The sequence below is a fragment of the Ranitomeya imitator genome, chromosome 1 (genome assembly GCF_032444005.1).
Source record: "Ranitomeya imitator isolate aRanImi1 chromosome 1, aRanImi1.pri, whole genome shotgun sequence".
In the NCBI taxonomy this organism is placed as follows: domain Eukaryota; kingdom Metazoa; phylum Chordata; class Amphibia; order Anura; family Dendrobatidae; genus Ranitomeya; species Ranitomeya imitator.
In genome coordinates, this window is record NC_091282.1 from 937074658 (window position 1) to 937624499 (window position 549842).

General features: G+C 43.9%; 2 protein-coding genes and 1 non-coding gene across 3 annotated transcripts; all 3 read right to left on the reverse strand.

Annotated features, from left to right (window-relative positions):
• Positions 1 to 27724: 27724 nt before the first annotated feature.
• TSPAN5 (tetraspanin 5) lies at positions 27725 to 255131 on the reverse strand. Its single transcript, XM_069743609.1, has 8 exons — positions 254606 to 255131; positions 143268 to 143318; positions 67275 to 67421; positions 59553 to 59723; positions 45177 to 45302; positions 44851 to 44898; positions 33326 to 33442; positions 27725 to 29912 (listed from the first exon to the last, which is right to left on the reverse strand). Exons 1-8 carry the CDS (start codon positions 254684 to 254686, stop codon positions 29847 to 29849), a joined length of 807 nt encoding a protein of 268 aa, XP_069599710.1. The 5' UTR covers positions 254687 to 255131; the 3' UTR covers positions 27725 to 29846.
• A 152752-nt stretch (positions 255132 to 407883) lies between these two features.
• EIF4E (eukaryotic translation initiation factor 4E) lies at positions 407884 to 456805 on the reverse strand. Its single transcript, XM_069743610.1, has 7 exons — positions 456673 to 456805; positions 432057 to 432148; positions 425130 to 425225; positions 423585 to 423648; positions 419840 to 419953; positions 410991 to 411130; positions 407884 to 409056 (listed from the first exon to the last, which is right to left on the reverse strand). Exons 1-7 carry the CDS (start codon positions 456688 to 456690, stop codon positions 408942 to 408944), a joined length of 639 nt encoding a protein of 212 aa, XP_069599711.1. The 5' UTR covers positions 456691 to 456805; the 3' UTR covers positions 407884 to 408941.
• On the reverse strand, positions 419043 to 419177 carry LOC138660511 (small Cajal body-specific RNA 15). The gene has a single exon (XR_011317901.1). It is a non-coding gene; the product is annotated as a small Cajal body-specific RNA 15 (non-coding RNA).
• Positions 456806 to 549842: the final 93037 nt, after the last annotated feature.

A 549842-nucleotide genomic window follows, 5' to 3' on the forward strand; every position in this document is an offset into this window, starting at 1 on the left:
TTCTTCTTTAAGAGTCTCCTCTTTCCTCCACTCATTACCTGTAGTAATGGCACCTGTTTAAACTTGTTATCAATATAAAAAGACACCTGTGCACACCCTCAAACAGTCTGACTCCAAACTCCACTATGTTGAAGACCAAAGAGCTGTCAAAGGACACCAGAAACAAAATTGTAGCCCTGCACCAGGCTGGGAAGACTGAATCTGCAATAGCCAACCAGCTTGGAGTGAAGAAATCAACAGTGGGAGCAATAATTAGAAAATGGACGACATACAAGACCACTGATAATCTCCCTCGATCTGGGGCTCCACACAAAATCCCACCCCGTGGGGTCAGAATGATCACAAGAACGGTGAGCAAAAATCCCAGAACCACGCGGGGGGACCTAGTGAATGAACTGCAGAGAGCTGGGACCAATGTAACAAGGCCTACCATAAGTAACACACTACGCCACCATGGACTCAGATCCTGCAGTGCCAGACGTGTCCCACTGCTTAAGCCAGTACATGTCCGGGCCCGTCTGAAGTTTGCTAGAGAGCATTTGGATGATCCAGAGGAGTTTTGGGAGAATGTCCTATGGTCTGATGAAACCAAACTGGAACTGTTTGGTAGAAACACAACTTGTCGTGTTTGGAGGAAAAAGAATACTGAGTTGCATCCATCAAACACCATACCTACTGTAAAGCATGGTGGTGGAAACATCATGCTTTGGGGCTGTTTCTCTGCAAAGGGGCCAGGACGACTGATCCGGGTACATGAAAGATTGAATGGGGCCATGTATCGTGAGATTTTGAGTGCAAACCTCCTTCCATCAGCAAGGGCATTGAAGATGAAACTGGGTCTTTCAACATGACAATGATCCAAAGCACACCGCCAGGGCAACGAAGGAGTGGCTTCGTAAGAAGCATTTCAAGGTCCTGGAGTGGCCTAGCCAGTCTCCAGATCTCAACCCTATAGAAAACCTTTGGAGGGAGTTGAAAGTCCGTGTTGCCAAGCGAAAAGCCCAAAACATCACTGCTCTAGAGGAGATCTGCATGGAGGAATGGGCCAACATACCAACAACAGTGTGTGGCAACCTTGTGAAGACTTACAGAAAACGTTTGACCTCTGTCATTGCCAACAAAGGATATATTACAAAGTATTGAGATGAAATTTTGTTTCTGACCAAATACTTATTTTCCACCATAATATGCAAATAAAATGTTAAAAAAAACAGACAATGTGATTTTCTGGATTTTTTTTCTCAGTTTGTCTCCCATAGTTGAGGTCTACCTATGATGTAAATTACAGACGCCTCTCATCTTTTTAAGTGGTGGAACTTGCACTATTGCTGACTGACTAAATACTTTTTTGCCCCACTGTATACACTGCACAGTACCGCTCCTCCTGTCCTGTATATATACACTGCACAGTACCACTCCTGTCCTGTATATATACACTGCACAGTACCACTCCTCCTGTCCTGTATATACACTGCACAGTACCACTCCTCCTGTCCTGTATATATACACTGCACAGTACCACTCCTCCTGTCCTGTATATATACACTGCACAGTACCACTCCTCCTATCCTGTATATATACACTGCACAGTACCACTCCTGTCCTGTATATATACACTGCACAGTACCACTCCTCCTGTCCTGTATATACACTGCACAGTACCGCTCCTCCTGTCCTGTATATATACACTGCACAGTACCACTCCTCCTGTCCTGTATATATACACTGCACAGTACCACTCCTCCTGTCCTGTATATATACACTGCACAGTACCACTCCTCCTGTCCTGTATATATACACTGCACAGTACCACTCCTCCTGTCCTGTATATATACACTGCACAGTACCACTCCTCCTGTCCTGTATATAGACACTGCACAGTACCACTCCACCTGTCCTGTATATATACACTGCACAGTACCACTCCTGTCCTGTATATATACACTGCACAGTACCACTTTTCCTGTCGTGTATATATTCACTGCACAGTACCACTTCTCCTGTCCTGTATATATACACTGCACAGTACCACTCCTCCTGTCCTGTATATATACACTGCACAGTACCACTCCTCCTGTCCTGTATATATGCACTGCACAGTACCGCTCCTCCTGTCCTGTATATATACACTGCACAGTACCACTCCTGTCCTGTATATATACACTGCACAGTACCACTCCTCCTGTATATATACACTGCACAGTACCACTCCTCCTGTCCTGTATATATACACACTGCACAGTACCACTCCTCCTGTCCTGTTTATATACACTGCACAGTACCACTCCTCCTGTTCTGTATATACACTGCACAGTACCACTCCTCCTGTCCTGTATATATGCACTGCACAGTACCGCTCCTCCTGTCCTGTATATATACACTGCACAGTACCACTCCTGTCCTGTATATATACACTGCACAGTACCACTCCTCCTGTATATATACACTGCACAGTACCACTCCTCCTGTCCTGTATATATACACTGCACAGTACCGCTCCTCCTGTCCTGTATATATACACTGCACAGTACCACTCCACCTGTCCTGTATATATACACTGCACAGTACCACTCCTGTCCTGTATATATACACTGCACAGTACCACTTTTCCTGTCGTGTATATATTCAGTCTAAAGAGTTCTGAAGCTACAATCAGTGCTCACTGGGGCTATTTGTCATTAAGTAACTGACTCAGTAGTACCCTTGATATTGCAGTACAGCTTCAGCAGCTACCCCCACCTTCCCCCTCCCCACCACATACTTATACCATCAATTGCTGGTTTTCTCCCCTCTTTATTGGAGGCTCTGTTGCTCTGTATTTTGTTTTTACACGTTGTTATTTTTATATTCACCTAGCTACAAACCACTTCTTATCTTTATGGTTATTAGATTATGCTGATTCACGTATTTTTAAGTGTCTAAAGTTCACTAATCAGAACTATGAGAATGATCCCATGCTTGATGGTTGGTGAGATGCACTTTTCCTGAAATTCTGTGCCCTCCTTTCTGCACACATATCTTTTGATCATTTTGGCCAAATAGTTCTATTTTAACCTCATCGGTCCACGGGACTTGTTTCCAAAATGTATCAGGCTGATTTAGATGTTTTGCATACTTAAGCTGAATTTTAAAGTGAGGACGCAGGAGAAGATTGATTCTGATGACTTACTTCAAAGCCATATTTGTGAAGATGTCGCTTAGTAGAACAATGTACCACAACTCCAGAGTCTGACAAATCTTTCTGAAGGTCTTTTGCAGTCAAGCAAGGGTTCTTATTTGCCTCTCTAAAAATCCTACAAGCAGCTCTCACTGAAATTTTGCTTGGTCTTCCATACCTTATCTTGACCTCCAGTTTTCCTGTTAACTGTCATTTCTTAATTATATTGTGAACTGAGGAAAGGGCAACTGGAAACCGCTTTTCTATCTTCTTATAGCCTTCTCCTGCTTTGTGTCTCTCCACCATTTTCTTTTTCAGAGCGCTAGGCAGTTGTTTAGAAGAACTCATGGCTGCTGTTTTTTGCAACAAGTTTAGAGGAAGCTGGGTTTTTATAATGCTGGAAAACTTGAATCACCTGACCTTTCCTAATGATAGTGAACAAGCCATAACTCTAACAGGCTAATTAAGGTCTGAAACTTTGGTCAAAGTTATCTGAGCACACATCTTATTTGCCCATTTTCCTTTTTGTAATTTTTAACCCCTAAATCCCATATGACGTACTATCCCGTCGAGGTGGGGTGGGCCTTAATTCCCACTGACGGGATAGTACGTCACAGGGATCGGCCGCGCTCACGGGGGGAGTGCGGCCGATCGCGGCCGGGTGTCAGCTGACTATCGCAGCTGACATCCGGCACTATGTGCCACGAGCGGTCACGGACCGCTCCCAGCACATTAACCCCCGGAACACCGCGATCAAACATGATCGCGGTGTGCCGGCGGTACAGGGAAGCATCGTGCAGGGAGGGGGCTCCCTGGGTGCTTCCCTGAGATGATCGGTACAAGGTGATGTACTCACCTTGTACCGAGTGTCTTCTCCCTGCAGTCCCCGGATCCAAAATGGCCGCGGGGCTGCATCCGGGTCCTGCAGGGAGTACTTCCGGGTCGACTGCAGGCGCTGGTAAGCCTGCAGCGATGTGAGTGAGATCGCTGCTCTTACAGAGTGCTATGCAAACTGTCAGATCGGCGATCTGTGATGTCCCCCCCCCCGGGACAAAGTAAAAAAGTAAAAAAAAAAAATTCCACATGTGTAAAAAAAAAAAAAAAATCCTTCTAAAAAAAAAAAACAAACAATAAAAGTAAACATATTTAGTATCGCCGCGTCCGTAACGACCCAACCTATAAAACTGTCCCACTAGTTAACCCCTTCAGTGAACACCGTAAGAAGAAGAAAAAACAAGCCAAAAAACAACGCTTTACTATCATACCGCCAAACAAAAAGTGGAATAACACACGATCAAAAAGACGGATATAAATAACCATGGTACCGCTGAAAACAGCATCTTGTCCCACAAAAAAACGAGCTGCCATACGGCATCATCAGCAAAAAAATAAAAAAGTTATAGTCCACAGAATAAAGCGATGCAAAAATAATTATTTTTTCTATAAAATAGCTTTTATCGTATAAAAGCGCCAAAACATTAAAAAAATGATATAAATGAGATATCACTGTAATCGTACTGACCCGAAGAATAAATCTGCTTTATCAATTTTACCAAACGCGGAACGGTATAAACGCCTCCCCCAAAAGAAATTCATGAATAGCTGGTTTTTGGTCATTCTGCCTCACAAAAATCGGAATAAAAAGTGATCAAAAACTGTCACATGTCCGAAAATGTTACCAATAAAAACGTCAACTCGTCTCGCAAAAAACAAGACCTCAGATGACTCTGTGGACCAAAGTATGGAAAAATTATAGGTCTCAAAATGTGGAGACGCAAAAACTTTTTTGCTATAAAAAAGCATCTTTTAGTGTGTGACAGCTGCCAATCATAAAAATCCGATATAAAAAAATGCTATAAAAGTAAATCAAACCCCCCTTCATCACCCCCTTAGTTAGGGAAAAATAATAAAATAAAAAAAAATGTATTTATTTCCATGTTCCCATTAGGGATAGGATTAGGGCTAGGGTTAGGCTTAGGGCTAGGGTTGGGGCTAGGGTTGGGGCTAGGGTTAGGGCTAGGGTTGGTGCTAGGGTTAGGGTTGGGGCTAGGGTTAGGGTTGGGGCTAGGGTTGGAGCTAAATTTAGGGTTAGGATTGGGGCTAAAGTTAGGGTTAGGGTTTGGATTACATTTACGGTTGGGATTAGGGTTGGGATTAGAATTAGGGGTGTGTCAGGGTTAGGGGTGTGGTTAGGGTTACCGTTGGGATTAGGGTTAGAGGTGTTGTTGGATTAGGGTTTCAGGTAGAATTGGGGAGTTTCCACTGTTCAGGCACATCAGGGGCTCTCCAAACGCAACATGGCGTCCGATCTCAATTCCAGCCAATTCTGCGTTGAAAAAGTAAAACAGTGCTCCTTCCCTTCCGAGCTCTCCGGTGCGCCTAAACAGGGGTTTACCCCAACATATGGGGTATCAGCGTACTCGGGACAAATTGGACAACAACTTTTGGGGTCCAAGTTCTCTCGTTATCCTTGGGAAATAAAAATTGGGGGGGCTAAAAATCATTTTTGTGGGAAAAACAAGATTTTTTTATTTTCACGGCTCTGCGTTGTAAACTGCAGTGAAACACTTGGGGGTTCAAAGTTCTCACAACACATCTAGATAAGTTCCTTGGGAGGTCTAGTTTCCAATATTGGGTCACTTGTGTGGGGTTTGTACTGTTTGGGTACATCAGGGGCTCTGCAAATGCAACGTGACGCCTGCAGACCAATCCATCTAAGTCTGTATTCCAAATGGCGCTCCTTCCCTTCCGAACTCTGCCATGTGCCAAAACAGTGGTTCCCCCCCCCACATATGGGGTATCAACGTACTCAGGACAAATTGGACAACAACTTTTGGGGTCCAATTTATCCTGTTACCATTGTGAAAATACAAAACTGGGGACTAAAAAATCATTTTTGTGAATTTCACAGCTCTGCGTTATAAACTGTAGTGAAACACTTGGGGGTTCAAAGCTCTCAAAACACATGTAGATAAGTTCCTTAGGGGGTTTACTTTCCAAAATGGTGTCACTTGTGGGTGGTTTCAATGTTTAGGCACATCAGGGGCTCTCCAAACGCAACATGGCGTCCCATCTCAATTCCAGTCAATTTTGCATTGAAAAGTCAAATGGCGCTCCTTCCCTCCCGAGCTCTGCCATGCGCCCAAACAATGGTTTACACCCACATATGGGGTATCAGCGTACTCAGGACAAATTGCACAACAACTTTTGTGGTCTAATTTCTTCTCTTACCCTTGGGAAAATAAAAAGTTGGGGGCAAAAAGATCATTTTTGTGAAAAAATATGATTTTTTATTTTTACGCCTCTGCATTATAAATTCCTTTGAAGCACTTGGTGGGTCAAAGTGCTCACCACACATCTAGATAAGTTCCTTAAGGGGTCTACAAACGCAACATGGCGTCCCATCTCAATTCCAGTCAATTTTGCATTGAAAAGTCAAATGGCGCTCCTTTCCTTCCGAGCTCTGCCATGCGCCCAAACAGTGGTTTACCCCCACATATGGGGTATCAGCGTACTCAGGACAAATTGTACAACAATTTTGGGGGTCCATTTTCTCCTGTTACCCTTGGTAAAATAAAACAAATTGGAGCTGAAATAAATTTTGTGTGAAAAAAAGTTAAATGTTCATTTTTATTTAAACATTCCAAAAATTCCTGTAAAACATCTGAAGGGTTAACAAACTTATTGAATGTGGTTTTGAGCACCTTGAGGGGTGCAGTTTTTAGAATGGTGTCACACTTGGGTATTTTCTATCATATAGACCCCTCAAAATGACTTCAAATGAGATGTGGTCCCTAAAAAAAATGGTGTTGTAAAAATGAGAAATTACTGGTCAAATTTTAACCCTTATAACTCCCTAACAGAAAAACATTTTGGTTCCAAAATTGTGCTGATGTAAAGTAGACATGTGGGAAATGTTACTTATTAAGTATTTTGCATGACATATCTCTGTGATTTAAGGGCATAAAAATTCAAAGTTGAAAAATTGCGAAATTTTCAAAATTTTCGCCAAATTTCCATTTTTTTCTCAAATAAACGCAAGTTATATCGAATAAATTTTACCACTAACATGAAGTACAATATCTCACGAGAAAACATTGTCAGAATCGCCAAGATCCGTTGAAGCGTTCCAGAGTTATAACCTCATAAAGGGACAGTGGTCAGAATTGTAAAAATTGGCCCGGTCATTAACGTGCAAACCACCCTCGGGGCTTAAGGGGTTAAAATGTAAAAAATGACTTTTTTTTGCCTAAAATACAAAGGAAATGTGCCATCTTTAACTTTAGGCTCTTTATAGATCATTTAATTTTCAACTTGCTTAACTGTTCACAATAACAGGAATTTTGACCAGAGGTGCCCAATCTTTTGCATACCACTGTACTATCTTTGTCCCTTGCATATTTTATTGTTGGCAGTATTGGTCTTCTAACTACTATTTATGAATGTATTATCTAGAAGTATTCCATAAAATGATATTATTGCTGGGATTTCAGAGACATTTGTCATATTTAATAATTAATATTTTTGTATAAGGTACAACATGCTGGTTGGAGGTGGAGAACAGGTCTATTTATGCTGCTATGTGAGAACCTCCACTAGGTTTCCCTGCTTCCTCACCGTCGGACTGCTTCTGTAGCTTCTCGCCTGTCCTCCCATGCTTATCATATTTCTGCTGTCTCTTAATGCTGAAATCCTGATTGATTTCAGTTCAGTTAATAAGTCACTGTTGGCGGTTGTTTTTTTTGAAGATCCAACATAAGAAAACCAAGAGCTCACCATACCTGTAATAGGTTCATCCAAGGGGCTTGGCAGCTTGAGCAGAGCCTGTCAATATATTCCAGTAATAGAAAGCCAAGCACTCTGTCCCACTTGGGAAAACTCCATGTTTATTGTACGTTTATTCCATATGTGCTAAAGCCACTGTACACGGGTCATCAAATATGTTGTTTGAAGTTGGAAGATGAGGATGGACTTGCACACTAGGACTTCGGTAGGGGGAATACCATTTTGAATGCTGAAATTTATCTTGGTTACAAATACTAGTGAGCAAGTTAAAACTGATGAGAAAAAATAAAGCTGTAACCAACCCTGCCCATAAAAGTTATATTGTTGACTGTGTTTAATTTGTTTGGATTAGAACTAAGACGGTGAACTTTAAATACGTGATTTGCAGTATCTTTTGGCCACAGTTTACAATTATTCCAAAGTCTCCTTTCAGAAAGAAAATATATCACATCACTAAGCAAGTCAACTTAAAGGGGTTGTCCGGGACTTTAATATTGGTTGCTGATCCTTAGGATATGCGACAACTGACACCCGCCGATCAGCTGTATGTGCTCAGCTGCAGAGATGCATGCCACAGTTTAGTCAAGTGGCTGTAGCCTGGTACTGCACATCCTCCCCCTGTTCAAGTAAATACGGGGCTGATGTGTAGTACCTGGCAATGGCCACTATCAGTTTACAGAGCTGTAGTGAGCAGTTTCACAACTGAGCACATACGGCCGCTGCCGGCACAGGGAACAACTGATCTGTGGGAGTGCTGGGTGTCAAATCACCACCGAATAGAAATTGATGACCAGATTGGTCATCAATATAAAAGTCCTGGACAACCCCTTTAAGCTAGATCCACCATCCACCCTAGCAATGAGTGTAATATGCTATAATAGCCAATATAGACCAGAATCTCTAAGAAATGCAAATTGCTGAATCCATGTCTAGAAAGGTGTACCTAATTGCATAGTTACATACTTCATAAGCTTGAAGAAAAGGCACAGGTCCATTAGATACCACCGATAATCCTGAGAGTTGATTTAGATTTGGGACCTTGCTTTATCTCATGAGTAGTGTTGAGCGATACCATCTGATACTCAAAGGTATCGGTATCGGATGAGATTGGCCGATATCCCAAAAATATCGGATATCGCCGATACCGATACCCGATACCAATGCAAGTTAATGGGACACAAGTATCGAAAGGTATCCTGGATGGTTCCCAGGGTCTGAAGGAGAGGAAACTCTCCTCCAGGCCCTGGGATCCATATTCATGTAAAAAATAAAGAATAAAAATAAAAAATATGGATATACTCACCCCTCCGACGAACCCTGGCTGTCACCGCTGCAAGAGTCTGCCTCCGTTCCTAAGAATGCAGTGAGTGAAGGACCTTCGATGACGTCGCGGTCAGGTGACCACTCACGTGACCGCGAAGTCATCGAAGGTCCTTCACTCACTGCATTCTTAGGAACGGAGGCTGCCGGTTGCACCGCTGAGAGCCAGGGTTCGTCGGAGGGGTGAGTATATCCATATTTTTTATTCTTCATTTTTTACATGAATATAGATCCCAGGGCCTGAAGGAGAGTTTCCTTTCCTTCAGACCCTGGGAACCATACGCACCGCACACGCCGAAGATGACCGGGAACACTTCCGATTCCGATTTCCGATATCGCAAAAATATCGGAACTCGGTGTCGGCCTTCCGATACAGCAAATATCGGCCGATACCCGATACTTGCAGTATCGGAATGCTCAACACTACTTATGAGGCATATTTCCTTCCTGATTCCAAACAATTTAATGAGAATAAATCCCTGGAACAACACAATTACAATTTTGTGCCCACAAAGCATTGTTCATATCACATTATAGTCTATTGCAGTCCACTTGATGTAAGTGACCGGAAAAGATCTGAACATTTACCTGTGATGGAGGGCTGTGATGTGTCCATGTGTCTAGACATGGAGTGGAATAAATTGACCTTTGGATCTAATAGTAAAAAAAAATGTATGCTGCACAGTGTGTTTTTTTACTTACACAGCTGGATGGAATAGCATAGTCTACTATGTGCTGCCCTTGTGGAAGTTGCCTGCGGTAGAGTGTTAGTTCTCCACGCAGTTTAATAGGTCACGTGTTCATCATTGTTTTGCAGACCTGGAAGAGCTCAGCTTTTTCCTGCTTTGACTTTTCTTTAGAATTTTACAAATAACCATTTTTATTAATTCTATTACCCGACTTCAATTAAAATATGAATCCCGTTTATGCAGAAAGCATTCGAATTGGTTTTGTCTTCTCTTTGTGTTGCAGTTCTGCTTGTGTCTAGAGGGCATGTACAAATTATATGGACGACAGGCAGAGCAAGTACATCTGACGGTAGAAATATACTAACACCTGATTGCGGAAAATCAGCAAAACAATGCAGAGGCTTGTACAAAGGAACTGCACTAGAAATCATGGAGACACACAGAGAAGACTTAAGAAACATATATTTTTGAGACTTGTAATTACACCCAAGGCACCATTACATAGTAACATAGTTAGTAAGGCCGAAAAAAGACATTTGTCCATCCAGTTCAGCCTATATTCCATCATAATAAATCCCCAGATCTACGTCCTTCTACAGAACCTAATAATTGTATGATACAATATTGTTCTGCTCCAGGAAGACATCCAGGCCTCTCTTGAACCCCTCGACTGAGTTCGCCATCACCACCTCCTCAGGCAAGCAATTCCAGATTCTCACTGCCCTAACAGTAAAGAATCCTCTTCTATGTTGGTGGAAAAACCTTCTCTCCTCCAGACGCAAAGAATGCCCCCTTGTGCCCGTCACCTTCCTTGGTATAAACAGATCCTCAGCGAGATATTTGTATTGTCCCCTTATATACTTATACATGGTTATTAGATCGCCCCTCAGTCGTCTTTTTTCTAGACTAAATAATCCTAATTTCGCTAATCTATCTGGGTATTGTAGTTCTCCCATCCCCTTTATTAATTTTGTTGCCCTCCTTTGTACTCTCTCTAGTTCCATTATATCCTTCCTGAGCACCGGTGCCCAAAACTGGACACAGTACTCCATGTGCGGTCTAACTAGGGATTTGTACAGAGGCAGTATAATGCTCTCATCATGTGTATCCAGACCTCTTTTAATGCACCCCGTGATCCTGTTTGCCTTGGCAGCTGCTGCCTGGCACTGGCTGCTCCAGGTAAGTTTATCATTAACTAGGATCCCCAAGTCCTTCTCCCTGTCAGATTTACCCAGTGGTTTCCCATTCAGCGTGTAATGGTGATATTGATTCCTTCTTCCCATGTGTATAACCTTACATTTATCATTGTTAAACCTCATCTGCCACCTTTCAGCCCAAGTCTCCAACTTATCCAGATCCATCTGTAGCAGAATACTATCTTCTCTTGTATTAACTGCTTTACATAGTTTTGTATCATCTGCAAATATCGATATTTTACTGTGTAAACCTTCTACCAGATCATTAATGAATATGTTGAAGAGAACAGGTCCCAATACCGACCCCTGCGGTCCCCACTGGTCACAGCGACCCAGTTAGAGACTATACCATTTATAACCACCCTCTGCTTTCTATCACAAAGACAGTTACTAACCCATTTACACACATTTTCCCCCAGACCAAGCATTCTCATTTTGTGTACCAACCTCTTGTGTGGCACGGTATCAAACGCTTTGGAAAAATCGAGATATACCACGTCCAATGACTCACCGTGGTCCAGCCTATAGCTTACCTCTTCATAAAAACTGATTAGATTGGTTTGACAGGAGCGATTTCTCATAAACCCATGCTGATATGGAGTTAAACAGTTATTCTCATTGAGATAATCCAGAATAACATCCCTCAGAAACCCTTCAAATATTTTACCAACAATTGAGGTTAGACTTACTGGCCTATAATTTCCAGGTTCACTTTTAGAGCCCTTTTTGAATATTGGCACCACATTTGCTATGCGCCAATCCTGCGGAACAGACCCTGTCGCTATAGAGTCCCTAAAAATAAGAAATAATGGTTTATCTATTACATTACTTAGTTCTCTTAGTACTCGTGGGTGTATGCCATCCGGACCCGGAGATTTATCTATTTTAATCTTATTTAGCCGGTTTCGCACCTCTTCTTGGGTTAGATTGGTGACCCTTAATATAGGGTTTTCATTGTTTCTTGGGATTTCACCTAGCATTTCATTTTCCACCGTGAATACCGTGGAGAAGAAGGTGTTTAATATGTTAGCTTTTTCCTCGTCATCTACAACCATTCTTTCCTCACTATTTTTTAAGGGGCCTACATTTTCAGTTTTTATTCTTTTACTATTGATATAGTTGAAGAACAGTTTGGGATTAGTTTTACTCTCCTTAGCAATGTGCTTCTCTGTTTCCTTTTTGGCAGCTTTAATTAGTTTTTTAGATAAAGCATTTTTCTCCCTATAGTTTTTTAGAGCTTCAATGGTGCCATCCTTCTTTAGTAGTGCAAATGCTTTCTTTTTACTGTTAATTGCCTGTCTTACTTCTTTGTTTAGCCACATTGGGTTTTTCCTATTTCTAGTCCTTTTATTCCCACAAGGTATAAACCGCTTACACTGCCTATTTAGGATGTTCTTAAACATTTCCCATTTATTATCTGTATTCTTATTTCTGAGGATATTGTCCCAGTCTACCAGATTAAGGGCATCTCTAAGCTGGTCAAACTTTGCCTTCCTAAAGTTCAGTGTTTTTGTGACTCCCTGACAAGTCCCCCTAGTGAAAGACAGGTGAAACTGTACAATATTGTGGTCGCTATTTCCTAGATGCCCGACCACCTGCAGATTTGTTATTCTGTCAGGTCTATTAGATAGTATTAGGTCTAAAAGTGCTGCTCCTCTGGTTGGATTCTGCACCAATTGTGAAAGATAATTTTTCTTGGTTATTAGCAGAAACCTGTTGCCTTTATGGGTTTCACAGGTTTCTGTTTCCCAGTTAATATCCGGGTAGTTAAAGTCCCCCATAACCAGGACCTCATTATGGGTTGCAGCTTCATCTATCTGCTTTAGAAGTAGACTTTCCATGGTTTCTGTTATATTTGGGGGTTTGTAACAGACCCCAATGAGAATTTTGTTACCATTTTTCCCTCCATGAATTTCGACCCATATGGACTCGACATCCTCATTTCCTTCGCTAATATCCTCCCTTAAAGTGAACTTTAGACAAGACTTTACATAGAGACAAACCCCTCCTCCTCTCCGATTTTTACGATCCTTTCTAAACAGACTGTAACCCTGTAAGTTAACTGCCCAGTCATAGCTTTCATCTAACCATGTCTCGGTTATTCCCACTATGTCAAAGTTACCTGTAGATATTTCTGCTTCTAGTTCTTCCATCTTGTTTGTCAGGCTTCTGGCGTTTGCGAGCATGCAGTTTAGAGGATTTTGTTTTGTTCCAATCTCCTCGCTGTGGATTGTTTTAGAAATGTTCTTACCTCCCTTCTGAGTATGTTTTCCTGGATCTTCTTTGTTCAAGTCTAATGTTTTTCTTCCCGTCCCCTCTTCTTCTAGTTTAACGCCCTCCTGATGAGTGTAGCGAGTCTTCTGGCAAATGTGTGTTTCCCAGGTTTGTTGAGGTGTAGTCCGTCTCTGGCGAGGAGTCCATCGTACAAGTAATTCACACCGTGGTCCAGGAATCCGAATCCTTGTTGTCTGCACCATCGTCTTAGCCAGTTGTTTGCATCAAGGATCCTGTTCCATCTCCTGGTGCCATGCCCGTCTACTGGAAGGATAGAAGAAAAAACTACCTGTGCATCCAGTTCCTTTACTTTCTTCCCCAACTCTTCAAAGTCTTTGCAGATTGTCGGTAGGTCCTTCCTTGCCGTGTCATTGGTGCCAACATGTATCAGAAGAAATGGGTGGACGTCCTTGGAGCTGAAGAGCTTTGGTATCCTATCGGTCACATCCTTGATCATCGCACCTGGAAGGCAGCATACTTCTCTTGCAGTTATGTCCGGTCTGCAGATGGCTGCTTCTGTGCCTCTCAGTAGTGAGTCTCCCACCACCACCACTCTTCGTTGCTTCTTGGCTGTACTTTTTGCTGTCACTTGTTGCTGTGTGCCCTTTTCTTTTTTGCTTGCTGGTATTGCTTCATCCTTAGGTGTGCCATCTTCATCCTCTACAAAGATTTGATATCAGTTCTTCAGTTGTGTGGTTGGTGATTTCTCCATGGTCTTCTTGCTTCTTTTGGTCACATGCTTCCACTCATCTGCTTTGGAGGTTCTCTGACACTTTTTTCACCTTCTGTGACCAGTAGAGATGCTTCTGTTCTGTCTAGAAAGTCTTCATTCTCTTTGATGAGTTTCAAAGTTGCTATTCTTTCTTCCAGACCCCGCACCTTTTCTTCTAAAAGGGCCACTAGTCTACACTTCTGACAGGTGAAATTTGATTCTTCTTCTGGTCGATCTGTGAACATGTAGCACATGCTGCAGCTCACCATGTAGGTTGTCACATCTGCCATGTTGTTCCTAGATCCTGCTGACTTGCTGTGTGTTTTCCTTCTTGTGTAATCTACTCAGCCAAGCTCTCTTGCAATAATGTCCTTACGGCGCGCGGTTTGGTGATGCTTTCCAAGCAGCTGGTCCCGGCTGTACCCAACGATCTTCTAGCTTAGGGAGACTCTTCGCTTTTCCCAGAAGGCACCTGGAATATGCAAATTAACCTCCTCAAGCTTGAATCCCTGGTTTGGTGATGCTTTCCAAGCAGCTGGTCCCGGCTGTACCCAACGATCTTCTAGCTTAGGGAGACTCTTCGCTTTTCCCAGAAGGCACCTGGAATATGCAAATTAGCCTCCTCAAGCTTGAATCCCTGGTTTGGTGATGCTTTCCAAGCAGCTGGTCCCGGCTGTACCCAACGATCTTCTAGCTTAGGGAGACTCTTCGCTTTTCCCAGAAGGCACCTGGAATATGCAAATTAGCCTCCTCAAGCTTGAATCCCTGGTTTGGTGATGCTTTCCAAGCAGCTGGTCCCGGCTGTACCCAACGATCTTCTAGCTTAGGGAGACTCTTCGCTTTTCCCAGAAGGCACCTGGAATATGCAAATTAGCCTCCTCAAGCTTGAATCCCTGGTTTGGTGATGCTTTCCAAGCAGCTGGTCCCGGCTGTACCCAACGATCTTCTAGCTTAGGGAGACTCTTCGCTTTTCCCAGAAGGCACCTGGAATATGCAAATTAGCCTCCTCAAGCTTGAATCCCTGGTTTGGTGATGCTTTCCAAGCAGCTGGTCCCGGCTGTACCCAACGATCTTCTAGCTTAAGGAGACTCTTCGCTTTTCCCAGAAGGCACCTGGAATATGCAAATTAGCCTCCTCAAGCTCAATTCTTTTTTGCCTTCTAAAACAGGCCTGTTATGATTGTGGTTTGCTCCAACACTGTCAGACGTTTTCCAGTTTTGTAAAAATAATACCTACATTTCTCAAATTCTTTGTTCAGGAGGGCACCATTCCTCTGCATCCTGCTTGCCCTTTCAATGACTGACAGTTCAGGATGCCAGGATGGACATGCCTGTGACCTGTATTGTGCACTCTCCCTTGCAGCAAGCAGAGGCAGCTCTGCCGCAGCAGCTTCTGAGGAGCACATGGTGACTCCGATGCTTGCAAGCAAGTGCGCTCTTCTGCCTAGGAAACCGGCCACCTCCGATAACCTACGCAATGATCAGTAAACTATACAATTAACATTCCTGAGAATGGAAATGATTTATACGAAGAGGTAATTTTTAAAGTTGCTTGTTTTTACAAGCACTTTGCAAATGTAATCATTTAACAATCATTATAAATGAGAACTTATGTCAATTTCTAATACAGTTTATTTCAATTCATTATCATTTTCAGCATATTCGTTGAGTGAATGAGAACACACTTTTTATATTCACAAGCAACAAACCCACCCATACAGTTGTGCTCAAAAGTTTACAGACCCAGGCAGTATTTTTGCTTTCTTGGCCTTTTTGCAGAGAATATGAATGATAACACCAAAAAATTTTCTCCACTCATGGGGTATCACTGTAATCGTAGTGACCTGAAGAATAAAGATGCCTTATCAATTTTACGATATGCGGAACAGCATAAAAAAAACAATTACTGGTACTTAAATTCATTTTTGTTTATTCTGCCTCTCAATCAGAATAGGGAGCTGTCAAAAAATCTCATGAGTCCGAAAATGGTACCAATAAAAACGTCAACTCGTCTCGCACAAAACAAGCCATCATATGACTCTGTTAGCAGATATATGGACAAACTATAGATCTCAAAATATGGCTATGCAAAAACTTATTTTAGTGTGTGTGATCGCATCCAAACATAAAAACCTAATATAAAGCTGGTGTCGCTGGAATCACACTAACTCGAAGAATAAAGTCATCTAATCAGTTATACCATATGAGGAATGGCATAAAAAACAATTCTTCACCTGCTGTTAATTTATTCTGCCTCCCAAAGATTACAGTAAGGCTCGGCTCACTTTTATCCTGCACTCTACGCTGAGCTCTCATACTGGGATTTCCATGTAAATCTCTAACATAAGTGATTCAGACAGGACCCCAGGCATAAGATTCCCTATAATGAGGCAATATAATGTCTGGCCTGTGATTCGGCGTTGTCCGTCTTTTTATTAGGAGTGCATAAAAGTACTGTAGGCCACAGTTTTGTGCACCTCAGAAAAAAGGACACTGCTGAACAGAGGTAATGAGGACACCGCTGCCTCAATATTGTGAATTGTTCCCTTGGGGGATTCATCTGAATTATGTCACTCGGATATTTAAAAGGAAGCCCCAATGTAAGTGCTAAGCGTAGCGTGCAGGATAAATTTGATCCAAAATGTTATGCAAAATGTTCCCAATAAAATCTTCAACTCAATCCACAAAAAAGCAAGTCCTCACTCAGGTCTGTTATCTGTTAATGGAAATATGGGGTCTTCCACATTACTGGTAACATAAAGGCATTGGAAAAGCAAAATGGCCCTTACCCCCAAAAGAAATTCAGCAAATTATGAGCCCCAGTTTTCTAAATCACAGTGTCCACGTTTAGCATTTCTGTAGCGATGATAGCTCGCCTAACTTATGGATGCATCAACTGGGCACAACGTACTGGTCACAACAACCGCAGTTTACAATTTTCACTCAACATCTACTGCTGCCTGTTTCAGGAAAACACCCATGGAGTCAAAATCTTCACGAAACCTGTAGATAAATTCCCAAAGGGTATGTGGAGTCGGGAAGGAATTTTTTTTTCCCCAAAGTGGAGCTTACTATTTGCCACATGGTTTTTTTTTTGCCTTCCTCTGGATCAACATGTTAGGGCAAGTTAGGTTAGGCTATGGGTTGAACTAGATGGACTTAACGTCTTCCTTCAACCTTAATAACTAGGTAATTTCCAAAATGGGGTCACTGGAGGGTTGGATTCTGCTCTTCTAACACTTGAGGGCTTTGTATATGGAATCCGCAAACTATTATAGAAAATTCTGCGCTACAAGGCCATATACAGCGAGACTCGGGAGAGAAGGAGCGCTTCCAAAATGGTGTCACTTGTGGGGTTTTTGCATTCAAAAAGTCATTATTGTGGGAAAAATGGGATTTTCTTTATTTTCACAGCTCAATGTTATAAACGTCTATGAAGGACCTGGGGTTCAAGGTTCTCACCACACATCTAGATAAGTTCCCTGAGGTGTCTAGTTTCCACAATGGTGTCACGTGTGGGGGTTTTCACTGTTGATGCACATCAGGGGCTCTCCAAACGCAACATGGCGTTCACTAATTATGAGGAAAAGAGAAATAAACCAGCTCACCCGTTGTTAGGAGTCGAGTTTCCTCTGCTGCACAGGGGGAATCTCGATCCGTCTCTGCTGCGGTCTCCCATTCTCCTCCAGCTGCAGTGGAGCCTGCTCAGCAGGGACGTCGATCCCAGCGTCTCGCTCAGTCTGACTCTGTGAGAAGAGTTACTGCTGCTTCTCCAGCTTCTGCCTGTAAAGCCTATACTGGTCAGCAGCGAGTGGACTTCTCTGGGACTAAGTCCTTGTCTGCGCAAACTGAGCATGCCCAGGGCAAGATCTCCCGTTGGAGATCGAGGGTCATGTGCTCAGACTCTGCAGCGCATTCTATTGGTCCTCTTGGCAGGTCTTGGAAGGGCAAAGTTTCTGTGGCCGCTTCCTGTCCTGCAACTATATAAACTGCGCATGACCGCACGGCCATGCGCTAGTGTACAATTTAATACGTGTGTTTGTTGTGAGTGCAAGTCGTTCTTTAAATACCCCTACCCTATTGTATGATTGTTCGCGTATGGAGTATGGCTGCTATCTAGCGCCCGACTTATCACTCAACGTGTCACACACGTGTCAGCGTCTACTGCTGTGACCGCCAGTGCGGTGCCACGCGCCAGTGTGCGCTTCCTGACCCACGTCTGGGTGCTTAGTGGTGCCTGCCAGCACGGCACAGTTCGCACTTCGGTGCCTTAATTATATCATTCCTTTCACACCCAGTAGCGGTGTAGTGCCAGCAAGGGTCTAATCGGACTACAATCCCTGTTGGGGTTTAGTTCGCTGACCACTTGCTCGCGCTCTATGTGCGGTACCGCGGTCCTGTGACGCAACAGGATCGCTTTCTTCACGCTGGGCGAGGTTTAACCCACGCGTGTATACTTTTGAATACCGCCATATTGTCTGTCATTTCCTAGCAGCAGGTTTCACCTGCACGGTGGACCCCGGACTGCGAACGCATCTATATAATCTCTCTTGGTGCGTTCCGCCAGTCCTAACACCCGTGATGCATTATTTGAACTTCGGGAGCACGGACCCTGTGTCCAAACGAGTAAAGTCCAAAAAAAGAAAAATGTCCAGCTCCACCGAATCCGTGAAGATAAAATTTCTTTATTCACAAACTTGTAGCATAGAGGATAGAAACTTCAGCACAAACCATATGGGTGTGAATCACAACGGGGTCCGGGAGACTAAGCTTCCTTAATCATGACATGATTAACCTTATGAAAATGCAAAATTTGGGGCTACAAAACATTTATGGGAAAAATGTGATTTTCTTTATTTTCACGGTTCAATATTATAAACTTCCATGAAGCACCTAGTGTTTCAAGGTGCTCACCACACATCTAGATAAGTTCCCTGAGAGGTCTAGTTTCCAAAATGATGCCACTTGTGTATTTTTTTTTTTATTACTATTTACTCACATCAGGGGCTCTCCAAATGCGACATGGCATTTTTAAATCATGGTTAGTGGTTGGGTGAAGCCATTTATTGTCAAACTACTGTGTTTTCGCTTTTTAAATCATAATGACAACCCAAAACATATATATATATACAGGTCCTTCTAAAAAAATTAGCATATAGTGTTAAATTTCATTATTTACCATAATGTAATGATTACAATTAAACTTTCATATATTATAGATTCATTATCCACCAACTGAAATTTGTCAGGTCTTTTATTGTTTTAATACTGATGATTTTGGCATACAACTCCTGATAACCCAAAAAACCTGTCTCAATAAATTAGCATATTTCACCCATCCAATCAAATAAAAGTGTTTTTTAATAACAAACAAAAAAACCAACAAATAATAATGTTCAGTTATGCACTCAATACTTGGTCGGGAATCCTTTGGCAGAAATGACTGCTTCAATGCGGCGTGGCATGGAGGCAATCAGCCTGTGACACTGCTGAGATGTTATGGAGGCCCAGGATGCTTCAATAGCGGCCTTAAGCTCATCCAGAGTGTTGGGTCTTGCGTCTCTCAACTTTCTCTTCACAATATCCCACAGATTCTCTATGGGGTTCAGGTCAGGAGAGTTGGCAGGCCAATTGAGCACAGTAATACCATGGTCAGTAAACCATTTACCAGTGGTTTTGGCACTGTGAGCAGGTGCCAGGTCGTGCTGAAAAATGAAATCTTCATCTCCATAAAGCATTTCAGCCGATGGAAGCATGAAGTGCTCCAAAATCTCCTGATAGCTAGCTGCATTGACCCTGCCCTTGATGAAACACAGTGGACCAACACCAGCAGCTGACATGGCACCCCACACCATCACTGACTGTGGGTACTTGACACTGGACTTCAGGCATTTTGGCATTTCCTTCTCCCCAGTCTTCCTCCAGACTCTGGCACCTTGATTTCCGAATGACATGCAAAATTTGCTTTCATCAGAAAAAAGTACTTGGGACCACTTAGCAACAGTCCAGTGCTGCTTCTCTGTAGCCCAGGTCAGGCGCCTCTGCCGCTGTTTATGGTTCAAAAGTGGCTTTACCTGGGGAATGCGGCACCTGTAGCCCATTTCCTGCACACGCCTGTGCACGGTGGCTCTGGATGTTTCCACACCAGACTCAGTCCACTGCTTCCTCAGGTTCCCCAAGGTCTGGAATCGGTCCTTCTCCACAATCTTCCTCAGGGTCCGGTCTCCTCTTCTCGTTGTACAGCGTTTTCTGCCACATTGTTTCCTTCCAACAGACTTACCATTGAGGTGCCTTGATACAGCACTCTGGGAACAGCCTATTTGTTGAGAAATTTCTTTCTGGGTCTTACCCTCTTGCTTGAGGGTGTCAATGATGGCCTTCTTGACATCTGTCAGGTCGCTAGTCTTACCCATGATGGGGGTTTTGAGTAATGAACCAGGCAGGGAGTTTATAAAAGCCTCAGGTATCTTTTGCATGTGTTTAGAGTTAATTAGTTGATTCAGAAGATTAGGGTAATAGGTCGTTTAGAGAACCTTTTCTTGATATGCTAATTTATTGAGACAGGTTTTTTGGGTTATCAGGAGTTGTATGCCAAAATCATCAGTATTAAAACAATAAAAGACCTGATAAATTTCAGTTGGTGGATAATGAATCTATAATATATGAAAGTTTAATTGTAATCATTACATTATGGTAAATAATGAAATTTAACACTATATGCTAATTTTTTGAGAAGGACCTGTATATATATATATATATATATATATATATATATATATATATATATAGGTATAATTATAGTAATTACACTATAGAATATACTAGTGTTACTACAATATGTCTCACCACAACTAATGCTGCGTGAGGCTCCGTTGCAAAATCTGTCAGATTTAACAAGAAGAATAGTGAAGAATGCAGCTACTTCCCATGAAAATGATAGAAAGTAAAAAATCTGATTACAAACAAATGGGTTGTCCAACACTGAAATATTATTTTTGAAGGCATGGATTGTTTTATAACAAAAAATGGAGAGATATTGACTTTCCTTTGCTATTTCTGCTGCTGTAGCGGTCAGGTGCCCCCGATGTTTTGCTAATGACACACATTTCTAGTCAACTAACCGCTGCAGCCAATCACAGGTTTCACCAGGACTTCTCAAATTCTTTACTTTTACATATTTTTTTAATGATAATACATCAGTCAGTGGAATACAGCACAGGAAAAGATTCAGAGGTCCGATTATTCAGATCATGGATTACTAGTAGTGATGAGCGAATATACTCGTTACTCAAGATTTCTCGAGCACGCTCAGGGGTTGTCCGAGTATTTTTTAGTGCTCGGAGATTTAGTTTTTCTTGCCGCAGCTGAATGATTTACATCTGTTAGCCAGCATAAGTACATGTTGGGGTTGCCTGGTTGCTAGGGGATCCCCACATGTACTTATGCTGGCTAACAGATGTAAATCATTCAGCTGCAGCAAGAAAAACTAAAACTCCGAGCACTAAAAAACACTCGTAGGACCCCCGAGCGTGCTCAAGAAATCTTGAGTAACGAGTATATTCGCTCATCGCTAATTACTACCTAAACCAGAACATGGCAGCTCAGAAAGTACATTAATGTGTGTGTGGGTCCATATTATAAATCTACTTTTCTGTCTTCGGGACATAAAATAGTTTTTTTACAGCACCTGTCATCAGCAGTGGAACAGATGCTGTGAAGTTAATGGTCCTTCAAGAACAACACATGGAAGAACTAAGACATTTATCTACATTGTAATGAAGCATGCAACAAACGAACAACAATACAACTCAGGACACACTACATCTTGTCTTTATTGTATATTTAATTACAACTATTAACAATCCCAGGCTGCACTGATTGCCTGGTGCTTTAAAAACTGTACAGTTGTACTTTCATTGTGTCAAAGTGGTAAAAAACATCCATGGCCCTCAAAGAAGTGAGAACATTCAGAATGACTCACAATAGGATCAAGAAGTGATAAATAACTGTATAAAACAGAACAAAAACACTGGCAGACCTGAAGCCGTGCACATCCTTCACTTAGCACTAGGTCAATGGTGCTTGAGTAACCATCATTCATTCGAGGGTATCCTTCACTTCTCATTTTATATGTCCTGGTCATGCATCTTAGTCAAGAGGACTCATGTTATAGTGTAGGATTTTGACACCAAGGTCGGGGAAGGGGAACCTTGTATTTAATTGCCCATGTATCGACTTTGCTACTTCACCTAGAACATGCTAACAGCAGGTATAGGACCAACAAGGGTTGAACCCCTCTTTCCAAAGGCCCCATGGCAGCTGCACACCCTTCTTCTATGACCGTGGTATAAAATAATAAATATTCTATGCCACCTCTGCTCAGCTTATGAAAATGATCATAAGCATAAGAGACACTTTCCACCATTACCTTCCACTGGCATTTCATGGTGCCATTAAGCTTTAAGAGAATTTGTCACCCCAAATTTAGACTTCAAACTAACCACCTAGCTTCGTATAAGATGGAGCAAAAATAAAATGTTTTTTTTTTTTTAATTTTACACCTGTTCCTCCACTGCCCCTAAAAACTACTTTATTGTGATATTTAAATGAAGACGCTCCATGCACTCTTGGCACGGCTAAATGCAACACTCCACCCACCTATTTAGATTACTGCCACTCCTATGTTGATTAACAGCTGTCTGAAGATAAATCTCCATTATGTGATATCAGGCCCTGTACAAGAGAAATCACAGAAATCACTCTCTCCACACAGCTGACATTGTTTTTCTCCTCTACTATCACTTCAGTTGAGGAGCGAGCACAGAAATCACTCTTTCCTCACAGCTGACATTGCTTTTCTCCTCTACTATCACTTCAGAGCAGGAGCAAGGGCAGAAACCACTCTCTCCTCACAACTGACATTGCTTTTCTCCTCTACTATCACTTCAGAGCAGGAGCAAGAGCAGAAATCACTCTCCTCGCTGTTGACATTGCTTTTCTCTTCTACTATCACTTCAGAGCAGGAGCAAGAGCAGAAATCACTCTCCTCGCTGTTGACATTGCTTTTCTCCTCTACTATCACTTCAGAGCAGGAGCAAGAGCAGAAATCACTCTCTCCTCACAACTGATGTTGCTTTTCTCCTATACTATCACTTCAGAGCAGGAGCGAGAGCAGAAATCACTCTCCTCGCTGTTGACATTGCTTTTCTCCTCTACTATCACTTCAGAGCAGGAGCAGGAGCAGAAATCACTCTCTCCTCACAACTGACATTGCTTTTCTCCTCTACTATCACTTCAGAGCAGGAGCGAGAGCAGAAATCACTCTCTCCTCACAACTGATGTTGCTTTTCTCCTCTACTATCACTTCAGAGCAGGAGCAAGGGCAGAAATCACTCTCTCCTCACAACTGACATTGCTTTTCTCCTCTACTATCACTTCAGAGCAGGAGCGAGAGCAGAAATCACTCTCCTCGCTGTTGACATTGCTTTTCTCTTCTACTATCACTTCAGAGCAGGAGCAAGAGCAGAAATCACTCTCCTCGCTGTTGACATTGCTTTTCTCCTCTACTATCACTTCAGAGCAGGAGCAAGAGCAGAAATCACTCTCTCCTCACAACTGATGTTGCTTTTCTCCTATACTATCACTTCAGAGCAGGAGCGAGAGCAGAAATCACTCTCCTCGCTGTTGACATTGCTTTTCTCCTCTACTATCACTTCAGAGCAGGAGCGAGAGCAGAAATCACTCTCTCCTCACAACTGATGTTGCTTTTCTCCTCTACTATCACTTCAGAGCAGGAGCGAGAGCAGAAATCACTCTCCTCGCTGTTGACATTGCTTTTCTCCTCTACTATCACTTCAGAGCAGAAGCCAGCACAGAAATCACTTTCTCCTTGCAGCTGACATTGATTTTCTTCTCTACTTCACTTCAGAGCAGGAACGAGTGAAGAAATCACTCTCTCCTCGCAGCTGACATTGCTCTCTCTCCTGCTCTGAAGTGATAGTAGAGGAGAAAAGCAGAAATCACTCTCTCCTCACAGCTGGCATTGCTTTCCTGTTCTACTATCACTTCAGAGCAGGCAGGAACGAGTGAAGAAATCACTCTCTCCTCACAGCTGACATTGCTTCATAAGCTATACCTGAGTGATGTCATCAATGAGGAGAGAGAGATTTATGTGCGCCTTCCAGTACTGAAGTGATATGAGAGGAGACAAGCGATTTAACAAGCGAGGGAGTGACTTTTGTGTTGTCTCTTGTACAGGGACAATGATCACATAACAGAGGTTTATCTTCAGGCAGCTGTGGCTCTGGGCAGGCCAGAGCTTGCAATATGGCTGTGTGTACACGTTGCGTTTTTTTCATGTTTTTTCGCTATAAAAATGCGATAAAAATGCATAAAAAATGCATACATATACATCCCATCAATTAGAATGCATTCTGCAATTTTTGTGGACATGATGCGTTTTTTTCCGTGAAAAAAACGCATCGCAGTAAAAAACGCAGCATGTTAATTAATTTTGCGGATTTTTTGCGTTTTTCCCGCTATTTAATTCATTGGGAAAAAAAGTGAAAAAAACGCACAAAAAACGCGTCAAAAACGTTTTTCTGCAAGAAATCCTGACGTGTGCACATACCCTAAACATAGAAGGAGTGACAGTAAAATAAATAAGTGGGTAGAGCAGTGCAATGGGGATTTTTTCGCCATGCCAAGGGTGTAATGAGATCTTTCATTTAATTTCAAACAGTCTTCCTCCTGGTTGTTAGTCCGACATAAAACTTGTATGACTCGTGTCAGCCCCAAATTAAGCAAACACATATAAGGGGGTATTTATGGAATTTCTCTAAAAGAGAATACAACAATAAATGACAAACAGCTTTCATTTTACACTCTGCTCTTAAAATGAATGCTGTGCTGTGATTGGCTCCCATGGGCCATAAGGATATTTTTTCTTTTAGAAAGTTTCATAACTTTACACCAAAGTGTGCATTATTTTAGGCCTAAATAAAACATTCTCTGTTTGGGTTGAGCTACTTGTTAAAAACCAGGTGAAATTAAATGCCTTGTCTATAATTAGAAAAACATTGCACCTTTCTTTCAAAAATACTGTCACACTGTGCAACAACGCATGGACAAGTGTTTTTGAAAAAAATTAAAACTACATTTTTCTAATCTTGCACAACATCTGTAACTATTGTAGGATGGAGCTAATAGGTCTATTTATCCATCCCTTGAGGAAACATAAAAAAAAATGTATTTCACACTTAAACAGGAATGCGAAAGAATAACAGGTTATAATAATGTAAAATAAAATATGTTAACTAAAATATGTTAATGTGTCATGCAGATTCTACCCATTCAAGTGAAAGGGTTAGTCCCATTTCAGCATTTCATGGGCAGAAACGGGAATAACTTCTTTTAGGTCCTGGCCACAAGAGGTGGGGTCAAGCAAACAGCTGTACACACTATTTGTGTAACCCCCATAGAAAATAAAGGGGGTTTTGGAATCAGCATAGCAAAATGAGCTACACTGTAGGTGTAACCCTTATACCTGTGCTTCTCACAAAATTAGAATATCATCAAAAAGTTAATTTATTTCAGTTCTTCAATACAAAAAGTGAAACTCATGTATAGAGTCGTTACAAACAGAGTGATCTATTTCAAGTGTTTATTTCTGTTGTTGTTGATGATAATGGTTTTCAGCAACACCTGAAAATGCTTCCTAAGCATTTAAAAATGTTCCTTAGTCAGTTTCAATAGGCTCCACAATCATGGGAAAGACTGCTGACTTGACAGATGTCCAGAAGGCAGTCATTGACACACTCAACAAGGACGGTAAGCCCCAAAAGGTCATTATTGCAGATGCTGGTTGTCCACAGAGTACTGCATCCAAGCATATTAATAGAAAGATGAGTGGAAGTAAAAAGTGTGGTAGAAAAAGGTGCACAAGAAACCGGGATAACTGCAGCCTTGAAAGGATTGTTAAGAAAAAGCCATTCAAACATTTGGGGGAGATCCACAAGGAGTGGACTGCTGCTGGAGTGATTGCTTCAAGAGCCACCACACACAGACGTATCCAGGACATGGGCTACAAGTGTCACATTGCTTGTGTCAAGCCACTCATGACCAATAGACAATGCCAGAAGCGTCTTACCTGGGCCAAGGAGAAAAAGAACTGTGCTTTTGCTCAGTGGTCCAAAGTGTTGTTTTCAGCTTAAAGTAAATTTTGCATTTAATTGGAAATCAAGGTCCCAGAGTCTGGAGTAAGAGTGGAGAGGCCACAATCCAAGCTGCTTGAGGTCTAGTGTGAAGTTTCCACAATCAGTGATGGTTTGGGGAGCCATGTCATCTGCTGGTGTAGGTCCACTGTGTTTTATCAAGTCCAAAGTCAGTGCAACCATCTACTAGGAAATTTTAGAGCACGTCATGCTTCTCTCTGCCAGAAATTTCATTCTCCAGCAGGACTTGGCACCTGTCCACACTGCCAAAAGTAACAATACCTGATTTAAAAATAACAGTATCACTCTGCTGGATTGCCCAGCAAACTTGCCTGACCTTAACCCCATAGAGAATCTATGAGGTATTGTCAAGAAGAACATGAGAGACACCAGATCAAACATTGCTGATGAGCTGAAGGCTGCTATCGAAGCAACCTGGGCTTCCATAACACCTCAGCAGTGCCACAGGCTGATCGCCTCCATGCTACGCTGCAATATTGCAATAATTGATGCAAAAGGAGCCCTGACAAAGTATTGAGAGCATTTACTGAACATACATTTCAGTAGGCAAACATTTCGGATTTTAAAATCATTTTTCAAGTCGGTGTTATAAAGTATTCTAATTTACTGAGATAATGACTTTTGGGTCTACATTGGCTATAAGCCATAATCATCAATATTAACAGAAATAAACACTTGAGATAGATCACTCTGTTTTTAAGGACTCTATATAACATAGGAGTGTCACTTTTCACATTGAAGAACTGAAATAAATTAACTTTTTAATGATATTCTAATTTTGCGAGAAGTAGCTTTCTATGGGAGTTACATAAGCAGCGTAACACAGGCTCGTTCCACTGTTTTCAGTCCGTCATCCTCTGGTGGCCGTTACGAAGAAGCAATAGTTTCTGTCTCCTAAATGAAAGGCACAGATAAGAATAAGGCCGGGATCACACATACGCGAGATACGGCCGAGTCTCACAGGTGAATACCCTCCTCTGGCGCCGGCACTCCGGAGCTGAGCGTGCGGCCGCATAGCAACACATGGAGCTGCACGCTCCGCTCCGGAGTGCCGGCGCCAGAGGAGTGTTTTCACCTGCGAGACTCAGCCGTATCTCGCGTATGTGTGATCCCGGCCTAACCCTTTAATATGGTGCAATCTGCAGCCTTTCTATTCAAAATCTGCCATAGACAGTGTACTGGATTTATGGACTTAAAAATCTTCCACATGCCGAAAATACATGCAATCATTTGCCACATCATGTGAACAAGTATTGTGAAAATCCTATTCACTTACGGTACATGCTCAAATTTATTTGAAGGATATAATTAATGTATAATGTAATGTATAATTAACACATTGGACCTGGACATTTTTTTGGTCTTAGTCACTTTTCTTTTTTGTCTTCTGGCAAATGTTGACATTTTAAGCACCAAATTCTTCAAAAAAATACTCACACTGGTGAACAGAAAAATAATAAAAAGACAAATGAGTAGAAAATAGGCATCAAAATAGGCGCAACTTAAAAGAATAATTTGACGCAAGACAAAAATAAGCTTTAAAACAGGAAGAATGAAAAACAAAATAGGAGCAAATGTGATAACGATTTACTGAATAAAAGGTACTAATGGTACGGCTGTATAGTACGATGTGCCAGTGCTGAGAACTCTGTGCTTCTACATCCATTTCTCTTCCTGGCTGATGTGTTTTCAGAGTTTGATTTCTCAGCGTTGGCATATCGGATTACTACAAAATATTCAGTATACCACTAGTTTCAGTAATAAAACCATCTTGACACGTTCGCTTTAAAACTCGATGGGTAAAACTGAAAAGGTTTGCAGAGAATCCACTACATTTTGCTGAGGTTGCCTAGTTGTGATTAGCAGTGTAATTCATGTTGACCTGGTTGCAGTCGGAGATGGCAGCTGGTCCTTACTTCTGTGTCCGGCAGCCTGATGCTTCCTAAAGACTAAACCTTGCGCGATGTTATGACATTGTGAGGCCTACTAAGTGGCCAGCGGTTCCCAGAATGTTGCTCAAAGGCTGACGGGTGCAAATGTGCAAACTTGCCGCCACAGGGAGCAGGACTGGACGTCAGACCAGGGTCACACAAGTCAAATTGATCATCCAGTTTTCATGATATCTGCTGCTCTACGGTGACCACTAGGCTGGTCTCAGGAAGCCCTCAACTGCAAAACTGCATCCCAATAGATGTTTTGTGACATTATCATCTATGGCCTTGGAGTAATAAAAGTGAACTTGTCAATTCCAGAAATGCTAATTACCTGCAGATATAGGGTTCAATTCTGTAGAAGACAAAGCTGCTCATTTCCAGTCATCAGGGCAGTACAGGGGGCTGTTAGGGTCACCACTTACTCCACAGCGAGCGTGACTGTAATCACTCCATGTAACATTGATTGACAACCTGCCCCCCACACTTGCACTGCACACATGCTGCTATTTACCTGCAGGTTTACACTATTTCTGCAGATAATTAGTGATTCTAGTGACCAGCAGAACTGCAGAAGGTTTTAGTGATGCTAAGCAACCTAAAATTAAAAAGCCTTTGTTTCCTATAAAAATGTAGTTGATCTTTTTCGCTTTCGCAGTAGGGTACCGATTCACATGGCAATACATTTGATATGTCAGATATTAGCATCAAAGGTCTTTGAAGACTGCAGATTGCTGCCCATATAATGAGTTCAATGCTTTCCGCTTTATTTTCTCTGTCAAACTTTATACCAATGACCTCAAATACCCCCAGAATTCATAACTGATCAAACAGTGATGTGCGGTTTGCCCAAAATTACTTTCATCCTACATTTCCCATTTAGTCATTTGTGTGAGTGTGAAAGTCGCAGGACTGGCACAATGATCACAGACGCACATCGCCGCGACTCACCATTGGTGAATTGTTACACTGCATAAAACACCATCGAAAGCACAAACAAGTGGTGTGACGGAATCTCTGACCTAATGGGGCGCATGTTGGCCGCTAGCCGTGATATCACGTGCCTGCATTCTCACTCAGTGAGACTGGAATATGAGAAATAACATCTGATGTACTGTAGTATATACAAGACAGTGTTATCATGTAAAGCATACCGGCCGATCACACGTCTGACTGTTGTGCTATCAATAAAGAAATGATACATCTGCCATTAGTGTGCGTTCATTGTGTGCTGCGCTATGGTGAGGTAATGTTCTTTTCAGAAGTATTCTGTAGACCTTATCACATGCAATCAAAAAACACGATAAAAGCACCAGGATTGTCCGTGTCCACAATCACTTCTCTGTAAAGGATCTAATGCCTTTCTGCATGGAAAAGATCCGAGCTATTAACTTGTGCCGTTAGTTATGAAGAAAGCCGTCAAAGAACCCTCCTACACCGCTCAAAAATGGGATGTGAACATTCTTGGCCCTGAACCGCAGTATCGAGCTGCCAGGCCGAGTGTCTGCTTCCAGTGTCTTCTACGCAGCTTGGTCTCTAGAGGAATGGCTTTACCAACTGGCTCTGACAGCTTCAATGTCGCTTACCAAATTCTGAGCAAGGCATATGCCAAATATCTATGGGGGAAAACAGAAGTACTTGTATTAAATGAACATGCGCTATTTTATGACATTTATTTATTCCCTTATGTATGTAGCGCCAACTAACTATAATAGCTACAGTGGTTGCAGTCGCTCCTGGGCCCTGGAGCCTAGAGGGGCCTATAAGGTCCATCTAGCCAATACGAGAAGACCAATACTATTAGAGTTCCATGATAGTTGAGGGGCTCTTTGGGACATTTTGCATTGGGGCCCACAAGTTTTAAGTTACACCACTAAGTGCCAACATATCAATACCAGGAACAATCCCTTTAAAAACACCATTTTTTTTAAAAACTGGAGAAATCTACAAAAGCACTGGGCCCCATCATTGGATGTGTTAATGGCATTGCTGTAGCCATTATTTGGTTATTAGTTATGAGTGTGTCTGCCAACACTTAAAGGGGAAGGTTCATCATGAACATTCAGACCTACTGCAAAGCACATTTTGAACCTGCATCATAGATTGTGTGATATTATGCGCTTTACAGTTCCTTGTTATTCCCTCTGAATTTAACACCATTTATCCCTCTGTAAATAAACCTGTTAATTATTCCAATCTCATCTCTTGTAAAGGTACCTTCACACATAACGATATTGTTAACGATATCGTTGCTTTTTGTGACGTAGCAATGATATCGTTAATAAAATCGTTATGTGTGACAGCGACCAACGATCAGGCCCCTGCTGGGAGATCGTTGGTCGCTGAAGAAAGTCCAGAACTTTATTTCGTCGCTGGATCTCCCGTGGACATCGCTGGATCGGCGTGTGTGACACCGATCCAGTGATGTCTTCACTGGTAACCAGGGTAAACATCGGGTAACTAAGCGCAGGGCCGCGCTTAGTAACCCGATGTTTACCCTGGTTACCAGCGTAAAAGTAAAAAAAAAAAACAGTACATACTTACCTACCGCTGTCTGTCCTCTAGCGCTGTGCTCTGCACTCCTCCTGTACTGGCTGTGAGCGTCGGTCAGCCGGAAAGCAGAGCGGTGACGTCACCGCTCTGCTTTCCGGCCGCTGTGCTCACAGCCAGTGCAGGAGGAGTGCAGAGAAGCTGAGCGCCGGGGACAGACAGCGGTAGGTAAGTATGTACTGTTTGTTTTTTTTACTTTTAGGATGGTAACCAGGGTAAACATTGGGTTACTAAGCGCGGCCCTGCGCTTAGTTACCCGATGTTTACCCTGGTTACCGGCATAGTTGGTCGCTGGAGAGCGGTCTGTGTGACAGCTCTCCAGCGACCAAACAGCGACGCTGCAGCGATCCGGATCGTTGTCGGTATCGCTGCAGCGTCGCTTAATGTGAAGGGGCCTTAAGTCTGTACAGAGCTTGGACAAGGGCTTCCCTGAGTAGACCCCTGGCAGAAGAGGAAGACTCTCCTGCATCCCACTACAGCTCCCAGCAAGATTCGGGTGAATTGAGGTCTGAACTACAGGACATCCTGCCTACAGAGTCGGCTTAAAGGGGTGTTACACAATCATGAATTTTCAAAGTGAATACACTAGCCTCCTCAACATTGAGAGCTATTTCACAATGTATATAGCTTATATTGTAAATTCTGGGGACAGATTTGCTTTTTTATTGATGGCCTATAGTGTCTGCAGCTGGATACTGAGTAGGGGGTGGACCTGCAGTACCGGCTGCGGCCACTATAATTTTGAAGGAGCTGCTGTTTCAGCAGTAATTGAGAACTTCCGTTCGGCACCAATCACAGCTGGCCTGTCCTAAGGGGATGCCATCAATAAAAAAGTAGTAGACAACCACTTTAAAGTCCATTTACATTAAATGACCGCAGATCAACTTCTTGTTTGCTGACCAGCAGTCGTTTATTAGCCTATTTACATCGTGCGATCATTATTCAGATACGCACTTAACGATCTGCAATAGGTTGTTCAGTGAACACAGGCTGCCATTTTTTTCAGAGGCGCAGGTCCTGTTTACTCAGGACGACGTGCTGCTGAGAATGATGGTCTTTTGTGCAGCACAAAAGATTCTTCAACATGACGAAAGAGCTTTTTTTCTCATCGGTCAGGACTCCAGGATTATCATGTTTAAGAGCTTTCCTTGGAAGGCTCATTCATGATCATCTTGCAGTGTAAATGCACCTATAGCCTTTTCCCCCTATGGCATTAAACAATGCCAGGGAGTTGTATCTTCCTCTTTCTACATGCATTGATGGCTTTCCCAAATGTACTTGTTTATGGTGGAGAAATGGACAAGCCAATGTATCTCTTAATGTAGGATAGCCTTTCAGGTCAGCCCCAGTTCAGAAGGCCAATAAAGATATTTACCTAAAATACTGCCTGCTGATCTGCAGGAACTGATATCTAATATTATGTACCCGTCATCAACAGATATTGGCATTTTACCTATCTTAGTACATGTCTTATCAATGTGGATTGTGCTCTCATGTGGCATTCCACTGGTAATAAATGATGGATGAGGTCTGTCACTGTGTAACTTATTCCAAGCAGAGTCACTTTGAAGATAAGCAGGGCACTGATGACTAATGCATTTCTTTGCAGCAGTGATTTTGAAATTCGCATACTGCAGTGAACAAAGAGAATTTGATGTATAGTATGTGTTATAACACTGGCATTCATCCATGGCCAGCTGCGGCAGACCTGGATCATCACACCGCAAAATTATGCTCCATGTTAGAAGAACATTGGAAAGGCAGTAAACCAAGATTACATTACAAGTAGTGCATAATATCCAGAAGATACAGAAATTCTGATAAATGGTGAGAAGGGCTGAATATGCATACAATGAAGAATACTAAAAAGAAGAGTAGCTTATGTATCTAAAAAGGAATGGATAAAATCTGGAAGCACTAGGCGCTAGTGATGAGCGAACGTGCCCAGATAAGGTGTTATCCATGCTTCTGTGCTAACATAGTGTCTTCGGCGTGCTTGAAAAATATATTCGAGACCCTATGGCTGCACGTCTCATGGCTGTTCGACAGCCTCAGCACATGGGGATTGCCTGTTTGTTAGGAAACCCCTGATTGTGTTGTGGCTGTCGAACAGTGGCGAGACATGCAGATATAGGGACTCGAATATATTATCCGAGAACGTCAAAGACACTCATTTGGCACAAGAGCATGCTCAAATTACAGCTTATCGGAGCACGTCTGCTCATCACTAGTGGATGCTAATTCACTCTAACTACTATTTACGACATATACTAACACAGAGATTTAGTTCTTTTCTGCAGAAAAATGAAAAACTGAACTTTTAATTTTACAGCATACAGATAAAGGCAATATGCACAATTTTGTTGAGAATTTTGGATTTTCTCTTGTGCCATAGGAATAGAAAAACAGCAAATAAGGGACCAAATTGACTCCCTACCTGGGTTCATTTCAGTACACCACAATAACTAATTCCATTTACCTGCAATAATGCAATGCCTATGAACACCCCGGCCACAATGGTTAGATTATCTTGCAACCACTTCTCAAACTGGGGAACACAACCTTTGGTATGTATAGTTGCTTGCTGGTCAAGTTCCTGCAAGAGGCGAAAACTCAATTATAAACCTTTAAGATGCCATTCACATTTTTATTTTATGAAGTTCCCAGTATGGATAGCTCCTAGGATGTATGCTCGGTTAATCCAGAGGGTTAACCTAACAGAGGATCCAGTATACGTTAATTTACAGCAAAAAAATTATTATGGAATAACGTAAACTATTCTATTTAATCACATGATGCTGTAGAAAGCATACAGTTGTGTTCAAAAGTGTACATAGCCAGCCATAATTATTGCTTTCTTGGCTTTTTTTCAGAGAATATGAATGACTAGCTGAAGAGCCCGGCGTTGCCTGGGCATAGGAAATATCTGTGGTTAGTTATAGCACCTCACTTCTCTCATTTTCCCATCACGCCTCTCATTTTCCCCCTGACATCTTTCATTTTCCCCCTCACATCTCTCATTTTCTCCCTCACACCTCTAATTTTCCCCATCACTCCTCTTATTTTCCCCCTCCTGTCATTCCCCCCGAACACTTGTCATTTCGACCTCACATCTATCATTTTCCGATCACTCCACTATTTTCCCTCATTCCTCTCATTTTGCACTCACACCTTTTCATTTTCACCTCACACCTCTCATTTTCACCTCACACCTCTCATTTTCACCTCACACCTCTCATTTTCCCCTCGGTATATACATGTTTGTCATCTCCCTTATATATAATATACACCTGTATGTCATCTCCTGTATATAGTATATACCTGTATGTCATCTCCCCTGTATATAGTATATACCTGTATGTCATCTCCCCTGTAAATAGTATATACCTGCTGTATGTCATCTCCTCCTGTATATTGTATATACCTATGTGTCAACTCCTCCTGTATATAGTATATACCTGTATGTCATCTCCTGTATATAGTATATACCTGTATGTCATCTCCTATATATAGTATATACCTGTGTGTCATCTACTCTTATATATAGTATATACCTGTATGTCATCTCCTTCTGTATATAGTATATACCTGTGTGTCATCTCCTCTTATATATAGTATATACAGTAATGGCCAAAAGTATTGACACCCCTGCAATTCTGTCAGATAATACTCATTTTCTTCCTGAAAATGATTGCAAACACAAATTCTTTGGTATTATTATCTTCATTTATTTTGTCTTAAATGAAAAAACACAAAAGAGAATGAAGCAAAAAGCAAAACATTGATCATTTCACACAAAACTCCAAAAATGGGCCAGACAAAAGTATTGGCACCCTCAGCCTAATACTTGGTTGCCCAACCTTTAGCCAAAATAACTGCGACCAACCGCTCACGGTAACCATCAATGAATTTCTTACAATGCTATGCTGGAATTTTAGACCATTCTTCTTTGGCGAACTGCTCCAGGTCCCTGATATTTGAAGGGTGCCTTCTCCAAACTGCCATTTTTAGATCTCTCCACAGGTGTTCTATGGGATTCAGGTCTGGACTCATTGCTGGCCACCTTAGAAGTCTCCAGTGCTTTCTCTCAAACCATTTTCTAGTGCTTTTTGAAGTGTGTTTTGGGTCATTGTCCTGCTGGAAGACCCATGACCTCTGAGGGAGGCCCAGCTTTCTCACACTGGGCCCTACATTATGCTGCAAAATTTGTTGGTAGTCTTCAGACTTCATAATGCCATGCATTCGATCAAGCAGTCCAGTGCCAGAGGCAGGAAAGTAACCCCAAAACATCAGGGAACCTCTGCCATGTTTGACTGTAGGGACCCTGTTCTTTTCTTTGAATGCCTCTTTTTTTTCCTGTAAACTCTATGTTGATGCCTTTGCCCAAAAAGCTCTACTTTTGTCTCATCTGACCAGAGAACATTCTTCCAAAATGTTTTAGGCTTTTTCAGGTAAGTTTTGGCAAACTCCAGCCTGGCTTTTTATGTCACGGGGTAAGAAGTGGGGTCTTCCTGGGTCTCCTACCATACAGTCCCTTTTCATTCAGATGCCGACGGATAGTACGGGTTGACACTGTTGTACCCTTGGACTGCAGGGAGGCTTGAACTTGTTTGGATGTTAGTCGAGGTTCTTTATCCAACATCCACACAATCTTGCGTTGAAATCTCTTGTAAATTTTTCTTTTCCGTCCACATCTAGGGAGATTAGCCACAGTGCCATGGGCTTTAAACTTCTTGATGACACTGCGCATGGTAGACACAGTAACATTCAGGTCTTTGGAGATGGACTTGTAGCCTTGAGATTGCTCATGCTTCCTCACAATTTGGTTTCTCAAGTCCTCAGACAGTTCTTTGGTCTTCTTTCTTTTCTCCATGCTCAATGTGGTACACACAAGGACACAGGACAGAGGTTGAGTCAACTTTAATCCATGTCAACTGGCTGCAAGTGTGATTTAGTTATTGCCAACACCTGTTAGGTGCCACAGGTAAGTTACAGGTGCTGTTAATTACACAAATTAGAGAAGCATCACATGATTTTTCGAACAGTGCCAATACTTTTGTCCACCCCCTTTTTTATGTTTGGTGTGGAATTATATCCAATTTGGCTTTAGGACAATTATTTTTGTGTTTTTTCATTTAAAACAAATTAAATGAAGATAATAATACCAAAGAATTTGTGTTTGCAATCATTTTCAGGAAGAAACTGAGTGTTATCTGACAGAATTGCACGGGTGTCAATACTTTTGGCCATGACTGTACCTGTATGTCATCTCCTTCTGTATATAGTATATACCTGTAAGTCATCTCCTCCTGTATATAGTATATTCCTGTATGTCATCTCCTCTTATATATAGTATATACCTGTATGTCATCTACTCCTGTATATAATATATACCTATAAGTCATCTCCTCCTGTATATAGTATATACCTGTGTGTCATCTCCCCTGTATATAGTATGTACCTGTGTGTCATCTCCCCTGTATATAGTATGTACCTGTATGTCATCTCCTCCTGTATATAGTATACTGTATATGTGTGTGTCATCTCCTCCTGTAATAGACTTCGTTCATGCGTTATTTGGTCAGTATTTTTACCTTAGTATTTGTAGGCTAAATAGGCAGCCTGACAAATCCCCAGCCAACAGGTAGCCCTCCCCCCTGGCAGTATATATTAGCTCACACATACACATAATTGACAGGTCATGTGACTGACAGCTGCCGTATTTCCTATATGGTACATTTGTTGCTCTTGTAGTTTGTCTGCTTATTAATCAGAGTTTTATTTTTGAAGGATAATCCCAGACTTGTGTGTGTTTTAGAGCTTGTTTCATGTGTCAAGTTGTGTGTGTTGAGTTGCGTGTGGCGACATGCATGTAGCGACTTTTGTGAGATGAGTTTTGTGTGGCGACATGCGTGTAGCAATTTTTTGTGTGTCGAGTTGCATGTGACAGCTTAGTGTAGCAAGTTGTGTGCCGCAAGTTTTGCGCATGGCTAGTTTTGCGCGTTGCGAGTTTTATATGTGGTGCGTTTTGAGTATGTGCAAGTTTTGTGTGAGGCAACTTTTGCATGTGTTGCAACTTTTGTGCATGTGGCAATATTTCCACGTGTGCAAGTTTTGCTTGTGGTGAATTTTCCATGAGGTGAGTTTTGCACGTGTGGTGAGTTTTGCGTGAGCCTAGTTTTGCATGTGGCAAATTTTGCGCGTGGCGAGTTTTGAGTGTTTCGACTTTTAACCCCTTTACCCCCAAGGGTGGTTTGCACGTTAATGACCGGGCCAATTTTTACAATTCTGACCACTGTCCCTTTATGAGGTTATAACTCTGGAACGCTTCAACGGATCCCAGTGATTCTGACATTGTTTTCTCGTGACATATTGTACTTCATGACAATGGTAAAAATTCTTTGATAGTACCTGCGTTTATTTGTGAAAAAAACGGAAATTTGGCGAAAATTATGAAAATTTCGCAATTTTCCAACTTTGAATTTTTATGCAATTAAATCACAGAGATATGTCACACAAAATACTTAATAAGTAACATTTCCCACATGTCTACTTTACATCAGCACAATTTTGGAACCAAAAATTTTTTTTGTTAGGGAGTTATAAGGGTTAAAAGTTGACCAGCAATTTCTCATTTCTACAACACCATTTTTTTTAGGGACCACATCTCATTTGAAGTCATTTTGAGGGGTCTATATGATAGAAAATACCCAAGTGTGACACCATTCTAAAAACTACACCCCTCAAGGTGCTGAAAACCATATTCAAGAAGTTTATTAACCCTTCTGGTGCTTCACAGGAATTTTTTGAATGTTTAAATAAAAATGAACATTTAACTTTAATTCAGCTCCAATTTGTTTTATTTTACCAAGGGTAACAGGAGAAAATGGACCCCAAACATTCTTGTACAATTTGTCCTGAGTATGCCAATACCCCATATGTGGGGGTAAACCACTGTTTGGGCGCATGGCAGAGCTCGGAAGCGAAGGAGCGCCATTTGACTTTTCAATGCAAAATTGACAGGAATTGAAATGGGACGCCATGTTTCGTTTGGAGAGCCCCTGATGCGTCTAAACATTGAAACCCCCCACAAGTGACACCATTTTGGAAAGTAGACCCCCTAAGGAACTTATCTAGAGGTGTGGTGAGCACTTTGACCCACCAAGTGCTTCACAGAAGTTTATAATGTAGAACCGTAAAAATAAAAAATCATATTTTTTCACAAAAATTATCTTTTTGCCCCAATTTTTTATTTTCCCAAGGGTAAGAGAAGAAATTGGACCCCAAAAGTTGTTGTACAATTTGTCCTGAGTACGCTGATAGCCCATATGTGGGGGTAAACCACTGTTTGGGCGGATGGGAGGGCTCGGAAGGGAAGGAGCGCTGTTTGACTTTTCAATGCAAAATTGACAGGAATTGAGATGGGACGCCATGTTGCGTTTGAAGAGCCACTGATGTGCCAAAACATTGAAACCCCCCACAAGTGACACCATTTTGGAAAGTAGACCCCCTAAGGAACTTATCTAGAGGTGTGGTGAGCACTTTGACCCACCAAGTGCTTCACAGAAGTTTATAATGCAGAGCCGTAAAAATAAAACAAAATTTTTTTCCCACAAAAATTATTTTTTTAGCCCCAAGTTTTGTATTTTCCCGAGGGTAACAGAAGAAATTGGACCCCAAAATTTGTTGCCCAATTTGTCCTGAGTGCGATGATACACCATATGTGGGGGGAACCACTGTTTGGGCACATGGGAGGGCTCGGAAGGGAAGGAGTGCCATTTGAATGCAGACTTAGATGGAATGGTCTGCAGGTGTCACATTGCGTTTGCAGAGCCCCTAATGTACCTAAACAGTAGAAACCCCCCACAAGTGACACCATTTTGGAAAGTAGACCCCCTTAGGAACTTATCTAGATGTGTGCTGAGCGCTTTGACCCACCAAGGGCTTCACAGAAGTTTATAATGGAGAGCCGTAAAAATAAAACAAAAATTTTTTCCCACAAAAATTATTTTTTAGCCCCCAGTTTTGTATTTTCCCGAGGGTAACAGGAGAAATTCGACCCCACAATTTGTTGTCCAATTTGTCCTGAGTGCGCTGATACCCCATATGTGGGGGGGGAACCACTGTTTGGGCGCATGGGAGGGCTCGGAAGGGAAGGAGCTCCATTTGGAATGAGGACTTAGATGGAATGGTCTGCAGGTGTCACATTGCATTTGCAGAGCCCCTAATGTACCTAAACAGTAGAAACCTCCCACAAGTGACACCATTTTGGAAACTAGACCCCCTAAGGAACTCATCTAGATGTGTTGTGATAGCTTTGAACCCCCAAGTGTTTCACTACAGTTTGTAACGCAGAGCCGTGAAAATTAAAAAAAAAATCTTTCCCCCCAAAATTATTTTTTATCCCCCAGTTTTGTATTTTCCCGAGGGTAAGAGGAGAAATTCGACCCCAAAAGTTGTTGTCCAATTTGTCCTGAGTACGCTGATACCCCGTATGTTGGGAGGAACCACCGTTTGAGCGCATGGCAGAGCTCGGAAGGGAAGGAGCGCCATTTGGAATGCAGACTTAGATGGAATGGTCTGCAGGCGTCACATTGCGTTTGCAGAACCCCTAATGTACCAAAACAGTAGAAACCCCCCACAAGTGACCCCATATTGGAAACTAGACCCCCAGGTAACTAATCTAGATGTGTTGTGAGAACTTTGAACCCCCAAGTGTTTCACTACAGTTTATAACGCAGAGCCGTGAAAATAAAAAATCATTTTTTTCCCCACAAAAAATATTTTTTAGCCCCCAGTTTTTCCCAAGGGTAACAGGAGAAATTGGACCCCAAAAGTTGTTGTCCTATTTGTCCTGAGTACGCTGATACCCCATATGTTGGGGTAAACCCCTGTTTGGGCACACGGGAGAGCTCGGAAGGGAAGAAGCACTGTTTTACTTTTTCAACGCAGAATTGGCTGGAATTGAGATCGGACGCCATGTCGCATTTGGAGAGCCCCTGATGTGCCTAAACAGTGGAAACTCCACAATTATAACTGAAACCCTAATCCAAACACATCCCTAACCCTAATCCCAACAGTAACCCTAACCACACCTCTAACCCAGACACACCCCTAACCCTAATCCCAAACCTATTCCCAACTGTAAATGTAATCTAAACCCTAACTGTAACTTTAGCCCCAACCCGAACCCTAACTTTAGCCCCAACCCAAACTGTAGCCCTAACCCTAGCCCTAACCCTAGCCCTAACCCTAGCCCTAACCCTAGCCCTAGCCCTAACCCTAGCCCTAACCCTAGCCCTAACCCTAGCCCTAACCCTAACCCTAACCCTAGCCCTAATGGGAAAATGGAAATAAATACATTTTTTTAATTTTTCCCTAACTAAGGGGGTGATGAAGGGGGGTTTGATTTACTTTTATAGTGGGGTTTTTAGCGGATTTTTATGATTGGCAGCCGTCACACACTGAAAGACGCTTTTTATTGCAAAAAATATTTTTTGCGTTACCACATTTTGAGAGCTATAATTTTTCCATATTTTGGTCCACAGAGTCATGTGAGGTCTTGTCTTTTGCGGGACGAGTTGACGTTTTTATTGGTAACATTTTCGGGCACGTGACATTTTTTGATCGCTTTTTATTCCGATTTTTGTGAGGCAGAATGACCAAAAACCAGCTATTCATGAATTTCTTTTGGGGGAGGCGTTTATACCGTTCCGCGTTTGGTAAAATTGATAAAGCAGTTTTATTCTTCGGGTCAGTACGATTACAGCGACACCTCATTTATATCACTTTTTTTATGTTTTGGGGCTTTTATACGATAAAAACTATTTTATAGAAAAAATAATTATTTTTGCATCGCTTTATTCTCAGGACTATAACTTTTTTATTTTTTTGCTGATGATGCTGTATGGCGGCTCGTTTTTTGCGGGACAAGATGACGTTTTCAGCAGTACCATGGTTATTTATATCTGTCTTTTTGATTGCGTGTTATTCCACTTTTTGTTCGGCGGTATGATAATAAAGCGTTGTTTTTTGCCTCGTTTGTTTTTTTTTTTTTCTTACGGTGTTTACTGAAGGGGTTAACTAGTGGGCCAGTTTTATAGGTCGGGCCTTTACGGACGCGGCGATACTAAATATGTGTACTTTTATTGTTTGGTTTTTTTTATTTAGATAAAGAAATGTATTTATGGGAATAATATTTTTTTTTTTCATTATTTTGGAATATTTTTTTTTATTTTTTTTTACACATTTGAAAAAATTTTTTTTTACTTTTTTACTTTGTCCCAGGGGGGGACATCACAGATCGGTGATAGTTTGCACAGCACTCTATCAGATCACCGATCTGATAGGAGTGCAGGCTGCTTCACAGTGCCTGCTCTGAGCAGGCTCTGTGAAGCCACCTCCCTCCCTGCAGGACCCGGATCCGCGGCCATCTTGGATCCGGGCCTGGAGCAGGGAGGGAGGGAGGTAAGACCCTCGCAGCAACGCGATCACATCAGGTTGCTGCGGGGGGCTCAGGGAAGCCCGCAGGCAGCCCCCTCCCTCCGCGATGCTTCCCTGCACCGCCGGCACATCGCGATCATCTTTGATCACGGTGTGCCAGGGGTTAATGTGCCGGGGGCGGTCCGTGACCACTCCTGGCACATAGTGCCGGATGTCAACTGCGATAGGCAGCTGACACCCGGCCGCGATCGGCGGCGCTCCCCCCGTGAGCGCCGCCGATCACGCTGGACGTACTATCTCGTCCATGGTCATAGGGGCCCACCCCACATGGACGGGATAGTACGTCCGATGTCAGAAAGGGGTTAAGTAGCGAGGTTGGTGTATGTGTGGTGAAATGTGTGCTGACTGAGGGTGGTATACAGTATGTGTTCAAGCACGTGGTAGTGTGTGGCGCATTTTGTGTTTGTGTTCATATCCCCTTGTGTGGTGAGTATCCCATGTCAGGGCCTCACCTTAGCAACTGTACGGTATATACTCTTTGGCGCCATCGCTCTCATTCATTAAGTCCCCCTTGTTCACATCTGGCAGCTGTCAATTTGTCTCCAACACTTTTCCTTTCACTTTTTCCCCATTATGTAGATAGGGGCAAAATTTTATGGTGAATTGGAACATGCAGAGTTAAAAGTTCGCCTCACAACATAGCCTATAATGCTCTCTGGATCCAGACGTGTGACTGTACAAAATTTTGTGGCTGTAGCTGCGACGGTGCAGATGACAATCCCGGACATACACACATACACATACACATACACACACACACACACACACACACACACACATTCAGCTTTATATATTATTTAACACCAAAACTTTTTCTCCACTCATGGTTAGTGGTTGGGTGAAGCCATTTATTGTCAAACTACTCTGTTTTCTCTTTTTAAATCATAATGGCAACTCAAAACATCCAAATAACCTTGATCAAAAGTTCACATATCCCATTTCCTAATACTGTGTATTGCACCCTCTAACATCAATGACAGCTTTAAGTCTTTTGTGGTAGTTGTGGATAAGGTTCTTTATGTTCTCAGATGGTAAAGCTGCCTACTGTTCTTGGCAAAAGCCTCCAGTTCCTGTAAATTCCTGGGCTGTCTTACATGAACTGCACACTTGAGATCTCCCCATAATGGCTCAATGATACTGAGGTCAGGAGACTGAGATGACCACTCCAGAAACTTCACTTTGCTCTGCTGTAGCCAGTGACAAGTCAACTTGGCCTTGTGTTTTGGATCCTTGTCACTTTATTGGTATTGTTTATGGTTGTGGCCAAAACATTCAATTTTGGCCTCATCACTCCAAATTACCTTGTTCCAAAAGTTTTAAGGCTTGTATCTGTGCTGTTTTGCATATTGCAGGTGAGATACTTTGTGGCATTTGCGCAGTAATGGCTTTCTTCTGGCGACTCAACCATGCAGCCCATTTTTCTTCAAGTGCCTCCTTATTGTGCATCTTGAAACAGACACACCACTAGTTTTCAGAGAGTCCTGTATTTCAGCTGATGTTATTTGTGGCTTTTTTTTTGCATCCCGAACAATTGGCAGTTGTGGACAAAATTTTTGTTCGTCTACCTGATCATTGTTTTGTTTTTAAAGAGCCCCTGATTTTCTATTTGTTAATCACAGTTTGAACGCTGCTGACTGGCATTATCAATTCCTTGGATATCTTTTTGTATCCCTTTCCTGTTTTATACAGTTCAACTACCTTTTCCCATAGATCCGTTGACAATTCTTTTGCTTTGCCCATGACTCACAATCCAGAAATGTCAGTGGCTGGATGAAATATACAAGAGTCTGTCTGGATTCTAGAAACTCACTCAAACAGGTCACAGGTGAGGATGTTACCTTTAGCAGCCATTCAAACCCATTTGTGTCAACTTCTGTGCATGTTATCAGGCCAAAATCACTGGGCATGTGAACTTTTGATCAGGGTCATTGGATGTTTTGGGTTGTCATTATGATTTAAAAAGAGAAAACACAGTAGTTTGACAATAAATGACTTCACCCAACCACTAACGATAAGTGGAGAAAACGTTTTGGTGTTATCATTCATATTCTCTGAAAAAAGGCAAAGAAAACGAAAATTCTGCTGAGGTATGTAAACTTTTGAGCACAGCTGTGTATTCTTTGAGAACATAAACATTGGGTAACTTGATGTCTGGAAAAGAGAACCAGGAGGTCCATTAGATGTTTGGTCAGTGTCGCCAGAATCATCTAATATAAATCTGGGCAAAACGCAACCCGTGGGCCACATCTGGTCCTCTCACTATTCCTTTCCGGCTTGTTGTTCAAGATAGCTGAAGGGCTAAATACACTGAACCAGGTGTCAGCTTGTTGTCTCAATTTCAACATTACCTGCATCCTCAAGATTCAGATAGCAGTAAATATAATGGTGGAGGAGAAATCCACCGGCTCCTTGTTCCACCATTCAGCATGTGCGACTGAGACAGCAGACCCATTGATGTCATTACATTGCGTCTGCTGTGTGAAGCGTTAGTGAACACGGCAAAGACTGGATCAGAACACTGGAGGAATGGGAGTGAGGTGAGTATGTGCTTTTTTTTGTTTTTTTTATGTTTCAATACATAGGAGCATCATACCATATTGACAGCTGTGTGTGGGCTCATACTATATATAGGAGGGCTGCTGGTGGGCTTATACTGTGTGCAGTGTGTGTTTGTTCATACTGTATATAGGGGGACATGTGAAGACCATCAAACTATGTGTGAAGACCATTATACCGTGTGTGGGGGCTATGAGGACTGTCATACCGTGTGTGGGGGGCTGTGAGGACCATCATACTGTGACTGGGGGGCTCAGAGGATCATTATACCGTGTGTGGTGGACTGTGAGGACCGTCATACCATGTGTGGGGGACTGTGAGGACCGTGATACCGTGTGTGGGGCGCTGTGAGGACAGTCATACCATATGTGAGGGACTGTGAGAACATCATACTATATATGGGGGCTGTGGGGACATTATACTGTGTGGTGGGAGCTGCTGATCAATCTACAAGGGCTGAATAAAAGGAGCTTATGATTTATAAACGTACTAAAAAGTAATAAATTGTATCGTGTTGCTTAGCTGCTCAAAGATAAGAATATGTTACAATAAGCCCAATCATTAAATGTATTAGAAGTAGCGGCTAGTCAACATATATAATTCTGCTCAAAAAGTGATGCAAATAATTTTAATATAAAACAATATTAATTAGTATTAATATTTACATTGAGCAGAAGTAATTTCAGACAGTTGCTTTGACCCACACAACAGTCACCTTTCATGTGGCCTCTCGGGAAAATTAATTGCCAACCTAATCTAATATGTGATCTAATATGTTTGGCTAGCTTGACTTCTTTATATTTTGGAGGAAATTTTCTTTGGACATTTATCTTATGTTTTAATTTGCTTCTTTGGTGAAATATCTCACTGCAATATCAAATCTTTCTAGATTCTCCAGAGTAAAACATGAAGGCAATTTCCAGAAAAGTAATGACCCATACTTACTGGCTTTTGCCTGACATCATATCCACATTGAGTGTTAATGACGTCTTCCTACAAGTGATAAAATGGAACATATTAATATCAGAAATGTAGAAACGCACAAAGTACATTTTCTTTCTACTGTCCTGCTATTGTCAACATTTCTACAATCTGGAAGACCTAGGCATACCCCGATACAATGCTCCGTGTCACGTGTCTCAATGCCACACTTTAATTCATGGACATTAAATATTGCTAAGAATAATACCAGTATAATTTATCCCATGGTGCCAGAGGTGTGAAAGTATTGTGGATGCCCTAAAAATAGGGGATAAAACGAAGTAGCGTACAGCAGGGTCTTTCGTACAGCAGGAGAATGGCACCCCACAGCGCTCCCGACTGGCATTGGCATCAGTGCAGTTGAAGTAAATATTCAGATTCCAATCATCAGCTCCGAATGCCCCACAGCACTGCCACTACGGAGGGAAACAAAGACGACATCATAGGTTACTACGTTTTTTCAAAATGTTATATTCCCCTAGAACAATGCCATACCCAACAATTGTTTTCTTTCCATAGCAAAGTATCTCCAAGGGTTATTCGGCTGCAGAAATTGGCACTAAGCAGGGGTTACATTAGCGTATGGCATCTGATGTGAGAGCATCGTCTGCGATATGCTAATGACCCTGGGCTCCTGCTCTGCTGCCAGCGGTAGCAGAGTGTCGCACAGAGAGAATCGCAGCACAGCTGCGGAGGAGGCGGAGAAATTAATTTCTCTATCTCCCCCACTGCCGGCATCAGTGTATATCTCACCGCACTTGGATGATATCCGAGTGATGTGCATTGTGTCACTCGCACCCATAGACTTATATGGGTGCGAGTGCGCCGAGACTCGGCCAATTCAGCGTGAGAAAATAATCGCAGATGTGAGCTGCACTATAAATTAACACTGGTCTGAGACCTATGTGATGCTTTCTCGCATAGCACTCGTCCGTATTCTACGCTAGTGTGACCTCGGTCTTACAGAAAGTGACATCTGAGCTTACATTGAGTATGGTGCAGATTTTCTGTGAAAATTACTTACAGATTTGGAACAGATTTCTCAGTGTGAACAAATTCCTATTATTAGATCTGCCCTCACCACAATAGTGTTCTGTCCCTGCTTCAAGTAAACAACAAATTAAATTTCATTTAAGACCAGTGCCTACATAAAATTAAAGAGGTGCCTAGAGATATATTTGTCTCTAGTTTGTCCTCTTGCATAAGTAATTTAGTATTCCATTCAAAGCATTTGGTTACAGCTGGCAACTGTTAATGGGACGCAATTACTCACAAGGAGTGCCCAAAGCTTTACATATACTCTAGACGCACATACAGTGCCTTGCAAAAGTATTCGGCTCCCTGGAACTTTTCAACCTTTTCCCACATAACATGCTTCAAACATAAAGATACCAAATGTAAATTTTTGGTGAAGAATCAACAACAAGTGGAACACAATTGTGAAGTTGAATGAAATGTATTGGTTATTTTACATTTTTGTGGAAATTCAAAAATTGAAAAGTGGGGTGCACAATATTATTCGGCCCCTTTAACTAAATACTTTGTTGCGCCACCTTTTCCTGCGATCACAGCTGCAAGTCGCTTGGGGTATGTCTCTATCAGTTTTGTACATCAAGAGACTGAAATTCTTGCCCATTCTTCCTTGGCAAACAGCTCGAGCTCAGTGAGGTTTGATGGAGATCGTTTGTAAACAGCAGTTTTCAGCTCTTTCCACAGAATCTCGATTGGATTGAGTTCTGCACTTTGACTTGGCCATTCTAACACCTGGATATGTTTATTTGTGAACCATTCCATTGTAGATTTTGCTTTATGTTTGGAATCATTGTCTTGTTGGAAGACAAATCTCTGTCCCATTCTCAGGTCTTTTGCAGACTCCAACAGGTTTTCTTCAAGAATGGTCCTGTATTTGGCTCCATCCATCTTCCCAACAATTTTAACCATCTTCCCTGTCCCTGCTGAAGAAAAGCAGGCCCAAACCATGATGCTGTCACCACCATGTTTGACAGTGGGGATGGTGTGTTCGGGGTGATGAGCTGTGTACCCTTTACGCCAAACATATCATTTAGTAGTGTTGCCAAAAAGTTTGATTTTGGTTTCATCTGACCAGAGCACCTTCTTCCACATGTTTGGTGTGTCTCCTAGGTGGCTTGTTGCAAACTTTAAACAACACTTTTTATGGATATCTTTAAGAAATGGCTTTCTTCTTGCCACTCTTCCATAAAGGTCAGATTTGTGCAGTGTACAACTCATTGTTGTCCTATGGACAGACTATCCCACCTCAGCTGTAGATCTCTGCAGTTCATCCAGAGTGATCATGGGCCTCTTGGCTGCATCTCTGATCAGTCTTCTCTTTGTTTGAGATGAAAGTTTAGAGGGACTGCCGGGTCTTGGTAGATTTGCAGTGGTATGATACTTCTTCCATTTCAATATGATCGCTTGCACAGTGCTCCTTGGGATGTTTAAAGTTTTGGAAATCATTTTGTATCCAAATCCGGCTTTAAACTTCTCCACAACAGTATCACGGACCTGCCTGTTGTGTTCCTTGGTCTTCATGATACTCTCTGTGCTTCAAACAGAACCCTGAGAATATCATAGAGCAGGTGCATTTATACGGAGACTTGATTACACACAGGTAAATAATATTTATCATCATTAGGCATTTAGGACAACATTGGAACATTCAGAGATCCACAATGAACTTCTGGAGTGAGTTTGCTGCACTGAAAGTAAAGGGGCCAAATGATATTGCACGCCCCACTTTTCAGTTTTTGAATTTCCACAAAAATGTAAAATAACCAATACATTTCGTTCAACTTCACAATTGTGTTCCACTTGTTGTTGATTCTTCACCAAAAATTTATATTTGGTATCTTTATGTTTGAAGCATGATAAGTGGGAAAGGTTGAAAAGTTCCAGCTGAATACTTTCGCAAGGCACTGTAATTCCCGCATTTTGTAACAATGTGGATTTCTTCATTCTTGGGAAACTGAGCGGGTGACCAGCCATACGGGCAATGCAATGGCTACCAACTGTACTCATCACCTAACAACTATTGCACATGTACAAAAGCAGAGAATAGCTAATAAGGAAGCAGAAGGGCTCATCAGCGACCTACAAGTCCATGTATTTTTTATGGGGAAGTCTTTATATACTAATCTGAGCAATTTAGTATCAACTTTGACTTTATAGTAAAATTTTTACTGCTGATATCACTAAGACTAAAGTCAAACCACCTTTTACATACAGTAGGAAGAATACGCCTGTAACACAAAAATCCTACATTGTACAATATCTGTAAACGTCTATGGGATAGGATATTAACAGTTGTAAGTAAAGGCTCTACTATCTGGCAGGCTATAGAGTGCACCCAACCAATACGGTATAGTGAACACTGACTGATGGGGTCATTATCTCCCCTCTTTTAATGTTGTCCCTTCATTGATGGTTATCTTTATAAGATCTCAGAAAAAGTACGGTATACAGTTTCATCAACTTTTGGAAAGTGTTCATCTTTTTTTAGAATGTAAGTCTGAAAACAGGATGTGATGCCAATCTTAGGCTAGACTATCAATGTCTTATTGGTGAGGGTCCAAACCCAAGGTACGGCATTTCAGCCCTCATGACGTTATATGGGGCTGAGATGTAGTACCAGACACGCCTATACAGACAAGAGAGAAGATTGGGTATTATGGTGAAGGGGCTATGCTGTTTCTATGTTTTGCTCCTAGGGTTGGACCAATAGCAATCACATGTTCATGGCCTATACTAAAAATAGTGGAACAATATTAATTTACTTGGAAAATAGATCTCTATTAAGTGTAAAAAAAATCTTGCATAAATATACAATATTAAATACTTTAGGCAACGTTCACATTAGCGTTTCCCGACGCTGCGTCGGGAAACGCTGCGGCAACGCATGCGTCATGCGCCCCTATATTTAACATGGGGGGCGCATGGACATGCGTTGTGCTGCATTGTGCGACGCATGCGGTTTTTTGGCCGCAAGCGTCGGGCGCGGAAAATGCAACAAGTTGCATTTTTCTTGCGTCCAAATTTCGGCAAAAAAGGACGCATGCGTCGCAAAACGCAGCGTTTTTGCGTGCATTTTGGTGCGTTTTTATTTGCGTTGTGCGTTGCATTGCCGACGCAGCGGCGCACAACGCAAATCTGAGCGTAGCCTTACAAAGATTTTAAGGCTGCGTTCCCACGCTGAGTAGTTGGTGAGTTTTTGATGTTGCAGATTTTCAACTTTATTGACATACTTAGGTACAGATTACATGTGTTGTTTCAGATGCGGAAATGCATTTAAAATGCATGTGCGTGTTATACCTGTGGATTTTCTGCATCTAATGCAAGTCTAAGGGGGAAATCTGAATAATATTCAGTACATCTGCAAGAGAAAGTGACATGTTGTGGATTTCAAATACACATCACAGGCCAGATTACACTGAGTAAAAAAAATAAACCCCATCCACTTGGCTAGAACTGTAAGACGCAGCGCAGAAAAAATCACCAAAAATTCACTGTAATAACCTAAAAGGGTTATCTTGGACTAGTTTTCCTTGGTTTTTCATGAGGCTAAAAAGTTCCAAGCAGGTAGTTGCTAACTTCCTGCTAGTTCTGCCCAGCGGTGGCTGAGAACGACCACAGACCAATTCTGCCGCTTTACATTAACAGAGCTGCTCTTCATCTTCCGGGCTGCTCTATCGACATGGTGTGACTGGTGACATCATGCTGATTGACAGTTATGAAGCAGGGAGCCACCTGTCAGTCAGCTTGGCATCGCCAGTCACTCCCATCAACAGAACAGAGTGGAAGAGAAGCAGCTTCTCTGTCACCAGAAACTGCAGAATCGCTGGCAGGAGCAACCATGACTGAGCCAGCAGAGATTGGTGCCTGGCAAAACAGGTAGGGTAGCAATTACCTTCCAGTACGTACTATGCTAAAAAATATATAAAATAGCACCTTTAACCTCAAGGAATTTCATGTTAATAGTGGATATTTCCATACCAGTGAAGATATCAGAAAAATATGGTATTTAGATACAAAGCAAAGTGCACAACCAGACGTAGGATGTAGAAGTCAGCTGATGAGATCAGGAGACGTAATTATGTCCTCAGAAGTAAATCAGGAAGGATGTGCAGCGCACTAATTCACTTGGACCTTTCCTGACAGAACTTTAGCTCAGAGATGTCATGTGCAGTAATAATAGTCAGTGATTTACCAGGACAATGCGTGAATTAAATAATGTGGATTTCAGCTAAATATTCTGTAACTTAGACCCATCGCCAGGATGCACTTAAGCAATATATCTATATGACATTGAAATAAAGTTTATGCCTGGAAAGTTTGAGGAACAGATGGAAATCCAGTTTCCTGACAGATAATGCTCACTGCTTAAGACAATTATGTTACAAGATGATTGATGATTGGAAGTAGCTATCTGCAGCCCCAAATGACTCCTGGCTCTAATTCTCATTCTTAGATAAAACTCTTCTCTTCATCTGTTTCCCTTCTCTGTAGATAGCTGTTGTTACCACAAGATAGGCTCCGCAATTTGGAGGCACCAGTCTTCTCTGGAAGAAATCCAGCAATCAAGAGGAACTCTCCTCTTAACTTTAATCAAAACCAGTGGAGATGCTACACCATTCAGGACACCTCAGGAATAGAAAAAACTGTAGACTAAACCTACACTTTTTCTTAAATAGGCCTCCTTATGAGATAACCCATCCAGGACATGCCCAATTTGGGTCTTCAGAATTGGAAGATTTTTTCAATTTTAATATATATTTTTCATTCAACTCTGACACAGTTATATAAATGTAAGTGTTAATCACAGTTAACTGTATTGTTGGAGATTTGAGATATAATATATGATCTGGCCAGTAGAGGGCAGCGGTGAGAGGCTGGAGTTGGAGCGCAGGGGTTTTGGGCAGTTGGTGGGCAGTCGAAGGAGAGTCCAGGTGGAAGTGAAGCTGCAGATCCATGGAGAAAGTCTGGATATGGTAATGCGATTCTGGGACGCATTGTTTAGGTACCTTCACACTAAACGATATCGCTAGCGATCCGTGACGTTGCAGCGTCCTGGCTAGCGATATCGTTCAGTTTGACACGCAGCAGCGATCAGAATCCTGCTGTGATGTCATTGGTCGGGGCTAGAAGGCCAGAACTTTATTTGGTCGCTGGCTCTCCCGCTGACATCGCTGAATCGGCGTGTGTGACGCCGATTCAGCGATGTCTTCGCTGGTAACCAGGGTAAACATCGGGTTACTAAGCGCAGGGCCGCGCTCAGTAACCCGATGCTTACCCTGGTTACCATCCTAAAAGTAAAAAAAAAAATGCTTCATACTTACCTTCCGCTGTCTGTCCCCGGCGCTGTGCTTTCCTGCACTCACTGTGAGCACAGCGGCCGGAAAGCAGAGCGGTGACGTCACCGCTCTGCTTTCTGGCTGCTATGCTCACAGCCAGTACAGAGAATCACAGCGCCGGGGACAGACAGCGGAAGGTAAGTATGAAGCGTTTGTTTTTTTTACTTTTAGGATGGTAACTGTTATGATCTGGTGGTTTAGGAACAACATGAGACAAGCTCTGAAGGAGGTGGTATCTGTACTGACCGCAGACCCTGAACCTAGCAGCGCAACTAAAAATAGCCGTGGGGGGTACCTGACGCTCCCTAGACCCCTCGGCACAGCCTAAGATCTAACTTCCCCTAAAGATGGAAACAGGAAACCTATCTTGCCTCAGAGAAAATCCCTAAAGGAAAGATAGCCCCCCACAAATATTGACGGTGAGAGGAGGGGAAAATAACATACGCAGAGATGAAATCAGATTTTAGCATAGGAGGCCAGTCTAGCTTGATAGATAGGACAGGAAAGGATACTGTGCGGTCAGTATAAAAACTACAAAACAATCCACACAGAGTTTACAAAATCTCCACACCTGACTAAAGGTGTGGAGGGTAAATCTGCTTCCCAGAGCTTCCAGCTAACAGAAAAAATCCATAATGACAAGCTGGACAAAAATAGAATGCACAGAACAATAAGTCCACAACATGTGGACTGAAATGAGCAAAGCCAGAACTTATCTTTGCAGAACTGGTCAGGAAACCAGGAGAATCCAAGCAGAGATGTGAATCCAGCCAGAGAACATTGACAAGTGGCATAGGCTGAAGACTAGAGCCAGGTTAAATAGCAGAGCCAGGAGAGACAATTAGTGAAAGCAGCTGCTAAAGCTAAACCCAAGGAGCGGCAGTTCCACTCAAAACCACCAGAGGGAACCCAAGGGCAGAATTCACAAAAGTGCCATTTACAACCACCGGAGGGAGCCCAAGAACGGAATTCACAACAGGTAACCAGGGTAAACATCGGGTTACGAAGCGCGGCCCTGCGCTTAGTAACCCGATGTTTACCCTGGTTACCGGCATCGTTGGTCGCTGGAGAGCGGTCTGTGTGACAGCTCTCCAGCGACCAAACAGCGACTCTGCAGCGATCCGGATCGTTGTCTGGATCGCTGCAGCGTCGTTTATTGTGAAGGTACCTTTTGGCTTAACATGAGCCGACACTGTGAGGACAACCAAGTAAACAGCATCTTGGGCTAGGCCACTTGAGGTCTTTTCTGAAAAGACTTAGACTACGTTGGAGACATAAGCATTCCCTAAGAGCTTCAAGACAGCGTTTCTGATTATTCGTGACTAGCACAGCAAGGACCCTACTACTTCGGTTTCAGGATGTACCAGTAATATCTTACATCTGAATATATTTGCGCGTGTATAAATAACCTATTAAAGTTCCAGTTAGTTAAACCTGTCACCAGAGTTGACCGATATGGGAGACCTTTGAGGCCTAAGTCGAGTTGAGGGCAGATGTACAGCATTATATACAGCTGCATATCAGACCTGAAAGGTGGTGTGCCTATCTCATATCGGTCAAAACTGGTGACAGCTTCCATTTAAGTGTATCTGCGTACACTGTTAGTTGGTGTTATTGAGAGTAACTGCTATCACTGTGTTTGTTACTTATACACTGTTTACCTACCACTCTTTCTTTGTTTTATATATGGCTTAGTAAATATTCATATTATATTATCTTATCTTTGTGCGTGTATGCTGATTGTTGCTTTACCCCTTATCCTGTGGCCGTCCCTCATCCATGTTTGATTTGGTGCTGCAAGTAGGATACAGCATCAAAGTGCAGAACGCGACCAGGGATGGCAGTGTGGTACAGGCCACAGCTTCCGCGAGAGCACTTGTCCAAGTCGCTCTCTCGCCGACTCTAAACGATAAGAGCCTGAGCTTGTCAGTAGGTTCCATACTGAGACCACTTGCAAAATTTGACGGTAATAATGTGCCAATTGAAGATTGGGCCGATCGTATATGAAATACAAACAGACTGTACAACCTATCTGTGGAGTTTCACTCTAACATCACGCTAGAAGAAGAAGCAAGAGACATGGTGATGCGGTGTCCCGCATCAACACGAAAAACTGTAGAGGACATTGTGGCCCGATTAGATTTTTATGGTGAGAGAGGCTCAGCCGCTATTTTCAAGACGAGCTTTTTTAATCAGTGTCTGCAAATAGACAAAAGCATCTTCCAGTATATAAATGCTTTACAGAGAATCTTACAGACTTGCCAAAAAAATGCAAGGCTGGGGCCTCTATTTTCACCAATACTGACACCATCCTGAAAGAACAGAACCTAACCTGAAACTGACCCGGCAAGTGGATCAGCTAAGAAGGTCTCACGTCCCGTTAAGAGGGGTCGGGGAAGCCGGTCCATCGCCCAGACACATGGGGTGGTAAGAACTAAGACATCCAACAAATGTCCCTTTGTTTAGGTGACCAGAAGAGACCCTGACACACCCCAAGGACAATTTCATCCAAACCAGGACCAAACGCGAGAACACACGAACACTCTCTACCCAGGGCCCGATATGGTCTAGGTGCCAAGAAAAAGGGCATGTCTCATGGAACTGCCCCATCTCAGACAATTGATGGTAGAGTGCAAACCAGAACATTAAAATGAGGATCACATCTACTCCTCTCCCCTGAGACAACCTTGGCCTGAGTCCAACAGCAGGAACAACAGACCCCTAGTGGAAGATTACGATGATGATGAATGGTGGACTGTACCAGTCACACGAACCTTAACAGACATTACATCTCAGGCAACCAAACAAGAGCTGCAGCTACTGAGGGAAAGAAAAGCTTAGGGCCCCATTGAGTCCTTAATGGCTTGCGTAGGTCAGAGCATCCCACAGTGGACAGTGGGCATCGCTCCACAATGGTATCTCCAAAACAGTGTTGAGTGGGGCCAGATCTCGGCTGGTGCTGTTTTTGCCGAGACGTCAAAAGTGGGGTGGATTGTAATGGTTAATCACAGTTTACTGTATTGTTGGAGTTTTGTGATGTAATATATGATCTGGCCAATAAAGGGCAGAGGAGAGAGGCTGGATTTGGAGCGCGGGGGCGGGTTGGAACTTGATGAAAGGTTGGGAGGAGTTAAAGCAAGGTTGGGAGGAGTTGAAGGAAAGTCCATGTGGAAATGAAGCTGCGGATCCTTGGGGAAAGTCTGGGTAAGGTGGTGCAACTCTGGATCTGTTGTTGGTGACTTTGGTATGCATTGTTCAGCTTGACATGAGCCGACTCGGTGAGGACAACAAAGTACAAAGCAGCTTAGGCTAGGCCAAATGAGACCTTATTTCTAAGGACTTAGGGAAGCCCCATTGCGTTAGAGAGATTGGCATTCCGTGTTTCCGATATTCGGGACTTAGCCCAGCAAGGACCCTTCTACTTCAGTTTCAGGATGTACTGGTACCAACTTACACCTGAATATATATGCATATATAAATAGCCTACTAGAGGTCCAGTTAGTTAGGAGAAAAGGCCTCTTCTATAAGAGACACTTCCAAAACTGCTCCGAATAGGCGATTACTAAAGTACTGGCACAATGCTGTCGTTTTATTGATTTATGCATAGAAAGGGTTAACCGCATTGTATTTTGCTTGAATATAACTGTTAATTCTGTTTAAAGCGAATCTGTCACCAGGTTTGACCGATATGAGATACGGCCACCACCTTTCAAGCCTGATTTACAGCTTTCTTTAAGGCCGGTTTCACACATCCTGATATTTCCAGTACCGGAAAAACGGTACTAGAGATGTCAGTGTCTATGTGTTCTTGTCAGTAATACTTGCGGCACACGTGTGACATGCATGTGCCACATCAATACCATACAGACGGGTGCCAGGGAAGAAGCGTTACAGTAAGCGCTGTTACCTGTCGCCGGGTGTTGAACACAGCTCTCATCATTCTCCCCTGCTCTGCCAGCGATCAGCGCAAGCAGGGAAGAATGATGAGATTTATATGCAACTGATAACAGAGACAGTCGGCGGCGGCTGATGGGACTATTACTCCCATCAGCCTACACCTGCTGCCGCTAAAAACAGTGACAGCAGTAGAGGCTGATGGGAGTATTCATCACCCGCCGCCTGCGCTATAAATAAATAAATAAATGAAAAAATACCCTCTATTTTATATAACCAGCTAGGCAAAACTCTCAGCTAAGGGCTGCAACCCTCAGCTGTCAGCTTCAGCAAGGCTGGTTATCAAGAATAGAGAGGTCCCCACACTGATTTTTAATTATTTAAATAAATAATAAAAAAAACTGCATGGGATCCCCCCATTTTTGACAGCCAGCCTTGCTAAAGCTCACAGCTGGGGGATGGTATTCTTAGGCTTGAAATGGGCCATTGATATAGCCCCCCCCCAGGCTAAAAATAACAGCCCGCAGTTGCCCAGAAAAGGCACATCTATTAGATGCACCAATTCTGGCGCATTTCCCGGCTCTTCCCACTTGCCCTGTAATGGTGGCAAGTGATGTTTACATTTGTGGGGTTGATGTCACCTTTGTATTGTCAGGTGACATCAAGTCCACGGCTTAGTAATGGAGAGGTAATGGAGAGGAATCTATAAGACACCTTTCCATTACTAATCCTATAATTGTATTGTAAATAAACACACAGCCAGAAAATAGTATTTTATAAAGGGGAACTCACACTGGGTTTTTCATTCATTCATTTATTTATTTACAGAACAGGCAGCGGCTGATGAATAACTCCATCAGATGCTCCTGCTGTCACTGTTATTAGCAGCAGAAGGTGCAGGCTGATGGTAGTAATAGTCCCAGTAGCCGCCGCCAGCTGTCATGGTTCTCACTTGAATATAACTCTCATCATTCTCCCCTGCTCACGCTGATCACCCGCAGAACAGTGGAGAATGATGAGAGCTGTCTTCAGCACCTGGCGCCGGGGAACAGCGTTTACTGTAACGCTTCTTCACAGGCGCCGATGCATGTCACACAGATGATATCCATGTGTGTCCTCCGTGTGCACATGTGTAGGAGGTTTTGTGGTCCGTGCTGAAGGTAAAAAATGGAGATGTGTACGTGTGGGTCACATGGACACAAGGTCCGTGGAAACACAGACATGTGCACAGACCCATTGACTTGACTGGGTCTACGTGTGTCAGTGTCTCCGGTATGTATGAACACTGTCACCACACGTACCGGAGACATTGACGTGTGAACGAGGCCTAATGCTGTATATATGCCCCCAACTTGACCTGCAATTCTGTTAATTATTTAAGTGTACCTGTGTATTCTCCTAGTCGATGTTATTGAGGACACCTGCGGTCATTGTATTTGTTACTTATACACAGTTTACCTATAATCCTTTCCTTTGTTTTATAAACTGGTTAGTAAATATTCATATTATATTATTTAATCTTTGTGCGTGTCTGCTTATTGTTGCTGTACGCCTTGTCCTACGGCCGTCCCTTGTCCCTGTTTCATAATCTCACCATTTTACAAGATAAAAGTTGTAATTTAGGGAAGATACCTAATTTTGTATAGATAAATATTGGAATAAAATTGTTGCTATGGGAATGCCAAATACGTCTATATATTTGATGTATTCAAATATTTAATAAAGTGTATGAATTGAAAAAATGGCCCGTGTTTATACTTTACTTTTTTGAATGCATATTTTATGTTGTTCCTCTTTTGAAGGGATTGTTTTTAATTGCATATTACCCCTGGTATTTGTTATGGCATCCAAGAGTAAGATAATCCTAGGTTCTTTGTTCTTTCAATGGGAGTTCCTGTGACCAGGGGAAATGGCAGAGATGACCCAGTCAGGAAGCTGATATGTGCTGGAGACACTTCTTGGAGTTCCCAGTCCTGACTTACACAGGGCACCGCTGCGTTCTCTCGATCCTTCTTTTGACACGACATTGGGTGGAGGAGCCCTCTAAGGCAGCCCTTTTTGTAGTATGAAACTTATAGATTAAAATTTGGGATCTGATGTGTGGAGGACGGAGACCCTAAGGGCTCGCTCACACTACAGTAAATGCTCTCTTGAGAGAATCAGGCCAATTATGTTAATGACATTCGGCTCAAACTCCGTCGGAGTGTCATCTGAGTGTGATCTGATTCTCTCGCATGAGAAAATCGTCTCACAGGTGCGGAGAAGATGGGAAACTTAATTTCTCCATCTTCTCCATTGTCTTTGTGCCGCAGTCTGATGTTTTACTCGCACCCATAGACTTGGTATGGGTGCACATGGTCCGAATATCGGAGTCACACTCATCATGCTGTGATTGTTTGCTTATGACGAATCGGCAAGAAAAAACAATCACTGATCTACACTGTCCCATAGTATAACATCCAAGTGCTATCCTATAAAACCTCAGACAGCACTCAGCCGTGTTATACACTCGCATGAGCTCTACTAGTGAGCCACAGGCTGCACTGTTGTGAATGGAAATTCTCTTTGCCTAAAATCTTCAATAACTTTTTTCTTTACAAGCATAATGTACTTCATTGAAAAAAGTGAAGTCTAAACCGTGCTGCACCAACATTTGAATCAGCGCCACCCCGTGACTGTAACCCGAATGTTGCCAAGAGGAATAAAGTTCATTTCCTCACATTAGCGGGGCTGTAAGTGCCGGCCCCTTGCAGGTTCAGAACCCTATTAACATGCAGATTAACCCCATATCTGCAGGGTAATAGCATTTTTTCACATGACGGACTCCCTTTAACTTTAAGTTGACTCGCTGCCTAAAATGCTGGGCCTACTGGACAGATCAATGCCCTAGTATTGGTTACTGGTATGCTGTATAAATATCTATACAATGCTGCGATGTTAACCATTTAGAGTTTGTGCAAACGTCTTTTTTCAGAGGGATACCGCTTGAAATGTGCAGGAAAAAGTGCTGAACAAAAATGCTAAAAAGATGAACAGCACTGTCAAAACGACTTGTGGTGCATATGTTCAGTCTATCTGAGCTTCTTTTAACCACTTCAGGCTTTGAAAGTCGTGAAGCAACTAAAAGAAATGGCCCAGCCATTCTTCAGACGCTTCCACACCGAAGACGCTCACTAGTTTACGTATGTGCACAGTCTTTTTGCTATGTTTTTTAGAGGAAACTAAGCAAAAGCTCCAAGTTTTTGAGGAGTTTTGCAATTTATTTAGAAGTTGGATAGTTTCCTTTCAGTTTCTAGTTACTTTCTGCTACAAAAACTCTGTGAAATACTCTATATGACAATAGCCACAGAGCGGAGTCACCCACTTTTGAAGAGTTTCCGCTCAGATTTTCCTTAGTTTCTGGTACAAAAGCTCCTTTAAAAATCTGTTCATTTTTAGAGCGGGTTTTGGGGCAAAATCTGTGAGTTTTTAGATCAGATTGTGGAGCAGAAACTGAGAAAAAACTCTTCAAATCCGTCTAAAAAAAAAAAATTGAAGTTTGTGCTCAGTTTCCAATACAACCCCCCCCCCCCCACAAAGGACTCTGTGGGCACATAGCCATACATTAAAAAAGCCAACAGCAAAGTCTCCGAAAAACGACAAAAGAGGCAAAAAGTGAAAGTTTCAGGAATAACACTGCCGCTCATTCCTGAAGCGTCTTCTGCTTCAAAAACTCAGCTGCTACATTGGCGTCTAAAATACGAGGTGTGCACATACCCTTAGGATGCTGGCTAGACCCTGCCACATGCAAACTAGTAAATCAGTTTTGTTGTGTATGAAGTGTTTCAAGTTTCAAGCTGTTTTTCTTTTGTTCATTCTTTTGCACAGTAGCCTTGTCCAGTGTTCTGTATGTGCTCCTTTCACAAATCTGTCACTTAGGATTTACTTAGGAGTTACCGGAATGCAACTTTCTTTCCTTGTTCTCTTTTCTGGCTCCAAAAAGCTTGTATTGCTGTAAAGTGCACTTTTGTGTGCACCCCGCTGTGCGATACAACACTTCCCAGCTGCACATTGGACAAGCTCAGAGCTCTGCTTTTATGTAATTCCCATGTGCACAGTGTAGAAAGAGAAAAGTCATGTTCAATCTTTCGAAGTTTTTTTTACTGTCTTCCCACTTATCCATTTTTCTCTATCTCATAATAATTCATTGGAAAATATATAATAAAAACTTCATAATAGAAATTAATTACGGTAAATAGGAAAATGAGAGGTGAAAGAAACCTTTTTTAGAAAATATCTGGCCTTCTGCATTTTATATGGACACAATAAGTCACACTTTTTAGAACAATTTGTCTACAGTATTATCCTGGGCACCATATACATTTCTTATAACCTATCATTACCACACGTCGGAATATTACATACGTATTCTTGGGTGAAGTCAATGAGGTTTTGCAGGTCAATGTCGTCTCTGTAGGCTTTGATATTGCTGTTGATAAATATATATAGCTGGTCCTTAATCCAGTCTTTAAAGACAAATGCCAGGACTCCAGCTGTGAGCTCCAAGAAAAAAATAATTCCCAAGAAAACAGAGAACTGTAAAGAAAGTAGAAATGGCTTTGGTTATCTTTATGGAATACATGTATACATATATATATATATTGCACTGCACGCAGAATCACACTGGCTTGATGCTGTCATTGCAAGTCACAAAAACTATGAGGTTTTTAAGCAAAAAAATTGTTTGGGGAAAAGCTCTTTTTTTGGAGGAATTTTTGGAACAGTTTTTCTTTTCCCAAATTGATTTCTGAGGCAGTTCTGAAAAGTTTTTAAGGTATGTTCCTAAATTGTTTTTTTTTTCTTCAGGCGATTTTGGAGCAGGCCCACTCTGATAGCCGCTGGAAATAGCGCTAACAAAAATGTTCAAAAGAATAGAAATATTTAATTCTATGTGGAATAAAAAAGACTTGTGCATGTATTCAGGCTTTTAAGTGTCATAAGTGCTTCAGGTTTCCACAGACGCAGTTAAAAGCCGTAGGAAATCAATAGACGCAATGTTGCAATGCAATCCTGCCATTTTAGTGCCACTGGACACTCATCGCTGTGTAGCCCCAGTCAAACTCTGATATTATTGTTGCAAAATATCATAAAGAGTTCTAAACCTTAGTGTCAAATTCTACTTTATACCATTTAAATAATATACTGTATGTATCGGGAATTTTTTTTTTTTTAAAGTACATTTTGTTGATAAGTAATTGTAGCCCAATCCTCCTTAGGACTTGATCACTCCCTGCATTTTTGCCATGTTTTTTTCTGCACATTTTTTGCTGTAGAAAAAACTCAGCATTTTACAATACCAGGAGAGTGAACAAGATGTCTGAAATCTCATGCACATGTTGCTTATTTTTTGTCAGCACAGATTTGAACCTTTAAAAGCATTTTTTTTCGTCAAATGTGCAGCATTAAAATTCTCTGAACTTTTTTCACTAATTCAAAGGAATGAGGGGAAAAACACAAGTAAAAAAGCATCAAAAAGCCTGCAAAATTGGAGCATATTTCCTGCCAACCCTCTGGTTTTTGCAGCAGAAAAATCTGCTGCAATTACACATTAGACATAAAAAGTACATCAAAATATTACATATAAAATATAGATACACATATATTAGACCTCAATCCATAAGCTGTTTGTCACCATTGTTTCATGTGGTTTTGTGAACAGAAGGTCCTTGTATCTCAGCATGTTTTTACAGTCCTTCCCATGCCAAAGTAGTGCTTAAAGAAGTTTTCCGAAACTAATATTCATTTTATTCCTAAATGTTAATTTATTTATTGTAATAATCTCTTTTATAATATACAGTAGAGACCAAAAGTTTGGACACACCTCATTTAAAGATTTTTCTGCATTTTCATGACTATGAAAATTGTACATTCCCACTAAAGGCATCAAAACTATGAATTAACACATGTGGAATTATATACTTAACAAAAAAGTGTGGAACAACTGAAATTATGTCTTATATTCCATGTTCTTCAAAGTAGCCACCTTTTACAAAGATGACTGCTTTGCACACTCTTGGCATTCTCTTGATGAGCTTCAAGAGGTAGTCACCGGGAATGGTTTTCCAACAATCTTTAGGAGTTCCCAGAGATTCTTAGCACTTCTTGGCCCTTTTGCCTTCACTCTGCGGCCCAGCTCACTCCAAACCATCTCGATTAGCTTCAGGTCTGGTGACTGTGGAGGCCAGGTCATCTGGCGTAGCACCCCATCACTCTCCTTCTTGGTCAAATAGCTCTTACACAGCCTAGAGGTGTGTTTGGGGTCATTATAATGTTGAAAAATAAATGATGGTCCAACTAAACGAAAACTGGATGGAATAGCATGCCGCTGCAAGATGCTATGGTAGCCATGCTGGTTCAGTATGCCTTCAATTTTGAATAAATCCCCAACAGTGTCACCAGCAAAGTACCCTGACACCATCGCACCTCTTCCTCCATGCTTCACAGTGGGAACTAGGCATGTAGAGTCCATCCGTTCACCTTTTCTGCGTCGCACAAAGACACGGTGGTTGGCACTAAAGATCTCAAATTTGGACTCATCAGACCAAAGCACAGATTTCCACTACTCTAATGTCCATTCCTTGTGTTCTTTAGCCCAAACAAGTCTCTTCTGCTTGTTGCCTGTCCTTAGCAGTGGTTTCCTTGCAGCTATTTTACCATGAAGGTCTGCTGCACAAAGTCTCCTCTTAACAGTTGTAGAGATGTGTCTGCTGCTAGAACTCTGTGTGGCACTGACCTGGTCTCTAATCTGAGCTGCTATTAACCTGCGATTTCTGAGGCTGATGTCTCAGATAAACTTATCCTCAGAAGCAGAGGTGACTCTTGGTCTTCCTTTCCTGGGGCGGTCCTCATGTGAGCCAGTTTCTTTGTAGCACTTGATGGTTTTTGGCACTGTACTTGGGGACACTTTCAAAGTTTTCCCAATTTTTCCAACTGACTGACCTTCATTTCCTAAAGTAATGATGGCCACGTGTTTTTCTTTATGTAGCTGCTTTTTTTCTTACCATATCACAAATTGTAACAGTCTATTCAGTAGGACTATCAGCTGGGTATCCACCAGACTTCTGCACAACGCAACTGATGGTCCCAACACCATTTATAAGGCAAGAAATCCCACTTATTAAACCTGACAGGGCACACATGTGAATTGAAAACCATTCCCGGAGACTACCTCTTGAAGCTCATCAAGAGAATGCCAAGAGTGTGCAAATCAGTCATCAAAGCAAAAGGTGGCTACTTTGAAGAACCTAGAATATAAGACATAATTTCAGTTGTTCCACACTTTTTTGTTAAGTATATAATTCCACATGTGTTAGTTCATAGTTTTGATGCCTTCAGTGTGAATGTACAATTTTCATGGTCATGCAAATACAGAAAAATCTTTAAATGAGAAGGTGTGTCCAAACTTTTGGTCTGTACTGTACTTAAACAAAAAAAATTCCCTATCATTCTATCACAATGCTATCTAACTGCTTTATTTCCCCCCCTAATTCCGTTTCAATTATGCTTTGTTTTGCTACAGCCTCTGTCCCCATTCTGAAACAAGGCGTCATAGGTTACATTCATTTTAGGGGATGGACTAGTGCCTTCTCTACTTAGCATATGTTGGTTGTCAATTCCAATATATGCTCAGTAGGAGTGGCCTGATCACTGTCACACAGTACTAAAGTGACAGAACTTTCAGTGCGCAGTGACAGTGCGCTGCCTTGTCCGCTCTGAAGTGACGAGCAAACAAGAGTGCACTGTCAGTGCGCATTGTAAATAGAAAACTCTGTCAGCAGAGACCAGCCATATCCGCAATGCGCACTGAAAGTGAAATCAAATAGTACACATAAAAATAAGAAACTTTGTTATATACCTTATCAGAGAAATCTACTTCTTTCTGTCCTAGGACTGATCATTCACTCTCAAAATTCTCAATTCACAGGTAAACACTGTGTGCAGTCAAAACAGATTTTAACATGGATGAGATAGTTTAACCCCTTTACCCCCAAGGGTGCACGTTAATGACCGTGCCAATTTTTACAAATTCTGACCACTGTCCCTTTATGAGGTTATAACTCTGGAAAGCTTCAACGGATCCTGATGATTCTGACATTGTTTTCTCATGACATATTGTACTTCATGATAGTGGTAAAAATTCTTTGATATTACCTGCGTTTATTTGTGAAAAAAAACTGAAATTTGGCCAAAATTTTGCAATTTTCCAACTTTGAATTTGTATGCCCTTAAATCACAGAGGTATGTCACACAAAATACTTAATAAGTAACATTTCCCACATGTCTACTTTACATCAGCACAATTTTGGAAACAATTTTTTTTTGTTAGGGAGTTATAAGGGTTAAAATTTGACCAGCAATTTCTCATTTTTACAACACCATTTTTTTTTAGGGACCACATCACATTTGAAGTCACTTTGAGGGGTCTATATGACAGAAAATACCCAACTGTGACACCATTCTAAAAACTGCACATCTCAAGGTACTCAAAACCACATTCAAGAAGTTTATTAACCCTTCAGGTGTTTCACAGGAATTTTTGGAATGTTTAAAAAAAAATGAACATTTAACTTTTTGTCACAAAAAATTTACTTCAGCTCCAATTTGTTTTATTTTACCAAGGGTAACAGGGAAAATTGGACCCCAAAAGTTGTTGTGCAATTTGTCCTGAGTACGCTGATACCCCATATGTGGGGGTAAACCACTGTTTGGGTGCATGGCAGAGCTCGGAAGGGAAGGAGCGCCATTTGACTTTTCAATGCAAAATTGACTGGAATTGAGATGGGATGCCATGTCGCGTTTGGAGAGCCCCTGATGTGCCTAAACAATGAAACCCCCCACAAGTGGCACCATTTTGGAAAGTAGACCCCCTAAGGAACTTATCTAGATGTGTGGTGAGCACTTTGACCCACCAAGTGCTTCACAGAAGTTTATAATGTAGAGCTGTAAAAATAAAAAATCATATTTTTTCACAAAAATGATCTTTTCACCCCCAATTTTTTATTTTCCCAAGGGTAACAGAAGAAACTGGACCCCAAAAGTTGTGCAATTTGTCCTGAGTACGCCGATACCCCAAATGTGGAAGTAAACCACTGTTTGGGCGCATTGCAGAGCTCGGAAGGAAAGGAGCGCCATTTGACTTTTCAATGCAAAATTGACTGGAATTGAGATGGGACACCATGTCGCGTTTGGAGAGCCCCTGATGTGCCTAAACACTGAAACCCCCCACAAGTGACACCATTTTGGAAAGTAGACCCCTTAAGGAACTTATCTAGATGTGTTGTGAAAACTTTGAACCTCCAAGTGTTTCACTACAGTTTATAACACAGAGCCATGAAAATAAAAAATCTTTTTTTTTTTCCACAAAAATTATTTTTTAGCCCCCGGTTTTGTATTTTCCCAAGGGTAACAGGAGAAATTGGATGACAAAAGTTGTTGTCCAATTTGTTGTGAGTACGCTGATACCCCATATGTGGGAGGAACCACCGTTTGGGGGCATGGCAGAGCTTGAAAGGGAAGGCATGTCGTTTGGATTGCAGACTTAGATGGATTGGTCTGCAGGCGTCACATTGCATTTGCAGAACCCCTGATGTACCTAAACAGTAGAAACCCCCCACAAGTGACCCCATATTGGAAACTAGACCCCCCAAGGAACATATCTAGATGTGTTTTGACAGCTTTGAACCCTCAAGTGTTTCACTACAGTTTATAACGCATGTATTACTAGAGTTTATAACACAGAGCCGTGAAAATAAAAAATATTTTTTTTCCACAAAAATTATTTTTTAGCTCCCAGTTTTGTATTTTCTCAAGGGTAACAGGAGAAATTGGACCCCAAAAGTTGTTGTCCAATTTGTCCTGAGTACGCCGATACCCCATATGTTAGTAAACCCCTGTTTGGGCGCACGGGAGAGCTCAGAAGGGAAGGAGCACTGTTTTACTTTTTCAACGCAGAATTGGCTGGAATTGAGATCGGATGCCACGTCGCGTTTAGAGAGCCCCTGATGTGCCTAAACAGTGGAAACCCCCCAATTCTAACTGAAACCCTAACCCAAACACACTCCTAACCCTAATCCCAACCATAACCCTAATCCCAACCCTAATCCCAACCGTAAATGTAATCCAAACCTTAACTTTAGCCCCAACCCTAACTTTAGCCCCAACCCTAACTCTAACTTTAGCCCCAACCCCAACCCTAACTCCAACCCTAACTTTAGCCCCAACCCTAACCCTAACTTTAGCCCCGACCCTAACCCTAACTTTAGCCCCAACCCTAACCCTAACTTTAGCCCAACCCTAACCCTAAGCCTAACTTTAGCCCCAACCCTAACGGGAAAATAGAAATAAATACATTTTTTTTAAATGTATTATTTTTCCCTAACTAAGGGGGTGATGAAGGGGGTTTGATTTACTTTTATAGCATTTTTTTGGCAGATTTTTATGATTGGCAGCCGTCACACACTAAAAGACGCTTTTTATTACAAAAAAATAGTTTTTGCGTCTCCACATTTTGAGAGCTATAATTTTTCCATATTTTGGTTCACAGAGTCATGTGAGGTCTTGTTTTTTGCGGGACAAGTTGACGTTTTTATTTTCGCGCAATTTTTTGTTTCCTTTTTATTCCGATTTTTGTGAGGTAGAATGAACAAAAACCAGCTATTCATGAATTTCTTTGGGGGGGGGGCGCTTGTACCGTTCCACGTTTGGTAAAATTGATAAAGCAGTTTTATTCTTAGGGTCAGTACGATTACAGCGATACCTATTACATCTTTTTTCATGTTTTGGCGCTTTTATACGCTAAAAATTATTTTATATAAAAAAATAATTATTTTTGCATTGCTTTATTCTGAGGACTATAACTTTTTTATTTCGCGTGTTATTCCACTTTTTGTTTGGTGGTATGATAATAAAGCGTTGTTTTTTGCCTTGTTTTTTTCTTTTTTTACGGTGTTCACTGAAGGGGTTAACTAGTGGGACAGTTTTATAGGTCGGGTTGTTACGGACGCGGTGATACTAAATATATGTACTTTTATTGTTTTTTTTATTTAGATAGAGAAATATATTTATTGGAACAATATTTTTTTTTCTTTATTTAGGAATTTTTTTTTTCTTTTACACATGTAAATATTTTTTTTTTAACCTTTTTACTTTGCCCCAGGGGACATCACAGTAGGGTGACAGATCACTGATCTGATACTTTGCTGTGCACTGTGTCAGATCAGCGATCACACAGGCACAGCAGGGAGGCTTGAAAGCCACCTCCCTGCAGGACCCGGAAGGCCCATGCGGCCATTTTGCATCCGGGCCTGCAGGGAGGAGGAGGTAGGAGACAGTCGGAGCAATGCGATCACATCGCGTTGCTCCAAGGGTTTCAGGGAAGCACGCAGAGAGCCCCTCCCTGCACGATGCCTCCCTGTGCCGCCGGAACGCTGCGATCAACTTTGATCGCAGTGTGTCGGGGTTAGTGTGCCAGGAGTGGTCCGTGAGCGCTCCTAGCACTGTGCTGGATGTCGCTGCGATAGTCAGCTGACACCCGGCCCCGATCGGCCACGCTCCCACCGTGTGCGCGGCTGATCGGTAATGATGTACTATCCCATCGGTGGTCATACGGGCCCATACCACCTCGACGGGATAGTATGTCATACGTCAGAAAGGGGTTAAGGAGAACTTGAATGTCTATGTCTGTCTCTAGCTCCACACTCCATAGAATTTTAGAAGCACCAATAGTCATTTCCTATCTCAGTAATGGTAAAATCCATATTTACTGAACACAGATTTTATCCATGAATTCAGATTGAAAGATCTATCCAGAATGAGGAACAAGTGGATTTCGCTAATAAGATATACAGTATTACAAATGTTTTTCTTTATGAATTGTGGAGATATCAAGTTTCAGCATTGCATTAATTTTATATGCAAACTCTAAAACACTACTGAAAAGTAAGGAACTGACAGGTAAATAACTTTCACTAGACTTTTGTGCAACTGAAGAAAAGTTATGTTCCTCTGAGATTATTTTTAGCTGAAATCACACCCTATGAACCCAAAAATGTACCCACTACTAATATAGTTCTTGAAAAATATACTTACAAATTTTAGAAGGAAAGTGTTTTCCCGGAGCGCTCCAATGCAACCAGCAAAACCCAGGATGAACATCACTCCTCCTACTACCAAGAAGAGCCAAACAGGATCAAACCCACCAAGGTCAGTGATGGAGGAGATGTTGGAGAGCACACCCTGCAGAGCAAAAGACAAAGAGAAGACTATTTAATGATATACCAGAATCTTCTAAAAAAAAAAAAAATCATAGGGCACATAAAGAGTCAAGCATACGTTTTCAAAACGTAAATTTCTCTGGTAGCATAAGTAAAATTTGAAGGTATTTGAAGGTATTACCATCCTATATTGTTATGCCATATTGGTGGGACCCCACCAATCTGGAGAATGAAGGGACTGATGCCCCAGTGCCCCTCTCCTCCAGCCGTGCAGAGAACTGCAACACTCACAGCTGTGTATAGATAAACTGCCATCATTTCTAATCTCTCAAATAAAAACAGATTATGGATGCCTGTTGGGACTTTTTCTTTAGGTATGTTAATCTCCTCAGATCAAAGTAAAACAGCCTGTTCTGATTTCTGTTTTCGGTGATCTCCGAGTATTTGTAAGTGCTCGGAGATTTAGTTTTCATCACCTCAGCTGTATGATTTACAGCTGCTAGACAGCTTGAATACATGTGGGGATTCCATAGCAACCAGGCAACCCCCACATGTACTCAGGCTGGCTAGCAGCCGTAAATCATGCAGCTGCTCCAACAAAGACTAAATCTCCGAGAACTTACAAATACTTGGAGACCACCCGAGTGTGCTCAGGAATACCTGAGCAACGAGTACACTCGCTCATCACTACTAAGCATGTTTTTTTTATTGAACGATTCTGCCTTCTTTTCATTGGGATCTAAGGCGGAACGTTTCTCCTTATATAGAGTGACATACCATCTCAGAAGAGGCAATTTGCATATTCTTTTGATTGGGCATTGTCATACAGGAGAAAAAGTACATGCCCCAAGGGAAGAATCTTTGTTAACGTCCCTTTGGTTGAAGGGCAAATAAGCATATTAGGCACCCTAAATTTTAGGAACTAATATCTCTGCAACAGAGACAAGAAATAAAAAAGGAAAACTAGGGTTTATTCAGTTTTGATAGAGAAGAAATGAGTTTGGTAAAGTAGGCATGTGTCACTCACCGTGTAGGACAAAGTGCAACACAAAGGGATAAGGGGAACCCAACACTAGGGAAGCGGGTAGTGGAGACCCCTAGACAGATCTAACGTCACTCTGTCTGCACTAAGACCCTAAATAGGTTCCACACCTATCGCTGAGCTGGATACCTAGTCCCTGTCAGACCCTAGCAGTAAGCTCTGCTTAGGGAAGGAAGGGGTACTTGCTGGATGAGCCCCACTACCACTAATGACAGCTAGGATACACAAAACAAGAAGAAACTTAGCTTGAGTAGACACAGAGAGAAACACCATGATCCTTCAAACTCCAAAAAGGACCCTAGCTGACTGCTAAGCTCAAAGGCTCAACAGGGAAGTGCAAATAGAAAATAACACCCGCAACTCCCAACAGGAAGTTGGGAGTTATAAACACCCAGATCAGGTGACACCATTAAGGCCAGGGGAGGTGGCCACTAGTTTGCAATGCCAACTGCTGAGACCTTCTGCAGCCAGATGCAGTGCAACTGTCTGCAACGTCTGACATACCCGTGACAATACCCCCAATACAAGTGGCCTCTGGACACTCAGGATCAGGCTTCTCGGGATAAGAGTGAAATCAACAAACCAGCCTGGCAGCATTCACCTCTGATGCCGAGATCAACATCCTTTCCTCTGGACCAGTTACGAGACAATTGAACTGTCACGCACAGTGTAGGACAGACTAAGTGCAACACAAAGAGATAAGGGGAAGGGGGGCCCAACACTAGGCCCCTGACGAAGCCACAATGTGTGGTGGCACACGTTGGGCTTTGCAGCCCCATGGGCCCCATTTGAATCTCTGGCAATAGCTCTGGTTTGGTTCTTTTTACCGTACTTGCACTTTCATTACAGTACTTTCTTTGCTGCTATGGAAATCCTTTTTTCATCCATTGTCATCATGGCTGGTCGTGCTCAATAGGTAGTATCTATTATATTTTTTGCAAGGACAAGTTAAATCTATATTACCACTTGTCATGTGGGTACATATTTACACTATAGTTTTATGGCATGTATGACTGGTATTAGGATGATCATAATATTGGAGGCTATCTAAATATATTTTATCCATCTTTTGCACCTGAGTATTTTCTGTGCATATATATTATAGTGCAGCAGCTTGGATATTGAATACAGATATTTGGTTACTAACAATTCTATAATAGGTTTATTTTTAAACCCTATCCATATTTTAAGTGGTGAACAACTCTCCTTACCAGGTGCCAAACCAATTAATTACATCATCAGACCATTTGCTTGTATATTCTTTAGTTACTATGATGTTGTGATATTTAAATATTTTGTGGTTCCATGGGGTTACTTCCATCTATTGGGGACCTTTTTGGTTTTTAATTGTTTTTAATTTTTTTTGGTCTTTTTGCACAGTTGAATAAAGTATTTAATTGTTCACACTATTTGGTGATCTCCATGGTAGCATGTTCTTTTCTTCTTTTTGTTCAACACTAGGGAAGCGGGGAGTGGATACCCCTAGGTAGATCTAATGTCACCCCGTCTGCACTAAGAGAACCTAAATAGGTTCCAAACCTATCGCCAATCGGGATACCTAGTCCCTATCAGACCCTAGCGATAAGCCCGGTTTAGGGAAGGAAGGGGTTCACGCTGGTCGAACCCCACTAACACTAATCACAGCTAGGATACACAAAACAAGGGGAAACTTAGCTTGACTAGACTCAGAGAGAAACACCGTAATCCTTAAAACTCCAAAGAGGACATTAGACGACTGCTGCAGCTCCAAGCCTCAACATGGAAGTGCAAATAGAAAATAATACCTGAAACTCCCAACAGGAACTTGGGATTTATAAACACCCAGATCCAGGTGACACCATCAAGGCCGGGGGAGGTGGCCACTAATCTGCAAGGCCAACCGCAGAGACCTTCTGCAGCCAGATGTGCAGCCTCTGACATACCCGTGACAGCATGATTAGAAAAGTGATGGACACAGCCATAGGTTTTAAGCATAAGTGTGTAGTAAGTGAAGTCTACTGATGGATGCCATGTTCCCCACACACGTTAGGAACACCTAGAGCATCACCAAAAGAAAATGTGTTTGCGGCATGTGCCATACTTTGTCGTCTGTGTCAGAAAGTTTTGGGTGTAGTGGATGCTGTTCATCCAGAGTGCCTCTGAAATTCTTACTTAACTTTAAAGCCCTGTTCTAAAAAAAACAATTTAAAGGAATGAAAACACTACTTATAATCCTGTTTCTGCACAGACAATTGTTCTAACAGTCATTTTGCATATCAATGAATGGTGTATAGTAAATGCTGAGTGTGTCAGCTGTTAAGATCCATGTCTTTCACGAACACCTCATTACTTCCCTGCAGTCTAAATTCAGAAAAGTGCAGTCAGCCAAAACTATATTCACTATTTAATGTTTAAAAAAAGAGAAGTCTGCAGTTCTGACAGTTCCATAAATACTTAAACACATGAAGGAGAAAGTGAGGAGAAAAATATTTTTAGCAAAGAGAAGCAAAGCTCAAAGCCTACGCAGAATGAAAAGCGAAAAACAAGAGAAAAAAACGAATGTCGAAAAATCAAAAAATGTAAGATGTGGTCAGTCTAATATAAATGCAAAGCATATCTGAACTTAAACTTTCCAGAGTATAAGACTACTGTACTAACCAAGTTTTATGTACAAGTATTAAATCATTGCTCGGCACAGTTTGTCTTTTTTAATTACATTTATTTTTAATCAACATTAAAGAGATTCTGTCACTTTAATATTTAAATACTTTGTAAAAATCTCTGAGCTCTGCTGATTCTGCAGTTGTTTTTTGATTCACACTGCATCGCTTCTTGGCTGAGATATTCACATTTGTTGCTTTTGGAGTGCAGCATGTGAAATTTCTGCTTTTGATGCAACTCGGCATTTCCTCACAGTTTCTCTGGAGGCAAGTGCTTTCACCGCACTCTGCCAGATGCTGACAATCACTTATTAAGCATCTGGGACACTATACTGTTAGATCAACTGCAGAGCTGTGATTAGTAGGATCTGGCAGGGAGGAGTGAAAACACATGCCCCAGGGGAAGATTGAGAAGAATTGTCCAGTTGGAAAGCAAAGCAGAGATTTCACATACTGTGCTCCAGAAGAAACAAATGTGAATTTCTCTTCAATGGAGTGATGATGCACAAAACAGAAAAGAGTGGCAGAATAGAAAACATAGGAACAGGGAAATAGGCAGAGGTAGAAAAGGAAAGAAGGGAGACAATAATGATCTGCAGATTTGACTAAATTGTGAAAAATTCAACAGATGCTGGATTGGATTGGAAGATGTGTAATATGCTGTTGGGGATAGTAGTTCCTGTCACGTCATGTATCAAATGAAAGACAGTTTTAACTTTGACCTCTGGACGATTTTCCTTTTTGTGCTTCTCAGAGCCATAACTTTTTTTATTTTTTCATCCAGATGGCCATGTGAGGGCTTGTTTTTCATGGGACAAGTTGTACTTTTAAATGACAACATTGATTTTACCATATAGTGTACAGGAAAACAGGGAAAAAAAAGTCCAGTGAAATTGCAAAAAAAAGTGCAATTCCTGAATTGTTTTTGTTTTTTTTTATTTACCATGTTCACTAAATGCTAAAACTTACCTGCCATTATGATTCTCCAAGTCAGTATGAGTACGCAGATACCAAACATGCATAGGTTTTTTTTTAACTTAAGTGACAAAAATAAATCCAAAGTTTGTAAGGGAAAAAAATCACGTTCACGTGACAGGGGCGCTGATGGGGGTGTCTTGTGGAAGATTGACAGCGGCATGTAACATGTTAATAATCGCGAGTGGATCGTAATTCTACCGGCTGCTATTAGATGCACATGACAGCTGTCATATGCCAGGATAGGAGCGGGCTCAGCATCAGAGCCCGCATCAAAGGCAGGGGCACAACTGATGACGCATTGATACGTCACCGGTCGCGAAGGAGTTAAACGGATTGACAACTCCATAATATAACTGATACTAATCCACCAGTTCCAGCTTAAGGCATAACGTTAAGCTCTTTGGCCCCCAAGAGCTTTAGATAAAATCTGTAACCTATCATGTTTCATTTATAAATTGTTTACTATGTAGCAGTAGGCCTTAGGTTCCCCTTTGGCATCGGGACACAGATACAACTGTAACCCTTGAATTTCCAGTATCTAGCTCTTGGTGGCTTCCTGCTCCCAATTCAAAACATATTAAAAAGTGTAATGACATCCTACTATTTTGACCTAACATGTTTTCTTGTGATATGGAAATGAGTCGACATCTGTACAGGAATGCTCAACATGTTTCACAGTTTTAAGGTTGAAAGCAGACACAACACAATTGAGTTCAACCTACAACCTACCATGTTGATCAGAGAAAGGCACAAACTCTATGAGACAGTTGCTAAATACCCTACACTAGGATAAAAATGTCTTCCCGACTCTACATACGGCAGTCACACTAGTTCTACATATATGTAGCTTTGTATATTTAAGCATTTCCTTGTGCTTATGTATAAGTTTTAATAATAAAAAGGAAACATATTTGATATTTCCACATTCGAAACAACTCTTACTATAAGACTATGTTATTACGGTATTTGTCCTGCACAATGAAGGCTGTAAAAAATATATATGTATATATATTTGACGTAATGGTCACAAATAGCTCTGTTGGAGTAGGCTTAATATGCTTTCTTGCCCTTAGCTGCAACACAGCCTGCAACTCACTACTCTATTTGCAAAAAATAAAAAATTGGAATTAAAAATGGCTTGCAGATCTCTTAATGGGGCATTTAGAGCCTGTTCTATACAGCTGAAAATAAAGATTTGGGGTTAAAAATGCAGGTTTGAAGTGTTATTACAAGATTTTTATATCCCATTTAATTTTCACTATTATCAAAAACTGATTATTGGTCTTAAATAGTAAAGTGACTAATACTTACCCTACCAATCCCTTGCTCCTCCAATGCCACAGTTTTTGGGTTTCAACCATTCCCTGTTCTCAGCCATAGTTTCGTCATGTATCCGCTGCCATCCTCTCTCTGCCATAATAGATATACTAGTTGGCATCGGCAAGTCCTGCTTCTGCTGACAGTTTCCGCCATGATATTGCACTTTCCATGAAGATCAGAGGCCACCTACCTTGCCACCCAACAGGTTGAAGACAGTGGGGGGATTGTATATTATCTATGCCACACTTTTCTTGAGTGTGTGGGGCTGGTGTTCAGCACTCTCATAAGAAAAATACAACTTAGTGGAATATGATTGCTTTATGTCCAAAATCTGACAGTTGTGCATTTTTCCTTTATGGTCACTTCTGGTCGAGTGGTAGGAGCTCAAGGTTGGATACAGCAAGGACATGGCTCCCCACCTCTATTATGAGTTACACTATTACTGTATTCAACTATTAATCTACAGTATGAGTTGTTGTATTCGTAAAGGACATCTGTTAATATTTTACTTGCCCAAATCAAAAATTCCGGTTTCCAGTTTAAAGCTTGGTTGAATGAAATAGGACCCATTATTTTCTTTTTTCCCCCTATCAATTTAATATTACAGTAACGGATTCATCCAAGCTCTTTTTCTCCACTAAATGACTTCTTCTCTCCGCACCACTGGACTGGAAAATTTGTATTGCCAGCAGGGATAACTGTTTTGCACATTAGAAGAGAAAGAGTCCTTTACAACAATTGAAAATCTGACACTTAAAGAGCATCATCTACACAGGGTGCGCGTAGGAATAAAGCTGTGCAAATAGGTTGTATATTGTATTAAACATGCAGACAGCTATATGTTACAGCAGACCGGCATCCATGAGTTACTGCCTATAGGGGTTGATAACCACAATGCATTAGTATACATACAAATTGCAAATGCTTTGCGGTGCAGCTGTGCCTATGAACCATTACATACTCAGATACTCTTCATCTATGAGAGTAGCTGAAACATCCGCTGTTAGGACTGGCAGAACACACCAAGATTAAGATGTAATGGCATTAGGTGCGTTCGCAGTCCGAGGTCCACCGTGCAGGTGAAAACCCTGCTGCTAGTAGAGACGGACGATATGGCGGTACTATGTGAATACACACATGGGTTAACTTCACCCTGTGTGAAGGAAGCAAACCCTGTTGCATCACAGGGCTGCGGTACCGCACCAAGAGCACAAGCAAGGAGTCTCAGAACTCAATCCCAAAACTCAGGATTTGAGTTCATAAAGACCTCATGTACTCGACACCGCTACTGGGGTGTCAGAGAGACAGAAATAATATTATTTAAGAAGCACGAGAGTGCGTGCGGTGCCGCACTGGTGGACGCCACTAACCACCCAGGCTTGGGTCAGGAAAGCGCAGAGAAAGCGCACTGTGCCCCACTGGCGGTCACAGCAATTAGACGCTGTAATGTGTGTAACGTGCTGATGGCTAAGTTGGGCGCTAGACAGCAATCATCCACCTTCCGCGAGCAGTCATACAATAAGGAGGGGATTTTAAAGAACGACTTTCACTCACAACGCACACACGTTAACAAAAGTCAATACTAGCGCATGGCCGTGCGGCCATGCGAGCCTTAAATAGTTGCAGCACGTTTAGGACCTTCAGAGAAGGACCAATGGAGTTGCCGCAGTACCTGAGCATGTGACCCCAGATCTCCACTGAGAGATGTTGCCCTGGGCATGCTCAGAGTGCAAAGCAGGACTTAGTCCTAGCACCTACAAGGACCTTCCAAGAAGGACCAATGACCTAGCTGCAGTATCTGATCATGTGACCCTCGATCTCCACTGAGAGGTCTTACTCTGGGCATGCTCAGAACATGAAAAGCAGGAGTTAGTCCCAGAAGCGTCTGCTCGCCGCTGCCCAGCACTGACTTTAATGGCAGAAGCAGGAAATGCAGCAGTAACTCTTAGCACAGAGTCAGACTGAGCGAGACGCTGGGATCGATGTCTCCGCTGAGCAGGTTCCACTGCGGCCGGAGAAGAATGGGAGACCGCAGCGGAGATGGCCCGAGATTCCCCCTGTGCAGAGGCAGGAACTCGACCCCTAACATCCGCTCCAATAGAACTTATTAGGGTCCTCACCAGTCAGACTATGACGCTACAGGTGGAATCAAAATTATTCAATCTCATTGCAAATTAGGTTCTTTAGCAAAAGTTACAAACTTTCTGCTATTTACAGTAGTTTTGCCTTATTAGTTGATTGCAGTCTCAGAATAATTTAACCCCTTCATTACAAGATTCTTTAGTACTTAGAATCTTCATGAACTTCTTCTGAAACCAAACCGTGGTAGACTTTGAGGTATACTTGGAACCATTGTCCTATTGGAAGGTCCCATGAAACCCAATCTTCAGCTTCCTCGCAGAGGGCATGATGTTTTCTAATAGAATTTCCTGATACTTGATTCAATTCATCTTGCCCTCCCCATGCTGCAGGTTTCCAGTGCCTGAGGAACCAAAGCAGCTCCAAAGTATCACCGAGACCTGTCACGCTTCAAAGTAGGCATGGTGCTCTTTTCAGCATATATTTACCTAGCTATTGAACCCGTTCTACGCCCGGGTGGCGAGCATTTATATTGGTATATGGTCTCCATCCTGGTATGTGCTGCTTCCATCCTGCGCCCTAATCTTGTCATGTGTTGTTACCATCTTGCGCCCCCATCCTGTCATATGCTGCTCCCATCCTGCGCCCCCTTCCTGTCATGTGCAGCCCCTATCCTGCGCCCTCATCCTGTTTTGTGCGCCTCCATCTTGTCATGTGATAGTCTCTTCCTGTGCCCTCATCCTGTCATGTGCCCCCATCCTGTGCCCCAATCCTGTCATGTGCTCCCATCCTGCGCCCCAATCCTTTCATGTGGTGCTTTTCAAAAACCTGACCGGCACATCCAAACATAGACTCAGTGTGAACAGGTGCTGAACCTAGAGTCGCCAACTCGTATATAGTTAAGTAAATAAGGCAGCACACTGCAGCGCTAGAACATACAAACTTGAAAAACGAAATTTGATGTGCTACCATCCTGCACCCTCATCCTGTCATGTGGTGCTCCCATTCTGCACCCCCATGCTGTCATGTGCTGCTCCTATCCTGCTCCCCCATTCTGGTATGTGCTGCCCCATCCTGTGCCCCCATTCTGTAATGTCCTTCACCCATCCTGCGCCCCCATCTTGTCATGTGCTGCTCCCATCCTGCGCCCCAATTGTCATGTGCTGCTCCCATCCTGAGCATCCATTCTGTCATGTGGTGCTCCCATCCTGCGCCCCCATTCTGTCATGTGCTGCTCCCATCCTGCGCCCCCATCCTGTTATGTGCTGCTCCCATCCTGCGCCTCCATTCTGTAATGTGGTGCTTCCATCTTGGGCCCCCATTCTGTCATGTGCTGCTCCCATCCTGCACCTCCATTCTGTCATGTGGTGCTTCCATCCTGGTCCCCCATTCTGTCATGTGCTGCTCCCATCCATATGCCCCCATTCTGTCATGTGCTGCTCCCATGCATATGCCCCCATTCTATAATGTGCTGCTCCCATCCTGTGCCCCCATTCTATAATGTGCTGCTCCCATCCTGTGCCCCCATTCTGTCATGTGCTGCTCCCATCCTGCACCCCCATTCTGTCTTGTGCTGCTCCCATCCATATGCCCGTATGCTGCTCCATAAAAGTTGATGGCCCCCATAAGATGCTCCATAGCATAATATGCCCCGTATGCTGCTGCTGCAATTAAAAATGACATACTCACCTCTCGTTGTTGGGTGCCAAGTGCCTGAGCAGGAGGGGACATCGGCAGGCTATGGGGTTCAGGTGCCGGAGTTGCCGCACTCAGGCCCCTTGCACTAACAATATTCACCTATCCCCGTTCCACCGCCACCGCCTCAGTCTCTGTCCATCCTGTGCCACCATCCTGTCATGTGCTGCTCCCATCCTGCGCCCCCATCCTGTCATGTGCTGCTCCCATCCTGTGCCCCCATTCTGTCATGTGGTGCTCCCATCCTGCTCCCCCATTCTGTCATGTACTGCTCCCATCCTGCTCCCCCATTCTGTCATGTGCTGCTCTCATCCATATGCCCCCATTTTGTCATGTGCTGCTCCCATGCATATGCCCCCATTCTGTAATGTGCTGCTCCCATTCTGTGCCCCCATTCTGTCTTGTGTTGCTCCCATCCATATGCTCATATGCTGCTCCATAAAAGGTGATGGCCCCCATAAGATGCTCCATAGCATAATATGCCCCGTTTGCTGCTGCTGCTGTGATTAAAAATGTGTATGCAAAGGAAAAAAGGGGAGGGGAAAAAATTTAGCTCACCAGTTTGAATCAGAAGTCCTTGTGTGCAAGTTTGCTCAGGAACAAAAGTCTTGATTGACTCAGAATGTAATTCACGCAAGGAGGTGCCTAGATCAGAGGCGTTGTCCACAACAGAGAAAAAAAAATAATCATGATTACCATGATTAAGACCTGAACAGGTCGAAACGCGTTGGTCGTATCATGCACCCCATCATTTGATGTACCACTATGAAATGGGATTTTAATGGATTTGTCAAAATAAATTGAACTTTTATCCAAGTTTAATGCTGGAGATTTACTTCTTTTTTTTTCTTTCTCTGTTGTGATTAAAAATGACATACTCACCTCTTGTCGTTGGGCGCCAAGTGCTGGGGGCCTGAGCAGGAGGGCACATCAGCGTGCTATGGGGTTCAGGTGCCGGAGTCGCCGCTGGCTCAGGCCCCTGGCACTTACGATATTCACCTGTCCCCGTTCCACCGCCGCGCGCCGCTCTGACTTCCAGGTCCTCTGGCTGTGACTGTTCAGTCAGAGGGTGCGCACTAAACATGTCATCGTGCCCTCTGACCTGAACGTCACAACCAGATGACGTGGAAGACAGAGCCCGGCGGTGGAACGGGGACAGGTGAATATCGCATACTCACCCTCCTGGCACGTCCCTGCTTCTCCGTCGGAGATCGCGGTATGCTTTCAGTGCTTACGCATACCGCAATCTCCTGGGCCACAATTCTCATCCCCCGATGCATCACTCTGTGGGGTCCAGACTGCGCAGGTGATGGTTTGAACTTTGTCCAGTTACCGTGGTTTACCGCACAGTTCATTAACATCCACGGAACATCACAAGCACCAACAGTCTGTTCCAATGGTAGATACTTGTCTGCCCTTACTATAACCCCCCCTCGTCTGGAGTTACTTTACAGGAGCTCCTGCTCCACACGCTGACTCCTTGTCAGTCCTCTCTCCCAGGGAAGCTGCCTTACTGGGATCACCGTCCTTGCAACCAGGGCACTCCCGACAGTACCAGACCCTCAGAAAGTTGGTAGCCTCCCCAGCCGTCACAGACTCTGCACACACATGGTCTCACCCTGTGCTCTTCAGGAATCCAATCCCCTCTTGGGACCTTCCAACACTGAGACCATCTGGATACACAGCCTCTCCATATGCTATTCAGGAAGTCCGTTCACTCATTGGACCTTGCAACACAGAGGCCTTCCAGGTACATAGCCTCTCCATGTGCTATTCAGGAAGTCCGTCCATTCATAGGACCTTCCAACACACATGCCTGTCCCCCAGCAGGACTTAACAACCTAGAATATGTGACCCAAGCCAAGGTCACATTATGTAGCTGAAACCACCCCCATATGTGGGAGGTGTGTGTGGTAAGCAAGTCCCGTCCAGCTCTCCGACTAACCCTGTAAGCTCCACTTTAAACAAAAACAAAAGCTTGTAGAACTACAGGCCCCAGAGCAATATTTCTAGCTTACAGCGCAGAGGACCTCCCCTCTGCAACACATACTGGCCATTTACAACAATGCTGGTCACTGTCTCACATACCCCCCTCTGTTCAAACAATTGTCACAAACCAGGGGCCCTGAGACCGTGCACCCACATCACTTTGCCCTACCAGTCGAGAGGGCCTTCTCAGTCCTCTTTGAGCATTAGCTCCTAAAACCTAGTCTATCACTGTCACTACATCCCTCTCTGTGACCAATCGGATTTTGTTGATTCACATTTCAGAGTCAATCTGTTAGGTCTTCCCCACACCCAGCGGTCTGTATGTACAGTACAGACCAAAAGTTTGGACACACCTTCTCATTTAAAGATAGTTCTATATTTTCATGACTATGAAAATTGTACATTTACACTGAAGGCATCAAAACTATGAATTAACACATGTGGAATTATATATGTAACAAAAAAGTGTGAAACAACTGAAATTATGTCTTATATTCTTGGTTCTTTAAAGTAGCCACCTTTTGCTTTGATGACTGCTTTGCACACTCTTGGCATTCTCTTGAAGAGTTTCAAGAAGTAGTCACTGGGAATGGTTTTCACTTCACAGGTGTGCCCTGTCAGGTTTAATAAGTGGGATTTCTTGACTTATAAATGGGGTTGGGACCATCAGTTGTGTTGTGCAGAAGTCTGATGGATACCCAGCTGATAGTCCTACTGAATAGACTGTTAGAATTTGTATTATGGCAAGAAAAAAGCAGCTAAGTAAAGAAAAATGAGTGGCCATCATTACGTTAAGAAATGAAGGTCAGTCAGTCCGAAAAATTGGGAAAATTTTTAAAGTGTCCCCAAGTGCAGTGGCAAAAACCATGAAGCGCTACAAAGAAACTGGCTAAGATGAGGACCACCCCAGGAAAGGAAGACCAAGAGTCACCTCTGCTTCTGAGGATAAGTTTATCCGAGTCACCAGCCTCAGAAGTCGCAGGTTAACAGCAGCTCAGATTAGAGACCAGGTCAATGCCACACAGAGTTCTAGCAGCAGACACATCTCTACAACAACTGTGAAGAGGAGACTTTGTGCAGCAGGCCTTCATGGTAAAATAGCTGCTAGGAAACCACTGCTAAGGACAGGCAACAAGCAGAAGAGACTTGTTTGGGCTAAAGAACACAAGGAATGGACATTAGACCAGTGGAAATCTGTGCTTTGGTCTGATGAGTCCAAATTTGAGATCTTTGGTTCCAACCACCGTGTATTTGTGCGACGCAGAAAAGGTGAATGGATGGATTCTACATGCCTGGTTCCCACTGTGAAGCATGGAGGAGGAGGTGTGATGGTGTGGGGGTGCTTTGCTGGTGACACTGTTGGGGATTTATTCAAAATTGAAGGCATACTGAACCAGCATGGCTACCACAGCATCTTGCAGCAGCATGCTATTCCATCCGGTTTGCGTTTAGTTGGACCATTATTTAATTTTCAACAGAACAATGACCTCAAACACCCCTCCAGGCTGTGTAAGGGCTATTTGACCAAGAAGGAGAGTGATGGGGTGCCACGCCAGATGACCTGGCCTCCACAGACGCCAGACCTGAACCCAATCGAGATGGTTTGGGGTGAGCTGGACCGCAGAGTGAAGGCAAAAGGGCCAACAATTGCTAAGCATCTCTGGGAACTCCTTCAAGATTGTTGGAAGACCATTCCTGGTGACTACCTCTTGAAGCTCATCAAGAGAATGCCAAGAGTGTGCAAAGTAGTCATCAAAGGAAAAGGTAGCTACTTTGAAGAATCTAGAATATAAGACATAATTTCAGTTGTTTCACACTTTTTTGTTAAGTATATAATTCCACATGTGTTAATTCATAGTTTCGATGCCTTCAGTGTGAATATACAATTTTCATAGTCATGAAAATACAGAAAAATCTTTAAATGAGGTGTGTCCAAACTTTTGGCCTGTACTGTAGATCTTGAGCTACAGTCCTTGAGTCACAGTCTGGCTGTGTCACCACACCCTTTTTAGTCTCCATGTTTCTCAGGTGCGCACCTCCACCTGACCTTTCTCTCCATGGCCGCCACTAACGATTGGTGCTGTCATGAGACCCACTTACAGTCGAGCCTACTGTCGGGTCTGAGTCTGACCCATCTAAGACGTTACAAGGGCTACTGTACATGTCCCTTAGCTTTGTACTGAAGGTAGGACTGCCCCTTTCAGATTCTCTGCATCCTTGTCTCGCTGAATTACCCAGGCATCTTCTTGCTGGCTGTCTTTGGCTAACAGCAATTCCATTATTTGGAGGGTTCCTTTTGTTCCATTTACCTTAGGTTGAAGGCGGCCAACATCTTATGTCCTGCAGCTGTTTATTAGTCTACAGTCGGTCCAATCTTAGCTGCTCTATCTCCCTCAGGTATGTCACCTGATATTCAAGGAGCATTCGGATATACGTAAGGCTTTCCATTGAGCCCCTCAATGACAAATGGTACCATCCCATCTTCACCAACTACCGGGCCTTCGTCCTCAGCTGGAATCCTCACTTTCACCACACCAGATTTATTCACACTTTCCTGCATCACTTTTCCACGTCTCCCAATGACTCTCCTTACCAAATTTCTGGGCACTTGAACGATGTCTTCCATAATGACAGCACGGTGGCGCAGTGGTTAGCACTGCAGCCTTACAGCGCTGCAGTCCTGGGTTCAAACCCCACCAAGGATAACATCTGCAAAGAGTTTGTATGTTCTCTCCGTGTTTGCGTGGGTTTACTCTGGTTACTCCGGTTTCCTCCCACATTCCAAAGACATACTGATAGGGAATTTAGATTGTGAGGCTCAAAGGGGACAGAAATGATAATGTGTGCAACCTGTAAAGCACTGCGGAATATGTTAGCGCTATATAAAGAATATTATTATTATAATGCCCAGCCGACTTTGAGATTTCCTCGCATGCTCCAAACGTCGAGCGGCTTCCTTATTCCTCACCAGGATCATCTGTTTCATGTGGGGGAATTGTAGGTGCATGTCCCTCAGGATAGCCACATACTTCACTGTGACTTCCCTAGTTGACAGTATGACCAACTGCCGAGTCTCTGATGTCCAGTACACACTACACGCTTCTACTGCTTTTATAAAGGCCTCGTGCACATCCTCACTGGTACATGCTTCTCGTACGTCTTCAGGTACCTCTATTATGCACTTGAAAAGCAAAGTCTCACTCTCTTCATGGACGGACAGCTCCCGCTTTGCCATAGACCTTTCCATTAAGACATCTTCCACGATCGGGTGATTGTCTTGTTCCATTTTTAGCGCAAACTCTTCCTCAGCTTTACACCCTTCCAGACCCCTCGCCAAGATGGGCATTGGCAGCTCCACCTTGTTACCGCTCTGGAGGTAAGTCTGCAACATCACCTTTTTCTCTTGTAGAGGACCTCTTAATGCTTCTCTGAACACTTCCACATCTTCCCTTAAGGCCTTTGTCACAGTTTGCCATGTTGACAGATGACATCTGAGCTTAGAGACTTCCTTCTTCAGCTCATCCACTTTGTGCTCAGCCGCTTGTCTCAGGCCCCTTTCTCATTTGACATGCTCTTTTACTGTCTCTTTTAGCATCTCTATTTCATGATCCTTTCCTTTCAGACACTTTACTTTGGCCTGTAACTCCGTCACTTTCTCCTTCTCACTAGACAACTCTTTGGCGAGGTCCTGGAACTCCTGCCTTTTGTTGCAGCAGGTCATTTCCAGCTAAGACACATGTTCTGCGTCTTCCTGCTGAGCCAAGCACAGCTGCTCCTCCTGCGCTTCCTTCTCTCCGAGTTGAGCCTTGACTGTCAAGAGCTCGGACTCCAGGTGACACACCTTAACTAGCTGTGTGGAGTTGGCAGCTTCCATACTTGACACCTTCAACCTCTCTTGAGGCTCTGCACGGTCACCCTTAGGTACCTCGCTACTCTCTATAGCTTCAGAGAACTCCACCCTCTTCATCTTTACAGCTTCAGGCTCTCCGGAGCTTTCACCTTGTGGCGCACTATCGTTCCACTGTGTCAGTGCTTCTGACAGCTCAACATCATACTCCACCCTAGAGGTTGCTATGGACAAAGACGCATCACCTTCATTCGCGACCTCTTCAGGGTTGGGAAGAGTACTCACATCTTGAATAAAAGCACAAGACACTGCTTTTTCTTTATTTATATCCTCAAAGGGAGCAACTTGTTCAGCCTCTTTGTGCCCTTTACGTCTCCGGCGAAGGGAGGAAGTATTGCCATTTATACCTGGGTCAACCTTACTGCACTTTTTTCCCCTTGCGTTAGAGTCACAGTCTGAAATTGGAATCACCACTACTCACCCTGTCACAACAAGTTCCCACTTAAACAGGTGTCGGACCCCTTTCCTGGAACTACCCTGTTTTCAATGGTCACAGTGTTGGTCACCTCTGCAAAGTCCCAGAGTTGGTCAGACCCACACTTCCGTCCGGTCATACTTTCTGGTATTGCGGCCACCGTCATGTCGCTAAGTTGGGCCCATCCACCATTTTCATTGGTCATGCCTAAGTTGGGCCCATCCACCATTTACCTTGGTCATGCCCAACTCTAGGGGGTACATTCTCCACATTATTACCTCCCATACCTATTAACCCCTTCCCGACCCACGTAGGCGTCATGAAAGTCGGTGCCAATCCGACCCATGATGCCTATGTGGCGTCATGGAATGATCGCGTCCCTGCAGATCGGGTGAAAGGGTTAACTCCAATTTCACCCGATCTGCAGGGACAGGGGGAGTGGTAGTTTAGCCCAGGGGGGGTGGCTTCACCCCCCCCCCCCCCCGTGGCTACGATCGCTCTGATTGGCTGTTGAAAGTGAAACTGCCAATCAGAGTGATTTGTAATATTTCACCTATTAAAACTGGTGAAATATTACAATCCAGCCATGGCCGATGCTGCAATATCATCGGCCATGGCTGGAAACACTAATGTGCCCCCACCCCACACCACCGATCGCCCCCCCAAGCCACCGATCTGTCCAGTACACTGCTCCGGCTCCCCTCCATCCTGTGCTCCGCTCCCCCCGTGCTCTTGTCCGCTCCCCCCGTGCTCTAATCACCCCCCCGTGCTCCGATCCAACACCCCTGCACTCCGATCCACCCCCCCCCCCGTGCATCATCCACCCCCCCCGTGCTCCGATCCACCCCCCCGCGCTCCGTTCCACCCCCCCGTGCTCCGTTCCACCCCCCCGCGCTCCGATCCCCCACTCCATGCTCCGATCCCCCCCCCCCGTGCTCCCCCCCACCCCATCATACTTACTAATCCTGCAGGGGTCCGTCCGTCTTCTCCCTGGGCGCCGCCATCTTCCAAAATGGCGGGCGCATGCGCAGTGCGCCCGCCGAATCTGCTGGCCGGCAGATTCGTTCCAAAGTGCATTTTGATCACTGAGATATAATCTATCACAGTGATCAAAATAAAAAAAATAATAAATGACCCCCCTCCTTTGTCACCCCCATAGGTAGGGACAATAAAAAAATAAAGATTTTTTTTTTTCCACTAAGGTTAGAATAGGGTTAGGGTTAGGGTTAGGGTTTCGGTATGTGCACACGTACTCTGTTCCGCTGCGGATTTGATAAATCTGCAGATTTGATAAATCCGCAGTGCTAAACCGCTGCGGATTTATGGCGGATTTACCGCGGTTTTTATGAGCATTTCACTACGGTTTTACAACTGCGATTTTCTATTGGAGCAATTGTAAAACCGCTGCGGAATCTGCAGAAACAAGTGACATGCTGCAGAATGTAAACCGCTGCGTTTCCGTGCAGTTTTTCTGCAGCATGTGTACAGCGATTTTTGTTTCCCATAGGTTTACATTGAACTGTAAACTCATGGGAAACTGCTGCGGATCCGCAGCGTTTTCCGCAGTGTGTGCACATACCTTTAGAATTAGGCTATGTGCACACGGTGCGGATTTGGCTGCGGATCCGCAGCGGATTGGCCGCTGCGGATTCGCAGCAGTTTTCCATCAGGTTTACAGTACCATGTAAACCTATGGAAAACTAAATCCGCTGTGCCCCTGGTGCGGAAAATACCGCGCAGAAACGCTGCGTTGTATTTTCCGCAGCTTGTCAATTCTTAGTGCGGATTCCGCAACGTTTTACACCTGTTCCTCAATAGGAATCCACAGGTGAAATCCGCACAAAAAACGCTGGAAATCCGCGGTAAATCCGCAGGTAAAACGCAGTGCCATTTACCCGCGGATTTTTAAAAAATGATGCTGAAAAATCTCACACGAATCCGCAACGTGGGCACATAGCCTTAGGGTTAGGGTTGGAATTAGGGTTGTGGTTAGGGTTGTGATTAGGGTTATGGCTACAGTTGGGATTAGGGTTAGGGGTGTGTTGGGGTTAGTGTTGGAGGTAGAATTGAGGGGTTTCCACTGTTTAGGCACATCAGGGGTCTCCAAACGCAACATGGCGCCACCATTGATTCCAGCCAATCTTGTCAAATGGTGCTCCCTCACTTCCGAGCCCCGACGTGCGCCCAAACAGTGGTTTACCCCCACATATGGGGTACCAGCATACTCAGGACAAACTGCACAACAATTATTGGGGTCCAATTTCTCCTGTTACCCTTGTGAAAATAAAAAAATGTTTGCTAAAACATCATTTTTGAGGAAAGAAAAATGATTTTTTATTTTCACGGCTCTGCGTTGTAAACGTCTGTGAAGCACTTGGGGGTTCAAAGTGCTCACCACATATCTAGATAAGTTCCTTGGGGGGTCTAGTTTCTAAAATGGGGTCACTTGTGGGAGGTTTCTACTGTTTAGGCACACCAGGGGCTTTGCAAACGCAACGTGACGCCCGCAGACCATTCCATCAAAGTCTGCATTTCAAAAGTCACTACTTCCCTTCTGAGCCCCGACGTGTCCCCAAACAGTGGTTTACCCCCACACATGGGGTATCAGCGTACTCAGGAGAAACTGGACAACAACTTTTGAGGTCCAATTTCTCCTGTAACCCTTGGGAAAATAAAAAATTCTGGGCTAAATAATTATTTTTGAGGAAAGAAAACGTATTTATTATTTTCACGGCTCTGCATTATAAACTTCTGTGAAGCACTTGGGGGTTCAAAGTCCTCACCACACATCTAGATTAGTTCCTTTGGGGGTCTAGTTTCCAAAATGGGGTCACTTGTGGGGGGTTTCTACTGTTTAGCCACATCAGGGGCTCTGCAAACGCAACGTGACGCCCGCAGAGCATTCCATCAAAGTCTGCATTTCAAAACGTCACTACTTCACTTCCGAGCCCCGGCATGTGCCCAAACAGTGGTTTACCCCCACATATGGGGCATCAGCATACTCAGGAGAAACTGGACAACAACTTTTGGGGGCTAAATTTCTCCTGTTACCCTTGGGAATATAAAAAATTGCAGGCTAAAACATCATTTTTGAGAAAATAAATTTTTATTTTTATTTTCATGGCTCTGCGTTATAAACTTCTGTGAAGCACTTGGGGGTTCAAAGTCCTCACCAAACATCTAGATTAGTTCCTTTGGGGGTCTAGTTTCCAAAATTGGGTCATTTGTGGGGGATCGCCAATGTTTAGGCACACAGGGGCTCTCCAAACGTGAAATGGTGTCCGCTAATGATTGGAACTAATTTTCCATTTAAAAAGCCAAATGGCATGCCTTCCCTTCCGAGCCCTGCCGTGCGCCCAAACAGTGGTTTACCCCCACATATGGGTTATCAGCGTACTCAGGACAAACTGGACTACAACTTTTGGGGTCCAATTTCTCCTGTAACCCTTGGGAAAATAAAAAATTCTGGGCTAAATAATTATTTTTGAGGAAAGAAAACGTATTTATTATTTTCACGGCTCTGCATTATAAACTTCTGTGTAGCATTTGGGGGTTCAAAGTCCTCACCACACATCTAGATTAGTTCCTTTGGGGGTCTAGTTTCCAAAATGGGGTCACTTGTGGGGGGTTTCTACTGTTTAGCCACATCAGGGGTCTCCAAACGCAACATGGCGCCACCATTGATTCCAGCCAATCTTGTCAAATGGTGCTCCCTCACTTCCGAGCCCCGACGTGCGCCCAAACAGTGGTTTACCCCCACATATGGGGTACCAGCATACTCAGGACAAACTGCACAACAATTATTGGGGTCCAATTTCTCCTGTTACCCTTGTGAAAATAAAAAAATGTTTGCTAAAACATCATTTTTGAGGAAAGAAAAATGATTTTTTATTTTCACGGCTCTGCGTTGTAAACGTCTGTGAAGCACTTGGGGGTTCAAAGTGCTCACCACATATCTAGATAAGTTCCTTTGGGGGTCTAGTTTCTAAAATGGGGTCACTTGTGGGAGGTTTCTACTGTTTAGGCACACCAGGGGCTCTGCAAACGCAACGTGACGCCCGCAGACCATTCCATCAAAGTCTGCATTTCAAAAGTCACTACTTCCCTTCTGAGCCCCGACGTGTCCCCAAACAGTGGTTTACCCCCACACATGGGGTATCAGCGTACTCAGGAGAAACTGGACAACAACTTTTGAGGTCCAATTTCTCCTGTAACCCTTGGGAAAATAAAAAATTCTGGGCTAAATAATTATTTTTGAGGAAAGAAAACGTATTTATTATTTTCACGGCTCTGCATTATAAACTTCTGTGAAGCACTTGGGGGTTCAAAGTCCTCACCACACATCTAGATTAGTTCCTTTGGGGGTCTAGTTTCCAAAATGGGGTCACTTGTGGGGGGTTTCTACTGTTTAGCCACATCAGGGGCTCTGCAAACGCAACGTGACGCCCGCAGAGCATTCCATCAAAGTCTGCATTTCAAAACGTCACTACTTCACTTCCGAGCCCCGGCATGTGCCCAAACAGTGGTTTACCCCCACATATGGGGTATCAGCATACTCAGGAGAAACTGGACAACAACTTTTGGGGTCAAATTTCTCCTGTTACCCTTGGGAATATAAAAAATTGCAGGCTAAAACATCATTTTTGAGAAAATAAATTTTTATTTTTATTTTCATGGCTCTGCGTTATAAACTTCTGTGAAGCACTTGGGGGTTCAAAGTCCTCACCACACATCTAGATTAGTTCCTTTGGGGGTCTAGTTTCCAAAATTGGGTCATTTGTGGGGGATCTCCAATGTTAGGCACACAGGGGCTCTCCAAACGTGACATGGTGTCTGCTAATGATTGGAACTAATTTTCCATTTAAAAAGCCAAATGGCATGCCTTCCCTTCCGAGCCCTGCCGTGTGCCCAAACAGTGGTTTACCCCCACATATGGGTTATCAGCGTACTCAGGACAAACTGGACAACAACTTTTGGGGTCCAATTTCTCCTGTAACCCTTGGGAAAATAAAAAATTCTGGGCTAAATAATTATTTTTGAGGAAAGAAAACGTATTTATTATTTTCACGGCTCTGCATTATAAACTTCTGTGTAGCATTTGGGGGTTCAAAGTCCTCACCACACATCTAGATTAGTTCCTTTGGGGGTCTAGTTTCCAAAATGGCGTCACTTGTGGGGGGTTTCTACTGTTTAGCCACATCAGGGGCTCTGCAAACGCAACGTGACGCCCGCAGAGCATTCCAATAAAGTCTGCATTTCAAAACGTCACTACTTCACTTCCGAGCCCCGGCATGTGCCAAAACAGTGTTTTACCCCCACATATGGGGTATCAGCGTACTCAGGAGAAACTGGACAACAACTTTTGGGGTCAAATTTCTCCTGTTACCCTTGGGAATATAAAAAATTGCAGGCTAAAACATCATTTTTGAGAAAATAAATTTTTATTTTTATTTTCATGGCTCTGCGTTGTAAACTTCTGTGAAGCACTTGGGGGTTCAAAGTCCTCACCACACATCTAGATTAGTTCCTTTCGGGGTCTAGTTTCCAAAATTGGGTCATTTGTGGGGGATCTCTAATGTTTAGGCACACAGGGGCTCTCCAAACATGACATGGTGTCCGCTAATGATTGGAGCTAATTTTCCATTTAAAAAGCCAAATGGCGTGCCTTCCCTTCCAAGCCCTGCCGTGCGCCCAAACAGTGGTTTACCCCCACATATGGGTTATCAGCGTACTCAGGACAAACTGGACAACATTTGGGGTCCAATTTCTCCTATTACCCTTGGCAAAATAGGAAATTCCAGGCTAAAAATCTTTTTTGAGGAAAGAAAAATTATTTTTTATTTTCATGGCTCTGCGTTATAGACTTCTGTGAAGCACCTGGGGGTTTAAAGTGCTCAATATGCATCTAGATAAGTTCCTTGGGGGGTCTAGTTTCCAAAATGGGGTCACTTGTGGGGGAGCTCCAGTGTTTAGGCACACAGGGGCTCTCCAAACGCGACATGGTGTCCGCTAACAATTGGAGCTAATTTTCCATTCAAAAAGTCAAATGGCGTGCTTTCCCTTCCGAGCCCTGCCGTGTGCCCAAACATTGGTTTACCCCCACATATGAGGTATCGGCGTACTCGGGAGAAATTGCCCAACAAATTTTAGGATCCATTTTATCCTATTGCCCATGAGAAAATGAAAAAATTGAGGCGAAAATAATTTTTTTGTGAAAAAAAAGTACTTTTTCATTTTTACAGATCAATTTGTGAAGCACCTGAGGGTTTAAAGTGCTCACTAGGCATCTAGATAAGTTCCTTGGGGGGTCTAGTTTCCAAAATGGGGTCACTTGTAGGGGAGCTCCAATGTTTAGGCACACAGGGGCTCTCCAAACGCGACATGGTGTCCGCTAACGATGGAGATAATTTTTCATTCAAAGAGTCAAATGGCGCTCCTTCCCTTCCGAGCCTTACCATGTGCCCAAACAGTGGTTTACCCCCACATGTGAGGTATCGGTGTACTCAGGAGAAATTGCCCAACAAATTTTAGGATCCATTTTATCCTGTTGCCCATGTGAAAATGAAAAAATTGAGGCTAAAAGAATTTTTTTGCTAAAAAAAAGTACTTTTTCATTTTTATGGATCAATTTGTGAAGCACCTGGGGGTTCAAAGTGCTCACTATGCATCTAGATAAGTTCCTTGGGGCGTCTAGTTTCCAAAATGGGGTCACTTGTGGGGGAGCTCCAATTTTTAGGCACACGGGGGCTCTCCAAACGTGGCATGGTGTCCGCTAAAGAGTGGAACCAATTTTTCATTCAAAAAGTCAAATGGCGCTCCTTCCCTTCCAAGCCCTGCCGTGCGCCCAAACAGTGGTTTAACCCCACATATCAGGTATCAGCGTACTCAGGACAAATTGGACAACAACTTTCGTGGTTCAGTTTTTCCTTTTACCATTGGGAAAATAAAAAAATTGTTGCTAAAAGATAATTTTTGTGACTAAAAAGTTAAATGTTCATTTTTTCCTTCCATGTTGCTTCTGCTGCTGTGAAGTACCTGAAGGGTTAATAAACTTCTTGAATGTGGTTTTGAGTACCTTGAGGGGTGAATTTTTTAGAATGGTGTCACTTTTGGGTATTTTCAGCCATATAGACCCCTCAAACTGACTTCAAATGTGAGGTGGTCCCTAAAAAAATGGTTTTGTAAATTTCGTTGTAAAAATGAGAAATCGCTGGTCAAATTTTAACCCTTATAACTTCCTAGCAAAAAAAAAATTTTTTTCCAAAATTGTGCTGATGTAAAGTATACATGTGGGAAATGTTATTTATTAACTATTTTGTGTCACATAACTCTCTGGTTTAACAGAATAAAAATTCAAAATGTGAAAATTGCGAAATTTTCAAAATTTTCGCCAAATTTCCGTTTTTATCACAAATAAACGCATAATTTATTGACCTAAATTTACCACTATCATGAAGCCCAATATGTCACGAAAAAACAGTCTCAGAACCACTAGGATCCGTTGAAGCGTTCCTGAGTTATTACCTCATAAAGGGACACTGGTCAGAATTGCAAAAAACGGCAAGGTCTTTAAGGTCAAAATAGGCTGGGTCATGAAGGGGTTAATTCTACAGACAGTTTTCCCTTTATCCACCAGTCCAACAGTGCTTCCAAGTCCTGACCTATTACCATAGGATACAGCAAGTCTGGGACTACATCCACTTCGTGGTACGTGGAAACCTCAGCCACGTTAATGTAGAGGAGGGCTGTCAAAAGTCTTTTAACGCCCTCACATCTACATAGTAACATAGTAACATAGTTAGTAAGGCCGAAAAAAGACATTTGTCCATCCAGTTCAGCCTATATTCCATCATAATAAATACCCAGATCTACGTCCTTCTACAGAACCTAATAATTGTATGATACCCACTGCCACTTACTTTTGACTTTGTCTCAGGCGACATAGAACGTTCAGGAAGGGTCCTCAGTAAAGACACTCCACTCTTCGGGTCTATCAGTCCCATCACACATTCTCTCTCCAGCCAGAAGGGACACTGTCATGATGCCTCATTGGCCGAGCAATCCACAGCATACCATGGACCTGCATAGCATGAACTTCGTTGTTCCCGGCTACAGTCCAATGGCGCATTCGCCGCCGCCCCTTTAACTTTGGGAAGCTCTGCCTTCTTTAGGGTAACTACAATTTCCCAGGACTCCACCCCCTTTTGGGCCATTATCCCCTTTAGGGCCACTATCCCTTTTTGGGACTCCGCCCCTTTTGGGCAACTACTCCCTTTTGGGATACTGCCCCCTTTTGGGCAACTACCCCCTTTTGGGATACCGTCCCCATTTGGGATTCCACCCTTTTTTGGGCAACTACTCCTTTTTGGGACACCGCACCCTTTTGGGACTCAACATCCTTTTGGGCAACCATCCATGTTTGGGTCACCACCCCTTTTGCGACTCCACCCCTTTTAGGCACATCACCCCACCTTGGGGTACACCCTATGGACTCCCCATGGTACTCTCAGGCCCCCATTCACACAGTACTCTGTTAGCTCTCTCAGGGCTTGCACTGGCCCTTTAAGAGTTTGTACAACTTGGACCACCAATGGCCTTTTACAGCACCTCATCAGCTCCTGCTGGCACTGCCACAGCTCCTGCTGCAGCCACTGGCTCTCCTGGCGCCTCCAGATGCCGATCACACACCGCTGCTGCAGCTCATGCAGCCGCTCCACAAGGCTCCACATCGCTTTGCCAGGCCCTGTCTGGCTCAGCAAGGCTCTGCCAAGCTCAGCACGGCTCTGTACAGCAAAGCTCCGCACTGCTCTGCCAAGCTCTGCACGGCTCCAAACGGCTCTGTGGACCTTTGGACAGCACAGGAAACTTTGTAACCCCGCCGAGTTACAGCCTGATGCTGGTAATCTTCGTGGCACTGCTGAACCACAGCAAGCTGTCTTGAAAAAAATTTTCGTGGACCCGCCGATCCACAGCTATAACCTCCACACGTTCTTCCTGGACCGTTGCTCCCAGTCTAGCACCATATGTAGTGCGGTCCTTACTGCAGGTGTTGGGGGACACTCGCTTCGCCACGGGATGAAGGCACACAGGCACTTTTTTCTCACAAAACAGTCCATGCGGTTTATTATGCACTCATAAACCACTTAAGGCCATGTTATATATCACAGGCTTAACACATAGCCCACAGCACTTCATAGTATACGGCTTTAACTCAGTCACTAAGCACACCGGACTTCTCTTTGTCCAGTTACCGTGGGCGACCGCATGCCGTGCCAATGTCTCTCACAACTTTACTCGACAACACACTACAGTAGGTTGCAGTCTCTAAACACGCTGGACCTCACTTCGTCCAGTTTCCGTGGGTTACCGCACAGTTAACATCCAAGGAACATCACAAGCACTAACAGTCTGCTCCAATGGCAGATACTTGTCTGCCTTTACTATAACCCCCCCTCGTCTGGAGTTACCTTACAGGGGCTCCAGCTCCACATGCTGACTCCTTGTCAATCCTCTGTCCCTGGGAAGCTGCCTTACTGGGATCACCGTCCTTGTGACCAGGGCTCTTCCAACAGTTCCAGACCCTCAGAAGTTCACTGAGTCCAATGTCAGACGCATCGCTAGTGCACGCCCACAATGGGCATGCGCTAGCGATGTGCCGTAGTTGAGTGACGGACCCTGGAACGCGGGCTGCAGCGTTTCTGGGTCCGTCACTGCTAGCGCAGATAGAGCATCTGCTAGCTCTATCTGCGTTAGCGCGATGTCATGTTGGCACTTGCGTTAACAGCAGCCCATTAACGCATGTGTTGAACTGGCTGCTGTAAAGGCAATGTGAACCTAGCCTTACCCTGTGAGCTCCCCTTTAAACAAGAACAAAATCTCGTTGAACCACAGGTCCCAGAGCAACATTCCTGGCTTAGAGCACAAAGGTCCTCCCCCTCTGGGACACATACTGGCCATTTACAACAATGCCTGTCCCTGTCCCACACTGCTCAGAGCAGGAGCTGACACGCCTGCTTCTCCCATGCCTGTCAGACGCTACTCCGATGCCCTGCAGTGCAGAAGCATTGCAGAGTATCAGATCAGCTTCCTGTCACAATACGATGATGCCCCATCCTGGGACAATATAAAACAGTAAAAAAAAAGTCTTAAAATGTAAAAAAAAACAAAGAACAAAAAAAAGAAAAAATATTAATCCAATGAATACAATTATTTATGTTAAAAAAAAAAACAGTACACATTTGGTATCGCCGAGTCTGGAACGACCCGCTCTATAAAACTGTCCCACTAGTTAACCCCTTTAGTGAACAATGTAAAAAAACAAAATGAGGCAAAAAACAATGCTTTATCATACCGCCGAACAAAAAGTGCAATAGAACACAATCAAAAAGACGAATGTACATAAAAATGATATAGCTGAAAACATAATCCTGTCTTGTAAAAAACAAGCCGTCATACTGCTCTATCAGCAGAAAAGGAAAAAAGTTATAACCCTCAAAATAAAGTGATTCAAAAATAATTATTTTTTATATAGTTTTTATTGTGTAAAAGTGCCAAAACATAAAAAAAACAACTATATACCGTAAATGGGGTATCGCTGTAATTGTACTGATTCGAAGAATAAAGCTGCCTTATCAATTTTACTATGTGCAGAACAATATAAAAAAACAATTCCTGAATTCCTTTTTTTGGTTCATTCTATCTCCCAAAAATCTGAATAGAAAGTGATCAAAAAATGTCATGTGCCCAAAAATGGTACCAATAAAAACATCATCTCGTCCTGCAAAAGACAAGCCCTCACATGACTCTGTTGGCCGAAATATGAAAAAATTATAGCTGTCTAAATATGGGGATGCGCAATAAAGCGAATTTTAGTGTATGACAGCTGCCAAGCATAAAAACCCGATATAAATTTGGTATCACTGTAATCGTACCAACCCGAAGAATAAAGTTGACTAATCACCTATATCGCATAACGAACGGCATAAAAAATAAATAAAACCAATTCTTCACCTGCTGTTGATATTTGCATTCTGCCTTCAAAAGATCACAGTAAAGGTACCTTCACACTAAACGATATCGCTAGCGATCCGTGACGTTGCAGCGTCCTGGCTAGCGATATCGTTCAGTTTGACACGCAGCAGCGATCAGAATCCTGCTGTGATGTCGTTGGTCGGGGCTAGAAGGCCAGAACTTTATTTGGTCGCTGGCTCTCCCGCTGACATCGCTGAATCGGCGTGTGTGACACCGATTCAGCGATGTCTTCGCTGGTAACCAGGGTAAACATCGGGTTACTAAGCGCAGGGCCGCGCTTAGTAACCCGATGTTTACCCTGGTTACCATCCTAAAAGTAAAAAAACCAAACGCTTCATACTTACCTTCCGCTGTCTGTCCCTGGCGCTGTGCTTTCCTGCACTCACTGTGAGCACAGCGGCCGGAAAGCAGAGCGGTGACGTCACCGCTCTGCTTTCCGGCCGCTGTGCTCACAGCCAGTACAGAGAAGCAGAGCGCCGAGGACAGACAGCGGAAGGTAAGTATGAAGCGTTTGTTTTTTTTACTTTTAGGATGGTAACCAGGGTAAACATCGGGTTACTAAGCGCGGCCCTGCGCTTAGTAACCCGATGTTTACCCTGGTTACCGGCATCGTTGGTCGCTGGAGAGCTGTCTGTGTGACAGCTCTCCAGCGACCAAACAGCGACTCTGCAGCGATCCGGATCGTTGTCTGGATCGCTGCAGCGTCGTTTAGTGTGAAGGTACCTTAAGGCTCAGCTCACATTTATCCCGCACTCTATGCTGAGCGCAATTTTCACTCAGCAACATCCACTACTACTTGCTCCTGAAAAACCATGGATTCCAAATCGTCACTACACCTGTAGATAAATTCCCAAAGGGGTATAATTCCCAAAATAGGGTCACTTGAAGGGGGATTCTGCTTTTCTAGCACTTAGGGGTTCTTTATATGAAGTCCACAAACTATTCTAAGAAAATCTGCACTCCGTCCCTCCCGAGTCTCACCGTGTGGCTAAGCAGTACTGTACAGCCATATTTTGGGACACATTTTGGAGCCATTGTTACCAATTTCCCAGTATGAAAATGTAAAACTTGTGGGAAACACACAATCTTGGGGTCACTTACGGGGGGTTCTGCTGTTCTGGCGCCTCAGGGACTCTGCCAATGTGACATAGCACCCTCCAACCAATGACGCAAAATCTGCACTGTAATATCGCTCTCCTTACTTTCTGAGCTTTGCACTGTGCCTCAAAGTAGTTTTTCCCCACATATGTGGTATTGGCATGCTAAGGAGAAATTGCTGAACAAATTGTATGGTGCAATTTCTCCTGCTACCCTTATGAAAATGCAAAGTTTGGAGCTAAAAAAACATTTTTTGGGGAAAAATGTGATTTTTTTTTTTTTTTTACATTTTCACAGCTCAACGTTATAATCTTCTGTGAAGCACCTGGGGGATCAAGGTGCTCAATACATAACTAGTAAGTTCACTCAGGGGGTCTAGTTTTCAAAATGGTGTCACTTGTGGGGGGTTTCCAGTTTAGGCACACCAGGGGCTCTCCAAACGTGACACAGTGTCCACTAATTATTCCAGCAAATTTTACATTCAAAAAGTCAAATGGCGCTCGTTCGATTCCAAGCCCTTCTATGCATCCGAACAGTGGTTTTCTCCCACATATGGGGTACTAGCATGCTCAGGAAAAATTGCACAACAAATTGTATAGTCCATTTTCTCCTGTTACCCTTGTGAAAGTAAAAACAATTAGGCCGGCCTCACACTAGCGAGTTTTACGGACGTAAGAGAGGTGCAGAAAATACGGATTGCACACGGTACAATGCATCTCTATGGCCAAGCTTCTACCTGCCATATTTTACGGATCCGTATTATACGGGCTTCTACGGCCGTAGAAAATCGCAGCATGCTGCGTTTGTCACTGTAGTGCGCATAAAAATCGCCAATGAAAGTCTATGGGGGCGAGAAATATACGGATTACACACGGACCAACAGTGTGACTTGCGTGAAATACGCCAGACATCTCCAGACATCGCCAGGTGCAAGGAATTGAGCCAAGCCCACAATCATGAATCTCAGACATGCTAATTAGCTCAAAAAGCCACACAGACATCCCGGAAGTCTGGTGCTCGCCTCCACAGAGTTCCAAGCAGCATGGCATCCATCATTAACGTGGATATGCTCCTCATCCTGGTCCAAGAAAGGCCAGAAATATGGGACCAGCGGGATCCCAACTACTCAAACCGGGCCAGGATAGAGGCAGCTTGGAGGGCCATCTGTGGGCTCCTATTCCCCAATTATGCCCAACAGCCACGTGCGGAGCAGAAAAGTCTATGTAAGTACACTCATGTATTCTCAAGATTTAACTTTAAAAGATGCTTTCCCTACATGATTACTTGAGCAATCATTTTTATCTTTATATGTCATTTATGGCCTTTTTTGGCATTTTTTAAAGCTGAGTAACATGCCAAAGTGTTTCTGGACATAGTTCATCTTGATCTTGCCCTGCTAAATATTTTCTTGGCCTCATACCCCGTCCAGAGGGTTGTTGTCCCTTGTCTTATTTTGACATAATTTCGCACATTAGTCTCATTATTGCACAAGGCATTTTCCTTTCCTATCCTATCATATCTTACCTAATGTATGTTTGCAAGAACCGGGTTCTCTCCCCTCTCTACCAGTCTGATACTGTCAAGTTAGTAACTGTGGGCGATATATAGACCTCTGCATGTAACCCCTTTATCATCTGCCTCACCATGGAAATTATGGTGCTATACCAACTTTTTACACAAAAATAAAAAATATGACTGACAACTGGAATAAGCTATGTTCAGAATGATATTGAACATTATTTCTGCCCATGTAATTGCAGTGGATGATGTTATGACACGATGGCGCAGCATCCGGGACCAATACCGGTGGGAAAGACAGCAGCGGGCTAGAAGTGGGTCAGCAGCCCCACTGAAGAAGCGGAAATATATTTACTATGACCGTCTTTCCTTTTTGGATGTCAGTATGGATCTTAGGCAGTAAGTAAAAACCACTAAACACATTTGGAATGAAACTAAATCTTAGTCTGTTTTGTGGATTAGGGATATTACATTGCGAATTACATATAAGGATGTGTCAATATAGTGCAAACAATAATGTAAACAAGCATAAATTCAAAAAGTGTCCTGGAGGAGAGAGGACCCTGGCCGCCAAGCATCCCAAGCTTCAACAAGGGATGGGTGAGAATGTAGTATGCAAGTTTAGAGATGTTCATGCAGTGTTTTGTGGGATGGGTTGTTACTGCATGTTATCTGATTGTTTGAAGAGGTGGGTCTTCATGGTTTTAGTCTAGCTTGAAATGGTATGCCACATTATGATGTGTTGTGATAGTGTTTGGTACATTTGTGGGGATCCACAAGACAAATCTTGTATATTCTTGTGTCAATATGAGATAATAGGGGAGTAGAGAAGGAGATGTGCTGATCTGAGGTTGTGTTTTGTTTTGGTAATATTGCACACAGATGTGTAATTAGACAATGTCCACAAAATAATTACCTTTTATTGTATTATTAACAGAACACAGTCTAACCTCACAGAGAGGGAAACCGGATCAGAATCTGACCGTATCATAGATCCTGTAAGTGTGGAGGAAGAGGTTGCAGGACCATCTTTGGCTTCATCAGCATCCATCCTTGAGGACCCATCAGCATCATCATCACTGCAGGCAGCAGCAACTGAGGAAGATGCTGCACCACCACCCTCAGCAGCACATGATGCGGAAAGGCTGGAGGAACATGGCCACAGCAGCAGCCATACAGGCCCACTGGTGTCATCCCCACAGGCAGCTGGGCCTTTACGGAGATCCCGGCGAAGGAGAGAGCTGGAAGCCAGAAGAAGTGATGTTGATGCTGGGGTCCTCAATTATTTGGCCAGGGCAGCCACGGATGATGGCGAGGAGGCCTTTGCCCGCAGCCTTGCCCGTTACCTTAGACCCCTTCCCCGTGAGGTGAGGCTACGTGTGAGAGGGTGTATGCAAATCCTGATTGATTTAAGCACCCCTCCAAATAACCCCTATGAGGTTTTTGAATATCTTGAGCGAAGGCAGCTTGGCCAAACCAACCTCTTGCGCCTTCAATTCCCTCAACAGGAGCACAATCAATCAGGATTTGCAGCACCTACTCCACGTATGCCTCTACTTTAACCCCTCCCACCCCAAAATCTACAAAGGCCATCAGACTACCAAATGGCAGGCTACAACCCCCAATCCCAATATGGCCACTTCTCCAGACCCAGTGATGTTGGCTGGTCCCAACCTGGGTTTGGACAACATGGCCATTTTGGGTTGGGGTATGATGCAAGGCAATCTGTACCTCAGCATGATGCACATAGCCAATTGGCTTATGGTCACCACACATCTGGCCAATATGGACAAGGCCAGTATTCTGGGCCACAAGCCACTGCATCCTCACAGGATGAACTGCCATCGGCCCAACAAAGGCCCCCTGACCAGGACCCAGAGCTGGCAACATCTCCCCCACCAACTTACAGGGATCTGTAATTTTTTTTTTTGCTGGTTTATTTTATTTTTATTTTGGTAGCTGGCTCCCATGTTAATTTTGTGTTTGCCCACCATTTCCACTTTGTCGTGGATCCTTGTTAGAAAGCAACCCATAAAAAAGGTTATACAAACCATATGCCTAAAATATGGTGTAAAGAACAAAACAAAAGGGTTGCTATGTTAGTAAAAAGTTATCAACAAAGCCAATTGATGTTTGTGGATTAATCATTTTTGCATCACACACATATTCTGAAAACATAAACATATGGTCAGTAAGGAAACAAAACACACACAGTACGGTTTCAGTGGCTGAAAATAGTATATTTCCCAAACATATCTTTAAAAAAATGAAATCACAACTGAGAAACAGCATAATCTTGCCAGGGAGTAGAACCCTGAGGAGAAACAAAATAATTGGTCAATACATCCCTAACTTTTATGCCAGAAAGGGGACGGCGCGGAGGAGGGCCATGTGGTGTTGGCCTAATTACACTACGCAACATGTGTTCATCATTAACATCTGAGAAGCAATCATGTATGCAGGTATAGTTGTGCAAAATTACTGATGCTTTGATTACTTCATTTACTGTAGCCTCACTGAGCTGTATGGCAGTCTGTAGGACACGCCATTTGGCCACCAGAATACCAAAGGCGCACTCCACCAGTCTGCACGCCCTAGAAAGGTGCAAATTAAATATCCTCCAACGGTGGTCCAGGTTGCGCCGGGGATAAGGCCTCATGACGTGTCTGGTGAGTTGGAAGGCCTCATCTCCAACCCAAAAAAAAGGCAGTGCTTCTGCAGTGGAGCCTGGGAGTTGTTGTGGTGGTGGGAGGTCTAACTGGTTATCACGTAGCCGCCGACCCATTATAGATGAATTGAAGACCCTAGAGTCTCCAGTTCGGCCATAGGCCCCAATGTCTACAATTATAAACCTGTAGTTACTGTCAACTACAGCTAACAGAACTACAGAGAAAAACTGCTTATAGTTGTAGAATTGGGAGCCAGAGTTCGGCGGCTTACGTACCCTAATATGTTTCCCATCCACCACTCCAATGCAGTTTGGGAAGTCACAATTGACCTGGAAACCACGGGCTATTTTGAGCCAATCAGCCTGTTTTGGCTCAGGCATCACAAGGTCCTTAAGTCTATCCCATATTTGGCGACAGGTTAACCGCACAATGCCAGAAATGGTGGAGCGGCCAATCAAAAATTCAAGGTGGAGACCCGCAAAGGACAATCCAGTGGACAGAAATCTGTAAGTGAAAAAAAAAAAAAAAAATCAGGTCTGTTTCAAGAGTGAACACAAAACATGAATAAGCACAATCATATTTGCATTTGTCTGATACTAGATTAACGCTGGAAAGGGAAAAATGTCCTTAAGGGGCTTAACTATAACAGTTACGTCACTTTGTCACATCTGTTTGGGACATAATGTACACATATTCCGGGCAAAAAAAGATTAAAAACAAAAAAAGGTAAAAAAAAAAGATCATCAACATACAGTATGTGAGGATGTAGAATACATACCGTAACGTGAGGAGAAGACGCTCCTCAGCGGAGATAGCTTTGCGCAGCCTTGTGTCCTGAAATGTTATTCCTGAGCGTAATATCTCCAACAATCTGTCAAATGTTTGGATTGTCATGCGACAGTAGAGATAAAATTTTTCAGGATGTTCCCGCAGAGCTGTATATAGCCGATGAAAATGGCCTTTAGTGAGGCGTTTAGTCAGAAGAGGATGCACCCACATTCTTCTGCTCCTCCTTCGCGGATCCACAATCACAGGGTATGGGTGCCCAAACCGACGAGACAATAGCCAGTTGAACAAAACCCGCTGCGTTGGGGTGAACTGCAGGTGGTCAGACATGGTACAAATGTTACCACAACACTCCAACAGTTGACAAACCACAAAATGACCATATGGGAGTGAGCCACCTGTTGTACAGGCCTTAAATAGGGTTGATGAGGGTAATTTAAGTCAATTTCAGCCGCCAAAACCGTTAAATGTCCATTTTGTCAGGTTGCGTGAAAAATACGCATTACGGTGGGCATACGGATTACATACGCAACATTACATGCGCAAAATACGCGACCACACCTTGCCTACGGAGTTCTTACGGATCACCATATTTCTAATTTTGAGGCGTATTACGGCCGTAAAATACGGACCGTATTTTTCAACGCTGAGTGTGAGGCCGGCCTTAGGCCTAAAGGAACATTTTTGTGACAGAAAGGTTGACCAGCAATTTCTAATTTTTACAACAAAATCTGCAAAACCATTTTTCTCAGAATCACTGAAATCCGTTGAAGAGTTCGGAAGATATAACCTCAAAAAGTGACAGTGGTCAGAGTTGAAAAAATTGGCCTGGTCAGAAAGGTGAAAATAGGCTTTGGGGTGAAGGGGTTAAATTGGTTTTCTCACCTAGCCTGTAGTGTACTCATTTTTTGTTGTTGTTTTCACTTGCTTTGTCTTGCCTAAATGAAGTTGAATTTTCCTGAAGAAATTGTTAAGCATATCAATTTCTACTGTATACTGAATGAATTCATCTGAAAAAAGCATTAAAAAATCCAAAATAACCAGCTGCTTCTTCAGTGGTTTCTACCATAGCTGTAAATTCGGTAATCTGCGGGCTGTGACTAGCTCGTTGTTGGTTGAAGCAATCTTTGAGCACTGGTAAGTCTTGTGTGCTTTCATAGGTGGTACAAAGTAACATTTCCAACTATCATTACTAAGTACAGTATAATTAATAGAAAAGTACATTTCCCTGATTTCTTTTTTGTTTTTATAGCTCAAAAAACGACTTATTGTTAAAGGCTCACTTGGTTAGGTTGATTATCCAAGTCATAGGTCAGACTGAACAGCATGGACAGGCAGTTGAGATTAACTTTCCCTACAGCATGTAGATCAGTGAGGACCAGGTGTATAACTAAACTGGTGTCTAGCTTGCAGAAGTACAGTTACACTTAGGAATATCGGAGATTTATAGGTAACTGGTAACTTGCTTGCAGAGATGCAGTTACTCACTGGCATAGCAGATTAGCAAATGTGGACAGCATCAGGAGAGCAGAGTAAAACTTGTTAATATAACTGAAGACAGCAAAGCTGAGAGTGCAATATCACAGGAATTGTTGGACTGAATTTGTGTGTTTCCACGTTCAGGAAACGCTGCGTTTTTGATGCTGCGTTGAGCCGCAGCGTAAAAAATGCAGCATCTAGATGTTACAGCATAGTGGAGGGGATTTCATGAAATCCTGTCTCCACTATGCATTAAAAGACGCATGTGGCATACCCGCGAAAACGCACATGCGGTGCGTCTTTTAAGAACGCAGCATGTCCTTACATTGCAGAAAAACGCAAGGACAGCGCAGGTGACCTGCCAGTGACCTCAGGTGCATATTTGATCAGAATTTTACCTGCATAAAATCCTGACCAAATCCTGATGCAATCCTGAACGTGGACACATACCCTCAGATGGCTGATACACTGCTGACATGAGTAGCAGGGATGATTAGACACCTTGACTCTGAAGCAGAGTCAAGAGGAAGATAAAGATAACTCAAGTGAATGGAAGAAGGGTACTACACTGCTCAAAAAAACAAAGGGAACACTTAAAGGGAATCTGTCACCCCAAAAATCGTATATGAGCTAAGGCCACTGGCATCTGGGGCTTATCTACAGCATTCTGTAATGCTGTAGATAAGCCCCAATGTCACGTGAAAGGTAAGAAAAGCAGGCTATATTATACTCACCCAGGGGCGGTCCGGGTCCGGCGCCTCCCAACTTCATACGATGATGTCCTCTTCTTGTCTTCTTGAAGCGGCTCCGGCGCAGGCGTACTTTGTCTGCCCTGTTGAGGGCAGAGCAAAATACTGCAGTGCGCAGGCGCCGGGAAAGGTCAGAGAGGCCCAGCACCTGTACGCCTGCTGTAGCTGAGCCCGATGCCGGTGGCTTTAGCTCATATGCACTCCCTGAGAGAAGTTATGTCGTTTATCCATGTTATGTAAATAAAAGCTTATAAACTGACGTTAAATTCATCCATTGGTTGTGTAAATTATTCTTTTGAAAGTGGAAACCCTCCTTAATGTTGTTTAGGTTAAGAAAATAAATTGGCATCAATGCAGAAATATTGTTCAGTTAATGGACACAGAATGGTCAGATTTTAGCAAGACAAAAGTTTTGTCACCCACAGAAAGTAATGTGATATTCAAACAAATAATTAACTTGTCTCCCCTTTTCCTCATAGTTTGTAAGCTTGAGAGCAGGGCCCTCATTCCTCTTGGTATCTATTTTGAACTGTGATTTCTGTTATGCTGTAATGTCTATTGTCTGTACAAGTCCCCTCTATAATTTGTAAAGCGCTGCGGAATACGTTGGCGCTATATAAATAAAATTATTATTATTATTATTATTAAAATACAAATATATGTTGCATAACATTGGTGTATGAAGTTGTGGTGCTATTAGAGTCATATTTAATATTTTGCGTGCCTTCCATGAGCTTGAAGGACTGCATCCATGCGGTTCAACAATGATTCATACAATTTATTAATGAAGTCATCAGGAATAGCAAAGAATGCAGTCTTACATGCCTCCCAGAGTTCATCTAGATTCTTTGGTTTTGTCTTCCAAGCTTCCTCTTTCATCCTACCCCAAACATGCTCAATAATGTTCATGTCTGGTGACTGGGTTGGCCAGTCCTTGAGCACCTTGATCTTTTTTGCCTGGAGGAACTTTGTTGTAGAGATGGATGTATGAGATGGAGCACCATCCTGCTGCAGAATTTGACCCCTTTTATGGTTTGGAATATAAGAGGTACCTAATACTTCTTGATATTTTAGGCTATTGATATTGCCTTCCACCTTGCAAATGTTTCACACACCCCTATACTGAATGCAACCCCAGACCATGATCTTTCCACCACCAAATTTAACTGTTTTCTGGGTGTATTTTGGATCCATACAGGCTCCAGTAGGTCTCCTGCAGTATTTGCGGCAGCTGGGTGTAATTCTACTGAAGATTCATCAGAGAAATCCACCTTCTGCCACTTTTCCAGCGTCCATCTGTTTAGCAGGCTGTGGGACTTCGCAAATGCCACACGGTTTTTTATTTGCCTTTTGTTTAGTGCTGACTTCTGGGCACTTATTCGACCATGGAGGCCATTTCGAGACAGAATGCTACAAAATGTTCTACTTGACACAGGGATTTGAGGTGACCAGGCCTGTTGGAGCTCTGCTGCAGTGGAAGAGGAGCTTGCTTTCGATTTTCTAACAATCAAACGTTCCTCCTGAGCAGTTGTCTTGCGGGGTCTGTCGGACCTGGGCTTGTCAAACATATCTCCAGTCTCTTCAAATCTTCTTTTAATTCTTTTTACTTGATGCTGAGACACATTAAAGGTGACAGCCACCTCTGCAGTGGATCTGGTCTTCAGCCTCTTGATAATCCAGGCTTTGGTCGCAGTGGATTTTTGGCATGTTGTCAGAGCTCAAGTTGCAGTTCAAGTGAAGGTCTGGGGTCCTGGGTTTCTTTTTATACACACACACTAATTAACCGATCATTTACTGAGCACAAGTGAGGATGTAAACTAGGATTGGGTGCATTATATGACCAGGCGACAAAACTTTTGTCTTGCCAAAATCTGACCATTCTGTGTCCATTAACTGATCAATATTTCTGCATTGATGTCAATTTATTTTCTTAACCTAAACCACATTTTGGAGGGTTTCAGAATAAAAGAGATAATTTATACAACCAATGGATGAATTTAACGTCAGGTTATAAGCTTTTATTTACATAACATGGATAAGCGACATAACTTCTGTCAGGGAGTGTACGATTTTTGGGGTGACAGATTCCCTTTAAACAACAGAATATAACTCCAAGTAAATCAAACTTCTGTGAAATCAAACTGTCCACTTGAGAAGCAATACTGTTTGACAATCAATTTTACATGCTGTTGTGCAAATGGAATAGACAACAGATGGAAATTATTGGCAATTATCAAGACACACTCAATAAAGGAGTGGTTCTGCAGGTGGGGACCACAGACCATATCTCAGTACCAATGCTTTCTGGCTGATGTTTTAGTCACTTTTGAATGTAGGTTGTGCTTTCACACTCGTGGTTGCATGAGATGGACTCTACAACCCGCACAAGTGGCTCAGGTAGGGCAGCTCATCCAGGATGGCACATCAATGCGAGCTGTGGCAAGAAGGTTCACTGTGTCTGTCAGCGTAGTGGCCAGAGGCGCTACCAGGAGACAGGCCAGTTCACCAGGAGACATGGAGGGGGCCATAGGAGGGCAACAACCCAGCAGCAGGACTGCTATCTCAGCCTTTATGCAAGGAGGAACAGGAGAAGCACTGCCAGAGCCCTGCAAAATGACCTCCAGCAGGCCACAAATGTGCATGTGTCTGCACAAACGGTTAGAAACCGAGTCCATGAGGATGGTCTGAGTGCCCAACATTCAGATGGGGGTTGTGCTCAGCCCAACACCATGCAGGACGCTTGGCATTTGCCACAGAACACCAAGATTGGCAAATTTGCCACTGGCACCCTGTGCTCTTCACAGATGAAAGCAGCTTCACACTGAGCACATGTGACAGACGCGACAGACTCTGGAGATTGGAGATGCCGTGGAGAGCGATCTGCTGCCTGCAACATCCTTCAGCATGACCACTTTTGCAGTGGGTCAGTAATGGTGTGGGGTGTCATTTCTTTGGAGGGCCACACAGCCCTCCATGTGCTCGCCAGAGGTAGCCTGACTGCCATTAGGTACCGAGATGAGATCCTCAGACCCACTGTGAGACCATATGCTGGTGCGATTGGCCCTGGGTTCCTCATGATGCAGGACAATGCCAGACCTCTTGTAGCTGTAGTGTGTCAGCCTTTCCTGCAAGATGAAAGCATTGAAGCTATGGACTGGCCCGCCCATTCCCCAGACCTGCATTCGATTGAACACATCTGGGACATAATGTCTCGCACCATCCACCAACGTCACGTCGCAGCACAGACTGTCCAGGAGTTGGTGGATGCTTTAGTCCAGATCTGGGAGGGGATCCCTCAGGAGACGATCTGCCACCTCATCAGGAGCATGCCCAGGCATTATAGGGAGATCATACAGGCACATGGAGGCCACACACACTACTGAGCATCATTTCCTTGTCTTGATATATTTCCACTGAATTTGGATCAGCCTGTAACTTAATTTTCCACTTTGATTTTGAGCATCATTCCAACTTCAGACCTACGTGGGATATTAGTTGTGATTTACGTTGATCATTTTTAGGTTTTATTGTTCTCAACACATTCCACTATGTAATGAATACAGATTTACAACTGGAATATTTCATTCAGTGATATCTAGGATGTGGGATATTAGTGTTCCCTTTATTTTTTTGAGCAGTGTTTACTTCCTAAAAACTTAGGAAGTGAGTGGTCTATTCCTGCTCCCTTAAAAGAACTAGGATGATGACCTCTCACATTTGTGCTTATTGAGATACCGAGCTGGCACAGAGTGAACAGACCATAGGGGAAAGAAGCAAGACTCTGCACTGGAGCATGACAAGTGAGTAACTAAGTTTAGTTTACTAACTAAACCAAGCTTAAAATCTTTTTCAGAGACTTCCAGGATTAGAGAAAGTTTTTGTTTTCTTTTTGAGTTCCACATTTGTCTATGGACTGGGACTGGTATTGCAGCTCAGGCTACTTTCACACTTGTGTCGTTTGGTGTACATCGCAATGCGTCGGTTTGGTGAAAAAACGCATCCTGCAAATGTGCCCGCAGGATGCTTTTTTTCTCCATAGACTTGTATTACCGATGCATTGCGATGTATGGCCACACGTCGCATCCGTCGTGCGACAAATGCATCGTGTTTTGGAGGCCGCGACGCACAAAAAAATGTTCAATGTAATGGGTTTTTTTGCATCGAGTCCGCCACTTTCGACCGCGCATGCGCTGCCAAAACTCCGCCCCCCTCCTCCCCGGAACTCACAATGGGCAGCGGATGCATTGTAAAACTACATCCGCTGCCCACGTTGTGCTACTTTTAACACACTGTCCGTCAGTACATCGGGCCGACGGTTTGCGACGGCCCCGTAGCGACGCAACTGTGAAAGTAGCCTCAGCCCCACTAACTTGAATGCAAAACCAGACACACTATGGGCAAAAATAACTCTGTTTTGAAATCAACTTTTTCGACCTATATTACCTCTTGTATTACTTGTATAACCACACCAGTATAACATCTGTACCTGTTGTAAATAGATTTGCTTCTTTACAGTAAATGTTGTTATTCGGCCCCACAAGATGTCCTTGTTGCCTAAGCATTGCTGAAAGACTGTGAAATGCTTTTAAAATGTCAGTAGGTGGGACTACAATGTAACTGATGTGAGACACAGGAAGAGGAAGTGCGGCCATCTTACATGCAGTCTGCAGCTAATGCGAACAGGGAACAGATTTGCTGGAGAGGAATCTGACAACATCCTCTCACGGAAGCACTTCATTGAGACCAGGGCAGCAGCAGATTGGAGCTGAAGTTGTCCTTGACCAGAACCTGTCCAGATGTGAGATTTCTGCCAGCAATGCTGCGAAGAGACGGAAAAGGCCGAGACCTTGAGTGAGAGGAGTTGGATGCCACAGAGGAATTAAGCCACAAGCATCAACTGTTGGAGAGGCCCCGCATCCATCTGTATACACTGATTGTATACAGACCCGGGTTGGTAAGAACACTAAGGCCCACTGTGACGCCACAGTAACTAACTGCGCACACTACACTACATTCTGGCGCCAAAAGAGTTAAGGCTGGGATAAAGCCTATAGTTAGATTGCTAGGTATTTTGACTGTTCACGCCATGTTTTTTGCCAAAATCAGCATCCAGCGCTTTTGGATTTGTTGCCACGTTTCCTGTTTGTTCCATAAGTAAGAATCCTATACTACACCTAGGTGCCGGCATGGCACAAAACAGACCCCAGACCAAACTTGAAGTTCCTCTTGTTTTAGGAGAGAGAGTTTATGTGGAACATTATAATACAGGGCAGTTCATTAAGTTCGATACTTTGTTCACAGCTAATTCGCTGATACAGATGGTTAATTTTGGAGTATTTTCAATATAATTGAGGAAGGACTATTCCTCCTGAGTTCATTGAGATCACATCAGGACGGGAGAGGGATAGTTGTTTGGGGAATAGGAGTAATTGTAAGATTGTAAAGTGCTGTGCAGAACTGCAGGTGAGCCCATATGTTACACTCATATAACTGATCCAGTCTCCAGGGTGTAAACTGGTAATGGGCAGCCGGTTTAGACAGGCATTCAAGTAGGTAGATTTATAGAAAATACAGTAGGTATAGATTGTTTGGGTGCCGTGCTGTGCAGCACAGGGTTTTCAGTCTTCTGGCTAAATGTCTGTAGGTTTTTTTGATCTTTTCTATTGTCTGGTTAAATTACCTTCATAACTAAGTAAAGTAGTTGCAGAGAGTGGGTTGTGTAGGAGCTGTTTTTTTCTCGCCCCCTGACTCCGCTGTATCCTGAAGTACACCCCCCAGATACACGACTTACACCTGCAATAATGTCCCTCAGCCTGTAATAATGTCTCCTGTTCTATATTAATGTCCCCATCCTGGTCCCATCTTATAGTAATGTCCCCATCCTGGTCCCATCTTACGGTAATCTTTCCATCCCGTTCCCATCTTACAGTAATGTTCCCATCCTTGTCCCATTTTATAGAAATGTCCTTATCCTTGTCTCCTTGTAACAATGCTGCTCTTTACATACACCTAAAAAAAAAATACTTCTCACCTGTCCTCGCTCCCCCGGCGAACTTCGTCCTCCACCTCCTAAACAGCTGGGGAGCTTAGCAATGACATAGACAGACGTCAGCTGCTGGCCTCTGATTGGCCTGTGGCTGATATTGGCATTCTAATACAGCGAGCTGGTCTCTGCACCGCAATATATTTCAATTGAATGTGCGTCCAAGAATGTCTCGCTGGACGCGATTGTCTCAGGGGCCCGACAGCCGCACAGGGGAACAACCGGGGCCGCATTTGGCCTGTTGGCTGTGTGTTTGAGACCCCTGTTCTAAAGAATTGTCGTCAAACTGTGGTTCTCCATGCCACTTCTATATGAAGAATTCAGATCACAGATTTAGCAATTGAAACAAGGTCTTAACATTCTGGAGAACATGCAACACATACTGTAGCTAAATGTTAAGATGACGTATTATTTAATTGAATTAGCATACTAGTCATGATATGTAAAAATAGGCAACATTTGTTTCTAATATACAGAGCTCAGAATAAATGAAAAGTAAGATTTTAATCAGTATCTCAATGAATTTCCAAAATTTTGAAAACATGAAAAGTGAGGTTAATGATATACAGTAACTTTCATTACAAAATCTTCAGGTTTACTCAAATTAGTTGATGCAAAAATGAATGCACCCCACATAAAAATTACTACATTTGCTTTTTTTATGACCAGCATGATTTTTAATAACAGCACTTCTAGGCATGGAATGAAAAAGTTGGTGACATATTGCAACATCTATTTGTTTCCATTCTTCAAGAACAATTTCTTTAAGGGGCTGGATTCTGGATACAGAGTGATGCTATACTTGTACCCCACCAATAGGTGTTCAATTGGGTTCAGATCAGGAGACATACTTGGCCATGAATCACTTTCACTCTGTTCTTCTTTAGAAATCCAAGAGTTGTGTGTTTTGGATAATTGTCATGTTGGAAACGTGCATGTCTACCAAGGGCACGTATTGATGGTCTCTTTTAATACAGAAGTGTACAACTGTGAATTCATAATACCAACAATTAGGCTAAGTTCACATTTGCGTTGTGCGGTGCAGCGTCGGCGACGCATGCACAACGCAGCGTCTTGTGACGCATGCGTTCACTTTTGCATGGTTTTTGGCGCAGAAAAAACTGCATCATGCAGCGTCCTCTGCGCCCTGATGCATGCTCCACAGTGACGCATGCGTCACAAAATACAAGAGCAACGCATGTCCCCCATGTTAAATATAGGGGCGCATGATGCATGCGTCGCCCCGGCTGCGCCCGACGCAACGCTAATGTTAACGTAGCCTTAAATGTAAATCCTCAGCACAAGCAGCAATTATGCAATCCCACATAAGGACACCACCACCATGTTTCACTGTAGGTAGCATGCATTTACATCAAATGCATGTCTACCAAGTGATGATAGCATCTCCTCTTTCAATATAGATTTTTCTAAATTAATTCTTCAAAATGTGCAAATGATTTATTAATGCACTTTGCACATGGTTAAAGTGACAAAAGTAATCTTAATATATACTTACCTTGTAATGTGTTCACATCTTGGTCTGTCCAGATGTGTCCGGATCCCAGAATTCCAAGCGGCGGAAGTTCGCCGACCTCCATATTTGGGACACCCAAGTGATGGGTGTCTCAATATGGAAACTGCTGGTGGTACCAGCCTCTTGCGTGGTACCACCAGCGGAACACCGTCGCACCACACACAGACACACACACTGTATATGCCGTGTACACCACACACACACACACACACTGTATACGCCGCACGCAGCCTCTTGCGTGGTACCACCAGTGGAACGCCGTCGCAAACATGCCGCTGCCAGGGTCAGCCGAATGATTCACTGACCGCTGCCATCTTTGTACAGGAGAAGAGACTGCGCAGTTTTAATGTGACCGCCTGCTGATCCCGGCAGCAGATGCGCAACGTGTCTACAGGCAGTGGAAGCCGGTCACATTAAAGGGGTTTTCCCACGAATGAAAGTTAATTTTAAAAATTGTCTGTCTCTTACCATGTACGGAGCATACCACATCTCCTGGGCAGGGGAGGAAGCAAAAGACAATACTGACATTACAGCGGGGGATCACAGAGGATATCTTTTGTCAGGTAAAATATTTCACTGACTGTTTTTAAACAATGTTTTACCTCACAAAATGTATCCTCTGCATTCTCCTGCTGTAATGTCAGTATTGTCTTTGAGGGGAGAACGCAGCACAAGAAGGAGAGAGACAGCAGACAAGGGGTATAGCACATGGGGGTAGACAGGTCAAAGAAGAGAGCACAGACAGGAGAGGTCAGCACATGGGGAAAGAGAGAGTGGATAGGTGGGTGAACACACGGGAGGAGAGATTCTCAACGCTGCAAAACCTGCCCCCATCGTGACATTACTGCACTCCCGATGCGATAGCATCAGGCCTCCATCTAGTATATACATAAACATACTGTACATATACTCAAATTCATAGCAAACCATCATTATATAAAGTTGTGACTCATTTGCTTATGGTATACCTCTAATGAAACTTTTTACACAAGAAGGCAGAGAAGTAATCACGTTTTCTGTTAAATAAATAGTATTTAGAAACCTCCTCAATCTCCAAAATTGCAATGTATTTAGTGTAAGGCTGGGTTCACATTGCGTTAAAGCAGCCCGTTCAACACATGCATTAAACGGCCTGCGTTAACTCAAGTGCCGACATGCCATCGTGCTAGCGCAGATAGAGCTAGCAGATGCTCTATCTGCGCTAGCGGTGACGGACCCGGAAACGCTGCAGCCCGCGTCCCATGGTCCGTCAATGATGGCACATCGCTAGCGCACACCCATTTTGGCATGCGTTGGCGATGCGCCCGAAATAGGGCTTAATGGCAGCATTAACGGACTGCGTTACACCGCTTTATGCCGTGGTGTAGCGCAGTCCGTCTAGCGGACTGCTTAAACGTATTGTAAACCCAAAATTAAACACTTAGCCCACCTATGCACAAAAACATGGAGAGTAAAAAAAATACACAGGCTTCAAAAATAGGCTCGGGCTGGCCCACAGGAGACCAGGTAAATCCCCTGGTGGGTCCCCCACCACATAATATGGTGGTGCCTGAGTGGGCCCACCCACCTTCTAATATGAACAGTAGTTGGCTTGGCACACTACACTTAATTCACTGTGTACAGACAAAGGCAATGTCTCGTTATCCATTTAACAAACTATCCAGTTTATTATTAACGTATATGGAAGTATAGGTACATTTGTCATGAGCATAACTTAATATATGAATTTAGCTGAACAGTGGCCCCCAGATTGCCTTTGGCAGTCCAGTCCATTACTGCATGAATACAAATATGCAGGTGATACACAACTGTCATGGTCAAACAACGTATAACAGGTACAGCTGCCTTAAATAGGATTATGACTTGTTTACCAATAGATTCAGCATGCTTTAATTTCAAAGAGACCCGAAAAAGCATATTACATACTGTAAAATATAAAAATATACCATAATTATACATATATTTATATTTACTGTGCAATATAGTTACAGTATAGAATGTATATATATATATACAGTGGGGCAAAAAAGTATTTAGTCAGTCAGCAATAGTGCAAGTTCCACCACTTAAAAAGATGAGAGGCGTCTGTAATTTACATCATAGGTAGACCTCAACTATGGGAGACAAACTGAGAAAAAAAAATCCAGAAAATCACATTGTCTGTTTTTTTAACATTTTATTTGCATATTATGGTGGAAAATAAGTATTTGGTCAGAAACAAAATTTCATCTCAATACTTTGTAATATATCCTTTGTTGGCAATGACAGAGGTCAAACGTTTTCTGTAAGTCTTCACAAGGTTACCACACACTGTTGTTGGTATGTTGGCCCATTCCTCCATGCAGATCTCCTCTAGAGCAGTGATGTTTTTGGCTTTTCGCTTGGCAACACGGACTTTCAACTCTCTCCAAAGGTTTTCTATAGGGTTGAGATCTGGAGACTGGCTAGGCCACTCCAGGACCTTGAAATGCTTCTTACGAAGCCACTCCTTCGTTGCCCTGGCGGTGTGCTTTGGATCATTGTCATGTTGAAAGACCCAGCCAAGTTTCATCTTCAATGCCCTTGCTGATGGAAGGAGGTTTGCACTCAAAATCTCACGATACATGGCCCCATTCACTCTTTCATGTACCCGGATCAGTCGTCCTGGCCCCTTTGCAGAGAAACAGCCCCAAAGCATGATGTTTCCACCACCATGCTTTACAGTAGGTATGGTGTTTGATGGATGCAACTCAGTATTCTTTTTCCTCCAAACACGACAAGTTGTGTTTCTACCAAACAGTTCCAGTTTGGTTTCCTCAGACCATAGGACATTCTCCCAAAACTCCTCTGGATCATCCAAATGCTCTCTAGCAAACTTCAGACGGGCCCGGACATGTACTGGCTTAAGCAGTGGGACACGTCTGGCACTGCAGGATCTGAGTCCATGGTGGCGTAGTGTGTTACTTATGGTAGGCCTTGTTACATTGGTCCCAGCTTTCTGCAGTTCATTCACTAGGTCCCGCCGCGTGGTTCTGGGATTTTTGCTCACCGTTCTTGTGATCATTCTGACCCCACGGGGTGGGATTTTGCGTGGAGCCCCAGATCGAGGGAGATTATCAGTGGTCTTGTATGTCGTCCATTTTCTAATTATTGCTCCCACTGTTGATTTCTTCACTCCAAGCTGGTTGGCTATTGCAGATTCAGTCTTCCCAGCCTGGTGCAGGGCTACAATTTTGTTTCTGGTGTCCTTTGACAGCTCTTTGGTCTTCACCATAGTGGAGTTTGGAGTCAGACTGTTTGAGGGTGTGCACAGGTGTCTTTTTATACTGATAACAAGTTTAAACAGGTGCCATTACTACAGGTAATGAGTGGAGGAAAGAGGAGACTCTTAAAGAAGAAGTTACAGGTCTGTGAGAGCCAGAAATCTTGATTGTTTGTTTCTGACCAAATACTTATTTTCCACCATAATATGCAAAAAAAATGATAAAAAAACAGACAATGTGATTTTCTGGATTTTTTTCTCTCAGTTTGTCTCCCATAGTTGAGGTCTACCTATGATGTAAATTACAGACGCCTCTCATCTTTTTAAGTGGTGGAACTTGCACTATTGCTGACTGACTAAATACTTTTTTGCCCCACTGTATATATATATAGTTATATATATATATATATACTAGCTGAAGAGCCCGGCGTTGCCTGGGCATAGTAAATATCTGTGGTTAGTTATAGCACGTCACTTCTCTTATTTTCCCATCACGCCTCTCATTTTCCCAATCACATCTTTAATTTTCCCCCTCACATCTCTCATTTTCTCCCTCACACCTCTTATTTTCTCCCTCACTCCTGTCATTCCCGCCTAACACTTGTCATTTCGACCTCACATCTGTCATTTTCCGATCACTACACTATTTTCCCTCACTCCTCTCATTTTGCACTCACACCTTTTCATTTTCACCTCACACCTCTCATTTTCACCTCAGTATATACATGTTTGTCATCTCCCTTATATATAGTATACAACTGTATGTCATCTCCTGTATATAGTATATACCTGTATATCATCTCCCCTGTATATAGTATATACCTGCTGTGTGTCATCTCCCCTGTACATAGTATATACCTGTATGTCATCTCCTCCTATATATAGTATATACCTTTATGTCATCTCCTCCTATATATAGTATATACCTGTATGTCATCTCCTCCTATATATAGTATATACCTGTATGTCATCTCCTTCTATATATAGTATATACCTGTATGTCATCTCCTCCTGTATATAGTATATACCTGTGTGTCATCTCCCCTGTATATAGTATATATCTGTGTGTCATCTCCTCCTGTATATAGTATATACCTGTATGTCATCTTCTATATATAGCATATACCTGTATGTCATCTCCTCCTGTATATAGTATATACCTGTAGGTAATCTGCTCCTGTATATAGTATATACCTGTGTGTCATCTCCTCCTGTATATAGTATATACCTGTATGTCATCTCCTCCTGTATATAGTATGTACCTGTATGTCATCTCCTCCTTTATATAGTATATACCTGTGTGTCATCTCTCCTGTATATAGTATATATCTGTGTGTCATCTCCCCTGTATATAGTATATACCTGTGTGATCTCCTGTATTAGACCTCGTTAACACATTATTTGCTCAGTATTTTTACCTCAGTATTTGTAAGATAAATTGGCAGCCTGATAAATCCCCAGCCAACAGGAAGCCCTCCCCCTGGCAGTATATATTAGCTCACATATACACATAATAGACAGGTCATGTGACTGACAGCTGCCGTATTTCCTATATGGTACATTTGTTGCTCTTGTAGTTTCTCTGCTTATTAATCAGATTTTTATTTTTGAAGGCTAATACCAGACTTGTGTGTGTTTTAGGGCGAGTTTCGTTTGTCAAGTTGTGTGTGTTGAGTTGTGTGTGGCGACATGCATGTAGCGACTTTTGTGAGATGAGTTTTGTGTGGCAACATGCGTGTAGCAACTTTTTGTGTGTCGAGTTGCATGTGGCAGGTTAGTGTAGCAAGTTGTGTGCAGCAAGTTTTGCGCATGGTGAGTTTTGCGCGTGGTGAGTTTTATGTCTGGTGCCTTTTGAGTATGTGCAAGTTTTGTGTGAGGCAACTTTAGCATGTGTTGCAAATTTTGTGCATGTGGCAATTTGTCCGCATGTGCAAGTTTTGCGTGTGGCGAGTTTTCCATGAGGTGAGTTTTGCACTTGTGGCGAGTTTTGCAAGAGCCTAGTTTTTGCATGTGGCGAGTTTTGCGCGTGGTGAGTTTTGAGCGGCGACTTTTGTGTTTCGACTTTTATGTGGCGAGGTTGGTGTATGTGTGGTGAAATGTGTGCTGAGGGTGGTATATGTGTTCAAGCACGTGGTAGTGTGTGGCGCATTTTGTGTGTGTGTTCATATCCCCGTGTGTGGTGAGTATCTCATGTCGGGGCCCCACCTTAGCAAGTGTACGGTATATACTCTTTGGCGCCATCGCTCTCATTCTTTAAGTCCCCCTTGTTCACATCTGGCAGCTGTCAATTTGCCTCCAACACTTTTCCTTTCACTTTTCCCCATTATGTAGATAGGGGAAAAATAGTTTGGTGAGTTGGAAAGCGCGGAGTTAAAATTTCACCTCACAACATAGCGTATGACGCTCTCAGGGTCCAGGAGTGTGACTGTGCAAAATTTTGTTTCTGTAGCTGCGACGCCTCCAACACTTTTCCTTTCACTTTTTTCCCCATTATGTAGATAGGGGCAAAATTGTTTGGTGAATTGGAAAGCGCGGGGTTAAAATTTCACCTCCAACGTAGCCTATGACGCTCTCAGGGTCCAAACGTGTGACTGTGCAAAATTTTGTTGCTGTAGCTGCGACGCTTCCAACACTTTTCCTTTCACTTTTTTCCCCATTATGTAGATAGGGGCAAAATTGTTTGGTGAATTGGAAAGCGTGGGGTTAAAATTTCACCTCACAACGTAGCATATGACGCTCTCAGGGTCCAGACGTGTGACTGTGCAAAATTTTGTTTCTGTAGCTGCGACGCCTCCAACACTTTTCCTTTCACTTTTTTCCCCATTATGTAGATAGGGGCAAAATTGTTTGGTGAATTGGAAAGCGCGGGGTTAAAATTTCACCTCACAACGTAGCCTATGACGCTCTCAGGGTCCAGACGTGTGACTGTGCAAAATTTTGTTGCTGTAGCTGCGACGCTTCCAACACTTTTCCTTTCACTTTTTTCCCCATTATGTAGATAGGGGCAAAATTGTTTGGTGAATTGGAACGCGCGGGGTTAAAATTTCGCCTCACAATATAGCGTATGACGCTCTCGGGGTCCAGACGTGTGACTGTGCAAAATTTTGTGGCTGTAGCTGCGACGGTGCAGATGCCAATCCCGGACATACACACACACATACACACATACACACACACACACACACACACACATTCAGCTTTATATAGTAGATATACTGTAAAATATAAAAGATATAATAGAGTACAACTGCATTGATTCAAAATAGCTCGGGGTTGATAGGAAAATTCTGGACATACTGCAAATGCATTTTATTCTTACCCATTGCTGCAGGCTGCTCCTGTGCTAAATGTGATTCATTGCTTAGACACAACCTTGTGCCAGGCAGACAGTATGCATTTCATGAAGGCCTTTAATTTTAACTTACTCCATCTTCTTAGGTTTCTGCTAAATACAAAACATAGATTTTTCTTCTCTTTACATTAGTGGTACCTGATCTGAGTAGACTGGAATGGAAATGTATTTTTGTTCTGGCCCACTTTGTAAGAGAACCAATGAATTAATTGAATGGAGAAATATTCCTGCAATTTGAGTACACAGGAAAGTAATGCTGAAATGGTTAAGAGGGTTTTCTTTTAAATGTGTCAAAAACGCAAATATATTTTGATGTTCTTTCAGTCAGGCACTGTAACCCCCTAAATAAAAAAGAAGGATATAAATAAACATGGTACAGCTGAAAGCGTCATGCAAAAAACAAGCTGCCATACAGCTCCATCAGCGGAAAAATAAAAAAAAGTTATAGATCTCAGAATAAAGTGATGCAAAACATAAAAAAAAACCATATCAATGAGGTATTACTGTAATCGTACTGGCCCAAAGAATAAAACTGCCTTATCAATTTTACCACCAGCGGAATGACATAAACCCCCACCCCTCCCAAAAAAATTCCTGAATTGCTGTTTTTTGTAAATTCTTTCTCCCATAAATCGGAATAGTAAGCGATCAAAAAATGTCATGTGTCTGAAAATGCTACAAATAAAAACGTCAACTCGTCCCGCAAAAAACAGGCTCTCACAAGACTCTGTGGGCCAAAATATGGAAAAATTATAGCTCTCAAAATATGGTGATGCAAAAAAACTAGTTTTTGCAATTTAAAGTGTCTTTTCTAGTGTGACAGCAGCCAAACATAAAAACCCGATATAAATCTGGTATCGCTGTAATTGCACAGACCCGAAGAATAAAGTCGCCTAATTACTTATACTGCACGAGGAACGGCGTAAAAAAGAAATAAAACCAATTCTTCACCTGCTGTTGATTTTTTTCATTCTGCCTCCCAAAGATCGCAGTAAAGCTCGACGCACATTTATCCTGCTGCCTCATTATAGTGAATGGATCCCTTGGGGGTTTCATCTGAATTACATCACTCAGAGATTTAGATAGAAACCCCAAAGTAAGTTCTCAGGGTAGCGTACTGGATAAATGTGATCCTAAACGTTATCTAAAATGTTCCTTCCCAATAAAAACTTCAACTTAGTCCACAAAAAAAGCAAGTCCCCACTCAGGTCTGTCATCTGTTACAGGAAATATAACAAGCTTTCACGTTACTCGTAGTACAAAGGCTCTGGAAAAGCGTAATGGCTCCCCATCCTCCAAAAAACATTTAGCAAATTCTCCACCACCAAATCCATATGTCCCCTCCCTTCTGAGCCCTACGGTGTACCTAAACCACATTTCTGAAGCACTGAGAGCACGCCTAACTTACGGGTGCATGTCTCCAGAAACACGGGCTGAGCATAATGTACTGGTGACTGCAACGTACTGGTCACTACAGCGTACTGGTCACTACAAAGGCATTTTGGAATATGCACTCGAGTCGGCAGCATTCATTGCTGCTTGTTTCCGGAAAATATCAATGGAGTCAAAAACGGCACTACACCTGTAGATAAATTCCCAAAGGGGTATAATTTCTAAAATGGGGTCACTTAAGGGGGGATTCTGCTCCTCTAGCAATTAGGGGCTCTGTATATGGAGTCTACAATTCTAGGAAAATCTGGGCTCCAGGAGGCAAATAGCGTTCCGTTCCTCCTGAGTCTCTCCGTATGGCTAAGTAGTACTGTATAGCCACATATGGGGTATGGCCACATGCAGTAGAAATTGAGGGACAAATTATGGTGCCATTTTTACCCTTTATTTCTTATGTGAAAATGTAAAATCTGGGGCTAAAACAAAATTTTGGTGGTACAAATGTAGTTATTTTTTCTCCACTGCTCAATTTTATAAAATTCTGTGACACACCCGTGGTGTCAATATAATTATTGCACCCCTAGATGAATTCATTGAGAAGTGTATTTTGTAAAATGGGGTCACTTATGGGGGATTATGATCTTCTGGCACCTCATGGGCTCTCCCAGTGGGACATGGCACTTGCAAACGATACAGTAAAATCTGGCGCTTCTTGCCTTCTGAGCTTTGCACTGTGCCTGAAAAATGTTTCCTGATTACATGTAGGGTATTGGCGGCCCTCAGGAAAAAATGTACGTTAGTTTGTTTTTGAAAAAAAATCCTATTAGCCCTTCGAAAAATTAAAAACTTGGGGCTAAAACAACATTTTAGTGGAAGAAATGTAATTATTCTTTCTTGACCGCTCAATGGTATAAATTCTGTGAGGCACATGTGGTGTCAAATATGATCACTGCACCCCTAGATGAAATCATTCGGGAGTGTAGTTTGGAAAATGAGTTCACATATAAGGGGATTCTGTTGTCCTGGCACGTCCGGGGCTCTGCCAATGTGACATGGCACCCTCAAAACATTCCAGCAAAATCTGAACTCCAATATGGCGCCTCTTCCCTTCTGAGCTCTGCACTGTGCCTGAAAAGTAGTATTCCCCACATATGAGTTATCGGTGTATTCCGGAGAAATTGCACTACAAATGCAAAATTTGGAGCTAAAATAACATTTTTGTGGGGAAAATGTGATTTTATTATTTTCACGACTCAAAGTTATAAACTTCTGTGAAGCTCCTGGAAGTTCGTGCTCACCACAGATCTAAATACACTCCTAGAGGGGTGTAGCTTCCAAAATGCGGTCACTTGTGGGGGGTTTCCACTGTTTAGGCACATCAGGGCACCTCCAAATGGGATATGACATCCGCTAATGATTCCAGGAAATTTTACATTCAAAAAGTCAAATGGCGCTCCTTTCATTCCTAGCTGTGCCGTGGTTTTCTCCCTCATATGGGGTAATGCCATGCTCAAGTGAAATTTCACGACAAATTTTGGGGTCCATTTTTTCCTGTTACCCTGGAAACGAAGTAAATTTTTTGTGAAAAAAGTTAAATATTAATTTTTTTCCCCACATTTCAAAAATTCTTGTGAAGCACCTGAAGGATTAATAAACATCTTGAATGTGGTTTTGAGCACCTTGAGGGGCACAGTTTTTAGAATGGTGTCACTTTGGGGTATTTTCTGTCATATTGACCCCTCAAAGTGACTTCAAATGTTATGTGGTCCCTAAAAAATGGGTTTTGCAAATTATATTGTAAAAATGAAAAATCGGTGGTCAATTTTTAACCCTTATAACTTCCTAACAAAACAAAATTTTGGTTCCAAAATTGCGCTGATATAAAGTAGACATGTGGAAAATGCTATTTATTAACTCTTTTGTGTGACATATCACTGTACTTTAAAAGCATGAAAATTCAAACTTTAAAAATTGCGAAATTTTCAAAATCTTCACCAAATTTCTGCTTTCTTCACAAATAAACGCAAGTTATATCAAAGAAATATTACCACTATCATAAAGTACAATGTAACACGAAAAGAAAGAAACAAAATGAAAAGTTTCCTATATGTACCTGTCTGTGAAAGAAAAAGAATCCATATTGGAAAGTTTATTATATTCTGTACAATATAAAAATATGTAAAACAGTGCAGTACAGCACAAATGTGTGCATTATCTGTCAGAGACCAGGAGTGACGGGAGAGGTGCATACATACACACATGGTCAAAATTGTTGGTACCCCTTGTTTAATGACAGAAAAACCCACAATGGTCACAGACATAACTTGAATCCGACAAAAGTAATTTGCTTCCACAGAATTTAAAAAAAAAATAAAACTCATGAAATAGGCCTGGACAGAAATGACGGTACCCTTAACTTAACCCCTTAGTGACAGAGCCAATTTGGTACTTAATGACCGAGCCAATTTTTGCAATTCTGACCACTGTCACTTTATGAGGTTATAACTCTGGAACGCTTCAATGGATCCTGCTGATTCTGAGATTGTTTTTTCGTGACATATTGTACTTCATGTTAGTGGTAACATTTCTTTGATATTACTTGCGATTATTTATGAAAAAAACGGAAATATGGCGAAAATTTTTAAAATTATGCAATTTTCAAACTTTGTATTTTTATGCCCTTAAATCAGAGAGATATGTCATGAAAAATAGTTAATAAATAACATTTCCCACATGTCTACTTTACATCAGCACAATTTTGGAAACAAAATTTTTTTTTGTTAGGGAGTTATAAGGGTTAAAAGTTGACCAGCAATTTCTCATTTTTACAACACCATTTTTTTTTAGGGACCACATCACATTTGAAGTCATTTTGAGGGGTCTATATGATAGAAAATAATGAAGTGTGACACCATTCTAAAAACTACACCCCTCAAGGTTCTCAAAACCACATTCAAGAAGTTTATTAACCCTTTACGTGCTTCACAGGAACTGAAACAATGTGGAAGGAAAAAATGAACATTTAACTTTTTTTTGCAAACATCTTAATTCAGAACCATTTTTTTTATTTTCACAAGTGTAAAAACAGAAATGTAACCATAAATTTTGTTATGCAATTTCTCCTGAATACGCCAATACCCCATATGTGGGGGTAAACCACTGTTAGGGCGCACCGCAGAACTTAGAAGTGAAGGAGCGCCGTTTGACTTTTTCAATGCAGAATTGGCTGGAATTGAGATCGGACACCATGTCACATTTAGAGAGCCCCTGATGTACCTAAACAGTGGAAACTCCCCACAAGTGACACCATTTTGGAAACTAGACCCCTTAAGGAACTTATCTAGATGTGTGGTGAGTACTTTGAACCCCCAAGTGCTTCACAGAAGTTTATAACGTAGAGCCGTGAAAATAAAAAATCGCTTTTGTTTACACAATAATGATCTTTTCGCCCACAAATTCTTATTTTCACAAGGGTAACAGGAGAAATTAGACCACAAAAGTTGTTGAGCAATTTCTCCTGAGTACGCTGATACCCAATATGTGGGGGTAAACAACTGTTAGGGCGCACCGCAGAGCTTGGAAGAGAAGGAGTGCCGTTTTACTTTTTCAATGTAGAATTGGCTGGAATTGAGATTGGACGCCATGTCGCGTTTGGAGAGCCCCTGATGTGCCTAAACAGTGGAAACCCCCCACAAGTGACACCATTATGGAAACTAGACCCCTTAAGGAACTTATCTAGATGTGTGGCGAGCACTTTGAACCCCCATGTGCTTCACAGAAGTTTATAACGTAGAGCCGTGAAAAAAAAATTGCATTTTTTCTACAAAAATGATCTTTTCGCCCACAAATTTTTATTTTCACAAGGGTAACAGGAGAAATTAGACCACTAAAGTTGTTGTGCAATTTCTCCTGAGTACGTCGATACCCAATATGTGGGGGTAAACCACTGTTTGGGCGCACCGCAGAGCTTGGAAGAGAAAGAGTGCCGTTTTACTTTTTCAATGTAGAATTGGCTGGAATTGAGATCGGACGCCATGTCGCGTTTGGAGAGCCCCTGATGTGCCTAAACAGTAGAAATCCCCCACAAGTGACCCCATTTTGGAAACTAGACCCCCCATGGAACTTATCTAGATGTGTGGTGAGAACCTTGAATGCCCAAGTGCTTCACAGAAGTTTATAATGCAGAGCCGTGAAAATAAAAAATATTTTTTTTTTCCACAAAAAAGATTTTTTAGCCACCAAATTTTTATTTTCACAAGGGTAGCAAGAGAAATTGGACCCCAAAAGTTGTTGTCCAATTTGTCCTGAGTATGCTGGTACCCCATATGTGGGGGTAAACCACTGTTTGGGCGCACGGCAGAGCTCGGAAGAAAGGAGCGCCGTTTTGGAATGCAGACTTTGATAGAATGGTCTGCGGGTATTATGTTGCGTTTGCAGAGCCCCTGATGTACCTAACCAGTAGAAACCCTCCACAAGTGACCCCATTTTGGAAACTAGACCCCCCAAGGAACTTATCTAGATGTGTGGTGAGAACTTTGAATGCCCAAGTGCTTCACAGAAGTTTAGAATGCAGAGTCGTGAAAATAAAAAATATTATTTTTTTCCACAAAAAAGATATTGTAGCCCCCAAGTTTTTATTTTCACAAGGGTAACAGGAGAAATTGGACTGCAATAGTTGTTGTCCAATTTATCCCGAGTACGCTGATGCGCCATATGTGGGGGTAAACCACTGTTTGGGCGCACGGCAGAGCTCGGAAGGGAAGGAGCGCCTTTTTGGAATGCAGACTTTGATAGAATGGTCTGTGGGCATTATGTTGTGATTGCAGAGCCCCTGATGTACCTAAACTGTAGTAACCCCCCACAAGTGACAAGTAACAAGAGAAATTGGACCCCAGAAGTTGTTGTCCAATTTATCCCGAGTACGCTGATGCCCCATATGTGGGGGTAACCCACCATTTGACTTTTTGAGCGCAAAATTGGCTGTCGTATTTGGAGACCCCCTGATGTACCTAAACAGTGGAAACCCCCCAATTCTAGCTCCAACCCTAACCCCAACACACCCCTAACCCTAATCCCAACCTCATCCATAATCCTAATCACTAACCCTAACCATAATCACAACCCTTACCCCAAAACAACCCTAATGTCAACCCTAACCATAACCCTAATCAAAACCCTAAATCCAACACACCCCTAATCCTAATCTCAACCCTAACCTCAAACCTAACCCTAATCCCAATACACCCCTAATCACAACCCTAACCTTAACCCTAATCCCAAACCTAACCCTAATCCCAAGCGTAACCCTAATGCCAACCCTAATCCAAACCCTAACCCTAATACGAACCCTAATCCAAACCCTAACCCTAATCCCAGCTCTAACTCTAACTTTAGCCCCAACCCTAGCCCTAACTTTAGCCCCAACCCTAACCCTAGCCCTAGGGCTACTTTCACACTTGCGTCGTTTGGCATTCCGTCGCAATCCGTCGTTTTGGACAAGAAACGGATCCTGCAAATGTGCCCGCAGGATGCGTTTTTTGCCCATAGACTTGTATTGCCGACGGATCGTGACGGATGGCCACACGTCGCGTCCGTCGTGCACTGGATCAGTTGTGTTTTGGCGGAGCGTCGGCACAAAAAAAGTTCAATGAAACGTTTTTTTGTACGTCGCATCCGCCATTTCTGACAGCGCATGCGTGGCCGTAACTCCGCCCCCTCCTCCCCAGGACATAGATTGGGCAGCGGATGTGTTGAAAAACTACAGCTGCTGCCCACGTTGTGCACAATTTTCACAACGTGCGTCGGTATGTCGGGCCGACGCATTGCGACGGCCCCGTACCGACGTAAGTGTGAAAGAAGCCTAACCCTAAGTTTAGCCCCAACCCTAACCCTAAATTTAGCCCAAACCCTAACCCTAAATTTAGCCCCAACCCTAGCCCTAACCCTAGCCCTACCCCTAACCTAACCCTACCCCTAACCTAACCCTACCCCTACCCCTAACCTAACCCTAACCTAACCCTAACCTACCCCTAACCCTACCCCTAACCTAACCCTACCCCTAACCCTACCCCTAACCCTACCCCTAACCCTACCTCTACCCCTAACCTAACCCTAACCTAACCCTACCCCTAACCTTACCCCTAACCCTACCCCTAACCCTACCCCTAACCCTACCCCTAACCCTACCCCTACCCCTAACCCTACCCCTAACCCTACCCCTAACCTAACCCTACCCCTAACCCTAACCCTACCCCTACCCCTAACCCTACCCCTAACCCTACCCCTAACCCTAACCCTACCCCTAACCCTAATTTTAGCCCCAACTGCTGTTCTCCTGCCGGCCGGCAGATGGAGACAGATGGCGGGCGCACTGGGCATGCGTCCGCCATGTTCTGCTGCCGGCGGCCAGGAGGAGCAGCAAGAGGATCCAGGGACCTAGGTGAGTATGCTAGGGTCCCCGAATCCCCCTATTTCTTTGTCCTCTGATGTGCGATCACATCAGAGGACAGAGAATCACACTTTACTTTTTTTTTTTTTTTTTTTTTGCGGTCGCCGGTAAACAGTTAATTACCGGCGATCGCAAAACAGGGGTCGGTAATACCGACCCCGATCATGCTCTTTGGGGTCTCGGCTACCACCGGCAGCCGAGACCCCAAAGATTCTCCCGGTGCCGGCCGGCGGGCGCACTGCGCATGCGCCCGCCATTTTGAAGATGGCGGCGCCCACCGGGAGACACGAGGAGCATCGGGGGAGCTAGGTGAGTATTGGGGGGCCACCTGGGACCCCTTTTCTCTGTCCTCCGATGTGCGATCACATCGGAGGACAGAGAAATTAAAAAGAGATCGCTTTTTTTTTTTTTTTTTGCGATCGCCGGTAAACGGTTAATTACCGGCGATCGCAAATGCGGGGTGGGTTAAAAACCCCCCGAATCATGTTCTCTGGGGTCTCGGCTACCCACGGCAGCCGAGACCCCGGAGAAAATCAGCCTCTGGGGGGGCGCTATGGACTTTTTCCACAGCGCCGTTAGTTAACGGCGCTGTGGTTTAAGTACCCTTAGCGGCCGCCGTTAAAAGGCGTATCGGCGGTCGCTAAGGGGTTAATATTTTGTTGCACAACCTTTTGAGGCAATCACTGCAATCAAACGATTCCTGTAACTGTCAATGAGACTTCTGCACCTCTCGACAGGTATTTTGGCGCACTCCTCAAGAGCAAACTGCTCCACTTGTCTCTTGTTTGAAGGTTGCTGTCACGATACACGGGTATTAATGCTGCAGGGGAAATTGCACTCAGTAGCAACGGAGATGGCCCAGAAACAGGGTAACTAACATGAACACCAACGGGACCTTTCACATGAGACAGAGTGATCAGGTAAAGCAAAAGGACCTAAGATCATGTGACAGAGTGGGAGGCGGACAGCGGGAAGAGCCAGACGCCGGGGAAACAGAGAAGGGACAAGCATAAAAGCAGAAACAAGCAGAGGTCCTAGCCAGGAAATTTACAAGATACTAACAGGGAGAGTCAGAGAATAGTTTGAAGCCAAGCCAGGGGTCAGTAATCCAGGAAAACGAGTAAAGCACATGACAGCAAGACACTAAGCAAGCCAGCACACACTTCAGAGGTCAAGCATACAGACTGCAGAAAGACCTATAGCTGACAAGGATACCAGGTTAGGAGTGAGTATAAATAGCCCTCCCATCTTGAAAGAGAGGCTACGAACATTAACCCTGAGGGCACAGGACATAAACCTTGCCCTAACCATGAAAGCTGTCCTTTCCAGACGGCATGTTTCAGCTCATTCCAAAGATGTTCAATAGGATTTAGGTCAGGATTCATAGAAGGCCACTTCAGAATAGTCCAATGTTTTCCTCATAGCCATTCTTGAATGTTTTTAGCTGTGTGTTTTGGGTCATTATCCCGTTGCATCGACTGAAACCAAGCTTTCTGACACTGGGCAGCATATTTCTCTCTAGAATCCCTTGATAGTCTTGAGATTTCATTGTACCCTGCACAGATTCTAGACACCTAGACACCCTGTGCCAGATGCAGCAAAGCAGCCCCAGAACATAACTGAGCCTCCTCCATGTTTCACAGTATGGATAGTGTTCTTTTCTTGATATGCTTAATTTTTCCGTCTGTGAACATAGACCTGACGTGCCTGGCCAAGAAGTTCAATTTTTGTCTCATCTATCCATTAAACATTCTCCCAGAAGCTTTGAGGCTTGTCGTCATGTAGTTTGGTAAATTCCAGTATGGCTTTTTTATTATTTTTTTTTCAACAATGGTGTCCTCCTTGGTCATCTCCAATAAAGTCCACTTTGGCTCATACAGCGACGGATGGTGCGATCTGACACTGATGTTCCTTGAGCATGAAGCTCGCCATTAATCTGTTAGAAGTTTTTCTGGGCTCTTTTGTTACCATAAGTATTATACGTCTCTTTGATTTGTCAATTTTCCTCCTGCGGCCACTTCCAGGGAGACTGGCTACAGTCCCATGGATCTTACATTTCTGAATAATATGTGCAACTGTAGTCACAGGAACATCAAGCTGCTTGGAGATGGTCTTATAACTTTTACCTTTAACGTGTTTATCTGTATTTTTCTTTCTAATCTCCTAAGACAACTCTTTCCTTCACTTTCTCTGGTCCATGTTGAGTGTGATACACACCATGTCACCAAACAGCACAGTGAGTGTCTGTCGCCCTATATAAAGGCCCACTCACAGATTCCAAGATGGTAGACACCTGTGATGCTAGTTAGTGGACACACCTTGACCGCGTATCGCCAAAACAGGGTCTTTCCCGTACTCAATCTTCCTGACCCCCACCCCATCCCCAGGGGGCCATTCTCCCCTTCTCCTGTAAATTTAAATTAAACACCAACACGTAAATTTCTTTGGATAATTTTGGCCACAGCGGCCATTTTATTAAACAAACAATAACATAAATAACAACATATATACCATATGTAAAAAACCTGGAGGGGAGGGTTCTTGGGGGTAAGAAATCTGGCTCAAAAATAGGCATAAAGCCACCACCAACTTTAAAACCAAACACTTCTTTACCCTCAGCCGTGACCACCAGCTCAAGGGCACCATGTAACCCATTTCGGGCAAACCAAAACCCCAAAGCTCCCGAGGTAAATTCCCCGTCCAGAGCCCGTAAACAAAAGCCAGATCAACCCCGTAAAAACGTCATCACCACCTCCAAGAACCCCACCCCCCGCCAAAACTGCCACTGTGACAATGATAACGAAAACTCCCCTCTGGCAATAACTGATTAAAAAACCGAGATGAGAAAAAACCCAACTCCCCGGCTACCCCTCCATCAAACGGTTCACTTAAACTAATCCACAATAAAGGGAGGGAGGGTGGGCTTCTCTCCTGATGATTCACCTCACAAGTGATCCTTCCCGCACTTCTCCAGCCCCTGCCTCCTTTCCCCACTAGGTCCACCCCTTATTCAAAAATTTCCACCAATCACCTATAAGATCCCTTTTTTTATTCAAAACTCTAAAACTCCCTTCTTGGCAACGCAGTCATGTGGGGGCTTTCATCCAGCTGCGCCCATTACAGCCCCCCTTCTTGACCGCGTATCGCCAAAACAGGGTCTTTCCCGTACTCAATCTTCCTGACCCCCACCCCATCCCCAGGGGGCCATTCTCCCCTTCTCCTGTAAATTTAAATTAAACACCAACACGTAAATTTCTTTGGATAATTTTGGCCACAGCGGCCATTTTATTAAACAAACAATAACATAAATAACAACATATATACCATATGTAAAAAACCTGGAGGGGAGGGTTCTTGGGGGTAAGAAATCTGGCTCAAAAATAGGCATAAAGCCACCACCAACTTTAAAACCAAACACTTCTTTACCCTCAGCCGTGACCACCAGCTCAAGGGCACCATGTAACCCATTTCGGGCAAACCAAAACCCCAAAGCTCCCGAGGTAAATTCCCCGTCCAGAGCCCGTAAACAAAAGCCAGATCAACCCCGTAAAAACGTCATCACCACCTCCAAGAACCCCACCCCCCGCCACACACGAACAGCCCTGACCACCTCAGGCTCGTGAGTGCCCCACCGCCACCAAAGCTCTCTCGACTCCTTCCTGTAGCCCGAGTGCCCATAAATCCATACCAACATCATTAAGATGCACTCCATCATCCCTCCAATAATTGCCAATCCCATCCTCCAGCTCCAAATGTCTAACGGCAATACCCCCGTTCCGAGACACAAATCCTGCCACCGCCCTATTCAGCTTCACCCGGGCTCTATTGATCCCTCTATGGGACCGTACATCACGCCACTTCCGCCTTGGTACAATGTCCGACCACACCGTCACAACACCCGGGAAAGATACCCACAACCGTAAAAAATCAAAACGAATGTCTCTGATCAACTCCCTCACTGGCCTAACTCCCAAATCATTTCCTCCAAGGTGAACCACCAAAATGTCCGGGGGTCGATCCAATCTAGCGGCGTTGGCAACTGCCGGCAACAAACTCCGCCATAACATACCCCGGAATCCCAACCATCTAATAACCACCGAATCCCTTACAAAGCCTAATTGCCTACCATTTCGCCTGACATCCGCACGAAGCGCACCCCAATGAACAAATGAATGTCCGATAATCCATGCCAGGAGGGAGGTTCGACCTGAAAAAACACAACAATGATTAACACCATAACAAGGCTCTCTCCCCCACAGACCTAATTCCTAATATAAGACAGATATCGATCCGAACTCCATCTGCCTATTCTTTTGATAACATCAACGCCTAGGCCCAGACCATCCGCCTCGGACGCAGCACCAATTCGAAATGAATGCGACCCGAAATTCTTCGGGTCAACACCCAACGATCCCAAACCCCTCTTCAACAGCGCCGTAAATTGGTAGCGCGACAAAAATTCCCCGTTCTGATGTCGTAACAAAGGGCCTGCCCTCAGTGCCGACAGACGCCAATAAGATTCCAAACAGTGCTGCGGGCACATCCCGCTACCGTCAACTCTCCCCAGCACCACTCGCCTACCCCTACCAAGCTGATCAGTCTTAGAACGCCTGATCCAAAATACAATACCTCCTGCCCAAAAGTCAACATCTTCCGCTAACAGACCACCCACCTTATTTTTATTTGGGGACACCAGCTCCCCCAGGCGCAAAGCGCCAAAGAACGCTAAAGAGAAGGCTAACCTAAACAATACAACCTCAAACTGCGAACTACAAATACCGCCCAAAGCCTCCCCAAGCCGTTCCAGCATACCAAAAGAAATCGGCCTACGCTTATCAAAAGACACATTGCCCTTCCGAAAACCCTTCAAAGCCTGCCTTATCAAAAAATCTTTTGTCAGATCAGCTGAACCTTGCAACCGAAAACCAAAGGCCAGACCCGCAACAACTTTGTTTAACCTCGAAACGGACCATCCCCATTCGGCCGCCTTACCCATCAAAGCCAGCAGAGCCATAATCTTATCGCCGTCGGATTCCACTGGGCCGCATTGGACCAACCAACCTTCCCACATCTCCCACGCCGCTGCATAATCCGACCATGTCCTGCTCGACAGTGAGGCCTGTATCAAGCGACCTCCCCTTCCGCAACAATCTGCCACAGATGCGAAGGACATCCCGCTCCTGTAGGTTCCGAATCTGGCGCCAGTTCCCGGAATCGGTCCCACTGAAAACGAGATAAAGCATCAGCTATATTGTTTTGGACACCTGGTACATGCACCGCCGAAATCCACGAATTCAATTCCAAACACCTCAACACCAATTCCCTAACCAACCTAATCACGGGGGGAGAAGAGGAAGATAAACTGTTGATAACTGACACGACACTCAAGTTATCACAATGGAATCGTACCCGACGATCCTTAAAATTCTCGCCCCAAATAAACGCTGCCACTACAATTGGGAACAACTCCAACAATGCCAAATTTTTGGTTATCCCGTTTTGCCGCCATTCTTCCGGCCACACTCCGACACTCCATTTGCCTGCACAGTAGGCGCCATAACCGGCTCCCCCTGCTGCGTCCGTATAAATTTCACAATCAAAGGCGTTCAAATCCTCCTGCTGAATCAATGATCTGCCATTATAATTTTCCAAGAAACGCTGCCAAACCAACAGATCGTCCTTGTGCTCCCGGCTCAAACGTATGAAATGATGAGCTGCACGGACTCCCGCCGTAGCTCTGGACAACCTTCGGCAAAAAATCCGGCCCATAGGCATGATCCGGCACGCAAAATTTAAGCGCCCTAGCAACGACTGTAACTCCTTCAACGTCACTTTCCTCAATTTTCCGATTCTGGACACCTCCTGCTTCAGCAACAACAATTTGTCGTCGGGCAACCTGCATTCCATCTTTCTAGAATCGATAAGAATCCCGAGAAAACTTAAGACCGTACAGGGACCCTCTGTTTTCTCCTGCGCCAAAGGGACCCCGAAATGCCCGGACACCCATTCCATGGTGGCCAATAAATTACCGCAAACCGCAGAGTCCGGGGGGCCCACAAACATGAAGTCATCCAAATAATGAATGACCGAAGCAACATCAGAAACGTCTCTAACAACCCATTCCAAAAAAGTACTGAAAGTTTCAAACAACGAGCAAGAAATGGAACAGCCCATCGGCAAACACCTGTCTAAATAAAATTCTCCATTCCAAAAACAACCTAGTAACGGAATGCTCTCCGGATGTACCGGCAGAAGCCGAAAGGCAGACTCGATGTCTGTCTTCGCCATCAAGGCCCCCGCTCCGTACATACGAACCCATTGCACTGCCGCATCGAACGACGTGTATACAACCGAGCATAATTCCTCCGCAATGCCATCGTTAACAGAACAACCTTTTGGGTACGATAGGTGCTGGATTAAACGAAACTTATTTGGCTCCTTCTTGGGCACCACCCCCAATGGAGAAACGATCACCCCTTCCATAGGCAGCGAACTAAACGGGCCCGCCATTCTTCCTAACTCCACCTCTTTTGCTAACTTACTCGAAACAACATCCGCATGTAAACTTGCTGACCTCAGATTTTTTGTAGAAAAGGGGACCGTATGATTCGGGTGAGGAATCCTAAAACCTTCAGCAAAACCGTCCCTAATCACCACCGCCTTCAACCGGTCCGGATATCTACTTAGATAAGGGGCCATCTTTTGAAGCCTCACCGGCGTCACCCCCATGACCGCTACCCCCTGCTGGCTTGCCCCTTGCTTTTCTGAAACATTTTGAAGCCCCGTGTGAAGCTCCGCTACAATGGGAACACACGTGCTTAAACCTGCAGGTATTGCCATACTTGCACTGGCCGTCATTGAACTGCCAGCACGTTCCCGTTTTTTCCTTCGCCCCTTGATACCCCTGTCCTCCTCCTCCCCCTTGTCCTGATTGCTGACTACTACTCCCCGCGCCCCCTTGAAAGGACTGCCCGTACCTCACAGGGGCCATCACCTTCAGCCACAATCCAATGTCCTTATGCTCCCATTTTATCTCAGGCCTAACCGCCTTCCGCTGCCTGAATTGTTCATCGTAACGCTGCCAAGCCTGGCCCCCATACGTACGATGTGCCTCACCAATAGAATCAAAGTAACAGAAAAGACCCGAGCAATTTTCCGGGAATTTTTCTCCTATCACACTGGCCAAGATAGCAAAAGCCTGTTGCCAATTAACAAACGTTTGCGGAATCAGGCGCCAACGCCTTTTTTCCTCCTCTTCCTTTTTGCTATCATCTTTTTTCCCTTTGTCCAGATTAAATTTTTCCAAAGGGAGGAGGGAGAAAATCTCGACAAATTCATCCTTCCAGATCTTCTCCTTCACCTCCTTCTTTAAATGGGCACCGAGGGGACCCTCAAAGCACACAAAGACCTCCCCTTTTGCCCGATCATCCAACTTTATCTCATCCTTCTTACCCGTCTCCGTTTGAACCGACACTGACACCCCAGCTGCCTGGGCCGACGCGGCCGCCCCAGACCTCACTAATTCACCGGAGCCCCCTCCCCCGGCTGTACTAACAGGATCCACCAACCAAGCCCCAGCAGGTGACCCTCCCATATTACTTGCTGGCCCCGCGTCCAATCGCCTCAAAATATGCGACATACCTGCCAAAAGCTCTCTAACGCCAGGAAGCCCAGAACCAGCGTCCCCTACCCCCTCCACTAACCCCACCGTACCCGGCACCGAAATAGGAATAGACATGTACTCACGAGGCTGCGCAGGTGCTGTGTCCCCACCAGCCGTGTCTCCGGAATCCCGCTGTTCGCCATCTTCTGGATGTTCGCTCTCAGATCCGGGGTCGTCGCTGCCGCTGAATTGCCCCAGGCCCGCGCCCCTGGCCTCCACGTCACCAGGGGGGACCGAGACTGGCGATACACTCCTGTCGCTGGACCTCCTGGCGGATCTTGACCTGACGGCTGTTTGCAATCCACCTCGGCCTCCTGGCCTACTTGCCCGACCGGCACCTGCCCCACGACCAACGCGTCCCGGGCCCAGCTGAACCACCGATGCCAGCCTGCCCGTCGCCCTACTCTGTCGTCTCGTGCCGCTGCCAGGCCCACCTAGGGGAGGTGAGCCCGCCGCTGTCACCGCTGCTCCATGGCTCCCCCTCACTGCTGCCGTCGCTGGACTCCTGGCTCCTCCTGTTGTCGCCGCCGCTGACTGTGCTGTAAGTCTGCTGTTCCTGGCGCCGCTGGGGGGCGCCGCACTTCCCCTCGATCCCGGACTAGGCCGCACTACCTGTGCGGCCCTCACCGCTGACGTCGCTGTGCTCCCTTCTCCTCCTGACTCTGCCGCCGCTGCCCGCGCTGTGCTCCGGCTGCTTCTGGCACCGCTAGAGGGCGCCGCACCGCCGCTCGCTCCCGGACTAGGCCGCACTTCCGTTGCGGCCCTGGCTTCCGCTGCGGCCCTGGCATCGGGCCGTGCCTGGCTGGTCGCCGCTCCACGTCGCCGCCTCGCGCCGGCAGAGCCGCCGGGTGGATTCCTGCCGGAGGGGGGGACGGGCAGGATGGTCGCGCCGCGTCCCGCAGCCCCCGCAGGGTCCCCGGAGGGGCTCCGCGGCCTGCGCCTGCCGCGCGGTGACATGTCGGGGGACAATCTTTCTGGGGGCCGGGTTCTCCTGGTCCTGCTGCCCCGGCTCCCGCAGTCGCCCAGCAGCCTGGTGAGCTGCTCTTCCAGCCATCCATCGCTCCTGGACCTGGATTCCCTGCGCAGCTGCTCCACGAGGCTGTCTATGGAGGCCATGGTGAGTAGCTGCACACTTCTTCTCTCCTGATGATTCACCTCACAAGTGATCCTTCCCGCACTTCTCCAGCCCCTGCCTCCTTTCCCCACTAGGTCCACCCCTTATTCAAAAATTTCCACCAATCACCTATAAGATCCCTTTTTTTATTCAAAACTCTAAAACTCCCTTCTTGGCAACGCAGTCATGTGGGGGCTTTCATCCAGCTGCGCCCATTACAGCCCCCCTTCTTGATTTAACATGTCCCTTTCGTCACATTATTTTCAGGGGTACCATCATTTCTGTTCAGGCCTATTTCATGAGTTTTATTTTCTTTTTATTTCTGTGGAAGCATGGTGGAAAAGCAATGTCTGACTTTCATTTGTTCATTTTCATACATCTTTTACTTATTATTACTTTTGTCACATTCAAGTTATTACTGTAACCATTGTGGGTTTTTCTGTCATTAAACGAGGAGTACCAACAATTTTTACCACGTGTGTAGGCTTACCTTTGTGTCCTGTATATCTATTCTGTCTTCTAAGTTTCCAACAGAACAATAGCAATAAATCTCCCCTCTGTTAATTCTGACCCAGTCTATACAGCAAAGTGTAATTCTCGACATAATGTTGTGCTCATCTGGTCAGGGTAAACTGTGATTTTCAGGAAAAAAAGTTTTTGTGATAAATTCATTTGAAGTGGTGGGTTTCTTGATTGATATTGTATATATTACTTTTTGGAACATTACCTCATTACCTTTTGCTAATCTATTTTGAGCTTTGCCTATTACTTTGCGGACATATGATTATTACATGTTTTTGCAAGACAGTAATACAAGGATATGTTAGGTAGACTTTACTGTTTTATAAGCTAGAAAAAGTTCCCATTCCTGATTAAAATAGAATAAAGATTGGGCCTCTCTTTTGTAAGTGTTATTTGCTGCTTAAAATGACTTAGATATCTTAAACAACATAATCTTTTAGAATTTCCTCCATTTTGTATTTTAAGGGGTCCTCTCAAAACTGCTATTTACATGCAGATATAGGGTTTTACATGTAGGTAAATAGTGTTTAAATCATGTTTGGTTGCATTACTGAATAAGCAGCTACAGAGCAAAAAAATGAAGTTATATTCCCCCTGCAGCCATTCTCTTTCAGTCATCTGGATGTTGCAGGTAGCTGTGACAGTCCCTGCTCACTTCACAGCGAGATTACTGTAATATCTCTCAGGTAGATTAAGGGTATGGTCACACAGTGGCATTTTGATCGCTACGACGGCACGATTTGTGATGTTCCAGCAATATATCCCTAACGTTCCAGCGATCTCGCTGTGTCTGACACGCTCCTGCGATCAGGGACCCAGCTGAGAATCGTACGTCGTAGCAGATCGTTTGAAACTTTCTTTCGTCGTCTAGTGTCCCGCTGTGGTGGCATGATCGCATGGTGTAACAAAGGTGTGCACGATATTGTATACGATGTGCGCATAGTAACCAACGGCTTCTACATCGCACATACGTCATGAAATTATCGCTCCAGCGTCGTACATTGCAAAGTGTGACAGCAGTCTACGACGCTGGAGCGATATTGTTACGATGCTGGAGCGTCACGGATCGTGCCGTCGTAGCGATCAAAATGCCACTGTGTGACGGTACCCTAACAGCCTGCAGCATTTGAATGCACAACAGACTGTCAATTAATGTATAGGGGAGTGATTACATAGTAAGCAGTAACTGTAGCAGTTCCCTGCAATGCCCCAATGACTGGAAGTAAGAGGCTGCAGGGCTAGTTGGACACACCTCTGCTGTTGCTATTATCTCATCAGACATCTGTGACATGTGGAGTAGTCCCTACGTCTCCACAAACTTATCGTTTGCAGTAAGCATCAAGAAGAGACATTTAGAAACTAATCACTATGCTGCATTCATCTTTGCAAACTCCTGTGAATTTTCACAAACTCTCAGACCTACTGGTCAACCATGTTCTAGCTCTCTGCGGGTTAACCCATTTTTGCTGTGAGAATCACAAACTATTATTAGAGACCGTTCATATTAAGTTATTCTGCCATCTACATCTGTATCTGCTTCCGACCTGCTATTTTCCTATTCAGCTGTTCTCCTCAATCTGTGGCTTCCATCATTTCTTGCCTCGCCTGTTTGCCTGCCACCCAACATGAGCAGATGTCTGGGTCCTACTGTTTCACGTGCCTTCCATCCTGCTGTGCCAAATCCCTAGGTGTCCACCCTGATCTGAATCCAGCTCAGCATCTGAGGCTAACACTGCTCCGGTAAGGCAGGCAGATCTACAGATTCGTCCTAAAACTGCAAGAAACTCGTTTCTGGAGATAACAGGTTCCCTTTAAATGTTTTATTTTCCATTAAAGTACAAACAGAGTTCAATGAAAAAAAGAGTAAACTTTATTATACTGTGGGCTGGGGAAGTAATATATAACCCAACTTTCATACGGTCACTGTTCATTGATTACATGGACTAAGCAATTCATCACCAATGCAGTGAATAGTGTAAATGGAAATGAGTCATTGCATTGGCAACTACCATGGGGCCATGTGCCATCTGCTCCTTTTGGCCAAATCCATTAGCTGCCTGTGACATATAGATAAAAGCTGTTCTTTGCTGTCATTTACAATGTCAGTGAGGCAGAAATGTAGTATAAGGAAAAGTTAGGCGAAAGAAAGCAAGCAACCTTACGGAGGTCAAAATTGAAGCGGTATTAGAGTAGCCCAGTGGTTGTTAAACCCTTACAAAAGGCATTTATTCTAAAATCAGTTAAAGCATACAATAAAACCCAGGTCGGAAAAAATCTAACCTTAAATCAAAAATATATTTAACCCCTTAGCGACCGCCGATACGCCTTATAACGGCGGCCGCTAAGGGTACTTAAACCACAGCGCCATTAATTAACGGCGCTGTGGAAAAAGTAAATAGCGCCCCCCAGAGTCGGATTTTCTCCGGGGTCTCGGCTGCCGGGGGTAGCCGAGACCCCAGAGAACATGATTCGAGGGGTTTTTTACCGACCCCGCATTTGCGATCGCCGGTAATTAACTGTTTACCGGCGATAGCAAAAAAAAAACAAAAACGTGATTTCTTTTTAATTTCTCTGTCCTCCGATGTGATCGCACATCAGAGGACAGAGAAAAGGGGTCCCCGATCGCCCCCCGATACTCACCTATCTCCCCCGGTGCTCCTCGTGGCTCCCGGTGGGCGCCGCCATCTTCAAAATGGCGGGCGCATGCGCAGTGCGCCCGCTGGCCGCCCCCTGGAGAATCTTTGGGGTCTCGGCTACCGGGGTAGCCGAGACCCCAAAGAGCATGATCGGGGTCGGTTTTACCGACTCCTGTTTTGCAATCGCCGGTAATTAACTGTTTACCGGCGACCGCAAAAAAAAAAAAAAAAAAGCAAAGTGTAATTCTCTGTCCTCTGATGTGATCGCACATCAGAGGACAGAGAAATAGGGGGATTCGGGGACCCTATCATACTCACCGGTGTCCCTGGGTCCTCCTGCTGCTCCTCCGGGCCGCCGGGGAAAAGAAAATGGCGGGCGCATGCGCAGTGCGCCCGCCATCTGTCTCCATCTGCCGGCCGGCAGGAAAAGAGCAGTTGGGGCTAAAATTAGGGCTAGGGCTAGGGTTAGGGCTAGGGTTAGGATTAGGGTTAGGGCTAGGGTTAGGGCTAGGGTTAGGGCTAAATTTAGGGTTAGGATTGGGGCTAAATTTAGGGTTAGGGTTGGGGCTAAATTTAGGGTTAGCGTTGGCACTAAATTTAGGGTTAGGCTTCTTTCACACGTCGGTACGGGGCCGTCGCAATGCATCGGCCCGACATACCGATGCACGTTGTGAAAATTGAACGTTTTTTTTGTGCTGACGGTCCGCCAAAACACTGATCCAGTGGACGACAGACGCAACGTGTGGCCATCCGTCACGATCCGTCGGCAATTCAAGTCTATGGGCAAAAAACGCATCCTGCGGGTACATTTGCAGGATCCGTTTCTTGTCCAAAACGACGGATTGCGACGGATGCCAAACGACGCAAGTGTGAAAGTAGCCTTAGGGCTAGGGTTAGGGTTGGGGCTAAAGTTAGGGCTAGGGTTGGGGCTAAAGTTAGGGTTAGAGTTGGGATTAGAGTTAGGGTTGGCATTAGGGTTACGCTTGGGATTAGGGTTAGGTTTGGGATTAGGGTTAAGGTTAGGGTTGTGATTAGGGGTGTATTGGGATTAGGGTTAGGTTTGAGGTTAGGGTTGAGATTAGGATTAGGGGTGTGTTGGATTTAGGGTTTTGATTAGGGTTATGGTTAGGGTTGACATTAGGGTTGTTTTGGGGTAAGGGTTGTGATTATCGTTAGGGTTAGTGATTAGGATTATGGATCGGGTTGGGATTAGGGTTAGGGGTGTGTTGGGGTTAGGGTTGGAGCTAGAATTGGGGGGTTTCCACTGTTTAGGTACATCAGGGGGTCTCCAAACACGACAGCCAATTTTGCGCTCAAAAAGTCAAATGGTGCTCCCTCCCTTCTGAGCTCTGCCGTGCGCCCAAACAGTGGGTTACCCCCACATATGGGGCATCAGCGTACTCGGGATAAATTGGACAACAACTTCTGGGGTCCAATTTCTCCTGTTACCCTTGCGAAAATAAAAACTTGGGGGCTACAAAATCTTTTTTTGTGGAAAAAAAAATATTTTTTATTTTTATGACTCTGCATTATAAACTTCTGTGAAGCACTTGGGCATTCAAAGTTCTCACCACACATCTATATAAGTTCCTTGGGGGGTCTAGTTTCCAAAACGGGGTCACTTGTGGGGGGTTACTACTGTTTAGGTACATCAGGGGCTCTGCAAACGCAACATAAAGCCCACAGGCCATTCTATCTAAGTCTGCATTCCAAAACGGCGCTCCTTCCCTTCCGAGCTCTGCCATGCGCCCAAGCAGTGGTTTACCCCCACATATGGGGCATCAGCGTACTCAGGATAAATTGATAAACAACTTTAGTGGTCCAATTTCTCCTGTTACCCTTGTGAAAATAAAAACTTGGGGGCTACAATATCTTTTTTGTGGAAAAAAAATATTTTTTATTTTCACGACTCTGCATTCTAAACTTCTGTGAAGCACTTGGGCATTCAAAGTTCTTACCACACATCTAGATAAGTTCCTTGGGGGGTCTAGTTTCCAAAAGGGGTCACTTGTGGGGGGTTACTACTGTTTAGGTACATCAGGGGCTCTGCAATCGCAACATAACGCCCACAGACCATTCTATCAAAGTCTGCATTCCAAAACGGCGCTCCTTCCCTTCCGAGCTCTGCCGTGCGCCCAAACAGTGGTTTACCCCCACATATGGCGCATCAGCGTACTCAGGATAAATTGGACAACTACTATTGCAGTCCAATTTCTCCTGTTATCCTTGTGAAAATAAAAACTTGGGGACTACAATATCTTTTTTGTGGAAAAAAAATATTTTTTATTTTCACGACTCTGCATTCTAAACTTCTGTGAAGCACTTGGGCATTCAAAGTTCTCACCACACATCTAGATAAGTTCGTTGGGGGGGTCTAGTTTCCAAAATGGGGTCACTTGTGGAGGGTTTCTACTGGTTAGGTACATCAGGGGCTCTGCAAACGCAACATAACGCCCGCAGACCATTCTATCAAAGTCTGCATTCCAAAACGGCGCTCCTTCCCTTCCGAGCTCTGCCGTGCGCCCAAACAGTGGTTTACCCACACATATGGGGCATCAGCGTACTCAGGATAAATTGATAAACAACTTTAGTGGTCCAATTTCTCCTGTTACCCTTGTGAAAATAAAAACTTGGGGGCTAAAAAATCTTTTTTGTGGAAAAAAATAATATTTTTTATTTTCACGACTCTGCGTTCTAAACTTCTGTGAAGCACTTGGGCATTCAAAGTTCTCACCATACATCTAGATAAGTTCCAAGGGGGGTCTAGTTTCCAAAATGGTGTCACTTGTGGGGGATTTCTACTGTTTAGGCACATCAGGGGCTCTCCAAACGCGACATGGTGTCCGATCTCAATTCCAAACAATTCTACATTGAAAAAGTAAAACGGCACTCCTTCTCTTTCAAGCTCTGCAGTGCGCCCAAACAGTGGTCTACCCCCACATATTGGGTATCAACGTACTCAGGAGAAATCGCACAAAACTTTAGTGGTCTAATTTCTCCTGTTACCCTTGTGAAAATAAAAATTTGGGGGGAAAAAAGATCATTTTTGTAGAAAAAATGCGATTTTTTTTTTTTTCACGGCTCTATGTTATAAACATCTGTGAAGCACATGGGGCTTCAAAGTGCTCACCACACATCTAGATAAGTTCCTTAAGGGGGTCTAGTTTCCAAAATTGGGTCACTTGTGGGGGGTTTCCACTGTTTAGGCACACCAGGGGCTCTGCAAACGCAACTTGGCATCCGATCTCAATTCCAGACAATTCTACATTGAAAAAGTAAAATGGCACTCCTTCCCTTCCAAGCTCTGCGGTGCGCCCAAACAGTGGTTTACCCTCACATATGGGGTATCGACGTATTCAGGAGAAATCGCACAACAACTTTTGTGGTCTAATTTCTCCTGTTACCCTTGTGAAAATAAGAATTTGTGGGCGAAAAGATCATTTTTGTGTAAACAAAAGCAATTTTTTATTTTCACGGTTCTACGTTATAAACTTCCGTGAAGCACTTGGGGGTTCAAAGTGCTCACCACACATCTAGATAAGTTCCTTAAGGGGTCTAGTTTCCAAAATGGTGTCACTTGTGGGGGGTTTCCACTGTTTAGGCACATTAGGGGCTCTCTAAACGTGACATGGCGTCCGATCTCAATTCCAGCCAATTCTGCATTGAAAAAGTCAAACGGTACTCCTTCACTTCCAAGCTCTGCGGTGCGCCCAAACAGTGGTTTAGCCCCACATATGGGGTATTGGCGTATTCAGGAGAAATTGCATAACAAAATTTATGGTTACATTTCTGTTTTTACACATGTGAAAATAAAAAAATGGTTCTGAATTAAGATGTTTGCAAAAAAAAATTAAATGTTCATTTTTTCCTTCCACATTGTTTCAGTTCCTGTGAAGCACGTAAAGGGTTAATAAACTTCTTGAATGTGGTTTTGAGAACCTTGAGGGGTGTAGTTCTTAGAATGGTGTCACACTTCGTTATTTTCTATCATATAGACCCCTCAAAATGACTTCAAATGTGATGTGGTCCCTAAAAAAAAATGGTGTTGTAAAAATGAGAAATTGCTGGTCAACTTTTAACCCTTATAACTCCCTAACCAAAAAAAATCTTTGTTTCCAAAATTGTGCTGATGTAAAGTAGACATGTGGGAAATGTTATTTATTAACTATTTTTCGTGACATATCTCTCTGATTTAAGGGCATAAAAATACAAAGTTTGAAAATTGCAAAATTTTAAAAATTTTCACCATATTTCCGTTTTTTTCATAAATAATCGCAAGTAATATCGAAGAAATGTTACCACTAACATGAAGTACAATATGTCACGAAAAAACAATCTCAGAATCAGCGGGATCCGTTGAAGTGTTCCAGAGTTATAACCTCATAAAGTGACAGTGGTCAGAATTGTAAAAATTGGCGCGGTCATTAAGTACCAAATTGGCTCTGTCACTAAGGGGTTAAAAATAAAGACATTACCTCATACAGGTTGTAGAAAAACTATGGTATAGTTAAAAAACCTTTGAACTGTGACTGGGATAACTGCTACTCTCCTCTACAGGAGTCAAATGTGGAGAACACATCCCACCGTACACGGTGCTCTTGTATTTGAGCATTGGAGGTGGAAATGCCATAAGTTCTATTGCGGCCAGGCAGGAAAATGTCAGATGCTGCTGTGGTTACATGGTGGTCATCAACTATTAATTTTTATAAATATATTATAGAACAACTTGTCCCCTAGAAAAATGAAATTCAAAAAGCTGTCCGGAAGTCACAAGAGCTCAATGCAGGTCTATGAGAGCCAGAACGAGGATGTCATAGAGCAGTATGGGAAAGTGACCTCCACACAGCTCCATGAAATACTCCAGCTGTCGGCAGGTCACTTTTCACCGGAGACCAACGGGAGCGACCTTGGAAACGGATGAAGGTGGCGGAAGGTGAGTATGAGACCGGGGGGATGGGGAGTTACATTGAAAGCACCACTCCAGCTGTGCAATAAAAAAACGCTGGAGTGGTACTAGAATTAGATGTTGATGAAACAATATAAGATGTTTAGATATAAAAAATAATCAATAAAAATAATTGATTTTATCAGGTATGTTATTATATGCCTCGATATGGAGATGTATAGTTTTATAATCAATGGTTTTATTTTCTTTAGGAGAATGGAGGTCTTGTGAAGAAGATTGAGGAGGGTGAAGACACTGAAGTATAGGCTAGCTGTCCAGATCCAAGGTTCAGAATGGAGCAATACTCTGGTCTTGGGTGGAAAATAGAATGTCATGAGGCACAGAATGAATAATATTAGTTTATAAAAAGCATTAGAATACATTGAAAACTATGGTCCTGGGGTAACCAAGGGCACATACCGATGGCAGTCATATGCAGTGGATTTTCTACCTGGATTGTCCAGGTGGCAGATCTACATGTTCACTAATAAAACCATAGGAAACATCTCCAGAGTAACTTTACAGGCATTAGTATACTGTGAATTTGACATTTGCAATTCAAAGGGGGAAATGAGCAGCAAATGCAGAGCATTTCCACACTTAAATTCACAGCTTTTTTTTTTGCAACTACAGATTTTGTTGGGAATTTGACTATGCAGAAATCCCACAGTGGATACGTCTCATAGAAACCATATTCTTCCATGACTTTGGCGATATGAAAACAGCATTTATTGCTGTACTACGCTGCTTCCATTCATTCCTTTCAGAGTTATGGAAACAGCGTAACTCAGCTGCTCTTGACTTAGTAAAATATCGGAAGACAAAAAAAAGGGTTAATCAGTCCATATCTAATATAAAGGTATTATAGGGCTTTACTCCACATACTCCCCTTGAGAAAGCGTAACGTCGGGGCACTGGTGGCTGTATGTGGGGTCCCTTCACCTCAATATGGGTAAGCGCTATACTACCTTTATATTAGATATGGACTGATTAAGCCTTTTTTTGTCCTCCAATATTATACTGCATGATATACATATAGACGGACTGATTAAGTCACCATACTGCCCTAATAGCCTGTACTATGTTTTACGGTATCATGCTTTACATGCAAATTCTTACATGAATCATGGAAGTTCATTAATATTACCTGCTTTGTCTGATATAGACTACCTTGCTACCCTTTACTTTTTGTGAAAACCCCCTCCCACCTTTATCTACTTGATTTTATCCTCTTTGAATCCTCTTACATGTCCCATTTACTCTCTGGTTCATGTAATTTTTTACATTTATTCCTTAATAAAAATTTTTTAGATTTTATACTCTGAGTAGTGTTTTTCTAGGTATATGTTCATAGAACCCACCAGTTATTGATCTTTATGTGATAGGAAATCCCTTATAACTATGTTTATATGTCTTTTATGGTTATAAATGACAAGTATCTATAAATACAGTATATAGTACTTATCTAAAATGATTTTTGTGAATTTAAATGAGTTTTGCTAGATAAAATCATCATATTAGTATTTCAAGGTCTCTTGTCATATGTAACAAGGTACAGGAAGCGCAATGCTAGTATTTTCAATTTACCTTTTCACTCCATGCCCATAGACCGACTCCAAGAAATGCTATCCCCAAAAACTGAAAAAGATTAAAAAAAACAGCGTAAGATACGACTTTTACACACTGTATATATAACTATATAGCAGTCAAATTCGCCAATCTTGAGCAAGGTCTAGATCCTACAGATTAACATTTCCATTATCTGTCATGTAGACAATGGAAGTGTTCAAGTTTTTTTTTTGCAAACGTTACACTAAAGCCGCTCATATATATTAGATGGCTGTTGATTGAACAATGCTTTGGTCGATCATTCGGCCAACAGCCATCTCAGTCGACTCGCCCACACACAGGAGCACTCGTTCAGCTCTTGTATTCTCTATGAGGAAGCTGCTGGCTAACAAGTCGAACAGGAGATTATTTCTGGGAGAACAATACAATCGGCAGTCCGAAATTGGACAAGAGCGATTAACTTCTCTCCAGACCATCATACACGCCCCAGATACACATTATATCATTGCCTGAAGCCATCCATATTGTCTAATGTGTATGGGAGCTTTAAAGGTGCCGGAAAAATCCTTTACAGATTCTGTTGTGGTTTTGATCATGGATCTGCAGGAAAACCGCATTTAGTCCATGCAGATTTTTTTTATGGATTCTGCAGATTTTGCTACTTTGATTCCACAGATATGCTGCAGATTTTTGACCTTCAAATCCAGATGGAAACTTTGCAGAATATCTGCAGTGTATAAACATGACCTTACTGTCACAGGAAGACATCACCAGTCCTCACTAATACTTATTGGATATCCAGATTTAAAATTTAAGACAAGAATCACATGTTGTTGGTGCTGCCGGACAGACTGAGACAAGATGTTCTGCATATAATGAAAATAACCACGTATTCAAGCAATCTAAACTTTTATAGTAAAAACAATTGAAGCAGTAATAGGTATCATGCTGCCATCAAACAGTAAAGCCAAGAACTAAATCACCAACGAAAAACTAATACTTGTCTACAATCTACTAAACAAGAACATACATAAATATTCAATAGATAAAGACATTGCAAAAGTTGAATCCTTGTAATATGATGTCAAACATACAGGACAGTAGACTTTAGTTCTTTAGGATACACTCACACAGAGCTGTAATGGTGCAAATTGTACCCATGCCATAACCATCCTAAGCAGGGCCATAAGTGGGTCAGATGGGCTGGTCCCACAGTGGATCACATCAGTCTGATCAAATTTCATTATCATTTTGATAGCCTTATTCTGTCACTATGTGGTGGTAAGTCATGGCGTAGAGGTATTTTTTAATCTTATGTGCAGTAATATTGGAAATATTGGTCTTGCAGTATATCTTTATTTCCTCCAGGCCAGATAATATTTGTGATAGAGACCCAAATCTATAGAAGGTGGTTGTGGGGCCTGGGTGCTTACAAAATACCGGGCTGGATTTCCGTCGACCCTGATCCCAACTATACGTCGCAGACATATTTGTTGTTCACAGAGGACTGTGGGCAGTATTATACTGTACAGCGTAAGAAAAAATCATCCATTCTGGGGAAATAAACCCACATCATCCACGCTGGGTAATATGATAGGAAAGAAGATTTTCCTCACTACACTGAAGAGAATTTTCTTTATATTGCAGTTACATTGTGTTATCCAGAGCAGAATGTTACACCCGCACATGGTTTATTATTAATGACTAGAATATGTCAGGCAATCACCTTTGTGAACATTTTCATAATTTACAAGGGCACACCCTTCAGCCCTGGGATTTATTACTCAAATCCATTTCTTTCTTTCTTTATGACCAATTTCTTGGCTTAATTTCGCTTCTAAAATGCTAACAGATCGGATTGTTACTCCAAATGTCATCATTGCATAATTTAAGAATTCACAGCATTGTAATTTCAACATTTTTTTTTTGCAAGTAACTTAAAACACCACATTTGTACGGAAACTTATTCCCAGATGTGCAGGCCAGCAATCTACGCAACAGCCCAATTACCGTATATAAAATGTTATGTTCCTAAGTCGGATGGGAGGAGAAGAAATTTCATTAGCAAAAGAAATGGTAAATGTGTTTCTTTTTAATCTGGTATATGGAATTCAATATCTACAGAGCAAGAGAAGCCTAAAGCTGCAAAAAAAAAAAACCAAAACGCAAAAAGCTACTAAAAAGCAAAAGCATCAAATGACTCAATTTATTAAAATAATGCATGAACTCCATGTTCATATTATGTGCAGCCCACTGGACACGCCAAACATATCCACAGAGCTAAAATAACCCAACGGAGACCAAAAGAGTTTCTATTTTGGCTTTCAACGAACTGGTGAATATATAATTTTTTTTCCAGTATAAAATATTATAGTACACCAGATTATTTCATACAAAAGTATATAGTAAAAATGTATACCACGTGACCTTGTGTTATACATTTTTTGTACAATAGGAGATATGGCTGACGTAGGATCTAGGACTATCTGAATTTAAGATAGAAAAATTCAAAGTTTGAAAATTGCTTTTTTTTTATTTTTTATCAAATTTCTGATTATGTTATAAATAATTACAATACATATCTACATAAATGTACCATTAACATAAAGTAAAATGTATCTCCAAAAAAAGGGATAAGATTACTGGGCTATATTAAAACTTTTCAGAGTTATTGCCACATAAAGTGACATGTCAGATGTGAAAAATTTGCCTTGGTCATTAAGGGGTCACAGTTCCTTAGCTTCTTTTCATTTTATCTCTTCACTTTCCACAGTCATTTGTATCTTATCAAACTGTGCCGTATTACTTAGAAGTTGACTACGAAGCTTTTTTTTTATCATATACATTTTTCAGCATGGAACAAACACAATGATGCAGACACCCATAAATTTTTATTAGCCAAACATATATCAAAGGAGTGTTCTATTTGGCACACATTTATGTGGTTTATATTTTCAACTATTCTTAGCGTTTCGAACACACTGAATCCCGTTCATTAATGCTGACAGCATTGGCAAGACAAAGGAGAAAATTGTCTGGAGACTCGAAAAAGATAAGGGTTCATGGAGATCGGTAATTCACTGTTATTTAGTTGGAATGAAGTAGCAAAAGTACTCCAGAAATTCAGTACCAGATGGTCTTGTGACATGCTGCCTGGAACGTTCAGGCTTTTCCATAAGCTTTCACCTTGCAAATTTTGCTGAGCAAAGTGTAGAATAATTGCCAACGTAAATCCTCAGTGCTGGCAACACCTATGGCATGCCAAGCTGGTTTGACTGTTTTTATTGGAATGTATGGTTGTCATCCACACATGGAGCTGTCCCCAAGGCCAAAGTCTCATATTGTTACCACTTTTGAGAATCTGTATTCTGGTTTGATTACAACATATTTTTTTTTTATATATGACTCGCAAACCAAAGATGAGAAGGGCATGATTCCACCAGTAACGCATGGTGGTGGTAAATTTCTTCTATGGGGATGTATTAGCTCTAAGTGTGTTAGGGAATATATAATTAATATCATCAATGCTAAGATCTACTGTAAAATATTGAAAAAAGATGGTTCTGTCTCTATACTGAATCAATGGCGCCCAATTATAGCTGCCATATTCCCTAACAGACCATAGACATAGATTTTTTTTTATGGGAAAAAAACCTTTCGTGTGTGAAGTGTAGCATGCTCTGCCTTCAAGTTTCCAATGAAACATTTCATATACCAAGGTCCAGATCTCAGGATATGTGATTTATAACTTTTGCTACAGAATTGAGAAAAGGTACACAGCACTTTGAATTTTAAGATCTTTTCCTAATCATACCGCATCCGCAGATACTAATGATTATAATGGTACCACTGTCTACTGATTAAAATGAACCAAAATATGGCATCCAGCACATTTAAACACACTAGCAGGCAGAACCAGCGATCGTTGGTACTGCCTGCTAGTGTGTTTAAAAGTGCCGGATGCCATATGTTGGTTCATATTATTGACCAGAAACAAAAGTTAATTTTTAGCTACCTTTGCCACTTGCTGGAATTCTTTTGCTGGATCTTGTTGTGGCCATCTTACCCTCATCCGTGCGAGGCGTCGGTGTGCAAACAGGAGGTCTGAGAACTGAGTCTGGTAAGCTGACTTTTCTATTTTTGCACTGTCTAGTGATAACTAGATGCCTCTGAGTTTGTAATCTATTTATCATTCCTGCAATGCTCCATATGATTCCTGGCTTTTATAAAATCTTTTCTGAACTTTACTATTTTAAGAATGGATGAGTACACACGTGGTCAAAATTGTTGTTGCCTCTCGTTTAACCCCTTCATGACCCAGCCTATTTTGACCTTAATGACCTGGCCGTTTTTTGCAATTCTGACCAGTGTCCCTTTATGAGGTAATAACTCAAAAACGCTTCAACGGATCCTAGCGGTTCTGAGATTGTTTTTTCGTGACATATTGGGCTTCATGTTAGTGGTAAATTTAGGTCAATAAATTCTGCGTTTATTTGTGATAAAAACGGAAATTTGGCGAAAATTTTGAAAATTTCGCAATTTTCACATTTTGAATTTTTATTCTGTTAAACCAGAGAGTTATGTGACACAAAATAGTTAATAAATAACATTTCCCACATGTCTACTTTACACCAGCACAATTTTGGAAACAAAATTTTTTTTTGCTAGGAAGTTATAAGAGTTAAAATTTGACCAGCGATTTCTCATTTTTACAACGAAATTTACAAAACCATTTTTTTTAGGGACCACCTCACATTTGAAGTCAGTTTGAGGGGTCTATATGGCTGAAAATACCCAAAAGTGACACCATTCTAAAAAATGCACCCCTCAAGGTACTCAAAACCACATTCAAGAAGTTTATTAACCCTTCAGGTGCTTCACAGCAGCAGAAGCAACATGGAAGGAAAAAATGAACATTTAACTTTTTAGTCACAAAAATTATCTTTTAGCAACATTTTTTTTATTTTCCCAATGGTACAAGGAGAAACTGAACCACGAAAGTTGTTGTCCAATTTGTCCTGAGTACGCTGATACCTCATATGTGGGGGTAAACCACTGTTTGGGCGCACGGCAGGGCTTGGAAGGGAAGGAGCGCCATTTGACTTTTTGAATGAAAAATTGGCTCCACTCTTTAGCGGACACCATGTCACGTTTGGAGAGCCCCCGTGTGCCTAAAAATTGGAGCTCCCCCACACGTGACCCCATTTTGGAAACTAGACGCCCCAAGGAACTTATCTAGATGCATAGTGAGAACTTTGAACCCCCGGGGGCTTCACAAATTGATCCGTAAAAATGAAAAAGTACTTTTTTTTCACAAAAAAATTCTTTTAGCCTCAATTTTTTTCATTTTCACATGGGTAACAGGATAAAATGGATCCTAAAATTTGTTGGGCAATTTCTCATGAGTACGCCGATACCTCACATGTGGGGGTAAACCACTGTTTGGGCACATGGTAAGGTTCGGAAGGGAAGGAGCGCCATTTGACTTTTTGAATGAAAAATTATCTCCATCGTTAGCGGACACCATGTCGTGTTTGGAGAGCCCCCGTGTGCCTAAACATTGGAGCTCCCCCACAAATGACCCCATTTTGGAAACTAGACCCCCCAAGGAACTTATCTAGATGCATATTGAGCACTTTAAACCCTCAGGTGCTTCACAAATTGATCTGTAAAAATGAAAAAGTACTTTTTTTTTCACAAAAAAATTCTTTTCGCCTCAGTTTTTCATTTTCACATGGGCAATAGGATAAAATGAATCCTAAAATTTGTTGGGCAATTTCTCCCGAGTACGCCGATACCTCATATGTGGGGGTAAACCACTGTTTGGGCACACGGCAGGGCTCGGAAGGGAAGGCGCGCCATTTGACTTTTTGAATGGAAAATTAGCTCCAATTGTTAGCGGACACCATGTCGCGTTTAGAGAGCCCCTGTGTGCCTATGCATTGGAGCTCCCCCACAAGTGACCCCATTTTGGAAACTAGACCCCCCAAGGAACTTATCTAGATGCATATTGAGCACTTTAAACCCCCAGGTGCTTCACAGAAGTTTATAATGCAGAGCCATGAAAATAAAAAATAATTTTTCTTTCCTCAAAAATGATTTTTAGCCTGGAATTTCCTATTTTGCCAAGGGTAATAGGAGAAATTGGACCGCAAATGTTGTTGTCCAGTTTGTCCTGAGTACGCTGATACCCCATATGTGGGGGTAAACCACTGTTTGGGCGCACGGCAGGGCTCGGAAGGGAAGGCACGCCAATTGGCTTTTTAAATGGAAAATTAGCTCCAATCATTAGCGGACACCATGTCACGTTTGGAGAGCCCCTGTGTGCCTAAACATTGGAGATCCCCCACATATGACCCCATTTTGGAAACTAGACCCCTAAAGGAACTAATCTAGATGTGTGGTGAGGACTTTGAACTTCCAAGTGCTTCACAGAAGTTTATAACGCAGAGCCATGAAAATAAAATAAAAATTTTATTTTCTCTAAAATGATTTTTTAGCCTGCAATTTATTATTTTCCCAAGGGTAAAAGGAGAAATTTGACCCCAAAAGTTGTTGTACAGTTTCTCCTGAGAACGCTGATACCCCATATGTGGGGGTAAACCACAGTTTGGGCACATGTCGGGGCTCGGAAGTCAAGTAGTGACATTTTGAAATGCAGACTTTGATGGAATGCTCTGCGGGCGTTACGTTGCGTTTGCAGAGCCCCTGATGTGGCTAAACAGTAGAAACCCCCCACAAGTGACCCCATTTTAGAAACTAGACCCCGAAAGGAACTTATCTAGATGTGAGGTGAGCACTTTGAACCCCCAAGTGCTTCACAGAAGTTTATAACACAGAGCAGTGAAAATAATAAATACGTTTTCTTTCCTCAAAAATAATTTTTTAGCCCAGAATTTTTTATTTTCCCAAGGGTTACAGGAGAAATTGGACCCCAAAAGTTGTTGTCCAGTTTCTCCTGAGTACGCTGATACCCCATATGTGGGGGTAAACCACTGTTTGGGCACACGTCGGGGCTCAGAAGGGAAGTAGTGACTTTTGAAATGCAGACTTTGATGGAATGGTCTGCGGGCGTCACGTTGCGTTTGCAGAGCCCCTGGTGTGCCTAAACAGTAGAAACCCCCCACAAGTGACCCCATTTTGGAAACTAGACCCCCCAAGGAACTTATCTAGATATGTGGTGAGCACTTTGAACCCCCAAGTGCTTCACAGACGTTTACAACGCAGAGCCGTGAAAATAAAAAATAATTTTTCTTTCCTCAAAAATGATGTTTTAGCAAGCAATTTTTTATTTTCTCAAGGGTAACAGGAGAAATTGGACCCCAGTAATTGTTGCCCAGTTTGTCCTGAGTACGCTGATACCCCATATGTGGGGGTAAACCACTGTTTGGGCACATGTCGGGGCTCGGAATTCAAGTAGTGACGTTTTGAAATGCAGACTTTGATGGAATGGTCTGCGGGCGTCACGTTGCGTTTGCAGAGCCCCTGGTGTGCCTAAACAGTAGAAACCCCCCACAAGTGACCCCATTTTGGAAACTAGACCCCCCAAGGAACTTATCTAGATATGTGGTGAGCACTTTGAACCCCCAAGTGCTTCACAGACGTTTACAACGCAGAGCCGTGAAAATAAAAAATCATTTTAATTTCCTCAAAAATGATGTTTTAGCAAGCAATTTTTTATTTTCTCAAGGGTAACAGGAGAAATTGGACCCCAGTAATTGTTGCCCAGTTTGTCCTGAGTACACTGATACCCCATATGTGGGGGTAAACCACTGTTTGGGCACACGTCGGGGCTCGGAAGGGAAGGAGCACCATTTGACTTTTTGAATGAAAGATTGGCTGGAATCAATGGTGGCGCCATGTTGCGTTTGGAGACCCCCTGATGTGCCTAAACAGTGGAAACCCCTCAATTCTAACGCCAACACACCCCTAACCCTTATCCCAACTGTAGCCGTAACCCTAACCACAACCCTAACCGCAACACACCCCTAACCACAACCCTAACCCCAACACACCCCTAACCCTAACCACAACCCTAATTCCAACCCAACCCTAACCCTAAGGCTATGTACCCACGTTGCGGATTCGTGTGAGATTTTTCCGCACCATTTTTGAAAAATCCGCGGGTAAAAGGCACTGCGTTTTACCTGCGGATTTACTGCGGATTTCACCTGCGGATTCCTATTGAGGAATAGGTGTAAAACGCTGCGGAATCCGCACAAAGAATTGACATGCTGCGGAAAATACAACGCAGCGTTTCCGTGCGGTATTTTCCGCACCATGGGCACAGCGGATTTGGTTTTCCATAGGTTTACATGGTACTGTAAACCTGATGGAACACTGCTGCGGATCCGCAGCGGCCAATCCGCTGCGGATCCGCAGCCAAATCCGCACCGTGTGCACATGGCCTAATTCTAAAGGTATGTGCACACGCTGCGGAAAACGCTGCGGATCCGGAGCAGTTTCCCATGAGTTTACAGTTCAATGTGAACCTATGGGAAACAAAAATCGCTGTACACATGCTGCGGAAAAACTGCACGGAAACGCAGCGGTTTACATTCCGCAGCATGTCACTTCTTTCTGCGGATTCCACAGCGGTTTTACAACTGCTCCAATAGAAAATCGCAGTTGTAAAACCGCAGTGAAATGCGCAGAAAAACCGCGGTAAATCCGCCATAAATCCGCAGCGGTTTAGCACTGCGGATTTATCAAATCCGCTGCGGAAAAATCCGCAGAGGACCAGAATACGTGTGCACATACCGAAACCCTAACCCTAACCCTAACCCTACCCCTAACCCTACCCCTAACCCTACCCCTAACCCTAGCCCTAACCCTAGCCCTACCCCTAGCCCTAACCCTACCCCTACCCCTAACCCTACCCCTAACCCTACCCCTAACCCTAACCCTAGTTCTAACTCCAACCTTAGTGAAAAAAAAAAAAAATTCTTTATTTTATTATTGTCCCTATCTATGGGGGACAAATGGGGGGGGTCATTTACTGTTTTTTTATTTTGACCACTGTGATAGATTATATCACAGTGATCAAAATTCACATTGGAACGAATCTGCCGGCCGGCAGATTCGGCGGGCGCACTGCGCATGCGCCCGCCATTTTGGAACATGGCGGCGCTCGGGGAAGAAGACGGACGGGACCCCGCCAGGATCGGTAAGTATAAGGGGGGGAGATCAGGGCACAGGGGGGGGAGATCAGGGCACGGGGGGGCGTCGGAGCACGGGGGGGGAGGGATCGGAGCATGGGGGAGAGTGATCGGTGTGCGGGCGGGTGGATCGGTGTGCAGGGGGGGTGGATCGGTGTGCAGGGGGGGTGGTTCGGAGCACGGGGGGGGATCGGAGTGCGGGGGGTTTGATTGGAGCACGGGGGGGTGTGATTGGAGCACGGGGGGAGCGGGCAGGAGGACGGGGGAGCGGAGCACAGGACGGAGGGGAGCGGGCCACAGATCGGGGGGCTGGGGGGGCGATCGGTGGGGTGGGGTGGGGGCACATTAGTATTTCCAGCCATGGCCGATGATATTGCAGCATCGGCCATGGCTGGATTGTAATATTTCACCATTTTTTTAGGTGAAATATTACAAATCGCTCTGATTGGCAGTTTCACTTTCAACAGCCAATCAGAGCGATCGTAGCCACGAGGGGGTGAAGCCACCCCCCCTGGGCTAAACTACCACTCCCCCTGTCCCTGCAGATCGGGTGAAATGGGAGTTAACCCTTTCACCGGATCTGCAGGGACGCGATCTTTCTGTGACACAGCATATGCGTCACAGGTCGGATTGGCACCGACTTTCATGACGCATACGCTGTGTCACAGGTCGGGAAGGGGTTAATGACAGAAAAACCCACAATGGTCACAGAAACAACTTGAATCTGACAAAAGTAATAACAAATAAAAAATCTATGAAAATGAACAAATGAAAGTCAGACATTGCTTTTAAACCATGCTTCCACAGAATTTAGAAAAAAATAAAACTGCTGAAATAGGTAAGGACAGAAATGATGGTACCCCTGAAAACAATGTGACAAAAGGAACATGTTAAGTTGCGGTGTGTCCACTAACTAGCATCACAGATGTCTACAATCTTGTAATCAGTGAGTGGGCCTGTATATAGGGCTACAGATACTCACTGTGCTGTTTGGTGACATGGTGTGTATTATCACACTCAACATGGAACAGAGGATGCGAAGGAAAGAGTTGTCTCAGGAGATTAGAAAGAAAATTATAGACAAACATGTTAAAGGTAAAAGTTATAAGACCATCTCCAAGCAGCTTGATGTTCCTGTGACTACAGTTGCACATATTATTCAGAAATTTAAGATCCATGGGACTGTAGCCAACCTCCCTGGATGTGGCCGCAGGAGGAAAATTCATGACAAATCAAAGAGACGGATTATAAGAATGGTAACAGAAGAGCCCAGAAAAACCTCTAAACAGATTCAAGGTGAACTTCAAGCTCAAGGAACACCAGTGTCAGATCGCACCATCCGTCAGTGAACGAGCCCAAGTGGACTTCATGGGAGACAACCAAGAAGGACACCATTGTTGAAAAAAAATCATAAAAAAGCCAGACTGGAATTTACCAAACTACATGTTGACAAGCCACAAAGCTTCTGGGAGAATGTCCTATGGACAGATGAGACAAAAATTGAACTTTTTGGCAAAGCACTTCAGCTCTATGTTCACAGACCTAAAAATGAAGCATATCCAGAAAAGAATACTGTCCCTACTGTTAAACATGGAGGAGGCTCTGTTATGTTCTGAGGCTGCTTTGCTGCATCTGGCACAGGGTGTCTAGAATCTGTGCATGGTACAATGAATTATCAAGACTATCAAGGGACTCTGCCCAATGTCAGAGAGCTTGGTCTCAGTCTCAGGTCATGGGTCTTGCAATAGGATAATGACAGAAAACACACAGCTAAAAACACCCAAGAATGGCAAAGAGGAAAACATTGGACTATTCTGAAGTGGCCTTCCATGAGCCCTGACCTAAATCCTATTGAGTATCTTTGGAAAGAGCTGAAACATGCGGTCTGAAAAAGGCAACCTTAAAACACGAGACAACTGGAGCAGTTTGCTCTTGAGGAGTGGGCCAAAATACCTGTCGAGAGGTGCAGAAGTCTCATTGACAGTTACAGGAATCGTTTGATTGCAGTGATTGCCTCAAAAGGGTGTGCAACAAAATATTAAGTTAAGGGTACCGTCATTTCTGTCCAGGCCCATTTCATGAGTTTTATTTTATTTTTTTAATTCTGTAGAAGCATGGTTGAAAAGCCATGTCTGGCTTTCATTTATTTTCATAGATTTTTTATTTATTATTACCTTTGTCAGATTCAAGATATTTCTGTGACCATTGTAAGTTTGTCTGTCATTAAACGAGGTGTACCAACAAGTTTGACCACGTGTGTATATACTCTGTCACTGGCAAAAGCCACCAAAAAGAATCATTTTAAGTACAATTTCTAGTGAAGAACATGTAGCAGTTACATCTGGAAACGTGAGTACAGCTTTATATACAAGAGCGCGTCCAAGCATATAAAGCTTATGTTCTCATCAATATTCAGAGACAATATACTGCCGTCCCTCACAACCTATATGAGCAGCGGTAAGGAGCATTTACATTATGTCATAGATTATTCAGTGCAGTACTCGAGCATTATTGTCCTTATTATTTTCTTCTGCTTGACGAGGAGTAAAGATACGATCTGGGACCATACATCCAGCTGATGTTCCTGTGGGAAGTTCTGTTCACACTACATCTGTATCAGCCTTAAGATCACTTGCAAGAGGTAATATCTATGGTTTGGAGGGGATTTGCATCTGGTTACACACTCTGCACAGCTTGATATATGCTTTTTCATATTTTATCAAGGTCATATGGAGCCAGTTTTAAGCTTGTAGGAAAAAATCCTTTAACAGTACTTTAAGCTAGCAGCGGGGGAAATAACATTGAGTACAGAAATGTAAAGGTTTTGTATATTTTTTCTGCTTCTGTACTTGAAATTGAATGTTTCTTACACAGATATATTTGTACTTTATAGTTGGGAATATAGCAATACAGAAACACAATGTGGCCTAATTATTGGGTTCAGATATTTCAGCCACACTTATTGCAAACGTACATGAAAACAAGTCCTCGGCCAATCTTTAAAGACAGCCTTGGTAGTATGGATCATAAAAGGAATTGGTCACCAGGTTCTTGCTATGTCATCTGAGAGAAGCCTAATGTAGAAACACAGACTCTGATTCCAGTGATGTATCACTTGCTGGGCTACTTGCTGTAGTTTTGAAAAAGATCACAGACTTATCTACTGCAGATCTCTAAATGCTGAGCTTGGTATAATCCCGCCCACACCACTGATTGGCAGCTTTCTTTGTGCGCTGGGCATAGGCAGAAAGCTGCCCATCAGTGTCAGGCTATACTGAGCTCATGAATATGTAGCAGCAGGTTTACTAGTCCTCTAATGATAATATACTGCTGATAAAACTATCATCAGGAAGTCAAAACAACAGCAATCAGCCCAGTAAGTGACACATTGCTAGAATCAGGGTCTCTGTCACTACATTATGCCCAGGTTAGGTAGCAAGAACATGGTGACAACACCCTTCAAAGGGAACCTGGAATTTAATTCATGTCACCCAAAATACAGAAGCATGCTCCGGCCAGTTTTTCTCCTCCCCGCCCCCCTAGACTGACAGGTCTCTCACCTTACATACATTAAGGAAGACATTGAGACTTTTTAATCTAGGGGCGCAGGGTGGGAAGAAGTCACAGGGACCTGCCTCTCAGACGAGTCTTCCTAGTTGCATGGTCCCTGGCTGGTTTTCTCTGAAATGCTGCAATGTTTCAGAGTAAAATATACAATGCTGCATTAATGGAGCCAGTCTGATTCATCTTACCTTGGTTCAGGCTGTATGATAAGCTGACAGGTTCCCTCTAATGAAAAGTTCAGAAACTGTAGGTATGAATGCCACCACTGCCACACCTCAGTGTGTTACATTACTGATCTGCAAGGTCTGAACCACAACTGCAAGGTCCGTTATCTAGAAGTGACAGCAGCTCAACCACAAAGTGATGATCACTTGGTGGATGCAAAGGGAACGCCACCTACTGGAAATCACATTCGGATAATATCATGGCGCCCTCTTTCAGGTCTCGGCTAGCCTTCAACTTTACAATCAGAGGAGACCAATTTGGAGTACTTTGTTTGCAAGGGACAAAATAAATAACACCTTTAGCTACATCTACTATATAATTTTCTAAGGGTCACTTCCGTCTGTCTGTCTGTCTGTCACGGATATTCATTGATCGCGGCCTCTGTCTGTCATGGAAATCCAAGTGGCTGATTGGTCGCGGCAAAACAGCCACGACCAATCAGCGACAGGCACAGTCCTGAAGAAAATGGCCGCTCCTTACTCCCTGCAGTCACTGCCCGGCGTCCGCATACTCCCCTCCGGTCACCGCTCACACAGGGTTAATGCCGGCAGTAACGGACCGCGTTATGCTGCGGGTAACGCACTCCGTTACCGCCGCTATTAACCCTGTGTGTCCCCAACTTTTTACTATTGATGCTGCCTATGCGGCATCAACAGTAAAAAAATGTAATGTTAAAAATAATTAAAAAAAAAACCTGCTATACTCACCCTCCGTAGTCCGCCGAGCCGCTCGCGCCTGCCGGCATCTTACGTTCCCATCCTGGGAACGGAAGATGGCAGCAGACGCGAGCGGCTCGGCGGAGCTTCGGTGGATCCCAGGGGTGAGTATATAACTATTTTATATTTTAATTATTTTTTTAACAGGGATATGGTGCTCACACTGCTAAATACTGCGTGGGCTGTGTTAGATACCGCGTGGCTCTGTGCTGTATACTACATAGGCAGTGTTATATACTATGTGGGCTGTGTGATATACTCCGTGGGCTGTGCTAGATATTACGTGGCCACTGTTATATACTGTGTGGGCAATGTTATATACTACATGACTGGACAATATACTACGTGACTGGGCAATATACTACATGGCTCTGTGCTGTATACTACGTGGCTCTGTGCTGTATACTACGTTGCTGGGCAATATACTACGTGAATGGGCAATAGACTACGTGAATGGGCAATAGACTACGTGGCTGGGCAATATACTACGTGGCTGGGCAATATACTACGTGGCTGGGCAATATACTACGTGGCTGGGCAATATACTACGTGTCTGTGCTGTATACTACGTGGCTCTGTGCTGTATACTATGTCGCTGTGCAATATACTACGTAGCTGGGCAATATACTACGTGACTGGGCAATATACTATGTAGCTGGGCAATATACTACATGACTGGGCAATATACTACGTGACTGAGCAATATACTACGTGACTGGGCAATATACTACGTGGCTGGGCAATATACTACGTGGCTGGGCAATATACTACGTAGCTGGGCAATATACTACGTGACTGGGCAATATACTACGTAGCTGGGCAATATACTATGTGGCTGGGCAATATGCTACGTAGCTGGGCAATATACTACGTGGCTGGGCAATATACTATGTGGCTGGGCAATATACTACGTGACTGGGCAAAATACTACGTGACTGGGCAATATACTACGTGACTGGGCAATATACTACATGACTGGGCAATATACTACGTGACTGGGCAATATACTACGTGGCTGGGCAATATACTACATGACTGGGCAATATACTACGTCACTGGGCAAAATACTACGTGACTGAGCAATATACTACGTCACTGGGCAATATACTATGTGACTGGGCAATATACTACGTAGCTGGGCAATATACTACGTGACTGGGCAATATACTACGTAGCTGGGCAATATACTACGTGACTGGGCAATATACTACGTCACTGGGCAATATACTACGTAGCTGGGCAATATACTACGTGACTTGGCAATATACTACGTGGCTGGCCAATATACTACGTGGACATGCAGATTCTAGAATACCCAATGCGTTAGAATCGGGCCTCCATCTAGTTCTATATAATGGTATTATTTATTAGATATTTAGAAGAAATAAAACTTTTATATCTGCGGAATAAATGTCATCCAAACTTCGCCGATGCAGATCCTAAAATGTCATGACCTAACTTCACTAAGGTAGGATTATTCATCCAGACTTGCATCTCTGACACTGGTAATCTGCATACTCATTTGTAAAGGGTGGCTTGGTTTGATGAGTTTAATTTACTGTTTATCTCATTACATTGGCAATTGGGATTCCAGAAATAGAAAATGCAATTTCAGGTGCCTTCAGGCATCAAGCGAGAATGTGTAATTATTTTATCATGATGCATACGGATAAATAAAAAGTGGAATTGAATAGTGTCTCGCTATTAATAGAGGGCACAAGAGACTTGTCTTACAAGCCCCCCAAGCGTTATTTGTGGTGTTGTAGGGAAATAAAGTGACATGGGAATGGAAGTCAAATCCTCTTTAACCCAATATCAGAAGCATAAATGAAACAGATTATTGTGTATCACACTTTATTTGCAGTCAATGTGGAGGGAGTTCAAAATGCTTGTCTTCATTGCTGAAAATTGTTTCACATTTCTAAGTATAAGTACAATTGAATTTAAAGGGAACCTATCACCCCTCCCCCCCCCCAGACGTTTGTAACTAAAAGAGCCACCTTGTGCCGCACTAATGCTGCATTCTGACAAGGTGGCTCTTTTAGTTCTTGTTCCTGGCACTGCTAAAAGAATCGTTTTTGAAATTTGTCCCTCCTACCTCAAAATCGTCCCGGGGCAGGTGTTTCCCCCCTAATCCAGACTCCTCACAGCCGTCACTCAGGGCCTCTGCGTGCCGGGCACCACCTCCTCTCCTTCACCAGCATTCCCAGCGCCTGCGCTGTAAGTTCGAAGGGCAGAGCAACTACGCATGCCCGAAAAAAAAATAACAGCGCAGGTGCCGGGAACACTAATGAAGGAAGAGGAGGCGGCGCCAGGAGCACAGAGACCATGAGTGACGGCTGTGTGGCATCTGGATTAGGGGGGAAAGACCTGCCCCATGGAGATTTCGAGGTATGAGGGCCAAATTTCAAAAACGATTATTTCAGCAGTGCCAGGAACCAAAACTAAAGCGCCTCGTTGTCAGAATGCAGCGGCACAAAGTGGGTCTTTTAGTTACAAATGCCTGAGGGGGGTGACAGGTTCTCTTTAAAGAAATGGAAATAGGTACAGTTGTGCTCAAAAGTTTACATACCCCAACATAATTTTTGCTTTCTTGGCCTTTTTTCACAGAATATAAATGATAACACAAAAACTTTCTCCACTCATGGCTAGTGGTTGGGTGAAGCCATTTATTGTCAAACTATTGTGTTTTCTCTTTTCAAATCATAATGACAACCCAAAACATCCAAATGACCATGATCAAAAAATCACATACCCTGGTGATTTTGGCCTGATAACATGCACAGAAGTTAACACAAATGGTCTTGAATGGCTGCTAAAGGTAACATCCTCACCTGTGACTTGTTTGTAATCAGTGTGTGTGCATAAGAGCTGAGTAAGTTTCTGGGATCCAGATAGACTCTTGCATCTTTCATGCAACCACTGACGATTCTGGATTGTGAGTTATGGAGAAAGCAAAAGAATTGTCAATTGAACTGTATAAAACAGGAAAGGGATACAAAAAGATATCCAAGGAATTGATAATGCCAGTCAGCAGCGTTCAAATTGCGATTAACAATTTGAAAATCAGGGGCACTGAAAAAACAAAACCACGGTCAGGTAGACAAACAAAAATGTCATCCACAACTGCCAACTGTTTGGGAAGCAAAGAAAAACCCACAAATAACATCAGCTGAAATACAGGACTCTGTGAAAACTAGTGGTGTGGCTGTTTCAAGATGCACAATAAGGAGGCAATTGAAGAAAAATGGGCTGCATGGTGGAGTCGCTAGAAGAAAGTCATTACTGCGCAAATGCCACAAAGTATCTCACCTACACTACCCAAAACAGCACAGAGAGAAGCCTCAAAACTTCTGGAACAAGGTAATTTGGAGTAATGAGACCAAAATTGAACTTTTTGGCCACAACCATAAATGTTACATTTAGAGAGAGGTCAACAAGGCCTATGATGAAAGGAACACCATTCCTACTGTAAAGCACGGAGGTAAATCGCTAATGTTTTGGGGATGTGTGAGCTATAAAGGCACAGGAAATTTAGTCAAAGTTGAAGGAAAGATGAATGCAGCACGCTATCAGCAAATACTGGAGGCAAATTTGCACTCATCAGCCCGGAAGCTGCGCATGGGACGTACTTGGACGTTACAAATTGACAATGATCCAAGTCAACCTGTCATTGGCTACAGCAGAACAAAGTGAAAGTTCTGGAGTGGCCATCTCAGTCTCCTGACCTCAATATCGTTGTGCCACTCTGGGGAGATCTCAAGAGTGCAGTTCATGCAAGACAGTCCAGGAATTTACAGGAACTGGAGGCGTTTTGCCAGAAAGAGTGGGCAGCTTCACCTCATCCATAACTACTCCAAAAGACTTCAAGCTGTCATTAATGTTAGAGGTGGCAATACACGGTATTAAGAAATGGGGTATGTGAACTTTCGATCAGGGTCATTTGGATGTTTTGGGTTGTCATTATGACAACAAAGAGAAAACAGTAGTTTGACAATAAATAGCTTCACCCAACCACTAAGCATGAATGGAGAAAAAGTTTTGGTGTTATCATTCATATTCTCTGAAAAAAGGCCAAGAAAGCAAAACTTCTGCTGGGGTATGTAAACTTTTGAGCACAACTGTATATACAGTGTAAAAGTTTGGGCTCCCCTAGTCAAAATTACTGTTATTGTGAACAGTTAAGAAAGTTTACGGTGAAATGATCTCTAAAAGGCCTAAAGTTAAAGAAGACACATTTCATTTGTATTTTAGGCAAAATAAATAAAACATATATACATAAAGTACAGACCAAAAGTTTGGACACACCTTCTCATTTAAAGATTTTTCTGTATTTTTATGACTATGAAAATTGTACATTCACACTGAAGGCATCAAAAATATGAATTAACACATGTGGAATTATATACTTAACAAAAAAGTGTGAAACAACTGAAAATATGTCTTATATTATAGGTTCTTCAAAGTAGCCACCTTTTGCTTTGATGACTGCTTTGCACCAATAAAGTTAATAGGTTGAAGAGATGGGTTAGGGATGGGATAAGTGTGGTGAGGCTGGGGAGGAGGTGGGATGGGATGGGGTCTAGTGCACAAGTGGTGAGGTGTGATTTGGAGAGAAGATGAGCAAGCTCTCCTTCAGTGATTTTGGAGAGGAAAGCTATGGGGTTAGGGCATTGGTCAGGTAAACAAAGGGGTTGTGGTGGTCAAACAACAAAGACTTGCCTTGGTTGGTCTATTTTATTTTTGAAGTGCGTGGCAAAGACCTCGGCAGAGATTAGGGAAGTCAAAGGTGGCAGTGGTAGGCAGAGGAGGGAGTTAAACTTGTTGAACAACTGTTTGGGGTGGTGGGATAAGGAAGATACGAGGGATGTAAAATAGGCATGTTCAGCAGAGGTGAGAGCTGATTTGAATGCAAGTGTTGCTTATTAGAATGTGATGAAATTATCTTGCAAATGTGTTTTCTTCCAACGCCGCTCTGCAATTCTGGATACTTGCCGAAGCATTTTAGTGATATTATTGTGCCAGGGTTGTCTATTGATTTGTCGCACTCTGCTATGCATGACAGGGACGACCAAGTCGATGGCTGATGCAAGAATGGCATTGTAGAAACTAGTGGCAGTGTCTGTGTCCTGGTGGAGTGAAGATATGGAGGACAGTAGTAAATACAGTCAGAGAGCGTGCGAGTGTCTAGATGTGCGAGGTTTCTGCGGGGGTGCACAGAAACCTTGGGCAGCAAGGAGGATACACCGAGTACCCATGCTTTTTGTATGAATGGGACAGCCAAGAAAGGACTCATCATTGGAGCCAAAAAAATTGGCCAATGAGAACATCTTTGCAACCTGGACTCAAGAACATAGTTGGGGAAAGTTTAGTTAATCCCACTAAAGTTCTCCTGTCACACTCCACATTAAGCTTGGACTGATGAAGCAGTTTGTGAAAGCTGTACTGTACCATGTTTCAGGTACTGTCCAAAGCAAAACTGAAAGAAGAGATTTTTGTGGGTCTGGAAATTCAAAAGCTCATGAAGGACGACGTGGTAAAAACAAATATGAAAGCTGTTGAGAAAAGGGCTTTGGGTTATTTTAAAGAAATTGTGAACAAATTTCTAGGTAACAACAGGAAAGATATATATCTTGGTACCGTGTTAGCCAGTAGATAGAAAAATACATAGAATTGAGAGTCCTCAGTGGTTGATACCTTTTAATGGCTAACTGAAAAGATGGTAACAAATTGCAAGCTATCGAGACTACACAGGTCTCTTCATCAGGCAAAGACTAAAACAAATTCCTAATCAGAGGACAATAAAACATTCCTCATCTAAGAGCTGGCCCAATATTTATGGACATAACTGTTTATCACTCATGGTAATTCTGCTTCATGTCACCTGTCTTATCCATGGTTTTCCCCCTTCTTTTTTTTTTTTTCTCTGTGCTATGTTGTGCATAAATATGTGATTCTTCAGAATTTGTTTTAGTCTTTGACTGATGAAGAGACCTGTGTAGTCTCGAAAGCTTGCAATTTGTTACCATCTTTTCAGTGATCCATTAAAAGGTATCAACCACTGAGGACTCTCAATTCTAAATATTTTTCTAGGTAACAGCAAAAATTAAAAATTTTAGTCCATTGTGGAGAATGTGCTGAAATGTTTCAAAGCCTTGGATTGTCTGATGAATTTAACCCCTATCTGACCTCGGACGGGATAGTACGTCCGAGGTCAGATCCCCTGCTTTGATGCAGGGCTCCGCGGTGAGCCCGCATCAAAGCCGGGACATGTCAGCTGTTTTGTACAGCTGACATGTGCCCGTAATAGGCGCGGGCAGAATCGCGATCTGCCCGCACCTATTAACTAGTTAAATGCCGCTGTCAAACGCAGACAGCGGCATTTAACTACCGCTTCCGGCCGGGCGGCCTGAAATGACGTAATCGCCGACCCCTGTCACATGAACGGGGGTCGGTGATGCGTCAGGATGGTAACCATAGAGGTCCTAGAGACCTCTATGGTTACTGATCATCGGTGGCTGTGAGCGCCACCCTGTGGTCGGCGCTCACAGCACACCTCCATTTCTGCTACATAGCAGCGATCAGCAGATCGCTGCTATGTAGCAGAGGCGATCGTGCTGTGCCTGCTTCTAGCCTCCCATGGAGGCTATTGAAGCATGGCAAAAGTTAAAAAAAAAAGTTAAAAAAAATGTGAAAAAAAAAATATATATAAAAGTTAAAAAGATAAAAATCACCCCCCTTTCGCCCCAATCAAAATAAATAAAAAAAAAAATCAAATCTACACATATTTGGTATAGCCGCGCTCAGAATCACCCGATCTATCAATTAAAAAAAAGCATTAACCTGATCGCTAAACGGCGTAGCGAGAAAAAAATTCGAAACGCCAGAATTACGTTTTTTAGGTCGCCGCGACATTGCATTAAAATGCAATAACGGGCGATCAAAAGAACGTATCTGCACCAAAATGCTATCATTAACCCCTTCCCGACCTTTGACGCCACGTAGGCGTCATGAAAGTCGGTGCCATTCCGACCCATGACGCCTATGCGGCGTCATGGAAAGATCGCGTCCCTGCAGATCGGGTGAAAGGGTTAACTCCCATTTCACCCGATCTGCAGGGACAGGGGGAGTGGTAGTTTAGCCCAGGGGGGGTGGCTTCACCCCCTCGTGGCTACGATCGCTCTGATTGGCTGTTGAAAGTGAAACTGCCAATCAGAGCGATTTGTAATATTTCACCCATTATAACGGGTGAAATATTACAATCCAGCCATGGCCGATGCTGAAATATCATCGGCCATGGCTGGAAATACTAGTTAGGGTTAGGGTTAGGGGTAGGGTTAGGGGTAGGGGTAGGGTTAGGGGTAGGGTTAGGGCTAGGGTTAGGGCTAGGGGTAGGGTTAGGGTTAGGGCTAGGGGTAGGGGTAGGGTTAGGGTTAGGGCTAGGGGTAGGGTTAGGGTTAGGGGTAGGGTTAGGGCTAGGGGTAGGGGTAGGGTTAGGGTTAGGGCTAGGGTTAGGGTTTCGGTATGTGCACACGTATTCTGGTCCTCTGCGGATTTTTCCGCTGCGGATTTGATAAATCCGCAGTGCTAAACCGCTGCGGATTTATGGCGGATTTACCGCGGTTTTTCTGCGCATTTCACTGCGGTTTTACAACTGCGATTTTCTATTTGAGCAGTTGTAAAACCGCTGCGGAATCCGCACAAAGAAGTGACATACTGCGGAATGTAACCCACTGCGTTTCCGTGCAGTTTTTCTGCAGCATGTGTACAGCGATTTTTGTTTCCCATAGGTTTACATTGAACTGTAAACTCATGGGAAACTGCTGTGGATCCGCAGTGTTTTCCGCAGCGTGTGCACATACCTTTAGAATTAGGCCATGTGCACACGGTGCGGATTGGCCGCTGTGGATCCGCAGAAGAGTTCCATCAGGTTTACAGTACCATGTAAACATATGGAAAACCAAATCCGCTGTGCCCATGGTGCGGAAAATACCGCACGGGAACGCTGCGTTGTATTTTCCGCAGCATGTAAATTCTTTGTGCGGATTCCGCAGCGTTTTAAACCTGTTCCTCAATAGGAATCCGCAGGTGAAATCCGCACAAAAAACACTGGCAATCCGCGGTAAATCCGCAGGTAAAACGCAGTGCCTTTTAACCGCGGATTTTTCAAAAATGGTGCGAAAATATCTCACACGAATCCGCAACGTGGGCACATAGCCTTAGGGTTAGGGTTGGAATTAGGGTTGTGGTTATGGTTAGGGGTGTGTTGGGGTTAGGGTTGTGGTTAGGGGTGTGTTGCGGTTAGGGTTGTGTTTAGGGTTATGGCTACAGTTGGGATTAGGGTTAGGGGTGTGTTGGGGTTAGTGTTGGAGGTAGAATTGAGGGGTTACCACTGTTTAGGCACATCAGGGGTCTCCAAACGCAACATGGCGCCACCATTGATTCCAGCCAATCTCGTATTCAAAAAGTCAAATGGTGCTCCCTCACTTCCGAGCCCTGACGTGTGCCCAAACAGTGGTTTACCCCCACATATGGGGTACCAGCATACTCAGGACAAACTGCGCAACAATTACTGGGGTCCAATTTCTCCTGTTACCCTTGTGAATCAAAAAAAATGCTTGCTAAAACATAATTTTTGAGGAAAGAAAAATGATTTTTTATTTTCACGGCTCTGCGTTGTAAACGTCTGTGAAGCACTTGGGGGTTCAAAGTGCTCACCACATATCTAGATAAGTTCCTTGGGCGGTCTAATTTCTAAAATGGGGTCACTTGTGGGGCTTTCTACTGTTTAGGCACACCAGGGGCTCTGCAAACGCAACGTGACACCCGCAGACCATTCCATCAAAGTCTGCATTTCAAAAGTCACTACTTCCCTTCTGAGCCCCGACGTGTGCCCAAACAGTGGTTTACCCCCACTCATGGGGTATCAGCGTACTCAGGAGAAACTGGACAACAACTTTTGGGGTCCAATTTCTCCTGTAACCCTTGGGAAAATAAAAAATTCTGGGCTAAATAATTATTTTTGAGGAAAGAAAACGTATTTATTATTTTCACGGCTCTGCATTATAAACTTCTATGAAGCACTTGGGGGTCAAAGTGCTCACCACACATCTAGATAAGTTCCTTTCGGGGTCTAGTTTCCAAAATGGGGTCACTTGTGGGGGGTTTCTACTGTTTAGGCACATCAGGGGCTCTGCAAACGCAACGTGACGCCCGCAGAGCATTCCATCAAAGTCTGCATTTCAAAACGTCACTACTTCAATTCCAAGCCCCGGCATGTGCCCAAACAGTAGTTTACCCCCACATATGGGGTATCACCATACTCAGGAGAAACTGGACAACAAATATTGGGGTCAAATTTCTCCTGTTACCCTTGGGAAAATTAAAAAATTCTGGGCTAAATAATTAATTTTGAGGAAAGAAAACGTATTTATTATTTTCACGGCTCTGCATTATAAACTTCTATGAAGCGCTTGGGGGTTCAAAGTGCTCACCACACATCTAGATAAGTTCCTTTCGGGGTCTAGTTTCCAAAATGCGGTCACTTGTGGGGGGTTTCTACTGGTAAGCCACATCAGGGGCTCTGCAAACGCAACGTGACGCCCACAGAGCATTCCATCAAAGTCTGCATTTCAAAACGTCACTACTTCACTTCCGAGCCTCGGCATGTGCCCAAACAGTGGTTTACCCCCACATATGGGGTATCAGCGTACTCAGGAGAAACTGGACAACAACTTTTGGGGTCCAGTTTCTTCTGTAACCCTTGGGAAAATAAAAAATTCTGGGCTAAATAATTATTTTTGAGGAAAGAAAACGTATTTATTATTTTCACGGCTCTGCATTATAAACTTCTATGAAGCACTTGGGGGTTCAAAGTGCTCACCACACATCTAGATAAGTTCCTTTGGGGGTCTAGTTTCCAAAATGGGGTCACTTGTGGGGGGTTTCTACTGTTAAGCCACATCAGGGGCTCTGCAAACGCAACGTGACGCCCACAGAGCATTCCATCAAAGTCTGCATTTCAAAACGTCACTACTTCACTTCCGAGCCCCGGCATGTGCCCAAACAGTGATTTACCCCCACATATGGGGTATCAGCGTACTCAGGAGAAACTGGACAACAACTTTTGGGGTCAAATTTCTCCTGTTACCCTTGGGAAAATAAAAAATTGCAGGCTAAAAGATCATTTTTGAGAAAATAATTTTTTTTTTTTTCATGGCTCTGCGTTATAAACTTCTGTGAAGCACTTGGGGGTTCAAAGTCCTCACCACACATCTAGATTAGTTCCTTTGGGGGTCTAGTTTCCAAAATGGTGTCATTTTTGGGGGATCTCCAATGTTTAGGCACACAGGGGCTCTCCAAACGTGACATGGTGTCCGCTAATGATTGGAGCTAATTTTCCATTTAAAAAGCCAAATGGCGTGCCATCCCTTCCGAGCCCTGCCGTGCGCCCAAACAGTGGTTTACCCCCACATATTGGGTATCTGCGTACTCAGGACAAACAGGACAACAATATTTGGGGTCCAATTTCTCCTATTATCCTTGGCAAAATAGGAAATTCCAGGCTAAAAAATCATTTTTGAGGAAAGAAAAATTATTTTTTATTTTCATGGCTCTGCGTTATAAACTTCTGTGAAGCACCTGGGGGTTTAAAGTGCTCAATATGCATCTAGATAAGTTCCTTGGGGGGTCTAGTTTCCAAAATGGGGTCACTTGTGGGGGAGCTCCAATGTTTAGGCACACAGGGGCTCTCCAAACGCGACATGGTGTCCGCTAACAATTGGAGCTAATTTTCCATTCAAAAAGTCAAATGGCGCGCCTTCCCTTCCGAGCCCTGCCGAGTGCCCAAACAGTGGTTTACCCCCACATATGAGGTATCGACGTACTCGGGAGAAATTGCCCAACAAATTTTATGATCCATTTTACCCTACTGCCCATGTGAAAATGAAAAAATTGAGGCGAAAAGAATTTTTTTGTGAAAAAAAAGTACTTTTTCATTTTTACAGATCAATTTGTGAAGCACCTGAGGGTTTAAAGTGCTCACTAGGCATCTAAATAAGTTCCTTGGGGGGTCTAGTTTCCAAAATGGGGTCACTTGTGGGGGAGCGCCAATGTTTAGGCACACAGGAGCTCTCCAAACGCGACATGGTGTCCGCTAACGATGGAAATAATTTTTCATTCAAAAAGTCAAATGGCGCTCCTTCCCTTCCGAGCCTTACCATGTGCCCAAACAGTGGTTTACCCCCACATGTGAGGTATTGGTGTACTCAGGAGAAATTGCCCAACACATTTTAGGATCCATTTTATCCTGTTGCCCATGTGAAAATGAAAAAATTGAGGCTAAAAGAATTTTTTTGTGAAAAAAAAGTACTTTTTCATTTTTACGGATTAATTTGTGAAGCACCTGGGGGTTCAAAGTGCTCACTATGCATCTAGATAAGTTCCTTGGGGCGTCTAGTTTCCAAAATGGGGTCACTTGTGGGGGAGCTCCAATTTTTAGGCACACGGGGGCTCTCCAAACGTGACATGGTGTCCGCTAAAGAGTGGAGCCAATTTTTGATTCAAAAAGTCAAATGGCGCTCCTTCCCTTCCAAGCCCTGCCGTGCGCCCAAACAGTGGTTTACCCCCACATATGAGGTATCAGCATACTCAGGACAAATTGGACAACAACTTTCGTGGTTCAGTTTCTCCTTTTACCATTGGGAAAATAAAAAAATTGTTGCTAAAAGATAATTTTTGTGACTAAAAAGTTAAATGTTCATTTTTTCCTTCCATGTTGCTTCTGCTGCTGTGAAGCACCTGAAGGGTTAATAAACTTCTTGAATGTGGTTTTGAGTACCTTGAGGGGTGCAGTTTTTAGAATGGTGTCACTTTTGGGTATTTTCAGCCATATAGACCCCTCAAACTGACTTAAAATGTGAGGTGGTCCCTAAAAAAAATGGTTTTGTAAATTTCGTTGTAAAAATGACAAATCGCTGGTCAAATTTTAACCCTTATAACTTCCTAACAAAAAAAAATTTTGTTTCCAAAATTGTGCTGATGTAAAGTAAACATGTGGGAAATGTTATTTATTAACTATTTTGTGTCACATATCTCTCTGGTTTAACAGAATAAAAATTCAAAATGTGAAAATTGCGAAATTTTCAAAATTTTCGCCAAATTTCCGTTTTTATCACAAATAAACGCAGAATTTATTGACCTAAATTTACCACTAACATGAAGCCCAATATGTCACGAAAAAACAATCTCAGAACCGCTAGGATCCGTTGAAGCGTTCCTGAGTTATTACCTCATAAAGGGACACTGGTCAGAATTGCAAAAAACGGCAAGGTCTTTAAGGTCAAAATAGGCTGGGTCATGAAGGGGTTAAAAACGCCAGCTCGGCACACAAAAAATAAGCCCTCAACCGACCCCAGATCACGAAAAATGGAGACGCTACGAGTATCGGAAAATGGCGCAATTTTTTTTTTTTTTTTTAGCAAAGTTTGGAATTTTTTTTCACCACTTAGATAAAAAAATAACCTAGTCATGTTAGGTGTCTATGAACTCGTACTGACCTGGAGAATCATAATGGCAGGTCAGTTTTAGTATTTAGTGAACCTAGCAAAAAAGCCAAACAAAAAACAAGTGTGGGATTGCACTTTTTCTGCAATTTCACCGCACTTGGATTTTTTTTCCCGTTTTCTAGTACACGACATGCTAAAACCAATGATGTCGTTCAAAAGTACAACTCGTCCCGCAAAAAATAAGCCCTCACATGGCCAAATTGATGGAAAAATAAAAAAGTTATGGCTCTGGGAAGGAGGGGAGTGAAAAACGAACACGGAAAAACGAAAAATCCCAAGGTCATGAAGGGGTTAAAGTAAAGTACATTACTATTTGGACTACTTTCCTGAAAACCTTGGTGCTGTTAGCGAACAGCAGAGAGAAAGATTTAATCAAGATATCAAGGAGATAGAACCATGATACCGATGTAGATGGAATGTGAACACGATTGGAGACTACTGCTGGATCCTCACAGAGAAGATCTGCAGGCCTTCTATAAGAGAAAAAGTATCAAGAGAAGCTTTGAAGAGAAAAGGAAAAGGCGCAAGAATCGGTTTCCAATAAAGGTGCAGAATGAATGTTCAATAAATCTTTATATACAATATTGTGCACATTTTTGACTGCAATAAAGATTTTTCTTGCTCTCTCACTTGTATGTAATTTCATGCACGCTTTTTGTAAAATCCATACGTGATGGTTATGTATAGAACTGTTTTTTTTTAAAATCAGGGCATAATAAAACATATCACCTACTGTATTCTCACCCATCCCTTGTAGATTGTGAGCCTTCGCGGGCAGGGTCCTCATTCCTGTACCAGTTATGACTTGTATTGTTTAAGATTATTGTACTTGTTTTTATTATGTATACCCCTCCTCACATGTAAAGAGCCATGGGATAAATGGTGCTATAACAATAAATAATAATAATATCAATCATTGGATTAGAAACAATTTTCCGATACCCAAATTTTGCATACCAGTGTAATCAGAGGCAAATTGTGCATGCTGCAATTTTTTCCTAGGACCACTTGGTCTTAAGGTACCGTCACACTAGACGATATCGCTAGCGATCCGTGATGTTGCAGCGTCCTCGCTAGCGATATCGTCCAGTGTGACAGGCAGCAGCGATCAGGCCCCTGCTGTGCTGTCGCTGGTCGGGGAAGAAAGTCCAGAACTTTATTTCGTCGCTGGACTCCCCGCAGACATCGCTGAATCGGCGTGTGTGACACCGATTCAGCGATGTCTTCACTGGTAACCAGGGTAAACATCGGGTAACTAAGCGCAGGGCCGCGCTTAGTAACCCGATGTTTACCCTGGTTACCATCCTAAAAGTTAAAAAAACAAACACTACATACTTACCTACAGCTGTCTGTCCTCCAGCGCTGTGCTCTGCACTCCTCCTGCTCTGGCTGTGAGCGTCGGTCAGCCGGAAAGCAGAGCGGTGACGTCACCGCTCTGCTTTCCGGCCGCTGTGCTCACACAGACAGTACAGGAGGAATGCAGAGCAGAGCGCCGGGGACAGACAGCGGTAGGTAAGTATGTAGTGTTTGTTTTTTTTACTTTTAGTATGGTAACCAGGGTAAACATCGGGTTACTAAGCGCGGCCCTGCGCTTAGTTACCCGATGTTTACCCTGGTTACCGGCATCGTTGGTCGCTGGAGAGCGGTCTGTGTGACAGCTCTCCAGCGACCAAACAGCGACGCTGCAGCGATCCGGATCGTTGTCGGTATCGCTGCAGCGTCGCTAAGTGTGACGGTACCTTTAGGAAAAACTCAGACATGTGCACGGCCTAATTGAATAACATGGGGGACAATGGTTATCCGTCAAAAAGACAGTTAGCACTCGCATGAGTTGTAAGGTCTGCACAAGCCCTGACGGTGTGGTTTGATCTAAGAAAAGTTTGCCGTCACTCAATTTGACTGCAGACTTCCAAATCACATATTGTCATGATTCGCTAATATCTTCCGTGCGAGTGAATAGTCATGTGACTGTATGTATGCGATTTGTCCGTTTGGTGACCGTAGTCTCACCCGGCTTCTCTCGATAAAAATGAAATGACAGAAGACGGGCGAGACTACTCAGCACAATTACATACATGAGGTTACTTCACTGCTGACTGGGACGGGGTATACAGGGTAATTTTTGGCAGTATGCCAATGGTCAGACTGCAGTCATCTTTCAGAACCACAGCCTTGTGTGCTAGTAATATATTTTATCATACAGAAATGGATTCTAATAGGTAGAGTTCATCAATCTACAAATGCAGAACTACATATCCCCTATGATGCTCAGCTCTCCAGATCACTAACCCAGCAGCACCCACTGTACGCCTAAGGTTCTTAACATCTAAGCTACTTTATTTTTAGCCCTGGAGCAATAATTCCCCCTGTCGTGTTATCAGTCGGGGTGAGAAGTATATATTATATATTCTGTAGATATCTTTAGTTACAAGGTGCTGATTCTTGCTGTGTTCTAGGTGTATGGTTAAGTGTTTTGAATGTTTAATGGATCCATTACAAAAAACTATTCACATGGATCAACTTAACACATTTGTTTCATGTTTATAAAATGAGGTAAAGGTTTTTGGCTTTTCTGTTTTGCAGATGGGCTGCTGTGCATATACTGTATATACAAACCTACTCCATATGTTTGGATCTGTCTCTCATTATGACGTAAACCTGACAAATGTATATGCCAAGAGGACACACTTCTGGCAAAGGAACCTTATGTTTTTTAGTAATGGATCCCTAATATTTTTAGAAAGCCTCATTTATTTTATGTCATTTACAGAATGCCTGCTGACATTTTTTTTTTACAGTCCAGGACGTAAAGAAGAGAGAAGCGTGCACATTTGTATTTTAATAACAGGGTTAACCCAATCCTGAAAATAAGGATGTGATACTTGTCAGAGGATATGTATTTGCATTTTTATTGACCTCCAAATAACTGAGTTATGATGAATCCTAACCACGGATTTCCAGTATTTCTAACATTTTAACTCTCTACTTGACATTTGTGTCAAACAGAAAATAGAAAAAACAATAACTTTTTGAAAAAGGAAAAGTTGCGGGTAAGTTCTTATTCCTTTCCATTCTTAACTCTAAAAAAAAAGAAGCAACTAAAATAAGACTGAAGTACGAGAACTTTATCTACCCCTTTCCTGTCTGCATAAAAGATTGGAATTAGCAACCAATTTTTCCTATCTTTAGAGCAGCACTTGCTCCTGCATGTTCAACCAAGGACATTAGCAGCTCACATCAACAAAGGATTGAGAGTTTATTTGCCGTGGCTAAATTATACTAGCCAAACCAAAGCCACCCACACCCATCTGTAGACCGTGTTGTTTCGGCGTTCTTGATCCTCATCGGTACCAAGCAAATACTAGTTGTTGAATGTGAAGTCTTAAGGTACCGTCACACTCAGCAACTTTGCAAAGAGAACGACAATGATCCGTGACGTTGCAGCATCCTGGATAGCGATCTCGTTGTGTTTGACATGCAGCAGCGATCTGGATCCCGCTGTGCCATCGCTGGTCGGAGCTGAAAGTCCAGAACTTTATTTCGTCGCCAGGTCAGCGTGTATCGTCATGTTTGACATCAAAAGCAACGATGCCAGCAATGTCTTACATGGAGCTAACAACCAGCGAGAACGAGAAGTGAGTCGCCGTTACGTCACTGGATCGCTCCTGCATCGTTCTGGAGTTGCTGTCTTTGACGTCTCTACAGCTACCTAAACAGCGACGCTCCAGCGATCTAGTTTAGGTCGGCTCGTTGTCTATATCGCTGCAGCGTCGCTGAGTGTGACGTACCTTTAGATGCAGTTCAGAGGGGGACTTGCTCTGTTTTGGGAGTCCACATGGGTGTAAAGGTTCTTATTTACAGACAATACTCCATAACCAAGGGATGCAAATTGGCTCCTCTCAGCCAAACTAGAGACATCTATTTGTATACAGCAATCTTTGTTGCTCCCAGTGGTGGGACTAGCACTTTGGCATCCAAGGCAAAGTCTTTGTAATGATCTACTTCCACCCAAGTATAGTGGAATTGGGGACATATTGATGACACCATGCGCATTGCAAGCATACCTCTTGCTGTGCTCTGGGTGCTCTTTATTCTTCTGCACTTGTTGACTGAGCAACTTCTCTTGCACTCATTCACACATGAATGTTTAGTCACGTCCGTGAAAAAATTGTAGCAGCCAGGTACGGACTGGGGCTGAAATTCAGTCCTAGCATTTGAAATCACACAGGTCCATGTTGTCCCCATCCCTATGAACTAGATGGGATATATTACTAATATTACCCTGGATGGAGGATAGGAAGATTTTCTACAAGACCAATATGTCTAATGATACCTGTTGCCGGCTGAGGTAAGAAACGGAGTCAGCAACTTTGTGCTCCATCACAACTCTGAACAGTATGGGTGTCTTGAGAACACGGATTCTGTTAACAACGTAGCAGACAAGGCAGCCCATGACCAGACAGGCCCTTCTGGCATTTGCCAGATGGCCAGTCCGGCCGAGGACTACCAGCATTATCAGTGTTGTGCATCAGTGTATCATCAGTGTTTTTCATGGATGGATTAGATAAAGAAATAAATTACAAAGCTTCTCCTATACTTTACAATGCTAACCCCCTTCAACCTCAGCCTGTTTTCACCTTCCTGACCAAGCCACATTTTACAATTCTGACCAGTGTCACTTTATGAGGTAATAACTATTGAACGCTTCAAGGGATCCCACTGTTTCTGAGAAAGTTTTTTATTGACGCATTATACTTTATACTGGTGGTAGATATTTTTTGCCTTTATTTGTGAAACTATCTGAATTTTGGAGATAATTTCTCATTTTTCCAACAAAATTTACAAAATCATTTATAGGGACCACATAACATTTAAAGTGACTTTGAGTGGTTTATGTAACAGTGCTCAAAACCACAATCAAAAATTTTTTATTAACCCTTCCAGTGCTACACATGAATTAAAGCAATGTGGGGGGAAAAAAATGAAAATTTTACTTTTCCCCACAAAAATGTTGATTTAGTCACAAATTTAGCATTATCTCAAGGGTAACAGGAGAAAATGGAACATACAATTTGTTGTGTAGTTTACCTAATTTCGGAGATACCCCATATATTACCCCAAAATTACTGTTTGGGCGCACAGCAGCATTTGGAATGGGAGAACCATTTGACTGGAATTTGATGCAAAATTGACTGTAATCCATATTGGACGCCATGTCATGTTTGCAGAGCCCCGATGTACCAAACAGTGGAAATTCCCCCACAAGTGACTCTATTTTGGAAACTACATCCCTCAGGGAATTTAGATAGAGGTGTGCTCAGCACCTTGAAGCCACATGTGCTTCACAGAATTTTATTAAGTTGAGCCCTGAAAATAAAAAATCACATTTCCCATAAAAATGTCGCTCTGCCCTCAAATTGCTCATTTTCATAAGGGAAACAGGAGAACATTAACCATATATTTTGTTGTGCTAAATAAAATGGTTTAGCTCCAAGTTTTAAATTTTCAAAAGTGCAATTAGGAAGAAATGGACCACACAATTTGATATACAATTTCTCACAAGTTCGCCAATATCCTATATGTGGTCGAAAACTACTTTTCAGGCACAGTGCAAAGCTCAGAAGTAAAGTAGCGCCATATTGAAATGCAGATTTTGCTGGAATGGTTTCCAGGCCTCATGTTTCATTGGCAAAGTCACGGAGGTGCCAAAATAGCAGAACCCTCTATGAGTGACCCCAATTTACAAACTGCACACCTCAGTGAATATATCTAGTAATGCAGTGAACATGTTCATACCACAAGTGTGTCACAGAATTGTATACAATTCTGTGATGAAGAACTAATAATTACATATTTATCAACAAAATACTGGTTTAGTTCAAGATTTTTTTTTAATTTTCACAAGGGTGAAATGGGTAAAAAAGGCAATTTGTTACAAAATATCTCCTGAACATGGTAATACCACAAATAAGGCTGTACAGTACTGTATGGTCACATGGTAGGGCTTGGGAGGGAAGGAGCGCTATTTGAAATTTGCTGCTCTGTTTTCTCGAATAGTATGCAGAATGCATTTGCAGAGCTCCTGATGTGCCTAAAAAGTAGAATCACCCTCAAGTGACCCTTCATTGGAATTTACACACCTCTGGGAATTCATCTATGGGTGTAATGACGATTTTTATGCTATGTTAAACATGTGGATGCTAACTGAGGTTTAGGCACGTTGTGGGGCTCAGAAGGGAAGGGGGGCATTTGGATTTAGGAACGCAGATATCACTTGATTTCTTTTGGTGCGAGCCATGTCGTTTTAGCAGAGCCTTTTTGCTACCAGTAACTTAAATAGCTCCTGTATTTCTGTTAAAAGATGATGGACCCAAGTGGGGACTTGTTGTTTGCGGGTTGAGTTGAAGCTTTTATTGGTGGCATTTTAGGGTAGAGAACATTTTGGATCAGTTCACATTTATCCTGTGCTCTACACTGAGCACTTACAACAGGGTTTCCATCTAAATATCAGGGATCCAAGAGGTAATGTTTCTCCTTCTGGAGAGTGACATGTCAAGCCTGGCCAAAGTGGGGAGATTTTTAAGGCTCGCAATACTCCTCTGGGAAACTAAATATGCAAATTGTCTCTTCATAGAGGAAGAGTACTAGAACTCTTAGGATTGCTACTTCCAATAGGTGGCACTAGAGCATTGCTACATGTTTTAGGATAAAAGCCAAACCAGAATCTCAATTTGCAGACATTGTGTTTCAGGGTACTGCCCCTCTTCAACGCCTCTTTATTCTAATTCATGAGGCAAGGGTTGGCATTGACTTTTAGGATTGCTACTTTCAATAGGTGGCAATAGAGTTCTAGTCCTTTTCCTCTCTGAAGAGACAATGTGCAGATCTAAATATCTGAAATGTGATCCATTCACTAATGAGGCAGACGAAATTACTCCAGCCTCTGTGCAGACTCTGTTTGGCCTCTGTTTAGTGGTGTCTGGCGTTTCATAAGTGCACAAAACTGTGGCCGACCGAGCTTTCGTGCACGCCTAAAAAGATGGACACTGCCGTATCATAGACCAGACGGCATCCAAAGTGTCTCTGTGAGCCTCATTATAGGGAATCTTCAGCCAGGGGTTCCATCTGAATGATGTATTTCAGAGATCACCCAGAAACCCTGGTGTAAGCGCTTAGCGTAGAGCATAGAATAAATGTGAGCCGAACCTTAATGCGATCTTTGGGAGACAGAATAACCATATAAATAACAGGTCGAGAGTTGCTTTTATTTATATTTTTCACTCCATATACAGTGCATTATAAGTGATTAGACAAATTTATTGTTCAGTTTTGTTCGATAACAAAGATTCCAGATTTATATCAGGTTTTTTTGGCTACTATCACATACTAAAAAATGTTTAAGAAAAAAAAAAGTTTTTGCTGTGCCATATTTTGAAAGCTACAATTTTTCTGTATTTCTGCCAACATATGAGGGCTTGTCTTTTGTTGGATGAGTTTGAGTTTTTATTGGTACAATTTTTGGAGCACATAACATTTTTGTGATCGCTTTATATTTCAATTTTCGGAGAATGAACAAAAACTACCAATCCAGAAAAAGTTTAGGGGTCATTTTTATGCCATTCCGCGTGTGGTAAAGTGATAAAGCAGCTTTATTCTTCAAGTATGATTACAGCATTACTACATTAATATCATTTTTTTAATCTTGTGCTGGTTTTGCACAATAAAACTAATTTATAGAAACAAAAATTGTTTTGCATTGCTATATTCTGAGAGCTATAGCTTTTTTTTCCTCTGATGGAGCTGTATGGTGACTTGATTTTTGTGGGATAACATGACGTTTTTAGTAATATCCTATTTATTTACATTCCTCTTTTTGATCATGTTTTATTCCACTTTTTGGTTGGCTGTTTGATGAAAAATCATATTTTTTTGCCACGTTTTCCTATTATTTTTTTTATTACGGTGTTCACTGAAAAGGTTAAATAATAAGACAGTTTTTAAAGGGATGAGGCCCACCTTGGATGTATATGACCTATTAATATGGGCATATAGGTGATTGAAATGGTAAACTAGTCCACCTTTATGCCTCATAATAGCAGTCTCTTGTTGAGAAATCTCATATTTTTTCATATTCAACTGCCATGCATGGTAGAGGGGTAGTATTATAATGAAGACAGGAGGCAGGGATTTCTTCCAGGTATAGCACGCCCCCGAGCCTGGAATAAATCATTAGCATAAGTAAAGACTATAAGATTTCTCAACAATCAGACCGCTAATATGAGGCATACAGGTAGGACTGGTGTAACATTTCTTTCACCTGTAAGCCCATATTAATAGGTCAAATACAACCCGGGGAGGTGAAACACCAATACCAGATATGTGTACTTTTTTCTTTTTATTTATTGGCATATTATTTTTAATTTTTTCTTTATTTTGTGATTTAAAAAAAAATTTGTACAATTTTTTTAAAACTTTTTTGTTATTTTCTTTTTTTACCTAGTCCCTCTATGGGACTTTAAATTTTATTACTCTGATTGCTGGTATAATGCATTGCAGTGCACCAGCATTATACCTGTCAGTGAGACACGGGCAGAACGCCTTTTAGTCTAAGTTCTCAGCATGGTGTAACAGGCACGCCATAACTGGCTGACCCGAACTTTATCATGTGACCTCCCATTGCAACGATCGGCAACCTGTGATGATGTCTCCGGGGTGCCGATCGTGGGCTCGCTCCTGAATGCTGTAATTGCTATTGATTGCGACATTAATAATCTTTATTTTTATATAATAATCTTTATTTTTATATAGCGCTAACATATTCCGCAGCGCTTTACAGTTTTGCACACATTATCATCACAATCTAAATTCCCTATCAGTATGTCTTTGGAATGTGGGAGGAAACCGGAGTACCCGGAGGAAACCCACGCAAACACGGAGAGAACATACAAACTCTTTGCAGATGTTGTCCTTAGTGGGGTTTGAACCCAGGACTCCAGCGCTGCAAGGCTGCTGTGCTATCCACTGAGCCACCGTGCTGCCCCTTTTGACATTTAAACAGCTTGGGTGGTGGGGGCACCACTCAGGGCCATGACCGCCAGGGCTTAGCTATCACTTAAGCTGAGATCCTGATGGTAATCGTTCAAGCACAGTTCCTGTTCCCAGCACAATCGCCATGTCGTACCCATATGTCACAGGTCGGGATCCTTTTCCTGACCATGCTGTATTGGTTAATCAAAGGTTGTGAAGGGGTTAATCATGGACAGCACACAGATGCCATCCTTGTGCTGTACGTGTTTTTCATGGACCCATAGACTTGTATTGGCCCTTTTCATCCATGTTGCTGGGAAAAAACAGACATTTCTCTGTGTGTTTTGCAAGTACACATGGTCCCTGAAAATGTGACACGTGAACAGCACCATAGATTATAATGGGTCCATGAAAGGATAGAAATTGTACGTGCAAAACGGACATCTGAATGAGGCCTTAAAGTGATTTTTTTCTGGAAAAAAGCTTGCCATTTACATTAGAAGCTAAATGACGCCCTAGACTACTGCCAACTTTTGCCTACCCCTGCTTGCTCCCTTTCAGCGCAGAGCAGGACACATGGCAATGTCAATGAAAAAAATTATAGTCTTTGAATTGCAGTTAAGCAAAACCACTGGTCCAAATGAGCCTCACCCTTAGGCCGGGATCACACATGCAAGAAACACAGCCGAGTCTCGCATGTTAATACCCGGCATTGCCGCCGTCACTCAGGAGCAAAGCGTGCTGCCGCATGAATTGCTATGCAGCCGCATGCTCCACTTCTGAGTGACGGCGGCAATGCCGGGTATTAACATGCGAGACTCAGCCGTATTTCTCGCATGTGTGATCCCGGCCTTAAAGGAATTGTCTAATGTAGATTTTTTTAAATAAATATGTGTAGACTGGAACGCTAAAACTACTTAGATGGAGGCTTTAGTGTCATATATAATTTTTTTATTGATCCTACATTGTAGTACTAATAATCCATGATCCAGATGAGCATTCTTCAGCCATTGGAGATCCAGTGGTGCAGTAAACCACTGGTAATTCCTGTTAACCAAATTTTAGGGCCTTGTTATTGCTTGTATGGTATACTTTGAAAGCTCATCATAGTGCTGGCAATAACTTTGACTTTACTCCAGATAAAGGAGCAGTCCCATTACAGTTTAAAGTATGTCATCATTTTTTGAACAGATGGGGGTCCACCTTCGGGATCTCCTTTGTGATCAAACTATTTATTCTCTTGATCGACAGTCAGAAAATGCCTGGAAAATATGGATTGTGCCAATATAATTGTTCATGAACTTACTTACCGTAATTATAAGTGACCTCCTGTTACGCACAGGAAATAGTTATTTAGCCATCATGAATTATCTGGCACTCATGGTCTGGATCAAAGGTCTTAGAGGCTGATGTGTGGAATATTTTTGTTTTATCTTGTGGAAACTTTCCATCCTTTCAGTTTACTGCACATTACTCACAAAAGGCATGATAGTGATTTCCTTTCCCAAAAAAAGTATTTCCATGTGTAAGCTTTTCTACTTTTCTCTTGCTAATTTCATTTTGGCAGCTAAAAACAAAATAATCCACATGAAATCCTAGAGAAACAGCTTTGCTGAAAGAAAGTATCCGCAGCCACACAATTCTATTCTCTGCTTTCAGGTAATCATGCATACATATATTAGGTCTTTAGATATTGGCCTGTTACAGTATTTTTTTTATAATATAATCAACTTAGCATTATTCATTTTAAAACCATCTAAGATGATCACTGACATAAAGGATGCTTCAGCAAACGATCACTTTGTACAACCCTCTCGCCTCTCATGTGGTAGGGTGGGGGACCATTTCTCTATGCAGAGAGTCAACTGGTATATACAATAGAATAAATTTGGACAGATTTGCCAATACTGGCATGATGAGCCTACAGTATAATGTGTATTAGGACCTCCAGATTTCTCCTCAAAAGATGATGTTGCTGAAGACAAAGGCTCACTAACTGTAATTTTAATGCCCGATTCTTTTGGTTGGTGGGGAGATAAACAACTTATCACAGAAGGCAAAGGAGCACTCGGCTGAGCAGGTCATTCCTGTGTACGATGGAGTCAGGAGAGGTAGCTTTCGGCCAACAGCTATTTAATGTAAGAGAGGCTTTATATTGGCTCTCCTACAGAGGTGGCACAAGTGAGACAATTTTGTTCCTTCTGTAAGAGCGCATTGTGAAATCAAATGTTACTACCTCATTATCAGTTTAAGGGCCCATTTACACTGGCTAATAAAAACACCTGTTTTTCAATTCACAGGTTTGCAAGGATAGCATTGTTTGAAAAGTAAGAGGTGATTTTTATACACTACTGATTGCTGAACTCTTTAAAAATATCGAAAAAAATCCATTACTTACAGTTTTTTTCACAAAAACTGACTCCATAGGCTTTTAACTTGCACCATACATTGACCCCTTTCCTTGATCTTTGGTGGATTATTTTGGTGTCATTAGTTTGGTTAGAAATGTTTTTCCTGGTAGGTACAGAAGCAGAGAAAATAAAGGAATTCTTTCCAAAATGTCCTCAAGACGGCACTCTAGGGTATTGCAGTGGTGTTCCTAGGCTAATAAAAATGTAACAGTGAGTAGAATGAGAGCGAGTGGAGACTCTTTATTAATTCATTAAAAAAAAGTCTCAAAGCTATGCTACTGCACAATGGCAGCAAGTATGCTTCAGTACCTGTAGGGCATTCTGTGCAATTGAAGGAAAGCTATGAAAATTTAGAATTTATTCTCAAGAAACTTAACTATGAGGATCAAGGATGGTCAATTTGTGCTCATCTGAAATTTCTCTCTTTGCTTTTTCGGCAGCAAAGAGGATACACAAAGTACCTATGCTTTTTTATGAGAATAGGACAGCCAGGATAGGACTCATCACTGGAGCCAAAACAGTTGGCCAATGAGAACGTTTTTTGCAACCAGAACTTAAGAACATAGTTGTGAAAAGTTTAGTTGTTCCCACTACAGTTCTCCTGCCACCATTCCACATTAAGCTTAGACTGATGAAGCAGTTTGTTAATGCTCTACCAAAAGAAAAACAGACTTTTAAGTACCTGTGCACCAAGTTTCAGGGACTGTTCGAAGTAAAACTGAAAGCTGTTGAGAAAAGGTCTTGGGATTCTTTTAAAGAAGTTGTGAAGACATTTCTAGGTAACAACAAAGATCCAAAATTTAAGTTGATCGTGGAGGACATGCTGAAAGGTTTCAAAGCCTTAGATTGCCTGATGAATTTAAAGTTACATTTTCTACACTCTCATTTGGACTACTTTCCTGAAAACCTTGTTGCTATTAGCAAAGAATAAGGAGAAAGATTTCATCAGTATATCAAGGAGATGGAACTATGATACCAATGTAGATGGAATGTCAACATAATTGGGGACTACTGCTGGATGCTTCACAGAGAAGATACGCAGGCCTTCTATAAGAGAAAAGGTATCAAGAGAAGCTTTGAAGAGAAAAGGTGCAAAGGTGCAAGAATGAATTTCCAATAAAGTTGCTAAATGAATGTTCGATAAATTTTTATACATAATATTGTGTACGTTTTTGGCTACAACAAAGATTGTTCTTGTTCATCTCCCTCATACATAATTTCACACGCTTTTACATAATTTCACGCACGTTTTCTGCAAAATCCATACGTGAAAAATAACAATAGAAGTTTTTGGTTTTTTTAAATCAGGGCATAAGAAAACATAGGAATCAGTTATTGGATTTGATACAATTTTCTTTCCTGTATACAATTTTCATGAACTCAAATTTTGCATACTTGAATTATAAGTCTAGCTACACCAGCTAGGCATCATCCAACAAATGTACAATGTGCTTTTATGTCGGGTGAGTTAATTTTTTAGTAAGCTTAAAAATCTTTGTTCAAGGCATCGTCCTGTGTATTAACTATCATTCTGTGCACCTGGAAGTGGTCATCCTATCTAAACAGGCTATATATATACGAGTATGCTTATTGGCCGTCGTAGCGCAGTGTAAACCCACAGAGGAGGCCGAAAAATAGCAACAGAAATACAGGTCTATGGCCTTAGATAAGACAGGAAATAATGAGTGTAGTAAACTCACATAGAGAAGACAGCACAGCTTTATTTGGAAAGGTTTGCTGATGTGTTTCAGACCTGCTAACTTACTGTAAAGCAGCCCTTTCCTGTTGTGAAATGAGGGTGGAGGAAGCCTTCAGAAAAAAAAAATCATAATACAAAATTAACATTACAAGAAACTGCATGTTTCCTTTATAAAAATGTATTCTTTACAATAAATTTATAAGGCATATTTTGTCATTGATAATTGTAATTAAATACTAAAGATAGGATAGTGAACTTAATTATTTATAGTGGGAGCTACTTTATGGGTTAATATACATAGCAATATTCTATAGTATTCAATTTGTACAGGTTTTTAGCCCCTGAATATACATACAATGGAACTTGCTCTTCCAGAGGAATACTGGGCTGTGACCTGTGGTGAAACACCGCCCACAGCGCGGTCAATCAGGAGTGGTCGCAGTCTGCACGAGACTCGGTCACACCTCGGTGATGCAACCTCAACTTGCAGAATCCGTGACTGTGGCTGGGGGTCACGTGATGGGCATTGAGCGAGCATAGATAGCGCCATTCACAGGAAAGTATGAAAAAAAGAATCTACCGGTATTTGAAAAAATACTTTTTCAAGTGGTTTAAATCGATGTGAATAATAAAGATTGTGGTGGACCACCTCTTTAAGTGTGCAGGCGCAAAATTCGCAGGGATCTATGGATGACGTAAGAAGCATCATTCACATAAATTAAGACAGGAGGATGCTGATTCTATCGATAAAGTGGACACATACCTTAGCCACTGACGCCCCTCTGGACCGGACTGTACTGATTAACATAAGGTGCGGAAGACTTATAGAATGAGACAATACACCGGTTACAGGTTGTGGCTTTAATTTGTATTGGCAAAATCTAGTCACAGGTTCTCTTTAGACATGTTCCCCTTAGTTGCAGAGAGTGAGTGCTGCCCCAGCCTCCTGCGACTCTTCTCAAATGAAAGGTCCCAGGCAGTGCAGTATAAAAAACACATTTAGGGACTAGCTAGGAAAAGTATAGGGCATTGTATAATAAAGGACATTTCAAAAGTGGTTAGGATCTAAATATAAGTATTTAGAAAATATATTTTTGGAGCTGGCGGTCCAATTTAATGATGCTCATATTAACCCTAATTGCAAAATGTAAGCTTTTAAAAGCTAGGTTTAATTGTCCCTGCCCTTCAAGTCTGCTGACAAGTCCGAGTCTCCTGTCACTCAATGCCACTGTGTAGGTGGGAAGCATGCCCCCTTTAGTATAACTGACATCCTGTGTATCCATGGAAAGCAGCATGGGGGAGAAGAAGCTGTCCCTCTTTTCCTCCTTTTTTATCTCCACACACACTGTTACACTGCTGTGAGTGTGCTTCCCACCCACACTGTACATTGATTGACAGCTGTTCCGGACTAGTGCACAAGCATAGAGGGCAGGGACAATTAAACGCTTATATTTAGCATTTAGGGATAATACACGCATCATTAAAATGTATTATGAGGCTGATGACAGGTTCTCTTTAAAAACACTTGTGTGTAATTCTGATTCTTAGAGCCTTGTTCATATTAAGGCCTCATTCAGATATCCATACCAGTTGGTCAAAGCATGGTCCACTAATGCACGGACTGGCTGGGTTTGTGGGGACTTCAATGAAGCCATCATGCTGGGGTAGGTAGACCCGCGTCCAGTCCACGCATTGCGGTTCAATTTCAGATCGATTTGCACAGACATTTGAATGAGCTTTTACTTTACTTAACTTAGCGGGAATCACATCTACATTCAAACAATAATATTGATAGCTCTGGCACCACCTATACCAGCTAATCGTCTTTTGTATCTACAGAGCTAAACAACTCATTTTTTTGTCTCTGTCTTCTCATGATCTCCAGAAACTCTCTTTTACCATTATTTAGGGTCCTAAGTCTGGAGTATTTTTTCCTTTTGTAGATTGTTTAGGATTTGTCTTACTTTCCTTAGAAATCGGTTGTATCCAGCTTAGGTAATTCTCTATTGGGCAACAGGGATAATAAAAGCTTTTTTAGACAGTATAACCCAAAGGGAATAAGTGGGATTTTCTAAAAGATTAGCTTATTCTATAAACATCCAGGATATGTTACTGCTTAATTTTCATATTAAGGCCTCTTTCACACTTCCGTCGGAATGTGAACGTCGCAATGCATCGTTCTGTGAAAAAAACGCATCCTGCAAAGTTGCCTGCAGGATGCGTTTTTTGCACATAGACTTGTATAACCGACGCATCGCGACGTATGGACACACGTTCCATATGTCGTGCACTGGATGTGTTGGTAATTGGCGGACCGTCGTCACAAAAAAAGTTCAATGTAAGGCTACATTCACATTAGCGTTGCGCGCCGGTGCATCGGCGACGCAACGCACGACGCACAAAAAACGCGCGCAAAACGCGCGCAAAAACGCTGCATTTTCTTGCATTGTTGCATTTTCTTGCGTCCGACGCTAGCGTCGGAAACGACGCACGTGTCGAAAAACGCCACCCAAAAAACGCACGCGTCCCCTATGTTAAACATAGGGGCGCGTCGCCGCTGCGTCGCCGCTGCGTCGCCGACGCAACAGCGACGCACATTAGCGGAACGCTAATGTGAACGTAGCCTAACAATTTTTTTTGTGTGCGACGCGTCCGCCATTTTTGACCGCGCATGAGCGGCCAAAACTCCACCCCCTCCTCCCTGGAACTCATAATGGGTAGCGGATACGTCTGAAAACTGCATCCACTGCCCACGTTGAGCACTATTTTGCACAACGTCCGTCGGTACGTCGGTCCAACAGTACGTCGGCCCCGTACTGACGGAAGTGTGAAAGAGGCCTAAACAAACTAAATAGATCACAACTGTCTAAACCTTCCAATCGTTCATTGTTTTACATGGTATTTGTAAGTAATTTTTCTTACACTTTATAGAGGTGTTATTTCAAGAATTGTTAAATTAGTCTATAAAAAAATGACAGAATAAATGTTATATCGAAAACATGCTTTTTGGGTACAAATTGGCAAAATAAAACACAATATGTTACACCACTATGTGTGGCGTTCACTTTGAATCTCATTTCCTAGCATACAAAAGAGGAATAATTTGGGGGTTTTTTAGATGTTTTTTCCTCTTTCTTTTGGTAGATTAATTTCTATTTATTTTTTTAATATTTATTTTTATCAAGTATCAAGAAACAAACAAAACATTATAAAATCTTTTACTTGGTTCACAGAATAAGCTAATTTAATTATTGTATAATAATTTGAATAAATCACTAAAAAAAATCATTTGTTTGCCTAGAATCCATAGGAACGCACAATAAAATGTAAGCATTTGAAATCATTGACCTTAGCCATGTTATTTTCTGCTAATCAAAATCTTTACAAACTGGAACCATTCAGAAACAGTAATTAAAATGACTTTAATCTTTCATATTACAAAAACGCTGATTGCCAAGTATTAAATTAAGAAAACATAACAGTAAATGCAGAAAATAGAATCTTGGCAAGCTTGTTTTCAAACGAATTCTGTATCTACAGTTTAACACTGCAGAGTTCATTTACACATTATGCGATGTTTGGGAAATTTAGATGATGATTTACAGAAACAATAAAAGTAAGAAATTATCTTCAAGTGACTAAACAGGCCTGAGTTATCAGTATGGTTTATTGTAATTCTATAATATCCAGAAAATCCTTTCAGCAGCATCATTACAGAGGATATGATAATGGTCACAGCTGATGTTGAGGCCTTACATTCCTCTATAAGACATGAGGACGGCCCCCGGGCGGTCTCCCTGTTCTTGCAAGAGAGTAATTTGGAAAAATCTATGGTTGAATTACTATTGATCTTGTTAAGATTTATATTGGAGCATAATGTATTTGTTTTTAAAAATAACATTTTTTTGCAATTACAGGAGTCTGCCATGGGGGCCACCTGTGCCCCAAGTTATGCGAATCTTTTTATGGAGGCTTGGGAACGTGATATCTTCCATAATGAACAGGGAAAAGGAGAACAATTGGTCCAAGAATGGATGAGATTCATAGATGATGTGTGGTTTTTGTGGGAGGGATCTATAGAAGAATTAAATTCCTTCATGGACTATCTGAACCAAAATGATCTGAATATTAATCTAACTTTTAAGTAAGGGCGGGAGGTGGAATTTTTGGACTTACATATTTCAACCGTTCCGGATGGGAAAATAGCAACTAATGTCTATCGAAAACCCACCGCCACAAATACTTTGTGGCATGCAACTTCATCTCATCATAAACCTATGATAGATGGGATTCCAGTTGGTCAATTTATGAGGATAAGGAAAATCTGTTGAGGTGAGGACACTTTTGTAGAACAAGCTCAAGATATGTCTAGACACTTTCTTGATTGGGGATATAGCAAGAGGCAGATTAAAAAAGGCTTTAGGAAGGCGATAAATACGCCTAGGAAACAATTGTTATATAATAAGAAAAAGCCAAAGGGAGATGGTGAAGAATGTATACAAGTGAGGTTTATAACAGATTATAATAAGCAATGGAATGATCTCACATATATTATTAAAAAGCATTGGAACATACTGCTGATGGACCCAATCCTAAAGAAAATTCTGCCATCGACACCCTCTATTGTAGCAAGACGAGCAACCAACTTAAAAGACTCCCTGGTACATAGCCACTATGATCCATTCCGTCTCCGCCCCCAACAAAAAAGTTTTGAATGTTTTTTTCCCATGTGGGATGTGCAAGGCTTGTCGGAATTTGGTGAAGAGTAAAACTTTTAGGAATCATGATGGGACAAGAATTTTTGATATTCGTAAAACCTTGAACTGTACCTCGGAAGGGGTTATTTATCACGCTTAATGCCCCTGTGGAAAGATCTACATAGGTCTTACAACAAGAGAGCTCAAAATCTGAACGCGTGAACATATAAGAGACATTGAAAAATCTCTTCCCATCACGAACGTGAGTAGTTTAAAAACCCTGCCTAAGCACTTTAAGATCTATCATGGGAGTAACCCATTGAGTTTGAAAATTAAAGCCATTGATCAGATTCATTTGGGGGTGCAGGGTGAGGACTTGGGAAGGGCCCTTGCAAAAATTGAAAGTAAATGGATTTATAGATTGGGCACCTTAGTACCCCAAGGGCTAAATGAAAATTTGGGTTTCAGTGCTTTTCTTTAATTTCCTCCCTAAATTAATTGGGTGATTTTATATATGTTTTTAATTAGTTTTTAATTTTTTCTTCTTTTGTAGTTTTCTTTTTAGTTATCTTTTCTTTGACTGCTACCGGTTTTTGACTTTGCTATTGGAGAGCTCTTTTCATGTCTGGTTGGATGACCGTGGGAGGACTGCCTTGTGTGAAAATTTGTGGAGAAGAAACAAGAAGCTATTATATAATATATTATATTTTATCATGGACTATAACCCTATAAAGATGTGTTTATGTTATTAAGCTTTTTCTTTGAACTCCCATATTGGACAGTCCTGTAGCCATGTCCTCCATATATTGCTACTATATATGTGCATATATACACTAATTACTATCAGAAAGTATGCAGTTCATTTATTTTTTTACTATTTTTTACTAATTATTAGATTTCATCTTGTTGTCCTGGTGGCATATGATTGCCACCACATATATATGTACAGTATATCTGCATACTTATACTTGGTATAAGCTAAAAGGTGTGTAGGTCACTTCACTTTGTATTGTCACAGTTTTTAGTACACATAATATTTTCTTATAATAATTATATTCTTAAGTGCATTTTTTTGCTCATTGGGTGTATATTTTTTCAATTGATGATTTTAGTTAATATGCTATGGACACTGTTTAGTGTATAATTTATTCTTATTATTTTTTTGTATACACTTGTTGGTAATTTTTGTAGATGATTTTACATTGCTGTTTTAGCATGTTTATATATATGTATATTTTTCGCATACATGTAAGTCATTGGTGATCTTATACTTGGTGTATTACGTTTGGGACCTGTTTTTACTAATGTTAACACTTCGGTCTTCTTTGTGCCATATACTTACTTGCGGCACATAATACACCATGCACTTTAATTGTTCTTTATACACTCCGGTATTTGCCCTATGTAATATGCATTATGGGTTTAGTTATATCAGTAACTTCTGGTTTTACGCAGTTTAGCTACGCCCATTTTGCACATCGCTACGGTATAGGTATGCATTGTGGCTTTAGGAGGTGCGCATATTTTGGTTCACTGCACCGGTGACTTCTTTGTGCCATGTACTTACCTGTGGCACATAATACGCAATGCACTTTAATTGTTTTTTATACACCCCGGTATTTGCCCTATGTAATATGAATTATGGGCTTAGTTATATCGGTAACTTCCAGTTTTACGCACTTTAGCTACGCCCTTTTTGCACATCGCTATGGTATAGGTATGCATTATGGCTTTGGGAAGTGCACATGTCTGTTTCATGGTACCTGTGGCTTCTGGTCCTGCGCACTTTGGTCCACTTGCGTTCCACGCTGCGGCCCAGCGCAGTTTGACTCGGAAGTCCTTCTTTACAAACAGATGCAGTATAAAGTGGACATGCGCCAAGTAAACACTGAGCACCAATGAGATCTATTGCCGGTATATAAAATGAAGGCAGCCCTGTCATTAGTATCGCCCCTTTTTGAAGAAGCAATCATCTAATCAAGCTTTTTCTGGCATTGTAAGCTTAGAGGCATTCTATGTAAGTACCGTACATTTCCAAATACTTTAGCCCGTTTTAGCTTTAGCAGCAAAGTCCTTTTTTCTCCAAAAGAGTTCATCTGGCATTATAAATCTTCTATTGCTTAGCGCATGCATTTTATAGGGATTATTTTTGGGACCCATATATATTGCAATAGTCCTGTCCTATTTTTAAAGACCTTTTTGGAGTAAAAGATGAAGCCAATCGTTATATAAATATTTGCTTGAATTTGTCACTGTTGGCAATACCTGCTTGTATTTTTTATATTTATGTACTTTTGAAAATAAAATATTTGTTATTATTACAAAAAAAAACTCTCTTTGAATGGACCCTCTTAATCCTGAAAATAATTTTTTTTTGAGGGGTTGTGTATTTATAGCATCATTACAGAAGAAATAAGCTTGTTCTAATGGAGAAATGTATCTTTCAAAATCAAGTTCTTAACCTAAATTTACAGTATATTAGAAAACCAAGTAGCTCTCATATATGTATCGAGGCATATTTATTGCGAATGCCTAATTCTTAGACACTGTTCATGCCGTTTGTTAAATCTGGTACAACTGCCTAGGATTAACCAGCAAGAAAAATACCATACTATGAATATCCCAAAAAGGGAAAGGTTCAAGACTTATAATAGATATTTGTATCAATTAATTTAAAAGAACATGAAATAACATGAAAAAAAATCATGTATAATATCACACACAATAGGCAAAATCAGAAAAAATCCCAAAAAGAAGAGGGAATACAGGATACCTGCATAGAGAGGTTCTAGTACAAAAGTATAGTATACAGGTACATGGCTTGAAAGCAGTAGGACAAATCACAGAACAGTAATGGATTGAAGAGAAATCACAAGTACATGTATTACTACAAAAAAATCCCTACTATGCAGACAGCCACCTTCTCACAATGTACGTTTCGCATTCACCGCTTCATCTGTGGGTCAGAGTTTGAATACTCTTCCTATCAGAGCTGTGGGGAAGCCAAACCTCCAACTCTGACCCCTCTATTTCCCTGACTCCTGACTCCACGACTCTGACAATATAGCACTGCCTCACTACTGAACATGCACATAAAGTGCAGCACAGATACATCTCCACTACGACACCACAGCACTGGTCACTACTGAGCATGTACATAAAGTGCAGCACAGATTCATCTCCACTACGACACCACAGCACTGGTCACTACTGAGCATGTACATAAAGTGAAGCACAGATTCATCAACTAAAAGCCGAGATCCTTAGATCAGGAACAGAACAGACATTTATAGGACATTTCATAACTTTCCTAAATTATTATGAAAACATTTACAGCACATACTGCATTGAACTATTGCACCCAATTTATTATATATTTTAGGAGTCTGTTCATTTTATACTGACTCCGCCAAAATGGTCACCGACTCTGACTCCACAGCCCTGGTTCCCATCAGGTTTCCAACTATGCTTTCTTCCCTGTTTGTGTGTGTTCAGTCTATTCTACCTTATTTCATTCAGTGTTTTTAATGAATGAACTAATAAAATCATATAACATGTCCTGTTCTTACACATTTCTTAAATCATGGTGAAACCGTTTAAAGGAAATAATATTATTCAAGAACCAGAACAAATTAGTATCTCACACAAGAAAACATATTAAAAAGTATGAATTAACTGGGAACAGCAATTCGGAATTAGTGCTGTCTTCATTTGGGTAGCTCTGACCCCATCCTGTTTCATGGTTTTTGAAAGGGAATTTTTCATCAGACATGGTCTTCTGTTGGATGAGCAAGGGCAAAGGTCATTGTAAAGGTAAAGTGACTTTGCTGTATCAGCTGTGTAACTAGGTGTGAATTGTCATTCTAATCCTGCCTAATCCTATGGATGATGAGTCTTCTAAAAAGAGCAGGAAGTATGAGTTTGAAATAGTGGTCATTGTGAAAATTGCAAGATTTCTATTTCATGTTAATACAGATTGTGAAATGAAAAAATATTGCCAATAAAAAATATGGCATTCCCTATAACGACATAGCATTTAAGATTAATTATTCAGACATCTATTTTCAGTAAACCAGAAGGCATAGACTATTATAAATATGTTGACTTTTGAATTTATGTGTTTTTCTTCGGTTGGTCAAGAAAACATAAACTATTGTTCATTGAGCCTGTAATATTGACTTTTAAGTTTATGTTTGTTGTAACATATTGTGTTGTTATCCTGGACAGGGCCATGGGGGCATTACTGCCCTTATTGCTGTACAGGGCCCGGTGAACAGAAGTAAAGAGCGAGGGGCCTGGACCTGATCTGGGCCCCCCTCTTGCGCTTCTGCTCACTGTGCCCCAGGGTATCGTTTGCCAGCGATGAATTGGGGGCTAGTTGGAGGGAAGCAAATCATGAATTAAGAGTGAATGATATGGAGAGCAAACTATGAATTGGGAGTGGGGGGAGGGCAAATGATGAATTAGGAGTGGGGGTGAGGAGAGCAAATGAATTGGGAGTGGGGGTGAGGAGAGCAAATAAAGGTTTGAGAGTGGGGGACGGTGGAGAGCAAATTATGAATTGGAGGTTGGGATGTGGGGAGAACAAATGATGAATTGAGAGTGGGGGATGGGGGACAACAATTATGAATTGAATGTATGGGGTGGGGAACAGCTAATTATGAATTGAAGGTGGGGAGAGCAAATGAAGACTTGAGGGTGGACGGTGCTAGCAAATGATAATAAATTGAGAGTGAGCTGAGCAAATGATGAATTAAGGGTGGGGGACAACAAATTTTATGTAGAGACAAGTCCTGGCTAGAAGAAGTGATGGCGGTCTGCGATGGATGAAGGAGAAAGAGAAGATGAAGGACTTCAACTAGAGATGACACTGGTGAGTCAGTGTGCTATACTGACACTATACACTGACACTATACACTACATACTGTGTACAGAGCTCATGTGTATAATGTCACTGGTGATTACTGTATTACCTGTACACTATACACAGAGCTTCTGTGTATAATGTAACCGGTGATCACTGTATTACCCATACACTATATACCGAGCTCCTGTGTTTAATGTCACCGGTGATCACTGTATTACCTGTATACTATATACAGAGCTCCTGCATATAAAATCACTGGTGATCACTGTATTATCTGTACACTATATACAGTCCTCCTGTGTATAATGTCACTGGTGATCACTGTATTAGCTGTACACTGACACTATATAAAGAGCTCCAGTGTATAATATCACTGGTGATCACTGTATTACCTGCACACTGACACTATATAAAGAGCCCCAATGTATAATATCACTGGTGATCACTGTATTACCTGTACTCTGACACTATATACAGAGCTCCTGTGCATGTTACCGGTGATCACTGTATTACCTGACCTCTGGTACTAGGCTGTACACTATATACATAGCTGTTGTGTATAATGTCACAGGTGATCACTGTATTAAATGTACACTGACACTATACACAGAGCTTCTGCGAATAATGTCCCCGGTGATCACTGTATTACCTGTACACTTACACTGTATACTATGCGCTGAGCTCATGTGTATAATGGCATTCATGGTAGTATTAGTATTGTTTTTTTTATTAATGATTAGCACTGTAGTTATTCGGTCACAATGTGGTGGGTAATATGTGGTCTGGTCATGGTGTTGTGTATTTGTTCCTTGCATGTGCTCTGGTCATAGTGTGATGGCACTTGTCCCTTGTATGTGGTATTATTGGTCATTTAAAAAAATGTATGTAACACATTCGCTTGAAGAAAAATAAATAAAAATATACCTAAAAAGAGTATTAGATATTTTAAGAAATGTTTAATAGGTTAGAGTAGAGTAGGGCCCAGCAAAAAGAGCCTACCTTATCATGGTGGCAGCTTAAAAAAATCTTTTGGCCAGAACAAAAGCTGATGGCTATGTATGTGATCTGGTGTTCGATGGGAATTGTTAATGTGTGATTGGTGAGGATGTGGTGCAGAAGAGTTTTTCCAAGAGAGGGCGGTGGGACTGTGGAAGGTTTGCTGGGTGGGGTCAGAGCTAAGGTGGAGCCTGGGTGGAGTCTCAAAGGGGCCAAAAAATTTTGCCAGTGTGGGGCCCTAAAATTCCTAGTGGCAGCCCTGGATGCCAGAGAGGCAGGGTAATCGAACAATAGATGTTTGTTAATATGTTGATAACACATTGTCCAGGCCAGCTAACTTGTTGACTTGTAAAAAAAGAGGAGTAAAAACTATGCAAATTTATTAAATACTCAAACAATGCTAGTAAATCTCATCACACCTTCCTCTTGACCTTCCTCTTGACCTCTGGATGATGGCTTGAAGGACAACAGTTGTGAACTATATAAGGGGGGATATTCCTCTGTAACAGGAGATCCAAAGAACCAGAGACTTTTTTACAAAACCACAGCCAGAAACACTCTACAAGACAACGGACAGTATAGCATGACTTTATCACAAGGGACACAGATTTGACATTCTACACGATACCAGCTTAGGGAATCACGGCCCCAGCTGAAAGAATACAGATCTGATCCATTGACCATCACTGAACCCATGAATACATTTGGGGAGGTCAGGATTTGCACCCACCTTCCACCTGACTCCCATGGATACGTTTGGGAAAGTCAGGATTGTGACCCACCAGTCACCTGGCTCCATGGAAATGTTCGGAGAAGTCAGGATTGGGACCGACCGTTCACCGGGCTCCATGGGGATGATTGGAGAAGTCAGGTTGGGAACCTCCAGCCAAATGGCCTAGTAGATCAATGGACTGTTAGCTTCCTAAGCTTGTCGTTTCCTCCTCTCTGTGCATTCCACAGGTAGGGGTAGTCGGCCCTGGAAGACGCAGTTGCTTTAATCCCAGCGAGTCAGTGGAAGGGGAAGACTCTGTAATTTTGCACTTGGGCAATTTGCTGGTACTGTTCTATGTGTTATTGTCTGTTTTGTGGTTCAATAAAATATTTCCAAGCTGTTTTGCCCTAATGCTGTGTTGTCTGAGTAGTATTATGTTCCTGTTAAAAGGAGAGCATGCATTCAGTGGGATGATCCGTGGTCCATGCGGTCTCGAACCAGCGGCCTGGAGCACCTGCTGAACCCCATGTCTCCACATTACCTTTAAAGGGTACTGTCACCAGATGTTTGCCACCTAATGTAGAAACAGAGACCTTGATTCCATTGACATATCACTTACTGGGGTGCTTGCTGCAGTTTTGATAATATCACAGTTTTATCATCTAAAGATCATTAAATTACAAGTAAACCTGCTGCCATGTAGTCTTCTATATTCATGAGCTCTATATAACCCTGCCCTCACCACTAATTGGCAGCGTTCTGCTTATGCACAGTGTATGCAGAAAACTACCAATCAGTGGTATGGGCGGGGTTATACAGACTCAGCATTTAGAGAACTGGTAGATCTGCAGCAGTAAATTTAGTGATTTTATAAAAAATGAAGCAAGCAGTCCAGTTAGTGAAGCATCCCTGGAATCAGAGCATCTGCCCTTACATCATGCTGCTTTAATATGGGGTAGGAAAAATCTTATGACAGAGAGTTGGGTTTTCAGTTCATGGCAACTCCCTATAGCTGTCATCAGAAAGCCAGCTTCCTTTTTCCAGTGGGAGATTTTTTTTATGGAGTGTGTATTTAGTCTTTTTAATAATAGATTTTACTTTGTAAAAAATATCTGTTAAGGTACTAAAGGAAAAAAAAAACGAAAGTGGAACCGCTGGGTCGCGGCTGCAGAGCCCCGAAGATGAGCGGACCAGATGGATCCACCACCTATACAGGGAGTGTTAGGAGCGGGCCCAAGGGGGATGTAACTACAACTGCATGACTTGCATGACAAAATTGTTACTACTGTAAGATAAAGGTACAGCAGAGACTCAGAATTAAATGCCTGGAGACCAGAAGTGACTTTATCAGTATGTATCTATTGTACTGCACATGACTGTCCATAGGAAAGTGGATGTATTCCTGGTAGTGAAGATGAGCAAATACACTCAAAAAATAAAGGGAACACTAAAATCCCACATCCTAGATATCACTGAATGAAATATTCCAGTTGTAAATCTTTATTCATTACATAGTGGAATGTGTTGAGAACAATAAAACCTAAAAATGATCAACGCAAATTACAACTAATATCCCACGGAGGACTGGAGTTGGAATGATGCTCAAAACCAAAGTTGAAAATGAAGTTACAGGCTGATCCAACTTCAGTGGAAATGCCAGAATGTGGGATATTATTATTGTTGGGGCCAATTAAAGAATGTAATTTTTTAGGATACTGTTTTCAGTGTGTTGGAGAGGTCCTGCTACTGTGCATGGTGAAATGGTTGCTTTTTTCTTTATCTGGCGTAGTGTAGAGGCTGGGGAAAAATTGGGGAATGTGCTCTAGATAACTGTTATTTTCTGCAGAGACGAGTCCTAGCTGGAAAAAGTGATGGTGGTCTGAACTGGATAAAGAAGAAAAGCGAAGATGAAGGACCTCAATTAGAGACGTCACCGGTGAGTCAGTGTGTTACCTGTACACTGACACTATATACTATATACAGAGCTCCTGTGTATAATGTCACTGCTGATCACTGTATTACCTGTACACTGACACTATACACTATATGCTGTTTACAGAGCTCCTGTGTATAATCTCACCAGTGATCACCTTATTACCTGTACATGGACACTGTATACTAAGTACAGATCTCCTTTGTATAATGGCATTAGTATTGTGCTTTTTTATTAATGATCAGTATTGTAGCATTTCTTCACTATGTGGTGGTAATATGTGATCTGGTCATGGTGTGGCATTAATTTTTCTTTCTATGTGGTATTATGCGGTCACTATGTGGTGGTAATATGTGATCTGGTCATGGTGTGGCAGTATGTCAGTGAGCAAGAGCAATAGCAATGATTTTCAGACTTCAGCAACCTACAAGTAAAAGATTTCATTTTTGAACCCGAACTCATCAGCAAAAAAACTTAGTTGAGACATTCTAATAAAAACTTTTGAAATATGAAAATGAACCAAGTATGTGAAGAGCGACTGACCTCCTCTTTTCGATCCTCCTGTTTGCTAAGGTCTCCATTTCCTAGTTGTTACATCATGTTATTACAGCTTTCTTTACTATTTCCTCCTATTATCAGTTCAGTTCAAGCTCTGCGTTAAAAAAAAAACCCCAAAACTAATATTTGTTTAGTGATACTATGGGGAAATAATTATGCACAATAAATGTGCCTAGATAAAAGGATTTTACTTCTACTGCCATTAATGTTGAGGCAATTTCACATTATGGCATGGTATTCTCTGCAGTGTTGTAAATGTGGATGTTTGACATGTGAATGTCTGGGCATTAGTGTATTTTCCACTGACCTAGATACAAATGTGAGCATATAAAATCAGGTTGGATTCACATGATGCTTCTATTTCTGGCTAATTTGTAGGTGATGTCATCGAAGTGATACATATGAACGTTTCTCCTAGTGGTACATGTATTCTTGTCACAGCAGATTCAAGCTATATGCTTTAAAATACACTGCAAAGGAGCGCTCTCCGCTCACAAAATGTAGACCAAGGGAGCTGTCATAGACAATATGAAGTAGATGTAAATATCAAAGATTATTGGTAAAGATTCCTGTGTGGACTGCTTGGTTTTTTTTTCTACATAGGGTCTGGGAATTGCTTTTTCTCTGATGTTACGCATCACAATCCAAAATTGTGAAGGACAGCACCAACAAGGAGAGAAGAGGGGCATAGAGAAGGAGATCCAGAAAATTACCCTAGGCACAAGCTGGCTTGTAACATCACAGGATGGAAGATTTTAGAAAATATGGTTTTAGAAATGTGTGTAAAAGCTCAGTTTTACACGTTTTATCGTTACATGTTATAGTCTATGGAGTTGTTCACATGTCCACGTTCTCTTAACTTAATTTCTTGAGGGTCAATCGAGTTGAAAATGTTGTCCTGGTTTCTCCCTCCTCCAAGTACTGGATCCTATATACAAGAAGTGAATGTTAGGTTTTTGGTTTACTTCCTTTTATTTTACGAGACTTGTTTGCACTTATTACTGTATGTCATTTGTCATTTATTTTTGGAACGGCATCACACACACTGAAATCGGACCCCATCTTTCTGTAGCTGGTCAGGACATGGAAAACGAGTACCTCGCCCGCGGCTACCACCCCAGGCCTCGTTACAAGGAAGTAACTGAGCGCTTCATGTTACGCCAAGTTCATGTGACTATTTTCCACCTGAGTGCTGTTGGTGTTGGACATCTCACAAACAGCACTCAGACCAATGTTATTCAATTGGGCCATGCAGATGATTTTGGGCCATGCCATTATTTTTTACAGACCTATAGGTTACACATGGTCACACCTACATGTCACAGAAGCTCTCACAAGAATTATGACAGAAGAGTTATTATGAGCCAGATAGGCCAGACTATGTAATATTCTTACTTTCCATATAGTACAGATTATCCAAAAACAAAAATAAGAAAAACTGAAATAGGTTTAAGATTCTATTAGGGGCAATGTATTTTAAAAGATTTTTTTAAATCAGTTTTGCTTGTGGCTACATTGTTGATATTTGCACCAAATTTATAAAAGTGTTGCACGATGTTTGATTTATTTGCCCCATTTTTAATTGTTAGACTTCTGTCTAGAACTGATTTTTTATGCTTCCTCAATACTCAAGTGATCTTGCAATTTTGTACAACATTTCAAAAAATTCACATTTCATAAATGAGACTCAAACTATAACGCCTTTTTTGGCGAGCTCAAAATGCTCTAAAAATGGTTCACAGCTTTTATAAATGTGTGTAATAATGAAAAATAAACTAAATTTTGGCGCAAAACATACATTTTCTGCCATTATCAATTCCAGAGATCTGAACATTTCTTCACAACTTTTTAAAACTTGAAGGGAATATATTACCTGTGTTATTTTTTTACTACGGTAATTAAAATCAGATAGTAATATATATTATCTTCTAATTTGTTCTTATTTTTTGATTACTTTTTTATAGTTTCTATACATGAATGGGAAAGCTATTTAGCCTGAGACACAGATATGCTTTACAGTCAGGGTCGGCTCCAGGTTTTTGTGGGCCTCTTTAACACATACCACAATTTATGATGCACTGCTACAGCAGATAAATCTAGCTTTAGTACAATGAGAAAGATTTCACTTACGGTACTTCTTACATTACATGAGTGATATCTATTCTGGCGAGTGGGCCCTCCCGTTTGTCCTGGACCCCAGCATTTGCACAGGTGGAGCGAGTGGTGACACTGGCCCTGTTTCAGCCATGTTGGAGATTTATTGAATTTTACGGCAGTATTACCTACTCATGCTCTGTGACCTTTGAAATCATCATTATTATATAGACGTTACCTTTCATTGTAATGTGTGATCTGTGATGACAATGAGAATTCAACTAAACAAATGGTCTCCATGGAGAAAGTAAAAAAGCAAGATTTCAGGATTTTTTATATCTTTAGACACGTAAATTAAAATAAAAATACATTAAATATTCCTAAAGAAAGGATTTAAATTTAATTTAAGCATTATTTCATTTTTTTATTACATGTTACATTTGAAGGTATTGTGCAGCCTGAAAAATCTTTAGAATTGTGTTTAAAATGAAAATTGATAAATCTTATAGAGTTTTATCACGTTTTCATCCCCATTGTTCACCAGCCACCTTTGTCGCTGCATTTTCAAGTTCAATCTTATACAGGTAGCCTTCAAGTTATGAGGCAGATAGTTTCTGCAGGTTTGATTGCAACCTGAATTAGCATGTATACTGACCTTATCGTTCACCTCTAGGCCCGCCCCATTGCTCATCGTCTAGTCCTCTTTTCAGTGTCGCACGCCACATCTTTGGCCTCCTCACTAGGACTTTCAGTAATGTCCAGGCCTCAGAGGTCAATGAATATTGTAAGGTTGCGATGTTGTGAAGCCTTATGACTTCTGAGGCCTGGATGTGGCCAGAAGTCATGACCTATAGTGAAGAGGCTGGAGATGTGAGAAAACACTGCGAAAAGAAGAGGACTGGATGACGGGCATTCATAGAGCATAGGTGCAATTATAGAATGAGGCAGGACTGGATGGCGGGCATTCATACAGCATAGGTGCAATTATAGAGTGAAGCAGGACTGGATGGCGGGCATTCATACAGCATAGGTGCAATTATAGAATGAGGCAGGACTGGATGGCGGGCATTCATACAGCATAGGTGCAATTATAGAATGAGGCAGGACTGGATGGCGGGCATTCATAGAGCATAGGTGCAATTATAGAATGAGGCAGGACTGGATGGCGGGCATTCATACAGCATAGGTGCAATTATAGAGTGAAGCAGGACTGGATGGCGGGCATTCATACAGCATAGGTGCAATTATAGAATGAGGCAGGACTGGATGGCGGGCATTCATACAGCATAGGTGCAATTATAGAATGAGGCAGGACTGGATGGCGGGCATTCATAGAGCATAGGTGCAATTATAGAGTGAAGCAGGACTGGATGGCGGGCATTCATACAGCATAGGTGCAATTATAGAGTGAGGCAGGACTGGATGGCGGGCATTCATAGAGCATAGGTGCAATTATAGAATGAGGCAGGACTGGATGGCGGACATTCATAGAGCATAGGTGCAATTATAGAATGAGGCAGGACTGGATGGCGGACATTCATAGAGCATGTGTGCAATTATAGAATGAGGCAGGACTGGATGGCGGGCATTCATACAGCATAGGTGCAATTATAGAATGAGGCAGGACTGGATGGCAGGCATTCATAGAGCATAGGTGCAATTATAGAATGAGGCAGGACTGGATGGCGGGCATTCATAGAGCATAGGTGCAATTATAGAATGAAGCAGGGCTGGATGGCGGGCATTCATAGAGCATAGGTGCAATTATAGAATGAAGCAGGACTGGATGGCGGGCATTCATAGAGCATAGGTGCAATTATAGAATGAAGCAGGACTGGATGGCGGGCATTCATAGAGCATAGGTGCAATTATAGAATGAGGCAGGACTGGATGGCGGGCATTCATAGAGCACAGGTGCAATTATAGAATGAGGCAAGACTGGATGGCGGGCATTCATAGAGCATGTGTGCAATTATAGAATGAGGCAGGAGTGGACGGTGGGCATTCATAGAGCATAGGTGCAATTATAGAATGAGGCAGGACTGGATGGCGGGCATTCATAGAGCATAGGTGCAATTATAGAATGAAGCAGGACTGGATGGCGGGCATTCATAGAGCATAGGTGCAATTATAGAATGAGGCAGGACTGGATGGCGGTCATTCATAGAGCATAGGTGCAATTATAGAATAAGGCAGGACTGGATGGCGGGCATTCATAGAGCATAGGTGCAATTATAGAATGAGGCAGGAGTGGACGGTGGGCATTCATAGAGCATAGGTGCAATTATAGAATGAGGCAGGACTGGATGGCGGGCATTCATAGAGCATAGGTGCAATTACAGAATGAGGCAGGACTGGATGGCGGGCATTCATAGAGCATGTGTGCAATTATAGAATGAGGCAGGACTGGATGGCGGGCATTCATACAGCATAGGTGCAATTATAGAATGAGGCAGGACTGGATGGCGGGCATTCATAGAGCATAGGTGCAATTATAGAATGAGGCAGGACTGGATGGCGGGCATTCATAGAGCAAAGGTGCAATTATAGAATGAGGAAGCACTGGATGGCGGGCATTCATAGAGCATAGGTGCAATTATAGAATGAAGCAGGGCTGGATGGCGGGCATTCATAGAGCATACGTGCAATTATAGAATGAGGCAGGACTGGATGGCGGGCATTCATAGAGCATAGGTGCAATTATAGAATGAGGCAGGACTGGATGGCGGGCATTCATACAGCATAGGTGCAATTATAGAATGAGGAAGCACTGGATGGCGGGCATTCATAGAGCATAGGTGCAATTATAGAATGAGGCAGGACTGGATGATGGGCATTCATAGAGCATGGGTGCAATAACAGAATGAGGCAGGACTGGATGGTGGGCATTCATAGAGCATAGGTGCAATTATAGAATGAGGCAGGACTGGATGGCGGGCATTCATAGAGCATAGGTGCAATTATAGAATGAAGCAGTGCTGGATGGCGGGCATTCATAGAGCATAGGTGCAATTATAGAATGAAGCAGGACTGCATGGCGGGCATTCATAGAGCATAGGTGCAATTATAGAATGAAGCAGGACTGGATGGCGGGCATTCATAGAGCATAGGTGCAATTATAGAATGAGGCAGGACTGGATGGCGGGCATTCATAGAGCATAGGTGCAATTATAGAATGAGGCAAGACTGGATGGCGAGCATTCATAGAGCATAGGTGCAATTATAGAATGAAGCAGGACTGGATGGCGGGCATTCATAGAGCATAGGTGCAATTATAGAATGAGGCAGGACTGGATGGCGGGCATTCATACAGCATAGGTGCAATTATAGAATAAGGCAGGACTGGATGGCGGGCATTCATAGAGCATAGGTGCAATTATAGAATGAGGCAGGAGTGGACGGCGGGCATTCATAGAGCATAGGTGCAATTATAGAATGAGGCAGGACTGGATGGCGGGCATTCATAGAGCATAGGTGCAATTATAGAATGAGGCAGGACTGGATGGCGGGCATTCATAGAGCATAGGTGCAATTATAGAATGAGGCAGGACTGGATGGCGGGCATTCATACAGCATAGGTGCAATTATAGAATGAGGCAGGACTGGATGGCGGGCATTCATAGAGCATAGGTGCAATTATAGAATGAGGCAGGACTGGATGGCGGGCATTCATAGAGCATAGGTGCAATTATAGAATGAGGAAGCACTGGATGGCGGGCATTCATACAGCATAGGTGCAATTATAGAATGAGGCAGGACTGGATGACGGGCATTCATAGAGCATGGGTGCAATAACAGAATGAGGCAGGACTGGATGGTGGGCATTCATAGAGCATAGGTGCAATTATAGAATGAGGCAGGACTGGATGGCGGGCATTCATAGAGCATAGGTGCAATTATAGAATGAGGCAGGAGTGGACGGCGGGCATTCATAGAGCATAGGTGCAATTATAGAATGAGGCAGGACTGGATGGCGGGCATTCATACAGCATAGGTGCAATTATAGAATGAGGCAGGACTGGATGGCGGGCATTCATAGAGCATAGGTGCAATTATAGAATGAGGCAGGACTGGATGGCGGGCATTCATAGAGCAAAGGTGCAATTATAGAATGAGGAAGCACTGGATGGCGGGCATTCATAGAGCATAGGTGCAATTATAGAATGAAGCAGGGCTGGATGGCGGGCATTCATAGAGCATACGTGCAATTATAGAATGAGGCAGGACTGGATGGCGGGCATTCATAGAGCATAGGTGCAATTATAGAATGAGGCAGGACTGGATGGCGGGCATTCATACAGCATAGGTGCAATTATAGAATGAGGCAGGACTGGATGATGGGCATTCATAGAGCATGGGTGCAATAACAGAATGAGGCAGGACTGGATGGTGGGCATTCATAGAGCATAGGTGCAATTATAGAATGAGGCAGGACTGGATGGCGGGCATTCATACAGCATAGATGCAATTATAGAATGAGGCAGGACTGGATGGCGGGCATTCATACAGCATAGGTGCACTTATAGAATGAGGCAGGACTGGATGGCGGGCATTCATAGAGCATAGGTGCAATTATAGAATGAGGCAGGACTGGATGGCGGGCATTCATAGAGCATAGGTGCAATTATAGAATGAAGCAGTGCTGGATGGCGGGCATTCATAGAGCATAGGTGCAATTATAGAATGAAGCAGGACTGGATGGCGGGCATTCATAGAGCATAGGTGCAATTATAGAATGAAGCAGGACTGGATGGCGGGCATTCATAGAGCATAGGTGCAATTATAGAATGAGGCAGGACTGGATGGCGGGCATTCATACAGCATAGGTGCAATTATAGAATGAGGCAGGACTGGATGATGGGCATTCATAGAGCATGGGTGCAATAACAGAATGAGGCAGGACTGGATGGTGGGCATTCATAGAGCATAGGTGCAATTATAGAATGAGGCAGGACTGGATGGCGGGCATTCATACAGCATAGGTGCAATTATAGAATGAGGCAGGACTGGATGGCGGGCATTCATACAGCATAGGTGCACTTATAGAATGAGGCAGGACTGGATGGCGGGCATTCATAGAGCATAGGTGCAATTATAGAATGAGGCAGGACTGGATGGCGGGCATTCATAGAGCATGTGTGCAATTATAGAATGAGGCAGGACTGGATGGCGGGCATTCATACAGCATAGGTGCAATTATAGAATGAGGCAGGACTGGATGGCGGGCATTCATAGAGCATAGGTGCAATTATAGAATGAGGCAGGACTGGATGGCGGGCATTCATAGAGCAAAGGTGCAATTATAGAATGAGGAAGCACTGGATGGCGGGCATTCATAGAGCATAGGTGCAATTATAGAATGAAGCAGGGCTGGATGGCGGGCATTCATAGAGCATAGGTGCAATTATAGAATGAGGCAGGACTGGATGGCGGGCATTCATAGAGCATAGGTGCAATTATAGAATGAGGCAGGACTGGATGGCGGGCATTCATACAGCATAGGTGCAATTATAGAATGAGGCAGGACTGGATGATGGGCATTCATAGAGCATGGGTGCAATAACAGAATGAGGAAGGACTGGATGGTGGGCATTCATAGAGCATAGGTGCAATTATAGAATGAGGCAGGACTGGATGGCGGGCATTCATACAGCATAGGTGCAATTATAGAATGAGGCAGGACTGGATGGCGGGCATTCATACAGCATAGGTGCACTTATAGAATGAGGCAGGACTGGATGGCGGGCATTCATAGAGCATAGGTGCAATTATAGAATGAGGCAGGACTGGATGGCGGGCATTCATAGAGCATAGGTGCAATTATAGAATGAAGCAGTGCTGGATGGCGGGCATTCATAGAGCATAGGTGCAATTATAGAATGAAGCAGGACTGGATGGCGGGCATTCATAGAGCATAGGTGCAATTATAGAATGAAGCAGGACTGGATGGCGGGCATTCATAGAGCATAGGTGCAATTATAGAATGAAGCAGGACTGGATGGCGGGCATTCATAGAGCATAGGTGCAATTATAGAATGAGGCAAGACTGGATGGCGAGCATTCATAGAGCATAGGTGCAATTATAGAATGAAGCAGGACTGGATGGCGGGCATTCATAGAGCATAGGTGCAATTATAGAATGAGGCAGGACTGGATGGCGGGCATTCATAGAGCATAGGTGCAATTATAGAATAAGGCAGGACTGGATGGCGGGCATTCATAGAGCATAGGTGCAATTATAGAATGAGGCAGGAGTGGACGGCGGGCATTCATAGAGCATAGGTGCAATTATAGAATGAGGCAGGACTGGATGGCGGGCATTCATAGAGCATAGGTGCAATTATAGAATGAGGCAGGACTGGATGGCGGGCATTCATAGAGCATAGGTGCAATTATAGAATGAGGCAGGACTGGATGGAGGGCATTCATACAGCATAGGTGCAATTATAGAATGAGGCAGGACTGGATGGCGGGCATTCATAGAGCATAGGTGCAATTATAGAATGAGGCAGGACTGGATGGCGGGCATTCATAGAGCATAGGTGCAATTATAGAATGAGGAAGCACTGGATGGCGGGCATTCATACAGCATAGGTGCAATTATAGAATGAGGCAGGACTGGATGACGGGCATTCATAGAGCATGGGTGCAATAACAGAATGAGGCAGGACTGGATGGTGGGCATTCATAGAGCATAGGTGCAATTATAGAATGAGGCAGGACTGGATGGCGGGCATTCATACAGCATAGGTGCAATTATAGAATGAGGCAGGACTGGATGGCGGGCATTCATACAGCATAGGTGCAATTATAGAATGAGGCAGGACTGGATGGCGGGCATTCATACAGCATAGGTGCACTTATAGAATGAGGCAGGACTGGATGGCAGGCATTCATACAGCATAGGTGCAATTATAGAATGAGGCAGGACTGGATGGCAGGCATTCATACAGCATAGGTGCAATTATAGAATGAGGCAGGACTGAATGACGGGCATTCATAGAGCATAGGTGCAATAATAGAATGAGGCAGGACTGGATGGCGGGCATTCATACAGCATAGGTGCAATTATAGAATGAGGCAGGACTGGATGGTGGGCATTAATAGTGCATAGGTGCAATTATAGAATGAGGCAGGACTGGATGGCGGGCATTCATACAGCATAGGTGCAATTATAGATTGAGGCAGGACTGGATGGCGGGCATTCATAGAGCATAGGTGCAATTATAGAATGAGGCAGGACTGGATGATGGGCATTCATAGAGCATGGGTGCAATAATAGAATGTGGCAGGACTGGATGGCGGGCATTCATACAGCATAGGTGCAATTATAGAATGAGGCAGGACTGGATGGCGGGCATTCATACAGCATAGGTGCAATTATAGAATGAAGCAGGACTGGATGGTGGGCATTCATAGTGCATAGTTGCAATTATAGAATGAGACAGGACTGGATGGCGGGCATTCATAGAGCATAGGTGCAATTATAAAATGAGGGAGGACAGATTGGCGGGCATTCATACAGCATAGGTGCAATTATAGAATGAGGCAGGACTGGATGGCGAGCATTCATAGTGCATAGGTGCAACTATAGAATGAGGCAGGACTGGATGGTGGGCATTCATAGAGCGTAGGTGCAATTATAGGATGAGGCAGGACTGGATGGCGGGCATTCATAGAGCATAGGTGCAGTTATAGAATGAGTCAGGACTGGATGGCGGGCATTCATAGAGCATGGGTGCAATAATAGAATGAGGCAGGACTGGATGGCATGCATTCATACAGCACAGGTGCAATTATAGAATGAGGCAGGACTGGATGGTGGGCTTTCATAGAGCATAGGTGCAATTATAGAATGAGGCAGGACTGATTGGCGGGCATTCATACAGCATGGGTGCGATTATAGAATGAGGCAGGACTGGATGGCGGGCATTCATACATCATAGGTGCAATTATAGAATGAGGCAGGACTGGATGGTGGGCATTCATAGAGCATAGTTGCAATTATAGAATGAAGCAGGAGTGGATGGCGGGCATTCATAGAGCATAGGTGCAATTATAGAATGAGGCAGGACTGGATGGCGGGCATTCATACAGCATAGGTGCAATTATAGAATGAGGCAGGACTGGATGGCGGGCATTCATAGAGCATAGGTGCAATTATAGAGTGAAGCAGGACTGGATGGCGGGCATTCATACAGCATAGGTGCAATTATAGAGTGAGGCAGGACTGGATGGTGGGCATTCATAGAGCATAGGTGCAATTATAGAATGATGCAGGACTGGATGGCGGGCATTCGTACAGCATAGGTGCAATTATAGAATGAGGAAGAACTGGATGGCGGGCATTCATAGAGCATAGGTGCAATTATAGAGTGAAGCAGGACTGGATGGCGGGCATTCATACAGCATAGGTGCAATTATAGAGTGAGGCAGGACTGGATGGCGGGCATTCATAGAGCATAGGTGCAATTATGGAATGAGGCAGGACTGGATGGCGGGCATTCATAGAGCATAGGTGCAATTATAGAATGAGGCAGGACTGGATGACGGGCATTCATAGAGCATAGGTGCAATAACAGAATGAGGCAGGACTGGATGGCGGGCATTCATAGTGCATTGGTGCAATTATAGAATGAGGCAGGACTGGATGGCGGGCATTCATACAGCATAGATGCACTTATGGAATGAGGCAGGACTGGATGGCAGGCATTCATAGAGCATAGGTGCAATTATAGAATGAGGCAGGACTGGATGGCAGGCATTCATACAGCATAGGTGCAATTATAGAATGAGGCAGGACTGGATGGTGGGCTTTCATAGAGCATAGGTGCAATTATAGAATGAGGCAGGACTGATTGGCGGGCATTCATACAGCATGGGTGCAATTATAGAATGAGGCAGGACTGGATGGCGGGCATTCATACATCATAGGTGCAATTATAGAATGAGGCAGGACTGGATGGCGGGCATTCATAGAGCATAGTTGCAATTATAGAATGACGCAGGACTGGATGGCGGGCATTCATACAGCATAGGTGCAATTATAGAATGAGGCAGGACTGGATGGCGGGCATTCATACAGCATAGGTGCAATTATAGAATGACGCAGGACTGGATGGCGGGCATTCATACAGCATAGGTGCAAATATAGAATGAGGCAGGACTGGATGGCGGGCATTCATACATCATAGGCGCAATTATAGAATGAGGCAGGACTGGATGGTGGGCATTCATACAGCATGGGTGCAATTATAGAATGAGGCAGGACTGGATGGCGGGCTTTCATACAGCATAGGTGCAATTATAGAATGAGGCCTTCCGGTCATCATCACTAGGATCCCAACGCCGAGCTTGTAAAGCGAGCAATTTTGGTAATACACGTTAGCACATTGCTAATAATATTAAATGTTTCGAGTGGTTACAAGTTGTAATCTGAATTCAATATGATGAAGTTTAAAGATTAACTAAACATGAATTGATTCCCAGCCATAAAAAATGAGGATGATTCTTTAGCTGTTTCAGATCATTTCAGAGGATCAGTTTTTACAGAAGTGGATACTATAAGAAAGCTGAAAAACAAATTATACATAAAATAGGATTATGATTATTTGCTTTCAGCTCTGTATCCTCAGGCAAAATGATGTGATATTCAGTTTTTAAATATTACTGGCTTTGTCTTCAAGTAGAAAATTAAAAATGTGTTTGCCATTTTCTAAAGAAATTTCTAAAATGACATAAAATGATGTGAACTGGAGTAGCAAAGCTCATCGCATCGGCCGCACCAAAGCCCTACGGCAGCCTGTGGACACAGGGCTAGTCACTGCACCCATAGCTCTCAACATGGTGGAGGTCACATGATTCACATATAAGACCATCTCCCAGCTGTATCCTCTTTGGTACAAGCTTTGAAAGCATTTAGCACATACACAGATACAGACAGCAGAATTCCGTATATGTGTTTGTAATGCTTTTAAATTTTGTGCTTCAAAATAAAAGTGTTGTCCTAAAGGTACCTTCACACTGAACGACGCTGCAGCGATCCAGACAACGATCCCGATCACTGCAGCGTCGCTGTTTGGGCGCTGGAGAGCTGTCACACAGACAGCTCTCCAGCGACCAACTATGCCGGTCCCCTGGTAACCAGGGTAAACATCGGGTTACTAAGCGCAGGGCCGCGCTTAGTAACCCGATGTTTACCCTGGTTACCAGCGTAAAAGTAAAAAAAAAACAAAAAACACTTCATACTTACCTTCCGCTGTCTGTCCCCCGGTGTTCTGCTTTCCTGCACTGGCTGTGAGCGCAGCGGCCAGAAAGCACAGCAGTGACGTCACCGCTGTGCTCTGCTTTCCGGCTGGCCGGCGCTGACAGTGCAGAGAAGCACAGCGGGGGACAGACACCGGAAGGTAAGTATGTAGTGTTTGTTTTTTTTTACTTTTACGCTGGTAACCAGGGTAAACATCGGGTTACTAAGCGCGGCCCTGCGCTTAGTAACCCGATGTTTACCCTGGTTACCAGTGAAGACATCGCTGAATCGGCCTCACACACGCCGATTCAGCGATGTCTGCAGGGAGTCCAGCGACAAAACAAAGTTCTGGACTTTCTGCAGTGACCAACGATGGCACAGCAGGATCCTGATCGCTGCTGCCTGTCAAACAGAACGATATCGCTAGCCAGGACGCTGCAACGTCACGGATCGCTAGCAATATCGTTCAGTGTGACGGTACCTTAAGACTAAAGTGCATTTTAATCAATAGATCTTGGAATAAAACTAATTTCCACAATGAGATATGTTATAAAATGTTCCTGTGCTGAGATAATATAAAAGTGCCCCTGCTGTGTAATGGCTGTGTCTGGCCGTGCAGGAAAATGGTCTTATCATACCATATCTCCTGGACAGGGAAGAAAGCAAAAGAGAGTACACAGACAGGACAGCTGATACTATCTGTGAGGTAAAACATTTTCACTTCCTGTTTCTAAAAATTATTTACCTCACAGAAAGCAGTATCTGCGATCCCATGCTGTAATGTCTGTATACTTTCTTCTGCTGCTCCTTTCGCTTGTCAGGAGCTGCGGTATGTGTAATGGCTGTGACTGACCATGCAGAAACAATGTCTAAACATACCACAGCTCCTGCGCAGAGGAGGAAGCAAAAGAGAGGATACAGACATTAGAGCATAAGATAGCAGATGTAGCTTTCTGTGAGGTAAATCATTTTTAAAAACAGTCAGTGAAATATTTTACCTCACAGAAAGAATCATATATCCACATATCTGTAACAACTCTGCTGGCATCACGGCATGGCCTCTCATCTCTCACACTATCTTACCCACTGCTCCAGGCCATGATGTGGTTTGTTTCTTGCCAGCTTCATATTCTGTTCCTCTGCTCTCTGCATGCTTCTTGGCTGTGTGTATAGGGGGCCGGAGCCTGAACTCTCTGGTTCTTACAGAATCAGGTGCACCTGTCTAATCTGTTCCTGACCAATTACCAAGAGACCTCCAGTATTTAGTGCAGCTCCACCCAGTGGACTGGGCCTGTGCAATGTGTTAGCTCAGTTTGTGTTTTGCTTCTGAGTTTGCCAGGCCTTGCTCTGTGTTACTCCCTCTCTAGAGGCTTTTCTCCTTGTCTTGCTTTGATCTTGTTGTCTGCCCTCCAGGAGGCAGAATATCCTGGTCCCTGTGTCTTTGTCCCTGCGTCTTTGTTCTTGTCCCTTGTCTGAACTTAGTCTTATCTCGGTCTCCTTGTCTGTGGCTTCCTTCCCTGCTGTGTCTTTCCTTGTATTCTTAAGGTACCTTCACACATAACGATATCGTTAACGATATCGTTGCAACGTCACGCTTTTTTGTGACGTAGCAACGATCTCGCTAATGATCTCCTTATGTGTGACAGCGACCAACGATCAGGCCCCTGCTGGGAGATCGTTGGTCGTGGCGAATGACCAGGACCTTTTTTTGGTCGCTGATCACCCGCTGTCATCGCTGGGTCGGCATGTGTGACGCCGATCCAGCGATGTGTTCACTTGTAACCAGGGTAAATATCGGGTTACTAAGCGCGGCCCTGCACTTAGTAACCCGATGTTTACCCTGGTTACCCGGGGACTTTGGCATCGTTGAAGACAGTTTCAACGATGCCGAAGTCTTTCCCCGGATCGTTGGTCGCTGGAGAGAGCTGTCTGTGTGACAGCTCCCCAGCGACCACACAACGACCACGGCCAGGTTGTATCGCTGGTCGTGATCGTTGGTAAGTCGTTTAGTGTAACGGTACCTTTAGTCTGCTTACGCTCCGCACTCTACTCTGCACTCCTGCGGTTCTGCTCTGTTCTACTCTGCTCCGCTCCCGTTGCTGCAGAACCCTCTTGACGCAGCTCCTCTCCACATTCCTTGTGGCTCCACTCTGCTTAGCTTCTGCTGCTGCAGAAATCTCTTGCTGCAGCTCCTCTCCGCATTGCTTGCAGTCCTGCTCTGCTTAGCTTTTCTTGCTATGCTATCTCTTGCTTTTCTTCCGCTCCTATCTGCAGCCTTGCACTTCTCTTCCTGTGTGAACAGGTCCCAACCTGTTCCTTCATTTTCCTTTCCTTCTGGCTTGTTTCTGTACCTGCATCTCCTGTGTGAACAGGTCCCAACCTGTTCCTTCATACTTCATTCCTTTCTGCTTGTTTTCTTACCTGCACCTCCAGTGTGAACAGGTCCCTAACTGTTTCTTCATACTACATATCCATACCTGCACCTCCTGTGTGAATCTGCCGTGCCTGCCAGCCCTGTGTTCTCTGCCGTGCCTGCCAGCCCTGTGTTCTCTGCCGTGCCTGCCAGCCCTGTGTTCTCTGCCGTGCCTGCCAGCCCTGTGTTCTCTGCCATGCCTGCCAGCCCTGTGTTCTCTGCCATGCCTGCCAGCCCTGTGTTCTCTGCCGTGTCTGCCAGCCCTGTGTTCTCTGCTGTGCCTGCCAGCCCTGTGTTCTCTGCCAGCCCTGTGTCTCAGCTGTGCCAGCCTACTTGTCTGAGTTTCAGCCGTGCTCTTCTGCCTGATGCCCGCACCTGTCCTAGTGTTCCTGTTCTCCAAGTGGGATCAGCAGCCACAGCCAGACACCACTCTGGAGTAGCACCTGGCAGCTGCCTGCTGCACAAGCCTGACCTCACCATCAGAGGCTCCAGTGAAAACCCAGGCAGCTGTCATAGTCACGCCCCTTCCAGGGTAGTCTGGTTTGTGGCACAGTGGGGCCATAAACCCCCTGAGCTCACGCCCACCAGTCAGGGCGTGAGCGTGACAATATCCAGTATTTGAACAAATATTAAAATACAATGAACAAATATTAGGTTCACAGTGTTAAAAAACCCACCAATATACAGGTCCTTCTCAAAAAATTAGCATATAGTGTTAAATTTCATTATTTACCATAATGTAATGATTACAATTAAACTTTCATATATTATAGATTCATTATCCACCAACTGAAATTTGTCAGGTCTTTTATTGTTTTAATACTGATGATTTTGGCATACAACTCCTGATAACCCAAAAAACCTGTCTCAATAAATTAGCATATTTCACCCATCCAATCAAATAAAAGTGTTTTTTAATAACAAACAAAAAAACCAACAAATAATAATGTTCAGTTATGCACTCAATACTTGGTCGGGAATCCTTTGGCAGAAATGACTGCTTCAATGCGGCGTGGCATGGAGGCAATCAGCCTGTGACACTGCTGAGATGTTATGGAGGCCCAGGATGCTTCAATAGCGGCCTTAAGCTCATCCAGAGTGTTGGGTCTTGCGTCTCTCAACTTTCTCTTCACAATATCCCACAGATTCTCTATGGGGTTCAGGTCAGGAGAGTTGGCAGGCCAATTGAGCACAGTAATACCATGGTCAGTAAACCATTTACCAGTGGTTTTGGCACTGTGAGCAGGTGCCAGGTCGTGCTGAAAAATGAAATCTTCATCTCCATAAAGCATTTCAGCCGATGGAAGCATGAAGTGCTCCAAAATCTCCTGATAGCTAGCTGCATTGACCCTGCCCTTGATGAAACACAGTGGACCAACACCAGCAGCTGACATGGCACCCCACACCATCACTGACTGTGGGTACTTGACACTGGACTTCAGGCATTTTGGCATTTCCTTCTCCCCAGTCTTCCTCCAGACTCTGGCACCTTGATTTCCGAATGACATGCAAAATTTGCTTTCATCAGAAAAAAAGTACTTGGGACCACTTAGCAACAGTAGAGTGCTGCTTCTCTGTAGCTCAAAAGTGGCTTTACCTGGGGAATGCGGCACCTGTAGCCCATTTCCTGCACACGCCTGTGCACGGTGGCTCTGGATGTTTCCACACCAGACTCAGTCCACTGCTTCCTCAGGTTCCCCAAGGTCTGGAATCGGTCCTTCTCCACAATCTTCCTCAGGGTCCGGTCTCCTCTTCTCGTTGTACAGCGTTTTCTGCCACATTGTTTCCTTCCAACAGACTTACCATTGAGGTGCCTTGATACAGCACTCTGGGAACAGCCTATTTGTTGAGAAATTTCTTTCTGGGTCTTACCCTCTTGCTTGAGGGTGTCAATGATGGCCTTCTTGACACCTGTCAGGTCGCTAGTCTTACCCATGATGGGGGTTTTGAGTAATGAACCAGGCAGGGAGTTTATAAAAGCCTCAGGTATCTTTTGCATGTGTTTAGAGTTAATTAGTTGATTCAGAAGATTAGGGTAATAGGTCGTTTAGAGAACCTTTTCTTGATATGCTAATTTATTGAGACAGGTTTTTTGGGTTATCAGGAGTTGTATGCCAAAATCATCAGTATTAAAACAATAAAAGACCTGACAAATTTCAGTTGGTGGATAATGAATCTATAATATATGAAAGTTTAATTGTAATCATTACATTATGGTAAATAATGAAATTTAACACTATATGCTAATTTTTTGAGAAGGACCTGTAGATGGGTTCAGCCGACAGCCTAATGTGTATGAGCGCCCCAGACAATTTTTCAGGGAAAACATCGATCCAGATCGGATTTCAGACTGCCGATCGTACTGTCTCCCGGAGATAAGCTACCACCAGACATTTCTGGCGATGGCACTGTCTGTCTGGCGATGGCACGCTCACAGAGGAGCCCTTGGCTGATGAGTATGGCAGGCATAGCTTTGTACTGTGAGCATTTACAAAGCACAAAGATAAAACTTCAGCTCAATGTGCAGATTCGGTGCTTTCAACAGCCACAGGCAAAGCTGGAACAATTCCTGACTCCGGGAAAGAAAATAAACAACAAAAATGAACAAATATTCATAGTGTGAACAAATGTCTTTATTTTCATTAATGGCAAACGCCCAATTAAATCTAATGCTCTTCAGATGTGTCTTTATATTCAAAGTGTATGAAAATAATTAGAATGACTTTTTAGCATATTTTGGCAAATCATTAGCTTACCATGCTGCTCTACAACAGTCTAAAAGCACTGAAAGTCATATATTTAGGATATCTTCTACATGTGATTTACTATTTACTCTTTATCCACAGGTCATATGTATTTGCACATGGAGAATGGATGGTAGAAACACAAATTACTAAGACGTGTCCTACAGCTGCACCCCACACAAGAATGTGAATAGTGGGTGGAATGTTGTGGTAAATCTCACAGGCCACTTCTCCATGGATCTGCTCCTCCGTGAGGCTTTTGTTCATTATTCACCACTACTGTGCATTTAGGGCCTCTTGTATTTGTGCTGTAGATTCAGCACTGATCTCATCTCTCCTGACTCCTACAACCATCCAGATGTTTCAATGGATAAACTGAAATTTCACTTGTAATATGGGAAGCTTGTAGGATCAAGTAACACAGCACCACCCACCATTATATGCATAGAATGCAAGGGGCTGGCCATAATTATATAATTACCAGATATTTTGTAATGCAAAGTTCAACTATGGGATAAGAAAACCCATATGAGAAAGCAATGGCATTTCATTTCTATGGAGGATACAACGGCGACATATTACTGCAGTACATGTTGCTCCTAGACTTCCACTGAGTTTTCCATAACATTTACATTGAAGGACTATCTTTAGAATAGTTGTATGAGGACTCGGGACTCAATTGTACGCTGTGGAAATGGTGAACATTTTAATTCTTGCAATCCATAAAACATAAAGTACATTAATGTTTTGGCCCTGATTCCGGACCTTCATCAGAATGGTGCAGATTGGCGTGGGAACAATGCAATTAGGGCTATGGTAAAGGTGACTGCCGTGGCTAGCTGAGTGGTGCTTAGGACAAGTCAGCTATATCTGATCAGTGAGGGGGGCATCACTCAGAGCCCCCACCAATGAACTGTTCCTGGCGGGGGCCACTATACCACTGTGCAGCTCTGCAACTGGTCACTTCTGGCTGTTGGGAGCAGCTGATGCCGGGGGTGCCTAGTGTCACACTCCCACCAATCAGATATTGAAGACCTATCCCACAGATAGGCCATCAATGTAATAGTCCTGGACAGCCCCTTAAAAACGTGAACTTATGCTGGAAGTGAAGTGCAGAAAATTAAAGAGCAAGGATGAACACGCAACCTCAGAGTTGTTTTACTGAAGGTTTTCTCAGTGAATTGTCATGATGCAAAATAAATCCTCTGCAACATGAAAATGCACCGAACAGCTTCAGAAGAACAACCCAGGTGAGTAGGTCTTGATTTGTAGACTCAATCACTTCATGCAGCTCCTCCCAAGGCTACAGACAAAAAGAGGGGATGTAGGTAACTAGATACAGGGCTCAGCAGGGTGTATCACACAGGATGGAACTGGATACGCAATGTCTAGAGTATGTAAAATGTGACACCCCCATGCCATTCACTTCTATGGGAGCAGCGGTCTAATATGTGACCCCTCTTTGTCCAATTCTAAGGCAGCACCAGTGTATTGTGTGACCCCACTGCATCCACTTCTATGAGTACAGTGGTGTAATTTCTGACACCGCTCCATCCACTTCTAAGGGAGCAGCAGTGGAAAGTGTGACCCCCGCTCCGTCCACTTCTATGGGAGCAGCAGTGGAAAGTGTGACCCCCACTCCATCCACTTCTAAGGGAGCAGCAGTGCAAAGTGTGACCCCTGTTCCGTCCACTTCTATGGGAGCAGCGGTGTAATATGTGACACCAATCAATACACTTCTAGGGGAACAGGGATGTAATGTGTGACACCGCTCCATCCACTTCTATGGGAGAAGGAGTATAATGTGTGACACTGCTAAGTCCACTTCTATGGGAACAGCGGAGTAATGTGTGACACCAATCTGTCCACTTCTATGGGTACAGCAGTGTAATTTGTGACACCGTTCCATCCACTTCTAAGGTAGCTGCGTTGCAAACTGTGACCCCCGCTCCGTCCACTTCTAGGGGAACAGGGGTGCAATGTGTGACACCGCTCCGTCCACTTCTATGGGAGCAGGGGTGTTATGTGTGACACTGCTAAGTCCACTTCTATGAGAACAGCGGTGTAATGTGTGACACCAATCTGTCCACTTCTATGGGTACAGTGGTGTAATTTGTGACACCGCTCTATCCACTTCTAAGGGAGCAGCGGTGCAAAGTGTGACCCCCGCTCTGTCCACTTCTATGGGAGCAGCAGTGTAATATGTGACACTGATCAATACAGTTCTAGGGGAACAGGGGTGTAATGTGTGACACCGCTCCGTCCACTTCTATGGGAACAGTGGTGTAATGTGTGGCACTGCTCTGTCTACTTCTAGGGGAGAAAGGATGTAATGTGTGTCACCGCTCCGTCCACTTTTATGGGAGCATGGGTGTAATGTGCGACACCATTCCACCCCGTCAATGGGAGCAGCTGTGTGATGTGTGACACCGCACCGTCCACTTCTGTGAGAGAAGCTGTGTAATCTGTTACTCCACTCTGTTCACTTCTAGGGGAGCCTTCATATGTCTGACATCGCTCCAAGCAGTGGTATAAAGTGTGACCCCACTCTGTCCATTTATAGGGCGCAGCGGTGTAATGTGTGACCCCTGCACCACTCCACCCACTTCTATGGGAGGAGCAGTGTAAAGTGTGACCCTGCTCTGTCCACTTCTATGAGAGCAGCGGTGTAATGTGTGACACCACACAATCCACTTCTAGGGAGCAGGGGTGTAATGTGTGACCCTGCTCGGCTCTGTCAACTTCTGGGGGAGCAGAGGTGTAATCTGTGACACAGCTCCATCCACTTTTATGGGAGCAGCGGTGTAATATGATGGGCATTAGATACACTGCTCTGGGTGGGTCACGTTTGATCGGCATTAAATACAGTCTATGGGGTGTACCATACATGATGGCATTAGATACACTTTCTGCGGTGTATCACACATTATGGACATTAGATGCCCTTCTCCACACAGCCCCTCATCATCATTACCCCTTATCTATACATCCCCTCGTCACCCCCTTCTCCGTACAGCCCCTCATCATCACCCCCTTCTCCGCACAGCACCTCATCATCACCCCCTTCTCCGCACAACCCCTCATCACACCCCCATACAAGTAGCATCACCCATTTCCCTGTGCAATCCTAAAACATGCAGCCCCATATAGTAGCATCATCCATGTTTATTTGCCCCCAAAATACATCCTCAGACCACTTACGTTTAGTATATATATATATACATATATATATATAAAGAAGCAAAAACTCATTCCCAACTCTACACAGCTCCATTGTGCAGCCCCTCAGTCCTCTCAGGGTCTCCTCCACACAATCACTACAGCATCCACAGCACAACGCTGCCTCCTGTTGTGGGGACTGCACTGGACTGGAGGCATCCATGATTCTAGATACTACTCTGGCAGCATAGCCGTGGGCTTCTCCCACAGCTGTGACCAGGACAGCCCAGGTGGCATGCCAAGGTCACAGATGTAGGGAGCCCCAGTGTAGGAGATGCAGTAGGAGAGTGACCGCAGCAGGGTGGATTTGATTTAAATCTAACTGATTTAAATCACGATTTAAATCACTAGTCAGTAAGGCTTGATTTAAATCAGTGATTTAAATCAAAGTTTCTACCTAACTGAATTTGACTCCGCAGAGGTCTCAGCCTCTTCTTCACGGCAAAAATGTTACAACATGAACAGAGTTGAGAAAAAGACCTTAATCCTATTGTTCTACAAACCTATGAATACAGAATCAACCCCTTCAGTGCCAAGTACAAGAAGTTAGACAATATGTTTCTGATTGTTTGGAGTGGAATAGATCTGCACAACACAAGAAGAATGTGAATCTAAGTGTGAGGAGGAGGAAGGGCAAGCAGACAAGAAAATGAAAGTGAAACTTTCAGCACAATACTGCAGCATAGCCACAGACAAGTCTGGATCTGTTTGTGTGTACGATCTGAGGTTTATTACATTCTTTCCTTATAATGGCAGCAGGCCGTAAAAGAGACCCAGTTTGGGAATATTTTAATGAAGCTCCTTCGCCTATCGGTAAGGCAGGCATGCGTGCAAAATGCAAACGATGCAACAAAGAGATGCAAGGCCTGGTGGCGCGAATGAGGCAACATCATGAGAAGTGCGGTGATGAAGATGTCTGTCTGTGGCTATGCTGCAGTATTGTGCTCAAAGTTTCACTTTCATTTTCTTGAAAATGGCCGACAAAAAGTCGGCTGCTGGGAGCTGCCCCATATGTTAACATTGGTCCGAGTGCAATGCGATTTTTTATCGCATTGCACTCGACCGTTTATAACGCCAGTGTGACACCGGCCTAATAGAATGTATTGGATGCGGTAAATCCACATGGTTCAGTGAAGGCAGCGAACATACACTTCATTCAAAATGCTGCTACTTCTGAATGCACCCATATAGGTAATAAGCTTTGCAATCATCAGAAGGAGTCATCAGTGGTCTGGGCTGGATGTTGGAGTTGGGAATTTTATCAACATTAATGGTGTCCTCAATGTTGAGATATACTGAGTAGATAGTTATTCATCACTCACTATATTGCTTGCTGGGCAGACCGTAAGTCACTTCTCAATATAACTGTATGAGTGTCACGACTCTCAGGTAATACTGCTGTGGGAAACGCTGCACACACCAGCAAGGGAGCTGAGCAAAGCACCGGGTTACTAACCAGGTAACAACCAGGACCTGAGCCATGTGACAGTGTAGGAGGAGACTCCGGGGTGCAGAAGGGTTAAACACAAGAGAGTGGTCAAACAAGCTAAGATCGGAGCCAGGAGATCACGAAGTACCAAAGGGCTGAGACATGGGATTGTCAGAAGTGAAGCCAGAGGTCAGACATCCAGAAGAACAAACAGAGTAACGCACGGAGAGCAAGGAAAACAATTGCAAACCGGGCACACACTCCAGGGGGTCAGGCACACAGGCTAGAACAGAAAGTATAGCTGACATCAAATAATAGTCTGGAGTGAGTATAAATACCCCTCCCAGATCGAAAGGGATGCCAGCAAAATTAACCCTGAGAGAACAGGACATTAACCATGTCCTAGCCATGACAATGAGATTCAGAATGAGGCTTGCATAGCCTACACTAAAGAGGTTGTCCACCACTTTAACATTGATGACCTGTCTGATCGGAAGGGGTGCACACCCAACACCTGCACCAATCAGCTGTTCTCGGTGCCAGCGGCTGACAGAAGTGGTCAGTTACATAGCTGGCATTTAAAGCCCGCACCAGTCGATCAGCGTGTACAGACTTGGCCGTAACTCATGACCGATCCTCAATGGAATATCCCTTCCAGTGGATTAGGTACTGAAGCCCCCAACGCACCTACCGTGAATCAATGATGTGCCCTACCTCGTACTCCAGCTGACCCTCTACCAACACTGACGGAACATTGATGAGGAACCTTCTCTAACCGTCCCCACAGGTTTTAATAGGGACCTGTGGAAGACATTAGATATTTTGAAAGAGGTGGGCAACTGTAATCTATAGGCCATCGGGTTGATCACCTCTATAATCTTGTATGGACCTATAAACCTGGGGCCCAACTTCATTGAGGGTATCTTAAGTTTGATGTTACGGGTAGACAACCACACCTTCTCCCCCACAGCCAACGCAGGAGCTGACCCCCTCCTGCTGTCTGCAAAATGTTTGTACCTCTTCTGGGCTTTGGAGATGTTCTCCTGAACCTCCCTCCAAAGGGTTCTTAACTGTTGCACCAAACCCTCGGCACCAGGGCAACCAGAATCCTTGCGGGAAAATTCTAAAAAATGTGGAACAAACCCATTGACCTGAAAGGGAGATTTGCCAGTAGACTGATTAATACGACAATTGAACACAAATTCTGCTATGGGCAATACCTCACACCAGTCCTCCTGCCCGGAAGAGGCCATACACCTCAAAATTTGTTCCAACGACTGGTTGGTGCGTTCAGTCTATCCGTTAGAATCTGGGTGATAAGCCGAAGAAAATGACAATGTAACCCCCAACTTCTTACAAAAAGCCCTCTAAAACCTGGCCACAAATTGCACACCCCTGTCAGACACCACATTCACAGGTACCCCATGCAACCGAACTATGTGGTGAATAAATAAGCGAGCCAAGGTTTCAGCAGAAGGTAACGCAGGTAACGGCACAAAGTGGGCTTGCTTCGAAAACCTATCAATCACTACCCATACTACTGAGTTGCCCTTGGAAAACGGAATATTAGTGATAAAGTTCATGGACTGGTGTGTCCATGATTTATCTGGAATTTGCAAAGGTACTAATTCCCCGACCGGCCGGACCAGAGAGCTCTTAGAGCAAGCACACACTCCACAAGTATTTACAAACCTTTTGATACCAGTACCCATAGAGGGCCACCAAAACCTCCTAACTACTGCCCTGTGGGTAGATGCAATCCCAGGATGTGCACTCAACACAGAATCATGAAATCATGAAAAGTGTGAGATGGAAATGTTCAGGTACAAACAATTTACCTGGGGGTTTATTCCTGGGAGCTTGTGCTTGTGCTTCCAAAATCTCTCTCTATAACTCAGATGAGACATCTGCCACAACCACTCCCGGTTGAAGAATGGAGGAAGAGGGTTCTGGAAGGGACACAGAATCAAAACTTCCGAATAAGGCATCCGCCTTTACATTTACAGAAACTGGTCGGAACATAATGGTAAAATGAAACTGAGAAAAAAAAGTGCCCACCGAGCCTGTCTGGGGGTCAATCTCTTAGCGGACTCGATAGAGGTCAGGTTTTTATGATCAGTGATTACTGTAATGGGATGAACAGCCCCCTCCAGAAAATGCCTCCATTCTTCAAAGGCCAATTTAACCGCCAACAATTCCCTGTTGCCGACATCATAATTTCTCTCGGCCGAAGAGAATGTTTTAGAGAAAAAGGCACAGGGTTTAAGGTTAGTAAGGGTGGAAGGACTCTGGGACAACACTGCTCCCACCCCCACCTCCGAAGCATCGACCTCCACAATAAAAGGTCTTGACGGATCGGGTTGTATCAACATGGGTGCTGAAGTAAAACATTTCTTCAGTGTCTGGAAGGAATTTTTTGCAGCCACGGACCAATTTTTTACATTCGCCCCTTTGAGAGTGAGGTCCGTCAAGGGTTTCACCACCTGCGAAAACCCTTTAATGAACTTCCTAATTCCTATTTATTATAAATTAGCGAAGCCCGGGAAATATTGCAACCCCTTCAACTCATGAGGTTGCACCCAATCAGAATCAGAAATGGCCTGATCCTTCCCCGGATCCATGCAGAATCCCTGATACAATTAAACCCAAAAAAGACAGTTCTTGCATAAAGAATGAACACTTCTCCAGCTTAGCGTATAAACAGTCACAAAGAAAAACCCTGCTGCCACGGGTGAGACAGAGGGCTGAATATACCCCTTGTGGAGGCTCTCTGTGATGTACTCTGTCATGGCTTGGCGTTCAGGCCCGGACAAATTGTACAGACAAGCCTTGGGTAATTTGGCTCCTGGGACTAAATCAATAGCACAATGGCCAGGTCGATGTGGTGGAAGTGCCTCAGCCTTGCTTTCGGAAAACACGTCTTCGAAGTCTTTCAGGTACTCCGGAATACCCTCCAGACCGACAGACGACACAAATACAGACTTTACCGGGTTAACAAAAGGTCCCAGGTTACAACACGGACCATTACCCTAACATCCTCATTGAGTGATATCCCCCACCACCCAATCAATGACAGGATTGTGGCGCTGCAGCCAGGGCATCCCCAGTACCAGTCCTGCAGGCAAATTATTCATAATAAAACAACTTAATTTTTCCACGTGAGTGGAGCCCACTTTCAGAGAAAAGACATCAGTCCTGAACAAATTCCATCCCGGGTAAGAGGGGATGAATCAACAGCCACAACCTTAACAGGGTCTTTCAGCCTGACTGTCCCGATCTTATTACGAGTCACAACTTGGGCATCAATCAAATTAATGGAAGAACCACAGTAAACAAAGGTGGTGGTCACCACAGGACAGCCAGCAAGTTCCAATTCCACTTGCAGCACAGTTTTTGAAAGAGAGAAAAAAATGTACCTGGAGTCTGGACAACCTCCTCGATTGTCGCCCAGACTCAGTCATTTCTCTGACGGTTTCACAGAAGAAGGGCAGGAGGGGCAGTTCTTTTCCAGTGTCCACAGGCTCCACAGTAAATGCATAGTTGGTTTTCTCTACGGTGCCTTCTCTCTTTGTCCATAACCAAGACTGACCCAATCTCCATGGGCTCAGAAACAGGTGCAGAGTCACACAATTTGGAGTACAAGGGAGTCTCTTGTTGCATTATTCCTCTAGCTTGGAGTCTCTGGTCCATCCGGACCGCCTGCATCATGGCGTCCTCCAGGGTATCAGCAGGAGGATGAAGTGCCAGAGGGTCCTTCAGACGGTCAGACAGACCCTTGCGAAACAACCTCTCAGGGCGGTTTCTTTCCAAGATATTTCGGCTACCCAACGTCTAAATTCTGAGCCGAACCATTCAGCGGAGTGCCTCCCCTGTGTAACACTCATCACCATATCTTCTTCCAGACACACTCTATCAGGCTCATCATAAATGTGCCCCAGAGCCTCAAAGTACAGGTTCACAGACATACGTTCAGGAGCAGAGGAAGAGAGAGAGAAAGCCCATGCTTGTGGAGCCCGCCCTACCCCCCCCCCCCCCCCGTAAAAAGGACATTACGACCCCCACCCTCTGCTTTTCATTTTCAGAGGCCCGGGGACACAATTCAAAGAACAACTTGCATCCCTCCATAAAGACCATAAACAATTTTTTTTATCTCCGGAAAAACTGTCGGTTAACTTTACCGGTGGCTCGAGGTCTGCTAAGGATATATCAGTGGGGCCCCCTCCTCGGAATCGCAATGGAGCAGACCTCTGTAAAGCACCTGTCATATCTCTCTGCACCTGTTGGTGTGAGTGAGCCAGGGCTTGCTGCTCCATGGACAGCTTCTGCATAAGCTGGGAGAGCTCATTAATCTGCCCCGTGAGAGCCTGTACTGGATCCATGGCATAGCAACATCCCCCACCAGGGAAAAGAGTGTACGGTCAGCTAAAATGTCACGACTCCCGGGTAATACTGCTGTGGGAAATGCTGCAGACAGCAGCAAGGGAGCTAAGCAAAGCACCGGGCTACTAACCAGGTAACAACCAGGACCTGAACCATGTGACAGAGTAGGAGGTGGTCGGGGCGGAGCCAGACACCAGGGAGCAGAATAGGGATAAACACAAGAGAGTGGTCAAACAAGCTAAGATCGGAGCCAGGAGATCACAAAGTACTAATGGGGTGAGACAGGAGATTGTCAGAAGTGAAGCCAGAGGTCAGATATCCAGAAGAACAAACAAACAGAGTAACGCACGGAGAGCAAGGAAAACAATTGCAAACTGGGCACAGACTCCAGGTGGTTAGGCACACAGACTAGAACAGAAAGTATAGCTGACAGCGAATCCTAGTCTGGAGTGAGTATAAATACCCCTCCCAGATCGAAAGGGAAGCCAGCAAAATTAACCCTTAGAGAATAGGACATTAACCATGTCCTAACCATAACAATGAGATTCCTACACTAAAGAGGTTGTCCACCACTTTAACATTGATGACCTGTCTGACACCTGCACCAATCAGCTGTTCTTGGTGCCAGCGGCTGACAGAAGTGGTCAGTTAAAGAGCTGCTCCGTATACTCATAGTGACCGCAGCTGGGGACTGCACATCCACACCCTATGAATTTGAAAGGGGTGAATGCGCAGTATCTGGCTGTGGCCACTATCAATAGACGGAGCAGCCGCCAGCACCAAGAAAGGCTAATCACCAGGTTATCAGGTGTCTCCTCCCACCGATCAGATACTGATGACCTACTAACACATACTGATACCTGTCCTATGGATAGGTCATCAATGTTAAAGTAGTGAACAAACATTTTAAGGGCAGAGACAGACTGTCATATTTCTCGTGTGAGAATCGCATCGCACTGCACAGACTGGCATGAAACCTCTCCTGACCTGAGCAAGACAGCGTGATGGATTACTGTGCAACTGTCAAGCTCAGGTCAGGAGCGCTGACAACCAGTAGGAAGTTTATGATGTGATTCTCGCACGAGAAATACGGCAGTCTGCCTCTGACCTAAGAGGGATAGTAACTGTTGGCAGTGACTTCCAGCCGATCAGGACTGTGGTCACAAGATAATGGAGAGGGACTGGAGGGGCCCCAGAAAAAGAAGAAGACAGCCGCTAGTACATATTTTATCACACTCAGGGAACATAAGTTACTGATACTTGGGGTGAAAAAAAGAGAAAAACCGTGGAGTGGTACTTTTATGCTCAGACTAGGAAAGCCACTTGTGCTATCAAATTATCAGATGAAATTCAATGAACCCACCTACTGCTCTTGTACAGAGCCCCCCAGTTGTTGGCTGTCCACAACTAAACTCAATTGTAAAACAGAACCTTTGCACACCACAGGGTTGGTTTTTCTGCAAAGTCCTACTTGTGAGACTGCCGTAGAAAAACTTGCATCAGTACAACAGTACCTTTCACCTGGTTCAGCAACAAATCTACAATTTGGGGACCAGTCTGTATTTGCGCCAGTCACTTTGGCATTGAGTGCCCATTTTAAGAATTATTTGGATGTTTTCAGTGTGACACATCTGTTAATAATAACAGTGGACACATCTTTACAATGTGTTTCCCATGAATCATTAGTCACTCGGCAGCCAAAATAATAAATACGGTACAAGCAAACAAAGTCAATAACTAGTTTTTATGGCCAAAGAATCAGTATTTTCCCCTGATGCAATAACTTAATTTTTAGCAAAACATTTTTTTCTTTTGATTATTAAGAGTTTTTTGCTTGTTTATTAATCTAAAGGTTTTGTTTTTTTACTCAAATGCTACCAAATGTCCCATTTTTTCTCTTTTCTATTGAATCTATTTATTTAATTTTAGAAGAACTCTTAATGAGTTACCATATTTCCAAACATAATATAAAGATTGCCTGGTGCAGGCATGTACTACGGAGGACAGAGAATGAACTTCAATCCAATATTGCAACCAGCATGCAGTCAGCGGGTAAGGAAAGGGTGAATCAAACACTGGAAAACTCCGCCCCTATGGCTGAAAATTGTTCCCTCCAAATTCAGGTGACAGAGTCCCTTTAAGTACAGCAATCTGGATTCACTGGTGAGAAAGCTGACCTCCAAAACAGGGCAAAAAAAATTAGGAGCTACCCTGTGAGATCATGGACAATTTCAGCCAACACCCTAATATCATGCCAGAATAGGCTGTAAAAAGAACTCAGACGTGAAGAGTTCACCCAAAAAAAAGCTTCATTTGAAATCTCACTAGAGAAATTTGCTTTCACATTCATGAAATTCCACTATCATTAGCTGTCGGCACAACACGCAACACTGGAAACCAGATTTACATCTAGTAAGATTCCAACAAGAATGTGCAATGGATTTGTTTATACAAAGTACTATTGTATGATGCTTTGGACTACACTTGAGAAAAGCGTCATCCTTTACTTTCATACAAGTGTTTGTTTTTTTCAAGGGGCAAGTGGATTTAACTACCAATGACCATTTACCTCCTGTAGGAACAAGGGACTGGGCATATAGAAACCTAACTTGACCAATCTTTTTTTGCCCAGACAGAAGGCTCATGACATCACATAAAAATGTAAGGTTTTGTCCAACTTTATACTACCAGTTTAAAGTAGTTTTGCCACCACAGCAAGTAATAGAACGGCATAAGGTTATGAAATGTAGTCACTATATGATCAATTGTGGTTTTAAGTACCCGGATCACCACTGCAGTGATAGGATAGGTATAAAGATGTTTAAACATACTCTTTTGTGCCATTTTAGTAGAAGCATTAAGAAGCACTTCCATCACCATTTTTATCCTCTTACTGCAGTCATCATTCAACATGGCGCTGTGTACTTACAATTGCTTATTTTGCCTTTCTACCCTGTTAATTCTTCTCTTTTCCATTGGGTCTATGACATCACATGATTAAAAACAGACTAGCTGCATCCCTCTATGCACTATGTAGAAACAAGGAGTGTATTTTCCCTGCATGAGCCATTACTGCAAAAGTCCTTGGAGGGGAGCAACTGGGTCAGGAGTTGAAGTGGGGGAAAGAGACTTCCTGTTTCTACATAGAGCAGAGAAAAGAGAATAATTCACTGGGTAGAAGGGCAAAATGAACAATTGTAAGTACACAGTGCTAAATAATAGGATGATTGCAATATATTAAGAGAATACTTTGATGGAAGTGCTTCTTTAATATGAAAATAAAATTTCTTTCCAAGCACTCCACTGTTGCAAATTTTCTGAAGACAACAACTGGATGGATGCTATAAATTTCACTCAAGAGCAGAGGAAAAGGTTGTGAAATTCTTAATATAGAGAAGCACGGGCACCACGGTGGCGCACTGGTTAGCACTGCAGCCTTGCAGCGCTGGAGTCCTGGGTTCAAGCCCCACTAAGGACAACATCTGCAAAGAGTTTGTATGTTCTCTCCGTGTTTGTGTGGGTTTCCTCCGGGTACTCCGGTTTCCTCCCACATTCCAAAGACATGTCTCCTTCCCCATAATCTTGTAGAATGTAAGCCCGCAAGGGCAGGGTCCTCGATCCTCTGTATCAGTCGGTCATTGTTAGTTTGTTTACTGTAAGTGATATCTGTAACTTGTATGTAACCCCTTCTCATGTACAGCATTATAAATAATAATAATAGGGAATTTAGATTGTGAGCCCCAATGGGGACAGCGACAATAATGTGTGCAACCTGTAAAGCGCTGCGGAATATGTTAGCACTATATAAAAATAAAGATTATTATTAGAAGCCTGTGTACTTCAATCACTAGTTAACAAGTTTAGGATGACTAAACTTGGCTGTCAGTGCCATGAGTGATAGGTCAGCCACCCTATGGATAGAGCGGGCATGTCTGGCTGTCAGTGCTGTGATAGCTCAGCCACCCTATGGATAGCAAGCAAGAGTGTGTCGAGCTGTCAGTGCTGTGAGTGATAGCTCTGCCACCCTATGGATAGCAGGGGCAAGTCGGGCAGTCAGTGCTGTGCGTGACAGCTCAGCCACCCTATGGATAGCAAGAGCGTGTCGAGCTGTCAGTGCTGTGAGTGATAGGTCAGCCACCCTCTGGATAGCAGGGGCATGTTAGGCTGTGAGCGCTGTGATAGGTCAGCCACCCTCTGGATAGTAGGGGCATGTCAGGCTGTCAGCGCTGTGATAGGTCAGCCACCCTCTGGATAGTAGGGGCATGTCGGGCTGTCTGCGCTGTGATAGGTCAGCCACCCTCTGGATAGCAGGGGCATGTCAGTGCTGTGAGTGATAGGTCAGCCACCCTCTGGATAGTAGGGGCATGTCAGGCTGTCAGTGCTGTGATAGGTCAGCCACCCTCTGGATAGCAGGAGCGAGTCGGGCTGTCAGCGCTGTGAGTGATAGGTCAGCCACCCTATGGATAGCAGGAGCGAGTCGGGCTGTCAGTGCTGTGAGTGACAGCCCAGCCACCCTATGGATAGCAGGAGCGAGTGGGGCTGTCAGTGCTGTGAGTGACAGCACAGCCACCCTATGGATAGCAATAGTGTGTCGAGCTGTCAGTGCTGTGAGTGATAGGTAAGCCACCCTATGGATAGCAGGGGTATGTTAGGCTGTCAGTGCTGTGATAGGTCAGCCACCCTCTGGATAGTAGGGGCATGTCAGGCTGTCAGTGCTGTGATAGGTCAGCCGCCCTATGGATAGCAGGAGTGAGTCGGGCTGTCAGTGCCATGAGTGATAGGTCAGCATCCTATGGATAGCAGGAGCGAGTTGGGCTGTCAGTGCTGTGAGTGATAGCTCAGCCACCCTATGGATAGCAGGGGCATGTCTGGCTGTCAGTGCTGTGATAGCTCAGCTACCCTATGGATAGCAAGAGTGTGTCGAGCTGTCAGTGTTGTGAGTGATAGGTCAGCCATCCTCTGGATAGCAGGGGCATGTCAGGCTGTCAGTGCTGTGATAGGTCAGCCACCCTCTGGATAGTAGGGGCATGTCGGGCTGTCTGTGCTGTGATAGGTCAGCCACCCTCTGGATAGCAGGGGCATGTCAGGCTGTCAGTGCTGTGAGTGACAGCATGGCCGGCTTCTGGATAGTAGGTGCATGTCGGGCTGTCAGTGCTGTGAGTGATAGGTCAGCCACCCTATGGATAGCAGGAGCGAGTGGGGCTGTCAGTGCTGTGAGTGACAGCACAGCCACCCTCTGGATAGTAGGGGCATGTCAGGCTGTCAGTGCTGTGATAGGTCAGCCGCCCTATGGATAGCAGGAGCGAGTCGGGCTGTCAGTGCTGTGATTGACAGCACAGCCGCCCTCTGGATAGTAGGGGCATGTCAGGCTGTCAATGATGTGAGTGACAGTACAGCCGCCCTCTGGATAGCAGGAGCGTGTCGAGCTGTCAGTGCTGTGAATGACAACATAGCCGGCCTCTGGACAGTAGAGGCATGTCGGGCTGTCAGCGCTGTGAGTGATAGGTCAGCCACCCTATGGATAGCAGTGGCATGTCGGGCTGTCAGCGCTGTGAGTGATAGGTCAGCCACCCTATGGATAGCAGGGGCATGTCGGGCTGTCAGTGCCATGAGTGATAGGTCAGCCACCCTATGGATAGCAGGGGCATGTCGGGCTGTCAGTGCCATGAGTGATAGGTCAGCCACCCTATGGACAGCAGGGGCTTGTCGGGCTGTCAGTGCCATGAGTGATAGGTCAGCCACCCTATGGATAGCAGGGGCTTGTCGGGCTGTCAGTGCCATGAGTGATAGGTCAGCCACCCTATGGATAGCAGGGGCTTGTCGGGCTGTCAGTGCTGTGAGTGACAGCACAGATGGCCTCTGGATAGTAGGGGTGTGTCGGACCGTCAGTGTTGAGAGTGATAGGTCAGCCACCCTATGGATAGCAGGGACTTGTCGGATTGTCAGTGCTGTGAGTGACAGCTCAGCCGCCCTCTGGATAGTAGGGGTGTGTCGGACCGTCAGTGTTGTGAGTGATAGGTCAGCCACCCTATGGATAGCAGGGGCATGTCGGGCTGTCAGCGCTGTGAGTGACAGCACACATGTCCTCTGGATATTAGGGGCATGTCAGGCTGTCAGTCCTGTGAGTGATAGGTCAGCCGCCCTCTGGATAGCAGGAGCGTGTCGGGCTGTCAGTGCCATGAGTGGCAGCACAGATGGCCTCTGGATAGTAGGGGCGTGTTGGATTGTCAGTGCTGTGAGTGACAGCTCAGCCACCCTCTGGATAGCAGGGGCGAGTCGGATTGTCAGTGCTTTGAGTGACAGCTCAGCCACCCTCTGGATAGTAGGGGCGTGTCGGATTGTCAGTGCTGTGAGTGACAGCTCAGCCACCCTCTGGATAGTAGGGGCGTGTCGGATTGTCAGTGCTGTGAGTGACAGCTCAGCCACCCTCTGGATAGTAGGGACGTGTCGGATTGTCAGTGCTGTGAGTGACAGCTCAGCCGCCCTCTGGATAGTAGGGGCGTCTCGGATTGTCAGTGCTGGGAGTGACAGCTCAGTCGCCCTCTAGATAGTAGGGGCGTGTCGGATTGTCAGTGCTGTGAGTGCCGCCCTCTGGATTGTAGGGGTGTGTTGGACCTTCAGTGTTGTGAGTGACAGCACAGATGGCCTCTGGATATTATGGGCATGTCAGTCTGTCAGTGCTTTGAGTGACAGCTTAGCTGGCCTCTGGATAGTAGGGGGTGTTGGGCTGTCAGTGCTGTGAGTGACAGCTCAGCCACCCTCTGGATAGTAGGGGCGTGTCAGATTGTCAGTGCTGTGAGTGACGGCATAGCTGGCTTCTGGATAATAGGGGCTTGTTGGGCCGTCAATGTTGTGTTTCCTCCAGGTGTTTTCTTTTCCAGATAATTGCAGGCTATTTAACTGTCTGGCAAAGTGAGATCTTTGCCTATTGTAGCTGTAGCTCTGTGGGATGTTTACTGTGTGCTCTGTATTTTGATATTCTGATCTTTTGTTTGCCAGACCTTGAATTTGCCTTTCGACTACCCGTTTGTATAATCCCTTTTGCCTTTGAGGTGTTCTGACTTTAGTTACCAGACCCCGGACTTTACTCCTGACTATCCATTTGTCTTATCCCTCTGTCTTTGACGTACCTTCCTGGCTTTTGTAAAACCAAAAACACATGGGCCACCTGCATAGCGAACAAGTCTGTAGGAACCTGTTCACACCACCAAAGAACTTGAAAACACAAAAGCACACAGAGAGGTCAAAAAATACTCTGTTGTAAAAAAGTCACAGTAAATAAGCAAGTGCTAGTCAAAAAATAAAAAAATACAGGGTATTTAGTTAATACGTTTTTTTGCAAAAAAAAGTATGTTAAGCTGCTCCACCAATCGCCAAGGTATACCCATAATAGAGCAGTCCTGTCTAATGTATAGAATCCCTATCTGATGTATTTAAAAACCTGGTCATCTGTATAGTACCTGTATGAACAGGGCTCATAGAGAAAATATCCACGTTGAACCTGCGAGATTGTTCTCTTGTTTCTACAAGACTGGGGAGTTCACCACTCCTCTGTGGGTCATTTGCATTGTAGCTGTTCCATCTTGCAGGTTCAACGTGGATATTTTCTCTCTGAGCCCTGTTCATACAGGTACTATACAGATGACCAGGTTTTTAAATACATCAGATAGGGATTATATACATTAGACAGGACTGCTCTATTATGGGTATGCCTTGGCGATTGGTGGAGCAGCTTAACATACTTTTTTTGCAAAAAAACGTATTAACTAAATACCCTGTATTTTTTCATTTTTTGACTAGCACTTGCTTATTTACTGTGACTTTTTTACAACAGAGTATTTTTTGACCTCTCTGTGCGCTTCTGTGTTTTCAACTTCCTGGCTTTTGACCTTGGACCTCTTGACCACTCTGCCTCACGGCTACTCCGTGAGTAGTGGCTAGCATCACGCAAGATACATAAAGAATGAAAAAACACTTGGAATCCCATACAGAAATGACTATGAGCGACCACATCATATTTTAGCAACATATTCGCCAGTTTGGATAAATTCTACAATAATTTGTGCTTGGGAAATTATATTATGGATAGGCGGAATTTGCAGGGTCCAATTTTAACTCTAAATGAAAATCAATTGCTGAGGTTGAGAACATATTTCTATATATGCCATCTGTATTAATGATACTCACAGGCAAATGCTTGCTGAAACGTTTACATCTCTTAAACAATCAGGTTTAGAATATTACTCATGCCAATATGACATTCAATATAGAATATTCAGAATTACGTCTAAACTTCTCACTATCGAAATTGTAACGCCAGGAAGGAAAAGTCGTAGACTTATTAAAATCACAGGACTGATAGACATGTTACTGATGTGTAAATAATGAAAAAAATGGAAACAAAATAGTAAAAAGATCTCCGTTTATTTAGTATGAGTACCAGAAATACAAGCACTTACACACCTTGGCATGCGATCAATGAGGTTATTAATGGTTGCCTGGGAAATATTCTGCTACGCTGAATGCACTTAGGCAGCTGTCAGCTCTCTTTACGAACCAGTGACATCCCAGATGTGTTCGACCAGTTCAGAGATGCTTTAAGCCAGGGGCATACTGTCCATAGTGGCAGACCATGGAGCCACTAGGGGCTCGTGAGTCGGGGGCTCGGTGCAGCGTGGCACAGCCACTCTCAACTCCCCCCACCCCTCATCGCAATTTCAACAGTCGTTAGCTCCCTGCAGCACCATTCGGCCTGTGAGGTCATTGGATTGCTCTGGTGCAGACGGAGTCACTACAAGTTTATCATGAATGAGCATTGTTAAAAAAGACACTAGTTTATCGGGTGGACTGAACTTATGTGCGGTGTTCTTGATGGTTCATACGTAGATCACGCAGTGAGTGCATCTTCCTGTGTAAACAGGCAGTCAAACAACCGCCGTTTGGTGGGATCGTGCTACCAGACAGTCTGTGTAAATGGACCTTGAGTCTGCACTGAATGGAGCAAACATCAGGGGACTGGCAGAACAGGAGTAGCTTGTATTATTCTTTTTTTGTATTGCAAGTACTTAGAGGACATGATGGCTTGTGGGGTCATCATACTTTACGGAAACAGCGTAGGGAGAGCGTAGTTTCAGCGTAGGGAGAGTGAAAGGAGCATAGGGAGAGTGATAGGAGGTTATAGTGAGCGTTATTTATTCCAATAAAGATTGTGAGTGGTGGGGGATGCAGAGTTATCAAAGTGTGTGTAGGGATCTATATACTGAGTGTGGGGGCCATCATACTGAGTGGGGGGATTATTGAAGGCATCATACTCATGAAAAGTGTATATTATTGGGTGAGAATACTTCCTCCCAAGGGGCTTCTGTATTGGCATAACTACTGTACACCAGCTGCAGTATGTGACCCTCTCCCTGGTTTTATAAGTTGGGAGGTATGAACCCACCTACTCTGCCTAATATTTATTTGAAGGGTCTGTTAGGACTTTAGCAATTGGGCTCATGATTTCTATATACGGACCAATGCTACAGACCATGGTAGCACGTTGAGGCCACTGAGGCCGCTTACAGTGGCACAAGCCATATGCCACTGATTGCCATTTCCTGCCATTGATATATTTCCATAATAAAGAAATAAACTGAATCACATCAAAAAGCCGTGTAAGGAGAAGCTTCACATTGGATCTACTATCATCCACACCTAGCATTGCTCGCACTGTGTAAAGTACCTGCTTGGAAACTACTGTATGAGCAGCCTCCTGTTGTTGGCGATGTTATTTTTTTTTATTATGGCTGTAGATTGTGAGTGGTGGGGGATGCAGAGTTTTCAAAGTGTGTGTAGGGGTCTATATACTGAGTGTGGGGGTCATACTACTGAATGAGCAGCCTTCTGTTGTTGGCGATGTTATTTTTTTTTTACTATGGCTGTATTTTATCTTTGTATGCTGTGTTGCCTTGCTATCATTTTCAGAGCTGAAAACAAAAGGAAATCATACACTAAAGCATCATTCAGACGGCCGTAATTAGCCATAAGAGGAGCCAAATCCCGGACGAGCGGAGGCCTAATGACCCGAGCTAACAACATCCTAGAATTTACCACGCTGTTATTTGGAGTCATTAGCGCCCCCTCCGGGAAGCCGCTACGTTATCGCCTGTCTGAATGAGGCCTCTACATGGAAGACGGAGCCAAACATTTACAACATTTATATTTACACCGATATAAAATAGGGAAGGTAACAAATATTGGGTGTAAACATGTTAGGAATACACTACAGTAAGGCTACGTTCACACTAGCGTTGTGCGCCGCTGCGTCGGCGACGCAACGCACAACGCACGCAAAAACGCGGCAAAACGCACGCAAAAACGCTTTGCGAGGCATGCGTCGTTTTTTGCCGAAAAGCGGACGCAAGAAAAATGCAACTTGTTGCATTTTCTTGGTCCGACGCTTGCGGCAAAAAAGACGCATGCGTCGCACAACGCAACAAACAAAAACGCATGCGTCCCCCATGTTAAATATAGGGGCGCATGACGCGTGCGTCGCCGCTGCGTCGCCCGACGCTAACCCGACGCACACTAGCATAACGCTAGTGTGAACGTAGCGTAAGCGCAGAGGATTTTACTACAAATCCATGTGAAAAAATAAAAAGCCATTCATTTGTATTGCCAGATTTTCAGTATGTTAAAAGCAGAAAAAGCTTACGACTCGGAGACCGAGGAACACAAGCTAACAATGCGCCATGTTCCATAAACAGCGTGACTCACAGCAATAAACGCTACGTAGGTCGTTCTATGAGTCAAAGGCATATTCCTGGCCTGGAAATGATTTGCTGCAATATGATGCTCAAGAGTAACATAATAATGAGAAATCCAGCTGTATACTGTGAGCGTACACTCCACGGAGGACAACGCACACGCTGCTCCTTATGAAGCCGATTTTGCCTATGCTAACATAACCGTCCTATTGGAATCAATGTGGAGGTTTCCGGACTATTCGCCTCTTCCTAAAACACATAAAAAGCTTGTTTTCCCATAAAACGCACATATGGAAAACGGTTATTGCTTTACAATGGAGCTGACGAGCAGCACAAAGAACAATAGAACTTATGGCCTGTACAATAGCGAAATATGCCATCTTTACTGTATGTGTTCTACAAAAAAAACAAAACCAGTAGTTTCTAATGTCAAATAAATATCTTCGTTTTCCAAAAGTAGCTGCATCTCATTGTGAGTTTTGCTGGATACCTTATATATCATGATAAAGAAATTCAAGATCACGCAAATTCCACAAACTTCCTAAAACTCGATCACTTTTCGTGATAGGTGTTGGGAGAGATAGACATAGGTGACAGAGGTCTAAAGTGTAAAACTACTGTGTTATGTTAAAGGGAATCTGTCGCCAAAATTTCCTGTGTAATCTGAGAGCACCATATGGTAGGTGAAGAGACCTTGATTCCTGTGATTTGTCACTTAGTGGGCTGTGTTTTGCTATTTCAATATGATCAGTGTTTTATCAGAAGAAGATTGTTATCACTACAGAACAACTGCCCACATGCCTGCTAGTCCACTTCCCCCCACTCATTAGCAACTTTCTGTCAATATGCTTTCTCCACAGAAAGCTGCCAATCAGCGGTGTAGGCAGGGTTACAACATTCTGAGCTCCACTTAATCTGCAACAAAGAAAGCTGTGATTAACATAACTGCTGCACCCAGTAAACAAAGAGATATATCACTAGAATCAGAGTCTCTGTCCCTACATCATGCTGCTGTCTATTTACATAGCAAAAACATGCAGATTCCCCTTAAAATGGGTTTCTAGAACTAAAACATTGATCATTTATTATTTAATATAGACATTCAATAATGGGTAGGTCTGAAGCTGACTCGCCGCCAACCAGTCAATTGAAGTATATGTGCCGCTCTATAGAGCACAGCTTGAGGCCGGGTACACGCGATCTGGAAGTGGCAGCACTTTGGACACAGAGCATGTTTGCTGGGTCCAGAGTTCTGCCGTCTATTGAATGCAGGTAAATCCGCATGTGTTCCCTGAGCTGTGCGGATTCACCGCTTTCAATACATTCTATGGGTGAAAAAGCGTCTCCGCAAGAGAAATCATCATGCTGCAGTCTGGAGCGACGCGCCGCATGTCCATCTCCACGGGTGATCGGCGGCCGTCCATGGACGCATAGTGGGCATGGGATTTCTTGAAATCCCATCTACTATGCTGTAACATCTGGACAATGTGGGTTTGACTTGTCAAACCCTCAGCGATTACTGATCGTCTGCACATACCCTTACACTCATTGTCAACCAGACAGAGCAATATACATTTTATCACTTTGGTTCTTGTTAATACAGCTTAGTGCTTTCCAGTCCAGTGAGCAGCATTGATGGTATGACATGGCCTCTTCTTTAAAGAGAATCTGTCAGTACGTTTTTGCTATGCAATCTGAGGGCAGCATGAGGTAGAGGCTAATTCACTGAATTCAGTGATATGTCTCTTATTAGGCTGTGTATTGTTGTCTCAATGCAATTAATGTTTTTTCACAGGAGATTATCACTGCCAGACTACAGGACACTTGAGCCCTGGTCTGAGCACAACCCCTCTTCTGATAAGCAGCTCCCTGTCAATAGATAAAGTACACAGAAAGGTGTGGGTGGGGCTAGCTTTCTGAGCTCTGCAACAGGCTACATCTAAACACTCTGCGGCACCCAGGAAACTAAGTGATACATCACTGGCATCCGGGTCCCTTTTTCTACATTCTACACTTTTTTTGTTTTCTATTGTCACATAGCCCATAAATGTGGTGTGGAAGAAGTTTAGGCAGAAATAGTATTTAATGAAAAAAAGGATAACAATCCATTTATCATTTGTTTCTTATCAGTTATTTCTTCATAAACAGGAAATAAAATCTTTGAACAGGAAGCTGAATCGTGGTTTATTTAAAAACTGGATAAGAAACTGACATAACGGAAATCATAAGGATTAGCAACAAAATTACCTATTGTGTCCTATCTACATCAATCAGTAAGTACATTAAAAAATCCTACCGAATACAGAAATCCTACCCAAAAACTGACCATCTCATTGCCGTTATTTTCTCTCCTACATCTATGCCACTTAAGGGTCCTGGAGGCTGAGATGTGAGGGATTGCAGGTGGGGGACTACAAACTGCAGCACTTCTTTAGGTATCCATTGCCCTACTTACTCACATTGAGGGAACACTGTCATTTTTCCTTCCCTGATTAGTTAAACGACAGGATCAAAACTAGATTTTTATTAACCTTTTTAGGAGGGAAGTGACAGAGGCAGACGAGGAAGCATAAAACTGCTCTACAGGTTGACAACATCTCCCATCTTGGCATCACGGCCTACTGAGAAAAGTCTATGTTGGGCCACAGATGAATCTAGACGTGGCATTATGCTACTGTATCTGTATTATTACTTATTATATTAAGGCAGTTATTAATAGGAATGTTTTTCTTCAGATTATTATAAACACTTAATATATTGCAATCATCATAGTATATAGCACTGTGCACTTACAATTGATCATTTTTGCCTTTCTACCCAGTAAATTGTTCTGTTTTCCATTAGGTCTATTACATCACATTATTAAAAACTGACTGATTCCTTCTAAGCTCTATGTAGAAACAGGAAGGAAATGTTATCAGCATGAGTCATGAGTCACAGCAAAAGTTTCTGGCAGGGGAAGGCGGAGCAGCTGGGTCAGGATTCATATTGCATGGAAAAGAGACTTCCTGTTTCTACATAGAGTAGAGAAAAGAGAAGAATTTATTGTGTAGAAAGGACAAATAAGCAATTGTAAGTACACAATGCTATATAACATGGTGATTGCAGTATATTAAGAGGATAATAACTCTGATGGGAGGAGTGCTTCTTTAAAGGGAACTTGTCATAAAGTTCTACACCAAGAAACCATTTAAACCGTATGTCTCTGTAGCCCTTTAAAAGATAAGCAAGGTGATCTCTCTATGACCACAAAGGAATGTGCTGGCAGCAAGTAATCATGTTTTGTAGTTCAGTATACATGTGTCTGGATTTGAATTGAGATGTTTTGATGCACTTACAGCTCCTCAGTGTTAATTAGCCTCCGCTGGGTGATTGGCAGGTTGTTGGCTCTGATACAATGCAGAGACTACAGCGTGAGGCTGAGGGGCTGTAAGTGCATTGGGATGTGATGATGCACTTACAGCTCCTCAGTGTTATGCTTTACTCCTTACCTAGTGTCACTCTCCTCTGGTTACATGACAGGTTGTTGGCTCTGATACACTGCAGGGAATACAGCATGTGCCTGAGGAGCTGTAAGTGCATATTCATGCCCCATTGCACTTCTTGACAAATATACAGAACTTCAAAACACAATTTCTCGCTGGTGAAAAGTAGGTTTGGGGTCGTACAGATATCAACTTGCTTAACAGTAGAGATAAGTGAATATGTTCGGAAAACGATCATCAAATCCGAATGCCATATTGTACCATGTTTGTGCCGATTTTATGCTTGATGATTGTATCCAAACATATTCGCTCATCTGTACTCCCACTGACTCCAATGGCGTTCGGCTATGTTCGGCGAATAATGCAAATACAGCGATCGTAATCCGAATCTATTATTGAAATATTTGCTCATCTCTATTTAACAGACTAATTAATGGCTTGGGTGTGTAGAAGTTTCCCTGTAAGGAATTAGTCTTGCTAATCAGATCATATCTATCATGTACAGTATATAACATGGGTGGATGTACAGATGGTGAAATTTCAAACTAAATGGCTTAGTCAGTGCTCCACGTTTCCAGAATGGCGACAAGGAGCAATAGCTCTGGTCGCTGTGTCATGGGGTCTATATTATAAGACTACACCATGTGGGGGCCCTGTGACCCACTGGAAAGCCTCAGAAGTGTGACAACACTGTGCTCTGACATTCTTGTGGGTAGAGAAAGGCACGTGATTGATGTCAAGAGAAGAGTTCCACTGCTACTGGGAATAAAGCTCAGTTGTGCTAGACAGAGATGACTGCAGTAATGGTCATAGGTAGAGATGAGAGAATCAACTCAATGCAAATTGAATTTATGTTGAAATTTTGGACTTTTTCTGGACCTGGCCACATTGAAAAATATGCAATTTGCCTCACACGAATAGCTAGAAATGGCCACCACAGAAAGCCCATATAACCTGTGTGGTCAGGCTAGCTTCCCATAACATGACATGGCATAGCACGGTCAGTCAGAGGAGACTATCCTATCCTACATAGTAAAAGAAGCAGGAAATGTGGCAGACATGATACATGAGAAGAAGAGAATTGGGTCATGCACATTTTTTCAGGGTAATTTGAGGCTTTGGACTTGCTCTCGATTTTGGTGAATCTGGTGAATTTGAATTTTAAGAAATTGACTCATTTCTAATCATAGAGGGCTCTCAAATTTACCAGGAATGTATTATCGCCTCCATTTTTACTGGAGTGGACCACCATAGCTGCGGCCGTGTCAGGTAATGAGTTGTGCCAGTTTTAGAGAGGTGATATAGAGCAGGGGTGTCAAACTGCATTCCTCGAGGGCTGCAAACAGGTCATGTTTTCAGGATTTCCTTGTACTGCACAGGTGATAATTTAATCACCAACTCATTATTTGTGTAGGTGATTAAATTATCACCTGTGCAGTACAAGGAAATCCTGAAAACATGACCTGTTTGCAGCCCTCGAGGAATGCAGTTTGACACCCCTGATATAGAGGGAAATAGAAAAGTGTCTGGCTACGTATATGAGAGCGCCTTCGATACATCCATTGGCCATTTGTGCTCAAGGCATTAAAAGTGTGAAGTAAAGTTATCTGGTCTGTCCAAACTATTTGGGCACGTTTTTGGGCATGTTTTTTTCTTAGTCGGGACAAGTACCCCTGAGAAGTCAGTGGCCGTATCGTACACACTAGGCATTACATCGGCACAATACAAGGAGCTGTTGGTACAAGTAAATCAGGTGAATAAGTATGGCCAAAACGACCACTCTGTCATCAATAGTCTTACTATTCCTGCCTCTAGGGTACGGCAGAATCAGTGGGGACTTCTTTATAGGAGTCGTCCCTATTACGACATTTGCGTGTCATAGGGAGGTGTCCACTGTTCGGAATCCCTTTATATGTGTCAGAATGAGTAGATATACCGTAGAATCGGCACCTTCTGTAGTAGATGCAGAAATCCCATGCAGTAAAGGAGGAAATGTATGGCTAGTGGCCATATGCAGATTTTCCAGGCAATAACAGCTGATCTGAGGGGTTAAACAAGCTCATCTAAAGCACAAGAGTTATATTAATGAGACAACGATCTGCGACTTTGAACTTTATGTCCCTATGTCTGTCTCAAGCTATAAGTCATTATATATATATAGTCATTATAGGTTCCACATATATTAAAAATAAAACTACCCCATGTGCTATGCTCTTAAGAGTTCAAGTATAGATGAAAAAGTGTACCGCTTTAATGTGCTTTCTCCAACGCGATATCAAGAAAATACATAGTATAGAAATAATAAAGTACAACATAACCACTAATTGTTCTAGACACGTTTTATGTGGTTGTACTGACATTCGGAGCCAGAGATTATGTTTTATAAAGCTGATGGAACTATGAAAAAAATACTATAACATGGTTTGGCTGGGTAGGAAGCCATAATTACAGAATCTTTGATCACGATGCCTTTTTGAGCACTTAAAACTATACAGTAAATAAACTTGAGCAAACCACAACTTCTTTGAAACCACTGCGGCCACATATGGATTTGGCCTTACATAACCTGATACCGCCCAAGGAGCCATAGAGTCTGTAGCCAAAATGAACATGCAATGTTCTTCTATAATATATACCCTTTATATTAAGGCCATACAATCCGGAAGTTCTGACCAGGGATAAAAAAGCACGCTCTAGAGAGGACCTGTCACTGCTTCCTTGAGTATTCAATTTTTTTTTTTAAAAATCAGCCATTCCACAAGGGCACCATGATAGACCATGACTATGGTGCAGGGCCAACCAATAGGTCAAACTTAATTCTGCTCATTATTATTATTACTATGATTATTATTGTATTAGTATTTGTATTTCTTCATATTGAGAATAATTAAGTATGGTATGTTGATTAGCTGCTACTGCTAAAACATGTTACACTAGGGCCGATAAAGGTGCTAGAAAACTGTATAATCAGGGCGGCCGTGCAGCAAAATATTCATGCTACCCCTCCTATAAATACACATCTGTTTTTTACTTAGGAACTCTGGAACTGTAAGACTCCAAAATGAATTGAAACTCTCGACAAGTTCTTAACACTAATTCAGATTTCAGATCAGACTCTAAACTTAATTCAGGTTCCAACTTGAAATCAGTCCCACGATCATCACAAAATTAATTCAGAACCCGGACCCCAAAATTAATTCAGACTATAACCCAGAAACCTAAAGTAATCTAGACCCCAGACCATACGGAAAAAATGATTACGATTCCTGACCTCAACGGTAATTCAGACTTTATTCCTGACCCCAGTTTACACCCTAAATTGAATCCAAACCATATGCCAAATTAAGTGAAACCCCTAATCCAGGCCATAGACCATATCATATTGTAAGTTTAATGGCTTCCTCTGTTCTATACTATGAATCCATAGGAGTTTCCATATAACTTCACATGGTAAACAAGGTGACAAGTCCAGGAGACGGGTTTCTATGGAAAGTGATGGCGGAACTAATAACATACACTAGGAGTAAGCCCCGGAATCCATTTTTTCCTTCAATTTTCATGGTGTAGTAAACTGACTTTCTAGCAAGCATATCTCTAATTCTAAATTTAATTTTTTTACAAAAGAATTTTTTCGACTTCTTGGGGCAATGTCCTACAGTGTTTCTATGGAAACGGCATATATGATGTGACAAACGGCATGAAATCGAGAGCAGAGAATTTATGCTGAATATCCCATTTCTGTCCATGTTATAACCTGGGAAAAGTAACGCGGGAAATTGAGGTAATCTCCATAATATCCTAAGGATTATTTTCTACTCACAAACTGCTTCCTTTGAACTAACCTTCCCAGAGGATTTATAGCTAGATACTCTATAAAGGAAAGAAATCATAAAATATATATATTTGTTTTCACTTCATTGTATCTTTTGTAGATCATTATGTGATCCCTGATTTGCCCAGACAACTGTATTAAAACCTGTTTAGCCAGAAATTCATAGCATCCTACTATCCTACTAAGGAAAGATTTGTAGCTTTTTGTATGATGAACTGCTGAGCCACGGCTCCGGCGCAGGCGTACTTTGCTCTGCCCTCTTGAGGGCAGAGGATAGTACTGCAGTGCGCAGGCGCCGGAAAGGTCAGAGGCCGTGGCTGAAGATCAGAAGAGGACGTCATGGAAAGAAGATAGGAGGCGCCGCAGCGGACCGGAGACGCCCATCCGACCTGACCAGCAGCGGGACCGCCCCTGGGTGAGTATAATCTAACGTCTTTTTCTCCTTTTTCAGGTAACATCGGGGGCTTATCTACAGCATTACAGAATGCTGCAGATAAGCCCCTGATGCCGGTGGGATTACCTCACCCGCGATTTTCGGGGTGACAGGTTCCCTTTAAGTATTCTAGTTTTTACATTGCCCATTAGAACAAATGCAGTAAATGGACAGATTGTTTCCTGCAGCTTTACCTCGTAGACTGGGAAAGAATGAACAGAGGCATCTCACTTTTTTGAAAATGCTACTTTAGGCTACATTAACATAGTCTGCATAAAGTAGTTAACAACCCCTTCTCAATCCCTCTGCTTCCCCACAGTAAATTAATAACACTTAGGCTATGTGCACACGTTCAGGATTTCTTGCAGAAAATTCCTGAGAATTCCGGACATATTCTGCAAGAAATCCGCAAGAAAACCACATGCGTTTTTGCCGCGGTTTTGACGCGTTTTTGCCGCGGTTTTGCCATGGTTTTTTCCGGACACTTCCCAATGCATTTTGGAGTGGGAAATCCGCAAAAAAAACGGAAAATTAATGAACATGCTGCGTTTTTTGCCGCGATGCGTTTTTTTCGCGGAAAAAAACGCATCATGTGCACAAAACATGCGGAATTCATTCTAAATGATGGGATGCTTATTGTATGCGGTTTTTTGCGGTTTTATAGCATTTTTATCGGGAAAAACCGCAAAAAAAACGCGAAAAAAACGCAACGTGTGAACACAGCCTTACACTCATCTCCGGTGCAGGCGCTGTTCCAGCAGTGTTGGCATTGGCTCACAGTGGCCACTAAAATTGCTGCATCACTTTCCCTTTCTTTGGACAAAACAGGCTCTGGAGGAAATGATAGAGCAGCCACAGCTATGACTTCCTTCGAATGTCAATTAAGTCCATAGAAAGGGACCGTGCAGCAGTCGCTGATTGGCTGCAGAGATTGCGTGACATTGTTATGTCACACGATCCCTGTAGCCAGTCATCCCCAAGAGAGTTGGTGTTGGCGCAGTTACAGAGTTGAGTATAGGTGTTATTATTATAGATGGGCGGACACCTGGATGTTCGGGTCCGGCAGGTTCAGCTGAACAGTTACAAAAAGTTCGGGATCAGGTACCGGAATAGTACCCCATTCCAGCTGGGCTGAACTGCTGTGACCTCGGTGAGATCCCCGCTAGCACCGTGAGATCACGACAGCATGACAAACACCCGGTGAAGTCTGTGCTTGGTGTCTGTGCCTGAACAGTGGACGCCGAACTTTACTGTTTGGGTTCGCCCATCTCTAGTTATTATTTTAGTTGCGGAAACATAGGAATTGAGAAGGGGTTATCCACATTGTGGACAACTCTTTTAATTGATCGGACCGGTCACGTCTACAATTTGCAGCCGCATGTGCACAACCACATAGCAGATGGATACAGGATCTGCCTGCTATTTACAAGCTCTAGTCTGGTCAGTACATGAAACAAATCCAGGAAAAAGATGTGCACACTGTCACTAGGTTGGTGCAGGCATGAACAAAATAGTCCAAGTATAAGAAAAATCAGCCGCACTCAAATGGTTGAAAGTTCAGCAAACTGTGTAGTTTCTTTATTAACACAAACAATAAACATCACCAGGTGCTTTTTTAGGAGGTAAATGGGTGGCGGACTATTCAATTCGGGTAACGTTTCGACCCCAGCGGGTCTTTATCAAAACCTCACTTATGCCAAAGAGGTAGAGGAGAGGAGAAAGAGCCGAGTTCCCATAGGGCAGCTCTGGTGGAGTTGTGTGAAAGCACAAACCTTTGTCACTTATCTTGTGCTTCTCACATCAGGTAACCATGGCAGCCAACCACGGTCGTTGACTTGGGATTTGCATCTACAGTCACCTGAAAGATACCATAACTCACTGAGGTATCATCTTTTGGATCGTCTTTTAATAATAGTTATATCTGTGTCGACAACCAATAATCAGTTTTAGGCTGGGGTCACACTAGAGTATAAAAAGTTAGTCGGATGTTGATCTAGAAAAGTAGAACGAGTGTTATGTGAGAACAACGCGATTTTTCTCACCTGGCGTTTTTAACATCATCTTTTACATTCTGTAATTCTCTTTGTAAGTTTTCAAACTAATAGAGCAATCTTATATACAGAGATAGACAGAATATATAGGTAATAATCTGATGACATATCATTTCACTAGCCCCCTACATTTAATACAATTTCGCCCTCTGGTGCCTTTCGTGTGGCACCAAATGGTGTTTAGCTTTATTTAACCTGGCATCTGTGATATACCAATTCTGAGGGCTTGTATTTTTAGGCTGGGAAGGGCCCAATAACCAGGGACATTCCCAGCCTGATGATATTACACCCCGACTCTCTGCTTTACCTTGGCTGGTTATGAAAAATAGGGGAACCCCGCATCATTTTTTTAATTATTTGATTGAATAGGCTAAATAAGGCTAAACACCCTTTAGTGCCACATGATTTATTCTATCTATCTGTTCTATGTATCTATTCTATTCTACAGGATATATCTGGCAATCCGGTTATGGCTGTGAATTTACTGTACTTAGCTGATGAAATGTTGGGTTTCCTTTGAGATATGTGAGTAAAAAGCATGGTCGGTGTGCCGTGCGATTTTGTTTTCTTGCACCCATTAGCAGCATGCTGCGATCTTTTTGCTCAGTCCGATAAGAGGAAAAACTCCCAGATGAGCACTGCCTCATGGAATAACATTGGTCAGAGTGCAATACGATGTTTTCTCGCCCGATTTATACGCTCTTGTGAGCGAGCCCATACAAGGTTATACAGTATATCTGCCCAGTAATGTGGTCTCACTCTTCCCCATGACAGTGAATAAATAAGAAGATATGCCATTTATGAGTTTTAAGAATCTGGATGACAACATGTGTGGCCCTAATTAAATGTCTTAATATGCATGATCATTAAAGGGATATTGCCATCTTGTAAATTTAGTGAGCAAGCAATATACCATCACTTTAGGGTCAGTGGGGGTCAGGCCTCTGGGGGGACCCTGACAAATCCTGATAGTGAAAGAACTTCAGCGCTGATCCCCTGCCTATACAATGTGAAAAAACAAGGTATACAACACTTTTAACCTGTCAACCAAACAGTCTTCAGATATTAAGATATATAAATAACACTTTTTCGGCATACGTTTGGCCATAGAAACCTATGGATAAATTTCCAAAAGTTTTGTAGTAACTAAGCACACCCATCTGATGTAGCAAATGCCGTGTGAAAAGGCAACATACTCTTTGTCACAAACAGACATAGCTTTATTAGCTAAACCTACAAGTCTATTGTTGTATTTATTTCCACAAATGTTAAAATACATTTTTGTACATTTTGCTTGTCCACAAAATTACCATTCCTCAGAATTTCATCATTATTTTTCAAACTGGAAATTCTCTGGAGATCAATGGCTGTAAGCAGACGGCAATAAATTATTAATGTGCACACTGGATTTGCTGGTTGTCCATTCTGATTTAAAATAAATACTCACCTTCCCTTCGCTGCCTGGCGCATGGCGTCATCTTGTGAAGTCAGCAGCTGAAGTTTCTGCTGGCGTCCACAAGCCCCTGACCCGCGGGTCCGGTGTAACCTGTGGCCGCTGATGTTCCGCCCCTGCTTCTCAACCTTTCCCTAGCAGTCAGTAAAAAACAGTTTCCAAGTTTTTCACAGACCCATGGACTAAAATGTGCAATTTTGCTCCGTGACTGAGGCACTCAGTTCACAGTAAATCATATTTGTGAGAAAACTATTCATCAAGACGATGAGGGGGCATGGTGGAGTTATACATTCCTGATACATATAGAGGTGTAGGCCCCTTCATGAATCTGAAGCATCTGATGAGCGACGTGCACCTCCATGATCTTCGCCAGAAATCTTACTCCAATCAGGGACTAGAGTGAGATTTCTGGTGTCAGGAACGTCACAGCCCCACTGCATGCCTTTTTTGCCCCAGCTCTGCCTAAGTTGGCGGAACTAGGAGAAACTGGCATGAAAACGCCAAAAGTCAAAAAATGTTGGCACCACTCTGAGTTGCATCAAATTTTTGTGATTTTTCAAAGCTTTTACGTCACTTTTTTTGGTGTAAAAGCCTCAATGCATCAGAGCCATTATGTGTAAAACACGAAGGTGAAACACAGGGGTCAGAATGAGGCCTACAATTGTATAGTACGGTTACAAAAAAGCAGTGCAAATAGCAGGAGGACAAATACAAGACGTCTACACATTTGACACAAAATGAGTGTAACAGCATACCATAGAATGAATGATAACATGACAGTATGGAAGCTTATATTACCTTGTGATAGAGAAACACAACCACATTTTCCATTTCTATACTCCCAGCTTGCTTAGCAGACTCCATGCATAACATTAGGTTATAATTATGCCTAATTTCCACAATACTCATAAATGCATTCAGCGCCTTATAAATAAATGATAACAAGTGTCTGTCACTAAGAATCGCCCCAGTTCCATGGCAGCTGCTACAAGTGGCTCCTGGACTGCAGAAACACTAAGACAAATCCCACCTCACACAGTATCCTGGTGCAGGTCTTGCTTTATAGGGCAGCAGGGTGCAGACGGATTTGGGCATACACCGTCAGCGGACATTTGAACCACCATGCCTTTCAAAAGAGATTTTTTTTTTGCTTATAAAATCCACATCATGGTAAGTAAATGCATGTTTGACTGAGACAAATGTTCATATTAATATGGGGAAGGATAAAACGGGAAAGCTGTTGGCACAAACTTCATTCATCTAATAGAACAGCTGACAATTGTATTAATATATCAGGGTAGCACAATTTCAGCCAAAAATATCCTCCGAGTTCAGATAAAATTTGTGTAGCATTTTTATGATGTCACCAACCATGCTTCAAAGTTTGGCAAAGGTATTGGCCTTATTATTACTCCTTTTTTGTTCTGGTCTCATTCTGTCCCTCGTAGACTTGCATTGACAGCTTGTGACGTAACTTCTGACTTATGGCCGGTCAGAAGTTACAGTCACATGTTGAAGTCGAGGGACTGGAGAAGCGCCAAAAAGGTTCAAACAGAAGCGGACAAATATCGGACTAGGGTCAGGGACCTTACATTGGCAACACCACTCCACAGCTGAAAAAATAACACTGAAGTGGTGCTTTAAAGGGATGTTCCAAGGAGTATTTTTTTTTATTTTCAATGCCTCAAAATATTCCCATTCTGGTACTCACCTGGTCCGGGAAGATCCCTGCTTCTTGGACTCACCCTCAACACTCAGCCAATCACTGGCCAAAGTGATGACCCACCTAAGTCAGAGACTGGCTAATGGCTGATGGGATGGGGGACCGGTTGTCAGACCCCACAGATCTGATATGCATGACATGCCCCCTAATGTTTGGCACGTTCTCTGTGATGTAGGTGGTGTAATCATTCTGCCTGTGCCATTCTGCAGGTGCCTGGCCAAAAGAAGCCAGGGGTCATAATGATGGTGTTGGAGCACCAGCATCAACAGGTGAGTTCTTTCTAGGTGTGGGTGCATTTATTTATGCAGGAGTGCTGCGTGGACCATTGTTCGATCATGGGCACCTATCAAGCACGCTCCGATTAGCTGGTATAGTGTCTGGCCCAGTTTGATCAGGAAGTGCAGTGTTAGACACAGTTTTATCAGGAGCATAGTGAGGAAAACAGATTGATCAGTAGCACAGTGTATGGCACCATTTGAGGAAGGGTCACAGTAAGGGGAACAGTTTGATCAGGGGGTATAGCTTGTGCTACAGTTTGATCAGGAGCATAGGGGTCACAGTGTGTAGGGCACAATGCAACCAGAAGCACATTGTGGGAATGTGCAGAAACAGAATATATATCTGCAGCAAACTGAAGGGAAGAGTCCTGTCCGGGAGAAGTTGTCATGGTTGTCTGAGCCAGATGGAAAAGAAAGGAGAAGAAAATGACTCCAATCAGAGAAGACAGCACCTGTGAGTCACTGAATGCCAATATGTAGTCTGCCACTGAATGATCTGCACTGTTGTCATTTATATGGTTTGTGATGGGTGGTAGCATTCTTGTTTGGGAAACAACAAAACTCACTATCTTTACTACTGTTATGGCCATACTTGGTGGTATAGTTTTACAGAGTGCAGACTTCTATGGCAGCAGAGTCATCTGACTTAGCAGGGGACTTTTGTACTGAATTTGGTTGTGGCACTGCATATGTTCTGCATTCTGGTGCATTAAGCTTCCCTCTTACAGTGGCATGTAAAAGTTTGGGCTCTCCTGGTCAAAACTATTGTTAGGCTACTTTCACACTAGCGTCGGGCTAGCGTTGTTTGCGCCACACAACGGGTGCAGCGGATGCAGATTTTCATCGCATCCGCTGCCCCATTGTGAGGTGCGGGGAGGTGGGGAAGGAGTTCCGGCCACGCATGCGCGGTCAGAAAAAGCGGTCCGTCGGCTGCAAAAAACGTTACATTTAACGTTTTTTGCTCCTGGCGGTCCGCCACAACATGGCACAACCGTCGCAAGACGGTTGCGACGTGTGTCAATACGTCGCAATGCGTCGGTAATGTAACTCTATGGGGCAAAAACGCATCCTGCAAACAACTTTGCAGGATGCGTTTTTCCCCTAAACGACGCATTGCGACGTATTAAAAAAAACGCCAGTGTGAAAGTAGCCTTATTGTGAACAGTTAAGCAAGTTGAAGATGAAATGATCTCTAAAAGGCCTAAAGTTAAAGATGTCACATTTCCTTTGCAATATATACATATATATATATATATAGAGAGAGAGAGAGAGAGAGAGAGAGAGAGAGAAAAAATTGGAACAGCATCCAGTACAAACTCACATGTTGTGCAAAGCTCTCCCAAAGCAGCACAAGAAAATAGAAAAAAGTGGACTTTGATGCCTGAACGGCGTGGAGACGTTTCGGATGTAACGCCGTTCGGGCATTAAAGTCCACTTTTTTTCTATATATATATATCTATAATATAACACTGGGAGCGTCACTCTGTCCGAAGCCTCTATAGACTGCGCAAGCGCAAGCGCCGGCGCAGTCTGGGCCTCACAGAGCGACGCTCCCGGGAGATCGCGGTGTGCGTTCACACTAAACACACACTGCGATCTCCACCGCAGAAGCAGGGACCGCCAGGAGGGTGAGTATCGGCCTATATTCACCTGTCCCCGTTCCATCGCTGAGCGGCGCCATCTTCCCGGTCTTCGGTCTGTGGCCTTCAGTTCAGAGGGCGCGATGACGCGCTTAATGCGCGCCGGCGCCGCCCTCTGACTGAACAGTCACAGCCAGGAGACCGGGAAGATGGCGGCGCTCAGCGATGGAACGCCGGACAGGTGAGTATAGTAAGTGCAGGGGGGGCCTGAGCTGGCGGCGATACCGGCACCTGACCCCCACAGCGCGCCGGTGTCCCCGCCTGCTCAGGCCCCCCAGCACTCGGCGCCGAGCGGGTCAGAGGCAGTATGGGGACGCAGGATGGAACAGCACATAAGGATGGGGACGCAGGATGGAGCAGCACATAAGGATGGGGACGCAGGATGGAGCAGCACATAACAGTATGGGGACGCAGGATGGAGCAGGACATAAGGATGGGGACGCAGGATGGAGCAGGACATAAGGATGGGGACGCAGGATGGAGCAGGACATAAGGATGGGGACGCAGGATGGAGCAGCACATAAGGATGGGGACGCAGGATGGAGCAGCACATAACAGTATGGGGACGCAGGATGGAGCAGGACATAAGGATGGGGACGCAGGATGGAGCAGGACATAGGATGGGGACGCAGGATGGAGCAGGACATAAGGATGGGGACGCAGGATGGAGCAGCACATAAGGATGGGGATGCAGGATGGAGCAGCACATAAGGATGGGGACGCAGGATGGAGCAGCACATAAGGATGGGGACGCAGGATGGAGCAGGACATAAGGATGGGGACGCAGGATGCAGCAGCACATAACAGTATGGGGACGCAGGATGGAGCAGGACATAAGGATGGGGACGCAGGATGGAGCAGCACATAAGGATGGGGACGCAGGATGGAGCAGCACATAAGGATGGGGACGCAGGATGGAGCAGCACAACAGTATGGGGACGCAGGATGGAGCAGGACATAAGGATGGGGACGCAGGATGGAGCAGCACATAAGGATGGGGACGCAGGATGGAGCAGCACATAAGGATGGGGACGCAGGATGGAGCAGCACATAAGGATGGGGACGCAGGATGGAGCAGCACATAAGGATGGGGACGCAGGATGGAGCAGCACATAAGGATGGGGATGCAGGATGGAGCAGCACATAACAGTATGGGGACGCAGGATGGAGCAGCACATAAGGATGGGGACGCAGGATGCAGCAGCACATAAGGATGGGGACGCAGGATGGAGCAGCACATAAGGATGGGGACGCAGGATGGAGCAGCACATAAGGATGGGGACGCAGGATGCAGCATGAACATAAGGATGGGGACGCAGGATGCAGCAGCAAAAAAGGATGGGGACGCAGGATGCAGCATGAACATAAGGATGGGGACGCAGGATGCAGCAGCACATAAGGATGGGGACGCAGGATGCAGCAGCACATAAGGATGGGGACGCAGGATGCAGCAGCACATAAGGATGGGGACGCAGGATGGAGCAGCACATAAGGATGGGGACGCAAGATGCAGCAGCACATAAGGATGGGGACGCAGGATGCAGCAGCACATAAGGATGGGGACGCAGGATGCAGCATGAACATAAGGATGGGGACGCAGGATGCAGCAGCACATAAGGATGGGGACGCAGGATGCAGCAGTACATAAGGATGGGGACGCAGATGGAGCAGCACATAAGGATGGGGACGCAGGATGCAGCAGCACATAAGGATGGGGACGCAGGATGGAGCAGCACATAAGGATGGGGACGCAGGATGGGAGCAGCACATAAGGATGGGGACGCAGGATGGAGCAGCACATAAGGATGGGGACGCAGGATGCAGCAGCACATAAGGATGGGGACGCAGGATGCAGCAGCACATAAGGATGGGGACGCAGGATGCAGCAGCACATAAGGATGGGGACGCAGGATGGAGCAGCGCATGACAGGATGGGGACGCATGATGGAGCAGCGCATGACAGGATGGGGACGCAGGATGGAGCAGCACATGACAGGATGGGGACGCAGGATGGGAGCAGCGCATCACAGGATGGGAGCAGCGCATCACAGGATGGGGACGCAGGATGGGAGCAGCGCATGACAGGATGGGGACGCAGGATGGGAGCAGCGCATGACAGGAAAGGGAACGCAGGATGGAGCAGCACATGACAGGATGGGGACGCAGGATGGAGCAGCGCATGACAGGATGGGGACGCAGGATGGAGCAGCACATGACAGGATGGGGACGCAGGATGGAGCAGCGCATGACAGGATGGGGACGCAGGATGGAGCAGCACATACCATGATGGAGACAATATACCAATATAAATGCTCGCCACCCGGGCGTAGAACGGGTTCAATAGCTAGTATATATATATACAGTTAGGTCCATATATATTTGGACAGAGACAACATTTTTCTAATTTTGGTTATAGACATTACCACAATGAATTTTAAACAAAACAATTCCGATGCAATTGAAGTTCAGACTTTCAGCTTTCATTTCAGGGTATCCACATTAATATTGGATAAAGGGTTTAGGAGTTTCATCTCCTTAACATGTGCCACCCTGTTTTTTAAGGGACCAAAAGTAATTGGACAGATTCAATAATTTTAAAGAAAATGTTCATTTTTAGTGCTTGGTTGAAAACCCTTTGTTGGCAATGACTGCCTGAAGTCTTGAACTCATGGACATCACCAGACGCTGTGTTTCCTCCTTTTTGATGCTCTGCCAGGTCTTCTCTGCGGTGGTTGTCAGTTGCTGTTTGTTTGTGGGCCTTTCTGTCTGAAGTTTAATCTTTAACAAGTGAAATGCATGCTTAATTGAGTTGAGATCAGGTGACTGACTTGGCCATTCAAAAATATTCCACTTCTTTGCTTTAATAAACTCCTGGGTTGCTTTGGCCTTATGTTTTGGGTCATTGTCCATCTGTAGTATGAAACGATGACCAATCAGTTTGGCTGCATTTGGCTGGATCTGAGCACAGTATGTCTCTGAATACCTCAGAATTCATTCGGCTGCTTCTGTCCTGTGTCACATCATCAATAAACACTAGTGACCCAGTGCCACTGGCAGCCATGCATGCCCAAGCCATCACACTGCCTCCGCCGTGTTTTACAGATGATGTGGTATGCTTTGGATCATGAGCTGTACCACGCCTTCGCCATACTTTTCTCTTTCCATCATTCTGGTAGAGGTTGATCTTGGTTTCATCTGTCCAAAGAATATTCTTCCAGAACTGTGCTGGCTTTTTTAGATGTTTTTTTAGCAAAGTCCAGTCTAGCCTTTTTATTCTTGATACTTATGAGTGGCTTGCACCGTGCAGTGAACCCTCTGTATTTCCTTTCATGCAGTCTTCTCTTTATGGTAGATTTGGATATTGATACGCCAACCTCCTGGAGAGTGTTGTTCACTTGGTTGGCTGTTGTGAAGGGGTTTCTCTTCACCATGGAGATTATTCTGCGATCATCCACCACTGTTGTCTTCCGTGGGCGCCCAGGTCTTTTTGCATTGATGAGTTCACCAGAGCTTTCTTTCTTTCTCAGGATGTACCAAACTGTAGATTTTGCCACTCCTAATATTGTAGCAATTTCTCGGATGGGTTTTTTTCTGTTTTCACAGCTTAAGAATGGCTTGTTTCACATGCATGGAGAGCTCCTTTGACCGCATGTTTACTTCACAGCAAAACCTTCCAAATGCAAGCACCACACCTCAAATCAACTCCAGGCCTTTTATCTGCTTAATTGAGAATGACATAACGAAGGGATTGCCCACACCTGTCCATGAAATAGCCTTGCAGTCAATTGTCCAATTACTTTTGGTCCCTTTAAAAACAGGGTGCCACATGTTAAGGAGCTGAAACTCCTAAACCCTTCATCCAATTTTAATGTGGATACCCTCAAATGAAAGCTGAAAGTCTGAACTTCAACTGCATCTGAATTGTTTTGTTTAAAATTCATTGTGGTAATGTCTATACCCAAAATTAGAAAAATGTTGTCTCTGTCCAAATATATATGGACCTAACTGTATATATATATATTCATTTTTTCATGTAAAAAATTAGAGAAAGCAAAATGGACCGATGCAAAAGTTTGGGCCCCTTTAGAGATTTGTGTGCTCAGATAACTTTGACCGAGATTTCATACCTTAATTAGCCTGTTAGGGTTATGGCTTATTCACTATCATCGCTACAAAATGCCAGGTGATGCAAATTTTCCAGCTTTCTAAAATCCTAGCCTCTTCTAATCTTGTGCCAAAAAACAATAGCCATGGGTTCTTCTAGGCAGCTGCCTATCACTCTGAAAATGAAAATGGTGGAGATCCACAAAGCAGGAGAACGCTACAAGAAGATAGCAACGCAGTTTCAAGATCCCCTTTCCTCAGTTCAAAATATACTGTATTTTGTTAATAAAGACACCCCAGATTATAGAATGCAGATGGAGATGCTGCAGACCCCAGGCTGGTAGGATGTTTGGCGGAGGTACGAGTGGGGCGATGTTGCAAGTCTCAGGCTGGTAGAAGGTGGGGTTTGGCTGTTCCGGGGAAAAGCCAACATCTTGTGAAAGCCCAAAGCACTTTTCATGCTTTTCAATGCAGTGGACTATGGGAAACATTTTGGAAACAAGTCCTCTGGACCGATGAGGTTAAAATAGAACTCTTTGGCCACAATGATCAAAGGAATGTGAGGAGAAACAAGAGCACAGAATTTCAGGAAAAGAACATCTCGCCAACCATTAAGCATAAGGGTGGATCAATCATGTTTTGGGGTTGTGTGCCAATGCCACGGGGAACATTTCATAGGTACAGGGAAGAATGGATTCAATGACATTTCAACAAATTCTTGATCCAAAAATAACACCATTTGTAAAAAAGCTGAAGTTGAAAAGAGGATGACTTCTACAACTGGATAATGATCCTAAACACAAGTTAAAATCCACAATAGACTACCGCAAAAGGCGGAAGCTGAAGGTTTTACAATCGCCCTCACAGTCCCCTGATCTGAACATCATTGAAAATCTGTGGCTAGACCTCAAAATAGCCGTGTATGCAAGACGACCCAGGAATCTCAGAACTGGAAGAATGGCTGAAAATCCCTCAAACAAGAATTGAAACACTCTTCTTTAGCTACAAAAAGCATTTTCAAGAGGGGGTGCTACTAGGTGCTAAGCCTGCAGTGTGCCCAAACTTGCATCAGTCCATTTTCCTTTTTGTAATTTTTAAAATGTAAAATATGAAAAAAAAAAAAAAAAAAAAATATATATATATATATATATATATATAGCTTAAAATACAAAATAAATGTGTAATCTTTAACTTTAACCCTTTTAGAGATCATTTCATCTTCAACTTGCTTAACTGTTCACAATGACAGTAATTTTTGGGGTGCCTAAACTTCTACATACCACTGTATATTATAGTTGTGCTTGAAACTTTTGATTTGAAGGGTTGTGGCATAAAGTTGGGGAACTTACCGCTTCCTGCCTTTACATGGAACACAATCCGACTAAATCATCTACACACATCAATAGTACAAACCGTGCACATATTGTATACTGTAGGTAGGTACCTGGAAGTGGAGGCGCACTTTATAGGTGGAGGTTCTTTCTAGGAAACTGCTGTTACATAGAATAATATTTACTAGCATTTGTCGTTAATATATTCTGTATATGGACTACTGTAATTCTTTAATCACAAGACATATATAGTGTAAATAGAATACTGTCATTTTTTCTTTTGGCTGTAGAATAAGTTTCCATGGTGCAATACCTGTAAGGTTCCATAAATACAGATTTTTTTCATCCAAGTAGGAAACCTGTTATTAAAAATGTGAATCCCACGGCCTATGTTAGTAGAGGGAACTGCACGACTGAGCGCCCCGTAACCCCAAATGACCAGAGCGGGCACAACGGCTATGTAGTCATTTTCATATCTCAACCATGACCCCCACAATGTATAAATCATAGTGATGTTATTATTTATAAGCAGGACAGACTGGGCACGGAGCCAAGTGTAGAGCCATTGTAGATTATTAACTACCCCAAGTGAAGAAGTGGAAATAGGCGAAGAATGCCACTTACCCAGAAGATGACATTGAAGGCAAATATGAAATACTTGATGCAGCAGCTGACCTCCGGCCCCTTGTAATGCTTCCCGGACATTGTGCGGGTGCATGAAGGCAGATCCCCGAGCTGACTGCGGGGGAGCTCAGGACTCAGAGCCCGGGAAGGAGCCAGGTGTAAGCCGGAGTGCCAGGCCTATAGCCCAGGGGCTTCCAGTCACTGTGGGCTCTGTGTCTGTGGGTGAGGCGTGCTTCAGCTGGAATATTGCAGAGTGCTGGCATCAGTGTGTGTACACTGGAGAGAAGGCATCATCCGTGTGTGTATATATATATATATATATATGTGTGTATATTCTGCAGTATGGGCAGCAGATCTACAACACTGTGTGTCACTTATCCATGCAGAGTGGACGTCAGTCCATGTTATGCCCTATGTGACAGCTTAATCCTCCGTCCGTCCCGCCCTCCCGGGTGATGTAGAGGATCCAGACTGATAGCAGCAGACAGAATAGCCGGCTTCCTCCAGCAGACACTCCTTCCATCCTGTCAGTGTGTGCCCTCCTCCCTTCCCTGTGCTCCAGCCCCCTCCCCTCATCACTAGACCTCAATGCACAGGGGTGGTAGTGTACTGAGAACAACATGACAGATACTGCTACACATCCCTACTACACATCCCTACTACACTGTGTCATTAGACCTAAGTTATTCTGATTGATGTGGTGTTTGGATCTGTGTATTATTATTATTTATTTATATAACACCATTAATTCCATGGTGCTGTACATGAGAAGGGGTTACATCAAACTACAAATATCACTTACAGTAAACAAGACTAACAATTACAGACTGATACAGAGGGGAGAGGACCCTGCCCGAGCGGGCTTACATTCTACAGGATGGCGGGGAAGGAGACAGTAGGTCGAGGGTTGCGGTAGCTCCGATGGTATTGAGATAGCCGTGTGGTCATTATAGGTTGTAAGCTTCTTTGAAGAGGTGAGTTTTCAGGTTCCGTCTGAAGGATCCAAATATGGAAGATAACCGGACGTGTTGGGGCACAGAATTCCAGATGATGGGGGATATTCAGGAGAAGTCTTGGAGGCGATTGGGTGAGGAGCGAATAAGCGTGGAGGAGAGAAGGAGGTCTTGGGAGGACAGGAGATTACGTGAGGGAAGATATTGAGAGATTAGTTTGGAAATATACGGAGGAGAAAGGTTATGGATGGCTTTGTAGGTTCGTGTTAGTAGCTTACAAATTTCAAAAACTGACCGTCACATCCAAACATAGATCAAGTGTGAACAGGTGCTGAACCTAGAGTCACCAACTCGTACACAGTCAAACAAACAAGGCAGCACACTGTAGCACCAAAACATGCAAACATAAAATATGAAAGTTAGACTGCTTGTTTGTTTGAGTGTTAGTAGCTTAAACTGGATACGCTGGGAAATTGGGAGCCAGTGAAGGGATTTGCAAAGAGGGGAAGCAGGAGTGTAGCGAGGAGAGAGATTAATTAGTCAGGCAGCAGAGTTAAGGACGGACTGGAGGGGTGCGAGAGTGTTAGAAGGTAGGTCACAGAGGAGGATGTTACAGTAGTCGAGGTGGGAAATGATTAGGGCATGCACAAGCATTTTGGTAGAGTGACTCACTCCTCTGAGTGAGGGTTGAGGAAAGGACGGATTCTGGAAATATTTTTGAGCTGGAGGCGACAGGAGGTGGCGAGAGCTTGGATGTGCAGTTTAAAAGGCAGGGCAGAGTCAAGGGTTACTCCGAGGCAGCGGATTACCGGGACAGGGGAAAGTATTAATTAATTTATTGTGATAGATAGATCAGGTAGGAAAGGTGTGCGAGATGGAGGAAAAATAATTTGTTCAGATTTGTCCACATTGAGTTTGAGGAAGAGAGAGGAGAAGAAGGAGGATATGGCTGATAGACACTCTGGGATTCTGGAGAGCAGAGAGGTGACTTCTGGGCCAGAGAGGTAGATCTGAGTGTCATCGGAACATAGATGGTACTGGAAGCCATAGGACTTCATGAGTTGTCCCAGGCCAAGGTTATAGATTGAGTAGAGAAGGGGTCCTAGCACAGAGCCTTGAGGACACCAACAGAAAGGGTACGAGATGGAGAGGTAGTATGGGAGTAGGAAACATTAAACATACAGCTGATAATGTATGCGGAGATCCCGGATAGGGCAAGGTCTTTGACACCAAAGGAATAGAGGATCTGTAGTAGGAGGCAGTGGTCAACTGTGTTGAAGACAGAGAACAGGTCTAGATGGAGGAGTATAGAGAATTGTCTGTTGGCTTTGACTGTAAGTCGTTCGTAAGTTTGGTCAGGGTAGTCTCAGTGGAATGGTGGGGACGGAAGCCAGATTGTAGGTTGTCGAAGAGAGAGTTTGATGCAAAGTGAGAAGAAAGTTCAGCGTGGATGTGCTGCTCAAGTAGTTTGGAAGCAAATGGGAGCAAATATAGGGGGCAGTAGCTGGACAATGCGCTCGGGTCAAGGGATGGCTTTTTGAGGATAGGTGTCATTGTGGCAGGTTTGAAAGCAGAGGGGAGGGTACCAAAATTTAGCGATAGATTGAAGAGATGGGTTAGGGATGGGATTAGTGTAGTGGTGAGGTTGGGGAGGAGGTGGGATGGGATGGGGTCAAGTGCACAAGTGGTGAGGTGTGATTTGGAGAGAAGATGAGCAAGCTGTCCTTCAGTGATTTTGGAGAGGGACATTATGGGGTTAGGATATTGGTCTGGCATACAAAGGGGTTGTGGTGGTTGGACAACAAAGACTTGCCATGTTTGGTCTATCTTATTTTTGAAGTACGTGGCAAAGTCCTCGGCAGAGATTAGGGAAGTCGGAGGGGGTAGTGGTGTGTGGAGGAGGGAGATAAAGGTGTTGAACCACTGTTTGGAGTTGTGGGATAAGAAAGATACAAGGTATGTAAAGTAGGCCTGTTTAGCAGAGGTAAGAGCTGATTTGAATGTGAGTGTTGCTTGTTTAAGTGCAGTGAAATCATCTTGCGAATGCGTTTTCTTCCAACACCATTCTGCAATTCTGGATACTTGCCAAAGCTTTTTAGTGATGTTATTGTGCTAGGGTTGTCTATTGATTCGTCGCACTCTGCTATGCATGACAGGGGCGACTGAGTCGATGGCTGATGCCAGAGTGGCATTGTAGAAACTAGTGGCAGTGTCTGTGTCGTGGAGTGAAGCTATGGAGGACAGTGGCTGAATAGAGTCAGAGAGTGTGCGAGGGTCTAGGTGTGCGAGGTTTCTGAGGGGGGGTGCATGTTGCTGGACATGGGTGACAGGTGTGGAGGACAGTGATGAGAAAGTGAGTAGATGGTGGTCAGATAGAGGGAGAGGGAAGGTTGAGAAGTTAGATAGGGTGCAGAAACGGGTGAAGACCAGGTCTAGTGTGTGTCCATCTGTGAGGGTGACTGAGGTGTATATTGTATATAGCAAGTAGTCATCTATACAGTATAGATATCGGTGTTTGGTGGGGGCAGAGGGGATGTGGGTTATATAGCAAGTAGTCATCTATATGGTATAGATATGTGTGTTTGGTGGGGGGCAGAGGGGATGTGGGTTATATAGTAAGTAGTCATCTATACGGTATTGATACGGGTGTTTGGTGAGGGGCACAGGAGATGTCGGTTATATAGCAAGTAGTAGTCTGTACAGTATAGATATGGATGTTTGGTGGGGGCAGGGGGATGTGGGTTATATAGCAAGTAGTCATCTATACAAAGCCATCCACAACCTGTCTCCTCCAAACATCTGTGACCTCATCTCCCGGTACTTTCCTGCACGCAACCTCCAATCCTCACAAGATCTCCTTCTCTACTCCCCTCTTATCTCCTCTTCTCACAATCGCATCAAGATTTCTCTTGCGCATCACCCCTACTCTGGAACTCTCTACCACAACATATCAGACTCGCCTACCATCAAAACCTTCAAAAAGAACCTGAAGACCCACCTCTTCCGACAAGCCTACAACCTGCAGTAACCACCGATCGACGAAACCGCTGCACGACCAGCTCTACCCTCGCCTACTGTATCCTCACCTATACCTTGTAGATTGTGAGCCCTCGCGGGCAGGGTCCTCTCTCCTCCTGTACCAGTTGTGACCTGTATAGTTTAAGATTATTGTACTTGTTTTTTATTATGTATACCCCTCCTCACATGTAAAGCGCCATGGAATAAATGGTGCTATGATAATAAATAATAACAATAATTATAATACGGTATAGATATGGGTGTTTGGTGAGGGGCGCAGGGGATGTTGGTTATATAGCAAGTAGTCTTCTATATGATATAGATATGGGTGTTTGATGGGGCAGGGGGGATTTGGGTTATATAGCAAGTAGTCATCTATACGGTAAAGATATGGGTGTTTGGTGGGGGGCAAAGGGGATGTGGGTTATATAGCAAGTAGACATCTATATGGTATAGATATAGGTGTTTGTTGGGGGGCTGGGGGATGTGGATTATATAGCAAGAAGCCATCTATATGGTATAGATATGTGTTTTTGGTGGGGGGCAGAGGGGATGTGGGTTATATAGTAAGTAGTCATCTATATAGTATAGATATGGGTGTTTGGTGGGGGCTGGGGGATGTGGGTTATATAGCAAGTAGTCATCTATATGGTATAGATATATGTGTTTAGTGGGGGCAGAGGGATGTGGGTTATATAGCAAGTAAATTAATCCCAAAGAATTGGCCAAATAAGGGAGCTCTATCACAAAAAGCCAAAGTATTACCCAAAAAAAAGAAGTGAGCCACAGAGCAGAGTACTAGTAAAATATACCAATTTTAATAAATACTACATAAAAATCAAAGCAGCAATATATAACATATAATAACCGGGCTAGTGACACCTAGAAACCACGCCAGGCAGAAAGCAAGTACAGTCTCAACAACAAATATATCTCCCCTTGTATCAATACCTTTTTAAAGACATAAGCAGACAAAAACAAATATAAAAAGGCCCATATATAGCTGCCAGTGCATAAATACAATGTAGTATGCTAAGCAGACAAAAACAAATATAAAAAGGCCCATATATAGCTGCCAGTGCATAAATACAATGTAGTATGCTAGAGGGACCATATAATGTTTTTTAATGCCTTGCATATATAATATTATACCACACTTTGATGGACTATCCCCCAGCCTGGAGGTGTAGGTATATGGAATACCAAAACAAAGGGGAAAAGAGATAGAAAAATGAATAAAGATACTAACTTACTGCCAAGACGTGGAGTAGAAGCCCCGATGCGCGTTTCGCTCTTAGTGCTTCCTCAGGGGGCCCGGTTATTATATGTTATATATTGCTGCTTTGATTTTTATGTAGTACTAGCTGGAAACCCCGGCGTTGCCTGGGCATAGTAAATATCTGTGGTTAGTTATAGCACCTCACTTCTCTTATTTTCCCATCACGCCTCTCATTTTCCCCCTCACATCTCTCATTTTCTCCCTCACACCTCTCATTTTCTCCCTCACTCCTCTCATTCCCCCCTAACACTTGTCATTTCAACCTCACATCTGTCATTTTCCAATCACTCCACTATTTTTCCTCACTCCTCTCATTTTGCACTCACACCTTTTCATTTTCACCTCACACCTCTCATTTTCACCTCATCACCTCAGTATATACATGTTTGTCATCTCCCTTATATATAGTATACATCTGTATGTCATCTCCTGTATATAGTATATACCTGCATGTCATCTCCCCTGTATATAGTATATACCTGCTGTGTGTCATCTCCCCTATATATAGTATATACCTGAATGTCATCTCCTTCTATATATAGTATATACCTGTATGTCATCTCCTTTTATATATAGTATATACCTGTATGTCATCTCCTCCTGTATATAGTATATACCTGTGTGTCATCTCCCCTGTATATAGTATATATCTGTGTGTCATCTCCTCCTGTATATAGTAAATACCTGCATGTCATCTTCTATATATAGCATATACCTGTATGTCATCTCCTCCTGTATATAGTATATGACCTTAGGTCATCTGCTCCTGTATATAGTATATACCTGTGTGTCATCTCCTCCTGTATATAGTATATACCTGTATGTCATCTCCTCCTGTATATATATATGTACCTATATGTCATCTCCTCCTCTATATAGTATATACCTGTGTGTCATCTCTCCTGTATATAGTATATATCTGTGTGTCATCTCCCCTGTATATAGTATATACATGTGTGTCATCTCCTCCTGTATTAGACCTCGTTCACACGTTATTTACTCAGTATTTTTACCTCAGTATTTCTAAGCTAAATTGGCAGCCTGATAAATCCCCAGCCAACAGGAAGCCCTCCCCCTGGCAGTATATATTAGCTCACACATACACATAATAGACAGGTCATGTGACTGACAGCTGCCGTATTTCCTTTATGGTACATTTGTTGTAGTTTGTCTGCTTATTAATCAGATTTTTATTTTTGAAGGATAAGACCAGACTTGTGTGTGTTTTAGGGCGAGTTTCGTTTGTCAAGTTGTGTGTGTTGAGTTGCGTGTGGCGACATGTATGTAGCGACTTTTGTGAGATGAGTTGTGTGTGGCAACATGCGTGTAGCAACTTTTTGTGTGTCGAGTTGCATGTGACAGGTTAGTGTAGCAACTTGTGTGCAGCAAGTTTTGCGCATGGCGAGTTTTGCACATGGCGAGTTTTGTGTGGTGCCTTTTGAGTATGTGCAAGTTTTGTGTGAAGAAATTTTGCATGTGTTGCAACTTTTGTGCATGTGGCAATTTTTCCGCATGTGCAAGTTTTGCGTGTGGCGAGTTTTCCATGAGGTGAGTTTTGCACTTGTGGCGAGTTTTGCAAGAGCCTAGTTTTTGCACGTGGCGAGTTCTGCGCGTGGCGAGTTTTGAGCGGCGACTTTTGTGTTTCGACTTTTATGTGGCGAGGTTGGAGAATGTGTGGTGAAATGTGTGCTGAGGGTGATATGTGTTCAAGCACGTGGAAGTGTGTGGCGCATTTTGTGTGTGTGTTCATATCCCCGTGTGTGGTGAGTATCCCATGTTGGGGCCCCACCTTAGCAACTGTACGGTATATACTCTTTGGCGCCATCGCTCTCACTCTTTAAGTCCCCCTTGTTCACATCTGGCAGCTGTCAATTTGCCTCCAACACTTTTCCTTTCACTTTTCCCCATTATGTAGATAGGGGAAAAATAGTTTGGTGAATTGGAAAGCGCGGAGTTAAAGTTTCACCTTACAACATAGCCTATGACGCTCTCGGGGTCCAGACGTGTGACTGTGCAAAATTTTGTGGCTGTAGCTGCGACGCCTCCAACACTTTTCATTTCACTTTTTCCCCATTATGTAGATAGGGGCAAAATTGTTTGGTGAATTGGAAAGCGCGGGGTTAAAATTTCACCTCACAACGTAGCCTATGACGCTCTCAGGGTCCAGACGTGTGACTGTGCAAAATTTTGTTGCTGTAGCTGCGACGCCTCCAACACTTTTCATTTCACTTTTTCCCCATTATGTAGATAGGGGCAAAATTGTTTGGTGAATTGGAATGCGCGGGGTTAAAATTTCACCTCACAACATAGCCTATGACGCTCTCGGGGTCCAGACGTGTGACTGTGCAAAATTTTGTGGCTGTAGCTTCAACGCCTCCAACACTTTTCCTTTCACTTTTTTCCCCATTATGTAGATAGGGGCAAAATTGTTTGGTGAATTGGAACGCGCGGGGTTAAAATTTCACCTCACAATATAGCCTATGACGCTCTCGGGGTCCAGACGTGTGACTGTGCAAAATTTTGTGGCTGTAGCTGCGACGGTGCAGATGCCAATCCCGGACATACATACACACATACACACATACACACATACACACATTCAGCATACACACATACACACATTCAGCTTTATATATTAGATTTATTAAAATTGGTATATTTTACTAGTACTCTGCTCTGTGACTCACTTCTTTTTTTTTGGGTAATATTATATAGCAAGTAGTAGTCTGTACAGTATAGATATGGATGTTTGGTGGGGGGCAGGGGGATGTGGGTTATATAGCAATTAGTAATCTATACGGTATAGATATGGGTGTTTGGTGAGGGGCGCAGGGGATGTGGGTTATATAGCAAGTAGTCATCTATACGATATAGATATGGGCGTTTGATGGGGGCAGAGGGAATGTTGGTTATATAGCAAGTAGTCGTCTACAGGTCCTTCTCAAAAAATTAGCATATAGTGTTAAATTTCATTATTTACCATAATGTAATGATTACAATTAAACTTTCATATATTATAGATTCATTATCCACCAACTGAAATTTGTCAGGTCTTTTATTGTTTTAATACTGATGATTTTGGCATACAACTCCTGATAACCCAAAAAACCTGTCTCAATAAATTAGCATATCAAGAAAAGGTTCTCTAAACGACCTATTACCCTAATCTTCTGAATCAACTAATTAACTCTAAACACAATCAAAAGATACCTGAGGCTTTTATAAACTCCCTGCCTGGTTCATTACTCAAAACCCCCATCATGGGTAAGACTAGCGACCTGACAGATGTCAAGAAGGCCATCATTGACACCCTCAAGCAAGAGGGTAAGACCCAGAAAGAAATTTCTCAACAAATAGGCTGTTCCCAGAGTGCTGTATCAAGGCACCTCAATGGTAAGTCTGTTGGAAGGAAACAATGTGGCAGAAAACGCTGTACAACGAGAAGAGGAGACCGGACCCTGAGGAAGATTGTGGAGAAGGACCAATTCCAGACCTTGGGGAACCTGAGGAAGCAGTGGACTGAGTCTGGTGTGGAAACATCCAGAGCCACCGTGCACAGGCGTGTGCAGGAAATGGGCTACAGGTGCCGCATTCCCCAGGTAAAGCCACTTTTGAACCATAAACAGCGGCAGAGGCGCCTGACCTGGGCTACAGAGAAGCAGCACTGGACTGTTGCTAAGTGGTCCCAAGTACTTTTTTCTGATGAAAGCAAATTTTGCATGTCATTCGGAAATCAAGGTGCCAGAGGCTGGAGGAAGACTGGGGAGAAGGAAATGCCAAAATGCCTGAAGTCCAGTGTCAAGTACCCACAGTCAGTGATGGTGTGGGGTGCCATGTCAGCTGCTGGTGTTGGTCCACTGTGTTTCATCAAGGGCAGGGTCAATGCAGCTAGCTATCAGGAGATTTTGGAGCACTTCATGCTTCCATCGGCTGAAATGCTTTATGGAGATGAAGATTTCATTTTTCAGCACGACCTGGCACCTGCTCACAGTGCCAAAACCACTGGTAAATGGTTTACTGACCATGGTATTACTGTGCTCAATTGGCCTGCCAACTCTCCTGACCTGAACCCCATAGAGAATCTGTGGGATATTGTGAAAAGAAAGTTGAGAGACGCAAGACCCAACACTCTGGATGAGCTTAAGGCCGCTATTGAAGCATCCTGGGCCTCCATAACATCTCAGCAGTGTCACAGGCTGATTGCCTCCATGCCACGCCGCATTGAAGCAGTCATTTCTGCCAAAGGATTCCCGACCAAGTATTGAGTGCATAACTGAACATTATTATTTGATGGTTTTTTTGTTTGTTATTAAAAAACACTTTTATTTGATTGGATGGGTGAAATATGCTAATTTATTGAGACAGGTTTTTTGGGTTATCAGGAGTTGTATGCCAAAATCATCAGTATTAAAACAATAAAAGACCTGACAAATTTCAGTTGGTGGATAATGAATCTATAATATATGAAAGTTTAATTGTAATCATTACATTATGGTAAATAATGAAATTTAACACTATATGCTAATTTTTTGAGAAGGACCTGTATACTATATACTGTAGATATGGATGTTTGATGGGGCAGGGGGGATTTGGGTTATATAGCAAGTAGTCATCTATAGGGTAAAGATATGGGTGTTTGGTGGGGGCAAAGGGGATGTCGGTTATATAGCAAGTAGTAGTCTATATGGTATAGATATGGATGTTTGGTGGAGGCAGAGGGGATGTGGGCTATATATCAAGTAGTCATATATGCGGTATAAATATGGGTGTTTGGTGGGGGGCAGGGGGATGTGAGCTATATAGAAAGTAGTCATCAATACCATATAGAAATGGATGTTTGGTGAGGGACACAGGGGATGTCAGTTATATAGCAAGTAGTCTATACGGTATAGATATGGGTGTTTGGTGGGGGGCAGGGGGATGTGAGCTATATAGAAAGTAGTCATCAATACCATATAGAAATGGATGTTTGGTGAGGGACACAGGGGATGTCAGTTATATAGCAAGTAGTCTATACGGTATAGATATGGGTGTTTGGTGGAGGGCAGAGGGGATGTGGGTTACATGGCAAGTAGTCATCTATATGGTATAGATATTGCTGTTTGGTGGGGGGCTGAGGGGATGTGGGTTATAAAGCAAGTAGTCATCTATATGGTATAGATATGGGTGTTTGGTGGGGGATAGGGGGAATGTGGGTTACATATCAACTAGTCGTCTATACGGTATAGATATTGGTGTTTGGTGGGGGGCAGAGGGGATGTGGGTTATATAGTGTGGTATGGCTACTGGCCATTGTGGTTAATGGGTGCTATGTATCACAGAGGTGGGTGGCACTGTGATGGAAGCCTGGGCTTGTTTTGCTCAGCAGATCTACTGCTGAGGGTTACTATACATTGGGAAGACTTCCAGATGACTTGGAGAGATGGGTGCGTCCAGTCACCTATATACCCCACCCAAGGGGGAGTGTCTGAACACCCAAGATGGTGCTTGTGTGTTTGTGCATGGGCAGCAGTGCTGGCTAGTCTGAGCCAGAATGAGGAGGTCTGTGATATACCTCCGGAGAGGACGCCTCTGAGGATCTAAGAGGTATCCGGGAACCTGTGCGGTCATCACGGACACTTAACAGACACTGAACCGTATTAGGCATACCAGGGCTCAGCAAGGACCGTGGGTACTGTAGAGCCGAACAATGCTGCATGTTACCAAGTACCTGAGAGGTTTATGCTGTGTAAATAAACTGGAATAAAATGGACTTTTTAACCCTGAGTGTCTCAGCGTATGCCTTAACGACCAGCCAAGTGAGTACTCCCCGTCCACAGATAGTGGAAACACGTTATAGTGCCCAGAACTCTGCTGAGAAAAGTTATTGCAAGACTTCAAAGAGTGATGCTGGAAATCATAGATAAGTCCGGTGTGGCGAGAGTGAGGATTCCGGCTGATGATGAAGCCCAGGTAGCTGGTGAAGATGGGATGGTTCCATTCTTCGTTGTCGGAACAATGGAGAGCCTTAAGAACATCTGAATGCTCCTGGAATATTGCATGGCGTAACTAAGAGAGGTAGAGCAGCTGAGACTTGAGAGACTGCAAATTAATAAACAGCTGCAGGAAAGGCGAAGAAGATGGCGGCCACTTTCAACCCGAGGTATGGAGAGACAAAGGGGTTCTTTAAAGGGTGGAAGTGCTCAACCGGAAGATAAATGGAACGACTGCTCTCTGTGTAATAAAGACAATAGGAGAAATTGTCAACAGAGAGACAACCGAAGGTGGCCTAGTGGAAGGGGAAGGGGAGGGGACAAGGAACAGTTAGAAGTAGTGACTCTTCTGTGGTCTCAGTGCTGAATGACCTAGGCAGGAGACTCATAGCGGGCGTGGAGACAAAGGGTCAGACCAGACAGAAGGTATGGGTGCCAGGGAGTCACCACATTGTACTGACCGCCGAGGATGGAGGTGGTCCGGCAAAAGGGGCAACTTTATCAGAGGAGGTGACGGAGTCGGATGATTCGAAAAGGGTTCAGTGACAGGGCCCGATTATGACAGACGGTGTGACTTTCAGAAGCGACCGAGAAGGGTCTCTGGTCGGTTAATAGAAAGTGCCAAGCCCCGTGGCTTTAGGCAGAGGAGGGAGGTATGTGGTATGGTGACTGGCTATGTGGTTAATGGGTGCTATGTATTACAAAAGTGGGTGGCCCTGTGATGGAAGCCTGGGCTTCCATCACAGGGCAATCCATCTCTGTGATACATAGCGCCCATTAACAGCATGGCCAGTCGCCATACCACAGCACTTACAGGGGTTCTATGGTGAAAACAAGTAATCACCTATCCTAAGGCCACGTTCACACGTTCAGTATTCGGTCAGTATTTTGCCTCAGTATTTGTAAGCCAAAACCAGGAATGGATGATATATGCGGAAGTGGTGCACGCGTTTCTATTATACTTTTCCTCTGATTGTTCCACTCCTGGTTTTGGCTTACAAATACTCATGTAAAATACTGAACTTGTGAACGTGGCCAAAAGATAAGTGATAAGTTATTGATTGCTGGAGGTCTGACTGCTGGGACCTGTACAGACCTGCAGAATGTGCAACTTTTATCTCCCTTATAATGATGCGGCATGTACGACTTGACCACCATGCCATCGGTTCTCGCACTCAGGTTGCTGTGGCTGGTCAGTCAATCTGACTGACCAATCACAGCATGATGGCGCAGGAGGTGTTGAAATATCAGCACCTCACACACGATCGCAGCAGTTCGGTTCTGCTAATAGCCGAGCTACTGCAGTAACAGCCAGAGACGGTGCCCGCACAGCTCATGGCTGTTTAAAGATTGAGAACGATCGCAACATTTAGGAGGCTGGAACGGGGCTCCCAACCCATTCAAATTGGTGCCCTTGTGACGTCATTGCTACAGGGGCCTAATAGTTGCTATGGTGACCTGAGGTTGCCATGATGGAGCGCGGCTCATAAAGCTACGGAAAACCTTCTAGATGAGGCTCAGAGCATGGTCAAAGAAGCTTCTGTACAGGTATAAAGCATTGCAATGCTTTATACCAATGATCAAAGTAAAATAGAAGGACAAAAGTAAAAAAATATATATAAAAAAGAAAATAATATTAATAATAAAAAACATACTAATAAATACATATTTTTATGTAAAAAAATAAATAGAAAAAAGTACACAGTTGATATCATTGCATCCAGAATGACCCAATCTATAAAACTATCACACCAGCTAACCATAAAAAAAAACAAACATGGCAAACTTAGCGGTCATCACACCGCTGGGAAAAAATGTGGAATAAAACAGGATAAAAAAGACAAATGTACATAAAAATGGGATTTCTTAAAACGTCATCTTGTCCTGCAAAAAGACAAGCCATGATACAGCTCCATTAGTGGAGAAATAAAAAAGTTATATCTCTCAGAATAAAGCGATGCAAAAAATATTTATTTTTTCTATAGAATAGTTATTGTGTGTAAGCGCCAAAACATAAAAAAATTAGATAAATGTGGTACCGCTGTAATCGCACTGAACCGAAGAATAAAGCTGCCTTATTATTATTATTATTATTTATTTATATAGCACCATTAATTCCATGGTGCTGTACATGAGAAAGGGGTTACGTACAGAGTTATAGATATCGTTTACAGTAAGCAAATTTACAATGACAGACTGGTACAGAGGGGAGAGGACCCTGCATTCTATAGGACTTACATTCTATGGGATAATGGGGAAGAGACAGAAGTTCAGGGGTGCGGCAGCTCTGGTGGTGATGAGGCGACAGCTCTGGTGGTGGTGAGGCGGCAGCTCTGGTGGTGGTGATGCGGCAGCTCTGGTGGTGGTGAGGCGGCAGCTCTGGTGGTGGTGACGCGGCAGCTCAGGTGGTGGTGAGGCGGCAGAATGGTTATTGCAGGCTGTAGGCTTTCCTGAAGAGATGGGTTTTCAGGTTCAGTCTGAAGGATCCGAGGGTGGTGGATAATCGGACGTGTTGAGGTGTGGAGTTCCAGAGAATGGGGGATATTCGGGAGACATTTTGGAGGCAAGTGTGTAAGGAACAAATAAGTGTGGAGGAGAGTAGGAGGTCTTGAAGATTACGTGAGGGAAGATATTGGGAGATTAGTTCAGAGATATAGGGAGGGGACAGGTTGTGTATGGCTTTGTAGATCAGTGTTAGTAGTTTGAACTGGATTCGTTGGGGAATGGGGAGCCAGTGGAGGGATTTGCAGATAGGAAAAACAGGGGAGTAGCGAGGAGAGGGGTGGATTAGCCGGGCAGCAGAGTTGAGGACAGACTGGAGTGGTGCAAGAGAGTTAGCGGGGAGGCCACAGAGGAGGGTGTTGCAGTAATCAAGGCGGGAGATGATCAATTTTATCAAAACAGCATTAAAAAAACAAAACAATTCCTTAATTACTGTTTTATTGTTCATTTTGCCTTCCAAAAGTCGGAATAGAAAGCGATTAATAAAAGTCATGTACCCGAAAATGGTACCAATAAAAACGTCAACTCAACCAGCAAAAAACAGGCCCTCACATGACTCTGTTAGCAGAAATATGGAAAAATTATAGCTCTCAAAATATGGCAAGGTAAAAACAAGTTTTTGCAAAAAAAAAAGGGTCTTTTAGTGTGTGTCAGCAGCCAAACATAAAATCGATATAAATCTGGTATCGCTGTAATTGCACCTGCCCAAAGAATAAAGTCATCTAATCAATTATACCACACAAGGAACGACATAAAAAATAAATAAAACTAATTCCTGACCTACTACTAAATTGTCCATTCTGCCTCCAAAAAATCGCAGCAAGACTCGGCTGACATTTATCTTGTGCTCTATGCTGAGCTCTTACACCGGGGTTTCCATATACATCTCAAAAATATGTTATTCAGACAGAACCCCCGGCGGAAGATTCCTTATATTGAGACAGATGGAAACAATGTGGACGCTGTCTGACCTGTGATCCAGCGGTGTCTGTCTTTTTAGGCATGCATAAAAGTGCAGTTGGCCATAGTTTTGTGCACTTCTGAAAAGAAGGACACCGCTCAACAGAGGCCAGACGGAGTATCTATGTTGCATCATTATAGTGAATGGATCCCTCGGAGGTTTCATCTGAATAGCATTATTCGGAGATTTAAATGGAAACCTTGATGTAAGTGCCCAGCTTAGAGCACAGGATAAATGTGATCCCAAATGTTATGTAAAATGTTCCCAATAAAAGCAAGTCCCTACTCAGGTCCGTCATCTGTCAACTGAAATAGAGGGTGCTTCCATGTTACTGGTAGTGCAAAGGCTCTAAAAAAGCGCTATGGCTCCTTAGCCCCCAATAGAAATCCAGAGCATTATGCTCTCCCAAATCCAAATCTCCCCTCCCTTCTGAGCACCACAGTTTGCCTAAACTACACGTTTGGCATTTCTGTAGCGATCAGAGCCTGCCTAATTCATGGGTGCATGTCTCCAGAAGCACGAGCTGGGCATAACGTACTGGCGACTACAATGCACTGGGCACTATTTCCATGTATTAGGCATTACAATGTATGGGCACTACAATAGCAGATTTGCAATTTTCATTCAAACATAATAGTAATAATAATTTATTTCTATAGCGCCAACATATTCCGCAGCACTTTACATTTTAGAGGGGACTTATACAGACAATAAAAGACGTTTACATCATAGCAATAATCACATAAATCAACAGATATCAAGATGAATGAGGGCCCTGCTCACAAGCTTACAATCTATGAGGAAATAGGGGAGACATGAAAGGAGGATGGTAACAATTGCTTTCATTTGTCTGTCCCCAGAGCTGTGCTTTCCTGCACTGGCTGTGAGCGCCGGCCAGCCGGAAAGCACAGCGGTGACGTCACCGCTGTGCTTTCCGGCCGCTGTGCTTACACAGCGCAGAGAAGCAGAACGCCAGGGGACAGACAGCGGAAGGTAAGTATGTAGTGTTTGTTTTTTTTAACTTTTACGCTGGTAACCAGGGTAAACATCGGGTTACTAAGCGCGGCCCTGCGCTTAGTAACCCGATGTTTACCCTGGTTACCGGCATCATTGGTCGCTGGAGAGCTGTCTGTGTGACAGCTCTCCAGCGACCAAACAGCGACGCTACAGCGATCGACATCGTTGTCGGTATCGCTGCAGTGTCGCTCAGTGTGAAGGTACCTTAAGGGTAAGTTCACACAGGGTGTTTTTGCTGCGTTTTTTTATGCTAATTTTCAGCTGCTTTGTACAGTACCAGCAAAGCCTATAAGATTTCAGAAATCTCATACACACACATTGGTTTTTTGTGACATGGCATGTCACTTTTTTCAGCGTTTTCCACCCATTGACTTGAATGGATGGTGAAAAAATGGTGCAAATGCGCAAGGTTGACTTTTCTTGCAGCGTATTTGCTGCAGAAAATTCAAGGAGAGCCGGATGTGATGTCACACTCGGCTCTGCTACATCTAGATTTCAGGCTGCATGATGCGTCCATGCAGCCTTTCATCCAGCAGAGCGGACCTGATCCCCATTCACTTGAGTGGGGGGTCCGACAATACAGTGTTTGACACGCTGACGGAAGACAGCGAGAGCACTCAGCTGTGATTGGAGGTGTAAACTCACCTCCGATCACTGGTGTAGGCTGATGGGACTACTGCTCCCATCATCTGACACAGCCGCTAATTACAGGGACAGCAGGAGCGGCGGATGGGAGTTTTCATCTGCCGCGCCTGCGCTATAAATAAATTATAAATAAATAATTTTGATAACCAGCCAGGCAAAACTCACAACTGGGGGCTGCAACCCCCAGCTGTCAGCTTCAGCAAGCCTAGTTATCGAGAATGGAGGGGTCCTCACGCTTTTTTAAAAATTATTTAAATAAATAATTTAATAAAACGGCGTGGGGTCGCCCCCATTTTTGACAACCAGCCTTGCTAAAGCTCACAGCTGGGGGCTAGTATTCTAAGGCTGGTAAGCGGCCATTAATATAGGCCCCCAGCCTAAAAATAGCAGCCCGCAGCTGCCCAGAAAAGGAGCATCTATTAGCTTTGCCCAGCTCTTCCCACTAGCCCTGTAGTGGTGGCAAGTGGGGTAATAAGGGGTTAATGTCACCTTGCTATTGTAAGGTGACATTAAAGGGAACCTGTCACCTGAATTTGTCGGGACTGGTTTTGGGTCATATGGGCGGAGTTTTCGGGTGTTTGATTCACCCTTTCCTTACCCGCTGGCTGCATGCTGGCTGCAATATTGGATTGAAGTTCACTCTCTGTCCTCCATAGTACACGCCTGCACAAGGCAAGATTGCTTTGCGCAGGCGTGTACTATGGAGGACAGAGAATGAACTTCAATCCAATATTGCAGCCAGCATGCAGCCAGCGGGTAAGGAAAGGCTGAATCAAACATCCGAAAACTCCGCCAATATGACCCAAAACCAGTCCCGCCAAATTCAGGTGACAGAGTCCCTTTAAGCTGGCTTAGTAATGGAGAGGCGTCAATAAGACACCTATTCATTACTAATCCTATAGTAATTAAAGGGTTAAATAAACACACACAGTAAGAAAAAAGTATTTTAATTAAATAAAACACCACACAGTGTTGACAATCTTTTTATTGTTCTGCCATTCCAAAGCGAAGCTATCGATCTTCTGTAATAAAAATAAAAAAGCAAAAGTATACTTCCTGATCCGCCCCAGTCCAATATTACGAGTGCCCCACAACGTATCTGGGGGAGATAAAGCTTACAACTGGGAGCGCTGCTAATGGACCGCTCCCAGCTGTAAGGTACTGGGGAATGAATGAGCAACTAGCGGTGACCTCACTGAGCCTGCGCTGCCTCACAGCCTGACCTGAGGTAACCTCTGCACTGTGGGAAAATGCCAGTGAAGAGGTTACCGCAGGTAATGTATCTATTCTATTCTATCTATTCTATCAATCTATCTATTCATTCTATCTATTCCATCAATCTATATATTCATTCTATCTATTCTATCAATCTATCTATTCATTCTATCTATTCTATCAATCTATTCATTCTATCAATCTATCTATTCATTCCATCTATTCTATCAGTCTATCTATTAATTCTATCTATTCTATCAATCTATCTATTCTATCAGTCTCTATTCATTCTATCTATTCTATCAATCTATTCATTCTATCAATCTATCTATTCATTCTATCTATTCTATCAGTCTATCTATTCATTCTATCTATTCCATCAATCTATCTATTCATTCTATCTATTCTATCAGTCTATCTATTCATTCTATCTATTCTATCAATCTATCTATTCATTCTATCTATTCTATCAGTCTCTATTCATTCTATCTATTCTATCAATCTATTCATTCTATCAATCTATCTATTCATTCTATCTATTCTATCAAGCTATTCATTCTATCAATCTATCTATTCATTCTATCTATTCTATCAGTCTATCTATTCATTCTATCTATTTCATCAATCTATCTATTCATTCTATCTATTCTATCAGTCTATCTATTCATTCTATCTATTCTATCAGTCTATCTATTCATTCTATCTATTCTATCAATCTATTCATTCTATCAATCTATCTATTCATTCTATCTATTCTATCAGTCTCTATTCATTCTATCTATTCTATCAATCTATTCATTCTATCAATCTATCTATTCATTCTATCTATTCTATCAGTCTATCTATTCATTCTATCTATTCTATCAGTCTATCTATTCATTCTATCTATTCCATCAATCTATCTATTCATTCTATCTATTTCATCAATCTATCTATTCATTCTATCAGTCTATCTATTCATTCTATCTATTCTATCAGTCTCTATTCATTCTATCTATTCTATCAATCTATTCATTCTATCAATCTATCTATTCATTCTATCTATTCTATCAGTCTATCTATTCATTCTATCTATTCTATCAATCTATTCATTCTATCAATCTATCTATTCATTCTATCTATTCTATCAGTCTCTATTCATTCTATCTATTCTATCAATCTATTCATTCTATCAATCTATCTATTCATTCTATCCTATCAGTCTATCTATTGATTCTATCTATTCTATCAGTCTATCTATTCATTCTATCTATTCTCAGTCTCTATTCATTCTTTCTATTCTATCAATCTATTCATTCTATCAATCTATCTATTCATTCTATCTATTCTCAGTCTATCTATTCATTCATTCTATCTATTCTATCAGTCTATCTATTCATTCTATCTATTCTATCAGTCTCTATCCATTTGTTGAGTCCTCTTCCGTCCCTGGCTTCCTGGATTGAGGAATCCAAGTAAATGACACGCAGCACAAAGGTTGTGTGTTCATAAACAGGGGTAGCCCCGGAGCACGCCTGCCTCACTGGGCGCTGCCCCTTCTTTATATAGTAAGAAGTTAGGCATTTACAGACATGCGCACAAGCGCTCATATTTCATAATCACTTACAAAGCAAATCTATACTAGTGAAAAGTTACAATATCTGGTATGTGGGTGAAAGGCTACAATATCAAGGAGAAATGCGCGCGTGATTACTTCTATAAAAGGAAATGTCAAGTTTGCTGTGCAGAAGCAGATTTCATCTGGGAGACAAAATGGATCCTTTGGTTCAGTCTGGTCTCCACAATTCCCCCCTTTGACATATTCTTTTATAATTTGTCATAAATTTTTGCATGAAGCTTGTGCATTTTCTTCTTTATGCGGCAGTATACTAAAATATAAAAGAAAATTAGTACGGCAATAGTAAACTTTATACTCTTACACAAGATTTATTTGTGCATACTGAGATACCCTTGAGTACAATCTTGAATAACACATATATGATTACAATAATCATAACTATATGTATTATGCTCTGCATAATCCCGGCAACCCACCCACCGATCCCTCTGAACCAGTTGGCTGGGTTAAGAAAAGAAAAGGTATCTGACCACCAGCTATCCTTATTCTGGTCATTGTCTTTGTCATACTGATCTCTGAGTCGTTGTACGTCCTTTAATTTGAATGTCATACTCATAGTACTATTCGGGTCTATATAATGACAGCAGGTGGGTCCAATGATTTGACACATACCCCCTTGTGAGGCAGTTAGGTAATCCAATACCAGGGTATGTTGGTTAGTGACTATTATAAGCTGATTCTGTACAGCTACACTAGTGTTTAGTATATCTAATATATCCCAGATCTGATCATCTAGATAATCCGTGGCTCTAACTAATTTATCCCACATTTGTGTTAACATAGGATAAATAAAAATGGTACTAGCAATTTTGTTGGGAATTCCCATTTGTACTATATGTGGCCTCCCCGAGGGACGTGGTGAGTTATCTGCAGCTCTTTTATACAGTGTGTGCTTGGGCACGGCTTGCATATTCACTTGTTTATTTGAAATTATGAAAGTAGCTGGGGTTAGGCGTCCTAATGTACAAGTACCCTTTATACCTACGGGAAGCCATTTATATGCTCCTTCTCCGCATATCCAAAATGTACCTTCAGGCAGATCCCATAGAGCTGAGTGCTGCAATACCAATCTGTGAGCCAAATCCACAAAACTAGATACATTCTGAAGCATACACCAAGAGGGTTTTTGTCCCAAGGGGCTACAGTACCCGGCTGCGGGATTCCCACATACATGCATTCCGTTGACATACTCATCAGATTCATTACAAACCAGGTTCCCCGGCTTACTTGTACAACTGTTATCATCACCTTGGGGGAACAACTCAGAATGTTCCCATTTTCTATTATGTATGTATCTTTCCAATACTACAGGTTTGAAAGCATCAGAGGGAGGGGCGGTTGTACTGAAACTGAGCTGTAGATTTTCTGTGGGGACCTGTCCTAAATTAGTTAATCCAGTCTTATTCCTAGGGACCCAGGCTCCACCCTTAAAGGCCAAATATTGTAGATGTGTACTACTCCCTGAGAGATTACCCTGCCACCAAGGAAATTCTACCCATCCCACAATTGGTATGGCGATTGTAGTATTCCATAGCCTAGTATTACCAGTTTGGTTGTTGGCCAGGTTGAACAATTAGGCCAAGCGAATATTTCTTCTGCTGATACGGGAACTGCTAGAAAAGGTATACTTGTGGCTGATACCGGCGAATGGGTACAGATCCAACAATCTGTCAGGGTTTGTGTATTGTTTAACAAGTCGTGCACTAATTTTCTATGATGTTGTACGAATCTATTGTTCAAAGGGGCTAAAGAATTTAGTCTTTCCCATGCCTTCGTTGTGGTTAACATTATTAACATCAATATCATGAGTTTTATACTGCTTTTTTGCAATGGCTTGCATGTATCCATGATGCCTTTCCTTCAAGCTTGACTGATGTAGATGTTGTCAACAGGACTTGGAAGGGTCCGTCAAATCTTGGTTCAAGAGCCTTTCTGGTGTGTCTTTTTATATAGACTTGATCACCTGGTTCCAACTTGTGACTTCCTTCAGTGTTGTCAGGATCTGGAAGGGAAGCAAAAACTTGTGCATGCACCTTAGTTAATTGTTTCTGAAGATTTTGCACATAAGAAGTCAATGACTCAATATTTAACACAAGTTGCTGTGGAAAATAACATCCTAAATTGGCAGTCCTGCCAAACAAAATTTCATATGGAGACAGTTTAGTCTTACCCCTTGGGGTATTGCGTATTGAGTAAAGGGCCAGTGGAAGGCATTCTGTCCAAGGCTTTCCTGTTTCAGCCATGGCTTTCTGTATTTTTAATTTTAAAGTTCCATTCATGCGTTCCACCTTACCAGAACTTTGAGGATGATACGGAGTGTGTAACTGACTTTCAACACCCAACATTTTTAGTACATTTTGAAATATTTCTCCAGTGAAATGAGTACCCCTATCTGACTCGATCACTTCAGGGAGACCATAACGGGGCACCAGTTCGGTAACTAGCTTTACAGCAGTGTTTTTAGCTGAAGCCTTCCGAACTGGATAGGCCTCTGGCCACCCCGAGAACATGTCCACACACACCAACACATACTCATACCCATTACTCTTTGGCAGCTGGATAAAGTCTATCTGCAACCGTTGAAACGGGTAGAGAGGTCGGACGTGGTGCTTCATAGGGGTCTTTGCTGTCTGTCCGGGATTATGTGTCAGGCATATAGCGCATGCAGCACAATAGTCTCTTGCGTAGTTGCCAAAACCTGGAGCCAACCAGACTTGCTTTGCCAGTAGTGTCATTGCATTTGCAGACACATGCGTTGGGTGATGTAATCCACCAACTACTATCGGGTACCAGGCTCTAGGTAGACATATTAGTCCATTTTTCTTCCAAATTCCCTCTTGTTCTTCTGCCCCTTCCTTTTTCCACCTGTCCCTCTCCTCTTCTCCTGCATCTTCCTGTGCTTGTCTCAGTCTATCTTCAGTATTTTCTGTGGGGTTTACAGTATGAACCTGTTGTAAGGGTTTGACTGCTGCTGCTTTGGCTGCTTTATCAGCCCTATCATTTCCCCTAGATTCCCTAGTGTCGAGTCTCACATGTGCAGCTACCTTGATTACTGCTACTTCTTTTGTTTCTTGTGCAGCCTCTAAGATCTGTTTGATCAGAGAAGCATGTTTTACAGGTTGTCCTGACGCTGTCATGTAACCTCTAGCTCTCCAGATTACTCCAAAATCAAACACAATACCATGTGCATACCTAGAATCAGTGTATATATTAGCTGTCTGATTCTCAGCTATTTTTAGAGCTTCAATCAATGCTGTTAGTTCTGCTTCTTGTGCAGATTGTTTCGGTGGAAGCGGTTCTGCTTTGAGAGTTTCAGATTCTGACACAACTGCATACCCTGTATGGAAGTTACCTGTGTCATCTGCAAACCTACTACCATCTATAAACAGCTCTAAATCTGGATTTTGAAGTGGTGTTTCGGATACATTGGGTAAGCCTACCGTTTCTTGTAAAATGAGCTCTGTACAATCATGTGTGTCTGTAGGGAAAAAATTTGCGTATGGATCAGTGTCCTTATTCCCCCCTTCAGACTCGAGAGGTAGCAGTGTAGCTAAATTGAGAGTCTGAAGCCTTGCAAATGTGATAGTAGACGGGAGCAGCAAAGAACACTGCAGCCGCAAATGTCTGGCCATGGAAATGTGTTTTGGTTGAACCTGGTTTAATATCCCATAAACATCATGTGTAGTTTGAACTGTGAGTGGATGCTCTAGGACAATTTCTGATGCTTTGTCCAACAATAGTGAGACAGCAACAACTACACGTACACAGGTTGGCGCTGCTCTAGCTACGGGATCTAACCTTGCTGAAAGATATGCAATTGGTCTTTGTTTCCCTGCATGCTTCTGGGTAAGAACTCCTGTAGCATGGGAATCAACTTCTGCAGCCATAAGCTGAAATGGTTTGGTGTAGTCTGGTAGCCCTAACGCTGGAGCTGAAACAAGGGCATCTTTTAATTGTTGGAACGAAATCTGACCTTCTTTTGTCAACAAATAAGGTTCACTTTTTACACAGTCATACAGTGGTTGCATTAGTTGACTGGCATGTATAATCCATTGTCTACAATGAGACACTATTCCTAAAAATGCTCATAGCTGTTTATGATTTCTAGGCTCATTCATCTGTCTTATTGCTTCAGTTCTTTGAGGTGTAAGATGCTTTTTACCTTGAGAAATGCAATGACCTAGAAAGACCACTTTGGTCTGACAAACTTGTAGCTTTTGTCTATTCACTTTACACCCTTCTTTTTCTAGGAAACATAGTAAACTCACAGTGGACCTTTCTGCAGTTTCTAGATCTGGGCAGCAAAGTAGTAGGTCATCCACATACTGCAAAATTACTACCTGTGGTTCGGGTTCAAACCTCTGAAGGACTGTTTGTAGGGCATTTGAATAAAGAGTAGGGGAGTGTATCATTCCCTGTGGAAGGCGTGTCCACGCCAACTGTTTGCCCTTAAATGTAAATGCAAACAAATGCCAACTGTCTTGGTGTAAAGGAACCGAGAAAAATGCATTTGAAAGATCTATTACAGTAAACACTTGAGAACTGGCTGGTATCTGTGATAGTAACGTATGAGGATTGGGTACAACTGGGGTGATTGGATCTAGAACTTTGTTTATTTCTCTTAGATCATGTACCATACGATATTTGGGCATAGAACCCTTATCAAGAGTTCTCTTCTTGACTGGATACAGAGGAGTGTTAGCAGGTGATTGTATCTCTACCAAATCCCCTTTCTCTCTATATCCCTCTATCTGTTTTGTAATCGCTAGTTCCTGCTGGGCACTCACAGGGTATTGTCTGAGCTGTGGGAGAACAGTTCCTGGTTGCACAGATAGTTTTACAGGAGAGATATGCAATAATCCCACATCAGTGTCACCCTGTGCCCACAGTGTTTCTGGGACCGTTGAGAGGTCTAGATCTGTGGTGTACTCTTTTTCTTCAGTATAATCCTCAAAAGCCTGAATTCTGACATATTGTTCTAATGTTTCTGCATCATCAGGGATAGTCAGCATGACTGTGCCATCTTCCCTAAAATTGATGTTAGCTTCTAATTTCTTCAAGACATCAGTTCCCAACAAACATGTTGGGGCACCTCTGGCATACAAAAATCTGGATGCAAAACATTTAGGTCCTAATGAGACCTCTAGGGGCACAGTATATGGTAGTGTTCGAATTACCCCATCATAACCCTCAGCAAAAGTTGTTTGTTGTGAAATATCTTCCGGGTTTGGAAGAAAATCTTGATTCAAAATTGAGGAAGTTGCACCTGTATCTATCAAGAATGGAATCTCTCTCCCCCCTACATTCACCTGTATTATAGGTCTTCTAGCTGGTAGGGAAGTTTGTAACACATTGAGTCAATCTGAGTCTGGTATGGGACCATCCACTATGGATGTCTGTTGGGTGTCTGAGGGCTTATTCTTTTGTACAAATTTTCCTGATTTTATGTCTGCCTGCTTCTTTCTACATTCTCTCTGGAAATGTCCTGGTTTCTTGCAGTAATGACAGGGAAAATTATGTCTTGCCCTTCCACCTGTTGTGTTTGCTTGCGCTATTCTGACAGGCTTATGATTTTCTCTTAAATCCAACTCTATCCCTACGGCTTTTTGCCTGGCCAAGTGTGGGTCTTCCAAGGTTCTCCAATCAGGAGTTGCAGCCTTAAGTTTTTCCTTTACTTTTGGAGACAATCCATCTATAAAGGTTTTTGTAATTAACCTCATCATTCCTGGAGCGGTTAGATCTATTCCTTCATCTCTAAAATTATTCTCTACCCCTAGATAATATTCATCTACCGATTGTCCAGGTCTCTGAGCCACCACTCCCGTTGTTCCTCTCTGCCTCTGTTTCTGCCTCATGAAAACTATTAAATGGTCTACAAATTGTGTTCCTGATTCTATCGTTTGTAAGGCACCTTGTCCCGCTTGTCCCTCTTGTAGCTCCTGTCCCACCTGTGGCCTGTGTCCCTGTAGATGTGTTAGCAGTTCCTGGAAGAGACCAGGAGTCATTTTCATTCTACATAATTCCTCTCCATCTGCCCAGACTCCTGCATGAGTCTGCATAATTTGCTGTATATACTGTGCGAATCTAACTGGGTACTGGGTAGGATCTGGTGCATTATGTAGAAGAGACATTCCTTCAGCGGGGGACCAAGGGAAGTATTGTCGGGTTTGGTGATATCTAGTTGCCATTGCTCCATCTACACCAGTTTCTCTGAAGGGTTTCGGTACTATCCTAACAGGAGCTAACAATTGATGACCTCTGGGGGCCCCACAGGCAGAACATTCAGTTCTCCAGTCTGGATTCTGCTGGCCACAAATTTTGCACACCCATCCTTCCACCCCATTTAACCCAGGATATAAATTTGGTTTGGTTTGTCCTCCTTCAGAAGGTACAAATGGTTGAACATTCGGATCTAGGTAAGGAGGAGGAACTGAATGAGTCGTGGCACAACATTTTCCCGTACCCATACTCCATTTGGAAGTGTCTGGATCATACTTCCAATTCTCCTCTTTAGCTGTTTTTGAGACCTTTATCATACAGTGTATGATTTCTTCCCACCCATTGTCTTTGATAATTCCACCTCGTTCTTTACTCAGTCTTTCCCATTCAGTGCTAAACATAAGTGCTTCTGAAATTCCCAATTTTTCTCTTACCCTTCTGATCTGCCTTCTGACTGTCTTTCCACATCTTTCCTGTATGATATCTTTTGCTTCTACTTGTCCTAAGACGGATTTTGTCTGTTTATTTCCCATTTTTCTTTTCAATAATAGCTGTATCTACCCTAGGTGACGTTTGGACAACCACCTCTCTGGAGTGATGTCTCGTTGCCTTCTTCCTAGGGAGCTAAGATATTGAAGGGCTGATCTGCTCCGTTCTTTCTAATGTGCAGAATAAACTTGATTCCTACAATGCACGCAAACAGGATCAGCAACACCAAACAGATCACCAAACTCTCCGTCTCTGTTATCATACTTGTCCCAGGCTCATGGACGCGTGTCCTGGGCTCATTCTATCAAACTCTTATCCAAAAATGAAGGAACAAGTTTCTCAAAGAGAGTCAAGCATGGGCGGAGGTCTCCCCGAAAGGACGCAACCACATGACCCAGTTAGGCTGACTTCACTAATAAGACTTGTTCTAACAATTTCGGCTTATTGTTCTACGTACTTTTATCCTTCTTTCATAACATGCCACAACCTTCACACTTGTTCACACACTGCCAGGGACAGGACTCATAAATCTATACAATATGGTAACCCGAGTTTTATAGGTATCTACTCACTACTAGACTAACCCAGCGTGACACGGCTCGTAGAGATCTTTCGGATAATACAGGGCAGATAAAAGAGAACTAATAATGTCTCTTACCTGGCCAGGTTTTTCAATTCATTTGCCGTCCATTATCCCAGATCTCTGTTGTCCGTATCCGTAGGTGAATCTCGAGTAGACACTCTCGCCTCGGGTCCCTGTTTCGGGCGCCAAGAAATGTTGAGTCCTCTTCCGTCCCTGGCTTCCTGGATTGAGGAATCCAAGTAAATGACACGCAGCACAAAGGTTGTGTGTTCATAAACAGGGGTAGCCCCGGAGCACGCCTGCCTCACTGGGCGCTGCCCCTTCTTTATATAGTAAGAAGTTAGGCATTTACAGACATGCGCACAAGCGCTCATATTTCATAATCACTTACAAAGCAAATCTATACTAGTGAAAAGTTACAATATCTGGTATGTGGGTGAAAGGCTACAATATCAAGGAGAAATGCGCGCGTGATTACTTCTATAAAAGGAAATGTCAAGTTTGCTGTGCAGAAGCAGATTTCATCTGGGAGACAAAATGGATCCTTTGGTTCAGTCTGGTCTCCACACATTCTATCAATTCTATCAATCTATTCATTCTATCAATCTATCTATTCATTCTATCTATTCTATCAGTCTATCTATTCATTCTATCTATTCTATCAATCTATTCATTCTATCAATCTATCTATTCATTCTATCTATTCTATCAGTCTCTATTCATTCTATCTATTCTATCAATCTATTCATTCTATCAGTCTATCTATTCATTCTATCTATTCTATCAGTCTATCTATTCATTCTATCTATTCTCAGTCTCTATTCATTCTATCTATTCTATCAATCTATTCATTCTATCAATCTATCTATTCATTATATCTATTCTCAGTCTATCTATTCATTCTATCTATTCTATCAATCTATCTATTCATTCTATCTATTCTATCAGTCTCCATTCATTCTATCTATTCTATCAATCTATCTATTCATTCTATCTATTCTATCAGTCTCTCTTTTCATTCTATCTATTCTATCAATCTATCTATTCATTCTATTCTATCAGTCTCTCTTTTCATTCTATCTATTCTATCAATCTATCTATTCATTCTATCTATTCTATCAGTCTCTATTCATTCTATCTATTCTATCAATCTATTCATTCTATCAATCTATCTATTCATTCTATCTATTCTATCAGTCTCTATTCATTCTATCTATTCTATCAATCTATTCATTCTATCAATCTATCTATTCATTCTATCTATTCTATCAATCTATCTATTTATTCTATCTCTTCTATCAATCTATCTATTCATTCTATCTATTCTCAGTCTATCTATTCATTCTATCTACAGGAAGTTGTTTTTTTTTCTATGTGTGCACTCAACTTTATTGGCATGCACAAACAGAAAAATAAGCATGAAAAAATGCACCAAAAACATGGCAGAAACGCAGCAAAAAAACACACCAAAAATGCACCTAAACCTGCGTTTTTGGCGCAGCTTCTTTCCTGCCAAGATGATCAGGTTTTGCTGCAGAAAAAAAGCAATACATACATATTTTTATGTAAAAAAATAAATAGAAAAAAGTACACAGTTGATATCATTGCATCCAGAATGACCCAATCTATAAAACTATCACACCAGCTAACCATAAAAAAAAACAAACATGGCAAACTTAGCGGTCATCACACCGCTGGGAAAAAATGTGGAATAAAACAGGATAAAAAAGACAAATGTACATAAAAATGGGATTTCTTAAAACGTCATCTTGTCCTGCAAAAAGACAAGCCATGATACAGCTCTATTAGTGGAGAAATAAAAAAGTTATATCTCTCAGAATAAAGCGATGCAAAAAATATTTATTTTTTCTATAGAATAGTTATTGTGTGTAAGCGCCAAAACATAAAAAAATTAGATAAATGTGGTACCGCTGTAATCGCACTGAACCGAAGAATAAAGCTGCCTTATTATTATTATTATTATTATTTATTTAGAAATAGGCTGTCCTCCTTCCGTTGACCTTCACACTGCAACTGTTCTCTGTGTAGGAGCTTCGGATGACATCATATGTTTTGCCTCCTATTCCGCTCCCCAGCAATTTTAGGAATAGTCCTGGGTGCCACACTGAGTCGAAGGCCTTCTTGAAGTCCACAAAACAAGCGTATATCTTCCCGTTCTTTGTATTGTGGACGTGGCTCTTGATGAGGCTGTGCAGAGTGTAGATGTGGTCAGTGGTGCGGTGGTTTGGCATGAACCCTGCTTGGCTCTTGCTGAGGACGTTGTGCTCGGTGAGGAAGGTGAGGATCCTCTTGTTCAGGATGCAGTTGAAGAGTTTACCCAGGTTGCTGCTGACACATATCCCTCGGTAGTTTGCTGGGTCGTACTTGTCCCCATTTTTGTGTATAGGGGTTATGAGGCCTTGGTTCCTGTTTTTGGGGAAGCAGCCGGCCTGCAGTACAATATTAAATAGTTTTGTTATCGCAGCCTGGATGTCTGGAGGGCTGTATTTCAGCATTTCTGGGAGGATCCCATCTGGACCACTGGCTTTTTTACCTTTTATCTGTGTGATCCTTTCTGTTATTTCTGTCAGTGTGATTGGTGTATCCAGAGGATTTTGGAAATCTTTGAACTTTTCCTCCATATCTTTCAGTTTTTTCACAAGCTCTTTTTGTGCCAGGTTCAGGTCTTCACTTGGGATGTCATTGTAGAGGTCCTTGAAGTACTGGAGCCAGATGTTGCCGCTCTGGATGTGGAGGCTGTTGCTTTTCTGGTTGGATCCAAGGTGATTCCACAGTTCCCAAAATTTGTTGTCTTCAAGGGCATCTTGGAGTTGGAGGAGTTTGGCAGAGATGTCGTTTTGCTTTTTCTTTCTGAGGATGGCTTTGTAATTTCGTTGTACGGTGTGGTAGGCTTCTCTCAGAGTGGGGTTATTGGGGTCTCTGTGTTTTTTATTTGAGGCCATTCTTAGGGCCTTCCGTATGGTCTTGCATTCTTTGTCAAACCAGTTGTTGGGATTTTGTTTACTCGGTCTCTTGTTGATGATTCTTTTCAGGTCAGACATTTCTGCCATGGCATATAGAATGTCGTTAAGGTCTCTTACCGCTAGGTGTACTCCTTCTGGGTTGAGTTCATACACGTTATTATGGAAACATTGGAGCTTCTCCTTGATCTCTGGTCTTCTATCAATCTATTCATTCTATCAATCTATCTATTCATTCTATCTATTCTATCAGTCTCTATTCATTCTATCTATTCTATCAATCTATTCATTCTATCAATCTATCTATTCATTCTATCTATTCTATCAATCTATCTATTTATTCTATCTCTTCTATCAATCTATCTATTCATTCTATCTATTCTCAGTCTATCTATTCATTCTATCTACAGGAAGTTGTTTTTTTTTCTATGTGTGCACTCAACTTTATTGGCATGCACAAACAGAAAAATAAGCATGAAAAAATGCACCAAAAACATGGCAGAAACGCAGCAAAAAAACACACCAAAAATGCACCTAAACCTGCGTTTTTGGCGCAGCTTCTTTCCTGCCAAGATGATCAGGTTTTGCTGCAGAAAAAAAGCAATACATACATATTTTTATGTAAAAAAATAAATAGAAAAAAGTACACAGTTGATATCATTGCATCCAGAATGACCCAATCTATAAAACTATCACACCAGCTAACCATAAAAAAAAAACAAACATGGCAAACTTAGCGGTCATCACACCGCTGGGAAAAAATGTGGAATAAAACAGGATAAAAAAGACAAATGTACATAAAAATGGGATTTCTTAAAACGTCATCTTGTCCTGCAAAAAGACAAGCCATGATACAGCTCTATTAGTGGAGAAATAGAAAAAGTTATATCTCTCAGAATAAAGCGATGCAAAAAATATTTATTTTTTCTATAGAATAGTTATTGTGTGTAAGCGCCAAAACATAAAAAAATTAGATAAATGTGGTACCGCTGTAATCGCACTGAACCGAAGAATAAAGCTGCCTTATTATTATTATTATTATTATTTATTTAGAAATAGGCTGTCCTCCTTCCGTTGACCTTCACACTGCAACTGTTCTCTGTGTAGGAGCTTCGGATGACATCATATGTTTTGCCTCCTATTCCGCTCCCCAGCAATTTTAGGAATAGTCCTGGGTGCCACACTGAGTCGAAGGCCTTCTTGAAGTCCACAAAACAAGCGTATATCTTCCCGTTCTTTGTATTGTGGACGTGGCTCTTGATGAGGCTGTGCAGAGTGTAGATGTGGTCAGTGGTGCGGTGGTTTGGCATGAACCCTGCTTGGCTCTTGCTGAGGACGTTGTGCTCGGTGAGGAAGGTGAGGATCCTCTTGTTCAGGATGCAGTTGAAGAGTTTACCCAGGTTGCTGCTGACACATATCCCTCGGTAGTTTGCTGGGTCGTACTTGTCCCCATTTTTGTGTATAGGGGTTATGAGGCCTTGGTTCCAGTTTTTGGGGAAGCAGCCGGCCTGCAGTACAATATTAAATAGTTTTGTTATCGCAGCCTGGATGTCTGGAGGGCTGTATTTCAGCATTTCTGGGAGGATCCCATCTGGACCACTGGCTTTTTTACCTTTTATCTGTGTGATCCTTTCTGTTATTTCTGTCAGTGTGATTGGTGTATCCAGAGGATTTTGGAAATCTTTGAACTTTTCCTCCATATCTTTCAGTTTTTTCACAAGCTCTTTTTGTGCCAGGTTCAGGTCTTCACTTGGGATGTCATTGTAGAGGTCCTTGAAGTACTGGAGCCAGATGTTGCCGCTCTGGATGTGGAGGCTGTTGCTTTTCTGGTTGGATCCAAGGTGATTCCACAGTTCCCAAAATTTGTTGTCTTCAAGGGCATCTTGGAGTTGGAGGAGTTTGGCAGAGATGTCGTTTTGCTTTTTCTTTCTGAGGATGGCTTTGTAATTTCGTTGTACGGTGTGGTAGGCTTCTCTCAGAGTGGGGTTATTGGGGTCTCTGTGTTTTTTATTTGAGGCCATTCTTAGGGCCTTCCGTATGGTCTTGCATTCTTTGTCAAACCAGTTGTTGGGATTTTGTTTACTCGGTCTCTTGTTGATGATTCTTTTCAGGTCAGACATTTCTGCCATGGCATATAGAATGTCGTTAAGGTCTCTTACCGCTAGGTGTACTCCTTCTGGGTTGAGTTCATACACGTTATTATGGAAACATTGGAGCTTCTCCTTGATCTCTGGTCTTCTATCAATCTATTCATTCTATCAATCTATCTATTCATTCTATCTATTCTATCAGTCTCTATTCATTCTATCTATTCTATCAATCTATTCATTCTATCAATCTATCTATTCATTCTATCTATTCTATCAATCTATCTATTTATTCTATCTCTTCTATCAATCTATCTATTCATTCTATCTATTCTCAGTCTATCTATTCATTCTATCTACAGGAAGTTGTTTTTTTTTCTATGTGTGCACTCAACTTTATTGGCATGCACAAACAGAAAAATAAGCATGAAAAAATGCACCAAAAACATGGCAGAAACGCAGCAAAAAAACACACCAAAAATGCACCTAAACCTGCGTTTTTGGCGCAGCTTCTTTCCTGCCAAGATGATCAGGTTTTGCTGCAGAAAAAAAGCAATACATACATATTTTTATGTAAAAAAATAAATAGAAAAAAGTACACAGTTGATATCATTGCATCCAGAATGACCCAATCTATAAAACTATCACACCAGCTAACCATAAAAAAAAAACAAACATGGCAAACTTAGCGGTCATCACACCGCTGGGAAAAAAATGTGGAATAAAACAGGATAAAAAAGACAAATGTACATAAAAATGGGATTTCTTAAAATGTCATCTTGTCCTGCAAAAAGACAAGCCATGATACAGCTCCATTAGTGGAGAAATAAAAAAGTTATATCTCTCAGAATAAAGCGATGCAAAAAATATTTATTTTTTCTATAGAATAGTTATTGTGTGTAAGCGCCAAAACATAAAAAAATTAGATAAATGTGGTACCGCTGTAATCGCACTGAACCGAAGAATAAAGCTGCCTTATTATTATTATTATTATTATTTATTTATATAGCACCATTAATTCCATGGTGCTGTACATGAGAAAGGGGTTACGTACAGAGTTATAGATATCGTTTACAGTAAGCAAATTTACAATGACAGACTGGTACAGAGGGGAGAGGACCCTGCATTCTATAGGACTTACATTCTATGGGATAATGGGGAAGAGACAGAAGTTCAGGGGTGCGGCAGCTCTGGTGGTGATGAGGCGACAGCTCTGGTGGTGGTGAGGCGGCAGCTCTGGTGGTGGTGATGCGGCAGCTCTGGTGGTGGTGAGGCGGCAGCTCTGGTGGTGGTGACGCGGCAGCTCAGGTGGTGGTGAGGCGGCAGAATGGTTATTGCAGGCTGTAGGCTTTCCTGAAGAGATGGGTTTTCAGGTTCAGTCTGAAGGATCCGAGGGTGGTGGATAATCGGACGTGTTGAGGTGTGGAGTTCCAGAGAATGGGGGATATTCGGGAGACATTTTGGAGGCAAGTGTGTAAGGAACAAATAAGTGTGGAGGAGAGTAGGAGGTCTTGGGAGGATCGAAGATTACGTGAGGGAAGATATTGGGAGATTAGTTCAGAGATATAGGGAGGGGACAGGTTGTGTATGGCTTTGTAGATCAGTGTTAGTAGTTTGAACTGGATTCGTTGGGGAATGGGGAGCCAGTGGATGGATTTGCAGATAGGAAAAACAGGGGAGTAGCGAGGAGAGGGGTGGATTAGCCGGGCAGCAGAGTTGAGGACAGACTGGAGTGGTGCAAGAGAGTTAGCGGGGAGGCCACAGAGGAGGGTGTTGCAGTAATCAAGGCGGGAGATGATCAATTTTATCAAAACAGCATTAAAAAAACAAAACAATTCCTTAATTACTGTTTTATTGTTCATTTTGCCTTCCAAAAGTCGGAATAGAAAGCGATTAATAAAAGTCATGTACCCGAAAATGGTACCAATAAAAACGTCAACTCAACCAGCAAAAAACAGGCCCTCACATGACTCTGTTAGCAGAAATATGGAAAAATTATAGCTCTCAAAATATGGCAAGGTAAAAACAAGTTTTTGCAAAAAAAAAAGGGTCTTTTAGTGTGTGTCAGCAGCCAAACATAAAATCGATATAAATCTGGTATCGCTGTAATTGCACCTGCCCAAAGAATAAAGTCATCTAATCAATTATACCACACAAGGAACGACATAAAAAATAAATAAAACTAATTCCTGACCTACTACTAAATTGTCCATTCTGCCTCCAAAAAATCGCAGCAAGACTCGGCTGACATTTATCTTGTGCTCTATGCTGAGCTCTTACACCGGGGTTTCCATATACATCTCAAAAATATGTTATTCAGACAGAACCCCCGGCGGAAGATTCCTTATATTGAGACAGATGGAAACAATGTGGACGCTGTCTGACCTGTGATCCAGCGGTGTCTGTCTTTTTAGGCATGCATAAAAGTGCAGTTGGCCATAGTTTTGTGCACTTCTGAAAAGAAGGACACCGCTCAACAGAGGCCAGACGGAGTATCTATGTTGCATCATTATAGTGAATGGATCCCTCGGAGGTTTCATCTGAATAGCATTATTCGGAGATTTAAATGGAAACCTTGATGTAAGTGCCCAGCTTAGAGCACAGGATAAATGTGATCCCAAATGTTATGTAAAATGTTCCCAATAAAAGCAAGTCCCTACTCAGGTCCGTCATCTGTCAACTGAAATAGAGGGTGCTTCCATGTTACTGGTAGTGCAAAGGCTCTAAAAAAGCGCTATGGCTCCTTAGCCCCCAATAGAAATCCAGAGCATTATGCTCTCCCAAATCCAAATCTCCCCTCCCTTCTGAGCACCACAGTTTGCCTAAACTACACGTTTGGCATTTCTGTAGCGATCAGAGCCTGCCTAATTCATGGGTGCATGTCTCCAGAAGCACGAGCTGGGCATAACGTACTGGCGACTACAATGCACTGGGCACTATTTCCATGTATTAGGCATTACAATGTATGGGCACTACAATAGCAGATTTGCAATTTTCATTCAAACATAATAGTAATAATAATTTATTTCTATAGCGCCAACATATTCCGCAGCACTTTACATTTTAGAGGGGACTTATACAGACAATAAAAGACGTTTACATCATAGCAATAATCACATAAATCAACAGATATCAAGATGAATGAGGGCCCTGCTCACAAGCTTACAATCTATGAGGAAATAGGGGAGACATGAAAGGAGGATGGTAACAATTGCTTTCATTTGTCTGTCCCCAGCGCTGTGCTTTCCTGCACTGGCTGTGAGCGCCGGCCAGCCGGAAAGCACAGCGGTGACGTCACCGCTGTGCTTTCCGGCCGCTGTGCTTACACAGCGCAGAGAAGCAGAACGCCAGGGGACAGACAGCGGAAGGTAAGTATGTAGTGTTTGTTTTTTTTAACTTTTACACTGGTAACCAGGGTAAACATCGGGTTACTAAGCGCGGCCCTGCGCTTAGTAACCCGATGTTTACCCTGGTTACCGGCATCATTGGTCACTGGAGAGCTGTCTGTGTGACAGCTCTCCAGCGACCAAACAGCGACGCTACAGCGATCGACATCGTTGTCGGTATCGCTGCAGTGTCGCTCAGTGTGAAGGTACCTTAAGGGTAAGTTCACACAGGGTGTTTTTGCTGCGTTTTTTTATGCTAATTTTCAGCTGCTTTGTACAGTACCAGCAAAGCCTATAAGATTTCAGAAATCTCATACACACACATTGGTTTTTTGTGACATGGCATGTCACTTTTTTCAGCGTTTTCCACCCATTGACTTGAATGGATGGTGAAAAAATGCTGCAAATGCGCAAGGTTGACTTTTCTTGCAGCGTATTTGCTGCAGAAAATTCAAGGAGAGCCGGATGTGATGTCACACTCGGCTCTGCTACATCTAGATTTCAGGCTGCATGATGCGTCCATGCAGCCTTTCATCCAGCAGAGCGGACCTGATCCCCATTCACTTGAGTGGGGGGTCCGACAATACAGTGTTTGACACGCTGACGGAAGACAGCGAGAGCACTCAGCTGTGATTGGAGGTGTAAACTCACCTCCGATCACTGGTGTAGGCTGATGGGACTACTGCTCCCATCATCTGACACAGCCGCTAATTACAGGGACAGCAGGAGCGGCGGATGGGAGTTTTCATCTGCCGCGCCTGCGCTATAAATAAATTATAAATAAATAATTTTGATAACCAGCCAGGCAAAACTCACAACTGGGGGCTGCAACCCCCAGCTGTCAGCTTCAGCAAGCCTAGTTATCGAGAATGGAGGGGTCCTCACGCTTTTTTAAAAATTATTTAAATAAATAATTTAATAAAACGGCGTGGGGTCGCCCCCATTTTTGACAACCAGCCTTGCTAAAGCTCACAGCTAAAAATAGCAGCCCGCAGCTGCCCAGAAAAGGAGCATCTATTAGCTTTGCCCAGCTCTTCCCACTAGCCCTGTAGTGGTGGCAAGTGGGGTAATAAGGGGTTAATGTCACCTTGCTATTGTAAGGTGACATTAAGCTGGCTTAGTAATGGAGAGGCGTCAATAAGACACCTATTCATTACTAATCCTATAGTAATTAAAGGGTTAAATAAACACACACAGTAAGAAAAAAGTCTTTTAATTAAATAAAACACCACACAGTGTTGACAATCTTTTTATTGTTCTGCCATTCCAAAGCGAAGCTATCGATCTTCTGTAATAAAAATAAAATAAAAAAGCAAAAGTATACTTCCTGATCCGCCCCAGTCCAATATTACGAGTGCCCCACAACGTATCTGGGGGAGATAAAGCTTAGAACTGGGAGCGCTGCTAATGGACCGCTCCCAGCTGTAAGGTACTGGGGAATGAATGAGCAACTAGCGGTGACCTCACTGAGCCTGCGCTGCCTCACAGCCTGACCTGAGGTAACCTCTGCACTGTGGGAAAATGCCAGTGAAGAGGTTACCGCAGGTAATGTATCTATTCTATTCTATCTATTCTATCAATCTATCTATTCATTCTATCTATTCCATCAATCTATATATTCATTCTATCTATTCTATCAATCTATCTATTCATTCTATCTATTCTATCAATCTATTCATTCTATCAATCTATCTATTCATTCTATCTATTCTATCAGTCTCTATTCATTCTATCAATCTATCTATTCATTCTATCTATTCTATCAGTCTATCTATTAATTCTATCTATTCTATCAATCTATCTATTCTATCAGTCTCTATTCATTCTATCTATTCTATCAATCTATTCATTCTATCAATCTATCTATTCATTCTATCTATTCTATCAGTCTATCTATTCATTCTATCTATTCCATCAATCTATCTATTCATTCTATCTATTCTATCAGTCTATCTATTCATTCTATCTATTCTATCAATCTATCTATTCATTCTATCTATTCTATCAGTCTCTATTCATTCTATCTATTCTATCAATCTATTCATTCTATCAATCTATCTATTCATTCTATCTATTCTATCAAGCTATTCATTCTATCAATCTATCTATTCATTCTATCTATTCTATCAGTCTATCTATTCATTCTATCTATTTCATCAATCTATCTATTCATTCTATCTATTCTATCAGTCTCTATTCATTCTATCTATTCTATCAATCTATTCATTCTATCAATCTATCTATTCATTCTATCTATTCTATCAGTCTCTATTCATTCTATCTATTCTATCAATCTATTCATTCTATCAATCTATCTATTCATTCTATCTATTCTATCAGTCTATCTATTCATTCTATCTATTCCATCAATCTATCTATTCATTCTATCTATTCTATCAGTCTCTATTCATTCTATCTATTCTATCAATCTATTCATTCTATCAATCTATCTATTCATTCTATCTATTCTATCAGTCTATCTATTCATTCTATCTATTCCATCAATCTATCTATTCATTCTATCTATTCTATCAGTCTATCTATTCATTCTATCTATTCTATCAGTCTCTATTCATTCTATCTATTCTATCAATCTATTCATTCTATCAATCTATCTATTCATTCTATCTATTCTATCAATCTATTCATTCTATCAATCTATCTATTCATTCTATCTATTCTATCAGTCTATTATTATTATTATTATCTATTCATTCTATCTATTCCATCAATCTATCTATTCATTCTATCTATTCTATCAGTCTATCTATTCATTCTATCTATTCTATCAGTCTATCTATTCATTCTATCTATTCCATCAATCTATCTATTCATTCTATCTATTTCATCAATCTATCTATTCATTCTATCTATTCTATCAGTCTATCTATTCATTCTATCTATTCTATCAGTCTCTATTCATTCTATCTATTCTATCAATCTATTCATTCTATCAATCTATCTATTCATTCTATCTATTCTATCAGTCTATCTATTCATTCTATCTATTCTATCAATCTATTCATTCTATCAATCTATCTATTCATTCTATCTATTCTATCAGTCTCTATTCATTCTATCTATTCTATCAATCTATTCATTCTATCAATCTATCTATTCATTCTATCCTATCAGTCTATCTATTGATTCTATCTATTCTATCAGTCTATCTATTCATTCTATCTATTCTCAGTCTCTATTCATTCTTTCTATTCTATCAATCTATTCATTCTATCAATCTATCTATTCATTCTATCTATTCTCAGTCTATCTATTCATTCATTCTATCTATTCTATCAGTCTATCTATTCATTCTATCTATTCTATCAGTCTCTATCCATTCTATCTATTCTATCAATCTATTCATTCTATCAATCTATCTATTCATTCTATCTATTCTATCAGTCTATCTATTCATTCTATCTATTCTATCAATCTATTCATTCTATCAATCTATCTATTCATTCTATCTATTCTATCAGTCTCTATTCATTCTATCTATTCTATCAATCTATTCATTCTATCAGTCTATCTATTCATTCTATCTATTCTATCAGTCTATCTATTCATTCTATCTATTCTCAGTCTCTATTCATTCTATCTATTCTATCAATCTATTCATTCTATCAATCTATCTATTCATTATATCTATTCTCAGTCTATCTATTCATTCTATCTATTCTATCAATCTATCTATTCATTCTATCTATTCTATCAGTCTCCATTCATTCTATCTATTCTATCAATCTATCTATTCATTCTATCTATTCTATCAGTCTCTCTTTTCATTCTATCTATTCTATCAATCTATCTATTCATTCTATTCTATCAGTCTCTCTTTTCATTCTATCTATTCTATCAATCTATCTATTCATTCTATCTATTCTATCAGTCTCTATTCATTCTATCTATTCAAATTCAAATTCAAATTCAAATTCAAATGAGCTTTATTGGCAGGACTAAGTACATGTTAGCATTGCCAAAGCATATGGTAAAAATACGGGGGTGGGGGAGGGGGGGCATATAGAGGTCCAGGGAATATCAAATTCCTTTTAGAGGATAGGGGATGTTTCCAGGGTGGGGTATAGGAGTCCATGACATATCGGGCTCTTTAGTCGGGGGATAGGGATATGTCCAGTGTTGGGGTACGGGAGTCCATGACATATCAGGCTCCTCTTAGTCTGTGGCAGGCACTGACATATTCCGCTGCTACGGCCACTGCACTTTCCTCTTCCCCCAGTATTATCGGCAGTTTCTCTTCCTCCTCCTTGGAGGTGAAATCTGGGAGGAGATCAGACAGCCTCTTGAAGTGAGTGTCCCTCACTGCGGAGTATTTGGGGCACCTCAGTAGGAAGTGGGCCTCATCCTCCACGGCCTCCTGGGGGCACTGCTGGCAGAGTCTGTTCTCTCGAGGCTTGTAGTTCTGTCGGTGCCGCCCGGATTCGATGAGTAGGCTGTGGGCGCTCAGTCTGTACCGGCTCAGGATCTGTCGATCTTTGGGGTTTTCTAGTTTCTCTAGATATGGGGCCAGTTTGTACTCCCTCTGTAGATTCCGGTATATTGTCAGTTTCTGGGATTTGTTTATGTCGTTCCTCCAGATGCTGAGATATTCCTCTTTGACTTTGTGTACCATTTTCTGGATTTCACCTTTTGTCAGGCCATGGAGGTTGATGGCTTGGTCAGACTGGCTTTGGGTACTTTTCCTTGGGAGGCTTCCTGAGGCTTCCTGGTGTAGGAAGGCTTTGTGATGGTAGGAGCTGGGACTGCTACTTTGTAGATGAGCCTTGAATGACAGCGCCTTCTTCTTTATTGCGATGTGTAGTGGGAATCTGCCCAGCTCTGCTCGGCAGGCGCTATTTGATGTGCTCCGATGGACTTGGAGAAGATGCTTGCAGAACTCTAGGTGGAATATTTCTGTCGGCCCAGCGTCCCACTTTGACCAGTTTGGGTATGAGACTGGGCCCCAGACCTCACTACCGTATAGAAGAATTGGGGCAATGATGGAGTCAAAAATTTTTAGCCATACGGTTACTGGTGCCTTGAGGTGGTACAGACGCCTTCTGATGGCATAGAAGGCTTTGGATGCCTTGTCTTTTAGTGACTCTATGGCTTGCTTGAAGCTCCCTGACTGGCTGAGTTCTAGGCCCAGGTAGGTGTACCTGTTGGTTTCAGTAAGTGGACGGTTGTCTATCATAAAGGTAGGATTGCCAGTGGGTTTCTGCTTTCTTTTCTGGAACACCATGATATTAGTTTTTTTCTCGTTGATTGGCAGTGCCCATGTGCTGCTGAAGGTCTCTAGGATTTTCAGATGATCTTGGAGGCCTTTCTCAGTTGGTGATAACAGCACGAGGTCATCTGCATACAGCAGAAATTTCACCTGGGTGTCATGGAGGGTGAGTCCTGGTGCTGAGGAGGACTCTAGGGCCACTGCCAGCTCGTTGATGTAGATGTTAAAGAGCGTTGGACTGAGGCTGCAGCCCTGTCTCACTCCTCGACTTTGTTGGAAATAGGCTGTCCTCCTTCCGTTGACCTTCACACTGCAACTGTTCTCTGTGTAGGAGCTTCGGATGACATCATATGTTTTGCCTCCTATTCCGCTCCCCAGCAATTTTAGGAATAGTCCTGGGTGCCACACTGAGTCGAAGGCCTTCTTGAAGTCCACAAAACAAGCGTATATCTTCCCGTTCTTTGTATTGTGGACGTGGCTCTTGATGAGGCTGTGCAGAGTGTAGATGTGGTCAGTGGTGCGGTGGTTTGGCATGAACCCTGCTTGGCTCTTGCTGAGGACGTTGTGCTCGGTGAGGAAGGTGAGGATCCTCTTGTTCAGGATGCAGTTGAAGAGTTTACCCAGGTTGCTGCTGACACATATCCCTCGGTAGTTTGCTGGGTCGTACTTGTCCCCATTTTTGTGTATAGGGGTTATGAGGCCTTGGTTCCAGTTTTTGGGGAAGCAGCCGGCCTGCAGTACAATATTAAATAGTTTTGTTATCGCAGCCTGGATGTCTGGAGGGCTGTATTTCAGCATTTCTGGGAGGATCCCATCTGGACCACTGGCTTTTTTACCTTTTATCTGTGTGATCCTTTCTGTTATTTCTGTCAGTGTGATTGGTGTATCCAGAGGATTTTGGAAATCTTTGAACTTTTCCTCCATATCTTTCAGTTTTTTCACAAGCTCTTTTTGTGCCAGGTTCAGGTCTTCACTTGGGATGTCATTGTAGAGGTCCTTGAAGTACTGGAGCCAGATGTTGCCGCTCTGGATGTGGAGGCTGTTGCTTTTCTGGTTGGATCCAAGGTGATTCCACAGTTCCCAAAATTTGTTGTCTTCAAGGGCATCTTGGAGTTGGAGGAGTTTGGCAGAGATGTCGTTTTGCTTTTTCTTTCTGAGGATGGCTTTGTAATTTCGTTGTACGGTGTGGTAGGCTTCTCTCAGAGTGGGGTTATTGGGGTCTCTGTGTTTTTTATTTGAGGCCATTCTTAGGGCCTTCCGTATGGTCTTGCATTCTTTGTCAAACCAGTTGTTGGGATTTTGTTTACTCGGTCTCTTGTTGATGATTCTTTTCAGGTCAGACATTTCTGCCATGGCATATAGAATGTCGTTAAGGTCTCTTACCGCTAGGTGTACTCCTTCTGGGTTGAGTTCATACACGTTATTATGGAAACATTGGAGCTTCTCCTTGATCTCTGGTCTTCTATCAATCTATTCATTCTATCAATCTATCTATTCATTCTATCTATTCTATCAGTCTCTATTCATTCTATCTATTCTATCAATCTATTCATTCTATCAATCTATCTATTCATTCTATCTATTCTATCAATCTATCTATTTATTCTATCTCTTCTATCAATCTATCTATTCATTCTATCTATTCTCAGTCTATCTATTCATTCTATCTACAGGAAGTTGTTTTTTTTTCTATGTGTGCACTCAACTTTATTGGCATGCACAAACAGAAAAATAAGCATGAAAAAATGCACCAAAAACATGGCAGAAACGCAGCAAAAAAACACACCAAAAATGCACCTAAACCTGCGTTTTTGGCGCAGCTTCTTTCCTGCCAAGATGATCAGGTTTTGCTGCAGAAAAAAAGCAATACATACATATTTTTATGTAAAAAAATAAATAGAAAAAAGTACACAGTTGATATCATTGCATCCAGAATGACCCAATCTATAAAACTATCACACCAGCTAACCATAAAAAAAAAACAAACATGGCAAACTTAGCGGTCATCACACCGCTGGGAAAAAAATGTGGAATAAAACAGGATAAAAAAGACAAATGTACATAAAAATGGGATTTCTTAAAATGTCATCTTGTCCTGCAAAAAGACAAGCCATGATACAGCTCCATTAGTGGAGAAATAAAAAAGTTATATCTCTCAGAATAAAGCGATGCAAAAAATATTTATTTTTTCTATAGAATAGTTATTGTGTGTAAGCGCCAAAACATAAAAAAATTAGATAAATGTGGTACCGCTGTAATCGCACTGAACCGAAGAATAAAGCTGCCTTATTATTATTATTATTATTATTTATTTATATAGCACCATTAATTCCATGGTGCTGTACATGAGAAAGGGGTTACGTACAGAGTTATAGATATCGTTTACAGTAAGCAAATTTACAATGACAGACTGGTACAGAGGGGAGAGGACCCTGCATTCTATAGGACTTACATTCTATGGGATAATGGGGAAGAGACAGAAGTTCAGGGGTGCGGCAGCTCTGGTGGTGATGAGGCGACAGCTCTGGTGGTGGTGAGGCGGCAGCTCTGGTGGTGGTGATGCGGCAGCTCTGGTGGTGGTGAGGCGGCAGCTCTGGTGGTGGTGACGCGGCAGCTCAGGTGGTGGTGAGGCGGCAGAATGGTTATTGCAGGCTGTAGGCTTTCCTGAAGAGATGGGTTTTCAGGTTCAGTCTGAAGGATCCGAGGGTGGTGGATAATCGGACGTGTTGAGGTGTGGAGTTCCAGAGAATGGGGGATATTCGGGAGACATTTTGGAGGCAAGTGTGTAAGGAACAAATAAGTGTGGAGGAGAGTAGGAGGTCTTGGGAGGATCGAAGATTACGTGAGGGAAGATATTGGGAGATTAGTTCAGAGATATAGGGAGGGGACAGGTTGTGTATGGCTTTGTAGATCAGTGTTAGTAGTTTGAACTGGATTCGTTGGGGAATGGGGAGCCAGTGGAGGGATTTGCAGATAGGAAAAACAGGGGAGTAGCGAGGAGAGAGGTGGATTAGCCGGGCAGCAGAGTTGAGGACAGACTGGAGTGGTGCAAGAGAGTTAGCGGGGAGGCCACAGAGGAGGGTGTTGCAGTAATCAAGGCGGGAGATGATCAATTTTATCAAAACAGCATTAAAAAAACAAAACAATTCCTTAATTACTGTTTTATTGTTCATTTTGCCTTCCAAAAGTCGGAATAGAAAGCGATTAATAAAAGTCATGTACCCGAAAATGGTACCAATAAAAACGTCAACTCAACCAGCAAAAAACAGGCCCTCACATGACTCTGTTAGCAGAAATATGGAAAAATTATAGCTCTCAAAATATGGCAAGGTAAAAACAAGTTTTTGCAAAAAAAAAAGGGTCTTTTAGTGTGTGTCAGCAGCCAAACATAAAATCGATATAAATCTGGTATCGCTGTAATTGCACCTGCCCAAAGAATAAAGTCATCTAATCAATTATACCACACAAGGAACGACATAAAAAATAAATAAAACTAATTCCTGACCTACTACTAAATTGTCCATTCTGCCTCCAAAAAATCGCAGCAAGACTCGGCTGACATTTATCTTGTGCTCTATGCTGAGCTCTTACACCGGGGTTTCCATATACATCTCAAAAATATGTTATTCAGACAGAACCCCCGGCGGAAGATTCCTTATATTGAGACAGATGGAAACAATGTGGACGCTGTCTGACCTGTGATCCAGCGGTGTCTGTCTTTTTAGGCATGCATAAAAGTGCAGTTGGCCATAGTTTTGTGCACTTCTGAAAAGAAGGACACCGCTCAACAGAGGCCAGACGGAGTATCTATGTTGCATCATTATAGTGAATGGATCCCTCGGAGGTTTCATCTGAATAGCATTATTCGGAGATTTAAATGGAAACCTTGATGTAAGTGCCCAGCTTAGAGCACAGGATAAATGTGATCCCAAATGTTATGTAAAATGTTCCCAATAAAAGCAAGTCCCTACTCAGGTCCGTCATCTGTCAACTGAAATAGAGGGTGCTTCCATGTTACTGGTAGTGCAAAGGCTCTAAAAAAGCGCTATGGCTCCTTAGCCCCCAATAGAAATCCAGAGCATTATGCTCTCCCAAATCCAAATATCCCCTCCCTTCTGAGCACCACAGTTTGCCTAAACTACACGTTTGGCATTTCTGTAGCGATCAGAGCCTGCCTAATTCATGGGTGCATGTCTCCAGAAGCACGAGCTGGGCATAACGTACTGGCGACTACAATGCACTGGGCACTATTTCCATGTATTAGGCATTACAATGTATGGGCACTACAATAGCAGATTTGCAATTTTCATTCAAACATAATAGTAATAATAATTTATTTCTATAGCGCCAACATATTCCGCAGCACTTTACATTTTAGAGGGGACTTATACAGACAATAAAAGACGTTTACATCATAGCAATAATCACATAAATCAACAGATATCAAGATGAATGAGGGCCCTGCTCACAAGCTTACAATCTATGAGGAAATAGGGGAGACATGAAAGGAGGATGGTAACAATTGCTTTCATTTGTCTGTCCCCAGCGCTGTGCTTTCCTGCACTGGCTGTGAGCGCCGGCCAGCCGGAAAGCACAGCGGTGACGTCACCGCTGTGCTTTCTGGCCGCTGTGCTTACACAGCGCAGAGAAGCAGAACGCCAGGGGACAGACAGCGGAAGGTAAGTATGTAGTGTTTGTTTTTTTTTACTTTTACGCTGGTAACCAGGGTAAACATCGGGTTACTAAGTGTCTGTGTGACAGCTCTCCAGCGACCAAACAGCGACGCTACAGCGATCGACATCGTTGTCGGTATCGCTGCAGTGTCGCTCAGTGTGAAGGTACCTTAAGGGTAAGTTCACACAGGGTGTTTTTGCTGCGTTTTTTTATGCTAATTTTCAGCTGCTTTGTACAGTACCAGCAAAGCCTATAAGATTTCAGAAATCTCATACACACACATTGGTTTTTTGTGACATGGCATGTCACTTTTTTCAGCGTTTTCCACCCATTGACTTGAATGGATGGTGAAAAAATGCTGCAAATGCGCAAGGTTGACTTTTCTTGCAGCGTATTTGCTGCAGAAAATTCAAGGAGAGCCGGATGTGATGTCACACTCGGCTCTGCTACATCTAGATTTCAGGCTGCATGATGCGTCCATGCAGCCTTTCATCCAGCAGAGCGGACCTGATCCCCATTCACTTGAGTGGGGGGTCCGACAATACAGTGTTTGACACGCTGACGGAAGACAGCGAGAGCACTCAGCTGTGATTGGAGGTGTAAACTCACCTCCGATCACTGGTGTAGGCTGATGGGACTACTGCTCCCATCATCTGACACAGCCGCTAATTACAGGGACAGCAGGAGCGGCGGATGGGAGTTTTCATCTGCCGCGCCTGCGCTATAAATAAATTATAAATAAATAATTTTGATAACCAGCCAGGCAAAACTCACAACTGGGGGCTGCAACCCCCAGCTGTCAGCTTCAGCAAGCCTAGTTATCGAGAATGGAGGGGTCCTCACGCTTTTTTAAAAATTATTTAAATAAATAATTTAATAAAACGGCGTGGGGTCGCCCCCATTTTTGACAACCAGCCTTGCTAAAGCTCACAGCTGGGGGCTAGTATTCTAAGGCTGGTAAGCGGCCATTAATATAGGCCCCCAGCCTAAAAATAGCAGCCCGCAGCTGCCCAGAAAAGGAGCATCTATTAGCTTTGCCCAGCTCTTCCCACTAGCCCTGTAGTGGTGGCAAGTGGGGTAATAAGGGGTTAATGTCACCTTGCTATTGTAAGGTGACATTAAGCTGGCTTAGTAATGGAGAGGCGTCAATAAGACACCTATTCATTACTAATCCTATAGTAATTAAAGGGTTAAATAAACACACACAGTAAGAAAAAAGTCTTTTAATTAAATAAAACACCACACAGTGTTGACAATCTTTTTATTGTTCTGCCATTCCAAAGCGAAGCTATCGATCTTCTGTAATAAAAATAAAATAAAAAAGCAAAAGTATACTTCCTGATCCGCCCCAGTCCAATATTACGAGTGCCCCACAACTTATCTGGGGGAGATAAAGCTTACAACTGGGAGCGCTGCTAATGGACCGCTCCCAGCTGTAAGGTACTGGGGAATGAATGAGCAACTAGCGGTGACCTCACTGAGCCTGCGCTGCCTCACAGCCTGACCTGAGGTAACCTCTGCACTGTGGGAAAATGCCAGTGAAGAGGTTACCGCAGGTAATGTATCTATTCTATTCTATCTATTCTATCAATCTATCTATTCATTCTATCTATTCCATCAATCTATATATTCATTCTATCTATTCTATCAATCTATCTATTCATTCTATCTATTCTATCAATCTATTCATTCTATCAATCTATCTATTCATTCTATCTATTCTATCAGTCTCTATTCATTCTATCTATTCTATCAATCTATTCATTCTATCAATCTATCTATTCATTCTATCTATTCTATCAGTCTATCTATTAATTCTATCTATTCTATCAATCTATCTATTCTATCAGTCTCTATTCATTCTATCTATTCTATCAATCTATTCATTCTATCAATCTATCTATTCATTCTATCTATTCTACCAGTCTATCTATTCATTCTATCTATTCCATCAATCTATCTATTCATTCTATCTATTCTATCAGTCTATCTATTCATTCTATCTATTCTATCAATCTATCTATTCATTCTATCTATTCTATCAGTCTCTATTCATTCTATCTATTCTATCAATCTATTCATTCTATCAATCTATCTATTCATTCTATCTATTCTATCAAGCTATTCATTCTATCAATCTATCTATTCATTCTATCTATTCTATCAGTCTATCTATTCATTCTATCTATTTCATCAATCTATCTATTCATTCTATCTATTCTATCAGTCTATCTATTCATTCTATCTATTCTATCAGTCTATCTATTCATTCTATCTATTCCATCAATCTATCTATTCATTCTATCTATTCTATCAGTCTCTATTCATTCTATCTATTCTATCAATCTATTCATTCTATCAATCTATCTATTCATTCTATCTATTCTATCAGTCTCTATTCATTCTATCTATTCTATCAATCTATTCATTCTATCAATCTATCTATTCATTCTATCTATTCTATCAGTCTATCTATTCATTCTATCTATTCCATCAATCTATCTATTCATTCTATCTATTCTATCAGTCTATCTATTCATTCTATCTATTCTATCAGTCTCTATTCATTCTATCTATTCTATCAATCTATTCATTCTATCAATCTATCTATTCATTCTATCTATTCTATCAATCTATTCATTCTATCAATCTATCTATTCATTCTATCTATTCTATCAGTCTATTATTATTATTATTATTATCTATTCATTCTATCTATTCCATCAATCTATCTATTCATTCTATCTATTCTATCAGTCTATCTATTCATTCTATCTATTCTATCAGTCTATCTATTCATTCTATCTATTCCATCAATCTATCTATTCATTCTATCTATTTCATCAATCTATCTATTCATTCTATCTATTCTATCAGTCTATCTATTCATTCTATCTATTCTATCAGTCTCTATTCATTCTATCTATTCTATCAATCTATTCATTCTATCAATCTATCTATTCATTCTATCTATTCTATCAAGCTATTCATTCTATCAGTCTATCTATTCATTCTATCTATTCTATCAGTCTATCTATTCATTCTATCTATTCCATCAATCTATCTATTCATTCTATCTATTCTATCAGTCTCTATTCATTCTATCTATTCTATCAATCTATTCATTCTATCAATCTATCTATTCATTCTATCTATTCTATCAGTCTCTATTCATTCTATCTATTCTATCAATCTATTCATTCTATCAATCTATCTATTCATTCTATCTATTCTATCAGTCTATCTGTGACGCCCAAGAGACCGGGGTACCCAGCACCGGACCAATGGGGTCTGTCTGTTGAGGGGGGTGTCACGGGTGGCTTGACCCGGTGCTGTGGCCTCAGGCAATGCACAGTGTAAAGGGTATCGTGAGGGAACAGGCACTTACTTGATCAGCAGCAGGTTCTCCCAGCGGTGATGATCCCAATCCTGGATAGATGGCTATTGTCCAAATGAAAGACTGAGGCACTGAAACGTTTAACCAGTTTACTTTAACAAAAAAGGATTTACAACCAGTCCTGTCACCGGAGTCTGTATGGGAACTCTGAGTTACTTTGACCCTGCCGGGGTCTTCGCCTCTTATTGTACGCAATATCTGTGTGGCCCTGCTGCTGTATGTGAACTGGCTGCCGGCCCAATCTGTCCCCTCCGGGTCCTGGTTCGACGGGCAACCCGAGTCCTTTTATCGGCTTACCCCCTCCAGGAGTACCGCTGAACTCTGTGTCTGTTGCTGCGTCCGACCCTAGTGAAGCTGATATCACCTCACGTTTTTCCGGTTGCTGTATTATATATAATGAATACAGCCACGGATCCGGTATCCGTCTTTGCGCCTGTTCTGGGTAGTGATTAATGCTACCCGGTTCTCACAATGTCCTTTTTCTCTATCCCTCTTCTCCTCAGGCCGGTGATTTAGGCCTGGTAACAGTCACAGGGCTGTTAGAGATTCAACTGTATGACCTCTCACTATCAGCTCCTTAGCCCAACTGCCAGTTTTTCTCTCAGACCAGAATGGATCAAGGGGAGTCTCTGGAGCTCCCCCTTCTGGCCGGAGGTGGTAGTGCAGTCTTGCTATTTTAGTATTTGCATTTACTGTCAGTAACTATTTTTGTGGCAAATACCCCTAGGGGTGCCACATTCCCCCTTAGTTAAGAACAGTACTCCAGGACTGTGGGACAATAACATTTTGAAATAACAATTAATATGTACAGAGTCTTAAAAATGAAAAGTTACAAAAACCACTCGAGGAAACAAAAATATAGTTCTGTACAAAGTCACTTCAAATAGCGTCCATTAATACAGTTCTATCCTTGAAGGTACTAGGAAAGGCACTGCACTTTGTGTCCAGGAATTTAGTTCCATTTTTCCAACGGAGCTATCAATATAAAGTCTAAAGAAAGTTCAAAAAGAGCGAGGAGCAAAGTTCAAAAAGCAGTCTTTCCGGAGCTTTGATTTAGTGCCTCCGGGCTGATAAAAAGTTCAAGAATATGCAAGAAGTTCACACAGACAAGTCTCTGTAGGCACTGGGCTTAAACGTTGCAGACTGATAACAATGACTATACTACATTTTCTGTTTAACTATATACGGCATAACATATATACAATTCACATTATGAGCTTTATAGTTGGTAATCTGCATACCTGGCCGGTAATTGACCCTGGGTACTACGCTGTGATCTACGTAATAGCGGTGTCTCTTCATGTGGTGTACTACTGTCTACTGCGGATGTAGTATCTTCCCGCTCTGCTAAAGATAATTCCACGACTATGGAGTTGGCAAGTCCACCGTGAATGGGATTACTCTGACCAGGAATCTGTTCTTCCTGGCCTGGAACCTCCTGTAGTACGGGGTCAGCCTCTTCCTGTCTTGGGACTTCTGGTATTGGGTTTGGTGTTGGGTAAAAGGCCACCATGGGAACCACTACTGCACCATGGTATGTTAGTAGGGTTTTGGGAAAGTCTCCTATACAGGTGTGATACACTTCCTCTTCTTTTTCCTTTACTGGTTGAACCTGTATGGGTTGAATAACTTCTGGTTCTGGCTGGACAACGTCTGGCTCTTTCAATGCTTCCGGACATAATTTAAGATTGTCTCTTGACACTAGTACAGATGTTAAGCCTCCGTTTTTGCTAATGAGACACATTTTAGGATTATCCACTCTTGTTGGTAAAACTGTGTAGGGTACGGCTTCCCACTGATTGTCCAGTTTATTGGTTCGACGATTTCTCTTGAGCACTTGGTCACCTGGTCTTAATGGGGTCGCTAGAGCATTCTGGTTGAAAGTTCGCTCTTGTCTTTCTCTATTTTGCTGAAGGCTTCTTTCCACACTCTCTTGCACTTGGCGATACTGCTTTTGCCGTATGATATCCCAATTGGAGTCTTGGACTTCTGCGTCTGGTTTCAGAATTCCCATTTCTAGATCGATTGGTAATTGGCCGGGTCTTGCACGCATAAGGTAAGCTGGGGTGCAATTGGTGGAACTCACCGGGACATGATTATACAGATCCACCAAGTCAGGCAATTTCTCTGGCCATTGATTCCTTTCTGCCTCAGGTAAAGTCTTTAGTAGTTCTATTACAATATGGTTCATCTTCTCGCATAAGCCGTTTGTTTGTGGATGATAGGCCGTCGTCCGGATCTTTTTGCAACCATACATATTACAGAATTCTCTGAAGATCTCTGATTCAAAGGCTGTACCTTGGTCGGTGAGAACCTGTTCCGGATATCCATGGGGTCTACAAAAGTACGTTTGGAACGCTTTGGCTGCTGTTTTTGCTGTCAGATCTTTTACGGGTACTACTACCAAGAAGCGTGAATAATGGTCCACGATGGTCAAGGCATAGACATAGCCAGACCGGCTTGGTGTCAACTTCACGTGGTCCATGGCTACAAGTTCAAGTGGTTGTTTGGTGATTATGGGCTGCAGTGGTGCTCTTTGGTTCTTTTGATCGTTTCTTCTGAGGTTGCACGGGCCACAATTTCTGCACCACTGTTCGATTGATTTTCTCATCCCGACCCAATAAAATCTTTCTCTTAGAAGTACTTCTAACTTTTTCCAACCGAAGTGACCAGCACCATTATGGTAAGCTTCGAGGACCATCTTGACATCTTGTTTAGGCACGATAATCTGCCAAACCAATTCATGTGTTTTCGGATTGGTGTACCTTCTACAGAGCTTCCCTTGATACAGGAACATTTTGCCTCTCTCTTTCCAGAGTTGATGCGTCTCTTCTGGGGCATCCTCATCGGGATATGCACTTTGCTCAGTTAACAGTTCCTTCACCAACTTCACAGCCGGATTGCTGTCTTGGGTGTCAGCCCATCTATGGTGTGCTAACGGATTTAAATTCACCTCTTGTTGTTTCTGATAGGTACTTGACTGATGATGTTTTGCCTTGGGATGATGGAAGGCTGGTAGTTCAATTTCTTCAAGCTCCCCCATTTCTTCTTCTACATCTCTCAAGTGTGGCATCCGGGATAGGGCATCGGCATTTCCATTCTTGCGACCTGCTCGATACTTGATCTTGAAGTTGTAATTAGATAACCGGGCTATCCATCGCTGTTCTAACGCACCTAATTTGGCTGTGTCCAGGTGGGTCAACGGATTGTTGTCAGTATAGACAATAAATTCTGCAGCGGCCAGATAGTGTTTGAAACGTTCAGTCACAGCCCAAACTACTGCCAGTAGTTCCAATTTGAAGGAGCTGTAATTTTCTGAATTTCTTTCAGTAGGCCGGAGCTTTCTACTTGCAAAGGCGATGACTTTCTCCCGACCTTCTTGCTTTTGTGACAGCACCGCTCCTAGTCCCACATTACTGGCATCGGTGTAGAGGATGAAAGGTTGATGGTAATCTGGGTATGCCAGAACCTCTTCTCCGGTTAGTGCCTTCTTTAGTTGTTCAAAGGAGTCTTCCCTTTCGTCGTTCCACTGAAAAGGAGGGTTTCGGTTTGAAGGTTTCTTCGTCTGCCCTACCAAGGTGTCTTGCAAGGGTGCTGCCAACTTGGTAAATCCTTTTATAAATCTGCGATAGTAACCCACCAATCCCAGGAATTGTCTCACTTCTTTTGCGCTGGTAGGTCTTGGCCAATCCCTTATGGCGCTTATTTTCTCGGGATCTGGTGCTACTCCCTCCGAACTCACGATGTGTCCCAGGTACTGTACCTTTGGCTTGAGAAGGTGACATTTGGATGGCTTGACTTTCATGCCATACCTGGATAAGGCTTCGAACACTTCTGCCAGGTCTATTAAGTGTTGTTCGTAAGTCTTTGAGTAGACGATCACATCATCTAGGTACAGGAGGACGGTCTCGAAGTTCTTGTGTCCGAGGCAGCATTCCATCAGCCGCTGGAAGGTACCAGATGCGTTGCAGAGTCCGAACGGCATGCGATTAAATTCACATAGACCCATTGGTGTGGTGAATGCCGTCTTTTCCTTATCTCGCTCAGCCACAGGGACTTGCCAATACCCGCTTGTTAAGTCTAAGGTGGAAAAATAATTAGCAGATTTCAAAGCAGTTAAGGACTCTTCTATCCTAGGCAAGGGGTAGGCGTCTTTATGGGTGATGTTATTAATCTTCCGGTAGTCTACGCACATTCTCATGGTTCCGTCCTTTTTTTTGACAATCACTAGAGGGGCCGCCCAGGGGCTACAGCTGTCTCTTATTACCCCGGCCTGTTTCATCTCCCTCAGCATATCTTTTGCACATTGATAGTGAGCGGGCGGTATGGGTCTATATCTTTCTTTTATTGGGGGATGGTTACTGGTGGGGATTGTGTGTTCTACCCCTTCTATCCGTCCGAAGTCCAATGGGTGTTTACTGAAGACTTGTTCATATTCCGTCACTAGCCTATACACCCCTTGTTTTTGATGGGTAGGTGTTGAATTTATGCCCACGTGTAGCTGTTGGCACCAATCCTCCATTTCTCCATCTGAGCCATTGCCTTCCACCTGACAGGTTGGTTCTAAGGGCTCAATGGTTGTGATGGCATTGTTGTCAACAGTATATAGCTTTGCCATTGTAGCATACCTTGGCAAAGTGACCTCTTCCTCTCCACAGTTCAAAAGTCGTACCGGCACTCGTCCCCGGTGTACCTCGACTATCCCTCGTGCTGTGAGTATAGTGGGCCTGCTGTCGGTGTACACTGGTTCTATTAAGGCTTGATAATCTCGTCCCTTAGTACCAATGGCTGCTCTACACCATACCAGCATTTCTGTTTTTGGTGGGATTACAATAGATGTTGGATCACTTACCCTCACACTGCCGATTTCTCCACCTGCAACTTCTACCTGTTGCCTTAACATCAATACTTTTATTTCCCTCCGGAGAACTCTCTGCTGGCAGGATTGGGCAGTTTCAGCAATTTGCTGTAAGACAGAAATGACTTCGGAAAAGCAGTTCTCTAACACATTCATTCCTATCAATACAGTTGGTTCACAGTTCCACCGGTCAACATCAACAACAATTATACCCTGTTTCTTCAATTCTACTTTACCAATCTTTATGGTCATCTCCCTGAATCCTAGTTTCGGTACCAACTTACCATTACTGGCCCATATATCTAGTTCAACATCAGAGGGCCCTTTATCAATATCTGCATCAGCCCAGTACCTCTTATAAAGGATATACGGTATAGATGAAATCTGGGAACCTGTGTCCAGCAAAGCGTTGAGGGGCATTCCGTCCAGCACGATAGGGATAATGGGTCGTCCTCCGATGTACCTGTCGTGCCAGGGTGTTGGGCCTTGAAAGTTCATTCCTGCGAAGCGGCCCGCATTCCCAGGGGATTCCCGTTTAAATCACAATCTCGTGCAAAGTGGCCTGGCTGCTGGCAACGGCGGCAAATGGGCTGTCCATCCGGTTGGTAGCGGTCGCGGGGTCGTCCTCTCCATGTCGGGTATCTCCGGGGCCTCATCCATGGAACACCTTCTCTACGGTTTGACAACTCCATCTTGGGTCCTCTCATCTTCTGCATGGTTTTAGCCATTGAAGCAACAACATCAGTTAAAGAGTCAAGCTTTTGTTGAAGAGCCTCATTAGTACTGGGCCCCAGGGGCTTAGCAATGGCCCCGGACATAGCTGATGTCACTGGTACTCCATGTTGTTGAGGAGCCTCTGCCATGAGTTGCGCAGGATCCTGATCCCGAGGTGCCTCTGCCAGCTGGAGACGTATAACGCTCTCCTTTAATTGGGCAAATGTCAATTCAGGGTTCTTAAAAACAAGCATGCTCACATGCCCCCGGTGAGAAGGGGTGTAGAGTCCCTCAATAAATTGATCTCTTAGCAGTTTATCCGCTCCGGTGTTAAAAATGGGTTCAGCCAGTGTAAGTGATTTAAGGGCTTCCTGCAGGTTTAAGGCAAAGTCTCTCACGCCCTCATTAACTTTTTGTTTGCAATTAAAGAATCGTATTTTAGCTTTGCTGCTGGCAGTGGTTTCAAATGTAGCTTTTAATCCAGCAAATATGCGTTCAACAGTGCCTTTTAGATCAGCTGCCCATGCTGTGACTTCTCGCTTAGCATGGCCACTTAACTGCATCATCAGGAGACTAACACGCTGAACTTCACCCACAGGGAACATGTCAAAATGGGCCAGCATCTTTTCTCTGAAATCGTCAAGGGTATTAGGCTCACCTTCATACATTGGAAGCCATGGGCCACCCGGGGTATATGGCATCAGCACCGGCATGATGGGTGCCACTCCTTGCACCGCTGCGCTACCGGACTCTCTATCGACACTCTGTCTTTCAGCTGCATTAGCGTCGCCAGGTGCTGCGGCGTCTCCGTTCTGCGACATACTGTGCCCCCTTAGTTAATCCGGACCCTTCCGGTCCTCCGCTTCCGTCGGGATAGTGTAGATTCGTTCCGCTGTGCAGCAGGATCGATTTTCCCCTTGCTCTGATGTCAGAGCGCTCAGCTTGGTGCCGCCCACAATGACACGCCTCCTGCTGCTCCCACCCACCGCGCTCTGTAATGGCGGATTCTGAAGTTTTTCAGTTAGACTGGGGCTCAGGTGATGGCGTAGCTCGATTAACAGTCTCGTGCCTAACGGTTATGAAGTGATTACCTCAGGGGATGGCGGCCATCTTTACTCCATTATAACCAATGGGGAAAAGTCACTTTCAATAGTTTTCAATGGAGAATGGATTTTTCTTTAATAAAGTCAATTTTCAAGATTTTTCATCCAAGTTTTCACAGTTTTGGGCTCCAATCACGGCACACAATACCCGGTATACGGGCTGGCTAGATCCTGTTCGTGACGCCAATTGTGACGCCCAAGAGACCGGGGTACCCAGCACCGGACCAATGGGGTCTGTCTGTTGAGGGGGGTGTCACGGGTGGCTTGACCCGGTGCTGTGGCCTCAGGCAATGCACAGTGTAAAGGGTATCGTGAGGGAACAGGCACTTACTTGATCAGCAGCAGGTTCTCCCAGCGGTGATGATCCCAATCCTGGATAGATGGCTATTGTCCAAATGAAAGACTGAGGCACTGAAACGTTTAACCAGTTTACTTTAACAAAAAAGGATTTACAACCAGTCCTGTCACCGGAGTCTGTATGGGAACTCTGAGTTACTTTGACCCTGCCGGGGTCTTCGCCTCTTATTGTACGCAATATCTGTGTGGCCCTGCTGCTGTATGTGAACTGGCTGCCGGCCCAATCTGTCCCCTCCGGGTCCTGGTTCGACGGGCAACCCGAGTCCTTTTATCGGCTTACCCCCTCCAGGAGTACCGCTGAACTCTGTGTCTGTTGCTGCGTCCGACCCTAGTGAAGCTGATATCACCTCACGTTTTTCCGGTTGCTGTATTATATATAATGAATACAGCCACGGATCCGGTATCCGTCTTTGCGCCTGTTCTGGGTAGTGATTAATGCTACCCGGTTCTCACAATGTCCTTTTTCTCTATCCCTCTTCTCCTCAGGCCGGTGATTTAGGCCTGGTAACAGTCACAGGGCTGTTAGAGATTCAACTGTATGACCTCTCACTATCAGCTCCTTAGCCCAACTGCCAGTTTTTCTCTCAGACCAGAATGGATCAAGGGGAGTCTCTGGAGCTCCCCCTTCTGGCCGGAGGTGGTAGTGCAGTCTTGCTATTTTAGTATTTGCATTTACTGTCAGTAACTATTTTTGTGGCAAATACCCCTAGGGGTGCCACATTTCTATTCATTCTATCTATTCCATCAATCTATCTATTCATTCTATCTATTCTATCAGTCTATCTATTCATTCTATCTATTCTATCAGTCTCTATTCATTCTATCTATTCTATCAATCTATTCATTCTATCAATCTATCTATTCATTCTATCTATTCTATCAATCTATTCATTCTATCAATCTATCTATTCATTCTATCTATTCTATCAGTCTATTATTATTATTATTATTATTATCTATTCATTCTATCTATTCCATCAATCTATCTATTCATTCTATCTATTCTATCAGTCTATCTATTCATTCTATCTATTCTATCAGTCTATCTATTCATTCTATCTATTCCGTCAATCTATCTATTCATTCTATCTATTTCATCAATCTATCTATTCATTCTATCTATTCTATCAGTCTATCTATTCATTCTATCTATTCTATCAGTCTCCATTCATTCTATCTATTCTATCAATCTATTCATTCTATCAATCTATCTATTCATTCTATCTATTCTATCAGTCTATCTATTCATTCTATCTATTCTATCAATCTATTCATTCTATCAATCTATCTATTCATTCTATCTATTCTATCAGTCTCTATTCATTCTATCTATTCTATCAATCTATTCATTCTATCAATCTATCTATTCATTCTATCCTATCAGTCTATCCATTGATTCTATCTATTCTATCAGTCTATCTATTCATTCTATCTATTCTCAGTCTCTATTCATTCTTTCTATTCTATCAATCTATTCATTCTATCAATCTATCTATTCATTCTATCTATTCTCAGTCTATCTATTCATTCATTCTATCTATTCTATCAGTCTATCTATTCATTCTATCTATTCTATCAGTCTCTATCCATTCTATCTATTCTATCAATCTATTCATTCTATCAATCTATCTATTCATTCTATCTATTCTATCAGTCTATCTATTCATTCTATCTATTCTATCAATCTATTCATTCTATCAATCTATCTATTCATTCTATCTATTCTATCAGTCTCTATTCATTCTATCTATTCTATCAATCTATTCATTCTATCAGTCTATCTATTCATTCTATCTATTCTATCAGTCTATCTATTCATTCTATCTATTCTCAGTCTCTATTCATTCTATCTATTCTATCAATCTATTCATTCTATCAATCTATCTATTCATTATATCTATTCTCAGTCTATCTATTCATTCTATCTATTCTATCAATCTATCTATTCATTCTATCTATTCTATCAGTCTCCATTCATTCTATCTATTCTATCAATCTATCTATTCATTCTATCTATTCTATCAGTCTCTCTTTTCATTCTATCTATTCTATCAATCTATCTATTCATTCTATTCTATCAGTCTCTCTTTTCATTCTATCTATTCTATCAATCTATCTATTCATTCTATCTATTCTATCAGTCTCTATTCATTCTATCTATTCTATCAATCTATTCATTCTATCAATCTATCTATTCATTCTATCTATTCTATCAGTCTCTATTCATTCTATCTATTCTATCAATCTATTCATTCTATCAATCTATCTATTCATTCTATCTATTCTATCAATCTATCTATTCATTCTATCTATTCTATCAATCTATCTATTCATTCTATCTATTCTCAGTCTATCTATTCATTCTATCTACAGGAAGTTGTTTTTTTTTCTATGTGTGCACTCAACTTTATTGGCATGCACAAACAGAAAAATAAGCATGAAAAAATGCACCAAAAACATGGCAGAAACGCAGCAAAAAAACACACCAAAAATGCACCTAAACCTGCGTTTTTGGCGCAGCTTCTTTCCTGCCAAGATGATCAGGTTTTGCTGCAGAAAAAAAGCAGCAAAAACGCCCTGTATGAAATTACCCTTAGGTTCAAACGGTGGTGCCAACGCAGTTAGAACGTGTTGAATCTGGGGTCGTCCTACAGGTGTTGTGCAGCATGAGATGGATGCTGCTTATTTTATTGTAGCCCACAGCACAGACGGTCCGTACAGCAGAATATCTGCAGAAATCCCTTACAGAGTGATTTAGAAAAATGATTATACTGCAAAGTCCTACACGATAATCATTTTCTTGTGAAAGTGTAGGTACGGTTTTACAATACACAATAAGCTTGATGGCGCAGTCTTACAAGAGCCAATAAGCTTGATAGTTTTCGCAATCTAACCAGAGGCTACAGCTTGGCTTGAACAGCTGGTATGTAAACAATGGTGGGCTTTCATTTGTGATGCTTGATACATCTTCCTGGTAATCTGTTACGCCAGCGTCCCTACACGCTGCTTCCCTCTACCCATGGCAGGAACACAGACATACTCACCGACACGGCTACTCAGCCGCATCAGCCCAGCCATGTCCTCTGTTCCAGGTCTCGCCGCACCTCCTGTGTCGCAAGGGCCTGCACACGTCACGCAGGTCTCCTGGAAGTGCTTTCCCTGTCTCTTAAAGAGACAGCGTGCGCACCTCATGTGTCCCCAGACAATCGCTGAGAGACACTTAGTACTTAAGGCACCTTCATCTGTTGGAAGATGCCTGAGCAACATTAGTGAATGTGTTCATTCTATTAGCTACATATATTTCATGTTCATTCCCCACCTATCAAGCACAGGGAATATAATATACACCTGTTTATATGGGATATGTTAAACACCGCAGGATCTCATATCTGAGTAACAATATAACTCTAAATTCGCTATAACACAATAACCCCTATTGCATATTAATCAAATGAGGTAGAGAGTATTTTAACAAAATATCAATATTTTTTTATACACACAAGATATTATTTACATAGGATTAGAGTACCACAAACCAAGCAGGTTTAAAGGGGAAGTATAACCAGGTATGTTATAAGTAACAATTTACACCATCAACATTTTATAAACATAGATGTAAAAACTGCCGCAACAGGTGCCATATATCCATATTATATTTTTTATTTTTTATATGGTGAAAAAAACACACAAAAGGATGTCTGGCTCTCTAGGCAAAAAGCAAGTGAAAAATAACCTGGGCCATTTCATATATAAGTAACTGGATTAAACTGGATATTCATTAGGGCTGATATAAAAGATTCCTTATACATCTGCAAGTGCCATATATCACAACCCTACCAGGGACATAAATTCCAGGTGCTATATTAGACCTAAATTAGGCGACCCAAATTAAAGATAACTTACTTAAGGTACCGTCACATTAAGCAACGCTGCAGTGATATAGACAACGATGCCGATCGCTGCAGCGTCGCTGTTTAGGTCGCTAGGAGACGTCAAACACGGCAACAGCAGAACGATGCAGGAGCGATCCAGTGACGTAACGGCGACTCACTTATCGTTCTCGCTGGTTGTTCGCTCCATGAAGAAACATTGCTGGCATCGTTGCTTTTGCTGTCAAACATGACGAATCACGCCAACCTGACGACCACATAAAGTTCTGGCCTTGTAGCTCCGACCAGCAATGTCACAGCAGGATCCTGATCGCTGCTGCGTGTCAAACACAACGAGATCGCTATCCAGGACGCTGCAACGTCACGGATCGTTGTCGTTCTCATTGTAAAGTTGCTCAGTGTAAAAGGTACCTTTAGGAATGGAGGCCTGCCGCCCTGGATACCAGGTCTCCATTCCTAAGTAAGTTATCTTTAATTTGGGTCGCCTAATTTAGGTCTAATATAGCACCTGGAATTTATGTCCCTGGTAGGGTTGTGATATATGGCACTTGCAGATGTATAAGGAATCTTTTATATCAGCCCTAATGAATATCCAGTTTAATCCAGTTACTTATATATTAAACTAGCTGAAGAGCCCGGCGTTGCCTGGGCATAGTAAATATCTGTGGTTAGTTATAGCACGTCACTTTTCTTATTTTCCCATCACGCCTCTCATTTTCCCAATCACATCTTTAATTTTCCCCCTCACATCTCTCATTTTCTCCCTCACACCTCTCATTTTCTCCCTCACTCCTCTCATTCCCGCCTAACACTTGTCATTTCGACCTCACATCTGTCATTTTCCGATCACTACACTATTTTCCCTCACTCCTCTCATTTTGCACTCACACCTTTTCATTTTCACCTCACACCTCTCATTTTCACCTCAGTATATACATGTTTGTCATCTCCCTTATATATAGTATACACTTGTATGTCATCTCCTGTATATAGTATATACCTGTATGTCATCTCCTCCTATATATAGTATATACCTGTATGTCATCTCTTCCTATATATAGTAACTACCTGTATGTCATCTCCTTCTATATATAGTATATACCTGTATGTCATCTCCTCCTGTATATAGTATATACCTGTGTGTCATCTCCCCTTTATATAGTATATATGTGTGTGTCATCTCCTCTTGTATATAGTATATACCTGTATGTCATCTTCTATATATAGCATATACCTGTATGTCATCTCCTCCTGTATATAGTATATACCTGTAGGTAATCTGCTCCTGTATATAGTATATACCTGTGTGTCATCTCCTCATGTATATAGTATGTACCTGTATGTCATCTCCTCCTTTATATAGTATATACCTGTGTGTCATCTCTCCTGTATATAGTATATATCTGTGTGTCATCTCCCCTGTATATAGTATATACCTGTGTGATCTCCTGTATTAGACCTCGTTAACACGTTATTTGCTCAGTATTTTTACCTCAGTATTTGTAAGATAAATTGGCAGCCTGATAAATCCCCAGCCAACAGGAAGCCCTCCCCCTGGCAGTATATATTAGCTCACACATACACATAATAGACAGGTCATGTGACTGACAGCTGCCGTATTTCCTATATGGTACATTTGTTGCTCTTGTAGTTTGTCTGCTTATTAATCAGATTTTTATTTTTGAAGGCTAATATCAGACTTGTGTGTGTTTTAGGGCGAGTTTCGTTTGTCAAGTTGTGTGTGTTGAGTTGTGTGTGGTGACATGCATGTAGCGACTTTTGTGAGATGAGTTTTGTGTGGCAACTTGCGTGTAGCAACTTTTTGTGTGTCGAGTTGCATGTGACAGGTTAGTGTAGCAAGTTGTGTGCAGCAATTTTTCCGCATGTGCAAGTTTTGCGTGTGGCAAGTTTTCCATGAGGTGAGTTTTGCACTTGTGGCGAGTTTTGCGTGAGCCTATTTTTTGCATGTGGCGAGTTTTGCACGTGGTGAGTTTTGAGCGGCGACTTTTGTGTTTCGACTTTTATGTGGCGAGGTTGGTGTATGTGTGGTGAAATGTGTGCTGAGGGTGGTATATGTGTTCAAGCACGTGGTAGTGTGTGGCGCATTTTGTGTGTGTGTTCATATACCCGTGTGTGGTGAGTATCCCATGTCGGGGTCCCACCCTAGCAACTGTACGGTATATACTCTTTGGCGCCATCGCTCTCACTCTTTAAGTCCCCCTTGTTCACATCTGGCAGCTGTCAATTTGCCTCCAACACTTTTCCTTTCACTTTTCCCCATTATGTAGATAGGGGAAAAATAGTTTGGTGAATTGGAAAGCGCGGAGTTAAAGTTTCACCTTACAACATAGCCTATGACGCTCTCGGGGTCCAGACGTGTGACTGTGCAAAATTTTGTGGCTGTAGCTGCGACGCCTCCAACACTTTTCATTTCACTTTTTCCCCATTATGTAGATAGGGGCAAAATTGTTTGGTGAATTGGAAAGCGCGGGGTTAAAATTTCACCTCACAACGTAGCCTATGACGCTCTCAGGGTCCAGACGTGTGACTGTGCAAAATTTTGTTTCTGTAGCTGCGACGCCTCCAACACTTTTCCTTTCATTTTTTTCCCCATTATGTAGATAGGGGCAAAATTGTTTGGTGAATTGGAAAGCACGGGGTTAAAATTTCACCTCACAACGTAGCCTATGACGCTCTCAGGGTCCAGACGTGTGACTGTGCAAAATTTTGTTGCTGTAGCTGCGACGCTTCCAACACTTTTCCTTTCACTTTTTTCCCCATTATGTAGATAGGGGCAAAATTGTTTGGTGAATTGGAACGCGCGGGGTAAAAATTTCGCCTCACAATATAGCCTATGACGCTCTCGGGGTCCAGACGTGTGACTGTGCAAAATTTTGTGGCTGTAGCTGCGACGGTGCAGATGCCAATCCCGGACATACACACACACATACACACACACACACACACACACACACACACACACACACACACACACACACACACACACACACACACACACACACACACACACACACACACACACATTCAGCTTTATATAGTAGATGGCCCAGGTTATTTTTCACTTGCTTTTTGCCTAGAGAGCCAGACATCCTTTTGTGTGTTTTTTTCACTATATACAGCAACTTTGCGAAAAAAAATAAAAAATATAATATAGATACATGGCACCTGTTGCGGCAGTTTTTACATCTATGTTTATAAAATGTTGATGGTGTAAATTGTTACTTATAACATACCTGGTTATACTTCCCCTTTAAACCTGCTTGGTTTGTGGTACTCTAATCCTATGTAAATAATATCTTGTGTGTATAATAAAATATTGATATTTTGTTAAAATACTCTCTACCTCATTTGATTAATATGCAATAGGGGTTGTTGTGTTATATGGAACTAGCTATTGAACCCGTTCTATGCCCGGGTGGCGAGCATTTATATTGGTATATGGTCTCCATCCTGGTATGTGCTGCTCCATCCTGCGCCCCCATCCTGTCAGGTGCTGCTCCCATCCTGCGCCCCCATTCTGACATGTGCTCCTCCCATCCTGCGCCTCCATTCTGACATGTGCTGCACCCATCCTGCATCCCCATCCTGTCATGTGCTGCTCCCATCCTGCGTCCCCATCCTGTCATGTGCTGCTCCCATCCTGCGTCCCCATCCTGTCATGTGCTGCACCCATCCTGCGCCCCCATCCTGTCATGTGCTGCTCCCATCCTGCGCCCCATCCTGTCATGTGCTGCTCCCATCCTGCGTCCCCATCCTGTCATGTGCTGCTCCCATCCTGTGTCCCCATCCTGTCATGTGCTGCTCCCATCCTGCGTCCCCATCCTGTCATGTGCTGCTCCCATCCTGCGCCCCCATTCTGACATGTGCTCCTCTTATCCTGCGCCTCCATTCTGACATGTGCTGCACCCATCCTGCGTCCCCATCCTGTCATGTGCTGCACCCATCCTGCGTCCCCATCCTGTCATGTGCTGCTCCCATCCTGCGCCCCTATTCTGACATGTGCTGCTCCCATCCTGCACCCCCGTTCTGTCATGTGCTGCCCTATTCTGTCATGTGCTGCTCCCATCCTGTGCCCCCGTTCTGTCGTGCTGCTCCCATCCTGCGCCACCGTTCTTTAATTTGCTGCTCCCATCCATATGCCCCGTACACTGCTCCATAAAGGTTTATGGCCCCCATAAAATGCTCCATAGTATATGCCCCGTACACTGCTCCATAAAGGTTGATGGCCCCCATAAGATGCTCCATAGTATATGCCCCTGTACACTGCTCCATAAAGGTTTATGGCCCCCATAAGATGCTCCATAGTATATGCCCCCGTACACTGCTCCATAAAGGTTTATGGCCCCCATAAGATGCTCCATAGTATATGCCCCCGTACGCTGTTCCATAAAGGTTTATGGCCCCCATAAGATGCTCCATGGTATATGCCCCCGTACACTGCTCCATTATGGTTTATGGCCCCCATAAGATGCTCCATAGTATATGCCCCGTACACTGCTCCATTATGGTTTATGGCCCCCATAAGATGCTCCATAGTGTATGCCCCCGTACACTGCTCCATTATGGTTTATGAACCCCATAAGATGCTCCATAGTGTATGCCCCGTACGCTGTTCCATAAAGGTTTATGGCCCCCATAAGATGCTCCATACTATATGCCCCCGTACACTGCTCCATTATGGTTTATGGCCCCCATAAGATGCTCCATAGTGTATGCCCCGTACACTGTTCCATAAAGGTTTATGGCCACCATAAGATGCTCTATACTATATGCCCCCGTACACTGCTCCATTATGGTTTATGGCCCCATAAGATGCTCCATTGTATATGCCCCGTATGCTGCTGCAATATATATATAAAAAAAAAAATACCATACTCACCTATGGTCGCTGGGCGCCGAGTGCTGGGGAGCCTGAGCAGGCGGGGACACCGGCGCTGTGGGGGTCAGGTGCCGGTATCGTCGCCAGCTCAGGCCCCCCAGCACTTACTATATTCACCTGGCCCCGTTCCACCGCTGCGCGCCGCCATCTTCCGACTCCTCTGGCTGTGACTGGTCAGTCAGAGGGCGGCGCGCATTAAGCGCGTCATCGCGCCCTCTGAACTGAAGGTCACAGGCCAAGGACCGGGAAGATGGCGGCGCGCAGCGGTGGAACAGGGCCAAGTGAATATAGCTCATACTTACCCTCCTAGCGGTCCCTGCTTCTCTGTTGGAGATCGCGGTGTGCGTTCAGTGTTTACGCATACCGCGATCTCCTGGGAGCGTCACTCTGTGAGGCCCAGACTGCGCCGGCGCTTGCGCTTGCGCAGTCTATAAAGGCTTCGGACAGAGTGACGCTCCCAGCGTTATATTATAGATATGTGTTCATTCCTCTATTATCTATATATATTTCATGTTCATTCCCCTCCTATAAAGCAAAGCACAGGGAATGTAATATACACATGTTTATATGGGATATGTGTTCATTCTCCTATTATCTACATATACTGTATCTCATGTTCATTCCCCACATATGAAGCACAGGGAATATAATATACACCTGTTTATATGGGATCTATGTTGATTTCCTAATTGTCTACATATAATTCATTTTCAGTTCATATCCAAGATGCATAAGAAATCAATAACACCTCTCAATCTCTTTGGACCTATAAGTTATTATGTAATCTTCTTTTTATATATTCCTTTTCTTCATTCTTTTTAGTACGTCCCTGTTTTGATGCCCCTGAATAAGATGCATTATTAGTGTTAATATTGGAGAGATATTCTGCTATGCTTTTTTTCAATTTGCGTATGGTCAACCAATATATCTTAATTGGCATTTCTTACAATAAAAATACAACATATTGATTATCGCAATTAATGTAAGCGTTAATTTCTTGTGAAGTGCCAGAAATTAATTTAAAAGACTTAGTATTGTTTAAGGCATAAGTACATACATTCCATAGCTGCCAAAGCATCTATGGAACCATAGATTCCCACCCATCCCTTGTAGATTGTGAGCCTTCGCGGGCAGGGTCCTCTCTCCTCCTGTACCAGCTGTGACTTGTATTGTTTAAGATTATTGTACTTGTTTTTATTATGTATACCCCTCCTTACATGTAAAGCGCCATGGAATAAATGGCGCTATAACAATAAATAATAATAATAACAATAATAACCCAGTAACAGACAACCAAGTGGTCTTGCAGTGTGGCTGTCTGACCAGGCTTGGAGATAAGGAGTTGCCTAAAGTGAGACCCCTGTGAGCAACATATCTACAACCTTGGCTGGTAATCTTACGGAGCGTGTCATCCTGGTTAATAACGGGTAAGTATCTACTATATGATTGTCTAAGGCCGGCGTCACACTTGGCGTAAGACAATACGGAACGTATTATACGTCCGTACTACGCTTACAATACGCCAAAATGTCCCAGAAATCTACTTCCGTAGTTAATGCGTTGCTTAGGTGTGGTCGCGTATTTTGTGCATGTGCTTGTGCGTGTGTAATCCGTATGTGATCCGTATGGCGTATTTTGCACGCACCATCACAAAATGGACATTTAACAGTTTTCAGGCCTGCAAATCATTTAAACCATCATTAACAACACTATTTAAGCCCTCTACAACAGGTGGAACCCTCCCATCTGCCCTATATGTTCTCTAGCATATTTTGGCTGTGTTGCTTGGACCTTACAAACATGTCTGACCATGTGTATTTAAGCACAACTCAGCTGGTGTTGCTTCACACTGGGTGTTGTCTCGTCGCTTTGGCCAGCCATATCCGGTCAATGTTGATCTGCGAAGGAGGAGACGAAGATTGTGGGTACATCCTCTATTGACCCAACGCCAGAGTAAAGGACATTTCCAGAGACTATATTCAGCTTTGAGGGCACATCCTGACAAGTTTTACCTGTATAGTCGCATGTCCATCAGGACTTTTGACATGTTGTTGGAGATCTTACATCCTGGGATCACCTATCAGGACACCTGGATGAGAAAAGCCATCTCTGCTGAGGAGCGTCTGCTCCTAACCTTACGGTATGTATTCAACATTCGCACATACTGTATGTTGCTGTTTTTTTTTTTTAAATGTGTTGTGTCCTACTATGTTTCAGTAACTTTAGTTGGACATGAAGCCACAAGCACATCAACAAAACTGGTGTTAATATTCTAGTATAGTAAGAATGTTATATGAACATTTTTATATTGTAAATAATGTCATAGTAAATGAAATATACACTTGTACTTATTCATGTTTTCTTAGTCCTCATGTTAATGTTTTTTATTTATTTTTCTTGTATTTCAGCTTCCTGTCCACAGGCTTGTCCTATGCGGGTCTACACCTGGAGTTTCTGATTGGGCGGTCGACAATTTCACGCATTGTTCGGACAACCTGTTCCCAAATATGGCAGAAACTTCAGGAAGTTGTGATGCCTGAGCCCAAACAGGAGGATTGGCTCAAAATCGCCACTGGTTTCAAAAACACTTGTGACTTCCCTAACTGCATTGGAGCTGTGGATGGGAAACATATCAGGGTGCGTAAGCCGCCGAACTCTGGTTCCCAATTCTACAATTATAAGCAGTTTTTCTCTGTAGTTCTGTTAGCAGTTGCTGACAGTAACTACAGGTTTGTAATTGTAGACATTGGGACCTATGGGCGAACTGGAGACTCTAGGGTCTTCAATTCGTACATAATGGGTCGGCGGCTACGTGACAACCAGTTGAACCTCTCACCACCACAACAACTCCCAGGCTCCAATGCGGAAGCAGTGCCTTTTGTTTTGGTTGGAGATGAGGCATTCCAACTGACGAGGCACGTCATGAGGCCTTACCCCAGGCGCAACCTTGACCACCGGCGGAGGGTGTTTAACCCCTTCCCGACCCATGACGCCACGTAGGCGTCATGAAAGTCGGTGCCAATCCGACCCATGACGCCTCTGTGGCGTCATGGAAAGATCGCGTCCCTGCAGATCGAGTGAAAGGGTTAACTCCCATTTCACCCGATCTGCAGGGACAGGGGGAGTGGTAGTTTAGCACAGGGTGGGTGGCTTCACCCCCTCGTGGCTACGATCGCTCTGATTGGCTGTTGAAAGTGAAACTGCCAATCTGAGCGATTTGTAATATTTCACCTATTATAACGGGTGAAATATTACAATCCAGCCATGGCCGATGCTGAAATATCATCGGCCATGGCTGGAAATACTAATGTGCCCCCACCCCACCCCACCGATCGCCCCCCCAGCCCCCCGATCTGGCCGGTACACTGCTCCGGCTCCCCTCCGTCCAGTGCTCCGCTCCCCCCCGTGCTCTTGTCCGCTCCCCCCGTGCTCCAATCACCCCCCCGTGCTCCAATCACCCCCCTGCACTCTGTTCCACCCCCCGTGCTCCGATCCAGCCCCCCCGTGCTCCGTTCCACGCCCCCCGTGCTCCGTTCCACGCCTGCCGCGCTCCGATTCCCCCCCCATGCTCCGATTCCCCCCCCCATGCTCCGATCCCCCCCCGTGCTCCCCCCCCACCCCATCATACTTACCGATCCTGCGGGGCTCCGTACGTCTTCTCCCTGGGCGCCGCCATCTTCCAAAATGGTGGGCGCATGCGCAGTGCGCCCGCCGAATCTGCCGGCCGGCAGATTCGTTCCAAAGTACATTTTGATCACTGAGATAGATTATATCTCAGTGATCAAAATAAAAAAAATAATAAATGACCCCCCCCCCCTTTGTCACCACCATAGGTAGGGACAATAAAAAAATAAAGAAATTTTTTTTATCCACTAATGTTAGAATAGGGTTAGGGGTAGGGTTAGGGTTAGGGGTAGGGTTAGGGTTAGGGGTAGGGTTAGGGGTAGGGTTAGGGGTAGGGTTAGGGTTAGGGTTAGGGGTAGGGTTAGGGTTAGGGCTAGGGTTAGGGTTTCGGTATGTGCACACGTATTCTGGTCCTCTGCAGATTTTTCCGCTGCGGATTTGATAAATCCGCAGTGCTAAACCGCTGCGGATTTATGGCGGATTTACCGCGTTTTTTTCTGCGCATTTCACTGCGGTTTTACAATTGCGATTTTCTATTGGAGCAGTTGTAAAACCGCTGCGGAATCCGCACAAAGAAGTGACATGCTGCGGAATGTAAACCGCTGCGTTTCCGTGCAGTTTTTCCGCAGCATGTGTACAGCGATTTTTGTTTCCCGTAGGTTTACATTGAACTGTAAACTCATGGGAAACTGCTGCGGATCCGCAGCGTTTTCCGCAGCGTGTGCACATACCTTTAGAATTAGGCTATGTGCACACGGTGCGGATTGGCCGCTGTGGATTCGTAGCAGTTTTCCATCAGGTTTACAGTACCATGTAAACATATGAAAAACCAAATCCGCTGTGCCCATGGTGCGGAAAATACCGCGCGGAAACGCTGCGTTGTATTTTCCGCAGCATGTCAATTCTTTGTGCGGATTCCGCAGCGTTTTACACCTGTTCCTCAATAGGAATCCGCAGGTGAAATCCGCACAAAAAACACTGGAAATCCGCGGAAAATCCGCAGGTAAAACGCAGTGCCTTTTACCCGCGGATTTTTCAAAAATGATGCTGAAAAATCTCACACGAATCCGCAACGTGGGCACATGGCCTTAGGGTTAGGGTTGGAATTAGGGTTATGGCTACAGTTGGGATTAGGGTTAGGGGTGTGTTGGGGTTAGGGTTGTGATTAGGGTTATGGCTACAGTTGGGATTAGGGTTAGGGGTGTGGGGGGGTTAGTGTTGGAGTTAGAATTGAGGGGTTTCCACTGTTTAGGCACATCAGGGGGTCTCCAAACGCAACATGGCGCCACCATTGATTCTAGCCAATCTCGTATTCAAAAAGTCAAATGGTGCACCCTCAATTCCGAGCCCCGACGTGTGCCCAAACAGTGGTTTACCCCCACATGTGGGGTACCAGCATACTCAGGATAAACTGCGCAACAATTACTGGGGTCCAGTTTCTCCTGTTACCCTTGTGAAAATAAAGAAATGCTTGCTAAAACATCATTTTTGAGGAAAGAAAAATGATTTTTTATTTTCACGGCTCTGCGTTGTAAACGTCTGTGAAGCACTTGGGGGTTCAAAGTGCTCACCACATATCTAGATAAGTTCCTTGGGGGGTCTAGTTTCTAAAATGGGGTCACTTGTGGGGGGTTTCTACTGTTTAGACACACCAGGGGCTCTGCAAACGCAATGTGACGCCCGCAGACCATTCCATCAAAGTCTGCATTTCAAAAGTCACTACTTCCCTTCTGAGCCCCGATGTGTGCCCAAACAGTGGTTTACCCCCACACATGGGGTATCAGCGTACTCAGGAGAAACTGGACAACAACTTTTGGGGTCCAATTTCTCCTGTAACCCTTGGGAAAATAAAAAATTCTGGGCTAAATAATTATTTTTGAGGAAAGAAAACGTATTTATTATTTTCACGGCTCTGCATTATAAACTTCTATGAAGCACTTGGGGGTTCAAAGTGCTCACCACACATCTAGATAAGTTCCTTTCGGGTCTAGTTTCCAAAATGGGGTCACTTGTGGGGGGTTTCTACTGTTTAGGCACATCAGGGGCTCTGCAAACGCAACGTGACGCCCGCAGAGCATTCCATCAAAGTCTGCATTTCAAAACGTCACTACTTCAATTCCGAGCCCCGGCATGTGCCCAAACAGTAGATTACCCCCACATATGGGATATCACCGTACTCAGGAGAAACTGGACAACAAATATTGGGGTCAAATTTCTTCTGTTACCCTTGGGAAAATTAAAAAATTCTGGGCTAAATAATTATTTTTGAGGAAAGAAAACGTATTTATTATTATCACGGCTCTGCATTATAAACTTCTGTGAAGCACTTGGGGGTTCAAAGTGCTCACCACACATCTAGATAAGTTCCTTTCGGGGTCTAGTTTCCAAAATGGGGTCACTTGTGGGGGGTTTCTACTGTTAAGCCACATCAGGGGCTCTGCAAACGCAACGTGACGCCCACAGAGCATTCCATCAAAGTCTGCATTTCAAAATGTCACTACTTCACTTCCGAGCCCCGACATGTGCCCAAACAGTGGTTTACCCCCACATATGGGGTATCAGCGTACTCAGGAGAAACTGGACAACCACTTTTGGGATCCAATTTCTCCTGTAACCCTTGGGAAAATAAAAAATTCTGGGCTAAATAATTATTTTTGAGGAAAGAAAACGTATTTATTATTTTCACGGCTCTGCATTATAAACTTCTATGAAGCACTTGGGGGTTCAAAGTGCTCACCACACATCTAGATAAGTTCCTTTCGGGTCTAGTTTCCAAAATGGGGTCACTTGTGGGGGGTTTCTACTGTTTAGGCACATCAGGGGCTCTGCAAACGCAACGTGACGCCCGCAGAGCATTCCATCAAAGTCTGCATTTCAAAACGTCACTACTTCAATTCCGAGCCCCGGCATGTGCCCAAACAGTAGATTACCCCCACATATGGGATATCACCGTACTCAGGAGAAACTGGACAACAAATATTGGGGTCAAATTTCTCCTGTTACCCTTGGGAAAATTAAAAAATTCTGGGCTAAATAATTATTTTTGAGGAAAGAAAACGTATTTATTATTATCACGGCTCTGCATTATAAACTTCTGTGAAGCACTTGGGGGTTCAAAGTGCTCACCACACATCTAGATAAGTTCCTTTCGGGGTCTAGTTTCCAAAATGGGGTCACTTGTGGGGGGTTTCTACTGTTAAGCCACATCAGGGGCTCTGCAAACGCAACGTGACGCCCACAGAGCATTCCATCAAAGTCTGCATTTCAAAATGTCACTACTTCACTTCCGAGCCCCGACATGTGCCCAAACAGTGGTTTACCCCCACATATGGGGTATCAGCGTACTCAGGAGAAACTGGACAACCACTTTTGGGATCCAATTTCTCCTGTAACCCTTGGGAAAATAAAAAATTCTGGGCTAAATAATTATTTTTGAGGAAAGAAAACGTATTTATTATTTTCACGGCTCTGCATTATAAACTTCTATGAAGCACTTGGGGGTTCAAAGTGCTCACCACACATCTAGATAAGTTCCTTTCGGGGTCTAGTTTCCAAAATGGGGTCACTTGTGGGGGGTTTCTACTGTTAAGCCACATCAGGGGCTCTGCAAACGCAACGTGACGCCCACAGAGCATTCCATCAAAGTCTGCATTTCAAAACGTCACTACTTCACTTCCGAGCCCCGGCATGTGCCCAAACAGTGGTTTACCCCCACATATGGGGTATCAGCGTACTCAGGAGAAACTGGACAACAACTTTTGGGGTCAAATTTCTCCTGTTACCCTTTGGAAAATAAAAAATTGCAGGCTAAAAGATCATTTTTGAGAAAATAATTTTTCATGGCTCTGCGTTATAAACTTCTGTGAAGCACTTGGGGGTTCAAAGTCCTCACCACACATCTAGATTAGTTTCTTTGGGGGTCTAGTTTCCAAAATGGGGTCATTTCTGGGGGATCTCCAATGTTTAGGCACACAGGGGCTCTCCAAACGTGACATGGTGTCCGCTAATGATTGGAGCTAATTTTCCATTTAAAAAGCCAAATGGCGTGCCATCCCTTCCGAGCCCTGCCGTGCGCCCAAACAGTGGTTTACCCCCACATATGGGGTATCAGCGTACTCAGGACAAACTGGAAAACAATATTTGGGGTCCAATTTCTCCTATTATCCTTGGCAAAATAGGAAATTCTAGGCTAAAAATCATTTTGAGGAAAGAAAAATTATTTTTTATTTTCATGGCTCTGCGTTATAAACTTCTGTGAAGCACCTGGGGGTTTAAAGTGCTCAATATGCATCTAGATAAATTCCTTGGGGGGTCTAGTTTCCAAAATGGGGTCACTTGTGGGGGAGCTCCAATGCATAGGCACACAGGGGCTCTCCAAACGCGACATGGTGTCCGCTAACAATTGGAGCTAATTTTCCATTCAAAAAGTCAAATGGCGCGCCTTCCCTTCCGAGCCCTGCCGTGCGCCCAAACAGTGGTTTACCCCCACATATGGAGTATCAGCGTACTCAGGAGAAACTGGACAACAACTTTTGGGGTCAAATTTCTCCTGTTACCCTTTGGAAAATAAAAAATTGCAGGCTAAAAGATCATTTTTGAGAAAATAATTTTTCATGGCTCTGCGTTATAAACTTCTGTGAAGCACTTGGGGGTTCAAAGTCCTCACCACACATCTAGATTAGTTCCTTTGGGGGTCTAGTTTCCAAAATGGGGTCATTTCTGGGGGATCTCCAATGTTTAGGCACACAGGGGCTCTCCAAACGTGACATGGTGTCCGCTAATGATTGGAGCTAATTTTCCATTTAAAAAGCCAAATGGCGTGCCATCCCTTCCGAGCCCTGCCGTGCGCCCAAACAGTGGTTTACCCCCACATATGGGGTATCAGCGTACTCAGGACAAACTGGAAAACAATATTTGGGGTCCAATTTCTCCTATTATCCTTGGGAAAATAGGAAATTCTAGGCTAAAAATCATTTTGAGGAAAGAAAAATTATTTTTTATTTTCATGGCTCTGCGTTATAAACTTCTGTGAAGCACCTGGGGGTTTAAAGTGCTCAATATGCATCTAGATAAATTCCTTGGGGGGTCTAGTTTCCAAAATGGGGTCACTTGTGGGGGAGCTCCAATGCATAGGCACACAGGGGCTCTCCAAACGCGACATGGTGTCCGCTAACAATTGGAGCTAATTTTCCATTCAAAAAGTCAAATGGCGCGCCTTCCCTTCCGAGCCCTGCCGTGCGCCCAAACAGTGGTTTACCCCCACATATGAGGTATCAGCGTACTCAGGACAAATTGGACAACAACTTTCGTGGTTCAGTTTCTCCTTTTACCATTGGGAAAATAAAAAAAATTGTTGCTAAAAGATAATTTTTGTGACTAAAAAGTTAAATGTTCATTTTTTCCTTCCATGTTGCTTCTGCTGCTGTGAAGCACCTGAAGGGTTAATAAACTTCTTGAATGTGGTTTTGAGTACCTTGAGGGGTGCAGTTTTTAGAATGGTGTCACTTTTGGGTATTTTCAGCCATATAGACCCCTCAAACTGACTTCAAATGTGAGGTGGTCCCTAAAAAAAATGGTTTTGTAAATTTCGTTGTAAAAATGACAAATCGCTGGTCAAATTTTAACCCTTATAACTTCCTAACAAAAAAAAATTTTGTTTCCAAAATTGTGCTGATGTAAAGTAAACATGTGGGAAATGTTATTTATTAACTATTTTGTGTCACATATCTCTCTGGTTTAACAGAATAAAAATTCAAAATGTGAAAATTGCGAAATTTTCAAAATTTTCGCCAAATTTCCGTTTTTATCACAAATAAACGCAGAATTTATTGACCTAAATTTACCACTAACATGAAGCCCAATATGTCACGAAAAAACAATCTCAGAACCGCTAGGATCCGTTGAAGCGTTCCTGAGTTATTACCTCATAAAGGGACACTGGTCAGAATTGCAAAAAACGGCAAGGTCTTTAAGGTCAAAATAGGCTGGGTCATGAAGGGGTTAATTTGAGACTTTCAAGGGCACGGAGACTGGTTGAGTGCGCCTTTGGGATTCTTGTAGCCAAATGGCGGGTTCTTCAGTCTGCCATTCAGCTGAATGAGGCTCCAATCAATGAAGTGATCAAAGCCTGTGTTATTCTACATAATTTCACCAGAATACATGATTGTTCCTCACCAAATTTTGAAGATCACCTCATGAGCAATGTTAGTAGGCCTACCCCATATGTCCCTCTTCCGCGTCGTCCACTTTCTGGCCTAAAAGTACTCCCTGGCAAGACTATGTAATTTTGCATGTGTAATTATTGAGATATATAAATATTTTTTTTCACAATTTTGAAACTCGGTCTGTTGTATTTAATTATTTCACATATGGTTATGAGCATATCATGTGTGTGTGATGTAAGAATGAATAGAGCGCATCCAGAGTTTGATTGTTAGTAACGAAAATTTTACTTATCAAAATTTTTTTTGGGGTTGGTTATTGTTTTGTCATAACCTTTTTTTTTTTAATAAATTCCACAGTTTTTTTGTGGCCATAAAAATTAGGATCAACATCCACATTACAGATTGCTATGTAAGCACAAACAAACACAATATTGTGTATACAAATCAAATATAAAAAACTAGATTGTGGCCCGATTCTAACGCATCGGGTATTCTAGAATATGCATGTCCCCGTAGTATATGGACAATGATGATTCCAGAATTCGCGGCAGACTGTGCCCGTCGCTGATTGGTCGAGGCAACCTTTATGACATCGTCGTCGCCATGGCAACCATTATGACATCTACGTCGATACTGTGCCCGTTGCTGATTGGTCGAGGCCTGGCGGCCTCGACCAATCAGACGCGGGATGTCTACGTCCTTTATGACATCATCGTCGCTGTGCCCGTCGCTGATTGGTCGAGGCCACCAATCAGAGACGCGGGATTTCCAGGACAGACAGAAAGACAGACAGACAGACAGACGGAAAAACCCTTAGGCAATTATATATATAGATAAGCAAAATGGTTAAATTAAAAAAAAAAAAAATTACAAGTCCTGGTAGGTAGGTGCTGGAGATGTTGATTGCTCAGGGTCAGCATCAGGTGGCCTTTGTAGGCTCAATTGTCCAGCACCCTGTGCGGATGTGGTAGTGGCCTGAGGGACATTATGCCTGCTATGATGCTGGGCACTTTGAAGATTGGGGACAGGATTTTGGAGATACCCCTGATGTTGATGACCATATGGGCGGGAATCATACCCCAAACCAAAATGACCATATTGTCCAAACCCAGGTTGGGACCAGCCTCCAGCACTGGGTGTGGACAAGTGGCCATATTGGGATGGTTGCTGATATCCCGCCATATGGTGCTGAGGTTGCCATTGTGGGTTCGTTGTGGGTTGGGATTGAGGTGTTGGCTGACGTGGAGGGGGTGCTTCAGATCCTTGTTGAGCATGCATGCCTTGTAATCTCTGAGGCCGTAGAATATTTTCTGGTGATATCTGCCACTGTTCAATCATCTGCAAAAGATTGTATGGGTTATTTGGTGGGGGTGCATGCATCAATAAGGATCTGAAAACACCCTCTCACACGAAGCCTCAACTCCCGCTCTATGGACCTTAAGTACTGGGCAAGGCTCCTTGTAAATCCCTCCTCCCCATCATCCTCTCGATCCCTTGACAAATAGTTCATGACCCCAGCATCCACGTTTCTCCTGCTTTGGAGAAGCTCTCTCCTGCGGCGTGAACGCTGTGGTCTGACTGCAGCCTGTTGGGATCGCTCCAGGGCAACAGTTGGGCTGCTGCTATTTTAAGGGTCATCCTGGCTAGGTGGTGGTGCTGCTGCTGATGATGAGAACTGTGGGGCCTCTTGATGTTGTTCTGCTGCAGCTGGAGCTGGCTGGCCAGATGAGGAGGATCCTGGAGGGATGGAGCCTGAGGGAGCAGCAGAAGGACCAGCCACCTCTTCACCTTCACCAACTAGGTCAATGACCAGTTCAGAGTCAGACCCTGCCTCCCTGTCAGTGAGGTTAGACTGTGTTCTGTAAATGAAAAATTTATTTAGTTGAAATTTTATTTGTAATAATTTCTCAAACTTAAAAAATAAAAAAAGGTTGGGATGTTTTTACTTACGGCCTGAGGTCCATGCTGGGGTTCAAAAAGGTTAGCCGGTCAAAATAAACATATTTCCTTTTTTTTGGAGGTGCCCCGGCTCCACTTCTCTCCCGCTGCTGCCTATCCCTCCTGTATTGGTCACGGATACTCCGCCACCTTGCTGTAACATCACCCTCTGAAACAGCAAAAAATAAACACATTGATTAGCCCGTTATGCAGAGTGCTCACACAAGGTGTAATTGACTACACAGATTTAAGTGTAGCATAGAAGTAGGCAATTGTGGAGCACATTTATTATTAAATTTGAAAAACTCACACAATTATGAAGCAAGGCCACAAGGACAGAGTCCACTACCCTCTATCCCAGAAAGCACAATTACTGGAAAACACTGTTAGTAAGGGACACCTATTCAAAACATTACTGAAATCCGTTTATCATGTACAACACCATGTATCTACTGGTGTGCTTTCTATTAATTTCTGGATTAATAAATTCATGTTTAGAAATTCAAAGTAGTAAGGGCCTGCTGTTTAACAAGAACATTACATTTCAAACATGGGTGTACTTACTTATTTATCGCTGTGCCTCACGTGGCTGCTGGTCATAATGTGGGAAGAGGGACCCACACACGCTCCTCCATGCTGCCTCTTTTTGGGCCCTGTTGGCATAGTTGGGGTCTCTTTGGTCCCAGATTACAGGCCTCTCTTGGACCAAAATGATCAGCATGTCTTCATTTATTATGCTGGCCATGCTGAATCTCACTCCGTGGAGGCGTGCAGCAGACTTCCGGGTTCACTGTCTGGCTGCTTCAGCTAATTAGCATGTCTCACCTGCCTGATTGAGGCCTTTGGACATTTCCGGACATCTGCCAGTGAGTTGCGTATTTCTCGCAAGTCACACGCATGGTCCCTATGCATTCCGTATTATACGCTCTCCCATAGACTTGCATTGGCGTATTTTTTGCGCAATACGCTGACAAACGCAGCATGCTGCGATTTTGTGCGGCCGTAGAACGCCGTATATTACGGATCCGTAATATACGGCTGATAGGACTAGACCCATTGAGAATCATTGTGCCGTATGTTATGCGAGTTTTACGCACGTAGTTTCTGCGCTCTTACGTACGTAAAACTCGCAAGTGTGACGGCGGCCTTAGGGTCACTTCCGTCTGTCTGTCTGTCTTTCTGTCACAGATATTCATTGGTCGCGGCCTCTGTCTGTCATGGAAATCCAAGTCGCTGATTGGTCGTGGCAAAACAGCCACGACTAATCAGCGACGGGCACAGTCCGGAAGAAAATGGCCGCTCCTTCCTCCCCGCAGTCACTGCCCGGCGCCCGCATACTCCCCTCCGGTCAGTGCTCACACAGGGTTAATGGCAGCGATGACCGCGGTGTAGCGCACTCCATTAACGCTGCTATTAACCCTGTGTGACCAACTTTTTACTATTGATGCGGCCTATGCTGCATCAATAGTAAAAAGATCTAATGTTAAAAATATTTTAAAAAATAAAAATTCGCTATACACTCACCGTCCGTCAGCCCCTCGGATCCACAACAGGCCTTTCCCGCTCGCGATGCTCCGGTAACCGGTCCATGCTGCGATCTCGCGAGATGATGACGTAGCGGTCTCGCGAGACCGCTACGTCATCATCTCGCGAGACCGCAATGCACTCTTCAGACCGGAGCGCGCGAGGAGCGTCGGTAACCGCTTCGATCCGGGGGCCAACGAAGGGTGAGTATATCACTATTTTTTATTTTAATTCTTTTTTCTAACTGGGATATGGTGCCCACATTGCTATAGACTGCGTGGGCTGTGTAATATATTACGTGGGCTGTGCAATATACTACGTGGGCTGGGCAATATACTACGTGGGCTGGGCAATATACTACGTGGGCTGCGCAATATACAACGTGGGCTGCGCAATATACTACGCGGGCTGGGCAATATACTATGCGAGCTGCGCAATATACAACGTGGGCTGCGCAATATACTACGTGGGCTGAGCAATATACTATGTGGGCTGCGCAATATACAACGTGGACTGCGCAATATACAATGTGGGCTGCACAATATACTACATGGGCTGCGCAATATACAACATGGGCTGTGCAATGTACAACGTGGGCTGCGCAATATGCTACGTGGGCTGCACAATATGCTACGTGGGCTTTGCAATATACTACGTGGACTTTGCAATGTACTGCGTGGGCTGCGCAATATACAACGTGGGCTGCGCAATATACTACGCGGGCTGGGCAATATACTATGCGAGCTGCGCAATATACAACGTGGGCTGCGCAATATACTACGTGGGCTGAGCAATATACTATGTGGGCTGCGCAATATACAACGTGGACTGCGCAATATACAATGTGGGCTGCACAATATACTACATGGGCTGCGCAATATACAACATGGGCTGTGCAATGTACAACGTGGGCTGCGCAATATGCTACGTGGGCTGCACAATATGCTACGTGGGCTGCGCAATATACTACATGGGCTTTGTAATATACTACGTGGGCTTTGCAATATACTACGTGGGCTTTGCAATGTACTGCATGGGCTGCGCAATGTACTGCGTGGGCTGCGCAATGTACTGCGTGGGCTGCGCAATGTACTGCGTGGGCTGCGCAATGTACTGCATGGGCTGTGCAATATACTACGTGGGCTGTGCTATACACTACATATACATATTCTAGAATACCCGATGCGTTAGAATCGGGCTACCATCTAGGTTTTTATAATTGATTTAATACCATCGAACTAAATGGCATGGAAAAGGTCAAATGCGAACTTGTATTATGAAAAGCTGAATAGGAAACGGCATAGCGCAAAATCAAGGACCTAGGTGTGTTGGATACTTTATTAAATGTACGTCTTATGTCAAATCTACTATATAATTGTCTAAGGGTCACTTCCGTCTTTCTGTCTGTCTGTCTGTCCTTCTGCCTGTCACGGATATTCATTGGTCGTGGCCTCTGTCTGTCATGGAATCCAAGTCGCTGATTGGTCTCGCCAGCTGCCTGTCATGGCTGCCGCGACCATATCAGCGACAGCCACAGTCCGATTAGTCCCTCCCCTGCAGTCAGCGCCCGGCGCCCACTCCATACTCCCCGCAGTCACCGCTCACACAGGGTTAATGCCAGCGGTAACGGACCGCGTTATGCCACGGGTAAATCACACCGTTACCGCTGCTATTAACCCTGTGTGACCAAGTTTTTACTATTAATGCTGCCTATGCAGTGTCAATAGTAAAAACATCTAATGTTAAAAATAATAAAATAAAAAATCATTATATACTCACCTTCCGCCGCCTTTCCTGCTCCTGGCTATGGTCCGGTGACTGCTCCATGCAAGCGGCAGGTTCCGGTGGTATGGGAGAAGGACCTGCCATGATGTCACGGTCATTTGACTGCGACGTCATCACAAGCCCTGCGCGCCTGTTCGAGAAGGACCTGCCATGACGTCACGGTTATGTGGCCGCGACGTCATCACAGGCCCTGCGCGCCTGCGCAAGAAGGACCTGCCATGACGTCACGGTCATGTGATCGAACTACAACTGGCCCTCGGAAGGTGAGCATATGTTTTTTTTGTTTTCTTTTTTAACCTGTGACTTACGTGGATGGGCAATATACTACGTAGCTGGGCAATATACTACGTGACTGGGCAGTATACTATGTGGCTCTGTGCTGTATACTACGTCGCTGGGCAATATACTACCTCGCTGGGCAATATACTACGTGGTTGGGCAATATACTACGTGGGCTGTGCTATATACTACATGGACATGCATATTCTAGAATACCCGATGTGTTAGAATCGGGTCACCATCTAGTCTTTTATATCCTCTATCACTCAGACTTTTTTTATAGTTTCACTTTCACGGAGAAAGGACTCACAATCAGAACAATTCCGTCTAGCACGGTAAAATTCACCGTACGGTATTGCTTTTATTGTATGATGTGGGTGCAAGGATGAGGACAGAAGTGTAGTATTGCCAGAAAGATTATTCCTAAAAAGGGAAGTGGTCACATGGTGTGTCATGGAATTACCGGATAAATATATATCCAAAAAAGAAGTTTGAGTATCAGGAACACTGGTGGTGAATTTCAAATTTAAATTATTGGAATTAAGATACATTATGAAATTTTCCACACCTGAACACTCACACTGCCATACAAACAGGTCGTCCACGTACCCACCAAACCAAAAAATATGGAATCAGAAAAAGGATTAGAATCAGAAAAAATATAAGATTATTCCCTCCACGTTATGTATAGAATGGCTGAGGAGATATAGGCAGATAAATCATGTCGATTACCGGTTTGCTGTTCGACCATTTGTGCTGGGCCGCATTGGGGGCATGGGCTGCCAGCTGATTCCTGTTCCTCCCAGCATGTTACTCGACATGACCCCCTCTTTTGAAGTGAGCAGCAAGCATTATAAAGAGAGGGAGCACATGGCCTTACACAAGCCTTGGTCCCCTTGGGTTGGTCACTCATTTCTGCCCCCCCCAGGGAGGGGGCCTTTCCCCCTCCTCTGGGCACTTGAAGCTAAAACTTCTAAAACCTTTGAAAGATCATAACTTCCCAACGGAAGGTCATAGGGAGGCAATACTGTCACCATCGGATCCGACCGGGTCCCCGATATGCTTAGAGAACCAACAAGGTTTCATTACCTGGCTTCTACTAGCTGTTCTTCGTTTTTGTGGATAAGAACAAACCGATACGCGCGTAAAGGGGTCCACTGTCGCAAGTCCAACTTTGGGTAAATACATCTATTGGTAACCCTGACTTAGATACTATTAGAAAATGTCATTCTTATAAGCAGTTTCTTCCCTGGCCTGTCTGCAGACATAGGGTATGGATTGATGCTATTATAGCTTTATTTTGACATCCATCCCTTATGGGCTGCATTACAGGTAAGGGATACCTTCCAGCATCGTCCTGCATTATTTCCACATTTGAAGCACTTAGCACTTTTCCTTGTGAATAATCTGTACTTTATGCAGTATATGGCTTTCTGAATGATCTGGTATGATACATGTCTTTTATAGATACCAACTGCTGCTCTATAGGATTATGTTTGTATCAGGTGTTTACTAATTTTTATGCACTTTATTTTTCTCTATATTTTATTTTCTATATGTATTAACTATTTATTCGATTGGACAGTGTATTTCGTTTTTTGTACAGTAAGTGTTGTCATCTCCTGTGTTCTATATCATTATCATGTTTTTATATTATATTGGTAATTAAATAAAAATAATTAGATATTATTCTTGCTTTTGGAGGATCTTTGTTCTTCTTGTAAGCTCTGTACTATATGTGTATGTCTGCGTACTGTATGTGTATGTCTGTGTACTGTATGAGTGTGTGCATGTCTGCGTACTGTATGTGTGTGCATGTCTGCGTACTGTATGTGTGTGCATATCTGCGTACTGTATGTGCGTGCATGTCTGTCAGGGAAATATTAATTATTTCCTATGGTCCTAGGTACACATACAGAGCTACCTGTTTTTTTCCTCCCCCCCCATTGGTTTGTAAAAAACCCAGTTCCTGCTGCATCCCCCTCCATGGCTGCAGCCCCCTCAGTCTGCCCTTGTGAAAATCTATCTGTGGCACCCCAGGAGTTCAGGTTCCTCATTCGTATTGCCATCCTCTCGGGGAGGGTAATGCCATACCTGGAGACAGGAGGGATCCCTTTGGCAGGTAATCTTACATGCAACATTTTCTGACTCCAGGCCAGAAGGAGGAGCTCTAAACCCGGTTTAAGGGGAACTTCCCTATATGCATCCTGGTCTGGAGGAGGAGTCAGTTAGTATGGTGCAGACAAGCAGACAGTTGACAGTTGGTGGCAGACAGTGAAGGAGCACAGAAGGACTTAGGAGCTAGAGGAGGACTGCTACTGGGCCTTTCTATGCTGAGCGCAGAAACCGGGCATCGGGAGCCCAAGGTTGTGAGGAACTACATGTCCCACGACAGAACCGGAGGGCAGGAAACTAAAAGGGACTTGCCCACATAATACCTGAGGTACAGCAGCAATCAGAGTCTGGAGTCACCGTGGACAGAGACCCCAAAGAGACGGCTCAAGTTGCCTACCGTGCAGGTACTGTCCCTGGATTGGGAAGACAGAGGGCCTTGTTATAGAGCTACAGGCAGCAAGGGACCACAGACCAGCGCATAGTGGAAGGCTCCAAAACTGACCTGTCGAGGGGATTTCCACCTGTCTTCAGGCTGACTGGACTCCATCTTTACCTGTTGCCGGTACCCTGGACTGAGGCTGTTAAAACACCAGTAAACCAGGTAAAGACTGCCACCCTGTGTCCTCCATTTATTTGCCGGCATTCACCATCCCTGCCAAGCGCACCTGAAGCACTGGGGACACCACTTCACCTGGGGGAAGTGACACCATCTTTGCTGCAGCAACATCGCCCCCAGAGGACCCCTTGAAGCAGCGTTGGTCACCTCTGACTGAGAACCACAGGTGGCGTCACAAACTTTCATAATTTCCACAACCCCTTTAAAGACCGTCCCTTTTACTTGGGCGCCCACGGACCGGGTCGTTGCCACAGTGACCACCCCATTAATTGCGACCGTACCCGGTATCGAATACCCCACTGCCCTGACGGGCGACTCATATCCACTTCCCTCTCCTTTTAGCAAATGGTCACTTTTATTATATGCCAGCTCTGGCAGAGTTAAAGGGGTTGTCCACTACTTTCATGTAACCCCCCAATGTATCCCCCCAGGGCCCCTATTGAATTGTGTAAATACCTTGCGTTGTCGTTTTCGCCTGTGAGCGGCGCTATGGCTGCAGCTGGGTACGGGTCACATGACCCCCAGGCTGCAGCCGCCGCTCATTTCCGCCGACGTCACGTCAATTTCCAGGCTCTGAAAATTGACGTGACGTCAGCAGCAGGCGTGACCAGCCCCCACAGTCAGCAGTCACTCAGCAAGAGTGACTGGGCTGGGGGCGGGGCTGCCTGCAGGGCTGTGCTGGGGGCGGGCGGGGCTGTGCTGGGGTGAGTGTGTGGACGCCTGACGCCGGGGTTTGGGTGGCGGCATGTGCCGCTCGGCGCCGGGGGTCTCCTGTGCCGCTCGGCGCCGGGGGTCTCCTGTGCCGCTCGGCGCCGGGGGTCTCCTGTGCCGCTCGGCGCCGGGGTCTGCTGCGGGGGGTTGTCATGTGTGTGTGTGTGTGTGTGCAGGCATCGTCCGATGGGACTACAAGTCCCATCGGGCTCTGCCTGCTACACTGACAGTGACTGGCACATTAGCCAATGATGGGACAGTTGTAGTCCCATCATCCGGCTAATGTGTTGAATGAAAAAAAATAAAAACACTCAGTACATACATACATACAACACACACCATGCGACATGTAACATGCGACGACATGCACCATGCAGCGACATGCACCATGCGACGGCATGCAACATGCACCATGCGGCGACATGCACCATGCACCATGCAGCAGCATGCGACATGCACCATGCGACGACATGCAGCGGCATGCGACATGCACCATGCGACGACATGCACCATGCAGCGGCATGCGACATGCACCATGCGACGACATGCAACATGCAACAACATGCACCATGCGACGGCATGCGACATGCACCATGCAGCGGCATGCGACATGCACCATGCGGCGACATGCACCATGCAGCGGCATGCGGCATGCACCATGCAGCGGCATGCGACGACATGCACCATGCAGCGGCATGCGACATGCACGATGTGACGACATGCACATGCAGCGGCATGCGACATGCACCATGCGACGACATGCACCATGCAGCGGCATGCGACATGCACCATGCGACGACATGCAACATGCAACAACATGCACCATGCAACGGCATGCGACATGCGCCATGCAGCGGCATGCGACATGCACCATGTGATGACATGCACAATGCAGCAGCATGCGACATGCACCATGCAGCGGCATGCGGCGACATGCACCATGCAGCGGCATGCGACATGCACCATGCGACAACATGCACCATGCAGCGGCATGCGACATGCACCATGCGACGACATGCACCATGCAGCGGCGTGCGACATGCACCATGCGACAACATGCACCATGCAACAACATGCACCATGCGACGGCATGCGCCATGCACCATGCAGCGGCATGCGACATGCACCATGCAGCGGCATGCGACATGCACCATGCGACGACATGCACCATGCAGCGGCATGCGACATGCACCATGCTACGACATGCACCATGCAGCGGCATGCGACATGCACCATGCGACGACATGCACCATGCAGCGGCATGCGACATGCGACGGCATGCGACATGTACCATGCGACGACATGCTACATGCACCATGCGATGACATGCACCATGCGATGACATGCACCATGCGACATGCTACATGCACCATGCGACGACATGCACCATGCAGCGGCATGCGACATGCACCATGCAGCAGCATGCGACATGCACCATGCGACGACATGCGCCATGCAGCGGCATGCACCATGCAGCAGCATGCGACATGCACCATGCGATGACATGCACCATGCAGCGGCATGCGACATGCACCATGCGACGACATGCTACATTCACCATGCGACAACATGTACCATGCGACAACATGCGACATGCACCATGCGACGACATGCACCATGCGACAACATGCACCATGCAATGACATGTGACATACAGTACATACATACTACATACAGTACATATAACATAGAGTACATACTCACCATCACTTGTCACTTTGTTCCCCGAAGCCATTGTCACCTGTAAAAAATATTAAAATAATAAACAAACACTATACTCCCTGTCCGCAGAAATCAAATTAAAACGAGTGTCCCACGACGATCTCCCGTGGAGAGCAGGAGCATCAGTTGATGCGACCACTCTCCAGGGGCTCCAGGAACACAATGATGGAAGGTATCCTTCCATCATGTATTCCTCACAAGGTATTCCTACGCCCCTGTGAGAAAATAGTCCCTAGTCTCACTATTGGCATTGCTGGGTGAGACATTTTCCCACGCAGCAATTGCCATAAAGTGAGACCAGTGAACTAGAGTAACCTCAGTGATGCACTGCAGGAGCCATTGTCTCCTGTCAGTGTGTCACTGTGGGTCCTATAGAGCAGTGACATCACCCGATGTCACTGTTCTATAGGGGAGATCGTCGTGGGACACTCGTTATTAATTGGACTACGGCGGAAAGGTAGTATACGGTTTATTATTTTACTTTTTTTTTGCAGGCGCTGAAGTATGGTAAGTATGGTTAAATGAAGAATATTAAAATACTTTTTTCCAAATGTGTGTGTGTTTTATTAACCCTTTCTTACTATTGGATTAGTAATGGATAGGCGTCTTATTGACGCCTCTCCGTTATTAATCCGGCTTAATGTCACCTTACAATAGCAAGGTGACATTAACCCCTTATTACCCCATATCCCACCGCTACTCGGGAGTGGGAAGAGAGGGGCTAAGTGCCGGAATTGGCGCATCTTACAGATGCGCCATTTCTGGGGCGGCTGCGGACTGGTATTTGTAGCCGGGGGGGGGGGGGGCAATATCCATGGCCCCTCTCTAGGCTATGAATATCAGCCTGCAGCTGTCTGCGTAGCCTTTCTGGCTATAAAATATAGGGGGACCCAACGTCATTTTTTTTGGGGGGTCCCCCTCTTTTAATAGCCAGCAAAGGCTACGCAGACAGCTGCGGGCTGGTATTCATAGCAGGCTACAGATATTGGCCCCGGCCGTCGGCTTTCCCCCTCTGGTGCAGAAAATTGCACGGGAGCCTACGCCGTTTTTTTTCCGCTTTATTTTATTTTTTTTAAATTCAACGCTCATTAAGGCCTCTTTCACTCTTGCGTCGGTACGGGTCCATCGCTATGCGTCGGGCCGACGTACCGACACACGTTGTGAAATTTGTGCATGACGTGGGCAGCGGATGCAGTTTTTCAACGCATCCGCTGCCCATTCTGAATTGCGGGGAGGAGGGGGCGGAGTTTCTGCCGCACATGCGAGGTAAAAAATGGTGGGCGAGACAGCCAAAAAATTTTTCTATTGAACGTTTTTTCGTGCCTATGGTCCGCCAAAACACGACGGATCCGTAGCACGACAGAGGCGATGTCTGGCCATCTGTTACGATCCGTCGCTAATACAAGTGTATGGGTAAAACGCATCCTGCGAGCACATTTGCAGGATCCGTTTATTTGCACCGGATCGTTTTTTTTCCGCCAGATCCGTTTTTTTTCAACCGAATCCGTTTTTTTCCGCCGGATCCATTTTATTCCACCGGATGTTTTTTTTTCCGCCAGATCTGTTTTTTCTCATAGAGTTGTATTAGCGCCGGATTGCGCCTGGTGGCCACACGTTTAATCCGTTTTTGCAGGATCCGTCAAAAAAGCTGTTTCCACCGGACGGAAAACACATACAGAGGAACGGGTTTTCAGCGACTGATCTAGCAAAAAACGGATGAAACGTGTGGCCATCAGACGCACTCCGGCGCTAATACAACTCTATGAGAAAAAAACGGATCTGGCGGAAAAAAACGATCAGGTGGTAACAAACGGATACGGCGGGAAAAAAAAGATCCGGCAGAAAAAAAAGATCCGGCGAAAAAAAAGGGATCCTGCAAATGTGCTCGCAGGATGCGTTTTGTACCCATAGACTTGTATTAGCAACGGATCCGTCGTGTTTTGGCGGACGCAACACACAAAAAAAAGTTCAGTGTAACTTTTTTTGTGCGACGTCTGCCATTTCCGACCGCGCATGCGTGGCTGGAACTCCGCCCCCTCCTCCACGCTCATCACAATGGGCAGCGGATGCGTTGTAAAACTGGCCGAAGGTTTGCGACGGCCCCGTACCGACACAAGTGTGAAAGTAGCCTTACATCTGAATTTGCAGAGTATAATGCAGCCACCCCAGAGTATAATGTAACCCCCCAAATAATATAATGCAGCCCCCCATAGAGTATGATGCAATCACCCCTCATAGAATATAAATATAATACAGCCCCCCATAGAATATAATGTAGCCCAGAATAGAATAGAATGCAGCCCACCTCCCCATAGAATATAATGCAGCCCCATCAAAGAGTATGATGCAATCATCCCTCATAAAATCTAATACAGCCCCCCATAGAATATAATGCAGCCCACCTCCCCATAATATATAATGTAGCCCCCATTGAATATAATGTAGCCCCCATAGAATATAATGCAGCCCCCCATAGTATATAAGACAGCCTCCCCCATAGAATATAATATACCCCACATAGTATATAAGACAGCTTCCCCCATAGAATAGAATATACCCCCGCAATAGTATATAACACAGCCACATAGTATATAACACGGCCTCCCCCATAGAATATAATATACCTCCCATAGTATATATCAAAGCCCGCATATAATATAGCACAACTTGCATAGTATATAGCACAGCCTACATAATATAGCACAGCCCGCGTAGTAGTATACAGCACAGCCCGTGTAGTAGTATACAGCACAGCCCGGGTCGTAGTATATACAGCACAACACGCGTAGTAGTATATACAGCACAGCCCGCGGAGTAGTATACACAGCACAGCCCACACAGTGATATATACACAGCACAGCCCACACAGTGGTATATACACAGCACAGCCCACACAGTGGTATATACACAGCACAGCCCACACAGTGGTATATACACAGCACAGCCCACACAGTGGTACATACACAGCACAGCCCACACAGTGGTATATACACAGCACAGCCCACACAGTGGTATATACACAGCACAGCCCACACAGTGGTATATACACAGCACAGCCCACACAGTGGTATATACACAGCACAGCCCACACAGTGGTATATACACAGCACAGCCCACACAGTGGTATATACACAGCACAGCCCACACAGTGGTATATACACAGCACAGCCCACACAGTGGTATATACACAGCACAGCCCACACAGTGGTACATACACAGCACAGCCCACACAGTGGTATATACACAGCACAGCCCACACAGTGGTATATACACAGCACAGCCCACACAGTGGTATATACAGCACAACCCACATCTCATCCCCCCGATAATGGCTCCACACGCTCCTCACCTTTCCTCTTGCCCGCGCTGCTCCTGTCTCCTGTCTCGGCGGCGGCAGTCCGCCCGGGACACAGCAGGTCTGCGATAATATGACATCATCGCGCACCCGCAGTGTCAGAGCAGAGCGGGGAATGATGGGAGAGGGAGCGTCAGCGGACGCTCTCTCCTCCATCATTGCATTGAACTATACCGGCGTCATAGACGCCGGTATAGTTGAATGCGGCGGCGGCACTGGCGGGAGTAAGGGGGAAAGAGTGCAGCGGCCCATTACTGGCATTTGCCAGAAGTTGCCGATGGCCAGTCCGGCCCTGGTCACCACCCACACGCTTCCCTCCTCCTGAACTGCAGCGTTTCTCTGACCCACATCCGCAGCAAAACTGCAGATATGTTTTACATCTCAATGAAAGTCTGAGGCCGGAGTCACACTACAGCGAGATACGGCCGAGTCTCGCAGGTTAAATACAAGTTCTGGCACCGGCACTCCGGAGCGGAGCGTGCGGCTCCATGTATTGCTATGCGGCCGCACGCTCCGCTCCAGAGTGCCGGTGCCAGAGCTTGGTTTTAACCTGCGAGACTCGGCCGTATCTCGCTGTGTGTGATCCCGGCCTAAGGGTGCAGAAACGCTGCAGTTCGGCACAAAAGAAGTGACATGCTGCGGAGAAAAAAAAAAAGCTGCGTTTCGGTGCGGCCTTTTCCGCAGCATGTGCACAACAAGTCTGTGGCTCCCATAGACTTACATTGGTTGTGCACAACACTGTGGATTTAATGCAATTCCGTGCGGCAAAAAATGCTGCGGATCTGCAATAAAATCTGCAACGTGTGCACACAGTCTTAGCATTTAGTGAGCCTAGCAAAAAGGCAAGCAAAAAACAAGTGTGGGATTGCACTTTTTTTGCAATTTCATCGCACTTTGAATTTTTTTCCCATTTTCTGTTTCACAACATGGTAAAACCAATGGTGTCGTTCAAAAGTAGAACTTGTCCCGCAAAAGATAAGCCCTCACATGGCCATATTGACGGAAACATTATGGCTCTGGAAAGAAGGGGAGCGATAAACGAAAAAAGCTCCAGGGGTGAAGGGGTTTAGAAACATGGATATGGACAAATCTATGGAAATAGATATATAGATATATAGATATATCTGTATGTATCCATCTATCCCATATCTATCTAATTCTATCTATCTGTCTCTGTCTATCTATCTATCTCATATCTATCTATCTATCTATCTATCTATCCCATATCTATCTATCTATCTATCTATCTATCTATCTATCTATCTATCTATCTATCCCATATCTATCTATCTATCTATCTATCTATCTATCTATCTATCTATCTATCTATCTATCTATAATCTATCTATTATATATCTATCTATTATCTATCTATCATCTATCTATCTATCATCTATCTATCTATTATCTATCTATCTATCTATCTATCTATCTATAATCTATCTATTATCTATCTATCTATTATCTATCTATCCCATATCTATCTATTATCTATCTATCTATCTATCATCTATCTATTATCTATCTATCTATTATCTATCTATCCCATATCTATCTATTATCTATCTATCTATCTATCTATCTATCTATCTATCTATCTATCTATCTATCTATCTATCTATCTATCTATGTGTAATGGAGTGTGGGTTGGACAAATGTAAAAGAGGAGTTGGACAGAAATGACACCACAAATCTTTTTGAAGAGAGAGGAGGGAGAGGAGGGAGGGGTTTGGGTGTGTTTTTGGAGTGGGTGTGCTAGATTCGGGCTTAGTGGCATTGCAAAGCATCATGGAACTTGTAGTATTAGGGCACAATAAGGAAGTTGTCGATTAACCCCATGAGAGCTGAATCCAGCACTGAAGATGTGCTGCTACAGCATGATAACAGGTAATATTGCTAAAATAAACACAGTAGATGTTTTCAGTGGCACATAATAGCAAGATTTATGAAAAAAAAAAACTTTATAGTAGTGGACAACTTCTTTAAGTGTGGTTTCTTTTTCCCTCCAAAAGATTCCTTTCTCTATCAGGCTTAATATTCCAGGTTGAATTCCATAATACACGATAATCCTAGAGACAGGAAAAGTAGATTTCCAGGACCAGGATAATTAGGCCTACGCATGGCAAAGTTTTTCGGCCTATAAGGCCATCAGAAACCTGGGAAATGAGTTTCTGCCCCCAGTAAAACGCAGATATGCCATATTTGGTCTCAAAAGAATGGTCACTTACCAGGGAAAAATGTAATGCCCTTAACGTCGCACTGTGAGCTTTCCAGCCAAAGATATGGAAGATAGGCGCTTTTAATAACTTTTTTAAAGGGGCAAACGTCCTTTAACCCAGCCCACCAGCGAGATCAGCAAGTGAGGAGTCCCTAGGTTTGTGGGCAAAGCATAAGGGTATGTGTGAAATCCTGTCTCCACTATGTGTGCGAACATGCATCCGGTGGCCCTGCGTTAACGGACATGCGTCGCCGCAAGGTAAATCACAGGGCCCTATGTATGAAGTGCGGAGATTCCGAGTGTGTGCAATGAACACATCCGGAATCACCGCGAGTACAGAAGGGGGTGGCGCTTTGGGCGGAGCGGGTTTTCCGCTCTGTCCAAAGCGCCATGATTACGGACCGTGGACACATACCGTTAAACTGAAAAGCACATTTGGGGAGGTGTCAGACTCCAGAGAGACAGCTAGACAACACACTGTGCTAATGAACCATTTTTCTTTGGGAAGGCTCTCTTCCCCTTTATCGACACGTCATACCTGTGACTGAGATAGAGTTAGTTTCATATTTTAATCCCTTTTATATCTAACTGTCTATACATATTGTATTTTGTCTCCTTTTTGTAATATCTTTTGTATTTTTGTAAACACTGACAATATTTTCTGGAGTAAACTTATAAATTTACTAGTTTTGTTCTTTTGCTTTATGATCAAACCATCACGTTCTCCACACAAAATCCCGCTACCTTGGGTTGGTTCCTGACCCGATATATGCTTTGGTATCAAATGAGGGACTGGTGGCAGCGTGGCTTCCTGGTGTTACTGGGGAAACCTGGCAGTGACGGATCAAATGCTTATGTGTGTATTCCCGTCCTGGGACTGGTGATATACATACCGCCCTCACTGCAGAGTGCCCGATAGCCATTATGTGACAAGGCAGCCTTTCCGGCAACTACTTATCCTATGTGCAGTTCCTTAAGTGACCTGAGGGTAAGGGTGGAGCGAGAGAGCTGCAAATTCCTATCTGGAACTGAGAAACAAAAGTTGGGTAATCATGACAATGTCTGCATACTGTATGTGTGTGAATGTCTGCGTACTGTGTGTGTGCATATCTGCATACTGTATGTGTGGCATCTCTGTGTATTGTGTGTACATTTGTACATACATGTGTGTGCACATCTGTATATTGTGCGTGCATGTCTGCGTACTGTATGTGTGGCATGTCTGCGAATTGTGTGTACATGTGTAAGAAGGAAGACCTCTCCTGTGCCTGGTCCGGAACTGTTGGGGCTGTCTCCTCTGTTGTCCGGGGGAAAGAATAAGAGACCGGACAAATCTCGCCACCCGGAAGCAGGGGGCGTGGCAATGCAGCAGTGCGCGCGGAAGCAGCCAGTTTGGGCACAAACAGGCAGCACGCAGCAGGCTAAGCAGAGTGCGCCGGCCTATGCTGCTACAGGCAGGATCGTTAAGAAGGAGGGTGTCATGCACTCCAGGACTGTGCGCGGAGTAGAGAAGGCCAGGTACCGGACTTATACCTGTGGTCATCCTTGCCGGTAAACTCTGACAGATCCACCTTGGACTGGAGAGACACTGTGGCCCTGTTTGATCCGGCCACAGTAATTCATGGACTAGGGGCTCAGCAGAAGGTAACTGACCCTGACCGCTGCTGCCAGAAGACAGACCGTCATGTAAGGCTACTTTCACACTAGCGTTGTGTGACGGCCGTCGCAAAGCGTCGTTTTGGAGAAAAAACGCATCCTGCAAAGTTGCCCGCAGGATGTGTTTTTTCACCATTGACTTGCAACAACACCAAAAATAAATCCACCAAAGAAAGACCATGAAGGGGTGTTGGTGGGTCCTCCAGGAGTGCCCCATTTGGTAATTATATCATTATTTTTGTATTACTTTATATTATCAGTATTTATTATTACCTTATCTATTTTCTGCATGTTTTGTACATGGTCACTTGCACAATGATTACCTGCGTTAATATGGTTTGGTTGTTATTTGATTCAAGATTCAAGATTCAAGATTCAAAGAAGCTTTATTGGCAGGACCAAATACACATCAGTTTTGCCAAAGCAAGTGTATAAAGGCAATAGGGATAGGGACTGTGGGGATGTTGGGTAGGAGCTGTAGGGGAGGTGGATGGGGCAGGTCCATTGTGGGGGCTATAGTCCATGGCATAGGGGAGGTGGATGGGGCAGGTCCATTGTGGGGGTTATAGTCCATGGCATAGGGGAGGTGGATGGGGCAGATGCAGGGTGGGGGCTATAGTCCATGGCATAGGGGAGGTGGATGGGGCAGGTCCAGGTTGGGGGCTATAGTCCATGGCATAGGGGAGGTGGATGGGGGCAGATCCAGGGTGGGGGCTATAGTCCATGGCATAGGGGAGGTGGATGGGGCAGGTCCAGGTTGGGGGCTATGGTCCATGGCATCATAGTTCTCTTTCTCGCAGTCTACCACTACTTTTGGGGTTCATATCTGGGTTGTCCGCCTATTCCTGTGCTTTGGTGTATTCCCACTGTATTTTATATATATATTTTATCTATTGTTTGGTTAATAAAATTATTTATTTTTTACTGACATTGTGTGAAGGCAGGTTTTTGGTGTTATACCATTGACTTGCATTAGCGATGCATTGCGACGGATGCGTCGTGCGACGGATGTGTTGTGTTTTGGCGGACCATCGGCACAAAAAAAGTTACATGTAACTTTTTTTGTGTGACGTGTCCGCCATTTCTGACCGCGCATGCACTGCCGGAACTCCGCCCCTCCTCCCCAGACATTACAATGGGGCAGCGGATGCGCTGAAAAACTGCATCCGCTGCCCCTGTTGTTCATTTATTTCACAACGTGCATCGGTACGTCAGCCCGACGCATTGCGACGGGCCCGTACCGATGCAAGTGTGAAAGTACCCTAAATGACAGACCAAGCAACTGTGGGTGTCCCAAGGGCCAGCTTACCGCTGAGGGCCATGCTTAGCAATCTCCCAGAGTTCACAGGGAGCAATTCTTTGCTATTGGACTGGACTGAGCAGGTTAAGGGTATGTTGAGAATGCACCACATGACTCCCGCGATGCAGGCAGAGATTGCCATGATGGCACTGGACGGAGATGCGACGTGCTCCGACATGTTCCGGCCCCGCATAAGTGAAACAATTTCACCAATGTGTTACAAATCTGAGAGCAGAAGCACGGGGACCCCACGGACGTCAGTGAATTGCGAATGCACATGTTTAGCTGTGTCCAAAGGGAGGGGAATCTGTAACCCAATACATGAACGTGCTGCAGGAGATCCACGCTGCAATCGCTAAGTGATGATGTGAGCATAGGGCCTCCTGAAGTAATTCTGAGAGACCAGCTAGTGGCAGGCTTTAGAGATACGCTGCTTAAACAGGCCTTGTGGGAGCGCTTGCAAGTTAATCCGCGGAAGTCTTTCCTGGAAGTTGGGACGGAAGCGGGGGTGAATGCGTGCGCCAGAGCAGGGGATGACAACCCCGGCAGGGAAAGTCCGGAGAGGGGAGGTATCTGTTCCACCTGCAGGTGAACCAGGCTGGGTGAGAGAAATCCAGAACGAAATCCAGGACATGCAAGAAGAATGGTCCGACTTAAGGGAGAAACCTCCAGTAACCCTGAACCCCTGCGGAGGCAGAATCGATCCCGAGCCTCGCCAGGAAATTAGACAACCTTGCACAGAAAGATGGCCGATTTGTTTCATATGTGGAGACGCTGGACATTATGCCCGAGGATGCGCATGATGGGGGAGACCCCTTACCCGCCGCCTGGAGCCAGAGCAGCCAAAGAGAGAAGGATGTCACACAAGTTGGGTTTCTCCGAGTCCTCTCGTATGGGCTGAAATGGATGGTCCGGCTGTCTGCTGTCTAGTCGATACCAGCTCTCCAGTGACCACTATGCCCAAGACTTATTTCAGATGCCATTTCCCCGAGGCGTTGTGGCCTGAATGGGGCCCAGTTATCATATTAACAACGGCCAATCAGTTGCCCATCCCAGTCGCAGGGGTGGCCTGGAAGCAAATCACTGTGTGCGGCAAAGATGTGGGCAGGAAAGGAGTTGTGTTAACTGCCGGGGACCCTGGCAATGGCCCGTTTGTAACTTTAGGAATGAACGTGTTGAAAGAACTCGGGAACATCCTGGTCAGTGAGTCACCAGATCCGTTTCTAAATCGATGGAGCCCTCACACCCCTCAGAGAAAAGTGCTCCAACAGTTGATACAGGTAGCCCAGGCCCAAGAAACGTCAAGTGAACTATGGGTCTTGGGGAAGGTGGTAGTCTCGGCCGCTGCCAAACTCGTTTTACCATCAGGTCAGACTGTGCTCACTCTGACCGTATGAGCCTGCATGCCTCTTGAAGGGGTAGAAGTTCAGATAGAGCCAGCTCTAATGGATCAACTACCTCCATGGCTCCTCATTGTACCGACGTTAGCCACCGTTCAAGACGGTAATATACTGGTGCAGTGTGTCAACCTAGGAGAGGACAGTCTCATACTCCCGTCCAAAGTGAAGTGGCACAGATAATGGGTATGCCGGAAGAACTGATGCAACCAGAGGCCGTTCAGTTGGCGGTGAAACAAGGAGATCCCTGGACAGTGGCCGTTACCGTGTCCTTCTATACACCACCTTACAATTTAAAGGAAGGGTGTCGGATCCTGGAGCAGATGCAGGTTGAGATAACGGAACTCTAATCACAACAGGTACAAGTGGAAGCGGTGCTGGAGCGTTACCAGGACGTTTTTGCTCGCCATGACGATTATTTCGGGTGCACCACAGCCATCACTCAAGAGATTCGCATGGGAAGCACTGCACCCATTCGGGAGTGATATCGACAAATCCCACCACAAATGTATCAAGGGGTGAAAGAGATGTTGGCGCATATGCTTCAGAGTGGAGTCATCCGAGAGAGCCAAAGTCCATAGGCTGCTGAAAAAGGACGGAACTCTGCGCTTCTGTGTTGATTACCGGAAATTGAATGCCTGCACCGTGCAAGACACTTACCCACTACCGAGAATTGAAGAGTCGTTGTCCACTCTGGGAAAAGCAAAGTACTTCTTGTCGTTAGATCTGGCCAGTGGATATTGGCAAGTGCCCATGGCTGAGCATGACCGGGTGAAAACAGCATTCATACTGCCAATGGGATTGTTCGAATTCAACAGGATGCCCTCCAGCCTTACTAACACGCCTGCAACCATTCAACGATTGATGGAGAGATGTCTTGGAGACTTGAACTTTGAAGCTACCCTCATTTATTTGGATGACATCATCGTCTATGCAGCCACCTTTGAGGAGCATCTTCAATGGTTAGAACAGGTATTGAGTTGGCTGTAGAAGCACAGCCTGAAAGTGAAACCCCGGAAGTGCCACCTTTTCCACAAGCAAATTGAATACCTAGGACATGTTGTATCCACTGAAGGAGTGAGACCAGCACATGAGAAGATAGCAGCAGTACAAGACTGGCCTACTCCGAAGACAGTGATGGATGTGTGGGCATTTCTAGGGCTTACCGGGTACTATCGACGATTTGTGCAAAATTTCACTCGTATTGTCAACCCACTGTTGGAGGTGTTGAAGGGAGTAACATCTGGTGCGAAGAATCAGACCATTCAGTGGGGAGCTGCCAGGAAGAAGCCTTCCGAGCCCTGAAGAAGGCCTTGACTGAAGCACCCATACTGGCCTATGCAGACTTCTCTCAATCTTTCATTCTTCACACTGATTGAAGCCTACAGGGACTAGGGGCCATATTGTCACATATGCAGGATGGAAAAGAGCGAGTAATTGCCTTTGCTAGCCGGTCTCCCCATGATTCAGAATGGAGCCCAGATAATTACAGTTCTTTCAGTTGGAATTGCTGGCGCTAGTGTGGGCGATGGCCGAGAAGTTTGACGAATACCTGTCTGGGTTCAAAGTCTTGGTGCACACTGACAACAATCCTCTGGCCCACCTAGAAAATGCAAAATTAGGGGCCTTGGAGCAGAGATCGGTAGCTTGTATGGCGAAATATATATAAGATTGCATATTGCAAAGGAGCTTAAAACACGCATGTTGATGCTCTGTCCAGAGTGACCCACGAACGACCCAGACCCAATCGGGATGAAGAATTGAAGGCTGAAGAGATCCCAGGGTTTCGGAACCACGCCAGGACGTTGGCGGCGATGCAGAAATGGATCGGAGAGGCGTCGGGAGAACACATGCTGTGACGGCCTCGTGATGATTGGGTGAGGCTTCAGCAAGAAGATAGAGAACTAGCCCAGCTGAGGCAGTGGCTGGCTTTTGAAACGATTCCCCAGCCGAAGTGAGAGAGATGCTCTGTCTCCAGAAGTGCTGCAGATTCTGAAGCAGCGGGAGAGGCTCTAATTGGAAGACTGTTTGCTGTATCGAAAGTGCAGCTGGTGCGAGAGTTATGGGTTATCTGGCAAGTGGTACTCCTTGAAAAACTGATTGGCGAGGTGGCCATAGAAGCTCATGAGCGAAGGGCTCACTTCGGCACGGAAAACACATTCCAGTGGCTACAGAAGTTGGTCTATCACCCCCGTTTGAAGACTGCAGTACATGAGGATTGTCAGTGATACAGGAACTGTGAACTAGCTAAGCCTCCAGAACAGAGAGGCCCTATGCACACCATCGTGACTTCTGCTCCCCTAGAGGTGTTAATGATTGACTACTTGACCGTGGGCTCAGCTCACCTTGGATATGAACATTGCCTGGCGATGACTGATCATTTTACCAAATTTGCTATGGTGACTCCGACCTGAGATCAAACTGCCAAGTCAGTGGCACAGGCCATTTGGCGAGACTTCATCCGAGTGTACGGTTGTCTAAAGAGAATTCATTCTGACCAAGGTGCCTGTTTCCAAAGGCAAGTGATGGAAGAATTGCATCATCTGTATCAGATTGAGAAGTCCAGGACGACACACTACCATCCACAAAGAAATGGGGTCTGTGAGCATTTCAACCGGATGCTGATTCAAATGTTGAGAACATTGGAAGACAGGAAAGTCCTCTGGCCTGAGTATGTAGCTGAATTAGTCTGGGTGTACAACAGCTGGATACACATCATACACTCTGCTGCTCGGCCGAAAAGTGCGAGAGATTACTGAGCTAGAATTGGATCCCGAGGAGGACTACCCACGGATGGGGGTGTCCACATGGGTCCGTGAACATCGACACTTTGCAGACTCTACATCGATTGGTACAGACAAAGTTTTGGGAGCTTGAACACCATGAGACGATGCCCCTGCGAGGGACAGCTCTAAAAGCTGGAGACTGAGTACTGGTTTGAGATAAACGACCTTAAGGCAAGTTGGAATACCGGTGGGGAAAACCTCTGTATCGGGTGAAACACCGAATTGGATCTGATGGTCCTGTCTATAAGGTCCAACCTGAAGGGGAAGAAGCCCTCACTCGAGTAGTCCATCGAAGCATGCTACATCCTTACTTGTCAAGAGATCCCGACCAACTGGAGAGAGAGACAAATGCCCCATTCTACAGCTTTCGACTGTAAAGAAGAATTCTCTGACCCGGATGGCCCACCACTCATCAATCCAGAAGAGATTCAGGAGCTTAAAACTCCTGAGATGGTTGCTCCATTGAACTCGGACGTGTCCCCGTCCTTGCCCACTCAACCTGACTCAACTACTCAACCCAACTTACGCCGCACAGAACGAACAACAGCCGGCAAACCTCTGTTACGAACAAGACCAATTTACTTTGCAGTGGATCGTTCAAGAGATGGAGCAGTGTCAGCATACAGTCATGGCCAAAAGTATTGACACCCCTATAATTCTTGCTTGATAAAGGTCTGTTGACCGAAACGTCACAACAGAAGGCAGAATAAATGTGAGTTTTTATTTTTTACCATCTCTTTGAACCCCTGCAATTCTGTCAGATAATACACATTTTCTTCCTGAAAATGATTGCAAACACAAATTATTTGGTATTATTATCTTCATTTAATTTGTCTTAAATGAAAAAACACAAAAAGAATTGTCCTAAAGCCAAATTGGATATAATTCCACATCAAACATTAAAAGGGGTGGACAAAAGTATTGGCACTGTTCGAAAAATTATGTGATGCTTCTCTAATTAGTGTAATTAACAGCACCTGTAACTTACCTGTGGCACCTAACAGGTGTTGGCAATAACTAAATCACACTTGCAGCCAGTTGACATGGATTAAAGTTGACTCAACCTCTGTCCTGTGTCCTTGTGTGTACCACATTGAGCATGGAGAAAAGAAAGAAGACCAAAGAACTGTCTGAGGACTTGAGAAACCAAATTGTGAGGAAGCATGAGCAATCTCAAGGCTACAAGTCCATCTCCAAAGACCTGAATGTTCCTGTGTCTACCGTGCGCAGTGTCATCAAGAAGTTTAAAGCCCATGGCACTGTGGCTAACCTCCCTAAGTGTGGATGGAAAAGAAAAATTGACAAGAGATTTCAACGCAAGATTGTGCGGATCTTGGATAAAGAACCTCGACTAAGTGGAACTTTTGCCCAGGGGGGTGGCTTCACTCCCCCCCCCCCTGTGGCTACCATCGCTCTGATTGGCTGTTGAAAGTGAAACTGCCAATCAGAGCGATTTGTAATATTTTACCTAAAAAACTGGTGAAATATTACAATCTAGCCATGGCTGATGCTGCAATATCATCGGCCATGGCTGGAAACACTGGTGTACCCCCCCACCGCCACCGATCTCCTCCCCGGTCCTCCGTCTGGTGCTTCGCTCCCCTCCGCCGTCCTGTCTGCTCCCCCGTCTTCCTGCCCGCTCCCCCTGTGCTCCGATGCCACCCCCACGTCCTCCGATCAACCCCCATGCTCAGATCTCCCCCCTTATACTTACCAGGCCTCCCGGTGTCCGTCCGTATTCTCCCTGGGTGCCGCCATCTTCCAAAATGGTGGGCGCATGCGCAGTGCACCCGCCGAATCTGCCGGCCGGCAGATTCGTTCCAGGTATATTTTGATCACTGTGATATAACCTATCGCAGTGATCAGAATAAAAAAAATTGTAAATGACCCCCCCCCCCTTTATCACCCCCATAGGTAGGGCCAATAATAAAATAAAGAAAATATATATTTTTTTCTTTTTCCATTAGGGTTAGGGTTAGAACTAGGGTTAGGGTTAGGGCTAGTGTTAGGGCTAGGGTTAGGGTTAGGACTAGGGTTAGGGTTAGGTTTAGGGTATTTGCACACGGTGCGGATTGGCCAGGGATCCGCAACGGATTGGCCGCTGCGAATTCGTAGCAGTTTTCCATCAGGTTTACAGTACCATGTAAACCTATGGAAAACTAAATCCGCTGTGCCCATGGTGCGGAAAATACCGTGCGGAAACGCTGCGTTGTTTTTCCGCAGCATGTCAATTTTGTGCGGATTCCGCAGCATTTTACACCTGTTCCTCAATAGGAATCTGCAGGTGAAATCTGCACAAAAAACACTGGAAATCCGCTGTAAATCCGCAGGTAAAACGCAGTGCCTTTTAACTGCGGATTTTTCAAAAATCGTGCGGAAAAATCTCGCACGAATCCGCAACGTGGGCACATAGCCTTAGGGTTAGGGTTGGAATTTGAGTTAGGGTTGGAATTAGGGCTAGGGTTGGAAATAGGGTTAAGATTAGGCTTGTGGTTAGGGTTATGGATAGGGTTAGGGGTGTGTTGGGGTTAAAGTTGTGGTTAGGGTTGGGATTAGGGTTAGGGTTGGGATAAAGGTTAGGATTAGGGTTAGGGTTGGGATTAGGGTTACGGGTGTGTTGGGGTTAGGGTTGTGGTTAGGGGTGGGTTGGGGTTAGGGTTGTGATTAAGGTTATGGCTACAGTTGGGATAAGGGTTAGGGGTGTGTTGGGGTTAGTTTTGAAGTTAGAATTGAGGGGTTTCCACTGTTTAGGCACATCAGGGGTCTCCAAACGCAACATGGCGCCACCATTGATTCCAGCCAATCTTGCGTTCAAAAAGTCAAATGGTGCTCCCTCCCTTCCGAGCCCCGACGTGTGCCCAAACAGTGGTTTACCCCCACATATGGGGTACCAGCGTACTCAGGACAAACTGGGCAACAACTATCGGGGTCCAATTTCTCCTGTTACTCTTGCGAAAATAAAAAATTGCTTGCTAAAACATAATTTTTGAGGAAAGAAAAATTATTTTTTATTTTCACGGCTCTGCGTTATAAACTTCTGTGAAGCACTTGGGGGTTGAAAGTGATCACCACACATCTAGATAAGTTCCTTGGGGGGTCTAATTTCCAAAATGGGGTCGCTTGTGGGGGGTTTCTACTGTTTAGGCACATCAGGGGCTCTGCAAATGCAACGTGACGCCCGCAGACCATTCCATCAAAGTCTGCATTTCAAAACATCACTACTTCCCTTCCGAGCCCTGACGTGCACCCAAACAGTGGTTTACCCCCACATATGGGGTATCAGCATACTCACGACAAACTGGGCAACAAATATTGCAGTCCAATTTCTCCTGTTACCCTTGTGAAAATAAAAAAATTGCTTGCTAAAACATCTTTTTTGAGGAAAGAAAAATGATTTTTTATTTTCACGGCGGTTCTGCGTTGTAAACTTCTGTGAAGCACTTGGGGGTTCAAAGTGCTCACCACATATCTAGATAAGTTCCTTGGGGGGTCTCGTTTCCAAAATGGGGTCACTTTTGGGGGGTTTCTAATGTTTAGGCACATCAGGGGCTCTGCAAACACAACATGACGCCCGCAGACCATTCCATCAAAGTCTGCATTCCAAAACGTCACTACTTCCCTTCTGAGCCCCGACGTGTGCCCAAACAGTGGTTTACCCCCACATATGGGGCATCAGCATACTCAGGACAAACTGGACAACAACTTTTGGGGTCCAATTTCTCTTGTTGCTCTTGTGAAAATATAAAATTGCAGGCTAAAAAATAATTTTTGAGGAAAGAAAAATGATTTTTTATTTTCATGGCTCTGCATTATAAACTTCTATGAAGCACTTGGGGGTTTAAAGTGGTCACCACACATCTAGATTAGTTCCATGGGAGGTCTAGTTTCCAAAATGGGGTCACATGTGGGGGAGCTCCAATGTTTAGGCACACAGGGCCTCTCCAAAGGCGACATGGTGTCCACTAACGTGTTTGATTCACCCTTTCCTTACCCGCTGGCTGCATGCTGGCCAAAATATTGGATTGAAGTTCATTCTCTGTCCTCCGTAGTACACGCCTGCGCAAGGCAAGATTGCCTTGCGCAGGTGTGTACTACGGAGGACAGAGAATGAACTTCAGTCCAATATTGCGGCCAGCATGCAGCCAGCTGGTAAGGAAAGGGTGAAACAAACACCCGAAAACTCCCCCATATGACCCAAAACCAGTCCCGCCAAATTCAGGTGACAGGTTCCCTTTAAATTAAACTTTTAAATTTGGTAACCCTAAAGGTACCGTTACACTAAACAATTTACCAATGATCACGACCAGCGTTACGACCTGGCCGTGATCATTGGTAAGTCGTTGTGTGGTCGCTGGGGAGCTGTCACACAGACAGCTCTCTCCAGCCAACCAACGATCAGGGGAACAACTTCGGCATTGTTGAAATTGTCTTCAACGATGCCGAAGTCCCCGGGTAAACATCGGGTTACTAAGTGCAGGGCCGCACTTAGTAAACCGATATTTACCCTGGTTACCATTGTAAAAGTTAAAAAAAAAACACTACATACTCACATTCCGATGTCTATCTCGTCCCCCGGCATCAGCTTCCCTGCACTGTGTAAGCGCAGGCCATAAAGCAGAGCGGTGACGTCACCACTGTGCTCTGCTTTACGGCCGGCTGGCGCTGACACAGTGCAGGGAAGCTGACGCCGGGGGACGTGACAGACACCGGAATGTGAGTATGTCGTTTTTTTTTTTTTACTTTTACAATGGTAACTAGGGTAAATATCGGGTTACTAAGCGCGGTCCTGTACTTAGTAACCCGATGTTTACCCTGGTTACAGGTGAACACATCGCTAGTTCGGCGTCACACATACCGATCTAGCGATGACAGCGGGTGATCAGCGACCAAAAAAAGGTCCTGATCATTCCCCAGCGACCAACGATCTTCCAGCAGGGGCCTGATCGTTGGTCGCTGTCACACATAAAGATATCGTTAGCGGGATCGTTGCTACGTCACAAAAAGCGTGACGTTGCAACGATATCCTTAATGATATCGTTATGTGTGAAGGTACCTTTACTCTACCTTCTGTCTGTCACTGCATCCTGCAACCTGCTAACACTTGTCTGCGCACCATGTGTGTGCACGTCTGCATATTGTGTGTGCATGTCTGCGTACTGCATATGGGTGCATGTTTGCGCATGTATGCGTACTGTATGTGTGGATGTGTGGCTTGTCTTTGTACTGTGTATGCATGTCTGCATACTGCATGTCTGTGCACGTCTGCGTACTGTGTGCTTGCCTGCGTATTGTATGTGTATGGATTTCTGTGTACTGTGTGTGCATGTCTATATACTGTATGTGCATGTCTGCATACTGTATGAGTATGCCTGTGTACTGTATGTGTGGCATGTCTGCATCCTATATTTGTGTGCATGACTGCATTTGTGAAGGATGAGGGGGCAGGCTGGGCCCTCTGTTGTATACCATTAGCTATATTTCTCCGCTGTATCTGTGCATCATGAATCATGGTATACAGTGAGGGAAATAAGTATTTGATCTCTTGCTGATTTTGTAAGTTTGCCCACTGACAAAGACATGAACAGTCTATAATTTTAAGGGTAGGTTAATTTTAATATTGAGAGATAGAATACAAAAAATAAAATCCAGAAAATCACATTGTATAAATTATATACATTTATTTGCATTTTGCAGTGTGAAATAAGTATTTGATCCCCCTACCAACCATTAAGAGTTCTAGCTCCTACAGATCAGTTAGACTCTCCTAATCACCGCGTCACCTCCATTAAAGACAGCTGTCTTACATAGTCACCTTTATAAAAGACTCCTGTCCACAGACTCAATTAATCAGTCAGACTCTAACCTCTACAACATGGGCAAGACCAAAGAGCTTTCTAAGGATGTCAGGCACAAGATTATATAGATGAAAAAAACTCCGGCACACTGTGAAGTCCAAATGAGATTATGGTTTATTTTCCAGCAAATTTCAGCAATATATGCTATAACAAAAGATTTCCACAAAAAGACGTTTTCTGTACACTTTAACGGACATACACTTTCTTTCTCAACGTTTCGGCTAAGGAAGCCTTTCTCAAGAGATTAAATGTCCTTCTGAAAAATACATAAGAATAACATAAGTCACTAATATAAAAAATAAAGTAAATTTTTGATATTCTCTAAATATTAAAATTAACCTACCCTTAAAACTATAGACTGTTCATGTCTTTGTCAGTGGGCAAACTTACAACATCAGCAAGGGATCAAATACTTATTTCCCCCCACGGTATCTTAAAGGTGCCCACTGTGACTCTTTTGCCCGGGCCCAGAGTATGGCATAACATTAGCATAGATTAAAAAAAAGAAACTTAGGTGAAATCGCCACTGCAAAAGGTTTAATAATAACCTAGTGCCACCAACAAATGCTATCTTGTGCCTAAATATTTCAATACATCTCTAGCTTATGACAAGTAATTTTTACAAGGAAGGCTGCTACTATACTGCTTTGTGATGGCAAGCTAGTGCTTCCACCTAGTGGTTGAAATAATTTTGTCGTGTCTATACAGCACAACACCTGGGAAGTTGAAGACTATCACAGTACTGTGCAAAAGTTTTAGGCATTTAAAAAACAAATACTGTAAAGAATGCTTTCTAAAATAGAAGTGTTAATAGTTTAACCTCTTCACGACATACGCCATACATGTACTGCGCATGTCCTGTCTCTCCCTTTGATGTGGGCTCCGGCACTGAGCCAACATCTTTCCCGACACATGACAGCTGATTTGAACAGCTGATATGTGCCCCTAAGGCTACGTTCACATTAGCGTTGCGCGCCGGTGCGTCGGCGACGCAACGGCGACGCAACGCGCGACGCACCAAAAACGCGCGCAAAAACGCTGCGTTTTGCGACGCGTGCGTCGTTTTTTGACGAAAATCGGACGCACGAAAAATGCAACTTGTTGCATTTTCGTGCGTCCGACGCTAGCGTCGAAAACGACGCACATGTCGAAAAACGCTAACAAAAAAACGCACGCGTCCCCTATGTTAAACATAGGGGCACGTCGCCGCTGCGTCGCCGCTGCGTCACCGACGCAACAGTGACGCACATTAGCGTTAAGCTAATGTGAACGTAGCCTAACAGTGGAGTTGAGATCCACCTGCGGTTGTTTACCTGTTAAATGCGACTGTCAATCTGACATTGGCATTTAAGGTGATCGTGCTGGAAGCGTGTCACTAATTCTGCCCATCAGCACCTGTGTCACATGAGCGGTAGGCGCTCACAGCAAGTGAGCATTTCTGCTACAGACAACAGGGATGAAGCCCTGCTCTGTGTAGCACAAGCGATCAGATGATCGCAGCTTCTAGTCTCCCATGTAGAATATTGAAGTCAGTGTAAAACAGATAAAAGACAAATCTTGCGTAGTTAAATTCGAAATCGGAAGATGTCCAGCAGTGCCATCAGCTCAATCTATCATTCAGAAAAGACTGGCCATAAATGGTCTTCATGGAAAAATTGCGGCCAAAAGGTGAACGAACCTTTGACATGAAAACAAAGCCAATCAATTAAACTATGCACAAAAACATGGGAACGATGATGCACCACTATCCTTCAGCACATTGAGCAACCGGTCTTCTTTTACAACCATTTGCCTTTTTTCTGCAACTCAGATCTTATGAAGTTGTGCACAGTTTGAGTCCCTTGGTCTTTTATACATGTCAAGATATGGCTTTTTACCAAATTCTACAATGAAAGTCACTTCTGGCCAGACTTCTCTGAAAGTTAGACAAGTGTAGCTGGGCCTCACTGGTTGCTACCAGTTCCGAGCTAATGACATTGGTGAACATCTTCTGTTTTCGAAGAGAAGCACAAAGTTTACTTTCCTTTTCCAACCATTGCGTCTACGGTTCTCAATGTAGCGCATTTCTTAGTGGTTCTTTAAAAGCGCTTGACATCCTAAAACCCATCTGCTTTGAAATCTTTGCTGGAGAGACCTTGCTGATGCACTATAACTACCTTCTGTCTTGCAGCTGTGCTCTGGCTTACCATGGTGTGTGACCTACATAAATTAAATTATTTTCCTTCAATCTCACCTTAGTAGCAGAGTTTCGATGTTACTCACCTACCTTTAAGCTTTTTTAGTTTCCGTTTCCACCTAAATATGAAAATGATGATCATTGTTGCATCTTTTGTATAAATGGTTATTCATACATCGAACGATAATCATACAAATTCGACTTTTTGTAAGTGTACCTAGAATTCATGCTGTTTTCAAAGCAAAGTGATTACACCAAATACGGTCTCGTTATAGATTTTTCTTTTGTTTATTCATTTTGCATTTTGTTAATTGATAAAAGTTAACTATTAATACTTCAATTTTTTAAACCATCTTTACTTTTAATTTTTTTTTACACATAGATTTAAGAGAAATGTGCCTGAATTTTGTTTTTTACCACAAATGTTATTAGGCTTCATTTAGACGCCCATGAGCCATATATGTGTTCGATTTGTATTACAGTTTAGGTTATTCAGGGCAGTGGAGTCAGAGTCGTGGAGTCGGAGCACATTTTGGTGCAATCGGTATAAAATGGACCGACTCCGACTCCTAAAATATATAATAAATTGGGTGCAGTAGTCCAATACAGTTTGTGGGGAATATTTTTTTCATAAGAATTTGGGAAAGGTTATGAAATGTCCTATCAATGTATGTCCTATTCCTAATCTAAGGTCTAGACATTTAGCTGAGATGAATCTGTGCTGCAGTTTATGTTCATGATAAGTAGTGAAGTTCATCCTCTACAGATAAGGGGAAAAAATTAACACACAGGGATGGAATGCCTACATTAATCTCAGAATTTCTGGTGTGAACAGGAAAGCAGGATTAAAGAAGGTAAGTACTTCCTAAAGCATACCTAAACCTTCAATAAACTGTGCATAAATCAATAGTCCAGTATATGTGGTCTCTGCATGCTTGATGTTTTAGTTTGTTTTTCCTCTTAGGCTACGTTCACATTAGCGTTTCCCGACGCAGCGTCGGGAAACGCTGCGGCGACGCATGTGTCATGCGCCCCTATGTTTAACATGGGGGGCGCATGGACATGCGTTGTGCTGCGTTTTGCAATGCATGCGTTTTTTGGCCGCAAGCGTGGGGCGCAGAAAACGCAGCAAGTTGCATTTTTTTTGCATCCCAATTTCGGCAAAAAAGGACGCATGCATCGCAAAACGCAGCGTTTTAGCGTGCGTTTTGTTGCGTTTTTGTTTGTGTTGTGCGGTGCATCGCCGACGCAGCCCCGCACAACGCAAATGTGAACATAGCCTTAGCTCATGTTTGGAGAAATTAGCTACTCTGATGACTTACATACACTATACATAGAGGGGAAAAAATGTTTTCTAACATCTCAAATTCGGAAATACAGTAACAGGATCGATGAGGACATATATATTTGTGTGTGTGTTCTGGAATGTGATTCAGTACAAACATGCTCCCTCCCTCCTCCCCTCTTCATAGGCTGTGAAGAAATATGAGGTGAAGCATTTTGTGAGCTGTACCCTGCTGAGACCAGCATTGACATTGAAAGTTGAGTAAAGCTATGTAACAACACATTTTACAAACTTTATACTTATCATCTGTCCTACTGATTTATGCAAAGATTGTTTTATTTCTATCCCAAATTATACAGTGTATGACTCCCTATTCTTGCAAGAATTACAATATACTTTATTTTTTTTTACAGGACAAAATTATTTTGAGAGTGAATTTACATAATTACAAAATGTCTAAGAAGCATCTTATGAAGTCAGCAGTATTTGAGCATTTCACAGTGCCTCAAGATAATACACATTTTGTGTGTCGGTGTATAAGTGACTCAGATGAAAACAAATGCTGTGGTAGTGGCAGTGGTAAAAATGCTCCTTCAAGAGCTTCCAATCTAAAAAGACAATTTACAATGCTGCCAACCAGAAGTTTACAAAGCTGTGACTAAAAAAAGATCACAGCAGCACCAAGAAACCAGAGACCAGCACTTCCTGCCAGGCAAAGGAGGAGGAAAGAACATCTCAAACGTCAGTTACAAGATATTTTGTAAGTGACAAAGTTACTGTAACAATGACAGCAGATGGAAGGAATTTACGTTCCGAAACGAGCGTCGGGGTGCGCGGTATCAAGACCTTGGCGACATTAAATGTATATTCCCCTAATTTATTATTTGGTGACGTTTTGAGCACAAGCACATGGCACTTTAAAGGGACTCTGTCACCTGAATTTGGCGGGACTGGTTTTGGGTCATATGGGCGGAGTTTTCGGGTGTTTGATTCACCCTTTCCTTACCTGCTGGCTGCATGCTGGCTGCAATATTGGATTGAAGTTCATTCTCTGTCCTCCATAGTACACGCCTGCACAAGGCAAGATTGCTTTGCGCAGGCGTGTACTATGGAGGACAGAGAATGAACTTCAATCCAATATTGCAGCCAGCATGCAGCCAGCGGGTAAGGAAAGGGTGAATCAAACACCCGAAAACTCCGCCCATATGACCCAAAACCAGTCCCGCCAAATTCAGGTGACAGAGTCCCTTTAACATAAATGCGCATTATATAGTATGTAGTGATGAGCGAGTGTACTCGGTACTCGAGATTTCCTGAGCACGCTTGGGTTTCCTTCGAGTATTTGTAAGTACTCGGAGATTTAGTTTTCATCTCTGCAGCAAAATGATTTACATCTGCTAGCCAGCATAAGTACAGTACATGTGGGGGCTGCCTGATTGCTAGGGAACCCCCACATGTACTTATGCTGGCTAATAGATGTAAATCATTCAGCTGTGGCACTGAAAACTAAATCTCCGAGTACTTACAAATACTCGGAGGACACCCGAGCATGCTCGGGAAATCTCAAGTACCGAGTACACTCGCTCATCACTAATAGTATGGTGTTAACCAGCATGCACATGCACCTTAAATAGGGTGCCTTATTCAATCTAAAGCAACTTTGGCTAAACACTGCTTTATTTTTCACAACTTATTAATATACACGTGTGTAAATATATATGTGCGTGCCTATACTCTCTGGCTTATATGCACCGTATGAATTTATGATATTTTATTATTATATTATATAATTTTCTATATACTATTTTGGTGATTAGAAGCTCACTCGAATGATATACATTTTTATATATATTTTTTCAGTCCCTATCTTGCCTATGCAATGTAATTTTAAATCTGTTACTTGGTGTTCATGCCTCTTAGGCTAGGTTCCCATTGCGTTAATGGGACTGCGCTAACGGACAGCGTTGCATGGCAAAATTAATGCCGTGCAATGCGTCCGTTAGCACGCCCATTAACAGCAATGGGGACGCGCATCACTAGCGCGTGCCATTTTCGGCACGCGCTAGCGATGTGCCGGTGTTTTGTGGCGCGCCGCGGACGCTGCTTGCAGCGTCCGAGGCGCGCCCGCGGTCCGTTCCCCGCTCTCGCAGATCTCCGGGGACGTTTAACGCGACCCCTTTACAACACATTGCGTTAGCGCAATCCGCTAGCGCTAGGCGCTAAACGGATTGCACTAACGCAATCTGAACCTAGCCTTAGGGAAAATATGATAATATACATACACTTTTTATTTTTGTGAATTATACCTTACCGCCATACGCAAAACTGGTCTCTTTTTTATATTCGAAATTTAGCTGTTTTATTTTTCATTAACATCTTTTTGCGCATTAATTGATATGTGCACAATTTTTGCATATTTTGTATGCTTTTCTATTGTCTTATTATTTCCAATAAAAACATATATATTTGTATTACACATTAATTGCTTTGGTGGTTCCAGTTCTTTTCATATTTGGAGCACGGATTTTTTCCTTTTAAGTGGTCTCCACTAGAATTTCTGCACATACGGTGGTTCTATGGTATCTATTATGTTATAGAAAATATCTTTTGAAAGAATTGGGTATTCTTATATAATACCATCGGTATCACTGTTGTGTTTCTTTATCCTCATGAGATGAGGAGTTTGAATTCGACAAGTATTTGGATGACATGGAGCACGCAAAGATTAACCATATTTCAGCAAAATTTTTCACTTGCTCTCAAAAAAGTAATCTAATATATAAAGCTGAATGTGTGTGTGTGCGTGTGTGTGTGTGTGCGTGTGTGTGTATGTCCGGGATTGGCATCTGCACCGTCGCAGCTACAGCCACAAAATTTTGCACAGTCACACGTCTGGACCCCGAGAGCGTCATAGGCTATGTTGTGAGGCAAAATTTTAACCCCGCGCATTCCAATTCACAAAACAATTTTGCCCCTATCTACATAATGGGGAAAAAGTGAAAGGAAAAGTGTTGGAGGCAAATTGACAGCTGCCAGATGTGAACAAGGGGGACTTAAAGAGTGAGAGCGATGGCGCCAAAGAGTATATACCGTACAGTTGCTAAGGTGGGGCCCCGACATGGGATACTCACCACACACGGGGATATGAACACACATACACAAAATGCGCCACACACTACCACGTGCTTGAACACATATACCACCCTCAGCACACATTTCACCACACATACACCAACTTCGCCACATAAAGGTCGAAACACAAAAGTCGCCGCTCAAAACTCGCCACGTGCAAAACTAGGCTCACGCAAAACTCGCCACACGTGCAAAACTCACCTCATGGAAAACTCGCCACATGCGGAAAAATTGCCACATGCACAAAAGTTGCAACACATGCAAAAGTTGCCTCACACAAAACTTGCACATACTCAAAATGCACCACACATAAAACTCGCCACGCACAAAACTCGCCATGCGCAAAACTTGCTGCACACAACTTGCTACACTAACCTGTCACATGCTACGCGACACAAAAAGTTGCTACACGCATGTCACCACACAAAACTCATCTCACAAAAGTCGCTAGATGCATGTCGCCACACGCAACTCAACACACAGCTTGACACATGAAACTCGCCCTAAAACACACACAAGTCTGGTATTATCCTTCAAATATAAAAATCTGATTAATAAGCAAACTACAAGAGCAACAAATGTATGATATAGGAAATACGGCAGCTGTCAGTCACATGACCTGTCCATTATGTGTATGTGTGAGCTAATATATACTGCCAGGGGGCAGGGCTTCCTGTTGGCTGGGGATTTATCAGGCTGCCAATAGCAACCAATCACAGCTCAGCTTCTATTTTGCTACAGTTAATTAATCTGAGCTCTGATTGGTTAATATAGGCAACAAAGGACATTCTCAGTATAACAAAGCTTGTGTGAGGTAATAGCATGTCAGTTAGGGTGTGTTGGTGGAAAGGCTGATGTCAGTCACATTACCTGTTGTGAATTCTGTGGCAGAGCTCCCTCCTGTGGTCACAAGTGGTACTTCGGCTGATTCTCTCTGTGAGCTTCCGTTGGTGGAGGAGAGTGGTACTGCGGCTTCTGGGTTTCCTTCCTCAGGTGATGTGGTGAAGTCGTTAGGTGCTGCTCTATTTAACTCCACCTAGTGCTTTGATCCTGGCCTCCAGTCAATGTTCTAGTATTGGACCTGTTTCCTCCTGGATCGTTCCTGTGGCCTGCTGCTCTGCATATCTAAGTTCCGCTTTTGCTTTTTGTTTGCTGTTTTTTCCTGTCCAGCTTGCTTATTTGTTTTTTGTTGCTTGCTGGAAGCTCTGGGACGCAGAGGGTGTACCTTCGTGCCGTTAGTTCGGTACGGAGGGTCTTTTTGCCCCCTTTGCGTGGTTGTTTGTAGGGTTTTGTGTTGACCGCAAAGTTACCTTTCCTATCCTCGCTCTGTTCAGAAAGTCGGGCCTCACTTTGCTAAATCTATTTCATCTCTACGTTTGTCTTTTCATCTTAACTCACAGTCATTATATGTGGGGGCTGCCTTTTCCTTTGGGGTATTTCTCTGAGGCAAGGTAGGCTTATTTTCTATCTTCAGGCTAGCTAGTTTCTCAGGCTGTGCCGAGTTGCATAGGGAGCGTTAGGCGCAATCCACGGCTGCCTCTAGTGTGGTTGGAGAGGATTAGGGATTGCGGTCAGCAGAGTTCCCACGTCTCAGAGCTCGTTCTATGTTTTTGGGTTATTGTCAGGTCACTGTATGTGCTCTGACTTCTATGTCCATTGTGGTACTGAATTACCAGATCATAACAGTACTGGAGGCCCAAAGTACTAATGATTCTCAATAGAGGGAAAAAAGAAGTTCTGAGACCATTTTTTTTCTCTGCACTGTGTTTTGTCTTTTTTTTCCCCTAGACATTTGGGTGGTTCAGGACACAGGTGTAGCGATGGACATTAATGGTCTGTCTTCATGTGTGGATCAGCTCACGGCAAGAGTACAAAAGATTCAAGACACTATTGATCAGAAATCTATGTTAGAACCTAGAATGTTGTGAATTCTGTGGCAGAGCTCCCTCCTGTGGTCACAAGTGGTACTTCGGCTGATTCTCTCTGTGAGCTTTTGTTGGTGGAGGGAAGTGGTACTGCGGCTTCTGAGTTTCCTCCCTCAGGTGATCTGGTGAGGTCGTTAGGTGCTTCTCTACTTAACTCCACCTAATGCTTTGATCCTGGCTTCCTGTCAATGTTCCAGTGTTGGACTTGCTTTTCCCTGGATCATTCCTGTGGCCTGCTGCTCTGCATAGCTAAGTTCTTCTTTGCTATTTTTTCTGTCCAGCTTGTCTAATTTGTTGCTGGAAGCTCTGGGACGCAAAGGGTGTACCTCCGTGCCGTTAGTTCGGTACGGAGGGTCTTTTTGCCCCCTTTGCGTGGTGTTCTTTAGGGTTTTGTGTAGACCGCAAAGTTACCTTTTCTATCCTCGATCTGTTAAGAAAGTCGGGCCTCACTTTGCTGAATCTATTTCATCTCTACGTTTGTCTTTTCATCTTAACTCACAGTCATTATATGTGGGGGGCTGCCTTTTCCTTTGGGGTATTTCTCTGAGGCAAGGTAGGCTTATTTTCTATCTTCAGGCTAGTTAGTTTCTCAGGCTGTGCCGAGTTGCATAGGCAGAGTTAGGCGCAATCCACGGCTGCCTCTAGTGTTGTTTGGACAGGATTAGGGATTGCGGTCTGCAGAGTTCCCACGTCTCAGAGCTCGTTCTATGATTTTGGGTTATTGTCAGATCACTGTATGTGCTCTGACCGCTATGTCCATTGTAGTACTGAATTGCCTTTCATAACACTAGAATACCTATTCCTGATTTGTTTTTTGGAGATAGAACTAAGTTTCTTAGTTTCAAAAATAATTGTAAACTATTCCTGGCTTTGAAACCTCGCTCCTCTGGTGACCCAGTTCAACAAGTTAGGATCATTATTTCTTTTTTACGTGGCGACCCTCAGGACTGGGCATTTTCTCTTGCGCCAGGAGATCCTGCATTATGTAATATTGATGCGTTTTTCCTGGCGCTCGGATTGCTGTACGATGAACCTAATTCAGTGGATCAGGCAGAAAAAAATTTACTGACTCTGTGTCAGGGTCAGGATGAGATAGAGGTATATTGTCAAAAATTTAGAAAGTGGTCCGTACTCACTCAATGGAATGAAGGTGCGCTCGCAGCTATTTTCAGAAAAGGTCTCTCTGAAGCCCTTAAGGATGTCATGGTGGGATTTCCTATGCCTGCTGGTCTGAATGAGTCTATGTCTTTGGCCATTCAAATCGGTCGACGCTTGCGTGAGCGTAAATCTGTGCACCATTTGGCGGTATTATCTGAGCATAATCCTGAGCCTATGCAGTGCGATAGGACTTTGACCAGAGTTGAACGGCAAGAACACAGACGTCAGAATGGGCTGTGTTTCTAATGTGGTGATTCCACTCAAGCTATCTCTGATTGTCCTAAGCGCACTAAGCGGTTTGCTAGGTCTGCCACCATTGGTACGGTACAGTCAAAATTTCTTTTGTCCGTTACCTTGATCTGCTCTTTGTCATCTTATTCTGTCATGGCATTTGTGGATTCAGGCGCTGCCCTGAATTTGATGGACTTGGAGTATGCTAGGCGTTGTGGGTTTTTCTTGGAGCCCTTGCGGTGTCCTATTCCATTGAGAGGTATTGATGCTACGCCTTTGGCCAAGAATAAGCCTCAGTACTGGACCCAGCTGACCATGTGCATGGCTCCTGCACATCAGGAGGTTATTCGCTTTCTGGTGTTGCATAATCTGCATGATGTGGTCGTGTTGGGGTTGCCATGGCTACAAGTCCATAATCCAGTATTAGATTGGAAATCCATGTCTGTGTTCAGCTGGGGTTGTCAGGGGGTACATGGTGATGTCCCATTTCTGTCTATTTCGTCATCCACCCCTTCTGAGGTTCCAGAGTTCTTGTCTGATTATCGGGATGTATTTGATGAGCCCAAGTCCGATACCCTACCTCCGCATAGGGATTGTGATTGTGCTATCGATTTGATTCCTGGTAGTAAATTCCCAAAGGGTCGACTGTTTAATTTATCTGTGCCTGAGCACGCCGCTATGCGGAGTTACGTGAAGGAGTCCTTGGAGAAGGGGCATATTCGCCCGTCATCGTCGCCATTAGGAGCAGGGTTCTTTTTTGTGGCCAAGAAGGATGGTTCGCTGAGACCTTGTATAGATTACCGCCTTCTAAATAAGATCACGGTTAAATTTCAGTACCCCTTGCCGTTGTTATCTGATTTGTTTGCTCGGATTAAGGGGGCTAGTTGGTTCACCAAGATAGATCTTCGTGGTGCGTATAATCTTGTGCGTATTAAGCGAGGCGATGAATGGAAAACTGCATTTAATACGCCCGAGGGCCATTTTGAGTATCTAGTAATGCCATTCGGACTTGCCAATGCTCCATCAGTGTTTCAGTCCTTTATGCATGACATCTTCCGAGAGTACCTGGATAAATTCCTGATTGTGTACTTGGATGACATTCTGATCTTCTCGGATGATTGGGAGTCTCATGTGAAGCAGGTCAGAACGGTGTTTCAGGTCCTGCGTTCTAATTCTTTGTTTGTGAAGGGATCTAAGTGTCTCTTTGGTGTTCAGAAGGTTTCATTTTTGGGGTTCATCTTTTCCCCTTCTACTATCGAGATGGACCTTGTTAAGGTCCAAGCCATCCATGACTGGACTCAGCCGACATCTCTGAAAAGTCTGCAAAAGTTCCTGGGCTTTGCCAATTTTTATCGTCGCTTCATCTGCAATTTTTCTAGTATTGCTAAACCATTGACCGATTTGACCAAGAAGGGTGCTGATGTGGTCAATTGGTCTTCTGCTGCTGTGGAAGATTTTCAAGAGTTGAAGCGTTGTTTTTCTTCTGCCCCTGTGTTGTGTCAACCAGATGTTTCGCTTCCATTCCAGGTCGAGGTTGATGCTTCTGAGATTGGAGCAGGGGCTGTTTTGTCGCAGAGAAGTTCTGATTGCTCGGTGATGAAACCATGCGCCTTCTTTTCCAGGACGTTTTCGCCTGCTGAGCGACATTATGATGTTGGCAATCGAGAGTTGCTGGCCATGAAGTGGGCATTCGAGGAGTGGCGTCATTGGCTTGAAGGAGCTAAGCATCGCGTGGTGGTCTTGACTGATCATAAGAACTTGACTTATCTCGAGTCTGCCAAGCGGTTGAATCCTAGACAGGTTCATTGTTCGGTGTTGGCTGGTCATCCTGGAATCTTTGGTACCAGAGAGTTAGTGGCTAGATCCTTTTGGTGGCCATCTCTGTCGCGGGATGTGCGTTCTTTTGTGCAGTCCTGTGGGATTTGTGCTCGGGCTAAGCCCTGCTGTTCTCGTGCCAGTGGGTTGCTTTTGCCCTTGCTGGTCCCGAAGAGGCATTGGACACATATCTCTATGGATTTTATTTCTGATTTTCCCGTCTCTCAAAAAATGTCAGTCATTTGGGTGGTTTGTGATCGCTTGTCTAAGATGGTCCATTTGGTACCCTTGTCTAAATTACCTTCCTCCTCTGATTTGGTAACATAACATAGTAACATAGTAACATAGTTAGTAAGGCCGAAAAAAGACATTTGTCCATCCAGTTCAGCCTATATTCCATCATAATAAATCCCCAGATCTACGTCCTTCTACAGAACCTAATAATTGTATGATACAATATTGTTCTGCTCCAGGAAGACATCCAGGCCTCTCTTGAACCCCTCGACTGAGTTCGCCATCACCACCTCCTCAGGCAAGCAATTCCAGATTCTCACTGCCCTAACAGTAAAGAATCCTCTTCTATGTTGGTGGAAAAACCTTCTCTCCTCCAGACGCAAAGAATGCCCCCTTGTGCCCGTCACCTTCCTTGCTATAAACAGATCCTCAGCGAGATATTTGTATTGTCCCCTTATATACTTATACATGGTTATTAGATCGCCCCTCAGTCGTCTTTTTTCTAGACTAAATAATCCTAATTTTGCTAATCTATCTGGGTATTGTAGTTCTCCCATCCCCTTTATTAATTTTGTTGCCCTCCTTTGTACTCTCTCTAGTTCCATTATATCCTTCATGAGCACCGGTGCCATTGTTCTTCCAGCATGTGGTTCGTTTACATGGCATTCCAGAGAATATCGTTTCTGACAGAGGTTCCCAGTTTGTTTCGAGGTTTTGGCGAGCCTTTTGTGCTAGGATGGGCATTGACTTGTCTTTTTCCTCGGCTTTCCATCCTCAGACTAATGGCCAGACCGAACGAACCAATCAGACCTTGGAAACATATCTGAGATGCTTTGTTTCTGCTGATCAGGATGACTGGGTGTCCTTTTTGCCTTTGGCTGAGTTCGCCCTTAATAATCGGGCCAGCTCGGCTACCTTGGTTTCGCCGTTTTTCTGCAACTCTGGGTTCCAGCCTCGTTTCTCTTCAGGGCAGGTTGAGTCTTCGGACTGTCCTGGTGTGGATACTGTGGTGGACAGGTTGCAGCAGATTTGGACTCATGTAGTGGACAATTTGACCTTGTCCCAGGAGAAGGCTCAACGTTTCGCTAATCGCAGACGCTGTGTGGGTCCCCGACTTCGTGTTGGGGATTTGGTTTGGTTATCTTCTCGTCATATTCCTATGAAGGTTTGCTCTCCTAAGTTTAAACCTCGTTTCATTGGTCCGTATAGGATTTCTGAGGTTCTTAATCCTGTGTCTTTTCGTCTGACCCTTCCAGATTCTTTTTCCATTCATAACGTATTCCATAGGTCATTGTTGCGGAGATACGTGGCACCTATGGTTCCATCTGTTGATCCTCCTGCCCCGGTTTTGGTGGAGGGGGAGTTGGAGTATATTGTGGAGAAGATTTTGGATTCTCGTGTTTCAAGACGGAAACTCCAGTATCTGGTTAAGTGGAAGGGTTATGCTCAGGAAGATAATTCCTGGGTCTTTGCCTCTGATGTCCATGCTCCCGATCTTGTTCGTGCCTTTCATATGGCTCATCCTGGTCGTCCTGGGGGCTCTGGTGAGGGTTCGGTGACCCCTCCTCAAGGGGGGGTACTGTTGTGAATTCTGTGGCAGAGCTCCCTCCTGTGGTCACAAGTGGTACTTCGGCTGATTCTCTCTGTGAGCTTCCGTTGGTGGAGGAGAGTGGTACTGCGGCTTCTGGGTTTCCTTCCTCAGGTGATGTGGTGAAGTCGTTAGGTGCTGCTCTATTTAACTCCACCTAGTGCTTTGATCCTGGCCTCCAGTCAATGTTCTAGTATTGGACCTGTTTCCTCCTGGATCGTTCCTGTGGCCTGCTGCTCTGCATAGCTAAGTTCCGCTTTTGCTTTTTGTTTGCTGTTTTTTCCTGTCCAGCTTGCTTATTTGTTTTTTGTTGCTTGCTGGAAGCTCTGGGACGCAGAGGGTGTACCTCCGTGCCGTTAGTTCGGTACGGAGGGTCTTTTTGCCCCCTTTGCGTGGTTGTTTGTAGGTTTTGTGTTGACCGCAAAGTTACCTTTCCTATCCTCGCTCTGTTCAGAAAGTCGGGCCTCACTTTGCTAAATCTATTTCATCTCTACGTTTGTCTTTTCATCTTAACTCACAGTCATTATATGTGGGGGCTGCCTTTTCCTTTGGTGTATTTCTCTGAGGCAAGGTAGGCTTATTTTCTATCTTCAGGCTAGCTAGTTTCTCAGGCTGTGCCGAGTTGCATAGGGAGCGTTAGGCGCAATCCACGGCTGCCTCTAGTGTGGTTGGAGAGGATTAGGGATTGCGGTCAGCAGAGTTCCCACGTCTCAGAGCTCGTTCTATGTTTTTGGGTTATTGTCAGGTCACTGTATGTGCTCTGACTTCTATGTCCATTGTGGTACTGAATTACCTGATCATAACAATTACCTCTATGTGAGATGATATAGAAACTGCCAGTTACAGACTATTTTTACCACAATAATGCCTCGGAAGGAATTCCATGGCATGAATGTCAGCTGATGCGAAAAGAAAAGCTGCATAACGGGCCAATGAAAAATATGAAAACCGAGAAACAACGCTGACACACATGAGAACAGCAGCTGCTTCCTCAAGAGCCAATGAACTTTCTGAGCAGAGGGAAGTGAAACTTGCAGACAAGAGAACAAGAGCTGCTTCCTCAAGAGCCAATGAACTTTCTGAGGAGAGGGAAGCGAGGCTTGCAGACATGAAAACAAGAGCTGCTTCCTCAAGAGCCAATGAACTTTCTGAGGAGAGGGAAGCGAGGCTTGCAGCCATGAAAACAAGAGCTGCTTCCTCAAGAGCCAATGAACTTTCTGAGGAGAGGGAAGCGAGGCTTGCAGACATGAAAACAAGAGCTGCTTCCTCAAGGGCCAATGAACTTTCTGAGGAGAGGGAAGCGAGGCTTGCAGACATGAAAACAAGAGCTGCTTCCTCAAGAACCAATTAACTTTCTGAGAGGGAAGCGAGGCTTGCAGACATGAAAACAAGTGCTGCTTCCTCAAGGGCCAATTAACTTTCTGAGGAGAGGGAAGCAAGGCTGCTTGCAGATAAGAAGAGCTGCTTCCTCAAGGGCCAATGAGTCATCTCAGCAGAGAGGCCGACTTGCCACTAAGAGAATTGCTATTTTTTCCACAAGGGCACAGGAAATGGTTGGAGATTTGAAACATGCTGCCCTTTTTTACCAGTCAGACATAAACTATCAGGATAATCCTAAAGTTCAGATAGGAAAAATGGATGTGGTCTGCATGTTCTGCAGTGCCCTGAAATGGAAAGACTGGCATTTGCTGTGTCCATCAACAAGGCTCAGGGACAGTCCTTGAAAGTAGTTGGAATCAATTTATAATTTCCATGCTTTTCTCATGGTCAACTTTATGTGGCCTGTTCAAGAGTTGGAACAGCCAAAAATCTGTTCGTCTTTGCACCTGAAGGAAAAACTAAGAATGTCGTTTATCAAAAGGCTCTCGAATAAGTACAGGTCCTTCTCAAAAAATTAGCATATAGTGTTAAATTTCATTATTTACCATAATGTAATGATTACAATTAAACTTTCATATATTATAGATTCATTATCCACCAACTGAAATTTGTCAGGTCTTTTATTGTTTTAATACTGATGATTTTGGCATACAACTCCTGATAACCCAAAAAACCTGTCTCAATAAATTAGCATATTTCACCCATCCAATCAAATAAAAGTGTTTTTTAATAACAAACAAAAAAACCAACAAATAATAATGTTCAGTTATGCACTCAATACTTGGTCGGGAATCCTTTGGCAGAAATGACTGCTTCAATGCGGCGTGGCATGGAGGCAATCAGCCTGTGACACTGCTGAGATGTTATGGAGGCCCAGGATGCTTCAATAGCGGCCTTAAGCTCATCCAGAGTGTTGGGTCTTGCGTCTCTCAACTTTCTCTTCACAATATCCCACAGATTCTCTATGGGGTTCAGGTCAGGAGAGTTGGCAGGCCAATTGAGCACAGTAATACCATGGTCAGTAAACCATTTACCAGTGGTTTTGGCACTGTGAGCAGGTGCCAGGTCGTGCTGAAAAATGAAATCTTCATCTCCATAAAGCATTTCAGCCGATGGAAGCATGAAGTGCTCCAAAATCTCCTGATAGCTAGCTGCATTGACCCTGCCCTTGATGAAACACAGTGGACCAACACCAGCAGCTGACATGGCACCCCACACCATCACTGACTGTGGGTACTTGACACTGGACTTCAGGCATTTTGGCATTTCCTTCTCCCCAGTCTTCCTCCAGACTCTGGCACCTTGATTTCCGAATGACATGCAAAATTTGCTTTCATCAGAAAAAAGTACTTGGGACCACTTAGCAACAGTCCAGTGCTGCTTCTCTGTAGCTCAAAAGTGGCTTTACCTGGGGAATGCGGCACCTGTAGCCCATTTCCTGCACACGCCTGTGCACGGTGGCTCTGGATGTTTCCACACCAGACTCAGTCCACTGCTTCCTCAGGTTCCCCAAGGTCTGGAATCGGTCCTTCTCCACAATCTTCCTCAGGGTCCGGTCTCCTCTTCTCGTTGTACAGCGTTTTCTGCCACATTGTTTCCTTCCAACAGACTTACCATTGAGGTGCCTTGATACAGCACTCTGGGAACAGCCTATTTGTTGAGAAATTTCTTTCTGGGTCTTACCCTCTTGCTTGAGGGTGTCAATGATGGCCTTCTTGACACCTGTCAGGTCGCTAGTCTTACCCATGATGGGGGTTTTGAGTAATGAACCAGGCAGGGAGTTTATAAAAGCCTCAGGTATCTTTTGCATGTGTTTAGAGTTAATTAGTTGATTCAGAAGATTAGGGTAATAGGTCGTTTAGAGAACCTTTTCTTGATATGCTAATTTATTGAGACAGGTTTTTTGGGTTATCAGGAGTTGTATGCCAAAATCATCAGTATTAAAACAATAAAAGACCTGACAAATTTCAGTTGGTGGATAATGAATCTATAATATATGAAAGTTTAATTGTAATCATTACATAATGGTAAATAATGAAATTTAACACTATATGCTAATTTTTTGAGAAGGACCTGTAGTAGAAGATTACTTCACATTACTTGGCCAATTTAGTTAAATATGTGTGGAATATCTTTGGTGTTGAAATATACGTTGTGAAATGCTTCTATTAGCTTAATTTTTGCCTTTTGATAATTAAATTTCTATCTATTTGTTTTGTGGTTTTGTGTGCAGAATAAACTTTTGTTAACACATTCTATTTTTGCAAACAGCAGTTATTAACCCGGGCAAAGCCGGGTACTACAGCTAGTTCTAAATATTTTTCTATCCACTGGCTAACATGGTACCAAGATATATATCTTTACTGTTAGAAGAGTTCAATCGTTCATCAAAACTGACTGTGCTCGAGGCAATTCCTTTATACCCTGAAATTGTTAGAGATGTTGCCCATGTGGTTACTGCTTTGCCACCAACCCTAGTGTAGAGAGGTTGTTCCCTAACCTTAAAATAATTAGGTCATATTTGAGGTCATCTATAAAGGAGGATCTGATGGAGGCGATACTATTTCTCAGAACAAATTCATAGACTGCACAAATGCTATTTAGTACGTTTTTGTTGAAAACTGTTTTTTCCCACTTAGTGTATAATTTGTAAATATGCAAAAGGTTTTTTTGGTCTAAAGTTGTATTCCAATAAATATATTTTATGTTCCATCTAAATGGCTTGATTATTGTATCATAACGAAGATTGAAAGCCTGATGTTATCATTTTACTACAGTAAATTTATCTCTTAAACATGAGCCATTTATGAGGAGTCGGAGTCGTGGGAATTGAGGAGTCTGAGTTGGAGTTGGAGGTTTAGCTTACCAACTCCACAGCTCTGATGTTATTCCCATTCCAGTTTTTTTGCATACCAATTGTTAAAAAAAAAAAAAAAAAACGCAGAGACTTGTCCATTTTTGACACAAGTGTTTGGGTGCAAATTCTTGGACAAAACACATGGCATCAGTGAGCAGTGCATGTGCCGAGGAACACTGAAATGGGCAGAAGCGTTGCAATGTAATTTTTACAGTAAAACCAGACACACTGACCAAACACTAATATTACTTGGACTGTTTTTTTTTTTTTGCATAAGTGAAAAATCATGGACATTGGAATGAGGCCTTAGATTCATATTCCAATACACTTTCCAAGGTGAATGGCGTAATATTAAATGCATTCAATTTAATCAATACAACTGCCCAATATATCCTTTTAAAGAGAATATGCCACCAAGTTTTTGCTAGTCCATCTGAGAGCAGCATGATGTAGCGGTAGAGCAATGTACCACATACTGGGCTGATGATGCAGGTTTGCTAAAATCCACTTTATCTGCTGCAGATCTACCAGTCCTCTGAATGCTGAGCTCTGCATAACCCCGCCCACACCAATGATTGACAGCTTTCCATTCGTACACTGTGTATAGCCAGAAAGCTGCCAATCAGTGGTGGTGGTGGAGTTATACAAATCCCATGAATATGCCGGACTATATGGCAGTAGGCCAGCCGCAGCGCTAACATCCTGATTACTTATATATCTGAAGGCGGGGGGTGACTCCAGCACATGAGCCTCAGGAAAGTGAATTCCAACACTGCTGGACCAGCGCCTACATTGGAGGAGAGTATGGGTATGTGCACACGTTGCAGATTTCCTGTAGATCTGCAGCGTTTTTTTCCGCGCAGAAACGCTGCAGATCCGCAAGTGATTTACAGTACCATGTAAATCAATGGCAAAAAAAATACTGTGCTAATGGTGCGGAAAAATCTGCATGGAAAATGCAGCAGATTCAAAAAAGCACCATGTCAATTATTTTTGCAGATCTGCTGCGTTTCTGCACCCATTCCATAATAGAAATCTGCAGGGGTTAAAAAAAAGGAAGAAATCCACACAAAAATCTGCAACGTGTGCACAGACCAAAAGAAGGAGCATATTCTGGCCTGCGTTTTCTGCCAAGAAATGCAGAATCTGCACAGAAAATTCCACAGTCAAATCTGCAAGATGTGCATATAACCTGTGAGCTTTTCTATTGTGACACAACCAAACATAGGGAATGAGAAGTAGTTGTGGACAACCCCTTTAAACTTAGCCATTTTGCTCCTAAGATCGCCATGATACATGGAGGTTTCTAGCATCCATATTATGGCTTGAATACATGGAACTATGCGTAGATCGTCATGGTGCAGAAGGAGTAGTGTGATTGGTTGGCATTCTCTAAATAATTGGGACTACAAAAGGTATAGATTGCCTCTCCCCATGCAGCCACTGATAAAGATGTGATGTACATCTATTGCAGCCAGTGGTGTAGGAAGGGGGGTGCGGGGGGGGCGGTCCGCCCCGGGCGGCACAATGCTGGGGGCGGCCGGCGCTGCAGGAGAAGAAGATAAAAAAAAAAAAAAAGACGCCCCTTTAAATCTTCGGGCGGCGCCGTCCGCCGCCACGACCAGGGCCAGCTCCCCCCAGCCCCGGGTCCCGCCCCCGCCCCCGCCCCCCGCTCTCCGCTCTAATACTCACCTCTCCTGGTTCCTGCGGCTTCAGCGTCCTCTGACTCTGCGACGTCTCAGAGCAGAGGGCGCGATGACGTCACTACTGTGCGCGCCGCTCTGCCTCTCTGTCCTGAGCGTCGCAGAGCCGGAGAGACGCTGACTGCACCGGACCTGCGCTGGGAACGGGAGAGGTGAGGATTTTACTTTTTTTTTTTTTTTCTTTATGTCTGACTGTCTGGGGCAATGCTGGAGACCATGGGGCAGATTGCTGGACACACTGGGGCAGTACTGGAGACCATGGGGCAGAATGCTGGACACACTGGGGAAATACAGGAGACCATGGGGCAGATTGCTGGACACACTGGGGCAATACAGGAGACTATGGGGCAGATTGCTGGACACACTGGGGCAATACAGGAGACCATGGGGCAGATTGCTGGACACACTGGGGCAATACAGGAGACCATGGGGCAGATTGCTGGACACACTGGGGCAATACAGGAGACCATGGGGCAGAATGCTGGACACACTGGGGCAATACTGGAGACCATGGGGCAGAATGCTGGACACACTGGGGCAATACTGGAGACCATGGGGCAGAATGCTGGACACACTGGGGCAATACTGGAGACCATGGGGCAGAATGCTGGACATACTGGGGCAATACTGGAGACCATGGGGCAGATTGCTGGACACACCGGGGCAATACTGGAGACCATGGGGCAGAATGCTGGACACACTGGGGCAATACAGGAGACCATGGGGCAGATTGCTGGACACACTGGGGCAATACTGGAGACCATGGGGCAGAATGCTGGACACACTGGGGCAGTACAGGAGACTATGGGGCAGAATGCTGGACACACTGAATACTGGAGACCATGGGGCAGATTTCAGGACACATTGAGGCAATGCTGGAGACCCTGGGGCAGACTTCTGGACATACTGGGGCAATACTGGAGACCATGGGGCAGATTGCTGGACACACCGGGGCAATACTGGAGACCATGGAGCAGAATGCTGGACACACTGGGGCAATACAGGAGACCATGGGGCAGATTGCTGGACACACTGGGGCAATACTGGAGACCCTGGGGCAGATTGCTGGACACACTGGGGCAATACTGGAGACCCTGGGGCAGATTTCTGGACACATTGAGGCAATGCTGGAGACCCTGGGGCAGACTTCTGGACACACTGGGGCAATGCTGGACACTGGGGCAGATTGCTGGACACACTGGGGGTAATATACTGGACACACTGGGGCAATGCTGGACACTGGGGGTAATATGCTGGACACACTGGGGCAGACTGCTGGACACACTGGGGAAAGGCTGGACACTGGGGCAGATTGCTGGACACACTGAGGGCAGATTGCTGGACACACTGGGGGTAATATGCTGGACATACTGGGGCAGATTGCTGGACACACTGGGGGTAATATGCTGGACACACTGGGGCAGATTGCTGGACAACATGGGGGTAATATGCTGGACACACTGGGGCAGATTGCTGGACAACATGGGGGTAATATGCTGGACACACTGGGGGCAGGACTTGAGGCATGGGCAGAATGTAGATACGGGGCATGATTGGAGACACGGGGCAGGATTGGATCATGGGGCAGGACGGATACGATGGAGGCTGGTGGGGCAGGATGGGGAGATCATATGGGGTAGAGTGGATACTCATGAGGGCAGGATACGACAACATATGGCTGGAGCCAGGAATGAGATAAACGGGGCCAGGGTGGGGAATATTATTACCATAGGGGATAATTAAGGGATATTGTTACTGCAGTGATGTATTTATTTTATTTTTTGAGTATACTGTTTTAAATGGGGGGGCGGTCCTGTTACTGTGCAGAGTGACACTATATCACCTTTTTTTCTTCATGTGGTGTAATGTAGAAGTTGTGAAAAATTAAGTAATGTGTTCTGCAAGCGGAGCTCGAGATAACTGTGTTATTTCCTGCAGAAACGAGTCCTGGCTGGAAGGAATGATGGCGGTCTGTGCTGGATGAAAGATGAAGGACTTCACCTAGAGACGTCACTGGTGAGTCAGTGTTACCTATACACTGACACTATACACTGTATACTATATAGAAGTCCTGTGTATAATGTCACCAGTGATCTCTGTATTACCTCTACACAGACACTGCATACTAAGTACAGATCTCCTGTGAATACTGGCACTTATGGTGATAGTATTGTGGTTTTTTTTTTTATTACTGATCAGTATTGTAGTATTCAGTCACTATGTGGTGGTAATATGTGGTCTGGAAATGGTGCGGTGGTATTTGTCCCTTGTATGTAGTATTATTCGGTCACTATGTGGCCTGGTCATGGTGTGGTGGTATTAAGTCACAGGTGTGGCATGTGGGGGTGACACCATTAGGCCCAGTTTAAGTTCTACAAAACAGGAAAACCATTTTTGGTAACCTTTGTGTGTATTGAGCTGGGGGGGGGGATAGGGGGGGGGCGCCAAACTCGGGATCAGCCCCGGGCGGCAAAAGCTCTAGCTACGCCTCTGATTGCAGCCTATGGCTGCCGTCACACCAGCAGTATTCGGTCAGTATTTTTCCTCAGTATCTGTAAGCCAAAACCAGGAGTGGAACAAATAGAGGAAAAGTATAATAGAAACATATGCACCACTTCTGCATTTATCACCCACTCCTGGTTTTGGCTGAGAAATACTGATGTAAAATACTGACCGAATACTGCTAGTGTGACGGCAGCCTATATGTGGAACCCAACTCTTGTCCTGATCTCCTATTTGGCAACCAAAATACAGGTTGTAGGTAGGGTTGAGCGAAACGGGTCGGCCACTTTCAGAAGTCGCCGACTTTTGGCAAAGTCGGGTTTCAAGAAACCCGACCCGACCCCTGTGTGGGGTCGGCCATGAAGTCGGCGATCTTCTGAATGTGGTATCGGAATTCCGATCCCGATTTCCGATATGTTTGCAATATCGGAAATCGGTATCGGAATCCATATTTAATGTAAAATAAAAAATTAAAATAAAAAATATCGCTATACTTACCCTCTGACGCGCCCTGGTACTAACCGGGAACCTTCCTTCCTTCGAATCAGCGCTTCCAGGACCTTGCGGTGACGTCGCGGTGACGTCGCGGCTTGTGATTGGTCACGCGGCCGCCCATGTGACCGCAAGGTCCTGCAAGCGCTGATTCTTAGGAAGGAAGGCTGCCGGAAAGAAGCAGGACGCGTCCGAGGGTGAGTATATACCTAATAGGAATATACGTCACCGCGACGTCACCGCAAGGTCCTGGAAGCGCTGATTCCAAGGAAGGAAGGTTCCCGGTTAGTACCAGGGCGCGTCAGAGGGTAAGTATAGCGATATTTTTTATTTGAATTATTTATTTTACACTTAAATATGGATCCCAGGGCCTGAAGGAGAGTTTCCGCTCCTTCAGACCCTGGGAACCATTGGAAACCCAATGCACTGCATTGGGTTTCGAGTTTCGGCCGACCCCGACCCCGACTTTTTTATAGGATCGGCCGATTTCACTCGACCCGACTTTTGAAAAAGTCGGGTTTCGTGAAACCCGACCCAATCCTATAAAAGTAAAGGTCGCTCAACCCTAGTTGTAGGCCTTCCTTATCATGGTAGTCAAGTTTCACCTTTGAGGTGCAAGAGTGACTTCTCTGCATATGTAGCAAACACGATCCAAGAACGAGGCACATCTGAAAAACATAGAAAAGTCAGTATGCTAAGAAACTAATCTAAGAAATGCTAAAACTGTATTTCTTACACAGGAAAGATATATATCTTGGTACCATGTTAGCCAGTAGATAGAAAAATATTTAGAATTGAGAGTCCTCAGTGGTTGATATCTTTTAATGGCTAACTGAAAAGATGGTAACAAATTATTATTATTATTATTTATTGTTATAGCGCCATTTATTCCATGGCGCTTTACATGTGAGGAGGGGTATACATAATAAAAACAAGTACAATAATCTTAAACAATACAAGTCATAACTGGTACAGGAGGAATGAGGACCCTGCCCGCGAAGGCTCACAATCTACAAGGGATAGGTGAGAATACAGTAGGTGAGGGTAGAATACCCTCACCTAACAAATTGCAAGCTTTCAAGACTACTCAGGTCTCTTCATCAGGCTTAGGCCGGCCTCACACTAGCGAGTTATACGGACGTATGAGAGGCGCAGAGAATACAGATTGCATACGGTACAATGATTCTCTATGGCCCAGCTCCTATCTGCCGTATTTTACTGATCCGTATTATACGGTCTTCTATGGCCGTAGAAAAACGCAGCATGCTGCGTTTGTCACCGTATTGCGCAAAAAATACGCCAATGAAAGTCTATGGGGGCCAGAAAAATACGGATTACACACGGACCATGCATGTGAGTTGCGAGAAATACGCAGCGGTGTTCTCTAGAAAAGCCGGCAATTCAGTGCGGTGTCCAGTAAAATCACACTGACAGGTTACAATAGAATAGCTAAGATAAATGTCAACACATAGTATAGGGGTATATATATATATATATATATATATATATATATATGTCAGTGAGACACATGTATGTATATATATTAATATTTTTTCATACAGCGATAGATAGCTTAAAAGCAGGTAATTCAATTGCCGGCTTTTGCTATCTCCTTCAGAAACCCGACATGATATGAGACATTGTTTACATACAGTAAACCATCTCATATCCCTTTTTTTTGCATATTCCACACTACTGTTAGTAGTGTGTATGTGCAAAATTTGGGCGCTGTAGCTATTGAATTAAAGGGTTAAATTGCGGAAAAAATTGGCGTGGGCTCCCGCGCAATTTTCTCCGCCAGAATGGTAAAGCCAGTGACTGAGGGCAGATATTAATAGCCTGGAGAGGTTCCATGGTTATTGCCCCCCCCCCCCCCGGCTAAAAACATCTGCCTCCAGCCACCCCAGAAAAAGCACATCTGGAAGATGCGCCTATTCTGGCACTTGGCCACTCTCTTCCCATTCCCATGTAGTGGTGGGATATGGGGTAATGAAGGGTTAATGTCACCTTGCTATTGTAAGGTGACATTAAGCCAGATTAATAATGGAGAGGCGTCAATTATGACACCTATCCATTATTAATACAATAGTATGAAATGGTTAAAGAACACACACACATTATAACAAAGTATTTTAAATGAAATAAATACACAGGTTTTTGTAATATTTTACTATACTGGTAATCCACCTGAAGACCCTCGTTCTGTAAAAAAGTTAAAATAAAAAAACAACAATATCCCATACCTTCCGTCGTTCTGTAACATCCCACGATGTAAATCCATCTGAAGGGGTTAACTAATTTTACAAGCAGCTCTGCTAATGCAGCTGTGCTCCTGCCTGTAAAACCCCAGGAATGAATGGAATGTAGGTCAATGACCTGTAGTTACCCTCAGTTGCGGTGATGCGCCCTCTGCTGGATGTCCTCATATGACCTCGAGCCTGGGAACTTTTCAGAATATTTTCCCATGCTCGAGTTCATATGAGGACATCCAGCAGAGGGTGCATCACCGCGACTGAAGGTAACTATAGGTCATTGACCTACATTCCATTCATTCCCCGGGGTTTTACAGGCAGGAGCACAGCTGCATTAGCAGAGCTTCTGCTTGTAAAATTAGTTAACCCCTTCAGATGGATTTACATCGTGGGACGTTACAGAACGACGGAAGGTATGGGATATTGTTGTTTTTTTATTTTAACTTTTTTACAGAACGAGGGTCTTCAGGTGGATTACCAGTATAATAAAATATTACAAAACCCTGTGTATTTACTTCATTAAAATACTTTGTAATAATGTGTGTGTTTGTTTTTTAACTATTTCATACTATTGGATTAATAATGGATAGGTGTCATAATTGACGCCTCTCCATTATTAATCTGGCTTAATGTCACAATAGCAAGGTGACATTAACCCTTCATTACCCCATATCCCACCGCTACACGGGAATGGGAAGAGAGTGGCCAAGTTCCAGAATAGGCGCATCTTCCAGATGTGCCTTTTCTGGGGTGGCTGGGGGCAGATGTTTTTAGCCGGGGGGGGGGCAATAACCATGGACCCTCTCCAGGCTATTAATATCTGCCCTCAGTCACTGGCTTTACCATTCTGGCAGAGAAAATTGCGCGGGAGCCCACGCCAATTTTTTCCGCGATTTAACCCTTTAATTCAATAGCTCCAGCGCCCAAATTTTGCACATACACACTACTAACATTAGTAGTGTGGAATATGCAAAAAAAAAGGGATATGAGATGGTTTACTGTATGTAAACCATGTCTCATATCATGTCAGGTTTAGGAAGGAGATAGCAAAAGCCGGCAATTGAATTACCGGCTTTTAAGCTATCTAGCGCTGTATGAAATATTAATATATATATATATATATATATATATATATATATATATGTGTCTCACTGATATATATATATATATATATATATATATATATATATATATATATATGACAGTATATATGTTTTTATGATTTTTTGAGCACATGGATCCATTGTATGTCCATATGTCGGTTTTGCAAGCCTGCGAGAAAATATCGCAGTATGGATGCCATACGGATTACATACGGAGGATGCCATGCGCAAAATACGCTGACACACCCTGCCTACGGAGTACTTACGGATCACCATTTTTTAACTTTTGTGGCGTATTACGGCCGTAAAATATGGACCGTATTTTTATACGCTGAGTGTGACGCAGGCCTTAGACTAATAGAAATTCTGGAGAATCACATATTTATGCACAACACAGCACAGAAAAAAAAAGCCCATAGATAATATAGATAGATATGATAGTTATGTCCATAAATATTGAACCAGTCCTTAGATAAGGAATGTTTTATTGCCCTCTGATTGGAGTCTGGTTTTGTTCTGATGACCCCCACATGGTCTGAGCGGCAAAGTCCTTAGTTCCTTAGTTGATGTAAAAAGACATAAATCCATGCGATACATTCATTCCTGCACTAAGAGTGTGAGGCCGGCGTTACAATAGCGAGTTTTATGGACGTAAGAGCGCATAAAATACATCCGTAAAACACGCCTAACAAACGTCCCAATTATTCTCTATGCCCCTGCTCCTATCTGCTGTATTTTACTGATCTGTATTATACGGCTTTCTACGGCCGTAGAAAATCGCAGCATGCTGCGTTTGTCACCGTATTGCGCAAAAAAAAATCGCCAATGAAAGTCTATGGAAGCCAGAAAAATACGGATTACACACGGAACAGCAGTGTGACTTGCGAGAAATATGCAGCGGTGTTAGAGAGAAAAGCCGGCAATTCAGTGCGGTGTACAGTAAAATCACACTGACAGCTTACAGTAGAATAGGTAGAATAAATGTGTACACATAGAATAGGTATATATATATATATATATATATATATATATATGTCAGTGAGACACATATGTGTATATATATTATTATTTCATACAGCGCGAGATAGCTTTAAGGCCGGTAATTCAATTGCCGGCTTTTGCTATCTTCTTCCTAAACCCGACATGATAACATACAGTAAACCATCTCATATCCCCATTTTTTTGCATATTCCACACTACTAATGTTAGTAGTGTGTATATGCAAAATTTGGCCGTTCTAGCTATTAAATTAAAGGGTTAAATGGCGGAAAAAATTGGCGTGGGCTCCCGCGCAATTTTCTCCACCAGAGTAGTAAAGCCAGTGACTGAGGGCACATATTAATAGCCTGGAGAGGGTCCATGGTTATTGGCCCCCCCCTGGCTAAAAACATCTGCCCCCAGCCACCCCAGAAAAGGCACATCTGGAAGATGCGCCTATTCTGGCACTTGGCCACTCTCTTCCCATTCCCGTGTAGCGGTGGGATATGGGGTAATGAAGGGTTAATGCCACCTTGCTATTGTAAGGCGACATTAAGCCAAATTAATAATGGAGAGGCGTCAATTATGACACCTATCCATTATTAATCCAATAGTAGTAAAGGGTTAAAAAAAAACACAAACACATTATTTAAAAGTATTTTAATGAAATAAACACAAAGGTTGTTGTAATATTTTATTCTACGCTCAATCCCTCTGAAGACCCTCGCTCTGTAACAAAGAAAAAATAATAAACCAACAATATACATACCTTCCGAAGATCTGTAACGTCCCACGATGTAAATCTGAAGGGGTTAAATTATTTTACAGCCAGCTCTGCTATAATGCAGCTGTGCTCCTGCCTGTAAAACCCCGGGGAATGAATGGAAAGTAGGTCAATGACCTATATTTACCTTCATTCGCGGTGAGGCGCCCTCTGCTGGGTGTCCTCATATGAACTCGAGCCTGGGAGCTTTCTAGGAAAGTTCCCACGCTCGAGGGACAACCAGCAGAGGGCGCCTCACCACAAATGAAGGTAAATATAGGTCATTGACCTACTTTACCTTCATTCCCCGGGGTTTTGCAGCCACGAGCACCGCTGCATCAGGTATGTTGGGCGGTCGATTGGCTTCTGATACAGGGATGTCTCTATTTTATTGTTCTGCAGCTTAATGATGGTGTCTAAAAAGTTAATTGCAGTGCAGGAGTAGTTGAGTGTTAAGTCTATGGTGGGATGAAATTGATTAAACTGTTCATGGAACATCTTTAGCTGTGGCTCTGACTCCGTCCAGATGATTAAAATGTCATCAATGTAGGGGTAGTAGGCCAGAGGCCTGATGGGACATGAGGACAAAAAGTCGCTTTCAAGCTTGGCCATGAAAAGATTTGCATACTGTGGAGCCATTTTACTTCCCATTGATGTGCCAGTCTCCTGTAGATAAATCTTGTTGTCAAAGTAAAAGTAATTGTGTGGGAGCATGAATTTTATAAGTTTCACCACAGAATCCGCATCTGTCCCTGTGTTTTCTCAAAGAGACAGAAGAGTTTGAGAATATAAGTGCATGATGACCTTTGACACACTTAGTGCAGGAATGAATGTGTCGCATGGATTTATGTCTTTTTACATCAACTAAGGAACAAAGGAATTTGCCGCTCAGACCATGTGGGGTCATCACAATAGAACCAGACCCCAATCAGAGGACGATAAAATATTCCTTATCTAAGAACTGGTCCAATATTTATGGACATAACTGTTTATCACTCATGGTAATTCTGCTTCATGTCACCTGTCTTATCTGTTTTTTTTTTGTTTGTTTTTTCTGTGCTATGTTGTGCATAAATATGTGATTCTCCAGAATTTCTTTCAGTCTATGCCTGATGAAGAGACCGGAGTAGTCTCGAAAGCTTGCAATTTGTTACCATCTATTCAGTTAGCCATTAAAAGGTATCAACTAGTGATGAGGGAATATACTCTTTACTTGAGATTTCCTGAGCACGCTCGGGTGTCCTTCGAGTATTTGTAAGTACTCGGAGATTTAGTTTTCATCTCCACAGCAGAATGAGATTTACATCTGTTAGCCAGCATAAGTACAGTACATGTGGGGGTTGCCTGGTTGTAAGGGATCCCCACATGTACTTATGCTGGCTAACAGATGTAAATCATTCAGCTGCGGCACTAAAAAACTAAATTTCCGAGCACTAAAAAGATACTCGGAGGACACCCGAGCGGGCCTGGGAAATCTCGAGTAACGAGTATATTCGCTCATCATTAGTATCAACCACTGAAGACTCAATTCTAAATACTTTCCTTACACAGAGCATTTATAAAAGGGGATGATGCAACTACAATTAGGATTATGTCATCGGAGCGGAGTTGCCGGTTTTTGATTGCTCACCCTTAAAATACTGAAGGCTCAATAGACTAAATAGATGGTGTAATAGACTAGCTACTAACAATGCAAAAATGATGAGGAAATAATAAAGAAGCATTTGTTCTATAAACCTGATTGAAAGGAGTCAAAAGTAATTACAACCTCCTCTGGATCTTGAAAATTAGAATCATTCAGCAAATTTAAGCATCATATTCGTTTTCAACAACATAAAAAATTAGGGAAGTTCAACTGTTCTAGTCTGAACCAATTTGGCTGTAGAACTGTGTAATTAGAGACTGCAGAAGGCATTTTGGTTCTTATTTTTTTATTCCAAAAGCCAGCACATTTCTTCACTGTGTTCTTCAACAAATATAAGAACTTGTTTTGGCATTCATACTTTTGCCTTCAGCTTTATAACAGGTGTAAAACTTGTGCCAAAAGTTACTGGGTTCTCCACTCTCAGGACAAGCCTCTTTTTATATGAATTAATCACTCTTGTGAAATAAAAATAACATATACTCACCTTCGCCAGCGATGTTATGCCATGTGAGCCCTGCAGCCCATCACCTGCCACTTTCTGGTTGCTACGTTCTCACTGCTTCCACTTGTCTGACATTTATCTGAGGCAAGTGAGAGCGCAGCAGCCCAATGGTGGCCACTGATTGGCTACAGGGCTCACCCGGCATAACCGTGCCACAACTGACCGCCGATGACATTGCTGGAACAGTACTGGGCATATGTTATCTTTATTTTACATCTCACATGTCCTTTATTTAAAAATGGGTTTTTTAGGTAGTGGAATCCTAATGGGAAAAGAGGAAATACTTTTTTTTTTTTCCTGTTTCCACATGATTTCTGCTTTATGGCACTAAATATCCTGAAGCTTTTATAGAGGTTTGACTGAAGCTTTAGGGGACAATTGGGGGAAAGATTAAATGTTTCTCGTTTCGTAGATTACAATTCCCCCAAATCCCTCTCTGAGTGATGATTAGGGCATCTTTCAGTCAGTAATAAGGGGGTCAAGTTAAGCATCTATATTTTCTTCTGTACCCAGTCCTCCCATACTTATACTTTGTAGAACTCCATCATTGCTATTTCTGCATGGTGTCCCCCATTAGTAAAAGTTTGAAGGAAGAAGTGGACCTTACAGTATCCGAACATTCCATCTGCAACACGTCCAGTACCACATACAGAAGAACTTGCCGGTTCCAAAAGCATCAGAAACACTTTGGGTATGTGCACATGTCGATGGAACCTCTGCGGATTTTTCTGCTCCTGTCTTTGTAAATCTGCAGGTAAACCGCACTGCGGATTAACCGCGGTCCTTGTGCGGATTCCTATTATGGAGCAGGTGTAAACCGCTACGGAATCCGCACAAAGAATGAACATGCTGCGGAATAAGCAATGCAGCGTTTCCGGGTGGTTTTTTTCCGCAGCATGTGCACAGCGGATTTTGTTTTCCATAGGTTTTCATGGTACTGTAAACATAAGGATGAATGACCTTGGGGAGATCAAAACATCCAACACCCCAGAGACACCATCACGTGTTTCTCAACGCAGCGATCCAGAACACTGCCCCATCCCTTATGGGAAATATGCAAATGCATGTAGAAAAGCCGCGGAGACACCATCACGTGTTTCTCAACGCAAGCAATAAATAGCCAGGTCTTGCACCGGGAAGGAACAACCACGGGAAGGGCAGCATCCAAAAAGGAAAACCACCTATGCCAAAACATGGTATCCATCCACAGACAGCTGTTTCGGGGTATTTGCCCCTCATCAGTGTGGAGTAGGAAACTGGCTACTAGGAGCAGTGCCTAGTAAAAGGACTATGTAAAAGGACTATAAACGAAACAGCTGTCTGTGGATGGATACCATGTTTTGGCATAGGTGGTTTTCCTTTTTGGATGCTGCCCTTCCCGTGGTTGTTCCTTCCCGGTGAAAGACCTGGCTATTTATTGCTTGCATTGAGAAACACGTGATGGTGTCTCCGCGGCTTTTCGACATACATGGTACTGTAAACGCATAGAAAACAGCTGCGGATATGCAGCAAAATCCGCAACGTGTGCACATGTGCACACCCTTTCAGTCAAATGAGGAAGATGACGGCACTTGGTGTCATGAAGCATCTTCCTCTCATGACCCAGACTCTGTCAGCAGCCTCAAGTCAACCACGCCTTATAACACAAAGTGAACTGAATGATCTTGTTAGGATTTGCATTTGCACAAAAGTAAGGCGGAGCTCTTAGGTTCCAGTCCACAGTAGTGGAATTTTCTAGCAATGTTTTGATGTTTTTCAACCGTGATAAAGATCTCGTTCAATACTTCTTCATGGAAGGCAATCTTGTAGCAAGCAACATAACAGTTTAACGGAAGCTCTAAAGACATGTTATAATCCAGAGGAAGGGAGGCTCTTCATCAATTCAAAACAAGCAGTCTTGCATAATGGCAATGCGCTACCTTCAATTCGTTGGTTATGCAGTCCACGTAAAAGAAACCTATGACAACATTAAACAGCTGTTGAGGTACCTGAACTGTGTGTGGCTACACAAAGTACTACTGAATAAGGACCAAATTTTGTAATTTCTGTAACTTTCGAATTGGTGATACCGTTAAGACATGTTCTAGTTATTTGAATTAAGCTTTCACTAAATAAAATGGCATGACAAAATATTCTGCATCTATATATATGCAAAATACCGGATTACTCACCGGTAATGCTCTTTTATAGAGCCCACGACAGCACCCACTAGAGAGAGAGGGGATCCGCCCCTAGGAACAGGAAACCTACAGAGAGATAAAAGGGGCAGCCCCCCCTCGCTCCTCAGTTGTTTTACAGAGAATAGGAGGAACCGCCGCCAGGTTTTAGTTAATAGGTTCAGGTATATACATATATATATATATATACATATTTACAACCTTATACTACATCTTTCTAATATTTACACCTCACCAAAAAAGCACCACGTGCAACTATATAAAGAAAAGGGAGGGATGTGAACGGGTGCTGTCGTGGGCTCTATAAAAGAGCATTACCGGTGAGTAATCCGGTATTTTCTATTCGCCACGACAGCACCCACTAGAGAGATTTACAGAGACTATAGACTGGGTGGGTTTACTGAGTCAAGGACTGATACCCCAAAGGTTAGATCAGAAGCAGAAGATAGGTCTAATCTATAATGCTTATAGAAGGTATTAGGTGAAGACCAAGTTGCAGCCTTACATACAGTGGGGCAAAAAAGTATTTAGTCAGTCAGCAATAGGGCAAGTTCCACCACTTAAAAAGATGAGAGGCATCTGTAATTTACATCATAGGTAGACCTCAACTATGGGAGACAAACTGAGAAAAAAAAATCCAGAAAATCACATTGTTTGTTTTTTTTAACATTTTATTTGCATATTATGGTGGAAAATAAGTATTTGGTCAGAAACAAAATTTCATCTCAATACTATGTAATATATCCTTTGTTGGCAATGAAAGAGGTCAAACGTTTTCTGTAAGTCTTCACAAGGTTGCCACACACTGTTGTTGGTATGTTGGCCCATTCCTCCATGCAGATCTCCTCTAGAGCAGTGATGTTCTTGGCTTTTCGCTTGGCAACATGGACTTTCAACTCCCTCCAAAGGTTTTCTATAGGGTTGAGATCTGGAGACTGGCTAGGCCACTCCAGGACCTTGAAATGCTTCTTACGAAGCCACTCCTTCGTTGCCCTGGCGGTGTGCTTTGGATCGTTGTCATGTTGAAAGACCCAGCCACGTTTCATCTTCAATGCCCTTGCTGATGGAAGGAGGTTTGCACTCAAAATCTCACGATACATGGCCCCATTCATTCTTTCATGTACCCGGATCAGTCGTTCTGGCCCCTTTGCAGAGAAACAGCCCCAAAGCATGATGTTTCCACCACCATGCTTTACAGTAGGTATGGTGTTTGATGGATGCAACTCAGTATTCTTTTTCCTCCAAACACGACAAGTTGTGTTTCTACCAAACAGTTCCAGTTTGGTTTCATCAGACCATAGGACATTCTCCCAAAACTCCTCTGGATCATCCAAATGCTCTCAAGCAAACTTCAGACGAGCCCGGACATGTACTGGCTTAAGCAGTGGGACACGTCTGGCACTGCAGGATCTGAGTCCATGGTGGTGTAGTGTGTTACTTATGGTAGGCCTTGTTACATTGGTCCCAGCTCTCTGCAGTTCATTCACTAGGTCCCCCCGCGTGGTTCTGGGATTTTTGCTCACCGTTCTTGTGATCATTCTGACCCCACTGGGTGGGATTTTGCGTGGAGCCCCAGATCGAGGGAGATGATCAGTGGTCTTGTATGTCTTCCATTTTCTAATTCTTGCTCCCACTGTTGATTTCTTCACTCCAAGCTGGTTGGCTATTGCAGATTCAGTCTTCCCAGCCTGGTGCAGGGCTACAATTTTGTTTCTGGTGTCCTTTGACAGCTCTTTGGTCTTCACCATAGTGGAGTTTGGAGTCAGACTGTTTGAGAGTGTGCACAGGTGTCTTTTTATACTGATAACAAGTTTAAACAGGTGCCATTACTACAGGTAATGAGTGGAGGAAAGAGGAGACTCTTAAAGAAGAAGTTACAGGTCTGTGAGAGCCAGAAATCTTGATTGTTTGTTTCTGACCAAATACTTATTTTCCACCATAATATGCAAAAAAAATGATAAAAAAACAGACAATGTGATTTTCTGGATTTTTTTTTCTCAGTTTGTCTCCCATAGTTGAGGTCTACCTATGATGTAAATTACAGACGCCTCTCATCTTTTTAAGTGGTGGAACTTGCACTATTGCTGACTGACAAAATACTTTTTTGCCCCACTGTATAAGGTCTATTGGCACATTCGCCCTTTCTGCCCAGGAAGTCGACAAGGCTCTTGTAGAGTGTGCTCCTACATGCATTGGAGGATCTCTTCCTCCCACTTTATACGCCAAGATTATGGCCTCTCTGATCCAGCGAGATAATGTGTTCTTTGTCACTCTGGTACCCTTGGTTTTACCCTGGAAAGACACAAAGAGAGCCCTACTCTTCCTCCATTCCCTAGTTCTGTCTAAATAGGTCAGGACAGTCCTTTTAACATCTAGGGTATGAAGTCTTACTTCTTCTGGAGTTGAGTGGTTCTCATAAAAGGTAGGTAACAAGATCTCCTGGGATCTATGAAAAGTAGTGGCTACCTTAGGGAGATAACAAGGGTCTGTTTTCAAAATTATCCTATCTGATGTTACCGATAAAAAGGGAGGATCTATAGATAATGCATGGAGATCGCTCACTCTTCTAGCAGAAACTAATGCCACTAATAATACAGTTTTCAAAGAAATATTTTTAGTGAAGCTGTATGGAGAGGCTTAAAACGTGGCTGTGTCAACGCATCCAGGACTATAGATAGATCCCACTGAGGAACCTGTGGTATGCTAATTGGCCTTGATCGCTCACAAGCAGATATAAACCGGGATATCGACCTATTACCCACAACATCATAATTAAAAAGAGCTCCTAAAGCTGAACCTTCAGAGTGCTTACGGAGAGTCCTAATTCCAGACCCTTTTGTAGAAATTCTAATACCGGAAATATAGGAACTTCAGAAGAAAGTTGTGCAGTATGGAATTGAAGAAATTTTCTCCAAATTCTAACATAAATCCTGGTAGTTGAAGGTTTTCTACTCTTCATAAGAGTATCGATTAATCCACTAGAAAACCCCCTCAGACTTAGTAACCGCCTCTCAAACTCCAGGCAGTTAAGTTCATGCCCTTTGCCTGAGGATGGAGGAATGGTCCCTGAGAGAGCAGGTCCCTGGACTGAGGCAGAATCCACGGGTCTGAAACTGACATCGCCCTCAGCCATGAGAACCATGGCCTTTTGGGCCAGAATGGGGCTATTAACAGAACTCTTGCGCCTTCCTCCCTTATCTTTCTTATTACAATAGGCAATAGATTCCATGGGGGGAAAGCATAAGCCAGGTCGAATGTCCATGGAACCTGGAGGGCATCGAGTATGTCCGGCTTGTCCTCCCTGCATAGAGAGGCAAACACCTTGACCTGACGGTTGGCTCTTGTGGAAAACAAGTCTATTTGAGGAACACCCCATCGAGCTGTTATTAATTTGAAAATCTTCCTGTTCAGCATCCATTCCCCTTGATGAAGAGTGTGACGTCTGAGGAAATCGGCACGAAAGTTGTCTATGCCTCTGATGTGCACTGCTGACAAGGATAGCAGATGACCTTCGGCCAACTCCATGATGTCTGATGCCACCTCCCTGAGTTTGTCTGACCGCGTACCTCCTTGATGGTTCAGATAAGCCACCGCAGTGGTGTTGTCGGAGAATACTCTTGTATGAGAGCCGCTGAGCTGAGGAAGAAAGTGAAGTAGGGAATAATATATAGCCCTCTACTCTTTGACATTTGAGGAACTATTAAGTTCTGAATTGGACCAAAGACCTTCAGGACTAGCATCTGTGGTTACTATACTAGAAGGGGAGATTACCCATAGAACCCCTCTCGAAAGATTTTCCCGATCCGACCACCACATAAGGGAGTGTATTACTTCCAATGTTAGAACCACTGTTTTATCCAGACACCCTCTATTTTTAATGTCCTCTTCCAATACAAACTTTTGTAGAAGCCTAGTATGGAACTGTGCCCACTGGACCGCAGGAATGCACGAAGTTAGAGAACCTAGTAATGACATGACAGTTCTTAATGACATACTACGCTTTTTGATTGCTAAGGACACTTTATCGAATATGGAAGTTTTCTTATCCTCAGGAAGTTTACAAATCTGGTCAACCGAATCCAGAAGGAGCCCAAGGAATTTCTGACACGTTACAGGCTGGAGTCTGGATTTTTCCCAATTAACCAGCCAGCCCAGGGATTGTAAGGATAACACTACCTAATGTAACCTCTGCTCACACTGTAGGGGGTTCTTACCTACAATCAATAGGTCATCCAAATACGGAATGACCAAAGTATCCTTTACACGTAAAAAGGACATTACTTCCAATAATAATTTAGTAAAAACCCTTGGGGCCATAGATAAACCGAAGGGCATTGCCCTGTATTGTAGATGACAAATTTGCCCCTCTATACAAACTGCTACCCGAAGAAATTGCTGGTGTAACTGGTGTATAGGAATATGGTAATAAGCATCCTTAAGATCCAGTACTACCATGTAACAGTTTGGAAATAGATTTTTTATAGCCGAACGAATGGATTCCATTTTAAATGTTCTGGGTTTTATAAAGGAGTTCAGCTTTCTCAAATTAATTATAGTTCTGAAAGAGCCATCAGGCTTACTAATCAGAAACAAGGGAGAGTAAAATCCCCTCCCTATCTGGGAAGATGGAACCTCTACTAGGACTTGTTTGAGTAAGAGGGATTTAACTTCGGTTTCAAGTGCCTCTTGCTGAGGCCTGGATCTTAAGGTGGTAAGGAGGAAGGAATCCGGAGGTGTTCTAATAAAGTCTAATGTGAGGCCTGAAGATATTAAATCAATGGCCCATGGATTAACCATTATTTCTTTCCACTGTTTACTAAATTGTTTTAGTCTTCCTCCCACCGGTGAAATATAATCAACGGAATTTATCTGCTGGCTTGAAGGGGCGTTTATTAAACAAATTTCCTTTTTGTTTGAAATCTTTATTATTCCATCTGTCTCTGAAGCCTCCCTTCCTTCCGAATGGTGGCTTCCTGAACGCCCTTCTGTAAGAAGGAATAAAGGGATTAGGGAACCCCTTCTTCCTTTCACCCGCCTTAGTGAGAATTTCATCTAAGACAGTTCCAAAGAGGTACTCACCCTGGCAGGGTATAGTACACAACTTAGCCCTGGACTGGGCATCTCCCTTCCAATTCTTTAACCATAAAGCGCGCCGCGCCGTATTAGTGAGGCTGGCTGTTCTGGCTGCCAGGCGGAGCGAGTCTATAGAGGCATCGGATATGAAGGCTGCAGCCCCCTTAATCAAAGGAATAGAGGCACGTAGTTTCTCCCTGGATACACCGCTCTTGATATTTTGGTCCAACTGCTCCAGCCAGACCAGCATAGATCTACTAGTGGACGTGGCTGAGATCGCCGGCTTAAAGGGACTCTGTCACCTGAATTTGGCAGGACTGGTTTTGGGTCATATGGGCGGAGTTTTCGGGTGTTTGATTCACCCTTTCCTTACCCGCTGGCTGCATGCCGGCTGCAATATTGGATTGAAGTTCACTCTCTGTCCTCCATAGTACACGCCTGCACAAGGCAAGATTGCTTTGCGCAGGCGTGTACTATGGAGGACAGAGAGTGAACTTCAATCCAATATTGCAGCCAGCATGCAGCCAGCGGGTAAGGAAAGGGTGAATCAAACACCCGAAAACTCCGCCCATTTGACCCAAAACCAGTCCCGCCAAATTCAGGTGACAGAGTCCCTTTAAATGCAGTGACACAAAGCTTCCCATGACTTTTTAAGCAGAGCGTCTGATTTTCTATCCATGAGGTCAGGCAAGGAGCCCGCATCCTCTACAGGTAAAGAGGATTGGCGAGAAGTTGATGCTACAGCCGCATCCACTTTAGGAATTTTATACCAAACTGCCAAGTCCTCATCATCAAAGGGGTACTGCCTCTTAAGGCCCCTTCACATTAAGCGACGCTGCAGCGATACCGACAACGATCCGGATCGCTGCAGCGTCGCTGTTTGGTCGCTGGAGAGCTGTCACACAGACCGCTCTCCAGCGACCAACGATGCCGGTAACCAGGGTAAACATCGGGTAACTAAGCGCAGGGCCGCGCTTAGTAACCCGATGTTTACCCTGGTTACCATGCTAAAAGTAAAAAAAAACAAACACTAGATACTTACCTACCGCTGTCTGTCCTCCAGCGCTGCGCTCTGCTTCTCTGCTCTCCTCCTGTACTGGCTGGGAGCCGGAAAGCAGAGCGGTGACGTCACCGCTCTGCTTTCCGGCTCACAGCCAGTACAGGAGGAGTGCAGAGCGCAGCGCTGGAGGACAGACGGCTGTAGGTAAGTATGTAGTGTTTGTTTTTTTTTACTTTTAGCATGGTAACCAGGGTAAACATCGGGTTACTAAGCGCGGCCCTGCGCTTAGTTACCCGATGTTTACCCTGGTTACCAGTGAAGACATCGCTGGATCGGTGTCACACACGCCGATCCAGCGATGTCAGCAGGAGTCCAGCGACGAAATAAAGTTCTGGACTTTCTTCAGCGACCAACGATCTCCCAGCAGGGGCCTGATCGTTGGTCGCTGTCACACATAACGATTTCATTAACGATATCGTTGCTACGTCACAAATAGCAACGATATCGTTAACAATATCGTTATGTGTGAAGGTACCTTTACATGATACTGGCACAAAGCCCTTCTGTCCTTTACCAAACTCTTTTTTAACAAGGTCTTTAATGGCTTGATTCACAGGGAATACCTGGCCCTTTCGCTGCGATAACCCTGCGAACATAATGTCCTGCGGTGTCTGAGGATCTTTAGACTCTGACACCCCCACAGCTTTAACCAAATTATTCACATTGTCTGTGGGAAAACAGACATAATCCTCCTCCTCCGAGGAATCCAATTTCTGGGAGATGTATGAATCAACCTCTCCACTTTCAGCTGATGTGTCGGCTATAGGAGAAAGAGTTCTCCTAGATCTCCTTTCAATATTCACCGCCGGGCTACCTCCCAAGGACTGAAGCTCTTCTCGGATCATGAGACGTATGTCATTCATTCTGACCGAACTCTTCTGCTGCAAAGTGTTATCTATGCAATTTTGACATAATTTCTTTATAGAAGAGTCAGGTAGAGGCTCATCACATATTTTACACTGCTTATGTTTAGATTTTGCCGTCCGTTTAGCCTATAAAAAGACACAAGTAGAGTAGACTACTGTAAGCGCTATGAAGCTATATACCCACTCATCCGGAAATAAAAATATATACCGGCTGCAGAGTTGTCTGATCGGCCTGGGGTGTAGAACGGGACGATTTTTTTTTCTTCTCTGATTTATCAGTGGAATCACTCATTTTCGAGTGTCCACTGCCTTTCTTCCTAGCATCACCACTAGGCAGGACTACAACCTCCAGTGGGCGCTCGATATCCTCCTGAGACGACATGATGCGCATAGTGCCATGTGTCTTAAGCCTTATATAGAGTAGTATAACAGAGAATACACGCCCCCATTTTTTTTTTTTTTACCTGAATAACTTTAATCAGGTCACCGCTCCACCGCTATTGAACGCCGAGGTCCACACACCCGGAAGTTCATCTTCCACATCCGGGACGCCAAACACACAGCGCCTGCGTGTGCGCTCGCGCGTCTTCCCTCCACGCTACTGAGGAAGAGAGGCGCCGGCTACCGCAGCTTTCCATGCTGCTCCACACTGAAAAATCGGCCAGAGGGTAAGCGCTTCATACCGTGTCACTTACCCGATATGCCGATGGGGAGTCTTTCATTAAGCGGTGTGCAAACAACCTTCTCCCAGCAGGGAGACTGTTGTGACCTCGGCATCCTGCTGATGCATCCAGATGAGGGGGGAGCCAGCAGGAACTTTCCCCCGTCTCTCACACTCGCTCTGGGGCCCCTGTCGCTCAGCAGAGACGTACAGGCTGCGTTCCAGGCGAGCTTTCCTCTTCTTAAACTGCAGAGATTCTCTCTGAGGGTTTCCCACTTAGGAACAGGAAACCAACTGAGGAGCGAGGGGGGGCCGCCCCTTTTATCTCTCTGTAGGTTTCCTGTTCCTAGGGGCGGATCCCCTCTCTCTCTAGTGGGTGCTGTCGTGGCGAATAGAAAAATAATGTTTCAAAGTATTTAAGCATTTATACATTGATATGTAGCAGTAAAGGGAAACCGCTGATATGGAAACAAGAGCCAACTAAACATTTTCATTATAAGGTTTGAATTCAGGAGGTCAAAATCATTAAGAAATGCTCATTTCATAACTGAAGCGGACAACTTTTGAAAATAAGTAGAACAGTGTAAGCTGAATTGTAAAAAAAAATATATTTAAATATCACTTTACACTCCCAAAGCAGCAGCTTCATCATTCCTAGTATAATATAACAAGCAATCACAATAAAAATTTTCCTACTATTTAAAGAAGTTTTTATTGCATCACCTAATTCTCCAGGCACAGCGCACCATCAGCAGTAGAAACACATTTAAAGTTAAACTCCGCATAGGTTATAGGGGTTGTCTACTTCTGAGCAATCCCTGCAAAATCAATTTATGACCCCAACTGGGAATAAAAGCAATGTATACTTCTTGATGTGCCATATGACCGCTCCTCAATATTCTGTCAGTGGACGGAAAATTAAATGGGGCAGCAGTCATGTGACGTCATGTAACCGGCTGCTGACGACACTGGAAGGACATCTGCCCTCTTATGGAGTCCAGAAGTGATCACCGTGAACCTGATACCTGGCTGCCCAACCCCCGTACACCATGCATCAGACACAGGCCGAACGAACTCCAGATATGTCTGACTTTAAGGATGCGTCGTTTCAAAGAAAAACAAATTTTAAAAGCCGCCAAGGACCGAGGCAGGTGAGACTAATTGCAAAGACGGATCTCTGGCAGTTTCTTCCCAACAGCTGCCAATGACCAACAGGTCTCTCTATATGTGCACATGCAGAATAAGACCTGTCACTCAAGGGTAGCCGGCAGCAAGAAGCTGCTGGGGACTTGGTGTCCGACCAGTCGCACGTGTGGCTTGGTCCCCGACAGCTTTTAAATTGTTATGACAGATATCTAACAATCCTTTAAATGACTTTTTCCATTATTTGATCCCATTTCTGAAGTCCTAACAATCATTTTTCTAATAAACCTTTATACCTGGACTGCTCCTAGTAGCGCATCTCTGTGTGGGTCACATAACCCTTTAATTGTCTTGCACTACAGATTCCTGCCATTACTTCAAGTCTGGTCACCGGAATTAGAAGAAATTATAAGAGGACCTCACGGATGTGGGCAGAGAAGCTTTTCAATGATTGACAGGAGTCTGTGCACACACGTTCAAATCATTGACCTCACCATCCTCTTCACAGATCCAGACTATCCAAAGCATCGGCAGGATCCATGCAGAGGACAGGAAGCCAGATCTGAGCTTGACAATGTGCAATGCCCCAGAGCGCTGGCGCTTTCTACTGACAAGCAGCATAGTGCATCGCTTGCCACCCTGACTGGGCAGGTGCTCCAAAGCATAGGCAGGATCTGATCAAAGAAGGGCTGTGAAGCCAGAATCCTGCCAATCACTAAAAGGCAGCAGCGCCCGAATAAGTGACATCCTCTCGTCATTTCATCCGATGCCCAAAGCTGCAGTAACAGTAGGACACCACAGAAAAACAGGCAAAGGTGCTTACCTGTCTAGGCCTCAAATCAAATGCACTCTCATGGTGCAGTGGGCCCAAGTAAAGATGGCGACTACACAGGTGTGATAATACCAGATAAGACAGCCAGCCTACAATCAGGGAATGGCTGCTTGGCACACCAGTGCAAATAAATAATCTGCAGCAGTGTTCACACAGACGAATTGTCTACATGACAACAAAGTGTTAGGTGACAAACAAATGCACTCATTGCAGCTGCGCAGGTAATGAAAGCATGTTTTAAAGGGACTCTGTCACCTGAATTTGGAGGGAACAATCTTCAGCCATAGGGGCGGGGTTTTCGGGTGTTTGATTCACCCTTTCCTTACCCGCTGGCTGCAATATTGGATTGAAGTTCATTCTCTGTCCTCCGTAGTACATGCCTGCACAAGGCAATCTTTCCTTGCGCAGGCGTGTACTATGGAGGACAGAGAATGAACTTCAATCCAATATTGCAGCCAGCATGCAGCCGGCGGGTAAGGAAAGGGTGAATCAAACACCCGAAAACCCCGCCCCTATGGCTGAAGATTGTTCCCTCCAAATTCAGGTGACAGAGTCCCTTTAAACAGTGATTATTGTGAATAGTCCTTTCAGAAGGGGAAAAATTGTAATGGAAAAGCCCTTTAAGAACATCAGAAGGTACCAGATGAAAGGACTTTAAAAAAAAAAAAAGTTGCAGATACAAAGTCGACAGTCAAAACCATTCTTGCCATATTTAGATGAACACTACCTTAAGGTTTCTACAGCTGGTGAAGTATTGAACACGTCACCAATTTTCTAAGTAAATATATATCTAGATTTCATTGACATGAAATTCTCATCAAATGTCTGTAACAACCCATCCAATCCACACAGGCAAAGAAATCAATCCACAGATGTCCAGAAGTTAAGCCTTGAGTAATAATGAGAAATGACATATGTACAAAGTATTTAACAAAAAAAAGAAAAAAAGTGCCATGAAATCAGCTGCAATCAGTAGGCATGAGCAGACCCGTGGAAGTTCGGGTTCTGGTACCTGACCAAACTTTATTCCATAGATCAGTTCGGGTAGCAGAACTGTGCCTGAACTTTCAGCCAGAAGAGTGAAAAGAATTATTAGAAGTTGATCGCGAGCCAAGGACCACCGTAAAGACCTGGAATCAGCAGGTACAATGGTTTCAAAGAAAACTGTAAGTAATGCACTCAACATCCATGGTCACGTAAGTCTCCAGTGCTGAACAAAAAGCAATCAAGCATGTTTAAAGGGAATCTGTCACCACAATTTGACCTATCTAAACTATTCACATGGGAACATAGGCTTTAAACTGATGAAAAGTCCTACCTGTGTGTCTCTTATCAGCTGTGTTGTTGCGGAGAAATCATCTTTTATCACTTTATATAAGTGACCTCTTCCAGACTCCGAGGAAGATGGTGTCTGGAGATAACTCTGCCCCCAGAGCTTATTTTAAGGGTATGTGCACACGTCAGAATATTCTAGCAGAAATTTCCTGACAAAAACCGGACATTTCTGCCAGAAATCCGCATGCTTTTTTTGCGTTTTTCCCCAAATGCATAGAATAGTGGGAAAAACGCAGAAAATCCACAAAATTAATGAACATGCTGCTTTTTTTTACCGCAATGCTTTTTTTGCGGAATAAAACGCATCATGCGCACAAAAATTGCAGAATTCTAAATGATAGGATGCACATGTGTGCAGTTTGCAATGCGTTTTTATCGCGAAAAAACCTGAACGTGTGCACATACCCTTAATATAAGGGGAGTTACCAGTGATGTGACAGTTACCAGTGTGATGTGTAATGGCGGATCGCTGCTCTCTTGAGAGAGAGAAGCAAAATTGTGCTTGCAAGAAGACAAATTTCATTTCTCCTGTTCTGTGTTGGTCACTGGTCTCGCACTGGGAACGTCTACTTCATGTAAAACATGCTCTGGAGGCAGAGATCTCCAGGCACCATCTGCCCTGAAGCCTGGAAGAGGTCACTTATATAAAGTGATGATAAAAGATGATTTCTCAGCAACAAACACAGCTGATAGACACACAGTGATGACTGTTTTTGCAGTCTATAACCTGTATGGCCATATTAATAGTTTAGATAGGTTAAATGTGGTGACCGATTCCTTTTAAAGTTTGCGAAAACATTTAGACAAGCCTGTAAAATACTCAGAATACAGTATAGTCATATGAGACAAATATTGAACTCTTTGGATGCCATAATACACACCATGTGTGGAAGCCAAAAGCAGGAGTCGGGTAAGCCAAACCTCAGACTCCTCAATTTCCCCGATTACCGAACCCACAGCCCTGCCTCACTACGGAGCATGTACATAAAGTGCAGCACAGATTCATCTCACCTAAACCTCCGACCCACAGCCCTGTCTCACTACTGAGCATGTACATAAAGTGCAGCACAGATTCATCTCACCTAAACCTCCGACCCACAGCCCTGCCTCACTACTGAGCATGTACATAAAGTGCAGCACAGATTCATCTCATCTACCGTATTTTCTGGCGTATAAGACGACTGGGCGTATAAGACGACCCCCAACTTTTCCATATAAAATATGGAATTTGGGATATGCCCGCCGTATAAGACGGGGGTCATCTTACACACCCAGTCATCTTATACGGCATGTGGTTCCCAGAGTCTGGAGGAGAGGAGACTCCTTCAGGCCCTGGGATCCATATTAATGTAAAAAATAAAAATAAAAAAACGGTTTTTACGTACCGGTAATAGGATTTTACGGAGCCACGACAGCACCCCTACGAGAGAGGGGATCCGCCCACCTTCCGGACAGGAACCTACAGGATTTAAAGGGGCGGTCCCCCTCACCACTCCAGTTTGTGTTTCAGAGTATAAGGGACACCGCCATTGAGTTAGTACATAAACATATATACTTAAACATTACTAAATACCATCACCTTCTAAAGAGTGATTTTTAACAAGCACACTTTCCCCAAAGGGTGCAGAAACCAGTGAATAACTACGGGGGGGAATGTGCGGGTGCTGTCGTGGCTCCGTAAAATCCTATTACCGGTACGTAAAAACCGGTTTTCCTATCGCCACGACAGCACCCCTACGAGAGATTTTCAAAGATCAATCACCTGGGAGGGACTACAGCACTAAGTACTGTACGGCCAAAAACTAAATTGGCCTCTGAAGATAAATCAAGACGATAATGTCTATAAAAGGTGGAAGGAGATGACCAAGTTGCCGCCTTACATATTACGTCTATGGAGACGTCCGCTCTTTCCGCCCAGGATGAGGCCATGGCTCGAGTGGAGTGGGCCCTGATGTCATCTGGTGGTGTCTGGCCTTTAGCAGTATAAGCAAGATATATGGCATCTCTTATCCATCTGGCGATAGACGCTTTAGTTACACTCGCCCCTTTCCTTGGATTCTGAAAGGAAATAAACAGAGCCTTACTCTGCCTCCATGGTTCTGTTTTGTGTAGGTACTCTAATAGAGTTCTTCTGACATCTAACATGTGATATTTCTGCTCGTCAGCTGAATTCGGATTGTTACAGAAAGATGGTAAAATTATTTCTTGACTTCTATGAAATTTGGAAGCTACTTTTGGTAGGTATGCTGGATCAGGTTTTAACACTACCCTGTCCTGAAAGACCATTAAATAAGGAGGGTCTATCGACAAAGCTTGTAAGTCACTCACTCTCCTAGCAGAGGTCAGGGCTACTAGGAAGGCTGTTTTTAAGGTTAAATTTTTTATGGAGACAGAATCTAATGGCTCAAAGGGGGGTTCTGTTAAGGCGTCTAAAACCAAATTTAGATCCCATGGTGGTAATCTAGGAATATATACTGGGTTACTACGCTCAGTGGCCCTGATAAATCGGGAAACCCATCTATTTCCCGCCACATCACTGTTGTATAACGCTCCCAAAGCTGATACTTGGACTCTAAGGGTATTTACCGCCAAGCCCAATTCTCGGCCCCTCTGTAAAAACTCCAGAATAGCCGGAATTGGGACCTTGCCAGAAAAGGGATTTTGGTAGAAGGCAAGGAACTTTTTCCAAGTTTTAGCATAGATTTTAGTGGTAACTTCTTTCCGGCTATTTAAAAGGGTAGATATGAGAGCTTCTGAAAACCCTCTTCTCCTCAATAACTCCCTCTCAAATTCCACGCCGTCAGATGCAGGGATTCCACATTGGGGTAACGGAATGGACCCTGAGAAAGAAGCTCCGGGCTGGTCGGCAGTACCCAGGGGTCGGACACAGACATTGCCCTGAGTAACGAGAACCATGCCCCCTGGGCCAAAAGGGGGCAATCAGGATCACTCTCGCCCTGTCCTCCCTGATCTTCCTGAGGACTAACGGGATCAGACACATTAGAGGGAACGCGTAAGCTAGAGGAAAATTCCAGTGTATTTGAAGGGAGTCTATTATACAGGGCCTGTCCGCCACCCGAAGAGAAGCGAACTTCCTGGTCTGCCTGTTCTCTCTTGTTGCGAATAGATCGATAACGGGCAATCCCCACAGGTCCACTATCTGTCTGAACACCCGTCGATCTAGAACCCATTCTCCCTGACGTAGAGAATGACGGCTGAGGTAATCTGCCTCTGTGTTGAGCTCTCCCCGAATGTGCACAGCTGATAGAGAGCGAAAGTGGGCTTCGGCTATTTCGAGTATGTCTGTGGCGGTGTTCATTAGGGATCTTGACCTTGTACCCCCTTGATGGTTGAGATACGCCACTACTGTTGTGTTGTCTGTCTGGACTTTTACATGTGAATCCTGCAGAGATGGAAGCAACCTGAGTAAGGCCTTCTTTACTGCTGTGAGCTCTTTCCAATTTGAGGACTCTTGAGCCTCTAAGAGAGACCATTGCCCTTGAGTCCAAACATCTCCTATGTGAGCTCCCCAACCTATTGGACTGGCATAGGTTGTGACCGTGTTGTCTGGTACTACACTCCAGCGTACTCCTTTCCCTAAATGTCTTCTGTTTAACCACCATCTCAGACTGTGTAGAGTGGTGGTGGAGAGCCTGAGTCTTCCGCCTAATTGCCCTTGAAGACTTCTCTCGGTATCCAAGACTTGGGCCTGTAACACACGAGTGTGGAATTGAGCCCACTGGACGGCTGGTATGCAGGACGTTAGAGATCCCAGAAGGGACATAGCGTCTCTTAAAGTCAGATCTGGCTTCCTTGTTACCGTACTGACTTTGTGCACAACCCTCTGCTTTTTCTCCTCCGGAAGGAAACATTATTGCACTTCCGAATCCAGCAGAATACCTAGGAAAGTCTGAGTTGTTGATGGGTCGAGTCTTGACTTCTCCATATTGACTATCCAACCCAAGTCTTGTAAGGAAGATATGACATGATTTAGGCGAGTACTACATTGGCCAAAGGAATTTCCTACTACCAGGAAGTCATCCAAGTAGGGTATAATTAACGTATCCTGTTCTCTGACATAGGCCATTACTTCTGCCATGACTTTAGTAAACACCCTCGGTGCCATAGATAGACCAAAGGGCATTGCAGCAAACTGAAAGTGTCTGACCTGGTCGTTTAAGCGCACCGCCATTCTGAGGAATTGTTGATGATCCTGGTGAATGGGCAGATGGTAATACGCATCTTTTAAATCCAGGACTGTCATATAACATCTGGGAAAGAGAAGATTAGTTGCTGTTTTAATAGATTCCATCTTAAAGGCATGATACTCTAGATGTTTGTTTAATCTCCGTAAGTTTATGATGGTTCTAAAGGATCCATCTGGCTTGGAGATTAAAAATAAAGGGGAATAGAACCCTTTCCCCTGTTGATGTTTTGGAACCTCCACTATGACTTTCTTCCGTCTTAGCATTTGGACCTCTTTTTCAAGGGCCTTTTGTTGGTCTAAGGAATCAGGGGCAGTTAAGATATAAAATTCAGAAGGTCTTTACCGGAACTCTAATTTTAACCCTGAATTGATTATACCTAGAACCCAATTGCTCGAAGTTATTTTGGCCCATTGAGCATGGAAGTATTTTAACCTGCCCCCTACTGGAAGATCTCTATTAACGATAGTTTCTTCTTCTTCTTGAGGAAGATGACGAAGCGTTAAAGTCCGAACCTTTCTTTTTTGGGTCTGATGGTTCCCAGTCTCGGTTGTGGTAAGGTCTTCGGTATTGGAAGCGTCTCCTGAAGGTATTCCTAAAGGTAGGATTGAAAGCTTTAGGAAAACCTTTCTTCCTATCCTCAGCCTTAGCTAGGATATCATCCAATACCGGGCCAAACAGGTACTCACCCCTACACGGTATTGTACACAATTTAGCTTTCGCCTGGGCATCCCCTTTCCAGGTCTTAAGCCATAGGGCTCGGCGTGCAGCATTTGAGAGACCTGCTGATCTTGCCGCCAATTTTAAAGAATCCACTGACGCGTCCGCTAAATACGCCACCCCTCCACGTATTGGCGAAAGGGAGTTCAGCATCTTGTCTCTGGGCACCTTGGACTTCAGCTGTTCTTCCAGTTGGGATATCCACACCATGACGGATCTAGCCGTACACGTGCTAGAGATAGCAGGTTTGAACGCCCCTGCAGTTGATTCCCATACTTTCCTCAAAAACATGTCCGCCTTCCTATCTGATGGGTCTTTCAGAAGGCCCACGTCCTCCAGCGGCAAGGTACCGGCTTTAGATGTAGAAGCCACCGCTGCATCCGCTTTCGTGACTTTCATCCACTCTGCCAGCTCATTATCTTCAAAAGGGATACCTTCTTTTAGCTGATGATGGAAGGAAACCCTTATCCTGCTTATCCCATTCTCTTTTTATAAGAGTCTTAACCGTATCCACCACTGGGAACGCCTTACGACTCCTCTGGCACAAGCCCGCAAACATTATGTCCTGTGCGGACCTTGGTTCCTTGCTCTCTGCAACACCCATGGTAGCTCGGACTCCTTTAACATGTCCATGTTGTCCACCGAGAAACAAGGCCTTCCCTCTTCATCTGAGGAGGATGGAGATGAGGAGCGGGAACATTCCTCTTCTTGCAGGGACAGGCTAGATCCTGGCGATATGTCCCTGCCCGACCTTTCCTGGCGGCTGCCTCTAAGGGAATAGCTAATTTCTTCCCTGATGACCGCTCTAAGGTCTGATGACCGAAGGGGAGCTTCCTCTTCTAAGGTCTGAGATATGCACGCCTGACACAGCCTTTTGGTATAACTGTCAGGCATTGGTGTCATGCATAGAGCACATTGCTTGTGCTTAGATTTTGTGGTCTTTTTTCCCTAAGACAAAGCACAAATAACAGACCATATCAGCACCAGGTGTCTGATTTAACACTCACCATAAGGCTGATCCTGTGAATACCGGTTCTGGAGGAGTAGGATCCAAATGTGACGCTGGGGCGCTCGGACGCTGCTGCCCCCGTACCATGCTGCTGCTGCTTCTCCTTGAGCGGCCGCTACCGCTCTTACTGCGCTGTTCCGTTCCCTCTCCATGAGGGTGCTCGGCGTCCCCTACTGAGGACATGGTTGCGCGCCTCCTATCCTAGGCGTCGCTCTTTTACAGCGCTGCAGCGCTCCTCCCCCGGCTTACCCCGGAAGCGTACCAACTACTTCCGGGTTCACCAGCGCCGGTGTGGACGCTGCACACCGCGCTCAACCGCGGACCAGGACGGCACTGCCCGACTCCTGGGACGCGCTCCTCATGGCCAGACGAGGGGGGGTCTGCACGCAGGACACCCCCGACGCTGCTTCCGAGCCCCCGATTCCGCCGTTCCTAGAAGACACCGCGCGGAGGCATGGAGGCCCGGGTAAGACTGCTGATCCTGCAGGCTCCCGCCGTCCGGACAGGAACCCAAACTGGAGGGGTGAGGGGGACCGCCCCTTTAAATCCTGTGGGTTCCTGTCCGGAAGGTGGGCGGATCCCCTCTCTCGTAGGGGTGCTGTCGTGGCGATAGGAAAACATGGATATACTCACCCTCGGACGGGCCCTGGCTCACAGCGCTGCTAGCGTCTCCCTCCGTTTCTTAGAGTGCAGTGAGTGAAGGACCTTCGATGACATTGTGGTCACATGAGCGGTCATGGAAGGTCCTTCACTCACCGCATTCTCAGGAACGGAGGCAGACGCTAGCAGCGCTGTGAGCCAGGGCCCGTCCGAGGGTGAGTATATCCATGTTTTAATTTTTATTCTTTATTTTTATTAGTTTCAGAGAAAGAAAATAAGCTGCTAGCCTGGCCCAGCCAATCACCTGACCTGAATGCAATAGAAAATTTACAGAAGGAACTAAAGTTTATAGAGTTTATAGAAGGAGCCCACAAAACCTTAATTTGATGAGTGCTTGTGTGGAAGAATAGGCCAAATTCACACCCGAGCAATGCTTGCAGCCGTCATCACCAACAAAGGCTTGTGTATGAAGTATTAAATACATTTTCGTAAGCGTGTTCAATACTTTCCCCTGTGTCATCTCGCATTATTACACAATTTCTGGACATCTGTGGTTTGAATGCTTTGCCTGTCTGAATTGGATGGGTTGCTACAGACATCTTGCGAGAATTTCATGTCAATAGCACCTTTAGAAAAATTTACTTAGAAAACAGGGTGACGTGTTCAATTACTTATTTAACCCAATGTATGCCAATGTGTACAAAAGGCTAGAAATATGAGGATACGCTATTGCCATTTTGAAGGGAGTGATTCCTCTTATAGAAAGGAAAAAAAATGACAAATCTAGTTGTCTAAAAGACAATTCACTGTACATCTTTTATTTACAGTTTTGTACACTGTCTTAATATGAATGGTGACTGCTTTGCTACTTGAGCCATTTTTTCTTGTATAACCAAAGCAAAATATAGTCTAATACAATGTGTTAAAATATGCAATAGGATACAAAAAAAAAAAAAAAAGGAAAAAAAAGAAAACAAAGGCATACTATTTCTAGTAAGGATTAAGGAATGTCATTATGATGTACACAAAAAAAAATTCCACAATTATGTTTAAGAAATCACAGAAACAGATCACCGATTCTACTGAAATGCATAAACTTGCAGCAAAGCTTTGTAATGGCATACAAAATAAAAAATTAAATTAAAGAAGGTTTCTAAACGCACAAAAAAATAACACTTTTATTCAACCAATTTGCTTTTTTTTTTTATCCCCCAGATCCATCACCAAATGTTACATGAACTAAAAAAAAAAAAAAGAAAGAAAAAAAAAAAATCAGAATATCACTAATGTTATCAAGGAGGGAACAAATAAATTAAACCTAGCAGCCAACATCAGCACAAAATACAGCCAGAACAACGCTGTTAAAATGAGAAAAAAAAAATAAAACAAACCATGAATCGCTAGATAAGTTTGAATGCATTTTAATCCTCCGCCTTGCAAATCAGCAAACTATTGTAACTGCATACAATGCAAATGTAAAGATTCATTTTCCTGTGGGAGTTGCAAGGGCACGCTCTGGATAATGTCTGTAATTGTAGGGAGGCAAAAATAATTTCTATTATTGAGTGAAGCGGGCAACCTATGAGATAACTGGGAGGAAGGGCATTTGAACGTTGAAATGTTCTGATTGGGCAACTTATTTTATGAAAAATAAGATAAAAAAAATAAAATGTGAGGAAATTTGAACATAGCACAAGACAAAAGGCGAATGACTTCACAATTCTTAGCAATATTGAGGTGGAAATCAATTTTTTTTATGCAGTCCACTCTGCTTTTGTAGAGGCTTTGGTACAGCTCCCAAGTCGTGATTGCTTGACGCAGTCTCCTACTCAGAAGGCGTCTTCTTACACAACAAATCTATTCTTAGTGGTGGAGCCGCTCTTAGTAGCCGTGTCTGCATGGGACTGGTATCCAAGTGCTACTTTTGGGGGAAGTCCTAACCTTTCCTTGTAAACTCTCCTGGAAAAAAAATAAAATGGGACAATATCAGACATACATTGTTTAAAAAAAACAACAGTATGTATGTATGTATGTATGTATGTATGTATGTATGTATGTATGTATGTATGTATGTATGTATATATATATATATATATATATGCGCTCAGCAGTGCCTATTGCATGCGTATCAGTGAGACCCACAGCAAGTAGTGGTTATTTTCCTTTATTTTAGAACATTCTTAGGCTACTGTCACACATGAGGTTTTTTGCATCAGGCACAATCCTGCGAATTTACAAAAAAAAAAAAACAAATCCGTTTTTTTCTCATAGAGCTGTATTAGTGCCAGATTGTGCCTGATGTCCCACCATTTCATCCGTTTTTTGCCGGTCCGGTGGCCCGAGAAAACATCCAGAGGAACTTTTTGTTGCGGCGAAAAACCTGATTGCACCGTCCGGCTTTTCTAACAATGGACGCATATGGGAGCCAGATGCACCACATGTCGATATCCGGCGCCGGAGTCCAGCCTCCAAAATGCGCATGGCCTGTTCGCTCTCTCTTTTTACTATTGATGCTGCTTATGCAGCATCAATAGTAAAAAAAAAAAAAAAAAAAAAAAAAAAGATAAATGTAAACAAAAAATCATGATATTCTCACCTTCCTGCGTCCCCCGCAGCCTTCCCACTCTTCGTGATGCTCCCGGTCCCAGTAATGCACATGGCCTCAGATGATGTGCGGTCTCACCAGACCGCTACGTCATCACAGGCCACTGCCACGATGCATTACTGGGACTAGAAGCATCGTGAAGAGCGGGAAGGCTGCGGGGACGCAGGCAGGTGAGAATATCATGATTTTTTACATCTTTATTATCTTTATCACGGATCCAGAAGAAAAGCTGATCCGGTGCAATCAGTTTGTACACTAATTGCGCCAGATCCAGCAATCCGTCCCACCGCCGGATTATGCGTGATGGATGTGTGAAAGTAGCCTTACTCTTGCCGAGCCTTGGAAAATCCCCGTAAGCTGCGCACGCATGTTGTGCCTTTGGGGTGGATGTTTCTGCACAATTGCCTTAGATTTTATGCTTTTCCATGGGAAAGGGTGAAACCTGCACTGAATTTTGCATAATGCATTGACATGCTGCAAATTTTATAATTTTCTCAGCGGGTCAATTTCTGCAAAGCAATTTTCAGCAACAGGTAGAGGACATTTGCCCAAATCTCATTTGCTTAGCTGGTATTGTATTATGTAAATCCGTGCAGAGAAAGCTGTAACAGACTAGACCAATGCCAGTCATTGGGGACTGGCTGCTCCAGACTTTACATCTGTTCCTGCATTCTTCTTACATTGCGGTGAATATAATAGCAGCCCAGATCACCCCATGCTGCATACTCCATTTCCCTACTATCAGCTCAGAAAGTTTGTAGTTTTGCAGGTCTGTCAAAATAGTGTCACTTCACTGCTACCTGTAGACAATTGATCACACACTGACATTCTCCCTTAAGAGCTCCCATAGACATTCACCATCCGGGCAGTCTGTCTGTGTAGTGACAGCCTTAGGCTGCCGTCACACGATCAGTATTTGGTCAGTATTTTACCTCAGTATTTGTAAGCCAAAACCAGGAGTGGAACAAATAGAGGAAAAGTATAATAGAAACATAAGCACCACTTCTGCATTTATCACCCACTCCTGGTTATGGCTTACACATACTGACCAAATACTGCTAGTATGACGGCAGCCTAAGACGTGTCTGCATAGCAGCACAGCTCCAGTTGTCAGACACCCAGAGTGCCCACACCCTGCATACCCGGCACTAAAGCGCTGGCACACACATTTTTAAAACTTTTTCAGCTTTACAAAAATTTACATTTTATTTAAAAACACAACACAAAACTCCACTGATCACATTTGCTATAACAATCACATATAATCCTTAAATATGTTATGACTTACCCTATATGTGTAACAGCGTCCCTGTTTTCACATTCAGTAGTCCAAATTGCTATTTTATCTCCTTTTGCTCTAACATTTACAACGGCTCCACATACATCATCACTGTAGTCATCAAAGGACTCTCCAATAAGGCACATGAGCTAAAAAATAAAAAAAACACACTGAAATAGTAACTACAGTTTGCATTTTTTTTCTAAAACCATTGTACAAGAGATAACATAAAAGAAAAACTTTGTAAGAGAAAAATCCTTTTGGCTGTTTAGCAATCACTATCGTTCACTCTGAAGTACTGCTAAAAAAAAAAGTCAATTTGGACAACGACATTAGCCTGCAGGGCTAATCTGCAAGTAAATGGCGTTATAATACTGACTGGTTTCCTTCCTTAAAGGGAACCCGTCACCTGAATTTGGCGGGACCGGTTATCGGTCATATGGGCAGAGTTTTTGGGTGTTTGATTCACCCTTTCCTTACCCGCTGGCTGCATGCTGGCCACAATATTGGATTGAAGTTCATTCTCTGTCCTCCGTAGTACATGCCTGCGCAAGGCACATGTGCCGGCGCACTAGGTCCCGGAACACAGCGAAATACTTCCGGGACATAGTGCGCCAGCGCATGCGCACTAATGCTTTCCGGCTTTGCCCGTAAAACACCCGAAAACTCCACCCATATGACCGAAAACCGGTCCCGCCAAATTCAGGTGACAGGTTCTCCTTAAAAGTGTGGCTACTGGGATAAAATTAACTTATTTGCTCCTGGAAGCCGCCAGCTTTCAGTCAGAGGCAGCTGTGAGCAGTGGCTGTAAACATGCTCTGGCACTTCTCTGCAGCACATCTGCGCACAGCAAGCTGTCAATAGAGGTGGCATGGCGCGTTTACTGCTGCCGCTCGTAGTATACCGAGTGAGCAGTAACTATACCTGCTCTGTGCACCATCTCCATGACTGAAAGCCGCCGGCTCTCCAGAGGAAATAAGTCGATTTACTCCCGGTAACCACAATTCCAGTAAGGCTGGCCATACACAGGAGATCTCTGCCAGCCAAATAATGCTTTGGATGTTCATTTGGCTGACTCCCCATACACAGGAGCACTAGCTATGAGATGGTTAAATTGGAAGCTTATCTCAGGGAGAGTAATGCGACTGTCAGTCCAAAATCTGATATGCTCAATCGATAACTCCACCAAGCCAAAACTCCGTAATCAGTGCAGATTGTATTTGCGTATTTTAGTGCAGAAAAACATTGTGGCATATTTGTACATGGGAACATGGATTCGAATATTTGTTGCATTTTTTTCGTTGCAATTCACTACAAAGAAAAAAAGGCATAAAGAAAGGCATAAAGATTGTTCATACATTCCGAAAAAATGCAGCATTTCACAATACCAGCAAAGCAAGTGAGATTCCGGAAGTCTCATGTACATGATGCTTATTTTTTTCCTTGCACACTTGAAGCAATGTCAAATCTGCAATAGGTCCATTCTTTCAGCGTTTTTCACCCAATCATGTAAAAAAATATAAATAAATATTGGGTGAAAAAAAATATATATCTATTATAAATCTCTCGAACACCCTTTTGGATTTCATGAAAAACAATTCTGTTGCAAAAATTACCTAGAAACTTCATTCTCAAAGTCAGTACAATTACAGCGAGACCAAAATGTTTATTTCCTCTTCTAGTGGTGAGAAAAATTCAGAAATAAAAAAACAAACAAAGAAATGAACAAAAAGCTTAACTTCTTTTTACAGTTATAGTTATGTGTGAGGACTTTACACCATTTTGGGGCACAGATGATGACTTATTATAAGTGCAGCGATCGAAAAAAGGGCAATTTTGACTTCCGTTTTTTTTTTTATCCCTTATTTTTGGTGTTTAACCCCTTTACCCCCAAGGGTGGTTTGCACGTTATGGACCGGGTCAATTTTTACAATTCTGACCACTGTCCCTTTATGAGGTTATAACTCTGGAACGCTTCAACGGATCCCGGTGATTCTGACATTGTTTTCTCGTGACATATTGTACTTCATGATAGTGGTAAAATTTCTTTGATATTACCTGCGTTTATTTGTGAAAAAAACGGAAATTTGGCGAAAATTTTGAAAATTTCGCAATTTTCCAACTTTGAATTTTTATGCAATTAAATCACAGAGATATGTCACACAAAATACTTAATAAGTAACATTTCCCACATGTCTACTTTACATCAGCACAATTTTGGAACCAAAAATTTTTTTTTGTTAGGGAGTTATAAGGGTTAAAAGTTGACCAGCAATTTCTCATTTTTACAACACCATTTTATTTTAGGGACCACATCTCATTTGAAGTCATTTTGAGGGGTCTATATGATAGAAAATACCCAAGTGTGACACCATTCTAAAAACTGCACCCCTCAAGGTTCTCAAAACCACATTCAAGAAGTTTATTAACCCTTCAGGTGCTTCACAGGAATTTTTGGAATGTTTAAATAAAAATTAACATTTAACTTTTTTTCACAAAAAATTTACTTCAGCTCCAATTTGTTTTATTTTGCCAAGGGTAACAGGAGAAAATGGACCCCAAAAGTTGTTGTACAATTTGTCCTGAGTACGCTGATACCCCATATGTGGGGGTAAACCACAGTTTGTGCGCATGGCAGAGCTCGGAAGGGAAGGAGCGCCATTTGACTTTTCAATGCAAAGTTGACTGGAATTGAGATGGGACGCCATGTTGCGTTTGGAGAGCCACTGATGTGCCTAAACATTGAAACCCCCCACAAGTGACACCATTTTGGAAAGTAGACCCCCTAAGGAACTTATCTAGAGGTGTGGTGAGCACTTTGACCCACCAAGTGCTTCACAGAAGTTAATAATGCAGAACCGTAAAAATAAAAAATCATTTTTTTTCACAAACATTATCTTTTCGCCCCAAATTTTTTATTTTCCCAATGGTAAGAGAAGAAATTGGACCACAAAAGTTGTGGCACAATTTGTCCTGAGTACTCTGATACCCCATATGTGGGGGTAAACCATTGTTTGGGCGCATGGGAGAGCTCGGAAGGGAAGGAGCGCCGTTTGACCTTTCAATGCAAAATTGACAGGAATTGAGATGAGACGCCATGTTGCGTTTGGAGAGCCACTGATGTGCCTAAACATTGAAACCCCCCACAAGTGACACCATTTTGGAAAGTAGACCCCCTAAGGAACTTATCTAGAGGTGTGGTGAGCACTTTGACCCACCAAGTGCTTCACAGAAGTTTATAATGCAGAACCGTAAAAATAAGAAATCATTTTTTTTTCACAAAAATTATCTTTTCGCCCCCAATTTTTTATTTTCCCAATGGTAAGAGAAGAAATTGGACCACAAAAGTTGTGGCACAATTTGTCCTGAGTACTCTGATACCCCATATGTGGGGGTAAACCATTGTTTGGGCGCATGGGAGAGCTCGGAAGGGAAGGAGCGCCGTTTGACCTTTCAATGCAAAATTGACAGGAATTGAGATTGGACGCCATGTTGCGTTTGGAGAGCCACTGATGTACCTAAACATTGAAACCCCCCACAAGTGACACCATTTTGAAAAGTAGACCCCCTAAGGAACTTATCTAGATGTGTGGTGAGCACTTTGACCCAATAAGAGCTTCACAGAAGTTTATAATGCAGAGCCGTAAAAATAAAACAAAATTTTTTTCCCACAAAAATAATTTTTTAGCCCCCAGTTTTGTATTTTCCTGAGGGTAACAGGAGAAATTGGACCCCAAAAGTTGTTGTGCAATTTGTCCTGAGTGCGCTGATACCCTATATGTGGGGGAGAACCAGCGTTTGGGCGCATGGGAGGGCTCGGAAGGGAAGGAGAGCCATTTGGAATACAGACTTAGATGGAATGGTCTGCAGGCGTCACATTGTGTTTGCAGAGCCCCTAATGTACCTAAACAGTAGAAACCCCCCACAAGTGACCCCATATTGGAAACTAGACCCCCCAAGGAACTTATTTAGATGTGTTGTGAGAACTTTGAGTCCCCAAGTATTTCACTACAGTTTATAACGCAGAGCCGTGAAAATAAAATAAAAAATTTCCCCTCAAAATTATTTTTTAGCCCCCAGTTTTGTATTTTCTCGAGGGTAAAAGGAGAAATTGGACCCCAAAAGTTGTTGTCCAATTTGTCCTGAGTGCGTTGATACCCCATATGTGGGGTGAACCAGCGTTTGGGCGCATGGGAGGGCTCGGAAGGGAAGGAGCGCCATTTGGAATGCAGACTTAAATGGAATGGTCTGCAGGCGTCACATTGCGTTTGCAGAGCCCCTAATATACCTAAACAGTAGAAACCCCCACAAGTGACCCCATGTTGGAAACTAGACCCCCCCACGAACTTATCTAGATGTGTTGTGAGAACTTTGAGCCCCCAAGTGTTTCACTACAGTTTATAACGCAGAGCCGTGAAAATAAAAAATCTCTTTTTTTCCCACAAAAATTATTTTTTAGCCCCCAGTTTTGTATTTTCCCAAGGGTAACAGGAGAAATTGGACCCCAAAAGTTTTTGTCCAATTTGTCCTGAGTACGCTGATACCCCATATGTTGGGGTAAACTCCTGTTTGGGCACACGGGAGAGCTCGGAAGGGAAGGAGCACTGTTTTACTTTTTCAATGCAGAATTGGATGGAATTGAGATCGGTCGCCATGTCGCGTTTGGAGATCCCCCTGATGTGCCTAAATAGTGGAAACCCCCCAATTATAACTGAAACCCTAATCCAAACACACCCCTAACCCTAATCCCAACGGTAACCCTAACCACACCTCTAACCCAGACACACCCCTAATCCTAATCCCAATCGCAAATGTAATCCAAACCCTAACCCTAACTTTAGCCCCAACCCTAACTGTAGCCTTAACCCTAACCCTAGCCCTTACCCTAGCCCTAACCCTAGCCCCAACCCTAACCCTAGCCCTAACCCCAACCCTAACCCTAGCCCTAACCCTAACCCTAGCCCTAACCCTAGCCCTAACCCTAGCCCTAACCCTAGCCCTAACCCTAGCCCTAACCCTAGCCCTAATCCTAGCCCTAACCCTAGCCCTAACCCTAGCCCTAACCCTAGCCCTAACCCTAACCCCAACCCTAACCCTAGCCCTAACCCTAACCCTAGCCCTAACCCTAACCCTAGCCCTAACCCTAGCCCGTACCCTAGCCCTAACCCTAGCCCTAACCCTAGCCCTAATCCTAGCCCTAACCCTAGCCCTAGCCCTAATCCTAGCCCTAACCCTAACCCCAACCCTAACCCTAGCCCTAACCCTAACCCTAGCCCTAACCCTAGCCCTAACCCTAGCCCTAACCCTAGCCCTAACCCTAGCCCTAATCCTAGCCCTAACCCTAGCCCTAACCCTAGCCCTAGCCCTAACCCTAGCCCTAACCCTAGCCCTAACCCTAGCCCTAACCCTAGCCCTAGCCCTAACCCTAGCCCTAACCCTAACCCTAGCCCTAACCCTAATGGGAAAATGGAAATAAATACATTTTTTTCATTTACTTTTATAGTGGGTTTTTTAGCGGATTTTTATGATTGGCAGCCGTCACACACTGAAAGACGCTTTTTATTGCAAAAAATATTTTTTGCGTTACCACATTTTGAGAGCTATAATTTTTCCATATTTGAGTCCACAGAGTCATGTGAGGTCTTGTTTTTTGCGGGACGAGTTGACGTTTTTATTGGTAACATTTTCGGGCACGTGACATTTTTTGATCGCTTTTTATTCCGATTTTTGTGAGGCAGAATGACCAAAAACCAGCTATTCATGAATTTCTTTTGGGGGAGGCGTTTATACCGTTCCGCGTTTGGTAAAATTGATAAAGCAGTTTTATTCTTCAGGTCAGTACGATTACAGCGATACCTCATTTATATCATTTTTTTATGGTTTGGCGCTTTTATACGATAAAAACTATTTTATAGAAAAAAATAATTATTTTTGCATCGCTTTATTCTCAGGACTATAACTTTTTTATTTTTTTGCTGATGATGCTGTATGGCGGCTCTTTTTTTGCGGGACAATATGACGCTTTCAGCGGTACCATGGTTATTTATATCCGTCTTTTTGATCGCGTGTTATTCCACTTTATGTTTGGCGGTATGATAATAAAGCGTTGTTTTTTGCCTCGTTTTTTTTTTTTTTTTTTCTTACGGTGTTTACTGAAGGGGTTAACTAGTGGGCCAGTTTTATAGGTCGGGTCGTTACGGACGCGGAGATACTAAATATGTGTACTTTTATTGTTTTGTTTTTTTTATTTAGATAAAGAAATGTATTTATGGGAATAATATATATATTTTTTTTCATTATTTAGGATTTTTTTTTTTTTTTTTTTTTTTTTTTTTTTACACACTTGGAAATTTTTTTTTTTACTTTTTTACTTTGCCCCAGGGGGGGACAATACAGATCGGTGATCTGCCAGTTTGCACAGCACTCTGACAGATCACCGATCTGTCTGAGAGCAGTGCAGCGTTACCAAGTGCCTGTTCTGAGCAGGCACTTGGTAAGCCACCTCCCTCCCTGCAGGACCCGGATCCGCGGCCATTTTGGATCCGGGACTTACTGCAGGGAGGGAGGTAGGAGACCCCCGGAGCAACGCGATCACATCGCGTTGCTGCGGGGGTCTCAGGGAAGCCCGCAGGGAGCCCCCTCCCTGCGCGATGCTTCCCTGCACCGCCGGCACATCGCGATCATGTTTGATCGCGGTGTGCCGGGGGTTAATGTGCCGGGGGCGGTCCGTGACCGCTCCTGGCACATAGTGCCGGATGTCAGCTGCGATAAGCAGCTGACACCCGGCCGCGATCGGCGGCGCTCCCCCCGTGAGCGCGGCCGATCGCGCTGAACGTAATATTCCGTCCTTGGGAATTAAGGCCCACCCCACATGGACGGAATATTACGTCCAATGGCAGAAAGGGGTTAACCGCTTCAAACGGGCCATTTCCCGTTTGTTTCTTTGCCCTCCTTCCCAGGGCCATAACGTTTCATTTTTTCGTCAATATGGCAGTGTGAGGGCATGTTTTGTGCGGGACGAGCTGTACTTTTGAACACCATTGATTTTATCATATAGTGTACTGGAAAACAGGAAAAAAAAATCCAGACGTGATAAGTTCACTAAATGCTAAAACTGACCTACTGTTATGATTCTCCAGGTCATTACGAGATCACAGACACCAAAAATGTCTAGGTTCTTTTTTATTTAAGTGGTGAAAAAAAAATCCAGTGTTAAAAAAAAAAAAATTGTCATTTTCTGAGATGCCGTAGCATCTCCATTTTTCAGGATCTGGGGCTCAGTGAGGGTTTATTTTTTGCGCGACGAGCTGAGGTTTTTATTGATACTATTTTGATGTAGATACGATCTTTTGATTGCCAGTTATCACAATTTCGCAGTAACTAAAAAAAAACAATTCTGGCATTTAGATTTTTTCCTCATTACACCATTTACCGATCGGATTCATTATTTTTAGATATTGCTAGATCGGGCAATTCTGAACGCGGTAATAGCAAATATGTATTTTGTTAATGGTTTTATTTTGAATGGGGCAAATGGGGGGCGATTTGAACTATTTTTTTTTTTTTTAAACTTTACACTTGCTTCAATAGTCTCCATGGGAGACTAGAAGCTGCGATCATCCTGCTCTGTGTATCAGAAATGCTCACTTGCTATGAGTGCCAACCACTGGGTGGCATTGAGCTATCTGGCAAGGACAACCACAGGTGTCTCCTGGAGCGGCACTTAACAGGTTAATAGCTGTGGGTGTATCGCAATTCCACCCGCAACTGTTAGGGGCACATGTCAGCTGTTGAAATCAGATGACATGTGCCGGAAAAGATGTGGGCTCAGCGCCGGAGCCTACATTAAAGGGGAATACTCAACACGCACCGTACATGTACGACGCATGTCATGAAGGGGTTAACATTGTTTACAGAATACATTTTTATTTGACTTTTTAGAGTGTGAGAAAAGCAATTTGGCAAGTGGGAAAAAGATACTTAATGTATACTTTTTTAATGCTACAAATTCATCAAAATATTTGATATCAAAATACATTAATGTAACCAATGCTTAGAAAATAATGTTGGTAGATTAAGTAGGCACTGAGTTGGTCTTGAAACCAGGCCTGTTCCTCTACCATTTTGTTTTTTATAGGAGGATAGTATCAGTAAAAGCCATACAACTGATTTAGCTTTACTTTCTTAGTCCTCCAATGCGTGCAGAAGACGACACATTACACAAATATAAATACAGTTTACAAAGATCTTAAAAATGCTTAGCAATAAATGTCCATCAGGTCAGGTCAAGATGAAAATCCAAGCACAGTTGGTCATCAGATTTGAAGCTGCCATTACCATGATTCTGTCTACATGTGTTTAGTGCATCAAAAATGACAAAGCTGTTAAAGGTGATCTCAGGTGAAAACAACTTATCACCTACCCACAGGACAGATCGGTGGTGGGTCTGACCGATGGGATCTGCAGCCATCAGCAGGTGGAACTTGTATCCAATTGCATTGCACTTGAGCTGTGCTCGGCTTTTTCTGGAAGCCTCACAAAGAATGGATGGAGCAGCAGTTGGACGTAATGGGATGAAAGTTCCCTGATAAGCATAAATATTCCTTGGTCTGTTGATAGGCGCTGGGCCCATCAGTGGGTCACCCACCATTCCTGCGGATATCTGATAACTTGTTCACTGGACACCCCTTTTAAGGGATATGGTACAAATTCACTGGTGTCAGTAGTTTGCTTTGGAGTAGAATCTGCCACAGCATTGTTACCCTTCTCAGCTGTGGTGTGTGACTCAGCTGTGTATTGTTTGGTGGACGTAAGGTTTTCTCTAAACCACTTAAAGCATGATGGAAATAAAAACCTACCGTTTCTAACCAAAAGCGATCCAAGTCATTTCTTCTTTGCTGCTTATTCAGGGTAATTAGCCATCTTCCTCCACGCTTATTCTTCTCGTCCTCCCACATGGGCTCAATTCCATCCTGGAGGGAAAAAAAGTAAAATTTCAGGTTGACATAATACAGTGAGGGCTAAAACAAGACATGACTGGTCTTCAACCTTATTATAGCAGCCCAAGAGGCAAATCATCTATCACGTTCTTATGAGCTGCATGAACCATAACCAGGTCTAGGAGCTTAAAGGGGCTGTCCACTTTATAAAGGACGTTGTCCTCCTAATAAAATAAAAGTAACATTCATCTGCTGGGTATGACGGGGTTTCTGTGGCATTGTTATGCCAAGTGGACTTTACTTCTTCCATTTCTCCAACATACAGGAGAAATAAGAGTGAAGAAGGCCAAGGGAAGAAGCTTAGCTAAGCCCCCTTCAGCAATGTCTAAATAGTTTAATTTGAGTTTTGGGGGTGACAGACTCCCTTTAAAGCAGGGATGTCAAATTCAAGTACACAGAGGACCAAAATTAAAAACAAACAAAGTATGGTGCCAACCTTGATATTTATAAAAAAAAAAAAATAGTCTACAATTGAGGAAGTTTTTACTTCTAATCAAATATAAACCTTTTCTTCTGAAAATCTTAAAGGAGTTGCCCCACAAACAAAGTGCAATTTAATTAATAGATCTTAGTTCACATGACTGAAGCATTGGGTATTTCCTCATGAGCAGGGTCGTATATAGACATCATGTGGCCCAAAGGATATTGCAATCTCTGATCCCAATATGTAGTCGGAGATATTTAATAATATCACACCTATTAGAAATGTAGTACGGTTTCTGATTTGCCATGTGTCTTTCCTCATGTGCAGGCAATGCAGAACCTTAGGTATCCATGGATAGGACCACTGATATAGTGACAGATATGTGCTAGAGGTCGTAACCATGAATACCCAAGGTCCTTCAATGCCCTACACAAGGAAAGACATAGCAAATCGGAAAAACTATACTACATCTTTAACTGGAGGTATTTATTATTACACCTACTACATATTGTGATAGGATCTTGGAGATGGTAACTCCCCTTTAATATTCGGTGGGTCACAAGAGCATCTCAACTTTCTGCAGCCCTTTTATTGAAACCTCTAGATTGCTTTTGCATTGCCCCCATAAAGTATGATGCCAACAAAAGTGTCCCCAAGCACAGTATGACACTCTCCATATGAACAGTACGGTGACCCCCACATGGTCCTCCCCATACAGCATAACGGGCCCCACACAGCCCTCCCCATACAATATAACGGGCTCCACATGCCGCCTAGAATGGAGGCACAAAGAACAGATACCACTGATACATATCTTATAAATAAGTGCCAGGATAACATCCCATATAAATTAGGACATTAACAAGGTAACCAGGACACTCCGAAACTATCAATCCTACAAAACTCCATGGAGTAAGAAGTCCCATATACTTGTATTAAAAAATCAATACTTTATTAATAATTATACAGAGAAAGTAACTACAGACTAACAACACAAAATCCAGAAATGATGCTTGTACAGAGAGAACAGACAACTGTAATAACACCATGGGCCTATAGAGCAAATACTCCCATACATAGATAAGGTGCAGCGTATAACGGAAAGATGCTTAGTGCAGCATAAGGTGCCAGAATGTATATAGCTCAATTCCTGTCTGGGGTAAAAAACTCCGTATACGATATGTAACCTATGGGGCCAAAAAGTAAATAACTGGGCAAAGTGCACCGCTCATCTTACCCATTGATATGTGCCAGTGTCTGTCTCAGCAGCAGCCCCGACGCGTGAGGAAGCCCAACGCGAAACGCGCGTCGGGGCTGCTGCTGAGACAGACACTGGCACATATCAATGGGTAAGATGAGCGGTGCACTTTGCCCAGTTATTTACTTTTTGGCCCCATAGGTTACATATCGTATACAGAGTTTTTTTACCCCAGACAGGAATTGAGCTATATACATTCTGGCACCTTATGCTGCACTAAGCATCTTTCCGTTATACGCTGCACCTTATCTATGTATGGGGGTATTTGCTCTATAGGCCCATGGTGTTATTACAGTTGTCTGTTCTCTCTGTACAAGTATCATTTCTGGATTTTGTGTTGTTAGTCTGTAGTTACTTTCTCTGTATAATTATTAATAAAGTATTGATTTTTTAATACAACTAGAATGGAGGCACAATGGTAACGCATCGGGAGGGCGGTAATGTCACGATGGGGGCATGCATGCGGTGCTGTTGTTGCCTAATGGCATCCTTTGATTATCTAATGACTTTTACATCAGGGGACTCATGTGCTTGATGCCTACGCTTATATGCGTTGTTTTTGTCCCAGCGACGCTGTTGCTCTTCAAGAGTCTCATTTGCCCATTGTTGTCATCGACGTTGTGCCTCTGCTGCTTTCCTTTCATTGTCATACTTTTCATGAGGAGCCATGTTGGCGTTGATATTTGCTTTTTAAAGGGGTTTTCCCATGAACAAAAGTTAATTTCAAAAATTGGTTGTGTCTGATCATGTACCGAACATACATCTCCTGGGCAGGGGAGGAAGCAAAAGACAATACTGACATTACAGCAGGAGATCGCAGAGGATACATTATGTGAGGTAAAATATTTTACCTCACAAAATGAATCCTCTGTGATCCCCTCCTGTAATGTCAGTATTGTCTTTTGCTTCCTCCCTGCCCAGGAGATGTGGTATGCTCCGTACACAGTCAGACACAATAAATTTTTAAAATGAACTTTTGTTCATGTGAAAACCCCTTTAATGTCTACGGGCAGAGGAAGCCGGTCACATGTCGCACATCTGCCGCCGGGATTAGCCGAATGATTCACTGAACCTGTGCAGAATTTGTGCAGGTGCAGTAAATCAGACAGCTGTAATCTTTATGCAGACAGATAGCTGTGGTCACATTAAAACTGTGCATGCGCTCCTCCTGTACAAAGATGGCGGCAGTCAGTGAATCATTCGACTAATTCCGGCGGCGGCATGTTTGCGACGGCATTCCGCTGGTGGTACTGCGCAAGAGAGTGAGTGTGTGTGTGAGGTGCTCCACTGGTGGTACAGCACAGCAGTTTCCATATTGAGACACCCATCACTTGGTGGGATATGGTGACATCTGGACAGAACAGGAAATGAAAACATTACAAGGCAATTATGACGTGCAGGAGTGACATAGTGACGTCATCGCACCTGATGCACGGAGATGTCAAACGCAGAGGGAGAAAGATGTAGTAGGGAGCGGATGGTTTCCCTCTTCCGTCATTGCTTTCACCTGTAACGGCATCCAGAATGCAGATACAGTTGAAAGTGCAATGTCAGACGGGGGAAGGGGGTGATGCCGGCATCCCAGGCCAAATATAAATCACTCTGAAGGCCAGATTTAGCCCACGGTTTAAAAAGTTTTACAAGTATGCTTTAAAAGGAAGACAATTTTACCAACACTATTCACAGCAGTGTTTCTTAAATAGCTAATATGTACACTTTAATCCATTGTTATTTTAAATGACTATCTTAGAGGGCACTGATCCCATGACTAAAAATTAAAGTTGCGATTTAAAGGGAATTTGTCAGATGGTTCATACTGCCTGAATCAAAAACACTAATTTTTTTAAATTTTTTTAAACAATTCTATGCTAGACACAAAATCGCTATCAGTAATCAGCCATCCTATATAGTGTAAAACTTACCTTAAAGAGGGAGTAGTCACAACCTGACATTAAGTTACTAGACAACTGAATGTGATTGTATAGCCTGGGAGGGAGAAGAAAAAAGTCATAAAAGTCAGGACTGCAATGACAAACCTATAAGATGCACGCTTCACTTTCATAATTAGGACCATGGTGTCTCATAACAAGATATCTTCAAAATGAAAAAAACAAAAACAAACAGAAAAACCCACGAGACTAAGCTGTGCAGGCCTAACATATAAATGTTGTTCTAACAGCCCCCCTCCCACTTTACACGGTATCAATAGACATGGGCAAACAGAGTGGCAAAGCACAAAGCGGTCTGTATTTTTTAAATAAACAAAACACACCTTTGCTATGTGTCGCCATTTTCCGAGACTCCTAACATTTTCAATTTTCCATTGAGGTAGCTGTGAGAATGATTCTGCTATGTAACGTTTTTGTTGATCTTACTTAGGCCCCTTTCACACATCAGTTTTTTGCAGTCAGTCGCAATCCGTCGAATTTTGAAAAAAAAAACGGCTCTGGCGACTGATGCCGACAGATCCATTTTTTTTTCTCAGACTTGTATTAGTGACGGATTGCGACGGATGGCCACACATTTCATCTGTCGTTTGCCGGATCCATAGAAAATTGTTTGTCCGGAGGAAACCGACAAAGTAACGTTTTTTGTGTACATCGAAAAAACGCGACCGTCGTTTGCTCGAATGGAAGCCTATGGGCACAGGATCTGTCAAATGACGGATTCCGTTTTATTTAACCGAGCATGCTCCGATTTATTTAGCCAGATCCACTAGTCCGATCCATCGAAAAAAACTAATCCGTCGCATCGGTTATTCACAATCTGCAATGAGCCAACGGATTATGAAAAACTGATGTGTGAAAGGGGCCTTAGGGGTGCATGCGACTTTTTTTTTCTCTAGGAGCGTGAGGCGACAGAAAAAAAAGCTTCGATACAACATTTTTATACAAGTACTGATTTTTTTTTGCCTTTATTTTTAGTGGGGGCAAAGGGATGTAATAATTTTATTTGCGTCTTCCCCCCCATTTTTATTCTCCATGGCTTGTACCACATTACTGCAGTGTATCGATGAAATCATATAGAGCACAGACTATGGCTGATCTTCACAGGGGTACCAATAGGACCTTCAGCTGGCCCCCAAATGGCATGGTAACCCATCAGAGATAGGCAGCAGCCTCTAAATGATTAAGAGCAGCCACCGAACCTTAGATGTAACATGGCCAACATCAACCACGTGTTGTAGGAGCTCAGCTCCTCAACCCGCTGCACACTGGTGGATCCCTACCCCTGTCCAGGATATTTAATCATGTCCTAATGCGGGAAGCTGTTAACTACCATGTCATTTATTTGGGCTAACATGACTTTTTGCCCGTTTTATCAGACTTCAGCCCCCCCCCCCCACCCCACCCCCGACATGGGCACTAAACTACTGTAACAAATGGGACAATACGAGGTATAATCTGTACAGTGTCTACATGGGGCATTCAGAAAAGGCCGTCGTAATCAAATACGTGGATACTTACGCCCAAAAATCTTCAACTGTGTCAAACTTTGAAATTAGGCGAAGGTTGGCTTGCCAGGTTTTGCTTTTGTCATTTTTGAAGAACCACAAGGCCCATCTGTGAAATATTAATGGAATAGGGCAGCGTGAATGTAGAGAACAGTTAAAGGGAACCTGTCACCCCCAAAATGGAAGATGAGCTAAGCCCACCGGCATCAGGGGCTTATCTACAGCATTCTGTAAGGCTATAGATAAGCCACCGATAAATCCTGAAAGATGAGAAAAAGAGTTTAGATTATACTCACACAAGGGCAGTCCCTCTACGGTCCGGACCGGGGCCTCCCATCTTCATAGGATGATGTCCTCTTTTTGTCTTCACGCTGGGCTCCAGCGTACTTTGTCTGCCCTGTTGAGGGCAGAGCACAGTACTGCAGTGTGCAGGGCCTCTGACCTTTCCCGGCGCCTGCGCACTGCAGTACTTTGCTCTGCCCTCAACAGGCCAGACAAAGTACGCCAGAGCCGCAGAATGAAGACCAGAAGAGGACGTCATCCTAGGAAGATGGGAGGCCCCGGACCGGACCACGACACCCATCGGATCGGACCGCCCTTGGGTGAGTATAATCTAACCTCTTTTTCTCATCTTTCAGGATACATCAGGGGCTTATCTACACCATTACAGAATGCTGTAGATAAGCCCATGATGCCAGTGGGCTTAGCTCACCTTCGATTTTGGGGGTGACAGGTTCCCTTTAATGCAATCGATTGAAAGTGCAAAATACATTTTTCCTAAACTTGAAAATGATATACTGTATACACTAAGCGTGATGTCCACCAGAGCTCAGCAAAAATGTACTCGCTGCACAAAGCATTAAAGAGTTCTAACATTTATTTGCTTTTGACCCAGCCACACACATCCCCTCACATTCACATCACTAAGTACACTCCTCCTAGATGGGTAGACAGTGCTCTCTGGCAATCTAGGAATGCACCTTGTTGACCCGAGGATTTTAGTACTTCATCTCAGTATCTTGTTAAATCTATAAAACATTGTGTGTATCGGTCCCCTCTCTTTTTTTAGGGCACTCTGTTTAATAAAGATGGATATTTTTATGAGACCTCATAGCACCAGTTCATGATAGCTGTTAGGGTATGTGCACATGAAATTTCCGCAGCAATTCCGGAACTCCCTGCCGCGGGATAAACGCATGCGGAATTGGCATGCGTTTCCTGCTAAACACTAGCGTTTTGCAAGTGTAATTAGCATCGCTTGGAAAACTGATTGACAGGTTGGTCACACTTGTCAAACATAGTGTTTGACAAGTGTGACCAACTTTTTACTATTGATGCTGCCAATGCAGCATCAATAGTAAAAAGATCTAATGTTAAAAATAATAAAAAATCATGATATTCTCACCTTCAGGCGGCCCTGGCAGTCTTCCCGCTCCTTGTAATGCATTGCGAGAATGACCTGTGATTATGTAGCAGTCTCACGAGACCGCTACGTCATCTGGGGTCATTGCCGTTAGGCATTATTGGGAACGCGAGCAGCGCAAGGAGCAGGAAGACTGCCAGACCGCCAGAAGGTGAAGATATCATGATTTTTTTATTGAAATTTTTTTTTTTTTTTTTTTTTAACAATTATATGGTTCCCAGGGCCTGGAGGAGAGGCTCCTCCCCTCCACCCTGGGTACCATCTGCACATGATCCGCTTACTTCCCGCATGGTGGGCATAGCCCCATGCGGGAAGTAAGCAGATCAATGCATTCCTATGTGTGCGTAATCCCCGCGATTCCGCACAAGGAATGAACATGCTGCGTTTTTTTTCCGGAATGCGATTCCGCCATGGAAAAAAACGCAGCATGTGCACAAAAAAATGCGGAATGCATTCTAATAAATAGGATACTTAATGTATGCTGTTTTTCGCGGGTTTATAGCGAAAAAACGCGAAAATTCCTGAACGTGTACACATAGCCTTACTGTACTACCATTAGAGGGTTCTCAACATTTGGGAAACAACATTTTAGACATTTGGAGTAAAAAACATTGAACATGTATGTAAGAGCACATTTCAGGACTAGGTGCAGGCCAAGGAGACTGGGAATTGGGACATCATCACTTCCAGTCCAGATGGAGAGCACTGGTGTGGCAGGGGACTCCATTGGTAACTTTTTTTTGTTTTGTTAACCCCTTCCCGACCCATGACGCCACGTAGGCATCATGAAAGTCGGTGCCAATCTGACCCATGACGCCTATGTGGCGTCATGGAAAGATCGCGTCCCTGCAGATCCGGTGAAAGGGTTAACTCCCATTTCACCCGATCTGCAGGGACAGGGGGAGTGGTAGTTTAGCCCAGGGGGGGGTGGCTTCACCCCCTCGTGGCTACGATCGCTCTGATTGGCTGTTGAAAGTGAAACTGCCAATCAGAGCGATTTGTAATATTTCACCTATTATAACGGGTGAAATATTACAATCCAGCTATGGCCGATGCTGAAATATCATCGGCCATGGCTGGAAATACTAATGTGCCCCCACCCCACCGATCGCCCCCCCAGCCCCCCGATCTGGCCGGTACACTGCTCCGGCTCCCCTCCGTCCAGTGCTCCGCTCCCCCCGTGCTCCAATCACCCCCCCTGCACTCCGATCCACCCCCCCCGTGCTCCGTTCCACCCCCCCCCCGTGCTCCGATTTCCCCACCCCATCATACTTACCGATCCTGCCGAGCTCCGTCCGTCTTCTCCCTGGGCGCCGCCATCTTCCAAAATGGCGGGCGCATGCGCAGTGCGCCCGCCGAATCTGCCGGCCGGCAGATTCGTTCCAAAGTGCATTTTGATCACTGAGATATAATCTATCACAGTGATCAAAATAAAAAAAATAATAAATGACCCCCCCCCCCCCCCCCTTTGTCACCCCCATAGGTAGGGACAATAAAAAAAGAAATTTTTTTTTTTCCCACTAATGTTAGGTTAGGGTTAGGGTTTCGGTATGCGCACACGTATTCTGGTCCTCTGCGGATTGTTCCGCTGCGGATTTGATAAATCCGCAGTGCTAAACCGCTGCGGATTTATGGCGGATTTACCGCGTTTTTTTCTGCGCATTTCACTGCGGTTTTACAATTGCGATTTTCTATTGGAGCAGTTGTAAAACCGCTGCGGAATCCGCACAAAGAAGTGACATGCTGCGGAATGTAAACCGCTGCGTTTCCGTGCAGTTTTTCCGCAGCATGTGTACAGCGATTTTTGTTTCCCTTGGTTTACATTGAACTGTAAACTCATGGGAAACTGCTGCGGATCCGCAGCGTTTTCTGCAGCGTGTGCACATACCTTTAGAATTAGGCTTTAGAATTAGGCTATGTGCACACGGTGCGGATTTGGCTGCGGATTCGCAGCAGTGTTCCATCAGGTTTACAGTACCATGTAAACATATGAAAAACCAAATCCGCTGTGCCCATGGTGCGGAAAATACCGCGCGGAAACGCTGCGTTGTATTTTCCGCAGCATGTCAATTCTTTGTGCGGATTCCGCAGCGTTTTACACCAATAGGAATCCGCAGGTGAAATCCGCACAAAAAACACTGGAAATCCGCGGAAAATCCGCAGGTAAAACGCAGTGCCTTTTACCCGCTGATTTTTCAAAAATGATGCTGAAAAATCTCACACGAATCCGCAACGTCGGCACATAGCCTTAGGGTTAGGGTTGGAATTAGGGTTGTGGTTAGGGTTATGGCTACAGTTGGGATTAGGGTTAGGGGTGTGGGGGGGGGGGGTTAGTGTTGGAGTTAGAATTGAGGGGTTTCCACTGTTTAGGCACATCAGGGGGTCTCCAAACGCAACATGGCGCCACCATTGATTCCAGCCAATCTCGTATTCAAAAAGTCAAATGGTGCTCCCTCAATTCCGAGCCCTGACGTGTGCCCAAACAGTGGTTTACCCCCACATATGGGGTACCAGCATACTCAGGATAAACTGCGCAACAATTACTGGGGTCCAATTTATCCTGTTACCCTTGTGAAAATAAAAAAATGCTTGCTAAAACATCATTTTTGAGGAAAGAAAAATGATTTTTTATTTTCACGGCTCTGCGTTGTAAACGTCTGTGAAGCACTTGGGGGTTCAAAGTGCTCACCACATATCTAGATGAGTTCCTTGGGGGGTATAGTTTCTAAAATGGGGTCACTTGTGGGGGGGTTCTACTGTTTAGGCACACGCAATGTGACGCCCGCAGACCATTCCATCAAAGTCTGCATTTCAAAAGTCACTACTTCCCTTCTGAGCCCCGACGTGTGCCTAAACAGTGGTTTACCCCCACACATGGGGTATCAGCGTACTCAGGAGAAACTGGACAACAACTTTTGGGGTCCAATTTCTCCTGTAACCCTTGGGAAAATAAAAAATTCTGGGCTAAATAATTATTTTTGAGGAAAGAAAACGTATTTATTATTTTCACGGCTCTGCATTATAAACTTCTATGAAGCACTTGGGGGTTCAAAGTGCTCACCACACATCTAAATTAGTTCCTTTGGGGGTCTAGTTTCCAAAATGGGGTCATTTCTGGGGGATCTCCAATGTTTAGGCACACAGGGGCTCTCCAAACGTGACATGGTGTCCGCTAATGATTGGAGCTAATTTTCCATTTAAAAAGCCAAATGGCGTGCCATCCCTTCAGAGCCCTGCCGTGCGCCCAAACAGTGGTTTACCCCCACATATGGGGTATCCGCGTACTCAGGACAAACTGGACAACAATATTTGGGGTCCAATTTCTCCTATTATCCTTGGCAAAATAGGAAATTCCAGGCTAAAAAATCATTTTTGAGGAAAGAAAAATTATTTTTTATTTTCATGGCTCTGCGTTATAAACTTCTGTGAAGCACCTGGGGGTTTAAAGTGCTCAATATGCATCTAGATAAGTTCCTTGGGGGGTCTAGTTTCCAAAATGGGGTCACTTGTGGGGGAGCGCCAATGTTTAGGCACACAGGAGCTCTCCAAACGCGACATGGTGTCCGCTAACGATGGAAATAATTTTTCATTCAAAAAGTCAAATGGCGCTCCTTCCCTTCCGAGCCTTACCATGTGCCCAAACAGTGGTTTACCCCCACATATGAGGCATCGGCGTACTCAGGAGAAATTGCCCAACAGATTTTAGGATCCATTTTATCCTGTTGCCCATGTGAAAATGAAAAAATTGAGGCTAAAAGAATTTTTTTGTGAAAAAAAAGTACTTTTTCATTTTTACGGATCAATTTGTGAAGCACCTGGGGGTTCAAAGTGCTCACTATGCATCTAGACAAGTTCCTTGGGGCGTCTAGTTTCCAAAATGGGGTCACTTGTGGGGGAGCTCCAATTTTTAGGCACACGGGGGCTCTCCAAACGTGACATGGTGTCCGCTAAAGAGTGGAGCCAATTTTTCATTCAAAAAGTCAAATGGCGCTCCTTCCCTTCCAAGCCCTGCCGTGCGCCCAAACAGTGGTTTACCCCCACATATGAGGTATCAGCGTACTCAGGACAAATTGGACAACATCTTTCGTGGTTCAGTTTCTCCTTTTACCATTGGGAAAATAAAAAAAATTGTTGCTAAAAGATAATTTTTGTGACTAAAAAGTTAAATGTTCATTTTTTCCTTCCATGTTGCTTCTGCTGCTGTGAAGCACCTGAAGGGTTAATAAACTTCTTGAATGTGGTTTTGAGTACCTTGAGGGGTGCAGTTTTTAGAATGGAGTCATTTTTGGGTATTTTCAGCCATATAGACCCCTCAAACTGACTTCAAATGTGAGGTGGTCCCTAAAAAAAATGGTTTTGTAAATTTCGTTGTAAAAATGACAAATCGCTGGTCAAATTTTAACCCTTATAACTTCCTAGCAAAAAAACATTTTGTTTCCAAAATTGTGCTGATGTAAAGTATACATGTGGGAAATGTTATTTATTAACTATTTTGTGTCACATAACTCTCTGGTTTAACAGAATAAAAATTCAAAATGTGAAAATTGCGAAATTTTCGCCAAATTTCCGTTTTTATCACAAATAAACGCAGAATTTATTGACCTAAATTTACCACTAACATGAAGCCCAATATGTCACGAAAAAACAATCTCAGAACCGCTAGGATCCGTTGAAGCGTTCCTGAGTTATTACCTCATAAAGGGACACTGGTCAGAATTGCAAAAAACGGCAAGGTCTTTAAGGTCAAAATAGGCTGGGTCATGAAGGGGTTAAAGGGAACCTGTCATCACTTTTTTGTTACAGAGCAAAGCAAAGACCAGGAACACACATTGGACCGTGGTGTGTCAATTAGCTTATAGCACAGGAGAAATATAAAAAGTATTTTTTGGATACCCATGGGAACTTCTATAGAATGCTGGACTGCGGTACAAGAAGAGAAAGATGGTGGCTTTAGTTTAGATAGGGAAAACCAAGTAACAAGGTCCCTTTAATGACAATTGCAGTTTTGTCCTTCAGAATTTTTTTTTAAATTTATAAAACCTTATTTTGTCCTAAAAGGTATCTTGGAGATATGATCCGGATTGCTTGTAGAATGCATTATGCCAGTCAGTACATTGACAAAGCCTATCAAGGCTTGATTCTGGATGCTATTGTTAGGTGGCTGGGCTGACGGAGGAAGCCATCCACCCTGCTAACTACCTAGATGCTATGATCAGCACAGACCACAGCACGTAAGACCTTGGCTACTGCTCATCTATTAGGGCAGGGTGTTCGTTATAGCATTCATCCAGCACCCACAAGAGAGATTTCAGACACAACCAATGCCTTCACAGTGACATACTATTAGGATGGTTAGAGATATCCTCTTAATAGTATGACGCAGGCCTGAAAAAAAGAAAAAAAAAAAAAAAAAAAAAAGATAAAGCTTTGAAATGGATAGACAACTGAAGAGACAATTTCTCCATCTTTTTGGGATTCACTTCTGTGTTATTCCAGCCTTAATGTGACTTATTGTACCTGTTCTGTAGTGGATGCTTAATGTAGTGCTCAGGGTTTACAATCTCCTGACCAGTCTCTGCTTTTTCTTCTTCTTGAGTATTGACAGTTTCCTACAAAGAAAGTAACAAGGTTACATAAAAAGAAAATCATTTGTATCCACAGTCTTGTCACCAATGTCAGTAAAACATAAAACTAGCACATACACACTCATCATTGAAACGAACCTCAAGAATGAGAAGTTGTGGAATCAAGAATCATAGAATAGATGGTTTTATGGAGAAAAAAAACCCAAACCATACAACATTTTGAAAACCTCGATTTATACAGTATGTTACGCCTTAATGCTTTGTCCTCTCCATGTGTGTACTGCTTCTACACTACTTGGAATAGGAGGAAAAACTCAAAATGTCAATGTTAGAAAAACTCAGAGCTTTTCAGAGGTCTTCCAATCTCAGTCGTAGACTATATCCTGAGAACGAGCCAACTGATGACACTTTGTCAAGAGTCAATTCATAGAGTAGCATGCATCGCTTAGAATAAACAGAGGAGTAGGGAAGAAGTATTACCAGTCTTCCTCCATTCAGAGGATGCATTTGTCTTAGCGATAGCTAACGCAATCACACTGCCCCCACATGCATGTTGTAGGAGGCACAGTCCCTGCTTACATAGGCCGAGGTGCAGTTGACAACAATGATTTTCATCCCAGTGTAAATAATCCAGTGTCCAATGGTGGTCCAGATGTAGATCTCCGCCCAATGACAAGCAGGGATCTCAACTTCTGCATGCGCCGCCACTTTACTGAAGACCGCCGTGAGATCAATGTGCGCAAGCGCCACCTGCAGCTAGGACGGCGTGAGAGCAGAAGAGACTACCCACCGTCCTGGCCTAATGCACAAAGCTATGATTATAAAAATCAAACCCCAATTACACAAATTGGATTTCTTCAGCATATACACAATGAATAAGGCTCCTTGCTGAAACGCGTCGGTTTGTCACATGTGGATTGTCTTTTGGTTACCTACCTTGGCTGTATCATTTTTAATGGATTAAATAAAAGCCAAGTTTTTAATTTTTATTACTGCTTTTGTGCCAATTTCGTCACTGGAGACACATTTTTCTTCCTTTGCTGCTTGTGTCCCAGACTTGGACGGCCCCGTGCGAACTATACATATCCAACAACGTGTATCAATACTTTGAGCTGACCTTCCCCGTCCCTTTACCCGTTTTTATATAAAAGTTCAGTCATGCAGGAGATGTGGACCACGTGATTAGAATACATGAGAGTTCAGTACTGAACAAGGCAAGGCTGAGGAGTTGGGAGGTTGTGTCCACTGTTGTCAGTATAAAATGGACCAACAACCCTCCTAAAACACAAAATAAATAGGGTACAGCAGTACAATACAGGACGTGCTGTAAAGGTTTTCATAACAATTTGGTATAGTTATGAAATGTCCTGGTCAGTCGAAGTTCTGTTTCCATTTTGGTAGTCTGTCAGTATAAAATGGACCGTCTCCAACTCCTAAAATATATAATAAATTGGGTACAGCAGTACAATGCAGGATGTGCTGTAAAGGTTTTCATAAGAATTTGGTATAGTTATAAAATGCCTGTTCTGTTCCTGATCTAAGGATCTCGGCTTTTAGTGGAGATGAATCTGTGCTACAATTTATATGCATGCTCAGTAGTGACCAGTGTCAGGAAAATTGAGGAGTCGGAGATTTGGCTTACCGACTCCACAGCCCTGGTACGAGGAGTGGATACGTGATTAGGATATAGGAGAGTTTAGTACAAGGAGTAGACCACATTATTAGGATACAGGAGAGTTCAGTGCTGTAGAAGGCGTGGATCATAAGATTAGGAAATAAAAGTTCAGTAGTGCATGAGACGCAGACCACTTGATTAAGATATAGGAGTCTGGTACTGTACGCAGGGCTGAGGAGTCTGTGTGTCCATTTTGGTGGAGTTTTTATAAAATGGACTGACTCAGACTCCTAAAATATATAATAAATTGGGTACAGCAGTACAATGCAGGATGTGATGTAAAGGTTTTCATAAGAATTTGGGAAAGTTATGAAATGCCCTTAAAATGTCTGTACTGTTCCTGATCTAAGGATCTGGGCTCTTGGTGGAGATTAATCTGTGCTGCACTTTATGTACATGCTCAGTAGTGACTAGTGCTGTGGAGTCAGAACCGAGAGTCAGGAAAATTGAGGAGTTGGAGGTTTGGCTTACTGACTTCAAAGCCCTGGTATGAGGTGTGGACCACATGATTATGATTTAGGAAAGTTCAGTACTGTACAATGTGTGGATCATGTGATTAGGAATAAAGAGTTCAGTACTGTATGGAGGCACGGACCACTTGATTAGGATATAGGAGAGTTCAGCACTATGAGGTGTGGACCATGTTATTAGGACATAGGAGAGTTCAGTACTGTGAGGCGTGGACCATGTTATTAGGACATAGGAGAGCGGTACAGTACAAGAAGTGGACCATGTGATTATGATATAGGAGAGTTCAGTACTGTGAGGTGTGGACCACGGGATTAGGATATAGGAGAGTTCAGTACTGTGAGGCGTGGACCATGTTATTAGGACATAGGAGAGCGGTACAGTACAAGAAGTGGACCATGTGATTATGATATAGGAGAGTTCAGTACTGTGAGGTGTGGACCACGGGATTAGGATATAGGAGAGTTCAGTACTGTGAGGCGTGGACCATGTTATTAGGACATAGGAGAGCGGTACAGTACAAGAAGTGGACCATGTGATTATGATATAGGAGAGTTCAGTACTGTGAGTTGTGGACCACGGGATTAGGATATAGGAGAGTTCAGTACTGTGAGGTGTGGACCACGGGATTAGGATATAGGAGAGTTCAGTACTGTGAGGTGTGGACCACGGGATTAGGATATAGGAGAGTTCAGTACTGTGAGGTGTGGACCACGGGATTAGGATATAGGAGAGTTCAGTACTGTGAGGTGTGGACCACGGGATTAGGATATAGGAGAGTTCAGTACTGTGAGGTGTGGACCACGGGATTAGGATATAGGAGAGTTCAGTACTGTGAGGTGTGGACCACGGGATTAGGATATAGGAGAGTTCAGTACTGTGAGGTGTGGACCACGGGATTAGGATATAGGAGAGTTCAGTACTGTGAGGTGTGGACCACGGGATTAGGATATAGGAGAGTTCAGTACTGTGAGGTGTGGACCACGGGATTAGGATATAGGAGAGTTCAGTACTGTGAGGTGTGGACCACGGGATTAGGATATAGGAGAGTTCAGTACTGTGAGGTGTGGACCACGGGATTAGGATATAGGAGAGTTCAGTACTGTGAGGTGTGGACCACGGGATTAGGATATAGGAGAGTTCAGTACTGTGAGGTGTGGACCACGGGATTAGGATATAGGAGAGTTCAGTACTGTGAGGTGTGGACCATGTTATTAGGTCATAGGAGAGCGGTACAGTACAAGAAGTGGACCATGTGATTAGGATATAGGAGAGTTCAGTGCTATACAAGGTATGGTCCACATTATTATGATTTAGGAGAGTTCAGTGCTGTATGAGGTGTGGTGCATGCGATTAGGATTTAGGAAAGTTCAATACTGTATAAGACATGGAAAAGATCATTATAACATTTATGAGACAAGACCCATGGGAAAAATCAGAATTAAATGCCACAGTGTTGGTACCAGCTATAGCCATTTAAACCCTTCTATGCTGCTGTCAATAATGGCTACAGCATGTAGATGGTTAACAGTGTGGGGGCTCTGTCTCTAACCCCATCAACACCCTGAGATCTTGATTGTGTAGTCCTGATGTTACCCATGGCAATTCACCGCCAAATAACGGCCTTAACCCTCCGTCACATACAACTGATCTGACAGGCGCTTCTCTTTTACTTTCATTTCTCCTTCCTCACCAGATTGTGAGGAAACCCCCTCCCTCCAGGTAGTCTCCTGTCTCTTGAAGGTCTGTGAAACCTGATATCACAGTTGGATTTCAGAGCTTCAGGGGAGAGGATATAGCTGCACAGATCTCTCAGGCTCATTGTATGTGAATACGTCACATTCAGTAAGGTTGGTATTTTATGTTTTTATTCATCACAATAGTTTATTTAGCTTGTTTTATGAATGTATAGCACAAAATGTGAGGATATTTCATAGAAATAAGGGAGATTTTATAAAAGAAAGTGTGCTGCTCAGGCATATACAGTAGTTCCCTAACATACCGTATATACTCGAGTATAAGCCGACCCGAGTATAAGCCGACCCCCCTAATTTTGCCACAAAAAACTGGGAAAACTTATTGACTCGAGTATAAGCCTAGGGTAGAAAATGCAGCATTTACCGGTGAATTTCAAAAATAAAAATAGATGCTCCATACCGTTCATTATTGCCCCATAGATGCTCCATATACAACTGTGCTATATAGAATGCTCTGCACCTTTGATTATGGCCCCATAGATGCTCCTTATAATGCTGTGCCCCATATATGCTCTGCACCTTTATGGCCCCATAGGTGCTCCTTATAATGCTGTGCCCCATATATGCTCTGCACCTTTATGGCCCCATAGGTGCTCCTTATAATGCTGTGCCCCATTTATGCTCTGCACCTTTATGGCCCCATAGGTGCTCCTTATAATGCTGTGCCCCATATATGCTCTGCACCTTTATGGCCCCATAGGTGCTCCTTATAATGCTGTGCCCCTTATATGCTCTGCACCTTTATGGCCCCATAGGTGCTCCTTATAATGCTGTGCCCCATATATGCTCTGCACCTTTATGGCCCCATAGGTGCTCCTTATAATGCTGTGCCCCATTTATGCTCTGCACCTTTATGGCCCCATAGGTGCTCCTTATAATGCTGTGCCCCATATATGCTCTGCACCTTTATGGCCCCATAGGTGCTCCTTATAATGCTGTGCCCCTTATATGCTCTGCACCTTTATGGCCCCATAGATGCTCCTTATAATGCTGTGCCCCTTATATGCTCTGCACCTTTATGGCCCCATAGGTGCTCCTTATAATGCTGTGCCCCATATATGCTCTGCACCTTTATGGCCCCATAGGTGCTCCTTATAATGCTGTGCCCCATATATGCTCTGCACCTTTATGGCCCCATAGATGCTCCTTATAATGCTGTGCCCCTTATATGCTCTGCACCTTTATGGCCCCATAGGTGCTCCTTATAATGCTGTGCCCCTTATATGCTCTGCACCTTTATGGCCCCATAGGTGCTCCTTAGAATGCTGCTGGTGCTGCAATAAAAAAAAAAAAAAAAAAAAAATCATACTCACCTCTCTTCTCAGGACGCCGGCGCTTTCAATAATTACCTGCTCCTCTGCGGCTCCGTCTCCAGCACTGACGCTCAGCAGAGGGCGCGCACTGACTACGTCACAGCGCCCTCTAACCTGAGCGTCATTGCTAGAGGACGCTGCAGACGGAGCCGGAGCGAGGAGCAGGTAAATATCGCGCAGCGCTGCGCTCCCCTTACCTGCTGCGGCGCGGTCCCTGCAGTCCCTGGCTTCTCCGGCGCTGCAGCTTCTTCCTGTAATTGAGCGGTCACATGGCACCGATCATTTACAGCAATGAATATGCGGCTCCTCCCCTATGGGGGTGGAGCTGCCTATTCATTTCTGTAATGAGCGGTGCCATGTGACCGCTCAGTGCAGGAAGAATCTGCAGCGCCGGAGAAGCCAGGGACTGCAGGGACCGCGCTGGGAGCAGGTAAGTATAACTACACATCCCCCCCTCCTCCTCCCCTGCTGACACCCGGGTATATGACTCGAGTATAAGCCGAGAGGGGGACTTTCAGCCCAAAAAAATGGGCTGAAAATCTCGGCTTATACTCGAGTATATACGGTATTCCTTCTCTTGCTTCAGATTATCTGCTGAAATGGAGAGGAAAATGTACAATTTATCCAAACAACTTGATGTTGAGGAAGTAAACATGCTGTTAGATGATAGAGACCTCACACTGAATGAGGATTTAGGAGAGGAAAGTGAGATTGATTCTCATGATGAGGTGGAAGAATGTGTCCTGGATTCTGAAACAGAGCAAGATGGTGACAGTGGTGAGGATGAAGAAGTTGGATCATATTATATTGGAAAAGATAAAAATACTAAATGGAACAAGAAGCCATTCCAGAAAAAACGTAGGGAACCTTTAAACATTATTACTCACCTTCCTGCAGTAATAGGAACTGCACGTAATGCAAAAACTGCAGTTGAATGCTGGAACAGTACATTTACAGATGACATTCTGGACTCTATTGTCACATATACCAACCAATATATAGACATTATAAAGGACAAGTACATCTGCAACAGAACCATCAAGCCCACAGATGAAATAGAACTGCGTGCTTTTTTTGGATTACTGTACCTTGCAGGAGCTTATAGGGCAAATAGACAAAGTTTGGAGGAACTTTGGGGTAAAGATGGGGATGGAGTTGAAAAATTTAGCCTTGTTATGTCCATAAACAAAAAAAAAACACCAAAAACAGGCAAAGATGCTTACCTGTCTAAACAGGCCTCAATACAAATGCACAAGCAGGGTGCAGCGGACCCAAACAAAATAGCAAATGCACAGGTGCGATACCTAATGAAACAGCCAGCCTTCAATAAGGGTTTGGCCGTGTGGTACACCAATGCACTAAGATAAAATACTCTGTATGTGGCGTGTTCACACAAGGAATGCAAAGCGTCTGGCTGCAGCCTATTAATGACGCCATATGGCGGGCTGCCCAGTGCTAAAATGCATCCTGTGTGAACAGAGGCCACAGTGTACAGAACAATTCGGGCCCAGCTGCAAACCCTTATTGAAGGCTGGCTGTTTCATTAGGTATCGCACCTGTGCATTTGCTATTTTGTTTGGGTCCGCTGCACCCTGCTTGTGCATTTGTATTGAGGCCTGTTTAGACAGGTAAGCATCTTTGCCTGTTTTTGGTGTTTTTTCTTGAATATGTCCATAAACAGATTCAAGATTCTAATTCGTTGCCTTCGGTTTGACGACAGAACTACCCGAACCGAACGCAAAACACATGACCGACTTGCTCCAATTCGTGATATATTTCAAAGATTTGTTGTAAACTGTAAACAAAGTTATTACCCTGGAGAGAATCTCACTATTGACGAAATGCTCCCTGGTTTTCGTGGTAGATGTGCCTTTCGTCAATATATTCCATCAAAGCCAAACAAATATGGAATAAAAATTTATGCCCTTGTTGATGCCAGTAAGACCTACACTTACAACCTGGAAGTTTATGCAGGAAAACAACCAGAAGGTCCTTACTGTGTGAGCAACAAACCCATTGATGTTGTAAAAAGACTGGCTGAACCCTTATTTGGATCGGGTCGCAATATTACAGCTGACAATTGGTTTACAAGTTGTGATCTGATTGATTATCTGAAAATTCAGAAGCTGTCATATGTGGGAACTGTAAGAAAAAACAAAAGGGAATTGCCGCCACAGTTTGTAAGTGTGAAAGAGAGACAACAGTACAGCAGTATGTTTGCATTCCATAATGGAAAGGCTTTAGTTTCCTATGTACCACATGCCAAAAAAATCGTACTTCTATCAACACTTCATGATGATGCCGCCATCGATCCTGGGACTGGGGCAGAAAAAAAAACCGGAGATAATTACATTTTACAATGCCACCAAAGGGGGTGTGGATACAGCAGATCAGATGTGCTCCACTTTCAACGTCAGCAGAAACATCAAACGCTGGCCAATGGTCATATTTTTTGCCATGTTGAATTTGGGTGGTATAAATTCACAAGTAATTTATCTTGAAAACAAGCTTGAACCACTCCGTAGACGATTGTATCTGAAAAAATTGGCCCATGAACTAGTACTTGGAGAGCTACGCAGGAGAAGCGTGAAAACAATCGGTATCCCCTCTCGCCTTCAAGTTCAGCTCAAAAGGTTCCGCCCAGAAGATGATGGTGAAAAGTCACCATCTGCACCACCTCACAAAAGAAGGAGATGCATCACCTGCCAAATGGAAAGCGCAACCAGAAGGCTTTCAAATTATGAATGTCTCAAATGTCATAAAGCAATTTGCCTGACACATGCAAAAATGGTGTGTAATTCTTGCTATTTGCTCTGCAAGTGTGACTTTTCTGGGGAAACCTCAGCATCTACTTCTGATTGAATATGTTTTTAATAGTACTTAAGGTACCTTAAAATTAAGTTTGTGTTCAAAAATTTTCTTTGTACATGTTTTTTGAGAGAGTCGAACTGGGGACTATTTGGCGGGAGTTTTGAAAAGTTTGTATTTCATAGTTATTAGTTTTATGTTAAGTAAATGTTTTTTTTTGCAACTGATTATGTTTTATTACATCCCTATGAAGGTCACTGATCACTTTTAGAGCACTGAAATTGCAAACATTAGATATTATAGGTATTTTTCCAGCAGGCGCCTGACAGGCACATTGTATGTGAACTCATTAGTCCGAATATTGTATGTGACGGAGGGTTAAGAGTCTGCTGGCTATAGCGGCCTGTTCAGACGTTATAAAAATTTAGATGATAAAAATACAATTCTTCATTCCTGTCATGCCACTTTGCATTAATTCCTGAACAGCACCTGAAGGGTCAATAAACTATCTGAAAGCAATTTAATGATGTCACTTTTGGGGGGTTTAAAAACTGAATTGGTCCCTAAAATAAGTTTTATAAATTTCCTTGGAAAGAAAAAAATGAAAAAATTATTGCTACATTGTTAAACCTTCTAAAATGCTATATAAATTTTTTTTTTCCAAATGGAGCTGATGTAAAGCAGGTATGAGGGAAATGTTATTTATTAAGGCTTTTGTATGGTATGACTATCTGGATTTAAGGAATAATCATAGTTTGAAAATAGCTAATTTTTGTAATTTTTATTACATTTCTGATATTTCTATGAATAAAGGCAAAACATAGCGACCTATAAATTTACCATTAGCATAAAGTACAATGTGCCATGAAAAAAAATCTCAAAATCAGTGGAATATGTTGATGAATTCCAGAGTTATTGCTACATAAAGTGATACTGGTCAGATTTATAAAAAAAAAAAAAAAAAAAAAGATCACTAAGGGGTTAAAGGTTAGGTGGTATTTTGTTCTCACCAGAATAGCACAAGGAGTGTTTGGTTACCTCTAAACTGCTTCAGGGGGTGTCAGACGTGCACCGCCCTTGTGCCATGGGACAATGGAGCAGAGTTTACTTGCACATTCGGTTCCATGGAGCACATGGAAGAAGGACTCACAGGAAGCCATAGAAAAAGGGAGGATTCAAACCTCCAAATCCCCAGAAACTAAGTTTCGTTTCTGACTGCCTAACAAATGATCACCCTGCTAGAAACACAATAGTCTTCACAGGTCAAGAGGAGACTCAACTGGTATTTAACTCTCTAAAGGACCATATCATTTTTCACTTTTGCATATTAGTTTCTCCTCATCTTCCAAAAACCATCTTTTTTTGAAAAAAATGTTTGTTGACAGATGCATGATGGCCTTTTTTGTGGGACAAGCTGTAATTTTTAATGACACCATTCCTTACAACAGAAATAATTCCAGCTGTATAAAGGGAAAAATAATGGTTATGACAGTTGGAAGAAGAAGAAGAAGAAAAAAAAAAAAAGATGCCTTGTCATCAGTAAATCAGCTATTGTTTAAGTTTTTTTTATTTTAATTCTGATGTGCTTTTCATACCTATACACAAAGCACTACATGTGCATTACATGTAGCCTTGTTATATAAGGCGGACTGTTATCGTTTGCTGCTCCCCCCCCCAAAGCACCTCTGCGATCAATTCATTTTAATACCATTATATCCACAGTTCTAATCAAAATATTTTTCCAAATATAGCCATAACATTTATCAGGTGACGAGTTACAGAGTGATACCCATTCAGTGTACCATTCAATGTACTGCAAAATGGGCAAAATTTGCAGTAGAATAAAATCATGGGGGAAAAATGTGAATCTGGTGGTTATTGTACAGTTAGGGTATGTGTCCATGTTCAGGATTGCATCAGGATGTGGTCAGGATATTATGCAGGTAAAATCCTGACCAAATCTGCACCTGAGGTCACTGGCAGGTCACCTGCGCTGTCCTTGCGTTGTTTCTGCAATGTAGACTCCCCCGGAAGAAGGCACACGCAGCCGAAACGCGCGTAGGAGCCCTGGCACCATCAGACCTGAGGTAATGTAGCTGGATTTGTGTTACTTGTCTTGCCACTTTAGAGATGTAGTATCGTGGGAATACTGTCAAACATGCCACTTGGCGGAATGATTTGTTATGATATGGGAGATCTATACATGTGGCAGGAAGGACTGATTTTAATACGTGCCTCAGGTCTATGGTGTTTTTTATATACTGGTATACATCACCATCATTGTTGTTTCTTGGAATTGTACTTCTAATAAAGTTTTTTGGTATCTCTTTGTATTTTGAGGTCTGATTTGTACATTTTTTTATAGGTTTATATATTGCTTGTACGAGACCGTTATCGTTGTAATCTCTCCTGACGGGCACAGGGGTTAATTTTTGGTATTTAACCTGTGTTTTGTTTGTCCTTATTGGTAAACAACGTAGGGACATGCTGCGTTCTGAAAAGACGCGCCGCATGTCTGTTACCGCGGGTCCGCCGCATGCATCTTTTAATGGATAGTGGAGACGGGATTTCATGAAATCCCCTCCACTATGCTGTAACATCTGGACGCTGCATTTTTGACGCTGTGGCTCAACGCACTGGAATGGTAGAGATCACAGCAAGCCTTGAACATGGCTGGCGATTTAGCTTTATTTTTACATATAAAAATTGCTGGAGAGCTACTTTGAAGCCAGCGTTGGTCTGAATAGAGATGCGCACACTTACAGCTCAAAAAGTCAAATTTGTTATACAATGCAGAGGACGCTCTTGCAAATAAGCAACAACATTCACAAGGCCGAACACGACAATACCAAACAAATGACTAAAAATGATTTGCTTGGCAGCATGTAAAGTTGCAGACGTTACGATTTCCACACAATGCTTTCACCTACGGCACTTTTGAAAAACCTCTAGAACATTTTATGCCATCAGCTACTAATAGCCCTAACAGAGGAGATTGACTTGACAATGGACTAAAAATGAAAAACCCAAATATACATCAGAAAGAACCACCCAGGTTACCATTAGGCCACTCTCACACGTCCAGATAATTCCGGTACCGAAAAAAAAAATCGGTACCGGAGTTATCCGTGTGCTCATGTAGGCCATCCGTGTGGCTGGAAAGATATGAAAAATGCTCCCCCCTCCCCCCCGCGTTTAAAATAAAGATCCCTGTCCCCACCCCCCTCCCACCCCGTGCGCCCACCCGCTGTTAATAAAATACTCACCCGGCTCCCTCGCAGCGTCCTCTCCTGGCCGCAGCTTCTCCAGTATGAGCGGTCACGTGGTGCTGCCCATTACAGTAATGAATATGCGGCTCCACCTTCCATAGTATCGCTGGTCGTGATCGTTGGTAAATCGTTTAGTGTAATGGTACCTTTAGTAATGAAAAGCTGTCAGCCTGACACCCTCAGTACTGAGCGCCGGCCGGCCGTAAAGCAGAGCACATCTGTGACGTCACCGCTGTGCTTTATGGCCGGCGCTCACAGTCAGTGCGGGAAGCTGACGGCGAGGGACGTGAGACATCGGAATGTATGTACTGTTTTTTTTTTTTTTTTTTACATTTACAATGGTAACCAGGGTAAATATTGGGTTACTAAGCGCGACCCTGCGCTTAGTAAACCGATATTCACCCTGGTTACCAGTGAACACATCGCTGGATCGGCGTCACACACGCCGATTCAGCGATGACAGCGGGTGATCAGCGACCAAAAAAAAGGTCCCGATCACTCCCAGCGACCAACGATCTCCCAGCAGGGGCCTGATCGTTGGTCGCTGTCACACAACGATTTCGTTAACGATATAGTTGCTACGTCACAAAAAGCAACGATATCGTTAAAGAAATCATTATGTGTGACAGTACCTTTAGCCTAGAGCTAGGTGTCAATGATAACTGACACCAAGCCCTACTACTGCATCAGCATGAAAAAGGTGGTGTTGTATAAAGAAATTACATAAAACATTTTTTTTAATCTATTTAGCAAAAAAAAAAAAGCACTCATTGCTGTACAAAAACACATACAAAAAAAAATGAATAATGCACCTAAAACACACTTTTTTCCTGCCAAGAGATGGAGAAACCTTGCAGAAATTTTTGCAAGCAAATACTCAATGAGCACACAGCCTTACAGTAGAGAATCCCTATTCTTGCCTTTAGGTCACAAGAAGAAATTGCTGAGAAAACTGATGGTTTGGAAGATAAACATCCTTTTGATCTACTGTTGTAATTGCTGCTTCCTTTCCAGTTAATTTTACAGCTGATGGTTTCCAGCCTATTCAAACTTCAAACTTATTGAGAGGTTTTAGATGTATATACAGTCAAGCTCCAAATTCTGTTGAATATGCTCTTAAAAAGGACCTTTATCTTACACACAGAAGCAAAAAAAAATTAAATTTAAAAAAGTTACATACATGTTTAGCACACGATAATGGTCATTTTTAATAGCATATTCGACATTTTTAGTATTTAGGTTTGGAAGAAATAGATGACACCATGTCTCCCTAAGTGAATATAATGGAGGTGGATGAGCAGCAAAACAGAGGAAGCAGGGAGCCCCAATCTCCCTGCAAGCAGGTTAATCATGGACATGCGGAGAATCAGCAGATTCAGAACCAGTATCAACTGTGGGCTTTGACCCTCGAAAGAGCTCATTCAGTCAGATATCAGACCAAAATCTACAGATATCTGAGTGAGCCCTAAAGGTACCTTCACACTCAGCGACGCTGCAGCGATACCGACAACTATGTCGATCGCTGCAGCGTCGCTGTTTGGTCGCTGGAGAGCTGTCACACAGACAGCTCTCCAGCGACCAACGATCCCGAGGTCCCCGGGTAAACAGGGTAAACAACGGGTTACTAAGCGCAGGGCCGCGCTTAGTAACCCGATGTTTACCCTGGTTACCAGCGTAAAAGTAAAAAAAACAAACTACATACTTACCTACCGCTGTCTGTCCCCGGCGCTCTGCTTCTCTGCACTCCTCCTGCACTGACTGAGCACAGCGGCCGGAAAGCAGAGCGGTGACGTCACCCCTGTTTTTTTCCGGCTGACCGACGCTCACAGCCAGTGCAGGAGGAGTGCAGAGAAGCAGAGCGCCGGGTACAGACAGCGGTAGGTAAGTATGTAGTGTTTGTTTTTTTACTTTTACGCTGGTAACCAGGGTAAACATCGGGTTACTAAGCGCGGCCCTGCGCTTAGTAACCCGATGTTTACCCTGGTTACCAGTGAAGACATCGCTGGATCGGTGTCACACACGCCGATCCAGCGATGTCTGCAGGGAGTCCAGCGACGAAATAAAGTTCTGGACTTTCCTCAGCGACCAACGATCTCCCAGCAGGGGCCTGATCGTTGGTCGCCGTCACACAGAACGATTTCCTTAACGATATCGTTGCTACGTCACAAAAAGCAACGATATCGTTAACGATATCGTTATGTGTGAAGGTACTTTAAGAGCCTAGTGGGGGATCTAGATACTGATAGTGGCAAGATTTAATTATTGACAGTCATTAAGCACAGTCTACTGACTTATAGGACATCGGCCTGCCCACCTCCAACCATGTGTCCTTAGTGTCAACCACCTGGCACAAATTTCATCCTGACGGTGCAAGCCCGTTCTCATGTGTGCCCAACATGATGAGACCTGGGGAACTTTAGCAGGGAACATGCTACATGCACCTCACCCTAAAGACCACATCCGGAATTCTGAAGTATAGCGTCTCAGCAGCAATACGGATCCCAAGTTTCCACCCTAATGCCCGTCTAATGACTTTACAGGACAAAATACTGAATTTAGGTGTGCAGTCATGGAGACAACTGGGGAAGCTTCTTCAAAAGTAGCATATTAAAAAATGGAGAGCACCAGCAGTGAGAAAGCTGCCTCATATTCCAGACTCAGAGAGCATACAGTTCAAGCCAACAGTGGTCCAAAGGGTCAATCCAGCAGTAGCCTGGCACTGGTGCACAGGGACCCAGACTGGCCAGACAGAATCAGAGCAGTGCTTATATCCTCTATCGGAAAGAGCTCGGAGACACTGCATAAGTTCATCCACCGCTGATGGGGAACAACAGGCTAAACACCAATTCCAATGATATATGCAAGAAAAAAACCCAAACATCTTTCTCCAAACTAAAATGATGTCCACCTATTTATAATAAAGATTGGATTAAGAATGCCTAAGGCTTCTGCAGCAGTGGAGGAGGCACATTTCCTAGTGTAATCTAGGACCCACACTAGTTGATAAAGTCAAGTGTCTTGCTAACTGAATGAATGTACCGAATATACTCGAGTATAAGCCGACCAGAGTATAAGCTAAATTTGCCACAAAAAACTGGGAGAACTTAATGACTTGAATATAAGCCTAGGGTGGAAAATGCAGCAGCTACCAGTAAATTACAAAAATAAAAATAGATACCAATAAAAGTAAAATTAATTGAGATATCAGTAGGTTAAGTGTTTTGACTATCCATATTGAATCAGGAGCCCCATATAATGCTCCATACAGTTCATGATGGGCCCCATAAGATGCTCCATATTAAAATATGCCCCATATAATGCTGCACTAAGGTTAATAATGGCCCCATAAGATGCTCCATAGACACATTTTCCCCCATATAATGCTGCACAAATGCTGATTATGGCCCCATAATATGCTCCATAGAGATATTTGCCCCATATGCTGTTGCTGCGATTGAGAAAAAAAAAAAAAAAAACGTACTCACCTCTCATCGCTCAGGCCCCCAGCACTTGCAATATCCACCTGTCCTCGTTCCACCGCCGCTCTGTCTTCCGCGTCTTCTGCACTGACATTCAGGCAGAGGGTGCGCACTAACCACGTCATCGCGCCCTCTGACCTGAGCGTCACAGCAGAGGACGTGGAAGACTGAGCAGTGCTGGAAGGAAGACAGGTGAATATCGTGCAATGCTGCTCACCCTCCCCATTATACTCACCTGCTCCCAGCGCGGTCCCTGGCAGCTTCCCTGGTGGTCTTCTCCAGGCACTGACAGCTTCTTCCAGCGTTGAGCGGTCACCGATACCGCTCATTACAGTAATGAATATGCGGCTCCACCCCTATGGGAGTGGAGTCCCGTCCATATTCATTACTGTAATGAGCGGTACCATGTGACCACTCACCGCTGGAAGAAGCTGTCAGTGCCCGGAGACCATTGGAGATGCAAGGACCATGCCAAGAGCAGGTAAGTATGTCACAGCCGCCGCTCCCCTGCCGACCCCCCTGGGACAATGACTCATGTATAAGCCTAGAGGGGCACTTTCAGCCTAAAAAAAAAAATGGCCTGAAAATCTCGGCTTATACTTGAGTATATACGTTATGTATTTAAAAAAAGAAAGGCTCATTATATTCTATGGACTCACTGTGTGTATGTCCAATCTGCAGCGACAGTTGCAAAAGGAACACACTTCAAACTATTTCAAAGAAAAGCTAGGGAACCAGCACCGTTAGGCACTGCCACATGATGTGAGCGGGCATGAAGCAGAATTGCTTGGTTGCAAAGCAGTGGTAACACAGGAGAACATTAATGTAAAAAAAAACATTAAAATTAACTAGAGTCCAAATTGAGAAAACTCAGCTTATACTAAAATCGTATTATTCAAAGGCTAATTAAGTAAATGAATAAAATTGCTGGGATCTGTCCAATCAGTAGCCCAACTAACCTGGTAGCAGAAACAAGAGCCATTGGGAATGTGCGCTTCCCAATTAACCAAAATCAGCAGCAGGAAGTCCAAAATCAGAAGAAAGCCTGGACTTTCTCTTCATGCTCAATTTGTCTGAAGGTGGAGACTGACACCAGAGCCGATTGGGCACCAGTGACAACCGCACGAGAGCCCTGGGAGGCGCAGTGCTGACACCACGGGGAAGCCAGTATAGGCTTTATTTTAAATCAGGACCAAGTGAGGGGAATGAGTAGGGCTGTCCTAATAGTTGGCAATCCCTTACATACATTTTGTCCTCCCACTGGTCACAGAGTGCAATACACAGAGTGAGGGCCCTTTGTTCAAATTTACTTGTTCTTCTATAAAGACTGCAAATTACAAACTACTCATAGATAAGTGGCTCTGACAACAACCAAACAGCAAATTAGATGGCTAAATGAAATATTAGATGCAAAAGTAAGGGGGAACCGTTAAATGGCTGCCCTACCATCCCAGCTGTGTCTACACAAGCCCTATCAAAACGTGCCAAAAAAATGGCCGATTCCTACATCACCCTATGCACAGAGTACAGGGCTTGGTTATTTCTGGTAGTCATTAAGACAATGAATGGAAGGAGGGAAGGCAGAGCACGAGCTCCCGCATTTCACTCAAGATGAGGCCCCGTGGGACCTAGTCACTGTCCTCGGGATTCCTGTATGGCTCTTAGCTCAAGCCCAAGTGATCAGCAAAGTATCTCCTATTCTATTTACAGTACATAAAGGGGGATTCCCAAAATGGAATTCTTTCAACCATTGTGCGATTTTTTTTTTTTTTTTTTACTTAAAAAGGGTATTCCCATCTCCAAGACCCTATGCCAATATGTAGTAGGTGTAATGTTGGCATCCATCTTAGAAATTAACATTACATCCATTTTCTGTATAAAGTACTATTGATATAGTTTTAGGTTTGAATTTCTGAAGATACATTTTCAGCATGCACTGACCTTCAGAGTATTTCTGAACATTATGGGTTAGTCTGAAGGTTTCTATTTGTAGCCTTGGAGCAGGCATGCGTAGCCTAGCTCAGACACCACCCATGGCAGTGCGCACACCTCTTTAATAAGATACTTGAAATGGCAGCCTATAACACATTAATTAGAAATGAATAATCAACTACGTAGAGGATTGAATTATTGACCAATCAGTAGTAAGATGTTGCTACAAAGCAATGATATGCTTGAATTTTTGTATCATCCATAAAGATAATGTATAAATATGTATTAACATCTCTAATAAACAGGGAATCTTGTTATTCTGAAAATTAGCCTGTAACTTCATTCCCTTCCGTTGACGACTTTCATCTGTGACACGAGGATGATCCCTGAGCGGCTGGGGATCATAGTTGCCGTGACATGTAATAATATTAGCAAATGCCTCCTATTAGAAATGTAGTGTAGTTCTCCTGATTTGTTAAGCCGCTTACCGCATGTGCAGGGCATTGTAATAGCTTAGGTATCCATGGTTACGACCACTTAGTGACTAATGTTAGTGGTCGTAACCATGGATACCCAAGCTACTGCAATGCCCTGTACATGGTTTAAGCAACGTAGCGAATCAGAAGAACTATGCCACCTTTCTAACTGGAGGCATTTCCTAATATTCTTACATCTACTACATATTAGGATAGGACCTTGGAGATAGGAATAGCACTTTAAATAAAATGTTCTCTTTTTCATGATGTGTATAATATATATCTACAAGTCTGATTAGATGTATATTTAACCCCTTTATGACCGAGCAATTTTCATTTTCACAATGGTTTGTCCTTCTTCCAAGAGCCATAACTTTGTTTTTCACTGACACTTTTTTTGCAGGACCTTAGGTACCCATGGTTACATCCACTGATAAAGTGACAGCGAGTTGCTAGTGGTTGTAACCATGGATACCTAAAGGTCCTGCACATGAGGAAAGAGTGAATCAGAAAAACTATACTACGTTTCTAATTGGTGGTAAATGCCAACATTATTATACCTACTACATATTGGGATAACATAGTAACATAGTTAGTAAGGCCGAAAAAAGACATTTGTCCATCCAGTTCAGCCTATATTCCATCATAATAAATCCCCAGATCTACGTCCTTCTACAGAACCTAATTGTATGATACAATATTGTTCTGCTCCAGGAAGACATCCAGGCCTCTCTTGAACCCCTCGACTGAGTTCGCCATCACCACCTCCTCAGGCAAGCAATTCCAGATTCTCACTGCCCTAACAGTAAAGAATCCTCTTCTATGTTGGTGGAAAAACCTTCTCTCCTCCAGACGCAAAGAATGCCCCCTTGTGCCCGTCACCTTCCTTGGTATAAACAGATCCTCAGCGAGATATTTGTATTGTCCCCTTATATACTTATACATGGTTATTAGATCGCCCCTCAGTCGTCTTTTTTCTAGACTAAATAATCCTAATTTCGCTAATCTATCTGGGTATTGTAGTTCTCCCATCCCCTTTATTAATTTTGTTGCCCTCCTTTGTACTCTCTCTAGTTCCATTATATCCTTCCTGAGCACCGGTGCCCAAAACTGGACACAGTACTCCATGTGCGGTCTAACTAGGGATTTGTACAGAGGCAGTATAATGCTCTCATCATGTGTATCCAGACCTCTTTTAATGCACCCCATGATCCTGTTTGCCTTGGCAGCTGCTGCCTGGCACTGGCTGCTCCAGGTAAGTTTATCATTAACTAGGATCCCCAAGTCCTTCTCCCTGTCAGATTTACCCAGTGGTTTCCCATTCAGTGTGTAATGGTGACATTGATTCCTTCTTCCCATGTGTATAACCTTACATTTATCATTGTTAAACCTCATCTGCCACCTTTCAGGATAGGATCTTGGGCTATCACTTTAATGCCGAGATATACAGGAAGATACTTATCCATTATGTAATACAATCATGGAGGCAGCCGATTGGCTCAAAATTTAATTTGCAGTGGGACGACCCCAAACATGCAGCCAATGTCATTAAGAACCATCTTCAGTGTAAAGAAGAACAATGAGTGCTGGAAATGGTAAGATGGCCTCCACAGCGCCCTGATCTCAGCATCGTGTCTGTGAGGGGTTAATGACTAGGCAAAAGAGCTGTGGTTTGTTCTCCAATATAGGTTTGTAACAACCTCTGTGCCAAACTCCTTCAGAAACTGAGCATCTAGAAGATCAATGCTGTCAAGGCGGCAAAGGGCACTCACCAAATATTGTTTGGATTTACATTTCTCTTTGGTTCATTCACTTTGTATTTTAGTAATTGATAAAAATAAACTAAGGCTACGTTCACATTAGCGTTTTGCGTGTTTGCGTCGGGCGACGCATGCGTCCCTATATTTAACATGGGGGATGAATGGACATGCGTTGTGCGACGCATGCGGTTTTTTTGCCGCAAGCGTCGGGTGCAGAAAACGCAACAAGTCGCATTTTTCTTGTGTCCAAATTTCGGCAAAAAACGACGCATGCGTCGCAAGACGCAGCGTTTTTGCGTGCGTTTTTATTTGCGTTGCGTCGCCGAGGCAGCAGCGCACAACGCAAAAGTGAACGTAGCCTAATAAGGCCCAGTCACATTGCGATCTTACCAACGTTTGCGTGTCGCATCAGGATTTGCGTCCAAATCCCCCCCGCAAAACGGGATTTGGGCCATTGACTATGATGGTGCCAACAGTCAACGTATGTGCAGACATGCATCATTTTTGAACGTATACATGAAAAAGATGAACATCAGATCGCGCGTTGACTGTTGGCACAATCAGTCGATGACCCCTTCGGAGCATCATATGCCCGAATCCAGTTTAGCAGGCGGTCCGGATGCAAGCCCTGACATGACCAATGAATGTGGGCAAGATAGCAATATGAAAGCACCCTTCCAGTTCTATATTTCAAATCATTCTTACCTTTCAGATTTTTTTTTCCACACCTGCCTAAAACTTTTGCAAAGTACTTCAAGTACTTAAAAAAAAAAAGTAAAGAAAAAAAACAACTTCTGGTTTTTGTTTTTAAGAGGCTTATTAAGCGAAAAAAATAAATAAAAGATGAACCAGTAAGTTGATTCTGCAAGTCTGTAGCATTACAAAAAAAGAAAAAGTTTATATAGTTTTTTATTGATATTCGGTACTGAAACTAATTTTGTGTTGCAATTTTGTAGGACAACTCAATTTTCCATCGACCGTTTTTATTAGCAACATTTTGTACAAAAGGCTAAGAAGTTGAATAAAAAAAAAGCTCTCGCTTCTTGGCAGGCAAGGTGGTAAAAAAAAAAACAAAAAAACATTTTGATGTTTTTATTTTCATCTTTTTACTGCATTTAACAAATGGGTCTAATAATTTTATTTTTTGTTAATTTGCACTTTTATGCATGTAAAATATCAGATGTACTTTATTTTTAGATTGAGAAAGGGGGCTACTTTAACCTTTAGGCTTAATTTAGGTTTCTCATATTTTAGCCTTGCAAGGGCGCTTGTACCTAGAATTGTTTGGTCACTTACACAATTTACTGCAACAGTTCAATGATGTGACATATGGTGAAAACCTCACTCCCATTAGGCTCAGTCTGAATGAGGCTTCATGGGAAAATGAAGATGCAGCCACAAGACCCTTCAGTGGACCCCCAGGTGCCATGCTAACCCTCAAGCAGTGGGTGATCAGGAAAAAAGGCGCCACCCTTACCAAATGCCACTGTAAACAATTTTCACAGCGGCATTTCAGTGGTTGAATAAAAAAGTGGTGTTGGAGACGGCTGTAGAACAACTTCTGAGCCAACTTTATACAAGTGCGCATGACAAAACGGGAGTGTCAGGAAGGGGTTAAAAGTTGTGCCATGGTTAAATGTGAAATGGACATGTGTAATCAGGAAAGACAGTGTACTATAATTGTCATTTTCATTTCCCTCTCAAGATGTCCCAGTTGGTGGCACATAGCCGAGCCCCATCATCGGGTGCCCCATAACACCAGCTGTGAACGATCCGGTTACACAGCGCATTAGGCCGAGCTCACAGTGCCGCTCAGACATCACACACACACACGAGGCCGAGCTCACAGTGCCGCTCAGACATCACACACACACACGAGGCCGCGCTCACTGCCGCTCAGACATCACACACACACGAGGCCGAGCTCAAAGTGCCGCTCAGACATCACACACATACTAGACCGAGCTCACAGTGCCGCTCAGACATCACACACATACTAGACCGAGCTCACAGTGCCGCTCAGACATCACACACATACTAGACCGAGCTCACAGTGCCGCTCAGACATCACACACACACGAGGCCAAGCTCACAGTGCCGCTCAAACATCACACACACACGAGGCCGCGCTCACTGCCGCTCAGACATCACACACACACGAGGCCGAGCTCACAGTGCCGCTCAGACATCACACACATACTAGACCGAGCTCACAGTGCCGCTCAGACATCACACACACACACGAGGCCGAGCTCACAGTGTCGCTCAGACATCACACACATACTAGACCGAGCTCACAGTGCCGCTCAGACATCACACACACGAGGCCGAGCTCACAGTGCCGCTCAGACATCACACACATACTAGACCGAGCTCACAGTGCCGCTCAGACATCACACACACACGAGGCCGAGCTCACAGTGCCGCTCAGACATCACACACATACTAGACCGAGCTCACAGTGCCGCTCAGACATCACACACACACACACACACGAGGCCAAGCTCACAGTGCGGCTCAGACATCACACACACACGAGGCCAAGCTCACAGTGCCGCTCAGACATCACACATGAGGCCGCGCTCACTGCTGCTCAGACATCACACACACACGAGGCCGAGCTCACAGTGCCGCTCAGACATCACACACACACACGAGGCCAAGCTCACAGTGCCGCTCAGACATCACACATGAGGCCGCGCTCACTGCTGCTCAGACATCACACACACACGAGGCCGAGCTCACAGTGCCGCTCAGACATCACACACACACACGAGGCCAAGCTCACAGTGCCGCTCAGACATCACACATGAGGCCGCGCTCACTGCCGCTCAGACATTACAATTTCAATAGAATATTAACTACAGATCTGTTGCATAACTGAAGAAAAACAGAAGGAGGACCCCATAGCTTATTATGCGTATTCTCCTGTTAGGTTTGTTTTTTTAAAAACTTCCTCTACTGCCATTTGCATTAATTACGAAATAGATCCACAATTGACATTACTCCGTTGGTCCAGACAGACGTATAAAGACGGCCTTCTTATGCCAGGTGCCCATGATCTGAACCGATCAGTGCTTTGGACAGTGCATGTTCGCTACATCCAAAGCACTGCAGTCTATGTAACGCCGGTAAATCTGCATGTGTTCCCTGAGCCGTGCGTACTCACAGTGTTCCATACATTCTATTGATGCAATTTGGAGGCCCGCGTCTCTGCAAGAGAAGCTGACATGCTGCGGTCCAGAAAGACGTGCCGCATCTTCGTCTCCGTGGGTGAGCTGCAGGCGTCTGTGGACGCATATAGTGGACATTGGATTTCTTGCACTCCTATCCACTATGCTGTAACAACTGGACGCTGTGGGTTTGACCCTGCATGAATGCAGAGCGTCCAACCCGCAGCAATTCCTAATCGTGGTCACATACCCTAGAAGGTCGTCACCTCACTGACACGAGATACATTAGGTGGGCGTTCTGAGAGACGGAGAACTAGACACTATTGACGGTAACAACCTCAAGCATCCTGAACCCCAAAGCTGGATCTTCGCATAGCCAGATAGCCAAGAACGTTCCCCATCACTCTGGATATGTTGTAATACACGACAGACTATTCAATAGCATCCGGAATAATAAAGCCGGTTGGATCGGAGGCGAATATCTGTACTACCTAAACCTAGGGAAGAAGTGATAGCACTATTACCAACTGTCCGGCTGCAGCATCACTCATCTATGTACCATTCGCTGGCGCTGCATACACTGGTGAGCACAATATTAGTACACGGGGCGAGCTTACAGCAGGATCACAGTACTGAGAGGATCACTACCTACATGTTCTCTTTATTGTACAGGTAAGGAGCAACCTACTGTGCCACCACATTTCCGCAGCGTTGGATGGGGCGACAGCTGAGTGGCCACCTCATTTATCTATGGAGGTTACTGTAGTTCAGGGAACTCTTCTGTAATGTCACACAGTGGAGGAGTTCATCTTGCAAGCCTTTATCTACAAGGGTTACTGTGTGTACCGGGGACAGAAGAGACACACTGATCAGTCCCGCACACCTACGTACAGCAGCGGTGCCTGCATGGGAGAGCCGCTACACTGCTTAAAGGGAACCTGTCACCCCCAAAATCGAAGGTGAGCTAAGCCCTCCGACATCAGGGGCTTATCTACAGCATTCGGTAATGCTGTAGATAAGCCCCCGATTTATCCTGAAAGATGACAAAAAGAGGTCAGATTATACTCACCCAGGGGCGGTCCCGGTTCTGTTCTGGTCCGATGGGCATCGCGGTCCGGGGCCTCCCATCTTCATCAGATGGCGTCCTCTTGTCTTCACGCTGCGGCTCCGGCGTACTTTGTCTGCCCTGTTGAGGGCAGAGCAAAGTACTGCAGTGCGCAGGGAAAGGTCAGAGGCCCGGCGCCTGCGCACTGCATTACTTTGCTCTGCACCAGAACAGAACCGGGACCACCCCTGGGTGAGTATAATCTAACGTCTTTTTCTCATCTTTCAGGATACATCGGGGGCTTACCTACAGCATTACAGAATGCTGTAGATAAGCCCCTGATGCCGGTGGGTTTAGCTCACCTTCGATTTTGGGGGTGACAGGTTCCCTTTAACCCCTTACAGTCAACAGCCCCGGGGTATTTAGGGCTTTAGTCCGAGGTCTCCCTCATCACTAGCCCCAACTCCCCTGAAAAAAAATAAAAAATACTCCATTCATATGAAGAAAAAAAGGATAGAAGTTTGCAAATGAATGAAATTACAAGAAAAAAAAAATATGTTGTTAGAAAAACACTTACCAATAAAAGTTTGGATGGATTATTAAAATATCACAGCGAGGCTATGGTCACACTAGCGTTATGCTAGTTTGCGTCGGGCGACGCACGCGTCATGCGCCCCTATATTTAACATGGGGGACGCATGTGTTTTTGTTTGTTGCGTTGTGCGACGCATGCGTCTTTTTTGCCGCAAGCGTCGGACCAAGAAAACGCAACAAGTTGCATTTTTCTTGCGTCCGATTTTCGGCAAAAAACGACGCATGCGTCGCAAAACGCAGCGTTTTTGCGTGCGTTGTGTGAACGTAGCCTTAGGCAGCCATGGCTCAGGCTTGCACCCCTGAACATGCGCCATTTACAGCCATTTCATATTAAAAAGACAACATGCGTTTTTCTTTTTTTACAAAAGGGAAAAAAGTTGCAGTTTTCACAGTGGCGCACGGGGCTGTAGCGGGACTATGCCACCCACGATCCCACCGCTGGGCCCCAGGGGCCCCAGCCCACCATGCCTGTCAGCTGCAGGCCCCTCCGTGTGTATGTGGCCGGGCCGCCGCACATGTCGCTGGGCCTGAGCCGGCCCCACAGCCCGTCTCCGGCCGCCGCCTGGGTGTGAGCGCCCCCTCCCCCACACAGCGCTACACTCACGGCACGGCCGGCACAGCACACACGCCGCCTGCTCCTCCGCTCAGAGACACGCTGCTCCGGGCTCCTCCTCCCGGCGAGCAGACACTACCGCAGGCGGCCCGTGTCCCTCCTCAGAGAGCCATCGGCACCGCCAATCTGCCCCCGCAGCCACACGGCGCTTTATGGGCTCGTTATCCTGCTCACGGGTCCACTCACCGGTTCCACGGTCGCCATTTTAGGTAGATGTGACTGCACAGCAGCCGCTGGCAGGGAAGAAGAGGAGACGACAAAAAAAAATATATTCAAACCCGGTTGGTTTGGGGCGTGTCACGTGACGTCCGGCAGCCCCTGCGCTTGCGCAGTCCTACCTCATTGCATGCCGGGAGCGGTAGTTCAGCCGCGTCTTGTGGAAGCGAGAGGAAGTCCTGCGAGTACTGCTGACGTCAGAGGGGAGGGAGAGTTGGCGGCTGGTGAAGGGCACAAGGGTGGCGTCCTGCAAATAGTCCTGGTTCCCGACAGCTGCCAGCCTGTGTCCTAGTGTAGAGTCCGTGAGGGCTAGTGTGAGCGGCCACAACGTTAAAACCAGCAGCTGGTGAGGCCACCTCAGGGCAGAGGTGCACTGTATGTACTGGCTACACTACTAGGCAGGTGGTTTTAACCCTCTCATAACCAGGCAATGTGTTTCCATTATTGTGCTTTTGTTTTTTTCCATTTTCCAAGAGCTTTTTTTTTTTTTTTTTTTTTTTTGTATTTTTCCGCTGACGTTGCCACCCAAGCGCTGCTTTATCGCGGAACACCTTGTATGAATGACGACGTTAATTTTACCTATAGTGTGCTCTATAAAGAAGAGAACACGCCATACGGGGGCAATGACAAGAATAAGCCCAATTGTGTCACTGATGTTTGGGGTTTATGGCGTCCATTACCTGGGGCAGTACGCTCTGGCGATACCAAACTGGTATTAAGTGGTATCAAAAAACTGTAAACATAAATGATGTATCTGAGGCCCAGAACTTTTATTTTTTTTTGTTCAAGGTCTTCATCTCTGCGTTCTGAGCTGTAGTTTGTATCGGAACCATTTACAAAGTTTTGAATGTTTCCTATAGTTTTGTTTTTGAGGGTGAGATGAGTGGGGGATATGGCAATTCTGGGGTTTTGATTTCATGTTTGCGTTCGGAAAAAGGTAGTCTGAGCTTCATGGAAGTGCGAAGATCTGACTACATGGAAACCCTCGCGTTCCCACATAGAAGAGTCATCCCCATCAAAGAACACAGCCAGTACATTTCAGCAGAATTTTTCATGTGTACTAAAAGAAATTGAGAAATTTGACTGTTCATCAAAAATAACAGTGCAACAAGCGATTCCTCAGTATCCTGACATTGTCAGAGATGTTGCCCGAGTGGTTACTGCTTTGCCACCAACCCAAGTTAGTGTAGAGAAGTTGTTCTCTGCTCTCAAAATAATTAGATCAGATTTGAGGGCATCCATGAAGGAGGATCTGACAGAGGCAATACTTTTTCTGAGGACAAATTTATAGATTTCTTATTAACTGCATAACAGTGTTTATTGCATATTTACTTACAAGAGTTTAGAAAAGTTATTTGCTACATTCTAATTGTATTCTAATATAGTTTTTGCTCTAAGTGGTCTGATTACTTATACTGTATAATGGTGAGAAACTGAATAAGCACGATGTTAATATTATTATTATTTATTTATATATATAGCACCATTAATTCCATGGTGCTGTACATGAGAAAGGGGTTACATACAGGGTTATAGATATCATTTACAGTAAAAAGGTTTACAGTGACAAACTGGTACAGAGGGGAGAGGACCCTGTCCTTGCGGACTTACATTCTATGGCATTTAACAACAGTAAATTTATTGTTACGAATTGGCCATTTATGAAGGAGTTGGAACTAGGGTTGAGCGACCTTCACTTTTATAGGATCGGGTCGGGTTTCACGAAACCCGACTTTTGGAAAAGTCGGGTCGAGTGAAATCGGCCGATCCTATAAAAAAGTCGGGGTCGGGGTCGGCCGAAACTCGAAACCCAATGCAGTGCATTGGGTTTCCATGGTTCCCAGGGTCTGAAGGAGCGGAAACTCTCCTTCAGGCCCTGGGATCCATATTTAAGTGTAAAATATAGAATTAAAATAAAAAATATCCTTATACTTACCCTCTGACGCGCCCTGGTACTAACCGGGAACCTTCCTTCCTTAGAATCAGCCTTCCAGGACCTTCGGTGATGTCGCGGGTGACGTCGCGGCTTGTGATTGGCCGCGCGGCCGCCCATGTGACCGCTCGCGCGGCCAATCACAAGCCGCGACGTCACCCGCGACGTCACCGAAGGTCCTGGAAGGGCTGATTCTTAGGAAGGAAGGCTGTCGGAAGGAAGCAGGGCGCTTCCGAGGGTGAGTATATTCCTATTAGGTATATACTCACCCTCGGAAGCGCCCTGCTTCCTTCCGACAGCCTTCCTTCCTAAGAATCAGCCCTTCCAGGACCTTCGGTGACGTCGCGGCTTGTGATTGGCCGCGCGAGCGGTCACATGGGTGGCCGCGCGGCCAATCACAAGCCGCGACGTCACCGCGACGTCACGGCAAGGTCCTAGAAGCGCGGATTCGAAGGAGGAAGGCTGCCGGTTAGTACCAGGGCGCGTCAGAGGGTAAGTATTGCAATATTTTTTATTTTAATTCTATATTTTACACTTTAATCTGAATTCCGATACCAATTCCCGATATCTTAAACATATCGGGGATCGGAATTCCGATTCCAGATTCAAAAGATCGCTGACTTCATGGCCGACCCCCCACTGGGGTCGGGTCGGGTTTCATGAAACCCGACCTTGCCAAAAGTCGGCGACTTTTGAACAATTTCGACCCGTTTCGCTCAACCCTAGTTGGAACCTGATAAAATCCAGGAGTCGGAGTCGCAACTGTGGCTTACCGACTCCACAGCCCTGACTTTTTACTATGAATTCATTGTTTGATTTTCCTTCCTCAATATTGACTGCAACTTTGCTGACTTGGGAATAAAAACATTGTTAAGAGTGTATGCTATGCAGCATCTAAAGTTTACCAAGTGAGCAAGACCTGCATAATTACAAGTTGGAAAGATGAACCTGGTTTCATAGAGGCTTGCCGTCATCTTCCTAGACCAGTCTGACAGGAGCTACTTGACGTTACTAAAACTATTTGCTCTTCTGTACTTTATTGCTTTTAATGGGTTAATTAGGACTTAGCTAATTATACTCGGCTATGTTCCTCTTTTTAATAGGTCATACAATTCCTATGCCTGTACACTATGAATGCACTTAAAGAGTGAGCATTTTAATTAAAAAAAAATATATAGTACATGTGAAAATAAGCAACTTTGTAATATGTCTTATCAGAGAAACGTGCTTTCTCCACAAGAACTGATTTTTGATTTTCAAAATTCTCAATTCTCAGAAAAAATCTGTATTCAGTGAAGTCATTACATTACTGAGATAGGTGATGGCGGCTGCTACTGATAAGATTCTACATAGATAGAATGAGGGAGGAGCTCTACCTATAGCCCCTCCCCCTCACCTCCTCCCATCTGTATAGAATCTTATCAGCACCAACTGTCATCTATCTCAGTAATGTAACTGAAAACAGATTTCATCCGATAATTGAGAACTTTGAAAATGAAAAATCAGTTCTCGTGGAGAAAGCAGATTTCTCTGATGATATATTACAAAGTTGCTAATTTTCATGTGTACTATTGATTTCTGAAAATAAAAATTAAAATGATGGTTACACTATAGAACTACCTGAGCACGTCCCCCCTCACTTTAAAAACTTATCCTTGATCTGGTCACAGCCAAGAAAGTACCTATCTCTTCTAATAAATCAGTGTAAGTGTATTTTAAAGGTTATACACCAGTACAGTTTTTTTAGTGTTCGTTTGCTTTTTAGATGCAAATTAGGCAAATTTGGGAATAATCTTTATTAAAAGTTCCCTACCATGTTTGCTACTTCTAGGAAGTCCGTGCTTCTGCTTTACATAGTTGGGGATGCAGCTATTTCAGATATATCCAACATGAGGATGTCCTCTGCAGATCGGAGTGGAGGGAAAGAATCTCTTCACGGAGGGCAAATCACACGCTGTAAGTATGTAGATCAGAAGATGAGAGAGTAGGGCAGTTATATGGCAACATGTCAGGTGACACAACTTGCCCACGACTTGCTTTCACACAACTGTTACTCTTTTTTTTAAGCTGTGTGTCGCATTCAACTGGCATTGAAGTATATGGCATGTGAAGACAAAGACATGCGAGTATCTTAAACGTGGTGGGTTGCAATGCAACACAAAGGGAAATCATTAGATGTGATGTCACAATGCAATACCATAATTTCAGTGTCGAGTGACATGTCACCGTGTAGACCTAGCCTAAAGGCTGACGGGTAAATCCCAAAATGTGTGTCAATGAAGAGTAAAGCAACCACCACAGAACCACTGCAGCGGGGTACAAGAGGGAAATCACAGTCTTTAGCTTCAGTGTGTCATCACAAATGAGAAGAGGTCCATTATGGGCTGTAAAAGGAAATATCATTCAAGAAATCAAGCTATGCTGAGAGCTATTGGAAGTAGAAGCATCCTGAACACATAAAACTCATATCCGGCATATAATATTGGGACGAACCCACATGAGAAAAAGTGGAAACTAGAATCTGGTTATAACCTGCATATGTGGGGGTTTCAAAACAATAAAGCAAATTAATATTGCAGCCTCAAACTACAGTTTTGTAAAACTCACAACAGCTACTAATATATGTAAAAGTAATTTAGATATGTTATCCATAGTCATTAAAAGGGTTGTCCACTACTTAAATACTGATGACCTATGGTATTTTTAAGATGTGATTGATATAAGATAGTGGGTAGTCTAACACCCAACACCCCCATTGATCAGCTGTTATGAGTTCCAGTAACAAACTAATGTAAACAGTATACGAACATGGAGGAGCACAATTGTGTACAGTGGGTAGTGTCCGTTCTCAGATGTTGCTGCTCTTCACCTCAAAAAGAGCTGAGCTTCCGTTCCAAGGAAGAGCTCAATATACTGTTTAAATCCGTCTGAAGCTGTTAACAAAATAGGAGGATGTTAATTGGGCATGTCTGATTTCGGACTGTCAATCACTTTATTTTTCAGGATATTAAACACTGACAGAGATGTCTGTTGGGGGCTTTCTAGTAGAGAGTTCACTGTCTAGATGGATTACCGATGGGCATGAAAGGGTGTATTTGGTCTGCAACAATATTTAAGTAGGTGGGACATGTAAAAGTAATATTTATGAATGACAAAACACAAAAACTTGGAGCAGAACAATGCTCATTGTAACGCTGTGTAGCGCTGGTTCGTGTGGACCCACTGCGCCATGGGTCGGGCTTACGCTGGATGGGTGTGTGTAAGTGACTACCTCGTGTTCACTAGAGCCTCTGGTGCTGACAGGGGCGTAACTTCCACGGTCGCAGCTGCGACAGGGCCCGGAGTGCCTAGGGGTTTACCTGCCCAGTCCAGCAAAGATGCAGGAAAAATAGAAACAGGGAACGCAAACCACGTGACCCGGAGGGAGGCATCACTGGGCGTGCAACGCCGCAGGTCCTCCAGCCACATTAGGGGGAAGATATTGAAGGCAATTCTCATGCCGTGCAGGATTAATGAATGTGGTCCCATGATCCAACCTCGTGACCCGGAGAGAGGTTTGTCAGGCATACGTCACCGCAGGTCCTTCAGCTGCACTGAAGGAAAGGACCGGCCAAAGGCAGCTCCCGCTTCATGACAAATCTGCAGGTGGTCGGGCATCTAGGAAATAGCGACCACAATATTGTACAGTTTCACCTGTCTTTCACTAGGGGGACTTGTCAGGGAGTCACAAAAACACTGAACTTTAGGAAGGCAAAGTTTGACCAGCTTAGAGATGCCCTTAATCTGGTAGACTGGGACAATATCCTCAGAACTAATAATACAGATAATAAATGGGAAATGTTTAAGAACATCCTAAATAGGCAGTGTAAGCGGTTTATACCTTGTGGGAATAAAAGGACTAGAAATAGGAAAAACCCAATGTGGCTAAACAAAGAAGTAAGACAGGCAATTAACAGTAAAAAGAAAGCATTTGCACTACTAAAGCAGGATGGCACCATTGAAGCTCTAAAAAACTATAGGGAGAAAAATACTTTATCTAAAAAACTAATTAAAGCTGCCAAAAAGGAAACAGAGAAGCACATTGCTAAGGAGAGTAAAACTAATCCCAAACTGTTCTTCAACTATATCAATAGTAAAAGAATAAAAACTGAAAATGTAGGCCCCTTAAAAAATAGTGAGGAAAGAATGGTTGTAGATGACGAGGAAAAAGCTAACATATTAAACACCTTCTTCTCCACGGTATTCACGGTGGAAAATGAAATGCTAGGTGAAATCCCAAGAAACAATGAAAACCCTATATTAAGGGTCACCAATCTAACCCAAGAAGAGGTGCGAAACCGGCTAAATAAGATTAAAATAGATAAATCTCCGGGTCCGGATGGCATACACCCACGAGTACTAAGAGAACTAAGTAATGTAATAGATAAACCATTATTTCTTATTTTTAGGGACTCTATAGCGACAGGGTCTGTTCCGCAGGATTGGCGCATAGCAAATGTGGTGCCAATATTCAAAAAGGGCTCTAAAAGTGAACCTGGAAATTATAGGCCAGTAAGTCTAACCTCTATTGTTGGTAAAATATTTGAAGGGTTTCTGAGGGATGTTATTCTGGATTATCTCAATGAGAATAACTGTTTAACTCCATATCAGCATGGGTTTATGAGAAATCGCTCCTGTCAAACCAATCTAATCAGTTTTTATGAAGAGGTAAGCTATAGGCTGGACCACGGTGAGTCATTGGACGTGGTATATCTCGATTTTTCCAAAGCGTTTGATACCGTGCCGCACAAGAGGTTGGTACACAAAATGAGAATGCTTGGTCTGGGGGAAATTGTGTGTAAATGGGTTAGTAACTGGCTTAGTGATAGAAAGCAGAGGGTGGTTATAAATGGTATAGTCTCTAACTGGGTCGCTGTGACCAGTGGGGTACCGCAGGGGTCAGTATTGGGACCTGTTCTCTTCAACATATTCATTAATGATCTGGTAGAAGGTTTACACAGTAAAATATCGATATTTGCAGATGATACAAAACTATGTAAAGCAGTTAATACAAGAGAAGATAGTATTCTGCTACAGATGGATCTGGATAAGTTGGAAACTTGGGCTGAAAGGTGGCAGATGAGGTTTAACAATGATAAATGTAAGGTTATACACATGGGAAGAAGGAATCAATGTCACCATTACACACTGAATGGGAAACCACTGGGTAAATCTGACAGGGAGAAGGACTTGGGGATCCTAGTTAATGATAAACTTACCTGGAGCAGCCAGTGCCAGGCAGCAGCTGCCAAGGCAAACAGGATCATGGGGTGCATTAAAAGAGGTCTGGATACACATGATGAGAGCATTATACTGCCTCTGTACAAATCCCTAGTTAGACCGCACATGGAGTACTGTGTCCAGTTTTGGGCACCGGTGCTCAGGAAGGATATAATGGAACTAGAGAGAGTACAAAGGAGGGCAACAAAATTAATAAAGGGGATGGGAGAACTACAATACCCAGATAGATTAGCGAAATTAGGATTATTTAGTCTAGAAAAAAGACGACTGAGGGGCGATCTAATAACCATGTATAAGTATATAAGGGGACAATACAAATATCTCGCTGAGGATCTGTTTATACCAAGGAAGGTGACGGGCACAAGGGGGCATTCTTTGCGTCTGGAGGAGAGAAGGTTTTTCCACCAACATAGAAGAGGATTCTTTACTGTTAGGGCAGTGAGAATCTGGAATTGCTTGCCTGAGGAGGTGGTGATGGCGAACTCAGTCGAGGGGTTCAAGAGAGGCCTGGATGTCTTCCTGGAGCAGAACAATATTGTATCATACAATTAGGTTCTGTAGAAGGACGTAGATCTGGGGATTTATTATGATGGAATATAGGCTGAACTGGATGGACAAATGTCTTTTTTCGGCCTTACTAACTATGTTACTATGTTACTATGAGTATGAGTGCTTGAGGCCGGTCAAAAGGAAAGTTTTTAAGCCTAAAAAACTTCTATGTATGTGGCTGTTGTGTGAGGTGTGCGCCCCAGTAATGGTCGCCAGTCGCCACATTTGTAATAAAGCTCCATGTATATGTGTATATTCTAATATATGACATGTCGGTATATATATAGATAGATATCTATGTATGTGGCTGTAGTGTGAGGCGTACACACCCCTAGTAAATGGCCACCACTTGTGTAATATAGCTCCTTAGATATGTGTATATTCTAATATATGACGTGTTGGTATATATATATTATTATTATACATTTTTATAGCGCCATTTATTCCATGGCGCTTTACATGTGAATAAGGGGCAAATATAGACAAATACATTAAACATGAGCAAATAACAAGGCACACGGGTACATAAGAAGGGAGGACCCTGCCCGCAAGGGCTCACAGTCTGCAGGGGATGGGTGAGGATACGCTAGGAGAGGGTAGGGCAGGTTGTGCGGCGGTTCAGTAAGTTCAGGATCACTGCAGGCTGTAGGCTTGTCGGAAGAGGTGAGTCTTCGGGTTCTTTTCTCTTACCCCATGATGACACTAACGAGAGAGGGATCCTGTCATGATCCCAATGGCAGGGGATCACAAAGGGACAAGCACAAAAAACAACAAGCTCTAGGGTGATGGAAACTGAGCTGACCGCGATCCTGAACCTAACACACAACTAGCTGTAGCCGGGGAACGTGCCTACGATGATTCCTAGACGTCTCGCGCCAGCCGAAGGACTAACTTCCCCTATTAGAAGAAACACAGACCTCTCTTGCCTCCAGAGAAACACCCCACAGAAATAGCAGCCCCCCACATGTAATGACGGTGAAATGAATGGAAAGCACATACGTAGTTATGAAAACAGATTCAGCAAAATGAGGCCCGCTAAAGCTAGATAGCAGAGGATACAAAAGTGAACTGCGCGGTCAGCGAAAAACCCTACAAAAAACATCCTGAAATTACTTGAACTCATGTGCCAACTCATGGAACATGAGGAGTAATATCAGCCCACTAGAGCAACCAGCAAAAAGGAATCACATATCTGCAAGCTGGACTAAGACAAAAATCAAGCAAAACGTGGAACAGGAAAATCAAAAACTTAGCTTGTCCTGAAGATTACAGAAGCGGGAAGCAGAGGTAACAAGACACACTGATTACATTGATAGCCAGCGAGGAAATGACAAGAAAGCCAGGTTAAATAGGAAACTCCCATATCCTGATAGAACAGGTGGACACCAGAGACCGCAGAAAACACAAGTCACCCAGTACCATCTGTAACCACCAGAGGGAGCCCAAAAACAGAATCCACAACAGTACCCCCCTTTGAGGAGGGGTCACCGAACCCTCACGAGAACCACCAGGGCGACCAGGATGAGCCCTATGAAATGCACGGACCAAATCAGCAGCATGAACATCAGAGGCAACCACCCAAGAATTATCCTCCTGACCATAACCCTTCCACTTGACCAAATATTGGAGTTTCCGTCTGGAAACACGAGAATCCAAGATCTTCTCCACAACATACTCCAATTCTCCCTCCACCAACACCGGAGCAGGAGGTTCAAGCGAAGGAACAACAGGTACCTCATACCTCCGCAACAACGACCGATGGAACACATTATGAATAGCAAACGATGCCGGGAGATCCAAACGAAACGACACAGGGTTAAGAATTTCCAAGATCCTATAGGGACCGATGAACCGAGGCTTGAACTTAGGAGAAGAGACCTTCATAGGAACAAAACGAGAAGACAACCACACCAAGTCCCCAACATGAAGTCGAGGACCCAGGCGGCGACGGCGATTAGCAAACTGCTGAGCCCTCTCCTGGGACAACTTCAAATTGTCCACCACATGACTCCAAATCTGATGCAACCTATCCACCACCATGTCCACTCCAGGACAATCAGAAGGCTCCACCTGACCAGAGGAAAAACGAGGATGAAACCCCGAATTACAAAAGAAAGGAGAAACCAAGGTAGCAGAACTAGCCCGATTATTAAGGGCAAATTCGGCAAGCGGCAAAAAGGTAACCCAGTCATCTTGATCAGCAGAAACAAAACACCTTAAATAAGTTTCCAAGGTCTGATTAGTTCGTTCCGTCTGGCCATTCGTCTGAGGATGGAATGCAGACGAAAAGGACAAATCAATGCCCATCTTAGCACAGAACGTCCGCCAAAATCTAGACACAAACTGGGATCCCCTGTCAGAAACGATGTTCTCCGGAATCCCATGCAAACGAACCACGTTCTGAAAAAACAGAGGGACCAACTCAGAGGAGGAAGGTAACTTAGGCAAGGGTACCAGATGAACCATCTTAGAAAAGCGGTCACACACAACCCAGATGACGGACATTTTTTGAGAGACAGGGAGATCCGAAATAAAGTCCATGGAAATGTGCGTCCAAGGCCTCTTCGGGATAGGCAAAGGTGACAACAATCCACTGGCCCGAGAACAGCAAGGCTTAGCCCGAGCGCAAACTTCACAAGACTGCACAAAAGAACGCACATCCCTCGACAAGGAAGGCCACCAAAAAGACCTGGCCACCAAGTCTCTAGTACCAAATATTCCAGGATGACCTGCCAACACAGAAGAATGGACCTCGGAGATGACTCTACTGGTCCAATTATCCGGAACAAACAGTCTTTCAGGCAGACAACGATCGGGTTTATCCGCCTGAAACTCCTGCAAAGCACGTCGCAAGTCTGGGGAGACAGCCGACAAAATCACCCCATCCCTAAGGATACCAGTGGGCTCAGAGTTTCCAGGGGAGTCAGGCACAAAACTCCTAGAAAGAGCATCCGCCTTCACATTCTTTGAACCTGGCAGGTATGAAACCACAAAATCGAAACGGGAGAAAAACAGTGACCAACGATCCTGTCTAGGATTCAGACGCTTGGCAGACTCAAGGTAAATCAGATTTTTGTGATCAGTCAAGACCACCACACGATGTCTAGCACCCTCAAGCCAATGACGCCACTCCTCAAATGCCCACTTCATGGCCAAAAGCTCCCGATTACCAACATCATAATTCCGCTCAGTGGGCGAAAACTTTCTAGAAAAGAACGCACATGGCTTCATCACTGAGCAATCGGAGCTTCTCTGCGACAAAACCGCCCCCGCTCCAATCTCGGAAGCATCAACCTCAACCTGAAAAGGAAGCGAAACATCTGGCTGACGCAACACAGGAGCAGAAGAAAACCGGCGCTTAAGTTCCTGAAAGGCCTCCACAGCCTGTTATGTTTGCTAATGACAGGTGTTATGAAGGCAATCCAGAAACACAGTGTGCTTAGCGATCAGAGCGCACACAGTGATCTGACAAATACCCAAAAATACAAGAACGAGCTCTGAGACGTGGAAACTCTGTAGACTGCACACCTGATCCTATCCTAAACACAACTAAAAGCGGCTGTGGATTGCGCCTAACAACTACCTAGGCAACTCGGCACAGCCTAAGAAACTAGCTAGCCTGAAGATAGAAAAATAGGCCTGACTTGCCCCAGAGAAATTCCCCAAAGGAAAAGTCAGCCCCCCACATATAATGACTGTGAGTAAGATGAAAAGACAAAACGTAGGGATGAAATAGATTCAGCAAAGTGGGGCCCGATATTCTAGGACAGAGCGAGGACAGTAAAGCGAACTTTGCAGTCTACAAAAAACCCTAAAGCAAAACCACGCAAAGGGGGCAAAAAAAACCCACCGTGCCGAACTAACGGCACGGCGGTACACCCTTTGCGTCTCAGAGCTTCCAGCAAAACAAAAGACAAGCTGGACAGAAAAAAAGCAACAAAAAAGCAAAAAGCACTTAGCTATACAGAGCAGCAGGTCACAGGAACAATCAGGAGAAGCTCAGATCCAACACTGAAACATTGACAAGGAGCAAGGATAGCAGCATCAGGCGGAGTTAAGTAATGAAGCAGTTAACGAGCTCACCAGAACACCTGAGGGAGGAAGCTCAGAAGCTGCAGTACCACTTGTGACCACAGGAGTGAATTCAGCCACAGAATTCACAACAGTACCCCCCCCTTGAGGAGGGGTCACCGAACCCTCACCAGAGCCCCCAGGCCGACCAGGATGAGCCGCATGAAAGGCACGAACAAGATCGGAAGCATGAACATCAGAGGCAAAAACCCAGGAATTATCTTCCTGAGCATAACCCTTCCATTTAACCAGATACTGGAGTTTCCGTCTAGAAACACGAGAATCCAAAATCTTCTCCACAATATACTCCAATTCCCCCTCCACCAAAACCGGGGCAGGAGGCTCAACAGATGGAACCATAGGTGCCACGTATCTCCGCAACAACGACCTATGGAATACATTATGTATGGAAAAGGAGTCTGGGAGGGTCAAACGAAAAGACACAGGATTGAGAACCTCAGAAATCCTATACGGACCAATAAAACGAGGTTTAAATTTAGGAGAGGAAACCTTCATAGGAATATGACGAGAAGATAACCAAACCAGATCCCCAACACGAAGTCGGGGACCCACACGGCGTCTGCGATTAGCGAAAAGTTGAGCTTTCTCCTGGGACAAGATCAAATTGTCCACTACCTGAGTCCAGATCTGCTGCAACCTATCCACCACAGAATCCACACCAGGACAGTCCGAAGACTCAACCTGTCCTGAAGAGAAACGAGGATGGAACCCAGAATTGCAAAAAAATGGAGAAACCAAGGTAGCCGAGCTGGCCCGATTATTAAGGGCGAACTCAGCCAACGGCAAAAAGGACACCCAATCATCCTGGTCTGCAGAAACAAAACATCTCAGATATGTTTCCAAGGTCTGATTGGTTCGTTCGGTCTGGCCATTAGTCTGAGGATGGAAAGCCGAGGAAAAGGATAGGTCAATGCCCATCCTACCACAAAAGGCTCGCCAAAACCTTGAAACAAACTGGGAACCTCTGTCAGAAACAATATTCTCAGGAATGCCATGCAACCGAACCACATGCTGAAAGAACAAAGGTACCAAATCAGAGGAGGAAGGCAATTTAGCCAAGGGCACCAGATGGACCATTTTAGAAAAGCGATCACAGACCACCCAAATGACTGACATCTTTTGAGAAACGGGAAGGTCAGAAATGAAATCCATCGAAATATGTGTCCAAGGCCTCTTTGGGACCGGCAAGGGCAAAAGCAACCCACTGGCACGAGAACAGCAGGGCTTAGCCCTAGCACAAATCCCACAGGACTGCACAAAAGTACGTACATCCCGTGACAGAGATGGCCACCAGAAGGATCTAGCCACTAACTCTCTGGTACCAAAGATTCCAGGATGACCAGCCAACACCGAACAATGAAGTTCAGAGATAAGTTTATTAGTCCACCTATCAGGGACGAACAGTTTCTCTGCTGGACAACGATCAGGTTTATTCGCCTGAAATTTTTGCAGCACCCGCCGCAAATCCGGGGAGATGGCAAACACAATGACTCCTTCCTTGAGGATACCCGCTGGCTCAGATAAACCCGGAGAGTCGGGCACAAAACTCCTAGACAGAGCATCCGCCTTCACATTTTTAGAGCCCGGAAGGTACGAAATCACAAAGTCGAAGCGGGCAAAAAATAACGACCAACGGGCCTGTCTAGGATTCAAGCGCTTGGCAGACTCGAGATAAGTCAAGTTCTTATGATCAGTCAATACCACCACGCGATGCTTAGCTCCTTCAAGCCAATGACGCCACTCCTCGAATGCCCACTTCATGGCCAGCAACTCTCGATTGCCCACATCATAATTACGCTCAGCGGGCGAAAACTTCCTGGAAAAGAAAGCACATGGTTTCATCACTGAGCAATCAGAACCTCTCTGTGACAAAACCGCCCCTGCTCCAATCTCAGAAGCATCAACCTCGACCTGGAACGGAAGAGAAACATCTGGCTGACACAACACAGGGGCAGAACAAAAACGACGCTTCAACTCCTGAAAAGCTTCCACAGCAGCAGAAGACCAATTAACCAAATCAGCACCCTTCTTGGTCAAATCGGTCAATGGTTTGGCAATGCTAGAAAAATTACAGATGAAGCGACGATAAAAATTAGCAAAGCCCAGGAACTTTTGCAGACTTTTCAGAGATGTCGGCTGAATCCAATCCTGGATGGCTTGGACCTTAACTGGATCCATCTCGATAGTAGAAGGGGTAAAGATGAACCCCAAAAATGAAACTTTCTGCACACCGAAGAGACACTTTGATCCCTTCACAAACAAAGAGTTAGCACGCAGGACCTGAAAAACCATTCTGACCTGCTTCACATGAGACTCCCAATCATCTGAGAAGATCAAAATGTCATCCAAGTAAACAATCAGGAATTTATCCAGATACTCACGGAAGATGTCATGCATAAAAGACTGAAACACAGATGGAGCATTGGCAAGTCCGAACGGCATCACTAGATACTCAAAATGACCCTCGGGCGTATTGAATGCAGTTTTCCATTCATCTCCTTGCCTGATTCTCACCAGATTATACGCACCACGAAGATCTATCTTAGTGAACCAACTAGCCCCCTTAATCCGAGCAAACAAGTCAGATAACAATGGCAAGGGATACTGAAATTTAACAGTGATCTTATTAAGAAGGCGGTAATCAATACACGGTCTCAGCGAACCATCCTTCTTGGCTACAAAGAAGAACCCTGCTCCCAGTGGTGATGACGATGGGCGAATATGTCCCTTCTCCAGGGATTCCTTCACATAACTGCGCATAGCGGCGTGTTCGGGCACGGATAAATTAAATAATCGACCTTTAGGGAATTTACTACCAGGAATCAAATTGATAGCACAATCACAATCCCTATGCGGAGGTAGAGCATCGGACTTGGGCTCTTCAAATACATCCTGATAATCAGACAAGAACTCTGGGACCTCAGAAGGGGTGGATGACGAAATCGAAAAAAATGGAACATCCCCATGTACCCCCTGACAATCCCAGCTGGATACCGACATGGAATTCCAATCCAATACTGGATTATGGGTTTGTAGCCATGGCAACCCCAACACGACCACATCATGCAGATTATGCAACACCAGAAAGCGAATAACTTCCTGATGTGCAGGAGCCATGCACATGGTCAGCTGGGCCCAGTATTGAGGTTTAATCTTGGCCAAAGGTGTAGCATCAATTCCTCTCAATGGAATAGGACACCGCAAAGGCTCCAAGAAAAACCCACAACGTTTAGCATAATCCAAATCCATCAGATTCAGGGCAGCGCCCGAATCCACAAACGCCATGACAGAAAACGACGACAAAGAGCATATCAAGGTAATGGACAGAAGGAATTTGGACTGTACAGTACCAATGACGGCAGACCTAGCGGACCGCTTAGTGCCCTTAGGACAATCAGAAATAGCATGAGTGGAATCACCACAGTAGAAACACAGACCATTCAGACGTCTGTATTCCTGCCGTTCAACTCTAGTCATAGTCCTATCGCACTGCATAGGCTCAGGTTTAACCTCAGGCAGTACCGCCAAATGGTGCACAGATTTACGCTCGCGCAAGCGTCGACCGATCTGAATGGCCAAAGACAAAGACTCATTCAAACCAGCAGGCATAGGAAATCCCACCATGACATCCTTAAGAGCCTCAGAGAGACCCTTTCTGAACAAAGCTGCCAGCGCAGATTCATTCCACTGAGTGAGTACTGACCATTTCCTAAATTTCTGACAATATACTTCTATATCATCCTGACCCTGGCACAAAGCCAGCAAATTTTTCTCAGCCTGATCCACTGAATTAGGCTCATCGTACAGCAATCCGAGCGCCAGGAAAAACGCATCGACACTACTCAATGCAGGGTCTCCTGGCGCAAGAGAAAATGCCCAGTCTTGAGGGTCGCCGCGCAAAAAAGAAATAATAATCAAAACCTGTTGAATAGGATTACCAGAAGAATGAGGTTTCAAGGCCAGAAATAGCTTACAATTATTTTTGAAACTTAGAAACATAGTTCTATCTCCAAAAAACAAATCAGGAATAGGAATTCTTGGTTCTAACATAGATTTCTGATCAATAGTATCTTGAATTTTTTGTACATTTATAACGAGATTATCCATTGAAGAGCACAGACCCTGAATATCCATGTCCACACCTGTGTCCAGAATCACCCAAATGTCTAGGGGGAAAAAAAAAAATGATGTCAGAACTTTTTCTTTCCCTCTATTGAGAATCATTAGTGGGCTCCTTGTACTGTTATGTTTGCTAATGACAGGTGTTATGAAGGCAATCCAGAAACACAGTGTGCTTAGCGATCAGAGCGCACACATTGATCTGACAAATACCCAAAAATACAAGAACGAGCTCTGAGACGTGGAAACTCTGTAGACTGCACACCTGATCCTATCCTAAACACAACTAAAAGAGGCTGTGGATTGCGCCTAACAACTACCTAGGCAACTCGGCACAGCCTAAGAAACTAGCTAGCCTGAAGATAGAAAAATAGGCCTGACTTGCCCCAGAGAAATTCCCCAAAGGAAAAGGCAGCCCCCCACATATAATGACTGTGAGTAAGATGAAAAGACAAAACGTAGGGATGAAATAGATTCAGCAAAGTGGGGCCCGATATTCTAGGACAGAGCGAGGACAGTAAAGCGAACTTTGCAGTCTACAAAAAACCCTAAAGCAAAACCACGCAAAGGGGGCAAAAAAAACCCACCGTGCCGAACTAACGGCACGGCGGTACACCCTTTGCGTCTCAGAGCTTCCAGCAAAACAAAAGACAAGCTGGACAGAAAAAAAGCAACAAAAAAGCAAAAAGCACTTAGCTATACAGAGCAGCAGGTCACAGGAACAATCAGGAGAAGCTCAGATCCAACACTGAAACATTGACAAGGAGCAAGGATAGCAGCATCAGGCGGAGTTAAGTAATGAAGCAGTTAACGAGCTCACCAGAACACCTGAGGGAGGAAGCTCAGAAGCTGCAGTACCACTTGTGACCACAGGAGTGAATTCAGCCACAGAATTCACAACAACAGCCGCAGGAGACCAATCAGCAACATCAGCACCCTTCTTAGTCAAATCCGTCAAAGGCTTAACAACACTAGAAAAATTAGTTATGAAACGACGATAAAAATTAGCAAAGCCCAAGAACTTCTGTAGACTCTTAAGAGATGTAGGCTGCGTCCAGTCACAAATAGCCTGAACCTTGACGGGATCCATCTCAATAGTAGAAGGGGAAAAAATATACCCCAAAAAATAAATCTTCTGGACTCCAAAGAGACACTTTGAACCTTTTACAAACAAAGAATTGGCCCGCAGGACTTGAAACACCTTCCTGACCTGCTGAACATGGGACTCCCAGTCATCAGAAAAAACCAAAACATCATCCAAATACACAATCATAAATTTATCCAGATATTCACGGAAAATATCGTGCATAAAGGACTGGAAGACAGAAGGAGCATTAGAAAGTCCAAAAGGCATCACCAAATACTCAAAATGGCCCTCAGGCGTATTAAATGCGGTTTTCCACTCATCACCCTGCTTTATCCGCACAAGATTATACGCACCCCGAAGATCAATCTTAGTGAACCATTTAGCCCCCTTAATGCGAGCGAACAAATCAGTCAACAATGGCAAAGGATACTGATATTTGACTGTAATCTTATTCAAAAGACGGTAATCTATACAAGGCCACAAGGAACCATCTTTTTTGGCCACGAAAAAAAAACCTGCTCCCAAAGGGGACGAAGATGGACGGATATGTCCCTTTTCCAAGGACTCCTTAACATAATCCCGCATAGCAGTATGCTCTGGCACTGACAGATTGAACAAACGTCCTTTAGGAAATTTACTGCCAGGAATCAAATCTATAGCACAATCGCAATCCCTGTGAGGAGGAAGCGAATTGAGCTTAGGCTCCTCAAAAACATCCCGATAATCAGACAAAAATACAGGAACCTCAGAAGGAGTAGATGAAGCGATAGAAATCGGAGGTGCATCATCATGAACCCCCTGACATCCCCAGCTTAACACAGACATCGTTTTCCAGTCCAAGACTGGGTTATGAGTTTGTAACCATGGCAGACCAAGCACTAAGACATCATGTAAATTATACAGTACCAGGAAGCGAATCACCTCCTGATGAACGGGAGTCATACGCATGGTCACTTGTGTCCAGTACTGAGGTTTGTTCATAGCCAAAGGTGTAGAGTCAATTCCTTTCAAAGGAATAGGGACTTCCAGAGGCTCCAGACTAAACCCACAGCGGTTGGCAAATGACCAATCCATAAGACTCAGGGCAGCGCCTGAATCCACATAGGCATCGACGGAAATGGCTGATAATGAACAAATCAGAGTCACAGACAGAATGAACTTACACTGTAAAGTACTAATGGCAACAGACTTATCAACCTTTTTTGTGCGTTTAGAGCATGCTGATATAACATGAGCTGAATCACTACAATAAAAACACAACCCTTTTTTCCGCCTATAGTTTTGCCGTTCACTTCTGGACTGAATTCTATCACATTGCATTGTCTCAGGTGCCTGTTCAGAAGACACCGCCAAATGGTGCACAGGTTTGCGCTCCCGTAAACGCCGATCAATCTGAATAGCCATAGTCATAGACTCATTCAGACCTGTAGGCGCAGGGAACCCCACCATAACATCTTTAATGGCCTCAGAAAGGCCATCTCTGAATCTTGCAGCCAGGGTGCACTCATTCCACTGAGTAAGCACCGACCATTTCCGAAATTTCTGACAATATATTTCTGCTTCATCTTGCCCCTGAGAGAGAGCCAATAAAGCTTTTTCAGCCTGAATCTCTAGGTTAGGTTCCTCATAGAGCAAACCCAATGCCAGAAAAAACGCATCCACATTGAGCAACGCAGGATCCCCTGGTGCCAATGCAAATGCCCAATTCTGAGGGTCACCCCGCAGTAAAGATATAACAATTTTGACTTGCTGAGCAGGGTCTCCAGAGGAGCGAGATTTTAAAGAAAGAAACAGCTTGCAATTGTTCCTAAAATTCAGAAAACTAGATCTATCTCCAGAAAAAAACTCTGGGATAGGAATTCTAGGTTCAGACATAGGAGCATGTACAACAAAATCTTGTATATTTTGAACCTTAGCAGCAAGATTATTCAGGCTGGAAGCCAAACTCTGGACGTCCATGATAAACAGCTGAGGTCAGAGCCATTCAGGGATTAAGAGGAGGTAAGACGCAGCCAGGCTGCAATTAAGGCTAGGCAGCAAACTCTGAGAGAAAAAAAAACAAAAAAAAACTTACTCAGACTACTTTTCCTCCTACTTCAGCCAATACGATTACCACTTTTTGGCCGGCTATACTGTCATGATCCCAATGGCAGGGGATCACAAAGGGACAAGCACAAAAAACAAAACAAGCTCTAGGGTGATGGAAACTGAGCTGACCGCGATCCTGAACCTAACACACAACTAGCTGTAGCCGGGGAACGTGCCTACGATGATTCCTAGACGTCTCGCGCCAGCCGAAGGACTAACTTCCCCTATTAGAAGAAACACAGACCTCTCTTGCCTCCAGAGAAACACCCCACAGAAATAGCAGCCCCCCACATGTAATGACGGTGAAATGAGAGGAAAGCACATACGTAGTTATGAAAACAGATTCAGCAAAATGAGGCCCGCTAAAGCTAGATAGCAGAGGATACAAAAGTGAACTGCGCGGTCAGCGAAAAACCCTACAAAAAACCATCCTGAAATTACTTGAACTCATGTGCCAATTCATGGAACATGAGGAGTAATATCAGCCCACTAGAGCAACCAGCAAAAAGGAATCACATATCTGTAAGCTGGACTAAGACAAAAATCAAGCAAAACGTGGAACAGGAAAATCAAAAACTTAGCTTGTCCTGAAGATTACAGAAGCGGGAAGCAGAGGTAACAAGACACACTGATTACATTGATAGCCGGCGAGGAAATGACAAGAAAGCCAGGTTAAATAGGAATCTCCCATATCCTGATAGAACAGGTGGACACCAGAGACCGCAGAAAACACAAGTCACCCAGTACCATCTGTAACCACCAGAGGGAGCCCAAAAACAGAATCCACAACAGGATCCGCCCTCAGGGACAGGAAACCCACAGGTTAAAAAGGCGGGACCTCTCCTCCACCTCAGTTCGGTTTCCTGTCCCCGACGGGGATCCCACAACTCACCATCCAGGAGTCCAGGGACCATCAGGCCGAGTTCAGGCAGCGGGGGGCCCTGCCACGGTCTCAGGTGGATTCCTCCCTGAGGGCGCGATCCGGGGTCGGCGGGCCTCGTAGATGTGCGCAGAGGGGAGGCAGTGAAGAGACAAGAAGAGAGCCTGCCTCTTCCTTTTCAAAGGAGGACGATCGGCAATAGGTAGCGGCGGCTACCTGGAGTTTTCTCCACCGATCCATGAGGCACACGGGGTGGTGACGCCGGTCACCGACAAGCGGCAGAACGCTGGGAGCAGCGGCGGCTGCGGAAGCTCCGTCCCTCCTGTGAGCCGGCAAGCAGTGAGCGCAGGCGCGGTGGTCACTTCCGTTGCGGCGCAGGGTACCTCTGGGTAAACCGGAAGTTGCCTGGCGCCGCTCCATCGGTATATATCCGGAAGGAAAAGGGCATACCGCTGCTCAGAGATTACCACCATGAGTGGAATAGAGCAGTCGGTGGAAGAAATTTCACAGGCCCCTGTGACAAATTACCCGAAGGAGCGCCATTCTTCAAGAAAACCCACGCAGCGCTGCAGCTCAGGATCCCAGCGTAGCAGAGGCTCTGGTGGATCCAGGAGGGAGACTGTGGTTCAAGTGGAGGAGGCATCCTCAAGGCCACAACCGGTATCTTACATTAGGAGGGTAAGTGACCTCCGTGAAAGTGTAAATTCTAATAGGGGTTTATTGTTTCCTAGGGAAAGAAATGCCAGGGGAAAAGTAAACATAAAGTGTGCCCACTTTGTTCAGCAGATTTGCCGGATTCATGGGTTAAAAAACTCTGTGCGCCATGTATTAAGAACACCATTGATGAGGAGACACCAAGTTTCACATCTGAATTAAAAGATTTAATTAAAACCCAAGTAGCAGACGCATTAAAAAGCATAAAAAACCGTAAAAGAAAACATAAAGAAAAATCTCCAGATTACAGCTCCAGCGAGGGAGATAGCACGAGTGAGGATTCTGATAGCTCTACAGCTTCATCATCCTCCTCCGCATCTTCAGAAAGCGGTCGCAACTGTTTCCCAATAGATGAAACGGATGCGCTGGTAAAAATGGTTAGGGCGACAATGGGTCTGGCAGACACTCGTTCCAAAAAATCTGTACAAGATCTTATGTTTAGTGGCCTGGAACAAAAGAAGTACAGAGTGTTCCCATTAAATGAAAAAATTCAAGCCCTTATAAAAAAGGAGTGGAAAAGACCAGACAAAAAAGTACTGTTAACACCCAAAAGGAAATACCCATTTGATGACCCAGCCTGCGCCTCATGGGGAAAAGCGCCAAAATTAGACGTCGCCATCGCGAAAGCCTCTAAAAAGTTCGCTCTGCCTTTTGAAGATATGGGGACCCTCAAGGATCCTATGGATAAAAAGGCCGATGTCTTCCTAAAAGGGTCCTGGGAGGCCGCCAGCGGGGGGCTAAAACCCGGTATAGCTGCTACGTGTACAGCTAGAGCACTAATGGTCTGGCTGGATCATTTAGAGACTCAATTAAAAAATAAAACCCCAAGAGAGTCTATACTGGACTCTGTGTCAGCGATGAGAGGTGCCGCTGCGTATTTAGCAGATGCCTCAATAGACTCAGACTGACGGCAAGATCGGCTTCTTTCTCAAATGCGGCTAGGAGAGCGCTATGGCTAAAGTGCTGGCCGGGGGACCTGCAAACTAAAGCCAAGTTGTGTTCCATACCGTGTGAAGGTGAATATTTGTTCGGTCCCACCCTAGACGATGTCCTCGAAAAAGCGGTTGATAAAAAGAAAGCCTTTCCGGGATTCCTAAATCAATCTTATAGGCGGCCCTTTCGAGGAAGGAGGTTCACACAAAGACGCCCCCCAAAAAACCAAAAGGAGGGGTGGGAAGACAGAAAATTCAAAGGAGGAGGTTTCATGTTCAACAAGCCGGATAATAAAAAACAGCCACAATGAGGGTGTGCCCCAGGTAGGAGGGAGACTGACCCACTTTCTTCCAACCTGGGAAAAAATTTCTGGAAGTGCCTGGACTCTAAACATCATAAAGACGGGCCTAAGACTAATCTTTCACACAATGCCACACAATCAGTTTGTGGTCACACCACGAAGAAAGTCGGAGATCGAGCAGCTGAGTATCCAGAGAGAAGTTCTCAGTCTTCTGGAAAAGAAAGTCATACAGGAAGTTCCGCAACAGGAAGAGACGAGGGGGTTTTATTCTCCGCTCTTTCTTCGAACAAAGCCGGACGGAACTTTCAGAGTAATTATAAATTTGAAACAACTAAACAGATACCTGGTAATAGAAAAATTCAAAATGGAGACAATAAAATCATGTGTCAGATCCCTTATCCCGTCTTGTTTCATGACTGTTATAGACTTAAAGGACGCATACTATCATGTGCCAATGCATCCGGATTTCCGGAAATATCTCAGGGTTGCAGTAATGATACAAGGGAAACTGAAACATTACCAATACAGGGCTCTTCCGTTTGGTCTAGCCATTGCCCCGAGGGTATTCACAAAATTAATTGCGGAAGTAATGGCCCATATAAGGGAACAAAACATATTGATTGTGCCTTATCTGGACGACCTCCTAGTGATGGGCAGTTCCTCTCTACATTGCAGCCAGCAACTAAACAGAGTGATGGTAGCCCTATCGAATCTAGGATGGTTTTTGAACCTGGAAAAATCCAGGCTTATCCCATCTCAAGTACAGTTGTACTTGGGGATAGTAATAGACTCAACAAAGCAAGAGTGTCGTCTGCCGGAAGAAAAAGTATCCAACATGATACATCTAGTGAATCAGTTGAGTATCTCTCCTCTGATCACTCTAAGGAGAGCCATGTCCATACTGGGGTCGATGACATCCTGTATCCCAGCGGTACAGTGGGCTCAGAGCCACTCGAGAGATCTCCAGTGGGAAATACTAGAGGCGGTATCCCACGCAGGAGGAAATTTAGAAAAGCAATTAAAAATATCCTCTCGGCCAAAAACTTCCTTAGCTTGGTGGACAGACCCGTCCAATCTCAGGAGGGGGGTTCCATGGGTATGGCCGGTCTCGATAATCCTGACCACAGACGCAAGTCCTTGGGGGTGGGGGGCCCACCTAAACAGGCAAATTGCCCAAAGTCCTTGGTCAGGGGAAGAAAAAGACCTTACTTCAAACATGAAGGAGCTTTTAGCAGTTCAGTACGCCATCAATCATTTTTTAACATCCCTCTGTTCCCACCACGTGAGAGTACTGACGGACAACAGGGTGGTAGTAGCATATTTAAACCATCAGGGAGGGACGAGGTCTCAATCCCTAATGAAAGTGACAAATTTCATCATGTCACAAGCAGAAGCCAACTTGTCCTCCCTGTCAGCCCTTCACATAAAAGGGTCAGAAAATCAAACTGCAGATTTTCTAAGCAGAACCCAATTAAAACAGGGGGAGTGGGAGTTAAATACAAGAATATTCAAACGCATAGTGGATCTTTGGGGGGCCCCGGATATAGATCTATTTGCAAACAATCAAAATCGGAAAACGGGGGCGTTCTGCTCGATAGATCCTCAGGGGAGTCCAGTGGCTATAGACGCGTTGTTAATTCCATGGAAATTCCATCTAGCTTATGTGTTTCCTCCGATAGCTCTAATTCCCTTAGTCTTGAAGAAAATCAGGGAGGACAGAGCCAAAGTGATATTGATAGCCCCGTTCTGGCCGAAAAGAGTATGGTTCCCATGGCTATGCCTAATGTCCATAGCGGATCCATGGGTACTCCCAGATATCCCAGACCTTCTGCATCAAGGGCCAGTGAATCACCCACAAATAAAAAGTTTACATATGACGGCCTGGCTTTTGAAAGGGAACTGTTAACAAAAAGGGGGTTTTCTTCAAATCTAATTTCCACCCTGCTGGCTAGTAGAAAACCTATAACTACCAAAGCATACGGCAAAGTCTGGAAAAAGTTCCTATCCACATCAGCAGTTACCCTATCAGATCAGATGCCAATCCAGGAAATTCTAGAATTTCTGCAAAAAGGATTAGAGAAAGGCCTGGCAACAAACACCCTGAAAGTTCAGATTGCAGAATTGGGTGCCCTTTATAATCAGGATTTGGCGGGGAATCACTGGGTAAAAAGATTTATTAGAGCATCTACTAGGTCCAGACCAGTTATACATCTCACCGCTCCTCCCTGGGATCTGAACTTAGTCCTTTCAGCACTAACTAAGGCGCCGTTCGAACCTTTATCTCAGGCTTCACTGAAAATAATATCTTGGAAAACCTGTTTATTGGTGGCCCTAACCTCAGCTCGCAGGATTAGTGATCTGCAGGCCTTATCAGCCTACCCACCTCTAACACAAATATTAGATGACAGAGTAATCCTCAAAACTGACCCTTCTTACCTTCCCAAAGTGGCGTCAAAATTCCACAAATCTCAAGAGATAGCGTTACCATCTTTTTGCCCCAATCCAAAAAACAAAAAAGAGGAGGCTCTACACACACTAGATGTAAAGAGATGTCTAACACACTATCAGCCACAAGGGAGTGTAGAAAAGGGAGGGCTCTGTTTGTCTGCTTTCAGGGACCAAATAAGGGTCACAAGGCATCGAAAGCCACGTTGGCGAGGTGGGTAAGAGATGCCATCAAGATGTCATATACCTCTTCCGGAGAACAAGCTCCGGACACAATTAAGGCCCATTCAACCAGGTCGGTGGCAACCTCTTGGGCTGAACGTGGTGGAGCATCAATAGATCAAATATGTAGAGCAGCCACTTGGTCTTCCCCCTCTACATTCTTCAAGCACTATCAGCTTAATCTATCTTCTCCCTCAGACTTAACTTTTGGTAGGAGAGTTCTTGAGGCAGTGGTCCCACCCTAAAATTTTCATTCTTTGAAATTCTCTCGTTAGTGCTGTCATGGGGTAAGAGAATATCGTAGTTACTTACCGATAACGGTATTTCTCTGATCCCATGACGGCACCTGTATATTCCCTCCCTTCACGTATGGGTGTCCACACTACTTATAAATTAAGTCACGAGGTGTGCATAAAAAAAAAAAATAATAATAATAAAAAAAAAATAATAATGTGTATATATATATATATATATATATATAGAGGAGCTTATATAAGTTATATAGTTATATTTTGTTGTGTAAAAATAACCAATTAAGTTACAGCAGAAATTCCCTGCAAGGCTCTGTAAACCAACTGAGGTGGAGGAGAGGTCCCGCCTTTTTAACCTGTGGGTTTCCTGTCCCTGAGGGCGGATCCCTCTCTCGTTAGTGCCGTCATGGGATGAGAGAAATACCGTTATCGGTAAGTAACTACGATATTTGAAGGTTTCTATGGTAGGCGAGAGTCTGATGTGTTGGGGTAGAGAGTTCCAGAGTATGGGGGAAGCACGGGAGAAGTCTTGGATGCGGTTGTGGGAAGAAGAGATGAGAGGGGAGTAGAGAAGGAGATCTTGAGAGGATCGGAGGTTGCATGTAGGTAGGTACCGGGAGACCATGTCACAGATGTATGGAGGAGACAGGTTGTGGATGGCTTTGTATGTCATTGTGAGGGTTTTGAACTGAAGTCTCTGGGCGATAGGAAGCCAGTGAAGGGCTTGACATAAGGGAGAGGCTGGGGAATAGCGGGGAGACAGGTAGATTAGTCGGGCAGCAGAGTGTAGGATGGATTGGAGTGGTGCCAGAGTGCTAGAGGGGAGTCCAGAGAGTAGGAGGTTGCAGTAGTCTAGGCGGGAGATGATAAGGGCATGCACTAGCGTTTTTGTGGTGTCGCGGTCAATGTATGTGGCTGTAGTGTGAGGTGTGTGCCCCCAGTAATGGCCACCATATGTGTAATAAAGCTCCATATTTATGTGTATATACTAATATATGACATGTCAGTGTATATATATATATCCTGCCGTGTACCGTTGGAATGTGGAAATAGAAGCAAAAAAATAACGCCGTCTTAGGGGTGCACTAAGGCAAAGGAAAAACGGTAAAAGGATAAAAACACAAACCTTTATTAAAGTGCTCTGTGATCCACAGCACGTTTCGATAGCAATATGCTATCTTCCTCAGGTGAAATAGACTATGTATCAGCTGAGGAAGATAGCAGATCGCTATCGAAACGCGCTGTGGATCGCAGAGCATTTTAATAAAAGTGTTTTTATTCTTTTACTGTTTCAGTCCAGCAAAGAAGCAGCCGGCATCTGCATCATTTCCAGTCCTGTGCATTGTGGGGGAGTATTGGGTGTGCTGTACTCGCCAGCTTCAGAATGTGCAGTGCGCATGGTCTGGAGCCGACCAGTACACCGGAGCTACGTTACGCTACGAGCACAGCACCCCGCTACACAGATACAGTTACATTTTGCGGCAGAGCAGGGAGAATTGATCTCACTGCTCTACCACCTGGCCAGCAGTGGACCCCCCCCACCCATCATCGCAGGATCAACTGTATCGGCAAGATGCCGATACAGCTGACTGCATTGATGAGAGAGGGAGTGTTACGCTCCCTCTCCCATCGTCCCCCTCTCAGCGACTGACGTCACAGATGCAGACACTGACGGGTCGCGATAACGTCAGTACTCAACACCACGGGTACAAGGAGGACAGGAGTGGTAAGTATTGGACTTATTGTTTTTATCTGGGTGCATTATACTGTACAGGCCTGTGGGGAATGCATGATACTATACAGGCCTATGGGGAAAGCATGATACTATACAGGCCTATGGGGAATGCATGATACTATACAGGCCTATGGGGAGTGCATTATACTGTACAGGCCTATGGTGAGTGCATGATAATATATTGAGGACTATCTGGTACATTATACTATATGGAGGCTATCTAAGGGGCCATCATACAGTGTGTCGATTCCAGTGAGGGAGCAATTATAGAGTGAGCCATCATACAGTGTGGGGGCTACTAAGGGGTCAGTACACTGTAAGCAGTACTATACAGTGAGGGAGCATTATAATGTGTATAAGAGAGCAATATACTTTGTATAGGGGAGCTGTACAGGGGAGATTCGGGACAATTTTCAATGTCAATGGGCACTTATTGTTATTGGGGAACTCAGGTTACTGTGGCTGTCAAAGGGATACACACAGGGCAATATTACTTTCTAGGGGGCGAAATGTGGGCACTGTTTTCTAGGGCACTTGCATCCAGCATTACTATATTCTAGAGAGTTCCTTTAGAATTTAGAGGACACACAGTACCACACAGCAGGTACAGTAATAGGGACAAATACGGCAGCAGCGACTCAGTATTGGGGTATCAGTAGGATAAGGAGTTTATGCAGATTAGGAATACATGGGGACGGTGCTGAAAATATGGGACGTGAAATGTGTCTTTGTTGTATTCTCTGCAGACGAGTCCTGGGTGGAAGAACTTGTCATGTCGGTCTGGGCCAGATTGATATACGGGAAAAGTGAACAATTCCATCAGAAAGAACGTCAGCGGTAAGTCATTATCTGTAACTGTGCAGTAATCTCTTATACTGTTATTTTCGCGTTTGCTCTTTAGGAGTACACTGCTTCTTGGCCCCCTGCTTTTTGCTCTTCTGGGGGCAGTGTACTCCTGGACATAGAGAGTTTAGACAAGCAACATGATTGCATTTATTTTATTTGCAGATTATTAATGTGAACAAACATTATCGTACAAAATGTCATCATCATCTAAGTGGGTCACAGAAGCGTAAAAAAAAGGAAGATGAGCAAAAAAAAAGAAAAAACTACCTAAGCAGCTACTTTTCATAGACTACTAATATTGGTGCTTCTACATCTACTGACACCCTAACTATTCAAAGTGAGGAGAGGATTGAGACACATACTTTCATACCTTCAGTTACAAGTTCTGCGTCAGTGTTAGAGGTTGATATTGGTAGTGCCCACATTGAAGTGGTAGAGCCACATACAAGTGCCAGCATTTCTGAGTTACAAGAAACCTTACAAAGTGCAGACACTGCAATTGTCAGTATAGAACATAGGTTAATTGGAGAAAGGTATGCTACAGATAGAGGACATTTTCCAATTCCAATTACAGACCCCAACGTAAAAAAATATTCTTGCTACTGGTCCTTGCAGGCCTAAAGGGCCATTCCCGAGAGATAAAGATGTCCATAGATGTTTCTCTAAAATGTACTATGAAAGAATAACAAAAGCAGGACACACAATAACAGTGATGTGGCTGTGCTATTCGTCAATGTAGAATGTTGCTTATTGTGCGCCATACTGGTTATTTGGCGATCATAAAAAATTAGGCTTTGAACCAGCATGGGCAAAGGGAATACAAAAATGGCAAGACTTTCTGCCAAAATAGAAATTCATGAAGCTTCACAAGCTCGCATGGATGCATGTATTGTTTATGATCACTAGAGAAGAAACAAAAACAATGGATGATTAAACTGAAGAACAAATTGTAAAGGAGAAAAACTTTTAGAGACATGTATTACATAGACTAACGTGACACTGACTATGGCAATGTCAAATCTAGCCTTCCGAGGTCATAGAAAATAGGAGAGCGTAATAATGGCAACTTTCTCTCCATTGTAGAGCTCCTATCTGAATATGACCACATTTTGAAGGAGCTCCTCCACCTTCCTCAGGGAACAACGAAGTATCTTAGCCCTAAAATACAAAATGAAATATTAGATATTTTTGCAAGACAAGTTGAAAATAAAATAGTGAAATTAAAGCAGCCACTTTTTTTCCATAATTACGGACACAACACAGGATATTTCAAAAGTTGACCAGTTAAGTCAAATTTACCGATATGTTACCATAAGCCGAGATAAATGTCAACGGGCAACTGCTGTAAATATACTAGAGGTCTTAAGTTTTCATGTAGTTGAAGACCCAACCGCAGGACTTGAGATGAATATTATCAAGTGTTTAGATGATAAGGGACTGCAGCTGTCAAAATGTCATGGCAGGGTTATGATGGTGCTGCTACAATGAGTGGAGTGTATACAGGTGTTCAAATTCGCATTTAAAAGAAGGAGAAAAATGCTTTGTTCACTGTGCAGCCCATAACCTTAATTTGGTCATTCAGGATGCTGTAAGCCATGTACCAGAGGGGTCACTTTATTTGAAGTGATACAGAGTTTGTATTTCAAGGAGAAAATATCACCCGTTGGCCTCTTCTACAGTTGCTCACCACTCAATCCTCTGTGACCTTAACCCCTTCATGACCCCAGCTTTTTTCGGTTTTGTGTTTTCGTTTTTCGCTCCCCTCCTTCCCAGAGCCATAACTTTTTTATTTTTCCGTAAATATGGCCATGTGAAGGCTTATTTTTTGAGGGACAAGTACTTTTGAACAACATCATTGGTTTTACCATGTCGTGTACTAGAAAACTGGAAAAAAATTCCAAGTGCGGTGAAATTGCAAAAAAAAGTGCAATCCCACACTTGTTTTTTTGTTTGGCTTTTTTGCTAGGTTCACTAAATGCTAAAACTGACCTGCCATTATGATTCTCCTCGTTATTACGAGCTCATAGACACCAAACATGTCTAGGTTATTTTTTATCTAAATGGTAAAAAAAGTTCCAAACATTGCTAAAAAAAAAATTGCGCAATTTTCCGATACCCGTAGCGTCTCTATTTTTTGTGATCTCGGGTTGGGTGAGGGCTTATTTTTCGCGTGCCGAGCTGGAGTTTTTAATGATACCATTTTGGTGCAGATACACTCTTTTGATTGCCCGTTATTGCATTTTAATGCAATGTCGCGGTGACCAAAAAAAATGAAATTCTGGTGTTTCGACTTCTTTTCTCGCTACACCTTTAAGCGATCAGGGTAATCCTTTTTTTTAATTGATAGATCGGGTGATTCTGAATGCGGCAATACTAAATATGTGTAGGTTTGATTTTTTTATTGTTTTATTTTGAATAGGGTGAAAGGGGGGTAATTTAAACTTTTATATTTTTTGATTTTTGTCATATTTTTAAAACATTTTTTAAATTTTGCCATGCTTCAATAGCCTCCATGGGAGGCTAGAAGCTGACACTACTCGATTAGCTCTGCTACATAGGAGCAATGCATAGATCGCTCCTATGTAGTAGATTTACTGCACAGGATGGCGCTCACAGCAATCCGGCATCAACAACCTTAGAGGTCTTCAATAGACCTCTGGTTGTCATGCTGACGCATCACTGACCCCCGATCATGTGACGGGGTCAGCGATGCGCTCATTTCCAGCCCGATAGCCGGAAGCGCTAGTTGAATGCCACTGTCAGCGCTTCACAGCGGCATTTAACTAGTTAACAGTGGCGGGTGGATCGCAATTCCACCCGCCGCTATTGCGGGCACATGTCAGCTGTATAAAACAGCTGACAGGCCCCGGCTTTGATGCGGGCTCACCGTCGGAGCCCGCATCAAAGTGGGGGTTCTGACCTCGGACGTACTATCCCGTCCGAGGTCAGAAAGGGGTTAAAAGGCTTGTGTCATACACGATGGTCATCCCGTTATGATTCACTCTTGCTCTACGCTTTCGATTTGTTGATATTCTTAAAGTGCTATCAAGGATAGTCTTGACTTCCACCAAAAGTAAACAAAGAGAAGAGGCTCGGGCAGTTCGAAAAAAAAATAGAGTCTTTTGAGTTTATCTTCCGCCTTGTTCTACAGAGCAACATTTTGGATAAAACAAATGCCATCTCTAAAGTTCTGTAGTTCAGAACATATGGATTTGTCCAATGCTGCCCAATTAATTCATAGTACAATTGAAGTTCTCAGCAGTTACAGAAACCAGTTTGAAGATGCCAAAAAAACAGCCAGCGCACTTGCAGATAAGTGGGGGATTCCTGCAATATTTGTGAATAAACGAATAAAGAGTAAAGCGCCATACTGATGAGCTTTGTTTAGATGAAAGACTGCAGGATCCCGAGAGAAGATTTCAAACCGCATTTTTTTTACTCTACCTTAGATGTAGTTACATAACAGTTATCACGCAGATTTTGTAGCATAAATACTATAGTCGAAAGACCAGCGATGACGTACTAGTGGGCACACCGCCCTCTGCCTGAACAGTCAGTGCGGAGAGACAGGATGCTGAGGAGTAGCGGGCAGCGCCGAGAGGTGAGTATGTTATTTTTTTGTATTGCAGCAGCAGCATTAAATGCGGCACATTGTTATATGGAGCATCTTATGGGGCCATAATGAACTGTATGGAGCATTATATGTGGCACATTGTTATATGGAGCATCTTATGGGGCCATAAAGAACTGCATGGAGCATTATATGGGGCACATTGTTATATGGAGCATCTATGGGGCCATAATGAACTTTATGTAGCATTATATGGGGCACATTGTTATATGGAGCATCTTATAGGGCCATAATGAACTGTAAGGAGCATTATATGGGACACATTGTTATATGGAGCATCTGTGGGGCCATAATGAACTGCATGGAGCATTATATGTGGCACATTGTTATATGGAGCATCTTATGGGGCCATAATGAACTGTATTGAGCATTATATGTGGCATATTTTAATATGGAGCATCTTATGGGGCCATAATCAGCATTTGTGCAGCATTATCTGGGGCGTATTTTGTATGGAGCATCTTATGGCCCATCATAAACAGTATGGAGCATTATATGGGGCTCCTGATTCAACATGGATATTCAAAAACACTTAACCTCCTGATGTCTCAATTAATTTTACTTTTATTGGTATCTATTTTTATTTTTGAAATTTACCGGTAGCTGCTGCATTTTCCACCCTAGGCTTATACTCGAGTCAATAAGTTTTCCCGATTTTTTGTTGCAAAATTAGGGGGGTCAGCTTATACTCGGGTCGGCTTATACTCGAGTATATACGGTAACTTACTTGCCTTTGATACAGTAAAATGGCTTACAAATATTAATAAATTGTGATGTCATTGTATTCTAAAACAAAATAAATATCTATTTAACCTTTGAAAGCATAATTTTCTGTACTACAAAAGCTTTATATAAAAAAGTGCAGTTATTCTAGAGATGAAAAATTCATTGTATTAACACTAACTGTCCTCTTTCCCTTTCAATAGTGAGAACAAAATGATTCCCGTTAACTTCATGGTTTGATATCCATTAACTTTTGCATTGAAACACGTTTGTTGGACTTGAGCAGTGGCAAGTTAATTTGTACTCCAGTTGGATTTGTTTACTTTATGGTTAAGAAATAGTACTAGTTCTCATCTTAAAGGGAACCTGTCACCCCGAAAATCGCGGGTGAGGTAAGCCCACCGGCATCAGGGGCTTATCTACAGCATTTTGTAATGTTGCAGATAAGCCCCCGATGTTACCTGAAAGAGGAGAAAAAGACGTTATACTCACCCAGGGGCGGTCCTGCTGCTGGTCAGGTCAGATGGGCGTCTCCGGTCCGCTGCGGCGCCTCCCATCTTCATTACAAGACGTCCTCTTCTGATCGGCTCCGGCGCAGGCGTACTTTGCTCTGCCCTGTTGAGGGCAGACAAAGTACTGCAGTGCGCAGGCGCCGGGCCTCTGACCTTTGCGCACTGCAGTACTTTGTCTGCCCTCAACAGGGCAGAGCAAAGTACGCCTGCGCCGGAGCCGTGGCTGAAGATCAGAAGAGGACGTCTTGTAATGAAGATGGGAGGCGCCACAGCGGACCAGAGACGCCCATCCAACCTGACCAGCAGCGGGACCGCCCCTGGGTGAGTATAATCTAACGTCTTTTTCTCCTCTTTTAGGATACATCGGGGGCTTATCTACAGCATTACAGAATGCTGTAGATAAGCCCCTGATGCCGGTGGGCTTACCTCACCTGCGATTTTCGGGGTGACAGGTTCCCTTTAAGGCTATGTGCACACGTTCAGGATTTCTCGCAGAAAATTCCTGAGAATTCTGGACATTTTCTGCAAGAAATCCGCAAGAAAACCGCATGCGTTTTTGCCGCGTTTTTTTCCTGACACTTCCCAATGCATTTTGGAGTGGGAAATCCGCAAAAAAACGGAAAATTAATGAACATGCTGCGGTTTTTACCGCGATGCGTTTTTTTCGCGGAAAAAAACGCATCATGTGCACAAAACATGCAGAATTCATTCTAAATGATGGGATGCTTATTGTATGCAGTTTTTTTGCGGTTTTATAGCGTTTTTATCGGAAAAAAAAACGCGAAAAAAACGCAACGTGTGCACATAGCCTAAAACAGATTTCTGTATAAGTAAACAAACTATAATTCAAACTTTGTTTAATGTTCTGAATTTAATAATGTACTTAACTAGCGGAATATACTGAGATAATGATAATTCTATTTGTAGGTGACTTACCAAGACATATACCCAGGTGGATTTCTACTCTTGTAAGTAACCTTTGTTTCTGTATAATTTTAATATTTTTTGCTTTAAATACTGTATTTGTTAACTATGCCTAGATTTATTAAATATTGCATTATAAAACATTGCAACAAAACTAGAGTGTGTGAAATTAATAGGGAAAATATGAATTTGGATGGAAAATATTTTGGCATTGGGGAGGGGCCCATTTGAAAGTTGCATCGGGGCTCATAACTTTGTAGTTACGCCACTGGGTGCTGAGTATAAGCTTGGCCACAGGTAGTCTCCGGGTACCAGTCCAAGGCAGTCCCCAGACCTGCAGCAGCTGACCGGAGGTTAAGGGTATGTGCACACGTCAGGATTTCTTGCAGAAATTTTCCTGACAAAAACGGGACATTTCTGCCAGAAATCAGCATGCGTTTTTTTTTTCACGTTTTTTGACGCGTTTTTTGTGCGTTTTTTCCCAAATGCATAGAATAGCGGGAAAAACGCAGAAAATCCGCAAAATTAATGAACATGCTGCTTTTTTTACCGCGATGCGTTTTTTCGCGGAAAAAAACGCATGTGCACAAAACATGCAGAATGCATTCTAAATGATAGGATGCATAATGTATGCGTTTTTAATGAGTTTTTATAGCGTTTTTATCGCAAAAAAAGCGGAAAAAAGCGAAAAAACCTGAATGTGTGCACATAGCCTAAGAGGTGCAGTACAGAAGGACAAAGACAAAGCTTGGTCAAACGGTCCGAGGTCAGGGCATGTAGCACAGAATCAGTATGAATATCTGGGGTCAAGAGCAGAAGGTCAGACAGGAACGGTTAACTAGCTGGGTTGGTAATGAGAATGAGAATATGGGGTAGCATGCACAGGTACAAATGGGCAGTAACCAATGTGCGGGCAAGGTATAATGGGAGGAGCTGCCTTAAAGGGAACCTGTCAGCAGGATTGTGCACAGTAACCTACAGACAGTGTCAGGTCGGCGCTGTTATACTGATTAAAATTATACCTTGGTTGATGAAATCCGGTTTGTCGTTGTTTAATCTTTATTTTCAGTTAATGATGTACTCGTGCTCTGGGTCATCTTGTGGGGGGAGGGGGTCTTCATGTGATGGTCTGATTAGGTATTCATGTGACCTGCCCCCTAGTTTACATATTGAATATTATATTTATCTTGGGGGAAAAAACTCTTCTGCAGGCAGGCACCAACGGTGGCGCCTGCCCTGCAGCCTAATCGCATATGTACTGTGTGTATAAATCATTTGTTTGCTGTTCTCCTGATGGTCATTAAAAATAAAATCTGTTTGAAAATGGTGCAGGCCGCAACCGCGCAATAGCAGCTATTGGTGATCTAATAGCTGCTACTGCGCAGGCGCTGACAGCGCCATCTTGCTAGAGAAAAAAAATGTCCTTCTCCGAGATGTCGGCACCTGCTCAGTAGCAGCTATCGGCAATTTTCTGTTTATTATGACTATCAGGAGAACAGCAAGAAAATTAAATACACAGGTGCCTGCCTGCATAAGGTGTTTTTTTTCCCCTAAGATATATACAATATTCATCATGTAAACTAGGGGGCAGGTCACTGAGGGATCGGTGACCTGTCAGAAGTCATACAGATGAATAGCCAAGCAGAGCTCAACATGAAGACCCCCCACAGGCTGCCCCGAAGCACTGACAACTGAAAATAAAGATTATTGGGCCGGCGTCACACTAGAGAGTTTTACGGACGTATGAGAGGCGCAAAAACAACGCATTGCACACGGACCAAAGATTCTCTATGGGGCAGCTCCTATTTGCCGTATGTTACGCATCCGTATTTTACAGTCGTAGAAAATCGCAGCATGCTGCGTTTGTCAGCGTATTACGCAAAATATCCACCAATAAAAGTCTATGGGTGCGCAAAAAATACGGATTACACATGGACCAGCAGTGTGACTTGCGTAAAATACGCACGAGTTCAGCAGGTGACAGGAAATGTGCCAAGCCCTTAATCAGGAAGCTCAGACATGCTAATTAACTGAAAAAGCCACCGACCCATAATAGACGCATTGAACTCTAGAGTCTCCAGTTCGCCCATATTCCCCAATATCTACAATTATAAACCTGTAGTTACTGTCAACTACAGCTAACAGAACTACAAAGAAAAACTGCTTATAATTATAGAATTGGGTGCCCGAGTTCGGCGGCTTATGCACCCTGATATGTTTCCTATCCAGAGCTCCAATACACTGCGGAAATTGACAACAGAAAATCCACGGGCTATTTTGAGCCAATCCTCCCTTTTGGGATCCGGCATCACAAGTTCATATAGTTTGTACCATATTTGAACACATGTATTACGCACAATGCCGGAAATAGGGGACCGCCTTATGAGAAATTCAAGATGTATTCCCGCATAAGATAATCCAGTTGACAGGAATCTGAAAGCAAAATAAAAATTTCAAAATTAGCTATCTTACAATGCTTTTAAAAAACCCGAGTAAACCAAAGTAATATGAGGATAAAAAAGGCAGGAGACAAGTGTACCTTCCTAAATTTACACTGGATATTAACCCCTTCCCGACCTTTGACGCCACGTAGGCGTCATGAAAGTCGGTGCCAATCCGTCCCATGACGCCTATGTGGCGTCAGGGAAAGATCGCGTCCCTGCAGATCGGGTGAAAGGGTTAACTCCAATTTCACCCGATCTGTAGGGACAGGGGGAGTGGTAGTACAGCCCGGGTGGGGTGGCTTCGTTCCCCCGTGGCTACGATCGCTCTGATTGGCTGTTGAAAGTGAAACTGCCATTCAGAGCGATTTGTAATATTTCACCTATTAAAACTGGTGAAATATTACAATCCAGCCATGGCCGATGCTGCAATATCATCGGCCATGGCTGGAAACACTGATGTGCCCCCCCACCCCACCGATCGCCCCCCCAAGCCACCGATCAGTCCTGCACACTGCCCCGCTCCCCTCCGTCCTCCTGTCCGCTCCCCCGTGCTCTTGTCCGCTCCCCCCGTGCTCCAATCCCACCCCCCGTGCTCCGATCCAACCCCCCTGCACTCCGATCCACCCCCCGTGCTCCAATCCACCCCCATGCTCCGATCCACCCCCCCGTGCTCCGATCCACCCCCCCGTGCTCCGATCCACCCCCCCGTGCTCCGATCCACCCCCCGCGCTCCGATCCACCCCCCCGCGCTCCGATCCACCCCCCCATGCTCCGATCCACCCCCTCGTGCTCCCCCCACCCCATCATACTTACCAATCCTCCCGTGGTCCGGCCGTCTTCTCCATGGACGCCGCCATCTTCCAAAATGGCGGGCGCATGCGCAGTGCGCCTGCCGAATCTGCCGGCCGGCAGATTCGTTCCAAAGTGCATTTTGATCACTGAGATATAACCTATCACAGTGATCAAAATAAAACAAATAGTAAATGACCCCCCCTTTGTCACCCCCATAGATAGGGACAATAATAAAATAAAGAATTTTTTTTTTCACTAAGGTTGGGGTTAGAACTAGGGTTAGGGTTAGGGTTTCGATATGTGCACATGTATTCTGGTCCTCTGCTGATTTTTCCGCAGCGGATTTGATAAATCCGCAGTGCTAAACCGCTGCGGATTTATCGCGGTTTTTCTGCGCATTTCACTGCGGTTTTACAACTGCGGTTTTCTATTGGAGCAGTTGTAAAACCGCTGCGGAATCTGCAGAAAGAAGTGACATGCTGCGGAATGTAAACCGCTGCGTTTCCGTGCAGTTTTTCTGCAGCATGTGTACAGCGATTTTTGTTTCAGATAGGTTTACATTGAACTGTAAACTCATGGGAAACTGCTGCGGATCCGCAGCGTTTTCCGCAGCGTGTGCACATACCTTTAGAATTAGGCTATGTGCACACGGTGCGGATTTGGCCGCGTGTTCCATCACGTTTACAATACCATGTAAACCTATGGAAAACCAAATCCGCTGTGCCCATGGTGCGGATAATACCGCGCGGAAACGCTGCGTTGTATTTTCCGCAGCATGTTAATTCTTTGTGCGGATTCCGCAGCGTTTTACACCTGTTCCTCAATAGGAATTTGCAGGTAAAATCCACATAAAAAACACTGGAAATCCGCGGGAAAATCCGCAGGTAAAACGTAGTGCCTTTTACCCGCGGATTTTTCAAAAATGGTGCGGAAAAATCTCACACGAATACGCAACGTGGGCACATAGCCTTAGGGTTAGGGTTGGAATTAGGGTTGTGGTTATGGTTGTGATTAGGGTTATGGTTACAGTTGGGATTAGGGTTACGGGTGTGTTGGGGTTAGTGTTGGAGTTAGAATTGAGGGGTTTCCACTGTTTAGGCACATCAGGGGTCTCCAAACGCAACATGGTGCCACCATTGATTCCAGCCAATCTTGTATTGAAAAAGTCAAATGGTGCTCCCTCACTTCCGAGCCCCGACGTGTGCCCAAACAGTGGTTTACCCCCACATATGGGGTATCAGTGTACTCAGGACAAACTGCGCAACAATTACTAGGGTCCAATTTCTCCTGTTACCCTTGTGAAAATAAAAAATTGCTTGCTAAAACATCATTTTTGAGGAAAGAAAAATTATTTTTTATTTTCACCGCTCTGCGTTGTAAACGTCTGTGAAGCACTTGGGGGTTCAAAGTTCTCACCACATATCTAGATAAGTTCCTTGGGGGGTCTAGTTTCCAAAATGGGGTCACTTGTGGGGGGTTTCTACTGTTTAGGCACACCAGGGGCTCTGCAAACGCAACGTGACGCCCGCAGAGCATTCCATCAAAGTCTGCATTTCAAAAGTCACTACTTCCCTTCTGAGCCCCGACGTGTGCCCAAACAGTGGTTTACCCCCACACATGGGGTATCAGCGTACTCAGGAGAAACTGGACAACAACTTTTGGGGTCCAATTTCTCCTGTAACCCTTGGGAAAATAAAAAATTCTGGGCTAAAAAAATTATTTTTGAGGAAAGAAAACGTATTTATTATTTTCACGGCTCTGCGTTATAAACTTCTGTGAAGCACTTGGGGGTTCAAAGTGCTCACCACATATCTAGATAAGTTCCTTTCGGGGTCTAGTTTCCAAAATGGGGTCACTTGTGGGGGGTTTCTACTGTTTAGTCACATCAGGCTTTCTGCAAAGCAACGTGACGCCCGCAGAGCATTCCATCAAAGTCTGCATTTCAAAACGTCACTGTTATGAACAGGTAATTCAGAACCACAATGGACATTGAAGTTCAGAGCACACAAAGTGACCTGACAATTACCAAAAACAAGGACGAGCTCTGAGACGTGGGAACTCTGCTGACCGCAATCCCTAATACTAACACACCACTCTAGAGGTAGCCGTGGATTGCGCCTAATGCTCCCTATGCAACTCGGCACAGCCTGAGAAACTAACTAGCCCTGAAGATAGAAAAATAAGCCTACCTTGCCTCAGAGAAACTCCCCAAAGGAAAAGCCAGCCCCCCACATATAATGACTGTGAGTAAGATGAAAATACAAACACAGAGATGAAACAGATTTAGCAAAGTGGGGCCCGACTTACTGAATAGACCGAGGATAGGAAAGATAACTTTGCGGTCAACACAAAAACCTACAAACAACCACGCAGAGGGGCAAAAAGACCCTCCGCACCGACTAACGGTACAGAGGTGCTCCCTCTGCGTCTCAGAGCATCCAGCAAGCAAGAAAAACCAATAAAGCAAGCTGGACAGAAAAAATAGCAAGCAAAAATAACACAAGCAAAACTTAGCTTATGCAGGATAGAGCCACAGGAACGATCCAGGAGGAAGCAAGACCAATACTAGAACATTGACTGGAGGTCAGGATCAAAGCACCAGGTGGAGTTAAATAGAGCAGCACCTAACGACTTAACCTCATCACCTGAGGAAGGAAACTCAGAAGCCGCAGTACCACTCTCATCCACCAAAGGAAGCTCATAGACAGAACCAGCCGAAGTACCACTCTCGACCACAGGAGGGAGCTTGGTCACAGAATTCACAACACGTCACTACTTCACTTCCGAGCCACGGCATGTGCCCAAACAGTAGTTTACCCCCACACATGGGGTATCACCGTACTCAGGAGAAACTGGACAACGAATATTGGGGTCAAATTTCTCCTGTTACCCTTGGGAAAATTAAAACATTCTGGGCTAAATAATTATTTTTGAGGAAAGAAAACGTATTTATTATTTTCACAACTCTGCGTTATAAACTTCTGTGAAGCACTTGGGGGTTCAAAGTGCTCACCACACATCTAGATAAGTTCCTTTCGGGGTCTAGTTTCCAAAATGGGGTCACTTGTGGGGGTTTCTACTGTGGTTTACCCCCACATATGGGGTATCAGCGTACTCAGGAGAAACTGGACAACAACTTTTGGGGTCAAATTTCTCCTGTTACCCTTGGGAAAATAAAAAAATTGTGGGCTAAAAAATCATTTTTGAGAAAAGAAATTTTTTTTTTATTTTCACTGCTCTGCGTTATATACTTCTGTGAAGCAGTTGGGGGTTCAAATTGCTCACCACACATCTAGATTAGTTCCTTTGGGGGTCTAGTTTCCAAAATGGGGTCATTTGTGGGGGATCTCCAATGTTTAGGCACACAGGGGCTCTCCAAACGCGACATGGTGTCCGCTAATGATTGGAGCTAATTTTCCATTTAAAAAGCCAAATGGCGTGCCTTCCCTTCCGAGCCCTGCCATGCGCCCAAACAGTGGTTTACCCCCACATATGGGGTATCAGCGTACTCAGGACAAACTGGACAACAACATTTGGGGTCTAATTTCTCCTATTACCCTTTGCAAAATAGGAAATTTCAGGCTAAAAAATAATTTTTGATGAAAGAAAAATTATTTTTTATTTTCATGGCTCTGCGTTATAAACTTCTGTGAAGCACCTGGGGATTTAAAGTGCTCAATATGCATCTATATAAGTTCCTTGGGGGGTCTAGTTTCCAAAATGGGGTCACTTGTGGGGGAGCTCCAATGTTTAGGCACACAGGGGCTCTCTAAACGCAACATGGTGTCCGCTAACAATTGGAGCTAATTTTCCATTCAAAAAGTCAAATGGCGCGCCTTCCCTTCCGAGCCCTGCCGTGTGCCCAAACAGTGGTTTACCCCCACATATGAGGTATCGGTGTACTCGGGAGAAATTGCCGAACAAATTGTATGATCCATTTTATCCTATTGCCCATGTAAAAATGAACAAATTGAGGCGAAAAGAATTTTTTTGTAAAAAAAAATACTTTTTCATTTTTACGGATCAAGTTGTGAAGCATCTGAGGGTTTAAAGTGCTCACTAGGCATCTAGATAAGTTCCTTGGGGGGGCCAGTTTCCAAAATGGGGTCACTTGTGGGGGAGCTCCAATGTTTAGGCACACAGGGGCTCTCCAAACGCGACATGGTGTCCGCTAACGATGGAGATAACGTTTCATTCAAAAAGTCAAATGGCGCTCCTTCCCTTCCGAGCCTTACCATGTGCCCAAACAGTGGTTTACCCCCACATGTGAGGTATTGGTGTACTCAGGAGAAATTGCCCAACAAATTTTAGGATCCATTTTATCCTGTTGCCCATGTGAAAATGAAAAAATTGAGGCTAAAATAATTTTTTTGTGAAAAAAAAGTACTTTTTCATTTTTACGGATCAATTTGTGAAGCACCTGGGGGTTTAAAGTGCTCACTATGCATCTAGATAAGTTCCTTGGGGCGTCTAGTTTCCAAAATGGGGTCACTTGTGGGGGAGCTCCAATTTTTAGGTACACGGGGGCTCTCCAAACGTGACATGGTGTCCGCTAAAGAGTGGAGCCAATTTTTCATTCAAAAAGTCAAATGGCGCTCCTTACTTTCCAAGCCCTGCCGTGCGCCCAAACAGTGGTTTACCCCCACATATGAGGTATCAGCGTACTCAGGACAAATTGGACAACAACTTTCGTGGTTCAGTTTCTCCTTTTACCATTAGGAAAATAAAAAAATTGTTGCTAAAAGATCATTTTTGTGACTAAAAAGTTAAATGTTCATTTTTTCCTTCCATGTTGCTTCTGCTGCTGTGAAGCACCTGAAGGGTTAATAAACTTCTTGAATGTGGTTTTGAGCACCTTGAGGGGTGCAGTTTTTAGAATGGTGTCACTTTTGGGTATTTTCACCCATATAGACCCCTCAAACTGACTTCAAATGTGAGTTGGTCCCTAATAAAATGGTTTTGTAAATTTCGTTGTAAAAATGAGAAATCGCTGGTCAAATTTTAACCCTTATAACTTCCTAGCAAAAAAAAATTTTGTTTCCAAAATTGTGCTGATGTAAAGTAGACATGTGGGAAATGTTATTTATTAACTATTTTATGTCACATATCTCTCCGGTTTAACAGAATAAAAATTCAAAATGTGAAAATTGCGAAATTTTCAACATTTTCGCCAAATTTCCGTTTTTATCACAAATAAACGCAGAATGTATTGACCTAAATTTACCACTAACATGAAGCCCAATATGTCACGAAAAAACAGTCTCAGAATCGCTAGGATCCGTTGAAGCGTTCCCGAGTTATTACCTCATAAAGGGACACTGGTCAAAATTGCAAAAAACGGCCAGGTCATTAAGGTCAAAATAAGCTGGGTCATGAAGGGGTTAACATTTGCCATTTAATATATATTTGTATATGATTTTTAAAAAATGCATTAATATAATTTAAATAAGATGCTTTGAAAATCAAAATTGTCCAAAAAACATCATCAACATACAGTATGTGAGGATGGTGAATACATACCATAAGGTAAGGAGAAGACGCTCCTCTGCAGATATGCATTTCCACATCCTGGTATCCTGATACGTTATTTCTGGACGTACTGTCTCCAACAAGATATCAAAGGTGGGTATTGTCATGCGACAGTACTGGAAAAATTTGTCCAGATGTGTCCACATTCTTCTTCTCCTCCTTTGCGGATCAACTATCAAGGGGTATGGCTGGCCAAAGCGGCGTGACAAGACCCAATTAAATAACACTCGCAGGAGGTCACACATGTTGTGAATTGCAGGAGGTCACACATGTTGCCCAAGTACCACCAAAACACCTACACAAGCACAGCAACAAAATTGCCATATGGGAGGGTTTCAGCTGTTTAGAGGCCTTAAATAGGATTATGCTGATAATTTAAATTCTATTCAGGCCTGAAAACCGTTAAAATGTCCATTTTGTAAGGTTGCGTGAAAAAAACGCAGTACGAATGCCATACGGAGGTTAACATGCGTAAAATACGCAGACACACCCTGCCTACGGATGACATACGGAACACTGTTTTGGGATCATTTCTGCATATGGCGTCTATAAAAACAGACCGTATTTCCCTACGCTGAGTGTGACACCAGCCTTAAACAACAACCACAAGATGGTTTTCATCAACCAAGGTATCATTTTAATCAGTATAACGATGCCAACCTGACACTGTCTGTAGGTTACTGTGCAATCCTGCTGACAGGTTCCCTATAAGAAGAATCTTCTCGCATGGAATAGGCTGGGAAGCCAGATCTCTGCAGAACACAGGGTTAAATTCTTGCAGAGACCGTCCACGCCTCCCAAGGCCAGATGAAAACCCCATGCTGTAGGAGCCCTAGGGAGTACAGTAGGAAATAAACTTTAGTGGAACAGCCTGCCGGGAAGACAAATAGCACGGTGAGAAGGGCGGTGCTGAGGAGCCATGCATGTTGCCGTCGTGACAGAACCTGCCCTTTCATACTCTCCTTTCTTGTCTGGACTAATGGAGAAACATCTCCAGGATGACTGGTGCACAGATATTCTCCACAGATTATAGAATATAGTAGATACCAGTTCCAATTTGGTACAGCTCCAATTTAAAAATAGGATCCGTTATTGACAAAATGGAGATAAAAATACCAACTCCAAGATAAGATGGTGGTACGACAAAACAGGACTTGGTAACGGGACTAAACAGGCGGCATAGCTTTGTTCAGTGGAGGACAACTGAAATGAGTGGTGCAGACACAGTTTGTAGGCCCACAATAAAAAAGTAGGCTAAATGCAGTTCAAAATTGGTAACAGGACTAAACAGGCGGTATTGCTTTGTTCTGTGGAGGACAACTGTAATGAGTGGCGCAGACACAGTTTGTAGGCCCACAATAAAAAAGTAGGCTAAATGCAGTTCAAAATTGGTAACAGGACTAAACAGGCGGCATAGCTTTGTTTAGTGGAGGACAACTGTAATGAGTGGCGCAGACACAGTTAGTAGGCCCACAATAAAAAAGTAGGCTGAATGCAGTTCAAAATTGGTAACAGGACTAAACAGGCGGCATTGCTTTGTTCAGTGGAGGACAACTGTAATGAGTGGCACAGTTAGTAGTGTCATGTTGGACGCTATTCACATTAGGGCGTCCGACAGACAGTGGTAATTCTGCATTCATCCACTATGCGCTCAGTGGCGCCGGCTAGATTTTATCCAGGTTATCCAGGGTTAATCTAGCTGGTACTCGGATTGGAGGCTGGGTCACGCCCACGGCCTTTAAATAGTTCTTCTGAACTTTTGGCGTTGCCGATTATAGCTTGTGTCTTGTACCTGGTGATCTCGGTTCGGAGTGGTGGTCTTGGAGTGCAAATATCATATCTGGTGGTGTATGATCCTTTGTCATATTTCTCCTTCCTATTTGTGTTTTGTTTTGCCCTGTGCACATTATAGTGTTTTCCTGAGTGTGTTTGCGGGGTGGTGCGTTTTTGGTTTTCCCTGTCTGTGCTTTATGTAGGGGTTGGTGTTAGGAATTATCACTGGGTGGAGGGTGGAGGTTTCAGATTAGTACTGAAACAGGAGTTAGGTTCAGGCCTGGCGGCCCAGACAAGCACACCATCAGTGTAATCTCTGGGAGAGGGACAGACAGGGTTTCCCTAGTCTGAGGGATATCGCAGGGGCCCGGGTTATTAGCTTTGCCTACCTAGGCTCCCCGTGACAAGTAGGCCCACAATAAAAAAGTAGGCTAAAAGCAGTTCAAAATTGGTAACAGGACTAAACAGGCAACATAGCTAGGTACTGGGGTGGGCTCCTCTGCTGAGTAGCAGACAGTGGTAGTGGGCGCAAAGTATTACCTGGTCAAAATGGAGGCCAGTGCCCCTGTATATTTTAACTACCATCTATAATTTCAACAAATTTGTATTGGCAGTGCCATTGAAGGATTTAACAGCACAGACTACACAGTGGTGGAGCAGGGAAAGGTAAGTATTGCAAGTGGTAGAGCACTGTTCGAGCTGGGGGAGGAACACTCTCTCGTGGGCGGCGGTACTGGCACAGGGCCCCTCATATTACGACGTTGTGTCTGACGTTGGTTGTGCACCACCACCGTCAGAGACACTTCATTGTACTATGAGGGACCCTGTGGCAGTGCCGTCGCCCAAGAGTGGGCACACCCACCTGTCCAGGCAAACGGCACTTGCACGGGTGCTTGCGCCAGGTGGTGACCACGGCCCTGTGGGGGGAGTCAGCCCATGTAGGGAGGTATAAAAATGGCCTATGGTCGACATTCAGCAGCTGCAAATGGAGGAATTGGAGAAGTCAGTAAGAGGAGGCCAAAAGCAAGACATTTTTCAGGCAAGCTACGTGTCAGCAGGGGAAGGTGGGGCAAAATAATTTGAAATCCATGGTTCATTTTAATGAAGGTTAGATCATCCAGCTTTAAAAGCTGTTTTCCTACTCCTAGATAAGGGAGCCTTCGAGGCCTTGTGTAGCCAGACGATGACGCTGGCTCAACACCTCCAGCCTTAGGTGCTATTGTGCTTTTGCCACTACCACCAGATGCACCACCACCACCATCAGTACCAGCTCGCAACCACAGCCCACGGCCTCTTCCACCTGACTTCCTCATTTTTTGGAAAATCTAACCAAAATAACAACCGTTATATGGTACTGTAAAACAAGGTAGAAGGTGTATATAAATGGAGCGCACCCAGACACAGGGCCACGAGTTCTCGGTACCGGGCCTCTCTGGTTCGGTTCTGAGGCTGTCACGGTGGCTAGACCCGGTCCGCGACCCTGCTAAGGGGCGTCCAATAAAAGGTGATAGGAGTCTGTCAAGGTTTCGTGACGCCACCTGTGGTGTTCGGTCAGGGTGACCGACGCTGCTGTGGGGTCCGCTGGGATGATGGAATGACAGCTGGATGGTATACCTTCCCACAGGTGAAGTGTGTCCCCAGGGCTTCCCAGTAAGGTGGATGGTGATGGTGTGAGGTGCAGTCAATAACGAGGACACAAAATTGCAGTCTCTTTACCTCTTTACTGTAGACTTCAGGATCCTCAATCCAGAGCACGCTTAACAAGGCTATCTGAGACCGGCCGGTCCGATGGGCACTTCCAGAGTTCCCTTTGCAGGTGGAAATCAGTGCCTACCACTAGCGCCTGTGTGTTGTAGTGCTACCCTGCTGAGCATTCGGAATAGTCCTCACAACTGCTGTTCTCGATCGTTCGTTCTTTCTAATTCTCTCTCGCTTGTTCCAGATGTTACTAGTTTCTCGTCCCCTAGTATGTTATGGCTAGGACGCACCCGTATGACGGGAAGGCTCGGAGCTCTTCCGGGACCTTAGACACGCCCCTCTCCACGCGTTGCCCCCTATGTCTTCGTAGGAAATTTAAGGTAGACAGCCAACCTATAATTAACTGTCCTGCGGAGTTTGAAGTAAGGCCTAGAGTCAGTTACTTCCGCGGTGTTCCGGCCACCGGCTACGCGCCTCAGTAGGATGTTGTCTCGGTCTCACGGCACGATTCCTACTGGTTCTCCTTTGTGCTTGATCTCGTTTCTCACTGTTCTACAATATCCTTCCTTTCGTGTCACTTTCTTAGGATACCGCCGCGGGGTGTGCAGGCGCGGTTCCGTAACGTTCTGCTCTGTTCGCTAGGCACCTGCCAGGTTCCCACGCCTGACAAGGGACCCCCCTGTGTCTTCTCCCTGCAACACCCCCTGCCACGGGATGTTGACTGAATCCAACCCAGTCAGCTTCTGACTAACTTCCTATCCAACCCCTAGTTTTACCTGTGTGAGGAGTGGCCCACTAAATAAAGCCTTTTGCTCCCCCTAGTGGCCGGAGTGTGAAGTGTAATGTGTGCTGGTGATACCTGGTCAGTAGAATTCCTTCAGTGCCATCAGACGTACCATCACTCCCCTTAGTGGCAGAGTGTTATACTGCAACGACCAGATCTCTGGGGCGCTGCATAAACGTGTTGAGATTTTAAATCTCCCTTTTTTGGGGGGGGAGACTAAACAAAAAATCAGGCCCTGTGCAAAAAACAACACAATGTAAGTGGCTGAAAGTGGCTGGCTGATATACGACAAACTAACAGGACAGAAGTATATCCACTTTGTGAGAATTTGAATATCCACTTTTTTTTGGGAGACTGAACCACAACTTAGGCCCAGTGTATATAACAACACAATATAAGTGGCAGAAAGTGGCTGGCTGACATACGACAAACTAACAGGACAGAAGTATATCCACTTTGTGAGAATTTGAATCTCCCCTTTTTTTTGGGAAACTGAACCACAACTTAGGCCCAGTGTATATAACAACACTATATAAGTGGCAGAAAGTGGCTGGCTGATATACCACAAACTAACAGGACTGAAATATATCCACTTTGTGATAATTTGAATCTCACTTTTTTGGGGGGGAGACCAAACCAAACCTCAGGCCCTGTGCATAAAACAACACAATGTAAGTGGCAGAAAGTGGCTGGAAGATATATGAAAAAATACAAGGACTGTAGTACAATTTCAATCTCCCTACAATGATCTCAGGACAAGTATGGCAGCAATAAAAAGGACTGCTGCACACAAAAGTGTGGACAAATAAACAAGATAACTGTGCAGAAAGGAGCAACAGGATTTTTGCTTTTAAAAAAGCAGTTGGTTTGCACAGCAGCGTGCAAACAGCAATGCACCTATCAGGGAGCCTTATAAGGCAGCCTAATAAGCTACAGAGCTGATGCACAAAAATATAGCCTCCACTGTCCCTGCAAAAAAAATGGTGGTGTTGGACAGTGGAAATCGCTACAGCACTGTTGTGAATTCTGTGGCTGAATTCACTCCTGTGGTCACAAGTGGTACTGCAGCTTCTGAGCTTCCTCCCTCAGGTGTTCTGGTGAGCTCGTTAACTGCTTCATTACTTAACTCCGCCTGATGCTGCTATCCTTGCTCCTTGTCAATGTTTCAGTGTTGGATCTGAGCTTCTCCTGATTGTTCCTGTGACCTGCTGCTCTGTATAGCTAAGTGCTTTTTGCTTTTTGTTGCTTTTTTTCTGTCCAGCTTGTCTTTTGTTTTGCTGGAAGCTCTGAGACGCAAAGGGTGTACCGCCGTGCCGTTAGTTCGGCACGGTGGGTTTTTTTTGCCCCCTTTGCGTGGTTTTGCTTTAGGGTTTTTGGTAGACTGCAAAGTTCGCTTTACTGTCCTCGCTCTGTCCTAGAATATCGGGCCCCACTTTGCTGAATCTATTTCATCCCTACGTTTTGTCTTTTCATCTTACTCACAGTCATTATATGTGGGGGGCTGCCTTTTCCTTTGGGGAATTTCTCTGGGGCAAGTCAGGCCTATTTTTCTATCTTCAGGCTAGCTAGTTTCTTAGGCTGTGCCGAGTTGCCTAGGTAGTTGTTAGGCGCAATCCACAGCCGCTTTTAGTTGTGTTTAGGATAGGATCAGGTGTGCAGTCTACAGAGTTTCCACGTCTCAGAGCTCGTTTTTGTATTTTTGGGTATTTGTCAGATCACTGTGTGCGCTCTGATCGCTAAGCACACTGTGTTTCTGGATTGCCTTCATAACACCTGTCATTAGCAAACATAACAGTACAAGGAGCCTAACTAATGATTCTCAATAGAGGGAAAGAAAAAGTTCTGACATCATTTTTTTTTTTTCTGCTCTGTGTTCACTTTTTTTTTTTTTCCCCTAGACATTTGGGTGATTCTGGACACAGGTGTGGACATGGATATTCAGGGTCTGTGCTCTTCAATGGATAATCTCGTTATAAATGTACAAAAAATTCAAGATACTATTGATCAGAAATCTATGTTAGAACCAAGAATTCCTATTCCTGATTTGTTTTTTGGAGATAGAACTAAGTTTCTAAGTTTCAAAAATAATTGTAAGCTATTTCTGGCCTTGAAACCTCATTCTTCTGGTAATCCTATTCAACAGGTTTTGATTATTATTTCTTTTTTGCGCGGCGACCCTCAAGACTGGGCATTTTCTCTTGCGCCAGGAGACCCTGCATTGAGTAGTGTCGATGCGTTTTTCCTGGCGCTCGGATTGCTGTACGATGAGCCTAATTCAGTGGATCAGGCTGAGAAAAATTTGCTGGCTTTGTGTCAGGGTCAGGATGAGATAGAAGTATATTGTCAGAAATTTAGGAAATGGTCAGTACTCACTCAGTGGAATGAATCTGCGCTGGCAGCTTTGTTCAGAAAGGGTCTCTCTGAGGCTCTTAAGGATGTCATGGTGGGATTTCCTATGCCTGCTGGTTTGAATGAGTCTTTGTCTTTGGCCATTCAGATCGGTCGACGCTTGCGCGAGCGTAAATCTGTGCACCATTTGGCGGTACTGCCTGAGGTTAAACCTGAGCCTATGCAGTGCGATAGGACTATGACTAGAGTTGAACGGCAGGAATACAGACGTCTGAATGGTCTGTGTTTCTACTGTGGTGATTCCACGCATGCTATTTCTGATTGTCCTAAGCGCACTAAGCGGTCCGCTAGGTCTGCCGTCATTGGTACTGTACAGTCCAAATTCCTTCTGTCCATTACCTTGATATGCTCTTTGTCGTCGTTTTCTGTCATGGCGTTTGTGGATTCGGGCGCTGCCCTGAATCTGATGGATTTGGATTATGCTAAACGTTGTGGGTTTTTCTTGGAGCCTTTGCGGTGTCCTATTCCATTGAGAGGAATTGATGCTACACCTTTGGCCAAGAATAAACCTCAATACTGGGCCCAGCTGACCATGTGCATGGCTCCTGCACATCAGGAAGTTATTCGCTTTCTGGTGTTGCATAATCTGCATGATGTGGTCGTGTTGGGGTTGCCATGGCTACAAACCCATAATCCAGTATTGGATTGGAATTCCATGTCGGTATCCAGCTGGGATTGTCAGGGGGTACATGGTGATGTTCCATTTTTGTCGATTTCGTCATCCACCCCTTCTGAGGTCCCAGAGTTCTTGTCTGATTATCAGGATGTATTTGAAGAGCCCAAGTCCGATGCTCTACCTCCGCATAGGGATTGTGATTGTGCTATCAATTTGATTCCTGGTAGTAAATTCCCTAAAGGTCGATTATTTAATTTATCCGTGCCCGAACACGCCGCTATGCGCAGTTATGTGAAGGAATCCCTGGAGAAGGGACATATTCGCCCATCGTCATCACCACTGGGAGCAGGGTTCTTCTTTGTAGCCAAGAAGGATGGTTCGCTGAGACCGTGTATTGATTACCGCCTTCTTAATAAGATCACTGTTAAATTTCAGTATCCCTTGCCATTGTTATCTGACTTGTTTGCTCGGATTAAGGGGGCTAGTTGGTTCACTAAGATAGATCTTCGTGGTGCGTATAATCTGGTGAGAATCAGGCAAGGAGATGAATGGAAAACTGCATTCAATACGCCCGAGGGTCATTTTGAGTATCTAGTGATGCCGTTCGGACTTGCCAATGCTCCATCTGTGTTTCAGTCTTTTATGCATGACATCTTCCGTGAGTATCTGGATAAATTCCTGATTGTTTACTTGGATGACATTTTGATCTTCTCAGATGATTGGGAGTCTCATGTGAAGCAGGTCAGAATGGTTTTTCAGGTCCTGCGTGCTAACTCTTTGTTTGTGAAGGGATCAAAGTGTCTCTTCGGTGTGCAGAAAGTTTCATTTTTGGGGTTCATCTTTACCCCTTCTACTATCGAGATGGATCCAGTTAAGGTCCAAGCCATCCAGGATTGGATTCAGCCGACATCTCTGAAAAGTCTGCAAAAGTTCCTGGGCTTTGCTAATTTTTATCGTCGCTTCATCTGTAATTTTTCTAGCATTGCCAAACCATTGACCGATTTGACCAAGAAGGGTGCTGATTTGGTTAATTGGTCTTCTGCTGCTGTGGAAGCTTTTCAGGAGTTGAAGCGTCGTTTTTGTTCTGCCCCTGTGTTGTGTCAGCCAGATGTTTCTCTTCCGTTCCAGGTCGAGGTTGATGCTTCTGAGATTGGAGCAGGGGCGGTTTTGTCACAGAGAGGTTCTGATTGCTCAGTGATGAAACCATGTGCTTTCTTTTCCAGGAAGTTTTCGCCCACTGAGCGTAATTATGATGTGGGCAATCGAGAGTTGCTGGCCATGAAGTGGGCATTCGAGGAGTGGCGTCATTGGCTTGAAGGAGCTAAGCATCGCATGGTGGTATTGACTGATCATAAGAACTTGACTTATCTCGAGTCTGCCAAGCGCTTGAATCCTAGACAGGCCCGTTGGTCGTTATTTTTTGCCCGCTTCGACTTTGTGATTTCGTACCTTCCGGGCTCTAAAAATGTGAAGGCGGATGCTCTGTCTAGGAGTTTTGTGCCCGACTCTCCGGGTTTATCTGAGCCAGCGGGTATCCTCAAGGAAGGAGTCATTGTGTCTGCCATCTCCCCTGATTTGCGGCGGGTGCTGCAAAAATTTCAGGCGAATAAACCTGATTGTTGTCCAGCAGAGAAACTGTTCGTCCCTGATAGGTGGACTAATAAACTTATCTCTGAACTTCATTGTTCGGTGTTGGCTGGTCATCCTGGAATCTTTGGTACCAGAGAGTTAGTGGCTAGATCCTTCTGGTGGCCATCTCTGTCACGGGATGTACGTACTTTTGTGCAGTCCTGTGGGATTTGTGCTAGGGCTAAGCCCTGCTGTTCTCGTGCCAGTGGGTTGCTTTTGCCCTTGCCGGTCCCAAAGAGGCCTTGGACACATATTTCGATGGATTTCATTTCTGACCTTCCCGTTTCTCAAAAGATGTCAGTCATTTGGGTGGTCTGTGATCGCTTTTCTAAAATGGTCCATCTGGTGCCCTTGGCTAAATTGCCTTCCTCCTCTGATTTGGTACCTTTGTTCTTTCAGCATGTGGTTCGGTTGCATGGCATTCCTGAGAATATTGTTTCTGACAGAGGTTCCCAGTTTGTTTCAAGGTTTTGGCGAGCCTTTTGTGGTAGGATGGGCATTGACCTATCCTTTTCCTCGGCTTTCCATCCTCAGACTAATGGCCAGACCGAACGAACCAATCAGACCTTGGAAACATATCTGAGATGTTTTGTTTCTGCAGACCAGGATGATTGGGTGTCCTTTTTACCGTTGGCTGAGTTCGCCCTTAATAATCGGGCCAGCTCGGCTACCTTGGTTTCTCCATTTTTTTGCAATTCTGGGTTCCATCCTCGTTTATCTTCAGGACAGGTTGAGTCTTCGGACTGTCCTGGTGTGGATTCTGTGGTGGATAGGTTGCAGCAGATCTGGACTCAGGTAGTGGACAATTTGATCTTGTCCCAGGAGAAAGCTCAACTTTTCGCTAATCGCAGACGCCGTGTGGGTCCCCGACTTCGTGTTGGGGATCTGGTTTGGTTATCTTCTCCTCATATTCCTATGAAGGTTTCCTCTCCTAAATTTAAACCTCGTTTTATTGGTCCGTATAGGATTTCTGAGGTTCTCAATCCTGTGTCTTTTCGTTTGACCCTCCCAGACTCCTTTTCCATACATAATGTATTCCATAGGTCGTTGTTGCGGAGATACGTGGCACCTATGGTTCCATCTGTTGAGCCTCCTGCCCCGGTTTTGGTGGAGGGGGAATTGGAGTATATTGTGGAGAAGATTTTGGATTCTCGTGTTTCTAGACGGAAACTCCAGTATCTGGTTAAGTGGAAGGGTTATGCTCAGGAAGATAATTCCTGGGTTTTTGCCTCTGATGTTCATGCTTCCGATCTTGTTCGTGCCTTTCATGCGGCTCATCCTGGTCGGCCTGGGGGCTCTGGTGAGGGTTCGGTGACCCCTCCTCAAGGGGGGGGTACTGTTGTGAATTCTGTGGCTGAATTCACTCCTGTGGTCACAATTGGTACTGCAGCTTCTGAGCTTCCTCCCTCAGGTGTTCTGGTGAGCTCGTTAACTGCTTCATTACTTAACTCCGCCTGATGCTGCTATCCTTGCTCCTTGTCAATGTTTCAGTGTTGGATCTGAGCTTCTCCTGATTGTTCCTGTGACCTGCTGCTCTGTATAGCTAAGTGCTTTTTGCTTTTTGTTGCTTTTTTTCTGTCCAGCTTGTCTTTTGTTTTGCTGGAAGCTCTGAGATGCAAAGGGTGTACCGCCGTGCCGTTAGTTCGGCACGGTGGGGTTTTTTTGCCCCCTTTGCGTGGTTTTGCTTTAGGGTTTTTGGTAGACTGCAAAGTTCGCTTTACTGTCCTCGCTCTGTCCTAGAATATCGGGCCCCACTTTGCTGAATCTATTTCATCCCTACGTTTTGTCTTTTCATCTTACTCACAGTCATTATATGTGGGGGGCTGCCTTTTCCTTTGGGGAATTTCTCTGGGGCAAGTCAGGCCTATTTTTCTATCTTCAGGCTAGCTAGTTTCTTAGGCTGTGCCGAGTTGCCTAGGTAGTTGTTAGGCGCAATCCACAGCCGCTTTTAGTTGTGTTTAGGATAGGATCAGGTGTGCAGTCTAACATAGTAACATAGTAACATAGTTAGTAAGGCCGAAAAAAGACATTTGTCCATCCAGTTCAGCCTATATTCCATCATAATAAATACCCAGATCTACGTCCTTCTACAGAACCTAATAATTGTATGATACAATATTGTTCTGCTCCAGGAAGACATCCAGGCCTCTCTTGAACCCCTCGACTGAGTTCGCCATCACCACCTCCTCAGGCAAGCAATTCCAGATTCTCACTGCCCTAACAGTAAAGAATCCTCTTCTATGTTGGTGGAAAAACCTTCTCTCCTCCAGACGCAAAGAATGCCCCCTTGTGCCCGTCACCTTCCTTGGTATAAACAGATCCTCAGCGAGATATTTGTATTGTCCCCTTATATACTTATACATGGTTATTAGATCGCCCCTCAGTCGTCTTTTTTCTAGACTAAATAATCCTAATTTCGCTAATCTATCTGGGTATTGTAGTTCTCCCATCCCCTTTATTAATTTTGTTGCCCTCCTTTGTACTCTCTCTAGTTCCATTATATCCTTCCTGAGCACCGGTGCCCAAAACTGGACACAGTACTCCATGTGCGGTCTAACTAGGGATTTGTACAGAGGCAGTATAATGCTCTCATCATGTGTATCCAGACCTCTTCTAATGCACCCCATGATCCTGTTTGCCTTGGCAGCTGCTGCCTGGCACTGGCTGCTCCAGGTAAGTTTATCATTAACTAGGATCCCCAAGTCCTTCTCCCTGTCAGATTTACCCAGTGGTTTCCCGTTCAGTGTGTAATGGTGATATTGATTCCCTCTTCCCATGTGTATAACCTTACATTTATCATTGTTAAACCTCATCTGCCACCTTTCAGCCCAAGTTTCCAACTTATCCAGATCCATCTGTAGCAGAATACTATCTTCTCTTGTATTAACTGCATAACATAGTTTTGTATCATCTGCAAATATCGATATTTTACTGTGTAAACCTTCTACCAGATCATTAATGAATATGTTGAAGAGAACAGGTCCCAATACTGACCCCTGCGGTACCCCACTGGTCACAGCGACCCAGTTAGAGACTATACCATTTATAACCACCCTCTGCTTTCTATCACTAAGCCAGTTACTAACCCATTTACACACATTTTCCCCCAGACCAAGCATTCTCATTTTGTGTAGCAACCTCTTGTGCGGCACGGTATCAAACGCTTTGGAAAAATCGAGATATACCACGTCCAATGACTCACCGTGGTCCAGTCTATAGCTTACCTCTTCATAAAAACTGATTAGATTGGTTTGACAGGAGCGATTTCTCATAAACCCATGCTGATATGGAGTTAAACAGTTATTCTCATTGAGATAATCCAGAATAACATCCCTCAGAAACCCTTCAAATATTTTACCAACAATAGAGGTTAGACTTACTGGCCTATAATTTCCAGGTTCACTTTTAGAGCCCTTTTTGAATATTGGCACCACATTTGCTATGCGCCAATCCTGCCGAACAGACCCTGTCGCTATAGAGTCACTAAAAATAAGAAATAATGGTTTATCTATTACATTACTTAGTTCTCTTAGTACTCGTGGGTGTATGCCATCCGGACCCGGAGATTTATCTATTTTAATCTTATTTAGCCGGTTTCGCACCTCTTCTTGGGTTAGATTGGTGACCCTTAATATAGGGTTTTCATTGTTTCTTGGGATTTCACCTAGCATTTCATTTTCCACCGTGAATACCGTGGAGAAGAAGGTGTTTAATATGTTAGCTTTTTCCTCGTCATCTACAACCATTCTTTCCTCACTATTTTTTAAGGGGCCTACATTTTCAGTTTTTATTCTTTTACTATTGATATAATTGAAGAACAGTTTGGGATTAGTTTTACTCTCCTTAGCAATGTGCTTCTCTGTTTCCTTTTTGGCAGCTTTAATTAGTTTTTTAGATAAAGTATTTTTCTCCCTATAGTTTTTTAGAGCTTCAATGGTGCCATCCTGCTTTAGTAGTGCAAATGCTTTCTTTTTACTGTTAATTGCCTGTCTTACTTCTTTGTTTAGCCACATTGGGTTTTTCCTATTTCTAGTCCTTTTATTCCCACAAGGTATAAACCGCTTACACTGCCTATTTAGGATGTTCTTAAACATTTCCCATTTATTATCTGTATTCTCATTTCTGAGGATATTGTCCCAGTCTACCAGATTAAGGGCATCTCTAAGCTGTTCAAACTTTGCCTTCCTAAAGTTCAATGTTTTTGTGACTCCCTGACAAGTCCCCCTAGTGAAAGACAGGTGAAACTGCACAATATTGTGGTCGCTATTTCCTAAATGCCCAACCACCTGCAGATTTGTTATTCTGTCAGGTCTATTAGATAGTATTAGGTCTAAAAGTGCTGCTCCTCTGGTTGGATTCTGCACCAATTGTGAAAGATAATTTTTCTTGGTTATTAGCAGAAACCTGTTGCCTTTATGGGTTTCACAGGTTTCTGTTTCCCAGTTAATATCCGGGTAGTTAAAGTCCCCCATAACCAGGACCTCATTATGGGTTGCAGCTTCATCTATCTGCTTTAGAAGTAGACTTTCCATGCTTTCTGTTATATTTGGGGGTTTGTAACAGACCCCAATGAGAATTTTGTTACCATTTTTCCCTCCATGAATTTCAACCCATATGGACTCGACATCCTCATTCCCTTCGCTAATATCCTCCCTTAAAGTGGACTTTAGACAAGATTTTACATAGAGACAAACCCCTCCTCCTCTCCGATTTTTACGATCCTTTCTAAACAGACTGTAACCCTGTAAGTTAACTGCCCAGTCATAGCTTTCATCTAACCATGTCTCGGTTATTCCCACTATGTCAAAGTTACCTGTAGATATTTCTGCTTCTAGTTCTTCCATCTTGTTTGTCAGGCTTCTGGCGTTTGCGAGCATGCAGTTTAGAGGATTTTGTTTTGTTCCAATCTCCTCACTGTGGATTGTTTTAGAAATGTTCTTACCTCCCTTCTGAGTATGTTTTCCTGGGTCGTCTTTGTTCGAGTCTAATGTTTTTCTTCCCGTCCCCTCTTCTTCTAGTTTAACGCCCTCCTGATGAGTGTAGCGAGTCTTCTGGCGAATGTGTGTTTTCCAGCTTTGTTGAGGTGTAGTCCGTCTCTGGCGAGGAGTCCAGGAGTCTACAGAGTTTCCACGTCTCAGAGCTCGTTCTTGTATTTTTGGGTATTTGTCAGATCACTGTGTGCGCTCTGATCGCTAAGCACACTGTGTTTCTGGATTGCCTTCATAACATCTGTCATTAGCAAACATAACACAGCACAAGCAGTTTCGGGGCTTAATCATCCCTCCCTAACTATATTCCTTCTTCTGATGAAGCTGCGGCAACCTCTTCCTATGCTACGATCGGCAGAAGTAAGATGGCGGTCGGTGTGCACGCCCCTTTATAGCCCCTGTGATGCCGCAGAAAGCAAGCCAATCACTGTCATGCCCTTCTCTAAAGCTACGTTCACATTAGCGTTCTGCCGGGCTGCGTCGGGCGCAGCCACGGCGACGCATGTGCCCCTATATTTAACATGGGGGCGCATGGACATGCGTTTGCATGCGTTTTGCGATGCATGCGTCTTTTTTGCCGCAAGCGTTAGGGCGCAGAGGACGCAGCAAGATGCATTATTTGCGTCCAAAATCCAGCAAAAACAGGACGCATGCGTCGCAAAACTATGCGTTTTTGCATGCGTTGTGCGTTGCGTCGCCGACGCAGCAGCGCACAATGCAAATGTGAACGTAGCCTAAGATGGTGGAGACTGAGACCTATGTCATCACACTGCCCACACTCTGCGTCCTCCTTCATTGGCTGAAATATGGCACTGAACGCGTCATACGAAATGCGACTTTGGTGCGAAGATCGCCAACCTCATGGCCGATCCCACACTAGGATCGGGTCGGGTTTCATGAAACCCGACTTTGCCGAAAGTCGGCGATTTTTGAATTTGTCCGATCCGTTTCGCTCAACCCTAGTGGTGAATAATGAAATGATTAAAAGGTCATGAAGCCGCACAGGTTAGTATTAGTATTAGAAATCATATCAGTAATATGCTCTGAGATACATACTTTTAATTTACTGTACGTGATGTGCAACCCACTTACCTTTTGTAACATCATAAACAATTGATAACATAAATTACATCCTGGGTGTTGCAATTGTTTTTTTTTTTTCTTTTCATTCACCCAGATTCCCATGATCTTTTTTCAGGGTCAAAGTCCTTCCAGTTCACTAGATAGAACGTCCTCCCCATAACTTTTTTTTAGTATCATCCAAGGAGGGCCCCTCAGCAACAGAGGTAGCAGAAGCAGCTTGAGGTTTTGAAAAGTGGTTCGAGACCACCTGCTTCAGGATCCAAACATGGAAGGTCTTTGGAATCTGAAGATTCGCAGGTAATTGAAGTCTGTAGATTAAAGGATTAAGTTGCTTGAGGATCTTCTACCGACCAAGATAACAGATAACCAGACTTTATATCCAGGCTGAAACAGGCAGCAAACCTCTCTTCTTGTCCGCATGAGTCTTCATCTGTGACACAGCCTTACGGAGCTGACTTCTCAGTTGGCTACAGGTTCTACGCTAGGGACGGGCTGCACCTTAATGGGGAAGGTGCAGCTGTGCTGGGGGAGAAAATGGCTAGAAGGTTGGAGGAGTGTTTAAATTAGGGATTGGGGGAGGATATTCATTTTACAGGGGGAAGAACACTCAACAAGGCACAGATATCATTTATATTAAAAAGGATTTAAGCATATACAGGTCCTTCTCAAAAAATTAGCATATAGTGTTAAATTTCATTATTTACCATAATGTAATGATTACAATTAAACTTTCATATATTATAGATTCATTATCCACCAACTGAAATTTGTCAGGTCTTTTATTGTTTTAATACTGATGATTTTGGCATACAACTCCTGATAACCCAAAAAAACCTGTCTCAATAAATTAGCATATTTCACCCATCCAATCAAATAAAAGTGTTTTTTAATAACAAACAAAAAAAACAACAAATTATAATGTTCAGTTATGCACTCAATACTTGGTCGGGAATCCTTTGGCAGAAATGACTGCTTCAATGCGGCGTGGCATGGAGGCAATCAGCCTGTGACACTGCTGAGATGTTATGGAGGCCCAGGATGCTTCAATAGCGGCCTTAAGCTCATCCATAGTGTTGGGTCTTGCGTCTCTCAACTTTCTCTTCACAATATCCCACAGATTCTCTATGGGGTTCAGGTCAGGAGAGTTGGCAGGCCAATTGAGCACAGTAATACCATGGTCAGTAAACCATTTACCAGTGGTTTTGGCACTGTGAGCAGGTGCCAGGTCGTGCTGAAAAATGAAATCTTCATCTCCATAAAGCATTTCAGCCGATGGAAGCATGAAGTGCTCCAAAATCTCCTGATAGCTAGCTGCATTGACCCTGTCCTTGATGAAACACAGTGGACCAACACCAGCAGCTGACATGGCACCCCACACCATCACTGACTGTGGGTACTTGACACTGGACTTCAGGCATTTTGGCATTTCCTTCTCCCCAGTCTTCCTCCAGACTCTGGCACCTTGATTTCCGAATGACATGCAAAATTTGCTTTCATCAGAAAAAAGTACTTGGGACCACTTAGCAACAGTCCAGTGCTGCTTCTCTGTAGCCCATTTCCTGCACACGCCTGTGCACGGTGGCTCTGGATGTTTCCACACCAGACTCAGTCCACTGCTTCCTCAGGTTCCCCAAGGTCTGGAATCGGTCCTTCTCCACAATCTTCCTCAGGGTCCGGTCTCCTCTTCTCGTTGTACAGCGTTTTCTGCCACATTGTTTCCTTCCAACAGACTTACCATTGAGGTGCCTTGATACAGCACTCTGGGAACAGCCTATTTGTTGAGAAATTTCTTTCTGGGTCTTACCCTCTTGCTTGAGGGTGTCAATGATGGCCTTCTTGACATCTGTCAGGTCGCTAGTCTTACCCATGATGGGGGTTTTGAGTAATGAACCAGGCAGGGAGTTTATAAAAGCCTCAGGTATCTTTTGCATGTGTTTAGAGTTAATTAGTTGATTCAGAAGATTAGGGTAATAGGTCGTTTAGAGAACCTTTTCTTGATATGCTAATTTATTGAGACAGGTTTTTTGGGTTATCAGGAGTTGTATGCCAAAATCATCAGTATTAATCATCAGTATTAAAACAATAAAAGACCTGACAAATTTCAGTTGGTGGATAATGAATCTATAATATATGAAAGTTTAATTGTAATCATTACATTATGGTAAATAATGAAATTTAACACTATATGCTAATTTTTTGAGAAGGACCTGTATATACAGTGGGGAAAAAAGTATTTAGTCAGTCAGCAATAGTGCAAGTTCCACCACTTAAAAAGATGAGAGGCGTCTGTAATTTACATCATAGGTAGACCTCAACTATGGGAGACAAACTGAGAAAACAAAATCCAGAAAATCACATTGTCTGTTTTTTTAACATTTTATTTGCATATTATGGTGGAAAATAAGTATTTGGTCAGAAACAAACAATCAAGATTTCTGGCTCTCACAGACCTGTAACTTCTTCTTTAAGAGTCTCCTCTTTCCTCCACTCATTACCTGTAGTAATGGCACCTGTTTAAACTTGTTATCAGTATAAAAAGACACCTGTGCACACCCTCAAACAGTCTGACTCCAAACTCCACTATGGTGAAGACCAAAGAGCTGTCAAAGGACACCAGAAACAAAATTGTAGCCCTGCACCAGGCTGGGAAGACTGAATCTGCAATAGCCAACCAGCTTGGAGTGAAGAAATCAACAGTGGGAGCAATAATTAGAAAATGGAAGACATACAAGACCACTGATAATCTCCCTCGATCTGGGGCTCCACGCAAAATCCCACCCCGTGGGGTCAGAATGATCACAAGAACGGTGAGCAAAAATCCCAGAACCACGCGGGGGGACCTAGTGAATGAACTGCAGAGAGCTGGGACCAATGTAACAAGGCCTACCATAAGTAACACACTACGCCACCATGGACTCAGATCCTGCAGTGCCAGACGTGTCCCACTGCTTAAGCCAGTACATGTCCGGGCCCGTCTGAAGTTTGCTAGAGAGCATTTGGATGATCCAGAGGAGTTTTGGGAGAATGTCCTATGGTCTGATGAAACCAAACTGTAACTGTTTGGTAGAAACACAACTTGTCGTGTTTGGAGGAAAAAGAATACTGAGTTGCATCCATCAAACACCATACCTACTGTAAAGCATGGTGGTGGAAACATCATGCTTTGGGGCTGTTTCTCTGCAAAGGGGCCAGGACGACTGATCCGGGTACATGAAAGAATGAATGGGGCTATGTATCGTGAGATTTTGAGTGCAAACCTCCTTCCATCAGCAAGGGCATTGAAGATGAAACGTGGCTGGGTCTTTCAACATGACAATGATCCAAAGCACACCACCAGGGCAACGAAGGAGTGGCTTCGTAAGAAGCATTTCAAGGTCCTGGAGTGGCCTAGCCAGTCTCCAGATCTCAACCCTATAGAAAACCTTTGGAGGGAGTTGAAAGTCCGTGTTGCCAAGCGAAAAGCCAAAAACATCACTGCTCTAGAGGAGATCTGCATGGAGGAATGGGCCAACATACCAACAACAGTGTGTGGCAACCTTGTGAAGACTTACAGAAAACGTTTGACCTCTGTCATTGCCAACAAAGGATATATTACAAAGTATTGAGATGAAATTTTGTTTCTGACCAAATACTTACTTTCCACCATAATATGCAAATAAAATGTTAAAAAAACAGACAATGTGATTTTCTGGATTTTTTTTTCTCAGTTTGTCTCCCATAGTTGAGGTCTACCTATGATGTAAATTACAGACGCCTCTCATCTTTTTAAGTGGTGGAACTTGCACTATTGCTGACTGACTAAATACTTTTTTGCCCCACTGTATATATATATATATATATATATATATATACATAAAAATATATATATACATACATAGATACATACATATACACCTGTATATGTTCGCATATATCACTTCTATTGTGCCAAAGAGAGAAAAAGAAAGAAGTGGAACCCACTCAACATATATGAATAACACCAAAATGTGAGCAATGGATAAACAAGGGACCAATCAAGCAGATAGGTGATGTTTAAAAATGTAACGTTTTATTTTAATTAAACATGGTAAGCAATAATCCACAAGAATAAAAATTATAATTAGTGTTGAGCATTCCAATACCGCAAGTATCGGGTATCGGCCGATACTTGCGGTATCGGAATTCCGATACCGAGTTCCGATACTTTTGTGGTATCGGGAATCGGTATCGGATCCATATTAATGTGTAAAATAAAGAATTAAAATAAAAAATATTTAAGGAATTTAGGACCTGAGAATGACGTCGCGGCTTGTGATTGGTCGTGTAGCGGTCACATGAGCGGTACGCGACCAATCAGAAGCCGTGACATCATGGAAGTCCTTAAACGCGCGCATTTTAAGCACAGAAGGCTGCCGGTTACCAGCGGTGATGTCCAGGGGCCTCCGGAGAGGTAAGTATATCAATATTTTTTATTTGAATTTTTTATTTTACACATTAATATGGATCCCAGGGCCTGAAGGAGAGTTTCCTCTCTTTCAGACCCTGGGAACCATCAGGATACCTTCCGATACTTGGTGTCCCATTGACTTGTATTGGTATCGGGTATCGGCGATATCCGATACTTTTTGGGTATCGGCCGATACTATCCGATACCGATACTTTCAAGTATCGGACGGTATCGCTCAACACTAATTATAATACTAATATAAATATATACCACATATATAATTCACAAACTACGCACGTATGCTGGACCGAAAAAAACCGTGCCAACTACATCAATATATATAAGCAGAAATAATACAGAAAAAACCCCTGAAGGAAAAAATAATAAATATGATATAGTTTATAAAAAATTCATATACTGTGTAAAAACGAAGGATGGAGGAGAACTAGGTAAAAAAAGGTGTATAAAAGGAAATATTTCCACATATAGGAAGGTGAGGGCTAAAAAATGTATATGAATAAAAAACACATAAGCCTCACAAAGTGCACAGTGTCAAATATTGCAATATAGAGTGAAGGTCCACTGACCCAAAACGTTTACATTACACCTCAGAAGCAAATAAGGTGAAGGAGTGCATGTAATGAAAACAACAAGGATCGTTTACACAAAAAATAAGGTATACCTTTCAGGGGTTAATAGGTCCAGTAGTACGTGCGCCCCGACGCGCGTTTCGGAACGAGTCCTTCGTCAGGGGATACCCCCCTTCATCACCCCCTTAGTTAGGGAAAAATAATAAAATTAAAAAAATGTTTTTATTTCCATTTTCCCATTAGGGTTAGGGTTAGGGTTGGGGCTAAAGTTAGGGCTACAGTTAGGGCTACAGTTAGGGTTGGGGCTAAATTTAGGGTTAGAGTTGGGGCTAACGTTAGGGTTGGGGCTAAAGTTAGGGCTACAGTTAGGGTTGAGGCTACACTTAAGGTTGGGGCTAAAGTTAGGGTTAGGGCTACAGTTAGGGTTGGAGCTACAGTTAGTGTTGGGGCTAAAGTTAGGGTTGGGGCTAAAGTTAGGGTTGGGGCTAAAGTTAGGGTTTGGGCTAAAGTTAGGGTTTGGATTACATTTACGGTTGCGATTAGGGTTGGGATTAAGGTTAGGGGTGTGGTTAGGCTTATGGTTGGGATTAAGGGTGTGTTGAAGTTAGGGGTGTAGTTAGGGTTGGGATTAGGGTTAGGGGTGTGTTGGGGTTAGGAGTGTGTTGGGGTTAGGGGTGTTGTTGGGATTAGGGTTAGGGGTGTGGTTAGAGTTAGGATTAGGGTTAGAGGTGTGTTTGGGTTAGGGTTTCAGTTAGAATTGGGGGGTTTCCACTGTTTAGGCACATCAGAGGCTCTCCAAGCGCGACGTGGCGTCCGATCTCAATTCCAGCCAATTCTGCGTTGAAAAAGTAAAACACTGCTCCTTCCCTTCCAAGCTCTCCAGTGCGCCCAAACAGGGGTTTACCCCAACATATGGGGTATCAGCGTACTCAGGACAAATTGGACAACTTTTGGGGTCCAATTTCTTGTTTTACCCTTGGGAAAATACAAAACTGGGGGCTAAAAAATAATTTTTGTGGAAAAAAAAGGATTTTTTATTTTCACGGCTCTGCTTTATAAACTGCAGTGAAACACTTGGGAATTCTAAGTTCTCAAAACACATCTAAATAAGTTCCTTGGGGGGTCTAGTTTCCAATATGGGGTCACTTGTGGGGGGCTTCTACTGTTTAGGTACATCAGGGGCTCTGCAAATGCAACGTGACGCCTGCAGACCAATCCATCTAAGTCTATATTCCAAACAGTGCTCCTTCCCTTCCGAGCTCTGCCATGGACCCAAACGGTGGTTCCCCCCCACATATGGGGTATCAGCGTACTCAGGACAAATTGGTAAACAACTTTTGGGGTCCAATTTCTCCTGTTACCCTAAGGACAATACAAAACTGGGGGTTAAAAATAATTTTTTTGGAAAAAAAAAAGAATTTTTATTTTCATGGGTCTGCGTTATAAACTGTAGTGAAACACTTGGAGGTTCAAAGTTCTCATAACACATCTAGATAAGGTCCTTAGGGGGTCTTCTTTCCAAAATGGTGTCACTTGTGGGGGGTTTCAATGTTTAGACACATCAGGGGCTCTCCAAACGCAACATGGTGTCCTATCAAAATTCCAGTCAATTTTGCATTGAAAAGTCAAATGGTGCTCCTTCCATTCCGAGCTCTGCCATGCGCCCAAACAGTGGTTTCCCCCCACATATGGGGTATCAGCGTACTCAGGACAAAATGCACAACAATTGTTGGGGTCCAATTTCTTCTGTTACCCTTGGGAAAATAAAAAATTGGGGGCGAAAAGATCATTTTTGTGAAAAAATATGATTTTTTATTTTTACGGCTCTACATTATAAACTTCTGTGAAGCACTTAGTGGGTCAAAGTGCTCACCACACATCTAGATAAGTTCCTTAGGGGGTCTGTTAGGAGTCGAGTTTCTTCTGCTGCACAGGGGGAATCTCGATCCATGTCTGCTGCGGTCTCCCATTCTGCTTCGGCCGCAGTGGGCTCTGCTCAGCGGAGGCGTCGCTCCCAGCGGCTTGCTGGGACTGATTCTGTGCAAAGGGTTACTGCTGCCTTTTCTGGCTCTCCTCTTGTACCCTGCACTGATCTGCGGCGAGCGGGCTTCTCTGGGACTAAGTCCTTATTTGCACACACTGAGCATGCCCAGGGCAAGATCTCCCGTTGGAGATCGAGGGTCACATGCTCAGGTACTGCAGCACATCCCATTGGTCCTTTTGGCAGGTCCTGAAAGGGCAAAACTTCTGTAGCTGTTTCCTGTGCTGCAGCTATATGAACTGCGCATGACCGCACGGCCATGCGCTAGTATTGTCTTGATATTATGTGTGTGTGTAGATGGATGTATGTCGATGGATGAAAGCTCCTAAGTATCCCTCCCTAGAGTTGTTGACTGCTCGCGGATGATGGTAGCTATCTAGCGCCCGACTAGCCATCTGCATGTGACACACATCACAGCGTCCTGTTGCTGTGCCCGCCAGTATGGCGCCGTGCGCTTCCTCTGCGCTTTCCTTACCCAAGCCTGGGTGGTTAGTGGCGTCCGTCAGTGCGGCACCGCACGCACTCTCGTGCCTATAGATTCTATTTTATAAGTTTCCTTACACACCCAGTTGCGGTGTTGTGCCAGCAAGTGTCTAATCGGACTTCAATCCTGTGTTGGGGTTGAGTTCGCTCACTTCTTGCTCACGCTCTATGTGCGGTACTGCGGTCCTGTGACGCAACAGGATCGCTTCCTTCACGCAGGGTGAAGTTAACCCATGTGTGTATACTTAGTACCGCCATATAGTCCGTCCTACTAGCAGCAGGGTCTTTTACCTGCACGGTGGACCTCGGACTGCGAACGCACCTAGTTTCATATTATCTATACTTGGTGCGTTCCGCCGGTCCTTAACATAATACTAGCGCCAAGGTCTGGCTAGTAATGACGGACGATCAGCGTTTACAGCGGTACATCCAGCAGCTGGAGGGAAGGTTGGCGGCTCTTGAGCGTTCAACCTCAGCTGTGGATGTTACTGCTGTCGCTGTTCAGGCTGCAAGTGTGGCTGCAGCTACCTTGTCCACTGCCGCTCCTGTACCGACGCTATCTCGCCTCCCGCTACCAGAGAAATTTTCTGGTGACAGTAAGTCCTGTAGGGGTTTCGTGAGTCAGTGCTCAATACATCTCGAGCTTCTGGCCTCTTGTTTCCCTACAGAGCGGGCTAAGGTGGGCTTTATCGTATCTTTACTGTCGGACAGGGCGTTGCAGTGGGCTACGCCGCTGTGGGAGCGTGGCGATCATGTGGTGCAGAGTGCTCCGTTATTCCTGAGCACTCTGAAACAGGTCTTTTTAGGACCTCGTGTCACCCATGATATGGCGCTCCATCTGTTGGCATTGACTCAGGGCTCGTCCTTGGTCAGCCATTTTGCCGTCCGCTTCCGCACTCTAGCATCTGAGCTGGAGTGGTCGGATAAACCTCTTATTCCTATATTTTGGAGGGGGCTGGCTGACCACGTTAAGGACGCCCTGGCCACTAGGGAGATTCCCGCCACACTGGAAGAATTAATAACAGTGTCTACTCGTATTGACCTCCGTTTTCACGAGCGGAGGTTAGAGCGAGCCCAGTGTAGGCAGAGGTTTCGGCTGGCTCCCACCTTCGCCAAACCTTTGGAATCTCCAGTCCAGGCTCCTGAGTCCCATGAACCTAAGGTAGTGTCTCGAGCGGGATCTAAGTCCCGGACCGCTCGTGCGCTCCAGGTTTGCCATGTTTGCCAACAGTCAGGACATCTTGCCACCAGATGTCACCAGCGGTCGAGGAAACGTCAGCGTCTAGTGGTAGTAGGTGGAGGTGCACTAGACACGGCGACGTTTGCCTCCAAATTGTCCTTTAAGGGGACAATAACTTTTGGCTCATCCTCCCACTCGGTAGAGCTCTGCGTGGATTCTGGGGCGGAAGGCAATTTCATGTCTTCTGCCTTCGCCCAGCGTCACGCAATACCCCTGGTTATGCTATCTCAACCAGTAATGGTACGAGTGGTGAATGGGTCGACACTCCCCGCACAGATAACACATCAGACCATCCCTTTTACTCTGTCCATGTCACCATCCCATCAGGAGATTATATCTCTGCTCATCATTCCCGAGGGGATTGATGAGGTCCTGTTGGGGATACCTTGGTTATGGTTCCACTCTCCTCACATCGAGTGGTCCTCAGGCAGAATTCTGGGATGGGGTGAATCATGTGGGGGTAGGTGTTACCGAGAGTGTGTTCAGGTTGCTACTACTGAGGTACCCACAGATCTTTCCTCTCTCCCCAAGCAATACTGGTCTTATGCAGACGTGTTCTCCAAAAAGGCGGCGGAGACCCTTCCGCCCCATCGCCCTTATGACTGTCCTATCGATCTCTTGCCTGGTGCAGAGCCTCCCCGGGGTCGAGTTTATCCATTATCTCTCCCGGAGATGGAGGCCATGTCTCAGTACATTCAAGAGAATCTGGCAAGAGGGTTCATCAGGAAGTCAGTGTCACCTGCTGGGGCAGGGTTCTTCTTCGTGCAGAAGAAGAATGGGGATCTACGTCCATGCATAGACTACAGGGGTCTTAACGCTATCACCGTTAAGAACAAGTATCCTTTGCCCTTGATATCCGAGCTCTTTGATAGGCTTCGGGGAGCTAGAGTGTTTACTAAATTAGATCTGCGGGGTGCTTACAACCTGATTCGCATCCGTGAGGGTCGACGAATGGAAAACGGTGTTTAACACCAGAGATGGGCATTATGAGTATCTGGTGATGCCCTTCGGGCTCTGTAATGCCTCAGCCGTTTTCCAAGACTTTGTCAATGACATCTTCCGGGATATGCTTTCCACCTCGGTTGTAGTCTATCTGGATGATATTCTCATCTTTTCTCCAGATATTGACTCCCACCGGAGAGATATTGGCAGAGTCTTCTACCTCTTACGGGCAAACTCTCTCTATGCAAAGTTGGAGAAGTGTATGTTTGAGCAGGAGTCTTTACCGTTCCTGGGCTATATCATCTCCGCCCAGGGATTGGCTATGGATCCTGCCAAACTACAGGCTGTGATGGACTGGCAAGAGCCCCATTCTCTTAAGGCGGTGCAGCGCTTTATGGGGTTCATTAATTATTACCGCCAGTTCATTCCCCACTTCTCAACTCTGGTAGCTCCCTTGGTGGCCCTCACCAAGAAGGGAGCGAATCCCAAATTGTGGTCGGAAGAGGTCTCCAAGGCCTTCACTTCTGTTAAGTCTCATTTTGCTAGCGCTCCCATCTTACATCGCCCCGATGTGGATAAGCCATTCCTAATGGAGGTGGATGCCTCATCCGTTGGTGCTGGAGCAGTCCTCTATCAAAAGGACGCTCAAGGTCGGAAGCATCCATGCTTCTTCTTCTCTAAGACCTTCACATCAGCGGAGAGAAATTACTCCATCGGGGATAGGGAGTTGCTAGCAATGAAGTTGGCCTTTTCAGAGTGGAGACATCTTCTGGAAGGTGCACGGTTTCCCTTCCAGGTTTTCACGGACCACAAAATTTGGTGTATTTACACACAGCCCAGCGGCTGAATTCTCGTCAGGCCAGAGAACCGTCGCGCTGGTTTCGCTAGAGTCTGTGCCTCCGGGCAAGACTTTTGTGCCCATTAATTTGCGACCGGAGGTTCTCTCCTGGGCTCATTCGTCCAGGGTGTGTGGACACTTTGGGACAAAAAGGACATCTGAGCTACTGGCGAGGACGTACTGGTGGCCGCATATGGTCCGGGATGTCAGGGATTATATTCTGGCGTGTGTCTCCTGCGCCAAAAATTAATCTCCGCGTCAAAGGCCAGCTGGGTTGCTCTATCCCTTGCCGGTGGCAGATAGACCCTGGGAGATGGTCGGGATGGACTTTGTCGTGGGTTTACCCAAGTCTCGCGGCTGTACCATCATTTGGCTCATCACCGATCATTTCTCAAAAATGGTGCATTTGGTGCCGCTACCACGGTTACCTTCTGCACGGGCCTTGGCAGCGTTGTTCATTAAACACATCTTCTGCCTACATGGTATGCCTGACAAAATTGTCAGTGACCGGGGTCCCCAGTTTGCGTCTCGGTTCTGGAGAGAGCTTTGTCGTCTTCTCAGTATCGAGTTGAATCTCTCTTCCGCTTATCATCCCGAGACAAATGGGTTGGTAGAGAGGGCCAACCAGACCTTGGTCACATACCTGCGACATTTTGTTTCAGCCAGGCAGGATGACTGGGCATCCTTGCTATCATGGGCAGAGTTTGCGCTGAACAACGCTGTAGCCGACTCCACTGGACAAACCCCATTCCTTCTCAACTATGGTCAGCATCCACGGGTACCTGTGCCTATGCCCGTGTCTTCCGCAGACTCCAGGGTGGCAGACTGGGCTGTGGAGGCACGGGATATTTGGGACCGCACTCAGGATGCCATTCGGGCCTCTAAGGAGAGAATGAGGTCCTCCGCCGATGCTCATCGGCGCCCCGCTCCGACCTTTGCTCCTGGCGACTTGGTGTGGCTCTCCGCCCGTAACATCAGGCTGCGAGTTGAGTCCACTAAGTTTGCTCCTCGCTACTTGGGCCCCTTCAAGGTCCTCGAACAGGTTAATCCTGTGGTCTACCGTCTGGCCCTTCCTCCACGCCTTGGTATCACCGACACCTTTCATGTGTCCCTCCTTAAGCCCGTATACATGTCCTGGTTTTCTGAGTCATCTGCCGAGACATCGGGTTCGTCTACGGACGATTTCGAGGTGAACGCTATCTTGGGGTGCAAGGTGGTACGTGGCAAAAATTTTTTTTGGGTGGACTGGAAGGGTTACGGTCCTGAGGATAGGTCCTGGGAGCCTGCTGAGCACATTCGGGCTCCGCAGCTTATTGCTGCCTTCGAACGTAGCGAGGCCCTAGGAGGGGGGGTAATGTTAGGAGTCGAGTTTCCTCTGCTGCACAGGGGGAATCTCGATCCGTGTCTGCTGCGGTCTCCCATTCTGCTTCGGCCGCAGTGGGCTCTGCTCAGCGGAGGCGTCGCTCCCAGCGGCTTGCTGGGACTGATTCTGTGCAAAGGGTTACTGCTGCCTTTTCTGGCTCTCCTGTTGTACCCTGCACTGATCTGCGGCGAGCGGGCTTCTCTGAGACTAAGTCCTTATTTGCACACACTGAGCATGCCCAGGGCAAGATCTCCCGTTGGAGATCGAGGGTCACATGCTCAGGTACTGCAGCACATCCCATTGGTCCTTTTGGCAGGTCCTGAAAGGGCAAAACTTCTGTAGCTGTTTCCTGTGCTGCAGCTATATAAACTGCGCATGACCGCACGGCCATGCGCTAGTATTGTCTTGATATTATGTGTGTGTGTAGATGGATGTATGTCGATGGATGAAAGCTCCTAAGTATCCCTCCCTAGAGTTGTTGACTGCTCGCGGATGATGGTAGCTATCTAGCGCCCGACTAGCCATCTGCATGTGACACACATCACAGCGTCCTGTTGCTGTGCCCGCCAGTACGGCGCCGTGCGCTTCCTCTGCGCTTTCCTTACCCAAGCCTGGGTGGTTAGTGGCATCCGTCAGTGCGGCACCGCACGCACTCTCGTGCCTATAGATTCTATTTTATAAGTTTCCTTACACACCCAGTTGCGGTGTTGTGCCAGCAAGTGTCTAATCGGACTTCAATCCTGTGTTGGGGTTGAGTTCACTGACTTCTTGCTCGCGCTCTATGTGCGGTACTGCGGTCCTGTGACGCAACATGATCGCTTCCTTCACGCAGGGTGAAGTTAACCCATGTGTGTATACTTAGTACCGCCATATAGTCCGTCTTACTAGCAGCAGGGTCTTTTACCTGCACGGTGGACCTCGGACTGCGAACGCACCTAGTTTCATATTATCTATACTTGGTGCGTTCCGCCGGTCCTTAACAGGGTCTACTTTCCAAAATGGTGTCACTTGTGGGGGGTTTAGGCACATCAGGGGCTCTCCAAACGTGACATGGCGTCCCATCTCAATTCCAGTCAATTTTGCATTGAAAAGTCAAACGGCACTCCATCCCTTCTAAACTCTGCCATGCGCCCAAACAGTGGTTTACCCCCACATATGTGGTATCAGTGTACTCAGGACAAATTGCACAACTACTTTTGGGTTCCAATTTCTCCTGTTACCCTTGGTAAAATAAAACAAATTGGACCTGAAATATATTTTTTGTGAAAAAAAGTTAAATGTTAATTTTTTTTAAACGTTCCAAAAATTCCTGTGAAACTCCTGAAGGGTTAATAAACTTCTTAAATGTGGTTTTGAGCACCTTGAGGGGTGCAGTTTTTAGAATGGTGTCACACTTGGGTATTTTCTTTCATATAGACCCCTCAAAGTGACTTCAAATGTGATGTGGTCCCTAAAAAAAGGTGTTGTAAAAATGAGAAATTGCTGGTCAACTTTTAACCCTTATAACTCCCTAACAAAAAAAAATTGTGGTTCCAAAATCGTGCTGATGTAAAGTAGACATGTGGGAAATGTTTCTTATTATGATTTTTTGTGACATATCTCTGTGATTTTAGGGAATAAAAATTCAAAGTTGGAAAATAGTGAAATTTTCAAAATTTTTGCAAAATTTCCATTTTTTCCCACAAATAAACGCAGGTAATATCAAAGAAATTTAACCACTATCATGAAGTACAATATGTCACGATAAAACAATGTCAGAATCATCAGGATTCGTTGAAGCCTTCCAGAGTTATAACCTCATAATGGGACAGTGGTCAGAATTGTAAAAATTGGCCTGGTCATTAACGCGCAAACCACCCTTAGGGGTTAAGGGCTTAAAACCCATCCTGCGTGATAATATAGGTGAATCTAATGAAAATGTAGAGTCCCTGTGGGTGGAGATAAGGGGAGGGGGAAAAATAATAAATTACTAATAGGGGTTTGTTATAAGTCTCCAAAAATAATGGAAGCAACGGAGAATATCCTCGTAAAGCAAACAGATGAAGCTGCGACTCAAGGAGAAGTCATTATTATGGGGGACTTCAACTACTCTGAAATAGATTGGAGAACACCTGCAGCTACAGCAAAGGTAATCGGTTTTTGACAACTATGAGAGACAACTACCTTTCACAACTTTCAGGACCCAACAAGAAGAGGGGCACTGCTAGACCTAATACTAACCAACAGGCCAGACCGCATATTAAATATAAGGGTTGGGGGTCATTTTGCTAATAGTGATCACAAAATAATAAGTTTTCACAAAATAATAAGTTTTCATGTATCCTTCAATAAGATGTGTAGTAGCGGGGTTACAAGGACACTAAACTTCAGGAGGGCAAATTTCCAACGGATGAGAGATGATCTTGGTGCAATTAACTGGGACGATATCCTGAGACATAAAAATACACAAAGAAAATGGGAGACGTTTATTAGCATCCTGGATAGGACCTGTGCACAGTATATACCGTATGGGAATAAACATACTAGGAATAGGAGGAAACCTATATGGCTAAATAGAGCTGTGACAAAAAGAAAGCATTTAGAGAATTAAAGGAAGAAGGTAGTCATGAGGCATTAAATAAATATAGAAAATTAAATAAATTCTGTAAAAAGGAAATCAAGGCAGCAAATATTGAGAGAGAGACTCAGTGCCAGAGAAAGAATATTTTGGGATTATTTTTACTCTAACTACATAAATAGTAAGAAACTAAAAAATGATAGTGTTGGCCCCTTAAAAATAGTATGGGTGAAATGGTGGATGAGGAAAAAGCCAATATGCTAAATTACTTTTTTTCATCAGTATTTACACAAGAAAATCCCATGGCAGACAAAATGATCAGTGATAACAAAAATTCCCCATTAAATGTCACCTGCTTAACCCAGCAGGAAGTACAGCGGCGTCTAAAAATCACTAAAATTGACAAATCTCCGGGCCCGGATGGGATACACCCCCGAGTACTGCAGGAATTAAGTACAGTCATTGATAGACCATTATTTTTAATCTTTAAAGACTCCATAATAACAGGGTCTGTACCACAGGACTGGCGTATAGGAAATGTGGTGCCAATATTCAAAAAGGGGACAAAAACTGAACTCGGAAATTATAGGCCAGTAAGCTTAACCTCTACTGTGGGTAAAATCCTGGAGGGTATTCTAAGAGATACTATACAGGAGTATCTGAAGAGGAATAACCTCATGACCCAATATCAACATGGGTTTAGTAGGGACCGTTCATGTCAGACTAATCTGATCAATTCCTATGAAGAGGTAAGTTCCGGACTGGACCATGGGAACCCAGTGGACGTAGTGTATATAGACTTTTGAAAAGCTTTTGATACGGTGCCACACAAAAGGTTGATATATAAAATGAGAATAATGGGGATAGGGGAAAATATGTGTAAGTGGGTTAAGAGCTGGCTCAGGGATAGGAAGCAAAAGATGGTTATTAATGGAGCACCCTTGGACTGGGTCGCAGTTAGCAGTGGGGTACCACAGGGGTCAGTATTGGGCCTTCTTTTTAACATATTAATGACCTTATTCAAAACCAAAACAAGTCCCTAATTGCCATGAAACGCAAAAAAGACTATAAACACAATGTACTCAAATAAATCCATATAATGATATTTTATTAAATAATTTCCATAATAAAACCCTAATATAAAGCAGAAAAAACCCTCCAATGTAAAGGAACAGAGATACCACAGAATATCAAAAATTACACACTCAAATACATTATAAGTCTCACTAAAAGGACCTGCCCATCCAGCTAATCACTTAAAACAGGGCAGTATTTCCTAGTCCAAACCCTTTGGTGAATGCAGGTGCTCTAATACTGGGGCCCGACTAACGTATTTACTGCTATAAAAGCATATATAATGAAAAATTCACTACCCCATATCAATTGGCACCATTAGGCTCAATTACCAGTCAGCAAAAGTGAGCATTTGATTACTTACATAGTTGTTATGATCCGGTGACCTTGGAGCTGCATGAGAACTGTCACTGGAGAAGGTGGCCCCTATACTGACCGCAATTCTGAACTTAACACCGCAACTAGAAGTAGCCGTGGAGTGTACCTATCACACCTAGACACCTCGTCACAGCCGGAGGACAAAATACCCCTAAAGATGGAAATTGGAATACTATCTTGCCTCAGAGAAAATCTCCAAAGGATAGACAGCCGCCCACAAATATTGGCGGTGAGTCGGAGAGGAAAAAACATACACAGGCAGAAAAACAGGATTTAGCACAGGAGGCCACTCTAGCTAGATAGGACAGGATAGGACAGAGTTCTGTGCGGTCAGTACTAAAACCCTTCAAAACATCCACAGCAGAATATACAAAAAACTTCCTACATCTAACTAAAAGATGTAGGAGCGTAAATCTGCAACTCCAGTGAAACCTACAATCAGAGCAGGAATAAAACTGAAACAAGCACATAGCCGTGTGCCACAGATACAAAAACCAAACACTTATCTTTGCTGAATTTGGCAGCAAGCAGGAGAAGCCAGAAAGTGATCCAACACTTCAAAAGGAACATTGACAACTGGAAAAGGCTAAAGGATCCTGCACACCTAAATATCCCAGTCAGAATTGTAATCATCCGATACACCTGGCCAGGACTGCGAGTCAAAGACAACTGCATTCCCACCTACAACCACTGGAGGGAACCCAAGAGCAGAATTCACAAAAGTACCCCCCCCCTTGAGGAGGGGTCACCGAACCCTCCCCAGGGCCCCCAGGACGATCCGGACGAGCCAGATGAAAGGCACGGACCAAATCAGCAGCATGGACATCAGAGGCAAAAACCCAAGAATTATCCTCCTGGCCATAACCCTTCCATTTGACCAGGTACTGAAGCTTCCACCTCGAAAAACGGGAATCCAAAATCTTCTCAACAACATATTCCAAATCCCCATCAACCAACACAGGGGCCGGAGGATCAACAGAGGGAACAACGGGCTCCACATATTTCCGCAACAAAGATCTATGGAAGACATTATGTATAGCAAAAGAGGCCGGAAGCGCCAGTCGAAAAGACACCGGATTAATAATCTCAGAAATCCTATAAGGACCAATAAACCGAGGCTTAAACTTAGGAGAAGAAACCTTCATAGGAACATGACGGGAAGACAACCAGACCAGATCCCCAACCCGAAGTCTGGAACCAACACACCGACGACGATTAGCAAAACGTTGAGCCTCCTCTTGAGACAACACCAACTTGTCCACCACATGAGCCCAAATCTGCTGCAACCTGTCCACCACAGAATCCACACCAGGACAGTCAGAAGGCTCAACCTGCCCAGAAGAAAAACGAGGATGAAAACCAGAATTACAAAAGAAAGGCGAAATCAAGGTAGCAGAACTAGCCCGATTATTCAGGGCAAACTCGGCCAATGGCAAGAAGGCCACCCAATCATCCTGATCAGCAGACACAAAGCATCTCAAATAAGTCTCCAAGGTCTGATTAGTTCGCTCGGTCTGGCCATTTGTCTGAGGATGAAATGCAGAAGAAAAAGACAAATCAATGCCCAGCCTAGCACAAAAGACCCGCCAAAACCTAGAAACAAACTGGGAACCTCTGTCGGACACAATATTCTCCGGAATACCATGCAAACGAACCACATGCTGAAAGAACAACGGAACCAAATCAGAAGAGGAAGGCAATTTAGGTAAGGGCACCAAATGAACCATGTTAGAGAACCGGTCACAAACAACCCAGATAACAGACATCCTCTGGGAGACCGGAAGATCAGAAATAAAATTCATCGAAATATGAGTCCAGGGCCTCTCAGGGACTGGCAATGGCAAAAGCAACCCACTAGCACTGGAACAACAAGGCTTGGCCCGCGCACAAGTCCCACAGGACTGCACAAAAGAACGCACATCACGCGACAAAGAAGGCCACCAAAAGGACCTATCAACCAAATCTCTGGTACCAAAAATGCCAGGATGACCAGCCAACACGGAACAGTGAATCTCAGAAAAATCACTCTACTAGTCCATCTGTCAGGAACAAACAATTTCCCCACAGGACAGCGGTCAGGTTTGTCAGCCTGAAATTCCTGATGAACCCGTCGTAAATCAGGGGAAATGGCAGAAAGGACCACCCCCTCTTTCAGAATACCGACCGGCTCTAAGACCTCAGGAGAATCAGGCAAAAAACTCCTAGAAAGGGCATCAGCCTTAATATTCTTAGAACCCGGAAGGTACGAGACCACAAAATCAAAACTGGAAAAAAACAAGGACCATCGAGCCTGTCTAGGATTCAGCCGTTTAGCAGACTCGAGGTAAATCAAATTCTTATGATCGGTCAAGACCACAATACGGTATTTAGCTCCCTCAAGCCAATGTCGCCACTCCTCAAACGCCCACTTCATAGCCAACAACTCCTGATTGCCGACATCATAATTGCGTTCAGCAGGCGAAAACTTACGGGAAAAGAAAGCACACGGTTTTATTAAGGAACCAACAGGATCCCTCTGAGACAAAACTGCCCCTGCCCCAATCTCAGAAGTGTCAACCTCAACCTGAAACAGAAGAGAAACATCCGGTTGGCGCAACACTGGAGCAGAAGTAAATCGACGTTTAAGCTCCTGAAAGGCAGAGACAGCCGCAGAGGAACAATTCGCCACATCAGCGCCTTTTTTCGTCAAATCGGTCAAGGGTTTAACCACGCTGGAAAAATTAGCAATGAAACGGCGATAAAAATTTGCCAAACCCCAAAATTTCTGAAGACTCTTCACGGATGTGGGCTGAATCCAATCATGAATGGCCTGAACCTTAACCGGATCTATCTCTATAGACGAAGGAGAAAAAATGAAGCCCAAAAAAAGAGACTTTCTGCACCCCAAAGAGACACTTAGACCCTTTCACAAACAGGGCATTGTCACGAAGGATCTGAAATACCATCCTGACCTGTTGCACATGAGACTCCCAATCATCGGAAAAAATCAAAATATCGTCCAAATATACAATCAAGAAATTATCAAGATAAGTCCGGAAGATATCATGCATGAAGGACTGAAAAACAGATGGAGCATTAGAGAGTCCGAATGGCATCACAAGGTACTCAAAATGGCCTTCGGGCGTGTTAAACGCAGTTTTCCATTCATCACCCTGCTTAATACGAACAAGATTATATGCCCCTCGAAGGTCAATCTTGGTAAACCAACTAGCTCCCTTAATCCTAGCAAACAAATCGGAAAGCAAAGGTAAAGGGTATTGAAACTTGACCGTGATTTTATTCAAGAGGCGATAATCTATACAGGGTCTCAAGGAACCATCTTTTTTAGCAACAAAAAAGAACCCGGCTCCCAACGGTGAAGAAGATGGCCGAATATGCCCTTTCTCCAAAGACTCCTTAATATAGCTCCGCATGGCGGTATGTTCAGGCACAGATAGATTAAAAAGTCGACCCTTCGGAAACTTACAACCTGGAATCAAGTCAATAGCACAATCGCAGTCCCTGTGCGGTGGAAGAAAACTGGACTTGGGCTCATCGAATACATCCTGAAAATCAGACAAAAACTCTGGAATTTCAGAAGGTAAAGAAGAGGAGATTGACATCAAAGGAACATCATTATGAACCCCCTGACAACCCCAACTAGTCACAGACATGGACTTCCAATCCAACACAGGATTATGTACCTGCAACCACGGAAAACCCAGCACGATAGCATCATGCAAATTATGCAACACCAGAAATCGACAATCTTCCTGATGGGCTGGCGCCATGCGCATGGTCACCTGTGTCCAAAACTGGGGCTTATTTCTAGCCAAGGGTGTAGCATCAATGCCCCTTAAAGGAATAGGGTTCTGTAAAGGCTGCAAGGGAAAACCACAACGCTTGGCAAACTCAAAATCCATTAAATTCAAGGCGGCGCCTGAATCCACAAACGCCATGACAGAAAATGATGACAATGAGCAGATCAAGGACACAGATAACAGAAATTTAGGTTGTACAGTACTGATGGTAATAGAACTGGCGATCCTCTTTGTCCGCTTAGGGCAGACAGAAATGACATGAGAAGCGTCGCCACAATAATAACACAACCTATTTTGACGTCTGAAACCTTGTCGTTCCGTTCTAGACAGAATTCTATCACATAGCATAGGCTCAGAAATTTGCTCTGAGGATAACGCCACAGCGTGCACAGTTCTGCGCTCCCGCAGGCGTCGGTCAATCTGAATGGCCAGAGACATAGAATCACTCAGGCCGGAAGGCGTGGGAAACCCCACCATAACATCTTTAACGGATTCAGAAAGCCCCCTTCTGAAAATTGCCGCCAAAGCATCATTATTCCATTTAGTCAACACAGACCATTTTCTGAATTTCTGACAATACAATTCTGCCGCCTCTTGACCCTGAGACAGGGCCAACAAGGTCTTCTCAGCTTGATCCACAGAATTAGGTTCATCATATAATAGTCCTAAAGCCTGAAAAAAGGAGTCAATATTAAGCAAAGCCGGATTCCCAGATTCCAGGGAAAACGCCCAATCCTGTGGGTCGCCACGCAGTAGGGAGATTACGATTTTTACCTGCTGAATGGAATCACCAGAGGATCGAGGTCTCAGGTCAAAAAACAGTTTACAGTTGTTTTTAAAACTCAAAAATTTAGACCTGTCACCAGAAAACAAATCAGGAGTAGGAATCTTCGGTTCTAAAGCAGGAGTCTGAACAATATAATCGGAAATACCTTGCACCCTAGCAACAAGCTGGTTTACACGAGAAGCTAACTCCTGAACATTCATGCCTGCACAGGCTCCTCAGCCAGCCAGATATTAAGAGGGAAGAGAACACAAAACAGACTGGAGAAAAAAAAATGCCTCGAGCTTCCTTCCCTTACTCATTGTTGGCCAGTTGTACTGTTATGATCCGGTGACCTTGGAGCTGCATGAGAACTTTCACTGGAGAAGGTGGCCCCTATACTGACCTCAATTCTGAACTTAACATCGCAACTAGAAGTAGCCGTGGAGTGTACTTAACACACCTAGACACCTCGTCACAGCCAGAGGACTAAATACCCCTAAAGATGAAAATTGGAATACTATCTTGCCTCAGAAAAAATCCCCAAAGGATAGACAGCCCCCCACAAATATTGGCTGTGAGTCGGAGAGGAAAAAACATACACAGGCAGAAAAACAGGATTTAGCACAGGAGGCCACTCTAGCTAGATAGGACAGGATAGGACAGAGTTCTGTGCGGTCAGTACTAAAACCCTTCAAAACATCCACAGCAGAATATACAAAAAACTTCCTACATCTAACTAAAAGATGTAGGAGCGTAAATCTGCAACTCCAGTGAAACCTACAATCAGAGCAGGAATAAAACTGAAACAAGCACATAGCCGTGTGCCACAGATACAAAAACCAAACACTTATCTTTGCTGAATTTGGCAGCAAGCAGAAGAAGCCAGAAAGTGATCCAACACTTCACAAGGAACATTTACAACTAGCAAGGGCTAAAGGATCCTGCACACCTAAATATCGCAGTCAGAATTGTAATCATCCGATACACCTGGCCAGGACTGCGAGTCAAAGACAACTGCATTCCCTCCTACAACCACTGGAGGGAACCCAAGAGCAGAATTCACAACACATAGTGCCTGATGTCCGTGTATCCGTTCCTTAACCCGACGCGCTTTTCGTAAACACTTCCTCAGGGAGCGTGTCAGGGTAGAGGGACGCCGGACCTTTATACAAAACATCCTCCAATCAAAACAATTACCCAGTGACGCTAGCATCAGTGTAGTCATAGGAACCTATGTGCGCTAACACCATCTGTCACGTACCGGAAGTGACATCATTATCCCCAGACGGTGGACTGCAAACACACAGGCACTCAATTATGAGCACTATGCGTGTCAGCTAAGTCTCTATTGCCGGAGACACATGAAGTCTGTACGCAACCAGAACAGTGGCAGCGCGCATTCCAAGACTACAACACTTTATATTAGTGTTTTATTATGTAAATTATTTAATAAAATATCATTATATGGATTTGAGTACATTGTGTTTATAGTCTTTTTTGCATTTATTGGCAATTAGGGACTTGTTTTGGATTTGAATATTGTCAGTTTTACACAATGATATAATTGGGATCGAAAATTGGTTAATTTAACTTTGTTATCTCTGTTTATGACAGATGGTCCAAGATATTTTTGAGTATGGATATGAAGGCTAGAGAAACAGCCTGGTTGACGAAGGCGTCAAGTATGTTTAAAGTGAATTCCTCCGGTGTTTTTAATGATACCACTATTGCCCATAAAGACTGGATGAGACAATATAAGAACATGTTGCGAAAAACTAAATTGTGGTGGACCAAAACCTCACTTCCAAATTACTGTGAACGGAAAATCATTCCTAGGGGATTACGTATTCAGTTATTTCCTACCTTTAAGCTGGATAATGAATTACTAACTAAAAGATGGATTGAAGCAGCTAATATATGTTCATTTACTTTTATACAAATTATTATTGAGCACAATGAATTGTGTCTCAAAAATTTGGATGAGGAGATTAACAATATTTTGTCTAATATTCGGAAAGAAATACAAGTAGAAACCTTGGAACAATATTTGAGGGATAGTGAAAAAGATCTTGAAAAATGTGAACTTAATATTAGTGAGGGGAAAAAGAAGAAATTTGCCAGGGATATCTCTGATTATGAGATGAATAAAGTTTATAGATGGCAAAATCCGTAGAGAAAAGGGAAAAATATACCCACCAGAAGTCAATCTGTACACTTCTTAACGTCATCAGTTGAGACTCGAGGGTCACATAGTGACATCAAAAGTACTTCTACTTCTGGGCCAGTTACTTGTTATGGCAATAGGAAAAAATCTTATCAGCCGTCCAAGCACTTTAAAAAAGAATGCAATTTTGAGCAAGATAGGAGTAAGGTAATTAACCTTTCCTCTCATGTCCTTACTTCCACACAATTAGAGGTTTTGGAAAAAGGTTTAACTTTTTCTCCTTTAAACTCTATAGATCCATTTCTAGCGGTAAAGGATATTCACTTGTTTTCTCGAAAAATTATTTTGAAAAGGCTGCATTACATAAATTTCCCTAAAGCATCATTTGAAACTGTTGAAGAACGTGAAGCCTTAGAGGCTTTGGAGTCATTGGTAAGTGAAAATGAGAATTCCTCAGAGGTAAGCGGGTTTCCCCTGAGGTTATTCAATAAAACAAAAAAATGTCCTCCTTTAACTTTATGTCCGGCAGTGGATTTTTTTACTAAAGTGGTTTCGGCGGACATAGAAAAGTTATCAGGGCAGAGGAATAATTGTGAATTCTGTGGTCAAGCTCCCTCCTGTGGTCATGAGTGGTACTTCGGCTGGTTCTGTCTATGAGCTTCCTCTGGTGGATGTGAGTGGGGCTGCGGCTTCTGAGTTTCCTTCCTCAGGTGACGAGGTTAAGTCGTTAGGTGCTGCTCTATTTAACTCCACCTAGTCCTTTGTTCCTGGCCTCCAGTCAATGTTCCAGTATTGGTCTTGCTCTCTCTCCTGGATCGTTCTTGTGGCCTGTCTGCCCTGCATAAGCTAAGTTTTGCTTGTGTTACTTTTGTTTGCTATTTTTTTCTGTCCAGCTTGCTATATTGGTTTTTCTTGCTTGCTGGAAGCTCTGAGACGCAGAGGGAGCACCTCCGTACCGTTAGTCGGTGCGGAGGGTCTTTTTGCTCCCTCTGCGTGGTTGTTTGTAGGTTTTTGTGCTGACCGCAAAGCTATCTTTACTATCCTCGGTCTATTCAGTAAGTCGGGCCTCACTTTGCTAAAACCTATTTCATCTCTGTGTTTGTATTTTCATCTTTACTCACAGTCATTATATGTGGGGGGCTGCCTTTTCCTTTGGGGAATTTCTCTGAGGCAAGGTAGGCTTATTTTTCTATCTTCAGGGCTAGCTAGTTTCTCAGGCTGTGCCCGAGGCGCCTAGGTCTGGTCAGGAGCGCTCCACGGCTACCTCTAGTGTAGTATGATAGGATTAGGTATTGCGGTTGTTAGGGTTGGCGGAACGCACCAAATATATAATTTATTAAATGGAATTGGTGCGTTCGCAACCCGGGATCCACCGTGCAGGAAAGCACCTGCTGCTAAATAATGGCGGCTCTATATGGCGGTATATACCAACTCTGTTAGCTTCACAGAGTAACCACGAGAGGAAAGCTCTGTGCCCTGTTAGACTTTCACAGAGGCACAGGCCAACTACCCAGATGTGAGCAGTGAGTGGTCATGCATGCATACAAAACTCCTCGCCGGAGATGCCAGCATTCTAGGGGCTTATTTCAGCCGGGTCCCTGAACACACTTAAACACATGACCACATTGGCGCAAAGCATATAGCATAAGACGATACTAGCGCATGGCCGTGCGGTCATGCGCAGTTTATATAGTTGCAGCACAGGAAGCTGCTACTGAAGTTTTTTCCCTTTCAGGACCTTCCAGAAGGACCAATGGAAAGTGCTGCAGTACCTGAGCATGTTTTTCCCTTCCAGGACCTTCCAGAAGGACCAATGGAATGTACTGCAGCACCTGAGCATGTGACTGAACATGTGGCCCTCGACCTCCAATGGGAAACCCTGCCCTGGGCATGCTCAGTGTGTGTAAATAAGGACTTAGTCCCAGAGAGGCCTGCTCGCCGCAGATCAGTGCAGGGTACCATAGGAAAGCCAGAAAAGGCAGTAGTGACCCTATGCACAGAATCAGCCTCAGCGAGACGCTGGGAGCGACGTCTCCGCTGAGCAGACCCCAATGCGGCCGATGCTGGATGGGAGACCGCAGCAGACACGGATCGAAATTCCCCCTGTGCAGCAGAGGAAACTCGACTCCTAACATTACACCCCCTCCTAGGGCCCCCCCCTCCTTGAGCCTCACTACGCTCAAAAGCCGCAATAAGCAGCAGAGCCCGAATGTGCTCCACAGGCTCCCAGGTTCTATCCTCTGGGCCGTGACCCTTCCAGTCCACCAGATAAAATTTCTTGCCACGTACCACCTTGCACCCCACAATAGCATTCACCTCAAACTCATCCGTGGATGAACCTGATGTCCCAGCAGATGACTCAGAAAACTGGGACAAACGAACGGGCTTTAAGAGGGAAATGTGAAAAGTATCGGTGATACCAAGGCGTGGAGGAATAGCCAAACGGTAGACCACAGGGTTGACCTGTTCCAGAACCTTAAACGGGCCAATGTAGCGAGGAGCAAACTTAGTGGACTCAACTTGCAGCCTGATGTTATGGGCGGAGAGCCACACTAAGTCGCCAGGAGCAAAGACTGGAGCGGGGCGACGGTGTGTATCAGCCGAAACCCTCATTCTCTCCTTGGAGGCCCGGATGGCATCCTGTGTGCGGTCCCAGATGTCACGTGCCTCCACCGCCCAGTCTGCCACCCTAGAATCGGTGGATGACACGGGCATGGGCACAGGGACACGCGGATGCTGGCCGTAATTAAGGAGAAAAGGAGTCTGACCAGTGGAATCGGCTACGGCGTTGTTCAAGGCAAATTCCGCCCAAGGTAGCAAAGATGCCCAGTCATCCTGCCTAGCAGAGACGAAATGTCGCAAATATGTCACCAGAGTCTGGTTGGTTCTCTCCACCAACCCATTCGTCTCGGGATGATATGCAGAGGAGAGGTTCAACTCTATGCTGAGTAAACGGCAGAGCTCTCTCCAAAACCGAGACGCGAACTGGGGACCCCGATCGCTGACAATCTTATCAGGCATACCATGTAATCGGAAAATGTGCTTAATGAACAACACCGCCAAGGACCGTGCAGAAGGTAACCGAGGGAGCGGCACCAAATGCACCATCTTAGAGAAATGGTCGGTGACAACCCAAATAACGGAGCAGCCACGCGACTTGGGCAAGCCCACCACAAAGTCCATCCCGACCATCTCCCAGGGCCTGTCTGCCACCAGTAGAGGGTAAAGCAACCCAGCAGGCCGTTGCCGAGGAGACCGATTCTGGGCGCAAGAAACGCACGACTAGTCCCTGATATCTCGGGCCATATGCGTCCACCAGTATGTTCTCGCCAAAAGCTCATATGTCCTCTTGGTCCCAAAATGCCCACCCACTCTGGAGGAGTGAGCCCAAGAGAGAACCTCCGGTCGCAAGTTAGCTGGCACGAAAGTCTTGCCCGGGGTCACAGACTCTAGCGAAACCGGAGCTACAGTTCTCAGGCTCTCAGAAGGGACAATAAGCCGAGGCTCCTCCTCCTCCTCCTCAGATGACACTACGGAGAGGGAGAGAGCGTCGGCACGAACGTTCTTCTCCCCGGAGAGAAAATGGAGAGTAAAATGGAACCGGGAGAAAAACAGGGACCATCTAGCCTGGCGAGAATTCAGCCGCTGGGCCGTCTGTATATACACCAAGTTCTTGTGGTCAGTGAAGACTTGGAAGGGAAAGCGAGCTCCCTCCAAGAGGTGTCTCCACTCTGAAAAAGCCAACTTCATGGCTAGCAACTCCCTGTCCCCGATGGAATAATTCCTCTCCGCTGGTGTGAAGGTCTTGGAGAAGAAGAAGCAAGGATGCTTCCGACCTTGAGCATCCTTTTGGAAAAGGACTGCTCCAGCACCAACGGATGAGGCATCCACCTCCAAGATAAATGGTTTATCTACATCGGGGCGATGTAGGATGGGAGCGCTAGCGAAGTGTGACTTAATCGAGAGAAAGGCCTTGGAGACCTCCTCTGACCACAACTTGGGATTTGCTCCCTTCTTGGTGAGGGCAACCAAGGGAGCTACCAAAGTTGAGAAGTGTGGAATGAACTGGCGATAGTAATTGATGAACCCCATAAAGCGCTGCACCGCTTTAAGGGAATGGGGTTCCTGCCATTCCATTACAGCCTGTAGCTTGGCAGGATCCATAGCCAAACCCTGGGCAGAGATGATATAACCAAGGAAAGGCAAGGACTCCTGCTCAAACACACACTTCTCCAACTTGGCGTAGAGGGAGTTTGCCCGTAAGAGGTCGAAGACTTTGCGAACATCTCTCCGATGGGAGTCAATATCTGGAGAGTAGATGAGAATATCATCCAGATAGACTACGACCGAGGTGGTGAGCATATCTCGGAAGATGTCGTTCACAAAGTCTTGGAAAACGGCTGGGGCATTACAGAGCCCGAATGGCATCACCAGATATTCATAGTGCCCATCCCTGGTGTTAAAAGCCGTCTTCCATTCATCCCCCTCACTGATGCGAATCAGGTTGTAAGCACCCCGCAGATCTAACTTTGTAAATACCCTTGCTCCCCTTAGCCTATCAAAAAGCTCAGATATTAGGGGTAATGGGTACTTGTTCTTAACGGTGATGGCGTTAAGACCCCTGTAGTCTATGCATGGACGTAAGTCTCCAGTCTTCTTCTGTACAAAGAAGAACCCAGCCCCTGCCGGTGACACTGACTTCCTAATGAATCCTCTTGCCAGATTCTCTTGGATGTACTGGGACATTGCCTCCGTCTCCGGGAGAGATAACGGATAGACTCGACCCCGGGGAGGCTCAGCACCAGGCAAGAGGTCAATAGGACAGTCATAGGGGCGGTGAGGCGGAAGGGTCTCCGCAGCTCTTTTGGAGAACACGTCTGCATAGGGCCAATAGTGCTTGGGGAGAGAGGAAAGATCTGCGGGTACCTGTGTAGTAGCAACCTGAACGCACTCCCTCTGACATCTACCCTCGCAGGATTTACTCGATCCGAAAATTCTCCCAGAGGACCACTCAATATGAGGAGAATGGTAGCGAAGCCATGGTATCCCCAACAGGACCTCATCAATTCCCTCAGGAATGACTAATAGGGAGATTATCTCCTGATGTGATGGAGACACAGATAGCATGAAAGGAATGGTTTGGTGGGTAATCTGTGAAGGTAGTGTTGACCCGTTTACCACTCGAACGGTTACTGGCTTGGCGAGCATCACCAAGGGTATTGCGTGACGCTGGGCAAAAGCGGAAGACATAAAGTTACCCTCTGCCCCAGAATCCACGCATAGCTCGACCATAAGAGTGGATGGGCCTATGGTAATTGTCCCCTTGAAGGACAACTTTGAGGCAAACGTCGCCATGTCTAGTGTACCTCCTCCAACTGCCACTAGACGCTGACGTTTCCCCGACCGCTGAGGACCCTTGGAGGCAAGATGTCCTGACTGCTGGCAAACATGATGGACCTTATGTGCACGGGCGGACTGAGACTTGGATCCCGCTCGTGTCACCTCTAAGGCCTCATGTCACTCGGACGCCTGGACTGGAGATTCCAAAGGTTTGGCGAAGGTGGGAGCCAGCCGAAACCTCTGCCTACACTGGGCTCGCTCCAACCTCCACTCGTGAAAACGAAGGTCTATGCGAGTAGATACGGCTATGAGCTCCTCCAGTGTGGCGGGAATCTCCCTAGTGGCCAAAGCGTCCTTCACATGGTCAGCCAGCCCCCTCCAAAATACGGGAATGAGGGTTTTATCTGGCCATTCCAACTCAGACGCTAATGTCCGGAAGTGAACAACAAAATGGCTGACCATGGTTGAACCCTGAGTCAAAGCCAGCAGTTGGAGCGCTGTATCATGGGTGACTTGAGGTCCTAAAAAGACCTGTTTCAGAGTGTCCAGAAACCTAGGAACACTCCGCACCACATGATCGTTGCGCTCCCACAGCGGTGTAGCCCACTCCAACGCTCTGTCCGACAGGAGAGAGATTATGAATCCCACCTTTGCCCGCTCAGTAGGGAAACGTGCAGCCAGAAGCTCGAGGTGTATACCACATTGGCTCACGAAACCCCTACAGGACTTACTGTCCCCAGAGTATCTCTCAGGCAAAGGAAGGTGAGATAGGGTCGGAACAGAGGTGGCAGTGGGTAAAGCTGCTGCAGCCACGCTAGCAGCCTGAACAGCTATTGCGGTAACATCCACCGCCGAGGTTGCACGCTCAAGAGACGCCAACCGGCCCTCCAGCAGCTGGATGTACCCCTGCAATCGCTGTTTATCCGCCATTACTTAGCCAGATCCTGGCGCTAGTATACTGTTAGGGTTGGCGGAACGCACCAAATATATAATTTATTAAATGGAATTGGTGCGTTCGCAACCCGGGATCCACCGTGCAGGAAAGCACCTGCTGCTAAATAATGGCGGCTCTATATGGCGGTATATACCAACTCTGTTAGCTTCACAGAGTAACCGCGAGAGGAAAGCTCTGTGCCCTGTTAGACTTTCACAGAGGCACAGGCCAACTACCCAGATGTGAGCAGTGAGTGGTCATGCATGCATACAAAACTCCTCGCCGGAGATGCCAGCATTCTAGGGGCTTATTTCAGCCGGGTCCCTGAACACATTCAAACACATGACCACATTGGCGCAAAGCATATAGCATAAGACGATACTAGCGCATGGCCGTGCGGTCATGCGCAGTTTATATAGTTGCAGCACAAGAAGCTGCTACTGAAGTTTTTTCCCTTTCAGGACCTTCCAGAAGGACCAATGGAAAGTGCTGCAGTACCTGAGCATGTTTTGCCCTTTCAGGACCTTCCAGAAGGACCAATGGAATGTACTGCAGCACCTGAGTATGTGACCGAACATGTGGCCCTCGACCTCCAATGGGAGACCCTGCCCTGGGCATGCTCAGTGTGTGTAAATAAGGACTTAGTCCCAGAGAGGCCTGCTCGCCGCAGATCAGTGCAGGGTACCATAGGAAAGCCAGAAAAGGCAGTAGTGACCCTATGCACAGAATCAGCCTCAGCGAGACGCTGGGAGCGACGTCTCCGATGAGCAGACCCCACTGCGGCCGATGCTGGATGGGAGACCGCAGCAGACACGGATTGAGATTCCCCCTGTGCAGCAGAGGAAACTCGACTCCTAACAGCGGTCAGCAGAGTTCCCACGTCTCAGAGCTCGTCCTATGTTATTAGTAACTATCAGGTCACTTTGTGTGCTATTAACCACTAGGTCCATTGTGGTTCTGAATCACCAGTTCATAACAGTACTGAAGGCCCAAAGTACTAATGCTTCTCAATAGAGGGAAAAGAGAAGTTCTGAGACCATTTTTTTTTCTCTGCACTGTGTTTTGTCTTTCTTTTTCCCTAGACATTTGGGTGGTTCAGGACACAGGTGTAGTGATGGACATTAAAGGTCTATCTTCTTGTGTGGATAATCTCACTGCAAGAGTACAAAAAATTCAAGACATTATGGTTCAGAAATCTATGTTAGAACCTAGAATTCCTATTCCTGATTTATTTTCTGGAGACAGAGCTAAGTTTCTGAATTTCAAAAATAATTGCAGACTGTTTCTGGCTTTGAAACCCCGCTCCTCTGGTGACCCAGTTCAGCAAGTTAAGATCATTATTTCTTTATTACGTGGCGACCCTCAAGACTGGGCATTTTCCCTTGCGCCAGGAGATCCTGCATTATGCGATATTGATGCGTTTTTTCTGGAGCTCGGATTGCTTTATGATGAAACTAATTCAGTGGATCAGGCAGAGAAAAATTTGCTGGCTCTGTGTCAGGGTCAGGATGAGGTAGAGATATATTGTCAGAAGTTTAGGAAGTTGTCTGTGCTCACTCAATGGAATGAATGTGCGCTGGCAGCAATTTTCAGAAAGGGTCTCTCTGAAGCCCTTAAGGATGTCATGGTGGGATTTCCTATGCCTGCTGGTTTGAATGAGTCTATGTCTTTGGCCATTCAGATCGATCGACGCTTACGTGAGCATAAAAATGTGCACCATTTGGCGGTATTACCTGAGCATAAACCTGAGCCTATGCAATGTGATAGGACTTTGACCAGAGCTGAACGGCAAGAACACAGACGTCGGAATGGGCTGTGTTTTTACTGTGGTGATTCCACTCATGCTATCTCTGATTGTCCTAAGCGCACTAAGCGGTTCGCTAGGTCTGCCACCATTGGTACGGTACAGTCGAAATTTCTTTTGTCCGTTACTTTGATCTGCTCTTTGTCATCCTATTCTGTCATGGCATTTGTGGATTCAGGCGCTGCCCTGAATTTGATGGACTTGGAGTTTGCTAGGCGCTGTGGGTTTTTCTTGGAGCCCTTGCAGTATCCTATTCCATTGAGAGGAATTGATGCTACGCCTTTGGCCAAGAATAAGCCTCAGTACTGGACCCAACTGACCATGTGCATGGCTCCTGCACATCAGGAGGATATTCGCTTTTTGGTGTTGCATAATCTGCATGATGTGGTCGTGTTGGGGTTGCCATGGCTACAAGTCCATAACCCAGTATTGGATTGGAAGTCTATGTCTGTGTCTGTGTCCAGCTGGGGTTGTCAGGGGGTACATGGTGATGCTCCAGTTCTGTCTATTTCATCATCCACCCCTTCTGAGGTCCCAGAGTTTTTGTCGGATTACCAGGATGTTTTTGATGAGCCCAAGTCCAGTGCCCTACCTCCGCATAGGGATTGCGATTGTGCTATCGATTTGATTCCTGGTAGTAAGTTTCCTAAGGGTCGACTGTTTAATTTGTCTGTGCCTGAGCACGCCGCTATGCGGAGTTACGTAAAGGAATCCTTGGAGAAGGGTCATATTCGCCCGTCATCGTCGCCATTGGGAGCAGGGTTCTTTTTTGTGGCCAAGAAGGATGGTTCGTTGAGACCTTGTATTGATTACCGCCTTCTAAATAAAATCACAGTCAAATTTCAGTACCCCTTGCCGCTGCTGTCTGATTTGTTTGCTCGGATTAAGGGGGCTTGTTGGTTCACCAAGATAGATCTTCGTGGTGCATATAATCTTGTGCGTATTAAACAGGGCGATGAATGGAAAACAGCATTTAATACGCCCGAGGGCCATTTTGAGTACCTGGTTATGCCATTCGGGCTTTCCAATGCTCCATCAGTATTTCAGTCCTTTATGCATGACATCTTCCGAGAGTACCTGGATAAATTCCTGATTATATACTTGGATGATATTTTGGTCTTCTCGGATGATTGGGAGTCTCACGTGAAGCAGGTTAGAATGGTGTTCCAGGTCCTGCGTGCTAATTCTTTGTTTGTGAAGGGGTAGAAATGTTTTTTTGGTGTTCAGAAGGTTTCATTTTTGGGTTTCATTTTTTCCCCTTCTACTATCGAGATGGACCCTGTTAAAGTTCAGGCCATTTATGATTGGACTCAGCCGACATCTCTGAAGAGTCTGCAAAAATTCCTGGGCTTTGCTAATTTTTATCGTCGTTTCATCAATAATTTTTCTAGTATTGCTAAACCGTTGACTGATTTAACCAAGAAGGGTGCTGATGTGGTCAATTGGTCTTCTGCTGCTGTGGAAGCTTTTCAGGAGTTGAAGCGTAGTTTTTCTTCTGCCCCTGTGTTGTGCTAGCCAGATGTTTCGCTCCCGTTCCAGGTCGAGGTTGATGCTTCTGAGATTGGAGCAGGGGCTGTTTTGTCGCAAAGAAGTTCTGATGGCTCGGTGATGAAACCATGTGCCTTCTTTTCCAGGAAGTTTTCGCCTGCTGAGCGTAATTATGATGTTGGCAATCGAGAGTTGTTGGCCATGAAGTGGGCATTCGAGGAGTGGCGTCATTGGCTTGAAGGAGCTAAGCATCGCGTGGTGGTCTTGACTGATCACAAGAACTTGACTTATCTCGAGTCTGCCAAACGGTTGAATCCTAGACAGGCTCGTTGGTCGCTGTTTTTCTCCCATTTTGACTTTGTGGTTTCGTACCTTCCGGGCTCTAAGAATGTGAAGGCGGATGCCCTGTCTAGGAGTTTTGTGCCCGACTCTCCGTGTTTGCCTGAGCCGGCGGGTATTCTCAAAGAGGGGGTAATTTTGTCTGCCATCTCCCCTGATTTGCGGCGGGTGCTGCAAAAATTTCAGGCTAATAGACCTGACCGTTGCCCAGCGGAGAAAGTGTTTGTCCCTGATAAATGGACGAGTAGAGTTATCTCTGAGGTTCATTGTTCGGTGTTGGCTGGTCATCCTGGAATCTTTGGTACCAGAGATTTGGTGGCTAGATCCTTTTGGTGGCCGTCTCTGTCGCGGGATGTGCGTTCGTTTGTGCAGTCCTGTGGGATTTGTGCTCGGGCTAAGCCCTGCTGTTCTCGTGCCAGTGCGTTGCTTTTGCCCTTGCCGGTCCCGAAGAGGCCCTGGACACATATCTCTATGGATTTTATTTCGGATCTCCCCGTCTCTCAAAAGATGTCGGTCATTTGGGTGGTTTGTGATCGCTTCTCTAAGATGATCCATTTGGTACCCTTGTCTAAATTGCCTTCCTCCTCTGATTTGGTGCCATTGTTTTTCCAGCATGTGGTTCGTTTACATGGCATTCCAGAGAACATCGTTTCTGACAGAGGTTCCCAGTTTGTTTCGAGGTTTTGGCGAGCCTTTTGTGCTAGGATGGGCATTGATTTGTCTTTTTCCTCGGCTTTCCATCCTCAGACAAATGGCCAAACTGAACAAACCAATCAGACCTTGGAAACATATCTGAGATGTTTTGTTTCTGCTGATCAGGATGATTGGGTGTCCTTTTTGCCTTTGGCTGAGTTCGCCCTTAATAATCGGGCCAGCTCGGCTACTTTGGTTTCGCCGTTTTTCTGCAATTCTGGTTTCCATCCTCGTTTCTCTTCAGGGCAGGTTGAGTCTTCCGACTGTCCTGGTGTGGATATGGTGGTGGATAGGTTGCAGCAGATTTGGACTCATGTAGTGGACAATTTGACATTGTCCCAGGAGAAGGCTCAACGTTTCGCTAACCGCAGGCGCTGTGTGGGTCCCCGACTTCGTGTTGGGGATTTGGTTTGGTTGTCGTCTCGTTATATTCCTATGAAAGTTTCCTCTCCTAAGTTTAAGCCTCATTTCATTGGTCCGTATAGGATTTCTGAGGTTCTTAATCCTGAGTCTTTTCGTTTGACCCTTCCAGCTTCTTTTTCCATCCATAATGTATTCCATAGGTCATTGTTGCGGAGATACGTGGCACCTGTGGTTCCATCCGTTGATCCTCCTGCCCCGGTTTTGGTTGAGGGGGAGTTGGAGTATATAGTGGAGAAGATTTTGGATTCTCGTATTTCGAGACGGAAACTCCAGTACCTGGTTAAGTGGAAGGGTTATGGTCAGGAAGATAATTCCTGGGTCTTTGCCTCTGATGTTCATGCTGCCGATCTGGTTCGTGCCTTTCATTTGGCTCATCCTGGTCGGCCTGGGGGCTCTGGTGAGGGTTCGGTGACCCCTCCTCAAGGGGGGGGTACTGTTGTGAATTCTGTGGTCAAGCTCCCTCCTGTGGTCATGAGTGGTACTTCGGCTGGTTCTGTCTATGAGCTTCCTCTGGTGGATGTGAGTGGGGCTGCGGCTTCTGAGTTTCCTTCCTCAGGTGACGAGGTTAAGTCGTTAGGTGCTGCTCTATTTAACTCCACCTAGTCCTTTGTTCCTGGCCTCCAGTCAATGTTCCAGTATTGGTCTTGCTCTCTCTCCTGGATCGTTCTTGTGGCCTGTCTGCCCTGCATAAGCTAAGTTTTGCTTGTGTTACTTTTGTTTGCTATTTTTTCTGTCCAGCTTGCTATATTGGTTTTTCTTGCTTGCTGGAAGCTCTGAGACGCAGAGGGAGCACCTCCGTACCGTTAGTCAGTGCGGAGGGTCTTTTTGCGCCCTCTGCGTGGTTGTTTGTAGGTTTTTGTGCTGACCGCAAAGCTATCTTTACTATCCTCGGTCTATTCAGTAAGTCGGGCCTCACTTTGCTAAAACCTATTTCATCTCTGTGTTTGTATTTTCATCTTTACTCACAGTCATTATATGTGGGGGGCTGCCTTTTCCTTTGGGGAATTTCTCTGAGGCAAGGTAGGCTTATTTTTCTATCTTCAGGGCTAGCTAGTTTCTCAGGCTGTGCCCGAGGCGCCTAGGTCTGGTCAGGAGCACTCCACGGCTACCTCTAGTGTGGTATGATAGGATTAGGGATTGCGGTCAGCAGAGTTCCCACGTCTCAGAGCTCGTCCTATGTTATTAGTAACTATCAGGTCACTTTGTGTGCTCTTAACCACTAGGTCCATTGTGGTTCTGAATCACCAGTTCATAACAAATAATATATTCAATCTTACAAGAGATCAACAAAAGGCGCTAAAAGAAATGCAAGAGTGGCCGGATGTGGTCTTTAAGGCCGCAGACAAAGGTGGGAATTTAGTTATATGGCCCATGGCACTTGAGGAACAAGCGGACAGATTATTGAATGATATGTCCTGCTATCGCAGGTTACCATCTAATCCTCCTCCAGCCTATCAAATGGAGCTTATAAAAATATTAGATGAAGGATTTGTAAAAGGGATTATTCCTAAACAATTATTGGACATAGTACAGAAAATGGTACCTAAACTTCCTACGTTTTACTTAATTCCCAAGGTCCATAAAAATCCGGAAAACCCGCCCGGGCGACCAATTGTGGCAGGTAATGAGGGACTTTGCAAAATAATTTGTGACACATTGGAACATTTTTTGAGGCCATTGGTTATTAGCTTGCCTTCATATATTAGGGACACCACATCTCCCCTGAGGAGTTTGGACAATCTATGTCTGTCTGAGGACATGCTAATGGTCACGGCAGATGTGGAGTCCCTTTATACTTCGATTAGGCATGACGATGGTTTGGCGGCCACTGAATGGTTTTTGAGGACAAATAATTTGGAATCTGATTTGATTGATCTGTTATTGGTCTTATTAAAATTTGTACTTACCCACAATTGCTTCATCTTCAATAAACGGGTTTATTTGCAAAAGCAAGGGACCGCAATGGGTGCTTTCTGTGCCCCATCCTATGCCAACCTTTTTTTAGGGGCATGGGAAAGAGATAATTTTAACAGCAATCCTATCCCCGGCATTGAGAACATACATCATTGGATGCGATACATCGATGATGTATGGTTTATCTGGGAGGGACCTAGGCAGAATTTGGAAGCACTCATGGCGGTTCTGAACAACAATGATCTAAATATCAAATTAACGTTTAAGGCAGGAAGAAGACTGGATTTTCTAGACCTTCAGGTTAATGTATCGTCTATTGGTAATTTGTCTACAGAGGTATTCAGAAAACTAACCTCAACAAACACCTTATCGCATGCTACCTCTTCACATCTGCCATCGTTAATTAAAGGAATACCGACGGGACAGTTCCTTAGAGTAAAACGTATATGCTCTGATGAGCAATCATTCGAACGGCAAGCGAAGGAACTGAGCACTAGGTTTAAAAATAGAGGGCACAGTTGTAGAAATATTCG

Bases quoted from the DNA above. Each gene is read 5' to 3' on its own strand.
- TSPAN5 (XM_069743609.1), bottom strand. From the start codon at position 254,686: ATGTCCGGGAAGCATTACAAGGGGCCGGAGGTCAGCTGCTGCATCAAG. The intron at 45,303-59,552 runs GTATGTAATATT...TTCCCTCCGTAG, and splicing joins TTGACTTCACCCAAGAATAC to TGGCAGTGCTGTGGGGCATT. The intron at 29,913-33,325 runs GTAAATGGAATT...TTTCCCCCATAG, and splicing joins TAGGCATTGCATTATTGCAG to ATATTTGGCATATGCCTTGC.
- EIF4E (XM_069743610.1), bottom strand. The intron at 425,226-432,056 runs GTACAATAAGTC...AATATTTCACAG, and splicing joins AAGCATCCACTACAGAACAG to ATGGGCCTTGTGGTTCTTCA. The intron at 419,954-423,584 runs GTAAGTTTTACA...TTTTCCCTCCAG, and splicing joins GTGACTACTCCCTCTTTAAG to GATGGAATTGAGCCCATGTG.